This window comes from Stegodyphus dumicola, chromosome 5 (genome assembly GCF_044657685.1).
Source record: "Stegodyphus dumicola isolate Sdum_Otavi_A_Nest chromosome 5, ASM4465768v1".
Taxonomy (NCBI): domain Eukaryota; kingdom Metazoa; phylum Arthropoda; class Arachnida; order Araneae; family Eresidae; genus Stegodyphus; species Stegodyphus dumicola.
The window spans coordinates 232,452,044-233,028,759 of NC_140772.1; the positions used below are offsets into that span (position 1 = coordinate 232,452,044).

Genomic DNA, 576,716 nt, shown 5'->3' on the forward strand with positions numbered 1-576,716 from the left:
CGTGAACAGTTACTGTGGACTTGATTTTTTAATCATTTTGTTATCTGTGTATAAGCTATACACATATTCAATTTCATCAAAAACAACCACTTCCTTCATGGTGCTTCGATTTTTTTACAAAAGAGGGTATATTCAAAATAAAGCAATTAAAAGAAAATTAATGATATATGAAAAGTTTTATTATAAATTCTTATGAATTATATATCTATCTAACTATCCATCTATATACATATATTTGGTGCGTTCGATTGCAATCAAAATACGAGGTACACATCTTACATGTTATATCAGTCCTATATACAAAATTTCAACGTTCTGAGGCTACTCGTTTTGGAGTTATGCGAGATACGTACATACGGTGTTCAGATGCCACGAAATATTCTCTTCAGAATTCATTTTAAAACAGTTTTATAATTTTTTTTGGAGGAAAGAGTCCTTACGTACAAATTCTGTCCTTACGTACAAATGTCACGCACAAACATCGGTAAATTCATTCGAAAGCGGTCAAAGTGGATATTTTTGTTGAAATATACTGCCTGAAACTTTCCGCGATTACAATACTTCCTTTTTACTTCGTACAAGGAAGTAAAAAAAAGAAAAAGAAAGTTTTTCAGATTTTATATTACGCCCTAATGGTCCTTTTTCCATGTTCTTTGCGTTATCTTTATTTATTAAATATCATGTTCTTCGCTCTTAAACCATAAAATTCAATTCTACAGAACTATCACAAAATAATTTCAAAAGAACATATCTTTAGAATTTCTGATACACGGTTTCGTGTGCTGGAGATAAAAATGTATTTTCTTTTCGTATAGTGTTGCCATTGACATAACAGACGATTTCGAAGAGAGCAATAAAAAATTTTAAAGTTTTCCAAAATATGAAATAGATAATAGAAATTCCAAATTTGGGTTTCCAGATGCCATTGAAATCGTTTAGTTTTTTTATTCAAAAATTCGTGTAAGTATTACAAAATCTGAAATCGATAATAAATTTCAAATTCAAATTAGGGCTTCTACATCCCCATATTCTATGGAAGATTACGTTATTCCAAATTGGATGTCCCTACGTATCGTTGTGTTATCACAATGCGAGAAATGTATATACATTTATGCAGATTCTTCATTATTTATTTTCTTTAAATATTGTTTCATACTTACGGTTAGTAATAAATTTAATTCAAAAGTCCGATGAAAACTGAATACAATTTATTCTTATTAGAACAAATAAAAACAAAATGTTTAAGTTTCCTTAGATATATTCGTACAATATCCCGATTTCTCACGGTTCCTTTTAAACTACTAAAACAAATACAGAACTTAACTCAAAGCAGAGAAAAGTAGAGAAATCTAATTCAATCTCGTCGCGAATTCGCTACAGTCAACAGCAACAATTTTCTAAACAACAGAACTGAGAAGTTTTGATCCCGCTTTTTATAAGCTTTTTAAATGTGCACAACAATATTCTGGTCTTTTCTCAATTTTACGCGAAAAGCAAAAGCGTACAATTACGATATATCTATTTATTAAATGAGAGTGTTCCTGTATTTTTAATTTTTCTGGCATAGCTTTCTCTTCAAATAAGTCTCGTGCTGCATTGCACGAGGAAATGAAATAATTTAATAACAATTCTTTTAAAAATAGCAAACTAAATAAATACAAAAACTGTAACAATATAATGCAGGGCAATAATATTTGGTGGCAACAGTTTTAAAAGTGATACGCCGTTTATAGTGATTCAACGCAAAATGCCAAAACGAAATTAACAGCCCTTCTGGGCTAACGCCCTTAAGGCTAAACATGTAAATCTTCCAAATGCATTATTTTAAAAATATAGGTCTCATTAATGGCAGATAGAATATGGGCGTATAAACAATATGATTACGAAAGATTTCATAATTTTTCTCACGCGTTAACTTAAGTTCTACACCTTTTTCATGAAGGTCAACCCTTCGAATGAAATAGTCTTCAAGAATTTTGCCATTATTTCTTTCCTCTTTTAAAGATGTCTTAATAAAGTATTTTCTCCCTTCCAGCATGCCTTCGTGGTGTAACAGTTAGCACACTCGGAGCGTGTTCGAAAGGTTTAGATTCGAGTCCTGTCGGCATATAAGCATTCTGTACTGCTCCACACACATAGAGGAAAGCCCTAACTTCTGATTGGATATGGCTTCCGATGACATCATTTCCTCTACGTTTAGGAACACCTTGATCTTTCTTGGGCTGGAAGGTACACCTCCATACCGTTTGCTTACATTTTAATAGCTGTATCGAAAAAATTATTCCGAGCATTGTATTTCTGTTGCTCTGAAATTACACTTCTTACAACACTGTAGTATAGTGAATTTAATATAAAATATTTAGCGATTTTTTCTTTCCCCCCCCCTTTTTTTTTTTTTTTTTGCTAGACAGAAAAAGTATTATTTCTTCTTGTCCTAACTCCACAAATGGGTATTAATATTAAGTGCAGAAATTTTAATAAATGTACTGTTAATTTAAAACCCTTCATAATAAAGTTGTTGTAATTATTAATTATTTTGCGTTCATTATATATCCATTCTCTGCAATCTGCGAAAGTATGAGACAAGTCAAATTACAGAAATAGCGAAAACGACCTTAGGAGGTAACATTACACAAATACACAATAAATTCATAATATTTATAATCAGTCTGAAAAAGTAAAATTTATTTTTGAAGTTAGACTACAGAACAGAACCAAAGAACAAAGATATGTATTTTAAGTTCAATACTATTACTTTATAAATATTGCTCGCTTTTTAATCTGCAACGTCTTTTGTACCTTTGCATAAACTTAGTGTTTGTCAGAGAAGGAAGTTTCTTTTCTTATACACGTGTATTAAATTCAGCTACAGTACTGAATGCGCTTTTTCCTTCCATTTAAGGTAACAGATATGTTGGAATGACATAGATATTGACATGGAAATAACTAATATTTGCAAAGGAAATTACAGTTGGATCGAGATCGTATTTTGGTTTTTGGCACTAAATTCTAATCTAAGATTGCATCTTTGAAAGATTTTATAATTTTGTTTATTATTCGATGAAACAAGAAGCCACTTGCAAAACGCTGCAGCTAAATTTTTTCTTCCAAAGAAAACAAACGATAATTTTCAGGCTTCCACGTCATTCATGCGCGTTATTCAACGGAAATAAAACCGTAAGAACCCTGCCTAAACGCCAAGAGAAATGATGTCATCTGAAAGTATGCCCAATCACAAGTACGGATTTTTCCCTATGCGCGTAGCGCGGTACAGAATGCTTATATGCGTCTCGGAAAGGGTATTGTTCATTTTTCACATTTCCAGCTTAAAAACAAAGTTAATAAATCTACAGTGGCGCCAGAACTAAAAAGGCGGCAGATGATGATTCTTCAGCACCAGGATTTGGCGATTGTGTCCCCTAATGCCCACTCGCCCTTTAAAAGGGGGAAGTGTATAAGGTATTTTCGACCTCCTTTCAGCATGCCTTCGTGGCAGTGTTGCCAAATCGTGCGATTTTGCGCAAGTTTGCGACTTTTGACAAACTTGTGCTACTAAAATTTTAGTACTTGGCGATTTGCGAAATTTTTGCGACATGCATCATTTTCTTATGCTACTTTTTGCGATTTCAAAGATTTTTTTAATATATCGTAAAATGCTTTCATTTAAAATAATTTATCAATTAAATATAATATATTTTTTAAAATAGTTTATTTAGGCTTAAATAGAAGTTGACATCTGACAATCTTATTTAGATGTGGGCTTTCCTTTTGAAGGATGCACAGCCTGACGCTGGTATAAAGAGAAAGGAGTAAGGGAAGTGAAGAAAGTAAAAAGAAAGGGAAAAAAAATGCTTAGGGACCTCTGACCACCCTCCCTTGTCCCCTGGTGCATTTTGTTTTTCCTTCAGTCCCCCCCCCCAGTTCTATGGTGATCATGAATCGAATCAAAGGACTTGCGCACCATATATTGGACAGCCAAACAGAGAAATAAATTAAATTCATACTCCTGATTATAATATTGCTAAGAACTAAGCAATGGAAATGACTAAGCAATGAAAATCAAAGCAACGGCATTTTCCTAAATAACAACAAAAATAAATTGAACAGTGAAAGAACAAGGCTTTCTTGAGTAATCAGAATCTGAAACAGATCCACCACACAGAACGGAAATTTCACTGAAAATCATTCCTCAATTAAAATGCTCACAATTAAGCCAAAAAACAATAAATTAAAAAATTAACTGCCAACTCAAAAAATTTAATACGAAAGAGCTAACAGTCTAAACTTGAGGAATCTCTTAAGAATGGATATCTGCAAATTAATTTAAAAATTGAAACTAAATTAAATGAGAATTAATTAAAAAATGGATATTTAAACAATTGAAAATGAGCAATATAGTTTTAAAATTTTCGTTGAAACTAAGATATTTAATTAAAAAGACTAAGAACTGAATACAGTCTGTAACTTAAGAACCAATAGACGGTAAATTTGTGATAACGTCAGAGATCATGTGAGCCTGCGTAACTATGACGTCACAAAAATCACGTGATCTCTGACTTCATTTGCGATTTTTTTCGCGACTTTTTGAGTCTACTTTTCCTACTTTAGTTGAAAATGTTCTGGCAACACTGCTACGTGGTGTAACGGTTAGCACACTCGGCGCGTATTCGAGAAGTCTAGGTTCGAGTCCCGGCTAAGGCATTGCTCATTTCGTACTTCTCGGGAGTCAAAATAGCCTAATGACTCTACATCTTTAACAAGGCAGCAAAAACAAGTATTCTTTAATGGCTTGAAAGTGAATTCGTTAGTGACATGCTAGCGTTTAAAGCCTATTATATAACATGTGTCTCTATCAATAACTGACAGGTGATACATGTATGTATCCTCGAAGAATTTTCGTTGCTTTTGGTTACGAATGTGATAAAGAAGTACAAAAATATACCTATAAACAGGCCACAAACTTGTCTCTCGGTTGTTTTTATCAACACCCACATGCTATGCTCTTATCTAGAACCAATCATTAAGCACGGAGCTTACTATTTGGAGCACATTCTATATCTGAGCATTTGCTGGTCAGCGTGGCAGAAACGAGCGAATTGCGTGAGCAATCCCAAGATGGCGTGCAGCCGACGGAATGCTCCAAAAAATGTTTCTTTTCTTTCCAGGAAATGGATGAGATTTGTCTCCACTTTCGCCCACTATATTCTGAAATCCATGGACCAAGCCTTAGCATTTCTTTCTGATACAATTCCATAGTTACGACTGAATAAAAAGGCTTTTATTTCATTTGAGGAAAATCGTCTACGGAAAGATTCTTTCTTTCGGAAAATTACTTTACCTCAGTACTACTACTACTGCAGTGGAAAAATCACAAAACATTTTATTTTATTTTAAATGCAAGTTTCCAGAAACGATTTTTATCATACTTGTAAATAATTCATCTTTCGGTAACTAAGGCGAAAGATATTATTCCGAAAGTTTTACTTTTTAGTTCACTACAAGTGTAACTTCCATTTAAATGCTTATGCTTTGCTTTTGCTTTACTTATGCTTTTACATAGTTTAAAAGATGAATTTCATTATTTGAAAGATTTCATTTCAAGCTTTCCTTTAAATATTAATTTTATACGGAGAAATTCATTTTACAGAGTTTATTTCCAGTCGTCTTCCATGTACAGTGCAGCTTCAATTATCAGTCAATTTCATCGAGACAGATAAGAAAACAAAGGAATAATAAATGTTCTTGACAAAACCGCAATCAGGTACTAATAACTGATAAAGAAGATCCACATTTAGCATTGTATGTTTTTTATACTGTGTTTATAAGTCGTATTTTCTTATCTTTACCTTCAAAATTTAACAATATTTGATACGAAAACTGGTTTGCTTACCTTTTATTCAAGAAATCCTCAGAAGGCTTGGAATTCTTTGCCGATTTATAACACCGTAATTTTTATTTACAGCTACTTGCAATTCGTTTGCTTACAGAATTTTGACCGCTATCAAATACAATTTAACGATGGTGTTCCTTCATTATATTCGTACGTAAAAACAGACTAAAGAGCTCTTTTTCCCGAAACAGGTTGCAAAAAGGATTTAAAATAGATTCAGAAGAGATTTTTTTTTCGTGACGTGTGTGCGTATGTATCTCGAATAACTAAAACATAAGTAGCCTCAGAACGTTGAAATTTTGTCCTTATAACATGCACTTGTGCACCTCTTTTCTTGGTTGCAGGCCGCAACAGAAGTACACACACACACACACATATATATATATATCCGCTTTGTTACTCGGCTCCTTGAGCTTTGATTTTTTAATTCTTATCTGTTGGTAAATTGTGTACTTTTTGCTTCAAAAATGATTGAATTATATTGCTCTTAGCTTCCGGTTACGGTTTTTATGCTTTTAGTTAATCTACATGCAATAGTTGTAGAATTATGGACAATTTAAAAGCTGCTTAAGAGCGGCTAAGCCTAATTTTTATACCATAGCTGCCATATTTGTTTACATTTGAAACTTAGCAGAATAGTGAATTAAGTCAGCTTCTGCACCTTCGGTGTCTTTTCGACAAGTGGGACGAAAGTAAACTTTCATTTTTGTGCACCGAAAAATCTAACATCTTGCCCGTTGGCCGAATTACTTACTTTTGCGTAGAAACTCTAAATTTAACTGGAATATTGTGTAGAGACATTGCGTATTTTTTGGAAGCAGGCAAGATGAAAAATTAGCAACCGCCTTCGCCGGGAATCGAACCACGGACCTCTGGAATACCGGCGCAGGGTGCAGAACCACTACACCACGAAGGCACGCCAAGAAGGTGGGAGAAATACCTTATAATTGTTTTTTTAACTGTTTTAACTGTATTTGATGTTTTATATTTTTCAATTTTTGTTAAAGATATTTTGAGGTTTTATGTATTTTTGCCTTGCCACAAAGTGAGAACTGAATTAATTGAATGAAAACTGTAACGGAATTCGCATAAACACGTTTAAATGAAATACAGCAAAAAATGTGTATAATTTAAAATTCCGAGCAAGGAAGTCATGTGGTGTATACAACAGACTTTTTTGTGTCATTAAAATTAGAAATATCGCACTTCGTAATTTTGGTTAATAATTTTCTTAATGTCATGAAACCGAAATTGTTGTACCTAACATAATCTTTATGTACGACGAAAAATTTAAAAAAAAAATCCGATGTGTACACCACATGACTTCCTTGTACGGAATATTAAATTATGCGCATTTTTTCTTGCATTTCATTTAAACTTATTGGATTGAATTAAACCTACTTCGCCGACAGCGCATAAACCACAATAGAATAAATGCATTCTTTAAAATTCACTTTGTTTACCATAGCGACACTCTGACGCTAGGTTCACTTAACAGTATTATATTTCGTTCATATTATAACTCAGAATGCATAAAATTTATATCATTTAAAGAATTATCTAATCGTTGCCACATGTTCTATTCAAATACTATAGCAAGGCTAGAACGATGTATAAAAGAAATTAAGCAAACAAAACAAAAAAGAAACAGTTTTTCACAGACGATTCAGTATTTATCATTCAATTAATTCAGTTTTCACTTCGCGACAAGGCAAAAATACATAAACTCAAAATATCTGTATTAAAAATTACGAAGTAACTCTTAAACACTTATTTCCTCGAAAAACTTCCAGAAAGGATTAAGCATGATTTAATTCGCAATAATAAATGAAGGCGTTATTTTTGTGTTGCGAAGCTTAGTCTCTCTAGATTAGCAACAAATCTACAATTCTGCTGTTTCAAATGTAAACAAATATGTCCGCCATGTTATTTAAAACTTAACCGCACTTAAACAGCTTTTAAATTGTTGATAATTGTACAAATATGGCTTCCAGAATTACGAAAGGCATAAAAACTTTAACCGGAAGATAAAAACAACATAATTCAATCATTTTTAAAGCAAAAAATGTACAATTTACAAACATATAAGAGTAAAGAAACTGAGATCACTGAGCCGGGTAACAGAGTGGATATATATATAAATATATTTACATACGTTTGATGCGGCGGATTGCAACCAAAATACGAGGTGCACGTCTACATGTTATAGCAGTCCTATATACAAAATTTTAACGTTCTAAGGCTACTCGTTTTTGAGTTATGCGAGATACGTACATACGCACGTACGTACGTACATACGTTCGTACAGACGCCACGAAAAATTCTCTTCAGAATTCATTTTAAAGCAGTTTTATAATTTTTTTTTGGAGGAAAAGAGTGTTTTATTCTGTCCTTACATACAGATATCACGGAAATACATCGTTAAATTGCATTGGAAAGAGGTCAAAATGGGATATTTTCGTTGAAATATGCTGTCTGAAACTTTTCGCGATTACAATATTTCCTTTTTACTTCGTACAAGGAAGTAAAAAAAAAAAAAAAAAAAAAAATCCCGTCCGCCATAGTCTTTCGCAAGATAAAGCAGGTACGAACGAAGTTCATTTTAGTTAGTCTTAGGCTAGCTTATAGGCTAATTTTTAGAGATTTGGTCATTAAACTTTTATCTTAATTTTTGTAATACTTAACCGAATAAAATCGAATTACCTTAAAAGTTCTTTCTAATACCATTAACGACAACGTGTAAAAATATTTCATTCAAATTAAAACTGTTCTGAGAAAAGTATAGCATTTAAATTCCGTTCTGAATGAAATGTTTATAAATGTATTCTTCTGACATACTCTATTGGGACGAGTACGGTTTCTTTAACTCTTAATATCCAATACATGTACGCAGAATTCTACCTAGTTAGTCATATAATTTTAAAAAATCAACTAAAGCATATCTTTCAATTAAAGCATTCAGCATTATTCAAACGCGACACGGGGTCAACTTGCTGCTCTGCCTCCCTTTCTCACAATTCATCTCTTCTCTGTCACCCTGGAAACATCTCGCCGACATGGCTGGTTTCCACGAAGCCTCAAACCAGATGTCACGTTTGAAATTTATTAGATGCGGGTACGAGAAATTGTATGTTTCTTTAAAGTCAGAATTTATTCCTGAAGCACTAGTTAGTGAATGTTACGTTATTCAGATGAGAACAATAGTCCATTTTAATTCTAACTCCTTTCAGATTATGGAGGAAAGTTTCTATTTTTACTTCCTTGTACGAAGTAAAGGAAGTATTCTAATCACAAAAATTCCGAGTACCATATTTCAAAGAAAATATCCATTTTGACCACTATCGAATGCAAATTAACGATGTTTTTTCGGGACATCTGTACGTAAGGGCAGAATAAAGGACTGTTTTTCCCAAAACGAATTATAAAACTGATTTAAAATGCATTCAGAAGATATTTTTTCGTGGCGTCTGTACGTACATATGTATGTATCTCAGATAAATGAAAAACGAGTAGCGTCAGAAAGTTGAAATTTTGTATTTAGGAGTACTGTAACTTATAGATATGCACCTCCCTTTTTGGTTATGATCGGCCGCACCAAAAGTATATATAGTACACACCCACTCTGTTACTCGGCTCAGTGAGCTCAGGTTTTTTAAAAATTCTTCTATGTTGGTAAATTGTGCATTTTTTGCTTTAAAAAAGATCGAATTATATTGTTCTTATCTTCCGGTTAAGGTTTTTATGTTTTATTATTTTATTATTTTATGTTTTTATTAGTTTTAGAACTGTTAACAGTTTAAGAATTGTTTAAGTGCGGCTAAGCCTAATTCTTTTACCAAAGCAGCCATATTTCTTTACATTAGAAACTTAGCAGAATAGTGAATTAAGCCCGTTTCTGCACCTTCAGCGCCTTTTTCCCGAGTGGGATAAAAAGGAAAGTTCCAGTGCTGTGCACCGAAAAATATGCCTTCTTGCAAGCTGGCCGAATTACTTGTTTTTGCGTAGAAATTCTAATTTTAATTGTAAAAATTCTTCCTTTAATTGTTTTAATTTCATTTAGTGTTTTATGTCTTTCTATATTTTTTTAATTTTTAATTAAGGTATTTTGAGGTTTTATGCATTTTTGCCTTACCGCGAAGTGCGAATTGAATCAACTGAATGAAAAATCTATCTGTAATAATAAAATTCGAGGAAGTAAGTTTAAATGAAACGCAGGGGAAAAATGCTTAAAATTTAATATTCCGTACAAGGAAGTCATGTGGTGTACACATCCAATTTTTTTAATACTTCTGCCATTATTAATGTGTATACTTTAGAATACTTCCATATTAACAGAGTAAGCGTTCGCTCTTTGCGTATTCCCGTCACGTGATGTCGGAGAATGAAGTAAATCTGTAAGTGGCATATACGAATTTAGAATGATATATATTTATAATTTGGTATAGAATGATTTAAAATTGCTTCAAATGCGTTCGCCATTCGTTCCTACCGCTATCTATATCCATAAGCTGTAAAACCCCCATTTATTGGAACGGGATGTCTTCCATTACTACCTCAATCCTCCTCTATTACCAGTATTCCAAAGCCTAACCTCCCTCATTCGAACGCGGCCTCTTTTACCTCCCATAAAAATTTTCCTCGCATCAAAACAACATCAAGAAGCGAAAGCTCTGTCTTCTCAACTCGTTCAGGTGTGACGTCACAAGTTTCCAAAGTAAGGAGGAAGAAAGGGGCTTTGAATATTCGTCTTTGTCTTTCGCCGCGTTGCGAAGAACACGCAACGAAATCGAAAATCAATGCTTTGTGGGAACGTCTTCACTCTGCTAGGTCTCTCTCTCTTTTTTTTTTTTTTTTTTTTTTTTTCTAGCTGTTTTCACTTCGGCTAAAAAACTACCTTTGATATTTGCTTTGATACTGCATTATGTCGAGGCTTGTTTTTATTTTAAAAGCGCAACTACTTATAAGTACTTAAACCGACTTTTTAAGCTTAATGAAGTTTCTTTGCAGCAAAAGATATCTTGAATTTTAGAGTTTTTATCACGTGATCTTTGTAATGCAATAATGTTCGAAGAAAATATTAATCCAATAAGATGCTCTCAGCCACCATTTGAATACTAATAAATTAATTTTGCTATAAATAGTTATACTGTATATTGACTCTGCGATATAAGTAATTTGAATAATAAGACATTTTCGGTTATAAAGACGATGTTTGCGTGAAACCATGGTCCAGTACAGCACTATTCTATATTTACAAGCAAAGAATTCATCGATCAAATTGTATGTATGCGTATATACGCTATTTACCTGCTTATAAAAATAAAGCGACGAATGAAGCATATCTAAAAGGGATGCGTGAACTTAATTCTTTTCTGTAATAAAAGAATCTGATGCGAACACCTAATGACTTCCTTGTACGGAAAATTAAAACATACGCATTTTTTGCTGCATTTCATTTAAATTTATTTCTTCCAATTTCATTAAAGATAGATTTCTCATTCAATTAACTCAATTCGGCCTTTGTGGCGATGTCAAACTGCGTAAAGCCTCAAAATATCTTCATTAAAAATTGAAAAACATAGAAAAACATCAAACATCAAATACAATTAAAACAATTCAAGAAACAATTTTTACAATTAAAATTAGAATTTCTACGGAAAAACAAGCAGCAGCCAGCGGGCAAGAAGACAGATTTTTCGGTGCACAAAACTAAAAGTTTACTTTTGGTCCCACTCGGCAAAAAAACACTGAAGGTGCAGAAACTTACTTAATTCACTAATTTGCTAAGTTTCAAATGTAAACGAATATGGCTGCTGTGGTAAGAAAAAAGTTAGGCTTAGTTGCACTTAAACAATTTTTCAACTGTTGACAGTTCTAAAACTAAAGTCATAAAAATCTTAACCGGAAGATAAGAACAACATCATTCGATCTTTTTTTACAGCAAAAAATGCACAGTTTACCAACATATATGACTAAAAAAATGAAGTCGCCGAGCCGAGTAACAGAGCGCGTAATTGCAACCAAAAAGAGAGGTTCACAACTGCATGTTATAGCAGTCCTATATACAAAACTTTAACGATCTGAGGCGACTCGTTTTTGAGTTATGCGAGATACATACATACATGCGCACGTACTCACGAATAAATCTCTTCTTAATCCATTTTAAATCAATTTTACAATATGATTGGGGGAAAAGAGTTCTTTATTCCATCCTTACGTACAGATGTCAAGCAAAAACATCGTTAAATTGCATTCGTTAGTGATCAAAATGGATATTTTCGTTGAAATACGGTACCTGAAATTTTTTGTGATTACAATACTTCCTTTATTTTGTACAAGGAAGTAAAAAGTAGTCTGTTTAATATACTAATGGCAAAAGTATTATGTGTTTGGCAGAGCTAACAATGTTTGCTACTGAGAGACTGATGTTACTAGTATTAATAGGATGAAGATAGGTTTTGCTAGATTGGTGAAAGAAAATTTTCTTCTTAACTCTGCAATGTATGACTCGTCGAGAAAAAGTTGAGTAGAAAGCCCATCGAGCCAGCTGGTAAGAAAATTCTCAAATAATGTCTATTTTTGCGAAAAGTATTGAACCCAAGGTACTAATTATGCCGTTTAAGAATTATGCAAATAGTCAAAGTCGAATACTTAAAGGTGTCTGGAGAACTGAGCTGTTATAGTGAAGGGGATATAAGAACACAAGGGATTTTCGCCGATTTAGGTGCTCGTTCTCGTTCACGACATTCGCCTTGTTTCTGGCAAGAGTACATTTTATAAAATATCGGATGAAATGAATAGCCACCAACGTATGGACAACGAAAAGAGATTGAGAATTGTAGGTCAGACAGGCCAATCACAAGAGCAGTTAGCTACAGAGTTCAATGTAACACCCATTGAGGTCTGCAATTTGTTGAAACATTTTCAGGACACTGGATTCATACCTAGAATGCCTTAACAAGGTAGACGAAGATTCAAAACGGCGAATGAAGATCGTTACTTGGCACTCTCTGCGCGGTGAAGGACTGCTACAACTTCATAGCTCTTACGTGAGTTGTATGTTTCCACTGAAAACTGAGTTTCACAGCCTACAGTTGCGCGAAGGTTTCCAGGAGATGGGGCTGTATGCTAGAAGACCCACTGCTCACCTTCCTGCTCACTCCACCAAGAGAACAAGTTTAGCATGGTGCACATAACATGCTCCTTGGACCAAACTTCAGTGAAGCACCGTTTTTTTTGGCAAATGAGTCAAGATTCAGCTGAACACCAATTCTGGCTTACCTGTATCTGGAGAGAACTTGGAACACGATATCATCCCTCCTTCACCAAGAAAAAGGATCATTACGATGATGGAGATGTATTGGTTTGGCAGGCATTGCGCTGGACGGCCGCAAACCCCTGCATATTTCTGACAAAGGCTCCCTGACTGCTATGATGCGTGCAAAGGAGATCTTAGAGGCCTATATTTGATTTTTTATGTGTGCGTTAGTTTTGGATTCCTGTTAATGAACAACAAGATTCGTCCGCATATTCGCTGCAGGGTTTGGCCAACCAGACCTCCTTAAGTTAATCCTGTTAACCTTGGACGCTCCTCAAAGAGCAATTTAATCTTGCCATCCTCCTACGAGAACCATCCACGAGTTGCAAAATTTTGCTATAGATGTGGTGATCATTGCTGTCGCAACTCCTCAGCTGACTCCTGCCCAGTATGCTGTTACGCTTCAGAACCTGTCTGGCTGTCAGAGGGGACCATATCCCATTTTAGATATCGGTTCCATATCACAAGGTGAATTTTAGACATCGTCCCACTATCAGCTTTACCGATAAATCGTGCATTCTAAAACGACTTTTTATAGGTGCACTGCGCAAAAAAAAATGGGATAGTTCTATATCTCCCCTTCTACTCGGCCGATTGACAAAATTCAAATTGCATTTTTCATTTCTCGAAAACGCGACTTAATATATATATTAGATTTATATACAGTATTGTTCTAACATAGGTATTTTGACACAAAATCTGACTTTTTCTGAAATATACCAATTTTTTCCATATTTCGACTCTACGTCTCAAATTATGCCTACATATTAAACTTTGTGATTTTTTGGTGAGAAATTTAGGAACAACTTTAAACATTTATCTTGGCGCACACTTTTCTGTTTGTGCCACGAATAATTCCCTTGGCGCATTTCTTAATTTATAGCAACTTATTTCCTTTTTTTTTTTTTTTTTTTTCATTGTCCACGAACGGAAAAAAGTCATCGTTCATACTTTCAAATAATTTTTAAAAAATGTGTAAACCACATTTGGCGTTATTATTGCGTATAAAAATACGCCAAATTTCAAAACGCTGCAATATGTAAATTCACGTATGTATTAGGAAATTATGAATAAAAAACGCTCATTTTTTGCAGGTATGCTTAGAAATGCATCTACTTTAAGAAGATGGCAAAAATTCTATAGGTTATAATTCAAATTTGTTCTCTAAAATTGTATAAAAGTTATTTATAAATACAAATTTAAAAAATAAATTAAAAAAAGCAGGCGAATTTTACTTGGAATGAACCTAAATTTCGAAATATGAAAGGAAACATCAAATAAGTTTAGTCAAAAGAGAGAAAATAATAAATATAGACTGAATTCAATTAACATGGAGGAGCTAAAATTTTGAGAGCTAATGTTTTACACGTGCGATTGTTACTAAACTTGGCACTTTGGCATAATTTGAATAGTAGAATCGAAATGCGGAAAGAAATTAGTATTATTTCACAAAAAATTCCGATTTGTGCCAAAACCTATGTTAGAAAAATGTGCTATATAAATCTAATATATATCCTATGTCGCACTTTTGAGACATGGAACACGCAAGTTAAATTTCGACAATCGGTCCAGAAGAATGGGAGATATAGAACTTTCCCATTTTTCTTTTGCGCATTGTACATCTCTTTTTCTGTTATAAATGCGTATTCATACAAAATTTCATTAAAATCTGTCTATTAGGTTTCTAGAAATTTGACACGATGTACAAATTCTTTTAATTTTTCCCGCTTGTGTAAATAGATGAAAACCCATACAATAAGTTTATTAAAACTGTTACGTTATTTACTAGAAAGTCCGGCGGTCATACGAAATGACCGGCGTTCTAGATATTATAAATTGTAATTAAAATGATTTGTGCAAAGGTGTCTGATAATTCAGACTGAATTACTCAGGGCAGGCGGCGAGGACGCCCCTTTGCTTACTGCCCCACGGGGTTTCCCCCTTGCTTAATTCCTTAAAGTACAGTGAAGGAAACCACTAGCGGTACATTTCTTAAGAGCCCACAGCTAGCTCAATCAATAAAGCCGATTTAAATAAGGAAATATTAATTCACATGTCAAAGATCTCTTTGTACACAACATTTCTTGTGTAGTTCTTCCCATCATTTTTAAGCTCGCCTTGCAGAGGAACATCCATTATTTTGAATTTTACGTCCGTTCTTTCACGAACTCTTGAACAGGCAACATAAAGTTGACCATGTCCAAATGCAGGCTCAGGTAAAAAAATGCCAACACGCTTAAGCGTTTGTCCCTGAGACTTATGGATGGTCATAGCAAAGGCAAGTTGTACAGGAAATTGTCTACGTCTCAATTGAAACGGCAACCCTGTGCCGTAGCAACTTCACCCCCATTGGCTAGTACAGTTACGCAAGCAACCCATAAACTATCGGCGACAAACAGACACTTAAGCCGCATATAATAAAGATATTTATTTATTTCATTTTATTTGTTTTTTCATCGTGGCCGGTTTTCGCCGGTTGCATATTTCCGAATTCTATTATATAGAAATGTTAAATTTATTTATTAAATGTTAAATGCACGTACCCTTGTATTTTTAATTTTTACGGCTTAGCTTTCTCATAATATTCGTCACGCGCTGTACTGCACGGGGAATAAAACAATTAGAGTTACGCAAGCAACCAATAAACTATCGGCTACAAACACTTAAGCCTAACGCGTGCCTTTTTTTTTTTTTTTTTTTTTTTTTTTTTTTTTGTCTGAAAATTAGTTGGTAACAAAGTAGATAAAGGAAAGAAAACTAACACTAAAAAAAAAAAAAAAAAAAAAAAAAAAAAAAAAAAAAAAAAAAAAAAAAAAAGCTGCTAATTTTTTTCAATGATGCATAAAATCACGGTAATTTGTTTAATTCTGAAGAGGGAAAAACAAAGATTTGTTATTTAAAGATTAAACAGTTATCGTCAGAGGAATATTTTTTTTTCCTTAAAATCCATCTTGGGATAATCTAGATTCCTTGATATCAGGTGGCGGTGAACTTTAGAATACCTATCAGCAGTTCAAGAACCAGAAAGACACTTGTCACTGCTTTTGTCCATCTTTAATCCGATCATTTGGGAGGAAAAGAAATAATAAATAATTCAAAGCATTACGAATTGCTGCTGGCGACGCAATACTGGCTAAGATTAGAAACGCTATTATTAAGTGTCGTTCTTCTGATCTAAATGACCGGTCTTATGTTGCAACAAAGAAACTGGAGATAAAATAGATTTTAGCGTGTTCTTTGTAAAAACAGTAGACGATACAGAAAAAAAAAGAAAGTACTTCTGCAAGTAGATAAGTGTGAATAACTGGGCTAAACATAGACAATTGCAACTGGCCCATGCACAACAGTATTTGTATTTTGTATGGGCGCAGCCCCGGCCCCCCCAGCCGATTTAAATCGGCCACATGGCCAAAATGGGACAGGCCCGGAAAATAATAAAATCCACAAAGTTAGTAATAACATGAAACCAAGACAAAACAACACAGAACCATTCATACAAAACATAAAAAGAACTTGTAAAATCTTGATCAGCCTTCGAATGAGCACAAAATTATCGAATAGGTCAGAAGATCTTAACTCTCAATTCCGATCTTTTCTTTATTGCCATTAATAATTTTCATTATTTCTTGAGCAAAATCTTTAAATCTGTTACTTTTTACGATCATTTCTTCAATCTTCTTGTCTCCATACTTAAGCCTCACACCCCGGGTAAGAATACACGACTCGACGAAGTGATCTGCGTCACCGATTTTATCACAAATGAGGCATTTATCGTTGCCCTGGAGATGGAATCTATGTAAATAGAAGGGAAATCTTCCATGATTGGTTATAATCTGGTTGGCATCAATATTCATATAACATTTCATTCTGTTTGAAACTTCAATAAAATTCAAGAACCTATTTCTTTTAATAGAGGTAGACCAAACCTGCTTCCATTTATCATAGTAAAAATTCTTCATAATTGAGATCATCTTTCTTCTAGCCGGTCTTACATCAAAATAATCCATACCATCCCCCAGGGCAGCCTCCTTTGCCAGTGCGTCCGCCCTCTCATTGCCAGGATGTCCAATATGTGCCTTAATCCAGTGAACATGGATAACATGATATCCTAATGCTCTTTTAAACAGATCTTTAATGTCTTCCAAAATTTCATTTTTAGGCTCTGGCTGGGAGAGAGCCGTTAGCACAGATAGGGCATATGAGTATATATGTATACAGTGTCTCTTAGTAAGTTCTCTTAATATCCAGTTAAGAGTTTCCCTCAAAGCAGCCATCTCAGCCTGATAAACTGAATTATGTTCAGACATTTTAAATTTCTCTACATGTATCTCAAGTCCATAAAAATAGACAACAAAGGCTGAACCGACTCCCCCCTCGAAGCCAGAGCCATCCGTATAAATTTCAATTTCCTGTAGGTCCAATTTATTGCAATCAAAACTAATGCTACAATAGTCCATAGGAGAAACACTCTCTGGATTAAAATATTTAATAAAATTGGCGCAAACTTTAAAATCATTATAATTAAAAGAGTCTCTCAATCCATTACTTAGTAAAAAATTTTCAAAATAAAACTGGTAAAAAATCGAGAGAGGGGGCACACCGGCAAGTATGCACAGAACCTCCGTCGAGACCGTCCTAAAAGCTCTGGTAACAGCCAAGAGCCAGCCTCTCTGCAGAGGGTCTAATTTAGTTCTTAAACGGAGAAGCTCCCCTGCCCGGACACCCCATGCGCCAATGCCATATATGATCTTGGGAAGAATAACGCTGATATAAATTTCTCTCAGGGTGGCACCTTTCTGAGCCAGAGTACTTGGATTAAAATTATAAACATAAAAAGTTAAAACCTTCTCTATCTTTCGTTGTATATCTTTAAAATGGGAAATAAAATTCAATTTCTGGTCTAAAATAACACCCAAATATTTTATCTCATCCTTAAAGCGTAGATTTTTTCCGTTAAATTTCAACTTAGGTAGTCTAGTATGAAAGCCACCCTTTGGAAAGAAAATAGCATTTGTTTTATCCAAATTAAAGCGAATAAATTGTTTATGGCTCCATCTATTAAATAAATGATCTATCTGGGAAAACCTCTGTTCCAACTTTTCCAAAGAAGAATCGTACACCAAGACCAGAATATCATCGGCAAAGCAGTTAATTTCAATATTTGGTAAATCGATAAGTATTTCATTAATTATAAGGCTCCAGAACAGGGGAGCGCTGCAAGAGCCCTGCGGGCATCCTTTCGTGATCTCATATTTCAGGTTAACACCATCACTATTACCTTGAAAGAACACTTGTCTATTTCTTAGATAATCTTCAATTAAGTAGTATAATCTTCCAATAACACCTAATTTCCTAAGGGCAGAAAGGAGTAAAGGCCAGGCAATAGAGTCAAAGGCACCATGTATGTCAAATGAGACAAGTGCAACATGAAAGTCCTTCTTCTTTTCCCTAATCAACTGTATAGTGTGATAAAGTGCAAGTTCAGTAGAACGCCCTCTTCTAAATCCATATTGTCTAGGGCTAATAAAATCTTTCTTGTATAGAATAAAATTAAGACGATTTGTGAAAAGTTTATCTAAAACCTTACCAAAAACTTTCAGAAGACAGATTGGACGATAACGACCTTCACTCTTCGGAACAAGAACAATTTTTCCAATTTTCCAACAGTCAGGGAAAACAGATAAAATTAAACATCGATTATATAAAATTATAAAAAAGGAAGGATATTCACAAAACAATTTTTTAATAATAGTAGCACCTATCCCATCCAGACCAGGAGCAGATCTTGTTCTTAATCTTGAAATCACACAATAAATTTCTTCGTACGTAAAAGGGGAATCATAAACTTCTCTATAATCTTGATTATTTTCTTCATGTCCTATATCTTCTTCATAAGAGTCTCTCATCACAGAGTCCTCCACTCCACCGGAATGGCCCTCATCCAATTTCAAAGCACTGCGGATAATACAGTCATAGTACTGTTCGACTGAATCATTATTCTTATCTTCCCTATCCAAAATAATATGTTGTCTTCTTTTATTTGAAGCAATCCTGTAATACTTATCATAATAATATTTACTATTCAAAATATTTCTTCTCTATATTGTCTTTTAGTAAGCTTAATCTTTTTCTTATAAAATGCAAGGTTTCTTTTATAATCCACTTTCCTTTTAATACGCAACTCATCAGAAATGTTTTTAACTTGGTAGCTTTTCCTAGAGGCTCTTAATTTCCTTCTAAGACTGTCCAATTCATTAGTCCACCATACGGTATAGTTCTTATGTTGCAAGGTCTTCTTAATCAATAGATATCTATTCATATTACTAATCAACAGTCTCTCCATTTCACTAATACAATTATTCAACTCTAAAGCGTTGGAGGAACAACTAACTTTGTCTTCAATATCAAAAATATCCCTGCGACTCTTCTTCACCATTATTTCAATTCTTTTAATGTTTCTAGAGTACTTCTTTCTAATGTCACTATTGACTTTAATATCATTCAAATTAATCAAAATATATCTGTGGTCGCTAAGGGTATCCAAATCTAGAACTTCATATTTAACATTACTGATATCCATACCAGATGAACAAAGTGCAAGGTCAGTCCAGCCACTCCCCACAGAGGAAAAAAAGGTTGGAGTAAAATCTTGAATATTTAAAAGCTTCAAATTATATTGTACAATAAAATCATAAGTTAAAACTCCTCTTTGATCCATTTCCCTAGCTCCCCAATTAAAATTCTTGGAATTAAAATCACCAACAACTATAAAATCATAAGTATAGAGTTTAAAAATATTTTCAAGTTGAAATAAATGCATCTCCAAATCCTCTTCAGGTGAAAAATAAACTGAAATAAGAGCTAATTTAACTTGATCCAGGAAAACAGTGATTGCGACAATACAATCCTGAAGTACATCTACTGTAAACTCTAAATTGCTATCCGCAACAATAATACCAGTCCTGCCATTATCAATTCCTACAACTCTCCAATTTCCAAGTAGATGAACAAGCTTACCTTTAATAGTATAGGGCTCTTGCAGCGTAATCACATTCAAAGGCTCTTTAATGATATTATTAATTGCAGAGAGCTGGCAAGAAGCGGCCGCACAATGATTTAAATTAATATTTAAAATATTCATGTATAACAAAATAAAACCAATCCACATTAAAAGCAATATTTTAAAATCAATATGTACAAATAAAAACGGTATTAAAATCAATCAATTAAAATCCAGTAAAAGTCTTGGTAAAAGTTCAATTGACATAAATAAATAAAATCAACACCAGAAGGTTCAAAGTCTTTATTAAAACCAGAGCAGCTTACCAGGGGTGAGGGCAAAATCTTCTTCTTCTTTACTGGCTTCCAAAATAAAATACCTACCCAAAGGCCAATCAATAATAACAGAAAAAAGTAAAATAAGATAAACAATATCACACTCCTTTTTAGTATTGAATTAAAAAATAAACAAACAAAAAGTCCCCGCCGACACCTAATCTCTCAATAAAATCTAGATGTCCAAATGATCCTTTATAAATTTCATTTCCTCTAAGTATACGGAACAATCCTTAGAAAAAGCATGATGGTGTACATCAAAATCTGTGTGAAACTTCTTATTGAATTCTACACAGTTAATGCAAATAAACTCTTCACTTTGACAATCTTCCTTTCCATGCTCCTTAGAGCAGGCGGCACATATTTTGACATTCTCACAAAATCTTTTTGAATGTCCAAAGGCCAAACAGTTAGTACAACGTTTAGGTCTTAAAAAGATCTTAGTACTATAGGCCTTCCAATCAATCCTTAATCGTTGATCTTCAATAGTGTTACCCTGGCATTCTCTAGTAACCTGATACACACGATGTGACACGAACTGCTCTGAGGCCCTCATTCTAAATAACGACTTGACACAATTCCCCTCACAACAGCAATTTCTTTTCAGTGCTTGCGTAATCTTATCGTCTGATACTTCTTCTGAAACGTTATAAATAACAATCTTTGGTCTAATAAATTTCCTTCTTCTTGGTCTTACTAAAGAACATATTTTCTCATTATTCTTAATTACTTCCTCTAATCTCTTGCATTCATTCCGATTTTCAAGTTTTACCACCATATCACCATTCTTGCGGCAAAAGGAACTAACTATTCCAATTCCTATCTTTTGTGGGTCTACATTGGATTTAACTTCTTCATAAACATCAACTCCATCCTTCATCGGGCGTAAGATGACCTCATTTTCTCTTAAATTATCTTCTCTATTCATTTCTCTCTTCCTCCCATTTCTTTTTGATCTAATTTCAATCCATGGTTCTTCTCGAGTAGTTTCATTGGTCATCTTCTCCTTAATTTCATAGACCTCTTTTTCAATCGCATCCAATTTACTCACTATCAATCTTTCATTATCATTTACATTATTTGTCTCTCTTTTAGCAATCCAGTCAGTTATAAAATTTAGACCATTACTTAAATTCGCAATAAGAATCTTCGGGACTCTCTTTTCCCTCAATGTGTCAACGATCTTATTCATATTACACATAACCGTCAGAATATCATATTCATTACTTGCAAAATCTAAGATGGTATCAGTAACCGAAAGTACGTTTTGACTCATCTTTGGATCAGAAATTATATTATGTCGGCTTGGGGACAAACAAATCAAATTACCTCATAAAAATCAATGCATATAGATAAATCCTAATATAATAAAACTCTAAAAACCCTAAAAGTTCAAAGTTAATACATCTATAGTGTTAAAACTTCTTAAAAAAGATAGAAATCAATTTCCAATACAGGAAATTCTCTTCAAAAATTCATAAAAGTTCTAAAATTTAATAAAGTATCCATAAAATGCTAAAATCAGTCTCTGCAATGCGTGAAATAATTTTTACAATAAAAACGAGAGTTCTAGCATAAAAACTGAGCAAATCGGCCAACGGGCTGAAAGAAGTAGAATATAGTGCACCAAACATATCAGAACTGTTCCTGCATCGTGCAGAAAGACTTAATTATATGGTGCACCAAATGATTTTTTCCTTCCTATAACATAAATCTTCTAATATAAACAAATGTCAGCCTCGTTAGGCCTAGCTCACTCTACAATTTCAAATTCAAATATATTCAAAACCATGAAAGATAGAACTGTGCTTTTAAATATACAACTAGATAGAACATGTAAGAGTCTAAAACAGCTGACAAATTAAAATTGCAGAAATAATTCATTGTATAATCAATGTAAAACCTACTCGTCCATGCAAGATGGGCGTTCCGGTGTAGACAGAATTTAAATTCCTCATATCTTGAAAGAAAACCAATTTCAGAACTTGCACAATACCTTTTTCGAAAGCGGAACACTTAATTAAAAATAATTATACACTTTCACAATCCACAATCAACTTTTACACCGGAAAATAGCAACTTTAAGCGGGAGCACATAAACAACCATCCAACATGGATTCACTTGCATAGGTCACCAATGCAAGTGGTGCCATGCACAACAGTTACTAAATTCAGAAAAAATTATTGTGTTTTTTCCTGACTGAGGAAATTTCATGTCACTTATGCTTTTTCATAATTATTTCATTGAACGAAGTATTGTAATCACGAAAAATTCAGGGTGTCATATTTCAACGAAAATATCCATTTTAACCGTAACCAAATGCAGCAATGTCGCATTTGAAGCCTTAAAATTTGAAATCATAAATATATTTAGGAAAAAATGTATTTCCGATTTCTTATGTATGAGAATCTGTTAAAAAAATCATTTGGAATATATTGTTGCGTGCTTACGTGTTCGTAACAGACTGAATGCACAAGTCCAATAATAGGTGAATAAAAATTTATTTTTATAGGAAGAAATATTTCACAACTCTAGAATTTTCCCCAAAAATATTCGCACAAGTGTTCACAATATCACACAGTATAATCAGTAATTTCACTTCAAACTACTAAGAACGTTAAACACAACGCAATGCAAAGCGCATCTAAAGAGAAAGCCAACTCAGATTTTTCTCAATTCACGCGGAACTACAACTCGCAACAACAATAACTAAGCAACTGAGAAAAGATGCTTTCTCTTCGGCCTTAAATAAATTTCAACCGGCCGCCGAGATATTTCTAGTTCTGCTTTTCGAAATTACTGGAAAGCTACATAGTGGTCTATTACATTTATTACGGTTACAGCTAACATAGTGGTCAATTACATTTATTCAATTTCAGTACATATTAAGGTGATACAAGAATTGGGCCATATGGTAGCCAAATTTGGCGACTACTGAAAATTAATAAATTTTCAATTAATTAATATAGAAAAATACAACACTTTCACTTATAACTGCACTAAAATCTTCTATCTGTTTACAAAATTCGTAACATTATAGGGACATTATCTATTTTTGAAAGCAGGAAACATGAAAAATGAGCAACGCCTTCGCCGGAAATCGAACCACGGATCACAGGAACACGAGCCCAGCGTGCAGACCCCTACATCACGAAGGCACACTAGAAGGCGGCATAAATACCTTATATACGCCCACTTTTAAAGGACGGCTGGGGATTAAAGAACCCAATCACCAAATCCTGGATGTGGATTATCATCATCCACCACCCTTTTTAGTTCGGGCGCTAGTGTAGAGACATTAGATATTTTTGGAAGCAGAAGACTTGAAAAATGAGCAATGCCTTCGCCGGGAATCGAATCTCGGACCTCTGGAATACGCGCCCAGGTTGCAGACCACTACACCACGAAGGCACGCTGAGAAGGCTTGTAGCATTATTACTATTATCATAATTATTGCTATCATGAAATAAGTCGCGCTTCTTATTTAAGGCATATTTTTAAATACTGGCAAAAAACAAAACTCTCTGCGGCCGTGGATCCATCTTAAACTAGGCGTTATTTGTAGAGAACTTAGTCCTGAGCTAGCAGACGTAAGAGATATTTGCTGCAAAATTGGCTTAGGGTGAGAAATAAGTAGAAATCCAGCAAGCTAGCGCTGGGAATTCTATTCTTTTTCTAAGATTATTATATCGTAAAAGGATATTCTGCTTACACAAATAAGATGCTGCACCCAGGAGAAATCAGTGGAAAAATATTCAGGCAGTCCAAACTTTGGAAAATATTTTCATGCAATAGTTCAGATAAACGATAAAGTACTGTCGGGTAGATATTTTTTTAAAATCCTAGTTTTGGAGAAGTCAGTTTCCTAAACCTCTTTTTATTTCAGCGAAGTATTAAAGGCACAGCCGCTATATATTTATTTATGTTTATTCGGTTCGTATTACTTTAAAATTTCAATCCAATTCCGAAACTTGACGTTGCAGGCATTTTCCAGCGAGTTAGAGAGACGCATCTTAAAAGTATTTACTTAAATTCAAATATTACTACTAAAAGAAGAATTTTGTACACCATACAGGGGTGCTATATGGTAAGTAAAATTGAAAAAGAAGTCAGGAATAGAAGCCGCTATTTTTAATCTTTTAAGGTACGAAATACTGTATTTAAAAATAAAAGCATTCTAAAAAGAGCTTCGAAGATGTCGAATAGTGAGAAGAAAATTAAATAAACAGTAATAAACAAACAGAAATAAACACAGTGCACTCTGTGAAATGGATTTCGGAGTGTAAATGTGCTGGTTGAACAAATAAATTTAATACACTCATGTCCATAAATTAAGGATAATGCCAGCTCCGGCAAATAAACTTTCAGAAACAAAACAAACGTTATTTATTCATAAGGCCCATCTATTAAACAAAAGATAAAGCACAAAAATCATGGTTTATGTTTGATACCATTCATAAAAATTACAATTATGCTCCTTGGAACGATTACAAAAAATATCTCCTTTACAAAAACTTAACATTAAATGGTTGGTATGATGGTTAATACATTGTATGTCTCCCAGACAATGAAATGAAGATGAAAATGTCCGTACAACACCTAGGCATGCTAAATGTGAAATTATTGAGCTGATCTCGGGGAAGATTACTCCACTCAGCAAGCAATGCTCTCCGAAGTTCCGGTACACATGTAGGAGGTGCTTAACGGGCTGCAATTCATCGCCCAAGCATGTCCGATCCACGCTGTATCGGTTTCACGTCAAGTGAGAATGCTGGCCATTCCATACGGGTTATATCCTCAGATTGAAGGCATTCCTTTACAATGTTTGCACGGTGAGGACGGGCGTTGTCATCCATAAACACAAATTCTGCTCTCATGTCACCCCTAAACAAACGTACATGTTGTTCCAGAATCATGTTCGATAAATTCGGCCTATCGTGGTTCCGATCTGAACATGCAGATCTGTTCTGGAGCACAGTATAATTCCACCCCAAACGAGCAATCCTGCACCACCGTAATGGTGTCTTTCAATGATGTTGTATTGGTGTTAGTGTGTGCCCGGAGTTCTCCGTATGAAAGTCCAACGTGAATCAGACTGCAAGCTAAACCTGGACTCGTCGGAAAACATCACACAAGCCTGGTGTGACGATGTCTACATTGCATGTTCTCTACTCCAGGTTAACGGCAGGCGACAGCGAGTTGCCGTGAGGGGAACACATCTGACAGGCCTGTGAACATATAAACCAATTTGTCTCAAACGTCTGCACACGGTTTGCCTTGAAACTGTCGTACCCGTGGCTAAAGGCAGCTGACGAGCCAGGTCTGATGTTGTGCTCCGTCTGCTTCTTTTGGCAGTTAATTCCAAATACCAGTGGTCATCCGGCTTTGTCTCAAGGGAGGCTTGTACTGTAACGTCTGGTGGCAATTAGCCAAACCTTCTTGAAGATGAGGTTCGGATAGATCCGGCGACTAAGTGGAAGGCGACCTGGAGCCTGACTGTTCCGAATCTGAAAGTTTGGCGAAGCTATAGGGTGGATAATGCGAATATAAAGCCTCTCGCTATTCTAGCTCGAATATAGGCCTCTTCGTGGCGCCACCACGTGAGGCGTGCTATTCAACCAGGGCTAACTATGTTCGGGTGAGGAAGGTGCTGGGCTGAGTGGGTCGCGGGTCCTGTTGGCGAGTGCAGGACTAGGCCCTCCTCGCAGTGTTAGATTTCAATTAGTGGCTCGTCGTTTTAACGACGCTATAGCCATAGGTTTCAATAGGTGGCTCGTCGTCTTAACGACGCTAAAGCCATATCTGCTGTATCAATGGGTGTGTCTCGAATCTTACGAACGGGTTTAGAGTATCATACTTGCTGATGAATACCACATGCCCACTGGGAGTGCAAATACTGATTTTTGTTGAATGGGCCTAATTATTATAGTTTGTGAATGAGTGGGCTGGCAACTTAGTGCCGGCCTGTATGGGTATCAAATGGTGGCTCGTCATTGATAGTGACGCGTATGCCCCACGGCTATGACAACTAACTTTTATGGTTAGTTTGTTTTTACACCGTGGTCACTAGTGAAGCTTCACTTATTATTTTCCTGGGATTTCACTAAAATCTCGCATATGCAGCCGTTTGGTATGCAGCCTCTTTATTGTATTGTACGGTTTTTCTAGAATCAGTGGCGATAGCTATAGACTCGGCCACGGTTTGTTGAGCTCCCGGCCCCGCGGTTGCGCGCTCGTGATGGTAATAGTAGACTACATCGCAATTCCCTAATAAACAGGTAGTTTTTCACAATGGAGGTGTAGTTCTAGTCTTCGTCGTTGTACTGTGACGTCTATTCACATTTTAATCATTTTGACACTGTTGCCCAAGCCTAGAGATGACACTCTGGGCTATTCCAAGTTCCTCGGATAATTCTATCTGAGTACGCCCACATTCCTGCGGCCGATAATTTTACCACATAAAAAATCCCCATTCTTCCTTTGTGTCATAATTATTCGTTTGTGATACTGAGTGGCTTCCTGAAGGCTTGTGAACAATTTTTCTTCTTTGCTACCCTTTCTTATCGGTATTTTTCTTACACTCTCATCATGGTGATGTACTATGGGTGTCATCTGATGGCTGCCCATAATTTGCATATTATTCTTGAAAATGTGTGCGATAACGCTACAGGTGAAATTTTTACTTTAGAGTTCGATTTTCGTGTGATTCTCAATTATGGACTCTCAATTTATGGACATGAGTGTATTATATATTGTTACGGTTTTTATACTAAGTTGCTATTTATAGTAGAATTGTAATTAAAATTGTTTCATTTCCCCGTGCAATGCAGCGCGTGACGAGTTTTAAGAGAAAGCTACGCCGAAAAAGTAAAAATACAGGAGCACGCGCATTTAATAAATAGATATCTCGTAACTGTACTCTTTTGCTTTCCAGAAACCTCGAGAAATTACGAGAAGCTTTTCGTGACTGATTAAAAAGCTTTAAAAAGCCGGAGAAAAACATCTCAGTTCAGTTGTTTACCAAGTTTTTGTTGCGGATTGTAGAGAATTCGGGATGAGATCGGATTAGCTTAATCTACGCTTTGAATTGTGTTCTATTTAATGTTTTAGTACTTTAAAATATAGCTATTACTACTGTGATAATATATTGCACGATATTGCGATATTGTACGAATATCTGTGAGGAAAAACTTAAGCATTTTGGTTTACTTCTTGCGATAAGGCTAAATTTTATTGACCATTTTATCGGACTTGCGCATTCAAGTTATTATGAACCCGTACGCACGCAACAATATTTAAGGAGCCACGAATATAGCATTTGCGATAATTTCACATTTCTAGATATATTTAATTCTTCTATTCTGTGCACATGTAAAAATAATTTAATGTTACCGAAAAGCACGTCAACATATTAAATGATATATGCATATAGAAATTTCTATGAAAATTTGCTTCACATTTTTTACATTATGGTCAAGTAATGAAATAACTATTAACTCAGCCCGCCGTCTACGTAATATGACGACTAACGGAGGCGGCTGCCAAGGTACACCAGAATCCGAGGATTGAACCTAAGTGCATCAACTTTTGGATTCGATACTCGGATAAATCTTTTAAATTTGTAACCATCGGAGTGTGGACACACAAGAGATGTCAGCTTGAAAAATCACTCGGATAGAGGCAAAAGTGTTTCAAGCACACTTTCCTGCCTTGTTTTGGGTTAGAAATGGAATGGTACCTTTTCACGCAGGAAATTGTGCACAATTTGTATTAATCTTTACTACAAATGGGTTGAATAAGCTGTAGTTTCAATTGCTGCTACCCACTCAGCCGATTTCGTCGCTGAAATTCGTACTTAGAGAAAACTATCAATGATTTATCTTCCTAAAGACTGTCACCTTTAACAGAGAGAAAGTTCATAGAGAGAGATAAATTCACAGAAAAAAGTCCATGAGAAATGGCCCAAATGTGAGAGTCAGTAGCTGATAAATTATTAATAATTTAAAGTGGAAAATAAACCTGGGAAAATTGCAAGCAAGTTCTATAAGAACAAATTTTGGATATTTTAAATGATATTTGAGAAAACGGGTGGTTTTACAAGGTCACACACGAACAAATTTAAACTCGTTCTCTTTAATTTCTTCTACAAATAAAGAATAAGAAATAACTAAAACATCTTCCTCGTAATACCGTAAAAAGAAAATGTTAATAATCATTGTCAATTGCTAAATCATACCTGTTTTTACACCGAATTAAATATTACACATCGAATTTTACCAGTTATGAAATTCACATGTATCTTTAATGACCTTTAAAACAATGTCTGTAAAATAATGCGATTTGCTTACTCCGTATTCTCTATTTCTGTTGAATTTTTAAAAAAATGCCATCCTGTAAAGTTAAATTTAAAAAAAAAATTAAAAAATTAATTAGTTTTCGAAAAATTTCTCTTGTTCTATTAATTAATTAATGACAATAAACAAATACATTAGTCTCGTTCTTAATTATTTAAACTGAATTGAATATGAGTTTAATTAGATTAATGCTGCATAGATTGCTAGAAATGGCGATGTAGTAGATGGAAATTTTGAAAAAGCACGACCATCTTGGTAGACAATTTATTTTTGCACAACTAATTTCGTAGCAATAATCTTCTTAACTGGTGGAACACCATGGGCGCTAACGCGTCCCAAAATTTAGATACGTAATTAACACTGACGTAAGGGTGTTTGTGTATTTAATTATGGCAAAGCACACGAAGGCTATGTGCCTAAGGGATGCCTTCGTGGAGGACTTTCTAAGGAAAACTGGCTCGTATACACGTTACACATGGTGAAAACCACGAAAACGTCAATGCAGCCAGCCCGTTCGCGGGATTCGAACCTCGGACCGAACTACCAGTATTCAAGGACTTTACCGCTCGGCCGCTGGTGGGCCTACTGACGTATGGGAGAATAGCTATTAGAGGCGAAGCGACACATTGTCAGTAAGGAAGGCGAAGTGGTAAAAATGGATGTGTATTGGTAAAAATGGATTGCGGTATTATTTATAAGCGTCGAAAGTCTTGTTTTAATTTCGAGTAACGACTGGGCAAAAGATTTCGCATTGCGGTTGCTGCAGGTAAAACACAGATGTCTTGAAGGAGTTGCACTTTAATTAAAATTAACTTAAATGTCTATTTTCAATTTGTTCCAATTAAATTTAATTTGTTAATAAATCTCCATCATATTTTTATACCTCATGTATATATATAATTTATATTTAGGAATATTAGGAATTTAGGAATATAATATATATTTAGGAAATAAATTATTATATATATATATATATATATATATATATACAAGATATAAAAATATGATGGACATTTATATATGTGTTAGTGCGTGCGTAAAATAAAAGTATTGGTAAAAAAATTATAATCTGTAATCCTTCATTTTAATTTGTGAACCTCCCCTTTCTGTTCTAAAAGTCGAAATTGTTTATACAAATTTTTCCTGGACTAAATCTTTTTCAAAATTAATTTGTTCATACTTGCTTATGTAATCCTCCTGCACTGCGGACAACTCTTAAGCAATCCGATTAAAGAAACTTTCGACTAAACATCTCACGCATTGCTGCCGCTGCTGCTAATAAGTGCTACTCATCTCTGTACTCCGTATATTATCTAACGATGTGATAAGTTACATAAAATTGAGGGGTGCGTATCGCTTCCATGACAATGTGTGAATGAGAATATGTATCCAGAATTACGTGTGATTATATCTTGTTGTCTTCAGCCACGTTTATCTGCAAATGTCCTCTTATGCATCTATGCAGTTATCTTCTAATCATACACCCAACACACATTGAAAGGGGAAAGTTGTGCAAATTGCCGGCCAACCAGTGTAGTGGTTAGCGTCGCTGATTGCCTTGTCGGAGGGACCGGATTCGAATCCCGGAGAAGGCATGGATGTTTGTACATGTACAGTGTCCCTGCGGCATGTGGGCACTCTAAATATGCGGCGAGCCGAAAGGAGAGGTTGGTGGTAGGGAAAGAGGAGTGGAAGACCCTCGGACCCGTCTCCCCGGGTGCTGTCCCTCAAAATTGGGGGCGGACTGAGCTATATCCCACTATCACTTGTATGCTGCTCAAGGCTGTTGCCAGCGACAGGCGTAATCTTGCGCTCCTTGCTACAAGGATTCTCGTGGGCTTAGGCTGATTATACATCAGTCAAGTGAGCATTAGTCAACAACAAGATTATCCTAATTATTTAATTTTCGAAGCATACAGGTGCACTCAAAATGTAACAAATGAAAACTTACTCATGGATAAATTACTGGTAACTAACACATTAAAATTATATTCCAGTAGTAGCCTATGTTCCCATAACCTATATTCCGATAAGAAGGCACAGTAGTATTAACATTATAATATCTAATAAGGGTATCTTCATTTCTTCTTCCTTCTATCTTAATTTTTTATTGTTGTCCCCAGCTACTCCCTAGACGTCCATATTTTACAAGGCATTTTGAAAAAATGGAAAGATTTAATTTTCATTTTTTATGAGTAATCAAGCGTACACAGATCTTTTAAGGTAGAACATATATACGTAAAAATCTGAAAACTAAAACTCCTGAAACTATTTCTTATGAATAAAATTTCGTCCATATTTTCACTCATTAAATAAGAACTCCAAATTAATTCGAGATATTTTTCGCAAGACCTCTGGACACGTTCGAAACTAAAATTACTCTATTTGTGTTCTACAGTAAGAAGATATAAATATAATTTTCCGGGATATCATATACACTGGAATTTCAGCTATCGAAAATCGAAATCTTAATGTCGTTGGACATATTGCTGGCGCTTTGGGATACCACCTGAAAGCTTCTTGGATTGTGCAAGATCAGATGCTTCTATTGAGCTGAAAGGCCTGGAGGGGGGTGAATTGCTTGAAATGAGGTGTGGCGGGTGTAATGGCCATTGATCCCTCGGGAAGGGGGAAGGTGACAGGCGTTGCCATTACGGAATAGGTACACGAACATCCATTCCGAGAATCCCGAAGGGAAGATGTCCGACGTTAATCCAAAGAGGATTTTCCAGGGGTCGAGAACATATATCCTTACATAGCAGGGGAATGGACCTACACAGAATTTTTACTAGTAGGCAGCTGTATTTCTTTCGGGAAAATAAATCAAATGCCATTGGCTGATGAGAGATAGGGGGAAGACAAAGTGTGTCTGGTGTTGAAGAAAAATGCTATACAAACTGTGTTATGCGAAGTGTTATACGGTCAACTTATAATATGTTAATATTTCGAAATGATTGAACGGAAAATATATCAAGAAATAGGAGGTGTACAAGACATAGCTTGTAGGTGTTCCTTTAGTTAAGATTAACATATTATTCAAATTATATCTTTCATGAACTCCTCAACTTTCCCTCGAATTTCCTTGCCAGGAGATAAATTTAAAGTTCAGTGAAGTGAGTATTTAAACAGGTTTCATTGTTGATATCGCTGTTATACTAATACGCTGTAGATTCATCAGGATTTTTTTTTTTTTTTTTTTTTTTTTTAGTAGGAGTCATGAAAAATGAGCGATCCCCTCGCCGGGACTCGAACCACGGACCTCTCGAATACGCGTCGAGCGTGCTGACCACTACACCACGAAGGCATGCTAAGAAGGCGGGAGAAATACCTTATATACTCCCCTTTTAAAGGGCAACTGGGATTAGGGGACCCAATCACCAAATCCTAGAGGTGAAGAATCATCATCCACCATCTATCTTTTTAGTTCGGGCGGCATTGTAGAAACATTCGGTATTTCTTGAAAGCAGGAGTCATGAAAAATGAGCAGTGCTCTCTCGAATACGCATCGAGTGCATGTTAACCACTACACCGCTAAGACATGCTAAGAAGGCGGGAGAAATACCGTATAACGTCTCTTGGTCATTTCGGATAATTGTCACGCCTGTTAGGTTTGTTGAGTCAACCTAAACCAGCCGTAACTTAACTTGCTAATCCAGCTCTATTCTATTTAGACTTGAATTGATTTATGCTATGACGTTTAAGTTCCATCGCGTAGTTGTGTTCGGTATTATTTTAAAGCACGAATGTCTTGCCTTTCTGTTCTTAATTGGAATTAATAAAGGCTTATTTCGACCCTCTACTGCGCTGGTACTTACTTCATTACTTACATTATTACTTTAATAATAATAATCATAATTGGTATCCAGGTCTATTTTACGGTGCCTCCAATTTATACTCTCAACATCTTGAAGACTGATACAACAGCTTGAAGATTATCCTAAATCCAGATGCTGAAAAGCATCCCTGCTGTATTCATATGGCATATGAAAACAAAACATGTCAGCTTCACAAACGCAAGGGACTTGTTAAGTCATTAAGACTATTTAACTGTAAGATTACGTCATTTTTTCTCTTCTTGGCGCCTTGCATGGCGCAGATGTTCATTACAGCAACCCTGTAAACGCTTACTCAGTTTTATTTTTTATTGCTGTTGTTGTTAGTAGTAAGTCATCGCTTGAAAGATGGCACGCATTTGATTAAAGTTGTCGAATAAAATATTTAGTACAGTCCACTTCTAGTTAATTTGAAATTGTTGTATAACAACGCACGCATCGCATGAACACTTTATGGTCCGTCGAGCCGGAGGTAAAAGACATTGTTGCTAACATTTAGAATATTTAGAACATTTAGAATACTTTCGTTTGGTTGTATTACGCATAACTTCATATAGAGTGTTTGGAATGCTTTCGTTTTCGTGTGGATTACGCAATTAAGATTGAATACTGTGTCATCGTTCATTTCCGGTGTTGCTGTCGAGAAATCTGCAATCACGGTAAGTGATAAATTATTTATTTGTTCATGATGAGTGAATTGAAAGCAATTAAAGCTAACAAAAAAAGTTTAAAATGCAGTATCAGAAAGTTTGAAAATAAGGTAAATTCTACAGTGGATGAAGCAGATATTTCCTTATTGGAGTTATACGAATCAAAAATATTAGAATTTAAAAAGGAATTAAGTAACATTTTCGATTATTTATTTGCACATTGTGAAGAAAAGGACACTGACGAATTCATTAAGGAAAAGGAAAATGTAGTAGATAATCTCGATGAAATTCATTTGAAAATTAAAAGAAAAATTTCTGAGATCCGTTCTCAAAGGAATAGCTGCTCAAATGAAAACGGTTCGAGTAAAGACATAATTGTTTCGGATATAAAATTGCCTAAATTGTCTCTTCCAATATTTAGTGGGAAAATCGAAGAATGGATTGAATTTGAGGATTTATTTTCCGCAGCTGTGCATAAAAATAGCAAATTAACTAATGCGCAAAAATTGCAATATTTAAAGAGTTCGTGTAAGGCAGACGCTTTAAATATTATTCAGTCCATTCCAATTTCAGATTCGAATTATGACATAGCATGGAATCTGTTGGTTGAGCGCTATAGCAACAAAAAAGATTTGATCAATTCTATCATAAAGAAATTAATTTCTATACCTCAAACGAGTGATTCTACTTCGTCGCTTTTAAAATTTATCGATAAGGTGCATGAATGTTTACGATCCTTGGAAGCAATGGAGCAAAAGGTGGAAGAATTTTCAGACACGTTAATTGTTTATTTATTAGTTGAAAAGTTGGATAGAAATACTCGGTGTTGGTGGGAAAGGTCACTTAAAAGAGACGAGATAGGAACGGTTAAACAACTGACATGTTTTTTGAAGGAACACGCTCGCACCCTATCACATTACAAACCTCCGCATGGGGAATCGAAACGTTCATTTAATACCAAGGCTCTTACATCACTTTCTGAAAATTCAAAAAATTGTCCTTATTGTAAAGCTGATCATTTATTGTTGAAATGTGCGCAATTCTTAAATCTAACAGTCAAGAAACGATTGGAATTTGTAAAGACAAAAAAATTATGTTTCAATTGCTTATCTTCGGTCCACACAATCAAGGACTGTAAAAGTTCTAATACATGTAGAAAATGTCAGAAATTTCACAATTCGCTCTTACATTTTGATCGAAATGAAGAAAATTTCGATAGAGCAAACGGCACATCGAATCAAATCACAAACAAGACTAATAAATTTAGCAGTAATCTTTCTCCAAATGCTGATACATTTACTCCAATGGCAAGCAGCCAAAAGGTTAGTGACACTAATGAAACCAACCAAACAAAGTCCATTAACGGTACTGCGCTGAATATTTCCAGTTCTTTTAATAAACAAGTTCTACTTTCAACTGCAATTATTTTCGTTAAGGGTAATGATGGAAAATTTATCTCGTTGAGAGCCTTGCTGGATTCCGGCTCTCAAAATAATTTCATTACTAAAGAAGGTGCTGAGTTATTGAATTTGAAGAAAAGAAAAATAAACGCTTCTATTTCAGGTATCAATGGTACAGTTATGGGTGTTAAGGAAAAAGCTATAGCAACCATCGCTAACGCTACTAGAGATTTTATTCGTACCTTACAATTTTTTGTTGTTCCAAAAATAACTCGGGTAACGCCTGCTAGATATATAAACATTTCTGATGTTAAGCAGTTGCAACTCATTGGTTTAGCTGATCCAGAGTTTTATAAACCTGGTCAAATACATGTTTTATTATCTAACGAAATATTTTTTGATTTACTGGGAACAAATAGAATAAATATGCAAGACCTGATTCTCCATCAGTCAGTTTTTGGATACATCGTTAGCGGGTCAGTGCGCATGCCGCAGCAAGGCAGTGTTGATAATTTTTGTGGGTTTGTGGAAAATGGGGATAATTTATCTGACAACATGAGAAGGTTTTGGGAGATTGAAGGTATTAATGAAGCAAAAAAAGTGAAAAGTCAGGAAGAGGAATTTTGTGAACAGCACTTTCTTCGTACACACGCGAGGCAAGATGATGGCAGATATGTAGTGGAAATGCCAATTAAGGAGGAAGGACTTAGCCTTTTAGGGGAATCGAGAGAAAACGCTAGCAAAAGACTGAATTATCTACTTAAACGCTTCACTCGCAATCCCGCAATGAAACACTTATACGAAGATTTCATTAAGGAATATAATAAATTAGGCCATTCCGAAGAAATTGATGAAGGGGATAGCTCTAGTTTCTCATATTATCTTCCTCACCATGGGGTTTTCAGACCCGAGAAACCTAGCACTAAACTTAGGGTAGTGTTCGATGCCACTGCTCCTACGACTACTGGAATTTCGTTAAACGATATTCTGCTGAATGGAGGGTTAGTTCAAGACGAACTATTTGATATTATTTGCAGATTTCGAACGCATAAAATTGCCTTCACAGCAGACATTGTAAAAATGTATCGTCAGATTTTGATTAAAGAACATCAAAGAGATTTATTACGCATCTTATGGAAGAGTAGTGAAGAAGAACCAGTTAAGGTCTATAGACTGAAGACTATAACTTACGGTACTTCCAACGCACCATATCTAGCAACACGCACACTTAATCAATTAGCAGAAGACGAGAAAAACAATTTTTCGTTAGCAGCGCCAATAGTACAAAGGGATTTTTATGTCGATGACGTACTCACAGGAGCCCATACTCTAATAGAGGCTAAAGAATTACAGTCGCAATTGATTAACCTATTATCACGTGGAGGAATGCGTCTGCACAGATGGTGTGCTAATCATCCTGATCTTTTGCAGTTTCCGGATGGACAAGAGGAATATTCTTTCAGTAATTTCGATGACGATCAGAGCATCAAAACTTTAGGATTATTATGGAATCCAAAGATAGATTGTTTTTCGTACAAATCAACCATCAAGAAACCAACTACTTACACAAAGCTCGCACTTATTGCTCGCATTTATGATCCATTAGGACTGCTTGGTCCAGGGATAACAAAAGCAAAAATCTTCATCCAAAGACTTTGGTTATTGAAGCTTGATTGGAACGATCCGCTACCCGAAAGGATAATTAAGGATTGGCAACTTTTTATTGATTCAATGCAATCTATCAACAATTTGAAAGTCAGTAGATATGTTTTACAGGATAGTTTTTCTGATATACAAATTCATGGATTTTCAGATGCATCAGAACACGCATACGGAGTAGCCATCTATTTACGCTGTAGAAGTGACAATAATTTATCTTCACATTTGCTTTGCAGCAAGTCCAGAGTAGCTCCACTAAAACCGCTGACAGTACCTCGACTGGAACTCTGCGCAGCTGTACTGCTAGCACAGCTTGTTGCAAAGGTGGTGCCTTTATTGAAATTGGACATCAGCAAAATATGTCTGTGGTGTGACTCAACCATAGTGTTAGCGTGGCTTCAGAATCCTCCGCATGTACTAAAAACTTTTGTTGCTAATCGAGTGTTGCAGATCCAAGACCTAACACAGACATGCCAGTGGAATTATGTGCGTTCAGAGGAGAACCCAGCAGACCTTATTTCCCGAGGACTGAGTTTTGACAAGCTGCATGATGCTGATCTGTGGTGGAAAGGTCCTCCATTCTTGAGTGAGGGTGTCATACCTAACAAGAACATTGACTTTGAACAATTAGAAAAAACAGAGACATTTTCTAATGAACTGAGAAAAAGAACTGACATTGCTTGTTTATGCACTTTGCCTTCAAAATTTATTGATAATGTCCTAGATATCACTAACAATTATTTAAAATTATTACGTATTGTTAGTTATATTTTCAGGTTCATTTGGAACTCTAGGTGTGCAAAACAGAAAGGAGCACAGAGAAGAACAGGAGGAGTAAGTTCAAAGGAGTTAAATGAGGCAGAATCCTTTTTAGTAAGAGAGGTTCAAAAATGTAGTTTTTATTCAGATTACAACTCCCTCGCACAAGGTAAACCCATTAATAATAAAAGTAATTTACTTTCTTTGAACCCTTTTTTGGATGCAAATAATGTAATGAGAGTAGGAGGCCGATTACAAGGGGCCAATGTAATGTTTTCACAAAAACATCAAATAATTTTGCCTGTTAAAGGCAAACTAACTAAGCTGATTGCTGAGCATTATCATCAGAAATATTTACACGTAGGTTCGCAAGCATTATTGTGTTTTATGAGACAGAAATTTTGGCCATTACAAGGTAGGAATTTAACTAGAAAGATTACCCATGAATGTATAATTTGTAGTAAAAATAAACCAGTCACTATCGAACAAATTATGGGGTCATTACCTGCAGAACGCGTAAATCCAAGCTCACCCTTTAATCATGTCGGCACCGATTTTTGCGGTCAATTTTTTATTAGGTACAAGGGACAGAGGAAAGGAACTCTTCATAAGGTATATTTAGCTCTTTTCATTTGCCTTATAACAAAGGCAGTGCATCTCGAACTAGTGAGTGATCTCACCACTGACGCATTTATTGCCACCTTAAAGAGATTTATTGCTAGGCGCGGAAAATGCTCAATCATTTTCTCAGACAACGCAAAAAACTTCGTTGGCGCAAATGCCGAATTGCAAAGAATTAACAATTTAATTAGAAATCCTGACAAAAAATTAGCAGATTATTTAGGTGAAGAAGGAATAGTATGGAAGTTTATTCCCCCACGGACACCTAATTTTGGTGGACTATGGGAATCTGGAATAAAATCCGTGAAATATCACTTAAAGCGGATTGTAGGTAATGCAAGGTTGACTTTCGAGGAGTTATTAACTGTAGTAACTCAGATAGAGTCTGTTTTAAATTCTCGCCCTATTACTCCCTTATCTTCCGATGTAAATGATTTAGAGGCATTAACACCAGGCCATTTTCTCATTGGAAGACCCTTGAATGCTATAGTAGAACCCGAATTAATTGATATACCTGAAAACAGACTCTCAAGATGGAAACGAACTACCAGATTTGTCCAGTTGATATGGAATCGTTGGCATAGGGACTATTTAAACACACTACAACAGCGTTCAAAATGGAAGGTAGAACAAACGAATATTAAAATAGGTATGCTAGTACTAGTTAAGGAGGATGAGCTTCCTGTCTGTAGATGGGTGTTAGGGCGCATTACAAGAATTTTTCCTGGAGTTGACGGTAAGGTTAGAGTAGTAGAAATACAGACAGCAAAGGGCATCATTAAGCGTGGAATTACAAAAATTGCAATTTTACCCCAAGAAAAAGCTTCCAAAGTTAGTTAAGTGTTAGCTTATTATTATAAAATTTGTATTGTACATTGTATTAGATATAAAATTTTTATTGAAAATTGAATATTATTATATTGAATTAAGAGATGTTATTCGTATTGCATTATTGTATAAGGTAGTAATTGTACAATTTTGTAGGTTATTATGAGTATTATCGAACGAAATTATTGAAGTAACCCTTCAATGCCGGGGGGTATGTTAAGTCATTAAGACTATTTAACTGTAAGATTACGTCATTTTTTCTCTTCTTGGCGCCTTGCATGGCGCAGATGTTCATTACAGCAACCCTGTAAACGCTTACTCAGTTTTATTTTTTATTGCTGTTGTTGTTAGTAGTAAGTCATCGCTTGAAAGATGGCACGCATTTGATTAAAGTTGTCGAATAAAATATTTAGTACAGTCCACTTCTAGTTAATTTGAAATTGTTGTATAACAACGCACGCATCGCATGAACAGGACTAAAAGGTTTTTTTTTATCTTTCGACAAAACAGAATACGACAACATACATGGCGTCGGCTAACCCTTCTTATACTTTTGAAAAATTCATATTAAAAACACTTCCATATTTAAGAGTGTATTTTACCAATCTGATCTGATTTCAGAAAGTTAAATATTTCAGTTAAGCTTTAGGACTGCACCGAACATTTACTACATGTTTAAAAATGTCATTTCAAAACCATTTCCAGTTTTATTTTAAATATATTAAAGCAATAATTATTCATAAATTAAAGTAGCAAATGCAATGTATTATATTATACAATATAATCCGAGATATATCAGTTTGAAATGCTTCTACCTACTTTGAATAGAAATATGCATTTTCTGCTCGTTTTATTAGTCTGCTATTTTAATTTCATTACTTATTTACAGATGCAATAAAAGAACGTCACTGCGTGTGAGTCCCAGAGCGCAGAAATGGACAGAACTAGATAAAAAAATTCCGGGCGCAAATTCTTTAAGAGGTTTTTGCGTATCTCCCTAACGTATTTTCTCCTTCCTTTCTGCACGCTTTCGTGGTGTAACGGCTGCACATTCAGTGCGTTCGAGGGCTCAATTTTCACGTTACCAGCATCAAAATAATCTAATGACTCTCCTTCAAATTGAATATTTATATACTAGATTTAGATTTTTTAAATTAATATCGAAGTGATTTTTGGAGCATTTTTCGCCTATATCCTTTGTTAACAATCCTGCTAATCTTCAAAGAATGCAAGTTTTAGGATAAGGTATAATATTGTGGGATATTCTAAACGAAGTCAAAATGAAATTAATTCCAAGTGAAGTTAGTACTAATTTTAAATGAAATTAAATACTAAATGCAGCTATAATTACAGGATATTCTAAATGCGATGTATTCCGAACCTCTAACTTCATTTAATGACTTTTAGTGATACTTTCAAAAAGAATCTATTTTTCATCGAGCATTGCTTCGTCGGTGTTTTTAAATTTCAACACAGAAAATTGTAGATCAAATCACGTCATGTAATGCTCACAGACTGTAAAAAATCCCTTTGCTCTTTTGTCTTAAGACAAGTATGATATGTTTGCCTTGCACGTCTTGTGAAAATTTTGCCTCATCTTTCTCATAGACTTGAGTATTTCCGTTATCGGCTACATCTGACAGTTCTAATTCAACACTTGAAGACAATCTAATTCACTTTTCAGTATCTCGAGCATCTGAATTGCTTCGGAGAATTGTGCTTTCAACAGGGCGAACATATCGAACGCAAATAAATATGTAAAAATGAAATCATAATTTGCGATAAATGGTTTTCCTTTTTGTTGTGCATTTTGATTGGGACGTCAGTAAACATTTGGCCTAACATCTTCAACTGAATCGATCTCGTGGGATAGGTAAAACTTAAATTAATCTGTTTGTTGGGATGGTGAATTGATATAAAGAAATGGGTGGTGAATTGACATAAAAAAACTGTACCTGAACAGTATTCTTGATACCTTATAAACGGTGCCGAAACCTGGAATTTTTGGTGCAACAACTGTAGAGACATTAGGATTTTTTGGAGGCAGGCAGGATGAAAAATTAGCAACTCCTTCGCCGGGAATCGAATCGCGGACCTCTGGAAGACGCGCCCAGCGTGCAGACCACCATACCACGAATGCAGGCCAAGAAGGTGAGAAAAAACCTTATATACCCCATTTAAAGGGCGACTGGGGTTTTTAGGGGACCCAATCGCCAAATCCTGGGTGTGGAGAACCATCATCCAACACCCTTTTAGTTCGGGCGTCACTGAAAGGACATTAGGCATTTTGGAAGCAAGAAAGATGAAAAATATGCAACGCCTTGGCCCGGAATCGAACCACGGGCCTCTGGAAGACTCGCCCAGCCTACAGATCGCTACACCACGAAGGCACGCTAAGAAGGCGGGTCAAATACCTTATATACTCCCCTTTTTAAAGGGCGATTGGGTTTTTAGGGAAACCAATCGCCAAATTCTGGGTGGGGAGAATCATCATCCATCACCCTTTTAGTTTGTGCGCCACTTGTAGAGGCGTTAGGCATTTTTTTTGGGAGGGGGATGCAGGCAAGATGAAAAATACGCAACGCCTTCGCTGAGAATCAAACAGTGGACCTTTGGAATACGCGCCCAGTGTGCAGACCACCACACCACGAAGGCTTGCCAAGAAGGCGGGAGAAATACCTTATACAGTCTTTAGATAAAGTGAATAGAGATCTGAGTGATCTGTATAAATTTATTTTAGCCGACTGAAAAATTTAAAGTGTTAAAAGGAATATCGAATCTTTGAAAAAAACTTAGATGCTCTGTTAGAAGGCTATGAAATTGCTACAAAGAGAAATAAATAGAAAGAAAAGCTCAAATGATTTATTTGAAACTTTAAGAGAAAGAAACGAGATTGACTTATTATTTGAGTATTATAAATTTCTAAAACTGTGCAAAACTGAAGAAATACAAAAGGAAATTTAGAAACGACAACGATGCAAAGGAAAAAATATTACGTGGAAAATCTTTGCAAATCGAATCTTAAAATGAAAGAAAAAAAAAAAAAAAAAAAAAAAAAATGGAGAGAGCGAATGTCTTAAAAACGAGAAGTGAACAAAATACAGTAAATCTTCTTCGCCTGCAGATACCTCAGGTAATATGTGAAGGTTCAACGAATTTTATTCTCAACTTGAAGTAGCTATCCACAAAAACTCGGGTCTTAGTAACGTGGAGAAGTTCAGTTATTTAAAATCGTACCTAACACGAACAATTTAAGTTCTGAAAAGAACGATTTTAAATTCAACGAGAGAATCGTATGACGCGATATCGATGCGTAAATATTATTCAGAATGTGAAAAGCATATTCGAGGCTTAGAAAATAACGGAACAAATCAAAACAGTTAAAGTTGGCCTCTTTTATCCTGTGTTATTTTAATCGATCTCCAAAGGTTGATCATTAAAATTTTCTCTCAGAAGCTATTCGGGGGGGGGAATGAAATATCTGATTTACTGGAATTTTTGGAGACAAAAATTCAGTGTCGAGAACGGAACAAGCAATTAGCAAGGTAATGTTTATAAGGTATTTCTCCCGCCTTCATGGCATGCCTTCGTGGTGTGGTGGTCCAAAAAAATACCTAATATCTCTACATGTTTAATAAGAGAAAGTACTATTCAGCACTTTCATGAAATGACTCTTAATCTAAATTTCAAATAATTATTGTATTACTAATATGTTTCGTGTTCTTGCTGCACTATAGAGCAATTAATGTATAAAATATATATTTAATTTTAGAAGTTAGTTCACAAATTTTTAGAGTCCAAATAAGAACAATCACCATTTTGGAAGATTTCAGTTAATATGTTTGCTTAAAAGTTAATACTAAAACATTTAATTACAAGTACAGACATTTAAATTTCCATTTGGATTTAACAATAAATCAAAAAATAAATAAACAGCTATTGGAATCAACAGCTAATCGGATTAAATGCTAAGGAACAGGACACGATTCCAAATAAGGGCATTTAAGTAGTAGAAGTTACTGAGTAAACAGTTAGGTCTCAATCTAATTAATTAGACACTATAATCCTGTAAAGGAAAAGAGAAGAAATAACGGAATTCAGAAGCCAGAACTGTTAAAGCACTACGTTAAGAAACTCCGGTGGCAATCAGTGAGCAGAGTTTAGGATCACATTTTCGCAGACACTTGGTCTAACCACGTCTACTTTTGATATTTAATTTTCCTAATATTTTAATGCTCTGACTTCTTAAATTTATATCTAATGAGTCATTTTCATTTCACTATTTCTTTAAGAGGATAAATTAATGTACTTTTCATTTCCACAAACATTACATCCTAGCGATTCGGCGGAAAGTGGTCCCATGGGCCTTCTTAGCAGTCGTTTTGGCTTTTTTAACATCGTTTATTAACTTTTGGTAAGTAGTTTTGGTTGTTCGAAACAAATCGGAAATGTATTTCTATAGAATGCATAGGAAATGTGTAAAGTGGGAATCGTTTTCTACAATGCCGGCTAGTTTTAGGCATTCTATACAATGCCGGATTCCAAACTTTGGCAGTAACGTATACATATAAAAAGTTATTCTTAAGGTATATTTTATTATATAAATTTTATTGCAGTGGTACTTAAAGTGGATGAAGACAGAAAAGAAATATACTTTTTTTAAAAAAAATTTTTAAACTGAAGAACTGTCTTTCCTATACAAAAAGCCGCAAAGCAAAAAAATAAAAGTTAAAGTTTCTTCTTATTTTCCCAATTATTCCAAACATTTACAAACGGATTACATAAAAAGCTCTTAACTGGAGCTCGTTACGGCACTTATCTCTCTGTATAGACATTTGATACTCTTCCTCACGGGGGACATCACGTATAATTAAAGACTGAATTTAAACCGCGCGTGAAGCGATGAGTTAGAAAAGTGTTTCGCTCGCGCATGTGAGGCAGTTCTTCATATCTGCCCCACGCGTTCCGCCTACGCGCGTTTTTTAACAGTGCAGGTGCTTCAAAATTTCATGCCTCTGATTAATGAAAGGACGCCGACTAAAAAAGAATAAATAAAATTAATTATCATTACTGCAATTTTTTTTTTCTTTTCCTCACTTTTTTTGAGGTTCTTTTAATTTTAAAGAAAAAGCAGAGGTCGGCAGTATGTTTAGAAATCCCATCAAGAATATATTACAGAATCCCTTAATAGTTTTGTAAGGTTTATCTTAATTTATCTGACAGTTAATTTTGAGTTAAAGTTACTTTCCTGTCATTCCTTTATTTCAACTTACAACTTCCCGCCAGAACGTATTTTCAGAATCGCGGTTCAATGCAAATGAGGAAAAGAAGTATTTAACAGTGAAGGTCTACTTTCTTTCTTTCTTTCCACCGACAGCGAGGCAGCCGGACCGCTAGGTAGTTAGCATATCGGGCAGGTAGCCCCGCTGACGGAAATAACTTGATCAACATAACACACTTATATATACATATTGTGCTCAAGACGAGTGCTGGGGGCAGTGCAAACAAATGCTGGACGAGACGATAGTGCAGTAAAGGAAGAAGGGTGCATTGCGGGTGAGAAGAACAATTTCAGTTACATATTTACAGAGTTATGGATAGGTGGTTACAAAAGACATCCACAACGTGAACAATAAATGAGTACAGTGCAATGCATGAGCAATTAACAAAGTGACTGATAAACAGTAAAAGTAATATATAAAATAGGGCTAAGTACTAAACAGCAATACTAAAAATAATAAGAAATAAAATACTAAAAAGCGAAATAATACATAAAATAAAAAAAAGGCAAAATAGTGAAAACAATACATAAAATAAGGCAAAATATATACAGGGTGGCCTAGAAGTCACTTTACATTTTGAAAATTAAATAACTTTTTCTTAAATGACTGTATTTAATTAATTCTTTTTTATTTTTTGCTTATTCACATGTCCATTCAAATGGAAATGAGCTTCATCTCCCATGATCAACTTGTGAATAAACTCATTGTCATTTCTTGCAGTTCTCAGAAACCTGACAGCATAATTTACTCGTTTCTGAAAGTCTGCTGGTTTTAAAGATTGCACTAATTGAACCTTGAAAACGCGTCACTAAGTTCCTTATTGTAGGCCTACTAGGGGGATGTCGAACATTAAAATGGTGCATATATTGCGTTGCAACAATTGACCGTCCATTTTCAAAGTAAAATTCAATTATCTTCACTCGTTGTTCTGTTGTAAACTTATCCATGCCAAAAATTTCCAGGGATTATATTTTTTAATTCTGAAAAGAGAAAAAGAAATATATTAATAGAAAAAAAGTTATTTAATTTTCAAAATGTAAAGTGACTTCTGGGCCACCCTGTAATTCAAGGTTCATAAGTCAGGGTTTACAGTTCAAGGAGATAAGTATATACAGGGAATAAGAAAAGCCGAATAAGCTAATTTAAGATAAAATTAGTTCATTACAAGTACAGAGCATACAGGGGCTGAGCTGGTGACGAGGATGGCAGCTGAGAATTACTCCAGCCTGTCTGAGATTTTACGTGAAGTTCTACTGACTTCGTTAGAGAGCCAGAGATTCTATGCAGCGCGCGTTCGCCATTTTAGGCTACTTTCTCTCTCTAAAGCTATTTTTACGATCGACCGTACTTTAAGCCCTTGATAGTTTCGCTGTTAGTTAGCGTTAAGGGGTCAACTCTGTTAGAAGCTTGATAGCTTCGGTTATATCCTTTTAGTTAAGATTAGTTAAGTTTTTATTTCTTACTTTCCTGAGTTGAAGCCCGAGTGGAGGCTTTATCGTAAAACTCCAAGAAGGAGTCTTCTGTGAACTTTATTTGGAATTATAAAGGGTATTTAACCCTTCTTTAGTTCTGTTCTCTGTCTTCTGAACTAAAGAGATTATTCGCTTACCCGTTCTTAAGTTCCCTCAACTTTAACTGTAAATTAAAAGACAACAATCTTACAGTTTTATTAAAACTGCTTGAAAAACTATGTGTATTGGCATTGAATTTACTTTATTGAAGCAGGAATTATATGAAGTAAATCTAACGTCTGTAATAAAAATTTACAATTATCCCCCCCCCCAAAAAAAAAGAAAATCTGAAAACTTTCAGATTTTATATTACGCCCAAAGGAGCGTTTTTTAACGTTTTGTTTGCTACCTTTATTAAATATCATGTTCTTCGCACTTAAACGACATAAAATTTGATTCAACAGCGATATCGGAAAATATTTCAAAACAGCATATCTTTAGAATTTCGGATACACAGTCTCGTGCATTGGAGATATTTTTTTTTTCCTACAGAGTTTCCATTGCTCGCTTTGAAATCGTTGAGTTGCTTAAACAAAAATTCGTTAATGTTTTACAAAATTTGAAATAGGTATTAAAAAAATTCAAAGTTCGGGCTTTCAGGTGCCCGTGCTGTGTTGCAGGACTGCATTATTCAAAACTGAATGTCTCTAGGTATCGTTGTATCTTCACAATGCAAGAAGCATACATGTTTTCATGCAGTTTCTTCAATAAGTGACGATAGTATTTGGTGGCAACAGATTGGTGGCAAATATAATATATTATATTTATATAATATAATAACAATACATTATAATATACCAACAATATTATATAATATATTATAATATACCAAAAATATTTGGTGGCAAGTATAATATTTGGCAGCAAAATGCCGTTTTGAAATGAATAGCCCTTCTGAGCTAATAAAATGAATTATCATTACTGCATTTTCCCCCATTACTTCCCTCCCCTTTTTTTAGGTTCTTTTAATTTTAAAGAAAAAGCAGAGGCCGGCAGTATATTTAGAAATCCCATTAAGCACATGTTAGAGACGTTCTTGATCGATTTATTAAAATTATTTGGAAAACTCTTTGTATTGGCGTTGAATATTCTCTAGTAAAACCAGGAATTATGTAAAGTAAATATTATGCCCATAATAAAAATTCACTAGTTAATTCTCTTATAATGCGTAATAATGTAAGATCCAGTTCAGCTTGCTGCTACAGATCGATATTCTATCACTACCGGGCCCAATAGCGGCCGAGCGGTAAAGTCGCTGAACACTGGTAGTTCGGTCTGAGGTTCGAATCCCGCGAACGGGCTGGCTTCATGGGTGTTTTCGTGGTTTTCCCCATGTGTAACGAGTATACGAGCCAGTTTCCCTTAGAAAGTCCTCCACGAAGGCATCCCTCCCCTTAGGCAGATAGCCCTAGTGTGCTTTGCCATAATTAAATACACCAACACCAACTATCACTACCGAAGATTACTACAGGACAATACGCATGAAATTCTGATGAGAAAAGAAATAAAAATTCTTCTGCTACAAAAACTTGAATAGCAGAATAATTGCCTGAAATTGTTTGTAACGTTTGGTGATATATGATTACGGCAAAGCCTCGTGCCTAAGGGAAGCCTAATCTGCCTAAGAGAAAGATGACTTCGTGGAGGACCTCTACGGGAAACTGGAAATAAACATTCTTCTAGAGCTGAAACTTGGATAGCAGAATAGTTGCCTGAAATTATTTGTAACATTTCGAGATTACGTGATTACGGCAAAGCCTCGAGCCTAAGGGAAGACCTAAAGACGCCTTTGTGGAGAACTTTCTAAGGGAAACTGGCTGGTGTACACGTTACATATGTGTAAAACCACGAATACATCCATGTAGTCAGTCCATACGCGGGATTCAAACTTCAAACCGAACTACTAGCGTTTACCGTTGGGCTGCTGCTGGGCAGTTATTTGTAACATTTTAGCTGAAGATGCGTTTAATTGCAAATATCCGTATTAATGAAATTTACTTGAATAAAAAAGTAGCATTGAAGAAAATAACCAACAACAATATTCATACATGTTTCTTGAAGAGGAAAATGTTTTGTAACGTTTGGTTTATGTGATTACGGCATAAACCAAACCTTACATCTCTCCTCAGAAAAAGTTACACACCAAATCTTCTCTTTTCGAGTTTTCAAACGTAGCCTATGTAAATACGTCATTTCTTAACGTCATGCTGCCATACTTTGATCTTCTTTTGCTTATACTTTCCGGTGCGAACATAAAATAGTTTTTCACGCAAATTGAAACGTGAAACGATTTTTATTTTGCGACGTTTAATCTGAAATAAAATTAAAACAAACACTCACTTTTCCTTCAATTTTTATCTAAAATTCTACGGGAATAGATATTTGTGTATGAATGACCGTTTGCTAAAGATTTGGCTTTGAGCTAATGTTCCGTTCTCAACTGAACCGAAATGCCTGAAGAATTAAGAGCCGCGAAATTTCTTGCCCAGCTCACCTTCTGAAAGCTCCGGAAACGAGACCTCATTCGTAAAGCGAAGGAAAACACTTCTTCAACATAAATAGCTCTTTTGAACAGAAAGGGAATCTAATGGGTGCAACGACAGGTATTTTGCAGAAAACTGATTCTTTGCCTAAGACAAAGAAGTTTTCTAGAAATCATCGCTTCTGTAAACAAACGCGGTTGAGAAAGCTATGTCTGTCGATTGATACTTGCGTAGGTAAACTTCAGTATTACGCTCGCAGAAGAAGCCTTAGTTTTCGGAAGAAATAAGTAGAAGAAAAAATTCATTAGCAGGAAGACATTCATCGCAAACTCTTATCTCAGGAATTTATTCCCAAATTCAGGAGCTGTAAGCCATTATTCAGCTATCTGTAAAAGTGGGAAATTTCAACAGATGAAACATAAACGTTCACATTTATAGTGCCACTTCATGAGCAGAAAGTTGTGCAGTGAGTGCCTGGCTGATATAAACAGGCTAAATTTAACCAGTCAGGGGAAGTTGGATTTTTGTACTATTTAAGTTATGTCAGTAGCATAGATTGGAATCTGTACGCATTTTTTTTTTTTAATTAAGCCTAAAATTAGTTCTAAGGCATGAACATGCGAGGAAAATAAATTATTTTGTTATTTAATCATGACAAATTTTTAATTTCCTTATAATTTGTTCTGAGGATTTAAAAAATAAAGAATCATATTTATAACTGTTTGTAATAGGTTCGCTTTTGCCCACAGTCTGTTTTCGTCTGCTTATATCTTAAACGCACCCTACAAGTCATTTGGTAAAAACATATTTACGGGTGCCCCTTGGCGAAAATTGGCGGACTTTGGCGGTACACGGATACAGAGTTTGTGCAATTCTTTGATTTGTTATTTTGGCTTGTGTAGCGGCAATTTTGCGCCAAATATCGCCGCTACACAAAGACAAAGAATTGCACAAACTTGGTATCCATAATTATATCAACCTATTTCCCCTTTAAAAAATCCCAGAATTGCATAAACTTGGCATTGTGCACTCCCTTTATCCATCTACACATCGACCTAATTTCACTCAAAAAAAACACCAGAGTATTACACAAACTAGGCATTGCGCACTCTCTTGAATTTGTCCACGTACATATCGAACTATATTCACTTAAAAAGTCAAAGGAGCAGCCAACAAAAATATATAATCTCAATAAACTATATTTTAAATCAAACAATGAAATAACATAAAAAAGGGAATTCATCTTTGCACTACACAAAGGAAATATCCACTTACCTTATTAACGAATTAGCGCGTCTTAATTCAAACAATATTCCTTAACAGCATCCAAAAACTTCTTAAAATTATCTTAGCTAGAATCTGTATACTGGCGTCACCACGTAAATTCACAAAAATAAGATTCAAAAATATCCTCCGTAGCGCAGTTATCGTCCGACGTTCGGCCATACGCATTTCCTTCCTACAAACAGGACACTTAATAATGGCTACTAAGTAAACCTTCATTTACACACCAGTCAATTAAGGCTCTTTTCGCCTTTCTTTCCAAATCGCACAGAAACTTCAAGTTAATATTACCGCATTCAGCCATGTTACCGTCTAAATCACAAAGCAAGCAATATACAGAGGGAGGACAAAATAATACGAACACCCGTGAAATAATGGAAAATTTTTATAGGCGGTTGGACCACGATTTGACTGAAGTACAGATTGAATGCGACGTGGGATAGATACATAGAGGTCATGGACAATATTTAAAGGAATATTAAGCCATTCCTTCTGCAGAGCGGTCTCTAATTCCGAAAGTCCGGATGGAGGTGGAAATGGGGAACGAAGTTTGGACTCCAAATATGCCCATAAATGTTCAATAATATTCCAATCCGGAGATTGAGTTTATAGTGATTCAACGTAAAATGCCGTTTCGAGATTAATAGCCCTTCTGGGCTAAATTTTTTATGAAATATTGTTTTTATTTAAAATGGATAAAATAATTAATGAACTAACAAGTGCAAAATAATTTACCATATTGTTACGAAAAGTACTGGTGCGGTAAGATGGTTTCCCCGCAAAGAAGTTATAGGGTTGCCATAAAATGGCAAAGGAATGCAGGGTAGCCACATTTGGCAAGAAATCGGCCATTTGGCGACAAAATTGGCGATATACCATGGACGGATGGAGAACCTTCTGGAATGAATTCTTACCGGTTTAGCCCAGAATGTTCTCAAACACAAGCCGAAAGCTATATAAACCCTGCTGGTCCGCAGTCAGTCAGTGTGTGTGTGCCTCGTCTAGCGATCTGATAGTCTTTGAGCGAGTGTCTCGAAGTCTAGCGCCGAGTTGGTCGTCGAGTGCATCGAGAGAGTCTTTTAGTGCAGCGTGGAGTTTTGTATTAGACTGTGCTGAGTCGAGTGCTATTCTCTTGTGTATCGTCGAGTGCATCGCGTGGAGAGTCTCGAGAGTACGCGGAGTTCCGAGAACGACCAAGCAGCGTTGGGAGCAGTACTCGGGTGCTTTGCAGTGAAGCTTGTCTTCACCGTTATTGCCTGACAGTGTGAAGGCTGTGTCGCTGAACGTGTCAGCATGTTTATAATAGTTCGCCGACTGTAAAAGTGATTTTTGAGCTATCTGATTAATATTGGTAAATAAAGTGTGTTTCCATACTTCATCAAGTGTCGTCATTATTCACTCCAAATCAACGAACCCCGTACGAACGTGAAGAAAGAGAAAAACGCAACAACTGGTGTCAGAAGGAAGAAAGTAATGTAACAATATAATTTAATGGAAAGAAGAGATTTTATGTAATTCTTTTTATAAAATTCATCTACAATTTTATATCACGAATAACAAAATTGTAGTAGAGCGCCCTTGATAATAATATATAAATAAATATTAAACTTGTATTTAACAAATGATTTGATGTATTCCGAGCGTTTCCAAAGTAATTTCACCAAGGCTTCTCTACAAAAGTACTGTATTACTTGCATTCAGTTGATTAAAAAACGTTCCGACTGAATTGGATTTGTGCGAGCATATTTACTCTTGAAAGGTGTTAGAGTAAATTTTAAGATTCACGTCAAAAATGATATATTGGAAATATATGACATTTAATAAAACAGTTATTTTAATTTACGCAAGATTTAAACAAAACTGGAAAAAAAAAAGATAAGAAGGAAAATATCTGTTTATATTACGCCCAAAGGGGCGTATTTAACGTGTAGTATGTTGCCTTTATTTATTAAATTTCATGTTCTTCGCACTTAAACCATAAAATTCAATTCAACAGCAATCGTAAAATAATTCAAAAAGAGGACCGTTTTGAGTATTCCGTTTTGAGGACGGTAAAAAAAATTGCAGAGAAAATGTATGCGCAAAAGCGCCATATCTAGTAAACGCGCCCGTTTAACAGCTCGTCAAATCTAGCATAAGCGCTGATTTCAGATTGCGTTAAGTTTATATAGTTCTATATTTCTTAAGACGCCATTGAAATACTAGCCTAATTTTTAAATTATTATTATTATTATTATTATTATTATTATTATTTTGATTTTAAATCTTTTTTGATATCCTATGGATTTAACAGTTTGGGAATTGCCCATGACGAAAAGTCTGCTATAGAATTTTGGGTAAAGTGCAGAATCACCCACACTACTTGACGCGTTTTTAAGAATTGCACATACTCGGCATCCATGTACACAACTTAAAATGGAAAAGAAAATTGACAAAAATCCAATTGTTTTTACTTTTGTAAAAAGCGGCAAACAAATAAGTGGGCGAGTCTGTACTTTACCGAGAATTTTTCAAAGCATCATTCATTATAGAAAATTATGTTTGAACAACCAACGAGATGAAACTATGCTTTAGCGATAACTCGGTAGCGAAACAGCGATGAAGGCATCCATTCAGTTATGTTTAGCAATTTTTATATAAATTATAATAATGATTTGAAATAGTTATTTACTCTTATGCTTCCATTCAGTCACGTTTAGTCTTTTTTATATAAATTATAATAATAAAAAAAGTATTATATGAAATTAACCTTTCATCTAAATTAAAACATTAATCTTAGATAGTTATTTACTATTATACTTCTTTTCTTGATTTAGGGTTGCCGCAATTATTTTTGGCAGCACTGGCATCAAAAATAGTTTGGCACTGGCATCAGAAACATTCATACATTTATACAGATTCTTCATTATTTAATTTATTTATATATAATACAGGGCTCTAATATTTGGTGGCAACTTTTTGAAAATGCCAAAATGAAATTAATAGCCCTTCTGGGGTAATTATTATATATGAAGGTTATGCTTAGAAAAATAGAAACAAATTGGGAAATTTCAACTAAATTTATAAACTTGATGACCTAAGTTTTTTTGACAATGCAATTCGATCATTACATTTCGTTATTGAGGCGCCCACGAGTTGATCATTCGTAATAAATGTTTGCAAAGAAAATTACTTAATATCTTGTTTCTATTAAATTATATGACGAATTCTTTTGTATTTTACTAATCGAGTATCGTTTAAATAAAAATCGTATATTACAATTTTACAAAAATTAATTACCATAAAATTATTGCCTTAACAACTAAGGGAGTTTCAAAATAAAGTCTGCAGAAGATTGAATTTTATTTTATCATAAAAGTCTTAATAAAAGGAATACTTGTTTACACACACGAGTTCCGTTTAAATGCCTGTAACGTGACTAAGTTGTAGTCAGCGGCATAAACATATCAGCCCTTTAATTTATAACTATGGCTTACAACTACGAAAAGCGAAACGAACTACACCATAATCGTTCTTTCGCCGGTTTTTTTCCCTATCCCCCTCCTCGTTTCCGGCCCACAATTCTCCTCTCCACATGCAGACGCCTCTCAGGCTGAATATATTTTTTCTCTTTCCTCAGATTTCTCACTTGATTACGAAGTGTAAATGTCAACCCCAATTACTGCTTCCAAATTTATGATTGAGATCAGATCCAGCGCATGCAGAGGACAGTTCATTTACGATCTGGTTGGTTCAGCTGGAAAGGGACAGAATAAGCGGCAGGACACCAATTTTTAGTCGGTTATGCGATGTGCTTAAAAAATAGAGATAAAAACGAAATGTTTTCGAGAAATTGCCTGTTCAACCGATTTTGCTCCAAACTTTCCAAAGTGAATTTTATCGTGAACGCTATAAAAATACTTGTGCGTCTATAAGAAGCCGCGGTAAAGAATATGCGTTTCCGAAATCTTGGTTTTAAAATATCGCAGTATTATTATTAATTTAGAGACTAAGCGATAATTAGAAGTACATGATGTTTAGTATAATGGGTCATGCCATGTAATTAGATAAAGCATTTTTAAAAGTAAGCTGACTGTAGCTCCATCTATATATATAAAGAAGAATGTCTGTGTGTTGCGTTCAGTCACTATTGTAGTTACCGTCACCAAACATTCTACAATTCTTTTGTGGGTCCTGGGAAAGGTCAACGTCCACGTTTTTCAAAAAAAAAAAAAAAAAAAAAAAAAAAAAAAATTAAATTGTTTGCTTACTACAGGCAGTCTATGAAACTGACCAATAGGATTGCAGCATTACAAAACACTTAATCGGTAGCGAAGGCGGCCAAAAGCCATGTGAGCACACATGCACTAGCATTCACATATTTTATCCACATTTCATTTGTGATTTCTCTGCCTGAGTGAATACACGCCTCTTCAAATTACACTTTTGCCAATATTTTTATTAATTTATAAATCTTCCGTTACTTTGATTTTGATTTGTAAAATTTTTGCCTATTACTATCAATGTAATATATACGCATGCACAAATACAGAAAGGAAAGGACATACAACGGCAGGAAAATTCTGAAGGAATGTGGGCTCAATCTCAAACTTACAACTCAAGATTCTCATATCAAAAGTATTGAGGAAATAAGATTAAAAGCACACATTTTCATAGACTTCTAATTTGTTTCGAAACATCGATATACAACGCTGAATCTGTATCGACTCTTAACAACTAATTTCGATTATGATCGATTGAACAAAATCACAGAACATCGATTATTTTTTCCAATTGTTTTACTGAATTCTGATCAATTTTTTGCCACATTTAATCGACTAAAATTTAATATAGGTGAAATACGCTAGCGGGTATTAATCATGTCAGGATTTTGATAAAAAATAACTCATAACAGAAGAAAACATCCTCATTGATTTTGTTCCACCAAAGATCAGTAATTAGAGAAGGATTATAGCGATATCGCTCTCTCTGTTGTTAGATACATTATTCTCAATCTAACTTACCTGGCATTGAGTACTTCTAGTAGTTAGAGATAAAAAAGAATTAGATTTCGTAAAGAAAGCAAAATTGTGGGGGGGGAGAAAAAAGTAATAATAAACATTTATACGAAATTAGTAATTCTTTACAGAACTCGTATACCAATTCGGTACTTTTCCTGTTTCGCCGGCGCAAACCTCGCCAAGCAGACTTTATTGGCGACAACACACAGTATATACACACACACACACACACACACACACACAAAAAAAAAAAAAAAAAAAAAAAGTTAACAAATGTTAGTTCTAAGAAATTTTTATTTTAAAGGCATAAACATTTTAATATTGTTTAAAATTGTGTAAAAAGACAATACATAAAGCCGATAAATTTGTAAAAAGACATTAAGTATTTACTAGATGTTTTCATGGTACAACATCCTGATTCGCCGTTTCATATCATGTGATCCCAAGTGATCTCATCCCACGTAAACTAGGCTACAAAAATCTAATTCTCTCAGTAATTATCTACATTAATTTCAAGTTAAATCTTAATTTGGAATACAAATTTAAATGCAAGAATTATTTCAATTCGTTCAAATAGCTAACTCAGAAATTATGTAAAACCTCAGTGCATTCTCATTAGAACTGATGAATTTAAACCTCGACTTTGCATTTTCTATATTTTCGCCTTCGGATAAGCAATGTGATTACATCCTAATTGACTAATTACCGCGAATGGCCTTAGGAGATAAAATTGAACTATCTGGGTAAAAATTCTAATTGTATGCCAGTATTGAAAGAAACAATCAATCTGATAAGAAATGGCTGCGACTTGTTTTGAAAATGAAGCGTAAAAGGTTACCAGCGAGATATTCCGTTTGGCTTCGGTTGTACCATTTTTGGCGACTTTATCGCTTGCGCCGGCAAAATGGAAAAATACCAAAAATGCTTCATGTTAGTTAAAAAGGAACTGCTAATCTTCGTACCCATCTTTATATTTCAAACCAATTGTTTAGACAGCAAATTTTCATTTTGCATTATCTATGAGAAAAGAAATCATTGCTTAATAAGGATGGGTAAATGGATATGGCAATGCTTAATAACCATTTTTACCATATCATTCTGTACAGGGTTGTAAAAAATGGAAACTAATGGCGACTACACGAACGCGGAAAGCAAGGAATTCCTTACAATTTTTGTAGCATAAACCACAGCGGTAGGGCCCACCAGCGGCCGAGCTGTAAAGTCTCTGAACACTGGTAGTTCAGTCCGAGATACGAATCCCGCGAACGGGCTGGCTGTATGAGCATTTTTGTCATGCGTAACGTGTTAATACAAGCCAGTTTCCCTTAGAAAATCCACCGCAAAGGCATCCCTGCCTTCCCTATAATGCCTCAGAGCGTAACACGTAAATAATAAATCAGTGATATGCGCTTGCGTTAGCAGAAGTGAAATCACGGCTAAAATTAACAAATTTATGCGGAAATAGGTTCAAGTATCACAATAAGACGATGGAACAGGTGACAGGTGACGGAGGACAGGAACGCCTGGCGTACAACGTTTCAAGAGCTATTTGCTAAAACTATTTGCTAACTGTTTAGTGGTTTTATAAACTTATAAAAGTACAATATTACGTTATGCCGCCGAACCGGGACAGTGGTTAGAGACGATGATTGCCGTACCGAAGGCCCCGTATTCGAATTCCGGAGAAGGCATGGATGTTTGTAAGTGTGTAGTGTCTATACGACATGAAGGCACTCCAAATATGCGGTGAGTCGAAAGTTCTCTCGACAGGTTGGTGGTAGGAAGAGGAGTGGGAAACCTGGGACACCCCCCCCCCAATTTTGATGGGTGCTTTCCATCGAAATTGGTGTCGGAACTGAGCAAAGTCGTGCTGCCACCTGTATGGTACTCAATGCTGTTGCCGACGACAGGCGTAATCCTCGCCAGGATGAATTTCGTGAGCTTGTTCTGATGTTACTGTCAGGCAAGTGAGATAAGTGACAACAACAAAATATTACGATGCATTATTTATTTTTATTTAAATATAAGATCTATTAGCTCGTTATTATGAAGGGTGTCTTAAACTTTTATCTTAAATTCAGTATGATGGAAGATATATATATTCGGGGTCGATACTAGCGGGGGGTGGAAATGGTGCACAGCACCATTTCCAATTGATTATCAATCAATCTAGGAAATTGATTATCAATCAATCTAGGAAATCTAGGGCGGCCAATTGATTATCAATGAATCTAGGAAAAATAAAGACTTGAGCTAAATATAACAAAAACTTTGAGTAAACAATTCCCTAACATCTAACCGGCCGATCCCACTATTGAGATATCATAGCGCATTCTGTCGGCAAAGGAAAGAGATTTGCTATCGCGAGTGGTTTGGTAGTTGATTTTCTGGCGCAAAAACCTTTAAGCTTATATGCGCAGAAAACATGTCATAAACATCCTAATTAAGCACAACATGCAAACAAGAACAAGTTTAAAACAAGAGCACACTTATAAAATCGAATGATGAGAAAAAGTGATGATTTCTGGAATAAATTAGCATATAAAACTCACATACTTTCAATTATGAAACATGATTAAAGAACACAAAGTATGACACATATTTAAATATACAGCAGTAAATTCCTAAATTAAGAATATTAAAAAAGAAATCAAATTAAATAATAGAAATCTATCTCTTTCAGGTATTCAACCAAATTGTTATTTATCTCTTTCCCGATAATACGGTCAAGAGGCAAGTCACAGTCTAAAGTACTCTAATTGAAGACGGTTAAAGTGTGAACAATTAAAAAAAAATGACGCACGGACAGAACACTATTACAGTTTGAACAAGTAGGATCACTCTCGGAGTTTAAAAGGTAATTGTGTGTGACTCGAGAGCGAGTTCCTGGTGGTCTTCTAGTCCTCTACTTTACGTTTGACGCTTCTCAATTTATTCAGAATTTGACTGTCCTCAAATGATTGCCATTTATTTAACATTCTCTGATTAATGACCGATTTTATATCAGTGTATGGCACAAAATGGTTTGATAAAACAATAGCAGACTTAACTGTTATGTCTACCAGCTGGTTCCCTTTTATACCAACATGGCCAGGAACCCAGCACTAAAGAATCCCATAGCAATGGCTTCTAAATTTTGTATGTAGTCTTAAAATGCCCACTAGTAGAGAGGGTTGAAAGTTTACAATTGTGTGCGCCTTTTTTTTTTTTTTTTTTTTTTTAATTCTTTTTTGACGCCAAGATCGGCGCCAGGAAGCACAATTTCAAGATGGCCGCTACACAAAACCAAGATAAGAAGTCAAAGAATTGAACAAACTCGGTGTCACTGTACACATCGATCTATTTTCAGTTTAAAAAAATCAGGAATCTAAAATTAAGTTAAAACTATCATGGTAACCAGAAATCAGGTTTCATCACCAAAATTGAACAAAATTTGTCGCCAATCGAAGGGGCACTAGAGCCGTAGAAAGTTCCGGATGTCAGAAAAACTAGCCAATGCTTTTAGAGCACTTAATGAACCAGAGTATATTATAATTTCTTTTCTGGAATTGCTTAGAAATGAATGTTAAAGCAGAATACAGAGCAATCAATTCAGCGCTAAATGCAGAACATGCATCAGGCAATCGTTTGCCGTCAGTATGGTCTCTTTTTACGAGCGACCCTCCTAGCTGATTTTGACCTGTCTGTAGATATCAGAATAAAAGCTCTGTATTCATCCCTGCGGCTGCTATCACGAGTGGATAAATCGAAAATATTCGGTTTCTTCGATTCGTATCCTTGTTAATTTTGTTCATTTTAAAAGAAAGCAAAGACTTCCAGTCACACTATGGGTAATCGAGATGTTTGTAGGATATTCTAGAATTTTTCAGGAGCCTTTATAACTAGAACCTACCAGGCAACAATAAATAAATAAATAAGTAAAATAAAATAAAGTACAAGACGTAATGATGTTTAGATATCACGGTACCTGGGCATAATGCGCTCTACCCCTAATCGAATAAGCTTAAAAGCTTCGAATTAACTTCTGAACGTAATTCTAAATTCACATGCGAAACATAAGAACAATGACCAAATGTTAAAAGTTTTTGTTGGGCGAAGTCTTTTACATTTAGAATCACTAATATCAAAAGTTAAACGTCACAAGCTGTTGAATCAAAGAACACAGATGCAAGAACGTATGAACGCATTGGTGCCAAAAAAGGAAAGTATGAAGTAAACATCAGACGATGCAGTAGACAGAGTAATGTGCATGACCAATTTACACTATCATAATAATTTCATCAGAATTAGTAGACGTATTTAGCAGCGTTAATTATGTCTTCAGAAATAGTAAATGCAATAAATAATTTGTCGAGAGTATTTTCGGTAGCCTGTACTTCAGGAATACGGTCTGTAATTGTTTTTAACAAGATTGTACAAAGAAATATAGGGTGCGGCAGCGTTCATAGTAGGATATTAAAAGCACACCATAAGGCAGTAACTGTAATTTATTTATTACCTCTTATGTCAATTAAAAGTTAATGGCATACCATTTTACTAATGTGTAAGTCATTGTCCATTGCGTGGATTGCTTTTTGAATATGATGCCCCCTCTGCACAACACATTCATCTGGGCGGCGTTGGAAGCTTGCCATAACTCGGCGTAACGTATTCCCTGGGACATTGCCGACGACAGTTTGGATGCGATGCTTCAACTCAGGAATGATGGCACAAACGTGTTCAGAAAACTTCTTACTTAAAGTGCCCCCAAAGTCGGACATGTAAGATCAGGTGAGCGAGACGGCCAGGAAATGTCATCAAAACTGGAAATACCTGTTGCAATGGTCAGTTCATCTGGAACTTTCCCATAAAGTCCCAAGTTGAAATGTTGCCGAAATAGACGCTGGGTAGCTATAACAGAGTAGTTATTCTTGAAATTCCTCCACGAAGGCTTCCTTCCCCTTAGTCAGATAGCTCTTGAGTGCATTGTAGTTATTAAATAAACCAAACGTCGAATGATTTGTAACAAAAGTAGAATGTTCTACTTTCACTGATGGTTTTAGTATAAGCTTTAACTAATTTGATCGGATGCAAAGATGGTCACTCACTACGACAGGTCATTTTTTCGGCGGATGAGACTGAGTTTTGAGAATGTAGACATAGCAGAAATTGACCTTACAGAGGCTTATCCAGGAATATCCAGAGAAAACGCAACCTTTGGTTTTACCGTCAGGTGATACTGATGCCTGGCTTTCCATTTAGAAACTTTTAATTGAGATGGAACTTGAGCTTGCAAGTGTAAATTTGAAATTTCCTACTAGCGAGATTGGTAGACGATTCAGTTATTCGTATTTTTACAAGGTATTGAAAATGAGGTAAAAGTTAAACGAACTTGGCTCTTACATTCTGTTTCACTAGTACCGGCATTTGCTTTCCATGTAAATTATTCGGAGGGTCCGAAACAGAAAATATTTAACTTATTAATCTTGCTTATAGGGACTGGCGTTACTGCTGTGACTATTTTTCTAGACACGACATTAGTGCAAAGCGTATGAAATCTGTTAAAACTTATAGGCATCTCTATACTTGGCTGTATGAAGTGCGCCCTTGGCAAGAGAATTCGACATTTAGAACATCCGTATCGTCTGTCTGTAATTACTAAATTTCATCTGTTTTTGTCCACCTTTACTTTTCTTTTATTTGATTTTCTGTTTGAGTACTCTTATTTTCTTTATACTGCTTTATAGTTGTTTAAAAATGAAGTAGATATCAAACAAGCACCAGCTCAATTTTTTGCATCAAAAGTTACATCATTTTTTAAAAATGGGATATACAAATTGCCCTCACGCTAGCAAGAGATCATTAATAATAACAGCAATTATATTATTTTCATAAGGGTTTATCGACGGTAAGAAAACTTGTATTTTGTTTTATTCCAAAAACGGACAGAACTTTCCGGTAGACCGTATACGTCAATTTTTTTCATCATCCCTTCATAAATCTGTATTATTCTACCTTGCATAATACGTGGTTCGTTTTCCTCATGAAAAGGAAAGCTCAGAATTTTCTTTCCTTGGAAATAAAACTTGACACCGAATGCTTGGAGGAAATGAGGAGTCATGGGGACGAGGTGACGACATACCGGTCCACACGAAATGAGATGTTAGTGCATTCTTTCCGGATTTATCGCTTTCTTTTCCCCCCTACTCCTTACCATTTCCTGAGAATCATTAAGAATATTCTCCAGACGCCATGGTTACAGGCAGCTATTTCAGCTCAGAATTTCTTATTACTGTGATAGTCTGAGAATATCTGTTTCATTTGTGAGAAGTTACGGTGTAAGAAGAATAAGAATTCTTTCTTAACCACAATGTAAATATTCTATTAATTGAAGGAATTCTGCTGTCAAATGCCATATATATATTATGTGTTTCAATGAGGATGTTGTAAACTATTTATTGTTTATATCTTATATTATATAATCATTGACGTAAACCATCATTTAAATAAAAATGTTGCTTCGTATGTTTATTATTATAATTTTAAATAAAAGTTTCACATTTTAGTAGTCGGTTTCATTTCCGTCCGGTTTCATCCGAGAATTATGCTTCTGAAAGAAAAAATGCATTTAAATCGAGATTGACGGGTCAAGTCCCCATTATCAGTGTTATGATTGTATTAAAGTTGCTTATTATAGTAAGAATTACAATTAATTAAAATTAAAAAAAGATCTGAATGTTTTCAGATTTTAGATTACGCCTAAAGGGGCGTGTTTTTAGCGTTTTGTACGTTACCTTTATTTATTAAACATTGTGTTCTTTGCACTTAAACCATAAAATTCAATTCAACAGCAACATTGTAAAATAATTTTAAAATGAGCTTATCTTTAGAATTTCCGATGCACAGTCTCGCGAGCTGGAGATAAAAATGTTTTTTTCACGTACTGAGTTATCATTGCTCGTTTTGAAATAGTTGAGTTTTTTAATCAAAAACTACAAAATATGAAATGCTCTACAAAATATGAAATATATAATAAAACAAATTCCAAATTAGGGCTTCCGCATGCCCATGTGCATCGGCGGAGGATTATGTTATTCAAAATTGGATGGCTCTAGGTACCGTTGTTTTATCACAGTGCGAGAAACATACATACATTTCTGCAGATTCTTCATTATTTAATTTATTTAAATGTAACAAAGGACGATAATATTCGGTGGAAACAATTTGAAAAGTGAACTGACATTTTAAAGTTTTCAACGCAAATTGCCAAAACGGGACTAGTAAGTGAATGTGGCCGGCATTATTGGATTGCGACTTCATCATCAAGTTTTTGGGGTTCTATTATTTTGATTAATACATATTTTAATTTCTTAAACTTTTCTGTCTTGCTTTATTCCCGTCGCATTGCCTTGCTAGTATGTAAGTCGGTTAGGGTGAAAGAGAGTGTATATAAGCTGGAATAGTGAAAAGTTTAGTTAGAGAGTGGTTTCGCTATTGTGAGCGCACGCTGTAAATTCTAGCAACTAAAACTTTTAATCTCGGCTTCGTATTCTAACCACCAAAATTATTATCCGACCGATGTAGGTTTGTAAGTCACCTACTAAGTTAAGCGAACTCTATAGTCTTGCACCACTCTTTACCTTTGAATTTAGTTGTTACGCTATATTTTAAGTTCTCACCGCAAGTAATTGGTGTCACATTTGGCTACCGAATAAATCCGGACCAATGACCCAAGATCCGTCCAACCTTCTCGCTGGCCCCACCAACGACATACACCCCATCGGCTCCAGTAATTCCAATAGAAGGGTTTGCATTCTTAGTAGATACAGTGCAGGCCCCCACGAAGCCTGCAGTGACATTCGATGGGAGAACATGGGTCACTAATTTTTTGGAACAGGTGGACAACCATTTTTTGCTGTACCCGGTCCCAGAACTTCAGAGAATAACGATAGCGACCACCAGGCTTTCAGTTGATACTCGTACAAAGTGATAGGTAAATTTTTATTATGTGAAATACGCAGTAAGAAGAACGCTGTTGAAAAATTCAGAACTGCTCTTCTAAAATTATTCCCCTTGGTCAAGGATAGAACAAAGTTAGAAGCAGAATTGCTCAGCAGATATCAAAGGTCGAGGAGTTAGCAGAATTTATTCTTAGAAAAAATCAAATCATTAACTTACTGTATGCGAAAGGCACGATATTTAAATTATTCATATTATTTTTCTCCGAGTATTGCCTCAAATACAAGACTTTATTGAAGTGAGAAATCCCAGCGCTTTGGAATAACTGTTTGAACGAGCGGTCAAATCTGAAAGTAAGAGGATGGTCGAAATTACGCGTACAACAATAGATGACGGCCAAAGAACAAATGACAGTTTCGCAGGCCGACAGCTGAAAACAGCTGGAAAAACTTTCAAGAAAAAAAGAAAAGCTCTGGCGAACACCAAAGTAGGCCGGAAGATTAAAAACAAATGGCGAAAAAACGGCAGTTAAACTAATCCGGAATGCAAGAGGGTGCAGTTACCTCGCTCATATAGAAATCCCTCTAAATTAGAAGCAAACACTGTGGTCATAAAAAAATTGCCTTTTCAGGTCATTCAAATTTTGCTAAACAATGTGTCAATTTTGGCTTTGTTAGATTCAGAGCCACAAGCAAATTTTATTTCTAAAAATATTTTTCGTGAAAATTTTAAAAGATATCAACTGTTTAGTGAGGAAAATACAAAATATATTACCGCATAAAGCAAAGAATGCACATGTATAGTTAAAGCAACTTTTAATGTCCAAGTTAAAAACGAGTCCTAAAAGACAATGTTTTTCATTGTTAAATACCTTCAGACATCTTAGGTACGAATTTCCTATAGGAGGACAACATATCAATTTTCAAGAAGCAACTCTTAATCTACACAGGCAAGCCAAGTCCGAGGAAGCAGCTCAACCACCCGTCTTAGAGCCGAGGCATATGAAACCTGAAGACAAAAAGATACTAGAAGATCTGTACCAATTTATTTTCGAATAAATCGGGCGTAACACAAATGGTACAACCTGAAATTGAATTAAAAAAACAACAGTATTATAAATTAGGATATACTGTTCACCCTATAAAAGACGTTCACTTTTCAAGTTTTGCCACAAAATCAAAGAGACCTGTATTATGTTTAAAGAAATTAAATAATAAAGAATCTGCATGACTGCATGTTTCTTTCTCTCACTGTGATAAAACAACCGTACCTAGAGCCATCAAATTTTGAATAACATACATTTCCACCCAAATATGGTCATCTGGAAGCTCTAATTTGGAATTCGTTTTATTATCTATTTTATATTTTGTAAAGCATTTATGAATTTTTGATTAAGAAATTCAACAATTTCGAAGCGAACAATGGTAACAGTGTACAAAAAAGAAACATTTTTATCTCCAGTGTGCGAGACTGTTTATCATATGCTCTTTTTAAATTATTTTGGCAACTTTTAAATTTTAAATTATTTTTAAACTTTGGGCGTAATATAAAATCTGAAAACTTTCAGACTTCATTTTTTTCTTTTCTTTTCTTGACCTCATAGGGGCTTTAGACCCAAAGGGCTATTAGTGTCAAAACGTTATTTCGCATCTTTTCACTACGTCGATTCACTTTTCTAACTGTTGCCACCAAATGTTAAAGTCCGGCATTATATTTGAAGAAATCGAATAATGAAAAATCTGCATAAATATATGTATATTTCTCGCATTGTGATAAAACAACGGTACCTAGCGCCATCAAATTTTGAATCACGTAGTCCTCCAGCCGAACATGATCACATGGAAGCCCGAATTTTGAATCTGGAATTTGTTTTATTACATATTTCAAATTTTGTAAAACTTACCGAATTTTTGATTAACAAATTCCAGGATTTCAAAGCGAGCCATGGCAACACTGTACGGAAAAAAACATCTTTATCTCCGACGCGTGAAACTGCGTATCGGAAATTCTAAAGATATGCTTTTTTTTTAATATTTTATGATATTGCTGTTGAATTGAATTTTATGTGGTTAACGTGCGAAGAACGGAGTATTTAATAAATAAAGTAAACACATAAAACGTTAGAAAAAGCCCCTTTGGACGTAATATAAAATCTGAAAGCTTTCAGATTTTTTTTTTAAGAAATGAAGCTCGTCATTTCTCATTGTAGAGCAATTTAATCTCGTAATCTTCGTTAGAGACACTGAGTAAATTTTTCTGATTCAAATATGAAGTAATACCCTTTAGTTAAATTATAAACATGACCAGATTTAAACTTCTTTAAAACTTCCTGAAAACAACCTTATAAAAAGAACTAAATGTATTTTAAAAAGAGTATCGCCTAAAAAAAATGACAAGTGGAGCAGTGAAAGCCAAACGGTAAAGAAGATTAGAGTATGAAAGTTTATTTTACTTTTATTCTCTTACGAAAGTGAACAACAGCTTTTATTTTCTTATTATCAGCCGTTTTTTTTTTCTTTCAGTTACGTAAAGAGAATATTCGTAATTAAATTCGCAATTTCTTCCGAGATATAAAAATAGCAAACTGGCTACAAAGGAACATTTATTTAATTAATCTACGCCAAAACGAAAGTTCGGTCTCAACTTGCTATGCATTAATCTTTCACAGCCATGTAAGAATAATGACTTCCCGCGAGATTTTCTATATATTTGTTTCTCTCGTTAATTTATTCTGTTCAGTTTCCTACAGACTTCTTATAAAGTCTTTTCTAATCACAATCCCGCATATTCTTGGAATGTGTTTTGAAGTTTCACGCTCGAGACGTGTGTCAAAGAAAAAAACTCGAATATCGTGAAAAACAATGACTTTCTTTAGAAAGACAAACAAAAGAGAATGGGTTATACAGTGCTAATTAATGTCTGAGGAGCTGAAAGATGTAGGAATCGAAACGACAGAGAATTGCTTTAGAAAAATGCTTTGTCTTAGTAATGAAGCTGAGATTTGTTTCCTGAATTCGCTACTTATCTTACTTTGCATGTATTTGTGTATTCGATGAAGGATCGATGATTTCACTTCGGAGTGACATTTGAGCAAAAATAATAAAGCAATATCTGTTTGTAAAGAAGCAAGTTTGTGAGTTTGTTCGCTAATAACTCAGTCACTATTATTGCTATTGTCACCACATTTTCTGGTCATGGGAAAGGTCTATGTCCACTCCCGCTTCCAAAACAAAGTAGCTACAATTAATGATATTTAATTAAAAACTCGGAGAAATGATAATTTTCGCCCTCATTTTTCCGAGTGGCAACAATCTCGCAAGCTGGAGATGAAAAGCTGCTTTTTTTCGAACGTTGTTGCCACTGCTCGCTTTCAAATCCTAGAATTTGTTAGTAAAAAATTTCCAAGTTTTACGATGAAATAAAAATAGCATTGCCAAACATTAAATACATTATTCTTAATTCCAAAAATTGGTGGGAAGCCATTTTGGCTATTCTCAACTTCGTACGACTTTAATCAGCGGATATATTAATTAAAAACTCCGAAAACACTCAATTTCGTCCTCATTTTTCCGAGTGGCAACAGTCTCGCAAGCTGGAGATGAAAAGCTGATTTATTTCAAAAGCTGTAAATAATCTTTTTATAAGGTCGTGACAAGTAGCGATGACGTACAAACGATACCAATTACGATCCTTTGGGTGTCCTTCATTAATGGAAAATAGCGTATTGTTACGAATTTTGTATTCAGTTAGATATTTTTAGTAGAAATAGAAATATAATTAAAATTGTTTTATTTCCACGTGCAATACAGCACGTGATAAATTTTAAGAGAAAGCTACGCCGAAAATGTAAAAATATAAGAGCACGTGCATTTAACATTGAATAAATGGATATGTCTTTTATTTGTATTGAAATTGAATAAATGTAATTGACTACTGTGTTAGCTGTAACGGTAATTACATTCTCTCGTTGGTTTCCAAAAATCTCGAGAAGCAAAGAAATTACTAGAACTCTTTCGTGATCAATTGAAAACTCTAAAATGAGGATGAGAAATACCTCAGCCAAGTTGCTTAGTTACTACTAGAAAGCTCGGGGGTCATACGAAATGATGTTCTAGATATTATAAATTGTAATTAAAATGATTTGTGCAAAGGTGTCTGCTAATTCAAACTGAATTACCCAGGGCAGGCGGCGAGGATGCCCCTTTACTTACTGCCCCACGGGGTTTTCCCCTTCTACTTCCCCCTACTACAATGAAGGAAACCACTGGTGGTACACTTCTTAAGAGTTACCGCTAACTCAATAAATAAAGGTGATTTAAATAATAAAATGTTAATTCACGTTTGAAAGATCTCTTTGTACACATTTCTTGAGTACAAAATGATTTCCATCATTTTCAAGCTCGCCTTGCAGAGAACCATCCATTATTTTTAATTTTACGTGCGTTCTTTCACGAACTCTTGAACAGGCAACATAAAGTCGACCTTGTCCAAATGCAAGCTCAGGTAAAAAAATGCCAACACGCTTAAGCGTTTGGCCCTGAAACTTATGGATGGTCACAGCAAAGGCAAGTTTTACAGGAAATTGTCTGCGTCTCGATTAAAACGGCAACCCTGTGCCGTGGCAACTCACCTCATTGGCTAGTACAGTTACGAAGCAACTTATAAACTATCGGCGACAAACAGACATTTAAGCCGCATATAATATATTTATTTATTTCATTTTATTTGTTTTTTCATCGTTGCCGGTTGCATATTTCCGAATTCTATTATATATAGAAGTTAAATTTACTTACTAAATGTTAAATGTACGTGCTCTTGTATTTTTAATTTTTCTGGCTTAACTTTCTCATAATATTCGTGACGCGCTGTACTGCACGGGGAATAAAACAATTTACAGTTAAGCAAGCAACCAATAAACTATGGGCGACAAACACTTAAGCCGCATATATATTACTATTATTGCGATTTGTTTCAGTTCAGCGCGAACAGAGATAGTTGAATTAGATTTCTCTTTGAACTGAGTTGTATTTTAACGTTTTTAGTAGTTTATAATATAGCTACTGGTTGTATTGCGTTCTATTTAACGTATTTGCGTTCTGCTCATTATTACTGCCTAATATTGTACGAATATCTCTGAGGAAAATTCCAGCGTTTTCTTATATTTCTTGTGATATGAATAAATTTTATTAACCTATTATCGGACTTTTGCATTCAATCTATTATGAACCCGCACGCACCCAACACTATGTTACGCATGAAATGTACGTAGTCAGCTCTTTAGTCACTAGAAACCGAATGAAAATGAATTGCCAGTACTCCGCACGGTTTTAATCGTCCAACTAGTGGTGAAACAATTCATTCAAAAAATATAAAAACGGATCACTTAGATTTATTAAAAGTTAAAAAATATATATATATATCATTCGAGCTTGCTTTACGCGATAAACATGGTGACAAGCGAATTTTTTTTTCCGTTTTACGAATTTAATAATGTAGCGCATGTTATTTTATCCTGCACTGTCAATGAGTTATAATGTTATAACTAAATTATAATTTTTGGACTTATGTAAATCAATTTTATTACCTACTCGACGTGTTCTTTAAATTCTGACACGCATTTATTGCTTTTATCTGATGTGGACTGAAATTGTTTTTACCATTTTGCCATTGTTAACCAATTAACTGTGGCGGTCTCGTTTAAGAGTGCGCACCGTTTTGTATCGCCAGAATCGAATCATGACGAGTATATTCGTCCATCACAGAGTAAGTTGCGCTGGTAAGATATTGGATGAAAAAGATAGGATTATTTTATAAAATTGAAAATTTTATTACTAATATTGACTTATTTGGTTAGCATGAAGTAGAGTGCTAACCAAATAAGTCAATATTAATCAAGCATATATTGCATACATATTAAACTAAAAACACAATAAATTAAATTAAATATTATACATATAAAAGTAAGAATTTAAATTCCTGCTGTGGAGTGATATTCAGCGAAACAATGGGACTTTGCAAATCGAATACCAGTAACGCGATTCCTTCCTGATCTTACGTTTGTAACCATGCGAACGCCTTTGCATAGGGTTGTTGTTTTTTTTTTTCGATGTTCCGAGTATATAATCCGGAACGTGATTCCCGCCTAATTGGCTTATATTAGGTCTAAATGGCCGAGTTTCTGTCGATTGATTTCTTTCAATTGGATACGTCGCAAAAGTGTCTTCAATGAATTTGAGCCGAAAGTTGATACGCGATCATGTTCCATTATTTTTTTTTATATATATAATATGAATGCATTCAGACACATAATGTCTAAGAAATGGAGAAATATCTCTTTGTAGTGCTTTTTGAGTCGTTTTCTTGTTGTGGAGCACGCTATGATAATTCCATCGCTCATCCACTCCACCCCCTTTTTTTATTATAATTAATTACTAGCTCCGGTTTCTTTGTTACTATTTTTCTTTTCTCTGTTTCTATTACGATGTCATTATGTGCAGTACTTACTAAATAAACCTCCCTCTTATCTTTCCATTTCATTAACATAATATACGCATGACGAATATACTCGTCAATACACAAAATCGTAACACTTCTCCGTAACGAGTATACTCGTCCATCACAGTTAGCTGGTTAAAATTACGTGTTTTAAATTTTTCCTGACTGGTTGTTCTTTTCTGTTGCCGAAATTCAAACTGTGTTTTTCATGTCTCGAAAGTGCGACTTGCGATATATATATTAGATTATATATAACAGTGTTCTAACATAGGTATTTTGACACAGAATTGGACTTCTTCTAAAATAACATAACAATTTTTTTCCAGATTTCGTTTCTACGACAGTTCCAAGTTTTGTAAAATTTGCACGAGTAATTTTGAAAAATTTTCTCTCAAAATTTTAGCTCCTCCATGTTAATTGAATATGGTATATATATTTTAATCTCTCTTTTTTTAATCAAACTTATTTAATATTTCCTTCATTTTCTAATTTAGGTTCATTCCAAATAAAATTAGCCCATTTTTTATGATTTTTTTTTTAAATTTGTATTTTAAAATCATTTTTATAAAAATTTTGAATTCTCTCCCTCCTTCCAACATGCTTTCGAGGTATAACGGTTAGCACACTCGGTGCGTATTCGAGAGGTCCAGGTTCGAGTCTAGGCGAGGGCATTGCTCATTTTTCATGTATCCTGCTTCAAAATAATAACCTAATGTCTGTACAGTATTAATATGACAAAAGTTCTTAATTAATTAAGTTCCATTGAAAAATTACTGATAAAACCTATAAACTTTTTACCATCATTTTAAAGTAGATATATTTCTAAGCATATCTGCAACAAATTATAGTTTTTTATTGAAAATTTCCTAAGATATACCTGAATTTACATTTTTGCGAGCTTTTAAGTTTGGTACATTCGTTATAAGCGATAATATAACTCCAAATGTGGTTTGCGCACTTTGTTAAAATTATTTGAAAGTATGAATGATGACCTTTTTTCTGCTAGTGCACGGTGAAAAAAAAAAAACAGGTTGCTATAAATTAAGAAATTCGTCAAGTGAATTGGCGCAAACTGAAAAAATGCGCCAAGATAAATTTTTTAATTTCTCCATAAATTTCTCACTAAAAATTACAAGATTTAATATTCAGCCATAATTTGAGTTGTAGAATTGAAATATGGAAAACAATTGGTATGTTATTTAAAAGGAGTCCAATTTTCTGTCAAAATACCTATGTTAAAAACAATGTTATATATAAATCTAATATATATCCTAATTCGCGTTTTCGAGACATGGAAGCGCAAGTTAAATTTCGACAATCTGTCCAGTAGAACGAGAGATATAAAACTGTCCCTCTCCTCTTTCTTTTGCGCAAGGTGTACTTTGTTGTAATTATGTTAACTGTTAAATGAACCAAACTTACCTTCGATTCGTTGTGTCGTTTCATAAGTTTTCTTATTCTGAATAGGGGGAAATATTATCAAATTACATAAGGTCACATTTAAAATAATGAAGTAACGCGAGTTAATCGTAAACTTGTTTTGGAAATGAAGCTTACTTTCGTACATAAAACTTCGACTTTAAACGTATGGTGCTTCGCATTGTTTAAGAGATTTTGATTTGTTTAATCGCAGCTTTGAAACCCCAGTTACCCGCACATATGTTCTGTATTCATTTTTCAGAACATAAGGTCACAAACTGCGTAATGTACTTCTAATGATCATCAAAATGTTGATAGTTAATTTAATGATTTCGAAATGGGCATTCTGCCAGTCGTCTCCCGCCTGGGACATTATTAAGAAGCTAAGCATGTAACAAGGGGAACATTTTAACAATAGCGAAGACATAATTAAGCCTTTGGTGATTATTTGTGATCTAAATCGATTTACATTTAAAAATACAAAGCGCATGCGGAAGTGAATCCTGTCCTGCACGAGTCAGTTCCTCTCCTATCTTAAATGAAACGTGGCATAGACAGAAATCCATTGGAGACCAACACAATGCAATAGAGAAATGTACTAACGAGTCTCTAGTTCTCGAAGGAAGGAAATGAGACGATTCTGGAGTCGAGATAAAGCAATTACTGCACATGTGCAATAGAACCATGTTAACTTTGCTGAACTCATATTTTATTTCTCTTACTTCGAAAGTTTAAAATGAATGGGAAACTGTAGATAATTATGTCTGTAAAGAAGGAATACTTAAAAAGGTAAATCAGCTCTACAAGAGACGCGTTCAGCTAAAATGAATAATTACTCTACATTTGAAATAATTCTATTATATTATAAAGTACTTTCTCCCTCGTTTCAGCATGTCTTCGTGGTGTAGTGCTTAGCACACTCGGCGCGTATTCGAAAGGTCCAGGTTCGTGTCCTGGCGAAAGCATTGCTCATTTTTCCTGTCTCCTGTTTCAAAATAACCCAATGTATTTACAGTGGCGCCCAAACTAAAGGTGGTGGATGATGATAAAGTTCCTTAATCCCCAACCGCCCTTTAAAAGCGGTATTCTCTCCCTCGTTCCAGCATGCCTTCGAGGTGTAACGGTTAGCACACTCAGCGCGTATTCGAGAGGTCCAGGTTCGAGTTCCGGCAAGGGCATTGATCATTTTTCATGTATCTTGCTTAAATAATAACCTAATGTCTCTACAATATTAATATGACGAAAGTTCTTAATTAAGTTACAATGAAAATCTACTGATAAAAGGGCGGGGAAAGTTTGCTATAATATTATACCACAGGAGAAATAAATAATTTAAGTTAGCCTAAAGCTACATATCTCGTAAGATATATAAACGATCAGGAAAAAAAAAATAATAATAATCACCTAGCAAACTTAGCTTCCAGGCGCGTTTAAGAAAGTTAATTGCAGTAAAATTGTTAAATTATCAGGCATTATATATAAAATTAAGCCATATTAAAGCCACAAAACATTTTATTTTCTAGCACTTGAAACTGGTGTTTCACAAACAGTTTTATTCTTGTTACTCACACACAGTTTCTCTGAAAACACAACGAAGACGTCTGACGTGTACACCACGTGACTTTTCTGTACGGAATATTAAATTTTACGCAATTTTCCCTGCATTTCATTTAAACTTATTTCCTCGAATTTCATTAGAGATAGATTTCTCATTCAATTAATTCAATTCTCATTTCTCCAGAAGGAAAAATACTTAAAACCTCAAAATATCTTCATTAAATATAGAAAAATATAACACACAAAGTGAAAATTTGAAAATATAACGCTGATTTTTGTTGTTTGACTTTTAAGTTAAAACTTTTAAATTGTTGGTAATTCTACAACTATTGCATGCAGATTAATTAAAGGCATAAAATCCTTAACTGGAAGATAAGAACAACACAATTCAATCATTTTTAAAACAAAAATACACAATTTAAAAACATATAAGAATAAAAAAATGAGCTCACCAGGTCGACTTTATTTTAATGTTTCTCGTGAAACAAATATTTGTTTGAATTTTTTCCAGCAGGCCATAAAGTAACTTCCTTTACCTCTCTGCAGTGTTATTAAAACAGAAAAGAGGTACACATTTAAGATTTTTGCAGGAAAGAGTTACACATTTGAGGAAGCAGAAGTTATTAGCCCAAACGGCCTTAGCCCAGAATGGCTTTAAATTTCGTTTTCGCATTTCGCGTTGGTTTACTGTAAATGTCGGTTCGCTTTTCAAATTGTTGCTACCAGATATTAAAGCCCTGTGTAATATTGAAAGAAATTAAATAAGGAAGAATCTGCAGAAATGTATGTATACTTCTCGGGCTGTGATAAAACTACCGTACCCCTAGAGCCATCCAATTTTGAATAACGCACGTTTCCAAAGTTCTGAAAGGCCCAAATTTGGAATTTGTTTTATTATCTATTTCATATTTTGCCAAATTTAACGAATTTTTGATTAACAACTCAATGATTTCGAAGCGAGCCGTGGGAACACTGTACGAAAAAACAATTATATCCAGTAAGTGAGACTGTGTATCGGAAATTCTAAAGATATGCTCATTTTAAATTTATTTTGCGATATTGCTGTTGAATTGAATTTTAAGGTTTAAGTTCGAAGAATATGATATTTAATAAATAAAGGTAACATAGAAAACATTAAAAAAAAGTAAAATCTGAAAGCTTTCAAATTTTTTATTATAATTAGTTATTATATCTGAATACTTATAAATATTTATTTCAGTTATCAGTATATAACTAGGCAGATAGCACTTGTGCGTTTTGCGTATCTGGACAACCTAACACTACACAAGTATAAAAGTCATTATAATTCTTGTTGCTCAATTTCAAGTGCATTATTTATCACATGAGTAAGTTTTTCTCTCAACGGAGAAATTCGATTTAATGTCGGATTGCTCGCCAGCCTTCTGAACATCATAATATTTTCCAAACAATTTCGTTCTGGCAATCGCTAGACAGTGAAATACCGTCTAATCGAATAACTAGACGTAAAAATGTAATCTACTTAAGTTATGCAAGTATGCTTTACAAACAGAATATGTATCATTAAGCAATAAAAAGGAATAATTCAAAACATTTTGCTGTTCGCGAAAAATCTCCTATCGAAACGCTCTTAGATCATGATCCGTACTTTAAAACCAAAACATTAAATTATATAAACTATCGCAGATTTCAGAAATTATGGTAAATTTTGTAACCATTACGTGAAAAATGTATTTTTAAAATAGTTTTTTGGCTGAAAGTTATTTGAAATTTATAAGAATTTAAATATTTTACTATACATTTCTAAAAATCTTTGGCGTTCATTAGTATGCATTATGCTTTTTCAAAACCTGCTTTTTAAATTCAAAATGTTCTACATTGTCAATGCTATTGATATGAAATTTGTATAGCCTAATAAAGTCCAGATTAACTGAGTAATGGTATTCAATACGCGTGTAACCCTAAAGAATTTAAATATTCCAGCGAGTGAAGCTTGACTATCAAAATAACAAAATAATATGGGGGTAGTATGTTGCAGATTGAGAAATCTTAAAAGCATGATTGTATTCGTAGATTGAGAGATTGAGAATTATCTAGTATCATTAAAAAAAAAAAAAAAAAAAAAAAAAAGAAGAAGAAGAAGACATGAAATTTTCATATGTAATTTAATAACAAATTTCGAAATGAGAATATTCAAAAAACATATTTTCTAGTTTAGGTTTCATTTTATTCAGTATGATATGCATCTGCTACTGTTAACATCACGATTTCAGAATCTTCTGTCATTCAATTTCGTTCATTTTTTGACAAGTCGGTTTTCGGAATCGTAGTAAAGCCTTTTAATATGAATAAAACTTTCTAAATTTAATACCCAGCCATCTTTGAAATATCATACCATATGTCACTGAAAATAGATTTTTAATGTCTCAAATTATACCTGAAATTCTGTTATTAAAATGTTTAAATCTTAGAAAGGATCAAGGGCGAAATATTTACGTTTGACATTAAAGAACGTGCATATTTTTCGTAACATTTTCCCCATTTATTTCTTAAGCAAGTTGCAGTTTCTTCTATTTTTGAAGAAATGCATTATAAATAATAAGTGGCTGCTGGTGGATATCATGTGCATGACCTAAATATATAAGGTATTTCTCCCGCCTTCTTCGAATGCCTTCGTGGTGTAATGGTCAGCCCACTCGGTACGTATTCGAAACGTCCATGGTTCGAGTCCCGGAGAGGGATTGCTCATTATTCATCTCTTCTTCTGTCCAAAAATACCTAATGTCTCTACAGTGGCGCCCGAACTAAAAGAGGCGGTGGAGGATGGTTCTCCAACGCCAGATTTGGCACTGGGTTTCCCTAATCACCAGTCACCCTTTAAAAGGGGGATTACATAAGGTATTTCTCCCGCCTTTTTAGCATGCCTTCGTGGTGTAGTGGTCGGCACATTTGACGCGTATTCGAGAGGTCCGAGGTTCGAGTCCCGGCGAGGGCACTGCTCATTTTCACTTCTCCTGCTTTCAAAAGATGCCTAATGTTTCTACAAACAATATATGATCGAACGTTTCAGAACAGCTTGTAAGATTCCTGTCTTTTAATTTACAGCTAAAGTTGAGGAATCTTAGGAACAGGTAAGCGAATAATCGCTTTAGTTCAGTAGACAGAGAACAGAACTCGAGAAAGGTTAAATATCCTTTATTATTCCAAATAAAGTTCACAGACGACTCCTTCTTGGAGTTTTACAGTAAAGCTTCCATTCGGGCTTGAACTCAGGAAACTAAGAAATAAAACTTAACTAATCTTAACTAAAAGGATATAACCGAAGCTATCAAGTTTCTAACAGAGTTGGCCTCTTAACGCTAACTAACGGCGAAGCTATCAAGGGCCTAAAGTACGGCCTATCGTAAAAATAGCTTTAGAGAGAGAATAGCCAAAAGGCTAACCCGCTCTGCGCAGAATCTCTGGCTCTCTCACGAAGTCAGTAGAACTTCACAGTTAAATACTTCTTCTCTTCATTTGCATTCAACTGCGATTCTAAAAATACGTTCTGGTCGGAAATTGTAAGCTGAAATTGAGGAAAGACAGGAAAGTAACTTTAACTCAAAATTAACTGTTAGATAAATTAAGATAAAACCTTACAACCTTACAATCTTTTGGAAATTCTACGATAACTACATCTGTACCAAATACAGAAATATATTATTTTTTCCTTAGCCCTCTAAAAATATCAGAAATATTTGCTAATATAAACATATTAATGTTGCCGACAAAGTTGAAATTCGGCTTTCTATAGGATGCCTAGGCAATGTATGTAATGCCTAAAACTAAACTAGCCGGCAATGGATGAAACGATTCATATTTCTCATATTTCCTAGGCTTTCTATAGAATACCAAATGAGAAACCGGCAAACTGTGAATTACATTTCCGATTCGTATATAAATACAGAGCAGCAGCTAGAAGAAAGTAATAGAAAGCGTTCAAGCAATGGAAAAAATGTGAAACTGATGCAAGAAAAGGGTTTGTTTCATAATACATGAATGAGATTTCGGTCGATAATGGATTAAATCAACATGATGAAGACAAGCTTACCGAAGATACTTCATTTCTGATACCTGTAGTGTGTGTTGAAAGGAAACGAGCGATACACTTGCATGCAAAATGTGTCGTAAAAGAAATCATACCTTTATAAAGCATTTCTCCCTCCTTCTTAGCATGCCTTCGTGGTGTAATGGTCAGCACCCTCAGAGCGTGTCCGAGGTCCGAGTCTCGGCGAGGGCATTGCCCATTTTTCATGTGTCCTGCTTCGAAATACCTAATGTCTCTACGTTGACGCTCGAACAGAAAAAAGGCGGTGGATGATTATTATCCACCACCAAGATTTGGCGACTGGGTCCTCTAATCCCCAGTCGCCCTTTAAAAGGAGAAGTATATAAGGTATTTCTCTCGCCTTCTTAGTGTGGCTTCGTGTTCAGCAAGCTCGGTGCGTATTCGAGAGGTCCGTGCTTCGAGTCCTGGCGAGGGCGTTGCTCATTTTTTATCTCTTCTGTTTCAAAAAATACCTAATGTCTCTACAAATCTCATCTTAAATATAGGCGAACTAATTTGCATTCTGGCGTAAAAACGGAAGGAAGAGGTGACAGTAAAGATCTAAATCATAAGATAACAAGTTAAATAACATAAAAGAACTGTACAGATGTTCATTTAATCCACCGAAACTTCCTTAAAAGTTTCCAAAGTTAAAAGGATTTTAAATCTATAAATAATAAGAAAGTAACATAAATTTAAATAAAATGTGATTATCTTGTAAGAGAACAGAATTTCACTCAGGTTATTAATTGCTTACTATCGGTTGCTGCATACGGATTCCCTTGGATTCTTTATTTGGCCGTCTTTCCTATAATAATCCTTTTCTGAAAAGGATTAATTTTGGTCATGGACGCCAGTACTTTTCTGCATAACTATTTCACACACTCTAACGACATCGGGAATTTTGTGATCTTTTGTCCCTTCCCAATATCTAGGGCTGTAATGAGTCTTCATTACGTTCCCTTTCATAGGGAAAGGACGAACTGCCTGAGAGGGAATTTAATCCTTTCCCTGGAAGTCTAATCCTTCAGTTTTGGGCAGCCTCATTATTTATTTTAATTATCCTTCATTCAGCAGAATATTTTTAATTATCATAGATCTCCACTAGCGGAGAATACTTCTCATTAATGGCTCTTTAGGCAATTATACTCTTTTGAAATCACACTGCTAGCATAAAACAGATTCGCTGCCTGAATTTGGAATATTGCTTGGGGTAACATTTTCAATAGCTGCTACATTTAAATCCAAATTCAGCAATTCTCCGAAGCAAAATTAGAATGTTGTTAGATGGCAAAAAGTTTTTTGAATGAGAATTAATTTGTCAGTATTTAAACGAAAATATCATTAACTTTTGAAATGTTTTAAAAGTGCAAACGCAGTATTAGGTTTTATGAACTCGTTTTCTCTAAACACAAAGGATTCCATTAATTTTAACTAATGAGCAGCATTCAACTAAAGTTCCATTAAGCAGGCAGTGAAAGCGGAAAATATTCTGTTATACTTTACCCGGAATAAAAATGAAAATTTCCTTCTTCTCTCTTCGTTCTGCAATAAAATAATTTTTCTCGTTCCTCTTACATCCGCTTAAATGAAGATAAATTTAAAACATGTCTTTTTTTTTTTTATGTCAAACTTAAATATTGAAGCACTAGGATTCATATAATTGCATAAACTGTTATTCTTTAAATTCAGCGTCATAATTGAATAATGTATTAAAGCGTTAACAATTATCATTTAAACTTTTGCTGCAAATTAGTGTGCAGCTTAATAAATTTCCCATTATTTTCCAGGCCTTAAGGTATACAAGGTATTGTAACAGTCTTCAGTTTTGATGAAACATCAACATGAGTTTTAAATTAGAGAACTTTGTGTTGTCATGGGAACAAACACCGAGTGTCCGCTAAATGGCGAAAAGTAATAAAAAAAAATCTCGTTAAGAACATACTCCCCCCTTGTCCGGTTTCCTTGCGACGCAAACGATAAAGGAAGCTCGCTTTTGCATTTTCTCCTTCCTTTCCGCCTGCCTTCACTAGAAGCACGCTACACTCGTATTCGGGAGGCCCGGAGTTCGAATCCCGGCGAGGGCATTACGAACTTTCCAGTTTCCTGACTTCGAAAATTCTAAGAGACTCTGCGGAGGCGCCGAAGCTGAAAGGTGGTGGATGATAATTCGTCACCATCAGGATTTGTCGATTAGGTCCTCAAATACCCAGTAGCCCTTTCAAAGGTGGAGTATGTAAGGTATTTTCTTCCTCCTTTCCGCATTCCTACATGGTGTAAGAAAGCACATTCGATGCGTATTCGGGTGGTCCGGAGTTCGAACGCCGCAGTGGAAATTTTTCACGTTCCAGCATCGATATAGCCTAATGACTCTACAGGCATTTTACAATCCAGACTTTTCCAGGCATTCAGATAATTTAGATTAACAAAAAGAAAAAAATAATGAAATATCATATGGTATTTCTCCCGCCTTCTTAGCATGCGTTCGTGCTGTAGTGGTCAGCACGCTCGACGCGTATTCGAGAGGTCAGTGGTTCGAGTCCCGGCGAGGGCATTGCTCATTTTTCACGACTCCTGCTTCAAAAGTACCTTATAGCTCTACATTGGCCCCCGAACTAAAAAAAAGATGGTGGATGATGATTCTCCACCACCAGGATTTGGGGACTGGGTCCCTTAATTTTCAGTCGCTCTTTAAAGAAAAAGGGGAAGTATATATGGTATTTATGCCGCCTTCTGAGCATGCCTTCGTAGTGTAGTGGTCAGCACGCTCGGTGCGTATTCTAGAAGTCCGTGGTTTGAGTCCCGGTGAAAGCATTGCTCATTTTTCACATCTGCTTCGAAATAACATAAAGACTACACAATGTAATGAAATGAAATATATGCTCTTTTCTAAATCTCAGTTAAGATTTAGTTTACATGGTTCTATGATCTGCCACATTTCGACTTCCAAATGCAACATTTTCACCCGGTTTTTCTTAAGTCTGAGTAAATTGAATTAGGAGCGTGACACGCTGGTCAGAAATTTAAAATTAGGCCAAAAAAATTTTCTAGTTTGGCAAATATTCTGAATAAAATTTTATCGATTTTGAACGTGATCGACATAGGTCCGTCTTTATACGACGCCAGTGCGACGTTACTCTTTTCTCTAAGCTTAAAGACTAAATATTTAGTTATGTTTTTCAAAATATTTCATTTGGTAACGAATGTTGATTGTGTTATAAAATAATTAGAGCCATTGTTCATTGTTCCCGTTTCTGTCTTACTGGTGATGATGCCAACAAAATTTGATATATGCCAAGCTGTCCGATGAAAATTTAGACAAAATATTTAACGTGCACAACATCGATTTGTACAAATTTTCTGCAATAAATTTATTCAAACTCACTTATTCACGACCAAATCTACTTTATAATAGTTAATTTTGGAAGATAAAATGACATTTTTACGTTACGCTCCACTCGCATCCTCAAGTATTTATATTCGCAGGTACAGAAACGTCTTCAATATTTTAGGCGAATAGAAATTTTTAGAACAGCATCTAGATTTTCACAAGGCAGTATAAATTGCAGTGATAAATATAAATTACGAGAACAAGAGATTTAGCTTTAAGCTAAAGAACTAACAGCAACGTGATGGGTAATGTACGGTAGATGTTAGAAATAAAGATACCGACAGAGAAAGAATATCATAACAATTAAAAAAAAAGAAACATCTAAAATGAAAGAAGAAAAGGAGGGCTGATGTTGCCTATTTCTCAAAATGATAACAAAAATAGTTAAGGAATCAAGACACTTGAAAACTAAGGGTAAGCGATGATTAAAATTTTAACAAGTGACTAGCATGGTAATCATTATCCAAAAAGGAAGATATTTCACGCACAGTAATCCTCTAAGAAATATAATTGGGTAACTGAAATCTCGTACATAATTTTAGCAATATATGTTGTGAGGTACGATTCTCTAACAGAAAAATATAATTATTGAGCAATGGATGACTTACAACTTGCTTCCCGAACTTAATCTTCCTTAAAATGAAATTTTAAAACTCACCTTGTTTGACCCACCTACTATCGCCGATTGTACTGATTAGTTTAAAATGTGTTTTTGCTTTATTTCAGAGACGTCTTCTGCCAGTAAAATTTTGTTGATAAGCTATTCTGTAACAACTGGTAAACAGCTTCCCTGTAAACAGCAAGCTCTTTATTTAGATCGCATTGTAAATAAAAATTAAGCTAAAGAGCACTAGTGCCCATCAAGTGTGTTGGTTAAATTTAGGATTAAATTCAGGCTAAATGCATCCATAAGAGCCGTCCCTTTGTGACCTTAAAGCATTAAAGGTCAAACCATAGGTCACAGGTGAGAAATGGTTCAATAAATTTAAATGAGTTCATAAATTAAAATTAAATCGAAAAGTCATTGAAGGTCAAACCATAGGTCACAGGTGAGAAATGGTTCAATAAATTTAAATGAGTTCATAAATTAAAATTAAATCGAAACCCACCGGCACCGTCCAGGTTGTCAGTCACCATGATGAACTCATCCGTTACCAATGAGAAGAGTCGTAAATTTTTTTAAAAAAAAGTAAAATTAGAATTAAATCGAGATTCGCCAGTGCTGCTATTTACCAACAGTGCCCGTCAACGCTGTCAGTCATTCGTAACCTGCAATTTGAGAATCATTTGAAGACGGATCGCTGGAGGATGGTCTCTTGGAGCTGTCGGTGTGATGCAATGCAGTAAATTTAAATAGATTTTTAAACTAATATAAACTGGAAGTGAAGAGCATTGGTACTTTAGCTGTGGACCACACAGAGATTAGAAAATAGTATGTGCGGTCCCTGCAAGTCACTGTTTTAAGTTGTTATGTGTGAGTCAACGTGGTCTGACATCGCAGACACATTAATTCGTTCCAGTTGACAGTACAAAAGACGTAACTTCACGACCAGTGTGAAGAGATTTTAGCGTTCTGCACTGTGTCTGTCGCCAAAGCCTTTCGATTTCAGAAGAACTGACGAACCAATGATCTTGCGTTTCCTCTGATATCGTTCTAGATATAACGAATCAGAGTATGCAAAATACAACCGAAAAATTAAGGAGGTGTGTCTAATTCAGTCAACAGATTGTTTCTAAACGAACAACGCGCCAGAATGCTCTGGAACTCTCGACTAGAGAGACCCGTCGTTATCAAGATCCTCACATAACGAGGACAGCAATCTTACTTACATGCATTGTTCTATGTTTTCTATATTATTATGTATATATTGTATAGGAGTTACTCAAAATTGTAAATATGTTTTGAGTTCAAAATCCAGTAGGTATTACGCAACCTCCCAAATGTTACTAAGCATGAAATGGAGTCATCAGAGCAACCTGCGCCGGTTACCACACTGTCAAAGCTGTTGGTAAATGGTGACCTAGTTTGAGTATTATATGGCGGTTAAATCATGGATCGCCACTTTGAAGGGTTGCAGTTAATTGCGCAAGTTATCCGTTATTATCCGCGGAACTATTTGAATCAGTCAGCTTGGATACCTTCTGTTCATTAGAGTTTTTGAGTTTATGCATAAATCAAGAGTTTCGTGCTTTGTCATTTAAATAACCTTGCTTTTCCTGTATTTTCCAGGGAACCGTACTCAATATTAGGGAGGCAGCGTGTTTTTAGCATTTTTAAACACAAGAAGCTGTAATTTCTCATACTTTACAAAATATGTCAAGATAATAAGTTAATCTACTAACATAACAAATAGAAATATACGATTTAAAAAAAATAAAAATAAAAGAAGAAAAAAATCAGAATTACAAACACATTTCTGAGAAAAGACAAGTCTCTATAGTGTCTAAAACTGCGAAATAATGAATGGCCAAGAAATAGACAGGCCCTTTAAAGCGTCTTGGAGAATCTTTTTCTGCTGAAAATAATAAACGCATCGAAGAGGAGTATGCTCAATATTTTCCTCTCCGCTAGCTCAACTGCAAAAACGATTTGGAGGAAATCCAAATCATTTCGAATAACTCTTATCATGTCCAGACAAAATCTGAGTACATTTAAAGTATGCCGAAAACTGAATCCTTTTTAGTATTGGGGAAAAATGTAGGAAGAAATTTTTTTTTTTTTTTTTTTTTTCTATGCCTCTCATGATGTAAATCATTCGATGTTCGAATTAATAAAAGCATATCTGTTCCTTACAAGAAGCAGAAGCGTTCATATTTAATCCACCATTAAGACCCATGGAAATGAATGTTCCGAATTTTGTATTTAGACAGGTAATTTCAGTAGAATTATGAGTAAAATTGTTGAATTTTTCCGTGTAATATAGCGCGAGACAAATTTTAAGAGAAAGCTATGCTGGAAAAGCAAGAGTAAAGGGGCACGTTCATTTAACATTGGGTGAATTGGGTGAATAACATTGGGTGAATAACGTTCATTTAACATTGGGTATCTCGGTCATTTGGCGAGATATCGCCAAACTGACAACGGTTTTGCCGACTTATTTTGTCGCCAAACTTGGTGACGATTTGGTCCGGTCCCTGTATTACCGCAATATGTACTGAAATTGAATAAATATTATTGTAGCCGTAATTCCACCCTCGTATTGCTTTGTAGATATTTAAAGAAGCAGAAAGTACTAGAAATGTCTCGGCGGCTTGTTGAGAACTATTTAAGGCCGAAGAGAGAGAACATCTGCTCCGAGTTGCTTAGTTATGGTTTTTGCGAGTTGTTACTTCCGCTTAAACTGAGATAATCGAGTTAACTTTCTCTTTAGATGCGCTTTGCATTACGTTTTGTTTAACATTGTTAATAGTTTGAAGTGTAACTACTGATTATACTGCGCGATACTACGAACACTTGTACGAGCATGTCTGGGGAAATATTCTAGAGTTCCGAAATATTTTCTTTTCATAAAAATAAATTTTATTAACCTATCGAACTTGGGCATTCAATGTATTACGAACCCATACGCACGCAACAGTATTTTGCATGAGATGCGTAGCTAAACTGACGGCTAGCGAGCTACATGCAAATCTCAGATCCTTTGTCTCGCCTGAAACAAACTGTAGCTTCATTTTTAAAGTACAATCGCATTTTAAAAGAGAAACCATGCAATGTCACGTTTCTTTATAAATGACAAGAAGTAATATTTAATCCATTAAATAATTATATTGTATGTATAATAATTTAATTGATTTCAAACTAATATTCGTTGACTAATCGTCAGGGTAACAAATAAAGTGGTAAATAAATCCGTTTCTACGATTTACTATAGTGATTAGCCGACTAACTATAGTTACTTTCAGTATAGTAAACTAACTATAGTTACTTTCAGTATATGACTAACTTTTAGTTACTTTCTGTATATGTAATGGCAGTCGGAACAGCATAAAGGACAAATGTGAAGGTCAATTAAAAGATAGGGCTTCATTTCTCAAGTTTTTATTTTAATTTTACGCATTTTTTTAAGGAAATTTCTTATTAAAGCTCATCTACACAGTTCCCCAGCATATGCGTTTCTGTATAGTTCCAGGGACGTCATCCTTTGTTTTGGCAGATCTGCTATTCCTTTCCGGGCATTTTTTTCCCCGGGACTTCAGTGCTTTAATTAATCGCTGAAAAAACTTCTTGCGTAAAGGAAAAATGCAATCCAAAATACTTTTAATGAAAAATAAATGTAAAACTCCCTTTTTTTTTTAAGTTCACTTATATTTATTTAAAATGGGCAAATGAAATTTATTGAAGTATGTGATTTAATTCTTGAATTTTGAGGGTTTCTTTAACATAGTTTGATAAAACCATTTTGAGTAGAACCACAAATCGAAATTAGCACTCAAAATTCTGCAAACGTGGTTGAATATTTAAACTGGAAAACGCCTGCAATTATGTGTTGTTGTTATTGCTACGAAATGTAAGGCGCGGTGAGACGGCTTTCCCGCAAAGCAGTTTTAGGGTTGCCATAAAATGGCAAAGGAAGACAGATTTGCCACATTTGGCGAGAAATCGCCCATTTGGCGACAAATTTGGCGATGTGCCATGGACTGATGGAGAACCTTCTGGAACGAATTCTTACCGGTTTAGCCCAGAATGTTCTCGATCACAAGCCGAAAGCTATGTAAACCCTGCTGGTCCGCAGTCAGTTAGTGTGTCTCAGAGAGTGTGCCTCGTCTAGCGAGCCGTGCGGAGTCGATCGATTTGACAGCTGGGCAACGAGTGCCGAGTGGGTCGTCGAGTGCACCGAAGGAGTCTCTTAGTGTATCGCGGCTAGTGCATCGTCGAGAGAGCATGTTGAGCTCCGGGAACGACTGAACCGAAGAGTCGGGAGCCGTGCTCTGTGTGTCATCGAGTGCATCGCAAGTTGTAGCGTGGAGAGTCTCGAGAGTACGTGATGGAGCTGTTCTGACAATACTGGCAAATAAAGTGTGTTTCGATACTTCATCAAGTGACGTCGTTATTCACTCCAAATCTAACGTAAAGGAAGAAAATAACGCAACAATTGGTGTCAGGAAAGAAAAAAACGTAACATTATTTATGCTCACTTGTCTGACGGACCATCAGCCCAAGCCCCGTTGTACGCTGTGAGAAATAAAGGGTAAAGTTTAGAAGGTATTTCTCCCGCCTTCCTAGCGTGCCTTCATGGTGTAGTGGTTCTGCACACTAGGCCGGTATTCCAGAGGTCCGCGGTTTGATTCCCGGCGAAGGCATTGTTAATTTTTCATCTCTCCGGCTTTTTCGATTCACTTAATGGCTCTACAATGCAATGGATACAATTCGCTAAGACGTATTTAAAAAGCCTTAAGACTTTTATAACTGATTAGCATTTGTAGATAAAAGTAAATTTAATATTTTCCAAGTAACAGAAAGCAATTTTTACGTCGAATACTTAATTCTGGACTTCAGATGATGACTCATACTCCTTCCTTAAAACGTGGTGAAGAAAACAAGATTTTCCTGGTTAAATGTATGCGTTATAAATCTACATTTTATTGAACACAAATAGATCAATTCATATATTTATAACCAAACTTGAAACAAGCTCTCTAAATCTGGACATATGATCGCAACAAGAACTTTATCAAGACAATGGTTCCAAGCATAACGCTCATATTTTCAAATTGTGGGTTTTGTAAAATTGTCCACATTTCATGTAAAACAACTGTGTGGAATCCACAGAACACTTGTTGACCATATTTGGGATTATTTATGACAGAAAATTAATAAATTTAAAATTTCCGACAGAAATGAACTTGAGTAAAATCTCCCCAACAAATAGTGAAAAACAAAATATGTGTCAAAATTCTGTAAAATCTTATGTTTAAAATATTCAGTGAAATTTTAAGCAGAGACCGAAGCCCAGCATATTGTTCAAAGTATTTTTTTAAATAAAAATATTTTTTACCTGGTGCGTTTTTAGGCATTAGGTTTACTTTCACGTACAACAACTGTATAATTTGATATTTATTAGTCAAAAGGGCTATTAATTTCGTTTTGGCATTTTGTGACGTTTCACTATAAACAGAGTTTCCCATTTTTGATTGTTGCCACCAAATATTATCGCCCTGTATAATATTTAAAGAAATAATATAATGAAGAATCTGCATGAACGTATGTATGTTTCTCGCATTGTGATAGAACAACGTTACCCCTAGAGCCATCCAATTTTGAATAACGTACGTCTTCCCCCGAATTTGGAATCTGTTTTATTATAAATTTCATATTTTGTAAAGAATTTATGAGTTTTTGATTAAGAAACTCAACGATTTCAAAACGATCCATGGCAACACTGTACGAAAAAAAAATTGTATCTCCAGCGCGCGAGACTCTATATCGGAAATTCTAAAGATATGCTCATTTTAAAATTATCTTGTGATATTGCTGATGAACTGAATTTTATGGTTTGAGTGGAAAGAATATGGTATTTAATAAATAATGTTAACACAGAAAATGTTAAAAAATAGGCCTTTTGGGGGTAATACAAAATCTGAAAACTTTAAGATTTTGTTGAAATTTTTATTTTACATTATTTTTAATTAATTTTAAGATTTTTAGATTTTTTAGACATAAATATTGCACGTAAGAAAAATTTTCTCCTGAATTAAATACTTAATCATATTTCATAAAAAGTGTTTGAAACTTTGTTGTACATCCAGGTATTGCGTTCGCAAAAGCCTTTACGATAGCTTCTTAGATTTACGTACTAAGTCAGTCAATACTTATAAACGTGTGGAAGTGAAGAAAGTCAAAGAAAATGGTTGACTTTATGTCGAAAAAAATATTAGTTGCATCATACGGTAGTTTCAAATCTGTACATCGAAGGAGAAAGTTTTCCTCGATATTGCTTACATTAAATTGGGATATTTGAATATGACGGAGCACACAGTTTCTTCAGTAAATTTATGAAAATTAGTGTCGTTACTTTTAAAATGATATAAAATAGCATCGCGGCTCTTCGAAAATCTGGTTGCGGCTCTCCAAAATTTTTTGATCCTAATAGGTGGGTTCTAGTCACGAAGTTTGACTAGCTGTGTCAGGGATGGGCAAACTACGACCTGCGGGCCAACTCCGGCCCACCGGAAGGTTCTATCCAACTTGCGGATAGACTTTTAATTTGACGGTCCGAGGCAAATTAAAAGAAACATATATATTATATATCCATCTCCTTTTCTACTTTATTTAAGTATTTATTAATTTTTTTTCCCTTTTTTCAAAGGACTGATGATCTTTTTACTTTCTCTATTTTTTTTTCTAGAAAACATAAATCGACGGAAATAGCAAGAAAGTCAGCTTTCAATCAGTAAAGTGTTAAAAGTGGAAGTTCTTTCTTAGTTATAGCTGTAGATTGGTGCAAAAAAGCGTTATCTCTTTCTCGGGGAGCAGACATATGGGAATACAATATAGATACGGGAATACAATATAGATGAATTAGACCTCACAATGTGTCAAGACTGCGCATTTTAAGCTCGAGTCAGGGGATTTTTCTTTTGGCGCGAGTTCTAATACGAGTATTATTGATTGCGTATGGAAAAATTGCGGACATATAGCATCATTGTGAATAGTGGTGAAATTATTAAAAGTATAGGGCAGCTAGCGCTTGTTTGGGTTATTCGCAAAATATTTCAACCCCAAAATGGTTACTAAAAAACATAACGTTGATTCAGAGTGCATAAATCAACATAAAGATTCATCATTGAATGATATAAATCAATATAGAGTTGATTTATATCATTCAATGATGGATACTTGTAATACTTGTACATTGTTTTTAAAATTTAAAAAAAAATTATCTTGGCCCGCCATTTTTTTCCCCCGATTTTTGTCCCTCGACCGAAAAAGGAATGTCCGTCCCTGACCTGTGCGATATATTTATTATTGTATTGGAGTTGCTTTAGCGCACTAATTAGTAATTAGTTTATAAAATTACTCTTCGCTTCCAAGTCAAGAGATTGCATACTTACATTTAGAAAATTGCTTTTATTTCACTAAGCTTATAACGTAATTTTTTCCCTCCTTTCCGCATACCTTCGTCGTATAACGATTAGCACGCTTCCCACGTAATCGAGAGATCTAGGTTCGTGACCTGGAGAGGGCATTGCTCATTTTTCATCCTTCAAAATAACCTAATGACGATACAGTGGCGCCCGAACTAAAAGGTGGTGGATGATGATTCTTCATCCCCAGGATTCGGCGATTGGGTCCCCTAATCCACAGTCGCTCTTTGAAAGGGGGAGCATATAAGGTATTTTCTCCCTCTTTCAAGCATGCCTTCGTGGTGTAACGGTTAGCACACTCGGCGCATATTCGAGAGGTCCAGGTTCGAGTCCACATTTTTCACGACTCCAGCATAACCTAATGAGGAAAGCTTATAAGCTTTCCTCTCAGTTTAAAATTTTTTTTGAATTAGTAGAGAATATTGAAACGAAGTTTTTGAATTTTCAATTTTTCACAACTCCACTTCATACTCGAAAGATAAACTCAGAGTACTGATGGCTGAACGCTGTTTAATTTAACACATGCATACAAAACCAAACAATAGCGGAGATAGAGATTTCATTGTGTTCAATTCGATGTTCTTGAGACTCTAAAATAATTGCACATTTAAAAGGTTTTGAATTCATTACTTATTTATGTGTAAAATTAGATGCCGTAAATAAACGACTTGCGTTCATTCTCACGATTTTCATGAAAAGAAGAGTCCAGGTTTGGCAGCATACCCCCAATTCAATTAAAAGTGCTTCCTGATGAAGTTTCCCGCTTCTTTGTCCTTCCTAATGAAAAGGGAGGCATTTCTGTTAATGAAGCAGCCTCACTCTTTTCTTCGAATGCTAATGACGACGTTCCTGGCACCGCCTTTCGCAGGATAGAACACTCATTCATTCATTCTTAGGTTTTTCTTGTTTTCTCCTGGAGAATTAGAACGCTCAGGGCGCCGAAAATGTGTCAGAAATTGCTAAGACACTACCTAACAATTTTCTTCGTAGTTTAGGAAAACTTTCTGTTCACAATTTCGGTATCAGAATACCAACTAATTGGGATTATTTATTTTTGCTGTTGTTTTAGAGGAAGAGAACACTTTACTTATTATTACTACCGCAGTAATTTGGAATCCAATATAAGAGACCAAAGTTAGATTATTGGAGATTTAATTACCATAAGAAGATGCAAAGAGAATTTCTTAGACAACAGACAAAAATATTATAATCACAGTTACTAAATTGAATGGTCAAGATATGTTTGAAGTGCAAAAACACCTTAAATTTGTGCAACACACGACGAACACTTGAACCTTAAAATATTACAGTTTTCTTTGAACAGTTGGGAAGTTTATTATACCTTGTCTTAAAGTTCAAAAAGGCTACTTTTATTCAGTAGCTTTACTGCGTATAGTTTAAAACACAAATTACTTGGTAAAAACCGGTAATTGAACTCAGCCCTGAACTTGGACGCACTCAGCTCATCAATGGGTAATTTTCAGCTATACGGGCGCAGGGAAAACACTTAAAATGTGTAGTAACGTGCTGAAGGTACCAAAAATGTGATAAGCTAAATCATCTCGGCTTTATTAGTTAAAATGAGTCCAAAATTCACGTACTATGATTTGCAGTTTAGAACTGCACGAAACATAATATGATAGATGATTTTCTTCGTAAACATTAGTTGACTAAAAGCATTTTTTATAGCAAAAAGAAAAGAAAACAGGTTTCACAGTCTGGTACTTATCTAAAGATGAGAAGAAAGCAGTGAAATTATTACGAGATAAAGTAATTCTACATAAGCGAACATTTTTAGCCCAAAGGTCGTTAGCCCAGAAGGGTTATTAATTTCAAAACGGCATTTTGCGTCAATTCACTTTTAAAACTGTTGCCATCCAATATTATAGCCATGTATTATATTTAAAGAAACTAAATAATGAAGAATATGCATGAATGCTTCTCGCAGTGGTAAAAAATAACGGTACCTAGAGCCATCCAATTTTGAATAACGTAGTCTTCCAAACGAATATGAGAACTGAACGCGAGACTGTGTATCGCAAATTCTAAAGATATTCTGTTTTTAGATATTTTGTGATATTGCTGTCAAATAGAATTTTATGTATTTTAATTGCGAAGGACATGATTTTTAATAAAGTAATACACAAAATGTTAAAATAAACGCCATTTTAAGCGTAATATAAAATATGAAAGCTTTCAGATATTCTTCTTTTTAACATATTTTTTAGGTTACTTTGGTACTTTTTCTAAATAAACATGAACTGATGTTATGTTTTCCCAATTACGGTACACCAACGTGGCGATGCACCGTTAAATCTCGCCGAAAAATGTATGTGCCAGTGTAATCTTACACTTGGTTTGAAGGATCCCGCCTGAATTTCCTTACAGCTGTAAAATTTATATTGGTGCCATGAAGTGCCCTCAGTTGAGTTGAAGTGACTCAGTTGAGCAATTTGTGCTTCTTCCTTTTCTATGTTTATATTGTGGTACTCCTTTTTTGGTCTTCCTGGCTTCCCAGTCTTGACTTTCTTTGGACGACCTGGCCCCCTTTTAATCTGCATTTCAGGTAGTGGTTCGAAATCAGAATCTTCATTATCAGATGATTCTGCCATATTTGAGGGGTCTTCTGTTATTTCTTCAGCCGATATTTGCTTTACATTCAGAGGTTCTTCCTTCTTTTTATCAGGAATATTTTCGAAAAATAAAACTTCTAAATCTTTATCATAATTAGCAGAGTTTTCAAATTCATCAATGAATCTAACATCTCGGCTTATAACGATTTTTCTGGAATTTTTATTCCACAGCCTGTATGCTTTCGATTCATTTGAGTATCCTACAAATATATGTTCTTCTGATCGAGGATCGAATTTCCCTTTAGACCTTTTATTAAGTACAAAACATTTTTGTCCGAATACTTTGAAGTGAGGTACAGTTGGCTTGATGCCAAAAAAATAACTCATAAGGTGTTTTGTTTACTCCCAGGCTTCGATTTGGGCAACGATTACGAATATAAACAGCACAGTTCAAGGCTTCAGCCCAAATGGATTGGGGAAGATTACTTTTAGTAACAAACATCTGGCCATTTCAGTTAAAGTGCAGTTCATGCGTTCAGCTCTCGAATTCTGTTGAGGAGTCATTGGTGCAGAGAATTCTCGTTTAATCCCGCATTCTTGAATATATTTATTAAATTCTTCTCCGCGATATTCGAGACCGTTATCAGTCCGAAGGATTTTTATTTTCTTTCCTAGACGATTTTCGACCGCAGCTTTGTATTTAATGAATGCATTTTTCACTTCATCTTTAGTTTTAAGAAAACTGACTTCGACATAACGCGATTTGTCGTCTATGAAAGTAACAAAATAACACGAACCAGCATGGGATGGGACTCTCATAGGTCCACACAAATCTGAGTGAATCAAGTTCAGTAATTCATCACTTTGAAATTTTGATTTTTTTTGAAAAGGTTGCACAGTTTGTTTACCTCGGATACAGTCTTTGCAGTCTTTTAGAGATTCAGTGTTATTAAAATTTAAATTTCTAACCATGTTATCAGACTTAAGTCTTTTCAAATCAGACTCATTTAAATGACCTAATTTAAGATGCCACTTTACAAAATCACTTACCTGTGCTATTGCAGCTGTTTCAGTGCTTGGATGTATATAATAAAGATCACCATGACGAATAGCCTGCACTAGTATAGATCCATTTGGTTCTATTATTCTAGCATGTTATTCTGTAAAAATCACTGAACGATTATTTGCAGTAGCTTTAGATGTTGACAGCAAATTACATTTTAATTCCGGAACACATAACACATTTTTGAGCGTAAGTTTAATTGTCTTATTTCCGTTAGGTACTGTTATAAGGACAGTTCCAATTCCTGTAATTTTTGCTATTTTGTCAACGGCTAACTTTATGGTTGAATTCGTTCGAGGGTGAAATTCTGAAAATAACCTTCTGTCATTGCACATGTGAGATGTACAGCCACTATCTAAGCACCATGATGTCTTCTGATAAGCATTGTTTACTGCTAAACTAATCTGCTGTTCGTAATGAGAAGTCATCATAGAACCTTGATTTCCCTTATTTGATTGCGCATATTTTCTATCAGCTATTTTCTTTCTGCATTCAGATGCCTTGTGCCCAATTTTCGAGCTGTAATTACACTTCAAGTTTCGAAAATTTCTTTCAGCTGGAAAATTTTTGTTTGAATTTACCTTCCATTTTTCATTTTTCTTCTGTTCTTGATTTCTTCTTTTATAATCAGTATAGTATGCATTCTGTGAATCTTGAGACGTTTTCCCTTTAATTGCTTCTCATTCTTCTAACATTTTGATTTTCAAAGATTCGGGACTAGGTAACTGATGTCTTGATTCGATGGCGCATCTAAAATTTTCAAAATTTTCTGGAATACTGTAGAGCAGAAGAATCGATAATAAATCATCAGCTATGTCAATTTCCATTTGTTTAAGCTTATCAACTATTTCGAAGAAATTATTCAAATGTTCAGACATCGTTTCGCTTTCCGCCATTTTTCTAAATAGAAGCTGTTTTAATAATGTAGCCTTCTTCGCAGGTCCTTTCGATTCATATACGGCTTTGAGTTTATTCCACACAGCATTTGATGTCACACAATGCTTTATATGACACAGTTCACTAGGATTTATTGCAAGAATTATATCTCCGCGAGCTTTTTGATCAGCTTGGAGCCATTTCTTTTCGTCTTCGGTTCCTTCAGCAGGTTTTAGCACTTTACCGGTTACATAATCCCAATGGTCGTTTTTAATCAATACTGCTTCTATTTGTAATTTCCAACTGTCAAAATTATCTTTTCCGAGCTTTTCTATAGTAGTCAAATGCGACATAATGTAATACAGTCTCTCACAGCCAAAAAAAAAAAAAAAAAAAAAAAAAAAAAAGATTGAGCTTAACTGAACGTTGATCAGTTCTTACCGTTGATTAGACGTAACAGTTTTTGCACTGAATTAGGCTTAAGAGTTCAATGCTCGAAAACTTCAAAATGTTCATTTTAAAATAAGTATTTTGCTAATTAGGCACAGTTGAGACGTTCCTGGGCCCATAACCATTGAAGAAATAAATGAGCCTAAATAGATTGTAATATCAATGAACATTTTTAATGACAGAGATTAACTTAAACATAGTTGCATACAGCAGAGAGAAAAAAAGGCGAAAAAGTAAGAATGGTATACATATACATACATACGTAATAAACAGTTACGTCATCATCACCGCGCGGATAAACACGAACAGCGCATGCGCCAGGAGAAGCTCTCTTAAGCTAAACGTCGTATTATAATTTATGATACAACAGAAATACTGAATCGTCTGTGAAAAACTGTTTCTCTTTTGTTTTGTTTGCTTAATTTCTTTTATATATCGTTTTCGATTTATTATAGTATTTGAATAAAACATCTGGCAATGATTAGATAATTCTTCAAATGATATAATTTTATACGCATTCTGAGTTATAATAGGGACGAAATGTAACGCTGTTAAGTGAACCTAGCGCCAGAGTGTCGCTATGGTAAACAAATAAAGTAAATTTTAAAGAGTGCATTTATTTTATTGTGGTTTATGTGCTATCTACAAAGCAGATTTAATTCAATCCAATAAGCTTAAATGAAATGCGAGAAAAAATGCGTATAATTTAATATTCCGTGCAAGGAAGTCATGTGGTGTACACGTCAGATATTTTTTAATCGTGATTTTTAGATCATCACGGTATTTTACCGGTAAATCTGTTGTTGAGTGTAAAATCATACAACATTCTATAAGCAGATGTTTCACTTTTTTCTGGGCGAAATACATTTATATTGACATATGCGTTTGCGTATGGATAGTGTGCACTCGGAAGTTTAAAAGAAAGTACTCTCATAACAGTTTCCTATTTCTAAAATAAGATGAAATGCGAGATCCACTGCAAAGAAAAAAATTACGGGCATTGTTCGTCGAACTGTGGAGAAAATAGTAAATGCTTAAGGCGCCTGAAGAATAGCTGCAGATTGACAGCTCCTTCTGTTCCAGGAAAAGACTATTTTAACCACACCTGGGGCTCTCCTGATTTCTTGATCTTTATCTACTACTTCGCGTCAATCACCCGTTCACTAGTTCTCCGCATTTATAGTCATCTTAGTCAATTTGAGTGCCTTCGGAGTTTAATAAATACATACGTGCCTTTTTTTCCTCCTATAAGTGTACAAAGCAATATCAACATTTCTCCGTATTCCGTGTAACGGTTATCAATATAAAAATGTACAAAAAAATTATAAGAAAAAGGCAAATAAAACCAGTCTTTAATGACATCGAATTTAGTGATCTCCTGCCATTCACAGTTTACCTATATCTTTAAATGAGATTTAAAAAATTTCATGTGTACACCACATGACTTCTTTGCACGCATTAAATTATACGCTTTTTGTCCTGCATTCCATTTAAACTTATTTCCTAGATTTTGATTAGAGATATGTTTTTCATTCAATTAATTCAGTTCTCACTTCGCGGCAAGGTAAAAGTACCTAAAAACTCAAAATATTTTTATTAAGAATTGAAAGATACAGAAAAACATAAAACACCAATTAAAAAATTATAAAACAATTAAAAAACAATTTTTACAATTAAAATTACAGTTTCTAATCAAAAACAAGCAATTCAACCAGCCAGAAAGAAGGCAGATTTTTCGGTGCACAAAAACTAAAAGTTTCCTTTTGGTCCCACTCGGCATAAAGACACTGAAAGGGCAGAAAAACTTAATTAACCATTCTGCTAAGTTTCAAATGTAAACAGATATAGCTGCTATGGTAAAAAAATTAGGCTTAGTCGCACTTATATAACTTTAAAATTGTTGATAAGTTTACAATTATTGCATGCAGATTGATTAAAAGCATAAAAACCTTAACCGAAACATAAGAACAACGTAATTCAAACATCAAGCAAAAAATGCATAACTTACCAACTTATGAGAATAAAAAAATCTGATCTCACTGAGCCGAGTAACTGAGTGGGTTTATATACATATATATATTTACGTACTTTTGGTGCGGCCGATTGCAACCAAAAAGCACTGTAAACTGCTATAACATGCACAACTACATACTATAATAGTCTTATATAAAAAAATTTCAACGTCCTGAGGCTACTCGTTTTTGAATTATGCGAAATAAATACATACGTACGGACGCCACGAAAAAAATCTTTTCTGATTCAATTTTAAATCAGTTTTATAATTCGTTTGGGGGAGAAAAAGAGTCCTTTATTCTGTCCATACGTACAGATGTCCCGTAAAAACAACGTTAAATTGCATTCGATAGCGGTCAAAATATATATTTTCGTTGAAATATGGTACCCGGAATTTTTTGTGATTACAGTACTTCATACAAGGAAGTAAAAATCATAAAAAAGAACGGTTATGCAAGTATATTTTATATACATTATATTTAAATTCCATTACATTTTGTATACTACTTATGCCCATAGTAAAATTAAAATTTGCAGTAACCGAATAAAAATCACTGCAGAGACTGGAGAACAATTTCAGTTAAATAAAAGCAAGGTGTTTATAATGACTCGCAACAGTAAAGGTACAAACCTTTATTGTTGCGAGTCATTATAAAATCAATTATCGTTATTCGCGATAAGATTCAAATAATGAAACCAATGATTCATTGCCAAAATCAGCGGAAATCGCTCACCTAAATAAATACTGCAATTTAATTTCAACGGCTGGTTCGCAAAGCTAAAAATATTGTTGCGAGCGTACGGGTTCTAGTAGATTGAATGCACAAGTCCAATAATAAGTTAATACATTTTTTTCTTTTCAAAAGAAGTATATCAGAACTCCGGAATTTTCCTCAGAGATATTCGCTCAAGTGTTCACAATATCCCTCAATATAATCACTAGTTATACTTCAAACTACTAAAAGCGTTCAATACAACGCACTGCAAAGCGCATCTAAAGAGAAAGCTACTCGATATCTCAGTTCAGGTGGAACTAACAATGCATGTGAAAACATTGACATCATTATTGGGCTAAGGGCAGGTCTAACAACGTTGCCATTATTCGTATGAAATCGGAGCTGAGTCATGACCGGATAAGTTAGCAAGATCATACTGATAGCCATTTTGCAAAGGTACATAGTGCTTAATAGTTCTTCATATTCGAACGTTTCTTCAACCAGTACTTACCTAAAGTTAAATTTGAAAATTCGATTTTAAAGTGTAGATGGATTGAAAATTCAAAATCTCCGTTTCAAAATGAGAGAACCTCAGGATTTCTTCCTGGCTGACAGACTGAAGCATTGGACAGTAGCATTGGAACTAATAACTATTCAATGTTTTTCTCGTTTAACTAAAAATTTCGAAACCCAAGAAAACAAAACTTCGGAGAACAATGTTAATATATCCCTAAGTACATGGTACGATACATGCAGATAAACAAAACATTATTTGTACCTACTTTGAGTTGAATGCAGAAAGGGTTCCCGTATGGTACACGTATAAGGGGATGTGACACCAGAATTTCACCAAAGGATTTGCAGGTGTTGTCCTAACGCATTAATTGTGCAACTCCACTCAAATATCGAGAAAGAACACCCCCTATCACCAACCACTCGAGAGGTGTGAAATCTCTGTATCAATGTATACATAAAATGTATTTTAGTTAATAAATAACTCGAAATAAATTTACTTCATTTTCATGCCCTTAGTCAACCAAATAATTACTTCAGAGAGCTTCGCGGGATGACTGAGTGCACGTCAGTAACCATCACAAGTTTAATCAATATAGTAATCTCTGAGGTGGACAAGTGACTGTCATGGACATTTTGATAAATAGTCCAATATTTAATCGTAGCTATAGGTTAGAAGAGCGTAATGATTATTCGAAACAACACTGCTGTAGTCACTATAGGCGTCTTCACTCTAATTCTCAGATGTCGTATATGCTTTCTTGATTTTTGGCTAGGTCTGGTATTCTCAAATAGAACATCAGTGATACTGTAACTATGATCCTTTACTGGGCAGTGAGAGTGCGGTATTGGAACAAAGCTTGTTCTTGATATTCTTTAAACTTTTCATCCAAAAATTTATTCTTGAACTTGAAAAGAGAAGGAAACACCTCAGCGCAAACTAAAAAACAGAGTTTTCTAATCCCATTCCAAAAGTTTTCCTACCTATGAAAACATTTTGAAAATTCCTTCGACAAAGAAATTGTTTTCAACTTAAAGGTAATTTTAAGAGATGATCTATAGATACTGTGGGCTACCATAGAGTGAAAAAAGCTAGGAAATCTCTGCATCTCTTAGTATCCTACTGATGCTTTGATAAAATTGCAAGTTCAAATGAAGATTCAACGATATCTATGCAATATGCTGCAGAATTAATAATTTGTAATACAGAATGTTTTCTTACACCGTAAAAAAGTCATAGAAATCTCGCAGCAATAAAAATTAATAAACAGAAGTCGTCATCTCAGATTAGCTTGCCATATCTATTTATACGGTTTATTCGTGATTACGTTATCAAGTGTTTCCCATATTTTCCCTTTATCTACAAAAAGGAGAATGAAAGAAGACCGGACAATAATTATCTTTAAAAAATTAGCTGTTTTCGCTGTCTACACTAACTTTTTAACAGCAAAACTGTATCCTCACATTTCAAGGACGTCATCTAAAAAGATACGAATTTTTGCAGTAGGTATGGTTTTACAAATATATCTTCATAAAAGTACATATAACAGCATCCCCAGCACTAATTTCATAACTAAGCATGGGCTCCGATCCTCAGAAGAAATAAAAAGGATTTTAAATTTAAATTATAAAAAATATAAATTATAAATTATAAATTTCATCAAGAAAATAAAAGAATTATTGTGCGATAAAAACGTGGCAACATGATTTGAAACTCCTCTTGATTTTTATGTATGAACTAATCAAAATCAAATAAAGAAAACAGTAATGAGTTTTATCACAGAAATAGTTACTTTTATGTCTCGATTCATTTAAGCGTGCTATCCAAAAATCCAAGATGTAATGATTTTGCAACCTTTTACTCCATGGAGACACAGAGGATAATTATAAAGAATGGTTTTCCTGTTATATACTGTTCTTTGTATCTATGTTCAATCGAAAGAGCTAGAATAGCATTAATTTCGTTGGCTTTGAGATTACAAAATGAAATATTGTATTCATTTCTGCTTTTAATTTTTAATTTTACATAATTGTGAATTCTAAATGATCGTCAAGGTAAGCGTTTTATAATTAAATTAACCAAGGAGTAAAATGCAATAACTGCACTTTGCTCCATGTTATTTCTTCTTCTTCCAAAATGATTATGAATAATTAATATATAATCTTATGTGGTTTAATAACAATTTTCAAATTTATTTACATATACATAACCAGAAAGCCCTGCGGTCAAACGAAATGACCGCTGTTCTATATATTATAAATTGTAATTAAAATGATTTGTGCAAAGATGTCTGCTAATTCAAAATGACAGGCGGCGAGGACGCCCATTTGCTTACTGCCCCACGGGGTGTCCCCTTCTACTTGCATAATTGCTTAAAGTAGAGTGCAATGAAGAAAACCAATGGCGGTACATTTCTTAAGAGCCGCTGCTAGCTCAATAAATAAAAGTGATTTGAATAATAAAATGTTAATTCACGTTTAAAAGATCTCTTTGTACACAGCATTTCTTGCGTAGATCTTTCCATCATTTTTAAGCTCGCCTTGCAGAAGACCATCCAATATTTTTAATTTTATGTGCGTTCTTTCACAAACTCTTGAACAGGCAACATAAAGTTGACCGTGTCCAAATGCAGGCCACAGGTAAAAAAATGCCAACACGCTTAAGCGTTTGGCCCTGAGACTTATGGATGGTCATAGCAAAGGCAAATTTTACAGGAAATTGTCTACGTCTCAATTGAAATGGCAACCCTGTGCCGTGGCAACTTCATCCCGTTGACTAGTACAGTTACGCAAGCAACCGATAAACTATCGGCGATAAACAGACACTTAAGCCGCATATTTATTTATTTCATTTTATTTGTTTTTTCGTCTTTGCTGGTTTTTGTCTGTTGCATATTTCAAAATTTTATTATATATAGATGTTAAATTTATTTATTAAATGTAATTAATTAATGCTTTTGTATTTTTAATTTTTCCGGCTTAGCTTTCTCATAATATTCGTCACGCGCTCCACTGCACCGGGAATAAAACAATTTACAGTTACGCAAGTAACCATTAAACTATCGGCGAAAAACACCTAAGCCGCTTACATATATATATATATATATATATATATATATAATGCAAATTATACAAATACAAAAATTTATACATGCCACTAAATAATTCCGCACTGGTGGAAGAAAAGTCAGTGCCAAATAATCATAGCCAATAATGATAAAGCAGTAAAAAAAATGAAAACCAGACCTGAAGTACATTCAAAATTAAAAATACAAAAAAGATAGGAATTTGAATCAATCTGATACTCGCTATTTTATCGAAGTCGGTGGCAGCAAAGCATGAAAACACAATCAACTAAGGCCTAGCCACATTTCTGATACTACAAAGAAACCCTTAGGAAATTTTAAATACAGGGTGATTATCATTGAAGGCCTAATTTTCAAAGGTTGTAAAACAAAAACCACTGGTCACAATGATCTAAAGTTTGACCTGGAGCAATGGGAAATTGTCTGGGGCAAGAAAATAATAGGTCGAAATTTTATCAAAAAAGAAAAATCTGAAAGGTTTCAGATTTTAAATTACGTCCAAAGGGTCTTTTTTTAACATTTTGTGTGTTACCGTTATTTATTATATATCATCATGTTCTTCGCACTGAAACTATAAAATTCAGTTCAACAGCGATGTGGTAAAATATTTTTAAAATGAGCATATCTTTAGAATTTCCGATACACAGTTCCGCGCGCTGGAGATAAAAGAATTCCCTCCCGTAGAGTGTTGCCATTGCTCGCTTTATGAAATGAATAATAAAACAAATTCCGAATTTCAAATTTAGGCTTTCAGATGCCCATATTCGAAGTAGGATTACGTCATTCAAAATTGGATGGCTCTAGGTATCGTTGTTTTATCACATGGCGAGAAACATTGTGATAAAACAACAAACAAAACATACATACATTTATGCAGATTCTTCATTAATTAATTTCTTCAAATATAATACGGTGCGATAGTATTTGGTGGCAACGATTTGAAAAGTGATACAACTTTTTAAAGTTTTCAACGCAAAACGAAAACATTAGTCCTTCAAAGACAAAGCCCCTTTGGACTAAAAATATACGTTCTTGCTATTCCTTAGGCCTATAAATGCATAAAAAGACATCAGTGATTCGGTTTTAATTATACCTAGACTTGTTTAAGTACGCTTTCCACCGTTTTTCACCATGAGGTGGAATCACGAAACAGCATATTGCACGACAGATGAGAATGTATCTCTGCTAAATGTTGTAGAATGTGGTGCGTAATGCGTGTCTTAAGTTCGCAATCGCATCTCTGTATACAGCACTTTTCATATAACCCCAAAGCCGGAATTCACAAGGTCAGGTGATCGCAGCGGCCAGATTGTTGGGAAATGATGGTAGATTGAATTCTCTCATTTCCAAAATGGATATTCAGCAGCTATTTCATTCATCTTGCAATGGGTGAGGTAAGACCATTTCGCAAAAAAATTGTGCTACCCACAAATGCGCGCTGTTGAAGCGCTGAAAGGATCTGGTTGCGCAAGATATTTATACCGTTTGCCATTCGTGTACAGGTAGCAGGATCCGCAGCATCTATCTCTTCGAAAAAGAATGGGCCAGCAATATAAATGCTGTCGTAAACCCCCACCACACAATTATTTTTTCAGAATGAAGAGGCAATTGGTAGAGTGAGAATGGATTCTCCTTTGCTCACATACTGCCATTTTGAGTATTGAAAGAACAGATGGAAATTGGTTTTATCTGTCCCCAAAATGCTTCCACGGGCATACATTATCCACTTTTATTTGAGCAAGAAATTGTGGAGCGAAAGTTGTCATGTTGACAGGACACCAGGAGGCACCAGGCGCGTAATTTTGGATGAACAGCACTGCAGAATGTTTGGTAAAATTTTACGAACCGTGCTGATAGGCATATCTAAACACTGGACAATTCCCTGGCACTGCGCATTGCCACACCATTCTCATCTCTTTTCGAGCAATGCTATAGCCAGATCTTCTACTGTTACCGAAGGAATTACTTTTCTCTCTTCGCCAGATCTCACATCAAACAAAACCGGTTTCTCCAAACTTGCGAATCATCTTTCTCCGACGCTCGACGGAGAACGGACCAGAGTCTAGAATGTCTACGACTTCTTCAGGTCAGTTGGCATACAGTCACCGTTCTTAAAAGAACTTCTCAAACAAAACCCGATGCTTTATTGAGAAAATCATGACGAATTTCTCAGACGTAGAACAGGAAAGGTATATACTCCATGTTTTTATTAAGGCTAACATATGGTTCACATGCCATGGCTTTTAATTAGATATTATGATCAGAACAGCGCCATCTACTGATAAAACGTTGAACTATTTATTTTCTTTAGCTAGACAAATTTCCATTGCTTCGTATTTCCATAGACCAGTGGCCTTTTTTTTTTTTTTTTTTTTTTTTTACGGCCTTTTGAGAATGGAACTCTTATTATAATCACGCTGTGCTTGATAAAATGAATCTATAAGTTACTTAAGTTAGTTAAGTTTCTATTTGTACAACCCTGTCCTATGCCAAAATGCTTGAAAGGTAACTACTCCAAACAGAAGAAATAATTAAAAAGAAAAAAATAAAGCTAAAAATTACACAACTAATAAACAGTGAAGGAACAATTCGACTTGCGTTTTTCATCTCTCGAAAGCGCGTCTAAGATATATATTAGATTTATGAATAGCATGTTTCTAAAATATATAAATTGACACAAACAAAATCAGGCATTTTCTGGAATGGCAAGCATTAATGTATTGTATTAATTCCTATTTTAGATTTGTACTTATACCTGACGTACTCATTTTGGCCCATTCAAGTTATACTTGGAGAATTAAATAGTAACTGATCTGGGAAATTTGCAAAATTTTGCTGTTATTATATATGTGCGTTTGTGTGTATTGACAAACCTAAAGTGTGTAATATATATATATATATATATATATATATATATAATAAAAACATAAACAATATATCTATCTGTCTATATATATAGCAGTTCAGGTTTTTTCACTATTGAACGAAGCGGAAGGTGACATAATGATAGTGCACTTTGAAATAAATTGGGTCCTTTAGTTAGAAGTTTCAGTCAATTATATAAGGTGTCAAAACCGTTCTAATTTAACGACCTTGCGTAGAGATCAAAGTTCTACATGTTATTCTGCCAGAACAGACTATTTATAAGAATCACATAAATAGTTTCCCAAAAATAGATCTATAAGAAAGGTCAAGAAAGAGCGGAGGGGAAGATGAATATGGAAAAAACTATTCAGTTATACATTTTAAGACTGTATTTCGACTTGCGTGTAACCTGTGCAAATACAAATAATAAAATAAAATTCTTCTCCTGGGAAGCTTTATTTCACATTCCCGCTTCAATGCAGAAAATGTTTCTCTAACATGAAAGAAGGGCAAATATCGTACAATCTCCTCCCCACGGCAAGCACAAAGGACCCTTTGAGTTGTCTGTAGATGTGTGAAATACATCCATCATGTCACCCACCCGAATCTCAGACGCAGCTGAATTCATGTTGACTTACTAAATGCGCTTAATGGGCATCCCGCTGGGCCCACATGTCTGTATAATTAGCAGAAGAGAATAAAAGTGTGGATAAAAGGTAGCTAGCTGTTCTTTCTGTCTGTGTCTTACAAAATTACTTTTGGAGGAAAGACGCATTTATGCGAGAAATTCATAAATCCTTTATAGTGACTATGAATTACTGTACTAAAAACTGAAGACTTCAAAACCATTTTTTATCAACTTCATTCGAATTCATAAATATTACTTAAGTTTCTTTTTAACTTCCATTTCTAGCAGTAAAAGTCCACCTTCAACATGTATCTTAGTAATATTAGACTTTCAATATTTTGTTTATAGAGAGTGAACACCTGAATGCTGACAAACAAAACAATCGTACAAGCCTTTTTGCAAAATATGTCTCATTAATGACAGAAATTCATACCAAGACACAGGAATAATATTCTTCAAAATGTAATAATGCTTCATTATAATAATATTCATTACAATGAAATAATAATCTTCACTCAGATCGCATAAAAACACAAATTCACAACGGTTATAAATAAATAACAAGCATACTTCTTCCTCATATCACTGAAATAAAAACAATCAAAAGGCAAATCACACACAATGAATCATTTTTAATGATTCCCGAAGTAATTTTTTAAGAAATATCCGGCAACCCCTACACCGGCAATGTTAAACTGGCCATTTTCGATGTATCTTTCCTCAAAATCTGCTGTAGATACACGCTTGAAATTTTTTGTGTAATTAGTGTATACCTATCTGATTATACTGAAATGAGCTTTTGAAATATTTTGAATTTTAGGGTAATTTACAAAATATTTTCTTAGGCACAATAAAATTTAGCACTTTTCTCATACAAAAAAATGTTTTAATTTGTTTTTCATAGTTTATCACAAAAAACTCATTTCAGTAAATATTAGGAAACCTAATAAATAAGCCATAAAAATTTTAGATACCTGTAAGCAGTAGTTCCTGAGAAGAGGTACATCGAGTATAAAAAAATCACGTTTGGAGAAAAACGCGTTTTTATGTAAAAATTCTCATTTATCAAAGCCTTCTATGACAAATTAAAACTATATTTTTTACAGTTCTAATTTTCATAGAGATTAAAGAATGGTATTTTTAGAAAGATAAAAGTGTAGACAATTTGAAAATGCAAAAATCCGAAACCACCATTTTTTGAAGATTTTTTGAGTTCCAACACCCCTTAAAGTGAAAAACACCAATTTTAAAAAACATCACGAAAACTTACATTTTTATATAGGAGAATAAATTTTAAATGTAAGACTAACTCATTTCTTCTGAACATATTACAGTTACATTTTTTATATCCCTATACAACAGAGATTTGTATAATACGTAGTAAAAAAAAAAAAAATATTCAGCAGTCGATTATAAAAACATAGTTTTAATTTGAAACAAGGCAAGCTCATATATTACTGATTTTAGCTTTGCCACCTATTAAATCCAATTTTAAATCTAGCGTATTAATACGACGATCTCACAGAAAATCTTTTTCCTTACTTTGGACTAATAGAAGCGAAAACAATTATCCGACTGTATCTACAATTGTGATCAAAACGTTTCTGAAGTGTTTACTGCCAAAGAAACATGTTAATACGATCGTTCTAAGCATGGGACTAAGAAAGATCATTCGAATTTCCGAAAAACCACATAACTGGAGTGCTTTTCCTCTGTAGATAAAACGCATATATATTGATAATAAAGGAATTTTAGTTTTTTGCTGTTTGATTTTAGCAAAGCTTATAAAGTTAAAAGTGTGAAATTCCGAATGTGTATTTTCTTCTTCTTTCCAGGATGCCTTCGTGGTGTAACAGTTAGCACACTTGTGGCGTTTCCAGAGGTCTAGGTTCATGTCCTGGCAAACGCATTGCTCATTTTACACATCACCTGCCTAAAATAGTCTAATGACTCTACGCACCTTTTTCGAAGAAACTGGATAAAGAATTTATTTCTCTTTTCGTGCATAAAACGATTAATAGAAAGTAATTAAGTGCAAAATAATGTTATTTAAAAATTCCCCGAGGGGAGAAAAATTCTCACTACTCTAATTTTAGAAAAGTAACATTTTTTGTAACACAGCACTGATGGTGCAAACAAAAGCCGTAAGCTTACGTAACAACATTTAACTGCTTTTATGTTAATATGTATATAAACTACATACTTATTCTACATAGTAATCCAGTCTGCTTATCATCTAAAATAAATGTTTTGCTTCTTAAAAATATAAACTGTACATTATAGTCTTATTATAACGGTTAAATTAAAGAAAAGTATTGACGGGAGGTTGTCTTTTACATTAATTCCAAACGGCCGCTGAGTTTAGATACGTAGGACTAGCGCTTACGATTAAGTGCTGTGTACACAACTGATTATCAATTTTTTTTCTTATTTTACAAACTCCGTTGAAGAATCTCTTCACTATTACCTCGTAAAAGTACACGCAAAGTTGACATTGTATTATTGTCAATAGTAGAAGAATTTGAAGCATCATTATTTATTTGGAAATTAAAAACTTCAGTCGATTTTGTTTTGTTTTCATAATACGTCCTTTTTTACAGCTAAACTTCCTTTATTATCTTCTTTCTATAAACCTTTAATTTTTTTGCTTGTCTTTTGCGCTGTATTCTTAGTGCCCGTTCACTTGCGATATCATCAAAATATTGTATATTTTTGCCTTAATTTGAGACTCTACTGCTGCTTAACCCTAAGACATGTTTTGCGTCTTAAAATTTTTATATCCCTGAGACCGACCGAGAGAGATTGAGGAGTGTAATCCTAAGTTAAAGTGAAAACGCATGAATAAATCGCTAATATTATCTCTGGATTAAAAGTTAAAAAATCAAGTGAACCTGTAAAGTCTATGTCTCTTTTGGAACATGCATTTTTAAAAAAATGGACCATTTAAGAATTATCTTCTAGCCTTGTGAAACAAAACAGAAATCAGAAGAAGGATGTATAAAACCCTTTTATTTTGTAGGGTTTATATTTATTTTAACTAACATTTATTTTAAGTTTAAACTATCTTTCCTGTCAAGCCTTACTTTCCCCTGGAACTGCCAATGCCAGAATATGTAAATTTTAGTAGAACGCGCAAGGATTCAAATTATCAGCGGAAGTATTATGATTTAAATAGAAAGGAAACAAGTTCGGTGTGTGATATTCTTACTTCACGAGCGCGGAAGTAGTGAGCGAGAAATTGAAGAACCCCGCGTTTCGGCCTATGTGCTTGGCGGGAAGTAGTGTTAATCGTTCCAGTGAGCTTCAAGTCTGCTGAATTAGCAGCGGTATTGTAAAACGCGGTGAGTTAGTTATTTTAGAGAGCCTCGTAGTTAGAGTCTTGTCTTTAGTTTCTTTTCAGGTTATTATTTTTATTTGACCGCCGAGTTGGCGCAGTCTGTGAGCGTCAAGAGCACGCAATTGTAATTTTTACGTTGAATAAAAAGGGACTTAAACCCTTCACAAGACTCTGTGTTTTATCCAGTTTTCACAGTCACCTCTTGGTTGCGTGCAAGTTGGAGGCGCGCAACGTTACAATTTGAACACAACAAAATTGAATACCCAACTTGGGTTTACAATTCTGGCTTAACAGAAATACGTAACAAATAATAATTTCAAGGTGTGGTGGATTAACATAACGGCTCACAGAATAATTTAACGCGCAGGAAGGGCTCTAGTTTGTAGTAAACCGGCCAGACAAAGCCAAATGGCTAGAACACTCAATGTCGCTAATAATCAAAGCACAACGTGCCCTGGAATAGGCAGACACAGTCTAAAACTAATTCCGAAGCTCTTGTATAGCACTTCTTTCCACCTTAACTGAATAAATGTTCTCCATCTCATTTACATTCTGGCATGAAAAAGCGTGGGCAAAAAGAGAGTAACATGAAAATAATCAAACTTAAAATGAACTATTAGTTAAAAAGAAATAATAAACCTCGCAAACCTAACAATGGTAATAATAAGCTCGAGAATCTGGAATGAGTCAGGATAATTCGAGTTCTAATGAAATAGATGCGTTTGATCCTAAGCTCTTCTTTGCTATGATACGTATGTATTGCTTTTTAGCTATAGACATCTTTAATCTTAGTTTTTTGCAATATTTGAATGTGCTGTGTGTATTTGTACGCTATCTACTGAATATTTTCATTATAGTTTTATAATGTGTGGCGATCTGACAACGTCGTTTTACCAGGTGATGGCAATATTCTGTTAAATAATGCACTCTTTATGTTTCCTGTGCGTTCAATTACACCTTTTCAAACTTCTAACATTCATACCTTAGATTAATCATATATCGTACTTAAGTAAACAATTTATCAAACTACCTCAAAATCCCAATTAAGATTGCCAGAAGATTTTATCATTTTCTGGATCTAGATCTCACTGCGTATATACATATATATAAGTGTGTGTGTGTGTGTATGTAATAGAAACAAACTTAGAAGTAATAAACAGCACGAATTTTGATAATGTAGGAATATTGATCCATAATGAATAGGAAACTGACAGCCGAGACAGATGAAATCTTATATTTTATTTCAGCAAACACGTTACGGCCACAAACAACTTGGCACATTATTTGTGCCTGTTTCAAGAGGTTTACATTTTTGATAACTTTGAGGTAAGAAGGAAGCAGCAGATAATAGTACAGCTAGGCCAAAGATTAGGGAGCGAGTGTATTATATTCAGAATAAAATCTTAATTCAGACCGAGTTAGCTTTGGTTCTCAATGTATTTTGATTGGATAATCAGTACTGCTGTAAAATTATTATTGGCTGTTCGAGTTTTAATTCTATTTACATCATCAGAATTATGTAAGAGCTGTACGACATGGATTAATGTTGAAATGACGCAAAGAGAGGTTATTATTTTTAGAACAGAGAAGGAAAATTCATTTAAGCCGTTAATTTAAATTTTATCTTTCACATATTCTTTATTTTTCTTACATATATATATTTCCTTTATTGAGACCATTTTTATTTATTGTTTTATGTACACATCCAAAGTTTATTCGGTAAGTACCATATCATACCAGGAATCTATTGCTGCAAAAGAAGGCTGTTTTCAGCTTCGGTAATGTAATTTCATTGGTACAATACGCTAGGGAGCAATAAGACAGCATACTCATATTGTTCGAATAATTTGCTCAAACTGCATTGCGTGCAGATTATTAGATGTATTGGCTGCATGAGCAAAAATACTGTTACTGCACTGATAAATATCTCCCTCGTGGTTGCGCTTGCAACAAAATCAACGCTGTACTCAAGTCAGCCCTGCAGTGGGATAGCGATATTTGATGAAACGTAACTTCTCTCTGCTCTTTCTGTTCAATACTTTGCTTGCCTCTCTTCCGTGTCTCGCACCCACGCAAAACTCTCGTTAACTTCAAGCGCGCCTCATCCTACGTTACGTAGACTATTAATCTAATGTTCATTATCTAACCTGTTTTGGTCTGATGCTCCAACTCAGAGCTGCATATTCATTTGCTTTGTGTTCCTACAAAAATATTTCGTGCTAGTACTTAAAGTATAATATCAAATCATTGTCTATGTGTTAAGGTTTCTTCGATGAGAATAAAAATGTAACTGAAAGGAATCTGTAATGCAAATATGTACGCATTAATTGTATTTTCTGCCTCCTTTCTGCATGCCTTCGTGGTGTAACGGTTAGCACACTCGGCGCGTATTCGAGAGGTCCAGGTTCGAGTCCTGGCGAGGGCATTTTTCAAATCTCCTGCTTCAAAAATTCCCGACTGTAGTAAGAAAATAATTTGTGTTCCAAGTAACTGAAAACATTCGCAACATGAGAAGAGGCATGAAAAAAGTAATTTCAGCGTTAACGTTCAATTCTTTCCTCCTACCCCGCTGTTTAATACATTTATTCTGCTTATGTACCTTGTACCTTCTTTAAAGTGAGGATTGCCTAGCCATTACTTTTTATATCCATTTGAACGCCAAAGAAGGCAGTTTATGAAATTAAATGTACTATTTGTTACCATCAGGTAACTTCTTCTAGGTATGTATTTTCGTTAAAAAATGTTCTTAAATTTCCAAACAAACTGCATCAGTATTTACTGATATGCTACATATGTGTATGCATACATAATTATGATTTTAATTGTACATGAGCTTCTTCCATTAACCAATTAAAATTTTTATGATTTCTACATATTTGGGCCACTGGGATTCTTAAGGACATATGAATTATTCATGTTACTTCATATACACTTACCTTCAAATTCCCCTTTATACTTGGTCTTTCGCTAGTATGAACTTTATACGAACTTTTGGACTTTTTAAAGAACTAAGGACACGGACATTATGCTTCATCATTATGTCTATTTAGAATTTTTCGAATTCTCTATGACTATATAAAACAATTACTGACTATTTAAAATTAATTATAGGCAATAAATGTCAAAATCCTAAGTTTCATCGGTTTATGTTTATTTTTAACTGTTTAAAAATTTTCTTTTGATGTCTACATTCTTACATTCTTATCTACTACATTTATTTGTATAATTTTTCAACTGTATCTGTACACATCTCAAAATTGTATTACTGTTATAATTGTATATATGTTTTATATGTTTCTTTGTACACATTCTCTAATGTAAAACTGTATATCATTATTCATGTAAAAACTTACGTAAAAAATTCTCAATAAATGCCCGCTGACCACCAAGCCACCTCTTTGACTTGGTGTATCAGATAGTAAATAGTACCCATCAATAGAGAATCTATTGCCGAAAGTTGTAATGATAGTGCGGCTGCTCTATTAATGGTCTTCTTCTTTTACCATCAATCGTTTGACTACTAACGGGACATATATGTCCCACTAAAAGTTAAAAATTACTGCTGGTACTTAGAAACTAACTGTAATGTATCCCAGTCGTAGAATCAAACCAGTTGTATATGTCTCATCTTTTGTTACCCAGCTGGCTCTACATATTTTGCCGCCAAATACCATTAAATAGTTCTCTTAATTCATAGTCAAAGGAGTAAAGAAAAGCATAGATCTCACATGAAACCTTTCGCACTCCAAAATGGTGTAAAGTAGGGGGAACATTATGATCCTTCCCAGGCCTCAAAAGTAGTCATATGGGACTGCTTCTAAGTAACATATAAATCCTAAAATAACATTAAAAGCAGAAATGATAAGATAACACAGCAAGCTAGATGTCGCGAAATCTACTTTCATGTTTTTTTTTAAAAAAAAGGACTCAAGTGTAATAAGAGCTGGTTATTACTTAAGACAAGAATTTAGAATGGCTGCGATATAACCATATAAATTCTGTGATATTAAGCTTTTATTAAATGTTTCTAATGTGTTTAGAAATAATTTCGAGTCATCTTTAGACAACCTCTAAGCGTTGGTCAGCTGTGCGAGAGCCCACCCGATTCTATTTTGATCCCATATTGTTTAAAGTGGCGCCCAACCAAATTAGAAATTGATTTATATTTAATATAGAATCCAACTAGCTAAAATTCTAAAGAAAATGAATGAAAGCAGCATTTACTACATTTTGGTTAAAACTGAAACTGACATTTGAAAAACACGACTACATATCAAACTACTTTAGACTATAAAGAAAGGTCTGCAACCTTGAAATTTAAAAAACACAGATTCGAATAAATACAGTTTGTTGTTCTGCCCATTAGAGAAGAATTTTCTCAGTTAATATTAGCTACTAAATCTCTAGAGATACTACAGGAAAAGAAACATTAAATAGGAAGTTTTTGATCGTCAGTGACGAACTTCCTGGCAAAATCTGGCAGCATGTTCAACTTTCGGATAGTCTCAGAACAGTGCTTCATCTTCAGATACTATTATACTTACGTCTTTCAACCACTAATTTACATAATTTCTTCAGAGTGAAGTGCATGTTTCTAAATTAGCAGAATCCACTGCAATTTCTTGTGTGCAAATTATAATATTCTGATTGCATATCATCAAATTATTTATCCTTGACTTTTCTTAAAGATTACTTATATGTATTTAAATGGAATGAAAACTATTGCTAAGGTTTACTTATGTCTTAAGAATAAATCAAGCACTGATAGGTCATGAGCAAAGTCCAGAATATGTAAAGAGATTTTACAGAGAGAAAGTAAAATGCAAATGCGGTTGTGAAGCACAAAATGCAGACTTTATACACTATTTCTGTGAATGCATACAGATAATCTCTGTAAGAGGAGAATATTTTTAAAATATTTCAAAGGAAAATATAAAGTAGTATTTATTTACGAAAGAAAAATCCAGGCTAGGAATTATAAAAATTGTAAATAATCTAATTGGATATGAATATTATGGAATGATTATGTAGTAAATTTCTAAAATTGTAACTAAGTGCAAATTTGTGATTCCTTATGCAATTTAGTTAGAAAAATGATGTAATAAGCAATAATGTGTTTCGTAATTGTGAACTTATGTTAAAAGTCGTGTAAAATTGATTTATTTAAATGAATAAGTTGTGCAGTGTTTTAGGAAGATGGAAAATCTAGATTCACACAATAGTTAAAACAAAATATTTAGCTGTATCGTATTTTATTCTAATTATTGCGTTGAATTTATTCAGGTCGAGGTGACCCTGGTGGGGAGGCCAAAGAATCTTCTTCGGAGGGCGAGGAAGATCGGAGGACGAGCTGTCCAGGATTTGAATTTGGTTAATTAGTTTATTTGGCTATTCGATTATTTCTTAGTTTTACCGGTTTACTAGTATTGGCGGTACGGTTTAAAAGTTGAGTTTAGGTTTATGTCTGGTTTTTCTTACAAGCATCTATGGTTACTACTAAATAATTACTTTATTCATTTAGACACATCTAGCTGTAGAAAAATACTTTTTTCTCCATATCTCAATTACCTCATGCATTTGATTCGTAAGCAGGGTATTGATTTTCACACGAAATACATATATTTTGAGCAATTTGAACCTTCAACGAAATGTCTTCCTACGTTAAAATAATTTTCTCGTAGCCGTCTTTAGACCTTGATTCCTTCCCTGATATTTAGTCTAGTCACAAAAGAATACACATTTTCTTTCGTCAGTATAATTGTGAGAAGGATTTGCTGAAAAAATATGTTACTAAACAAAAATAAAAACAAAATAAATAAATAAAAGTCTGAAAGGTCCAGATCTTAACGGTCACCCAAAAGGGTTCTAGAGTTTAATTTGGTTTATCGGTAGAGATTAAGAATAGAAATGGCCCAGTTGGAATAGTGAAATGTTTTATGGAACACTGGATATTAGCACATTTAGACTGACATGAGAACGTTCTTTACCTTCTACATATTTGAAAGGTGAAAAAATATATTTAAAGTTCTAAAGTATTTAAAATTTTAATTTGATGTATCATGAATTAAATGCGTTTCTATTTAAATCAATCGGATTAAAAAATAAAAAAGTAATATTTTTAAGAATCGATGGATTCCTAAAAATGTAATTCTTTAATGCTTTCAAATACCTTAGTTTGTTAATCATGAATTTGAACGATAAGCGTCTTAGCCTTTTTAGTTGCTAAATATTAACAGACTCCAAGTGAAAAGTGAAACAACGAATTTAAAGTGAACCAACGCAAAATACACTATCTTAGAACTCTGGAAAATCTTAAAAGAACTCTATACTTCTAAATAGCGCTATTTATTTAAATTTTATTTTTTTCTCTGCAGCATTTTAGCAGCTAATATGCTCATTATTATGTATTTTAAATAAAAGGAATATGAATATATATAGATATAGATAGATAGATATGTATGAAAAGTAAACCATCCTTGAACTAGCAAACATTTAATTTCCTATACTTGTTTTACATACTAGCTCAAGAGTAGTAGAAATACCTTAATTTAAGCGAGACTTTAAAATAATTGTCAAGCTTGCTGTAAAGAAGTTTCCTGTATACTTCTGCAAACTGAAAATTTGATAAATACTTTCGAACTATGTGGATATTTATAAACAGAGGAAAATTATCGAGGTAAATATTTTGAGTTTAAATCGCAACTAGAAGAGAAGCTGAACTGAGCTGTCATTTACAGAGATTAAAGTGCTTCAGAGAAAGGGAAATTTAAATTCCCAAGTTCAAGTTGAAGAAATTTAATGGTGATGCAAAGGAGCTCATAATTTTGAAGCCAGTCTGAAAAAAATTCTCCGGAGTTAATTTGCTGTCCCGATGAAGTAAAATTTTAGGAATTATTGAAATTTGCAAAGCCGCAGTAGAAAACGATTCTTGACAACGTAGGACGCCCCTTGAGCAGTTGACTCGAAAGTTGTTCATCCAGATCCATATAAAACAAATATCGTCTACAGTTATGGGGAGCACTGTTATAGGAGATGTCAAGAAGAATATTCCGATTTTGTATTAAATATTATTAGGTATTTTATTTCAGAGCAGGACACGTGAAAATTGGGTAGTGCTGTCGCCGAAATCCGATCCTTCCGAATGTTAACCGGAAGTGTCTTCCGATTACACGGCGAAGGCACGCGGTAGGGAAGGAGAAAATACTCTATATTCTCCCCTAATTAAAGATAGACTGGGGAGGAGAATCCAATCGCCAGATAGTGATGAATTATTGATTCTGCTGATAGTGATGAATATGCTGCTGATAGTGATGAATTATTATTTACCATATCTTTTAGTTCGGATGTCAAATTTGGATTAATTTATATTCTTTTTTTCGAACCAGTAAGCATGAAGAATCATTTTTGTCCTCGTCAGGATTTTAATTTCATCGTAAATACGCTTACTAGATTGCATCCTGGTGAGGAGCAAGAGAAAGTAAAAGTGAAAAAAATAGATCCAGATAATGATAAAATGGGTTAACTGGCATACAATACGATGCCTCGGAAAACAAACTGAATAAGACTAGCATAATATGATGTGCTTCATCACAATGTGATACACTTCAAACGTCAAGAAACAATGTATGTGAAGAAATGTTGGGATCCCATTCTACTGTAGTGTGATCTTACAAACATTTTAATGTGACCACCAATTAATGCATATTAGGGACAGTCAAGTATCACTCAACTGAAGATTTTAATTTTCTTATTTTCTGAGGATGGAAACATAATTTTATGGTAACAGTTTGTAGAGTCATTACGTTAACTGGAAGCAGAAAAGATGGAAAATATTCACCCACCTTCGCTGGGAATCGAACCACGGATCTCTGGAATACCGGCCAAGCGTCCTACCGTTACACCACGAAGGCACGCTAGGGAAGTGGGATAAATACCTTATATACTCCCCTTTTTAAAGGGCGACTGGGGTTTTAGGGGACCTAGTCGCCAAATCCTGGGTACGGAGAATCATCATCCACAACCCTTTTAGTTCGGGCGCCACTTGTAGAGTCATTAGGTTAATTGGAAGCAGAAAAGATGAAAAATATTCAACCGCCTTCGCCGAGAATCGAACCACGGACCTCTGGAATACCGGCCCAGCGTGCTACCGTTACACCACGAAGGCACGCTAGGGAAGTGGGAGAAATACCTTATAAGTTCTTCAATATAACAGAAAATGTCATAGGCCAAGTCCTTCTGCTAAAAACACAAACATTGGTAGATGAATGACGTGTGCTATTATCCAGTAAGCCTATCAAACCGGTAACCATTATTTGCAAATCAGATTAATGGAAATACATGTAACAAGCTACGGGTTTTAACGTCATACTAAATAATATAGTCAAATGTCTTTAAGCCGTTACGTAAGCAACAACTCAATACTAATTCAGAAGTCAAACAACAAAAATCAGAGTTATATTTTCAAATTTGCACAGGACTATTTCGATGGTTTTACCGAACCACCATCCTCAGCTGCTAATTTCTGCGTTATTTATCTATATAAATTGTCCGTTTTTGAACTTCTTATTAAAGGAAAAACATCAGCTATTCAGAATTTGAATTGGGATTCTTCTGCTATATTATTAGTCTAAGTAGTAGTAGTAAAAGTAGTAGCAGCAGGAATAGCAGCATCCAATGGTAATAATAATATTATTATTAATTTTGTTTTCGTTGTCGCTCTTATAATTATTATATTCCTGTTTCTGAAAATTGCAGCATAATGAGGGAATCATCAGAACTGAATGAAATTTATTCTGTATGTGTCCTATATACAAAGAATGATTTAATTTACCGAGTAACATAAGAATATTAAATGCCAAAAATCACTACTTGGAATATGTACCTGAGCAAAAGTACTCCATATTACTTCTATTCAAGCCCAAAGTTGATCCATATTGTGGAAGACTGTTATGAGCGAATTACCAGTCCGCGAAATCCAAACATGATCAATAGGTGACATTTTCAATGAACAAGTAGGCCAAGGAAAACGCGCTATCTAACATGCTGAAAATAGTCTTGACCATTTCTAGCGGCATTCGCATGGACTGTTGAAATAAATACACATCTAAAAAGGCGTTGAATGAAGTATGTGCCTTCCGGCTCCATAGTCTTCCTGATGTAACAGTTGTTGGTGACAGTACTTTCAGTTTGTAGCAAACGAGACCGTTCACTATCATATATCATACTTGGCCATCACCTAGTACGACTTTAAATAACGCAGTCCAGAAAATGTCTTTTGCCCTTTTACGTTTAACCCTTACTGTTAGCATTTCAAACTGAAGCGAAATTCATAGGAACAGATGATCTATTGACAGTCGTCATACCAGTGGCTCAATGTAGCCATAATGGTTTTGCAGGTCAATAGTGTTTCGTCAGGGCAATCCTGCAAAAAGGAATGCATGCATTAAATCCTTTGAAAAGCAGACGTCGGCGAACTGTTGAAATTGGCCAACTGCACGCTTGTACGAGTGCTTCAACATTATCCCAACCATTGAGATGAAACTCTATTATCCGTCACTGTGGTGCAGATGGGGTATATCCTGCACTGAAATAAAATTTCGTAGGACACTACCAGGTATGCTATTTTTCTTGTTCTCTTATGTTTCACACACGTATGACTTCGTGATTTTGATGCTACAAGATTTCGACATATATGTCCCGAGGTCAGTTTCAAATAACCCTGTGAGATAAATATGCGTTGTAATAATGTGAGTATTCCTTCGGTTATATATTATGTACTTTCCTAATAGTATTCCTTCGTGACACTAACAATTCAGTATAATTTCCTCCAAACAGATGGCAGCAGAGTCCTTTCTCAATAAAATTTAACCCGGCACTCTGTCAAAGCAAGGTATTTTTTCCTCTCTGGCAGCCATTCATTCGCATTGTATTACAGAGTGAAGTCTCGTGCACTTATAATCTCACAAATTATTATCAAAGTAAGGAGTTTAGTCGAAGTAAGTATATCTTTATTGTAATTGTTATATAACAGACAATACGAGCATACGTATCCAGTGGTAGGTTTTACTAGGACATTTTCCCAACTGAAGCTCCTTTCTTAACGATTGCTGTTGTTGTCTTTTAGACCTGTAACTATCACGAGGAGGCGGACAGGATTATCAGTTGAGGAAATTCAGCGTCTATTGAATGAAACGGATTCAGATGATGAATTCGACGATTCAGACCGAAATGTCGAATATAAGCCTGACTAAGAGTTCTTCTGAGGAAGCTTCGGATCGGAAACTTCCGTCACAAAATCAGGAACTTCAAGGTCGCACAACAGAAAGTTGTCACATTATGAATAAATATCGCGTAAGTCCTTGGCTGCCTCAGACCATAATTGTTTGTCTAATGTATTAGCTCAAACATGCAAACCGCTGGTGTTCGATGTTATGCAAATTGTATTTCTTTCTTTGTACCGAGGAGCGGCGCAGACGCAAATTTGTTAGGATTTTAAAGCTCGCGTTTAGAGCTTCGAGGTTGCTGTGAATTACTTGAGTTCAACTAAGCAGAGGTTCTTCTGAGTTTGCTTGGTAAGCCGCCACTGAAGTCTGAAGTTTCAATGTGGTCTTCGCCGTTCCTCAACAAACTTAATGTTTGAAAGCCAATAAAGAAGTTTCGCTCAACTTTATGACTCTGAGGTTTCTTGAGTTCTACACTGAGGTAATATATCAAGTCAATTTACAGTCCACTATTTTAAACGACGGAACGTACATCTGGAAGAAAAAAAGTAGTTTAGCTTATTCTACTTACCAAGCTATTTGGTCTTCCGTAAGTCAACAGTTTATGCCACAGATGTATCAAAACTTATGTTGAATGTGGGCGATCACTTTCCAGTAGAAAGTTCAACTCGCAGAAGATGTAAGCACTGTGCTAAAGAAAAAAAAGGACAAAAACTGTATATAAAATTTGCGAAACTGCACTTTGTTAAAAACTGTTTTGCACTGTATTATGCATGAATGTTTATTGTTTTATTACATCCTTCGCAAAATTGATCTGAATAAAAATAGCTTAGTTTTTCATTGCATTATCAATCGTTATTTTCAGTACCACTGGATATATATGTCCCACTAAAACAGACCAATAAGACACATATGGTGTACCTCCTCCCCTATTGAATTATTTTTTATTTTTCAGCATATTATCGATATTTGTACTGTACTTGATGTACTAAAGTATTATTCTATTTTTTCTCAGAAAAAAATATTGATATTGAAAGATTTAAGTCAGTGACGTAATCCGAATTCTCTTATCCTGTTTCTTCATGTTTATATAAACAGTATCGTAAACAATAAAGAAAAGAGTGATATATGCAGAGATGGTGCAGAGAACTTCCCACAAACGGTACTGCAGTAGCCATAAACTGACAGAGAAAATCATTCAAGTTTCTCAACTGAATTCAAAATAGCTGTGGTGAGTATTAATGAAAGAGAAATTCTGGACGTAGTATTATGTAAATAAGCTGTTAATACAGTTTTTAAAATGAATTTATTGTGAAACGTAGCTTCACAGTATAATTAGGATCCATTTTACACAACTGAAATGAAAATCAGTTTCCTTATTATATTCGACCCAAGTTGGTTTGACAGTTTTTTATAACAAACTTAATTTGATATGTAAAGTAAAATAAAATCTTCCTTGTGTTTTAGATTAACTTTCACTTCAATAAGAAAATTTTAAAAGCTGATATATATTTTTTTAATTCCGCTTTGGAAGTTAACGCTTTTAATATGTTGCTTTTTAATCAGGCGGTGACGAAACATACTTTTGAGGTTTATTCGCATTTCATTTTAGAATCAGCATAAATTTAAAAGACAACAAGCGTTTTCACCTTCCTGCTTACGTCAGTAAATAAAGGTGTAAAATTTAAGCTGCGTTTTCCAAGAAATAGATTTTAATATACTTGTAGCCAAGAGAAGATACGTAGTAAGTTACAGAGTAAAGCTAATTACTGGGCATGAGCAGTAGGGGTCTTGAAAACGTCATAATGGCGGCCGCTGCAGCGAAAGAGGAATTTAAATTCTACATCGGCAGATGGCCGTGCGTGTTCCCGGAGAGGAGAGAAATTACACTCATGACGTTGATGGATAACTTGCAGCGAAATTATTCTCAGGGATCTTTCATTCTATCCGGTTCTTTTTCTAGATCCATTTCGACACTGAATTTGCATTTGTTTCCAGGAGTTTATGCAAACATCATCTTTCATATTTATGGTAACTATAACTTTGAATAAGAACTTTCGAAACAGAATAGGAATTTATCAAGTCGCAATTTATTCTAAAACATAATAGTAGCAATTCATAGTTCTAGAAAATGAAAAACTGTAGTTACTTTCAGAATGGATGCGAACTTCAATAAAAGTTGCAAGATGAAATTCTTGCATATATTCTTTACTTTCTGATCACTAAATACTTAATTGCACCTCGAAAAGTGTTATGTTCTCATATAAATTTTTAATCCGGAGTTCTTAATGTACATATATAATATTATGAAGGGGTATATTATTTATGGATTGCATGTATTTTATTGTTATATGATTATGTTTCATTCCATTTATTTTCAACTTGTTAATGTTTAATACGTAACTAGAAACAGAATAAGTGCACATTATGAGTCATAGAAGACTCTAGTTCATTTGAAAGTATTGTCATTGACACAAACACTCCAGTAAACACACTGTAAGTAATATTATGTACTTTCCTAATTTCATATCAAAAGACTTCTTTAAAATATTTTCCCAGGGAAAATTAAAACATATAAGGTAACGAAAAAAAATTAGTAGATTCTGATTTGTAACTCAAAGTGCTAAATCTATAATTTATGAATGATGAAAACAGAATTATTTTACATTACGTAATTTGAGATGAAATTTTTGGTATTAGAAATGGAAAGGAAATTCCGTTGGATCAAGTATATTGTATATTATTAAAGAAAAGGCATGAATAAAGTTTATTTTAAAATTTATTCACGTGTAGTTTAAATAATCAGAGTGCTTTAAACACAAACTTTAAGGAATTCGTATTTGAATTTTATAATTTGAAGCAATTTGAAAGACTCAGTTTATAAAGTACTAGAAGTGGGAGCAGCCCAACCCACCTAACACAAAAGTTGGTCTTATAGTCATAAGAGACTATGTCCAATTCAGCAAAGGAAAATAAATGAAATATAAAATAACTAAATGAAAATAATCATGTTTTAATAATAATTAAAAACATAAAAGTGAAGGAAAAGAACAAATACAAACATTTAGACAAAAGCAAACACCAAATTTTCTCCCTCCTTTCTGCTTGCCTTCGTAATGTAACGATTAGTACACTCGTCGCGTATTCGAGATGTCCAGGGTTCGAGTTCCGGCGATGGCATTGCTCATTTTTCACGTCTCCCAGGCTTAAAAATACCTAATGACTCTACAGGGCCGCCTGAACTAAAAAAGGGGGTGGATGAACACTTTTCACCACCAGAATTTGGCGACTGGATTTCCTAACCCCCAGTCGCCCTTAAAAAAGGGTTTCTTTCTCTTTTCTGCGTGCCTTCGTGGTGTAACAGTTAGCACACTTGACGCGTATTCGAGAGATCCAGATTCGAGTTCCGGCGAGGGCATTGCTCATTTTTCCTGTCTCCTGCTTCAAAATATCCTAATGACTCTACAAGTTATTTTGATTATTTTTTGTCTTAAAAACTAATTATCTCGGTTTAGTGTTCACATTAGTTTCCTTAGGTTAGACCTGAATTTTGACTTTTGTAGTTCACCTAATTGTCCACAGATGGCCCTAAAAACTCCCAATGCTTTTAATCTCGCATGGTCAATATTTATTTATCGTCTGCCATTACCAGCATGTTAATCGTCCATCGTCGTACAAAAATTTATGGTAGTCGAACCAAAATTTATGATTATTTTTTTCTGATATATCTCTCATTATATACCTATTTGGGTAAAAGCGGTCGAGAGTAGTCTTTATTGTCGAAACAGTTATTGTAAATCAGGCATTTTTATTTCAGGTAAAAAGTTATTGCTAAAACATCTAAAGCATTTTTAGTGCTAGCCCTAACTTAAATATATTGTTGCATTCTACGGGTTCGTGGCTTTGTAGTTAGTTAGCTAACGACAACACTTGACGAAGAATCAAAACACTATTTATTAGTCAGTATTAGACAGACACTTTTACAGCCGTCGAAAAACTATGATAAACACGCTTAAGCAATCAGCAACACAGCCTTCAGGCTATAACGGTGAAGACAACTTCACGGCGAAGCACTAAAGTGCAGCTCCCGACACCGTTCCGTTGCTCTTTGAACTCAAGACACTACTACGTACTCTTGATACTCTCCACGATACAACTCAAGATACACTCAACAATGCAATTCACGATAAACTCGACGATGCACTTCTACTCCACGTACAGGCAGGGTTTATATAGCTTTTGTCCTGCCTTCGAGAACATTCTGGGCAAACCGGCCAGAATTCGTTCTAGAATGTTCTCGCTCTGTCTATAGCCTGTAGCTAAAAGAGCGATTTCGAGCCAAATAGGACGAAATCTGGTGTTGCCATTTTCTGGCAAACCTAAACCCGCCTTGCGGGAAAGCTATCTTACCGCAGCTGGGTGTTTCGCAACAATATTAAGAATTGAAATATATTTTTATTTAGCTATAGCTAGTGAGAACAACTTAGTTGGCGCCCTCCGAAAATTGTGCACTAGGCGGCTGCCTTTATTCGCCTCTGTCTACAGTCGTTCGTTACATACAAACTAGTATTCAACAATCGCAACTGTAGTGTATAGGGTTCCGGTGGAAAGTATCACAACCAACAAAATTAAAAGGTGAAGAAATTCATCATCCAGATAAGTGGTCAACTTAGCTATAAATCAAGATTTTAAAAATATTATGTCTAAATTGTATCAGTTTCAAAGTCAGTGAAACAGATGGCACATTAAGAGCATTCAGGCATCCACATAGCTTGAAATGAGTTCGGTATGCTTGTAACAAATTTGTATTTTATAGTCGTTCATCTAATGTAATGCAAAGTTTGAGGTTCTGAAAGTTATTTTTCTTGCTCTGGTAAATAACGATTTTTTATAAGTCTTCAAAGATCTGCTGTGTATCTGCTGATTCATCGGGATGAATCAGCAGATGATATTCTTTTCCAGTCGGTGGAAATTTAGCCGGAAAGGAAAATAGTTAAAGGCTTGTTCACACTGGGGTTTATCTAAGCTAATAGAATCTGGTTCCTTTGTATACTAGCTCCGTTATGCGTGAAGTTTAGATTTTCAAACGAAAGAAAAGCTCAACTTTCAAACCGAGAGGCAATGTAGGTTGTGCCAACACTTTAACCCTTAGTACTCCTATGTCGAGTATGGCTCGACATCGCATCTCTTACGCCAACTCCTTTGGCGAACTAGACTCGACATTATACACTGTATTTTCTAAAATAATTTTAAATGTTTAAAACTGTTGTTTTTTTCTTTCAAATTTTTGTTCTATGTAAATAAAGACTAAATTTATAATGTTTGACCAAGTTAGATATTTTAAAATTCTTTCTAGTATTATTCTAACATATGTCGAGTGTGGCTCGACATCATGTTTCTTACACCAACTCCTTTGTCGAGCTAGACTAAAATAATTTTGCGAAATCAAGTGTAATTCTATGCGCTTTTTGCAAAAATGGTAACATTTTATCGTTAGGGCGTACCAGCCCGTTCGTCTAGAATCGTACCCACGTCAAACCACCAGTGTTCAGCAACTTTATCTCTAAAATGCTTGAGGGCTTAAATGTTGAGTGTGACGGTAGTCAATGGCCTCAAATGTGGCGTGACACTCTGCACAGCACTGAAGAGGGTTCCAGCTGTAATTCCTGTCACATGACGGCAAAGAATTTCAGTACTGTTCTATTAGTGGGACCGGATTCAGAAATGTATGAACGTGTGTCTGTCTGTATATGCAAATATGTATACAAACACGTACATTCGCACTTACATATATACATGTATACATTGTAAGGTTTATAAGGTATTTCTCCCACCTTCTTGGCGTGCCTTCGTGGTGTAGTAGTACTGTACGCTGGGCCGGTATTCCAGAGGTCCGTGGTTCGATTCCCGTCGAAGGCGGTTGCTAACTTTTCATCTTGCCTGCTTCCAAATAAACCTAATGTCTCTACAGATTTATCTTAAGTTTTTAACAATTATCTGTAGTTAAAGCTACTTTCCTGTCCTTCCTAATTTCAGCTCACAATTTCCTACTAGAATGTGTTTTTAGAATGCAAATGATTGATATTTAAGTCGAAGTTCCACTGACTGAGATAGAGCGCCTCAGAGTTTCTGAGTAGCGCGCATTCTCCTTTTGCCTACGTCTCTCTCCAAGCTGTTACTTGATTTTTAGGGCCTTGATAGCTTCGCTAGCTTATTCGATGTTTAGAGGCTAACTACTCAGAAATTAAATAGCTTCTGCTATATCTTTTTAGTTAAGCATTTATTAAGTTTTATTTCTGATTACTCTGAGTTCAAGCCCAAGTGGAGGCTTTGCTGTACGCCCTGAGAAAGGGGTCGACTGTTTTAATTCTTGTTTTGAGAAATAAAGGGTAATCAACCCTTCTTAAGTTTAAGACTGTTTCTGAACTAAAGCGATTATTCGCTTAAATGTTCACGAGGTTTCCTACACATTCAGTTGTTAGATAAAAGGGTGGAACTCTACAATATGAACAGGTACAGGTAGAAGCTAGACCAGCACCTCCGTAGTACCACAGATAATTGAGGTATTGCTGAACCTAGCTAACTGTTAAACTTTCCACCCCAATTTTGAGGGTCCGAGGTTCTCCCGCCCCTCTTTTTTTACCATCAACCACTTGAGAGGACTTTCTGAGATAACTGAGTTCTGGTATTAATAGTGTACACAAATCATATTGAGAAAAGACTGTCCTTGAAATGTTCAACAACTGGTGCTTCCAAAAGCCTAAATTTAAGAACAAAAGTCTTTTCTAAAGCGGAAGGTGTAATAAGCAAGTCTTTGGAGCTCCCGTCCATCAGCATTGCGTAGATAAATGAAATTGTTGGAACATTAAAATTAAATAAAAAAAGAGACAAATATAGTTTAGTAACATATGGAGATGAATAAGCATTAGATATGACAAATATCCAGTCAAAGTCTTTGGATATGTATAAAAATGTCTCTGATCTTGGCCCTAAGGTGTCCGTTCTTTATTGCATATTTCTTAAATTGTATTAGATTGTTTTTAGGCTTAATCAGATGTTTGTCGTCTGTTCGATTACAGTCAAAAATGTAATGATCAGGGTCACCCCTTTCACCACATGTACACAACATAAAGACACACATGCATACATACATACATTTCTAAACCCGGTTCTATAGCAGAACAGTACCATCATTTTTTCAGTACGGTCAAAGAATACTGCCGACCTCTATACACCCGTGACTTCAAGTAGCCCCACAATCAAAAGTCACAAGACGTAAAGTTCGGAAGCCCTGGTGACTACTCAGGAAAGAATGAATGAAGACCCACTTTCGTCAAATTTTTCCTTGCAGCTTGTACTGGAAAGGATCTTACGCGAAAGAGCTCCATTTTGAATGAAAAGCTATGAGCACTTGATTATCATGCAAGGAAGGAATGATAATGTGTCTTAGAAACACCGTCTAACACGCGATTATGATAAGATAATTCGAACTGTGCAGTTCAAGACGCGATGATAATTCAGTGTCCACATGCTGCCATTTCTGGTGGATGCAAAGGGATTTCTTCAATCGCGTGTAAGTTCTCTCACCCAGATGCGTCAGCTGTGTGCATTTATACTTCCTTCAAGCGAAAGGTTCTCCTTAGTTCATATAGTAATGGCTTACAATCAGTCCGGTATTTTATTTTCGATTTGTTGAAATGCCCAATTTTAAAATTCATGATATCTATCGAAATCGGTTGGTTTGCGTTCCTGTACGTAACGAATTTTTTAAGGATACATCTTGTGGATGATTCTGAATGATCTCAAGACAGACTCGTACAAAATGCTGGTTCTTCAAGCAGGCTACAGTGCCATCTCTCGATGAAAAACGTAACGATTCTTAAGATAAAAGTTTTTATTATTAAAAAAGTCCCATATCTTTATGTACCGTCTACACTTGAATTCTATGATAACTTGAAAATGAAAATCTTGTCACCAAACTGTGAATACGTAGAGCAGTTTCTAACTAACTTGGTGGCGTTATAACAGTTTTCTGAAAACGCATATTCGAAGTCTTAGAAGCTATACTTTCCCAAAAGTTTCCAGATTCGTTCCCAGCATCCCTACCTATACGACTGCATTGAAGCGAACTGCCAGTTAGTCCATACAGATAACTCAATGAATCAGTTAAGAATTGTGCGATTGCAAAGAACTATTGTCTAGTTTTAGCATCTTCTACGCTGTGGGCGATATTGGTGATCTAAATTCGTCTGTGTAGAGCAGGGGTCCACAAATAGGGCTGAATTCCCTTCGAGAAGAACTACATAGCTTCAGGAGGGAATGCGCTCAGCCGTTTATTTACCTGTTAATTTTAGTTTATGAATAATAAAAACTACTTTTATTAAACTTTTGTTATTTACCAACATTTTTTAAACTTTGATATTATATATATGTCTATGCATTGCTTGTGTTTCACGCGCATTAAGCTGTTCTACATAAAGAATGAGAAAAAAAGGTAGAAAGCCAGAGTATATACGAAAAACAAAAAAAGAAAGAAACGTGTAAGAATCTAGAATATTCGTAAGGAGAAACTCATAAAAGTTAAGGAACTTAGAGTAGTAGAGACAATGCGAAAAGCTGGAAAGCGAACTTCAGATGATTAATTAATTAAAGCAAAGCACGCGAGGTATATCTGCATGAACACAGAACTCACGTGAATGGTAAATCCTGGATCGAATGAAGTGCAGCTAAAGCGAGGGATGTACAGCATCTGGAAACCTGCATGCATTAAGTGTTATTTCCTTGCATTTTAGAAGTTGTCTAAGACTTAGATCTTCCAATTTTAATTACAACGTTGCAAAATGTTAAAACCTTTCTGCGGTCATCTAGATTATAGTTTCATAATCAATTTTTTTTAAATTGTTTATACTGATATTATTTTATTACTTATACTGAATATAATAATTTATTAAAAAGAGAGAAAGATGCCTTAGTTGACACGATTTTAATAAGCCACTTTATCAACGGAGCGCTTTATCTATGAAAACGTATTCCTACACTTATCATATTTATACATGAGTATAAATTAGGGATCATGATTAATAAGTATGATGCAGTAAACTTTCTATTAAATTGCATTTGACCCCTTTTTGAGCGAGTCAAAGCGTTTTCAATGTTTTCTCATTCGTAATATGTTTACATCACGTAGGAACACCAGTGCGCATTTCCTTGTAGGTATTTATGGAAATTTTTACTTAGGAAGATTACGGGTGTGCCTTGTTGTATAGTGGTTAGTATCGGTACCGTAGGGCCCTGTTTCGAATCCCGGAGAAGGCATGGATATTTGTAAATGTGTAATGTCCGTGCGGCATAGGGCACTAAATATGCGGAGAGCCGAAAGTCCTGTCAAGAGATTGCTGGAAGTCTGTCAAGAAGTCCTGTCAGTTTTCTCCTAGAATGTAAAAGCCTCAAATCATAGTTCATAAATACGGTCTGCATGTTGAACACAAGGACTATCGTGCCTTGTGTTGAACATGCAGGATGCATTTATGAATATAAAGGCTTCAGACATTGCCAGTCACCTAAATGATGAACAAAAATGACAAAATCATCGTAATTCAAACGTCGATCGATTCAGATTCGACATTTCGTTATACAGGTTAACGACAAGTTATAGAGTTGTAAATTCGTCAACTGAATTGTAAACATAATTTATGAAAGGAACGCCGGTAAAGATAATAAATGCCACAAATACGATTAAACAAAAAGCATGCAGTAAAAGGTTTCAGATTTTAAATTAAGTCCAAAGGGGCGTTTTTTTAACATTTTGTGTGTTACCATTAGTTATTAAATATCATGTTTTTCGCACTTAAACCATAAAATTCAGTTCAAGAGCAATATCGCAAAATAATTTTGAAATGAGCGTATTATTAGAATTTCCGATACACAGCCTCGCGCCCTAGAGAAGTGTGTTTCTGTATAACGTTGCCATACCTCGCTTTGAAATCATTGAGGTCGTTAATCCAAAATTCGTAAAAATTTTTCAAAATAGGAAATCGGTAGCAAAGCAAATTCCAAATTTCAAATTTGGGCTTCCAGATGCCCATATTCGCAGTAGGATTACGTCATTCAAAATTGGATGGCTCTAGGTACCAATTTTTATCGCAATGCGAGAAACATACATACATTTATGCAGATTCTTCATTATTTAATTTCTTCAAATACAATACAGGGCGATAGTATTTGGTGGCAACGATTTGAAAAGTGAAACGGACATTCAGAGTAATTCGACGCAAAATCGCAAAACGAAAGTAATAGTCCCTCAGGGACCCTCCCTTTGGACTAATAAATAAAAACGATTAATTTTGGGCTAAAAATAGTATTAATAGGAAAACCTGTTATTCAAGACAAACATTTTCTACTAAATTTTGAAACTTCGAAACATCTCCCTTAAGAAGGCCATTCAAGGACATTCGTATGTAACAATGACATGCAGGTCTTAGAAGAATTTCTTTTTTTTTTTAATATATCTCAATAACATTTTACGATTATTAACTATGTATATATGTGCTATTGCATGAAAGAATACTAAACTGGAATTCGTAAGTTGTACAACTGAGGAACCATTTTTGCCTATGTGTCGGCGTCTACTTTTCTGAAAACTTCCTATGTCTCGATGATTTGTTGGAAATAATAGATTTTTCGGTACTTTTCCGTTTTGCCGGGTTAAACGATAAAGTCGCCAATAATGGTACAACTGATGCCAAACGGAATATCTTCGCTGGCAACTTTTTACGCCTCATTTTCAAAACAAGTCGCAGCCATTTCTTACCAGACTGATTGTTTCTTTCAATACTGGCATACAATTACATAGAATATTTACGAAGATAGTTAAATTTTATGCCCTAAGACCATTCGCGGTAATTACGTTAATAAGATGCAATCACTCCGCTCACCCGAAGGCGAAAATATAGAAAAGGCAAAATCAAGGGTTAAATTCCTCCATTCTAATGAGATCGTACTAGCGAAGTAAAGTACTGCGGTTTCACATAATTTCTGAGTAAGCCATTCGTACGAATTGAAATAATTCTTGCATTTAAACTTGTATTCCAAATTAAGATTTAACTTGAAATTAATGTAGATAATTACTGAGAGAATTATATTTTTGTAACGTAGTTTACATGAGATGAGATCACTTGGGGTCACTTAATATGAACAGGCGAATCAGGATGTTGAACCATGATAGCACAGTAAATTCTTAAATTAATGTCTTTTTACAAATTTATTGTCTTTATTTATTGGCTTTTTACAAAATTTTAAACCATATTAAATGTTTATGCCTTCAAAATAAAAAATTCTTAGAACTAACATTTGTTAACAATTTTATGTGTATACTGTATGTTGTCGCCAACAAAGTCTACTTGGCGAGATTTGCGCCGGCGAAACTGAAAAGTACCGATTTTTCTTTCCTGTTCAGCTTACAGGCAAAAGATCTAGGACATGTGAACTTTATTTGACGTAGGGGCCCAGATGATCGAATAAAGTGAACAACGGGTGAAGGTCATTTTGACTGTGTAGGGTTCCTAAGTCTTTGTCTAAGATGAACGTCGAGGAACTTAGTGAAATATGTAGCGACTTATCGCTGACTTCAAAACAACTAAGGTGTAGACTCGAGAAGGGTTAAAATACCCTTTTATTCACTCAAATAAGAATAGCAGTCGGCCCCTTCTCGGACTTACAGGAAAGCCTCTACTCAGAATAAGAAACTAAACTGTAATCAACTAAACCAGACTTAGCTGAATCTAAACACAATTATCTAACGTAGTCGGCCCTTAAACTAGCCAGCGAATATCAAATGGCACGTATAATACGGCCGAGCGTAACAGCTTCAAGGGTGACTTAGCCAAAAGGCAAAAACACGCGCTACTCGGGATCCTAGCACTTTCTGTCGAAGTAAGTTGAACCTTCTTTAAATACTTCTTCTAACTCATTTGCATTCAACTCGATTATAAAAACTCATTCAGGTAAGAAGATGTAAGTGGAAACAGGACTTGATAGGAAAGAGTTTGGAAATTAAAGTGACTGTTGTAAAATTAAAACATACCTTACAACTGTTTTCATAAATATATAATAGAGAATATCTAACAGCCTAAGTACCACACAGTTAACTTATAAGGTATTACTCCCGCCTTCCTAGCGTGCCTTCGTAGTGTAGTGGTCAGCACACTGAGACGGTATTTCAGAGGTCCGTGGTTCGATTCCCGTCGAAGGCGATTGCATATTTTTCAATCTGTCTTGTTCCAAACAATTCCTAATGTCTCTACAAGCTATTATTTGCTTATGGAAGGATTTCATTAATGTTTTTATAAGAAAGCAGTAAGTAAAAATAAGAGTGCAACTCTTTGCTCCAACGTTTAGAAAATTCTCATTAAAGGATCCATTCATATAACGTAAATATTCCGGATGCGTGTTAATTTATATTAATAGTTTTCAGAGTAGGAATAATAAGAAAAATTCTTTATAAACTGCTTGACAGATATTAAAAAAAAAATTTTCTCTCTCAAGAATTTTGGGGTTTTAGGAAACTCTGAAATTTATCTCTCACCTGAACTTGTTTAATATATATAAAAAACTGGAATCTTTTCCTTGCTTCTAAATATCGAGATTTTCTTCATTTCAACTTATCTTTCAACGGTATTTAACATTTTTTCTCATCATTAATTATAATAAGAAACTAATAAAAGAAATAAATATGCATATTAATAACAATAAAGAACAAAAGAAAACAATTCACTGATGATGATCTGCGATGCAGTTTTATCCCAAGAAATTTTATTTTTGCGTTTCGGAATTGCAAAATTCTCAGATCTTGAGCGGAAAACTCATTTATTTCATGAAATTTACACAACGCGGCAGCAGTAGCAGGTTAAAGTTATACTATCAACATCTCGAACAAGCATTAGTTGATCGTTCAGTAATGGTTTCCACTAATGATCCAGGGGTAATAAAGGATGCTTTTTTAATCGATCATGATTTCCATAAATACCTCCACTGCATTAGGAAAACCATTAGTGGTACATTCGCCGTTAAAGATGTTACCGGTTCGATAGCCGGAGCTTCCGGCAAAAGTGTTCTCAAAAACCAAGCAAACAGAAATCGCTTGAAATAATTATGTGCCAGCAAAAGAAGACTACTGTGTTCAAAGTCTTAGTAGGAAATAAATAATCAAAAGCAAAAACCGAAAAAAAAAAAAAGAGAGAGAGAGAGTCAAAAGGATTCCAAATTCATGATAAAATATTTAAGTCATAGGAAGGTGAGAGTATAAGGAAAATGTATGCAGGGTGGATCAGAACAAATGGGAAAAACTTTAGGGAGTGATAGAAGGTTATTATACGAGCAATATTAGTCATAGAATGTATGGTCGGAACGCAAACGGCGAGCCACCAGGTGGCATTGTAAATAAATGGTACAAAAAGGCTACTGCAGCAACTGATACCGTCTCTTAGTTTTCGTTGCATGATTTCTGGAAACAATACGACATTTTGAAGTGTATTAAAAATCTTGACACTCTTTGGAAATGATCTGCTTATAAATGCGCGAATGGAATTTAGAAAAAAGTATGTTAAGCGTTTCAAAGATAAATTATAGTGTTTTGACAGTGACCAACAATTCGTGAAAATATTGTTACATTCGCTAGACATCTTTCCTTGGAATATAAAGTTGAACATGTTAAACTGTTGTTAGAGCAAAGGTGCAGTAAACTAAGCTGTGAAAAGTTAATTGAATTAGAACAAAAAAGAAATAAGCACGCCGAAAGGAAAGAAACAGAGAAAGATCATGAAGAAATTAAGCCAGAGGCATTGATTCTCTTCCAAAATTTTCTGTGTAGTAGCCAAAATGTATACTGATGTGCAAAATTAAAAGAATTTGAAAATTATGCCCAATTTACGAACGTTATTGAACCGAAGGTATTAATTACGCTAGCGAAGGAATTTTGCAAACATTCAGAGTCGGATGCGTACACATGCGTACCAGCGGAGCTGTGATTATGGAGGAGATATAAGCGCATTAGTGGTTTTCGGTGATTTGAGATTTTAAACTCCTTAATAACATTCGCCCATATTTTTCGCAAGAGTTGGGTAAATTTTATAAGCTGTTCAACCGGTACAGTGGTTAGCGTCGCTGAATGCCGTGGGGCCCGAGTTTGAATCCCAGAGAAGGCATGGATGCTTGTAAAGGTATAGTGTCGGTGTAGCATAGCGGCGAGTCGAACGTCCTCTCGTGTGGTTTGGTGGAAGGGGAGATGGGCGTGAGACTCTCGGACCCGTCGCTTCCAAGGGTGGTCTCCATCAAAATTGGAGGAGGAACTGAGCCAATTCGCACTGTCACCTGTTAGGTGCTCATGGCTGTTACCAACGACAGGCGTAATCTTCCGCTCCTTGGGACTTCCGCTGACTACTTCAGACAAGTGAACATAAGCAACAACAACAATACAATAAATTTTATAAGGTATCAGGTAAAATCAGGAGCCACGATCATATGGATGACGCTATGAGATGGACTATTGTTGGTAGATTTCTGGCTAGCTAATCAAAAGCACAGGTAACTTCAGAGCTCAGTATAGCTCTGAAGTGGAATTCGTGGAAATTCGTGGAAAGAGTTTCAGGACAATGGATCCATATCGAGAAGACTTGGACGTGGTCGACCAAGATCCATAACAACGAATGAGGGTCGTTATTTGGCACTTTTAGCACTGCGACACAGGACAGTTACAGCTTCAAAGCAGATGAGCTGTATGCTGCTACTAGAACCTGAGTTTCACGGTATACAGTTACCCGAAGGCTTCATGATATAAGCCAGAAGACTTGCTGTCTGAGTTCCGCTGATTGCGAACGTAGGAAGTATGATGCAGGCAACGTGCGCCTTGGACTAGACTGCAACACCGTGTTTTATACAGAGGAGTCGAAATTTAACCTAGACACTGATTCTCGGCGTACCTGTATCTGGAGAGAGCCTGGAACCCGATACCATTCCATTAGGGAAAGGGATTACTGCGGTGGGAGATGTGTAATGGTTTGGGCAGGCTTTATGTTGGACGGCTGCATACGCCTGCATGTGTTTGACAAAAGCATCTTGACTGCTATGAGGTATAGCGAGGACATCTTAGTGTCTTATGTTCGATTTTATAAGGGCGTAGTTGTGATCGGTTCCTGTTAATGGACGACAAAACTCGTCCACATAGGGCTTAGTTTGGTCGGCGATTATCTGGAAAGTGAGAATATTCGCTGCACGGATTGGCCAGCTAGATATCCTAAGTTTAACCCTATATTGCAGCGGTTCTCAACCTTTTGACTAACGCGTACCATATAAACGAAAATTGAAAACCTTTAGTACCGGTTGAGAACCCCTGCTATAGTGTATATCTGAGACAGAAACTTCTCAACTGACTCCTGCCCAGTATGCCATCACGCTGCGCGACTTGTCTCGCTGTGAGGGAAGTTCTATATCACAACGTACATTTTGGACATCCCTGCATATGAGTTTTTCTGATAACCATGCGTACATGGAATCACTGTTTAATTGTTTTCTGTGTTATAAATGTTCATTCATATCAAATTTCATTAAAATCAATCCATGAATTTTCAGAAATACAACATAATGGGCAAATTCTCTTAATTTTGCGCATGAGTGTAGTTTAATGCTACAATTATAAAATAAGGCTGTAATTTTAATCTTAACAGTGAATTGTGGCAAAGAAAATACAGCTGTATTTGAACGCGTGTTTACTATAAACGTTTTCTCTTTCAAGCATGCTGTCTGCAGCTGTTTAAAAATATTGATTGATGCCTAATATATTCGCATTTCTATATTTCAGCTCCATGGAGATACGATTATAGCAGCTATGAAAACGTACCCACCCAGAAAAAAGGTGCTCTTTGCTATTTTTTATTTAAATTTCATTCATTGGGGGGGGCGCGGCTTAAGAATTTTTTATTTTCAGAAATTTTTTAGAAAAAAAATTTCTTCAAATTTTGTGTATAAATTTAAAATGCAGTCCTTTTAATTGCTCATGGTGATAGTAAAGATCAGTGAATGAGTGAGAAATTTATATCCTCGGGTACACACTTCTTTTGAAATTTTATAGTTCTAAATTGCACGTAGTTGATAAAAGCACAAAAATCTAATTTCACACGTCCTGCTTTTTATCCGTAAGGACGCATTTGGCAGCGCATGGACGCCTTTTAAGGCATCTTCGAAAAAAAAAAAAAAAAGCTTTTGGGATGATTACGCGTTAATAGCGCGTATTTATTTCAGTCATTAAATGGAGTTTTAGTTACGAATTATTAAGTTCGTTTTCCTAAAACTTTTAAACTTTCAAAACTTCTTTTTTCGCTTACCAAATTATAAACCTTTTTTTGGCTCTTGAAATCTATTATAGCTGCATATAAACGCGCTGCGTGAAATAAGTTAGAACAAAAATAATTTGTAAGAGTGGATTTCCATCTTCCAACGAGGCATGACTTTTGGCCTGATCTTTTCCACCCAAACTTTGCAATTTTATAACTGTATAATGTGTTTTTTCACTCTTTGAAATTTTAAGTAAACTTTAATTAAAATTTTAATTATAAAGTGACGTTTTAAAACGTTTTACTATTTATAGGTATAATAAAAATAATGAAATATCATACATTTACTTGCAAACGAATTTATGCGAACGTAAATTAAAATATTTTGTGCCTGTTTGTGCATATATGTCAAAAGAAAACAAAAAAGAGAATTTTTATATTATAGAATTTCTTCACGTTGTTATCAATTTCTTCACGTTGTTATCATAAAATATTTCTTAAGCATAAATTTGTTTTGTAAATAAAACAACGCTGAAAGGACAAGCAATATTAATAAAAAATATAATAAAAACACCACCATTGGAGTTGTGTTGAAACCGTTTCTCGTTTGTTATGTTATAGATAAACATCCACATTATCAAGATTTACAATAAATCCCTTTTATTGATTTAGTTAACTAATTATTTATTGATAAGACTGATAACAGCAAAGCATATGAAGACTATCCGTTTAGCAAATGGAGAAACTGTGATAATAGTGGCCTAGCTTAAAACTTTAGCTTCGGTTTTCTCACTTGTTTTTCCGAATGCTAATTTCAGGTACATTTATTCTCTTTACTCACCAGCAGCCGAGCGGTAAAATTTCTGAACACTGGTAGTTCGTTCCGAGGTTCGAATCTCGCGAACGGGCTGGCTGCATGGGCGTTTACGTGGTTTTACCATGCGTAACGTGTTAATAAGAGACAGTTCCCTTTGAAACTCCTTCACGGAGGAATCCCTCGAAACACGTAAACAATAATAATAATTTGTTCCCTTTAATGTCTTACATATTGTTGTGGACGACAGGTTCGTGGCTGTCTCTTTAAATAAACCCTCTAAATGAGCTTAGACAAATCAATGACAACTTATTAGAAATAACAGTGATACAAAGCAAAATGAGTACCTGCGAATAACTCAAGAACGTGGACGTTAAGCATTATTATTATTATTATTATTTACGTGTTTCGCCCTAAAGAAAGGGATTCCTTCATGGAGGGCATTCCTTCGTCAATCGGCCCAGTAGAATGGGAGATATAGAACTGACTCTTTTTTTTTTTTTTTTTTTTTTTTTTTTTTTTTTTTTACCCGCAGTGTTCTTAAAAGTTGATACACTGTTGATAAGTCGATCAGTATGCTCCGTTGATAAGCTATATTACTGTTGTAATAGAAAAGGTAAATTAAAGATTTTATGCCACAGGGGTTGATGACAGATTTGACAATCAGATATAAATGATTAATGCAAGGATAACTTATTGAGGGGAGACAAAAATCTTAATAAGATGATGTAATTGATTATCGGACATGCACAGAGTTATGCATAGAGTTACATATGTCTACATAGAGTTAACCACTTTGTATGCTAGCAAAGAAAGACAAATTTTACAATATGTATTGGTGTAAACCTTGAATACCTTTAGAGTTTTAATGCTTAATGTTCGAACTTAAAGAATGTAAAATATCAACGATGTCTCTCAAACATGCTTTTCAAAGTGTTATACATACTGTTTCCCCAAGTTTTGAAAGCTTAAAAGGAAGTTTTTCAAGTAAACAGATTTGCTAATCTGCGATTTCGCTGTGGTGCTTACAGTACGTTAGCAAAATAGAACGTATAAATTTGAGAAATCTCTAGTATACTGAATTAGGAAACTTCCAAGTTGAAGGAATATAGTTTCAAATTTAAATGTAATATTGTAGATTTTAGAACAGGAAAAGAACCGGAAACTGGATAACACCAGTGGAAGAATGGGAAAAAAATTAGGAAACAGCAAAAAAATGTGCCTTATAAGCAACTCTAAATTTCATATTCATTCTTTTGTGTGCAATATTTGATTCATCCCTTTTTTCGATCTCCTACCGTATCTTTTTCCCTCCCTCCCACTTCCTTAACCATGAGCTGAAACGGGAAAGGCTTTGAGCTCGAATCTGAAAGTGATGGATTACTTCGCAGCCACTGAATAATAGATTGTCATCGCCGTAATGGCAGTCGCTTTCTTACAAATATGGCGTCCTTTAAATATGGCCATGCTGATTCCCTTTTCTTCGCTCGGTCGCTTTCGAAATATGATTTTTTTCTGCTCACCCGACAAACTCCTTTTTTAACCTCTTTTCGTACAAAACATCGGTTTGGGCAAGATTTTCCTTTTGTTGCAGTGAGAAATGAGATCATTTTGTAAATTCATCGACAAAAGAACGTTTTTCAACGATGAGCCCGGGAAATTTTCTTATCATCTATATTTTTGCAATTCATATTAATACAGAGGTTGATACCAGTACGACCGTTTAAATTTTTTTGAATTAAGCGCAAATAATTTTATCTTTGCATTAGAGAATACCAGATATTTTGATAATTTTCAATGGCTGAATTATCATATTTTTATATGCAGGCGAATAGTACAAAGGGTTTATTTCCTATAAAATTAACTGGAAACGTGAAAAATTATATTTTTGAAATCTTATGTTTTAATATTAATGTTATGATCATATTATAGGTTATAATATCGCCTCATATTTGTAAGCGGCTGTATTTATAAACTTTAGTTGAGGGTTAAATATGCATATTTTAACGCTACATGCATAGCATTAACATCAGCAAACGAGATAAATAGATGTTAAAAATACCTGCAGAGACATTAGGTTATTTTTGATGCAGGAGACATGAAAAGTGTGCAATCCCCTCGCCGGGCCTCCATACTCGGACATCTCGAATACGCGCCGTGTGTGCTAGCCATTACACCACGAAGGCATGCTAAGAAGGCGAAAGGTATATTACCTTCATATTTTTATTTATTTTTTTAATATTAGTTCAGGCAGATATTTATCTTTTTAAAGAATTATTGAAGTTATAGAGTTCCTCTCTTTTATCTTGTTAAATGAAATGTCAAGGAACCTAGTGAACTGGTAAGCGAATTATCTCTTATTTCAAAGAATTGAAAGCTTAAACGCAAGAAGGGTTAATTACCCTTTATTCAGTCAAAATAAGATAAAATGGTCGGTCCCTTTCTTTGGGAGTACAGCAAAGCCTCCACTTGGGCTTAAACTCAAAAGTAATAAATAAGAACTAACTAACACAGTTCTAATGTAGTTGGCCCGTAATCTTAAACTAGTCGATGAACTATCAAAAGGTACGTAACAAAGCGGCCGAGCGCAACAACAGCTTAGAGAGACTTAGCCCAAAGGCAAACGCTCACTACTCAAGAATCTTAACTCTCTCTCACGAAGTCAGTTGAACTAGACTTTAATACTATTCTCTTCCTCATTTTCATTCAACTCTATTCTAAAAACCCATTCTGGTAGAGTGCTGTAAGTTGAAACTAGATAAGATAGAAAAGGTGAACTAAATTAAAATGATTGTTATAAAATTAATATATACCTTACAAAGTTTTAAGCATTGCAATATTTTAGGTTAAAATAAGACGGCGAACAAATATCAATTTAGTAGTCAAACAACAAAAATCAGTGTTATATTTGCAAATTTTCACATGACTAGTTTCAATGGTTGTCCTTTGAAAATTTGCAAATAGAATTACTTCCATCACAGAAATCTGAGAAAGTCGCAATCCGTTTCATTCATTCCTATTTGCAAAAAGCTTTCCTACTGTAATATGTGTAATCACCAAATACTTGTTCAAACGAAAATTATTCAAAACACTGGGGATTAATTCGATGTAGTTTGGGCCTAACCCTAGACAATCATTAAGAGAGAAGCTACTTTTTTCTTTCGCGGAAGCAACGAAAAACGGGTCGAATTGTCGACGTAGAATGCTCTTTAATTATTGCTCTATGATATGTGGTAGGTAGTGGCAATTCATTTTCTCTAACTCATCGGAATTCACTTCTTCGATTATTTTCTCACTAAGTAATTCTTTCAAAAGTTCATAATCTTCAATTAAGCCCTTTTTTTTTCAGACATTCATAGCTTCGCTCAACAACAACCTTGTTATTTGAGAGAACCTGGTGTCCTTCCATGACAATGAGTCGATATATCAGCCATCATCATCTCTTTTTATAGTCTTTACAAAATGTTGTGTGGATGTCTGCTCAAGTTCTTATTGTGATTATTTTCCACCAAGATCTCTTAATTCTGAGGCTATCTAATTCCCATAGGCCTGCAATTCGTACATCTGGAGCTAACATCGAAGTAATTGTAAGGTTTTTAGTTTGCTCCGAACATTCCTTTGTACAACCCCAAACCGCCCAACCTTATTTTGTTTCCACAGCAGAAAAGCCAGATCAAAGTTTTTTCAATTTCCCTGTCATAAGCTTACCGGCGACATCTACACCTATAAGAAGTTCTACGGGGCCAAGACAATCCTCTAAATGTATCCTCGTATGAGACAAATCATCTTCACAGAGTTGTGCGATCGGAGGTATAGTTTGACAAACTGTGGTTTGGTTAAGAGCATCAAAATTACAAAAATAGCCGTCACTGACATCTGAGAGGTAAGCTTTGTAAATGTTTGTAAATGTTGTGTTCATCTCGACCCGCCAGATAAAGAATGTTTCAATTTTTCTTTCTCGTCGATTTATAGTCGACCTTTTCTGCAGTGCTTTCTAACATATAGGATATTAGGTAGACGCAGTCAATTATAGCACGGTTTTTTAAACTTGTTCTCCCCCCCTCAAAACAATAACGAGCGTTTGCAACAAAACACTTGGAGTTGAAGAAAGACTAGCTAAGGTCTTGTCATGCTCGGAAGTAGCTTTGTCTCTTCTAACACGTTGCATGTTTGGAGTTAACTTCTGATTGTTTTTGTGAAGGCTGTGATGGGATTCTATACAAATAGTGCAGATAAATTTACTTTCGTACAAACTAGAAACATAGTTAAATTTTAAGCATTTGAAGCAGCCTTCTTGTTTTAAAAGGCATTGCTTTCCTTGTTCGTAAGTTAAAGTTTCTACTTTTCTTCGCTCTGCACAGTAATGCGGCTTATCGCAAGATACACGTTCATTTTCTCTGCTGTATTTAGCATAGCATGGGGCGAGGTTAAAAGTTCCATACTCGTTGGAACTGCTTTATTTTGATTAGAAAATGTTGTTTAGCTTTCAATTCCATAGCCAACTGTAGCCAGATTAATTATGTCTTCCCTTTGAATTTCATTACACAAAAAATGCATCAATATTTCTAATTAATTGAAAGTTTTATTACCATATCCAAGAGTAATAGAATTTAAGTGCCTTCTTATACGCCTAAAAGCTCAACTGGTAGACTAGACTCAACTAAGGAGTACAACATAAACGCATACTTGTCATTAGAGAAAACAAATGTTTTCAGAGATCTTAATATATCTAACCTGTAATAAAGTTTCGCAGTAGGAAGTTTATGTTTTGGTCTAAAAATATTACTAAATACAAGGCTTAACAATTCCCTGACATGAACTTCAACTAAATCATCTTCTCTATCAAAACGTACGTGTAAGCACTCAACAGCCTGTTGATAACTTTCAGCTGTTATAGGAAACGATTCCATCACTTCCCTAGCTCTTGAACCTTTTTAAGTAGACTAGAGAAGACACTGAAATATGTCTACTTCTGGAATATTTACATCTTCATGAATTTTCTTAAATAATTCCCAAAATGAAAGCCAATCCTTTGAATTCCCATTAAACTTTTAGAATTCAGTCTTCGGCAATTTAAAATTTCGTTTGTAATTAGTTTTGCTTTCAGTTTGGGTTCCATTCAGATCTCTCGATAAATTCAATCGCCGTTCAAGTTTCGCTTTAAAGTCAATAAATGTGCCACTATACATGTCCGCACTTTCAGTTTCATTCATCCAGCATTTTCTGAGAACAATTCTCGTCGGTCAGCAACGTGTTAAGAATTTCCTCGTCAAGGGATTTTATTTTGGAATATTTTTCTTACAACTGTGCCTAAAATTCGACAAAAGAATCAAGATCAAGGGCTTAAACAAATCCTGCACTTTTTCTGCAAATTTTATAAAAGTACTTCGATAAGAAAAACACAATTTCATTAGCTGATCTATAACTTTAGACTTATTTTCCTTTCAACAACAAGTCATAAATCGAAAGTATACTAAATGGAAACACAATGTCGTAAATTCAAACAAGATAGTAAATAATATTCTTAATTTTAGATTACTAAAAAAAAATTAAAAAACCACCTTTACGTATAGAAAATAATTCGATTCAATATTATAAAACTTTTCATCAACATAGAATATAGCTACTCAAAAATTCAACTTCATGTTTGATGTTTAAATAAACATCTTCGTAAATACAGAATATGTTCTATTCAATATTATAAAACATTTCATCAATATAGAACATATCTACTCAAAATTCAATATTGCTTAATGTAACGTAAATATAGAATATATTCCATTCAGTTATGCAATTAATCAATCAATATTTTTTAAAAAATTTCTTCTCATAAATTTTATTTATACATCATTTAATCATATGTTATCGACTCTAATATGATTTAATATGGAATATCATGCCATTGAATAATGTAAAACACTTCAAAACAACGTTGCGAGTCGGACGCCATTAATATCCCGTCTGGAAATTCATAAACTTGTAACTAACTAACTAAATAAATAATTCTCATTTTTCTGACGGTTTTTTCGTGTTCGCCGGAGTTGTTCTGAATCATGAGTCACGGTACGATCCTTACTACCACAAGCACTTTATTAAGACAATATTTAACGGGGAAAAAATTGAACATTTCATCGAAAATTGCATCACTGTCAAAAAATAATTACAGCGATCGATTAGATGAAATGCAATAAATCAGATGTTCATCACAGTAGTGATGTTTTAGAACATTTCCTCCATTCTACCAGATTCCAAGATGAATGAATCAAGGAGGTAGAATGGCCCGCCACCTGGCTGACAGCAAGAATAGAACACAGAATGTGCATTTTGAGAAAAAACGAGTGAAACATTTGTGTATTAAATCTTAAGCTTTGCATACTAAAAATAAGTCTTTGAGAGAACGACATTTTAAAATGACTCGGTTGTAAACATAAGTAAATTGACGCTGAGTGTGCGATGGTAGCGTACGTCGTTTAACGTAGTAAGAAATAAGATGCGTAATTAACGATAATAATCAATTCTTTATTCTTAGCGAGAACAAAAACAGTTATTCCAGCGAGTACATTTTGCGTGTGTCTATGTCTATGTCTTGTCACTTAGTAAGAGGCAATCGGCCATTAACGGCCTTTACCAATATATTATACTTAACTTTTAAATGCGTGAAGAATCGAGCAAGTTGTATCCAATAATATGGAAATACTTGTGCACATGCTGTGCTAGAACTCAGAGATTAGTAGCAACGGAGGCTCTTGTGCCGCCGTCCATAGAATAAGTAAACTTTGAGCAAATGAGGCGCTCGTGTGGCGCTATCTCTTGCAGGATGTATTGTAAGGCCTTTTTAAAATTTCATAAAAATTATTCTTCTGATAAGCAATAATTGGTAAATAAAATGATGAAAACACAATTTGCAGTACATTGAAACGTTTCCCAAGAGTAAAATCGATTTACACACAAAATCTACCTGCTTTAGCAAGAGCAAAGTCCATAGCGCTTTGTAATTTGATAAGTAAAGCTATAATTAAAGAAAATGAAGTAAAATCTTGGCTAAATAAAAAGAAAACGAAAATATATACATTACCACCGACTATTATGGTGAAAAGTGCGGGGCCTCTTGTGGCGTTGTTCATTTGTCAAATCATAATTTCCTAGTTTTTTGATGATATTCTTAGGATGACTGTCACATTTCATAAAAAAGTTATGAGAAGCTTTTAGAATTTCAGAATCCGTGGATTCAATTTTTAAGTCAATGTGAAGAGTGATTTTTTGTACGAACCAAGGCGCATTTGTAATTATTCGGATGGCCTTGTTTTGAATACTTTGTATTTTTTCGCGGTGAGTTCTTGCAGTTGCAGCCCACGCTGGAGAAGCATACAGTAAAATCGAGCGGATAAGTTTGTAGATAAATAACTCTTTTCGTAGAGAGACTAAGTTTAGAATTTCTCCCTATGAGTGCACAGATACTGAATATTGCCTTTTTTTTTACAGATATTTTCGGTGTGATTTTTTTAAGGATAGTTTTTGATCGAGATAAACGCCTAAATATTTAACACATTTTTCATTTGGGATGGAAATATTATTAATTGTGATATTCTTGAGATGTCTTCTGGAATTCCAAACGTTAAACCATGGGAAGATATAGTCTATTGCATTTTGAAAGTTTTGGATGGCTCTTTGCGGATTGATGGATTTGCTGAGAATTGCAGTTTCGTCTGCATAGCAGGCGATAATGGCATCTTTTGTGGCTGAGAAGATAATTTATGTAGATGTTAAAAAGAAAAGGTGAAACATTAAATGACTCGTTCTTAATACGAACTTGAAAAATTCTCTCTTCCAAAAAACTAGAAATTAGGGGGATTAATCCAGGTGAAAATTTATTTTCAAGAAGTTTGATAAGGAGGCCTGGGTGCTAAACCTTATCAAACGCTTTTTCAATATCAATGAAGATGCCAGCAACCGTTTCTTTTTTTTATTAAAGGCTTCACCGATGTTTCCAGTAATTCTTCTAACTTGTTAAGATTTTGGTGCGAGCGTTCTTCTTCGCAGTAGTAGAATATATCAGTTGCCAATTATCAGAGACAAAACTTTACATTACTTCTTGTTGCCAGATCTAACAGATTAACATAATAAATTCACAATAACAAAAATGCTACGGAAAAAGTGGTCTGTCAGCCAAACGATAAAGTTACAAGTACGGAACACTGAGTATCATTTGGATTATTGTCTGCATGGTGAACAGAATGTAGGAAAAGCTATATTAAAATGTGCAGTAGATTAGGAAAGTATTCTTTATATTCACGAAATCAGTTAGGTATTTATATTTTAAACAGAATATATTTAAATTCTAATGTCTGAGTCCGCGACAAGTCATATGAATTATAGATTATGTTCGAGTTGTAACTATGATATTTAAAGTGTTGGTATTGTTGATATTATAGCAATACTGTATACCCAGGTATGAAGTTTAAACTTTACTGGAAACTGCTTTCGAAAGATCGAGAACATTTCTTCTTTTTTTCTTGAATCTTTGGTTTAAAAACTGAAGATATGTAACCCCCCCCCCAAATTTACGGAACAGCTGTAGGAAATTTATAAATAAGTGCTTATAGTTAGTACCTTCTCTGATGTGGGTAATATTTAGGAATGTATGCAGTCCAGTATTTTACATTACTTCGTATAAGCCTTTACAAAAATTTTGATTTGCTTCTCTTCTTTCATTTAACTGTAACTGTTGATACGCATCGCTTGTTTATGTTTACTGCCGGCAAGTCACACCTCTTATTGTGTCAAATTAAACAGTATTATCACAAATTTACTATGTGAGTGTTGATATTCATAATAGTTTTTTACGGTGTGTGTACAAAAAAAAGGAATTTTTAGAATTCTATGTCATTTATGCTAAGGATTTTTCACTTTGACGTATAATATTCATTCATTTTTTTGAGAAATGTGTTCTTTTCTTTAAATTATATGGATATTTATTATTATCAGTTTTAGTTTTCATAAGATTAAGCTACTGGTATTTTGTAAGAATTTTTAAATTTTAATTTCAAAACGCATGTATTATTAATCCTAAGAATTCTAAACTGCAATACATAGTCATTTGTTTTTTAATTCTGTTTAGATGTCAAAATTGTCCTTTCTTGGATATTGTGATTATAAGGAGTGTTTTAAGAGGTTTCTATTCTCAAGTGGCAGTGATAAGTAGCTTGTGATCTCTGAAAGAAATAACAAAATATGACTGATATTTATAGAAAGAATTATTTTATAATCTTGGATAAAGTCTTGTAAAGCATTATAGATGCTTCAATGATGTTTTTTGATTCACTTGTCAGCATCTAAAATTTATCATAAGGCTGTCTAAAGCAACCTAAAGAAAATGTATCGTACTATTTTGTGATAAGATATAACCTTATTCTTCAAAACATACGTAACAAAATTCAGCAAATTTAGTTAGATCTTGGCTTATTCTTTATTGAAACATAGTTGTTTCATATTAGATTTGTTTCATTCAATACAATATTCATTTCTTAGTAGATTAAAAATTGAAAACTTTGGATAATATGTAGCATTGTATCCATTAGCTTTTAGATTTTTCAAAAATTATACCAACAGTCTGGTTTCTGAATAGAAAACAGTTGTAGATATTGATGGTGATTACATTACAGATTAACTGTGAGTGCTTTGTTTGCAGTGTTGCTTCAGAGTTCATCTCTAAAGTGAGAGGACTTTGGAATGAACTTTTACAACATGATTTATGTTTAAAGTAGAATTAATTTTGAATTTTTATAAAACTTAGGTTTTTGTATTTGGTTATGAGTAATGTGATTTCTATTTAATAATGATAATTTCTTTGCTGCTATATAATTTAAGATATGTAATCTGGAAAACGACAGCCATAATGCGAGTCGATTGAATAAATTTATATTCATCCAGCTGGGACTACATATCAAGAGAAGCTAATAAACCAAAGTGTTTTGAATAAAAAAGCACATCCTTTGAAATAATATGTTTTATTTCTTTGACCAATGCATTAACTAAATTACAACGGATGAAGTAATCTTATATACATAATACATTTCTAACAATCAATTTCATGGCAATCATTTGACAGATTGGATCTTGATAATGAGTAATGGGATTTTTGTTTGATAATCATGGTTTTTTTGTAATCAAAGATCAAACCCAATAATTTCATTACAGTTTGTTAGCTTTAAATATAAATTTGCGTTTTGAATTTTTAGTTATTTTGTATAAAATAGGCAGAGGAGGGAGTGAATGTATAACATTGTGGATCTGAGCACTTTTGAAAATTTAATTCAAGAATTTGAAAATGTGTTGAATATATTTCATTGTATTGCAGTAATGTTCTTTTTTAAAATCAGCATTCACAGTTTTTTTTTTGTGTGTGTGTTTGTGTGTGTGTGTGTGTGTATCCTTTTAAAGCTTAAAGCAAATAATGAGTTACATTCTAGTGGAAATAGTAGTATTAAATAATCTTTGCATGTAAGTATTTAGTTCTTATTTATTTGCACTTAAAGGCAAAATATAATAAAATTAATAAAACTCTTTCTGTACTGGTAAATGTTCATTTCTAACTGCTATGAAGTGATATCATTAAATGATGAATCCTCTTCATTTCATTTGCATTTTTATGGCAGGTACTAGGCATATTAGGCTTTGGCTATATTAGGCCAGAAGCAGTGGTCATTTTATCATGGATGCATCTAACAAGCAGCTACCATTGCCTCCTCTGAAGGGCCAGGCAATGGTACTGTTTTGCTATCAGGATGGTGTTGTTCCGCTATCGGGACTAGATTCAGATATCGCCAAGTGCTGTCAATTTGGTGAGAAATCCAAAGCAGAAAAATAATCAATAAAATGTTTACGATACTCTTAAGCTGAAGAAAAATTCAAGGAAATAATAACACAATAGATATTCATAAAATTAAAAATTTTTTGTGTAAATTAAAAACAACTTGCCAAAGAAATTAGGGTAAAAATTAGTTTAGCAAATTAAGATTAATGCAAAGGTATGAAACTGCGGATATCATTTATAATGTCTGGAAACACATTTTAGGACGCTGCTGCCACCACATAAACTCAATTAAATTAAGAACCTAATTAGTTATGGTCAATGCCATGTTGATGTTTATTTTGCCATTTCGCCCTGCCTTATAAAACCTTAACCTGTATCGGGATCTACAAAATTATATGAGGGCATTTTGTAAAGTAAAGATACAATGGCACGCAGTCCTTAAAAAAAACATTTATTTAGAAAACGTCAGTTACATCTTATTAACTGGATTATTTATTATTTTTCGACATAATCACCCCCGTTATCCAAACATTTGTTAAGTCAGTGCACAAGCTTTTGTACCCTACAGTCATAGAAGGTTGCCGCCTTTTGGAACTCAGCGCGCACACTATTTCCTGTACCCTAACTTGACAGTCACAACTTCATAAAGAGTTGTCATTGACACTTCCGGTATGATCTGATGCAATTCTTTCAATTTGAGACGTCTATTCGCACGGATTGCTTCCTCTATTCTCTGAAGAAGGGCATCGGAGATCACAGATGGCCAACCTGTTCTTTGTTCGTCATGAACATCGGTCCTACCTTCAGAGAAATGACGACACCATTTCGTTACATTTTGTCAATTCATAATGTTCCCATAAATAGAAACAATTTCTTTGTGAATATCCGCTGGTCGCTGACCTTTTCCATGAAGAAAATGTATGATGGAGCATACTTCGCATTTGGTGGGATTCTGAATTGGCGCAGCCATTTTAAACATGACCTACTCCAACCAGAATCAACGTTGAAATGCCGATCGACCGTGAGGAGAAAGCTAACGGTTCAAGGTTAACACCTGTGTTGCCAACTTGCTCACCAAAACTTTTCTTTTCCTCTGGCGTACGGTATATCTTTACTTTTCGAAATGCCCTCGTATTTATGGTTAATGCAGAAATGTTCAAATATGGCCTCTGTATTTTTCAGTGTTACATCTTTTCCAACAATCTGAGTATATTATAATTCTATTAATAATATTTTCTTCAAAAACTTTAAGCAAAGTTTTGATAGAGCAGTTAGGCACAGCAATTAAGAAACATTGTTTTGTTTCTCCACAATTTATGCCACACAACCACTGGGGTGGAATGATTCAACCAATGTTGTTTTTTCGAAGCGAAAATAGATTTTGGTTAGAGTAGAGAGAAGGGTACTCCTTGTATTATTGCGGAATTGTTGTTTTCTTTATCGCCAAGTTGTTTCATTTATTGCCAATTGGTGGTTTATTTATGGTAGCCTGAGTAGTTGAATGTTATGGACACCCTATTATGATGTAATTGGTTGCATGATTGGGGTGAAATTCTGAGGGCTTGTTGTGTGTGTTGGTTAGGAAGTACATTGCTTGTTTTCTGATTTAGATGGTAAAATGGTTAAATGTGGTAAGATTAATTTGAAGTTTCTGTACAATTCGGACAGAAAGGGGAAAACAGCATTACTTGACTGGTGTGTAAATGACGGTTTACTTAGTAGCCATTATTAAGTGGCCTGTTTGTAGGAAGGAAATGCATATGGTCAGATGACACAGCACTACAGAGGATATTTTTGACTGTTATTTTGTGAATTTATGTGGTGATGCCAGTATACAAATTCTAGTTCAGATAGTTTTAGGAAGTTTTTGGATGCTGTTAAGGAATTTTGTTTGACTGAAGATGTGTTAATTCATAAATAAGGTAAGTGGATATTTCCTTTGTGTAGTGTAAACATAAATTTCCTTTTTTATGTTATTTCATAGTTTGATTTAAAATGTGGTTCATTGAGATTATATATTTTTTTATTGGCTGCTCCTTTGACTTTTTAAGTGAAAATAGTTCGTTGTGTACAAGGGAGTGCACTACGCCTAGTTTGTGCAATTATCTGATGTTTTAAGTAAAAATAGGTCGACGTGTACATGGATAAAGTCAAGGGAGTGCGCAATGCCAAGTTTGTGCAGTTCTAGGATTTTTTTAGTGGCAATAGGTGTTCATGGATACCAAGTTTGTGCAATTCTTTGTCTTGTTATTTTGGCTTTGTGTAGCGGTGATTTTTGGCGATTTTTAGCTCGTGTAGCGGTGATTTTTGGCAGAAAAAATCACTGCTACACGAGCTAAAATAACAAGTCAAAGAATTACACAATCTCGGTATCCATGTACTACCAAAAATCGCCACTTTTTGCCGTAAATATATTTTTACCCAGATTTTCGTCAACTTTAACTATATTGCTATACTACAGGTCAACCTAATATGAGAACACTGGATATAGTAGAAAGTGTATCCGTCCACCGAAGAATATAGTTCTACCGTTTCAAGAAGTAATATTGTAAAAATTACGATGTGAAATATGAGTACTGCTGAACAAAGAGAACGTAAAGAAAAAAAAATGTGTGAAACGATAAATTACTTTGCGTTCAGCTTTTTAATTAAAAATTTCTAAATCATGTCAATTATTCGATGACCAGCAGGAAGACATCCCTAGTTTTTTGGCATTATTGGTGAAACTGGAAATTCCAGCAACCCCAACTTCAAACCAATCTCAATGAGAAAAGCAATTAAAACATTCATCCACTGACCGTGAGGAGAAAAACAGCTATTGTCATGGCATCTGCATCATCTTCGACATATGTGTTTAATTTTCAGCCAAAGCTGGAAAACCACTGCACAGTTCCGCTAAGGTTATCTTTATGAATGTTTTTGTTGAATTAAGGGAGCATTTTCCTAATAAATCTGATAAAAATATTGTTACTTTGCTGTTGATTTAACTGGCGTTTCTGTAACAAGCATAAATCGCATAAAATCCGAATTGAAAGAAAATGGCAGATTTTCGACTCCAGGTGCGGCCCACCAGCGGCCGAGCAGTAAAGACGCTAAACACTGGTAGTTCGGTCCGAGATTCGAATCCCGCGAACGGGCTGGCTACATGGGCGTTTTCGTGGTTTTCCCCATGTGTAACGTGTATATGAGCCAGTTTTCCTAAAAAAGTCCTCCACGAAGGCATCCCTGTCTTTAGGCAGATAGCCCTCGTGTGCTTTGCCATAATTAAACAATCCAATCCGACTCCAGGTAAGAAATGACCTCTGAAAGTTGGTATGCAAACCCAAATCAAACAATATGATGAGTTAACTTTAGCAACAATATTAAGTTCATGGTTTCTTTTTACGGAATGAAATTCCCACTGTGCAAAAAGTGGCTAAAGTTATAAATGATGAAGCTGATTTGCCAAATATGTCCATTCGTACAGTTGGACAAATGATGAATTAGAATTTGCGTACAAAAAACGAAAACGCTAGTCAGTTTTGATTGAACAAGGACGATATTCAATGCTGGAGGCATAAATATCTAAGAGATATACAAAAATATCGTTCACAGGCCAGGACAATTTTTACACCAATGAAACTTGGGTAAGTTTTGGGCATTCTAAAACCAAAATTGGGGAGGATGCAACTATAAAGAGAGCTTTTTTGAGCAGTCTTCCAACAGGTTTAATTGCTCCCTCAGGAAAAGGCTCATGGTGTATAGTTGTTCATGCTGGTAATAAAAACGGATTTATTCCTGAAGCATGTGATATATTCAAAGCTAAGAAAAAGAAAGGAGATTACCACGGGGAAATAAATTCAGAATATTATGAAAGCTGGTTTGAAAAAAAATTACATAACTTGCAACCGAACAGTGTAATTGTGTTAGGTAATGCGTCTTATCACAGCGTTTAGTCTGAAAACATTTCTTCTTCAAGTACAAGGAAAGCAGACATTTAACTCTGGTTGACAGAAAAAAATATTCCTTGGGAAGCTGATATGTTAAAAGTAGAACTTTTAGTTCTCGTTTCTAAGTTTCGAAAAAAATTTGCATGACATTGTATAGATGCTGAAGCTGGATATACTGTGCTGCGTTTACCACCATATCATTGCAGCCTGAACCCTATTGAACTCATATGGAGTAGTGTGAAAGGATATGTAGCATGCACAAACAGAACTTTTAAAAAGGACAAAGTCCATAAATTGATTGAGAAAGGAATTGATTTTGTGACTCCTATGCAATGGGCTAAATGCGTGAGGCATGTAATAGAAGAGGAAGAGAAAATGTGGAAATTAAATTGTCTGGTGAAGAACACCGTTGAGTGCATACAATTTAATATTGATGAGTCAGATAGCTCAGATTCTTCAAACGATAATCTTAGTGGGATTGAATACCTCAGTTAAAAAAAGGCCCTTTTCAGGGCCACAAATTAAAAATACAAGAGCGTTTTCAAGGCCACAAATTAATAAAAGGCAGAACTATAAACAGTTACAAATAACATTATAAATACAAGTTAACATCCATTAGAAATTATAATATGAAAGTGTCCCACCAGTAGCCAGATGTTTAAGATTGCTGAATACTGGTAGTTTGACATTGTTTGAACCCAAGCGAACGGGCTGGGTTCATGGTCAGTTTTCGTGGTTTTTCCCATGTATAATGTGAATACGAGCCCATTTCTTTTAGAAAGTCCTCCACGAATGTGTCTTACTCCTTAGTCAGCTCTTGTGTGCTTTGCCGTATTCAAATCACCTAACTTAACCAATATGGAAGTACTGATGAATTAAGTTAACTATGGTAGAAGGAACAAGGATTTCTACCTAAAGGATGAGATATCTTCGTGGAGACTTTATAAAGGCAAAGGACTTCTTTTATATAATACACTGAGATACTCCAATGCAGAACTTGCAGTCATTACATTACAGTTTAATTTTTTAAATAATTTTTTAGTTCATATGAACGTTTGCACTTTGTTATAACTAACAAAAGACATTTCTAATGTTATATTTTTAACTGATTTGTACAAGTTAATTGGTATAAGATCATTTACTTCTTAATTTTTATGTTTGTTTTACAATTTTAAAGTTTTTAATATTTTTCTAATATCTTGAAATTTTTTATTGGTAAACTCTTTAGTCGTTAGACTGTAATCTGAAGATCTCAGTTTTCAGTATTTTTATTTATTTTATTTTTGATTTTAAACAGTAAAAAAAAAAAAAAAAAAAAAAAAAAAAGAAAGAATAAGACATACTGTAGGAGAGTGATTGTCTGGGCATGACTGGAAGAGTATGTGTCTTAGGAGACAATACAGGATATATAATTTTTATTGATGTCTGCTACAAAATGTAGTCAGAGTTTTTAAATAATTGGAAATTAAAATCAAATTAACATCTTTATAAAATAAAAATCGGCATTTTTTTCTGGTTCACTGTTGAGAAAATAACTTCTACCAGATTTTCTAAATTTATATATTTTACTTTTAACTAAGCGAATGGTCTTGGGAAAAAAAAATAACTCAAACTACAATACACAGGAATACATTGTTAGCTCTTCTGTTTCAAGTTTTAAATGATGATTCGGGTTTTAAATATCATCAAATTCGTATGCGTCATATTTAGATTATAGTGAAAAACTTCGTATGAATTAAGACAATAAAATGCCTTACATTTTACACTACAATGAACTAACAATATCAACTGCAGCTTCATTGTATAAAAAGATTGTTACTTAAAAATACGCTGGATTTGGCAAGGAGTCGCCAAATCTGTAGCAAATTGCAGCAATTGAATTTCCGCGGGCGGTTTGGTGCGTATGGATAACGTGAAGAACAGAGTGAAAAGCCGTGAAAATTTCGTTCTAGCCTTGTATGTGTTCTCAGGTTAGCTTGTCGTGAAATATAGTGCCACTTATTTTAACTGACATTCTAGATATTAATGCATGGTCGCAATCTTTCTTTCTGTTCCAATCAACAAAAGTTCATATCAAGTTGATACTGACAAATTTCAGTGGAAGTTAATTTTAAACACCAAGTAGAAATGAAACGAATTGCTGTTAAGAAATTGACTGTCGATTCTTCAAACCAATTTTGATAATTTAATCCTTTTTTTTTTTTTTTTCCCCTCGGAACATCATATGTTTCTCGCCATATGTTGTTTTTTTTCTCATCATATGTTATTTTTTTTCTTGGAACGTCCGGGCAGCTATTTTTAGATATTCTATTTTATAAGTTACCAAACTATAATTTTAGTCAGAATATAGATGTGTGTAAATTTTTTCTCATAAAATGTCTATAGTAACTGAATTTATGGAAAACTATTTTTTTAATTTAAAATTAATTCTAATCTTTCAATTTCCAGTATTCACTGTAATTTATTAAAATGGGAACCAGAGTGAGCCCTTCTGGCATCCATTTTGCTGACAAAACTTTTGCTGGTGTACCAAAACTTTTGGATGATTTACAGAGGCTAGTAGAAGATCGAGACACTGCAGATATTGTTTTCATTGTTGGTCGTGAAGAAGTTCCAGTCTATGCACACAGACTGATCCTTCGAGCAAGGTAGGATATATGAATAGATTTGTATAAAAGATAATTACGCTTTTCTTGTACTGCATAACTTTTCCATTTGTTGTTTTATCGAATCAATAGTTTAGTAAAGCAGCCTAACTATATATCCCGTTTTCTGTAATGACTAAATCAGGAAGAGAAATGTCTTGTATTTCTCTCAATGATTTTAAAGCATTAAAATTTTGTAAGATATAAAAAGTGTCATAAAATTCATTTCATCATTTTTTTAATATGAATTATATATATAAATTTGAAATGATTGAAAGTTTAAATTCCAAATGATTTTGAATTCCAGCTAATAAAGTGAGCAGGCCATTCTTCAAAGCTGCAAAAAATGTGAATATTCTTTAATGCAATTTAAAAGACACTGAATTCAAAACTTTAATGTTTAATATCATTTTTGCTTTGTTTAATATCATTTTTGCTTTATAATAGTTTCTTTAGAAGTCACTTTTATAAGTTGTTTCAACCTGCAAATATAATAATTTCTGCAGCAAAATTGAAATATAATTATCTTGCATTTCCATTAAATCTATTTAAGTAATTCTACACTTTTCAGTTAACAGCCACAGTTCTGTTCCAAAGTGCCAAATGTGGAAATCTGTTTATTTCACCTAACTAGTAGCATACAGTAATGTAATGCTAAATAAATGAAGATAATGAACATTGATCATGTAATTTTTCAATTTCTTTTCTAAATGAATTGTTAATTTTTTTTTTAATGATGGGTAACACTTCTTAAATTCTCCCAAGACAAAGATATCTATTCTGAAAGCTTTTATTCAAAAAACAATAAAATAAAACTGAATTTTACTGCTGTTGAAACTCAAAAATGGAGCTACAATGAATGCAAGATTACACAGCAGATGCTAATTCAGAGGATTTACATCTTTTTTTTTCCTAGACAGCTATTTGGTTATTTTATAGTTATTACTTTTGAAATTTCATATTGGAAGGGTTCTATTAACTTCAACTTAAAATGAATCCCTATATAACTGTCAACTGGAATTAATATGTGCATTCTTATTTCTGTATTTGTCTATGTGTTTATTTTATATTTAATAAAACAGTCTTTACATTTGTGGGTTTTTTCATGAATATCATTAAAGGGTACTTCCGTATTAGCGCAACCGCCTTGGCACAATTTGGTGATTATTATAGATCAAAAGGTAAAAGTTACTTATCTGCTTTACATTAAGGATTTTTGTGACTTTTTTATAAAACTTTTCAGACTATATCTATTTGTTGTTAAGTCAGCAAACATTATCCACATATCCAAAAAAAAAAAAAAAAAAAAAAAAAAAAAGATTTTAATTATTAAATAAGGATTACATGATCCGAAAAAATAATAAATAAATAAAATGCTTAAATTTTTCATGAAATCGTTCTGTAATTTTTTGCTCTGTTCTTTTCCCCATGCACACAAGGATCTGTTTAAAAAAAAAAAATCGGATAATTTTACACAAACCTCGCACTGCATATAGCTTCGGCACTGCTTAAACAGTGCCTACTTATTGAATGCATCTCTTCCTTATTTCCTTCAGTGATTTTGCAACAAAATACAGTCAAAAGTCGTTAAGTCGGACACCCGTAATCCGGAATGATCTATAATCCGGACAACAAAGCTACAAACTTTCTGCGCATGCGCATAAGCGTTTACGTGTGCGCATAAGACCTTTACGGCTGCGAATATGCACGTGCGCATAAAACGTTTACGCATGTGCGTTTAATGTATAACGGACAGTATTAAGCTAAGCTAAAATTATCTAAATCAGTTAATGTTGCAGATTGCGTTGTTCCTTTATCTTCTAATTGGATCCGGCTTATTATTTTTTGCAGACTGTTAGAGCAATTTTATAAAAGTAAGCTTGAACTTTCGATTATATCAAATAGAATTTCCGATATATATTTGCTAATATGTAAAGGATCTAAAGCGAAAGTATGTTTCGAAATCCGAAATCTGTTTATAAATTTCACGCTGCTCGGCGGGGGGAACGCCGCGGCGCGCAATGAATTGGAAGTTGATCTGTCAGCACTATCCTTATCTTCAGGGCAGATGTTTTTATTTTATTTGGCTTATAATTCCTTACTAAATGTAGTATTTCATCTCGATGTACTCTGTCTTTGATATGATTTAAAACAAGTTCCTCGTCATTATAATTTGCTTCCGATAGTGAAGAAAGTGAGAGAGGTTATTGAAAACGAAAAAATTTCGATTGACAAATTAGTCGGTATTCTCGACACAGCAATTATAGGACTTGAACAGCGGAACTTTGTAATTGAACAAGAAATTATGTCTGTTTAATAGAATTAAAGAGAAAGTATTATCACATGAAACGAAGCAACTTAAACAACTTACATTGAAAGAAATGTTTAATATAGTAAACAAATAAATATTAAGCTTTTTCTTTTTGTAAATTTTGATACCCTTTAGATCATAACTGTTCTTTATTTCATAAATTACGGTTTAATATTTTTAATTTTGTAAATTCTGCATGCCATCTTACCAGATTTAAACTGATGATCTATAATCCGGAAAAATTGATAATCCGGAATCGCCGAAGTCTCGACGAGTCCGGATTAACGACTTTTGACTGTACTGCATTTCTGCAGATATTTTAAAGATGTTTTTTCCATTGCTGATAAATTCCATAAGAGGATATTTAAAATTTTAATTTGGAATATAGTAGAATGCATATGAAAATGGTGACATTATTTGACTGGAAGATTGTTATCAGTATGGTTGCCTGAAGAAATGCTTAGGTGCATCGTAGCTAGAATTTGTGCATGCTGACAATTTTCTGACTGCTGTTAAGGTGGCTGCAATAATACAGTACAAAGTCCGTAATCCGGACGTCCATTATCCAGAATGATCTATTATCCGGACGCATATTTCACAAGTGCACATCAGCGTAGCCACTGAGGGAGGGGTTTCGAAAATTGACCAATGAGCTTCTATTGCTCTTGTGATGCTAAATCTTTGAGCCTGTGAGCGTATGTTGTTTACATTTTAATTTGTATTTGTTTTGGAGTTATAAATGTATGGCGTAGAAAATCTCATAGTGCTTTCGTTTTATGAGTTTAATTAATCACTGACATTTCAATTTCACGATTTTTATCACACAATCGCTGAAATTTCTTTGCGATTTATATCACGCATTAATATTTGGATTGATGTTCACAATGTATTATCACTCTTTACATAGAGAAAAATGACTCAAGCTACAATTAGCCTCGAATATTATGCATTTACCAACATCTGTGGATTAAGGGAATTCAAGTGTATAATTTTTTGGACTGGAAGTGTTACAATTAATCTAGTGCTTTCTTATTTCAGTGCTTGCATTCTTTTGAATTTTAAAGTGTAAGATTCATAATACATATTGTGTATGATCTAATTATATCCATTATTAACAGTAAAAGTTAATATGTGAATACATTGAATATATTCATTGTGAATAAGATAAATTCATTCAGTTTGATGAGTATTTCTTGTAGACAGTACATGTAAGAGGGAGCAGTTATTAAATGTGAAATTTAACACATTAAAATGTATACGAATCGAAATTGGTAAAGTTCACTTTGAATAAAATTCTGCATTGGTTATTAGAACATCTTTTTCATGTAGACTGCAATAAAAAGTCCTGACTTCTATTTACATATGTAATTGGTGTAAATATTTTTCTCATATGCATAGTTTTATGTAAAGACAGCATTTTGGGCTCATGTTTATCACATATTTCTTTCTTCATCTTATTTACCACTTACTAAGCAATATCTCACATGGATATTTTTGCAAAGTATCCAACATTTGTTTGTATTTATTTCAAATTCTTTCAACCAGGTAGTGAAATCTTCACTATTGCTTATATTTGATCTAATTTCGCAATGAATCTTATCTATACCTTCCCTACCTTTTCTTTTGGTTAATCTTTGACATTAGTTTTCTTTTAAATATTGATCATTTTTTCATTTCTGACAATGTAATATGCTTTAATAAGTAGAAAGGTTATAAACTAGAAAATCTTATTGTATGCACAAAATACTAGAATGTGTGATGGAAAGTAAACGGGGTTTGATGTGCTCACTCTAACATGTGGAAAAATTACCCTCTAAAACAAAATTAGAATAGTATAGGTTTCTAATGAATAAGAAGTTAACAGAATTATTACAAAATGTGTATATAAAATCGTCATGCTTAAATCAAAACAATTATTTTATATGCACATTTCCTAGACAGTGCAGCCTTGGCTACTAATGTTTAAAATTAATTTATGACTAGGAACAGCATGAATTATAAACAAATAGCTAAGTTATTGCATTTTATTTTCCAGCTATCAAAATGCGACACTACGAGCAACGTTTTGAAACCAAAACCTAGCAATCATGAATCAGAACTAGAACTAGTTGCCATTCAGCATAAAGAAATTTAAATATGAATATTAACAAAATATTAAAGTTAATTTTATAAAATAATTAAACACATGAACAAATATATGAAATAAAAAATAATTATTTCTCATGCAATAACTGGGCCACTACAACAGTGCCAAAAGAGAGACCGATGATGTAGCAAGGCACATGACTTTCGATGCTTGTTCTATAAAAAGTTTGCCATCTTCCTTTCTGCTTGTGTTCAGAAGTAATGAAATGCACTACTTTGGATTTATTCAGCACAGACTCAAAATGAAATGGCAAGTTATGGTGTCAAACATGGAATGTTGGTTTAAATTGTCTAAAGTATAAACCTTCTTTTATTTACAATCCTTCAAGAGACATTAATACAAATGATCAGTACATATTTGCTCAAAACATGTTTAGTAAGAACGAAACATGTATAAAGTTAACGAATACATAAAATGCCTAAATAAAATTTCAAAATCCAGCATGCGAGTTTCTCCTTCAGTGTTCTTGAGCCATTTGGCATGTGAGTTCATAGTTCACCATAATGACATCACACAGCAGGCATCTTAATTCACAACAATTCATTAATAAAAGAGATTTTGATAGCTTTTGAATTTGGGCTGTAATAATAAGGAAGTACCATGTGTCCCTATTATCCATGCTGAAGGAATAAGGAAGTACCTCTATTATCCATGTTGAGAAGTTAAATTTTGAATAAAATAAAAAAAGCCAAATAATAACAGAATATTTCAAAATATTGTTTTTCTTTCTTTCTTTTAATTTATTTCTGGGGGAAAAAAGAACTTATAGAACATACGTACATCAAACAAAAAATAATATATATTCTCATATATCACCTACTTTAAATTTCAGTAGAACATGATGCCTTTCTGCTTCGCCAGCTGGTATCTAATTGGTGCATGATTTTATCTTGTTTTTCTGTTAACCTAGGTAAATGTATGTATCATCTTTGAAAGTTCCATTTTTACTGAATTCTTTACATGATCAATTAGTCTCAAACACCTATATGTTTCTTAAATAAAAGAATATATAGTCCCAAACACATATATGCTTATTAAATAAAAGAATATATAGTTTTCAAACACGTATATGTTTATTAAATAAAAGAATATATAGTTTCAAACACATACTATATGTTTATTAAATAAAAGAATATATGTACAAATATACAAAGAATATCTATACAAGTATATATGATACGTCTTTGGTTTAGATATGCATGCATACATAAATATAATTAAATGTAATGTATTTTCTAGGGTATAAAAAGTGTTCACACAACAGATTTTAGAAGAGAAAATTTTTTTTAGTGTAATCACTTTACATCTTATAGTCTGAACTGGCAACCCAGTTGTTTTGCTATGTGTTTTGTTTGTTATTATAAATTGCTAATGAACTGGATAAAAAAAAGGATTTTTGAAGTTCATTATTAAATACATAATAGACGTAATTTTGTTTTTTGCTTTTTAAAATTTGATTTTATGTTGAAAGCCTTTACAGCACAATGTAATTTAATTCTGGTTTCACCCTGAAATTATAATAAAGGAGCGTTCTTATAGTAAAATTAACTAAAAATGGATATATTTAAATGGCCATCTTAATAATGATGGCCATTTAATGTCATTTACATAATGTCATCGACATTGCATATAAATGTGAATGAGCATTTAAATGACCATCATAAATAAAGGAACTAAAAAAAAAGGAATCTTTATGAAACTTTGCTCATAGCCAAACTTTGGTGATCTTTTTAATCAAAAAAATTTCAGTTTTTGTGTTTGCCTTGATAAATGTGATGCTGATCCAGAGAATACTTAAAAGGATACCATTTAATGAAAGTTTCATTTTAATAGGAAAATATTTGAAATTTTTAGAAAAATGTAGCTGTGTATCCAGAGGGTAATAACTGCATATAGTCAGAGTAAGGAAAGGAAACTGTAGAAGGTATTTCTCCCACCTTCTTAGCGTGCCTTCGTGGTGTAGTGGTGTGCACACTAGGCGTATATTCCAGAGGTCCGTGGTTTGATTTCCAGTGAAGGCATTGCTCATTTTTCATCACTCCTGCTTAAAAAAAAAAAAAAAAAAAAAAAAAAAAAAAAAAAAAAAAACTAGAACTGAAGCTAGAGCATCCTAAAATTGTAAAACATATACTTGAAAATCTTAAAAAAGTTTTTTTACATGGTTCTTTTTGAGCTTTCTTCAATGTTTTATGATGCATATTTTAGTCTAATAACTTTTTCTTTTATGATAAAAAATCTGCAAGACTTTTAAATCCACAGAACTGTGGTCTCAATTTGATGATCTTTTTTATTATTAACCTCAGGGAAAATGAATAGCTGAACCTATCTTGATGAATATACAACTAAGTGTATGAAGTTTACCAATATATTATCACATAAATGATGAAACCCATCTATTTTCATGATTCTTCTACTGTGGACGAAGTGATTTTAAAATTTCTTTTAAGAATTCTTTAATTAATCATGGCTGTAATCATGTATTCAATAACATCTTAAAATTACATCAGAAATGAAGAACTTATTTCCAAAATTCTGTAGACTATTTTGTTAATCAGTTCAGACTGTAAAATTTGCATGATAAGTACTACATGCTGGGATTTGCAAATGATTAGCATTTCTATGCATACACACAAAGCAGGTGTTGATAATGTCATCTACATTGTATATAAATGAGACTTCATTGTAGGTTTTTCATTTGGAAATCACACATGAACATTTGTAGTGTAAAGGTCATATGCTACATCTAAGATGGAGAAACTCCCATCAGCATATGCCAGAATTTGATCACAGCAGGATTGTGGCCTATTGGGACTGCAGATTATCGCACCGCAACACTGCTACTTGTGTCAGTCAGAATCCCAGAATTGTCAGGCTAATATGGTATCTATAGGTTCAAGTGGGCCATAGTGAACATCATGCTAGATTTTAGTAACCAAGACCACTAATACCTAGAGGACAGATATGTTGTTCTTTTATCCATGTGGGATTGTACAGCCATGTCACATTGAGTCAGGAACTTGGCTCATGTGCATGATGACAAGTGTCCACACAGAAAGCAACAATGTATATCACCTTAGACTGCCAGCATGGCAACCATTATTGCTGCTGTATAGATCGACACACTTTCAAGAGCATAACGAATGACGACACTGGGCACAGAAGTGGCAACACAGTATCCCATTAGATGAATCCTGGTTCTTCATATTGCATCATGATGAACATGGATAACATGTCTGAATGTGCCAAGAAAATGAATGTTGCCAGCTTGGTTTTTTCATCATCATACAGACTGAACACCTTGCAAGTAGAGAACCTATTCGGTACACACCCCTGTCACATCTTGTTTGCATAACCAGTCACAGGGACAGCTGCCATCGCATTTCTGATGTGTTAAGGCCACTAGTTGTTCAAGGTCTGCATTATAGCCATTTTTTGACAAGATAATCTATGCTTACATGCTGCCTGTGATGTTCTGACCTTTTTTGACACAAAAAATGGTGTTTGACTGTTGTTCTGGCGAACGTGTTCTCCAGTTATCTTACATGCTCAGAACATCTGGTCATGGGTTGCAGAGAGACTGGCATGTCACCACTTACCAGTGACTCTGATGAACTCTGTGATAGTGTAGGAGCTGCATAGAATGGTGCACCTGTATCTAACATCCAAGCTCAGTTCAAATTGATGTCCTACTGAATTATAACTGTTTTTGCTGTCAGAGATGGCTTTTTTGTGTACTGAATTCTCCACATTGTGTACCACAAACCACTTGCAAATTTAATTATGTCTTCCTTGCAATATACTATATATGTACAGTAAACAAGATTCTGCAATTTACTTTCCTTCCTGGTATAGCATGTTTATGTCCAGCAGTGTATTTCATAAATACCATTTCATTTAAAAATATCTGTTTCCATCTTCTGTTTAAATCTGCAAGTTTATCCCAGATGGTGTAATTTTTATTTTATCATCTCTAAGAGTCACTAAATGATAGAGTCACTTTCATTTTTAAAAGAAACATAATTAGAAAGTCATACATACTAGATGCAGATTCTTTAGTATTGTGTTCTGCCATATGCCGAATACAAAATAATATATTTTGATTATTTGCATTTTTTATTTCAATGGATGCAGGTCTAGAAATGTACTGCCTTTGCTGAAGTATGTAATAGCCTTCCAAAATAAGTAATAGTAGTTATTTTTAGGTTTTTTAGAAAATGCTGTAGATTTCTCATTTAAATTATTGTTTTTCATTCTTTTGTCTCACTACTATACTTCTACAGTATAGTAGTGAGTTTCTTACAATGCTGTAGGAAGAAAACATCTCCTCCATCTCTCTAACTACTGAAAGAACTGTAGCATAAAAGTCAGATTTTATAATTGTTAAGCTTCCTAAGCTTCTTTGAGGAAGATTGAAAGCACTTGATCATTGTCCTGTGAGATTGATAAAAATAACTTTTTTCCATTCTCTGAATGCATTTTGCAATATACATTACTAAAATCGACATATTAAATACATTCTTACTAAAAAATATACGTTCAAATTAAATAATAAGGTACTATCCTTCTATGATTCATTCATTCAGTTATGTATTGGGATCATGGAGCATCTTCCATAGGATCCATAGCATCTTCTGTCTCATGTGTAGAATGACTTTGTTGTCTTGTTAATCTAAAATTCACTGAATGAGGACTTATACCATCCTAAACATTTGTATTTTAATCTTAAAACCATTAAAGAAAGAAAAATTATGATCATTTAAAATAAAAATTTAAGTAAAAAATTGCTTTTAAGTGTTCAGATTATTTTGAGTGAAAATAAGCTTTAATAAGATCTGTCTGTCAAAATCTGCAGATCTGAGAAATCAGCTTCAATTTATTTTAGTGTAACATAAATGTACTGTTATACTATTTAAATTTTACTTTATTTTATTACTTTTAAGAAAACTTATGTGGCATTATCTTGTAGATGCCATTTTGTTTATGCATTTCATGAAGAGGCAATTGACATAAAAGAAATAAACTGTTTCAAAGTTATAATATCATTTATATATTCTTAATTTATTTGAACCTCTGTCAGATTTAAGTGACATTGTCGATGCAAGAAATACTGCAAACTGACATTTACTACATAGAATAAGATTCGTGTGTGCAAAATCTTTAAATTTGAATGATACCAAAATTGACCTATAGTAAGGAAGTCCTTGATCATTATTAGAAGATCAGTAAACAAAATGGGAGTGATCTTTATTTATTATTCAAAGTGTTTGCATTATTTTATGAACTTATCATAATAGATAACTTTTGCTTATTTCTTAATGTGATTTCGCTTTGAATATTATATAAAAATCGATAAACTGATATAATGGACTTCATTTGTTAAAAATTATTTTTAAATGCCTATTATTGTGAATAAATCAGAGGAAAAAAAATTTTTTTTAGTAGTGAGTAGAAATGGATTAGACTTTTGTTATAGTAAACTGAGTAACTGATTATCCTGTGAATCATGAATCAAACTAATAATAATCCCAACTTTTTTTTTTTTCAATTTTTCATTATTGGATAGTTCTCACATTAATTTTAATATTTTATATGCTTATTTGATTTTATATGCATTTCACTCTTACCGATTTTATAATTTAACTTTCTGTATAATATAAATTGGCATAATTTGGCTTCCATTTTGCAGTTTTATATAATCATTTTTTTAACAGATGAGTAAAAGGATTTAGTTTCTTAGATTTCGATTAGTTTTTTCTAGTTTATTCTACAAAAAAAAAAAAAAAAAAAAAAAAAGTGTTTTTATTTTTGTGTCTGTTTTAAATAACTTTAAAATAAGGTAGCAAATAAAATATACAGATGTTTTACAAAGTGATAAAATTCATACATGCTGAAAATAAGATTAGGCTATTTGAATGTAGCAAAGTAATAGAAGGCTAAGGAAAGTGATGCTTTCGTGAAGGGTTTCTTAGGGAAACTCGCCCGTATTCACATTATGCATCCAGAAATGCCTGAATACTATAATTTCTGTTATTTGATAAATAAGCTCTTAGACTAATGCTCATTTAGAATAGCAATAGTTCGATTCGGAATATATGAATAGTGCAGTAGGTAAAGATACTTTGTTTCATTCCTTTGCTAAAATCTTTCTAATTTTTCTCTTTCTAAGTTATGGAAGAATCAAATACAAACTTGAGCCTGGCATTCCTAAGTTTGCCATAGTATCTCGCTAACATTCAAGTCTTCTACATGTGGACACCAAGGCAGTTACTTAACTTCATGATTAGGCTTTTGATATCGTACTGGGATGGTGAGGGTGTATACAGAGTGTCCCAAAAATATTAGTACAAACTTTGATGGCAGGTCGGGCTGTTCACTAAGACTATTCACAATGTTTGGGCTAAAGAATATAAATTGGGAGAAGAAGAAAACCAGTTTGACTACGGCATCACTATTTTGCGGAAGGAGAAATTCCCGTCGCCAAATCGTCAGGTGTACAGGAAACTGAGGATTTTACGGTACGAAATCAAAGAACTTATTGGATTCGTTCTTTGACAGAACTTTCTGTAATAATTTAAACTCGTATTTTCGTAGATTTTTTTTTTATTATTATTCAAGATGAATAATTCATTAATTAATTTACTTGCGCCGATAACTGATTTGATACACCAATACGGCGTGGAAAAAATGTTGTCATAGAAGTTTGAATTCTTGACAACGTGACCTTCGACACCGGTTCGACAACTATTTTGCACATGCTCAAGAAGGTATTAAGACCAGATCTGCTTCGTCACCGGCTCGCCAGCTATTTCGCGCATGCGCAAATGAAGGTTTTAAGGCTGGTAGCCTCTGTAAAGTAAACTTCGAGTGTACTTTTCATTCTGTGGTGTGATGGTGCTACGCTTGCTTTGGCGAAGCTTTCGTTCTTAACGTTTTCTTTGGTGACTGCTTATTCGGCCTCACTTGTTGCCATCGCCTATGGCATCAACAGGTTATCTGATCTTTCTGGAACGGTTTCTACCAGGCATACTTCATCTATGTCACAAAATCAGAGACGCAACTTGTGGCTCAATGTGATGGGGCATTTTTCCATTGTGGATTCAGCGTGGTAGAATGGTAGCCTGCCTCCTCCCCACGTGTTTCGGATCTGAGTAGCCTGGATTTCTTTCTTTGAGGAGCTATTAAAGCTGTTGTGTATGAAGCGCTTGCTGAGTTTGAAATGGATATCCAAGCAAATTACAGGTATTTTTGACCGTGTCCGCCAATCCATGGTACGTCAGTATAACGCAATCGTCGCTTGTGTTGGTGGAAATATTAAATGTCTTTTGCAACATTTTGAGGTGGTATCATCTGCTACGATATTATGTAATATTTATGAACAAAAAATAATTTTTGTAAAGTCTGTCTTACGTCCCTTTATTTTTTGTTGTTCTGATACCATTTTCCAGTGTTGTTTTCGGTAAAGGGCCGCTATGCCTCTAAAGTTTGAACCAATATTTATGGTGCACTCTGTATAATCACATCCTTATCTGCCTGAATGAAAGATACATATCAGGAAATATTATTTGCTAAGCCTAGGATGGAAATGGCTCTTAAAATTCTCAGATAATTCTTAGCTGTAGTTCAAAAGTACCTAATAACAGCTATGAAGTAATTGTCTAGGTGACGGATCTCGAAGAACTATGTGATCTTTTAAACTGAAATTTCTATAAACCTATTTCTGACCCACTATGGATGCTTATTTGGTTAGCATAGTACTAGATTAAAATGTAATTTACTATTAGTAATTCAAACCAGAGTAGTTGCTGCCTTATTAATTCATTGTATCTTAATACAATAAGTGGACTTTTATAACATAAATGAAATATACATCTTTAATAATCTTAGACTTGCATATTTTTTAAATTTCTTTTAAGTTAGTAAAAAGTTCGCAAAGTACGCAGCATAAATGCAATTAGTCGCTTGCATTGATGAACAAACTGTCTGCAACATCTGTTATTAAGCTGTGACTTAATATATTATTCCTACTATTAAAGAATTTCAGAACTTTTCTAAATCATATTCAGTTTTCTGAAGAATTCGAAGCAGGTGATAGTGACAGCAACTATAGTTTACGTTGTTTTAGTATGTTAAATGCTTACTAGGAAATGTTTTATGCATGTGTATCAAAATATGAGATATTTGCAGGATAGAACAAGTAATTCTTATCTTATTATTAAATCTTACTCTTTAGTTATAGAATCATAAACGATTAATTAACGAAATCTGCAGTATTGAGGGGAGTTAAATTCCTATTCTGGATTCACTGGCAGCTTTGCCCTCCCAACCAAACCTCGAAATGCTGAATCAGGCAAAGTAATCTGCATAATGGTTTTGTTTAGTAAATCGGCTACAATTTTTCATTTAATTAGTTCCTAAATTGCACCGTCATTGAATACCTTTTCTTTTTTAAAATTATTTTTATAGTGCAGTGTTTCTCAGCTGGATTTACTCCAAGGACCAGTAAAATATTTTGGCACGTTCTCGCGGACCGGTAAGTTTAATAATTCGACTCATTGGCACAATTTTTTCACATAAATAAATCACGAAGGCAAAAATAACTGGCAAATTCATGGACCGGCAGTTGAGAAACACTGGGCTAGGTTTTTTTTAAGTGTACTAACTTTGACTATCCAAGATTTCTTCCGTTCCTTATAATACAGTGATTTAGATTTCTCCATCTTGGAAGCTTCAGGCCGAGATTGAAAGTTTTCTAATGGTTGTACTCCACATCAAAAATCGAGATATTTTTTTTCTATTTTTGTTCTCCGAGAGCAAGTGAGGAAGGAAGGCATTAGCGATTCAGAATTGGAAGTTTGAGTGGCATCCCCTGAGCAAATTGCATAATCAATATATGCCGTGCCTGGATTATACGGCATCTTTTTTGATGTCCCATTCCATAGCGACCAATCGGTGACATTGTGGTCCTTGCACCAGCCTTAAGCTGTCTCCGAAGTCCTCCATGTCTCGAGGATTGAAAAACTTCAGCTTTTTATTGGCGCCGAAAATTTTTGTTTCTTGGCTTTCCCCCTTTTTGCCTTTTATTCTTCGAAATTCTTGTAGGAGATTTGAATCTGCCTTCAATTTCTCTTCTTTCTTTTCTTTCAAAAGTGATGGCGTTTACGACAAAGGAATGTCGCGTCTTTTCTGTGAAGAAATAATGCGCTTGGATTAAATTGGCGACTGAAAATTGAGCGGCGTAAAAAAGAGATGGCATTTGTGACGTCCTGTGCTTTCTGGAGCGAAATCATTTTACTTCAACTGACTGAAAGTTCTTTAAAATAGTTTGAAGAAGTTTGTTTCGCATATGTTTGTATTTTAAGAAAGACCATTTTTCTTTGCGGAATAGATTGTGGCGGCATGGATGGAGCCCACATCGAACTGCACTGAATTATCATGTTCTGAGAGGCGAATTATCGCCACCAGCATATCTAACCATCAAACAAAGTTAGAACAGTTTTAAGTTTATTCTATTTCACCATTTGTCAGTGTTTAAATTAAAATATGCAAACACAGATTTACCAGCCAACCTGTACTTGGTTTAAAACTCAAAGTTTTCTTTCAGAAAGGATATTATTTCAATAATTTTAATCTAACCTAGGCTTATCTAAAACGTTATAGAATTTCAAACACCTGCATACCGAAACTATTCTAATTGCAATCTAAAGTATTTTCAGCAAGAACCAGCATTAGCGTCGCCAACAATATGTTTTCGTGAATCGGGAGGGCAGCGGAATGCAGGCCAACTCTATTCGTAAAACTGTAAACTTTATAGCAAAACTGCTAGCCACTTAAGCGAAATTAGGCAGAAAAGAAAGAAATTAAATTAAATAACATTCTGTTAATTCAGAAGTCAAACAACAAAAATCAGCGTTAAACCTACAAAATTTTCACAGGACTAGTTTCGATGGTTTTACCGAACCATCATCTTCAGCTGCAAAACCGCAAATGAACGAGATAGGAAATAATGATTAGATAAGATAAGAAAGCCTAGACAAGAATAAGCAAGTGGCGCCATCTGTTGGCGAAACCAGAACTAAAACATAATTTCTCTAAAAGCCGAAGGCAAATTTCGATTGGAATTAGGATCGTTAACTAGAACAGAAAGATTTTTATGAATGTGAAATGCCTCTAGAAAATCCAGTTCTCCAATGGAAGATGTTTTTTGAATAATTTTGGCAGCAGAAAAATTGAAAGTGTGATTTTCGGACCAACAATGTTCAGCAACAGAAGACTTCTGTGTTTCCTTTTTTCTAACATATGCCTCATGTTCTTTGACGCGAAATTTTAAGGCTCTCTTAGTTTGGCCAATGTAAATTAAACCACACTGGCAAGGAATCCTATAAATACCCCAGGAATTAATATCCGGAATGGGGTCCTTGAGTATAGAAGTTGGAATTTTATTGATGGGAGAATAAACAACCCGAAAGTTAAATTTCTGCAAAATATGTGCAACTTTATAGCTAATTGATGGAAAGAAGGGAATGACAACATAATTTTTATAATCTCCTAAAATAAGAGTGTGGCTTTTAGTGTGTTGAGATGAGAATTTTTTAACTGCTTGATTAATAATGTTGGGTGAAAAGCCCCTGTCAATAGCTATTGCTTTTAAATAATTTAGTTCTTCATCAAGGGCTAGTTTGGAGGAGCAAACTTGAAGAGCACGGAAAACATAGGAATAAAATGAAGCTAACTTTTGTTTAGTCGGATGACATGATTTAAAGTGTGGTGGAAGGCAAACCGATGAAGGTTTACGGTAAACTGTAGTACTGAAGTTGGATGTGTTACGTGTGACCAGAATGTCGAGAAACGGAAGAGAATTGCAAGTCTCAAGTTCAAAAGTGAATTGAATAGCAGGATCAATAGAATTCATTGTTGAAAGAACTTTATTTAAATCATCTTTATTACCTTCAAACAGGGTAAAAGTATCGTCTACGTAGCGGAACCATGCCGGGAAGTTTAAAGTTTCAAACAATTTTGATTCATAATAATGCATGTAGATATCAGCCAGGATGGGACTGAGGGGGCTTCCCATGGCTAATCCCTCAGTTTGCTTGTAATATTTATTTTGGAAAACAAAGTGTGTTTGTTTCAAACAGAGAGAGAAATTAGCTCATCAATTTCGATGCAAGAGAAATGAAATTCGCGAAGTCTGGTTTCTAGACATCTTAATGCACCCTCCACTGGGACATTGGTGAATAATGATTTTACATCAAAAGAAACCATGAGTAAATTACTAGGAGAAATGTTTTTAACCTTTTTTACAAACTCTATTGAATTTTTTATGGTGTAAATGTTATTGTCTAATAGAGTGGAAAATCTAGAAACTAAATATTTAGCTAAAGGATACGAGGCAGTACCTAAATTTGATACAATAGGGCGGAAAGGAATACCACTTTTATGAATTTTGGGAAGAGCATATAATCTGGCACAATTCGCAACAGATGGGATAAGCGAATGTTTTAAGTTGCTTGAAATGATTTGCGAAGATTTGATCGCAGTTTTTATTTTGGATAAGTCCGAAGGTGAAGGATCTTTAGGGATCGGATTATATGGTCCTTCGTTTAAGAGTTTAGTGACACCATCGATGTAAGTGTTCTTATCCATGACGACTATCTGGCCACCTTTGTCGGCCTTTGAAATGATAATATCCGGGTTAGAATGAATTTCGCGCATTGTAGCTCTTTCTCTCGCAGTTAGATTTGGTTTCAAAGGTTTATTATTGAATTTCAAATTATGAGCGATAAGATGCCTAATCATTTCTTTCTGTGAATCTGAAACTTTACTGAACTTGAAAGCTTTTTCGATAGGAGCCAAAATCTTTGGAATCGAGGGTTTACAGGTTTGTGAGAAGTTAAAATTATATTTTATAATTCTCTCTTGTTCTTCTGAAAGACTAACATTAGAAATATTAACTATTGGGTTGATGTTTACAATGGGAAGATTTTTTGAACTACTTGAACTGGAAGACCGTAAAAGAAGTTTTTCGAATTTAACTGCAAGGGTGTTTTTATGACGGTTAACTGCATTCTCCGTTCTAGACCAAGACTTTTGTTCAAGGGCAGTGAATTTTGGATATGATTTAGCGAGTTCCAGATGAAGCTTATAGAGTTCATGTTCAATTTTGGACAATTGTTGACGTGTATCTCTTATCGCGGACCGAAGTAAGGCAAGCTTGCAATTTAACAGAATTCTTGAAACGCGACTCGAGGGTTTTTGATTAGATTTGATTTGAATAAAATTGGGGATCAATTTTTTACATTTACATTTAAGTAAAAAGTCAAGATGATTCAGGAATTTTTGCCGTTTGAGGCGTAATTTAGTGAAACGATTAACGGATGAAGGCATGATAAACAATGCAGAAAATTAAACTAAATTAACTCAGCAATAATAAAGTACACACAAGACAGCAGAAAAATCCCACACTGAAATGAATAGAAAACAAAACGTTTGTAAGCAAAATGCATGAAATCAGACAAGCAAAGCACAATATCCAAATGTACAAAACATAAACACTTGAAAATTGCAAAAATGTACTCACCGAAACTCCTACAATCACAAAATGGCGGCCACACCACGTGCAAAAAAGAAAGCAAAATGTAAGCCTGTTTGGGGCTTCTATAATTAAGACACAATAACACGCCGAATAAATACTAATTCAGAAGTCAAGCAACAAAAATCAGCGTTATACCTACAAAATTTTCACAGGACTAGTTTCGATGGTTTTACCGAACCATCATCTTCAGCTGCAAAACCGCAAATGAACAAGATAGGAAAAAATGATTAGATAAGATAAGAAAGCCTGGACAAGAATAAGCAAGTGGCGCCATCTGTTGGCGAAACCAGAACTAAAACATAATTTCTCTAAAAGCCGAAGGCAAATTTCGATTGGAATTAGGATCGTTAACTAGAACAGAAAGATTTTTATGAATGTGAAATGCCTCTAGAAAATCCAGTTCTCCAATGGAAGATGTTTTTTGAATAATTTTGGCAGCAGAAAAATTGAAAGTGTGATTTTCGGACCAACACTGTTCAGCAACAGAAGACTTCTGTGTTTCCTTTTTTCTAACATATGCCTCATGTTCTTTGACGCGAAATTTTAAGGCTCTCTTAGTTTAACTCTGTTTGAAACACTTAAGTTAACAGTTTAACTCTGTTTGGCTCTCTTAACTCTGTTTGAAACAAACACACTTTGTTTTCCAAAATAAATATTACAAGCAAACTGAGGGATTAGCCATGGGAAGCCCCCTCAGTCCCATCCTGGCTGATATCTACATGCATTATTATGAATCAAAATTGTTTGAAACTTTAAACTTCCCGGCATGGTTCCGCTACGTAGACGATACTTTTACCCTGTTTGAAGGTAATAAAGATGATTTAAATAAAGTTCTTTCAACAATGAATTCTATTGATCCTGCTATTCAGTTCACTTTTGAACTTGAGACTTGCAATTCTCTTCCGTTTCTCGACATTCTGGTCACACGTAACACATCCAACTTCAGTACTACAGTTTACCGTAAACCTTCATCGGTTTGCCTTCCACCACACTTTAAATCATGTCATCCGACTAAACAAAAGTTAGCTTCATTTTATTCCTATGTTTTCCGTGCTCTTCAAGTTTGCTCCTCCAAACTAGCCCTTGATGAAGAACTAAATTATTTAAAAGCAATAGCTATTGACAGGGGCTTTTCACCCAACATTATTAATCAAGCAGTTAAAAAATTCTCATCTCAACACACTAAAAGCCACACTCTTATTTTAGGAGATTATAAAAATTCTGTTGTCATTCCCTTCTTTCCATCAATTAGCTATAAAGTTGCACATATTTTGCAGAAATTTAACTTTCGGGTTGTTTATTCTCCCATCAATAAAATTCCAACTTCTATACTCAAGGACCCCATTCCGGATATTAATTCCTGGGGTATTTATAGGATTCCTTGCCAGTTTGGTTTAATTTACATTGACGAAACTAAGAGAGCCTTAAAATTTCGCGTCAAAGAACATGAGGCATATGTTAGAAAAAAGGAAACACAGAAGTCTTCTGTTGCTGAACACTGTTGGTCCGAAAATCACACTTTCAATTTTTCTGCTGCCAAAATTATTCAAAAAACATCTTCCATTGGAGAACTGGATTTTCTAGAGGCATTTCACATTCATAAAAATCTTTCTGTTCTAGTTAACGATCCTAATTCCAATCGAAATTTGCCTTCGGCTTTTAGAGAAATTATGTTTTAGTTCTGGTTTCGCCAACAGATGGCGCCACTTGCTTATTCTTGTCCAGGCTTTCTTATCTTATCTAATCATTTTTTCCTATCTTGTTCATTTGCGGTTTTGCAGCTGAAGATGATGGTTCGGTAAAACCATCGAAACTAGTCCTGTGAAAATTTTGTAGGTATAACGCTGATTTTTGTTGCTTGACTTCTGAATTAGTATTTATTCGGCGTGTTATTGTGTCTTAATTATAGAAGCCCCAAACAGGCTTACATTTTGCTTTCTTTTTTGCACGTGGTGTGGCCGCCATTTTGTGATTGTAGGAGTTTCGGTGAGTACATTTTTGCAATTTTCAAGTGTTTATGTTTTGTACATTTGGATATTGTGCTTTGCTTGTCTGATTTCATGCATTTTGCTTACAAACGTTTTGTTTTCTATTCATTTCAGTGTGGGATTTTTCTGCTGTCTTGTGTGTACTTTATTATTGCTGAGTTAATTTAGTTTAATTTTCTGCATTGTTTATCATGCCTTCATCCGTTAATCGTTTCACTAAATTACGCCTCAAACGGCAAAAATTCCTGAATCATCTTGACTTTTTACTTAAATGTAAATGTAAAAAATTGATCCCCAATTTTATTCAAATCAATTCTAATCAAAAACCTTCGAGTCACGTTTCAAGAATTCTGTTAAATTGCAAGCTTGCCTTACTTCGGTCCGTGATAAGAGATACACGTCAACAATTGTCCAAAATTGAACATGAACTCTATAAGCTTCATCTGGAACTCGCTAAATCATATCCAAAATTCACTGCCCTTGAACAAAAGTCTTGGTCTAGAACGGAGAATGCAGTTAACCGTCATAAAAACACCCTTGCAGTTAAATTCGAAAAACTTCTTTTACGGTCTTCCAGTTCAAGTAGTTCAAAAAATCTTCCCATTGTAAACATCAAGCCAATAGTTAATATTTCTAATGTTAGTCTTTCAGAAGAACAAGAGAGAGAATTATAAAATATAATTTTAACTTCTCACAAACCTGTAAACCCTCGATTCCAAAGATTTTGGCTCCTATCGAAAAAGCTTTCAAGTTCAGTAAAGTTTCAGATTCACAGAAAGAAATGATTAGGCATCTTATCGCTCATAATGTGAAATTCAATAATAAACCTTTGAAACCAAATCTAACTGCGAGAGAAAGAGCTACAATGCGCGAAATTCATTCTAACCCGGATATTATCATTGCAAAGGCCGACAAAGGTGGCCAGATAGTCGTCATGGATAAGAACACTTACATCGATGGTGTCACTAAACTCTTAAACGAAGGACCATATAATCCGATCCCTAAAGATCCTTCACCTTCGGACTTATCCAAAATAAAAACTGCGATCAAATCTTCGCAAATCATTTCAAGCAACTTAAAACATTCGCTTATCCCATCTGTTGCGAATTGTGCCAGATTATATGCTCTTCCCAAAATTCATAAAAGTGGTATTCCTTTCCGCCCTATTGTATCAAATTTAGGTACTGCCTCATATCCTTTAGCTAAATATTTAGTTTCTAGATTTTCCACTCTATTAGACAATAACATTTACACCATAAAAAATTCAATAGAGTTTGTAAAAAAGGTTAAAAACATTTCTCCTAGTAATTTACTCATGGTTTCTTTTGATGTAAAATCATTATTCACCAATGTCCCAGTGGAGGGTGCATTAAGATGTCTAGAAACCAGACTTCGCGAATTTCATTTCTCTTGCATCGAAATTGATGAGCTAATTTCTCTCTCTGTTTGAAACAAACACACTTTGTTTTCCAAAATAAATATTACAAGCAAACTGAGGGATTAGCCATGGGAAGCCCCCTCAGTCCCATCCTGGCTGATATCGACATGCATTATTATAAATCAAAATTATTTGAAACTTTAAACTTCCCGGCATGTTTCCGCTACGTAGACGATACTTTTACCCTGTTTGAAGGTAATAAAGATGATTTAAATAAAGTTCTTTCAACAATGAATTCTATTGATCCTGCTATTCAGTTCACTTTTGAACTTGAGACTTGCAATTCTCTTCCGTTTCTCGACATTCTGGTCACACGTAACACATCCAACTTCAGTACTACAGTTTACCGTAAACCTTCATCGGTTTGCCTTCCACCACACTTTAAATCATGTCATCCGACTAAACAAAAGTTAGCTTCATTTTATTCCTATGTTTTCCGTGCTCTTCAAGTTTGCTCCTCCAAACTAGCCCTTGATGAAGAACTAAATTATTTAAAAGCAATAGCTATTGACAGGGGCTTTTCACCCAACATTATTAATCAGACAGTTAAAAAATTCTCATCTCAACACACTAAAAGCCACACTCTTATTTTAGGAGATTATAAAAATTCTGTTGTCATTCCCTTCTTTCCATCAATTAGCTATAAAGTTGCACATATTTTGCAGAAATTTAACTTTCGGGTTGTTTATTCTCCCATCAATAAAATTCCAACTTCTATACTCAAGGACCCCATTCCGGATATTAATTCCTAGGGTATTTATAGGATTCCTTGCCAGTGTGGTTTAATTTACATTGGCCAAACTAAGAGAGCCTTAAAATTTCGCGTCAAAGAACATGAGGCATATGTTAGAAAAAAGGAAACACAGAAGTCTTCTGTTGCTGAACATTGTTGGTCCGAAAATCACACTTTCAATTTTTCTGCTGCCAAAATTATTCAAAAAACATCTTCCATTGGAGAACTGGATTTTCTAGAGGCATTTCACATTCATAAAAATCTTTCTGTTCTAGTTAACGATCCTAATTCCAATCCAAATTTGCCTTCGGCTTTTAGAGAAATTATGTTTTAGTTCTGGTTTCGCCAACAGATGGCGCCACTTGCTTATTCTTGTCCAGGCTTTCTTATCTTATTTAATCATTATTTCCTATCTTGTTCATTTGCGGTTTTGCAGCTGAAGATGATGGTTCGGTAAAACCATCGAAACTAGTCCTGTGAAAATTTTGTAGGTATAACGCTGATTTTTGTTGTTTGACTTCTGAATTAGTATTTATTCGGCGTGTTATTGTGTTTTAACATTCTGTTAGTAAAACATAAATGCCACACAGTGTCAAGAAATCAAGCCAGCGCTCATGCAAGCTGTTAGATGCTATTGAATTATTTTAAGTAATTACAATACCGTATAAAAACTTATTTCGAACTACTGTTGCAAGGAAAGCGAGGCATACCTAATTAATGGTCTAATGCCAGTTTTCTAGATATAACTTTACGTGTAAGAGCTATCCAAAAAGAAATGTGTTTTATCGCAAGTTTGTTATTCTTTTATGTTTTTAATATGATACGTAGTATGTGTATCATATAAATTTAGAAAAATGAATGTGTAGCAGTTTACCAGAACATTCAAAAGTGGAAGGTGGTTGTTCAGTTTCGTGAACCGCTTTCTTTCTAAAGATCTGAAGAGAGAGACTTGTAAATTTTAAAGTTATTTCAAGGCTAAAGTAAATTTAACTGTAGAATGAATAATATCATTCTAGGGTAAATCAGTGTGGCTGTTTGGAAGCATCTAGGTAATAAGGTTTTTCTCAACCGCATGAATAAATGTAGAGTATAACATTAAAATAAGCCGCCCAGACGGTATAGGGGTTAGGGGTGCCGACCGCAATATTAAAGGCCCCGCGTTCGCATCCCGGAGAAGGCATAGTTGTAACTGTTCGTTTCTTTCATAGGAGGCAAGGGTGACCCACCTATTAGGTGCCTTCATAATAAATTGACCACCACTTTGCACTTTAAAATTCACTACATTTGTTTATCATAGCGACACTCTGGCGCTAAGTTCACTTAACAGCGTTACATTTCGTTCATATTATAACTCAGAATGCATATAAATTTATATCATTTGAAGAATTATTCAATCGCTGCCGTATGTTCTATTCAAATACTATAATAAATCTAAAACGATGTATAAAAGAAATTAAGCAAACAAAACGAAAATGAAACAGTTTTTGACAGACGATTCAGTATTTCTCATTCAATTAATTCAGTTCTCACTTCCCGAAAAGGCAAAAATACATAAAAAGTCAAAATGTCTACATTAAAAATTACGAAATCTTAAACACTTATTTCCTTGAATAAATTCGGCCCACCAGCGGCCGAGCGGTAAAGTCGCTGAACACTGGTAGTTCGGTCCGAGGTTCGAATCCCACTTAGCAAGATCGCTGCAATGTTTCTACCTACTATTATACTTTTAGATACATGCTTTTAGATACATAGATGATATTATAACTTTCAATAATAATTCTACTTTTGAGAAATTCAAAGTTTACCCAAATAGTTTAACACTTAATAAAACGAATACGAATCAAGATACTATTGAATTCCTAGACCTGCAAATTATTAAACACAACAAAATTAAATTATTTGATAAAAGAAGGAATTTCCATTTTCCTACTATTAAACTAATTAATTGGAACTCTAATATCTCTAGAAAAGTAATAGAAAACACGTTTCATAGCCAAATTATCAGAATAAAAAATATATGTACTGAAAATGACGATTTAAAGGAAGAAATCATAAAACTAATTAATGTACAAGTTGATAACCAAGTACCACCAAAATTTATTAATTTATATATTAAAAAGGCAGGTCTTGACTTGACTTTATAATTTTTTGGCTCTTTTGGATATGATAACATTACCTTAAACCTTAACTGGAGGGTAATGAAGGATATAAAAGATTAGAGAAATTATTGTAAATTTTTATTGTAAATATTTTGTAAATATGTATATTTAATCAATACTGGATTCTTTCCTTTTACTAATAAAGGGCCAACTCTTTTCAAAAGTCTCAATTATAGCCCGAATTGAGTGAAGATTTTAATCTTCTTCTTCTAATTTTCCATACTTTAACCAGTATTTAGTTAAGTTTTGATATACCAATTAAATCAAGTTCATTAAACTTTTAATATTTTCTTTCATCAAATTTAAGTTTTATTTAACTTCCTAAAGGAATTTTTGAGAAATTTCTGGGAATTTTTAGAGGTTTTTTAAGGACTTCATTTCAAAAAAATTTTGGGAAATTTTACTTTAAAACTTTAATATTAAAACATTTCAGTTTTTCTTAATAACTTTAATTTTTTGCAATTTTCACACAAAATATCTTTCACTTAATTTTTTAACAATTTTCACAATTTTTCAACAGAACACACATTTCAAATTACAAACAGTTTACATTTTTTTCACATACCACTTCACTTTAATTTCCTTCAAGCAAACATACATCTCTTGATTGGCTCAGTTACTTAACTCCCTAAATAATTGATATTACTACCTTTAGGATTTTTAATTTAATTTAATTTAATTAATATTAATATTTACAAAAATATTTTTACTATAACAAAGATAGCAGCTTGACACTCAACTTTACCTACATAAGCGCCATCTATATAATTTGAAGAACACACTTACTTCTCTTTCACAACACTTTTGCAGACCCCAACACTCATATAGTAGGTAAGTTAGAATTAAAACTTACTATTTACTTGCTTTAAGTGTTTTTTTAAAAAAATTTTTATGTAGTATCTAAGTATTTTCTAAATATGAAATTATATTTTTAAATATATATTTATTTTAAAAATTGTGAATTAGTTCTTTTTGTTTCTTTTTATTTTTTATTTCTATTTGGTTTATATGGATTATGTATAGTTCTTTTATAGTTTCTTTTTATTGATATGCATATTCGTGTAGGGGAAGTTTCTGTAGACAAGGATTTCTAAAATACATTGGTTTTTAGATTTTTTTTATTATTTTATTAAAAATTAATTTTTAAAAATTTAATTTTTTAAGAAAAAGTTTAATTCTTGACTTTACTTGCTTGTTTCTCAAAAGACTTAATTAGTATTTTCCTTTTTGAACTTTAATTCTTAAATGTTAATACTTAAATGTTAAATTCTAAGGGTACCACTTTATTGGAATTACTTTTGGTTTTGACTTTTACCCTTGCCTGCATGAATGACGAAACACAAATTGAATGATTGGAGAGTTAGGTTTGGAGGCAACTTCCCCTTGATAAGTCTGTCTCCTGCCTACTCTACGATCATTCACATATGCATTTTTTTAAATGTTTAATTTAATTTTAATTTATTAAATTAGTAGATTTATTTTCATGGATAGATTTTGCACTTGATTTGCTTATGCTTCTGAATTTAAATGATATTGTTGACTAGTTCGAGAATTAAATCTTTTACATGTTTGCATATTTTTAAATTATTTTGGCTTTTTTCTTTTTTTAGAATTTAAATTTGCTTTTTTACTTTTTTACTTTTATACTATTATATTTATATACGTTTGGTGCGGCCGATTGCAACCAAAATACGAGGTGCACATCTACATGTTATAACAGCCCTGTGATGTATGGGTGACGCCAACCAACAAGATGTATAGAGGGCGCTGGCTCTTAATCTGAAGGCGCAAAAAGTTTGTTTCCAAGAGAAACCGACGGAGAGGTCATACGAAGGCTCGTGGGAGCCATTAATGAAACAGAAATTAACTTGTATTACTTTATATATTTCAGTTATTAGTATTGTAGTTTAGTATTACTTTTGTGTTTGTGAAATAAATGTTTAAAATACAAGAAGGCGGAGTTATTTCTCTATGAGGCGGTGGATGAAGAAAGGGATGTTATCACAAGCCCTATATACAAAATTTCAACGTTCTTAGGCTACTCGTTTTTGAGTTATGCGAGATACGTACATACGTACAGACGCCACGAAAATTTCTCTTTAGAATTCATTTTAAATCAGTTTTATAATTTTTTTGGGGAAGAGAGTCTTTTATTCTGTCCTTACGTACAGATGTTATGCAAAAACATCGTTAAGTTGCATTCAGTGGCGGTCAAAATGGATATTTTCGTTGAAATATGATGCCTGAAAGTTTTCGCGATTACAATACTTCCTTTTTACTTCATACAAGGATGTAAAAAGGCCATCACGAGCTTCGGAAACAAACTGGCAACGGGAAGCGAGACTAGAAAACGGTAGAGTACGTACTACTTAAGGCCATTCGTATGAAACAAACGAGCAGCGGGAAGCAAGATTGGAAAATGTTCAAGTACGCACTGCTCGATCTAGACGAACACTGCACGCTGATTTAAATCTTGGTGCATTCCATTACGATGCTAATTATGATTACAGTCTTCATCCAAGTGTGGTCGTTGGAAAGTTGGATGAATTATAATGTATTGCAGAGCCCTCAAATTTCAGAATGATGTTGCTATGTGGGTAGAAAAGTGAAATTGCTCGAACCAGATGGGAAAAAAAAAATATTGTGTATCCAAAAGCATTTCAGTAAATGGATTTAAAACACAAGCACTTTCTTTCCTTTGAGTAGCACTACAGCACATGCCAGGCAACAGCTAGTATAAAATATATAAAAATTAAACATAATTTAAGCAAAACATAGTCTAGAACAGTTAAAACATAGTTTAGGAGTGTAAGAGTTGTAAATAAACACATGGAAAGCTGAAATATTCATGCGTATGTTGTAGAGGCATTAGGGATTTTTTGGAGAGATGAAAAATGAGCTATGCCCTCGCCGGGGCTCGAACCACAGATCTCTCGAATTCGCGTCGAGCGTGCTGACCACACTACACCACGAAGGCATGCTAAGAAGGCGGGAGAAATACCTTATATACTCCCCCTTTTAAAGGGCAACTGGAGTTTTAGGGGACCCAATCCTCAAACCCAGGTGGTGAAGAATCATCATTCACCACGAAGGCATGCTAAGAAGGCGCCTAAGGCATGCTAAGAAATGCCTTATAATGAAACACTTAAATAATTGTTTACAAATTTAATTGGTCTGTGTTCCTAATGCAAACACTATATACTGTAAGGCGTTTCCAATAAATTATTATTATTATCATTCATAGGTGTCAGAGGCGACGGAAACCTCTACAGTGGTCAAAGAGCTTAGAGCTGTGAAACATTCATAATTTTTTTTCGGGTTCAGATCATCATGGTGACAGGCTGATGGATGGGCTTTTTTGTGTTTTTTCTCATTGTTTTATCACTGATAAAGACTTTTTTTTTATTATTATTAAAAACATTTCTTTTCAGGGAGTATTTTGCGAATATCTGCAATTCCAACTCCAAAGGAAAAGCAATTGTGAGTTAATATTCTAACCCAATTTTGAAAGGGATTGCAATTTTGCGATTTTTTGAATTTATTTGTTGTTTACAAATTTCATTCTGATAGATTATTTTTCTTTTCGTCATTTTTTTTAAAAACTCTGCTAACTTTAATTTCCATTAAAACAAGGCTCCTCTTGCAATTTAATTTCTCTTTTCTTCCATACTTTTTTTTTTTTTTTTTTTTTTGTGTGTGTGTGTGTGAAGGTCTTAGTTTTGTATTCTTTTGTATCCCGTTTCTTTCTTAAGTTCTAAATTTTTCTTCGATATTTCGAAGCAAAAGTTATTTAACTTCTGAGTATATTCTTTTTACGTATTAAGGCTTTTTGGCTAAATTTCAATGCTGCCTTTTTTTAAAAATTTTATTTTTATTTCCAGGTGCAGATTCAAGTTAGAACTTATTACTTTCTGGCTAGCTTTCACACTGGCCTTAAAAAAAAAAAAAAAAAAAGAAAGAAAGAGGTCGAATCAAGGGTATAAGAAGCTGTAACGCGATTGGACTGTGAGAAATTTCTGATACTATAGGAGAATAAAACTCAAATCTAGTGTAATCCACGAGTAAACGGTGAATAAATCGCTGAGCACTGATATTTCAAATCGAAATCTCTACCAACCGTAAACGATAATATCCTTAAACACTGATACTTCGATTCGATTCATATCCCTGCGGACGGGCTGGCTGCATGGGAGTTTTCGGAGTTTTCCGCATGTGAAACATGGCAACGAGCCAGTTTCCCTGAGAAAATCCTTCACGGGTATTCCTCCTCGGCCTTGGGCAAATACGTAGATCAGTCAGAAAGTTTGTTGCAGTACTGCGTAAATATGTTCCCTCTAAGACTATTTCGATGACACTGTGTGGCAACACTTCAGACATGTACCTTTATCGCGTGACGTAGCGGCTTCCCCGAGGCAAGTTTAGTTTTTCTGATAATCAGTCGCAAACATGTCTCGACAGCTGCAAATAGGATCCAAATTGGAAATGCGTGCAGTGATTCGTTTTTTGAGGGCAAAAAGGTGCAACTGCACTGAAATTTATGGGCAGTTGCATGAAGTGTATGGTGAAAATGCAATGTCATGTCAAGCGAAAATAGTGCAACGTGTTTGATAATGGAGGTACAGATATTGACGATGCTGAGCTCGAGGGAAGACCATCAACTGCAACAAATTCGGAAATCGCTGCTCGCGTAAATGAAAGCATTCTTGCAAACAAACGTATAACGATAGACGAAATCTCAAATGAACTGGATATTTCTCATGGAAGTGTGCATAAAATTACTGTCGATCACTTTAAATTTCGTAAAGTTTGCGCTCGATGGGTGCCTCGTCTATTGACGGAGGAACATAAAGGAAAGCGTTTTGAAAGTGCATTTGCATTTCTGCAACGTTGTAGGGACATTAGGTATTTTTTGGAAACAGGCAAGATGAAAAATTAGCAAACGCCTTCGCCGGGAATCGAACCACGGACCTCTGGAATACCGGCTCAGTGTGCTGACCACTAATCCATGAAGGCAGGAGAAATACCTTACATACTCCCCCTTTTAAAGGGCGACTGGGGTATTTAGGGGACCCAATCGCAGAATCCTGGGTGTGGAGAGTCATCATCCACAATCCTTTTAGTTCGGGCGCCACTGCAGGGACATTAGGTATTTTTATAAGCAAGAGAGATGAAAAATGAGCAATCGCCTTCGCCGGGAATCGAACCACTGGAATACGAGCCCAGCGTGCAGAACCACTACACCACGAAAGCACGCTAGGAAAGCGGAAACGTTACCAAACGGAAGGAAATGAGTTTTTGGACAAAATTGTGACTGGAGATTAAACTTGGATTCACCACTTCTCACCTGAAACAAAACGCAGTTTGCTCGAGTGGAAGCATTGCAGTTCCCCGACACGAACAAAGTGTCGAACTGTTCCATCTGCAGGAAAGGTGATGATGACGCTGTTTTTCGACAGAGAAGGTGTGGTGCATACAGAGGTCATGCCGAAGAGTGCCACAATTAATGCATCTTCTTATAGTAAAACACTAAAATGATTGCGACAATCACTTAAAAATCGACGGCTAGGTAAACTGAAGAACGGCATGTGACAATGCAAGACCGCATGCAACAAAACAAATGTGTGACCTTCTGAAAAAGTTTAGGTGGGAAGTATGGAAACACCCTCCTTATAGCCCAGACCTTTCACCTCCTGACTTCCATGTATTTGGTCCTATGAAACAAGAACTTTCAAAGCGACGGTACCATTCGGATGCCGAAGTGAAAGCTGCAGCCCAGCATTGGTTATCGGACATTGGACAGGATTTCTGTGCAGAAAGCATCGAAAAACTTGTACCACGCCTCGACAAATGCTTAAATAACGGAGGTACTTACGCTGAAAAGTAGATTTTGAATGGAACTATAAGATACAAATAAATTTATTGTAACATTTTGCTCCTGTTTTGTTTTCATAGGCAATGCAACTATTTGACTGACCGTAACTTTCATAAGCGTCGCAGTATTCCAAATAATCCAATATTATTATTCAACCCAGTTCAAATCCAAGCGGAATGATTAGTTACTTAGGCATTTTCCTAATTTCTTACGCCCACCAGCGGCCGATCGGTAAAGCCACTGAACACTGGTAGTTCGGTCTGGCTGAATGGGCGTTTTCGTGGTTTTCCCCATGTATAACGTGTATACGAGCCAGATTCCCTTATAGAGTCCTTCACGTAGGCAACCTTTCCCTTAGGCAGATAGCCCTCGACTACTTTGCCATAACCAAATAAACCTAAACCATTTTAATTAACGAATCGGATATATAAAATATTTGGCAGACAGAACTAGGACTTTCTAAATTTCCATCTGCATAGTCATGAAAACTTATTCGCATATAATCTGAGAACGTAACTATGTAACCCTCTAGGAAGAATACCATCGAGAACTTTAACTTTCTAACGGAGACTGGCTCTTAGTTCCTTTACGCATAGCAGAGGTCATGAAAACTTCATGTTGTTTATAACGGGCTTACCTTATAACGGTAAAACTGGTAAAACCGCTGAACGCTTACAGTTCCATCCGGGTTTGAATACCGGCTAACGGACTGGCACGTATTTGCACTACACATGATTGCATGGGATCTTCATGTGTAGCGTGAATACGATTCAGTATCCCTTTACATGTTGCCATGTTAGTAGTGCTGATTAATAGCATAATTCCCCTTTTTACTTCCTTGTACAAAGTAAAAGAAGTATTGTAATCATGAAAAATTCCGGGTTTCATATTTCAACGAAAATATCCATATGGATCGCTATCGAATGCAATTTAAGGATGTTTCTGCATGACATCTGTACGTAAGGATATGCTAAAGGACACTTTTAGCCCAAACGACTTATAAAACTGATTTAAAATGGATTCAGAAGAGAGTTTGTCGGGGCATCTGTACTTACGTATTTATGTATATATCTCTCAGAACTCAAAAACGAGTAGCCTCAGAATCGTTGAAATTTGGTATGTAGGACTGCTATTAACATGTAGTTGTGCACCTTCTTTTTTGTTTGCAATCGGGTATTTATACCCGCTCTGTTACTCGTCTCAGTGAGCTCAGTTTTTTTATTTTTATATGTTGGTAAGTTGCGCATTTTTTGGTTTAAGAAAGATTGAATTGTGTTGTTCTTATTTTTCGGTTAGGGTTTTGTGCCTTTAATTAATCTGCATGCAAGAGTTGTAGAATTATCGACAATTTAAAAGTTGTTTAAGTTCGGCTAAGCCTAATTTTTTTTTATCATAGCAGCCATATTTTCTAACATTTGAAATTTATCAGAATAGTGAATTAAGCAGTTTCTGCCCTTTCAATGTCTTTTTGCCGAGTGGGACCAGAAGTAAACTTTCTGTTTCGTGCACCGAAAAATCTGCCTTCTTACCCGCTGACCGATTGTTTTTTTTTTTCGTAGAATATTTTTAATTGCAAAATTTATTTTAAAAATTGTTTTAACTGTATTTGGTGTTTTATATTTTTCTATATTTTTCAATTTTTAATGAAGGTATTATAAGGTTTTATGTATTTTTGCTTTGCCACGAAGTGCGAACTGAATGAATTGAATGAGAAATATATCTCTAGTGAAATTCGAGGAAATAAGTTTAAATGAAATGCAGCAAAAAATGCGTATAATTTAATATTCCGCACAAGGAAATCATGTGGTGTACACATCAGATTTTTTTAATTAACATTATTTATATCTTTTCTAGTTCAGTGTAACAGGACGTAATGATTTAATTTTGCTCTTATTGAATACATTGGAACTTTTAAAACCTGTTATATCATGTTCAATATTAATTTCAAAACGATGAGTATGTTGTGTTGAGTTCTTCAGACAATTCCTATTTGAAACTTTGAGGATCAAATTAAAAATGAAAAGTAAAAGCGAATGTGATACAAAATTTCTTTTTGTCACGCTCATATCACTGAACTATTTTTCACTTGAAAATACATTAATTTTCTTTTTACCTTTTCTCTAGTTTGATGTAATTAAATATTACACTTCTGCGTTTGTGACAGCTTGATGTATGTGTTTGTTAATTAATTTTGTGTTTCACTTTCCTGGTATTGGTTGCCCGTTTGTTTATTTTATTCGCACTCGACTAATCGTTCTCACTTTCCAAAATGAAGTTGTTCGGAATAAAACAGTAATAATAATAATAATAATGAAATGAGCTTGCAAGTTTCTTGTTCTTGTTTTGGAGAAGGTTGCCACTGGAAAATATTTTGTCTGTTCATTACTTTTAATTGAAATTGTTCGTGAAATGTGCATTAAAGAATTTCTAAAACATGCCGAAATATTTCTGAAACGTTAGCTTTCGTCAAAGGCTTTTTTTTGAAATTTTGCTTTAGTGTTTTATTTATTTTTAAAATAACCGAACGTTGTTTAATCACGTTCTTCATATTCGCACTGTGTTTGCTGTGTAACTTTGTTCTGTTTGCTACATTTCTACCACATGACCTTATTTAATTTACCTTTAATGCTCTAATTTAATATTCACAATTTTTTTTTTTTTCTAGAAGATTTCGAAGGCATTCTATGACGTAAATTGGAATTTGTAATTTTGGTAAACACTGTTTTCTTTTTTTCCGGGGGGGAGCAAAGGACTAGTTTCATGGGTGTGAGAGGCGAAAATATACTGTTCAAAACAGTTAGAGCATATTGCGAGCTCGGCGTGAAACAACTGTATAATCTAGTAGTTCTTTAACAAAAATTAAGTTGAATAGGAAAGTTATCACGTTTACTCGTATGCTCAAGTGTTTTCTGTGACGTCCTTGTACTTGTGCTGTGACGTCCTTGCATACTGCACTTGTGAACACTTGTGTCCAATTCGGGGCAAGCGGCGTGATAATCTGGGCCGGTATCTCTATTAATTGTTATAGTTAGCTCTACACAATCAGGAATGGTTTGCTGACGGCTCAGCGATGAAATTCTTGGAACTCTTATAGTCCCTTATGCTGCAGCAGTTGGGGATAGATTAGTTCTCGTGAATAATGTCAGATAACCTTGTGCTTGGCTAGGGGAAGAATTCCTTTTTGATAAAGTGTCTGTCCTTCGAATGTAATGGTCAACCTGTTCCCCAGACATGAATCCAATCGAATATATACCTGACGTTTTAGAGAGAACTTTGAGGAGTGTTTTAGGGATTCATTCTGACAAACTGTTCAGCTGCTGGGTATCGCTTTTCTAGAGGAGTGGAGAAAATTACCCTAGTTCCTCACAGGTATGCAAAATTACTTTTGGTTAGGGAGAACTATGTCTTACCAAAGCTCATTTTTATCAGCCGTTCTTGGGAATCATCGGTGATACTAGATTGACTGAGATAGAGTAACCATCGGTGATACTAAATGACTGAGATAAGTCTTCGGTGGAATATTTTTTTTTTTTTTTTTGGCTGTCTGATAAAAATTTATTTTCGTGTTCTTTATGAGGACCTTCATGATTCTGAAGTGGATAATTCAATTCGTCACCCTGCAAAGGATGTTGGTAAGGGCGATAGGGATATAGTTCTTGCATTCCATAGCTGATTTATTTGGTTTGAGTAAAGGTACAATGATAGAAATTTTCCATGTCTTAGGCTGCCTGCCAGATTTCCATGATGTGTTAAAGATCGTTAGCAAGCGTTGTCTTGCTTTTTCACCAAAATATTTTACCATTTCTCTAAAAATAAGATCATTTCCTGGTGTTTTATTTTCTTTTTAATAGTACTGATAGCAATATATAATTCTTCTAAAGTGATGTCTTTTAGAAACAGGTCGTCAAGCCGGTACCCTCTAGACTCCAGGAGCAATTTCTTGTCAGAGCTTTTTGTTTTCTGATGTTCTTTCTAATAGTCAATTTCACCAACAATAAAGAAGTTCATTGGCTATTTTTTCATTAGTTATCTACAAGTTGATCCAGCTGTATCAAGGATGTTTGAAGATTGGTCAGCAATTGGAGTGAGGGAATTGTTCAGTGATTAGCTATTTTCCAATACTTAGCGTCTTTGCTTGGAACTAGGGTCTTATAGATTTCGGCCCATTTTTGCTGTTTCTTGGTAACTATTTTTTCTTCTAACAATAAATAATGTTTAATGCCTGTGATAACAATCTTCTGTTTTCTTCAGTGTTGTTTGCTTTAAGTTTATCATTCAACAAGTTTCTCTTTTTAATTAAAACTTTGAGCGCCATGTCAGCCATCTGTGGCTGACACTGGTTTTTCCGTTTAGGCCGCGTCATCCATGTGTGGCTGATACTAGACTTTCCGTTTAGGCTGCATCAGCCATCTGTGGCTGACACTAGACTTTCCATTTCGACCGCCGCTGGCTCACAGCGTGTAAGATGATATATAACTATACAATTTACACTTTTATGGAATTGCAGAAAATTTATTTAATTTTGATTCATTACAGAACTAATGGATTTAATTGAAACACGGTAAACATAAAAACGGTTCTCCATTACAGCTGTTACAAAATGTGATGACTCTCTTAGTCTTTTTTTCTGGCCATAACTCTACCAGCTTCTATTGCATTTTTATCATAACATACAATGTTTCTGTACTTCAGAGGCTTTTCCCGGTTTTCTTTGGAGTTTATGTTTTCGTTTTTTATATATTCTTGCATTTCTGTTCGATAGAATGTCTTCTTTTTCACAACTTGTAAGGGATAGCGTAATTCTTTCCGAAGTTCAGTAATGCTAATTTTCTGCTTCGTGATATCTTTGTATGGAATGTAACTATTTACAAAACAGACTTGGCACGTAACGTGTTGAATGAATGCTTATAGGAATCACGTTCCAAACGTAAACTATCTTCTACCACGATAAGAATCACTGGCCTTACAATACCAGCGCATTTAAACGGCGCGCGTGGCCTGAACGGAATTGCCTAAGAAATACACGTGGCGCTTAACGTGTTAAGGGGTCTATGTTCTGGTCCTTCTAATAAGGAATCCAATTTTGTTTCCATCATATATAGTACTTTCTGGAATACAGTAAGACCCCGCTTAACGCGGGGTATAAGTTCCATGAAAGTAGAGCGTAATACGGATCAGTGTATTTTACTATTTATTAATTATGTTTTTTATAACAATAAAACAAAAATTTATTTCTTACAAATATGGAAACATAATAAACGAATATACCTATAAAAATAAATAAAATTCGAAGTCAGTATGTTTACATTTCAGAGCATTCAATCACTTCTGCATTTCCAATTTTCTGCCTTTTTATCAAGAAAGTATCTAATGTAATTTGCGTTTTCCTTTTGTAAGAAGTTTTTGGTAAGTTCAATATTTTTATGTTCTTCTTGGTCCGTTAGTTCCTTGAGCTCATCATTAGAAAGACTTGCTGCTGTTTCTTGCACTATTTCTTCGACATCTTCCACATTTACCTCATCTAAACCGGTTTGTTTCGCTAATTCCACTATTAATAGCAAACTGGTTTACATTACATCTATGGAGCCTTTTCTTCTTTACATGGACGTTCTTTGGCCTAACGCTGCGTGCAATTTCGGGGAATCCCACAATTCAAATAAAATAGCGTTAAATCAAAACAGCACTAAACGAAGCAGCGTTAACTGGTTTCTTACTGTATTTAAATTGTTCCTGAACTGTATAATCTGTATTTTCAGCGACAGCTGCTTTTAATAGACCCTTGTTTACAACGAGTAGTCGTCCAGAACGGATATCATTTTCAAAGATGAAATTTCCATGCTTCTGAAAGTGCTTTCAAACTGTGTCATTAGAAGCATCACTTTGTCCGTATGTAGCACAAATCTTACAAGCTGTGTGACTCATTTTTTTTTCCTTTTTGGAAATAAAAGAGCATAATATGATGAAAATGAACTTCTAGGTTTTTCATTCTTAGCATTACATTAGGACGAAATTACACAATACATGCAAGAATTGAGCAATATGTACAAAATTAGACATATTTAAATATCCGCTTCAATCAAAATCCCTTCAGTAACAAAATAATAAGAAGGAAATGCGCTTTTGTTTAAAAAACTACAATACTTTCCCCCTGTACTTCCTTTGAAGATATGACAGGTTTCGATAAATCCCAGAACTATGAGTGGTGATAATTCTTCAGATTCAAGTACTGTACAAAAGGAGGATTTGATAGAACTTTCCTCAGAGTTTCGTTAAAACGCGAAACGAACTATTGTGCAGAATTATGAAATCCCTTAAAATAAGGACTCTCGAAATTTAGGAAGAAAATACTAAAGACATTAATTCCTTTTGTAACTTTCTGCCTATTCGAGGCCGGGCTGTTAGAGGATGCAGCAAAAATTCAAATTCAAGTCAAAATGGTGGAACAGAATTACGGGTAATTATACACCTTAGTTTATGTGAACATTTGGAAGGTCTATCAAGAGAGGGGAAGCTCAAATTTCAGAAATAAAAGGTATGAAAAGCGTGATTTTTTTAATGGAATGTTAACCATTTTGGGGGGGGGGTGATAGGCATGTCTTTATAAGTAAATATTTAATGAACAAATTAAAGTTTTATTAAGTGTTAGAAAGAAAGCAATTTAATGTGCCGCTTTTTTTATTCAAAAGTGTGTGTTATCTCAGAGTACATTTTGTTTTATTTTTTAGTATATATTTTTTTCCGGTGTTACCTGATATCGAAAGTTTATTTGTTTTCATCAATCCGAATTTGCAGAAATAATGTCATTGGGTGACAGTGATCTTTGAAAAACATTTCCAAAGCTTTTCCATTAAAAAAATAAAAACATAATGTGCAAGTTTTTGTTAGGCATACAGTAGGGGAGAGATGAGGAAAGAAAGTAATTGGATCAAGAGAACCGTGGGTTCAGAAAGGTTAAAAGCATTTGTTACCGAATATGAATTTACCATGAATTATTCTAATAGGCATGAGTAAAAGTAGCGTAATTTATGAATTTATGTACAGAGTCTACTGCAATTTGTGCCATTTAGTTACGCTATGTTTTCAGTCGAGCAGTGATAGAAATGGGAAAAAATAATGATGTATTGGATTACTATACTAATATTTGATGAAGTTGAATAAGCAATATTTATATAAGTCTAAATCTTGAAATAATATCTATTATTTAATAAAATTTTATCTTAATTCTTCATCAAACATTCTTGAAACCATGTTTTTAAACTATTATTAAATTTTGTCTTGTAGAGACATTAGATTTTTTGACAGTAGGAGATCGAACCTCGAACCTCTCAAGGCGACGATCGTGTTGGTACACCACGAAGACATGACAAGATGGCTGATTACACCACGAAGACATGGTAAGATGGTGGGAGAAATACCTTATAGTCTAAAGGACATACATCACTGTTTCCTTTATATTATTTTCATCTAAAATCAACTGAAATGCTTAGCATTTCATCACTGTCCGCCTAGAATTATTTCCCGTCATTAAATAGTTCCAATTAGATAACGCGAATCTGCGAGAAAAAGATTTTCACACAGTGCTTTCCTCTGTAAAATTATGTTTTCCTTGCATGTATCTGTTTTCCCTCTAGGCCTCAATTTTATGAAATAACGGGATTTAACGTATATATCCTACGCTGCAAATTTAATCTGATGGTACGACGTATTTGCATGATGAAGTTAGCCGTCATTGCTAGTACGTGCGTGCGTCATTGTTAGCAGTACGTGGCTCTTAAAAGTACTGCAAGTTGCTACCTGAGTGTCCAACCCAGCAACGCTAGTTACCAAACCGTAACGCAATCTTTCTTAAACTTTCTTGCAGCACCAATAAAGGCGAGCGCGGCGGATAATTGGAATCATTGGGAAGGGAGGACGAGCAATTAGGGAGAGACTATCCTAATGGTCTCCCATAGATACCCGCGTTGTATCTAGAGGTACCTGCTTCACTAATCTCTAGTTCTCGGGACCCACTTACGTGAATCCTTTTAATGATCGACCAAGAGACCCCCCTCACTGAGAGTAACGAGCGTCCGAAGAGTTTTCTTTTTCTTCTGTTGGCAGAGAACAAGACTATTCGACGAGAAGGATCACTAACGATTGCCAAGTATTGGTCACAAAGATTAGTGGATACATTTTGGCCGGCCTCGAAGATAAGATGTTGTTAGACGCGCAAATGGTTTCTCGATGACTTTCTAACGCCATCGGCAGGTTGATAGTGAAATTTAGATCTGCATAATGTGATACTTTTCACAAAGCCGTTGCAGTTTTTGTTGTTTTATTTCTTTATATTTACTTTCATCTTTCTTTTTTCGCATTGAATTCTCCCCCCTCCTGGTGTTGAGGCCACTAGATGGGTGTCTGGTGTTCGAAGGTAAAAAGTTATTAAAACAGCTGTAGATGCCGATACGTAAATTTAATTCGAAGGACAACGATATTTCTAACTTACTTAAACTATACCTATTGTTATTACGTGGATACAGTCCTCTACATTGTAACGAAAGTTTACAAAACATGAAAAATTAAGTTCTACTTTTTAATCTCTGATTGCTGAATATCTATTCTTGCATGCATTGCATTCTGATGCCCAATATCTCTCTCAAATTCTAAAAATTCTTATCCCTAAATTTTGTTTCTCGATACTCTCTAAATTTTAGAATTTTTAACCATCTGCAAATTCTGTCGTCCTTTCCGCCGCACCTGCTCTGGCGTTAGCCATAGGTGGAGGAATATTTAAGTTTGAAAAATTATTGAATTGTCGTTTTACGTATCATTTTTCAAGTTGTTCAAATCTAATATCCAGTTGAATTTTTCTAAACAAAGCTTGGTTTGGTTTAGTTTATAATGGCAAAGCACGCTAGGGCTATGAGCCTAAGGGGAGGACTTTCTAAGGAAACTGGCTCGTATACACGTTACACATGGGGAAAACCACGAAAACGCCTCCAGCCCGTTCGCCTGGATTCGAACCCAGGTCGGAACTACCTGTGTTCAGCAATTTTACCACTCGCCCGCTGGTGAGCGAAAGTTAAAAGTTGAAGCGAAAGTTGCTATTATTGAAACAGGAAAATTGCGTTTCCGTTGTTAGCGTATGAATATGCTGGTTAGCTCTTGTAAGTGGTGTCAAAATTGAGCAATAAATCATATAAACATTACTTTCTGGGTATTCATCCGCAGAGAGGCAATAATTTATTTAAAAAAAAGAAATCTGAAAGGTTTCAGATTTTAAATTACGTCCAAAGGGGCCCTTTTTTATGTTTTGTGTGTTACTGTTATTTATTAAATATCATGTTCTGCATACTGAAACTATAAAGTTCAGTTCAACAGCAGTGTCGCAAATTAATTTTAAAATGAGTATAGCTTTAGAATTTCCGATACAGTCTCGCGCGTTGGTGATATTTTTTTTCCCCCGAACAGTGTTGCCATTGCTCCCTTTGAAATCGTTTAGTTTTTAATCAAAAATTCATTGAAGTGTTACAAAATCTGATTAACAAACTCAAGGATTTCAAAGCGAGCCATAGCAACGTTGTACAGAAAAACCAATTTTATCTCCAGCGGGAGATATTTAACACCCCTTTGGACGTAATTTAAAATCTGAAACCTTTCAGCATTAAATTACTGAGATTGATTTTTTTCTGTTGCTTTTTAAGTCATTTTTTAAAATTTCTCTAAATATAACACAGGGCGATAATATTTGTTGGCAACAATTTGAAAAGTGAAGCAACGCTTATCATGAATCGACGGAAAATGACAAAATGAAATCAATAGTCCTTCTGGGCAAGGGCAAATTGCCCCTTTGGACTAATAATCCTTACTTAAGTTAACATTAAGTATCCAATACAACTCGTTTTTTAACATAATAAAAGTTATAAATTAATAATTGACGTTTTTTGTTATAAATAAGATTATTTGAACAAATAAATCCTTTCTCCACCCCCAAATAAACTTTAAATGCCGCTGTCGGAGGAAAGGTCTAACTTTTGTTAAGCTCTTCCTCTGTTTCGGTTGTTTATTATAGATTCCTGCCTGAAAGCATTCCGCGTCTGTTTTTACCTTTGAAATGGAATTCAGAATCCTTTGTCTGTGCAAAGGATAGATTCTCGAAGATTTCAGAGTAATGGAAGTCGAGGTGGTGAACTGAAATCTAGAGTGTGTGATTCCTTCACACCTGTGTCTCTCCGAGTATTTCGTATTCAGTTTGCGGAATGTTTGCTCCCAATAGAAGAGTGCCGAATGGCAGATGGAACACATAGCAAGACGATTCCAAGAGGACTTTCACGATAACATTCCACCATCTCCGTGATTGCCATAAAAATTCCATTGTCCCCTGGGATGCGAGCGATACAGCTGCAGAGTTATTTTTCGCTCTTTTCGAGCTGAAATTCTTTTTTTTTTTTTTTTTTTTTTTTTTGGGTTCGAAGCCGTTTGTAAATCGTTATGACGCAAGTACAGCATTTGGCAATACAATAGTTTTAGTGCAAAGTTATGGAAGGCAAGAGGAAATAAAGCTATGCAACATTGAAACTATTAATGCTGTCGAAACTACATATAGACATTTTTTCAACGTTGTTAAGTTATTTTCGTTGTTAAGTAATCCTTCAGTATTTTAAAAAATTCAAGAGATTTTTCACTAGTGATGTCTCTGAATTGCATTATGATGGAGTTTTGATATACAGTCAACTTCCGATTCAATGGGCCCTGTCCAAAGAAGGTCCAGTTTGTTTATTGTGGAACGGTAGAAAATTACTATCTCGAAGTATCAGCGTAAAATAAAACTTTCTACGGAAAATGCAAAAAGGGAAAGAAAAGTGCTTGGGCTAACAGCAGCGATAGTAAATAATGTCACAATTAGAGAGGTCTCTTTTTTTAGTCCAAAGGGCCTTTGTCCCTGAATGGCTATTGTTTTGGTTTTGCGATTTTGCGTTGAATCACTATAAACGGCGAATCACTTTTCAAACTGTTGCCACCAAATGTTAGAGTCCTGCGTTATATTTGAAGAAATTAAATAATGAAAAATCTGCATAAATGTATGTATTTTCTCGCATTGTGATAAAACAACGGTACATAGAACCATCGAATTTTGAATGACGTAATCCTACTGCGAATATGGCATGTGGAAGCCCAAATTTGAAATTTGTTTTATTATCGATTTCATATTTTGAAAAACTTTAGCGAATTTTTTATTAACAAACTCAACGATTTAAAAGCTAGCAATGGTAACACTCTACGGGGAAGGGGGGTTGAAACCCCATTTATCTCCAGCGCGCGGAACTGTGTATCGGAAATTTTAAAGATATGCTCATTTTAAAATTATTTTGCGACATTGCTGTTGAACTGAATTTTATGGTTTAAGTGCGAAGAACATAATATTTAATAAAGAAAGGTAGCACACAAAACGTTAAAAAAAAAACGCCCCTTTAGACTTAATTTAATATCTGAAACTTTTTTTTTTTTTTTTTTTTTTTAAAGCCCAAAGGGCGTTAGCCCAGGAGGGCTATTAATTTCGTTTTGACATTTTGTGGCTTTTCAAATTGTTGCAACCAAATATTATCGCCCTGTATTATAGTTAAAGAAATTAAATAATGAAGAATCTTCATAAATGTATGCATATTTCTCGCATTGTGATAAAACAACGATACCTGGTGACATCCAATTTTGAATAACGTACGTCTCCACTGGAATATGGGCATCTGGAAGCCCAGATTTGGAATTTTCTTTGTTATCTTCTGGAGTTCCTTCCTTTTATCTGGCCCACCAGCGGCCGAGCGGTAAAGTCGCTGAACACTGGTAGTTCGGTCCGAGGTTCGAATCCCGCGAAGGGGCTGGCTGAATGGGCGTTTTCGTGGTTTTCCCCATCTGTAACGCATATACGAGCCAGTTCCCCTTAGAAAGTCCTCCACGAAGGCATCCCTCCTCTTAGGCAGATAGCCCTCGAGGCTTTGCCATAATCACACAATCAATCACCTTCCTTTTATCTAACAACTGAATGTGTAGGAACCTCGTGAACAAGTTAAGCGAATAATCGTTTTGGTTCCAGGAAAAGAGACTAAACTCAAGAAAGGTTAATTACGCTTTATTTCTCAAAAGAAGAGTTAAACAGTCGGTCCCTTTCTCAGGGCGTACAGCAAAGCCTCCACTTGGGCTTGAACTCAAGGTAATAAGAAATAAGAACTATTGCTTAACTAAAAAGATACAGCCGAAGCTATCAAAATTCTATTTAATCAAAAAGCTATTTAATTTCTAAGTATTTAATCCCTAAGTATCGAATAAGCTGGCGGAGCTATCAAAAGGGCCTGAAATACGGTCGAGCGTAGTAATAGCTTAGAGAGAGACTTACTCAAAAGGCCGCGCGATAGTGAGAAGCTCTGCTCCCGAAGTCAGTGGAACTTCGACTCAAATATTACTCTTACTAATATGCATTAAACGCGATTTTAAAAACACCTTTTGATAGGAAATTTTAAGCTGAAATTATTAAGGACGGAAAGTGGCTTTAACTAAAAATAACTGTTAAAAACTTAGGATAAATCTTACATCTATTTCATATTTTGTAAAGCTGAGTTTTAGATTAAAAAAAACCTAACGATTTCAAAGCGAGCAATGGCAACACTATACGGGAAAGAAAGTAAAAAAAAAAAAAAAAAAAAAAAAAAAAAAAAATATATATATATCTCCAGCGCGTGAGACTCTGTATCGGAAATTCTAAAGATACGCTGTTTTAAATACGCTTGTATTTTGTGATATTGCTGTTGAATTGAATTTTATGGTTTAAGTACGGTAACATGATATTTAATAAATAAAAGTAACACACAAAACGTTAAAAAAAGTACCTTTAAGCGTAATATAAAATCTGAAAGCTTTTCAGATATTTTTTTGTTGTAAATTCATAACGATGGATAATTTAATCTCACGTAATACAGAATATATGAACATTGTACCGTAAGAAACCAAAATTCCTGAATTTTTTTAAGTGAGTTTATACTCAACGAATTGTTATTACTAAACCTAATGAACTTATTCTTTAGGTCGAATTACATGAAAATACAGGTAAATTGTTAATAGTATTTTTCTATTAATTGTAATATGCGTTATTCTTCTTTATTGCGGTGTCGTACTTCCCTTGGTTATGATTTTAAGTTTACCGTGGACATCGTTCCCATATTACCTTGGATTAAGTCGGGATTTATCCCGATTTTCGTCTGTATTATTCTGTATTAAATAGCCCGTATTATCCCTTAAATATCCCGTATTATTCTGTACGATTCCTAATTGCGAAATGTGTGAGGCACTGCAGAAAAAATTTCTCTACAGAATGACAGATTTCGATGAAATACGGCAATTCTTTAGATCGCTGTAATACTACTTATTTTCCTAATTATTTGTTTGCAAAAAATATTTTCAGGTCTTTCTTCCAATATATCGTAATTTAGACGGAATAGGCATTTTTGTTTTTGAAAGAAACTTATTATTGATTCCTTTTCTCAATGTCTTGTTTATAACGATTAAATAATTCAAAAATAAGTATCTGACACGCTAAACTAGTCTTTTTCTCAAATAACTTAATATGAATAAAATGCTTTTATAGTAATACTAACTTCATTCGTATCAATATCATATGCAGAATTTTTTAGCGGTAGAATTATTTCAGCCAGATGCTTGCTACCTTGGCACTCAGATTTAGAGAACATAGCAGTTACGTTCTCACATTATATGCGAATAAGTTTTCTTATATGCAGATGGAAATTGAGAAAGTTCTAGTTCTGTCTGGCAAATGTTTTATATATCCGATTCGTTTAATTAAAATGGTTTAGGTTTATTTGATTATGACAAAACACTCGAGGTCTAAGAGAAGGGATGCCTTCGTGGAGGGCTGTCTAAGAGAAACTGGCTCGTAAGCTCGTCACACATGGGGAAAACCACGAAAACGCCCATGCAGCCAGACCGTTCGCGAGATTTGAACCTCGGAACGAAGTACCAGTGTTTAGCGACTTTAACGCTCTGCCGTAGGTGAACCTAATTAAAATGGGAAAGAACAACTTATTTTCCTGGATATGCTAAAACTGGATGACTTTCATAAAAACTGTTTGACGTCTAAGAGTACAAATTCATAATCAGCATTAATTAAGAGTAATTTGAAAAAGAGTGGACGTTACTTTCATGGGAATTAATTAATGATTCAGAATGTAAATTACTAACTAACGTTAATTAAGATTAATTAATAAGATCTTCCTTTCTTGTTATAAAAGCTTGTTGTGAGATGCTCCATAGATAGATATTAAAGAGCGATCATATACGTTATGTAAGTCCTTAGAAATGCGTGTAGATGAGTTCGCTTTGCGCTTTTCTTTCTGAATTTTACAACAAATGAATTTTGAACAAATTAAAAACAATGGTATAGAGCAAAATTTTGCTAAATATTTTGGATTTTGTTGTTGTAGTATCTTCAGTAATGATGACACAATACTGTCATCCCTGGTTTTGCGTAAAAGTAGAACAGTAATCATTGTTATCATATTGAACCTTTTATTGGTTGTATTTTTAGTTTTATTATACTTCATTTAATCAATTTTAAAGCTGTAAAATCAATTAGCCGCATTATACTAAAACTATATAAGGAGAATACATTTTTTCACTCAGTTTTTATCAAAATAGCAACTCCCAGAGAATGAAAACAGTGCTGAAATGTATTTTATTGTTTGACTTTAGGAATTTGTTTCTAGAGAGTAAGTTTTATTTCTTTAAGTTTGTGCTTTATTATACTTCATAGCGGGACATTCCATTTCACTTAGTAAAACAATATCCAATTCCGTCCCTTTTCATAAAACTTTTATTGTTCATGTGTCGGTAGAATTCTGCTCTTAGATAATTACACTATGGGCACTGAATTATAGTGTCAAAACACAGTAATTAATTGCTGAAAAGTTTATACGTAAATATAATATACACAGAGGGGGAGATTATCGTAGAAATGTGTGCTGGTGATTTTGGCTTGGGAGTATTCAACCATTCTAAGAGAGAAAAGTGGTTTTTAAATTTTAATATGCACCCGACCCCTACTGATGGAGGCGAGGGCGAGAGAACCCACCGGACGTTATCTTGGAACACATTGTAAAGCAGGCCGCGCTCTTTGTCGCTGTCCCTCCTCCTTACCTAGAAATTTAATAATCTATAACGCATTCTTTCTTTTCGATCCATGTTGGGAGACGTAGAAGTAAGATTGGGCGACTTCATACTCCCCCCCTTCATCTTTTACCGAGGGTGGGTGGGAGAATCTCCATCACGCTGCGTTATCGAATTTCCATTGGCGACCAAACAACGTGCTTGCAAAAAAGGACCTAGTACTCTGGGGCCGAGGGAGGGCGTCGAACACATTGTCTTCAAGTGATTCGCTATTTTAGTGCATTTCCGTGTGTGTTTTTCCTGAGGGCATTTAGCTCGATGCTCGGCATCTTTCTTAATCGAGAGACAAGGCGGAGAAAATTCTGGTAAACTGCATATTTACTAAAGCTAGCTGTACAAACATTGGAACTTTTCTGCATGTTCTGTCCTCCAACTGTTGTGCGGTGTTAGTTTCGCACGTGAATGGGCGCACGTTCCGGCTTTGATTGCAACCTCGAGTATCGGATTCCTTTTTTTCCCCCTCTTTTCTTTACTTGCTGATTTTTCTTTTTCATTATTATTATTCTTAGAAGCTGCTGCTGCCGTTTTCCCGGACTACTCTTTCTTCTTTCGATATGTGAAGCAATGCTTCGTTGCCTTCTTTTGTGCTTGTAAGGAAATTCGCTATACCAGAGAATATTTTCCTTCATGTTTTTTTGAGGTCCATTTCACGTTTTGCAGAATATGAAAACTTTTCTCTAAAAGATATTGGCTACCTTTTGTATCAGCATCATACTTCATACGATTATGATCCATTGGGTAACAGTGAAGTTCATCCCAGAGTTTTGTCTTTTTCCATTTACCGCAATATCGATGTTGTACATTTGTTCAGTTTCACGAAATTTCGACAAGAAATGCAGCATGTTCTCTCCCCCCCTCAAGCAACATTAGAACATTCTTCATTTCCAAACATATATTTGCGTTTCTTTTTTTCTTCTTGTTTTTGAGGATGTGCATCCAAGATGTAATGTTTATTGAATTCTATTGTTTGCTTTCTAGGCATCTTTCAAGTATATTTTTGATATAAGAAAGTTATTTTAATGTAATAAACAAATGCAATAAAAATTTTAAGGATAAAAGGTATGGATACATATGTTGACAACAAAAGCAATATTTATTCTTTTTTAATTGAACCAACCTGATTGGAATCAGCCTCTCGAAAACGAAATGATAGTTTTTGTAGATGAGTTATGTTCAGAAATATATGGTGACAAAAAGTATTAGAAGTGAAACATTCCTTCAGTTCTTATTAGAATAGCATATTTGGAGTCAACGTTGCAAAGTGTCTAACTTTTTGTCACTGGATAATTTAAGGTATAATTCTAATTAAAACTCGTGTTTTGCATCTTGAACCTTCTACATAGAGATTCTCTCCGATTTGACATTGGATGCCTTAATTGTTCTAAGATGTTTTCTTCACAAAGCGTGAAGAAAATCATCGCACACAATTCAAATTTCAAATAACGAATTTTAAGCTGAACAAGCCAGGTAGCCTGGCTAGTTTCCCAGATAATAGCTTAATTTATTATTTAATATCTGAGCTGTTAGTTGCCATTATACACTCTGTCACAAAACAGTATATGTACCCAGAAGGAAGCGAACTACTGTCACGAAACTTGTAGTATATGAGGAGATAAACGAGTGATTACAAATTCGGAACAAAAGATCGTTTTATTAAAAAGTTATGGCATGAATAAGGTTACAAATCAGTAAGTAGTATAGCCACCTCTGGTAGCTATACAAACTGAAGCACGGCGTGGCATCGAATCAAGTAGGTCACCTGTGACCTTCTGCGGAAAATCATGCCATAATCTCTGCTACTGAACAGTCAATTCTCCAATATTCTGGGACGGCTGCAATTGCCTTCCAAGCATATCGCAAACGTGCTTATTGAAAGGTCTAGTGACCTGGTAGGCCGCAGGAGTACGTCATATCCTTGAAGGCATAGTTGAGAGAATCGTGCAGTATGTGGACGGATCACGATCACTTCTTGGAACGGTCAACTTGATAACATGGTCGACTTGATAACATAGGCACTACAACCGGAGTTAAAATGTTGTCCACGTAACTGCGAGCCATCATAGTGCCTTGGAGGACGACTAGAGGTGATCGTGTTTCCCAACAAATAGCTCCCCATACTATCACACTTTGTGTAATCGCCGTATGCCGCTCGACAATAAATGCCAGATTGGACCGCTGGGGGCTGACCGCCTCCACACGCGCGTGCGTTGGTTGTCAGCATTGAGAATGAATCGGGATTCATCGCTGAAGATCACACGCCTTCAATCGGTCGCAGTTCATCTTGTCCGAGTTCGGCAAAAATCCAGTCGACTCTGCCTATGATGTGGGGTCAGTGGTAGGCGTCTTAATGCACGTCGGCAGCACATACCAGCGTCGACCAGCCGTCTCGGAATGGTTTGCATTGATACTACCGGATGCCTGGAAGATGGTAAATGACGTCGAATCCATGCTAGCGACGTTGTTGGTGCGCAAGTGCCCGCTGTTATGATTGCGTCGTCCTCGCGCTCGTTTCTGTTCCTGGGACTCCTTGACCTTTCGCGACGGTAGACTAAGATCTCTTCGGTGGTCCATTGTCGTCAACGCCGAGCAGCCACCACAACGCTCCGACCGCTGTGGCGGCCGATACCCCTCTTCGACCAACTTGCTTCTCTGACGTCTATTACACGCCCCTTCTCAAAGTTCGACAACTGTTTGCACTGCTGCCGGTGACGTCTGAGAGGCATCTCTAGTCGCAATACCGTGCATCCAAGTCGACAGATTTGTTTGGAATAACCCTACGGCGCAAGCAATCATGCTTTTAAACTGTCCCCAGCTGCGCATCTCACATGCGCATAGCGCTTACTCTTGTTTCATTGGCGTCGAAAGTTAAATCATCTGGGTATCTCTTAGGAGACTACATTCCTGCCGAGTTTCGTGATTGTGTCTCGATTTCGTCTGGGTGTATATATTTTTTTGTGACAGAGTATATTTCCGTCAAAGACCCTCATTTTGAAAGTCTTTGGAAGGGGCGGATGAGAAGTGTGTCAAATACCACTTAAAGCGAGCAGTACAGAAATTGCTTGTTACTTATAAGGAGTTTGAAATAATTGTTATTCAATTGATAGGGCTTCTAAATTCCCATCCTTTTTACGACTCTGATGAATGACAGAAATAGGTTGGAGATTTTGACTGTTGATCATTTCTGCTAAGACGATCAATCGATTCTATTGTTTAGTAACAGCGTATTGACAAAAAAGAAGATAATTGTTTGAGTCGATTGTAGAAAACAGCAAAAGTTATTAAGGATGTATGAAAATAGAGAAATGGATTATTTGACAAAATGAATTTTGGAGAAGGATAATATTAAAGTTAAGTCGATGGATTTTATCGAAGTAGAGTATATCTTTTGCTGTAAATGTCTTTTAAGCGAGTCATTAAGATGTTTGGACATTCGGAAGCGGGGGAAAGCGTGCAAAAAAAGTTTGAATGTCAGCAAGCAGGAGTTGAAATATTCTGCAATATAACTTGTAAGGTTTATCTTAAGTTTTTAACAGTTATCTTTAGTTAAAGTTACTTTCCTGTCCTTCCTAATTTCCAGCTTACAATTTCCAGATGTTCAAATACAGAATGTGTTTTTAGAATCGCGTTTAATGCAAATGAGAAAAAATAGTATTTAAGTCGAAGTTGCACTGACTTCCAGAGAGAGCCTCAGAGTTTCTGACTAGCCCGCGTTCGCCTTTTGTCTCTCTAAGCTGTTACGCTCGGCCGTATTTCAGGACCTTGATAGATTCGCTAGCTTATTCGATATATGTAAAAACACTGCATGCAATTTCTTGCTTGCTGCTGTTAAGATCCTTATAAGGTATTTCTCCCGCCTTCATGGTGTAGCGTTCAGCACACTGAGCCGGTATTTCAGAGGTCCGTGGTTCGATTCCCGGCGAAGGCGTTGCTGATTTTTCATCTTTCTTCCAAAGAATCCTAATGTCTCTACAGTGGCGCCCGAACTAAAAAGGGTGCTGGATGATGATTCTCCTCACTCAGGATTTGGCGATTGGATTCCCTAAAAACCGCATTCGCCCTTTGAAAGGGGGAGTGTATAAGGTATTTCTCCCGCCTTTTTAGCGTGCCTTCATGGTGTAGTGGTCAGCACACTGAGCCGGTATTTCAGAGGTCCGTGGTTCGATTCCCAGCGAAGGCGTTGCTGATTTTTTATCTTTCTTCCAAAGAATCCTAATGTCTCTACAGTGGCGTCCGAACTGAAAAGGGCGCTGGATGATAATTCTCCTCACTCAGGATTTGGCGATTGCATCCCCTAAAAACCGCATTCGCCCTTTGAAAGGGGGAGTGTATAAGGTATTTCTCCCGCCTTCCTAGCGTGCCTTCGTGGTGTAGTGGTCAGCACATTGAGCCAGTATTTCAGAGGTCCGTGGTTCGATTCCCGACGAAGGCGTAGCTGATTTTTCATCTCTCTTACTTCCCAAAACTCCTAATGTCTCTACAACCTTTATAAGAATTATATATGAATGAATGTTAAATTTGCCGTTACTATAAAAAACATATTCGCTATTCAGAATGACTGACGAACCCATTCATGAAATGACAGTGAGCACGACTTGATAGGCAATGGGTTAAAGCAAAATTTTCAGAAGGTTCGTTTGGTTTATTTGATTATGGCAAAGCGTGCGAGAGCTATCTGCTTAAGGGGAAGGATGCGTTCCTGGAGGACTTTCTCAAGGAAACTGTCTCGTACCCACATTACACATGAGCAAAACAACGAAATCACCCATATAGCCTGCCTAGGTTCACTTAACAGCGTTACATTTCATTCATTTTTTTAACTCGTATGACTTACAGTGGATGGACAAAAATATGGAAACACCTTGTGAAATGCATGTTTGAAGAGAAAGATTGATTTTAATGAAATATGTAGGTGGCGCTGGCGTTTTTGACTACTGACGCCACCTATACAACTTTGTAAATGTGCTAAACAGTTCAGTTGTTGTCGGAGTACTGTTATGTGAGGTTGTCATTGCATTATGTCAGAGTTAACAGACTTCGAACGTGGGCAAATTGTTGCAGCACGTATGGTAGGTGCTTCCGTAAGCAAGGTAGCCGAGGTGTTTAGTGTTTCAAGAGGTACTGTATCGAAGATTTATTCCGCATATTTGAAAAGCGAAAAAACATCATCTGCTAAATCACAGCGCGGACGAAAGTGTGTCCTGAGTGATCGTGACAGACGATCATTAAGGGCAATTGTGACGAAAAATAAGAAGACTACAGCTGCAAAAGTTACTGCTGAAATGAATGTTGTGTTACCGAACCCTGTGAGTACCAAAACAATTAGAAGGGAGCTTCATAAACAGAGAATTGCTGGCCGTGCTGCAATTGAGAAGCCGCTCATCAGTGATGCTAATGCCCGTAACAGGAAAAGGTGGTGTTTAAGTCATAAAGCCTGGACTATAGAGCAGTGGAAGCGAGTAATATGGTCGGACGAGTCTTCTTTCACATTGTTTCCCACTTCTGGCCGAGTTTACGTCTGGAGAACGCCATCTCAAGCCTATAATACAGACTGCTTGTTGCCAAGAGTGAAACATGGCGGGTTCTGTTATGGTTTGGGCAGCCATATCGTGGTTCTCTGCTAGCCCCATGATAACTGTGTCAGGGCACATGACTGCCAAGACTTATGTGAACATTTTGGCCGATCAAGTTCATCCCATGGTACAAACTTTGTTCCCCGATGGTGATGGTGTCTTCCAAGACGACAGAGCCCCTGTTCACACAGCTCACATTGTCCAGGACTGGTTTTCTGAGCACGAGGATGAGTTGTCCCATCTCCTCTGGCCACCACAGTCACCAGACCTGAATATTATCGAACCTTTGTGGTCTACATTGGAACGGAAAGTGCGTTCTCGTTATCCACCGCCAACATCGTTATCTGAACTTGCCACCGTTTTGCAGGAAGAATGGTATAATATTCCCTTGGCAAATATACAGGAACTGTATTTATCCATTCCGAGAAGACAGCAAGCTGTTTTGGATGCCAACGGGTTTTCTACACCATATTAAGCAAAGAAACATGTTTTTTTAAAGGTGTTTCCGTATTTTTGTCCAACCCCTTTACTTCTCTCTGGTCACTAACTACTAAAGAGTTTTCGCCAGTAGATCGTATTAAAGTGCACTAGGCAAAGATATTTCCAATTTTTTAACTCAGAATTCACAAAATTTATATCATCTTAAGAATTATCTAATCTTTGCCACATGTTCTATTCAAATACTATAATAAATCTAAATAGATGTATAAAAGAAATTAAGCAAAGAACGACAACAAAAAAGAAACAGTTTTTCACAGACGATTCAGTATTTCTCATTCAATTAATTCAGTTCTCACTTCGCGCCAAGGCAAAAATACATTAAAACTCAAGATGTCTGTATTGAAAATTATGAAGTAAATCTTAAACACGTATTTCCTCGAGTAAATTCCAGAATGGATTAAGCATGATTGAATTCGCAATAGGCGTTATCTTTATTAGTGCGAAGCTTACTTTCTCTAGATTGGCAACAAATCTACTATTCTGCTGTTTCAAATGTCTGATAATTCTAAAAATATTGCATACAGATTTATTAAAGGCATAAAAAGCTTAACCGGAAGATAAGGACAACATAATTCAATCATTTTTAAAGCAAAAAATGCACAATTTACAAACATATAAGAATAAAGAAACTGAGATCACTGAGCCGAGTAACAGAGTGGATATATATATACATATATTTATATACTTTTGATGCAGCCGATTGCAACCAAAATACGAGGTGCACATCTACATGTTATAGCAGTTCTATATACAAAATTTGAACGTTCTTACAATTTTTTTGGGGGGAAAAGAGCCCTTTATCCTGTCCTTAGGTACAGATGTCACGCATAAACATCGTTAAATTGCATCGTTAAAATGAAAATGGATATTTGCGTTGAAATATGATGCCTGAAACTTTTCGCGGTTATAATACTTCCTTTTTACTTCGTACAAGAAAGTAACTAGTTGGCGCGTAATATTAGATTAGCTAGCGTAGCTATTCAGGAAATCTAATTCTCTCTGTCGAAGTCAGTGGAACTTCGTCTTAAGTACTACTCTGCTTCTCATTTGCATTTAACGCGATTCTAAAAACTAATTCTGGTAAGGAATTGTAAGCTGAAGCTAGAAGAGACAGGAAAGCAGTTTTAACTTAACTGTTATAAATTTAGGATAAGCCGTACATCCTTTAAAAGTACATGTGTTCCAGTTAGTTAAAAAGTCATCGAGGTTTTGTAATCAAAAAGAAAACGTTAATCGAAATTCTAAAATTCAGTTCGAATATAGCAGTTGTATTTAAACGTAAATGGTTCAAGTGAAGAAGAATAAAGGTTCGTTATTAATTCTTTAATTATACATTTCTGTTATTTTCCAATAAAGATTTAGATACTCGTAACAAACTCTTTTTCTGAATGGTAAAATCTTAGGTCATTAAATACATTATTTCCTTAATTAAATAAAAATAAAAAGTCGATTTATAGGGTATGCTTAGTGTTCTTAATACAATTTGTATTTCAATTGGGACGGGGAACTTGCTTCCGGTAGCGTAATGCATTCTACAGGGTGATTAGAAACAGCGTACGTTAATAAAAAAATCCGAAAGTCATTAATTTATTTAATTAAAATTCGAGTTTCTAATCTGTAAAATGAGTACGAGAATAATTTCTGAGTCATTTCAGAAATGGTTTTGTAGAGATTCTTCATATGAAGATTTTATTTCATTTGCCTTACATTAAGCGAAATAATTATCTAATGTTTCCCATTTTCTATATTTTATAATGTATAGAATGGTAATTTTTTTTTTCAATCCTAGTAGGGAAAAAAAAAAAAAAAAAAAAAAAAAAAAAAAAGACTGATTTTAATAAGTGGATTTCGTTTTAATCTCTTTCTCGAGCTAAAAGGGGGAGGGCAAGAGGGAAAAGCGAATAACTCCTTATTATTATTTTTTTCGTTGTTATTTTACTTGACGTTTCGATATAATTTAATTTCCCACCCGTAATCTTTCCCAATATTGATTTAGGCGGCGGTAAGAGGAAAAAAGTGAGCTTAAAATATAATTCTCGGAGAACCACATTCTTTAAGCTGATTATTTGTGAGAAGGTCTTTCCATTTTCTGAAGCGCTTTTGAGTCATCCATTAATCTGTCGTTGTTGAATGAATGGAATTCTGACAGCAAACCCATTTTCTCAGCTCCGCGAAAGAAAGTAACAAAATGTGTTTTCACTCCAATATCTCTTTCGTATCTCTTCTAATCTGTCTATCCATCTCCTCCAGTTTTTTTTCCCCCCTCCTCTTCTTTCTGTAATTGACTGTGAATAGGTATATATTGTTATGAGTAATATAAATAACAATATAAATATTTCGGAATATCAGTTGTTTCGTCATTTTAAATGCATATATTTTTTGCGGAAAACAACAAATTGAATTTTTGTTTTCCTATTAAATAGAGCTTCTTAAACAGGAACAGTATTATCTTCAATTTGAACAATCTGCAGTCAGTTGGAATGACAAAGAATTTTGTAAATAACCGAAAATCATTTTTCGTCGTTTAGCGTCTAATATCTTGATCGATCTAAAAGTGCTCGGTTATCAACCAGTTTAGATGAAAAGTGTTCAGAAGTCCTCGAAATCTTATTGTAAATATTATTTGTTCTAACTGTAAGGTATGTTTTAATTTTGTAACAGTTATTTTAATTTCAAAGTCCCTTTCCTATCAATTCTTGTTTCCACTTACAACTCCCTACCAGAATGAGTTTTCAGAATCGTGTTGAATGCAAATGAGTTAGAAGTAGTATTTAAGGAACGTTCAGCTACGTGAGATAGAGCTAGGAACCTTGAGTAGCGCGTGTTTGCCTTCGGGCTAAGTATCTCTTGAAGCTATTACGCTCGGCCGTATTATTCCGTGGCTTTTGATATTCGTCGGCTGGTTTAAATCAAGGGCCAACTACGTTAGATACTTGTGTTTAGTTTCGGCTAAGTCTCCTTTTTAACGAGCTTTCGTAGTGTAGTGGTTTGCACACTGGGCCGGTATTCCAGATGTCCGCGGTTCGATTCCCGGCGAAGGCGTTTGCTAATTTTTCATCTTGTCTGCTTCAAAAAAAAAAAAAAAAAAAAAAAAAAAAAAAAAAAAAAAAAAACCTATTGTCTTTACAGTGGCATCTGAACTAAAAAGGTGTTGGATGAGGTTCTCCTCGCTCAAGATTTGGCGATTGCGTCCCCTAGGAACCCAGTCGCCCTTTAAAAGGGGGGTGTCCAAGTTATTTCTCCCGCCTTCGCGGTTCGATTCCCGGCGAAGGCAGTTGCTAAGTTTTCATCTCTCCGGCTTTTCAAATTAACCTAATGTCTCTACAAGTGGCGACCGAACTAGAAGAGTGTTGGATGATGATTCGCCTCACCCAGTATTTGGCGATTAGGTTCCCTAAAAAACCCCAGTTGCCCTTTAAAAGGGGGAGTATGTAAGGTATTTCTCCCACCTTCTTAACGAGCCTTCGTGGTGTAGTGGTTTGCACACTGGGCCGGTGTTCCAGAGGTCCGAGTTTCGATTCCTGGCGAAGGCGTTGTTAATTTTTCATCTTTCCTGCTTCCAAAGTACCTAATGTTGTCTACAAGTTATAGTTTAGTTTCTTATTTCTTATTCTGAGTTAAAGCCCGAGTAGAGGCTTTGTTGAAAGCCCAAGAAAGGGGCCGACTGTTAATCTTATTTTGAGTGAAATAAATGAGTGTAGTTTTGGTTATTTGAACTCAGCGATAAGGCACTGCACAGTTCACTAGGTTCCTCAACGTTCATCTTAGAAAAAAAGAGTGAGGAACTGTACATAACAATGAAACACATTGGCTGTGTAGGATTAATCAGTTTGCCGTTTAGTCAAGCCCACATGTGCATTATGCGACAGAATACGAAATACTGTGAGTAGCGGGTGGTGATAAGGAAGAACGTGCAGTGCGCTACGCGTCTCTCGGAAGGAAGAGGAAGTTTACTAATCTGGTAAAAGAGTTTCAGTTCGGTAAAAGAGGCAAAATATTAATTAGAAACATAAAGGCATGCAAACAGCATCAGCAGTTTGAACAAAAACTGTCGAGAAATATTTATTCAAGCGTACTTTTGTGTATTGAACATGTTGAACATCTGTTAGCGTGAAGAACATGTTAGCATGTTCTGTAAAAGGATATTTTTTGTTCATTTTTGTGTTAACTATCATACGTCTTAAATTATAAAGCATACGGTAATCATACGTAGAGAATCGTATGTACTTAAAATTGTAGACCTAGAACGAAATCAGCCAGAAGTAAAATAAAGATGTGATCTTTTTAGGTTTGTTTTCAGGAACTTCTGAATCGTAGTATATTATGAGGGAGAAACATCCTGCATATATTTTTTTAGTATCTTCCCGTTTTGGGAATTCCACATACAGTTTACGCATGCTGCTTCACTAATAAATTTATTTGCGTAGTCATAAATCTGAGCTGTGTGATGCCATTGAGTGCAGTAGAACACCAATTATCGGAATTAATTGGGAACGGACCCCATTCGGATAATGAAAAATTCCTATAATTGGACTTTTTCCGAAGAAAGGGTCTATGTACACTTTAATTCATTACTGTATATACTGTATTCATTACTGTATTTCTCCCATATGTATAAATGGGAGAAAAAACTGTTTTTAAAGAAAAAGAGGTTTTAATTAATTAAAATGAAAAGGCAGCACTTTTGCGTACATAGCAAAACGCAACTACGTACAAGTACTGTACGCTATAGCGTACCGTACAGTACTTACGAGTGCTGAAAGTCATTGCTTGCTGAACATCGCGGTCAAAGTCAGCTGTTTGACTGTCTTCATCTGTTTTCGGGCAGCCAAGTCGCACATCCGTTGGACCATGAGCAGTTGCATGTGGTCACACTCGAGCTGATGCTTCATCCATTTCGACGTAGTTTCAAGGCCGGAAGGCGCTTCACTAGCTGATGGTCCCGTGTCTACATCAACTTCGACATTAAGGTCATCTTCTCTGATACGTTCAATAAGTTCATCTTCATTTAGAATTTGAAACCCAGGATCTGACGAATCGCATACCATCCATTCTGCTGTATCATCAGTACTAACTCCTGAACATCTATGAATTTTCAAAAGAATGTTTCTTAATTCTTTAAGTGACACTTCGACCTCATCTTCTGCCATCTCTTCCCTTTCCTTTTCTTGAACTTCTTTTTCCTTTTTCTCCTTTTGCTTCTCTTCTTCAATTGATTCTGAAAAATTCTGAAATTCCGAAAGCGATTCGGATAATCAGCGATTCGGATAGTCGGAGTTCGGATAATTGGAGTTGTACTGTAATTGCCAAGTATTTTAATTTATTTCAGTTATTTTTCCTTTAGTGAATGACTTTTTTTTGCGTAAAATATGAAAAATCAGTAACTTAAATAATTTCTTTTTCACATGGTTTGGTAAATGGTTAAATTGTATATAAACTCTTTTGCAATTAAATTATTAAACAAAATTTCCGATTTTAATAAATAAATCAAATATTAATCTGCATATGTTGACTTTTCATAATTTGAATTGAGAAAATCGCAATAGTTATGATAAACGTGATTAAAAATAAAAGCGTAGTGTTGCTGTCTGCCAAAGCCAAGGAAAGGATTTCGCCAAAAACGTTTTAATCTTAATTTATGAAAACTGACTCTTGTTCACGTTACACCATGGGGAGGGAAAATCATGCAAACTCTCATGCAGCCAGCACGTTTGCTGGGATTGGAGCTCGACTTAATTATAGTGTTCAGTGGCATTATCGCATGACCGTTGGTAGGTCACACGATCACTAACATAACGGGTTTTAAATCAAAATTCAGCTATTATCCTAGTTTAGCTAAGTTCATCCTAGCTCAATTTCATTTGAATTTCGGACCATGAGAATTCTGAAAAATAAAAATTGATTTGGAAGCTTTTTTTTTTTATTCCAAAGGGCTCTGAAGGACTATTAACTTCGTTGTGGCATTTTGCATTCAAAACTATAAATGGCGAATCACTTTTAAAACTGTGTATCGGAGACTGTGTATCGGAAATTCTAAAGATATACTGTTTTTAAATATTTTCTGATATTGCTATTGAATTGAATTTTATGGTTTAGGCGCGAAGAATATGATATTTAATAAATAAAGGTAAAACACAAAACGTTAAAAAAACGCCCATTCGGACGTAATTTAAAATCTGACACCTTTCAGATTTATTTATTTATTTTCCAGTCTATGTCTTTATTGGTGCAAAGATTGAAATTTTGTGATATTTAGTTTGATTCTTAACGAAAAATGTCAGATAAGAATTCGTAAAAAAATAATATATTAAATAACTAAGAAATCTTTGTCGAATTTTGAGAGGGGGCATAGAACTCGTCGTAGAACATGGCATTGTTTTCAAGTAGTGTATGTGTACGGGGAAAAAAAAAAAAAAAAACTCAGTTTGGTAAAAGAGGCAAAATATTCATTTCGAGATCTGAACCGTGCAATTAAACAAGCAGAGGAATCAACCTAAATAATTTCGTCCAAGCAATTCTAATTGTAGTTTTGATGAGGGGCTATTACCATTTGAGTGTAGTTTTAATTGTAGTTTCAAGCTTGTTGTTTGTTTTATAATACACAACATTACCGTAATTAAATCTTAATAGCTTTGAATTTCCTTTTTGAAAATCGACGTTCTTTCTCTTTAAGAGTTTCGCGAAGGAAAAGACGAAATTACATACGCACGTCGACAAAAATCGTTAACTGCGTGTAAACCTCGTGTTTTGTGGTTTGTTTTATTTTTGAACTTTTTTTTAATGATTAGCATGCTTAGCGGCGTCCCTTTTTGTTCGAATGCCCCCGTAATTGGCGGCAAAACAAACTGCACGGTTCGCTAGTCGATTGTTTACCTATCTTTAGAAAAAGCATCTTCTTTCTCTCTCTTTTTAGTTTTATTGTATTTCATTCTTTTTTTTTTTTTTTAATTATTCCCTTTATCCGAGATTCTCTTCCTAACATGAATCTTCTGCCCTCGTTTCTCCCGTTCTCCGTTCGAATTGTACTTATTGAATATGGCTGGGGAGGAGTATGTAAAGGCTGCCGATAAAAGTTTGCTCTTTGTTAGTGGAGTATTAAATTTCAAAGTTGTAACCCTTTGTAAGTTTTTGCATTATCTTAAGTGAAATAATTGATCATTGGCGAAAAGAAAGACTCATATTTACATATTTACTAAATTTCTGATAGAATTAGATTTAAGATTTAGATTTCTGATAGACTTAAACATTAATACTAGAAACGACACACTGAAGATGATACTTGTGGATAAATATGAAAGATGGCGATTAATAAAAAATACATGAACATAAATTATCCTACATGGCTATGTATACATTATTAGAAAAGAAACCTTTAGCACCTATACATTAATAAAACTGATACACTGAATTGTGTATTAATGCGAAAAATGACGATTAATGATTATACATAATCGTGTGTTATCCTACATGGCAATATAGACATTAATAGAAATGATACGCTTAAACACTGATACATTACTACAGAAGATGCACTGAGAATGGTGCTTTGTACAGTAAAAAGATATATGACGATTAGTGATAATACATAATTCTGTGTTATTCTACATGGCTTTACATACATAGACAGGGATGGTACACTTAAACGAATGATGCAAGTGCGTTGGATACAAAAGTGCGTTGATCTAGATAGTTAATAACTTAAGGGTATGCAACAATTGTTGATGATGCACTGGTGATTAATGAAATAATGAATGGCAATTAATGACATAGGTAAGAATGAGTGACAATTAATGAAGGCACGATACATAAGCACATTGCCATAGGTACATTGGATATAAAGGCTGGTTATGTGAAAAGGATAGAGTTGTGGTTAAGCCGAATCACACAAGTCCTGGCCTAATGCTTGCAGTCTGTCCGTAATACTTTTGAGTTTTTTAAGTACTACTGGTTGGCGCATAAAGAATCTTTTATAGGCTGGATCTGTGTTGTAAAACGGCATGTGCCACTCTCGTGTTAGTGGGCAGGAGGTGACATAATGGTCCGGGCTACCTGGCTGGCCACACACACAGATGTTGGTGTTTGTTATTGTTCGTTCTAGAAAATATTCCTGGAGGGGACCATGACCCGTTATAAATCTGGCGATGTGTGGCTGAGATATCTGTTTGTCAAGGCTGATTTTGTGAGCGAATTCATAGGTCCTTCTTCCTTGCGGAATAGAATTCCACTCTTCCTGCCATTGCTTGAGTGCGGCGTTTAGAACAGCCTTCTTTACATAGGATTTTGGTAACTTTATTGCCAGTTGTTCCGCATCGAGATTGCTCGCGGCTTCTTTGGCTAGTAAATCTGCATCCTCATTTCCCTGGTGTTCAGCGTGTGCTTTAATCCAGAAGATGAGGATGCGTCCTTCGCACTGATGCAGGGTTTGCTGAATGCGCCCTATGATGGGCGACTTGTGAAAAGGATTTCGAATTGCATAAATTGCTGACAGGCTGTCGGTGTGTATTTGTGCTGTGGAGCAGCTAAATTGACTCGCTGCTAGGATTGCCTGGCGCATGGCTTCGGCTTCCGCCTGAAAGACTGAGTTGCCTGCGCCCAGAAAGCCTTTCCAAGACCTTAAGGTGCTTCCATTTCGTTTGATGGTATAGCTACAGCCTGTCGTTCCATTCACCTGGGAGCCATCTGTATAAATCCTAAGGGCATTAGAGTTATCGTTGTTGTCTTCAAGCATCGTTGTGTAAGCATGGACATTCTTGCAGAAAAGGGCCAGGTGTACTTCAACTTGTAGATTGTTCTCAAAGTCCTTTGGTGAGAAATGGAGGTTCTGGTATTGGGCAGGTTGCTTAAGGAGAGTGACTTTTGCAGTGACCGCTTCCATAAGTAACAAATTTCTGCAGCAGTTTACAAAATTTTCTTCAATAGGTAAGCGGAAGTTTAATAGCTATAATAAAAGAAGTGTTGTTGGTCTGATCTATCTTATGGCCTTAGGAAAAGTTAATAGTTCATGTCTGATGACTTATTACTGGATCGTATCGTATTTTATGTTCCTTTTGTTGTGTTTATCTTCCATTTTGTTTGCTAACTGGGTATGTTAACTAGTTTTATCGGGAGAACATGCAAAAGGGAATGGCCAGAGGAATCCTTAAAAGTGCTCTAAGTAGTCATGCGATTGTAAATATGCGCTCTTTAAATACTGTACTGTCTTGTATGCGTAACTTCATTGTGATTGTATAGAGCAGCGATTCTCAACCTTTGAATTAACGCGTACCATCTAAACAAAAATTGAAAACTTTTAGTACCACCACTACAAAGTTCTATACCACCACCACTCTTGAACAAAGCTCAGATCGCATAAATTTGCGAGTGTTAGAGAAAAAAACTGAGTCAGGATGTTAGGGTTTAAATTTTTGAATTGAATAGTTAAAAATATTTTGTTTCTTTTCATACCACTTATTACCACCGGTTGAGAACCCCTAGTATAGAGGTATTCACTTGCTATGCTAGAGTTCTGGTACTATAGTCATTCGCTGAATTTCATAACGAACTTTACATGTAGCCTTCAGCTTGTTTATTAAATTTCCAAAAGCATCGGAAACGTGCCATATATGATCATAAATAACCAGGCAATAATTGTATTTCAGTGAAGTACGTAAAACACTTGGACACATGCCTAGTTAAAGCATTAACATATTTGTATTTAACTAAGAGACTACTATACTTCGAATAAAAAAAATAAAAATATGAAAGGTATTACGCCCAAAGGCGCCCTTTTTTTTTAACGTTTTGCGTGTTATCTTTACTTATTAAATATAATGTTTTTCGCACTTAAACCATAAAATTCTATTCGACAGCAATATCGCAAAATATTTAAAAGAGCATATCTTTGCAATTTCCGATACACAGTCTCGCGTGCTGGAGATAAAAATGTTTTTTTATTTTATTTATTTATTTTTCCCGTACAGTGTTTGCATTGCTCGCTTTGAAAACGTTTGTTAATAAAAAAATTCTTTAATGCTTGGAAAAGTATTAAATAGATAATAAAACGAATTCCAAATATTGGCTTCCAGATGCCCATGTTCGAATGGAGGACTATGTTATTCAGAATTTGCTGTCTCTAGGTGCCGCTGTTTTTTCACAGTGCGAGAAACATGCATGCATTTATGCAGATTCTTCATTATTTAATTTCTTTAAATATAATGCAGGGCTGTAATATTTGGTGGCAACAATTTGAAAATCGAACCGACATTTATAGTGAACCGCCGCAAAATGCCAAAATGAAATTAATAGCCCTCCTGGGCGAATTGCCCCTTTAGGCTAATAATTATGGTATTATTTTACATATATTGTTCCTTTTTTAATTACTTACTACAGTATTGTTACGATTTCTGTTGCATTATTTTTACATTAAAAATATTTCGTTATTTTCACGTTACTATTTTATTTCTAAGTAACTTTATTATAATAGTGTGATCTTTATCAGAACACGGTTTAATACTTTTTTTTTTTTTTGTTATATGCGCTGCGGATTTTGGGTAGCGAAATACAATTTTTTCCCTCTTCGGGAATCTAAGTTTTTTACTTTTCGTATTTTATTAGTATTCGGCAAACAACGACAGGTTTTTATCATACACATTGAAGTTTGCGCCGCTTTTGCTCTGAAACCTTATAGTTAAAGACGTAAAAAAGAGGAATCTCTATATTTCCGTCCTTTTTATTTCCCGCCCTGGCGGAAAAACGACGTTTATAACCTTTTTTCTCCATCTCCTCCTTTTCGTTACTCCTTTTTTTCTCCGCTCTTTCCTCCTCCTCGAGCTGTTCTATGCGCGTTTTCTCTTCATTCTAGCATTTTTTTTTCTTAGTTGTTTTCCTCTGCACCCTTCCCTTTTTCTTTCTTTTTCTTTTCTTTTTTTCTTTTCTTTCTTTTCTTTTTCTTTTTTCTTTTTTTTTTTTTTTTTTTTGAGAGCAGGTTTTCGACAGCAGAACTTCTCTTTAGACATCGGAATTTAAGAGAGAGAAAAAAAAATCGCTCCCAGTTGTATTTTTTACACCTAAATTTTAAGATCTCTTTAGAATTTAGTATCTTTTAGGAGATAAACACAACCCTTTATTATTTTTTATTTTTTATAAAATTTTAGCATCATTTGCTGTTTTGGAAAAGTTTCGAACATTGTTAAAAAATGCTATATCTGGTATTCTTTGAAGAAGTTTGTTATGTCAAGGAGTAGACACATAACGTAAACTCCTAAAGTTTTTAAGAACTGTTAGTCTTCACTGCCTTTGCTTTCCGTAAGTCTGGTTGCTTTATTTAATTGATTTTTTCTTTAAAAGTTCTGAAATTGGCGTTGAAGCTCTTTTAGTATAGTTGATTCAAGTGAATTTATCGTTGTTTGCAGGGTTTTATAGTTATGATGACTAGAAGTTTAGCCAAGAATATCGTGCAATAAATACATGTAATAAATTCTCACCTTTAAATATACGAAATACAGATTTAAGTGTGCATACGGTGTCATATATACAATTTTATTTGCAATTGAAATAAATTGTTCTTTGTAAAGAAAACTTTTTCCGAATTTCTTAAATTGCTAATTAATAATTTCAAGCAGCATCACCGCTTCCTTAGCGGCCGAGCGGTAAAATCGTTAAACGCTGGAAATTTGACCGGTTTTCAAGTATCGGTGAAAGGGTAGGTGCATGGGAGTTTTCGGTGTTTTGCCCATGTGCATACAAGCCAGTTTTCCTTAGAAAGTCGAGCCCACCAGCGGCCGAGCTGTCAAGTCGCTGAACACTGGTAGTTCGAATATCGCGAACGGGCTGGTTGCATGGGCGTTTTGTGGTTTTTCCCCTGTAACGTGTATACGAGCCGGTTTCCCTTAGAAAGTCCTCCACGAAGGCATCTCTTCTCATAGGCAGACAGCCCTCGAGGCTTTGCCGTAATCTCATAAAACCAAACTTCTAGAAAGTCCTTCATGAAGTCATCCTTTCCTTTTAGCTTTCTCTTGATTTCCCAAAATTCAAGTAATCCAATTCAGTGGGAAGCAACATTGCAACATATGCGAACCTTAAGAGATATGGGGTTTAAGTATAAAAGTATTCAGATCGGGAAATAAAAATACGTGAAATGGAAGTATTTCAAATAATAACGAGATTCACATATAAAGATAGCAATAGATTAAATTCCTAAAAATAAAGAGGGCTTTCCATTAACTTACTAATTCAGAAGTCAAACAACAAAAATCAGTGTTATATTTACAAAATTTTCACAGGACTAGTTTCGATGGTTTTACTGAACCACCATCCTCAGCTGCAAAACCGCAGTAACCTTAAATATGTATAAAAGATACAATTCTTTGATAGTAAATAATAATATGCGTATAACGTAAAATAGGCATTTGAATAAAACTTTCACGTTTTTAGATAGCAAAAATATTTCGACCATACGACTACCGTGCCTGTAACAAAATACGATCGGAAAGAATTAACTGTACAAAAATTACGTAAAATTTTTGCGGTTTTGTGCGGAAAAAACATAAATTTCGATTTTAAATATTATACATATTTATAAATTATATCTCATTTCTAATTCTTTAGTTAACCATTCGTAGTCATGTTTTAAAACTACAATAAGATGGAAGCCCAAAGAGCTGTTAATTTCGTTTTGGCATTTTGTAGCGTTTCACTTTTCAAATTATTGCCACCGAATATTAGCCCTGTGTTGTATTTAGAGAAATTAAATAATGAGGAATCTGCATAAACGTATGTATGTTTCTCGCATTGTGATAAAACAATGTTACCTTAAAAAAAAAAATTATCTCCAGCGCGCGAGATTGTGTATCGTAAATTCTAAAGATATGCTCTTTTTAAATTACATTGCGATATTGCTGTTGAATTGAATTTTAGGGTTTAAGTGCGAGGAACATGATATTTAATAAATAAAGGTAACGCACAAAACGTTAGGGGGAAAAAAAGAAAAAAAAAAGTCCCTTTGGGCGTAATATAAAATTTGAAAACTTTCAGATTTTTTTTAACTGTTATATTTTTAATATCTTTGTTTATTGTTATTATTATGTTAGAAACTGATTAACTGTTAATTACTCTATGTGGCGTTGAAATAAAATAAAGAAACATCCCAGAATCAATTTTTGTATCAGTCAAAAGCTTGATTTTGTATTAGTCAAAAGTGTGGTATTGTTCCAAAGACTGTTGGTTAAATCGGTTGTGTTGGTCAGAAATGTGCCATCGCATTTAACTTTTGTAAATGCAAAACATAACTCTTTTTTGCTTTTCGTGTTATTTCAAAAAGTTTAGTTATTTGAATGTATTTTCGTTTAAAAATTTGAAAGTAGACTTGTATTGGCCGATAATTGAATCATGTGACATTAAAATGTATGAGCAACATCGTAACCCTTTTGCATATTTTTTTGTTTTGCGTTTCATTCTTGAAATATTTATCAGAGACTTCATCCTTATTTTACGTCAGTGCATCTATGCTATAGATTTTACCGTCTCCAACTCCAATCATTTTCATTTCTTCTTCAACAGCATGATCCCTTGACGTTGATGTTAATTAAACTGCTCCTCGGGTGATCTTACTGACACCCCGTTCCGCTTAAGTGATAGTAGAATCTTTTTCTACCAGTTTATCCTCTTTCCATTGAATGATTCATAAAATGCGTTTTTTAAGATTTCTTTGCTGTACTGGTTAGTGACTGATAATCGGATTTGTTAATCGCTGTTTTAAATTCATTTGTTATAGTGGGTGATTCAAAAATGCTGTCAAAAGTCATTTTTCGACTTTTGATTGCATGAAGGCTGACAGTTCTGTACTTTATTTTCAATGCTTTATGTAATTAGTTGGGAGCGATTAAGAACATACGCGTTTCTATCTGTTATAATAAATGTTGTGATTATTGTTCATTTGTCGTATGAAATAGTTTTAGAAAATAATTTCTGCTTAGAATGCAATGAAGCTGATATTTAATACATTTGGCTCAAAAATAATAGACCAGTAGAGCTAAATTAAACTTTCTTTTGAAAACTTGTATTTACGTTGCCAGATTAAATTTCCGATGCATTAAAGTCTGCCTTTTCTTCCCTCCCGAAATGCTTGTCTTTAATAAAATAAAGTTGTAAAAAATCTGAAAACTTTCAGATTTTATATTACGCCTAAAGGGGCGTTTTTTTTTTTTTTAAGTGTTTTGTGTGTTACCTTTGTAAGATTCTAACCTGTGTACTTTTATGTTAAAGTTGAAGAATCTCAAAAACTGATAAGCGAAAAATTGCTTGAGTTCGTGAGACAGAGAACAAATGTAAGAAGGGTGAAATTACCCTTTATTATTCCAATAAAGTTTTAACAGACAACTCCTTTCTTGGAGTTACAATAAAGCCTCTACTCGGGCTTGAACTTAGGAAACTAAGAACTTAACTAATCTTAACTAAAAAGATATAGCCAAAGCTATCAAGATTCTAACAGAGTTGGCACCTTAATGCCCCTAAACGCGAAGCTGTCAAGGGCCTAAAGTACGGCCGATTGTGGAAATAGCTTTAGAGAGAGAGAGAGAGAGAGTAACCTAAAAAGGCGAACGCGTGCTAATCAGAATCACTGACTACCTAACGAAGTCAGTAGAACTTCACAGTTATACTCCTCCACATTTGCATTCAAAAGCGATTCTAAAAATACGTTCTGGCCTGAAGCTGTAAGCTGGAAATTAAGAAAGGATAGGAAAATTACTTTAACTCAAAATTAACTGTTAGATAAATTAACATAAACCTTACACCTTTATTTATTAAATATCATGTTCTTCGCACTTAAACCGTAAAATTCAATTCAACAGCAATATCACAAAATAATTCAAAAAGAGCATATCTTAAGAATTTCCAATACGCAGTCTTGCGCGCTGGAGATAAAAATGTTTTTTTCGCCCGTACAGTGTTGTCATGGCTCGCTTTGAAATCGTCGAGTTTCTTAATCAAAAATTCGTTAACGTTTTACAAAATATAAAAGATAATATAACAAATTCCAAGTTCGGGTTTCCTCTAGTGAAGAACAACTTATTGAGAAATTGATGTCTCTAGGTGCCGTTGTTTTTTCGCAGCCCGAGAAACATACATACATTTCGCAGATATTTCATTATTTAATTTCTTTAAATATAATGCAGGGGGCTCTAATATTGACTGACAACAATTTTGAAAAAGGAACCGACATTTTGAACGCAAAATGCCAAAACGAAATTAATAGCCCTTCTGGGCTAATAATAATAATTCCACCTGGAATAAACCATTAGAAATATTATCGGGAATAACTAATATTTTCGAGAAACTGAATTGACTAGATATTTCTGGGCGGCTAGGTGAAAACTCCATTAGACCGGAGAAAGCATTTTTTCTTGGTAGTTAGTGCAGAGCTGAAATCGGAACATAGATCATTGCTTTTACCCATGACAATAAGATTTACCGGGAAATGTAAAGTCTTCCTCACTATTTGTATTTTTTAAATTTTTGCACTATTATTTTTTGCATTTTGCAGTTTTGTACTTATTGAATTTCAAAACTGGACACGGTTTCTTGCCCGCCCCCCCCCAATAATGGTTTATTGTTGTAGCAAAGCAATTTGTTTATGTTATTTTACCAACTCTTTGTTCCAAGTTGATGAATGAATATGTATTGAGTTTAAATTTTCGGTTTGATTTATCGGTTTATATATATCAATATGTATCTATACACAGAGTATGTATATGCACATACACACACGCCCATATATGCGCGCACATTCACGCATACATACACAGTGTTAATCCTTTTGAGTGCATTGTAGCACCATGTATAATTGCTGCTTAGTTAGAGAGAGTTTAGAAGTAACAAATGCTGCGGACGGTGAAGTTGTGCAAGTTTATAAGTGATCGTATACATTTAATATCTAAATGCCAATCCTAGCCAGCTCCTATGGACCGATTCCTATGGTCTTTAAACCAGCTCCAATGAGCCGACTCCTGTGGCCTCAACTCCTATGGACCTTCTATGGAAGTCAACTCCTATGGACCGACTTCTATGGTTTTTAAGCAACTCCTATGGTCTTTAAGCCAGCTCCTATGCACAGACTCCTTTGATCTTTAAGCCAGCTCCTGTGGAGCGACTCCTATAGTCTTTACGCCAGCTTTTATGGACCGTTAGGTTAGGTTATTTAATTATGGCAAAGCCTCGAGGGCTATCTGCCTAAGGGGAGGGATGCCTTCGTGGAGGACTTTCTAAGGGTAACTGGCTCTTATATACGTTACACATGGGGAAAACCACGAAAACACCCATGCAACCAGCCCGTTCGCGGGATTCGAACTCGGACCGAACTGACAGTGTTCAGCGACTTTACCGCTCGGCCGCTGGTGGGCCTTCTTATGAACCGACACGACGTTTAACGTGTTGAACAATGCATGCATCTGGATACGTATGTTTTGCTGTGGAAGCGGGTGTACTTTGCCTTTGTTGAGTATTTGGAAGACGTACTTGTCAGTTTTCGTTTTTTTTTTTATAAAAGAAATCTTTTAAATTTGATCTTATGGTATATTAAACTTTTGATAATGATTAGATTACTTAGTAAATTTCTAGTACCCTGAATTTTGCGACAATTATGTTGCAGTAGTGATTAAAATTCCTAATTATTTAAAGTTATTTCAAGTTGGAATTATGCGCGGTGTTAATTTTCTAGTGAATAAGAAATATTTAGCATAGAATAAATGAAACCAACGCATTTATTTCGTTCCATAAGAATATATAATGAGGTAATTGGTAAGTGTTGGCAAAATCTTTTCCTTATATTATCTTTGCAGAAGAAGATGGTAGTTGGACAAATTACCAAGTATCGGATCATTTAGAGTGAAAATCTGTTACATCTGTGTAAGGATTAGGCAAGCGACTGAGTCCTATACAATAATAATATAATACAAAAATACCGGTGACTGTATGGAGAAAGAGTGTAGTTTTTCTCAGATAACGCTACTTAGTTTGATGGCTCTCGTGGGAAAAGCTTATCTGTGTGGAGCATGCTGCTCCTATCCTCCATCGACCAACGTGTCTGGCCTAATTCAGATTGCTTTTCGTTGTGGAATGAGTTTTGTACGATATTGCTGTTTCAGTAAGGCTCTTCTCAGGACATACGCAACAGTCAGAAAATTTCTTCTGTTATGAATATTTAATACTGTATAATTTCGTATTCACTTATATATTTTTAGTAGTATAATTAAAATTATTTTATTTTCCCGTGCAATGAAGCACGAGACATATTTTAAGAGAAAGCTGCGCCGGAAAAGTAAAAATACAAGAGCAGGTGCATTTCGATGGAAGGATTTGGTTTCGTAATAGAAACCATGCGGGCAGCTATGAAACCAGCTGCAACGTTCGATGGCAAAGGTTCGGTAATGACCTTTCTAGAGCATTTAGAGCTGCATTTTACACTACATCCCGTAAATCAGCTGCGGAAGATAGTCATTGCAGAGGCTGACTTTAAAGACCAAGTCCTTAGTTGGCTCAAGGGCATCCGGAAATTCCTGCTGGGGGATCCAGGTTCCGAAACCTACAGCTAAAATTTTAAAATCGCGCTACTAAAAGCGTTTTTAGCTCTCTCTCGAAGTAAGTTGAACTTTCTTTTAATACTCTTTCTTCCTCATTTGCGTTCAACGTGACTAAAAAATTTCATTCTGGTAGGGAGTTGTAAGTTGAAACGAGGCAAGATAGGAAAGGTTAACTAAATAGGTTAAGTAACTGTTATAAAATTAAAATATACCTTGCAACTCCACGAATGCTCAGGCGAAAGATAGAGAAAAGCCTTTGTTTATTGTTATGTTTTTAAAGAGCAAGGATATGGTTTAAGATTTCTTGCAAATTCTACATAAAGTCGCATACCTCTTTCATGACAACCTATATTTTTACTTGCTTAGATTGTGGACAAAATATCGTCTGCTGCTCCATTCTGCATTCAGGCGTCCAGGGATCAGTTCTTTCTCTTCATCGAATCTCGAATATAACTCTCCACTGCTCTGTCGAGCAGAGAGTCATTCATCAAGACCGGCGATGACGTTTTGGCGATTTTCTTCCATCTATCGACCCTATGTCGTTAGTCTTTTGCTTCTTTTTTTCTTCCGGACTTCATTAACTCGGTTGATTTTTTTTTCAAACTGTGACGCTCTGAGAAGCGGAAAAACTGAATTACTTTCAATTTTTTTTTCACTTCTCAACGCGTAATTTTTGAACCCTCGGGATACGACGTTGTTATTCCTTTTTGTTCTCCCCCCCAGCAAAGTAAAAGATGGATGTGAGCAAAATCCTTTTAAAACTTAATTTTTTTCCTTCGCTTTAGTATGTCTTATGGTAGTTGAAGTAACGAGCCGTTGTTTATGAAAAGGAATTTTTTTTCCTCCTTTAAAGTATTGCTTTCAGGAAACATTTGAAGCGAGTAATGATAGAATGATTTTTCTGTTTCGGTTACAAAATGTACTGCTTATTCCTTTTTGACAGGTAGGGCGTTCTTTTCTGCTACTTCGGAATTTTCGAAACTGCTAATTGATTGTTTCGAAATCGATTAAAAATTCAATTTTGTTTATTGTTTCGCAGCACAGGCAAGTGAAGTTGGATACAAAATTGCTTTTCGAAAATTAAATTTAAACAAGCGATTCTTTTAACTTAATTTAGTTGCAGTGCATGCCACTTCCATTACATCCGTTCCGCCCATGCTGCTTCATTTCTGCGATATGACAATCACTGCTAACAATTCTTCAATATTATTTGGTAATAAAAAAGGTGAAATTAGTCGTAGAATATATCATTGTTTTTACTTCCTTCTACGAAGTAAAGAAGTATTGTAATCACGAAACATTCCGGTTATCATATTTCAACGAAAATATCCCTTCTGACCGCCATCGAATGCAATTTAACGACGTTTTTGCGTGACATCTGTACGTAAGGACAAAATAAAGGACTCTTTTCCCCCAAACGGAATTATAAAACTGATTCAAAAGATATTTTTTCGTGGCGTCTGTATGTACGTATGTGTGGTCGCATGAAAAGTAATCAATCCCAGTTTGTCTTTAGAATCGCACCTACTATGGTATAAATACCTCTGGCGAGTTAATTACGTCATTCCTCTGCTAGCTTCTGCATTGCTAATATCTCCCCACTTCACTCATTTAAAATGTCTTCGTCATTTCTTTTAAAAAACCACGCAAAAACAATGCACATTGCGGGGGGGGGACCTATATCTCCCGATCTACTGGGCCGATTGACAAAATTCAAATTGCGTTTTTCATGTCTCGAAAGCGCGGCTTAGGATGTGTATTAGATTTATATATAGCATTATTCTAACATATGTATTTTGACACAAAATCGGACTTTTTCTGAAATAACATAGCAATTGTTTTCCATATTTCGATTCAAGACTCAAATTATGCCTAGACATTAAATTTTGTAAAATTTGAAGTTCACGTATATCTTCGGAAATTTTGAATAAAAAAATTTGTAATTTTTTACAGGTATGCTTAGAAATACGTCTCCTTTAAGAGATGGTAAAAATGTTATAGATTATAATTCAAAATTATTTTTGAAAAATTTATGAAAATTATGTAAAAATATAAATTTTAAAACTAATCATAAAAAATGGGTGAATTTTATTTGGAATGAACCCGAATTTCGAAATAGCAAACAAAGAATCAAATAAGCTTAATAAAAAGGGAGAGATTGATCAATATATACCAAACTCAATTAAGATTGAGGAGCAAAAATTTTGAGAGCTAATTTTTTAAAAACTACTCGTGGGATTTTTACAAAACTTAGTAGTTCGGCGTAATTTGAGTATATATATATATATATATAAATGGGTGTGTTATTTCAGAAAAAGTCCGATTTTATGTCAAAGTACGTATACTAAAACAATGCTGTATATAAATCTAATACATATCCTAAGTCGCGCTTTCGAGGCATGAAAAACGCAAGTTGAATTTCGTCAATCGGACCAGTAGAACGAGAGCTATAGAACTGTCCCCCCTTTTTTTTGCTCAGTGTACATAGAAATTTATGATATGTCATTATGATTGAATCGTAGAAATGTATCGGATTTGATCATGATTGGATATATATCTACTGAGATGATTTTATAATGATGGGGAAGTAAAGATGGTAGTTCAGTATCAACTTAGTTTAGTATCAACTTCTTCCTCTTGCCGTACCACTCAGCCATCGCGACTGTTCTTCGAAATTGACATATATATATATAAGTGATAAGTGACGGAGGACGCGAGCACTACCCCTCTACCATAGTGGTTAATTGGTATAGCGCCACATCCCCCTTGTCTAGAGCACCCCAAGATGGTATGGGGAAGGGTGAGAGGCCACATGAACCCCTGACACCAGTCACCGATTTAAAATACAGTGCCATACAAGGGCCTTGGCAGATAGTACATTGCCATACAATAATATTTTGGTTCATACAGCATGTTACAGTTGAGGTACATATTACATATGATGGTGTATTACAAATAAGGTACATAGTACATAATCTTACATATACAAAGACAAATACATTTAAAATATGCATATTACATTACATTAATTTGATTATGTGCATGGGAATATTTTAGATATAGGAAATTATATTAAGATTTACATATGATCCAAGGGCAATATCGTGTTGCAATGGTTCGTATGTCTTACATCAGAACTTATGACATGTAAATTATGCATACATTATACGTTATATACACTATACTGATACATTATACATTATACTGATACACTATACTGTTACATTATACACTATACTGATACATTATACACTATGCTGCTATATACATTATACTATATATTATATACACTATACTGATATATACATAATACTGATATATTATACATTTAGCTGAGATACATAGCACAGTTGACTTTTTATTATATATACATGGTTTTATACTGACTATTTATACACCAATATACTCACAATAACTCAATATATGTACTCAATATATGTACTCAATATATGTACATTGTAATAATTGTGCATGTTAGAAATAGCACAAAATATACTCTGTCTTTGAATCGACCTGAATAGTATGTTTGTATGCTGCTGCACACCTTTAGGCTGTTTGACACAGATCTGTGCCAAGCGCAGAGAGTTTATCCATTACTTTTGTTAGTTTGTATATGAAATGACGTTGCTTTATAAGAAATTTACAGAACGCTTGGCGATTGGTCTGCGGGATGGGTATATGTAGTCCAGTTGTTAGTGGACATGTTGTGACATAGTGTTCCGGAGTTCCCACTTCTCCGCAGCTGCATATATCCGTCTCACTGATGCCGCGTTTTGCAAAGTACTCCGGGAAGGGACCATGCCCCGTAATGTAGCGCATGAGCTGTGGATTACTTATAGTCCTTCCCGGATCAACATATGATAGGTGATAGTAAGTTCTGCGTCCTGTCTCTCCTTGGCCCCATTCTTCCTGCCATTTAGACGTAGCGTGGAGTCTCAAGGATTTTTTGAGGTGGGATATGGACCAGGGGATTTTGACTGGACCTGAAGTTCCACCTAGAGCCGCGTCCTTAGCTAGACTGTCTACCATCTCATTTCCGTAATCTCCTACATGTGCCTTAGTCCATTCCAGCATGTAGGACTGTCCATTGTTCTCTCGCAATCTTTGTTGTATGGATGCTATGGTGGGTGATGAATGTTCCGCATTATTAATGGCGTGTAAAACGGATAGACTGTCTATCTTAATGGTTGCTTCCCTAATTTGTTTTTGTTGTAGATATTGTATGGCCTGTTCTATGGCTATAGCTTCACTTTGGAAAACACTATTAAAGTCCCTAAGGGCTCCTTGCCATTTGTGTATTATTATTGGTGGACACAAAGCAACGAAGGCACTGCCCACTTTGTTGTCAATTTTAGAGCCGTCAGTATTTCAGAGCTGTGATATCTGACGGTTGTTCCAAAACCGTAGTGATACCCTTGATTCGGACGCCTCTGCCCTTCGTGCTAGGATGAATGTGCAGGTGTGTGGCCTGTGGTTCGAAATCCTCTGGTAGAAAAAGCTCGTCGTCAAAGGTTACTGGACGTTTCAGTTGTTTGACGAGCTGCCATGCGGCTTCTTCTTCGATACGTATGTGTAGAGGAAGCAATCCTGCTACTGCGTTTAATGCGGATGATGATGTCGTGCGATAAGCTTTACTAATATTAAGGGCGAAAGGTCTTTGTACTGTAGATAGGTGCCTTATCTTTCTGTCTTGCATGGGGTAGGCCCATATCGCTGCGCTGTAGGATGCTATTTTCTCAACTACTGTAAGGTACAGTGTCTTTTGTATGTGGGGGTTTAATCCCCATTTGAAAGCCTTGATGTCGACGTAGTTGTTTTGCGATGATGGTCGTACGCTGTTTGATGTCTAATATGTGGGGTATTCACGTCATTTTTTCATCAAATGTGATCCCTAGATACTTCAGGGATCTTACTATGTGTATCCTTTGATCGTTGATAGTGATCCTTGGGCGGCGTGTCAGAAAGCCTCCTTTTTTAGGGATGAGAAGTTTTTTTGATTTCTTCTCTGCTATTTGCAATTTTCGGGAGTTGCATAGTGACTGGAATTGTCTGCAGACTTCGTTAGAGTGAGTGAGTGAGTGAGCGCCACCAAGGAAGACCACTGACCTGGCCTTAGCCTCACAGTGTGTTATCTTCCTGGCAGAAACCATCTACTCTCTGCTCCATCCTGCTCCGGGAACGCAGCCGAATAGACGGCTAAGAGCTTCATAAAGTCTACATATAAGCTTGGATGTTGTTGTACGGGAAAGAGTATCCTGTTAGGAACTACTTAAAATTAAGCAAAGAAGCAATCAAAAGACTGTTAAGAATAGCTGTTAGAATAGACAGAAACTTGTGTTAGATAAAGTAAAGATAGGAGGACTTTGCCTGAAAAATTAACTGCCGTGGATTTTCTGGACTTGCTAAATGTCTACATGCGGGTGCTTATCCTGACACAACTGTCATATCTTTATGGGGCTTCTGTGAAATCGTTGGTCCTACTATCAATACTTCTCTTGTTTTCCCGCTGACCACAAGTGCGGCGAGCCCACCAGCGGCCGAGCGGTAAGTCGCTGAACACTGGTAGTTCTGTCCGAGGTTCGAATCCCGCGAACGGGCTGGCTGCATGGGCGTTTTCGTGGTTTTCCCTATGTGTAACGTGTATACGAGCCAGTTTCCCTTAGAAAGTCTCCACGAAGGCATCCCTCCTCTTAGGCAGATAGCCCTCGAGGCTTTGCCATAATCACACTCACACACACACACACACCACAAGTGCGGCGTCGTCGGCATAAGCGAATATTTTTGTGTGCGAGGGCCATGATTTTGTAAGGACGTTATTGAACGTGATGTTCCATAAATGTGGTTCGGCACATGAGCCCTGTGGGCAGCCTCTTGTTTGATCTTTTTGGATGATTCCGCTGTTATGGATTACTATTAAGCGGCGTTTTGTGAGATAGTTGCACAGTCTATGGTAGATGTTGGATGAACAGTTTGCCTGGCGTAGTGCATGCTTGATGGCCGGCCACCATAGACAATCGAAAGCGCTCCGAAGGTCGATACTTATCAATGCTGTATGGAGGCCGTTGTTTCTGTTATGCAAAATTGATTCTTTGATGTCATGCAGTGCGTTCAGTGTTGAGGATCCTGTTCGAAATCCGTACTGCCTTGAGCTGAGATATTGCATTTGGTGTAGGTGGTGTCTTAGCCGGTTCATAAGTAGCTTTTCATAAATTTTTCCCAAGGCTGCGAGCAGACATATCGGCCGATATAAACCAGGATCTGTGAGGTCTCGGTTTTTCTTTAGAAAGAAGACCACCTGGCCGATCTTAAGAGCTCTGGGAAAGGTACCTGTGACCAGAAGTTTATTGAAGTAAACTACGAAGAACGTGAGATGTGCCGTCATGGCGACTTTTGTAATGGCGTAATTAATCCCGTCTGGGCCGGGAGCTTTCTTTCGTGGGAGTTTACGTAAGATTTGTTTGATTTCAAGGTGATTTAATTCTGCATCTGCTGGAGCTGTTGTATTAGTGTCGCTATTCCTTATTGCTGCATGCTGAACAGTGTCATCCGCCGCATTGTCCTGACTAAAGACTGTGTCCATAACTCTTTTCAACGTGTCTGTAGTAAGGTTATCCGATATATTTGATACAGGGTGGTTCGAAACTATATGTCAGAAATGTAAAGACAGGTAGAGGGGACCTGAATCAGCAGATTTCGTATAGGAATGCGTGTGGCGTAATTAAAGCGCTAGCACGTAAAGCAGTATGAATCACAGGATACTGAAAAGACAAGTAAAGACAAAAGGGAAAAAATATTAACAATTTACAATACGTGCTTATATATAGTGCGGCCACCAACAGAGGTAGAAGATTCACAATGGCGGGGCATGGATTGGTGTACATTGCAAAAGACATCAGGCATGTCGAGCACATGTCCAGCAGCAACAGACAAGCGGGCAATAAGATCTGCAGATGTGACGGGCATATTCACAAAGCGTACTGACTATTTCTCTACGGCTGCTCTCATTGGAGGAAACATCTGCTTGGCGGTCATATTTGGTATGGCGAGTTATCGCCCTGTAGGCGTGGTAATTAACGCAAAACAAACGTTATTTCATTCGATATTTTTTTAGTTTATGAATGAAAGCTTAGAGGAATTGTGTGGAATATATTTTAAATAACCTAGTGATCTTATTAATAGTTTATCTGTATTGTAATTTAAACTTTTAAAAGTACGTAATTTTTTTACAAGAAAAAGGTGTTTACATGGAGATAGCATATGCACTTTTTCGTCATTTCCGTTGTGTAAATTTCCATAGCGCATTAATTTATACAAATAAAGGAATATTAAAAAATTAACCAAATTAGAAAATATTCAGTAAACATTTAAGGGCGTCGGATACCTATTCTTTTTACCTAAATTATGAGTAAGTATAACTAAAATTATATTTTATTCCATTATGCGCTGTTTCTATTGAAATGCTTTTCGGGATCTTGGATAGTAATCTTGCTACTGGTACCTACTACAAAGAGTACAAACCAGTAAGTAAAAATAAGAAAAATTAAAATTAACAAAAATAGAAAAAATTAAGGCGTTTAATTTTTAACACCACACCCGAAGGCGAAAAGACAAAGTCATTTAATAAAGTTAAAACAAAAATAAATCCGTGCAAAGCAGAGTTTATGAAAGCTACGAGCGGGGATAGAACCGGCGATCTAGAAGCCTGAGATTTTTTCTCGCGCTCGTTACCGCTGAGCTGCGGTTTCTCCGATGGATTATGCCCACTTTTTTGGTACACGACGCTCAAGTACAAATTGTAAAAGCGATGAACCAAAAGTCGCCAGTCAAGCACTAGATTCTGTAACCCTACTTTTCCTGTTTTAACCAATCGGAGCAAACAGCAGCAGAAACGGTCTGTAGGCTTTGTGAATAAGCATGTGACGGTACTCCCGGGTACACGAGGCCATTAATATGACCCCAAAAGAAGAAATCCAAGCAGGTTAAATCAGGAGAATGGAACTATCCATTGCTTTGTCGAAGAAATGCATGAAGCTATATCTTTTGGGAAAGAGTCGTTCGTGTTGTAGTGCAAAGTTTAAGTATCTTTTCGAGCATTCGGCGCGATACCACGTTCTTAACAACACGCATATGAGTAAGGAAATTTACTTTGATCAGAAAAAAGATCAATGTCTTTTCGCAATCACCTTATTTGCCACGTTTCTGATCGCTGACCATTCATTTTTCTACTGTCAAGTTGATTCTGTGGAGTTAATTGTTTTAAACCTTTCAAACTATCCAAAATTATGTGATAGCCATTAATGGCTATCACATAATTTTGGATAGTTTGAAACACATACACACCTGTAATGGCATATTACAGGTGTGTATGTGGTTATGGCAAAGCCTCGAGGGCTATCTGCCAAAGACGGGGACTTCCTTCGTGGAGGACTTGCCAAGGGAAACTGGCTCGTATACACGTTAAATATGGGGAAAACCAATGAAAACACCCAAGCAGCTAACCCGTTCGCGGGATTCGAACCTCGGACCGAACTACCAGTCATAATAGTCATAATACAGGGAAGACCCAATCCTCCTAGTCCCACTGGACCATATGACCATAAAGGGTCGACCCCCTCAAGACCACAAAAGGAAAGAAGAGAGAAAAAGAAGCTAATTAACTAAAATAATTGGAGGTTAATTAACGAACTAAAAATAAGGAAGAGACATACAAACAACGAAGCACAGCACGAAACATTCAAAATCCAAAAACAATTAAAAACCCCACGGGCAAACAGAGTGGCGGAAACTCTCAAGAAACATTCATTCACATGAATTTTCGGAACAGGCACAGGCGGTCCAAAGCCATCGAGGAATTCCCAATTTAAATAACCTGTAGAAGGTCAAACCGAATTCCCTACAATATTACTTTAATAGCATATTATTTGTATAATCATAATTCTATTTAAACTATTAATTTATTTCAAAAATTTACTTTAATAGTCCTACCACTATCTGAATTCAAATGTATTAATTATCTTTAATAATCATAGAAAAGAAGCTCCAAGACTGCTAATAACCAAAAACCAAAAACCAAACCAAAACCAAAACTGGAAAAACTTAAGATTGCCATGTATCATATTAAAACTTTAGCAATTACTCCATTAAGAACAAAATATAAGAAAAAATTTAAAACTTTAAAATTTCAGAACATTTTAAAATCGAAAACTACAATTTAAAATTTAAGAAAAATATAAAAATTCCATAAAATTACCGAACTACCAGTGTTCAACGACTTTACCACTCGGGCCGCTGGTAAGCGCGGCATGTCACAGGAAGCATCCAGTTCAGAGCTTACAGAATTGTCAGGAACGCTGGAGCAAGTGTATGTATTCCATCGGATGCTGTTTCGAAGGTGTTATGTGATAATTATTTTTGTAATTCAAATAGAACTGGCCCACAAGCATTTTTCATGAAATTTTTTAATACAGGAGAGTTCACCCGGTATCTTGAACACAACCGTTTTAAGCATAGTTTAATTTCTGCGGGTACGAAACTTAATTGTACCATAAATCATTTCAAAGTTTCATTTACTAATGATACCTACTCTAATTTCTGTATTTATATTCTCCATTTGTCATTTTATATCATGCGGTACTTGTCGAGTTTCTTTTTTGGTTCACGAAGAATGGATGTGAAATCTCTTGTTTCTCATTCCTGCATAGGGCAAAGAAAAAGGTTTTTCTTGGAGGACGAGAAATATAATAAGAATTCTTTCCGCCTGCTTTCTTTTCGAGTATAAAGTGAAGGGGGAAAATGGAGTGTTTTCGACCGAGTGAAGGAGGGCAGAATACGGGGGGGAAACGACGTCTTATGCCTGTTTCCTCGACTAGAGGATCAGCGCTTGATCAACAACATGATCCCTTTTTGTACCACGCCTGACAAAATTTACGCGATTTGTTCCATACGACATATCTGACCACATGTTATAGCGGGATATGTCTGTGCTCTCTCCGTCGATGTATTAATAATTTTTCCTGAAAATAAATTGCTTTTTTCTTCATCCTTTCGTAAATAAGGCAAAGACTAAACTTTTAATCCGTGTTTAATGGTTTTCGATTCTTCAGAATGGAAATTCTGTTGTGTTCAAATTCTCACAGGCTGTTCGCCAGACAAAAAGTGATATATGTGTTATTCAACTTTCTGTGAACTGTTGCAAACAAAGACAGGGTAGTGTTTCGAGGAGGGGACTGTTTTTATGTTGTAATGTTAAGAATATCTGTGAATAAAGTAGTTTTGTGCTGAGAAGTCTATTTATTAGCTCATAGGGGCACTTTGCGCAGAAGACTATTAATTTCGTTTTGGCATGTTGCTTCAGTTCACTTTTCAAATTGTTGCCACCCAGTATTAGAGCTCTGTGCTATATTTAAAGAAATTAACTAATGAAGAATCTGTATGAATGCATGTATATATCTCGCACTGTAAAAAAAGAGCGATACCTAGAGACATCAGATTTTGAATAACGTCTGTCTCCACTCGAATATAGGCATTTGGAAGCCCGAATTTGGACTTTTTATTATGTATTTCATATTTTTTGAATGATTAACGAACTCAGCGATTTCAAAGCGAGCCATGCAACACTGTACGGGGGGGGACACATTTTTATCTTCAGCACGCGAGACTGTGTATCAGAAATTCTGAAGATATGTTGTTTTAAATATTTTTTAATATTGCTGTTGAATTGAATTTTATGTTTTCAGTGCGAAGAACATGATATTTAATAAGTAAAGGTAACACACAAAACGTTAGAAAAAAATCCCTTTCGGGCGTAATGTAAAATCTGAAAACTTTCAGATTTTTTTTGAGCTGTTATATTTTTAATATACGTGTTTGATGTTATTATTATTATGTTATTTGATGCTATTATTATTATGTTAGAAACAGTTTAACTGTTAATTATCTGTGTGGCGTTGAACTGAAATAAAAAAATATTGCAGAATCAATTTTTGTTTTGGTCAAAAGTGTGGTATCGGTCGAAAGAGTATTAGTCAAAACGTTGTATTGGTCAGAAGAGCGTCATCGCATTTAATTTTTGCAAATGTAAAACATACCATTTTTTTACTGTGTTGCATTTCGTTTTATTTCAAGGAAGTTTAGTTATTCGAATGCATTTTCGTTTAAAAATTTGAAAGTATACTTGCATTATATCAGTAATGGAATCGTATGACATTAAAGGTTGTAACTCTTTTGCATTTTTTGTTTTGCGTTTCATTCAGGAAATATTTATCAGAGACTACATCCTTATTTTAAAAATGATAAAATGAATGATAAGATTTGTTGATCCCTCACGAAACGCACGTAAAAAAGGAGTAAGGCTTCATTCTCTGGCAAAGTTCGCTCATCAAACTGTATTGTAAAATGAGATGTTTTTTAATTGTTGTGGTGGTGATTTTAAACCATTTGCTTCAAACATCGCATTCTTCTTTGGATTATGTCATTACTCAGACGAATTTTTTTAATAATCTGTGTTCGTAATTTATGTCGCATAGTCAAGTCCTCTATGAAGGCCATCCCTCCTGTAGGCAGATATTCGTAGCGTGCTTTTCCATAATCAAATAACCTAAACCAATACTTCGCACAGTCCGTAAAACTGCTTTATTTCTGGTACAATCACTTATTCACCAGCATTATACGTGTTCTCTGATCTTGTAATAACCAAAGCAATATTATAAGAAGCCAACAATCCATCTTCTGCTTGTTTGGATGTTGCTGAAAAAAGATTTGCCAATGTGAGCTGTTTTACAAACTTTTTTTCAGTCTTTGAACGTAATGCATTTCTCTATCCTTCATAAGGTATTTCTCCTGCCTCCTTGGTGTAATGATCAGCACACCCGGCGTATATTCCTAAGGTTCGAGTCTCGTCGAAGGCATTGCCCATTTTCAACGTTTCCTGCTTAAAATAACCTGATGATTCTACAGTGGCGCCCGAACTAAAAAAGGTGGTGTATGGTCGATTGAGTCCTCTAATCCCCAGTTGCCCTTTGAAAGGAGTATATAAGGTATTTCTCCCGCTTTCTTAGCATGCCTTCGTGGTGTAATGGTCAGCCAACTCGACGCGTGTTCGAGAGGTTCGAGTCTCGGCGAGGGCAATGGTTATTTTTCATGATTTTCGGCTTCAAAAATAACCTAATTTGTACATCTTTTCGCTCTGGATGAACTTTAGACATATGTTCTTAAAGTCTCAAAGACTTCATTGCTTCATTAGAGAAAACATTTTGATATATTTGGCACGTAGGTAAAATATTATTTAAAAGAGACTACCTGAGATTATATTTCAAATTATTGGCAATGCACTTTTCAGTTTTTTCTTAGTATTAGACATGATAATAACTAAAACAAGACAAAAAAGATTAAGACCATTTGTTTTAGGGGGATAAAATCGATATTGTATTTCAATCTGAGAATGTTTGAGGCAAAAGATTTTCAAAAGCGAAATTCTTTAAATGTTTTTCATTATTCACAATATTCATGTTTTCTTTCAGCAAAAAAATCTCAAACCATAATTCTTGGACGCTTTTAAAAGTTCGTTTGTGCGAAAATTATAAAAAGAAATAATTCTTGTTTTTATGAATTATTGCGATTTCATTTGCTGTCGCTTAAAATAAAAAAGCATTTTTTGGCTGTTTATGTAACAAAGTGTATGTAAGTGGATCCCAAAATTGCCAGCCTCACTTATAAAAAATTGCCCGGCGATAACTTCTTCTTGTAGATAATGTAGTGGGAATAATTTTTTTTTTTTTTTTTTTTTTGAGAAACCTTATCCTTGTTTTCTTAACTGTTTAGTGGAGGAAGCTTTAGTGGAACGCCTTAGCTTTTTCTGAAAAGTATTTCTAATTGAGTATCATTCTGTGATTAAATTTTTAACTATGGAAGGTCATAACAACGCTTAGATCCATGTTGATGAAGATTTTTCTTTATCTTATTCTAAAATGAAAGAATTGGTGAAATAATTTCACATCGGTTGAGAATCCGTGAAAGATGATTCTCGTAAAGATAGAGCGTTGATGTCTTTGACATAAAAAGATTGCTCTTGTGCGGGATTAAATATTGAGTGATAGAACATTAAAAGTCAAGGAGATAGCAGCAAGACTAGATCTGTCTAAAATAACTATTTTGCGCTATAAGGTATTTCTCCCGCCTTCTTTGCAGCCTTCGTGGTGTAGTGGTCAGCACGCTCGACGCGTATTCGATAGGTCCGTGGTTCGAGTCTCGGCTAGGGCTTTGCTCGTCTTTTCACATTTCTCAGCATAAAAGAAACCTAATGTCATTACAGTGGCGCCCGAACTAAAAAAGGTGATGGATGATGATTTTCCACCATCAGACGTGGCGATTGGGTCCCCTAATCTCTACTCGTCTTTTAAAAGGGGAAGTATATAAGGTATTTCTCTCGCCTTCTTAGCATGCTTTCGTGGTGTAATGGTCAATGTGCGCGCGCGTGTATTCTCGAGAGGTCCGTGGTTCGAATCCCGGCGAGAGCATTGCACTTTTTTCACGCGTCTCAGCATCAAGAAAACCTAATGTATCCCCAGCGCAATCTGCACATGAACAAAGTCTTTGCAAAATGGGTGCTCTGACTTCTTTCAGCACTTCAGAAACAAGAGTGCTTTCTTAAAGAGCTTGATCACCGTCTTTACAGCCCATATTTTGTTCAAGTGATTATTATCTATATTCCAAATTGAAATCTTATCTAGTTTAATTTAATGATGATGATGGCGTAAAAAGAGCACATGTGGAATATTTTGAAGGCAAAACTCTACTTTCTCAGGTTCATAAAGTTGTTCATTTAACGATGTGAAAAGTGTATCGAGGTGTAATAAGGAGAACGTACTGAAAAATAAATTATAATTCTTTATTTCTTTTAGACGTAAACTTAGTGTATTTCTTTTAGGAGAGTTTTAATTGAATGAAGTAGCTTATAAGCAGTTAAACAAATCGTGATAATTTTTTAAAATGAAACCAAGTAAGAATCATGAAAAAAAAAAAAAAAAAAAAAAAAAAAAAAAATTGAAAATGAAAACTTTTATAATGACGAATAATTATCGTCATTGATCGGAAATTGGTTGACCTTTCAAGGAGAACCCCCGAGCAATGTTTGTATTCTTATGAAGAAATTGATAAATAAATTTTATGGTGTTGTTACGGTTTTTTGCATAGGTGGTACTGGTAACCTGGTAACTGATGCCAGGCACTGGGAAACAGACTGCCTCTTGTTTTTGCTTTGAATTTCTTTTTATAAACATTTCTATTTGGCAACCGAATGGTAACCTGTAGTATTTCCATAGCTCTACTTGCGAACCAAGATGGCGGACTCCTTTGGTTTTTGTTGTTTGATCAGAAACGTTCTGCTGCGAGCGGATTGAATCACCCCAGTGGAGTAGCGCTGGAACATGTGTTCTAACCCCCTCTTTCTTCCTTCATCGTTCGTGTTTGTTCATAGAGTGTGTTTGCGATCTGTCTCCGTGCCCCATCTACTTGGACTCGGTTATTTTTTTCCTTTCTCTCTTCTCCGAGAGTCAACATTCCGGGTCAACAAAAGAGGGAATGCCTTTCGGGAATGGGACTCCTCGGATCAGGGATCGTGCTCCTAGTGTCAACTGTCTTTACCTCGGACGCCTCTTCAAATTTTATCCTACATTGATCTTTGCTTTCTTGACGCGCTCCATCTAATCAGTCTTCTACAGTTATATGTTTATTCGTTGTGAACGTTTCCTTTAGATCTGTTTTCAGTTAATTATACTTACTGGTGCAGTAACGATTTTCTAGGGTTATGTTGGAATCTGTTTCTTTTATTTTAAAAAATAAAACCCGCCTATTTGATTAGTTTTAAAAAGTTTAAATAATTTATATACCGTTAGATTTTAATGTAAATTCGTGCACTCCTAAGACAGTTTGATCATTCTTGGAATGTATACCTATATAATGAGGTGTAATTTTTCTGAAAAGTAGTTAGTATTATAAGGTATTTTTCCCGCCTTCTTGCCATGCCTTCGTGGTGTATATTCCACAGGTCCTCACTTCGAGTCCCAGCGAAGAAGTTTGCACATTTTTCAAGTCTCTTGCTTTCAAAAAATCGTAATGTCTCTACAGTGGCGCCCGAACTAAAATGATGTTGGATGATGAATCTCCACACCCAGGATTTGGCGGTTGGGACCCCTAAAAACCCCAATCGCCCTTTAAATGGGGAAGTATATAAGGTATTTCTCCTGCCTTCTTGGCATCCCTTCGTGGTGTGGTGGTCTGCACACTGGGCGCGTATTCCAGAGGTCCGCGGTTCGATTCCCGGCGAAGGCGTTTGCTCATTTTTCAAGTGTCTTGCTTTAAAAAAATTCTAATGTCTGTACAGTATGTGCTTCTAAATGTATTTTTGCTTAGAATTATTGAAAAATTAAACTTTTAAGATTTTTCTTCCTCCTTAGCGCCTGCCTTCGTGATGTAATTAGAAAGCACATCCAACTACGATTAGCTACATATTTAGGAATTCTGAAATCAGTACTAATGCAGTTCATATAGGGCAGGGCTTCTTAAACTTTTTTCATTCGCGACCCCTTTTTCTCATTGAGATTTTTTTCGCGACCCCAGGAACCCCATAATATTTACGAAAATTTTGTGGGACTCTATAAGTATTGTGCAAATCCGACACACGCTTCAGTGAAACTGTCAGTTTTTTTCACTTGTACTGTAATATACTACTGCAGTTTTAGGTAATTAACTTTAATTTTAGGACAACGAACAATGTGAAAATTTAAAGTAAGTAACAGACGAAATGACAGCGTTACGTGCAAAGCAAGTAAAATGAACGTTTAAAAGAATGTGTCGAAACGTTTTCGTTCTTTCTTTGTCTGTATTGTCTTATATTTATCTATTTTCAGGTACATTGAGTAAAAATATTTCGTAATTGTAAAATTATTATAATAAGTTGTAGAGACATTAGGATTTTTTTGGAAGCCGGAGAGATGAAAAATGAGCAATCGCCTTCGCCGGGAATCGAACAACGGACCTCTGGATACCGGCCCAGCATGCAGAACCACTACACCACGAAGGCACGCTAGGAAAGCGGGAGAAATACCTTATAAAGTTAAACAAATATCAAAACTGCTAAAATTTTTGGCGACTCCCTGCTGCAGGTCCCGAGAACCCCAGATGGGTTGTGACCCATAGTTTAAGAAACTCTGATATAGGAAATATTGTGATAATTGGTAGTGACAATAAAAGGCGATTGGCTTGGCCAGTAGCAAAGGTTGTTGAAATATTTCTGGTACGGGATGGTGCTAATCGACTTGTAAGCGTAAGAACAGCTAATCGGTATCAATTAAGTTCTATACAAAGACTTTATCCATTAGAAATTAATAGCCAGATCGAAGGGTCTATCGAAGAGAGGGAACCTTTAATCCAGCGATCTCAATATTTCGGAAGGAGAAAGCTTTCTGAAGCTGAATTGGAGAAAAATCTCGTACAAACACATTTGGGGAGAATCGTTCGACCGACTTTTAGTTTTTGGACATTATATTTTGTTTAATATTTGTAAAGCTGTCACTTTACAAAGGAAATACTATTTCTAAGCCTTCCCAGGCAATAGATATTCAGTCTAAGAATCTGGCAATGAAAATGATTTTTGTTTATAGAACATTGTAATTCAGTTTAGCATATAGTGTTTTTTGTTTGAGACGCCGCCAGCCATTTTATTAGAATTCGCTTTTCTGATGTTAAACCTCTTTATGTAGCTGTAAATAAATGTTTATATTTTAATTTCTGACTTCGAAGAGTTGATTTTATAACACTATGTATACTTATTTGGATCGGACAATTGGTACAGTAAAGAAAAAATTAAAAGTATATAGGAATGTTTTTATATTTTTTATTATTGCTTCAAGTTCGCTAACATTGACTAACGTTATCAAAGTATGATGGAAACCAATTGTACCTGTAGGTAACATTTTAGTAAAGCTTAAAAATTATTTCAAAAAGACACGAATGAACCTATGAAAAACTAGCAGTCTACACAGCTGGTCTTATTGATTGCGGATGTTAGAAAAGGCAAGTAAAATGGATAATAGATAGAAGTAAAAGGTTTATAATCACATTAAAATATTCCCAAAATGCATATGATACTGCAGCGGAACATAAAATTTCAGCAAATCTTGCATAAATATAAGTCACTTGATAAATAAAATTTATGTCCAGTATTTCAATGAGCTTGGAAACACTGATGATGCTCCAGTTGAAGAGGAAAACTAGAACGATATGCAATGTGAGATTTAATGTATTTCTGGAACCTTTTTTTTTTAATATTTTTATATGCATATCTAAAGAGTCTTCCCCATAGTTTTATTTATATTATTTACGTATTTCCACTCAAAATTGCCATAAATGGCTCAGTCATTTGCTACTTTTCCTTATTATTTAATAGTATGAATGAAGGTGTGAGTGAGTGCACCGCTGTGATGGCTTCCGACCACGGACGTGAACCAAACGGAATTATATACCATCACGGCGGGGAAGACTCCAGAGTAACAAGGTTGAATATTATATACTAATAGTTTTTACATATTGATAACTGCAAGGCACTAAGCGTTATTCTGGTTATCTGCTTTAAGTTCTGAACATTTCAAACATTATAATATTATCCACGGTTTTCTCATCGCATACCTTCGTGGCGTTATGACATTCGGCTAACGGTGCGAAAATCCGGAATTCGGAAACTGGCGAAGGGACAGCTGATTCTCTCGTGCTTCTTACTTCGAAAAGGTTTTTTTAAAACTTTATTCTGTTTTATGTAATTTAATTGCACGTTTGAAGAATTTCAGTTAGGTGGAATAGCCCACCAGCGGCCGAGCGGTAAAGTCGCTGGACACTGGTAGTTCGGTCTGGAGTTCGAATCCCGCCAACGGTTTGGTTGCATGGGCGATTTCGTGGTTTTCCCCATACGAGCCAGTTTTCCGTAGAAAGTCATCCACGAAGGCATCCCTCCCCTTAGGCAAATAGCTTTGGATATCGATGTAGATCGAGGCTTTGCCATAATCGAACAAGCAAACAAACTCTTGCGAAATTATAATATTTTGTGACATGAGTGTCATCACTGGATATTTCAGTCGTTAAAATTTCGTAAAAATCATTTATATAGTGTCTTACCACTATAAGACGGAATACACACACACACACACACACACAAAAAAAAAAAAAAAAAAAAAAAAAAAAAAGAGGTACTATTTTGTTTTTAGGATCGTAAAAAATCGCCAAACTATTGTCGATGCCAGTGCTGTCAAAATAATAGCGGCAACCCTAACGCAAGGAAGGAAGGAAGTATAGTAGTGAATAACTATTTAAGATTATTATTTTAATTTAGATAAAATGTTAATTTCATATAATACTTTTTTTATTATTATGATTTATATAAAAAAGAATAAACATAACTGAATGGAAGCATAAGAGTAAATAACTATTTCAGATCATTATTATAATTTATATAAAAAAAAAAGGCTAAGTATAACTGACTGGCTACCGAGTTATCGCTAAAGCATTATTTCATCTCGTTGGTTGGGCCCACCAGCGGCCGAGCGGTAAAGTCGCTGAACACTGGTAGTTCGGTCCGAGGTTTGAATCCCGCGAACGGGCTGGCTGCATGGGCGCTTTCGTGGTTTTCCCCATGTGTAACGTGTATACGAGCCAGTTTCCCTTAGAAAGTCCTCCACGAAGGCATCCCTCTCCTTAGGCAGATAGCCCTCGAGGCTTTGCCATAATCACACACACACATCTCGTTGGTTGTTGAAACATAATTTTCCATAATGAATGATGCCTTTTCTTTGAAAAAATTCTATTGCAGACTTTTCGTCGTTGGGCAGTTCCCAAATTGTTAAATCCTCAGCGTTATCAAAAAAGGATTTAAAAATTAAACTAGTATTTCAATGGTGTCTTAAGAAATATAGGACTATCTAAACTTACGCAATTTGAAATGAGCGTGTACGCTAGATTTGATGCGCTGTTAAATGGGCGCGTTTGTTAGATTTAGCTCTTTTGCGCATACATTTTCGCTGCAATTTTTTTACGGTCTTCAAAACGGAATAGTACCAAAAACTTCATTTAAATTTTAAATAATTAAGTAATGGCTTAAAATCTCTGGAGACATGCTGTGTTGACGTCCATTCTTATACATGGGAAGTACTGGGCGAAGCAGAAAGTAATATAAAGTAGTTGTACCGTACCGCGGCTGCAATTATATTAATCTCGTGAAGCATCTGGCATAATGGCAGGATTTTTAAGGGGTGTTAGAAGTCGAAAATATTCAAAAAATGGCGATTTGGGATTTTTGCATTTTCAAGTTCTCTACACTTTTATCTTTCTAAAAATAGAAAATTAGAACTGTAAAAAATTTAGTTTTAATTTTTCATCGAATGCTTCGGTAAATGAGGATTTTTACATAAAAATGCGTTTTTCTCCAAATGTGTTTTTTTTAATACTCGATATACCTTTTCTTAGGAACTTAGGAAAGAAAAATTTTCAAAAATTTTTTTAATGAGAGAAGTGCTAAATTTTACTGTACCTAATACAATATTCTGTAAATTATTCTAAAACTCAAAATTTTTCAAAAGCTCATTTCAAATACAATCAGATAGGTGTACTTTAATTGCGCAAAAATTTCAAATGCGCATCTAAAGTAGATTTTGAGAACATGTACATCGAAAATTGCCAATTTAACATTGTCGGTATAGGTGATTCCTACTCCCCTAAAGGGTCTTTATATTAAGTTACATTAGTAACACATAAACAATAGGATATTTTTAGGTTGCTGGGATATATTTTTGCTAATGTTCATTTTCAAACCGAAGTCAATGCTTTCTAATGTGTGTTATTCTTGCAGATTTTACAAAATATTTGTGTGCAGCTTATTAATTACGAGGAAAGTGTGAAAATTAATTTTCCCAACTAGTTTCTTTGAAAAATGATTTCCTAAAAAACGAATATAATTTTTCAAAAAGTGGTTATTTATATTCGATATGTTTTCACTACGCTTATGCGATTGCATAACCCACATTTGACGTAATAATGGAGATTTCGTATGTGCTTGATAATGCAGAGTATACGAGATTTCTTTTCTTCATTCTAGAATTCTGCGAAACATTTTATTCTGAGAAAGGAAAGCTGCGAGAGCTAAGAAAAATGATCCCGAGAAATAACGGAGTGAAACATGAGATGGAATTTTTTATATGTATATATTTTTTTTATTTCCCTTTCCGCTCCAGTTGCATCTGGATTTCCATCAAACATTCATCGCATTCGGCCTATTTCAAAGAAGAGCAGCACTATGATATCTGAACCAATATATAGGTCCCGTATGTGTGTCTTTTTATAAATGACAAAATAAGTATTGCTTTGGAGAAAAATGGCTCTATCTCAATCGCATACGAATAGTATCGATTGCATGCATGATCACACACTAAACCTGATTCAAGATTTAATGCAGAAAAAGAACCTTCTGGTATCCATTTCTTTATTATATGGGTAAAAGAAATCATTCTCGCAGGGAAAATAAAAGAAATTTAACTCGTTTACGTGCAGTAAAAGTATAGAGTTATCCAGATTTTTTTTAAAATCGAGATGTACAAAATTTTATTTTATTTTGATTATTCTTTAACCATTCCATTTGACTGCGTTTTCTTTCAGTTTCTGCGTATGCTACAAAGATAACTTATGAGAACTCTCAGATATTTAATGTATACAGTTATTCTTGTAATATGAATGCCTGGCAGTCGGTGTCTAATTCTGACCGCCTTTTATTTTTTGAATCGTAAGAGGCAGTCTGTGTAGAAAGTATAAAGTATTTCTGCGAGATTTTATTGATAAATTAAGTGTAACCTAAGCCGGCTTATAAGCGTAATACTTTAGAAAATTGTATTTAACCAACACAGTTTTTGATAAATTGAAAGCCCATAAAATTCTCAAAAATTTGTTTCAAAAGTATTAACCTTTTATACAAAATCTACATTTTGACTTCTTAGTAAACTTCTTGATTTTCATTAATTGTGTTTATGCTTCAGAATTATAATTTTCCGTATGCAATTGAACATGCAAATGAACATGAAAGAAATTTGAATGATAATAATTGTATACATTAAATTTTACAAATCTGTTGAAAATTGCTAAATGTATGACATTTAGACGAAGCGTGCATTGTATAATCTGAGCCTGTGTCTTTATGAAAGCAAGGAATTAAATATCAAAGGTTTTAAATTCTTTTCCGCCATTTGAAAAGTATTAGGGACTAACAATTATGGAAAGGGCTACATAATCGCTTTCGTCACCCCACATACGTTTAGAATAATGGTCACGTATGTAAATTTCAAGTAAAAATAGCTATAAAAACACCAAAATAACACCCTTGGGGCTAAAAATTAACAGAAACACGTAGAATGCTTTTAGATCAATACCTCATACTTCGTTATGTTGGATTTTTCATTTTTAGTCTTAACTACAAATATTAAAATGGGCATTTAATGCTAATGTATCTTATTACACAGCTGCCTAAATATGTTTTCTTCATTACGTACGATTAAATCTATAAGGAAAATGGGTCACGATATTACTAAATTGCGATTTATTTGCGTAAAATTAAAATGACAGGAGAAGAAAAAAGAATGTTACTTCACTTTCGTCATCGTTAACATCTCGGCAGCGCGTTCATCTAGATGGCGCGTGAAAGAACGTCATACATTTACAGTTTTATGGTCATTTCCCACATCGATGTTTAAAACTGCCGTAAAAGTATATGTAGAACTAACTGTTATCTTAATTAATTACTTTATTACAGAATCTGTTAAATTTTGTTGCAGTGAATTTCCCAGAACGATTTAAATTTAGATATAGTTTATGAGGTATTTTCTCCTGCCCTTCTGCATGCCTTCGCGGTGTCACGGTTAGCACACTCGGCGTGTATTCGAGAGGCCCAGGGTTCGAGTCCCGGCGGGGGCACTGCTCATTTCCTTCAGTTTCTTGACCTTGACGAAATTTTAAATGACTGTACACAGACGCCCGAACTAAGAGGTAGTGGATGATGATTCTTCACCACCAGGGTTTTGCGATTGAGTCACCTAATTGCCCTTTAAAAGGGAAAGTATGGAAGATATTTCCTTACACCTTTCTGCATGCTTTCGGGGTGTAACGGTTAGCACACTCGGCGCGTATTCGAGAGGTCCAGGTTCGAGTCCCGGCGAGGGCATTGCACATTTTTAATGTTTCCTGCTTCAAAATAACGTAATATCTGTACAAGATTGCAAGACGGGAGACAAGTGACTGTTGGTGGGATGTATTTGTCTTAACTGTCGAAGATGGGATACCAAAGAGAGAGAGAGAGAAAAAAGCAGAGGTTGCAAATGATAGAGTATTACGGCCTTAACGAGAGTCCTCCTTTTATGAAGGAAAGAAAAATGAGAAATAACCATTCGTTGGAGGAAGCTTCATCCATTTTTCCGCAATAAATTTTGGGAACAAGCGTAGCGAAAAGAATGAACGAAATATATGAATTTACAACGCCGGTAAATCAATTACACCGCCGGTCTCTGTTCTTCGTCAACTGAATAACAATTTGATGGATTTTCCTGCCCGAGCAGGAGAGTATAGATGGAAAAAGGAAGCTTTGAGCATGAATATACATATTCGCTCTCTCTCTATGTATATTTATATATATATAAAGGCTTTGTGCGTATAAACGGATGAGGATACGAGAGCTTCTGGTGTTTTGATCGATGACCAAACATTGTAACATTTGGGAACTAAACAAAATTTTCGCCTAGCTAAACGTTCCACTCCATTAATTTCTTTCTTGAAAGTGCTCGAAAAAGGGCCTTCTCAAAAGCGAGTCTTTTTGGTTGCTCCGGAGAATGCACTTCCTGCATCATTTTTAGGTAGAATTTTTACCGCTTTGCAATCTGCTGCTACCCATGGAATCGACGTGTTTAAGAATTTCGAAGTTGTTTTGTTATTATTTGTTTATTTACTTTGCGTTGAATAAAAATTTTTTCCTTGTTGTTTGGAGCATCTGACCGTCGTAGTTTCGAGTAACGTTGAAGTTTTACACGGTAACTTTGAGGAAACTGAGTGGAGGAGCAAACAAAAATTTGATATTTACTTCAAATGTGTTTTTAAATACCATACTGTTTGAATTTTTCTCTGTTTTACTCTTTATAATTATACTATATAAAGGAATCTTTCTTTTGCTTGATAAAATTCTTTATTTTGCTTATGTATATTGCTTGCACTATGTATCAAGTTCTCAAAAATCGGAACGAAAAAGAAATATTTGAAGCTTAATCCTACTCTCTCCGTGTTACAAATATAAATTGGTAAAACGCAAATTAAAGAAAATTACAAAATTATAATAAAAATGTATACTTCAAAGAGGAAAAAATATAAAAAACATGAAATGTGTACCTATTAAACTAAAACGATAATAAATAAAAAAAATTAATCTCCTTTGTTTAACGATTCAAACAGAACTTGCCAAGATAAAAGTGTTTTGAAACCTTACACCAAGTTGATTAATGAGTGACGAAAAACATGTTTTGTTCCACTGAACTTCCTTATACTTTAAACCCCTTTAAATTAATCCAACTTTCTTTTCAAACAGAATTTATTTTAAAAGTCTCAGAAAAATCAGGTTTTTCCCTACATGCCTTCGCACTCATGTACTTCAAACAATTATATACAGTTGCAAAAAAAAAAAAAAAAAAGTTATCTAAAAAGGCTAAAGATGAACCATATACAGCACAAAAATAAAAATAATTCTGTTTACAGAATGTAAGAATCAATTTAATTCCAAAATTGAAAATTAAATTGTACAGTTATATATATACACATATATGTTGGGCTTCAAAACACTTTTCCCTTGATAAGTTCTGTTTGAAGCGTTGAACTGAGGAGGTCAATATTTCATTTTATTTTCTATTTTAAGTACTGCTTTCAGTATTGTAATTTTTACTTGTTCTACCTTTGGGTACGGCTTTCTTCCAGATACAAAATGGTTAGGACCTTCATAGAAAAGAATATTGTAAACTTGCATTTAAGCTCCAACTATTTCCTTTTCTTTTAATATTTAACATATATATTTAGTTTTGTTTATACTATCTCTACATATAATAAAACAAAGAGTCTGTGTGCTGCGCGTAAGCTAATAGACCCAGAGCTAGGAAATTTGGTATATAGGCGCATCTAGACAGTGTACCTCGAAGCGATTTTTTCAAAATTCGAATCAGATTTTTTTTATTTTTTTTTATTTTATCGCATCATTTTGAATGGTTAATTCTTTTAGAAATGTAGTTTTGGCAATAGTTTTTCATTCAATTGGATACTGGACTGCTGACTGTTGAAAATCAGCATCGTTGCCGCCTGGAAAAGTGAGGGCGATCATTCCGTGCAGTTTTTAAATTTCATGTTTCTCTTGGATAGTGGACGTTTGTCAAGAGAAGGCAACGTAAAGTTGGTTAATTTATTCATAATGGTAATTAATATTTGTATTAAGGGATATTGTTTATTTCATTGTAATTTTGTCATATGTAATACACTTTTTTGAATTATTATTATTATTATTATTATTTTTGATGAAGTTGTTCTGCAGAGTAAAATTCTGCGCAGTTTTTAAATTTAACGTTTCGTGTTCCCTTCAGCCGTTTTCCCGGTACGTTTAAAAGCCAGACGAAGGCTGGTAGCGTAGCTGATAGTATATGTATATATTAATAATTATATAATATATATCTATATATAATTTCTGCTCTAAAAGGAAAAAAAGTGTGTTTCTCAATATGCTGATCTCACTTTCATTTTATTGTGATCCTGCAGAATTCTATTGTTTTTTACTAATAGTTATTCTAATTTATTACACTTTTTTGTCTTTTTTATTTTCCTCGCCAGTATGTAAATCAATTAGGGTGAGTGACAGTGTTTTGAAACTGAAGTAGCGAATAGTTAAAGCGTGGTTTCGGTGCTAAGAGCGGATGTTGTTAATTTTAATAGCTGTCAACTTTGAATCTCGGCTTCGCATTCTTTCCGTCGAAATTGTCCTGCCGGTGTAGGTTTCTGAGTCAACTTGCTAGGTTAAATCGAATTCTTTAGTCTGGCATTACTAAATACCTCTAAATATATTTGTTAATTTACCTTTCTAAGTTCTTAACCAAAAGTAGTTGGTGACTGTGTAAGCACTAAGTCCATGACGTCTGTAAACTTCTGTGTTCAATAAAAAGAGTCGTTTACACCCTTCCCCTGTTACGTTCATCTTCGAGGTGTTTGCGAGAATTATCAACTGACTTTTAAGTAGAGTTATGGTTACATGGTATATTAGCTGAGACTAGATCCGACAACCCTGCTTCGAGTAAACGTTTCTCTTTCTTCCATGCATTTATGGTTACACTCGTATTCATACCATAATTATGTTAAATAACAATCCTTCTTCAGTTACAAAATTTTATATACAAGAACATAAAATTTTAGAGGGATTTATAACCTTCATAAGGCATTTCCTCCCTCATTTTAGCATACCTTCGTGATGTAACGGTTAGCACACTCGGCGCGTATTCGAGAGGTCCCGGTGAAGGCATTGCTCATTTTTCACGGTTGTCTGTCTACATAAAGCAGATCCAGTTGATAGTTTTTTTTTTTTTTTTTTTTAAATTAAAACCTTTTCAAATAGGCTGTAAGATATTCTTTTAACATGCCTTCATGGTGTAACGGTAGCACACTCGACGAGTATTCGAGAGTTCCAGGTTCAAGGACATTACGTATTTTTTGTGTTTTCTACTTCAAAAGTCGTAATGTCTCTACAATGGCGCCCGAACTAAAATTGTGGTGAAAGATGATTCTTCACCACTAGGATTCGGCAATTGGGTCCCCTAATTCCCAGTCGCCCTTTAAAAGGGGAGCATATAAGTTATTTTCTCTCTCCTTTCTGCATGCCCCTTAGGTGTATGAGACCCCTTAAACCAACACTACATTTTACAATAACTGTTTTTCAACTTCTCAATAGTAATATATATAAAAAAATTGTATTTTGCCATTTGCACAACCTATTGACTATTTGCATTAAATATGCATATAAAAAATTAGATTAAAAATTGGTTACCTATTTAAATATAAAAATTTAAGTACTAAAATTTCTAAAACTTAGTGTGAATTCTAGTGTGAGAATTAGTTGATTCTGCGCAGAATAGTTCTAAAATTTGAGACTGTTTAAGCGTGATCCAGTTTTAAATTTGTTTTGTATTTATTTTCAAATATAACATGGAAGAAAATCCTTGTTCACACAAATAGGTTGAGTAAAAAGGCAATACAAATTTGTTAGCTTTATTTGAAACGCGTTTAAGTTCTTTTTTTTTTTTTTTTTTTTTGTGTGTGTGTGTGTGTGTGTGTGCGTGTGTGTAGATAAGAGTTAACAAGTGTGTTATTTTTTAAATCATCAGTTAAATTTCTATCAATTGTTTCTTTTTTTGAGGAGATTTTAGAGTTTAATTGTTAAAAATGCTTTGTTTCTTTGCGTACCACCGGTTTAGAATCTCTGGTATAGAGATGTTCGAATCAATTTCCAACAACTTACAAAGCCTATAAAACATACTTCACTGCGGTATAACCTGAACAGCAGAGAAAAAAACCTTTCTGGTTTTTTCTGTAGGTACTTATTCTGCTTTTTCTTCGTGGATATAGTTTTCGTTTTGCATTTTTCCTTTCCATATTCTTTGAATATTTCTCACTTCGTTATTTTATTTTGCACAGCTTTTTTACTTTTATTCTTGATTTCTTAGTTTTGTTGAAACTTTATGTCATTGCACATGGGAGTAATTAAGAGTAATATCGATACTTCCCTTGTTCTACTTTATTTGAGTTATCTTAAAACACTGTATATTTCTTAAACACATTACTCTTATTTACAGTTCTACGCAGGAATATAAAAACATTATTCGATCAATCAGTATATTTATCTTATAGTTTCTGTCTGTTAATTGACATTTTCGCTCTCTCTTTAACACGTTTAGTTTAATTTTTTTTTAATGGTGCAAAGGGACAATTTGCCCAGAAGTGCTATTAATTTTTTTATAGCGTTTTGCGTCGATTCACTATAAACGGCGTTTCACTTTATTTGGTTGTTGCCACCAAATATTGGAGCCTTGCATTACATTTAAAGAAATTAAATAATGAAGAATCCGCATTAATGTGTGTATGTTTCTCTAGCATTGTGATAAAACGACGGTTCCTAAAGTCATTGACTTTTAAATAACGTACTCACCACCCGAATATGGGCATCTGAAAGCCCGAATGTGGAATATGTTTTATTATCTATTTCATATTTTGTAAAGCATTTATGAGTTTTTGATTAAGAAATTCAATGATTTCAAAGGGAGCCATGGCAACACTGTACGGGTGAAAAAATACATTTTTATCTCCAGCGCGCGAGACTGTGTATCGGAAATTCTAAAGATATGCTCTTTTAAATATTTTGCAATAATGCCGTTCAGTTGACTTTTATGGTTTAAGGGCGAAGAACATGATGTTTAATAAATAAAGGTAACACACAAAACGTTAAAAAATGCCCCATTGGGCGTAATATAACAGCTAAAGGATTTCGGATTTTTATTATTATTATTATTTTGTTGAAAGTTTCTAAAACTAAGTTCAAAATTATGGTATTCAGAAAAATTTAATTTATTTTAGAACTTTAAATTTTTATTATAGTTTTTCTTTTGTCATTCATATGAATTTAAGATGAACTGAGAGTTTGGAGAAAATATAGTTAAAATTGAAACCTCTTTATTGTTTGCAAGTTGAACTCTTTTTTTTTTTATAGCAAACTTCATGAAGGCAAAGAAGCAAAATTCCTTTTTTACATAAGCAAATATTTCTCATAGGTTTCGCGTAGTTGAATAAACAAACTTGCTTGTTTATTCCTTTCATCGATTTTTCCCAAAATGGTAAAGCAAATAAGCTGCAAGAAAGTTTTGGAGTTTACTGAAAATATTCAGATGGCTCCTGTAAGATTTAGTAAAAATTTATTTTTTAGTAAGCATTCTCAGTGAAGTACTGATAACAAAACGCTGCAGTCACTGTTTCTTAATCAATAATAAGTATATCTATTCTTGCAAAAGGTTAGGCTTAATTTCTTAATATCAGTAATTATATTGTAGAGCACGTTTTCGTTTATCTTCTCTTAATCAGTTACTTTTATATAAACGGTTTGGGAAGACAATCAGGTATTCATGGATTAGTTAAATTATAGCATATTTTTTTTAATTGCGTATTTAATTTAATGTGGCATCTGTACACTAAATAAGGTGATATGTTTTCTCCGGGTGTTTAGCAGAAAATGTCTTAATATCAGTAGATAAGTGGAGGAAAATAAAGACTAAAATAGTTAACATGGCACTAAGTATTTCTCAACATTTCGCAAGTATAATTCTAAAAAAGATAAATTCATTAAAGTATGTAGAGCCTTTAGGTTATTTCGAAACAGGAGACGTGGAAAATGTACAATGCCCTCGCCGAGACTCGAACCTGGACCTCTCGAATACACGCCGAGTGTGCTACCGTTACACCAGGAAATCATGCGAAAAGGGAGAAAATGCCTTATCCTACTCCCTCTTTTAAAGGGCGACTGGAGATTAGGGGATCCAATCACCAAATCCTGGTGGTGAAGAATCATCATCCACAACCTTTTAGTGCGGGTGCCACTGTAGAGTCATGAGGTGTTTTTTTTTATGCGAGAGAATTGAAAAGTGAGCAGTACCCTCGCCGGTGTTCGAACCTGGGCCTCTCGAATAACGCGCCCATTACACCGCGAAGACATGGAGAAAGGAGGGAGAAAATACATTTTAAGTATTTAAACTAAAATATAATTATGGTAAAACCAAAATATATATTTTGAAAGTAAAGTTATTGATCTAGATGAAAATATTGCGAATTTTAAATAAAAGTGTTAAATAAATTTTTTAAGTTTCTATAACAAACTTCATGAAAGCAAAAAAGTAGAATTCTTGTTATACATTTTTTTTAAGTTATAATAATGAATAATAAGAGTTGAAATTACGATTGAGAGTTAATATATACTTTTTGGACATTTTTATTTACGTTTTAGTTGTATAAATTTTCCTGGTGAGTATTGGCCTTCAAGATAATTTATATTTTGTACGCCTTGTATTCGCCAAAGTTCTACATTTTCAGATATTTACTGTCTTATGGATATTTTGGATGTGATAACCAAAATACTGCCATTCGCAAACCTACTTAATCTCCTAAAGTGTCCATTAATAACGTCCTCTAATCATCCTTTCGCTGGCGGCGTTTGTTTCGAGCTTTCTCACGTCAAGCTTTTTCGTTCGTCGACACGAAAGATAAGAAAGGACTGTACGGCTTTCTCGTTTCACCGAGGCTGATAAAACTCTTTATTGCTTCGTTGCTAACGTATTCTAGATTAGAACTTAATTAATAAAGATGTATTTTCAGAAATTTTATAAATCACAGACTGATTAATTCATAGGAAAGCTTTTCTTTTTTTTTTTTTTTTTTTTTTTTTTACATAAATCGGTTTAAAATACAAAGCGGTTTTAATAAAATACCATTGGTTAATGTTTGATGGTAATGTAAGAATTAAATTTCGTATGTCTCACTTGTATTCCTGCATATGGAAAAGCTTGGCGAGAACCAATATATTTTCAATATTATTCGATTGCAGGTTATAAGGATGTAAGGATAATTCTGGTATACTTTCGGAAATGTTTTTTATACTGTCCTTCTGAGGAATGAATTAGATAAGTATATTTATTTCTTAAATTTAAAACATAAACTAAGCGAACTGAAATATCATATTCAGTTTTAAAATAAACAATTGACTCATCCGCCCAACCAGGATAGGGGTTAGTGACTGTGACTGCCGTACCGAAGAGTCAGGCTTCGAATTCCGGAGAAGGCATGCATGTTTGTAAACGTATAGTGTCTGTGCGGCATGAGAGTACTCTAAATATACGGCCAGCCAAACGTCCTCTGTAGATCTGATAAAAAATGCAGATGTCTCAAGGAAGCGCAAAAGGGATAGAAAAACCGAGAAATGTTGAAATTTCTTTCTAAGGATTTTGTTAATTTTATTAACAGTTAAATTTTAAGTTCCTTTCCTGTGGATTCTTAACTTCAGCTTACTATTTCTGGCCAGAAGGGAGTTTTAGAATCACGTTTGTATACATAATGAGGAAGAGCGGTATTTAACAGCGAAGTTCTTCGGTCTTAGTGAGAGAGTTACCAGGTATTCTGTCTGCACGCGTCCGCCTTTTTAGGCTACTCTCTCGTAAGCTATTATGACGCTCGGCCTACTTACAGGTCTCACAAAAGTGATGGGACACTTGTGCTTTACAAAAGGAAACTGTAGTAAATTAAATTTAAAAAAAAATGTAAACATTTTTTGTGGGTGCGTTTCATACTTAAATTTAGTAACAATTATTACATAACATACATTTTCTCAAAATATTAAAATATTAATTTAATAAAAATACAATTGTTTAGAACAGAGCAAAAAATGACTCACATAAGTGATGGGACACTTACTTTTCCATCAAATATTTATCCAAAAATTTTACTTTTTAAAAGGTTTTTAATATTTTGTTGGATTTCCTTTTAATTTTAAAATGATTTAATCTTCTTGGAAAGGATTCGACTAATTTTTTTTTGTTATTTTTTAAGTGATTTTACCCCATTCTTCTTGACGCACCGATTTTAATTGTTGTTTTGAAGAAATGGTGTGTTTGCGAATTCTTGATTCCAATTCTTGCCAAATATTCTCTATGGGATTTAATTGTGGAAATTGTGGTGGTGTTTTTATTATTTCAGGACAGTTATACAGCAGCCAGAGTCTAACGTTCAAAGCAGTGTGCTTGGGATCATTGTTCTGGTAGAATTTAAAATCGTTATGAAGGTTCAATTTTCGTGCTGAAGTGTTCAAATTTTGATTTAAAATGTCAATATACTTGTACTGATCTATTATATTGTCAATAAAACAAGATTACCAACTCCAGTGGACGACATACACCCCCATACCATAACTCCTCTTCCACCATGTTTTACTGCTAGCACCAAGTTCTGTTTGCGAAATTCTTCCCTGGGTTTTCTCCACACAAGATTCTACCGTCAGAACCAAATATATTAAATTCACTCTCATCAGCAAATATAACTTCATTCCAGTAATCAGAATTCTTATTTATGTTGAATTTTGCGAAAGCCAGTCTGAGTTTTCTATTCTTTTCACTTACGAAGAATTTTTTCCTGGCTGCTCTACCGTGATATACAGCATATCGAATCACTCTTCTAATAGTCTCAGGATTTACAATTACTCCATATAATGCTTGTAAATCAGCAGCAACTTTAGGAGCACTCATTCTTGGATTTTTTTTTAATATTTCGAACGATAATTCGCTTTATTCCATTGGATAGCTTCGATGGTCGGCCAGGTCTTCTTTTATCCTGAATCAGATTATTCTTTTTATATCGTTTAATGATATTGAAAACTGTTGAATGACTCAAGTTAACTGTTTCAACTGTTTCTCTAATAGATTTTCCACGTTCAATATGCAAATTAATAACTAATTTTCGAATTTCAGGCAAAGTTTCTTTTCGTTTAGCATTCATGGCTGCACAGAGCTAAAAAACTCAAAAATTCCAAAACAAACTGAAGAGAAATACTGCAGACGATTTTATAAATTATTGCCAATTGCTTTTGAGTAAAAATAAAAATCCCCAAAAATATTTTTATTGTAGTTCGTAATAGTATCTAATGGTTTCCCATTACTTATGTGAGCCATTTTTTGCTCCGTGCTAAACAATTGTACTTTTATTAAATTAATATTTTAACATTTTGAGAAAATGTATATTATGTTATAATTGTTACTAAATTTAAGTATGAAACACACCCACAAAAAATTTTTACATGTTTTTCTAATTAATTTTATTACAGTTTCCTTTTGTAAAGCAAAAGTGTCCCATCACTTTTGTGAGACACTGTAGGCCATTTGATAGCTTCGCAGTCAAATAGCGTTAAGGGGCCAACTCGGTTAGAATCTTGATAGCTTCGGCTATATCTCTTTAGATTAGTTTTAGTTTACTTCTTAGCCTCTTAAGTTCAAGCCCAAGTGTCAGCTTTTATTGTACACTCCAAGACGGAGTTCTGTTAAATCTTATTTGAATAATAAAGAGTTAGTTTACCCTTCTATCTTGTTGTTTCCTGTCACATGAACTCAAGCGATTATTCGCTTATCAGTTCTTAAGATTCTTCACGTTCAACTGTAAATTAGCATTTACAAAGTGAGGAACTATACAGCTTTCTAGGATGATTTCATGATATGGGACTAGAACATATCCCTTCTTCTAGAGCTCTTTTGACTACAAAGATAAAATATATTTTGCTGAAATGCCGAAAGAGAATGTTCTACGAAATAATGTCTGGCTTAGAAAATGGAAAGAGAAAAGTAACACTGTTCTTCGGAAACTGTACGGTGAGAAGCTAGTGGCAAGGATGAAAGACGTTTTCTTGGGCAGTTAAAGGGATAAAAGCCACATGAAACTTAACAGTATAGACGAAATTGGTCTGCTTTATAGAAAAGTGCAGAACATGCATTAATATTTAAAAATGAAACAGCACTCTGTTTCAAGAAACTGATGAAACGAATTGTTATTCACATGCAATACTGATGCAACAATTAGAACACACCATTGGTTATTGGGGAAGCGGGGGAACAGAAAATCCTGACTTTTGAAAGAAGACAAGGATTTACCTCTTATATCATGACAACGAAAGCTTATGAAAAACAAGCAGTATTTTTACTACTTTCTTTAAAATGGGACAACAAACTGAAAAACCAAAAAATTGCTAAGTTGTTTGATAGGTGTGCTCCGTACGCCCTTTGATCTTCTGAAAAGCATTATTTTTATTTCTTCCTGCAAATACAACTTTTGTATTATGAAAGCTTTCATTTCATTTGTGCTAGGAAAGCTTTGACTTTACAGAAAAGATTGCATTTGTACAGAGATATTAAAAAAAATATTTTCGTAAGAATGCGAGTATTTCGAAGAAGATAGCTGATATCTTTGTTAGAGTCTGTTATATATTTTAATCAGTTCTTGGGGAACAGTTATTCAGGACACTTTTTGAAAATGTGGTGTTTATTTAGACGCGATTCAGAAGAATTGTACGATAGAGCCAACGTTTCGGATTTCAGTGAAGAGAGTTACGAAGATTCATTTTTAGAATATGCTGGAAGTGACGACAAAATTGAGACAGCATGGAAAAAAATGAAGCTGATTATGATATCGTAGAAAGTGTTAAAGGAATTGCAGAAACTGAAACTAATAGCCAAAGTCATACGAAGGACGTGGTGACGTACCAACTTCAGTCAAATCTAGATAAGCGATGCAAATTTTGAGAACTCGGTGACCGAAAAGCGGTGATCAGGAAAATCTGAGAATACGAATGCAAAATTGTTGATGAACAGTGAGAAACGAACACGGAATAGATCAGCTGTTTGTTAAAGTTTAGTATTTTATCAGGTTCGTAATCATTAATATATATATATATATAATTTAAGAGTAAATTTCAAAATTTCTTAAACTTTCTGATTTCAATGTTAATTTTTAGCCCAAAAGGCCCAGAAGAGCTCTTAATTTTAAACCGGCATTTTGCGTTGATTTATTTTCAAACTGTTTCCACCCAATATTATCACCATGTATTATATTCAAAGAAACTCAATAATGAAGAATTTGCATGAATGTTTCTGCCACTGTGAAGGAACAACGGTACCGAGAGCAACCGAATTTTGAATAACGTAGTCCTCCACCCGAGCATGGGCACTTGGAAGCCGGAATTTTGAATTTCGAATATGTTTAATTATCTTATAAAGTATTTCTCCCACTTTCCTAGCGTGTCTTCGTGGTGTAGTGGTTCTCCAAACTGGGCCGATATTCCAGAGGTCTGCGGTACGAATCCCGGCGAAGGCGGTTGCTCATTTTTCATCTCTCTGGCTTTTTTAATTAACCTAACGTCTCTACAGTGGCGCCCGAAGTAAAAGAGTGCTGGATGAGGATTCTCCACACCCAGAATTTGGCGATTGGGTCACATAAAATCCCCACTCGCCCTTTAAAAAGGGAAGTATATAAGGTATTTTCCCCACTTTCCTAGCGTGCCTTCGTGGTGTAGTGGTTCTGTACACTGGGCTGGTATTCCAGAGGTCCGCGTTTCGATTCCCGGCGAAGGCGTTTGTTAATTTTTCATCTCTCTTGCTTCCAAAAAATCCTAATGTCTCTGCAATCTATTTCATATTTTGTAAATGTAACGAATTTTTAATTAAGAATCTCAACGATTTCAAAGCGAGCGATGGCAACACTGTACGGGGGGGGGGTGGCAAAAAAAAAATAAAAATTATCTCCAACCCTCGAAGGCTGTGTATCGGAAATTCTAAAGATATATTGTTTTGCTGTTTTTAAATTTTTTTGTGATGTTGCTGTTGAATTTTATGGTTTAAGTGCGAAGAACATGATATGCAATCAATAAGAGTAGCACACAAAACATTAAAAGAGCGCTCTTTTGGACGTAATACTATAAAATCTGAAAGCTTTCATATTTTTTGTACTTTTTATTTATTATTTAAGTATTAATTATTTCATTAATTGGTAGTTACTATCTTATTATTTAAGTACGAAGCTGGTACCTTAATTTGCAAGCTCATATCGCCAGCTAATGAATTCAACGCTTAATGAACTCAAATATGTTTGTTACGGAAGTGATTTTAATAAGTGGTGGATACTTATATTTAAATTAAAAAATTGCGTTATGTTTTTCTGAGTAAAAATTATACAGTATTTTTTATCGCGAAAAATAAATTTTCTTTTTTGCATATATAACAAGAAAAAAAAAATCCTATCCCAAATTATCTTGTCTTAGCTTTATTTGTTTAAATCCGAAATGAGAAAGTACTTGTGTACTAAAATAGCACCCAAGAAAGATAAATTTTTATCTGCATTATTTGTTTCGAGAGTGGTGTAGTTGTTACATTATCATCTTTTTATATCTTTCGTTTTCATTTTCTTAGCTCACACGTACAGCAGTGCCAAGCTTACAGTTTTATATATCTATATATATTCGTCCAGTATAGATTTGTTTCAGAGATGAAACATCGAAAAGCGATATGCAGTTCGCGTAATACCTTTTTCGTTCCCTAACAATCCAATAATATCGCGTCTTTTTCCTTTTCTATCGGCGGCACTTTCCAATTAAAGCGGAGAGAAGAAAAGAAAAGAGAAAAATAATAAATAAATAAAACAGAGAGAAAAACAAAGCATTTTCCTCATTCTTTTTTTTCCCCCCCCGACGGGAGAACGCAGGAAAGGAAGTGTAGGAAAAATCGTAGAAGAAGAATGAAATTCCGCATTAATTCGCGGCGAACGGCGGAAATCCAATTTCTCGTTGCGTCGATGGCGAAGAAACGATCTTCGCCGCCATTTTTTTTCCTATTTATTTTTAAAGGGAACAAAAAAATAAAATCCCTTTGCCCCACCCTTTTCTTTCCTTCGCCTATTGTTATGATACGCAGGCGAAATAGAAATCGCGGGAGCGTGTTTTTACTTCGAATTGGCCGGAACGGTTGTCGCCAGAGAGGTTTTAAATCGTCTACAAAACCGATTATTCCGTTTAGAGGAGTTTTCCACTGCCACTTCCTCCACTCCTATGATTTTGAAAGGTATTTTTGTCAGCGTAAGAGGCACAGTGACGAACTGTGAATGTAAAAGATCATCTCTTCGCTCTATTTTTAACGAAGAATCCTCTGCTCATTCTGTACGTTTTTTTCTCTCTGCATAAGTGGGCATTCTGGCTAATGTATGCGATGCTTCTTTCGTGTGCACTTGAACATTCTGTTTATGTAAATAATTAAAGTCCCAAATTTTATGTTTTTTTTAGTTTGATTCCTTCCTCTCTCGCTTGCTATATGCCAGTTTTCACAATTTGACAACATGGAGATCCTTTAAATTTCGTTACGGCACATTCTGCAGTGAACTGAATCGGGTATTTTAAATTATTGCAATCTTAGTGCTCTTTTAAATAAATTGTAGACATTAGATTATTTCGAAGGAGGAGACATGAAAAATGAGCAGTGCCCTCGCCAGGACTCGAACCACGGACTTCTGGAATACCCGCCGAGTGTGCAGACCACTACACCACGAAGGCATGCTAAGAAGGTAGGAGAAATATCTTATATACTCCCCTCTTTTAAAGGGCGACTGGGAATTAGGGGACCCAGTCCCCAAACCCTGGGGGTGGAGAATCATCATTTACCACCTTTTTCTAGTTCGGGTACCACTGTCGAAACTCGATTTTTTTTTTTTTTGAAAGCAGTAGAGATGAAAAACGAGATGTTCCTTCTCCGAGACTCGAAGCACGGACCTCTCGAATACGCGCCGAGTATGCTGACCACAACACCACGAAGGCATGCTAAGAAGGCGGGAGAAATACCTTATAAAATTATATAAAAAAATGCGAAAGCTTTCAGATTTTATATTACGCCAAAAATGGCGTTTTCTTAACTTTTTATGTGTTATCTTAATTTAATTAATTATTATGTTCTTCCAACTTAAAACACATAAAATTCAATGCAACAGCAATATCACAAGATATTTAAAAAAAAACTTTTTTTTTAGAATTTCCAATACATAGTGTCGCACGCTGGAGATAAAAAATGTTATTTTCCGTGCAGTGTTGCCATTGCTCGCTCTGAAATCGTTGAGTTTGTTAATAAAAAATTCGTTAAAGTTTTACAAAATTTGAAATAGGTATTAAAACAAATTCGAAATTCTGAATTCGGGCCTCCAAGTGCCCATGTTAGGTTGGAAGACTACGTTATTCAAAATTTGAGGGCTCTAGGTACCGTTATATTTTCCCATTGCGAAAAACATTCGTGCACTCATGCAACTTCTTCATTATTTAGTTTCTTTAAATATAATACATGGCGATAATATTTAGTGGCAACAGCTTGAAATGTGAATCGAAGCAAAATGCCATTTTGAAATTAATAGCCGATCTGGAATAACGCTCTGGGCTAAAAATTTAATTTCGAAACATTATATTTATTTTAACTGCATGCTCTGTTTATCGAAGCTAATGATTATTTTATCCCGAGTTGCACAATCTATGGCAGTGGTCTGAAACTGTCGGCCCGCATGCGTCTCCGAAATAATTAACGAATGCATCTTCCGTAAATTAATTAGCATTATTGTGACAAGAACTGAAGAAAAATGTTTTAAGATTTGAAGGGTTTAGAGCCCAGTTTTACATTATTTTCATTGCCGAAAACGAACACGAGTAATGCTTCGGAAAAACTAAAAATCCAGTTAATTAATTTACAGTGTGATATAAATCTTATTCAAAGATTTGAAGATATTTATTTGATTAAATTTTATTAGCATTTGTCAAAAGGTAAGTATCCTCTGTTACGAATTTTTGCGATAAGACTTGGATTCCTCACAGTGTAATGCTGAGTTACTGTTGAACGTGAAGAATTTTAAGAACTTAAGCGAATAATCGCTTGTGTTCGTGTGACAGGAAACAGCAAGATAGAAAGGTAAACTAACCCTTTATTATTCCAAATAAAGTTTAACAAACTCCGTCTTGGAGTGTACAAACCGACACTTGGGCTTTGAACTTAAGAGACTAAGAATAATACTAAACTAATCTTATCTAAAGAGATATAGCCGAAGTTATCAAGATTTTAACCGAGTTGGCCCCTTAACGTTAATGGACTGCGAAGTTATCAAGGGCCTAAGTACGGCTGAACGTAATAATAGCTTACGAGAGAGTAGCCTAAAAAGGCGGACGCGTGCAGCCAGAATACCTAGTATCTCTCTCACTAGGACCGAAGAACTTCGCGGTTAAATACCGCTCTTCCTCATTACGTATTCAGACGTGATTCTAAAACTACGTTCTGGCCGAATGTAGTAAGCTGAAGTTAAGAATCGACAGGAAAGGAACTTAAAATTTAACTGTTAATAATGTTAACATAATCCTTACAGACTAATTATTTTGTTTGGAAATATATTTACATATAAATAGTCTTGCGTTTAATCAGTTGAAAATTAACTAGTCTGCTGAAAGAACCAGAGTGACAATGAGTTTCGGTTTCTGATGAAGATACTTTCTAGTAATTTTTCTCCTGGATTATAATCTTTGTGAAAATCGAAGCGCCTTGAAGTGTTGTAATTGAAAGGTTGTAGAAAGTTATTTACATACAAATATGTACTTTTTCTGCATAGAAAAATTTAATAAATAAAAGAAGCACAATAGGATATAACTACTTATTCTGAAGTTTTGTCTGTCGTATAAAATATTTGGTATATTTCCTTTTCGTTTATTCAAGTAGTAAGTTTATTTACAGGTTAATTCAATATATTTCAGTTATTTGAATTAATGTCCATCTGTAAGTTTTAATATTGAGCTATCATTTGCAAAGTGTGAACAATAGAAATTTCTTGCAGTTATCAATTTTTAGATTTCAGGAAGAAAATAAGTAGCAAAAAATTCAAAATTTGAATTCTTTTCTCTATGCTATTTTATGCGTATGTTTTGACAAAAATGTAGTAAAATTTTGTAAATTTAGTTAATAAATTCTGTTTTGTTTTTAAGAAAACAACAAAAAGACAAATTTTGTTTTCTTTTTCCCTTTTTTCCCCCCTCAGCCCAAAGTGCGTTAGCCTAGAAGGGCTATTAATTTCGTTTTGTCATGTACATCGAACCATGCTCTATTTGTAATACTAGTTACATATGTTAATGCTGTTCTCTAAATAATGGTGGGCGTGGTGCTGTACTGATTAACCACTATGGTAAAGGGACAGTGCCCACGTCCCCCGTCACTTATCACTTATCGCCTTGTGTTATATTTAAATAAATTAAATAATGAAAAATCTGCATGAATGTATGTATATTTCTGGCATTGCTATTAAACAACTGTGCCTAAAGCCATCCAGTTTTGAATAACGTACGTCTCCACTCTAATATGGGCAACAGGAAGCCCGAATTCGGAGTTTGTTTTATTATCTGTTTCATATTTTATAAAGCATACATGAGCTTTTAATTGAGAAACTCAGCGATTTCAAAACGAACAATGGCAACATTATCCTTGGGGGGAAAAACAAGATTTTAATTACATAATTAATTTAATTTAAAGCTAGAAAACTTTACGCATAATATACTTAATATATAAACATATATAGGGTGGTAGCAGTTTCTTTTAAAAACGTGTAGGTCAAGGATGTCAAACTCGCTGCCCACAACAAATTCGGCCCACAACAAATATTTTTGCGGCCCGGCCAATATATCGGCAAATAATAATATATAATAATAAAATAACATATCGACGAAGAAAAAAATGAAATGTTTACTGCTAAGTAATTAACGATAATTTATTCAGTGTTGTTAGATTACTCACAGCGAGCTGACACACACACTACTTAAATTACAAATGCGTGTGAGTAGCTTGCGTTCAGCTACCTTCGGCTTTTGGGGGACACGTGCATTCAGAACTTGTACGCATCCCCCGATAGCCGAATGTGGCCGAACTCATGGTCTCAGTTTTCCAATCATAGTTTTGTACGATATATTGGTGCATGCATGTGCATGCACTTTGCTTTATTATTAATTATTACATAATTCATATTGTTACGGATTTCATAGTTATTTATTTATTTAGTTTTTTTTATTTAGAATTGTAATCAGATTTGCTTCATGTTGCCTTAGCAACGCAGACGATTTTTGAAAAGACAGCTGCGTTGGAAGGTTAAAAATAGAACAACGCGTGCATTTAATACCTAATAAATAAATATCTCGTAATTGCTGTTGCCATCCACAAAAATCCAGATATTTATAGATGTTTCCAGTATATTCGAGAAATTAATTATAAAGCTTATAAAAGCCGAGAACAAACAACTCATCTCAGTAGTAGCTGTAGTTCTAGCGAACTGTTTGTTTACTTAATGCTGTGATTGATTTGTAGCGATTTCGCTGTGAGATAGAAGTTTTGAATTGATTTTTGCTAAACGTTTAACATTTTGTGATATTGTTAGAATATTTTTGAAGAAATATTTCAGCATTTTGATTTATCTCTTGTGGAAAGAATAAATTTTTGTTAACTTTTTAACGTTAACCGTGTTTATTCCAGCCCTTTGTATTCAGTATGTCTATATCAAAACCAAATGGTAGTAAAATTAAACGAAAAATTGTATTTTTGCGGCCCTCCTAAAGTTCTAGTATTTTTTGCGGCCCGCCTAAAGTTAAACCTTGTTTGTTTGGCCCAAGTGTACCTATGAGTTTGACATACCTGGTGTAGGTTCTTGATTAAAAATAGCTAAAAAAACTGATTTAATTAAGTTTGCGGTTTTTTTCCCTCATAATGCTGTATTATAGGAGCTAGTGGTTATGCTCTGTTAGGATTTTCGAAGCAAGATAAACGAAGAATAAGCGATGCCTTTGCAGGATTCGAACGCCGGTCATGCTACCACCATGCACCCACCACATTTTTAGCCGGGCACCACTTGGAAAGTCTTTCTAGGCTTTTATTTGGAGTAAAAGCATGTAAAATCACCTGTGCTATCGCAGGGATTCGAACTCGAAATGTTCCAATTGCAAGCTGGACATGCTGCCGCCTAATACATAAGAGCACGCAGTGGGGAAAGCGGAACTTCCTTACAGGTGTTCAAGTTTGAAAAAAAAAAATATTTGACATTCCTGTCATGTAAGGTGGATCTAATAATTATCTAAGAAATCGAAACATTAAATTCATGTGCAAATGAATGAAATTAAATCCTGCTAAGTTATTTTATATCGTTTGAAAGTCTCTGATGCAAAGAATAAGAAATGTGCAGTTATTTTGCATTATGTAGTAGACTGAAGCAGTCCTTTATTTTTACAAACAATTTTTTTACTTTATTTTTTTACAAAAAAAAAAAAAAAAAACTGATGTATACACCGCATGACTTGTACGGAATATTAAATTATACGCAGTTTTTCATGCATTTCATTTAAATTTACTTCCCCGAATTTCATTATACTAGATACTTTTCTAATTCAATTAATTCTGTTCTCACTTCGCGGCAAGGCAATAATACATGAAACCTCAAAATATCTTTATTAAAAATTGAAAAATATAGGAAAATATAAAACCCTAAATACAGTTAAAATAATTTTAAAAAAACTTGCAATTCAAATTTGACTTTCTACGGAAAAACAATCAGTTCGGCCAGCGGGCAAGAAAACAGATTTCTCGGTGCACAAAACTGGAAGTTTTCTTTTGGTTCCACTCGGCAAACAGACACTGAATTTTCAGAAACTTACTTAATTCACTATTTTGCTACGTTTCAAATGTAAACAAATATGGCTGCTACGTTAGGCTTAGCCGCACTTAAAATAACTTTTAAATTGTTGATAATTCTACAACTACTGTATGCAGATTAACTAAAAGTATAATAACCTTAACCGGAAGAACCGGATAAGAGCAACATAATTTAATCATTTATAAAGCAGAAAAGGCACAATTTACCAACATATAAGAATAAGAAAAAACTGAGTTCTCGGAGCCAAGTAACAGAGCGGGTATGTATAAAGCATATATATATACTTTATATATATACCGCACCAGAAGTATATATATATATATATACTTTTTATGCGGCCGATTGTAACGAAAATGACAGGTGCACAACTACATGCAATAGCAGTCCTATATACAAAATTTCAATGTTCTATAGCTATTCCTTTTTGAGTTAGGCGAGATACATAAGTACGTACATACAGACGTCAGGGAAAAAATCTCTTCTGAATCCATTTTAAATCCTTTTTGCAACCCTTTTTGGGGAAAAGAGTCCTTTATTCTGACAGGCGAAAACATGCTTAAATTGCATTCGATAGCGGCCAAACACTCGAAAGTTTTCGCGATTACAATACTTTACTTCGTACCAGGCAGTAAAAATCATATAAAATAAAATTTGTGGGAGAATTATACTTTAAAAAACTCATCCTGTGTATTATAACGGACAAGAGAGAGGTAATTAAGTATATTATCAATGAAACAAATTAAATACAGATAACGGCAAAAATGCGTAAAAGACGAATGTTTTGCGAAAATTCAAACCATATACTACGCGAAGCGAAATCGGTTTACCTTTAGAAAACAGTTTATTAAGGTAATTATTCTTTTTAGGTGGAAAAAAAAGCAAAATAATAGTTATATTAACAGATATCATTACGGCTCCTAACTTTAAGATTTTATAGTTTATTTTCTTAAAGCGTAATGCTAGTTTATATTACCGACGTAAGATTTGAACAAAAAACGTGAACTTGAAGAAAGCTTGAAATTTTTTCCTTCTTAATTTTAAATAAAAGTTTAATACGTAACCTACAGAAGGGAAAAAACTTTTCGTTTGCTCAAACTAAGTACTTTTAGACTTACCAGTATTAAAATTGAAGCTTAAATTTCTTTTTTATTTCTTTGTTTGTGAGGGCTTTGCTTTGCAAGTTCTCCTTGAGTATTAAATTAAGGAAGCGGAACCTACGATCCACTGTCTCTTGTACAGCGTACAAGATTCGTTAATCTTTCCAAGGCTTTTCTCTTCTGGCCTCCCTCCTTCCTCTACCGACCATCTTTCATCTTCGTAATCATTTTATAAGTTTTCTTCTTTCCTTTTAACAACTGCTCGCTATTCCAAGTACGAAGAAAAAAAGTATTTTTCATTTTTCATTCCTTGAACGCGGGAGGAAGAGAATATGCTGGAGCGTGCTAGGAAAAGATGCTTTGTTTATTTGTGACAAAGTGCTTTGGTTGCCCGAAGTTGGTTCGGCGGTCACCGCCATTTTTGGACGCCATTGTTAAGTTTTCTTTGTATTCAATCTTGTGTAATTTGAAGGACAAGAACAAAATCTATCTTTTGAAATGAGCCGAATAGTTTCCAGAATTGCAAATTTTTATTAATAAATAAATCTCGCGTTATGTATTAATGAAACTTCCATAAATGAGCTTCATATTTATTAAATTAAAATAAGGTTAAAAATGTTCTTCTTGTAAAAAAAAAAAAAAATGCCATTTTTAATTAATAGGGAATGTAGTTTGAAAGATACTCGAATGTAATAGCATTTTATGTTTCGTGTGTGAAGTAAAAGGGCTATGTAATTTTTGTTACCCAATACCTTTTTATGAAAGTAAAATTAACAAATTAGTTATTAAATTTTAAGGTATTTTATTTTAATAAATCAATTATTATGATTTAAACCTTTACTTCCCTTAGTGTTGCTTTTCTTCAGCTTCAGTATTGCTAATATTAGCCCAAAGGGCGTTAGCCCAGAAGGGCTATTTATTTCGTTTTGGCATTTTGCGTCGATTCATTATAAACGGCGAATCACTTTTTAAATTGTTGCCACCCAATATTAGAGCCCTGTATTTTATTAAAGGAAATTAAATAATGAAGAATATGCATAAATGTATGTATGTTTTTTCGCATTGTGATAAAACAACGGTATCTAGAGCCATCCAATTTTGAATAACGTACGTCTAGATAAACAGCAAAGCTCTCGGTGTAAGCAAACACTTGTTTTTTTAAAGATTCCTTTCTCGATACAAATGTTAATAGGAATCTTGCGCACAACTGTATTGCATTTTTGTATGCACGTGTATTGGTATGTTTATATTTCTCATCGTAGAAAAACTTAGCGCAGGAACTTTGTTAACTTTTTATCTTGGGGATACGATTGTTAACACTTAACAGTACTGTGCTTAAATAAGCGAAACTTGGTAGCTAAATATCTATAAATAAAGGTAAATAGCTGAGAAGAATTTTTATTTCTTTGGATAGAAAAGTAGAATCTGTATGAGTCTGGCTCTTCTGTCCTCGGATAAAGCTTTATTTTTCAGTCGTGCGAGATGAAATATTTCTCGGAGCTACATCAAAATAAATTTTCTTTTTAGAGTACAGCTCATATAGCTTAATTCTTGTATTTAATTTTAAATTAGACTGTGTGAGAAGACTAGGTGATTGAGTGAAGAAGCTAGATTAAGTCAGTCCCTTCTTTCTAAAATCGCTCTTTATTGTATATCCTCATTTTGATTTTCGCCTTTGGCTAGGTAATAAGACGGCCAGTTTCATTTTAAAACTTTTGCTAATGTTTCAAATTTTGAATTTTTAACGCTTGCTACCTTTTTTTATTCTTTAATACGTACTGATTGTTTGTATAAGATTTGAGGGGTTTTACCTTTTATTTAAGAGATAAAATTTCATTTTGTTAACTTTCTTTCCTGTTTCGAATAAAATGTAACCGCTATGAAGAGTGACAAATTACTGAACGAATATTCTGTCTTTGCTGCTTACGTTTATTTATGCTGCCACTGGTATATTATAAATATATCGTAACAAACAGAACAGCACAAGATAAAAAATAAATGAGAAAACTTCTAGTTTGAATAATTCAAAACCCCGTCCTTGGCTTTTATTGTCGCAGTTGACATTAGGTTATTTTAAAGCAGAAAACATGAAAAATGAGCAGCGCCTTCGCCCTGACCCGAACCTGGACCTCTCGATACGCGCCGAGTGTGCTAAGCGTTACACCAGGAAGGCCTGCAGAAAGGAAGGAGAAAATACATTATATACTACCCTTTTTACAGGTCGATTGGGGGTTAGGGGACCCAGTCGCCAAATTCTGGTGGTGAAGAAGCATCATCATTCACCACCTTTTTAGTTCGGGCGCCAAGACATGAAAATGAGCAATGCCCTTGCCTCGATTCGAATCTGGACCTCTCGATACACGTCGAGTGTGCTAACCGTATGTATAATGCCCATGTGGCATGGAGGGCACTGAAATCCTGAACTCCGCTGAGTTGGCTTTCGTCCCAGAGTATAACATAATCCATACAGAATTGGTTACCAAATACACAGCACATTCTTGAATAAATGCGAATACATTCTTAAATAAGTACTGAAACATAACTGAGTTAAAAACATATACAGAAATTATTACATCTTATGAAACTAGTGTTATTCTTCCAATACCTGAACTTTATACCTATACAGTATACATTTACCAATACTTGATTGACCTGTAACTTGTACCATATTATTACAAAAATGCATTATACAGCACGTACAAGTACAATGTATTATCAATCTACTTCTTACCGAGTATTTTTTTGCATTCTTAGCTAAATACTAAAACCTGTTTCAAGTACTGATACATTACACACATGCAAATTTACCTTACAGTATATAGTACTTTATCCAATCTCCTATATAATATTACTGCGCATAATACAAAACAAAAACAAAAACAAACTTCCAGGTGCATTTATAATACAGTACATTGTACAAATATGTTGTACCTGTACATTACATAGTTACCAATATTTAATACAATTTCAAGTATGTTACAACTGGTACATTTACGGATAAATGACAGAAGTGCATTAATTACAAATACAGTTATGATATTTGTTATCCACTTGCTGATTAAATTCTCATACATTACTAGATAATTGCATCTTACAATATCTAGTATATTATAATCGCTATTGCATTATACAATTACTATGCACAATATTTCATCAGCATATAACTAAAATAGATACGATCCTGATTACACACTAATATTTTGTTCAGTTACCACTTTTTTTTTGGCATAAATTGAAACACAAATGTATATTCCATGGAAGGCATGGAGCGCAATGTAAATATGCGGCGAGTCGAAAGTCAAATTCACTTAACATTCAGGAGCTAAAACTTTGAGAGTTAATGTTTTAAAAGCTAGTCGCGCGACTTTTACAAAAATTGGCAGTGTAGCATCATTTTAGTTGTAGAATGGAAATATGGGAAAAAATTGCCATGTCATTTCAGAAAAAGTCCGATTTTGTGTCAAAATACCTATATTAGAACAATGCTATATATATGTAATACATATTTTAAGTCATTCTTTCGAGACATGAAAAACGCAAGCTAAATTTCTTCAGTCAGCCTTGTAAAGCGGGAGATTTAAAACTTTTTTTTTTTTTTTTTTCGCAGCGTTCAATATTTAAACTACTGAAATTTCAAACGCAGTTAAAGTGAATAGCGTTGAGAATCAATTCTTTAATTTATATAAGTATCCATTTTTTATTAATGTGATTGAACATTTCTGATCACATTATAAGCATTTTGGTATTTAGTCACTTTGTGTCTGCTATTTAACACGTATTTTGGAAATAATTCTGAGTTTCAGATTTATTGATAGTTTTTTTTTTCTATTTTCACTTTTTGCATTCCTCTCAATACTTATCGAAAAAGAATGCCTTTCTTTGGGGAATTTAAGATCTTTTCCCTTCCCTTTCGTTGCTTTTGATTTTCGTTTATTTCTCTCATTGCAAGGAGTCGGTCCGCTTTTACTTGTTCCGCTCTTTCCCAAAATTCCTGTTATAAGACAACCTTTCCTTTAATATCAGGGAAGTTGGTGGTATTACATGACATTCCCTGGAGCCGATGGGTTATCCGATTCTCGTATTCTTTTCCCTTTTTTCCCCTCTTCAGAGGGAAGAGGATTTTTCCTTTTGTCCGTGATTTCCCCCGTGATTCCATGTGTCGCAGCGCTGCCTCTCTACTGCGACGTTTAAATATTCATTTTGTAATTCCCTAGCGTTCAAGTTATCGTCAGCTACTTTCATTTAAGAACTCCTTGTTCGACGAAGATTCTTAATTCTTGAAAAATGCTAGAATTTTCGTTGATTTTGGCCTTCGTTATGATAAATGAAATCCGAGATTCATTTTAAGACACTGCAAAGGAGAATATGATCCTTCGAAAGCGAGAATAAATATATCATTCTCAGCGTTGCTGTAGAATGCGAATTTCAGAGGGTAAGGAAAATTCCATCCCTCCCCCCAAAGATGAAATTTAATGCAGTTCCACCCATGGTGTGTTTTGATTGTTGATGGTTGCGTTTTGATTTTATGCTTAACGAAATGAACTATAGAATGTTAATACAATATATTTGAACCTACAATGCATAGATTAAAGGCGCCAATAACCGCGCTATCGAAAATCAACATTAACTTCTCAGAAATACCTCGACAGTTTCATGAGAAACAAACGAGAGTTAATTCAAGTTTGTAATCATAGCTGTGTTCTTAGTGTCCCTCGCCGGGACTCGAACCTAGACCTCTTGAATACGCTCCGAGTGTGCTAACTGTTACACCACGAAGGTGTGCTTGGAAGACGGAGAAACTACCTTATATACTCCCCCCTTTTAAAGGTCGACTGGGGATTAGGGGACCAAATCCTGGTGGTGGAGAATCATCATCCACCACCTTTTAGTTCGGGCGCCATTGTAGAGCCATTAGAATTTTTGAAGTAGGTTGTGTGTATGTGGTTATGGCAAAGCCTCGAGGGCTATCTGCCTAAGAGGAGGGATGCCTTCGTGGAGGACTTTCTAAGGGAAACTGGCTCGTATACACGTTACACACGGGGAAAACTACGAAAACGCCCATGCAGCCAGCCCGTTCGCGGGATTCGAACCTCGGACCGAACTACCAGTGTTCAGCGACTTTACCGCTCGGCCGCTGGTGGGCCCTTTGAAGTAGGAAAGATGAGAAATGAGCAGTGCGCTCGCTGGGACTCGAACGTGGATCTCTCGAATATGCGCCGAGTGTGCTAACCGTTACACCACGAAGGCATGCTTGAAAGAGGGAGAAAAAACCTTATAAAGTGATTTTGGAAAAATAAAAATGTTTCAATAGAATTTATAAGAAAATAAATTTACACTTGCTGTGCTGCAGTGTAATTAATGTAACGTTACATTACTTGCATATAAGTTCTTTATTTGCAAGAAAAATGGTCTATCTATAGGTATCTTCATTATTTGTAAGATATTTATAGTTTTACTTATTGCTAAAAATAAATTTCAAGAAAGAAAATATTTTGTGATTGATTTGTGTATGTTATCGCTATAAATGATCGAATAGAATATTACCTGAAACTATTTAACATATTCATGATATACAATAATATCTCTTCTACTCTATTAACCGCTAGTCTCAAAATGATGGCAATTTTGAAGCTCTCAATTGAAATCGAAGTTTAGGCCTATGAGATAAAATATTATAATGGATTAAAAGTCTGAAAACAGTAATTTCGAAAGTATTTGTGGTATGTTTCTGTCGCTCAGTCTAACAAGCCTTATCCAACCACTAAATCAAAGATTATTAAAATATAAAGATGAACTACCGATCCCTTTTTATACATCTATGTGTTTATACATCTCTTTAAAGGTAGTCTCCATGATTTTTAGAAATAACTTACATTGAGAAACATCATGTTTACTTTGCCTTGCTTTAAAAGATGTAGAGGACATCACTGTTGGCCTAATTTGTATGTAAAGTCATTAGATTATTTTGAAGGTCATGAAAAATGTGCAACGCCACCACCGGGTCGCAAACATGCACCTTTCGAATACGCGTTGTGCTACCGTTAGAAAGGAGGGAGATATATACTCCTCGAGCCTCGCCCACTTCTGGTACCGTATATACTTCCCCTTTTAAATGGCGACTGGGGATTAGGGGACTCAATCGCCAAATCCCGCTAGTGAAAAATCATCATCCACTAACTTTCTGGTCGGGCGATAGTGTAAATTCATTAAGTTATTTTGAAGTGGGAGTCACGGAAAATGTGCAATGACCTCACGGGACTTGAACTTGGACCTCTCGAATACGCGCCGAGTGTGCTAACGTTACACCACGAAGGAATTCAGAAAGGAGAGAGAAAATACCTTATATGTGGTCTGATTATGTTTATAATCGTAACGAATGGAGTGTCAAATTTTTTCTACGTATGACGACAAATACAAGACTAGATGCAGGCTCGGATGAATGTATCCAATTTCTTTCTCGTTACACTTTGTTAAAATGCGGACGAAATAATCGGATATGTACTGGAAAAGGAGAAAGATGATGACAAGGAAAAGACAAAAGATCAAGATGAAACACGCAAAGTAAGAAAGTTTCATGAAAGATGTGGATAAAGGATTACAAATTTTCATAAGCTTTGCCGAGAAATGTTCACCTATGTCAGTACACATGGAGTTTCAATGTAACATATAGCGAATTTTTTAAACTGTGACGACAGTCTTGTACACAAACCGACACTGGAAGTTATATACCATCATACTAAAAAATCCTTAGCTTTGTGTGATAAATACATATGGTAATTTTAAAATCTTGTTTAACTTTGTTTTTATGAAATATAAAATTCGTTTTTATTTTAAATAATCTGTTAGCGATACATTTTCGGTAGAATTTATTTAATTGTGGCCGATAGGTGAAAAATCACTACAAACAGATTTCTATAACTTGCATTGCAAAATATGAACAGTATGTTCTAGTAGTATGAGTTCAATTATCCAGAAAAATATCTCATCCGGAATCGGTGAGGCCACATCGCTGTTGGCCAAGAACGATTATACTGTAACGCATTTTTTTTTTCGAAATTTTTGTGTGAGTTTGTGAAACTGTTTCAAATTTCCGTTAATTTTTCTAATATATTTTATGGAGAAAAATCCCCATATAAATTGAACTGAGTATTTCAAACGTACGCTGTTCAAAGTGCAATCATATATTTGTAATTTGTCGATATTAAAGAAGTGTCGATTGGGGTAAAATACGTTTTTATAAAATTTTATGGGATTAGGACTTTTAACTAGAATATTGCTGCAAATGATCGTACCCACAGAGCATTCTCTATATTTTAACTTTCAGGTATGAATGTTGCATATATACCCATGAATATTTCTACTTTTACCAAATATTAGTGTTACTTTTTTCCCTCAAAAATGCCATAATCGGGGCTTCATTAACAGCGACTGGATGCAATATGTCTCAAACGGCTGTTTATTCAAACGTATTTTAGGAAATAGGTAAATAAAATTTCAGATTTTTTTTTTTTTTTTTTTCCTTCAAGCATACATTAGCAATTTGCCCAGAAGGGCTATTAATTTCGTTTTGCATTTTACGTTGATTCACTATAAACGGCGAATCACTTTTTAAATTGTAATATTAGAGCCCTGTATTATATTTAAAAAAATTAAATAATAAAGAATCTACATGAATGTATGTAGGTATCTCCCATTGTGATAAAACAATAGTACCTAGAGCCATCGAATTTTGAATAAAGTATGTCTCCACCTGAATGTAGGCATCTGGAAGCCCGAATATGGATTTTGTTTTACGTGTTTCATATTTTGCAAAGCATTTATGAGTTTTTGATTAAGAAACTTAACAATTTCGAAGAATCTGAAAGCTTTCAGATTTTTATATTTTTTATTTAATATTTTTTTTTTCCATTTTTGTAATGAGAAATATTCTCTTCTTTATAATTAAATTTCAGCGGTACTGTGTCACAAAATTATCAGCAGTAAACGAAATAATAAACTAAAACTTGCTGGTTTTGCTGGGGCATGCAGCTAAATGCAGAAAAAATGCTATGAACACAATTTAATGGGTGGTGTAAAAACGGAAGGGGAAAAAATTAAAACAATTCATCATATTGTTGGGAAAATGTCGTGTACCCGATATTTTTAGAAGATATTCCATTTCTTTACTGTAAGACTTTCAAAAAGTAAAACCGTGCTAAAACAAGGACCCAGTTATCGTATAAGGTATTTCTCCCAACTTCGTAACGTGCCTTCGTTGTGTAGTGGTTTTGCACGCTGGGCCAGTATTCCAGAAGTCCGTGGTTCGATTCCCGGCGAAGACGGTTGCTACTTTTTCATCTTTCCTGCTTCCGAATATTAACCTAATGTCTCTACAGTGGCGCCTGAACTAAAAGGGTTGTGGATGAGGATGATTTCTCCCCACCCAGGATTTGGCGATTGGATCCCCTAAAAACCAAAGTCGCCCTTAAAAAAATGGGGAGTATATAAGATATTTCTCTCGCCTTTCTAACGTCCTTCGTGGTGTAGTGCACACTGGGTCGGTATTCCAGAGGTGCGCGGCTCGATTCTCGGCGAAGGCGTTGCTAATTTTTCATCTTTCCGGCCTCCAAAAAATCCTAATGTCTCTACAATCTTAGAAAGCTATCAGTGCATTTGTGAGAGAGAAGAAATGGTGGCTATATTATAGTTATGGCGTGTAAACCGTATCAATGTATTCCTGAGAAATAATCTGACTTTTCATCTACGGACTATTTCGCCTCTTTCGTGCTGAAAATTAGCCCTTGTTAAGTGCAAACTTTCCACTATTCATGGAATCTGGAAAGCTGTTAAAGAGGAACGAAAAGCAATGGAAAATCTTGGAAATTTTACGAAACGTCATTCTGCTCATGGAAAGCCTGATGCTGGTGCAAACTTATGGTGCCAGAAAAGAGCCATCAAATTGATTGGTAAATAATACTTACGTTTTGACTCTTTGAAGGGCCTACAGTAACCACCTTTTCTATTGAACGTCTTACTCACTCGTGTGAGTGGTTTTCAAGACTGACCGTTTCTGAAGTTCCCTTGTTGTTCACTACATGGCAATCACTAAACATAAGCCAATCAAGAAACGTAAGCCAGTAGTTGATGCAGCAATTCGTCTTCAAGAAAATAAGCATCAGCCATCGAAGACAACATCACGACGATGCGCACTCTGCAGCACCGAGAAAAAGCCTGTAAGAACAGTGTGGGAATGCAGCACACGCAAAGTTGCACTCTGATTGAAAAATAAAAACTGTTTTCATGAGTACCGTAGAGAATGATTTGAAAGGATGTTTTCTGTGGGCGGTGGTCACAGACGCTAACCACCAGAAGTGGTCATTTTTTTCACACCTCTTGGACGAAATATGTGTGATTGTCGCAAATAATTTCATTGTAACACCCCATATAGAAAATAAAACAAGAGTTTTGCTGAAAACGTTAATTGCCTTTTCCTGCTCCTCAAGGAGTTAAAGATTAGTTAAATGCTACGAAATTGCTCTGAAAATGTGCTAAATACTTTTGCAGTTGGATGGCTAACTAATCACATAGTATAAGTTTAAGATTTTGCATTGACATTTTCAAAAAATTCTTCATTCGCACTTATTTCAGCTGCAATAGCATTTTACATATGTATTATTGGATTATTTTCCTGCATTTTTACCGTATTTACTTGAAAATAAGACTCCGTCAAATGAGAGACATTCTTTATATTTCAGGATAAATTTAAAGGAATAAAAATGCAGTAAAAATGTGAAAGCTTTCAGATTTTATATTATGCCAAAAAGGGCGTTTGTTAACGTTTTGTGTGTTACATTTCTTTATTAAATATCATGTTCTTCGCACTTAAAACGCAGAAAATTCAATTCAACAGCAATATAATATTTTGTGGCAAAAAAGTTAATCGACGTAAAATGCCGTTTTGAAACTAAAAGCCCTTCTAGACTTTGGGTTAAAAACTTAGGGTTAAAAATTTAGAGTATTTTATGAGAGAGCGAAATTCTGATTAGAAATGAAAAGTTGTTAGTACTTTTCTCGAGAGATGGCCTCTGTTTGGTGCAGTAAAATGGCATGGAACATATATAAAAATTTGATTGAGTGATGCATTAATTGCATTTGGACTTTGAAATTAAAACAGGAAATTGTTTTTAAAACGGACTTTTGCCCCGGTGTTATTAACGTGATTTCTTGTAAAGAAATATTAATAGTTATTTTCTGTAAATCAGAGTTCTGATTTTTGTTTGAACGGCTATTATATTCTGAAGAAATTATGATGAGATGAAACACCTTAATTGCTATTCCTTCACGCGGTAATTAAAATCTCTTTTAACCCTTGCAATAAAAAAAAATCGGCTTAGTACGTGAATTATCAAATTTGTTACCTTTGCACAAAACTGTTTGGTAATAATCATATTATGTATACATAAATTTGTAGTATTTTGATCCGAGACATAAGGGGAGACTTAACCTTTTTCGGAGAAAGCATTTACGCTTAAATATATTCATTGACTTTGCTCCTGCTGGCAAGTTTGTAAAATGTGCTCATAAATATTCATACAGCTTTGATAACATGTGTCGTATGTGACAGCAGCCGCAGCGTATTAAGTTACTGTAATGAGCTTTAAGATATGTTAGAAATTAGATAAAAATATACGCACATGTTAAGATATTTATGAAAATGAAACTTTGATGCAAAAGCATTCATTGAGGCTGTCGTCTTTCATGCAAAATAAACCGAAGCTAAAGCCATGGTATGTGAAACACTAAATCCAAGTTTGCTCGACAACTGAGAAATTGATTTAATAACAAATTATAGATTTTTTATAAGAGTAATTAATGTTGTGACAATTTCTGTAGCATATTTGTCTCTTTTTCTTCTATGTTCAGAAACTCCGACTATTTAGTACCCGTGATATTTTATACGCTTAATTACACTCTTTGCAGAATAATAGGTAAAACAAAATGTTTATTAAAACGTGGAATTGATTTACCTAAGAAACGTTTCCACTTTGAGTCTTTTAATTGGGGGAGTTCACAATTTTTTTATATTATTTATTAAAGCCATTTGGATTTAACTTTGAAAGGCATATCATTTCAGATTCCAGTAAAAAATTCCAAAATATCTGTAGAATGATTTTTTTTTTTTTTTTTTTTTTTTTTTTTTTTAAACCAAAGATGAGAAAATTCCAAAAATTTCCATCTTCATTGTTTTCTAACTCTCGTTTACGCATCACAGTGATCATGCTAACTTTAAGCATTATAAAAAGAAACCAGTTTTGAATGCTGTTAACAGATTTCAGTCATTCATTACCAACTTAGTTATTTTTAACGACATATTTTATTAGTTTACATTCACGAGTTTAAATTTGTCGCTGCGTGTTTGCATCAAAAATTGCTTGCGATTATTCAGAACGGTTTCAGTTTGTTTTATGAGACAAAAATTTTATACCGAATGAAGAATTTGTGCTTTAAATAATAAAAAAATAAAAATAATGAAAAATCTGAAAGCTTTCAGATTTTATATTACGGCCAAAGAGGTTTTTTTTTTTAACGTTTTGTGTGTTACCTTTATTTATTAAATATCACGTTATTTGCACTTAAACCATAAAATTCGATTCAATAGCAATATCGCAAAATAATATAAAAAGGAGCATATCATTAGAGTTTCCGATACACACTCTCGCGCCGCTGGAGATACAAATGCTTTTTCTTTGTCGTACAGTGTTGCCATGGCTCGCTTTGAAATCGTCGAGTTTCTTAATCAAAAATTCATAAATGCTTTACAAAATACGAAGCAGATAGTAAAACAAATTCCAATAACCAAATTTGGGCTTCCGGATGCCCATATTCGGGTGGAGACGTACGTTATTCAAAATTAAATGGCTGTAGGTATCGTTTTTTTATCACAATGTGAGAAATGTACATACATTTATACAGATTCTTCATTATTTAATTTCTTTATATATAATACAAGTCAATGATATTTGGTGGCAACAATTTGAAAAGTGAAACGCCACAAAATGCCAAAACGAAATTAATAGCCCTTCTGGGCTAACGCCGTTTGGACGTTAAAAGACTTTTGTTATTCGTAACTTTTTTTTCCTTTTGAAATACGTTAAAGTAAAATTTTTATGATTTTGCGATTTATGATTAAGTGTTGTTTTATACTCTATTAAAATGTTCAGTAATTTCACTCTTTCTAATATCTATCGCGTTTTAAAGAAGACTGCATTTCTCACTTTTATTGTATGTGTAAAGTATATTAAAACTAATAACAATATTCATTTTGCATGCTTTTATCATTGCAGGGGGGGGGGAGCGCAAGCAAAACTTACTCCGTTTATTAAATAAATGTATAAAGTAAAACATCGAATGAAATGTGTAAATAAGGTACTTTTAAACTATTTTACGTAAAAAGAAAAACATTGTATTAAAATGTTCCAAAGTTTTATTTTCTTTATTAACTTGAATTAGGTGCGCTAAAGTGCTTTAACCGCAAAAACAAAATTCGAAAAGATTTCACGCTTGAACTCCCCATGGCTTCATGTAAATCCGCTTTAATTTTACTCGCTGTCACGAAATTTACTTATGAGTGAAGGAAATTTGAATCTGCTCTTGAGTGCATGGACACGAGTTCCCTCCAACCGTAGGATTATCTTCCTACATTGCGAGGAGGTAGAGGGAAAGGATGAGATAGAGGGAGGCCGACACCTGACGAAAAGGGCGATGTTGTGACCATGGCAACGAGAAGAGAAGGTGGGGTTCCCTTGGCAACCGAAAGGTGCTTTTGATGTATAGCCGCCCAGGGAACCCGTGAAGAGAAAATTGCATCTTGGTCGGGCGTCTTGCATCTGAGAGCGCGCCATTTTGCGACGGCTGCCAGATTATTTGCCTGACCTTTCCGCACCACCCCTCCCCTTTTTTCTCGTCTGTCAGATGCAAAACGCAACTCCTTGTGTGGATGTCTTGCGTGTATCGCAAAAAACTGTTTTCTCAGCCAAGCTGTTCTAAATCCGCACATTTTCCATACTTTCCTGAAAGCGGACGAATCTGTCAAATTAGCTATCTTGTCGAGTGTACTATCTAATTTTAAATCTACTTGAGTATATGTAAATAAATAATAATATCGGATTTTCAAACGCAAGTCGTGAAGTGATCATTTTTCCCAAATAAAAGGACTTTATTCATTTCATTTATTTCCCAATATTTTTATGGCATCCTGATCAATGGTGTAAAGGTTGTTTAATTGATAGAAGAATTTTGGTGCAAATTCTTGAGCATCATCCTCTTTAGATTTGGATTTATTAGTTTATGGCGAAGTACACTAGAGCTGCTTGCGCGGTTGAGACGCCTTTGTGGACGAATTTGTGCGAGAAATTGGCTCGCATTCGTGCTGTATATGAGAGGGGGAACACCATAGCAGCCATCCTGATCAAAAAGATTTGAGCCCATGGCGAATGAGCAGTATTTAGCCGTCTTATCTAGCAGTATTCAGCTGTTTTATTTAACTGTCTTATGTAGCAGTATTTAGCCGTCTTGTCAGTATTTAGCTGTTCGTTTGATCACTGGTCGGCACCTTTGCGTCTAATACAAACGTCACTTTAATTGCACTGAATGTTAGATCGTTTTAAAGAATGAAAAGTTAAAGCTATATATAAAGTAGCAGCGTAATATACATACCTGGAAGTTGTTTAAAGACATATGTACATGTTAGATTGTATATAATTTATAATGTAATGAAGTAAAATTGTAGAGACATTAGGTTAATTCGAGACCGGAAAGAAGAAAAATGAGCAAACGCCTTCGCCGGGAATCGAACCACGGACCTCTGGAATACCGGCCCAGCGTACAGAACCACTACACCACGAAGACACGCTTGGAAAGCGGGAGAAATACCTTACGAAATGTGCTACATTGAGAAAGAATGAGAACCTATAAGCTATGGAAGCTTATAAAACATGAAGTGATAGTTTTAAGAAAACTCAAAATGTAATACATGTGCACGCAAATATAAATTTAAATCACGTAACATTATCCTAGTTGAAAATCAATGCAGACAACGCTGGAAAATATCTGTCGGAATAAATGAAAAAAAAAATAATGGCTTAACATAATAGATTTTTAAAAGTTAGATATTATCCCATGGGATTCTACTCCAAAGTGATCATATGAAATTATATTCGATTACGAAAACATTATATTCGTAAAAAATAGAAAGCTGGCATTCCAGTTAAAATGTGCATAACAAATAAAAGTGTATCATTTCTTTAGCTGATCGACTTATCAAATATTGATGTGCGAGTCGTATGCTACCGACAGGTAAACGATGTAAGAACGCCTTTTCATTCTGCTTTTCACCACAATCCACTTCTTGACTCTAGTATTGATAACAGTGTTCAGGTTTATCCTAAACTTGCATGTCTTTCTTTCTTTCTTTCTTTCCACCGACAGCGAGGCAGCCGGTCCACTAGGTAGTTAGCATATCGGCCAGGTAGCCCCGCTGAGGGAAATAACTTGAACAAAAGACACACTTATAAATACATATTGTGCTCAAGACGACAGCTGGGGGCAGTGCAAACAAATGCTGGACGAAGACGATAGTGCATGATGGAAGAAGGGTGCATTGCGGGCGTGAAGAACAATTCCAGTTACATATTTACAGAGTAATGGATAGGTGGTTACAAATACTAAAAGTAATAAGAAGTAAAAAACTAGAAAGTAAAACAATGCATAAAATAAAAAAAGGCAAAACAGTGGAAACAATACATAAAATAAGGCAAAATACATAGTTCAAGGTTCATAATTCAAGGTTTACAGTTCAAGAAGATAAATATATACAGGGAATAAGAAAAGCCGAATAAGCTAACTTAAGATAAAATTAGTTCGCTACAGGTACAGAGCATACAGGGGCTGTGCTGGTGACGAGGATGGTGGCTGAGAATTACTCCAGCCTGTCTGAGATTATGCGTGCAATGTTTATGCAATCGCATATGCGTTTCAATGCATTGCGATTTTTTGAAGTAGCTTCGGCCCATGCATGGATGTGGTTTGCTACTGGTTGCCTAAGATGATATTTAGCGGTCTCTCTGCAAGCGAACAGATAGTGGTCCGGATCTCCTACCATCCCGCATGAGCAGTGCTCGTTTTCGCGTCGTCTGAAGCGATGCAGGTAAGTCATGAAGGGACCATGTCCTGTTAGATACTGAGTGAAGTGAGACGAGCCAGATTTTAGAAGCCGGCAGACTTTTGGAAAAAATCTGTAAACTCTTCTGCCGGTGGTTTCTGTCTCCCACAGATGTTGCCAACGTTTAAGTAATTCTCTCTCGAGCTCAGCTTTTAAGAACGAACCCGGGAGAGGCACGTCAAGTGTGCGAACGTGGGGGTCAGTTGCTGCTCTTTTGGCTATTGCATCTGCAATTTCATTACCCAGTATTCCAGTGTGGGCAGGTACCCACTGGAGTTCAGGCCTATAGTATTTAGGTGTTCTTAGTAAGAGTTTTTGTATGGCCCTGACGAGTGGATTTTTACTACATTTGCCTTGGATTGCCTGGAGGCTAGAGGCTGAGTCTGAATATATACTGGAATAGTTATTTTCCAGTGCGTAGACAAGTGCAGCTTTTAATGCAATCAGTTCAGCCTGAAAAACTGAGTTGTGGTGCTTAAGCTTTCTTTCCCAGGTCTTTAAGATCTGGTTCCCAAGTAGAACACTTGCATGTCTCTGAATTGCTGCAATTTTATTAAACAGTTTCGCTCATTTAATTTAAAAATCTTTCTCCCGCCCAACCGGTATAGTAGTTAGCGTCCCTGACAGCGGTGCCGAATGACACGAGTTTGAATCCCGAAGAAGGCATGGATGTTTGTAAATGTATAGTGTCGGTACGGCATGGGAGCACTCTAAATATCCGGCGAGCCAAAAGGAAGTTGGTGGTAGGGGAAAAGGGATGGGACACCCTCGGATCCGTCACCCCGGGGGTGCTCTCCATCAAAATTAGGGGCGGAACCGAACAAAATCGCACTGTCGCCTATAAGGTGCTCAAGGCTGTTGCCAACGACAGGCGTATCTTGAGGGCTCCTTGCCAGGAGAAATTTCGTGGGCTTGGCCTGATGTTGCTGTCAGACAAGTGAGCATAAGTAACAACAACAAGAATGTTTCTAACAGCATTAATTTAGCTAGGTAGTTTATCATCCATTTTGCAGTTATATCAGTTAATTCGTTACCCGTGATTCGCGCATAGCCTGAAACACTATGCAATACAATATCGAGATAATCGAGCTCGTCCAAACTCTGCATAGCCAGATTCCTCGCTAGGAATACATAAAAAATGTTCAAGGATCTGTACTTGCACGACTCCTAGCTTTTGAGTTAAATGCGAAAGAAACCTACGACGTCATATCACCTTTGGTTCCAGCATGGTTCCGCTCCAACTCACTTCGGCGCTACATGATTGGCTACATATGGAATACCCAGGCCGCTTGATTGGACTTGAAGATCCGGTGTTTTGGCCGCCACGATCGCCGGAGCTGACACGTTTGGATTTCTTCCTATGGCGCTATCTGAAGGAATTGGTGTATCAAAAAGTAATTATTACAGAAAACGACTTAGTTCCTTGTCTCCGTAGTCATTAGTGTTTTTTTTACGCTGGAGATAGGAAAAATGAGCAATGCACTCACCGGGACTCGAACATGAACCTCTCAAATACGTGCCGAGTGTGCTAACCATTACACCACGAAAGCATTCTAAGAAGGCGGGAGAAATACTTCAAAGGAAGACTGGGGATTAGGGGACCCAATTGCCAAATCCTGGTGGTGGAGAATCATCATTCACAACCTTTCAGTTCGGGCGCCACCGTAGAGACATTAAGTTATTTTGGAGCAAGGGGCATTAAAAATAAGCAATGCCCTAGCCGGGACTCGAAGCTGGACCTCTCGAATACGTGCCGACTGTGCTAACCGTTACACCAAGAAGGCATGCAGAAAGGAGGGAGAAAACAACTTAATAGTATTTCATACATAAATTATTTTTAACAAGTTTGAAAGCTTAATAATGCAAAAATTGTATCAGATCAGTTAGCTTTTATTTTTAGGACAGGATTATTTCATTGATAATGATGTTGTGCAACTACACCAAGAATTAAACTCCAGCGTTTAACTTTTCTTTTTGTGCCATCCAGACTCTCCACCCAGACGGTTAGGGGAGCCTAACTGCGATACTGAAGGGCCAGGGTTCGAATCCTGGAGAAAGCATGGATGTAAAATTTTCTGTCTCTTCATAGTAGGTAACGGTGGACGCCTATTAGGTGCCTCCACAACAAAATGGCCACCTCTTCTGGCCTTAAGAGTGGCCAATGCCATAGGCAAGTGGCCGCCATTGGGGGGGGGGCTTTTCTTTTTGCGTAATTCAGAATGTTTTTATAAAATAGAATTACAATGCATTATTAGGTTAGGGTTAGGGAATATGTTTTTGACTTTTGAAATAAATGCTGTAAGCTTTATCAGGTTCAATGTTCCGTCTTACTTTCTTTGGGAACATGCAAGAACCTGACTCGGAACAGGAAGCTTACTAAAGCTATGTTCAATAACTGTGGGAAGTAGACAAAATACACAAGAAGGGTATACAAAACCCTTTATTTTTCACTCTTTACAATAATTTCCGTACTTCGGAATACAGAAACCAACTACTTGTGGTCTGAACGTAAGAATATAAAAAAATATAACTAAACTCTAACTTAAATTTGGAATAATAAACGTGGAAGATTGGCCTTAAATTAACAGGAAGCCGTATGTAGTACAGAGAACTGTTAACACTACAATACGTTTAAAATTATCAAGAGGATTAAACCTCTGGCCTGGAAGGCAACCAGCAACCGAGTAAAACTTCTAAGGCAAGCGGCCTGCTTCGACTAACTCCTTCCTCTCTCTCGCTTGGCAAAAAGCCACAACTTAAGTACTTGGCGTTCGCCAGACAAATTTTGCATAAATAAGTTAACACTTTTAATTCTGGCCAGAAGTAGAAAATAAGAAGTGATAGTAAAGATTTAAAATAAAATAAACGTTAGTAAAACTTAAGATCCTTACATACTTCCCGCCAGAGTTAATTAGTTTGAAACCGAGGTCTAAAACGACCTTGTTGAAAACTTTTAGCTCTAGAATCTAACGCGAGGCCAATCTTTTACAAACATTTTTCACTAGAAACTAGAAATTAAAAAAAAAAAGAAATTTGTTTTTACAATAGCAGCTCCATGGACACCCAATTTTTCATCTGTACTGCATCTAAACAGGAGCTTTTATTCAAATCTGGTTCCTTCCAGAGATCTGGAAGGAAAACTAGTTTAATGAAATGTTACAGAATGAAATGGCAAGTAACATGCATATTTATATTTTTCTTAACATTCTTATTTCATTCATGACTATTTTAATTATCTCTCCCCGTGCTCTCTGACATGTGTTGTAAAAGAACACCAAACACGAATGTGTTTATGTATATGTGTTCAACACTGCCTCCTACAATCAAAACACTAACGTGTTAAAATTCAACATCACAAGACCTCGTAACACACCCTATCTTCAACTCTAAACCCTGAGGTACTATTCTGAAAGTGGCTAACTCTGAAGTGTAGCGTCAGAGAGCCTAACTACATTCATTCAACCTTTAACACATATTCACCATAATTTGGTCTTTTTACAGTCACACGAATAAGTTTAAAATTTTTGGCATTACTTTCACTTTTACCATATCACAGTATTTCTTAACATTTAAAATAACAGTTCACATTGTATATAAGAACATATTAACATGCCGTTAATTTTACGCATTTTAAAACATACATTAGTAGTACATTGTTAACTTCTATTCTTTTCAAAGCAAGTGCCAGTTCTTCTACATTGAAATACTACATTTCAAAAAGTCTTTCAGACTAAAACTTCTTTCTTGCCAGAATGTTTTAAATAAAATTTATAATATAACTTTTACAATATTTAAGTATTTACACATTCCTATTATACATCAACTTTAGTTTTACGCGCGAGTAATTGAAAAACATAATACCAAAATCGGTAACAACTCTTTCTCGCCTTTTTGGCGACAAAGGTAGACCTCACATGAGGTAAAACTTCTTGAAATCTGCCACTTGCAGTAAGAATGAAAGATTAACTTAAGTTTGCAAAGTAACATAAAATTTTACTAATCTTTGTGATATTCGGACATTCTTTTCTGAGCCCAGTCCTGGAAGGTAGCGCAGATTCTGGTTTGATTTATCCTCCTTCTTGTGCGGGCTCGCCCTTCAGTGCCTTCCTCTAGAAGCTTTCTTTTTTTCTCCAGTTCGGTCACCCTTGAATACCTTCTTTTTCGCCTCTGCCTGTGGTCTTGGCCGTTTGATGGCAGCTGGTCTTGGCGGAACCGGAACACTTCTTTCGCGTTCCTGCTTGGACCTCGTTGCTGGCCGTTCAAATTTTCCTTGTAACTTTTCCTCCGCCGCTGGTGGCCCTTCCGCAGTTCGGCGACATTTGCTGCGGAGAGTCCTGTCCGATGAGTTGATCTTCCGTTTGGGAGCCGGGTTATAGTTGCCGTTATTTCTCCTGGCTTTCTTTGGATTCGTCGTACTTCTCCCTTCTTCATTCTGGTGGTGTTCGTGAGCTCTCTTTTCTGGACGGTGGAACGGCTTCTTTTTCTTGTTACCTTCAATTTTCCAGCGGGGAAACTTTCTTTTCAATTGCTCCTGCCTCCTAATGGCTTGTCCTTGTGCTTGACGTTGTTCCACCTCTGGAGCTTGTGCCTGCCGTGTCTGCCGTGCCGGATCCTGCAAAAGATCTTTGAAAATTTGCATTTTATTACGATCATAGTAGGGTTTTATTTGATCAGTGTTTGCGGAGCACGTTTCACCATTTCTGGCTTTTAACACTACTACAGCGTGAGTTATTTTTTCTATGACATATGGTCCTGCAAATCGTGGAAAAAATTTGGCAGTTTTATCTTCTGGTGCTGAAGAAAGTGAATGCTTAATTTTTAACACATCATCACCTACTTTATAAGTTACTCCCCGTCGTTTCATGTCATAATAAAGCTTCTGTTTTCTCTGTGCTACTTCAGTATTCTTTTTTGCTTCTTTAATTAATTTTTCTATATCACCCATTTTAAATTCTGGGGCTCTTTGTTGCACATAAAATAATTTATCTAACGGCGTTATAATCTTTCTGCCTAAAAATAACTCAGCTGGAGTTTTGCCCGTTGTATCATGTTTTGCGGTCCTAAGGGCGAAAGCAAATTCATTGACATAGTTATCCCAGCTTTTATGAAAATTTTTAACATAACTACGGATAATTTTCACTATATTTCTATTGACCCGTTCCGCTATATTTGATTGCGGCCGATACGGGTCCATTTTTAAATGACGTATGCCCAGTTTTTGGCACATGTCTTCAAATACATTACTTACAAATTGAGGACCATTATCCGATATAACTTTTATGGGCGCCCCGTATTTTAAAATATATTTATTTAAAATAGAATCAGTAACTAATTTCGCGGAGGCTCGTTTTAAGGGAACAATTTCGGTCCACTTACTAAAATGATCAACCATAACAAGGAGATAGCGACTTTTATTTAACTGACTTTTTGGGAAAGGGCCCAATAAATCGATGCCAATTATTTCATTTGGAAATTCGGATTTAATACTATTTAGAAACCCGGCCGGGCGGAAATTAATATAATTAACTGCTTGACATGCTGGGCAGGACTGGACATACGCCCTTGTTAACTTTTGCAGTTCAGGAAAATAGACTGCCTCGCGTACGCGTTGTATAGTTTTTCGAATACCAGCATGAGAAGCTAAAGGGCTGTCATGCAACTCCTGCAGGATATTTAATCTAAGACTAGCTGGGATAACAGGTCGAAATTCGTTGTTGGAATTCGTAGTTTTTGTATAAAATAATAGACCATCTATTAGTTCGTAATGGGCCACCCTATTTCTTATCGCCACAATATCTTGGTGGCTAAAATTTTCAGGATAATTTAAATACTCATAAATACTTCCAAACTCAGGATCATTACCCAGTTCGGTTATTACAGTTTATCGGGAATTTATTGTACATGCTGTGAGCATTGCCACCTTTACAGTATTACCTTCTTCATCTATTTTAATTCTGGATAGGGCATCTGCTACGATATTTTCCTTTTCGGGGGTATGCTTGATTACCAGATTATATTCTTGTAGCTTGAGTGCCCATCTTATTAACCTTGGGGATAAGTTTTTCCCTGAGTACAATCTAGTTACCCCCGCATGATCAGAGTACACTGTTATTGGCGCCTTTCCAAAATAGACTCGGAACTTTTGCACTGCTAACAGAACTGCAAGTGCCTCTCTCTTGGTCGCGGAATAGTTTCTTTGTGCTTGATTTAAAGTTCGGCTAAAAAATGCCACGGGCTGCTGATTTTGTGAAAGTACCGCTCCTACCGCATAATCCGAAGCATCCGCTGAAATTTCTAAATTCTCATCCTTTTCAGGAAATTTCAACACAGGGGCTTGCGTTAATGCTTGCTTTAATTTTTCGAACGCACTATTGGCTTAGGCCGTCCACGAGAATCTTGCCTTTTTCCTTTTTAATTTTAACAATGGTTCAGCAATAGCTGCAAAATCTTTTATAAAGGACCTATAATATGAACAAAGTCCTAGAAAACAAGAGAGCTTCTTCGCCGTGTTTGGAGTCGGATACTTTTGTACAGCAATTATTTTTGATTCGTCTGTCTTGATTCCTTTCTGAGATATTTTGTAACCTATATATTTTAATTCAGGGGCTGCAAATTTGCACTTTTCGACATTAACTTTTAGACCGGCCGCATTTAATAAAGAAAACACCTGTCTTAAATCCTGTACATGTTTGTCGAGATTATCACTAGTAATAATGATATCGTCTAAATAGATAAATGTGGACTTTCCAAGAACAGGCCTTAACACAATGTCCATACATCGCTGAAATGTTGCCGGTGCCCCTGAAAGGCCAAACGGCATACGCAGAAATGCATAAGTGCCAGACTTGGTTATAAAAGCAGTCTTAGGCACGTCCTCAGGCCTAACCCCTATTTGAAAATAACCAGTCGTTAAGTCTAAAGTCGTCATATATTTGGTGGATGTTATGTTCCTTAGAATTTCTTCAATAATAGGTAACGGATATACCGGATATTTAGTTATGGAGTTTAATTTACGGTAGTCAATCGCGAATCTCCACCTTTTTGGATGTGTCAATGGATAGTCATTATTTTTCTTACATAAAACCACCGGGCTAGGATAACTACTTGAGATGGGCGTTATGATCTTTTTACGTAGCATATCGGTGATATGCCATTCTATAATTTTTTCCTTATTCTTATCATACCGGTATGCTTTGTGGCGAAGTGGCATTGAATCTCTGGTGTCAATACTATGGTTAGTAACCTGAGTAAATCCTGGAATATCACTAACTAACGAAGCATATTCACTTACCACTTGTCGGATTCTTCGTTTCTCTTCATTAGGCAGGTGGTCAAGGTTTAACATCGGCGGTTCAGCCTTTTCTTCTCGAACTGGTTTCATCGTCAGCTTAAGGGACGCTTCATTAAAATCCAGCGTTGCTTGTGCCTCTGAAAGAAAATCTATTCCTAAGATAATATGTGCTTGCAGATTCTTTACTATGAAAAACATAACCTTTACTCGTTCGTCCTTGATACGGATGTATAGCGGTAATTTACCTATGCACTTACATCTTTCTCCTTGCGCAGCTAACACTGTCGTATTATCCGAATTATATATGCGGTATTTCCGAAAATACTTCCTAAAAAAATCTTCTGCCACAGAGGAACACTGCGTGCCTGTATCCAGGAGTGCGGTGGCTGGGATATTATTCACCAACACTTCAATCTTTGGAAGAGTCAAATTTTTCACCATTACTGTATTTAACTTGAAGGAAGAGGGGTTTTCTTGGCCTTCGGATTTCCGCACCCTCCCGTCAGCAGAAATCCGTTTTAGTTTAAATCCTTTTTTGTTTCCATGCTTTCCTTCTTTTTCCACTGGCCTTGAGACTTTTTTCCTGGGTTGCTATTGAATTGTCCACGTTCGCCGGCTATTTTTGAATGCTCGGGTTTCCTTGCCCACTGATTCGCTTTGCTTCCGTAGCCGTGTGCTTGACTTTGCTGTGGTCTTGGCGCACCAAATTGGTTTCGTTGTTGATATTGGCGTCTTCTTTCAATGTCCGCCGTTCTTCTACTTTCAAACTGGATTGCTAGCTCAAATAATTTTTCCATTCCAATGTAGTCGGATTCCTTAATTCAATAAAGTCTTGCACTTGGGGAAGTAACCTCGGCAAAATCACTTGAATTATCTCAGGATCCGGACGGTTTCCATACAAGAGTTTGAAGACGTGAATTTTTCTTAAAATAAAGCTTGAGAGATTTTCGATTCTTTGCTGATATATGCTGAAAAGTTCCGTTTCTAATTTCGCACGATCCCTTACGACAAGGAAGGCTTTTACTAGGGCAGTCTTGAAATTCTCGTAAGTATAGGTGGGACTTCCTGCTTGATCCAAGAGACTTCTGCCTATACATTTGAACCAGTTAAGCGCTTGGCCCCTCAAAGCGCTGGTAGCTAAGGTAACGTTTTGAAACTCGTGCACGGGGTAGAGCATGAAGTGGTCATCCAATTTTTCCAAAAAACTGGTTACCGGTGAGTTTCCATTAAATGTTGCTTCTGGTTTCATCGAAGCGCGCATGGTGTGGACGATGTAACCAAATCCTTCCAGGGCGGCAGCTGGCATTTCTGGATTCTGAGCCGCTTCTGCAGGCAGCACAGGTTCTTCTTGAAACTCCGCCATGGTTATTCTTCTTCGTTGGGCGCCACTATCAGGTTCAATGTTCCGTCTTACTTTCTTTGGGAACATGCAAGGACCTGACTCGGAACAGGGAGCTTACTAAAGCTATGTTCAATAACTGTGGGAAGTAGACAAGATACACAAGAAGGGTATACAAAACCCTTTATTTTTCACTCTTTACAATAATTTCCGTACTTCGGAATACAGAAACCAACTACTTGTGGTCTGAACGTAAGAATATAAAAAAATATAACTAAACTCTAACTTAAATTTGGAATAATAAACGTGGAAGATTGGCCTTAAATTAACAGGAAGCCGTATGTAGTACAGAGAACTGTTAACACTACAATACGTTTAAAATTATCAAGAGGATTAAACCTCTGGCCTGGAAGGCAACCAGCAACCGAGTAAAACTTCTAAGGCAAGCGGCCTGCTTCGACTAACTCCTTCCTCTCTCTCGCTTGGCAAAAAGCCACAACTTAAGTACTTGGCGTTCGCCAGACAAATTTTGCATAAATAAGTTAACGCTTTTAATTCTGGCCGGAAGTAGAAAATAAGAAGTGATAGTAAAGATTTAAAATAAAATAAACGTTAGTAAAACTTAAGATCCTTACAGCTTTATGAAAAATTTTGGGCTTTTACTCAGTTGATTATTTCATGATAAACTTTAATTTTTAAAAACAGCCTTTCCCATACGCATTTTATTTAACAAAAAATAAAGAGACGTGAAATATCTGATAGCCTTTTTTAATTTAAATTGCGTAAGCTCTTCTGCGCTGTTAATATAAATTGATGTATGTACTTGGCTTTTACGTTCATGAATATTAAATACATCATTTAGTAGTTAATTAAAATATTGGAAGAAAAAATTAACCTGTCATTGCTTATAAATATGGATTTTTAATTTTTTTTTTTTTTAAGTTGGATTTTTCGTGAGCTGTTATTTGGTTAAATTATACTTTTTGTAGCTGTGAAAGAGAAGTTTCAATTCGCTGTATTTTTTATTCATGTATTTGAATTATTAATTTTCTGGAATTTGATACGGGCACAGAAATGAAGAACGAGAAGCTTTCCTGACTGGTTGATGTTCGAAATAAAATAACATGGTGATCTATCATAAAACCAATTTCTTTCTCTGTCTTTTTTGTTTTACTAAGTATGTGTATACAAACACGTGTTATGTTCACACTTTTGATTTTAAAAAATCAAAAGTGTGAATACAACACGTGTTTTAAATACACAGATGGCAACGCATACGTAAACACTTAATAGCCCTAAATAATATATAAAGATTCATAAAAAGTTTCTTAATATTTTTTTCATCTATCGACATCTCGAAACTCTTAATATTTCACGATATTTCGTGACCCATAATATGCAGAATCTTATAAATATTTTGCATGCTTCGCCTTGCAGACGAGCAAAACAAATCATATTAAGTTTCGCTTAGAAGAAGAAGAGCCGCCCAAGTGGTTAGCATCACTAACTGCCATGCCGAAAAGCCCGGGTTCGAATCCCGGAGAAGGCATGGATGTTTGTATAGTTTTCGTGTGGCATGGGGACACTCTAAATACGCGGCGAGCCGAAAGTCCTCTCGAGAGGTGGGAGATCCTCGCACCTGTTCCCCCTTTCCCGGGTGCTCTCCATCAAAATTGGGGGCGGAACTGAGATAAATCGCACTGTCACCTGTAAGGTGCTCGAGGCTGTTGCCAGCAACAGACGTAAACTTGCGCTCCTTGCCACGAGGAATTTCGTAGGCTTAGGCTGACTAAGGCTAGGTCAGACACATGAGTATAAGCAACAACAACAAGATGAGAGGGGTCGCTTAGAAGCTATAGAAAGTGGTACCCCGACAGGTACCGCATTCTATAGCTTTCTGACGGATTTTCAGCTTCAAGAGGTGTATGCAATTTTCTTATGCAGAAATACGATTTAAACGGTAACGAATACGATTTAAGCAATAAACACGATTTAAGCGGTGGCTATTAAATAAAAAATGTGTAATACCAGTGACTAAGTTGAAAAATCCGTGATTTCAGTTTCACAGTTGCTTTCTTATGTTTCTTGTTTCCAAAATCTTAATGGTGGCTAAAACTTTAGAATTTAAATATGGTTGACGATAAATTCGTCACCACCTGGATTTGGTCTTCTGGGTATGCTGCTTCTTTCCAGTCGTTCTTTAAATAAGGATAGAATGTAAGAAACTATCGCATTTTTCCTGTGTGTGCCGTTGTGCTATGAGTGGCTAACATGTTTAGCAGCCAACTTGGAAGATGCGTGGTTCGAATTCCAGAGAGATCGCAATTGCTTTCTCAGGTTTCTTGCTCCAGAAATCCTAAAAGTATTTTCCCTAGAGTGTTATTGGGCATTTCTTTTATAACGTAATGAACATTAGCAACAACAGCAAGGAGGATGCAGTGTTTAGGCTCCCTGCTAGCTGTTTTCTTTCTCACCATTTTCTGTTTAACCTTAAATAACTTTTCCTGCACATTGCGATCCGTATTCAGTTAGGAGAATAATTTGAAATGCTTCAGTAATTTATTTTTAATTATCGCTCAGTAAATAATTCTTGAAGGGCAATTAACGATTAACCAATAATTTCAACTTTGATATTTCTTTCCATTTCACGAGTTCTGCTGTGTCTTTGAAACTTAAAGTCAGTTTCTGAACGCTGTACTTGTAATTTTTCTAAAGTGTTTTTAAGCTGATCATTTTAATTTATCTTACAAATTATCTTTTTTATTATCTTTTCATTATTATCAGAGTGATCCCTTTCTTATTATCAAAATTTTCTTAGCTCTACATATAATAAAAGAAAGAGTCTGTGTGCCTTTCGTTCGTGCTGCGCGTAAGCAAATAGGCCCAGGGCTACGAAATTTGGTATATAGGTACATCTAGACAAGAGCCAGTGCACCTTGAAGCGATTTTTTCAAAATTCGAATCATATTCTTTTTTACATTATCCTTTTGTTTTTATTGCATCATTTTGAATAGTTTCATTCTTTTAGAAATGTGGTTTTGGCAACAGTTTTTCATTCAATTGTATACTGGACTGCCCACTGTTGAAAATCAGCACTGTTGTCATTTGCAAAAATGAGGGCGATCATTCTGTGCAGTTTCTAAATTTAATGTTTTTCTTGGATACTGGACGTTTGTTGAGAGAAGGCAACGGGAAATTGGTTAGTTTATTTATTAGGATAATTAATATTTGTATTAAGAGATATTGCTTATTTCATTTTAATTTTGTTATATGTAATACATTTAAAAAAAAATTGTTTTTTTTTTTTTTTTTTTTTTTTTTTAGTTGTTCTGCAGAGTAAAATTCTGCACAGTTTTTAAATCTAACGTTTGGTATTCCCTTCAGGCAATTTTCCGGTACATTTAAAAACCAGACGAAGGCTGGCCGCTTAGCTGCTAGTTATAAATATTTCACTTTAATAATTAGAAAATTTCCTCTCATCATTTATCAAATATTAAATCTTATCTTTAAATCTTATGCATTAAAGTCATACGAAAATTAATTTAGTAACAGCACATCAGTGGATAATTTCGAATACTTATTTTTAACGTGATGTGATTTGTAGTGAATGAACGAATGTTACTTTTCCATTTGATCTTCTATGCTGAATTTTCGTGCTTAAATGCTGAAGATACTTATTTCTTTGATTTAACTTCCAAAATTTGAAACTTAATGTTCTGTTTTTAGGAGGAGGGCTGGATATCATAAGTCGAAATTTGAAAGGGAAATGAATGTACGAGTAGCGTTATATTTATATGCTATTGCATTTTAAGCAGTATTACTTTTATAAGATTCTAGTGAAATGTCTAAACAAAAAGATTTACTGAATTCCGCGCAACAGCTAAATTTATGTTGTGTAATTCGTACCAATATATTGAGTAATATTTTAAACAGTGATTTTATTAGTTTGGCTGCATATGATTTCAAACTTTTTTTAGTTATTAATAACATTAAAAATTGAATATCCGTTTATTTACAGAAAATCTTTCCATCTCTGTCTTTTTTTCGGGGGGGGGGTCTGTTCCATTGTCATAGATATGTTTTTAACTTCCTTGTACGAAGGAAGTATTGTAATCGGGAAAAATTCCAGTTACCATATTTCCAATGAAAATATCCATTTTGACCGATATCGAATGCAGTTTAACGATGATGTTTTTGCGTGACATCTTTACGTAAGGACAGAATAAAGGGCTGTTTTTTCACAAACGGAAATTATAAAACATTTAAAATGGATTCAGAAGAGATTTCGTGGTGTCTTTCGTACATCTGTATGTATCGCATATAACTTAAAAACGAATAGCCTCAGAACGTTCAAATTTTGTATGCAGGACCGCTATAGCACGTAGTTGTGCACCTCTCTTTTTGGTTGCAATGGACAAAAGTATATAAATATAAGTATATGTATAAATTTAATTATATTTTTCATATCTTCTGATTAACCAGACCAGAGGATTTATTCTCTTTACCTATTGAAATGTTTATTTGTAGATGACTATTAAAGAAAAAAGTCTCCGCTGGCAAGGAATGTAGTTAAAAATACTCTATGTTATTAAAATAAAATAATTGTTTTTTAATTTCATTTGCTCATCTCTTTGCATAAATTGGTAAATTTTGGTAATTATTTGGTAAATTATTTGCGTCTTTAAGCTATATTATTTGCTTGCATAATTCGATATTAATTTGAGATTTTCTTCTGTTTTTAGGTATGTGACTTTTCTGTGTTTTGGATTGTGAAGAAGGTGTATATGTAGCCGGTATTTAATATTTTTATATATATGACGTATTTTTGTTTTGTTTACATTATTGTTAGTGTTATGAGTAATGTGACTTGAAAAAAATGAATTCTAATGTGGGTTAAGAATTTCTGAAGTAAAATGGAAATCTTTTTAGTGATAAAGGAATTGGAATGAATAATATACTGTCAGTAGCCATCAGCCGTTGTTAATTATGTAATTTTCATGGAAAACTTAAATTTACTATCCATTATTTTACAAAACGTTTAATATCTCATTTACTTATAATTTTTGGAGTATAATCTTTTATATTGTGATGGCAGATAGCAAAAACTTGCTATGCTTGCATGGTTCCGATCCCAACTAAGACACAAACTAGCGTACAGGATTTGTTCCCATTTTTCGTTTCTGAAGATTGACCATTATTTTTTTTCTCATTAGAAGCTAAATAAATGTGCAGATAAAAAAGCTATGAATATATATATCTTTCTTGATTTGAAGCATGAAATATACTCATGAAAAGTAAAGATATGCTATAAGGTACTTCTCCCGCCTTCTTGGCATGCCTTCGTGGTATGTTCGTCTGGACGCTGGGCGCGTATTCCAGAGGTCCGTGGTTCTATTCCCGGCGAAGGCGTTGCTCATTTTTCATCTTGCATGCTTCCAAAAATTCCTAATGTCTCTACAGTGACGCCCGAACTAAAAAGGGTGCTGAATGATGATTCTCCACACCCAGGATTTGGCGATTGGGTCCCCTAAAACGCCAATCGCCCTTTAAAAGGGGAAGTATAAGTGATAAGTGACGGAGGACGTGAGCACCACCCCTCTACCATAGCGGTTAATTGGTATAGCGTCAAAAAGGGGGAGTATATACGGTATTTCTCCCGCCTTCATGATGTGGTGGTCTGCACGCTGGGCGTGTATTCCAGAGGTCTGTGGTTCGATTCCCGACGAAGGCGTTGCTCATTTTTCATCTTGCCTGCTTCCAAAAATAACTAATGTCTCTACAATGTAATGGTCTCATATAATCTATAAATTATTTTCTTCCTTCTTCCATCATATTCAAGTGGTTTAGGTTCGAGTCCCGGCGAGGGCGTTGCACATTTTACCCTCTCCTGGATCAAAAATCCTAATGACTCTACAAATTTTTCGGAACTAACAAATTTATTTCACTCAATTTTTTTAAAGTGAGCTTTCTCTTCAGTATGCAACGCCTACCAGTGGCTTAGCGGTAAAGTCGCTTAACACTGGTAGTTCGACCTGGGTTCAATTTCAGCAAATGAGATGGCTGTATTTGTCTCTCGTGTTTTTCCTCATGTGGAACCTGTATACGAGCCAGTCTCCCTCAGAAAGTCCCTCCCCGTAAGTTGACATCTTCAAGTCCTTTGCCATAATGAAGTAAAATAAATTAGACCCACAATACGCGGAATAAAAATAATCTTTACTTCCTGTGATAATGCTGGAGTAGCGCAGGTTAACTAGGATAACATAACTTACTGAAATGCAACCATTTTCTCTTTTGATATACTCAAAAACATTGTACCAGTCACATTAATTATAACCCAAGCTGTCCGAGGTCTTGTTTCATCAAAGAATTCACTTCTGCGAACCAGTTCCTTTGGGAATGTGAGGGTGATAGTGAGGGAGTTATGGAGATACTGGAAACGAGTGCCCAATTTTGCGGGAAACGTATACCTCGTGAAATATTAGTACCATTTCTTAACGTCACCTCTTGTGTGTCTTCCCTCCCCAGTTCTCTGTTGCTCTTCGCAGTATCCTGCTCGGGAGAAATCCCGGAGCTTCCAAGAAGAAAATCTGCAACCATCTTTCTTTATTTACAGGAGGGCTGCCATTAAACATCTTCTTGGACGTTAGGGCACCCACGGGGCCCTCGTAATATCGGGCCCAACGCTCTTGGGGTCTCCTAATCGCGGTTTATGGTCGGGTGCTGCGCCTGCCACCAGCAATGGCCAGTGGCATTCATTATAACGGATGTTCTTTTTGCTTTGCCAGCGGCAGTTTTTCCTACTCTCTCTCTCTTTCTTTTTCTTTCTTTCTTTCTTTCTTTTTTTTTTTTTTTTTTTTTTTTAAGAATATGAGAACGTGAGAAGTGCCTTCACGTGAATGTCACAATTGTAGATATTTACTTCTTGTGCGAAGTAAAAAGGAAGTATTGTAATTGCGAAAAGTTTCAAGCAACATATTTCAACGAAAATATCCATTTTGACCGCTATCGAATGCAATTTAACAATATTTTTGCGTGACATCTGTACGTAAGGACAGAATAAAAACCTCTTTTCGTCCAAAAAAAATTATAAAATTTAAAATGAATTCTGAAGATAATTTTTCGTGGCGTCTGTACGAACGTATGTACGTACGTACGTATCTCGCATAACTCGAAAACGAGTAGCCTCAGAACGTTGAAATAGGACTTTTTTGTACATATTTTTGTAGTACATTTTTTTGCTTTAAAAATGATTGAATTATGTCGTTCTTATCTTCCGGTTAAGGTTTTTATGCCTTTCGTAAATCTGTATGCAATATTTTTAGAATTATCAACAATTTTAAAGTTGTTTAAGTGCCGCTAAGCCTAATAACGTTTTGATGGTTTACATTGCTTGTTTACATTTGAAACAGCAGAATAGTGGATTTGTTTCCAATCTTGAGAAATTTAGCTTCGCAACATTACGCCTTCATTTATTATTGCGTATTAAATCATGCTGTTTTGTTTGCTTAATTTCTTTTATACATCGTTCTAGCTTTATTATAATATTTGAATAGAATATGCGGCAACGATAAGATAATTCTTCAAATCATATAAATTTTGTGCATTCTGAGTTATAATATGAACGAAATATTAAGTGAACGTAGCGCCAGAGTGTGGTTATGGTAAACAAATAGAGTGAATTTTAAAGAGTGCATTTATTCTATTGTGGTTTATGCGCTTTCGACGAAGTAGATTTAATTCAATCCAATAAGTTTAAATGAAATGCAAGAAAAATTGCGTATAATTTAATATTGCGTACAGGGAAGTTATGTGGTGTACACATCAGATTTTTTTAATCTTATTTTAGGTTTGCGAAGTCCTTTAGAAATCTGCTTTCTGAATTTTGTTATGAGTTCGCTCTAATATTTTGAGCTGGTTCTGTTATATATGTTACCGGCAGTATTTGAAATCTGGCATTCTATAGAAGACCTAGGCATTGTATATAACACCTAAAACTAACCAGGAACGTATGAAAGGGTTCATATTTCACCCATTCCTAGAATGCTAAAGGACAAACCGGCAAAGTGTGAAATCCATTTCCGAATCGTTTCGAAGAACCAAAGTACTTACTAGAAGTTAATAAATAATGTAAAAAGGCCAATTTGACTACTAAGAAGGAACTGCGAACTACTGGCTGCCGAATCGCGAAGGTGTGATGATGTTTGTTGAAAACAAAATTACATTCGTTTATCCTGTTAAAGAAAGCGTCAATACTACGGAGTATTACGTCACAGACGCCGAGTTATTTCCCGTACTTCATGAAAACTCATTCGGGTACTGGGCACAGATGTGACAGAATTTTGAAAGAACTTCCAAAGAAATACAAAAACTTTACGCGTAATGATATGGAACTGAACAACCGCCTTTGTGAGCCCTGTCAGAAAAAACAAAAAGGTATTAAAAAGAGCACTGTTGTGAAACGTGGTGATTTTAGGCATTATATACAATGCCTAGGTATTATATACAATGCTTAGGCATTCTATACGTTGCCTGTAACATATATGTTTATAATTTTTGCGGTTGTCAGACTGTTCCTAAGTGAAACAGAGGCTATCACATTCTTAACAGAATTCATAGTACAGTATTTTTTGTATCCCTTGCTTTCGTAAAACAGCTTGATAAATTAATTTTCAGACTTTATCGCGTTATACCCCAAAAACGTTTTAATACAGCTTGTAGAGACATTAGGTTGTTTGGAAGCAGGAAAGATGAAAATTATGCAACGCCTTTCCCGGGAATCGAACCGCGGCCCTCTCAATTTTACGCGCAGAGCGTGCAGACCACTACACCACGAAGGCTCGCTAAGAAGGCGGGAGAAATACCTTATATACTCCCCCTTCCAAAGGGCGACTGGGATTATTTAGGGGACCCAATCGCCAAATCCTGAGTGAGAAGAGTCATCATCCAACACCCTTTTAGTTCGAGCGCCACTGTAGAAACATTAGGTTATTTGGAAGCAGGAAAGATGAAAAATATGCAACGCCTACGCCGGGAATCGAACGGCAGACCTGTCAGTTTTACGCGCTGAGCGTGCAGACCACGCGGGAGAAATATTTTATAAGCTAACATTCAAAATCATTTAAAAACCATTACTCTTGATACTTGCTATTTATAGAAGGACTGTTTATGTGTATGTTGTATTGTTTGTTAAAAAAACTTAAAAATCCACGAGTGGGTGAGAGAACAAGCCGCTGAACACTGACAGCCCGCTGAACACTGACAGCTAGACCTATGTTCGAAATCTAGCGAAGAAGAGGGCTGAACGGATGTTTGCGTCGTTTCCGCTTATATAACGTCGATCGAGCAGAATTCTCTTAAAACGTTCTGTACGAATGTTCTTCACCTCAGGCAGCTTAGAGCTCGTGTGGTCTGCATTAATTAATTAATTTTTGAAAAAAGAAATGTATAAAAAGTATAACCAAAACTTGATAATAACTTTATGTATTTTTGTCTTGCCGCGAAGTGACAACTTAATTACTTGAATAAGAATATATCTCTAATGAAATTCGAGGAAATAATTGTAGATGAGAAGCAGGAAAAAAATGCGTACAGTTTAATATTCCGTACAAGGGAGTCATGTTGTGTACACATCAGAATTTTTATTTGTTGCTAGAACATGATGCATTAATCAGCTTTCTGAATTCCGAATAGCGTCTAATGAAGAATTTGCCCGTAATTTGATAAAAACTACCAATTTGTTATTAATTATTATCATTTTTCTAGGGATTTTGTTATGAGACTTTGATCCACCGAATCACTTCTAAGTAAAAAAGATAAATAAACAGTTAAACTTGATAGGTTATAAATATTATTATTTAATTTACGGATGTATAATAGATTATGAATGAAATAATGTCAAACTGAATTTAAACGTATGTCCAGGAGAATTATTTAACCTTGAATTTGAAGTTAAACAAAACTCTTATCTTAAATTTTCTGAAGCAGCTACCAGTCCAAGATAATGTTTTGCTTAATTTTAAATGCTCTTAAATAAATAACTCAGTTTCGCATTTTATGTAGTAGAATTTCTTTTTTCGATATTATAAATCTGGTTATTTAAATCACCATAAAATATTATTCTGACAGAAGAAAAATGAATGTGTTTTGTTGCAGATGTATTTCTTCTAGAATCATCTGCATTATATTTGCATACATTAGAGTAGTACATTACTTTAGAGAGATGGATGACTGCGTTTTTCCATCGCTTCTTACATTTCCATTCATCATATGCAGTTTTTAATGCACATTGAATTGTTTAATGCAATCTTCAGTGTCCGTACTATCTTCATCATCGTATTTTCTTGAGTAATTAATCTTTGCATGATACATAAATTCATTTTTTAAGTTATAGTCAGCATTCTCTTCAAAACCATTTATTTACGACTGTCTATAACCAACAAATAATGTTGATTCAAATTATCTGTTATTTAATGAAAACTGTTCTTTTTTTTTATAATAATTTTCTATTGTTTTCTCCCATCTTTCTGCATGCCTTCGTGGTGTAACCATTAGCACACTCGGCGCGTATTAGAGAGGTCCAGGTTCGTGTCTCGGCGAGGGCATTGCTCATTTTTCAGCTTCCTGACATCAAAAATAACCTAATGACGTAGAGTCATTAGGTTATTGTACGTTCGGGTGGCACTATACAAGTGGCATCCGAACTAAAATGTGGTGGATGATGATTCTTCACCACCAGGATTTAGCGATTGGGTCTCCTAATCCCCAGTCGCCCTTTAAAAGTGAGGTATATAAGATATTTTCTCCCTCCTTTCTGTATGCCTTCGTGGTGTAACGGTTAGCGGCGCGTATTCGAGAGGTCTAGGGTTCGAGTCCCGGCGAGGGTATTGCTCATTTTTCAGTTTCCTGACATCAAAAATAATCTAATGACTGTACAGTGGCTGCCACACTAAAATGTGGTGAATGATGATTCTTCACCCTAATACCCAGTCCCTCTTTAAAAGAGGGTATATAAGTTATTTTTCCCTCTTTTCTGCATGTCTTCCTGGTGTAACGGTAGCCAGAATCGGCGCGTAATCGAGAGGTCCGGGTTCAAGTGACGGCGACTGCATTACGCATTTTTCACGTCTTCCTGCTTCAAAATAACCTAATGACTGTACACATTTAAATAATTGCTAAATGTAAACGCTGTGAATAAGGGAAGAACTGTTTTTAAGTTTCCGAATAAATGTCATGTTGCTAAATTTTTCTTTCGATGATGCTTATTTTTGATTTGTGATGAATCGTCTCTATAGTTTAGCAAAAAATGCTTTTCAGAAATTATAACCCTTGAAGTTTTTATTAAGAATACGTAAAATAACTTCTTAGCAATTGGACCAAAAGTAAGTAAATAATATCGACATTTCTGTAAAGCCGGGGACAAGGCTAAAACTTAAAACATGGGTTTCGCTTAATATTTGTTCTAAAAAGAAATTGGTTTGAGTTGGAAGATTGTCCAGATGAATATAGATTACATCTATTAATTTAAAATTATGTTTTGAAAATATGAACTCGAGTCTTTAACTTTTTGAATGTTTGCTTACTTTACTACTAGATAGTACAAATTAAACAATAGAACTCGTTTCCTATTGTTTAATTTGTACTGTCAGTATTTGCTGTTTATTTTAGAATTCGAGTTTGCTGAGTGGTGCATGGAAATCTCTTCTTAGCTCTTCAGTGCCCTTTTGAGTCTTGAAGTTATTTTTAAGTGAAAATCCATAACTTTCGTTTCCTTATCTTTTGCAAGTCTCTAAAAATCTGTTCTTATTCATTGGTAAAAAAATGTTGAAATGTTTCTGCAAGTAGACATTAAGTAAGAGAAGCAAAGCGCCGTATTCTTTCTTGTGTGGTTAGGAAGGGTAAAATGTGTTAGGTTTGCTTTCGTTTGTATGATTACGGCATAGCCTCGAGGGCTATCTGCCTGAGAGGAGGGATGCTTTCATAGAGGACTTTCTAAGGAAAATTTCTAAGGGTATACACGTTACACAGGGTCAAAACCAAGAAAACGTCCATGTAGCCAGCCCATTCACGAAATTCGAACCTCGGATCGTACTACCAGTGTTCAGCGACTATGCCGCTCAGGCGCTGGTGGGCCCGGGTGTACTTTTTCTATTAGAGTTTCTATTTTATTGTGTTCCTACCTCGTGCAGGTTTTTTTTTTTTTTTTTTTTTTTTTTTTTTTTTTTTTTTTTTTAGTCCAAAGGGATTTGAATCCCGAAGGACTATTAGTTTCGTTTTGGCATTTTGCGTCGGACGGATAAATGTCGGTTCACTTTTCAAACTGTTGCCATAAAATGTTAGAGTCCTGCATTATATTTGAAGAAATTAAATAATGAAAAATCTGCGTAAATGTATGTATATTTCTCACATTGTCATAAAATAACGGTACATAGAGTCATCGAATTTTGAATAACGTAATCCTCCAACGAATATGAGCATGGAGAAGACCAAATTTGAAATTTGAAATTTGTTTTATGATCGATTTCCTATTTTTTAAAACTTTGACGAATTTTTGATTAACAAACTCAAGGATTTCAAAGCGAGCAATGGCAACGTTGTGCAGAAAAAACATTTTTATCTCCAGCGCGTGAATCTCTGTATCGGAAATTCTAAAGTTATGCTCGTTTTAAAACTATTTTGCGATATTGCTGTTGCACTGGATCTTATGGTTTAAGTGCGAGGAACATGATATTTAATAAAGAAAGGTAACACACAAAATGTTAAAAAACGCCCCTTTGGACGTAATTTAAAATCTGAAACATTTCAGATTTTTTTTTTTTTTTTTTTTTTTTTTGAGTTAAAGTCAGAAGGACTATTAATTTCGTTTTGCCATTTTGCGTTGATTCCTTCTAAACGGCGAATCGTTTTTTAAATTGTTGCCATCAAATGATAGAGCCCTGTATTATGTTTAAAGAAATTAAATAATGAAGAATCCGCATAAATGGATATATGTTTCTCACGTTGTGATAAAACAACGGTACCTAGAGCCATCCAACCTTGAATAATGCACGTTGCCACCCGAATATGGGCATCTGGAAGCCCAAATTTTAAATTTGTTTTATTATCTATTCTATATTTTGTCAAATAGAAAGAATTTTTGATTAACAAACTCGGCGATTTGAAAGCGAGCATTAGCAACACTATATGGGGGGAGGGGATATTTTTATCTCCAGCGCGCGAGACTGTGTATCAGAAATTCTAAAGACATGCTCTTTTAAAATTATTTTGCGACTTTGCTGTTGAATTGAATTTTACGGTTTAATTGCGAAGAACATGATATTTAATCAATAAAGGTAATACATAAAACTTTAAAACAAAAGCTGCTTTGGGCGTAATATAAAATCTGAAAACTTTCAGTTTTTTTTTTTTTTTAATTCTTATATGTGCTTGAATCAAAATTTATTTTTAGCCAAGTAAATTGAATAGATTCTAATTTCGTTTCATTTCTAAATTTCTGGTTTACGTCATTAAGAACAGTTTTTTAAGTATTGTATAAATGAATATTTTTAGCAGAGAATATTGAGTAGAAAAGGGGGGAAAATATTCGTGTTCGCTGATTTAGTCATGCAGAAAAAAACAAAAGATGTGTGTTTGGGGGAAACCGTAAGATTGGAAAATATCTGCAGATACCATTGGAATACCACTGGAAACTATCTCCAGATTCTCTTTAGGAAAGCGGAACCAAAACTTCTAATTCCTCGAGCGAAGGAAGCAATATTAGAAGTTGGCTTCAGTAATGTATTAAATCATTTTAAGCACTTTAATTTAAAGTAGAAATGATGTACGATGCAAAATATGAAGCATTAGAAACGTGCTTTTTAAGGTACTGGTTTTATGGGTGGATTTTACATTTGCTTTTGTTGCCTTCATCGATCTTCGTTTATGTCTTTCGAGATGCAAAAGGCATTTTCGCATTCCTCCACCAATCAGCAAAATTCTATATATTGAAATAAATTGAGCATGATTACCTCGGCTAATAAAATATTGCATCTGCAATTGCGAAAAAATGAAGCGAGTCAATAAACAAAAGAAACCCAAACCGAAGTAAGTGCGCCATAAACCATGTCATGCAACTTTTTAAAAATAATTAAAAGTTCGGAGTGATTAATGATAAGTCATTAGTTATCTTTGCTGATTGTGTTAGAATATGTATCCCCGCTTTTATCTTAACTAGTCCTTTCTGTGCCTCGATTAAGTGATTCTTTTTAAGAAATTCCCAGAAGAGCGATGAACGAAAACGCTTTTATCGGGGATGAGGAAGAGAAAAAAGTTTTTATTGAGCGATCAAAACCGAAGGAAGACGAATTTGGTTCCGATGGCTTGGAGTTTTTAAACGGCATCGAATTCGTCCCCAGAGAGAGGCCATCCATCTCCCCCTCCCCCTTCTCCTCACTAGGCCTGGATATCGGTCCGGCGAGGTGGAGGCGCCGCTGTACCGCCCCCGAATACTAGGCCATTCATTTCAATTTGGGCGGCTACCTTCATATCGGAGCCCATTTATTTCGTTGCTTTGAGTTCAATTGGGTTTCCCCTTCTCGGCTTCCTTTTCGCCGCAGAGATGTAGGATTCTATTCTGTTTCACGGCTCTAATCCTCTTTTATTTATTGAGGAATAGAGCTACCGGAGTAGCGTCTAATTGGGAAGGCCTAAGTCCATCTTGCTAAGAGAAAAAAGACGAAAATCGTGTTTTTTTAGGATTCAATTCTCTAACATTAAGCTAGGATCGTGGTTTTATTCTCTTCCTGCTCTTTGGTGAATAGGGAGAAAGAAAGGCAATGGTTTCCCTTAAGCCTTCTTTTTTGGGCTGTGTATCGGCACGATAAGTTTAAGAATATTATATTCTTGAAATTAGTTTAAGTTTTCTTTGAAGCTTTCAGATTAAATTTTGCTCATCTTCAAGTATTCTGTAACACTAACCAGGGCTGTGGAGTCTGTAGGGAAAATGACCGACTCCGACCCCCGGAATTTTAAAGACTTCGACTCCCTCATATATACAGAGGCTGTTCGCACATTTTTTAGACGATTTTGGTAAGCGGTAATAAAAAATCGTTTGCTTCAAAAGAAGTATTTGCAATTGTCCTATGTTTTTAAAAGTCAAAATTATCGTCTGTGGCTTGAAAGTTTTGTTTTTATTCAAAATGGCGAATTTAACAAATCAGTGGTTCGAAGGCTACATTTACGCTCTTTCCGAAGAGAAATATGCATACTCCGTTATCCAAAAACTATGTTAGAGTCATGGTTTTGTAATATCTAAAGCGTCGATAAGTAATATCATCAACAAAAAGGAAAAAAAAAAAACGTCAAATTGGAGCCTCAAGTGGGACAAAAATTCCAAACAAGTATCCAAGGAAAAAACGGACATCTTCGACTATTGCAGAGGTACGTTGTTTAATGTTAAAATAAAATCACCCTAGTCAAAGGACAGTTGCAAAATCATTAAAATGCTCGGTGTCCACTGTAAACAAAATGATAAACGTTGATTTAAATCTTAATAAAGCGAAAAAAACGCAATGTGCATCGTCTTCTTCCAAAACATTCGCTCAACGCAGGACACGCTGCAGAATTCTATATGAGAAACACTTATCCAAAGAAAAATGGAAAACAATTGTCACAATAGTTGAAGCATGGGTGTATTTAAATGATTGTAACCAAAAAAAAAAAAAAAAAAAAAAAAAAAAAAAAAAAAAAGCCATTTATTATCATAAAAAGGGGAGAAAAAAATTTAAGTACATGGTTCAAAGAATCGAAAGAAAGTTTTTCTGAGGGATTCATGATTGTTGCTGGTTTTTTTTTATAATGGCAAGTTGAAAATAAAGAGAGTGCAAAAAAATGGCAAGATTAACTCAAAATACTATAAGGAACGTATATATCGCCAATTTTTCTGAATGAAATACCATCGCTTAACCACAGTGTCATCAATCTGTGAGATTCCATCAGGACAAAGCTACCAGTCACACATCAAAATCCATTGTCAATTTCCTAAAAGAAATGGAACAAAAAACTGGTATGAAGGCCATACCCTTCACTGATATCCCTACGAAATCTCCCGATGTGTCACCTATGGATTTTTGTGCTTTCGGACTTTTAAAAACTGCATTATCCAAACGTTGTCCCAAAACTCTAACGGGACTCTGGAAAGCTGTTCGGGAGGAATGGGATAGAATACCTCTTCTGCCACTTCAAAAGGCATTATTATCCTGGAAATTGCGGTGTCGAAAGATAGTTCAGAATAAGGGATGTCAAATAGAACATTTAAAACACAAGAATTTTATGTAATTTAGTTTTGTGAATACAATATACATCGTCTAAAAAATGTGTGAACAGTCTCTGCATATATATAATGTAAACAAATGTTGTGTGATCTTAAATTCACTTTAGTGCGAAATCAAGTTATTCTACTACTTGCGCAATAGCTGCAAAGTAAGTTAATAATAATTTATTTACTAAAGAAATATTGATTATGTTATCTCCTAAGATTAATTTTAGTAGAACTATCTAAAAGGAGTGAATCCATCTCTAGTAAGTTTAATTCCGAAAATTGTTTTAAAGTAACTTGAATGTAAATTGTTAAAAGTGTTTAACGGGGACTTTAATTAAATCATGAATAACAAAATTTCAATTGTAAAAAGAAATTTAATTAAAAGCAAGTAATTAAATTAAGAGCAAGTATTCATTGCCATTGATCGGAAATTAGTTGACTTTTCAAGGGTAACAAACCAACTCTCGTTCAATGAACAATAATTAAGAAATAAATAGGAAGGTGTTTCGTCCTATGCCAAACTGGCAATTTAAGTTAGGCCAAATATTTCCGTGAATTGAAGGGATCAAGAACCAATGCAGAGCACCAAAGATCTCATTCTGATTAAGCATTTTCGCTAATTCAGTTTTGAGTGAAAAGCAATTTATGCAGTAAAGTTGATAAATTACTTGAGTTATACACATGGGTTACCGCTTATTTTTTAATATAAAAGAAGTAATAGATGCTTTAGAAAAAAAAATTGATGGCATAGCAAATTATTTATATTAATTAGCATTTATTATATAATGGAAAAACTGGCATTAGTTACTTTTGAGATAGCTTCGGCAAGATCTTCTTTGTTGGAGGGCCATACATCCGATTTGATAAACTTCGGAGCTGAGAAGAGTCTTTCCACACTGACTGAAGTAGGAGGAAGAGATGTTACTGTTAGAGCTGCTTCTTTTAACTTTTCAGGATAGATTTTTATACGTTCTAAAAGCGGTGTCTTGTAAGCGCAATCATATTTCTCTATTTCTTCAAAAGGCCGTGTGGAAATCTTATTTGTATTTTTTCATTTTTATATCTAAAGGCTCTTGGTTCATTATTTTCATTCACTTTGCCTTAGCCTTTTTCAATATTATCCAAAAAATATTTCTCAAAATCTAATTCTTCACCGGAAGAGGGTGATAGAGTTTCAATTGCAGTGTCTGCAGTTTGACTGTCCTGATTCGAATTCTCCAATTGTTCTGAGAATAATTTCATTCTTAATGAAAGTTCATAGATGACTTTCTTTGCCTTTTTTAATTTGTTCGTCATCCAAGAAAACTCAGTGTTTAGGATCTACATACATTGAACCCAGCAATATCTCATTATTTAGTAAACTAGTTTCTCTTTTCTTCATTGAAGAAATGATTCCTTCTGCAATAAACCCTTCATTTCAGAAAGAACAAACATCCCGTTCTTCCATTCTCGCCTCCTGTCAGTTCTTCAGATTGCAGCTTTTTTGTGGTTATACACAGTGTAGAAGGAAGTTTCCAATTCTGCAAGATCATTTCACAGCCTTTCTATTAGTGAAACATTAGGGTTATCTATATCTTCTAAAAAAGTTCTTAATTCTAGCAACCTCTTTATCATCAAATATGTACTTCCTTATCGCGTTGCTTGATCAAAAATTGCTCGTTTTTCTGCTCGCTTCTTAAAAATGACATCAATTTTGGGTGTTTTTGCTGCTTACCTAAGTTTACCATTGAACTTTGTAACTAAATGAATCAGTTTAATCCCTAATAGCAAATATTACATCCATACATCCTCCTCTTTTATATTTATTTATTAATATATCAATAAAATAGAAAATAACTATTTACTAATGTATATAGTTCATAAATAAAAATAATAACTCAGCTTGTTATTAATTTTTTCCATTCATTTTAATTTAATTTCAAATTCAAACTGTCCAACAAAAAGTGGAGTCGGAGTCGACCTGTTTTTAGCGACTCCAGCTCCGACTCTTTTTATCCCAAAATCTGCCAGACTCCATGACTCCGACTCCGACTGCACAGCCCTGCCACGAACCGGCACAAAATGCCAAGCAGATACAAAACGTTGCTCTATGTATAAGTGAACCCCACATGTTTTCTCAATGAACACATAAATTTCCAACTATACACGCGGATTTGTATTTCTAAGCGTCACCATTAGTTATCAGCAGACTGTGTTGTTGTAGTTTTATGCTCACTTGTCTGACGTAGTCAGCCTAATTGTCAGTCAATTCCTCTTGGCAAGTACAGCAAGATTACGCCTGCCGTTGGCAACAGTCTCTAGCACCTAACAGGTAACAGCACTATTTGACTGAGTTCCGCCGCCAATTTTGATGGAGAGGCCCAGTGGGGGGGGGGGGACGGCCCAAGGATCTCCCACCCCTTTCCCCTTCTATCAAACCACACGAGAGGACTTTCGGCTCGCTACATATTTAGAGAGCCGCCATGCCGCTATACATGACACTATACATTTACAAACATCCATGCCTTTTCAGGGATTCGAATCTGTGCCTTTGGGCACGGCAGTCAGCGACGCTGACCACTATACCAATGGCAAGGCTACAATAGTAGTACAAAGCAGAAATTGCAAAACAAGCTGTACGCATGTAACGAAGTGATGGTTAATAATCGTATTTCTACGTTTTTCCAACAAGCTGTTACTTACACATATTAAAAAAGGACTTTAGCGAATCCAGAAAAACAAGAAAGGCGGAGAAACGGATAAAAAATTGTTACTTGCCAAGAAACGAAATGAAAGTGCACCGTAAATAAGTGAATAACACAAGTGACTACTATGAATGTGACAAGCAAATATTATACAGGAACTCCGCAAATATGTGAACAGCACATAGGATGTGCATTAATATACCCAATTGATATTGTTCAATATAAATGCACCTGAATAACTTCTTATATCCAATTTACCATTGATCTCTAAACATTCTCTGTAAATTTCGAATCACAATGCACAAAACATTGCTAAAATCCTCATTCGGCACAGTGTCAAAGTCTCGACAGGGTCTCTTTAATAACCACAGGTCACAAATACCCGTCTTTCGAAGTAACTTTATAAAATACGCTACAAATTTTAATATACTATAGCGATTTTTGGCGAGGCCTAGCGACAATAGAATGCTCTACCAATTGAGTACAAATGCTGATAGTCATACAACAGGCGGTACGGCAAATCAGCTGGGGGGTAAGATTAAATTTTGGCCCTAAGGCATGATTTCCTGTCAAGACACTTATCTGCACTTTTTACTTATTCAGCAATAACAATAAATTTCTTGTCCTAGATCTCTAAATTTACGTGATACGAAATATTTTGACGTTGACAATGATCATATTTATATCATCTTTTCACCAAGAATCACGAGCAAAGATAGTACAGAAAATTATTTTCTGTTAAGCAAGAGGAACAGCTAGCTGTTAGTCTGGATTCTCGCTAAACGTAATAATAAAGATGCTTACTATATTCTAAGTATTTACAAGTTTTTTACTGATGCGTATAACAAGAGATTTGCCGCCAAACCAGTATAGTGATGAGCGTCGCTGACTGCGGTGCCGAAAGACCCGGGTTCGAATACCGGAGAAGGCATGGATGTTTGTAAATGTATAATGTCGGTGCGGCATGGCGGCACTTTAAATATGCGGCGAGTCGGAAGTCCTCTCGAGAGGATGCTGTTAGGTGAAGACGGGTGGGAGACCTTGGGATCCGCCCCTCTACCCGAGGAGCTGTCTATCAAAATTGGGGGTGGAAGAACTAAATCGCCCTGTCACCTGCAAGGTGCTCAAGCTTGTTGCCAATGACAGGCGTATATTGCGCTCCTTGCCAGGAGGAATTTCGTGGGCTTGGGCTGACGTTACTGTCAGACAAATGAGCACAAGTAACAACAACAACAAGCGATTTAACGAAACCAAAAGGTATTGAATTGGCCAGCTCTTTTATCCTTTTAATTAATTATTTATGACTCGTCCGATTTATACAAAATTTGGCAGTTTGGCATAATGTAAGTCGTAGAATCGAAATATGGGGAAGTTGGCATGTCATTTCAGAAAAAGTCCGATTTTGTGTCAAAATACTTATATTAGAACAATGCTATATATAAATCTAATACATATCCTAAGTAGCGCTTTCGAGCCATGAAAAACGCAAGTTAAATTTCGACAATCGGCCCAGTAGAACGGGAGATATAGAACTTTCCGTTCGTACAAATATTTTGTAATAAAAATATAATATTCTTTTATTTTAAGACTAAACTTGATGTAATGTAACCTTTGCATCTTTAAGCAGTTGTATACACTAATAAACGGAATAATTTCAGTAATCTTATTTGCCATTAAACGGTGATTTATCAGACGCAAAGATGCGGAATTTAACAATTCCTCACAGCAGTTTTTTTTTCCGGATCTTTCATTATTGTGTAGTTCTTCCCATCGCTGTGAAAGCAATCTTAAGCGAGCTTATTTAGATAAGATGTCATACAGAAAGCGTGCTTCCATTTTTTATCTCAGGCGACATGATGACATAAAGCTCTGAAGCGGAAAGGATTGAAAATTGAACATAAAAATGTCAGGTGTGTTTGTGGGAGGGGGAGGCTAAAAATGCGAAGTAATCTTAAAACTTTTAACTCAAACAACGTAAAAAAATATATGTATTCCTCTTTTTCAGGGGGGGGGACTTATTTTAATATTTCAGAGTTTATCTAATTTCACGAAGTGGAATTAAATTCTTTCTTAAAAATAAGCATCTCGAAAATTTTTAATAATAATTTGGTAATATAAAAAGGATTTGACAAAGGAATTTTTTTAATGAATCTTTGAACTTTGAATATTTTTTTAAGAGGGAATGAAAATCATTATTATAAAAGTGTTTGGTATTTTTGGTCAGATTATTAATACCTTAAGTGTTGGAATATCTCTCGATGTTAATTTTCAGGCTTGTGTCGAAATATAGCAACCATTTCTTGTAATTTGTCTAGGGGCCAGTAAAAATATGTGCGAATTAAGCAGATTATGGCGCAACCTTAATGTGTTTAAATTACTGAATTATTAGAAGCAATGACACCAAATATCATCAGTAGGGTATCATAGCCAGTAGTGATTATTACACGGAAATGAAAGCAATGCAAAGGAAAAAATACAAAAAGAGAGAGAAAAAAAAAAGTCTTCACAACATAAACCAAATGTTTTTGTGGATATCATATTTAGCGCACATTATTCTGTAATTTTTACTTCTTTGTATGAAGTAAAGGAAATGTTATAATTACGAAAAATTCCGGGTACCATATCTCAACGAAAATATCCAATTTAACGCTGTTTTCGCGTCACATCTGTACGTAAGGACAGAACAAAGGACCCTTATTCCCCAAGCATATTATAAAACTAATTTTAAATTGATTCAGAAGAGATTTTTTTTCTCAGCGTCTGTACGTACTTACGTATCTCGCATAACTCAAAAACGAGTAGCCTCAGAACGTTTAAATTCTGTATATAGGACTCCTATAACAAGTAGTTGTGTATCTCCCATTTTGGTTGCAATCGGACGCACCAAATGTATGTATATAGATAGATATATAATTCATAAAAATTTATAATAAGAAAACTTTTCATATACCATTAATTTTCTTTTAATTACTTTATTTTGAATATATATATATATACACACCCACTCTCGTACTCGGGCATATTGTGAGCTCAGTTTTTTTTTTTTTTTTTTTTTTTCTTGTATGTTGGTAAATTGCGCATTTTTTGATCTAAAAATGATTGAATTATATTGTTCTTATCTTTCGGTTAATGTTTTATGCCTTTAGTTAATCTGCCTGAATTATCAACAATTATCAACAATTTAAAAGTTAGAATTTAAAAGAATTATCAACAATTTAAAAGTTGTTTTAAGGGCGGCTAAGCCTAATTCTTTTTATCATAGCAGACATATTTGTTTACATTTGAATCTTAGCAGAAGAATGAAGTCATTTTCTGCATCTTCAGTGTCTTTTTGCGGAGTGAGATCAAAAGTTAAATTTGTGCACCGAAAAAATCTGCGTTCTTGCTCGCTGGCCAAAATGCTTGTTTTTGCGTAGCAACTCTAATTTTAATTGTTAAAATTGTTTTTTAAATTGTTTTAACTGTATTTGGTGTTTTGTGTTTTTCTATATCTTACAATTTTTAATAAATATATTTTGAGGTTTATATATTTTTGCCTTGTCGCGAAGTGAGAACTGAATTAATTGAACGAGAAATCTATCTCTAATGAAATTCGAGGAAATCAGTTTAAATGAATGTAGGAAAAAAAGGGCGTATAATTTAATATTGCGTACAAGGAAGTCAACTTAAAGAAATAAATGGTAGAGAGAAAGCTAAAACAAAAAGATAACTCTCAAAACACTAACACAAACACGCATCTCATGGAAACTAACATAATAAGCTTATTTTCTCTCTGTTTCGACCTATGGTTGCTGTAATATTCTTTGCAATTCTTTTCACTCCTACATTGTTGTATTGTGTGTGTGCGTGATTATGGCAAAGCCTCGAGGGCTATCTGCCTAAGAGGAGGGATGCCTTCGTGGAGGACTTTCTAAGGGAAACTGGCTCGTATACACGTTACACATGGGGAAAACCACGAAAACGCCCATGCAGCCAGCCCGTTCGCGGGATTCGAACCTCGGACCGAACTACCAGTGTTCAGCGACTTTACTGCTCGGCCGCTGGTGGGCCCCCTACATTGTTGTAATTCAATGTTTAAAAAAATTTCCTTAAATAATTTCTACTCCTTCTGTAACACCTTGTCTATCTCCTTCTGTATTACCATGTGTACAGTGGATGCTCATATGGGGCTCTTTTGAATATTTGTGAGATGATGTTACATAAAGAAATATATGTGCCGTTATCGTTTGTAAACGCTTTATTCTTTCAGCGAAAAAGAATTATTAGTACTGAAAACTCACGTTTAGCATTAAATTATTTTCTTTTCTCTCTATTAAGATAACATAAAAAATGTGCTCTTATATGTTGCCTGCGTTTCTTCAGATGTTTTTGCATATGGAACTCTGTTACTCGTAATCTTTTCTTAATTATTTTTATTTTATTCCTCCTTTTTTAATTAAGAGCAGTGGATTCTTTTGAAATTTTCAACGGTAACCCCCCTTCTCAGTAGCATGTGCACATACCTCGGCACAACACGCACACGTGCGACTTGATAATTATAACTTCTGTCGTAATTTAAAAAAAAAAAAAAAAAAAAAAAAAAAAAAAAAAAAAAAAAGAAGGAAAAGGAAAAATCCGGATTGTCAGCCGTGAAATGTCTTTTCCACCTCCTTATTTTTGCAATTAAAATAATTGTTTGCGAGCACACGGGTGGCAACAGCAAACAGACAAAGAAAGCAAAAACTGTGACAGAAATAAAAATTACTAAAGACACAAAATTCCTTCGGTATAATGAAATTTCCCGACACAGAAAAGGGCGATGGAATTAAATCTTCCGCTCCCTCCTCTTTTTGCGCTCTGAGATTTCAATTAGTTTGAGGGGGGGCGGGTGGTATTATGAATGTTTGATTACTTCTCATGCCATCCCGAGGGAAGAAACAAAACAACGAAATAACAACAGAAACTCGAGAAAGACTAGAATATTCAGACGAGCTTAAGGGACTGCAGTACTCCATTTCCGCAGACACTTGTTTGGGTAGCTTTAATTCGGGGGGTAGGGAAATAGGTGCTCGAAAGATTAAACTACCGATGCTGTTTCTATGAATGAATTATTTAATTGGTCTATGAAGTGAGAAAACCGTAGTTAAGAAGATAGAAGTTGCCGTGCGTGAATTGAAATTGCATTAAACTCAGTTATACTGATTTTTCTTTAAATCTGCTTACTTACGCATGACACTTTTTGTAGTGATTTAATAATGAGATTTTTTTATGAAACTTTGTAGGAAATTTCCTTGTGCGAAGTAAAGGAAGTATTGTAATCACGAAATATTCCGGGTATCGTATTTCAACGAAAATATCCATTTTGAGCGCTATCGAATGCAGTTTAACTATGTAAGAGTCTCATGCGCTGGAGATAAAAAAAGTTTTCGTACAATGTTGCCAAAGCTCGCTTTGAAATCCTTGCGTTTGTTAATCAAAAATTTGTTAAAAGTTTTACAAATTAGTAAATAGATAATAAATAAATTCCAAATTCCAAATTAGGGCTACCAGATGACCATATTCGGTATTCCAAATTGGATAGCTCAAGATACCGTGGTTTTATCACAATGCGAGAAACATATATACGCTTATGGTGATTCTTCATTATTTAATTTCTTTAAATATAACACAGGGCGATAATATTTGGTGGCAACACTTTGAAAAGTGAACCCACATTTCAGCGCAGAATGCCGAAACGAAATTAATAGTCGTTCTAGGAAAATTGCCCTTTTGGACGAAAGAACAGGTATTAAAATAAAATAAATAGGGAACATAGATAGAATAAAAATAGAAACCAATATATATATATATATATATATATATATATATATATATATATATAAGAAATCTGAAAGGTTTCAGATTTTAAATTACGTCCAAATGGGCGTTTTTTTAAGATTTTGTCTGTTACCTTTGTTTATTAAATATCACGTTCTTCGCGTTTAAACCATAAGATTCAGTTCAAGATCAATATCGCAAAATAGTTTTAAACTCAGCATATCTTTAGAATTTCCGATACAGAGTCCCGCGCGTTGGAGATAAATTTTTTTTTTCTGTACAACGTTGCCATGGCTGGCTTTGAAATCCCTAAGTTTGTTAATCAAAAGTTCCAAAGTTTTACAAAATAGGAAGTCGATAATAAAGCAAATTCCAAATTTGGGCTTCCACATTCCCATATTCGCAGTAGGACTACGTCATTCAAAATTCGATGGCTCTAGGTACCGTTGTTTTATCACACTGCGAGAAATATATATTCACTTATGGAGATTTTTCATTATTTATTTTCTTCAAATATAATGCAGGACTCTAACATTGGGTGCAATAGTTTGAAAATTGAAACGGACATTTATAGTGAACCAACGCAAAATCGCAAAACGAAACCAATAGTCCTTCAGGCACAAAGCCCCTTTGGGTTAAAAAAAGTATGATTCAATGTTGGTCTGATACTTTTTTTTAATATTTTTAACGTGTAGAGTTTAATTTTTATTCTTGAAGCTGTTATTACTGTACGTTTTACCAGTAACATTAATATTATTGTTAAAGCAAGACTTTAGTCGTAGATACTATTTTTCAAAACCTACATTATTTTTTCAAGCAATCAGATAAGCTCCAAGGGAAGTGTAAGCAAAGAGAAAAAGTACGTTTAATAAGTACCGTAACGGCTGTAAAATATAACAGACATATGACATTCCCCGCCCAAAAGAAAAGTTCAAAATTACTGATTTAGGGTCCTTTGAAACATTTTAAATACCTGCAATTTCAGGCAAAACCCTACTTATTTGCCACAACAGTGGCTGAAAACACGTACTTCAACTTATAATGCTATCTAACATTTAGGTATCGAATTTCTTAAACAGTACTATTACCCTCAACAATCCTCCGCGTTTCACATTTTCATTTCTTAAAGAAGAATCTTTCTAGAGAAGCAGCCTCCGGCCGTTCGTTTATCGATTTCAACTAACGAAATAAAGCAATTCTTCTCTTTTATTTTTTTAAAGGAAAATACATCCACTCTAAACTTTGATATCAAAGAAACTCCCAGAATTCCTCTTCCCTAGAAGGATCGGCTTCATCTGATATTTATAGCGTGCGGATCGGGTAGTAAAAACCAATCTCTCTTGCCCGCGATTTCATCGATTTCGGATCGTTTCGTGGATTCCGCTGAGCTCTGAGAAAAGTCACCTCAAATCTTCAATAAACTAGATGCTGATAACCAAAATAGTAAAACTGAATTAAAAATGTATAATCTAGCGTTGCACGAAACACTGCAATTATTATTTGCTGTGAAAGGCCGCAAAATCGCCAATAGATGCAAAATAATTAATTTTTATTAAAACTAGGATATTCCCCCTTTTTTAATGCAGACTAATATGGCCATGTTATATATCTGCTTATATGAAAAGTGAAAAAAATGTGCGTGCTACTTTGGTAAACGGGCGCACAGTTTTTTGGCGATTTTTCTCGGCGCATTCGTTGGCACGATGGGACCCATTGCCGGAACATTGATTTATGGTAACCCATCTTTCGTCTGCTTTGGCGTTTGACGTTATTTTATTTTAAAAATAATGCGTTTTAATATATATAAATTCTGTGTTTTATGTATTATTTATGGCTTTTAAATATTGAAAATTGATTTAATTTTGTATTTTTGTTTGAAAAACATTATATTATTTATGATTATTTAAATAATTTTAATGCTGTTGACGTATTAGCTCGCCGATTGGTTATAGAATAACGCGCTATTTTTAGAAATTTTTTCCCCGTGATGCGTTCGATTGTGGATTATTTTGTGTTTGATGTCATTTAATTGTTAAAAAAGAAGGTTACTCCGAAAAGGTTTAAGAGTAAATACTGGTGTTTTACTTCGTTTGATATTGAAAATGAGCTGAAAGTTTGTACCAAAAACGGATGAGTATCTTATTATCGGTGAATTGTCTGACAACAGGTCGCAAACATTTTCGGTGTTCTTTGGCTTGTAAAAACCGGACGTACTATAATAATGTCAAGGCTCAGTTTCCAGGTGCTCATATTGAAAGAGCTTAACGTTTTCCAGCTGAGAATAAATATTACTGCTCAAAGGATGGTAAATTCACCGAGTATGGAACTTTACCCAAATCTACTATTGGAAGAAGCAGATTTAAGGAAACTCTTAAGTTCGCTGAGGACGGTGATATTCCTACCATTAAGAGTTCCTATACAGGCTTGTATCTCAGCTACATCACGACTTTGGAATCTGTTTTCATTGAAATCTAAATTATGATTCTGTTTTTTTTTTTTTTTTTTTTTTTTTTTATGGTGGTACTTACCAATACATGGTCAAAAGTTAGGCACTGGACAAAAAAAATAAGTACATATTTTTCTATTACTTTATACATACGTATATACACACTACTGTTAAGTATATATTAATATATATATATTAAGTAAATATATTATATAAAATAACTACACAGGCGCGATGTATTTAAAGCGGTGTTTTTATTCTACTTCTGTAATTTAACCTTACTGTAGTATTTTATATTCGTGGTAAATGTATTTAATCGCCTGAAACGACGTTTTCAAAAAACATTAATACATTATTTTCAACGGTGTCGCATGTTTTTAAAATTTTGAATATTTTTCTATACATAACAATGCTTTTCAAGATAGCAGCGATTGAAAAAATCGCGCCAACATCGCTCCAAAAAAATCGCTAAAACCCCGTGCTCCCGTCTACCAAAGTAGCACGTATTTCTATAAAAATATTCACCGTATATGTATTCTATAAAAATATTCACTGTATATGTATTCTATAAAAATATTCACTGCACGTATTTCTATAAAAATATTCACTGTATATGTAACGTAATTCTATAAAAATATTCACTGTTTTTAATTATTTATCATGACTTAAATTCATTTTTATTTAAATCACTAGCCGCTACGCGGCCAGCCTTCGTCTGGCTTGTACCAGGAAAAAGCCTAAAGGGAACACCAAACATAAAATTTAAAAATTGCACAGAATTTTACTCTGCAGAACAACTTCATCAAAAAAAAATTTCAATAACAATGTATAGGAACTCTTAATGGTATTTAAAAGAAATTATAATGAAATAAGCAATAATATCCCTTAACATGAAATATTAATTATCCTAATAAATAAATAAATCAACTTCCCGTTGCAAAATCTTAAGAATTCAAATGGTATAAAGGAAGTTAAGAACTTTGTTTCCCGAGAAAAAACATGCAAAACTTTGTATATAATTAAAATTATATATAATTAAAACATAATATAAAAAATTATAATGAAAAAAGCAATAAATATGATATTCTCAAGAGAAAGCAGCCAGTCTTCCAGTATCCAAAGCAATGAATGAAAAAGTGACTCGAATGAAAATTGAAGCAACGCATTTAAAGTGAATCAAGGCTATTAGTCCCGAAGCAAAATGGTGCTTCGGGACTAATAGCTCTTTTGGACTAAATAAGACTATTAACTGGATGATTGATTGTTCTTTTATTTAATTGATATAACAGTATTTTTTCTATTTAGTGCATTCTTTACTCACACCTTGTTGTACAGAAAAATACATTTGTAATTTTTTAAATTTTCTTTCCAGATTTACAGACAATTTTTTTTCGAACAAATGAAAAACAAAACAAATGATTCTGTTTGGAGGGCGGGTGGAGGTTACTAAAATAAAGGATAGAAATTCTGCAATACGAGAAAATTGGCTCATTTTTAATGAACTTTAAAAAATATTCTTAAAATAAATATCCGAAATTTTATAATACTCCCAAATAAATTTACTGAACAGAGAGAATTAAAAATGCTTATTAATAATGTTAATTAGCTATAGTTTTTGATAATTTGGATAACAGTTCCTAACCAAAAATTGCATGCACTACATACTCTTTCTCATATTGTCGGATTAAGAATTAATGTGCAATAGTGATAAAAGTAATGGTACAAGTCATTTCATTTTATATTATAAAAAAAGCTTGATGTCAAATCTCTGGTAGGCAAATAATTTCTTAATAATTCTATTTATGTGACATGCAAACTGTTTATATGTACAATGCGGGAAAATAAAACAATGTTTCTTCACGTTGACCGGTTTTAAATTAAGACAAATAGTTTGTTCATTGTTCATAATTTTTTCATCTTATGTGTTTAGCTTCCTTTACGATATTCGCCCTGTTTTTCCAGAGATTGTATAATGTACTGTATTAATTTTAAAGCTTATTTACGTAATTATTTCTTATTTCTGTGCCCGTTTATTTAACACTTTAGTGGACGTACTGTTTAACATGAATGCCGCTTTGACTCATTTACTGAGCTTATGGTTGGAGATCACTAACATCTTTCCCATCTTGAAGCAGAAAGAAGGTTTAGTGTCTATTTTCATTTCATATTTCACTTTAATGCGATAAACTCATCCCGGTCTTCAGCTGGAGGGCTCAAAAAGAAACTAACCTTTCCCCGCCATCGAATGGAAGAAAAATATTACTGTTGCCGAGTCTATTAAACGGACAGAGATGCCTCGTGCGAGGCGTTTCCATCAGTTCTAGGAAGCTCGGGAGCCTCCTCTACCGATTCATTTCCCGTCCATCTGCTGGGGAGGGCAGTGGCAGGAGAGGAGGCAGAGTGGTGACATGAAAGAGCGATCCGTCTCGTTTCATCTCTGACGACGAGTTTCAAGCAAAAAGAAAAAAAAAAAAATTATTTTCCTCTCGTCCTTTTCCACGCTTTTGTTTACCGTGGGATTAGTTTTTCGGTTTTGCTAGTTACAGCTGTGATTTGCACTTTCAACATTTTAAAATCTCTCGGTCGCAATTATTGCCAAGTTATTCCATCATTGGGTATTTTCATAGACCGCAGGAAAAAAAAGTGCAATATCACCTTTTAATGTTCTTTATTTACTAGCGGAAGTAACCGATGCCAGTAAGTTAGATTGAGAGTAATGCATCTAACAACAGAGAGAACGATACTGCTGTAATTTTTCAGTCTGATGCGATACGGAACCCACATAAAATATTTCCATAAAAAAATAAACTAATTCTCTCTCATTATTTCAGCAACAATGGCACGCAGTTTTTAATGATTTTCGTCTTTCTATTTAAATGACCGTAAAAGTTCGAGTTCCGTCCAATATTTCACCTATATTCCATTTTAGTCGATTAAATGTGGCAAAAAATGCATCATAATTTATCAAAAATCAATAATGCGAACAAACAAACCGACAACTGACATTCTTCTTTATATATTTATATATATATACATATATAGATTTTGTAAAACTTGCAAATTTTTGATTAACAAACTCTACGATTTGAAGTAGTGGCAACACTTTTCGATAAAAAGCATTTTAATCTCTAACGCGCGACACTGTTGCCACTCGGGAAAATGAGGGCAAAAATGAGCTCTTTCAGAGTTTTTAATTAATGTTTCGGCCGATTAAAGTCGTACGAAGATGGGAATAGCAGAAATTGCTTTCCACGAATTTTTTCGAATCTAGAATAATAAATCTTTAGCAATGCTATTTTTGTTTCATCGTAAAACTTAGAAATTTTTTATTAACAAACTCTAGGATTTGAAAGCGAGGGGTGGCAACAACATTTGAAATAAAGCAGATTTTCATCTCCGGCTTGCGAAACTGTTGCCACTTGGAAAAATGAGAGCGAAAATGACGATTTTTCCGAGTTTTTAATTAATATCTGTGATTTTAGCTTTTTTTAGGGGGGGGGAGTGGACGTCGACCTTTTCCAGGACCTAGAAAAGAATTGTAGAAAATTTGGTGAGGATAGCTGTAGTAGTGACTGAGTTATTAGAGGGTAAACACACAGACTTCTTCTTTATTTAATTTTGTTAACACAGATCACGAGGAAGTCGTGTGTATGGCACGTTTTAAATTGCTCAGTTTTTGAACGTAAAGAGCGTTCTTTGTTTGTGCCTTTTTACTTCTAAGAAGTAAAGGAATTAAAGTACTATCCCAAAAAATTTTGATTTTCAGGTTTCAATGGAAATATACATTTTGACTGTCCGTTTCCCTACCATGTAAATAAGACTGCCTAAACCAGTGAACGTTAAAAACTGTCAAGATTCCCTAACATATTTTCGAATTTCAGGGCACACAAAAGTAAAATGTAATTTTTTAACACCCATTTGGAACTTAAATCGATGCTATTCCTGTATCATATGGATGGAATTAGTCGAAGTACAAAAGGACTTGTTAACGTTTTGTTAAACTTATGAAGTATTTTCTCCCTCCTTTCTGCATGTCTTCGTGTTGTAACAGTAGCACACTCGGCGCGTATTCGAGAGGTCCGAGTTCGAATCCTGGCCAGGATATTGCTCATTTTTCATGTATCCCTGATTCAAAATATCCCAATGTTTCTACAAACTAAGATAAATACAGTTTTATAATTTACTTATCATAGGTTTTTGTCTAAATGTCTCAAAATGTGCTTCGTATCAATTCACATTTAAGTAGTACATATTCCTGTGAATGGAATTAATCTGTAAATTTGTAAATTTTGTTTGTAAAGTTGTACACTAGCGATCCTCTAAAATAAACCTGACGGAGAACACGCCGAGGGGGCAGTCTGAGGGCCTCCCACCTCTCTACCCCTACCAACAACCTCTCGGCCGTATATTTTCAGTGCTTCTTTACCGCACAGACACTATACGCTATCCATGTCTTCTCCGAGATTCGAACGTGAGCCCATCGGTAAGGCAGTCAGTGGCACTAACCACTATACCTCCCTCATTACAGTTTACAAAGATGTTTTTACCCAGTAAAATTTATGAACAACAACGCACTAAGGAGAACAACTTCTTTGCACTATATTTGGATACCAAGATAGGAAAATTGGCACTGTGTTATTATTTCCATAGAACTTATTGTACGGGGATCCTCATCACAGATTTGCTTGAAATCTTACAATCTGCATTTCTTTCTTTAAAAGAGTGTGGGGGGGAGGGAAGAGGTGAGTTCCATCTTTTTTGCGCTGAAAGACTTGCTCAGAAAGTTCTTATCTAAATATTTCTGTATAGTAAGAACTTTAAAATAGCCTCAATGGGTTTGTTGTATTTTTTAGTCATCTTAGACTTGTTATGTACGTTAATCCGCACAATTTAGTGTAATCATTTTTGATATTTATTCTGTTTTATATATGAAGCATAGTTGCATTATTTAGTGAAGAGAAATTAATTAGTAGTTTTATTTTTTTAAATGTTGTTGCTAATCTCAAGTAATTTCTAATCTCGGGAATATAATAGTTTCGATTCGTTGACGGCTAAGATTGATTTGTGCCGTTTTTTCCATTTTGTATCAATTTTATTTTTAAGTAGTTTCATAATCCGTCGTAAAATAACGAATTTCATCCATTTTCAATACTGCTGTAAAAATAACTTTAGATTATAGTTAGTTAGCCTTTAAAGTACTTTCTCCGTCCTTCCAGCATGCCTTCGTGGTGTAACGGTTAGCACACTCGGCGCGTGTTCGAGAGGTCTGAGTCTCAGCGAGGGTATCTCCAGCTTCCAAAAAAATCGTAGTGACTCTACAGTGGCGCCCGAACTAAAAGGTAGTGGATGATGATTCTTCAGCACCAGGGTTTGGCGATGGGGTCCCCTAAAAACCCAGTCGCCCTTTAAAAGGGGGGGAGTATATAAATATTTTCTCCCTTCTTCCAGCATGCCTTCGTGGTGTAAAGGTTAGCACACTCGGCGCGTATTCTAGAGGTCCAGGTTCGAGTCCCGGTGAGGGGTTTGCTCATTTTTCACATCTCCAGCTTAAAAAAAAAAAAAAAAAAAAAAAAAAAAAAAAATGCTAATGACTCTACAAGCCTAAGTAGAAGGAGTAACTTAAATGTTCTGAAATTTAAGAACTTGTGACAATATTTGATGAATATTTTGAAGATAGGTAGCATACAGGAAATTGTTAGACAGCGTACTTGTTTTTCTGACCTGTTTCTATAGTTAAGTATATATATATATTAAGTTTTCTCTCTGTTCAAGTGCTAGCAATTCCACAGAATAAAAAATGTTTTTTTTCGGAAGGGGGAATAATGACGCGAAACTTCTTTTAGTTATTTTTTCTAAAAATATCGGATCCGGGAGATGACAAATTGGGCAGCTACTCTTCGATAAAGGGCAGATGACTATCGAGGCTTTGGGAAGACGTGGTCTTAGGGAACCATTATTTTCTTTATTTCGGTTGAACTGTCAGCCCTCGGCGTCTTAGTTTGGCTCAAGTTTTGACAAAAGAGAAAGTACTTTTAGGTGGGAAGTATTCTTTAGAACCATATAATCTTAGAATTGCTTCCTCTGCGCACATTCATGAATTCTTAACTGTTTTTGTGAAAAACATAATATAGTTATGTGGATTGACTTGTAGACCGCAATGTGTAAGACACTTTTATTTTACGTTTGGAAGTTTATGAATTTCAAAAATATAGACTACTAGCTTTACCCGCGGCTTCGCTCGCGTTGATGTCCTTGAATAAGTTTCAACTCCGCGGAAATTTTAAAAATACACTACGCATAAAATTTCAAAATAAAGAACATTCGAGCGCCTTAAAATGATAAAACAAAATTTTTTATCGCACACAGTAAAATGTAAAAAATATAAAATGTAAATGCAATTTTTCAAGCTACAATAACAGAAATATATAACATGAATGAATAGATCTTTAAAAAAATACGAAACAAAACATTAAATATATCACAAGAGTCGAAATGTTGATAATAGTTTCAAGTCGGTAAGTTAATTAGAAGTTAATTATTTTAAAATGATTTTCCACTTGTAAATCTGTGAACTTTGACCTTTTCGCCAACCCAACGGTCGACCGGATATCAGCCTTCCCCCTCCGTCGCTTTCGAATTGCAGCCTGTTAACAATAGCAAGGGGAGTATTGTTTCATCTGTGATTAAGCTAGAAGTAATTCAGCAACAAAAACAGTTACACCACCATTGTTCCTATTATTTTCCTACACAAGTTTATAAATTTCGAGAAATTTGAATAATTAGATCAAAAATTATAATTTTTATCACCAATTTATTAGACAACTACGGGAAGACTCAAGGAAAAATCCCTAATGTCACTATTGACTCGCATTCAAATTAGCGTTTTCAGAGTTTTTAATTAATATCTCAGCTGATTAACCCATTTTATCCCACTGTCCTATTTAAAGGACAGCTGAAAAATAGCATGTAGAAATCATAGCATGTAGAAAATACTGCTGTAAAAATAGCATCAAAATAGCATGTAGAAAACACTGATGTAAAAATAACTTTAGATTAGTATTTGCTTGGTGCGAATATTTTGCCACCTGGAATATGTAGGGATATGTATTAGGATCTGCTAGCGTGAGTTATGTGTCTCGCCCCCTCCTACTTCCTCTGGAAATTTTGATTATTCATCGCATTAGTGGGCGTGGTTTCTATCATCTCTTTGTGGTTGCAGAATTCGTTTTCAGTTTACTCGTACTTTGGACACTCGGCTGGGCATTTTGTATGTGAAAGTACTCTTTCCTTATCATCCTGGTGGTTAATGAAAGCTTTATTGTTATTAGGTGAGTTTTAGCGCATTGTTTTTTAACTGTCCTCTAAATAGGGCAATGAGACTATAAGTATACAATTGACGCGTTCTTTCCCTCTTTATAAATAAGAGTAAAAAAAAAAATCTAGTGTTTCACCCCTGCTGAGTTATGTCAGTGCAAAGGTTTCTGAAGTTAGAGGAAGCATTAGAACTATTCAGTAGTGTAGATTCAGATGAGAGCGAAGTTGAAATTGCTGTGTTACTACCAGATGCCAGTGAACTAACTGACGAAGATGAAGGGGATGAGAATGAAGTAAATACTGGTGAGATTATTGTAACCGATGTTCCTGGGTCTTTGTAGGTTATAACTGAAGATAGTTTCCAGCCTGAACCGTCCACAAGCTCTAGTGTTTCCACAACAAAAAGTAGAAAAAAAGTTAAAGACACAAATCATCTTGGATAAAGAATAAATTACCACAATATACCAAATGGAAATCAATGCAGGATGAATCAATTGCAAGTGACTCGTTCAAGCAGATGGAAACAGCATTGAAAGATAAAACTCCATCAGAGCTTTTTGAGCAGTTTTATTCCAGTGAAGTCTACGATCTCATTGTAAAAGTAGCTGTGCGATATGCAACAGAAACGAACACGATTTCTTGACCACTGCCAACGAAATATGTATTTTTATCGGAATTTTGCTTCTAACTGGTTATCAAATACCTGCGGACGTGACTACTAGTCAGATGCGGTAAAAAATCCGATACGAGAAATGATACTTCTCTTGGTACTCGGTTTGTAATGAAACTAATACAGAATACTGTGAATCCTTCAAGCTACACTGTATATTTTGATAACTTTTTTACTAGCATTTATCTTTTGAAAAGTCTTGGTAAATAGGGTTTTCGAGCTACAGTAACCATGCGATAAATTCAGATAAACCACGAGTTTGCTTAGAAGAATCTAAGTCTATGCTGAAGGAAGAAAGAGGCACGTCTGATTTTGCATTTGTCGAGAAATCTGAGATTTTCCTGGTGCAATGGAATGATAATAGTACTGTCACTGTTGCTACAAATTTCAGCACTTTAGAACCATTCTTTGATCTGAAGAGGCGAGTGAGAGGACACAAATATAAAGTTAACGTAAATATGCCAAATTTGATTAATTCTTACAAAAAACATATGGGCGGTGTGGATCACCACGACTGGCTGGCTGGACTTTATTCCATTAAAATGCTGGAAAAAAGTGGTACTGGCCACTTTTTATACGTTCGCTGGATATGGCTATGGTAAACGCCGGGATAATTCACAAAACTCTGAACAAAAATGAAGCTCTAAACTTGAAGGAGTTCCGAAGAGCTGTAATAACAGTTTATCTAAAAGAAACTGTGATAAGAACAAAAGGTAGACCTAGGATCTGGACTGTACCTTCTGATGCAAAAGAAAACATCCGTAAGGATAGTGTTGGTCATTTTTTACTAAAGCGAGAAAAACAGCGTCATTGTCAAAGAGAGGGCTGCAAAGGAAAACCAAAAACATACTGTGGCAAATGTGGCAAAACACTTTGTCAGGCTTGCTTTGGACCTTTCCACCAAGATTAGAGTGAAATTCATCTGAAAAGTGAACTATCTTGTAAATAAGGAAGTATTAGTCGAATAAAGTAAAATTTGTACGCGGAAATCACTTTTCATCATTGAAGAGAACACTAAAAACATGTAAGTGCAAATTTTATCCCCTTCATCCCAGTGTCCTATTTAGAGGACGGGTCAGATTTCTTATATAAAATATTAAAAAAAACAACATTATTTTGTTATATTTAGTTTGTTTAGGTTTAATTAACCTTAAAAATATCATTCTTTACAAATTCGAACAAAATAAATAAATTGGGATAAAATGGGTTAAAGTCGTACGAAGATGAGAGCGGTATCGATGGATTCTGACGAATTTTTGGAATCAGTGGATATGTGTCTCGAAATTCAACTAATCGCCGTTCCATAGATATTTGCGAAAGTAATAAATTGGCGCGTAGCCAAATCCCTTTAATAGGGAAAAACCCAACAAAGTAAGTGAAAAATGTAGGGGAAACGTAGTTTTTAATTAATATTTCGGCTGATTAAAGTCGTACGAAGACATTTTATAGCCTATAACCTTTTCTAATATATCAAAAGTATTTCTTGAAAATTTCATGATGATCGGTTAAGTAATTAAGGCGTGAAAGCGTAACAAACAAACAAACGCACAAACAATCTCGCATTCGCATTTATAATATTAGTAAGGACAAGAATGTTGTTGCGATTGACTGATTATTGTTGGCGTCATATTTACTTTGTCCCAGTGCAACATCAGATGAAGCCCAGGAAATTTATCGTCGCTTGGGATTCAGGACAGGACCCGGTGGCGCAGTGGCTAGCGCGTTGCGCAGCAGCACCATACGTGCAGTGTTCGATCCCCGGGCTGGGCAGGTTTGACGCAGCCTTTCATTCCTTGAGTGGGTCAATAAAACGAGTACCAAGTTCGCTTGGGGAGTAAACACCGGAGGTTCTGCGACATGTTGACTACTTATCCAGGTCATATGCTTATGTACTCCGGGGCCCACGATCAAGATAACAGACATCGGGGCACTCAGACCATGGCCCATCAGTGCTGTTGCGCCACTAAGTTTAGTTAGGAATTCAGGATTGCGTCTGTTGTTGGTATAAGGCACCAAGTTAAAGGTGCTAGTACGAATTTGCCCAACCCTGTCCCACTTTTAAAAGGAAATGCCACAAAGGGAGACTTATCCGAGGGTCTCCCACCCTTCCTTCATCAGCCTCTCGAGAGGACTTTCAACAATAAATAAATACCTCCATTAAGTGATTGTAAATATTTCTAATATGTAAATGGGAACAAATGAATTTAGATTTGTTCGTCCCAGTAGTAGGAAAAGCGTACAATTCGATTTGGGATTTTTATAAGGACTCAGTCCTCTTCCCGGGATGTAAAGACTTAGTACATAAAACTAACGAGCGGAAGATCTGTGGCTCGAATCCCAACGAGACTGAAATTAAAAAAAAAAAAAAAAAAATAATAATAATAATAATAATAATAATAATCTTTTTATTTCCAGTTGTAAAAGAAAACAGTAATTCTTTAACTCTTAATATGCATTTTGTAACACATTAGCCATGCAGATCGCATTCTTAAGGTGGTGTTATTCATGGCTTTTATCATTGAAACATTTTGTAGAGACATTAGGTTAATTGGAAAAGCCGGAGAGATGAAAAATGAGCAAACGCCTTCGCCGGAAATCGAACCACGGACCTCTAGAATACTCGCCCCGCGTGCAGACCACCACACCAAGAAGGCGGGAGAAATACCATATAATTTATTTTTTGTGTCTGTTTTTTAAATCATTTAGTGGAACGAATCTGTGGTAATATTATTAGCCATATCAGATGAATGATAAAATATTTGTAGAATTTTATGTAGATAAGAAGGTAACTAATTGATTATCACAAAATTTCATTCTTAGTTGAAATAATTAAGCATATAGAGATATTAGGATTTTTTTTTAATACAGGAGACTTTAAAAATGTGCAGTCCTCTCGCCGGGACTCCAACCTAGACCTCTCGAATACGCGCCGAGTGTGCTAACCATTACACCACGAAGGTATACTAGAAAGGCAGGAGAAATTACCTTACATACTCCCCCTTTCAAAAGGCGACTAGGGATTAGGGGACCCAGTTGCCAAATCCTGGTGGTGAAAAGTCATTATCCATTACATTTAAGTTCGGACGCCACTGTAAAGTAACTTTGTGTTTTTCAATGTCAGGAAACTCAGGAAATGAGCAATGCCGTCGCCGGGACTCGAATCTCAAACTTCTCGAATACGCGCCGAGTGTGCTAACCGTTACACAACGAAGACATGCAGAAAGGAGGGAGAAAAATACCTTATGAGCGCTGAAGGAAAACGTTTTTATTCAGTATACAATTCGTTCTCTATCGTCTAAGAAGGCCCCCGGACCAGACGGTCTTGATAATATTATCATAAAGATACTTTTCAAAGAATTCCCCCAATTGTTGTTATCTTTATATCGAGCATGTTGGAAATTGGCTTTATTTCCACGGCAGATGAAAATTGCCGAAATAGTTTTATTTGGCAAAAAAGGTAAAGATCCTGCTATTTTGTCTTCTTATAGACCAGTGAGTCTTCTTTAAATAAACTCTGTGAAAAATTAATATTGAACAGACTAAATTATTTTCTAACTGAAAATAAAGTGATCAGCGACTTTCAATTTGGATTTAAAAAGGGGGTTTCAACTGAAATGGCTGTTTTTAATAATCTGTTAAACGCAGTAAAAGGCAACAGGGATGGTAACAGGCACACGTTAATCATCTCCATTGATATACGTGGTGCATTTGACACGGTCTGGTGACCTGACATAATTGATGCATTGGATAGCGCAAACTGCCCTGTAGAAATTTTTAATTTAATTCGAAATTATTTGGAACAACGCAAAATTCAATTAACCCTGGATCATGAAATTTTAATAAAAGATTTGCAAAGAGGCTGTCCACAGGGTTCCTGTTTAGGACCAACCCTGTGGAACTTAGTCGCTAATACGGCCTTTGGTATGTTTGAAAATACCGAACAAGTAATTCTGCAAGCTTATGCCGATGATTTTCTGTTAATTATCTTAGGCGTAAAGGCGTCAACAAGCGATTAATAAGTTTGTAGAGTGGGCAGATATGCATAAATTAAGAATTTCCGAAGAAAAAAGTACTATGTTATTTATCGGTAGGAAAAGAAAAATGCGTCGAAATCCTTCTATAAAAATCCATGGAAGGCCCATAAAATGTGCAAACACCTTGAAATATTTAGGCTTTGTTATCAGCAATACGCTGTCTTGGTTTCCACATGTGAAACATCTTAAACAGAGATGTGCCGTTCTTACGAATGGCATGGTAAAGACTATGGGTCTTAATTGGGGTACTTCCCCAAAAATCTTGCGGCTGTGGTATAAAACAATCACTGAAAGAGTTCTTTTGTACGGAGTCTCCATTTGGTGTTCTGATATGAACAAAACTATGAGTGGCTTACTGAATTCAATACAGAGGCATCAGCTATTACTTATTTCAAAAGGTTATAGAACAACCTACAACCTCGACAGCCTCACTGTAGATTTTGGCGGGTATACCTCCATTAGATCTGCAGGCTCAAAGAGACTCTTTCTTAGGACGGATCCTACGATTACGATTGAATGGGATTTATGGAACCAACATCACCTAGTAAATGATTATGAACTACGGGTTCCATCTAATCTTGGCCATCCTGCCTCTTTAAAACTCAATTCTGCAGTCAATTTATACTATACGGCTTCAGTAGCCAATGACATTGCTCTATTTACAGATGGTTCTAAAACTGAACGTGGAACAGGTTGTGCATTTTGTGTATTTAACAATACTCAAAAGGTACATACATGGACTCGAAGGCTTGATGACAGAAATACTGTTTTTCAGGCAGAACTTTTAGCGATAAACGCTGCTCTCACTTATGTTAAAAGAAATCTATCGGGCAAGACTAAGATCTTCAGTGATTCATTATCTAGTCTGCAGGCTATCTTAGACATTACGAATAGAAATCCGATTGTACAAGGTATTCAAGAGAAATTGCTAAGATTTAATTCATCTGAAAGACCACTTCTTACCTGGGTGCCAGCTCATGTTGGCATACTGGGCAACGAAGCTCATGTTGGCATACTGGGCTCATGTTGGCATACTCAACGAAGAAGCAGATACTTTAGCTAAAAGGGCTGCTAATGATATCAACGGAAATGAAAATCCAACGAAATTGCCTTTTTCACAATTGAAGAGCAAGACTTTAAATGCACTGCTTGTGAAATGGCAGGACAGATGGACTAATGACTCCACAGGAAGCCGAGTCTTCTCTTTCTTTTCAAAAGTTTCACTCAGTCAAAGAAGCACATCGAATTTTTATACTCAATTTTTCACTGGTCATGGACCTTTTAATACATATCTCTTTCGATTTGGACTACGTTACGACTGAGCTTTGTTCTTGCGGGGAGTTGGGAGACCCTGAACACTTTATCTTTCACTGTCCATTTACTAAAAAACTTCACTTGAATAAACCTTTAGATCAACACAGGCCAAAATGGGCTGAATTGATATTAAAAACCTCTAGTGAGAGTAAGAAATTTAAGGAAATTATGCTTTTCTGTCAGGAATTAAATTTTTCTGTAAATAATTCTCTCAGATCATCTCTATTGGGAGTGAGTAATTGACTTTCAGCGACTGTTAGATTTTTACTGCATAATGGTAATTGTTTAACTTTTTGTGTTTGATGCTTATTATTGTTCAGTTTTGTTGTTTCCACTACTTAGGTTAATGATTTAAAATTAGAAATGGTTTTACGTAGAACAGACGTATCTGACATTGAATGCACCTATGCTCTTATAAATTGTAACGGTTACTTGTAGCCTATTACTTTCTTATATTGTACAAATAGTCGGTTTTATTTGTGACGCACATATTATTTGTTGTATGGTACTGAAATCGTTCTTAATCATATATATATCATGATTATTTTGTTCAGTTTTGCAATTGTTAATTAAATTTAACAGAAAATTTTTGTGACAATTTTAATTATTTTGCATATTTTAATGCATTCTTTTGTAATTGAATTGATTCGCTTTGGTGAATTTGATAGGCATTAATTGTGCATTCTATTATAAAAATTTGCATTCATGATAGTTATTTTATATTAATTTTCTTTACTTTAATATTGAATGCATTTTGTATTTGATTTTGAAATTCTGTAAAATTTTATGTCGGCATTTTTCTAGTATTGCATTTGTCTTAGCGATGCCAGCAAACCTAATCTAGAATAATTATTTTGTATACCTTTTTGCACTTTTCTGAATTGAATAGTTGACCTGTTTTTGTGACTTATATTGGTTTTACTTGAGTTCTCTATTGTAAAATGTGCATGTAAGGCAGTATTTTATAATAATTTTATTTGACTTATTTTTGAATGAATGTGGTATTTGAATTGGAAAATTTTCATATCTTTATGTTGGCATTATTCTTGTACTGTATTTCTATCGCGTTGCCAGCAAACCTGATGTAGAGTTTTTATATTACTTGGAGTGGTTTTGTTTTTAAACCAAGTTTATGTTTTGTATTGTAATAATATCTCAGGTTCAGTGTATTTTATGATAATATTGTTCAGTTATCAAAGTTATTGGTTCTTAATTCTGAATTCATATGAAGAAATTTTATTTGGCAGATTATTATTGTCTCAGTTTATCTTTATGCAATTTTTCTAAATTGAATGGTTCTTCTTGATATTGTGAATCTAATTGAAATTAATTGTGTATAATACAGTAATGGATGTATTATATTTTGTCTGTTTGTTTGTACCTTAGTTTTTATTTAAATTAGTTGGAATCAGTTTTGAAAGTTTTTCGTATTTTCAGTACAAATTATGAAAGTATACTCGGTTTATTGTTTGAATGCTTATAGGTACTACTTGTAACATGCTTTGTTTAGGGTCTGTTAATGACTATGTTACTTATGTCCTTGTGTTCTTGAAGACCTTGTATGCCACTGTAAACTTATTCTGCTTAGTTATAATAAATAGCTTCTGGAGGCAGGGGCTTTAATTCGTGTAAGGCAGACATTATGTCAGCTAGGTGATGGAGCCCCTGTTCTCTGGTTAACAGTGTTTAGCACTGTTTTTTTAAATTCGTTATACGCTTGATCTCTTACTGGTGTAATTCTGCAAAGTTTCGTACTATAACGTTTTTCTTTAGGGCTTTTAAAATTGATCGAAAGACGTTTTGCTTCATAAAACCTATATTTTTCAAATGTTATTCGTTTCAGATAAATCTGTTAGATTTACCTCCATTGCAATAAATGTTTAATTAAGACCCATGATTTTGGCCTACGAATGGCGGAGTAGCTGTAACTCCAGAACGCTTGTAGCTTGTCCTGACTGAATGATTTTGTTGCATGAATTTTCTCGAGTTTTCTCTAATAGTAACGTAAATACAACCAGCTCCTCGCAAACAGCATCAATTCCCTTTGGCAGATAGCCTTTGAATACTTTTGATGCATTCAGCTTTTTAGATATAGTCTTTATGTGAAGGTATTATAAATTTTATTTTTGTTGTTGTTGTTGCTAACGCTCACTTGTCTGACCTATAGTCACACCAAACCCACGAAATTCATCGTGGCAAGGAGCGCAAGTTTACGCGTGTCGTTGGCACCTTATACGATATTTTCTCCCTCCTTTCTGGCATGCCTTCGTGGTTAGCACAATCGACGCGTATTTGAGAGGTCCAGGTTCGCATCCCATTGAGGGCATTGCTCATTTTTCATGTCTCTTACATCAAAAATCGTAATGACTGTACTGTGGCGCCCGAACTGAAAAATTATATTAGGTGTTGATTCTTCACCACTAGGACTTGGCGTTCGGATCTCGTAATGCCTAGTCGCCGTTTAAAAGGGGGTGTATATGAGATATTTTCTCCCGCCTTTCTGCAAGCCTTTATGGTGTAACGGTAGCACACTCGGCGCGTATTCGAGAGTTATGGCGAGGGCATTGCTCATTTTTCATGTTTTTTACTTAAAAATTCCTAATGACTCTGCAACCCTACTGGCGATAGTGCGATTTAACTCATTTCCGCTCCCAATTTTGATGGAGAACACCGTCGGTGCAGGAACGGGTCCGAAGGTTTCCCACCGCTCTTCCCCCCTATCGCCAGCCTCTCGGACTTTCGGCTCGCCGCATATTTAGAGTGCCCCCATGCCGCACGGACACTATACATGTACAAACATCCCGTGCCTTCACCGGAATACGAACCCGAGCTCTTCGGCGCGGCAGTCAGCGACGCTAACCTCTGTACCGGTTGGGCGGCATTATAAATTTTATAATTCATTATATTTCCAGAAACTCTTTTAAATTTTCATTTCTGCATTTACTATATCTTTACATACATTTGTGTAAAGACATACTAAATGCGAAATGCAAATTTAAAAGAGTTTCTTGAAGCTCACAAGCTTGTGAAAAATAAGGTTTGTGAAAAGATTTTTAGTATGAATTTTTAGTATGTATTTGAAACGCGAATTAGTTATCATCGTACTAATTGCAATAATAAATATGATCAGATTTCATGATGCTATTCCCGAAATATATATGTATGCTTCGTTTCGCGTCCCTGCATAAATCCTAATTGTCTCTTAAGTTAGCATTTCCTGAAAAAATGAGAAGTAAATAGAATTCGCAGGGGGGAAAATACGAGGATTAAGCTCTTCTTGCGATAGTGTGTAACTTTCTTTATTCTCTTAATTAACGAGGGATAAAAGACTTTAAGTAAAAAGAAGATACCAAACTTAGAACCTCTTTTCTCAAGTCCATTAGTCAATCAGTAGGCTGTTTCTTCGGAAAGAACAAATTAGTCTAACTTGGACCTAAGTCCAAAGCGACTTGCTTAAAGAGTATTAAAAAGCGTTTTTGTTTTCCTTTCTGCACATTACCAATAATTGTGTTTTGAGTTTCTTTAGTTTTATGGAATGTTGCTTGTTTTAATTGGTAAATTATTAGGGCAATTATTATGACTTCATTTGGAAAAATTTTAGTTTAATTCCTGATTAGCGGCTACGCAGTCTTGAATTAATTTCCATTAATTAATTAAATTGATTAACTACATTCGTAACCTAAGTGTGTGTACAATTATCTTTATTTGCCGATAATGGATCTAGTGGGGATTTTATTGCTTTTTTTTATTAGTTGGTTTACTAATGATTGAATTAAATTAGGCTAAATTGTCATGCTTATGATGATATCTGATATCAGTTTCACGAAATATGTTATACAAACTGCACATTTTTACTTCCTTGTACGAAGTATAAAGGAAGTATTGTAATCGCGAAAAGTTTCAGGCAGAATATTTCAACGAAAATTTCCATTTTGACCGCTATCGAATACAATTTAACGATGTTTTTGCGTGATATCTGTACGTAAGGACAGAATAAAATACTCTTTTCCTTCAAAAAAATTATAAAACTGCTTTAAAATTAATTCTGAAGAGAATTTTTCGTCGCGTCTGTACGAACGTATGTACGTACCTCACATAACTCAAAAACGAGTAGCCTCAGAACGTTGAAATTTTATATATAGGACTGCTATAACATGTAGATGTGGACCTCGTATTTTGGTTGCAATCGGCCGAACCAAACGTATATAAATATATTTATATATATATCCAGTCTGTTACCGGCTCAGTGATCTCAGTTTCTTTACTCTTATATGCTTGTAAATTGTACATTTTTTGCTTTAAAAATGATTGTATTATGTTGTTTTTATCTTCCGGTTAAGGTTTTTATGCCTTTAGTAAATCTGTATGCAATATTTTTAGAATTATCAACAATTTTAAAGTTGTCTAAGTGCCGCTAAGCCTTTTTTTTTTATGGCGACCATTGATGTCTATATTTGAAACAGGAGAGTAGTGGATTTGTTGCCAATCTAGAGAAACTTAGCATCGCAACAACAAAGATAACGCATTCATTTATTATTGCCAATTAAATCATGCTTAATTCTTTTTGGAATTTTTTCGAGGAAATAAGTGTTTAAGATTTACTTCGTAATTTTTAATATAGATATTTTGAGTTTTTATGTATTTTTGCCTTCTCGCGAAGTGAGAGCTGAATTAATTCAATGAGAAATATTCAATCGTCTGTGAAAAACTGTTTCTTTTTTGTTTTGTTTGCTTAATTTCTTTTATACATCATTCTAGCTTTATTATAGTATTTGAATAGAACATGTGGCAACGATTAGATAATTCTTTAAATGATATAAATTTTGTGCCTTCTGAGTTATAATAAGAACGAAATATAATAAATATTGTTAAGGGAACCTAGCGCCAGAGTGTCGCTATGTTAAACAAAAAGTGTGAATTTTAAGGAATGTATTTATTTTTTTGTGGTTTATACGCTGTCGGCGAAGTAGATTTAATTCAATCCAATAAGTTTAAATGAAATGCAAGAAAAAATGAGTATAGTTTAATATTCCGTACAAGGAAGTCATGTCGTGTACACATCAGATTTTTTTTTTTTCGTGTATAAATATCTAATCTAAACGAAAAACTCGTCCACTTAGTTGATAGCTAAAGATACAAATCGGCTGTACGAGTAGATAAAATGATGATCATCCAAAAACATGAACGTATAGCTGTAAAAAGCAGAGAAAGGTGCTAAGCAATGTTTAAATTAGCTTCTGCTTATAACCGGCTAATTGCTGGCATAGCCGCGTCCCCAAGGTGGCGGATAGCGGAATGCATCCTTCTGGTGGTAGAAGGGAAAATGAAATACCTTCCGCGGACTAGCAGACTAAAGTCCAAACTCCTGAGGTAATAGCAACCATTTTGACTTCCTTGTATGAAATAAAAAGGAAGTATTGTAATCGCAAAAAACTTCAGGCATCATATTTCAACGAAAATATCCATTTTGACCGTTATCGAATGCAATTAAACGATATTTTTGCGTGACATCCGTACGTAAGGACAGAATAAAGGACTCTTTTCCTCCAAAAGAATTATAAAACTGATTTAAAATGAGTTCTGAAGAGAAATTTTCGTGGCGCCTGTGCCACGTATACATACGTACGTATGTACCTATCTCGTGTTACTCAAAAGCGAGTAGCCTCAGAACATTGAAATTTTGTATATAGCATTGCTATAGCCTGTAGATGTGCACCTCGTATTTTGGTTGGAATCGGCCGCACCAAAAGTATATAAATATGGGTATATATATCCACTCTGTTACTCGGCTCAGTAAGCTCAGTTTCTTTACTCTGATATGTTTGTAAATTGTGCATTTGTTGCTTTAAAAATGATTGAAGCATGTTGTTCTTATCTTCCGGTTAAGGTTTTTATGCCTTTAGTAAATCTGCATGCGATATTTTTAGAATTATTAACAATTTAAAAGTTGTTTTAAGTGCCGCTAAGCTTTTTTGCAATGGCGGCAGTGTTTCTTTACATTTGAAACTGCAGAATAGTAGATTTGTTGCCAATCCAGAGAAAGTAAGCTTCACAAAAACAAAGATAACGCCTTCTTTTATCATTGCGAATTAAATCATGCTTAATCCATTCTGGAATTTATTCGAGGAACTAAGTGTTTAAGATTTACTTCAGAATTTTCAATACAGATATTTTGAGTTTTTATGTATTTTTGCCTTGTCGCGAAGGAAAAACTGAATTAATTTTTTTAATTAACTTTTTTAATTTTAATTAACTTTAATAATTTTAATTAACTTTTTTTGTTGTTGGTGGTGGTTTTTTAAATTTCTTTTATACATTTTTTTTAGATTTATTATAGTATTTGAATAGAATATGTGACAGCTATTAGATAATTCTTAAGATGATATAAATTTTGTGCATTCTGAGTTAAAAAATGAATGAAATTTAACGGCCTAGGCCAGAGTGTCGCTATGGTAAACAAATATAGCGAATTTTAAAGAGTGCATTTATTCTATTATGGCTTATGCGCTAATGACGAAATAAATTTAATTCAATAAGTTTAAATGAAATGCAAGAAAAATGCGTATAATTTAATATTCCCAACAAGGAAGTCATGTGGTGTACACATCAGATTTTTTCATGAGAGGAAAGTATGGGGAAATTTCCTTTCCAGGGAGAGCTGTGTAGTAAAAAGAGCGTGGAACTGGCAAAAGCTGTGATTTCCACACATGGAATCTATTTGACTAGACGACACCAACCAACCAACCAACATCTGGCATGTAAAAGAAAAACAAAATGATGCTTTCGATGCATAAAATTGGACTCCATTTGAAGGAAGAATTTTGCTTTGAGGAAAAGTTTGTTGGGCAGTTTTAACTATCTCACCTGAAAAACAACTTTAAACACAAACTGGTCTAATTAGTAAACTGAATAATTAAATCTTTCTTGTGACTAAAGGCTTTTAGTATAATTATAATTGATGAGTCTTCTTTACTGCATTTTATAATTTTAAAAATTTAAGAGTATTGTTATGATCTAATTCAAAACGGACGGGATAAGTTACTAAGAAAGAGTCCTGTCATGTAAAATATATGGCAGGACTCTTAATATCTTTGGCTGTTTAAAATTTTTAATAAAATGAAAAATTATTTTGTAGGGGAACCAAATTCTGTGAAGCACCTTATTAATGTTCATTAATGAACAGCATTTTTCTTTTTTACATGGGCATGCTGATTTAAAAAGTATTTACTAGCAATTTTAACTATCATATTATCCTATATCATAACTTCGTATTCGTAAGACATAAATCTACAGCTTGGTATAAAACAATTTATTTCATTTTATTTTTTACTATTTTTTACTTAACTCATGAGTTATTACGGATACGTTCTTATTGCTCTGTCTTTAGCGATGTGCTTATCACTGATACGTAGTTTTTGCATTTGTTGAATCATTATGATTTTTTGAAGCAGGACATGTGAAAAATAAGCAACGCCCAAGCCGGGGCTTAAACCACGTACCTCTCGAATACGCGCCGAGAGTGCTGACCACTACACCACGGAGGCATGGGTTCTAGAAAAAAAAAAAAAAAAAAAAAAAAAAAAATACTGCAAAAATATTACTCACAGAATAATGCTCACAGGACAAGAACTTATTCTTGTCCAGGCTTTCTTATCTTATCTAATCATTATTTCCTATCTTGTTCATTTCAGGTTTTGCAGCTGAGGATGGTGGTTCGGTAAAACCATCGAAACTAGTCCTGTGAAAAAATTTTGAAAATATAACGCTGATTTTTGTTGTTTGACTTCTGAATTAGTATGTCTTAGAAATTTATAAATATGCTGTTAGAATTTGTTTATAAATATGTTGTAAGAATATTTCGTTATTATTGAAACGCTGAGGTCTTTAAATCATTTTAAAACATTTTGATGGTAATGTCGAAATTCGACGTATGGTTTTCGAAAATACATTTCCTAGTATTGCAGCTGATAGAAATTGAAAATTGCTTCTTTCTTCTTTTTTGAAAAGGAAGACTGATTTTTAATCTGTTTCATGCATGCGTAAAACATTGAAGATTTTATGTCAAGCACTAAAATGTTTATTGACTTTGATCAAAACTCGCCATGAAGTGTCCCGCAGGAGTACATTGGAAAAAAAGTTTACTGTATACACCAACCCCAGTGCTGCCCTATATTTTAGAGCCATCAGTGTATACTCCAGTCCAGTGGTGCTTAACCTTTGGCCTCTCGCGAGCACATTTCCAAAACATCAACATTTTTGTTAAACATATTTCCAATCTTATCTGATACACCTGAAATTTTAATTTCGGCAAATGGGTTTGAGATGAATAATAATATTGGTTGAACTTTTATGAAAATCAGAGAAGCGGAGTTCAAAATGATTTTTCAGTGCATTTTGGTTTTCCGAGTATTTCTCTGTTTCAATTGCCTTGTGGTTATTAATATGGCCTGATAAATTCTGAAAATGGGTGAATTTTTTTTTTTTTTAATCTGATTTATTCACAAATTTAACTTTATCTGAAAAGCAGTCCCAGTCAGTTGAAAAAGAGTTCTTTTCTTTTTCCTGGAGATCTTCGTTTAGTTTGTTCACTTTAGCTGTTATATCCGTGAGAAAATACAGATCGGATAACCCATTATTATCGTCCAATTCTTTATAACTTTCTTTTCCGGATTCCGAAAACTGCTTTATTGGCTAAAGAAGTTCTACAAATCGTTGATATACTTTTCCCCTGCTGAGCCATCTAACATCGGAATGAAGCAATAAGATTCCACGTTCGCTATCAAGTTCATCAGTCAGCAATCAATTATTTTATAACATCTTGCAAGATATCTCTTATGACTATAAATGCTTACCATATTTTAACAATTAAAAATATAAATGAAGGGATATTTTTAAAATATGTTTTGTTCATAGTACCTAATCGGGCTGGCGAGCACACACAAAACGGTCGGCGAACACACTTGTGCTCGCGAGCACAAGGTTGGGCGCCACTGCTCTAGTCCATTCAGCTTTAAGGTATTATTCATGTAACATACATAAGGTGGCTAACATACATAATAGGCTAATAAAATAATTATTTATAAAGCCCTCCATAGTACAAACAGCGCACAAGTACTTCTCCTTCGTTAAATTAGAACCTCTGTTTCTAATGTTATTTTATACCCAGTCGAGGTCTGTTTCTAATGTTATTTTATACCCAGTCGAAGTATAAAAATCTGGGAACCATTGGAATGCCTGATTGCTTTCAATGACACTTCATTCTTTTCCCTTCTTTCACTCTCATTTAAATTAAGCGGCTATTAAGCTGTCCATAATGTCAGAAATAAAATGTATAGATTTAATTTGTGAAGCGTTACCTCCTCCAGTAATACCTTTTTAAAAGAAAATAAATATAGGGAAGTGACTGTGAGAAGTTGCTCTAAATCTGAGCTTCTGCAGATCCCTTTTATTTGAGAACCAACTTTAACTTTGGGATGGGAATTTTATAATAAAGAAAAGGTAGCCGTTCGCAGTGGAGTAGAGCTTAAATCTCACCTTCCAGTGCGTGTTTGTGGGCCGGCGTTGAATTTCCAGGTATTCTCTCTGCGCGGAAAAGTTATGCAGGCCTCAGCTCTGGGCCGCGTCTTTTTCGCCAGGGGAAGCGAAATGATTAAAATGGATGAAAGGGCGAGCGGCAATAGACGTCCGCTTTTGTGATGGATCGACTCGGAGATCTTTTGTTTGCTCGGGAGCTTCTTTCGCGGTGAAATATCGAAGCGGCCGCGGTTTACGCGAGATTTATATCCAACGGTAAGATTTTATTATACGGCTGCTCCTGCTTTCTGCCTCGCCGCGGCTCGACGAGAAATCCGAAATAAATGAATCCGCCCGGTCGAGATTCGAGCCGAAACTGCGCGCTTCGCCAGTTAAAGAACTCCGCTGCTTCTGCGGGAAGTTTTTAAATTTTATTAGGTACGTTTCTGGTACCTAAGTCTGTCTCTTCGGCCATTTCTGTTTATTTAATTATTGAGATCTAACGGAAGTACCCGATGCCACTTAAGTTAGATTGAGAGTAATGCATAGACGCACATTTTTCAGTCTGATGCGATATGGAACCCACATAAATATTTTCATAGAAAAATTAACTAATTCTCTCTCATTATATCAGCAAAACTGGCACGCAGTTTTTAGTCATTTTCGTCTTTCTAATCAAATGTTCGTTAGAGCTCGAGTTCCATCCAATACTTCACCTATATTCAATTTTAGTCCATTAAATGGGGCAAAAAATCGATCAAAAATCAATAACGCGAACAAACAAACACACAGATATTCTTCTTTATGTGTACAGATTTTGTAAAACGTACAAATTTTTGATTAACAAACTTTAAGATTTGAAAGGGAGTAGCAGCAACACTTTTCGAAATTAAAGCATTCTTATCTCCAACGCGCCAGACTGTTGCCACTCAGAAAAATGTGTGCGAAAATGAGCGCTTTAAAAATTTTTTAATTAATATTTCGGATAATGTTTCGGATGATGATAAAAATTTTTAATTAATATTAAAAAAATTTTAATTAATAATAGTCGTACGCAGATGGGAATAGTCGAAATGGCTTCCCACGAATTTTCGGAATCGGGAATAGTGTATTTAATACTTGGCAACGCAATTTTTATTTCATTGTAAAACTTAGAAATTTTTTATCAACGAACTCTAGGATTTGAAAGCGAACAGTGGCAATCCTTATCGAATTAAAGCTGATTTTTATCTCCAGCGTGCGAGACGGTTGGGGGAAATGAAAGCAAAAAAATTACCGTTTTTCCGAGTTTTTAATTAATATCGCTGATTTTAGCACATTTTTTTTTATATAAAAGAGTGGACGTTGATCATTTCCAGGACCCACCGAAGAATTATAGAAAGTTTCGTGACGATAGCTATAGTAGTGACTAAGTTATTAGCGAACAAACAATCAGACTTTCTTCTTTATATAGATAGGTATGCATTTTATAGTCTTATTATTTGTTCTTTGTTGCCTGATGCAATCGACAGTAGATGCATGGCATTTCTCTGTACTCCCGTACATTGTTTTCTGAGATTCTATTTAGTTTAATTTCACATCGATTGTCAAATTTTTGCGTGCCACATAAAAAACATTATTTTTTGTACGAAACTTCTTTGCATGTATTAATTTCCCACATTACTTTACATGTTGTATTACAAGGTTCTTCGGTCGTAATTAAGTATTATCCGCCCAAATAATAATACATCCTTTGTCAGAAAAGTTCCAGGACAATTTTTTTTCCTGAGTTTGCAGTACTAACAAGGTGCAATTGTTCTTTTTATGTTTTACCTAGTTATGTATGACCTTGGTAATGTTTCCAGGCAAACTTACTAGATGGTAGGGCTGTGCTTAGCAACACACTGTTCGGATTGTTGTCGCATTCGTTAAGGTGACACAATGGACTCTGATTGTGAACAAAGAATGAACACTTAAGTTCTGCTTTAAGCTCGAGAAAGCCCCCAGTGAAACGTGTAACATATACACACGAGGAGGCACTTTCAAGAAGTCGTGTTTTCGAATGGCACAAAAGGTTTCGTGAAGGCAGAGATTCAGTGCAAGACGATCTCAGAGCTGGTCGCCCGTCTACAGCACATACCGATGGAAACGTGGAGCGTGTGAGGCAATTATTGCTACAGGACCGTCATGAAACTACGTATGATATCAGAACAACAGAATTTGAATCATGATGTGTGTCATAAGATTTTACGCGAAGATTTAGGGAACGGAAACTTAATGTAAGAATCGTCCCTCACTCAGTAACAGATGAACAGAAAGAGGAAAGACTTTCTTCTGAACTATTGGATAGAGCCAGACGTGATTCCACATTTGTGTCAAAGATTCGTGTGATTTCCTCTTGCTTTTGTGAGTGAAAAGGTGACCGAAAGAAAAGCTTCATCAAGATTATTGCAGATATCAAACGGGCTGTGGCAAATGAGCTTGCAAGCATCGCAGTTGAAGATTTCCCCGCTAGCATCCAAGACCTCCAGAAACGTTGGCAGTTGTGTATAGTTAGCTAAGGGGACTACTTCGATAGCAGCTAGGATCATTACTTGGTAAATGCAATTTTCTATTTTTTATGGCCCTTGTACTGGAACTTTTCTGACGGAGAATGTATATATTTTAAATAAAACAAAGATGACAAAATATTAAGTTAATTTAGAACAGAGAAGTGTAGCAATCAGTTCAAGGATATTAATTCTTAATGAAGATAAAATAACCCATTAAAACCTGAAATCTACTTTAAATTTTGCAAAAATCATGCTACATGATGTTCTAATTATGGAATTGATTTAAGCACGATGGTGTTTTGGAGTGGCACAAAAGGTTTCGTGAAGTGGCACAGAAGGTTAATTTTAAATCCAACTCGTAGGACCGATAATTGCCATAGCAGAGTATGCTATGGCAATTATCGGTCCTACGAGTTGGATTTAAAATTACAGCGCAGATACCAGAATTCCGTATTCGATTTCTTCTGTATCCAGCTGCAGCTTTAAAATGACTTGAAACTAGCAGCTTTAAAATGGTACGGGGCAGACTTGAAAAATGCATGAGTATGTAACAGTCTGGGAAATTGCCTCTCTTTCCAATAAAGGTACGCGTAAGTACACGTAACAAATATTGTTTCTAGTTTCATGTAACAGTATTAGCATTGGGAATACATAAAAGCCAGTCGAAATAACGTTCCAGATTGCCTTCCCTTCATCTGAACTGATTTTCAGAAAGAATTTATCAACGTTTCGAGCGTTCGAAACGCTCTTTTCGTTGCGGAATTAATGGGAAGAGTTCCCGTCTGAGTGGCGCGAAAAGCGCAAGAAAAGGATTAATCAAATGTGTGGGATAGTTGTGTCGGTTGTCATGGAGACCGTTAAAGCTGGCGATATTTGCTCATGAGATCGGCGAGAGAAAATGTAGCCAAGATATATGTGTTTCAGATCCAGAGGGATGCGGAGCATATTACGCTAGAAACAATGAGATTTTATTGTTTCGTCTTCGAGACTATAAATCGCTTTTCAGTCTTTATGTGTCGCAATCATTCGGTCGCTCACCAGGGTATATTGCTTATGAAAATGCTTAGAATATGGATATACTTAGTTTGTATTGATTGTCTAGTTTGTTGAGAAAGTACTTTTGACTTTGTGTTATTCGTGATAAGTATTTGATGTTAAAAGTGACTGTAGTCTTTATATTTATTGCGTAACGTTATGTGGTGTTACATTATGCTGCCGCAATACTAATCATCCTTTAGACTTTAGCGTAAGGTTTTTAATTTTGCGTTCTAATAATAACAGTGCATTTATTGCTTAAGTTATCCATTTAAGAAATATATATATACGTATTCTGTTTAATAATTGCTATAAATATCAGAAATAAACTATTCGTAAACATCATTATCATATTATTGAGATAATTGATAAAAGGTCTTTCTAAAGAACCTCTGGCTACGTAATAACCGTTTTCTTGTATAAGTGATGTATTTTTTTATTCTCCCCACAATACTGTATATCGCAATTAATATTAAATAAATAAACAAATATTTCAATTCCATTGAAAACACATGTTGTCGGTTATTATTATATATTTGTTTTATGATTAAATAATCTGTAAATCAGACTTGGGAAATTAGATATGAAAACAGTTTTTGGCATTCATTTTTGATTATTTTTGCATGGAGAAAAATAGAATATATAAATAAGGAATTTTCCAAAAGAAGAACTAGTAAAGTTAAATTAAATTTAAATAATAAATAATTATATATTATATATTTGTTCATGGATTTTGATACTTGCATTTGATTTTAATATGCTCTCAGAATTTAAATGGTATTGTAGATTAGTTCGAAGCAATAATTAATTATTTATTTGTTTGCAGTTAAATTGCATTAACTTTTAATTTGCTTTATACGAATAGAGAATGTTTGTTAAATTTAAAAAAGGAATTTTTTTTATTTATCTATTTATTATTTTAATTCAACGATCTCATATTTACTAGGTATGTACTTACTAGGTATTAAGTATACTGGGCAGATGACTGAAACAATCAGTTCTTTGACCTTTAGCTGATCCATTTTTTTTTTTTTTTTTCTCTTAATTTTTTAAGTAGGGTGTTTTGAGACTCAGATTATGGAAAGAGGCTTTCCTGCTTAAATTGCTGAAGCGCTGGAAAAACACTTTCTCAGTTAATACTCCGCTTCTGTTAAACACCTAACCGCTTTACGAAGCACTTCATTGATATGTAGAACTTCGTAAAAGGCACCTAACCGCTTAACATCTAAACACTTTACGAAGCTCTACATATCAACGTTTTTAATTTGTACCCTTTTTATTCTTTTGATATGTCTCACCGTTTCAAGTGGTGTTCCCCACCCTTAGTAGAATGGAGAATGATATAAAAATAGATTTTTTCCCCCCTCTGCTGTTTGCTTTCGACGTCTCTTCCAAAGAAAATAGCTTTACGTTGTGTCCATTCCTAATTTAAGAAGCTCTGCTGTAAATGAAGAGAGCTACCACATCTTAAGATTCATGTTAGTTATTTATTTTTCCAAAAGGTGTTACTGAGTTAAATTCCATTCATTCGCACTTGTCCTTCAGCTACACTTCCTTCTTCCGAATAATTTCTGTAAGTAATTACTTAACTCCTTAAGTCTGTATTTTATTCCCATGAATGCATTTGCTTCATGGCTTGCTAGTAAAATTTCAGATACATTGTTTTCTGGTAAACGTATCGTTAGAATCATTTTCGCATGATTTTATTATCAAGTTAGATATTTCCATTTTCTGAAGGTAATTCTTCTTCTTTAGATGGTAACCTGTAACTCTAAGTCTGCTGATTTTAAAATCACTTGATTTCAGAGCTTTTTGTTACCTTTGTCTACATCAAGATCAACATCAAGATACATCAAGATAAACACACACACACTCACAGCCAAGCTTTGATATCAAATGAGGGGGTTGTCTGCGCGCGGATTTTCGTGGTTCTCCACGATGTGAGTCTCTTGCCGAAGACAAACTCCTCTTTTTTAATAATTTAAGTCATTTTTATATGAAGTTTATAAAGTCTGTGTTTCTTTGGGAATATAAACTTTTAAAAGGTTTCTTGAAGAATTATCTTCTAACCTTTGTGAAACTAAGCATAAATGAGAAGAAGGTTGAAAAAGGACCCTTTTTTCGAACATAAAATTAACAAATGACCCTACTTGGGTTACAGGAAGACACTTCTGGCTGAACCGAAATAGGTAACAAATAATAATATCAAGGTGTGTAGGTTAGCCTAACGGCTCACAGAATGCTTTAACGCGCAAAAAGGCTTCTGGTCCATAGTAACCGGCGAGACAAGCCTTATGGCGAGAACACATCAACGCCGCTAACGCAAGTCGCTAATAATCGCAGCACAACGCACAACGTGGCCTGGAATAGGCAGACATGCTTTAAAAACTAACTTCCGAAACTCTTGCTTAAATAGCACTTCATTTTACCTTAATATGAATAAATTCTCGCTATTTCATTTACATTGTGGCACGAAAAGCGTGCGTGAAAAGAGAGTAATAGGAAAGTAATCAAACTTGAAATGAAACTTGTAGAGACGTTAGGTATTTTTTCAAAGCAGGAGATTTGAAAACATGAGCAATACCCTTGCCGGGATTCGAACCATGGACCTCTCGAATACTTGCCGAATGTGCAGCAAGGCATGCTAAAAGGCGGGAGAAATACCTTATAAACTATTAGTTAAAAATAAATAGGTAAACCTCAAAAGTTTGTGTTCCAAAATATACTATATTACACGCCCTTTATATGCTCTGTGAGATCTGAAAAACTCTTTCTGTGACATTGAAAATCCATGCATTAATCACGATAATTTTAACTTTATAAATTTAATTCTAATTTTTGTTCTACGTATTCTTTTGTAAGATCATATTCAAATGTTTTTTATGAATCTTCGGCAGGATACTTTTAATCTAGAAATAAATTGGGAGCTTTCCATTACTTCAAGAACTCGGATTTCGTTTACAGCGTTCTTTCCCTTTGCCTGTTAGTCGTTCCCGTCGACTGCGGGTGGAAGATGGGGTGTTTATTGCCTTCCTAATGGCAGCTGCGGTGGTCTTCATTTTACAAGGCTCCATACTGCTGCTTTACGCATCACTGCTTCGCTTCTCTTTGATCCTTTTACGCCTCTGCCTCCTGCTAGACGCGGTCTGCAATATTGGCGTCTTTTAGGCAACTGATGGTGGACGTCTCCAGTCGAATGCTTCGGTGCGAACACTCGCTCGAGGAAGTAACTGTTTCCGGGCTTTGATTTCTGAAGGAGAGGAACCTAACGACAGGAATGGGTGATGATGGAATGTCGCATTCGTTTGTGATGTGTTGATGTTTTAATGCCATCACCTAAAATATTAGCTGGAAGGCGACCTATGTGGCAAGTTATTGTGTCATTTAGTGGTGAAGTAGCAGCATGAAATTTAAAGCTCATTTGCTGCAGGAAATATAATACTTCACTTGCCGAAATGTGTCAAATGGTGTATTTAACTGAAAAATAAAATAAAATGAGACTGAAAGTTTTCAGATTTTATATTTCGCCCGAAGGGGCTTTTTTTTTTTTAACGTTTTGTGTGTTACCTTTATTTATTAAATAGCGTGTTCTTCGCACTTAAACCATAAATTCAATTCAACGGCAGTATCGCAAAATAATTTAAAAAGAGCATATCTTTAGATTTCCTGATACACAGTCTCGCGCTTTGGATTTAATCCCCCCGTACAGTGTCGCCATAGCTCGCTTTGAAATCGTTGAGTTTCTTAATCAAAAACTCGTAAATGCTTTACAACATATAAAACAGATCATAAAACAAAGTCCAAATTCGGGCTTCCAGATACCTGTTTTCGGGCGGAGATGTACGTTATTCAGAATTTGATCGCTCTATGTACTGTTGTTTTATCACAGTGCGTGAAATATCGTACATTTATGCAGATGCTTTATTATTTAATTCCTTTAAGTATAATACAGGACAATAATATTGAGTGGTAACAATTTGAATTTGGCAGATCCATGAATTCGAAGGAGCTTCATGAACCGTCACTTGCCAAATTTTTTATTAAAAAATTAAAAAGTATTTTCTCTCTCCCTTCTGCATGCTTTCGCTGTTTAATGGTTAGCACACCCGGCGCGTTTTCGAGAGGTCCAGGTTCGAGTCCTGGCGAGGACATGGCTCATTTTTCCTGTCTCCTCCTTCAAAAATAACCTAATGACTCTACAAACACAATGAAAATTTGAAAACAAAGCCTCTCTTTTTGATGATATATGGTTTCCCTTATTTTGTATTAGTGATTGCATGCATTTGAATGTCTGAATTCTTTCAAGCAATGGATTAGCAGAAAAGCGAAGTTGACACGAGTGTTAGACTCAGTTAGATAAAATAAATTTTTGACTGTCATAGATAAAATAAATTTAGACTGTGATAGATAAAATAAATTTTTGAGTCCTAACATTTTTTTAAAGTATGTACAGGGTGGTCATGAAAAACTTCCGCGATATAGAAACGCCCAGCAGCTTATCCGCTCAACGTTATGTGAAGTTGAGATTGGGATGATTGAAAGCAATGGAGCTCTCACGGTTACGGTTACAGTGACAGCATTTTGAAATTTTCGCATGGCAACAGCCCCATTGTTTCTTCAGAAATTGATCAGCACGTTCAGAAACCGTAAATTTGATTAGAACGATACACGTATGACGAGAATTGCTGGCGTAAAACATTTGCAAAGAAGAGCATTGTAAATGACCAATGAAAACATGAGAGAGGAGAGAGAAAAAAGTTTTCTATTGGAATTGCGTATTTTGAACGTGTACAACATTTCAAGATAGAGTCATCTTCCGTAACTTTGCAGTTTTGTGGCCACCGCCATCTACCGACTTCACTCCGGTGGGTTTCTACTTCTGAAGTTATCCGAAAGAGGAAGGGGGACGCATCTAAATCTAAGGTGTAACGCATCAAATTCACAGGATTTTTCAAAATTGAAAGGTGCCGTAAATCGTGAAGTTATACAGATTCCTCATGCGATGTTATATACGTCATTGTTCTCAATAATCTCGTGCGTGGAATGCTCATTGGTTAAGCGCTAGGGGTTCATATATCGGGAAAGTATTTTTATGACCACCCTGTAGTTATTGATATCTCGCGTGGCCGGTTGAAATTTAAGGACGAAGAAAGAGCAGGTCTTAAACTCTCTCGGTTGTTTAATTAGTTGCTTAGTTACTGTTGTTGCGAATTTTGTTTAGTTCCGCGTGACTGCGATATCCGAGTAGCTTTCTCTTTAGATGCGCCCACCAGCGGCCGAGCGGTAAAGTCGCTGAACACTGGTAGTTCGGTCCGAGGTTCGAATCCCGCGAACGGGCTGGCTGCATGAGCGTTTTCGTGGTTTTCCCCTTGTGTAACGTGTATACGATCCAGTTTCCCTTAGAAAGTCCTCCACGAAGGCATCCCTCCCCTTAGGCAGATAGCCCTAGTGTGCTTTGCCATAATTAAATACGCACAAAAAATTCTCTTTAGATGCGCTTTGCATTGTCCTGCATTAAACGTTTTTAGTAGTTTGAAGTTTTAGTAGTTACTGATTGCACTGCTTGATATTGTGAACGAATATCTGTGAGGGGAATTGCAGAGTTCTGATATATTTTGATAAGAATATTTGTTTTTAATCTATTATCGGATTTGTGCTTTCAATTTATTACGAACCCGTACGCATGCGGCAATATGTTGGAACGCCCATATTAAGGTAAAATGATGATTCCCTTTCACTGATTAATTGTTGTTAAACGTATGTAATAAGTGTAATATGAATCATATGATAAGAAGTAAACATTTAGTTGTTTATTGTTATTAGTCCAAAGGGGCAATTTGCCCAGAAGGACTATTAATTTCATTTTGGCATTTTGCGTTGGTTAACTATTCAAATTGTTGCCCCGCAATATTAGACCCCTGTATTATGTTTAAAGAAATTAAAATATGAGGAATCTGAATAAATGTGTGTATGTGTCTCGCACTGTGAATAAACAACGATACCTAGAGCCATCCAATTTTGAATAACGTTCGTTTCCACCCGAATATGAGCATCTGCAAGCCCAAATTTGGAGTTTGTTTTATTATCTGTTTCATATTTTGTAAAATTTTAACGAATTTTTGATTAACACACTCACCGATTTCAAAGCGAGCAATGGCAACACTGTACGGAAAAAAGAAAAAAAAAAAAAAAAAAAATGTCTCCAGAGCGCAAGACTGTGTATCGGAAATTCTAAAGATAAGCTCATTTAAAAATTATTTTGCTGTTGAATTGAATTTTATGATTTAAGTGCGAAGAACATGATATTTAATAAATTTACATCCCTTTGGGCGTAATGTAAAATCTGAAAGCTTTCAGCCTTTTTTTTAATATGTTACTATATGTAGTCATTTAAGTGAGTATTTTTTTAATTCAAATTTTATTCGAATGGCAAGATATAATTCAAATCAAAAGCTGGGTGCTAAAATTTACTCTTCCCACGAGACAACAGTTTCATGGATCAGTTGCTACAAATGTAAATGTTGGTTTGCAGTGCGTCTCGTACAACTTAATACGAGTAATTTTATGGAAGTTTAAGAGTGACGTGAGATGTGCTTTATTTCTTCCGTATCGCCATCTATCGATGAAAATGGAAGTTACATATTGGAAATCCGTTTGTATCTCTTGCTTAAAGAAGTTTTCAATTTAGTTGTTTATCTTATCGTTCTCACTACTTAATTAAAAAAGATATTGGAAATTTCTTTGAGTTACACAATTCGAAATCTGAAAAAATTTCGTTCCTTCTTGCCACAGTCCGTAAATCGAATCCTTAGTTTACGTCTTAAAATACGATTCGCTCATGTCGCGAAAATATATTAAATTAGTACTTTCAGAATTTGACATGGAATGGTTTCGCTTTCCCAGCATGGACTTGCGTTAAATTTTTGAAATTTTCATTCTTATTTAATCTTTTACGGTTTGGTGTAAATTTATTCTGAGAAGAATCATCTTAAAATCCCATCAGGACAAAATGCAACCTTTAGAACGCTGTATGTTTGTTCAGTTTGGATGATAATTCACTGTTTCCTTGATAGAAAAGTTTTGTTTTAAAAAATATGAAAGTAGAGATTGAAAACAATACTAAAAGCTTTCAGATTATATATATTTTTTAACGTTTTGTGTGTTATTTTTATTTATTAAATATCATGTTCTTCGCACTTAAACCATAAAATTCAATTCAACAACAATATCAGAAAATATTTAAAAGAGCATATCTTTAGAATTTCCGATACTCAGTCTCGCGCACTGGAGATATAATTTTTTTTTTTTACCTTTTATTTATTTATTTGTTTCTCCCCCCGTACCGTTTTACCATTGCTTGCTTTGATATTGTTGAGTTTCTTAATCAAAAACTCATAAAGGCTTTACAAAAAATGAAACAGATAATTAAACAATTTCGAAATTCAAAATTTGGGCTTTCAAGTGTCCGTGTTCGGTTGGAGGACTACGTTATTCAAATTGGATGCCTCTAGGTACCATTGTTTTGTCACAATGCAAGAAACATGCACACATGTATGCAGATTCTTCACCATTTATTTATTTTTTAAATATAATACAGGGCTCTAATATTGGATGACAACAATTTAAAAAGTGATTCGCCGTTTATAGTGAATCAACGCAAAATGCCAAAACGAAATTACTAGCCCTTTTGGCTATATATGCTAAAAATATATTCTTAACCTTGATTCACAAAAAATATAAATTAATAATTTGGGTTAACAGCTGCAGTGGTAATCGAGGACTGCAATAAAATATAACAAATAATATTTTAGGGAAAAAAATAGATTTATAAAATTTCAAACTTGAGTTAATAAAAAAGAAAATTCGATTAGTTCTTACGTGTATAATATAAAGCAAAAACGTTAAATTCATATAGAAACTCGTTGGTATTTTTTATGACCCTGAACATCTTCATTTAAGAAGATGTAAGAGAAATAAAGCATTATTTCTAGAATTTCTTTTCTGAATAATAAAAAAATTGAAGGTTAAACTGCACTTGTTGTAAATTTCAAGTTAATTTTTCGAATATTCTTCCTAGCCTTCCTGACAAGCGATAAAGGGAACAATATTTGTGTAACGTAAATGCTTGAGGGAGTAAATATTCCTGCAAGGTGGGTGGATTATATTCAATGCAGGTGTTGAAAAGAATGCTGTTGTAGAGCACTTTCAACCTGAATGAATTCGTGCAATTAGGAGTTAGATGTTTCTGTTGTTCTTTTGAAGTGAAAATCAAGGCTTTAGTAAATTGCATTTGCTTTAGTTGGTCTAGTGCTAATTTTAGTAGTAAGTATAGCTCTCGCTAAAAGAAACAAACACTGCGCTGGTTTCAAATGCATTTAGCGAAAGGAAATGGAAATCGGGCTGCAGCAAGGATGTTTGGTGTGATTTAGAACGGATAATGATTATTTATTTATGGATCAAAATAACAATGAAGGTGAATAATCAAAATAACAATGATGGTGAATATGAAACAGAATTCGATGATAGGCCTGAAGATATAACAGAAGACGAACATAATAAACTCTCCATGTGCTGTATTGTGCTTTAGCACGTAAGGCGTATTGAGTACGTTTCCTCTATTTAGCGCAGTTTTAATCAAAGAATCATAAGTCAAAATAACTACGAAAACTATTTAACAAGTATGAGAATTCTGCTTCGCTAGTTAAAGTGACAATCTTCACAGCCATTAAAAATTGAAGTATTGAAAAGAATAACTTACATAGAATCATCATCAGGCTTACCTATTTTGGCAATAAAAAACAAGAACATACTTTGACACAGTACCTGAAAGAGAAAACACCAACTGAATTAGACCTTTGACCCAGGTACAAGTAGCTAAGGTGAGAATCGAATGCACCCCCACCTTCGCTTTCTCTCGCCAATGTATATCTTGGCGCACGTTCTTTTTTTATGCTTTTGAGTTTCATTATGCAAAAATACCTAAATTTATGCTAAACTCATGTTATCTGATAATGAAAATGTTTCATTTCATAAGGTATGTCATATTTTTTAAATAAGCAACATTTTGGTGCACGTAAAAATCTAATTTTTTCCTTATTATTAAGCTATCATTTTTATACTCTGAGTATAACACGTACCCGTAATTTTCGGTCCTGTTTTTTGTATTAAAAGTGCGCTTTATACGCCGGAATATACAGTACTTTTGATAAATTAATAAAAATTACACTCTACTGTGTTTAATGTCGCTTAATTTTTTGCAGCTTGTTTTTTTACTAGCGGAATTAGGGCGTAAGTATGTTTAGAAGCCGTAAGGTTTCTCTTGTTTTGGCACTGCAAGTATATTGTTCCCCTCTCTCTTCTTAAATTGCTTAAACTTCATAGTTTACTGCTATCGCGCTTGGTTATCACATTTCCTAATTATCAGCATTCAGTTTAATGGACGCTGTAATTGGACTTAACTGTTACCTTAATGTTGCGTTTATAGTTTGGATATGACAGATTTCAAATTATTTAACATAATTTTTAGAGTTTTGTCAAGCTTAGCAATGAAATACATGTGAAGTTCTATGTAGTGCGTTGGCACTACGTAGAAAGTGAGAAAGTTTTAGTTGATACGGAAAAACAAGTATTTGGACTAGCTGTTTATCAGGATTATATGTGCAAGAACCGGATAAAATGTAGAGAATAACATAACTTATTCAGTTTATTGGAATTGGTACGCTGTGTGTATTTACATCAGTAAAACTACTTTTGAAATACTTTCGTGGGGGAATAAAGAAAAAGGCGTGGAATAGGCGGTACCAGATTATTAAAAGACTTAATCGTATGATCGCATGCTATACTATTGGGTTGTTCGTAAAGTAATTTCGTTTGTTCCCAACAAAGGGCTTAGCTGTAATTTTTCGCAGCCAACTTCACATTTTAGCCGCATAATCATTATATATTGTGACAGCTGATATAGCAAGGCATGTTTGTGAAAAAGTTCGATTGATTCTAGCAGTAGTTTTTGGTCGGTGCCCTTTCAAATATGGAACGTGAAAAGCAGCATTTTTATTTTGAAAGCTAAAAAAGCTGTACAAGCAAGAAAAAAAAATTATCCATTGTGTATGGGAAAGATGTATTGACAGAATGCCAGTGCAAAAAACTGGTTTCCTAAATTTCGATCCAGCAATTTTGATATTGAAAATGCAGCACGTTCTGGAAGGTCAGTTGAAGCTAATGAAGACACAATAAATGCTTACTTTTTTTTTTTTTTTTTTCGAATGGCAGATTGTGAACGATTACAAATGTAAGGTAGTCCATTAATCTATACAAGGCCGGATGTGGTAGTCTCTTTATTATGGAGGCACCTATCGCCTTTTCTATGAAGGGACAGACAGTTACAACCGTGCCTTCTCCGAGATTCGAACCCAGGCCCTTCGGCATCGCAGTCAGCTTCCCTGACCGCTATACCATCTGGGCGGCCACAATAAATGCATTAATTGATGCAAACTGGCGAACAAGTCATGAGATCGCGGAGAATTTAAATTTATCGAATTTGACTGTTCATGGTCGTTTGAAATGCCTAGATTGAATCTCAAAGCTCGACATATGGTTCCTCATGTTCTTTAACTTCAACTGGCCTTCCAGAACGTGGTGCATCTCCAAGATCAAAATTGCCGGATCTAAATTTTGCAGACCAATTTTGGCAATGGCATTCTGTCAGTACATCTTCTCCAGACACAATGGATAATTGTTTTCTTGCTTGAACAGCATTTTTACCTTTTAGATAGTAAAAAAGTAAAATATGCCGAAAATGCTGATTTTCGCTTTCCATATTTGAATGGGCACCGACCAAAAACTACTTCATAGAATCAATCGAACTTTTTCACAAACAAGCCTTGCTGTATCAGCTGTCAAAATATATAATAACTATGCGGCTTAAGTGTGAAGTTGGCTATGAAAAAGTACAATTAAGCTCTCTCGAACAACCCAATACATTCAACTGTAACCGCCTAATATTAGCGTATCCCGTTGTATAGCCAGCAAATTATCAAAAATAAACCGCGGGCGTCTTCACTGAGTCACGTCCATGGTTGTCACTTGGTAAAAATCACTATTCATGACGATGACTCATTGCTTCTGATACTAGAATCATTGTCACCTTTAGCACTTTGAGAAAGAGAGACTCTACTTACAAAAATTTTCAGTACTGTAATGTAATGTAATTACTAGAGCTGCCCGCCTGTAATCTGAATGATAATAGTGTGATAATAATGAGCGCCCATCCATCATTCAGTTGCCTGGAAGCCCAACTGATACCTTTATTAAATCTACCGCCAAGGCACGGCAGTTCATTTTACTCACTTCAGCCACAAGAACGTGATGAGTGTTCTTTCACTTTCTGAAAGTATGCAAAAGAAATTACTAGGATGCTGCCTGGAATTTGGCCGCTTTTGTAACCGCGAGGCAGACAAGTGGGGTGGGTCTGTGTGAAGGGGCCACGGAGCTTTATTACATATTAATGAATAGAATCGCAATTTGCATCCATCTTGTAGGTTGCCAATTTTTCCTCTTTGATGTGATGGTGAAGTGTTGCATTTTGGCGTGCGCCCTCACTTAACGCTTGTTCTGTCCGCTCGTTCAAACTGTTTATTCTCACCTAACATTATGGAGAATGAAATCAATTTCGAAGTTTAATCTTTCTTTATCCGTGTCGGATAATAATTGCTTGGAATAAGGTTAACCTATTATTGTTGCTCTGATTTTGATACTATTGTAATTGGTTTTGGCTTGAGTTGTTTTGAAAAGAATTGCAATTTCTCAGTGATGTTTACCTTTACGTCTGACTTTCTTTGATGTAGAAATATTGCTCTCTGTCTAGCGAGTTACAATGAAAGAAATTTTCAGATTCTTGGCCAAATATGAAAATTCTTTATTTTCAGTTAGCATAAATTTTATTTTTAATGTACATCTGCCAATTTTGAAGGAATTTTAATGCTTAATCAGTAGAGAAATCAGTAGAGTTAATAAATCAGTAGAGACCTTTTTAAAGAATTTAAAAATAATGACAATTTAATATAAAAATGTTATAGACAGTTTTTCATGTGTTTTACGATAAATCTAGTAGTTAAAATTTGGGACTTGTATAATATTTGTTTATGGGCGTTCCCTAAACAGCTTTTTTAAACGGATTTTCATTTTAAGGGTCACCTCCACTCCACTACAGTACACCACGGAACACAGCAGGCTACTAATATTTTCTGCTATAGACGGGGCTGATACCAGAGCTCTTGCAACTGGTGTACATAGGGTGTTCACACATATTTACAACGATTTCGATAAAGAATTCGAAAAAGAAATATTTTGGAATAAACACTTCTGCTTCTGAAATCGGAAATGTCGTCTGTTATTTCTAAATTTTTCCTTCTTTCAAAATGTCGTATGTAGACAATCTAATCTAATCTAAGAAAATAAGCCGTACCGCCAAAATTAGCACAACCGGCAATTTAAAAGAAACAAACTGAAAGATAACTGGATAAACACTACAACAGAATAAGGACTACTTATCCAAAAACTCATCCTCCGCTGGAGATGTGTCGGCGCCGCCAACGGGTCATCTCGACCTTCATTCAGAATAAAAACCACCTATTTCTTAACATAAAATGACTAAATTGAACTCAAGACAACTGCTAACCTAAACAACAATTATAAAATACAAATATTGCCTAGCTTAACGAACAATAAGCATTTACAGTTTTCAGTAAATTATACATTATATGTATACAAATTACATTATAATTTATGCAATTCAACTCAAAAATTTAAGCAATTAAACAAAAGGATCGAAATATACATAATTATTCAAATTGGTAATAATTTTTATAAGTCCTAATTTAGCTTTATTATTGCTATATAGATATTTTTCATTATTTATAGATATATTTCGAAAATATTCTCCTCTAATTTCCTTCGTTAAGGCACAGTCCCAAATGTAATGTCCATTAGATGCTCCAGATGCATCCTGACCACATCGGCAATGAATATCTTTCCCATGAAACCTTTTTAGATATTCTGGAAATTGGCCATGTCCTGTTATCAATTGATTTAGTATTACTATTGTAACTTTGCTCTTTGACAACAGGAAATATTTTATAAACCTTTCGTCCAGTTTTGTCATAATGCCATCTTTGTTGCCATGTGTGGAGAATCTTGTCATGTAGTTCACTCTTAATATAATTAAGAGATAAAGGAACCGTGATATCAATATCTGTATTATAGCATGCTTCCTTAGCAGCAGAATGTGCTGCTTCATTTCCATAAATATTCGAATGTCCTTTTATCCAACTTATATGTAATTTCATTTTTGAATTAATATTGTGAATATAATTTCTGACTTTATCTACTTTTGCAGATAAACATTTTCTAGAATTAAGAGCTCTAAGGATGCTCTGGGAATCTGTGAACACCGAAATCTCCCAATTTGTAATATATTTCTCATTTTCTTCCTCATTAGCCCATCTTATGGCGTATTCAAAGGCAATAAGTTCTGCATCAAAAATAGTTGAATTATTATTCAATCTTAATTTAGATTTATATACAAATTTATTATTTGCAAAAGCAACAAATGCTGCTCCAACATTTTTATCAATCACGGAGCCATCAGAGAATAATTCCAAACCAACACCAGTTGGAAGAAGTGTCTTCCAGGTAACCTCTTTAAATTGTGCCGGATGAAAATAAAACTTTTCTAATTTTGGATCAATTTCTCTATTAGAAATCTTCAGGTCACAATAATCTATATTCTTCTTCATATGAACAGCTTTATAAATCAGCGTTTCAGCTTCAGCTACTAAGTCTATAGGCGTAACCCCAGCTAAGACCTGTAGGCTGGTGGTAGAAACTGTTCTGTAGCATCCCGTAATGGGTAGCATTGCAACCCTCTGAATCTGTAGCAATTTATTTCTCACCCTTTCTGTTTCAGTCCACCAAACGGGTGAGCCATACAAGATTATTCGTTCAATTCCTCTATTGTATAACTCTTTTAAAATACTTTTACTTTTAAAAGAATCCATACATAATAATCTATTCATCTTATTCATAATCTTAAAAATTTTTTCTTTCAATTTAGTTAAATGTGGCAACCAATTTAAATTTGTATCCAAAATTATACTTAAGTATTTAAGTGTTTTTTCGCTGCGGATTCTTTTTCCATTCCACGTCAATAAAGGTAATCTGATTAATTTTGAGCCTTTTGGGATTGTTATCATAGCCATTTTATCTTGGCTAATATCCAGCTTATTTACTTTACACCAGTTATAAAGTTTATCTAGAGCATTCTTTGCTTTTTCTTCTATAATTAATCTATTACTTCCAGAAATCACCAACACAAAATCGTTAGCATAAGCCTGCAAAAATACATCCTTTTCAAATTTCAATTGTAAGGCAGTATCAGCCACCAGGTTGCAAAGTGTAGGGCCTAAAACAGAACCCTGAGGAGCACCTTTATTATAATATTTCTCAATATTTATATTATTTCTTCTGTAAATAATTTTCCTATTATTTAGATAACTATTAATAATATTGAAGATATTTTAAATCTAGAAGTCTTGATTTGATGCTGGGCCACCATAAGCTATTAAAGGCATTGCTAATGTCGATTGCAATCAAAGTAGTATGTAAATTCTTTATCTTATTAATTCTTATAGTGTCAATAATATTATTAATTGCCAAGATAGTATCTTTTCCTGGCGTAAATCCATATTGATTTACATTTAGTAGATTATTGCTACCAAGAAAAAAAAAAAAAAAAACAAGCCTATTGTTAATCAATTTATCGAGAACTTTACCCAAAGTGGGTAATAAACAAATCGGCCTGTAAGAAGCCGCTTGCTCAGGAGGTTTATTTTGTTTTAAAAGCAAAACCAATTTGCCAATCTTCCATGTCTCAGGAAAATGTCCCCGTTGAAAACAAATATTAAATAGATCCAAAATGAATTTCCTATTTACATAATAAAGTTCTTTATAAATTTCCAAAGGAATGTTATCATGACCGGGAGCTTTATTCATTTTCATACTCTCCAGAGCAGCAGAAAGCTCATCGGCAGTAAACAAAACATCATTAAAAGACTCCAAATCAACTTTTATTTTCCTTCGGATATCCCGATGTTCACTTTCATCCTCCTCTTCTTTATCTTCCATAAAGTGGAAGTTCATAATTTCCTTTATTGTATCTTGTCTATTTTCTGTGTAAGTACCATTACTTTTACGGATAGCAGTAAAAGTGACAGGATTCATCTGCTTATCTGTGGCAATTTTAAAATGCGTGCCAAAGGGACTTTGCAGAGACAATTTATCCCATATTTTAATCCAGTGATTTTCCTTTGCAATTCTAATGTTCTTTCTATATATTGCAAGTTGTTTACAATAAAATTTTTTATAATTTAATCTATCTTCGCCACAAGAATTCTGAAATCTTCTTCTAGAAGCTCGAACTTTTTTTCTTTCAGTATTTAATCCATTATTCCACCATGGAGAATAGTTTTTCTTTTTTCCTGTATCCTTATAATTAAACCGAATAGTTTCACATATGTCACATATGATTGAATCAATTTCATGTAATTGAGATTTTATATCTTCATTGATTTCAATGCCAGAAAAATTTTCAAACATAAGCTCCTTTAGAGCAATCCAGTTCAATCTCTTCAACTTAATTTGGTTATTTTGTGTATCATCAATTATCACATTTCTAATCTCAAAATGAATATAATTATGATCACTAAGGCTAATTTTATCAGAAACTTGCCAATTACGTATCTCAATGTCTTTAATCAATCTGGAAGCAGTAATATCAATCCATGAATTTCCTAATACTGAAGAGTATGTGGGAAAACTGTTTATATTGTTGTTACAACAAAGTTATTTTCAAGTAGAAATTCTGCTAATTTTTTCCCCTTGAATCCATGTGGTTTTGGCCCCACAGTGGATGTTTACAATTGGTATCACCATTTATTACTAATGAAGTATTTTTAAATCTATCAAACAAAGAAGACAAACAACGTAAATGATCATCAATAGTTTCTGACGGGGAAAAATAGCATGTAATCAAGAGAAAAGGACTTTTTCCATCCACCAAAACAGCAACTATGTCTTTAGAAGTATAAATTTGTAAAATGAATAAATTTTCATTGAATACAAAGACACCAGATCTTATGTTCTCACCTTTATTATAATATGCTCTGGCACTTATTGGTAAACCATATATCTTTCCTTGATAAACATAAGGTTCTTGTATGCAGATCAGATCAGTATCACTTTCTGTAACCTCAACTCTCAATTGTTCTGTGGCCTTGATTGCATGATGTAAATTGATTTGACAAATTTTAATTGTATGAGATTTACAAGCCATAATCAATTTTTTTGGTCAATAAATCAACTTGTCTAATATAACAAGGACATTCTTTAAATGTATTTTCATGTTTAGTATTAAGGCCCAGTCCAAATCTCGAATTTGCTATTGTACAATTATAACATTTATAATCTGTTGCGGTACATTCAGTTTGAGAGTGACCTTCTAAACTGCATTTATTACAAATAGAGGTTTTTGTGCAAGCTTTTTTAGTGTGTCCAAAACCATAACATTGGAAGCATCTGGTAACTCTTTTATATTCTCTAATCTGGTGCCTTGTCCACTTTAAATAAATTTTCTTGTCTTTCATAACCAGATTAAATGATTGTGGGTCCAAGGAAACGATCCAATGACATCCCATATTTGATTTCATATTGAATCTCGGTTCTATAATCGCATTCTCTAGAACGACATTCTGAGATTTCAGTAAATCCTTTATTTCCTCTCCATTCAAGGCAGGATCAACATTATAAATCATAATTCGTGGATGTATTTTCTTAGGTCTTTTTACATACTTCTTTCGATGTACTATTTTTTCTTATTGCATTTTCAATTATTGACAAATCGTCGTATTTAGTGACCTTAATCAATACTCCACCATTTTTTATTTTTTGTACTCTCTGCACACCTATTTTAAGATGAGTTGGCGAAATGTTTTTAATTAATTTCTCCTTTACATATTCAGAAGTTTGATTCCTTTCTTTAGGATATATTAGAGTCACAAATTCTACTTCTTGTTTCTTAAAACTTTTTGTTCTAGATCGTGATCTTGATCTTTGTTGAACTTTTTCTGCATAAGTAGCAGCTGGCTTTTTATGCTTTCCTCTTATAATATTTTCTCTTTCGGCCAATCTTCCTCTTAGTTCACCATTTTCAATAAGAACACTATTCATTGCATTCTGCACTTTTCTAAATATTTCTCTAATTTTATTACCTACAGATTTGTTCACCTTATCAGATGGGTTACCTAAAACCTCATGCAATTCTTTAGAGTTTTCATTAATAAAGGACAGTACGTTGTCAGCGATATAAGATACAGTATCTTCCGATCCCGTTGAAATTCTATCTTCTTTTTCAAGAACTTCCCGCTCATTATTCGCCATCCCACGCAGAAAGACTAACTGAATGGTGCACCAAAACTTCAATTGTAAATAAAGGCATCCATTATTAGCCGTGTTCGAAGTTTGAAAAGCTTATATCTCTTAAAAGACTTGTTGCAAATGAGTAAAATTTTGCATAAATATCCACAAAAGTGTATAGAATGAAAGCACAATCAATTTATATATTTACATGGTGTATAAACTTCAAATAAACAGAAAAACTTTATAAACGTATGCAAATGAGCCACTCAGAAATTCAACGTAAAAAGGCTTGTAACTTTCAAAGTACTTAAATCTGAAGCACAAGACCAAGCACGTAATTCAAGAGTAGCATATAATTAAAAAACATGCATTATAAATCCACTTGCATGGTCTTTAAATATCAAAATTAAGCAAAAGTACTCACATGCGTATGCTAATGAGCAGCTTGACACGTAGAAATTTTTAAACACTTCTAACTTTCTCAATTTTACTCATCCAGTTAAAAGATGCACATTTTCAGAAACCGGAATGAAAGATGGATATAAAAAAACTCACTTTCACATTCACAAAATTAAAGTTTACCGAAATACAAAGACTTTTTTTCCAGACCAAAACACACACCAAACAACATGGATGCCAGTTACGGTTAGAGCCTCTCGTATGTAGACAAGATGTTTTTGCGTTTTCCAAAGAGAGCTATTTCTATTCCATAATTTGAAAACGCTCTGAAATGCATGATGTTAAAATTCCTAAATGCAGAATAAGCAACACTATTAACCGGAAAGGGAAAAACCGCCGATCATTATTTCTGCATAGATAGAAAAAGTCTCCAAACGAGTACCCGAAAAAGGTATTTACTGCTTCTAATCTCTTTAAAGTTAAATCGTTGGTAGCAAGAGAAAATCCGATCCAAAAGTCAATCACAAAGTCTTTAAATGCATGTATAGCAACCATCAACTAAGATTTACAACTTAAAAGAACGCTAAAAAACATAAATGTTTTTCAGCTTTTGCCGATGATCGTTTCTCAAAGCGGAACCATATGTAGAACCCTGTATTGAAACTATTTAGCAGGAAATAAATGGAAATACATTTTGACCTTCAATGAAGCACTCTGTAAGGTCACTAGGTTATTTTTTAAACAGGAGAAATGAAAAATGAGCAACGCCCTCGCCGGGACTTGAACCTGGGCCTCTCGAATACACGCCGAGTGTGCTAACCTTTACACCACGAAAGCATGCAGAAAATACCAAGGTTTACCTAAATCATTGCAAGAAGAAAGGAATATATATTTATTATCGAAAACGAGGAGAACGTATATATAGAAACATGGTGCCGTCAATGCAAAGAAACTGTCATTAAGGGGTTTATGATTATCCTAGTTATTATAAAGTGGGAAATTAGAAATAAGGTGAGTGGAAAAAAAAATTTTAAACTCATTATATTTACCAAGAGAAAGTTTTACATACTATATTATTATCAGAAGAAGAAAAGGAATTTCTTCTTTAACTTCATTGACCCATCTTTCTCTAACTCTATTGACTAGAAATGTAGTCCTTACAATCTTCTTTCTTTAAATCCATTTTTGTTTCTCTAAAACAATGGAATTCTTTCTTTCTTTAACTCCCTTGTTTGGCCATTTAAGAAACCTCATTCCCTTTCTCCATTTTTGTCCGAATGACCTTCAAAAAATGAAGCTTTATCAAGACAAAGTAACAAATCACGCTTCGAAAAGTACCACTGCATTCCGTGAAAAAATGAAGACTAATACAGGTATTGCATGTGTACCTTTTCAACGTATTCCTGCGAGGTGCCCTGACGTTTCACATATGGATTACTGTGCCGTTATCTCTTGAAAATAGCTCTTTCTAATTAATCTCTAATTAAAAATTTTAATTATCTAATTAAAGTCTATGAATAGTGATGAGATTTCTGTGACTCGAACAAGAGTAAACATAGACTGTGTAAAGTACTCGAACAGGGCTGGAAATCAGTAGCTCTAGAAATTTTACGAAAAGCTCAATGGCGGCCCCGAAATCGTTCTAAAGACGTGTAAATGCGCTCTGCATTGTAATATTTGTAATTTTCAGTTATATCACAATTTATATTAATATCTATTTATTTCTATGTGAATTGTCATTGAATAAAATACGAACAAATATTGGGTACCATCTAGCAACCCATCTATGGAATTATTTCTTGTCTTTTAAAGAATTACTTTTAAATTATTCAGTCTGATTTAGCCATTAATTTAGAGTAAAAGCAAGCGATAACCTTTCATTCATTGATTTATCTTTAATTCGCGTGGTGAAATACCTCAGTGAAATTCAGAAAATATTTAATAACAAGATTCGAAGCATAATATTTATGCTTCTCTTTCAAAACGCATTAAAATAATATCCAAAACTGTTCTTAATTTCGTGATCATAATCTCTGTCAATATTGGCAATAATAATTAATATCTCTTGCTAAGGAAATATTATATGTCTACCTTATTTTACTTTCATTATCTTTGGTTGAATTCTTATATGTGTTGTATTATTTATTATAAAGCTTTTTTGTAAAACTATATTGGGCTTAAAAATTTCCTTATTCGGCATCTTTCGGTAAAACTTGTAAGGATTATATTAATTTTATTAACAGTTAAATTTTAAGTTCCTTTCCTGTCAAATTCTTAACTTCAACTTACTACTTCCGGCCAGAACGTAGTTTTGGAATCTTGCTGAATATTTAATAAGGAGGAGCGGTATTTAAACCACGAAGTTACTTACTGAGTCAGAGAAGCAGAGTTTCTGATTTACGCGCGTCTGCCTTTTTGGCCACTCTCTCTCAAAGCTGTTATTACGCTCGGCCGTACTCAGGCCCTTGCTAAGTTTCGTAGTCAAATAAGTTAAGGTATGTGCCTACCCTAAATTCGTCGTTTTGGTGAAAATTTTCAAATTTTTTTTTTATTTATTCATTTTATAGGCCATATATTTAGGTTTCCAAAAATGCTTTATTTTTGTGTTTACAATAAATAGAAGCAAAGTTATAGTATAAAAAGTAAACCGGAAGTGAATTTTTGGATGCCGGAAGTTGGCATTTAAATGGTCGTAAAAATGTAAACAATAAGTTTAAACAACTATTTTCTAATTATTAAACAATATAAAAGCTGTAAAAACTACACATCTTTCACTGTGTGACACTTTGCTGATAAAATGCCTACATGGGAAGACTCAAAACAATAATGAGTATTTTAATAACCTTTTGAGGTATATTTTACCTAAAGAAACTTTTGTCCAACTGAAAACATTGCTTTTGGGTGCAGATATTGCTGTATTATTATTTAATTCAAGATATTTAGGACTTTTACCTATGTTCAGGTATATAAAAATAGAAATTAATCCCATTATGCTTGAAAGCTACATGGGAATAGACAAACAGCGAATTCAGAAATAGAAACGCCAATCTCTACAAGCAGCAAACTTAACCAGTAAAATGCTAAAAGAAAGTCAAAATTAGTTAAGAATGAAGTAAAAGAGGGCCTAACGTACAAATACGGCGAGTTTTGAAGGTCTAAAGTGACTAAAAAAATTTTTGTGCTGTATTAAAATCTTTAATGCATTTTCTGAGAAATTGTGTTTTTCGTTACTTTTGATTGCGATTACATTAACTTCTCAAAATGTATTTAGAATATTGAAATGAAATTTTGCCAAAATGTTTTATTCATCTTTATCTGTGTTCTGTAGCAAAGTCTGACCTCTTTGTGTTTATTTATTGATTTTATTGACAGTATTTGAAAGAAAAGAGGAATTTTTTTTTTTTTTTTTTTTTTGTTTTTTTTTAAATTTTGAGTTTTGCATCAAAATTTAAACAAATAAATTGCAATAAAAAATAAAAATAAATAAATAAAAATAAATAAATTACCCCGAGTAATACTCGGGCGTGACATTTTCGAACACCAGTGCATCTCGGGCATGACAGTTAAAAGGTTAAGTTCAAGTCCAAATGCGGGCTTTGCTTGTACACTCCCAGGCGGAGTTTTGTTAAATCTTATTCAAATAATAAAGGGTTAGTTACCCTTCTATCTTGTTGTTTCTTGTCACCGAACTCAAGCGATTATTCGCTTATCAGTTCTTAGATTCTTCATTTCCAACATTAACTTAGAATCCCAAAGTGAGGAACTCTACAAACTCTAGTTATTTTTCTTCTGTGCGGTGTTATTGGGGATGGTCAAATTTTTCACGGCAACAAACCCCTCGAGGATTGGATTAGACTTTGTATGAAAACTGTGTTGTTTCTATTTACGCTAGACGGAAAGAAAACTAACAAAACATTACGCAGCCAGATGTTCGGCTGACATTAATCGAAGACTGTACAAAATCGCTTTTTACTGTAGCTCCTTGTAGCTTATTTTAGCGGAAAACAGCAGTGGATATTTTCTAATGAAATACCGTATATTCTGGCATATAACGCGCACTTTTAATACAAAAAATAAGATCTAAATTTAAATTTACGGGTGCGCTTTATACGCCGGATGTAAAAATGATAGATTAAAAATAACGAAAAAAACCAACGTACAAAAATTAGATTTTATGTGTACCTAAATCCTATTTATTTTAATAAAATGACATACCTTACGAAATTAGAAATTTTAGTTATCGGATAGTGTGAAAACTTCGTCATGTTTGTTATATCTTCAGGCACATCATCGAATTCTGTTTCATCTTGACCATCATTATTACTCTGATCCATACATGAATAATCATCATGCCTTCCATCTTTCACCAACAAAATGTTTGTTGCTGCAACAATTTCCGTTTTCTTTTGCAAACTGAACGACTTTGGATTTGAAACCGTTTGGCGGGAACCATATTTACTACTAGAACTATAGATCAATAGCATTTCAACTAAGGCAGATATTTGTAGCTGTGACAATAGTTATTGGATCATAAAATATCACTATGTTCTAATTTTTAAAGTGAATGCTTTATCTAAACACTAAACTGCTCAGAATTTCAGGGCACAGAGCACGATGAGCTGTGAACTGCTAATTTTTTTTTTAAATACACTCTGTCACAAAAAAAGTATATGCACCCAGAAAGAAACGAACTCTATCGTGAAACTTAATATGCACGTAGTGTATGAGGAGATAAACAAAATTTCAGAACAGAAGATCGTTTTATTAAGAAGTTATGGCATGAAAGGTTACAAATCAGTAAGTATCTCTGGCAGCTAAACCGAAAAACAGCGCGGCGTTGAATCAGGTAGGTCACCTATGACCCCATGCAGAAGATCGTGCCATAATCTTTGCAACTATGCAGTAATTTACCAATATTCCGGGACAGCTGCATGTCCAAGCATGTCCCAAACGAGCTCTATTGGCAAGAGGTCTGGTGACCTTGGAGTACGTCATATCTTTGAAGGCGTTGTTAGGAGAGTTGCGCAGTATGTGGACGAGCGTTCTCTTGCTGATAAATGGCACCAATCAAACTTCAAGATCACACGCCCTCCAGTCGGTCACACTCTGTCTTGCCTGTTCGACCAACCTGCCTCTGTGAGGCCTGCTATATGCCCTTTCTCAAAATCCAAGAACTGTTCCTCCTGCCGCCGGTTACGTCTCAGAGGCATACCTAGTCACAATACCGTCCATCCATGTTTCCCCCCACCCAATGGCGGGCACTTGCCTATAATGGCATTGGCCAATCCTAAAGCCGGAAGTGGTGCCCAATTTATTGTCGATGCACCTAATAGGCGGTTATCGCTACCTTCCTATGAAGGGACAGAAAATTTTGCATCCATGTCTTCTCTGAGATTCGAACCTGGACCCTTCGGTATCGCAGTCAGGCTCTCCTAACCGCTATACCGTCTGGGTGGCAAAATCCGTTCCATCCAAGTCGACAGATTCGTTTGAATAGCCCTGCGGCACAAGCAATCATGCTTTTAAACTCTCCCAGCTGCTTTAATGAGATAAGGGTAAGCAATCATGCCCTTACCCTTATCTCATTAACGTCGAAATTTAAATTATTTGCATATCTACATTTCTTTTGATTGTCGTGATTGTGGCTCGATTCTTCTGGGATATTTTATTATTTTGTGACAGAGTGTATAGTAGATGGCTGCTAATATTTGTTGACTTCAGACCATTAAAATCAGTGGATTCACTCTAAATTCGCTCATAGTCTCAGTGCTCATATATACGTGAGAACTGTTACAATTTTTTTTTCCTTTTATGTATAAAACATTTATACTAACTTGTGTTCTGGCCATCTTACTTATAATGTACAAAAGTGGTTCGAAACAGGTTTATGTAACTGTCATCTTTATTCATTAATGCATAATTAATTTTGCATAATGTAGTATGTAATTAATTTTTCATATTCCTATTTAGAGTATTTTCGTTTAGTTTATTTGTATTGTTACCCTTATTTAGCGTTTAGTGAATATTACTGTGTTTGTGTTTTGTGCGACTTTATTAACACTATCTCTGTGTGTTACACTGAGATCTCCACTTGTGCAGCTCTAGTCTCGCATTGTATTCTTGTATACGTATAGCTAGGAAAGTTCTTATAATTGTAAAATAACATATTTGCAACTGTATTCAGTGTATCATAATTTGCACCTTTGTATTCTAACCGTCTTAATGGCTTTGTACAGAGACTGCACGGAAAAGTATTAAGCAACAGACACTTTCAGGACTTCTCCCACAAGACCATAAACTTTAATGGGCTTGAAGTTTGGACACAAGTCGGAACATTACTTTGTAACTTTTGTGTAATTGAGCAATATGAGACGCTAAAAAATTATTTTTGAAGATTTAGATAAATGATTGCAGTCTGACTGCAGATCACTGCCCTTGGCTTCCCTGACTGCCCTTGGCTGAGATTTGCAGATAGCATCTGCCGAAAGAATATTTAAACGCTGCGAGACTAACACCTGTGTCGGTAGTGGTTTCTGGCAGTGTTAGAGTTCGTTAGTAAGCACTGCTTTATTAATTGTGTTTATTTTCTTCTTTTAAATGCTAGTCATTTTTAGAGAGAGGGAATGGTTGTGAGAGGTTTTACTACATCTGCACAAAGGTTGAAAGCTTAGCGTTGCTCTCAAACTGAAACTGAAAGGTGTATTGTAGCGAAGTTCGTGATGATACGTAGTCCAGACGAAACGAAAGCAGACTTTATTTTTGATTATTATAGACTGCTCGACGCTTTTTACACCGCAAGAGCTCGCGATAGAAATATCTTAGTTCTTGATACATTTACCCATTTAAGTACGGAGGTCAGACAATGCCCATTTAATGAATCCGATGAAGTTCATGATCTACCATTTTTAATTTGGGTGCCAATTTGTGAGAAGAGAATGCGTTTGAAGTAAAATGTTATAGGAAAGTGTCTGTCCGGAATGGGACCAGGTGCTCTTATGATTTCTACGAGCTCTTATAACTTGTTGCATCATGAAACCTCATGGATGGAATACCTCAGTTCTTTTCAGCGCTATTGTTTACGTTTATTATTCTAGCGGTTTATATTTATGTTTACTATTTTATTGCACTGTTTAACGAAACTATTGTTTTATTTGCATTAAAACATTTTTAATGAAGTATTTTCTCTTACGTACTGCTGGTTGAAATGTTTCTGATATAAATTAAAATGATTAATATATTTCCTGTTTCTTGTCTATGGCTGTTCTAGCTAACCACTGAGCAACCGCTGTATGTTACTGTATTATCACATCAATTATCCATAAATGCTGGTGGTTTAGATATTTTTACACTCTTCCTAATGAATAACACAAATCCGAACTAGTTTTGTTCAAACATTCATCTACGAAGCCAGACTTCCAAAGACTTGCATTTTCCTGTTTTACCGTTATCTGTTACATGTAAGATAAAGTTCCAAAATGAAGACTCTATTATAAGGTATTTTCTCCCTTCTTCCAGCAAGCCTTCGTGATGTAACGGTTAGCACACTCGGCGTGTATTTGAGAGGTCCATATTCGAGTCCCGGTGAGGGCATTGCTCATTTTTCATGTCTCGCGCTTCAAAATAACCTAATGTCTGTATAAGGTTTCAGTTCAGTTTATCGGGGAAAGAGGAACTGCTTCCTGAAGCCATAGGATTTGCGCATTTTCATAAATGCACGAAGCTTAACAGATGTTAACGTTGATCATGGGAATTTCCTAGAAACGATACGATTACTTTCAAAATACGAATATTCAAAATACGTCTATAAGGTATTTTCTCCCTCCTTTACGCATGCTTCCGTTGTTTAACGTAACACACTCGGCGCGTATTTGAGAGATCCAGGTTCCAGTCCCCGCCAGGGCTCATTTTTAATGTCTCCTGCTTCAAAATATCCTGATGACGTGACAGTGGCACCCGAACTAAGAGGTAGTAGATGATGATTCTTCACCATCAGGATTTGGCGATTGGGTTCCCTCATCCCCCAGTCCGCCTTTAAAAGGGGGAGTATATAAGTTTATTCTCTCCCTCCTTTCTGCATGTCTTCGTTGTGTCACGGTAGCATACTCGGCACGTATTCGAGAGGTCCAGTTTCGAGCCCTGGCTCATTCTTCAGTTTCCTGACATCAAAAGAAATCCTAATGACTCTTCACTATGAAATATGAATCGCTGGATTTTGTTGCTGTTCAAGAAAGGGTATGTATGGAAATATTAATGGCTAAAAATAATATTAAAAAAAATGCTTTCGTGTCAAAAATAATTAATTCATCGTTGTGTTTTTGGTTTTCTTTTCGTGAGACTCTTTTAATGAAAACAATCCAAAAGCGAGCAATATAGATGGAAGCGTTAATCTTATTTATCCGCGATGACGCGCCAAACGTGGCAAACCGATGCGTAGGCAGCATAAATTAATTATCGAGCGCGGCAAAAGCGAAGCGGCTCTCCTTATTATTCGTGATTAATTACTGATGCATGGCCGAGAAAGAGGATTCCCAGCGTTCACTTATCGATTGCGGCATTCCTAGGTCGCCCTCTCTTCTCTGGCGTTCCTGTATCTGTCTCCACCTCCCAGGCCGCCTGTGATTGTCGAGGATGTTAGGAATTTCCAGCAGAAAGACAGAAACGCCGATTAGAGTCCTCTCATGGAGGTGAGGGTGACAAATATAGGTAGTGATGATACATGCACCGAGATCGGGAAACGTTGGCCATTAATCAATACTCAAATCAGCAGTAGTAATTCCATTGATTAAAATGGTGAAGCAGTTGTTCTGGCGCTCACTTGATTGTACGAAATTGCAATACGCAACAGTTTCAGTTAATTTCTTTTCTTATTGGCTGATGCAATCCGACAGATTTCATGTGTAAAAAAAATTTTTAGGCCTCTTTAAATTCAGAAATATTCATTTTAGCAGGAAATTTTGTACCTTAAAATTACCTAACGGTTAAATTTGTTTGTAGATCTTTGAAGCACTTAATTTAAAATGAAAACGCCACCTTTTTTTTAACCACTTCGTTGAACGAGTGTTATTTTTGATTACCAGTAATTTCCAAAATGATAATAACTTGAGTACAACATGGTGGTTCCCCCCCTCCCCCAAAAAACATTCTTTAATGAATTAAAAAAATCTGTAAGCTGTCAGATTTTATAACTACGACCAAAAGGGCGTTTTTCCTAATGTTTTGTGTGTTACTTTTATTTATAAAATGTCGTATTCTTCGCACTTAAACCATTAAATTCAATTCGACAGCAATATCGAAAAATAAGTTTTAATTGAGCGTATTTTAAGAATTCCTGATACAGTCTCGCGCGCTGGAGATAATTTTTTTTTTTTTTTTTTTTTTTTTTTTTTTTTTTTTTTAATGTTTTGTGTGTTACCTTTATTTATAAAATGTATTCTTCGCACTTAAACCATTAAATTCAATTTAACAGCAATATCGAAAAATAATTTTTAAATGAGCGTATTTTAAGAATTCCGGATACAGTCACGCGCGCTGGAGATAATTTTTTTTTTTTTTCTTTTTTCTTTTTCTTTTTTTTTTTTTTTTTCCGTACAGTGTTGCCATGGCTCGCTTTGAAATCGTTTAGTTTGTTAATCAAAAATTCATTGTAGTGTTACGAAATATGAAATCGATAATAAAACAAATTCCAAATTTTAAATTTGGGCTTCCATATGCCCATATTCTTTGGAGGATTATGTTATTCAAAATTGGATGTCTCTAGGTACTGTTGTTTTATAACAATGCGAGAAACATTCGTACATTTATGCAGATTCTTCATTATTTAATTTTTTAAATAATGAATATTTGGTGATATAGAATACACAGGGCGATAATATTTGGTGGCAGCAATCTGAAAAGTGAAACGGGCATTTAAAGTTTTCGACACGCAAAATGCCAAAACGAAATTAATAGCCCTTGTGAGCTAACGCCCTTTGTGCTAAGAAAAGAAAATGCCATACGCACATTAAATGATAATTCGCTGGATTTTGTCTGCTTTAAGATTTAATTAGACTGAAAAAAAAAGTATTTAAGTTTGCCTGGGCTTTGAAGAAAGACAAGGTAGAAATTTAAAAATTCTCTTTTTAAGCCATTTGACAGGAAATTAAAATTATTGATAGATTGCCCGTAAATTCAGAATTTTGTATAATTTAATAACCTGCTGTTTCAGAATGTTAACAGATGTCAGTAATAAATAAATAAAGGCTTCCATTAAAAAATAATAAAAGAAATAAAAAATTAATTAGGAGGGACCTAATAAAAAGAAATAAAACAGAAATATACGGTACAGTACGGAAAAAAGCAGTAATTAAAATATAAAATATGTACTAAAAAAATGACAATATATATATATTTTTCCCAGCTGAAAGACAATAGCAATATATCATAAATTATATTTTGCTGCAAGAATGAGAGAAAATTACAAACAAGCTAAATGATATTATAGAAATATACATAAAATTAAAACAAAGGTACTAAAATAAATAAGGGTATAAAATATATCACGAATATGCAGATAAAATAGATGCACAGTAATTTTTGAAAAAATATGGGGTACGAAGGAAACTCTAAATAACAAATTATGTTTGTTGAAGTAGTTAAAGTCAAAAACTGCAAGACAAAAAGTAAAAAATGGGAAAAATAATATATTATGGAATTAATTGGAGTAATGTAGATACTACAGAATGCATTTACCTCCGAAATTTTTAATCCCAAATTAAATTTTGAGGTTAAAAATGCAAATGCAGTTAACAGTTACAGCTTAGAACAGAATGTAAACTATTGTGTATTATAAAGCAAAATATGACATCTGATATACAATGCCTCTTCGATTTATTCCTTTGTTGGTTACATGTACTATAATTTGATAACAATCCATTATCAGTTTCTTTTTAAATCAAAGCTCTGCAGAAATGTCTAATAAAAATGCATGGGTAACATATATGTTTTGTATTATGAATAAGGGATATAGGATGTCTAACGCAAAGCAATGTATATATTGGAATGTCTATTTCATGTACTGGAAAATTATGCAATAAGTACCCAAATAACATGTAATGTAAGTAACCTGTAAGACTATTATGTTTGAAAATATTTGTATCTAAAAAATTAATCAGAATGTATCTGCATGTATCTATATGCAACTGCAAGTATATGTAACCTAAGGTTAAGCAGTGTAGGTAAAATTAAGTAATATGTGAAGCAGGTGTGCCTGACTATGTATGTATATAAAAATAATGTAATGCAAGGCACATGTAATATTGGCATATGTAACTGTACATGCAAACTGTATTTATATGCAATCTACAAGTAATGTAGGTATATTTATTGAAATGTACAGCTAAAAACTGTAACTGTAAACAAAAGTAATCCAACGCAATGTAAGATTAATGTAATTCAGGTAATGCATATGCATTGTATGCCGGAAATGAGAGACAAAGTCAGTATGTAACTCTGTAAATCACGTTATCCATAGAATATGTTAACCAGCAAACAAGAATGTAATACTAAATATGAACAGCCCTTGTATGGCCATGTAATTGCTCTTTTGAAAGACTCAAGGTTCAACTCTAGATATTGGTGGACGTGGCGCTACACCAATTAACCGACGGTAAAGGGGTGGTGCCCACGTCCCCCATCGCATGTCGCATGTCACTGTAAAGCTCTATGAGGTAGAACAAACTCTACGCTTAGAATCCTCTGATAGAGAAAACATTTTCTTCTACTATGACAGAAGAATTATGCGAATAAGTAGTAAATAAATGTATAAGGTATTTCCCCCCCCCTCTTTCCAACATGGCTTTGTGGTATAACGGTTAACGCACTCGGCACGTATTCAAAAAGTCCAGGTTCGAGTAACGGCGAGGTCATTGCACATTTTTCATGTCTCCTGCTTCAAAAATTCTTATGATGCTATAAGTATTTTTGCAAGTTTGGATACATTATTAAATTCTTAAAACGATAAGTGTTTAGTCCCTTATTAGATTTATTTAATGCTGAATTTAAAGAATTAATTTCTGGAAAGTTTGTGATAATTTATTAAACTGACAACCTAATGGCAGACACAGTGAGAAAATAGTAGGGTTAAACAATATAAGTTAAATAAATTATTCTCTCCTAAAAAAATACTTTAAATACTGCTCTAATAGTCTTTAATTATCTGCTAATTTGGTTATATGTAATTTTTTTTATTATTATTATAGGTGTACAAGCTTTCAAAATGTCAAAAGGGGCGAGATGTGTAAAGTGCCCGGATCTACCGTGTCTCCGTCTTTACCAGGAACTCCCACACCTATTCGACTACCACATGCTAAACCGGACGTCTTCCGTGAAGTGCTCTTTTACCTCTATACTGGCAAGGTGTGTTTTAGCATATGTAAATGTAATTCTAGATTTCACTGAAAAGTGTTGTGCCATATTCTTTTCCTTGTCATTGACAGTAATAAATGTAACGTAACAAATATATGAGCCCAAACACTTCTTTTCTTTCGAGATGCACAAGAGCCGAATCCATCTAATAAGAGATGATATACAGGGTGCTCCGAAAATACCCGATGCAAATGTAAAGGCAGGTAGAAGATCTAGAAATACACAGATTTTGAAATGCAATGTGTTTGTGTGCACAAGTCGACTCGAGTGCTCAAGTCGTGGTATAGGGTGCTATTGAGTGGGAGAATAAAAGTGTTGTGCTGGCAGGAATTGCCATGGCCCGTACCATTTTGGAGTGACTCGCATCGTTAGCTGAAAGCCGAGCATGTCGGCATTAATTTTATATATATAGGACTGCAAATGGAAACAATGTAGCTGCTTAAAGGTTGTTCATTGTACCTTGTTTCAGTAGCTGCTCCGTATTACACGCAGACTGGACTCGTACATAAAATGCATGTTGCTGCTCAAACAATGTAGCTGCTCAAAGGTTGTTCATTGTTCCTTGTTTCAGTAGCTGCTCCATGTTACACGCAGACTGGACTCGTACATAAAATGCATGTTGGCAAGCTTTGCATTCATGTACACCACTCAAAATCCGCACGGGGAATCGCAATTTACACCAGCTGAACGCTTTTATCTTGCGCTCAAGAGCACTCTGTACTACCTCAATGCCTCTTTTTTTCAAACACATTACGTTATAAAATCTGCTTGTTTTCTGCTCTCTGTGTTTGTCTTCTGCCAGATATTTTCTCAGCACTTTGTCTTGAGATCTCCTACACAGGTATGAGAAACACAAACACAATTAGTCAATTTTCCACTGAAATGTTACTCGAATTCACGAAAATATCACTTTATCAAGCAAAGCTTAAAAACTCAAAGTCATTTGCCTTTTAAATCGAAAACTCTAAAGAAAATTTCCTCATTTTTAGGAATTACACCCTGTATTTCCTCTGAGTTAAATAATCTCATGTCTTTCTTCCATTATATTTTCCCTATAAAATTTTATTTGAAAAAACGTTTAATGATTTTAATTTGTATGCAAGTTGTTGTTTCCCCCCCCTTGATGAAGGATCTGAAATATGCCGGTTCAGTACCATTTTGAATTTATATTGCTATACACTCCCTATTTTTTCTTTAGTCGAGGTTTAGACATTTTTTAGTTGAGTCAAAGATTAGTCCTCTTCCTCCTTTCTTTCTTACATTACTGAAGAGATAGCAATGAACACTGTAGAGAACTTTTAAAGAAAAAAGTGTGCATGCTGTAATTCCAGATGTATATTGCAGATGGATGTAAAATGAAGTAATGATGTAAAACAATGGATGTAAAATGAAGTAATGATGTAAAACGATGGATGTAAAATGAAACATTACATTATTAGGTAATAAATTGTTTCCGCAGTTCAGTTAGCAATGTAATCTTACTCTTCATGATTCAAATGCATTTTTCATTTGAAATGTCCTGTGATATTATGTTGTTAACAGCAGTATCTAATTTGAAGGAAGATGTACAAAGTTTTGTATTGAAAGATCCAAATGTATTTGAAATTTTCTTTGATTTACAATTCAAAATTATTAATTTCGAAAACAGCTATATCATGAGCCCAAAAAAAATTAATTTGCAGTGCGAAAAGTTTCAGATCCTAGAATAACATCTCAAAGCAAAGTTTAATATCCAGTACTTTATATCTCATAAAATTGCGAGAAAATATTTGTTTTCTAGCAAGATGAAACAATTTTAAATGCATTTTGGTAATATTTTATGAGTTTATATTTAAGAAATGATTTTTTTTTCGTAGTGCCATTTGAAGAAATATAAATCAGATATTTTTATCAACACTTTGTGCTTTAAATAATTTTACCTACCCTCTTAATAAATTTTAATTCCTTCTTTATTTCATAGGTAATTCTTCAAGACTCTAGTGTGTTTGAAAGTTTGTCCATTGCGCAAGAACTGGGCATTGATGAGCTTCGAATGTACTGTGAAGATCATATCAACAGTACTCTAAATATACACAATGCTTGCACTTTTCTGCCTGCTGCTTTAGAAATGGAAAACAGAGTACCAGGTACAATTTTAATTGGAAGAAAAGTATTTAAATGTTTACTGCTTAATATCTTAGTCAAGCTAGCTAATTATATCACATTAAACTTTTATGGGAAGAGTTTTTAAACTGTACCCACAAACCTTTGTGGGTACAGTTTTTACTGTGCAAAAATAGAAGAAATTTAGATCTTTAAAAGTTAGAAAGATTCACTAATTAATTACATTAGTAATTTTATTTAAATTATTCTGTTTTAAATGAAAGATTTTTAAATAAAATTAATTTTTTTATAAAATATTTGATTATCTGTCGACTATATTAAATTGCACATATTCAATACTGCAAAACTTCATTTATTTAAAGTTTATTTAAAAAGAAAATTGTGTCAAATTTATAGTTTTTTTGGATTCATGGCCGATCACCTATTTCACACTCGTCACACACAGTTTTATTAAAACTTTGTTTAACTGTTTCTTTGTGTCTGTATTTATTGGCTCACTAGTGGCCAAATAATAAGCTACAGGACACTGATAGGTCACCCCAAAATCAAATCCCATTGAATCTGCTAACTATCTGGGAGTTCTGGTGGTTTTCTCCATATCAAGTTCCCTTAAGTTCTCCACAAGGGCATGCCTTCCTTTAGGCAAATAGCTTTGGCATACTTTTCTAAAATCTGAAAAATCCAATCTTGTATGCACTAATGTATAGCAGTGGAATTATGAAGTGTGGAGGATATCTCACCTGAACCTTTCCAGTCTTTTAATTGTAAACACAGATATGTTTGCTGTCTTTTAAAAATTAGTTAATATTTTGGAGGCTTCTTGTAATTGTGATCGGTGTAACCCCCTAAGTCTGGGTCTTGTAGCATAGTGTGTTGAGCTGAAAAATCAAATGTTGAAAGGAATAAGAAGTCAAATAAAGTAACGTGAGTAAGAAAGCTGTATGTTCACCAGCGAAAAATACACTCATGTTCAAAAAATAAGCAATAAAGGCTAAAAGAAAGGGTATGAATGTAAAAAGGGGAATTAAAACATACAATTTACTGAGCTAATGGTTGCATCGCCAAATGCAAATAAGCAACCAAAAAGCATAAAACGCAATCCTGCAGTCACTCTACAATGCCTTAAAAAGGGGCAGGTTTCATTTATTGCATAAGATGTTTGAAAGAAAGGTCTATGTCCGAATTTATAATGTTTTATAACCATTGAATAGCCTGAAGACCTGAATTTTTGTTGCACAACTTCAGCTGCAATCAAATAGTCAAAGCTTTCATTGTTCTTGAAAGCTTATTAAAGACATTTGTTAGAGCAGTTCAAGCTTTCTTTTGAATTTCATTCCTTACAAGTTCAGCGTTTTAAACCTAAAGTCAGTTTTTTAATATTGTTACCTAATTATTTTATGTCTAATGAAAAAATACTTTTCTTCAGCTTATCTTTTAATAGGAAGGGATGAAATCATTAATAGGAGTAAAGATGTTTTCCACAGAAGTCTACATGAATTACCACTTTTTATGCTGTGCCTTCACACTCTTTTTCACAGAATGCAGTTTTACACAAAGTTAATAGCAATAATAATGAAGAAAAGAATTTCTTTTTCTAAAACGTTTCTGATGTTTCTAAACTAACAAATGTTTCTGTTTCCAAGTTGAAAAGATTTTCCACTATTCCCCCCTCCAGTGTCTGTCTATTATGTCTCACGCATACTGTCTCACACTAACGCTAAACATAGAAATTTAGTGTAATGACCATATTAAACATGAAACATACAGAGCATATAACATATTCATTTGTGAATATTCTGTTTTTTATGAGTGAAAACTTATTTCATTAATTATAATAAAGCAAATAATGTATTTCCTTGCTTGCTTTCTTGCTTTTTTTTTTTTTTTTTACTAATTTTATCATTCAAAATGGCATTCTTATTGTTGTCTGTGCTACTTAGGCCTCAGATCATCCATAAATTAGAGAAGGGGCATGTGCATCTGAATCAATGAAATTGTACATCGAATGTCAGTTTGTGTGTGCTTTGCTGTGATTAGTTGGTACTTGTATAAGGCTGACATAAATTTCGAAAGTTAGAAGAAAAAGTTCGGTGGGACTTTTGCAGATATTTGTTAAAGCTTTCTCTTTGTTAGTAAGATACACATGATAACCATGTGTATAAATCCATTTTAAAATTTAGGGAAGCTGTTCTCTGCATGTATTGAAGAAGAGGAAAACTAGAGAAATATATTTTTTTTAAATTATCTGAAGCTAAAATCTGAGGGGTGGAAAATATGCAAGGAACTATAATAATTCTTAACCAATCATATACGTATTTATTTCTCTGCATTAAAATTTCTTTATGATTAATTTAAATTATATATTTTAAATACTGTGAGGAAATATTAATTCACTTACTATGTGATATTAAAAGATCTTGCATAATACTAAATTTTTATGCCCTTTTTGCATTTAGTATTTGGAAATAGGCTAAAAGTTGTTGAATATGTAATCTATATTTTATAAGTTATGTGAAATTTTCTGTTAATAGCAGTGGACTGTAAAATAAAATAAAGAATAAAGCTAACAGTAGCATGAATATTTAGAGACAAATGGCAGACCAGCTACTTTTCAGTCTGCTTTGACAAAAGGCAGACATTGACATAAAAAAACAATAGTTATACTTAAATATAATAATTTTTGAAAATGTCTATAGAATACATAAAGCAATAATGTGTGCATGAATAGATATTGCTGTGAATATTTATTTATTTATTACAAATGCCGAGAAGATAGGCTCTGACGCCATTATATCTCTAGCCTTCCAATGTTTTTGAGCTTCACAGTGAATATTTAATGGCATTATTAATGAATCAGTTCAGTATTGCACATGAGTTATATTAATAACATTACTGTCAGTATCAGGCTTGATAGACAACTAAAGTTTTAAAAAAAGTTTTTTCATTGAAACCATAGTTTTAAATTTTGCCACTTGTAACAATGAACTGGTTGAATCTGAACCTTAAGTTTATGATAATATTTTAATAAATTTCATATTATAATTATTGTTGAAGTTAGCTTTAATGATGTGTAATATGTTTTTTGAACAATATAAGGATCTTATTAAAGTACTGGGAAGCGAATGATAAATAGGTAAATTAACTGCTATTGTAAAATGTAGGATTGTTATCTGTTTTCAAAGAGGGCTTTCTAAGGGAAAACATTTTATACATATGTTCCTTCCAAGAATTTTACTTGGTATAATAAGACATCAGTTTCCAATTGTTTAATCACTCCCATGTGGTAAAACATCATAAGAGGAATGGTAAAATGAAGAATATTAATTTTCGAGTCTGAAAATTGTACCGAGTTATATAAAAATACTTTGGCACATCAATTCATACTTAATACTCCTTTTTCAATAAATATTTTACTTTAGGAAACAAAGCTGGACGATCTTTTGCTGACAGATGCACATCCTACATTGGAGAAAATGCTCTTGAGTGTGTGAAAACCTCTGCATTTTTAAATTTACCCAAAGAAGCTCTAATCCATTTGGTTTCATCTGATTATGTAAGTTGTTTAATATGAAAACAAAGCATAGTGTTTCAGATTTCAGCTTTATAATTATTTTCGCTAACAATATTATAATTCTTTCTAATGTGTTTGATTTTATTATATTCATCATTTATTTTATTTTGTCTACTTCAAATTCAATGTATAATTCAGAACATTCTTTGTATAATAACTCCTGATTTGGATAATACACAGCTTATATAAATTTGAAATGATATAAGTACACAAAACCCATAATGTTTGATTTAAAATTAAAAATGAGAATTCCATAAACAATTCCTGACTGTTACTCCTTGCGTTCAGACAATATTCGAATAATTAATTTCGTTCATAGGGTAAAATATGTTCTTACCTTAATGGTTTAGTCACATTCATTATCATTAGTGTTCAACAGATATTTATCCTTTGAAGACAATCAGAAAGCAAAAAATCATTAAAATAATGAATATGCTCTGGTCTTCACAACTGGAATTCTGTCACACATAGATGTTACTATTTGTCAAATGCCAGTTACATTGGCCGCTAGGTCATTAAACTCCTTTCTTGGCAATAGTGCTGAAATCTACAAGAAAATTTTGTCAGTGCTTCACACTCGTCCAAATGTTCCGCCGTCATTGACCGTCCACTATTACATAAAACGCACAATGGTGAATCAACTAGTCCAATGCGAAATAAATGATTCTGTAGACAGTCATGTCCCGTCAATAGTCTAAAAGATGCAATCGCAACTGTTCACGGGTGGTCAGGAACAAATTCTAACATTTGTAAGGACCTGAAAGTAACATGTATGCTCTATGAATTCTAAAGTTGTGCATAGTATTATGTTTTATGAACAGAATTATGAGAGAACAATACCTACTGACCTGTAGGTGTATTATAAGTGTTCCCTATGTTTATATTTATCTCTCTGTCCTTAAAATCCATGTAAGAGATTTGAAACAAAAGTGATGTTTCATTTATAAAATAATATTATCTAAATAATATACCACATATATGTGTGCGTACTGTCCGACCATGTATTCCAAATTTATATAAACATCCAGTTTGGGGCGAAAGTGGGCATATCTATCAGTGATGTAGGGGTGAATGCAGTAGCCTGGTTTTGATTTAAATGGTTCTTCCATTTCACACTCTATCTTTCGAGTGCTGCGCAATAGAAAATTTTTATCTGCGCTTTACACATTTTAAGCTGATGTACCGTGAAATTTTAAAATTATAGAATTAAATTAAAATGCATAGAAACATCAGATTGGGACATTTCAAAGAAAAACCACTAAAAGAACTGTAATAGTAAACTATTTGTCTTAATACAATTCATCATCAGTTTATAAATATTTTAATAGATAATATTAAATTAATAATAATTTAATGGATAACAATTAAATTAATAATAATTTAAATAATGTATTTTAGTTAATTTTTAATATTTTCAAACATTGAATGAAAAACTTGAACTGTTAAATATTCTTTAATAAATTACATTTATTAATATAATCAAATGATCTATAAATAAAATGAAGCAATTTAATGAGAGGAGGTTGCATAAAAATTATTTTAGTTTTAATTAGATATGCCATACCTTTTTTCCCCCTTTACATTTTTGGCTGCTAACTGGGATGGTCAGTCTTCTTAATTGTGATTCTTCATCACAAACTTTAGTGACACTAATTTCTAATACACTAATTTCTTAAAATCTCTGTGGAAAGGTTTATTTCTAGAGCTTTCTGGAACACTAGAACTCATCGTAAAAATGAAGATTTGAAAGTAAAAGGTCAGGAACAGCGATAAATGACCCTCGACCTCCGAGAGGGAAAAATAACCATGCTTTTCACCCACACCCTGTGATACTTCTTAAACAATTTGAAGTAAACTCCAATGTTAGAACTCAGCAATAACTTTTATTTTACACCAAAAAAATTGGAGACATACAAACAAGAGAAGAAGAGGTATAAAAACTTATTTTAACCTTCCAGCACGCGCGTATGTGCAAAATTTATGACAAATTCAGTTTTTAATGCACATTTTTCACATATCGAAGCTGAGACATCTGAAGATCATTTCTATTCCTCCTTTCTACCCTTTCCCACATTGTGGAATTTGCCAAAAGGAAGTCATTTGACTTTTTTTTAATTGGGCATTTGTGCTACTTGGCAGCTTTTTCATAAAAGTTCCAAAATGCGTGTGGTTGTGTTTTAAAATTCGGGAAATATTTTTTCTCTCAAATATTTTGTAATTTATTGCCATGCATTATTAATTGCTGTGCATTATTTTCATATGAATGCATTTGGCTCTGTAAATTTTATGTTAGTTTTCATGGCCAAAAAAATATGTGCAACCAGCTGATTTTGCTTGGATTCTTCAAGAATTATCTGATGAAGAAAAGGAAGGACCTTTGGATGGGAGAACAATAGCTATTTCCATTCCTGATTTTCTTTTCTTTCTATTTTTTAGAAATAAATAAAAATATTAAAGTTAGTTTAAAGTGTGTTTTTGTAACCAGTAAAAAGTAAATTTCCTTGTAGAAGTAAGTAATGCTAAACTTACTTTTTTCCATTTTTATTGTCTATACTTGTCTTTGATGAATATTAAAATTAGCTTCGATTTTAAAATATAATTATTAAATAATAAGTTTAAAATTTTCTCTAATGAAATACATCATTGCATTTCCATCTCATTAACATAAGAACTTATAAATAATTTACTTATATTTGAATGTGATATTATTGCTATTTGTGTTTTGCAGTAATAAGATTAATACTTTATTTCTTAACAAATTTATTATCAATATTCACTCATTGCTGTCGGTTTTCGTGCCAAAAATGGTAAAATAACGGATGTTGTAAAAAATACGATGCGTGCGTGCTGGAAGGTTAAAAAAATAATTACATGCTTCGGGCGAGAAAATGCATGCAGCTATCGAGCCTGCATTTCAATATTGCCAGTAACCTGTACATTATTTATTATTCATCTATTTCAAATGCACAAGAGATTAATAATGATATTAAAGCTGTTACAAACCCTACGACCTCTGAGAGGGAAAAATACCCACGCTTTTCACCCACACCCCTTCAATTAAACTGACCTATCTTGACTCTCAGCCAAACTGCTCTCGCTAGTGTCGTTAGACAGTATATATCTATCTATCTATCTATCTATATATATGTATATGTAAACATTTTAATTAATTGTTATAAACTGCCTAATACTTGCACAAAAGCTGCAAAGTAATAATAATTTATTTACTAATGGATTATTAGTATATTATCTCCTTTCATAAAGGTAGTTAGAATTCTATTGAAATGAAGTAACTTATAAGCATATTTTAAAATGAATCTTGAAAAATTTTAAAATGAAGACATCAAAAAATGAATCAAGAATAAATTGTAAATGAAAATTTTTAAAAGGTATAACTAAAATTCAAGATGTAATCAATAAACCAAGTCATTATCATCATTAAGCGGAAATTAGTTGACTTTTCAAGGGGAACAAACCAACTTCTGATCAATAACAATAATTAATAAATGCGAAGGTGTTTCGTCTTTTACTCAAGTGAGAATTATTATGCCAAAGGTGTATTTTAGTAAGATGAGTTTAAGCAAGATGTTAAGTGAGATGTAAAAGCACTGTATCGAATTCAGTAGGAAGAGGGCTGTTAGTGAAGTTTAATAATAAAATTCAGAATTGTGAAATATTATTGTAAGAGTAGTAGTATTTTCTTACTTGAGTAAATTGCCCCCCCCCCGACACCTTCACCTTTAATCATGTTAATTCAATGTAAACTTTGTAACTAAATTCTGTTCATTACATTTACTAAGTCTGGCTGTTTGAGTTGTAGTTCCATTTACATCACGAGCATTATGTGAAAGTCATATCATATGGATTTTAGATGTGTCTCGAATTGACACTTCAGAAAAAGTATTTTTAGAATAGAGAGGAGAAATGCCAAAATTAAAATTAAGCATTAATGGGCTTTAGGCCAAAAGAGTAGGATCAACTCACAATTAAAAAATTCCTTTCTCTGATTCATTTCTTAATTACGGGTTTGTCATTGTCTTTAGAACTCTTGATATCGAAATCCTTTTAATTTCAATCTGGTCTAATTTCTTCTTTTGTGTTTCAGTCTTCAGACAATGCGTAATTAAAGCCACTTTTCTCAAAAGATATCTTTATTGTATTGTTAAACATAACATTCATACTTCTTTCATGTCTTTAACTCCTTCTGTTAAATATATTTTCTTAATTACTTCGCCTACATTGCTTACTAAGTCATTAAATACTATCAAAGTAATTATTACACAGCATTGATATTGAAGTAAAAATAGTTAGATTATTCCAGATTCTGATCAAGCTAAAATTAAAGAATTTATTTTTTTTAATTGGCAGAAAAGTTTCTTCTCCCCCCACTTATAGATTACTTGGCATTTTAGATTGCTTTTCCTAATATTTCATTTTATTTTAAAGGGCTCAGATATACATTTTATTACTCTTGTATTTTTCTGTCAGCTTTTTTTATAAGCGACTGCCAGCTACATTTTCAGTAACTTTTTTTGTTATACTTCTAAATTTAATTCATCCTTTTACTTTTGTTTTCTGACATGTTATGTGCACTGGACTGAATTAATGTGAAATATTGTAGTAATGTCAAAATCAGAAAAGAACTGTCTTGACTACTCTTGAATATTGATATGTTATATATTACTTAGTTATGGAGAGAGGAAATGAAAAATTTATCATGAACTACATAGGAATATAATGATTATAATTATTCTATCATAAATGGCATATCATGTCTATGTAGAAAATTTGAAAAAGGATAACATTAAGGATGAAGAATTCATTTTAACTTGTATCCCCCCCCCCTGAAAAAAAATATTTTGATGTTATAGTAAGTACTGGAAATGCAATTTTCTGTAAAATTCTTGATTTGTTTGATACACAAAATATTTTAGTTTAGTTCTGAAGTTAGAAATTTTATTGTTATGTTTAATAATATCTGGTGAAGTTTATTTGTATTTGTCTTATCTTGATTATCTGTACTTTCACAATTAGTTCCATAATATTAGTGCTGACTTGTTTTCTTATTTTACTTTGCAGCTTGCCATGGAAGAAGAAGATGTGTGGCGTGCAGTTTTAGCTTGGGCAAAACATCAATCTGGAGTTACTCAACCCACTGCACATTGGACAGAAGAAGAAAGAGCGAGGATAACCCAAGTATTTAGCATTATCATGTCATTTAAAGTTTTTATTTTTTTTAAATCAGTGACTTATTTAAAAATAAAAGTGAGTTAATTTAACAAATTAGGAATTACATTTTTAAATTTGTTTTTAATATTCATTAAATGAATAGTCATATATGTATTTAATAGTTATGCAAGTTAAAAAAAATACAGCATATATTTTATATTACAATTAGAACTTCACTTTTTAGTGTTAGAACTAAAATTTCTATAATGCAATAATAGAAAATGTTATCTGTTGAGAATTATACAGTATATAATGACTATAAAAAGGTGTACTTTTTAATTTTTTAATTAACTCACTTATATCTTTAAAAGAATACTGATTAAAAACTTTTTGAGACATTAAATAAAACCAAAGATTTCGTTTTTAACAGAATAATAACATTTAGTATTCATAGTGTAATGAAAACTGTGTAAATTTTATGTAATTTAACTATGTTCTATGTGGAAATTTTCTTCTTATTTAATGGATAAATATGAGGAAGTAAGCCCTTCAAGCTTTTGAAGTAAGGGTCTACTGTGTGTGCATAGTTGTAAGTTTCTCAAAGTGAACTAGCATTGTTTTGAGTGTAATTTTTCTTTTAAAAACAATGTATGAAAAAGAATTGTAAACACAGTTGTGATTTACTTTCTCACAATTTTTATTGATCATTAGATTCCATTTTGTATTTTTAACATGCCCTTTTATTATATCCTTTGTATAAATGTTTTAGTAAATATCATTCATATGAAGTAGTAGATATTTTGTTAAATCTCATTTCTACTTTCTCTTTGGAAGCATCTAACTTCTCACAAGATAGCATATAATAAAATATGTATGTTCTGACTGAATAGTTTATTTATACACCACAGGATCATTCATGACAGTTCTTAAATTACATTTTCATAGTTTTTGTTAAAGACTTCATTTTAAATAAATAATTCAGATTTCCAGCAAAATAAGATTTTATTTTAGCTTTACTTGATTTATTAAATTTAATTTTTATTTAGAAACCTATGAGCTGACTTTTTGCTAAAGGTCATTTTAACATTTTAAATCATAAAATATATATCCTCTTACTATATGTTGCTATATTGAAAAAAAAAATATCTTATAACTAAAAATGTAATCATAGTTATTCAGTAACTAAGCATTTCATGCTTGTTTTCCAAGACTATAAACAAAATGGCTATTAGAGAAATTGTTAGAAACTGAAATTTTATTTTTATCCATACATTAATAAGAATGAACTATTTCATCAAAACAATTAAATTTATGAGGTATTTAAAAGGGTGAAGTAGTCTGAGTAATTCAAATGTAAGTACTTAGAGTAATAGCAAAAAATTCAATGCATTTTGTGAAAGATGTGTTCTATATACATTAAGTGCATCTGTAGAGAATAATTATATATTTGTATGGTGTGCTGATAATTTTTATTGTAGGGATAAAAGTTAATAAATCTAAAATCTAATTATTTTCTTCATAATTTTCATTTTTTATTTACACATTCAGAAATGACAGTGGTTGCACAGACTAGCATGTTTTTCATATTGATTCTTTGAACACTTATAGATAGATAAGAGATCTTAGATCATATACCAAAAAAATTAAATTGTGGAACATAATGAAACGCATTAACTTGCATCTGTTAGCTATTTTTGACATCAGTTACATGTATATTTTAATTATAAAATATACAAATAACCTCTCAAGTGTTATGTATATTTTAATTATAAATTCATGTTTGTGTAAAAGTTGAATGCAGTTATCAGTGCTGTTTAAAGTTACTCACTTTGCAAAGCATGTAATGATTATTATTTTTTTTTTTTTTTTAACTAGCAAATGTCTGGTGTGATAAACCATGTAAGAATATTGCTGATTGATAGCCAAGTGTTTGCTGAAGAAGTAGAACCTACTGGAGCTGTGCCAATGGAGCTTTCTTTGGAGAGGTGAATGATCAATTTTGATAATTTTTTCCTCTCTTGTAAGTAAAAAAAAAAAAAAAAAAAAAAAAAAAAAAAATTGCTCAGCAATTTTAGACAATTGGATTTTTTTTGGGGGGTGGAGGGGAGGACTGGTAATTACATTTTTTTAAAGTTATCAAATGAGCTAATACACATGTAAAAATGTACAAGTATTTAAGTTCTTTGTTTGTTTTAATGTAAATGTTATTCATTAAAGACCTTGTTTGTGCATCTTTAGTTTAAACTATTATTTGCGTTTTTTTATTATTAGAATAAAAATCTTATCAAGGTATACTTTTCAAATATATCTGAGAATACCTCACATCATATAGATATTACCTTAGTTATTTATATCAATTTGAATGGATGACCTTTATTATATTAACTATAGTTTTAGAGAATGCCTGCAGCGTACTAATTCTATCATTTTGGGTTACAAATCTCCATATCATCTCTATCAAATTTCATTTAATTTGATTTTATTTTGTACACTGTACAGAAAAAAAGAATTGGTAGCACTAATGTTCTGACTGAATCTGAATCTACTGAATTTATACTGAATTATCAGTTAGTATATAGTGTTTATTATTATTTATTTTGAGGGCTGACTTCTTAATGTGATCATTATGGTTTAGTTAATATTTGTTAAAATAAAGAAACAATATAATGTTCATATCTTATGTATACACTGAGCACTTTTCTTTACTTCGAAAAATTTGGCTATGTTGAGCATCATCTAAAATTCAATAAACATCATTAAAGGAAAAAAAAAAAGTTTCAGTGAACTTACAGTGGTAACATAGCATAGGAATAGATAAAATTAATGAGGATTTTAAAAACATTATAATGTCACAGCTTTGATTATATAAGCATTGGATTGTTTTATAGTTTGGAATTCTAAATATATGGTTTTGCTTTAGAACTACCGCTGTAACGCATAAGCATTACAATAACTTGCTATGAAACAACATGATTTTTTACTTGATTCATGTAGGATTGAGCACTACTACATATGGAAAATAAACCTACATTTTCAATGCAGACAGTCAACTGGATTTTGAGATCTGGAATTCGGTGATTTTTGACTATGAGCTTCCTGAAACAAAGTTATAAAAAGATTTCCCAACATCATTAGTAAGGCTTGAAAAAACTATCAGATAATGTGGATCATTGATTTCCAGAGAAAGTTTTCCTGATGTCCATAGCGTCTCAATTCTTTCTCAAGCGATGTTAGATAAGGATCACCACCACATTCAGCACTTTTAAGAAATGCAAGTTAACAGTGATTTGGCCAACATAAATTTTATTAAAAATTATGTAATATTTTTTAAAAATAAAACAAGGACTTAATGTATATCTGTGATAACTACAGTACTCTGGATTACAAATGTACTTAAATACAAACCTTTTCAATGCATTGTAGTTTTTGACAGTTGTCTTCCTTTCCAATAAATGAGAACATCAATTGAATTTGATAATTACTTCTCTGATCAATGTGTAAATTTTAATAACTGGTGTAACTTGATGCATGTTTGGCATTAATTTTGGATGACAAGGCTAAATGTATTTTTATGTAGAAACAGTATGGTTTTTTGCTTTAAAGGGCATTTTCTACAAGTGCATTAGTTCTGTTCCTTTTAAATATTTAATTCACTTTGTATGTTTTTAATAAACACAATTGAATCTTGTTCATTTGTTTTAAATCTACCTTGATTTTAATATGTTTACTTTTTTTGTAATTTTTAAGAATTTTTTTATAGTTCAGATATCAACTGATAATTGTTTACAGTGTGAATGCCTTATGAATTTACGTTATAAAAAAGTAGAGATATTCAGTGTTTTAAATATGCCTTTAGGTTCAAAATTCATGATTTAGAAAATAAATTTTTGACATTTAAATTTAATTTAACTGTTTCCACAAGTTCTATGGCTTTTATTTTTACAGCTGTTTATCATAAACATGTACTTCCAATTACAAAAAATGTTTTAAATGCAAATATTCATGTTTTTCTCTTTTAATTAAAAAGTGAAATAAGTGAAAATCACTTGGGGCAAGATCTGCGGAGTAAGCAGGATGTGGCAAAAGCTCCCAATTAAATTCACTCATTTTTTGCAGTGTTGTTCGAGCCGTATGCAGTCTAGCATTATCATGATGAAACAACACTTTCTTGATATTCACCGATCATGGGCATTTTTTTATCAGTTCTGAATTTAGACGGCAAAGATGTTCACTATAAACTTCTGAATGAATCATTTGATTTGGTTCTAACAATTCAAAATGTCCTGAATGGGGTTCATCATCCATGCTGCTTTTTTTAACTTAAAATTTTTTAAATCATTTCTGGGCAGTCCTTACACTAATAGTGTGTTCACCATTTACACTATTAATTTTTATCACTGCAGACCTGGCAGATTCACCACACGAAAATAAAAAATGTAGCACAGCATGTTCATACTGATTATCTATATTCATCTTCTATGGGTACTAAAATGCGTTCGATATTTATGAAATTTGATGATGAACTGAATAATATGTTAGTCAAACGATGACAAGTTTCAACAGGTTCGAAATTGTATTGTTTTAGTAAATGCATCATAGTGAATTCCACCAGCACCCCCTGGATTCAAGGCCACGGCGCATTTCCCAGGAGGAGATGTGACGTCAGTGTTAGTAGGGATTGTATTTCGCTTAACATTCCCCACCTAGGAATGTGGTGGGTAGATTTCCGGAGTTTTGACGGTCACTCGGTCAGTTAGGCATCCATAAGAACAGTCGACATTCTGTTTTATTTTTTTATATATTTTAAGACTATTCCACTTTCATATTATTGTTTTTTCAAATTTTTGATGTGGTTTACACATGCTGTGTACCGAACTACAAAGGTAACTACCCAAATGATCCAAAAAAACAGGTTTTTCTCTTTTCCAAAAGAGAAAAATGTGATTCATAGAAACAATTTCAAGCCAACACAGTTTTTGAACATAAGTAGCCCCCCCTTTTTTTTTAATTAGTAAGTTTATACTTATCTGTGCTTAAAAAAGTGCTGCTATGTTAAATATATTATAAGTATCATAAACTAAAGCGAGTACATACATTTATAGAAAGTAAACGTATTTAATCTTATTGTAAGTATAATAGTGACTATCTCAATATGATGACTTAATCATACTATTAATTTAATTTATAGCATATAGTATTTTTATCATCATGCTAATCGTTCAATCCATAGCAGATGGCATTATTTATCATCATGCTAGTCACTTAAGTTGTAGTAAATGGCATTATTTACCAAGTTAAGCAAATAAAACAAATGTGTGATCTAAAATTAGGATTAGATTAAATGCAGGACTAATAAAAATTCGAAATTTTAAATACATTTTGTATGTTACAAAGTGCTTGCATTTAAATATCTAGATACATTTGTAACAGAAATAGCGTATTTATTAAAATCTGAAGACCTTGAAAAATCTTGATAATATCTATGTACCTAATGACAATTTTGTTTCTAATATTAATGTGAAAAAATAAGATATTTAAAATTTTGTGAGTTCATGTCTGATATTCTTAAAATTCACTTAATACAACGTAAAGCATTAAAAATGAAATTTTATAAAATGTTGTATTTAATTCTAGTTTAGATAATTAAATTCGATTATAACAATCTTTGCATGCAAGTGTTTCGATGATAATAAATATATCTTTTATGTGAAAATGATAATGCACGTGAAGTAAATTTGTTATTGTAATTATGTATAATTACGTAGCAGTTCAAAAACTTCTATCAGTGGACAACAAACAAAAACTTTTACAAAGCAAAATTCAGAGACAAATAGCAGTGAAATGAACTTTACAAAATTTGAAAGACTTTGATGTATTTATAGATGCATGTGAAGTCAGTTAGATGCATGTGAAGTCGGTCATTCGGCTGATATGATAGTAAAATATTTAGTAATGGTGGCAAAAAATTCTTTATTAAATAATTATTGCAAAAAAATGAATAATGTGCCTAAGAATGTAGTTACAAGGCACAAAATACAAATTGCTCAAAGCAAAATTTTAATTTTTACCTGCTTCAGAGAATGCATGTATATCTATATATCTGCACGCATCAAAATTTACGAAATTCTGAGTTTCATTTCTTTTTTTATCAGATGTATTCATTATGTATTCCTCCTTCATTTACATGTATAGTGCAATATCAATGTAACTCTTAGATGTCTATAAAGCCCATGAAAATTTTTATTATGTTTTAATTTTTTAATTTATTTAATTCATATATATATATATATGTGTGTGTGTGTGTTAAAAATCCTGAAATTCTCTTGCTTCACCCCCGAATATATTATTTTCAATTTTATGTTTTGTATAGCAGTATGTCAAAGCAATTTTTTTTCAAAGAAATCGAATATATTGTCATACATATATATGCATGCATATACATATATATGTAAATAAAAATGTACGGCATGATATTTCATAAATACTACAATTTAAATTCTTTATAAAGACAGCACTTTACATTACATTTACTCGTGTCTTTAGTTGATGAAATGCAGTATATGATAAAAAAAAGTAATATTTATCGTTCACTGATTATAGACAGTTTTGAATAATTCTGAATTGACTGCAAAGGCAATTTCGATGATTCTTCCTCTTTGACTGAATTGAAAATAAGCATGTACATATTATCTGAAGTATTTCTGTATTAATTGTTTAGAATTGTAATGTATAATTTAGTGCATCCTAAGGGCATTATATGTGAGTGATTTTATTCGACAGTAATAATGCAATGATAATTGTGTTTTTCATTTCTTGTGTTCAATATCCCAATTTAGGGTTTGTTACATTTGCATTCCACATAACACTGCTAAAGTCATGTTATAAAATTTCCCTGTAGAGATCAGAGGTTTGATATTTGCCATTTAGAATTCAAAATAATATATAATTATCTCAGTGGAACTAATGTCTCATAATTATGAAAACTTTTTTAAATCGTTGCAAGCTTAGTGTTATTTTTCAAACATGAGTATTTATTATTATTATTATTTGGAAACATATGTCAAAAATAAGATATATTACTTATGCTTATCATCGATTCATTAAGTGTGAAGTTTCTTTCGTTAACAAGAGTTTCTTAGCGATTAAATTTGGTAAAATCAGTAATAACTTTTAATGGAATTCAAAATTCTAGTTATTCGTATCGAAAACATTCTAAAAATAAAAATCTCTGTTCTTCACATTATAATGAAAGCAAGGTATTTTCCAGATTTATAAATGATGAGAATTAAATATAAAAATTTCAGTTTAATTATAAGCCTGTCAAATGGATATTTAAGAAGGCATCCTTAAAGTTGGCGAGGACTAAAGTATCCCTACTGCAGTGACATCACAAACAGCGCGCCATGGCCTGAGTTAGTTCTAAGAGGTGTTGATTCCATGCATACTCTTAATGCGCACAAACATATGGACTGGCCCAATGACATGAAAAGTATTGATCAGTGCATTTTTTTCGGAAAAAAGGTTCTATTCACAGAAACTTATAGAACTCATGTTCAAGAAAACAGTGGTAGCCTTCAATATTGGCACATAGTCAACTCATAATATTTGTATAAATTTAAAATATTTCCAAATTAATCAAATGTTTTCTAAGTTTGTTAGATTATGACTCTTATAACACTGCATGAGAATATTTATAACATGCATTTGAAATCTTATAAATTACTTGGGGGAGATTCTTTGGACATTATGTAACAAAATTGTAAATGAAGGAATGTTACACACTAGTAAATCATAAAAAATATTGCTAGGTAACAGTAAAGGGGAAAAATTCAATTTTGAGTTATTCTAATATAATTTTTAACTGAACCTTCAAGGTAAGCTGAAAAGGGACGTCAGGAAACATTAGGTGAGATTTTGAAATTAAATATCTCAGCTAATTTTTGTCATATGGATGTCAAACTTTTCATGTTTAATTTTTTATGCTGAATATAAATTTTTACTAAATATAAGTATAGGAACATATAAAGAGTTAAATTTCATAATTTTTACAAAATTAAATTTTTAATCAACGAAATGCCAAAGTATGAAAATTTGTGTCATTTGTCAGATTTATGGTAATTGTAATTCATGATCAATGGTTGTAAAATAATGGCCATATAAGAACTTTCATGGATACAGTGAATATTGTTATTAAAAGTTTCAATTAAAGTTATGTTTTTGATAAAAATTTGATGAATTTTTCAAATGCACTTTTAGATATCGTTTTGCTGCACTTCCAAACAAATTTACTCATTCAGAAGACAAACGCATACAACCCCGGACGTCACTTAAACTCTTTCAAGGATCTCAGTTATTAAGTGGTGAGAAACTTCATCTACAGAGAGTATTAAATGCCTGGTTTGGTAATGCAAAACAAATGTGGCGTCTACTGTATAGAGCATCTACTCATGGATATACCGCTGAAGCTTTCCACTACCACTGTGATGGGCACAGTCCTACTTTTGTTATTCTTTTGGTTTGTATAGTTATATACTTCCAGTTACAACAACATAAACATATACTTCCACTTACAACAATATAAACATATAATTCCAATTACAACAATATAAGCATATACTTCCAACAATATAAACATATGCTTACAATTACAAACATGTTTTAAATGCAAATATTCATGTTTTGCCCTTTTACATTTACAAAATCAATTTTATAAAAATCATGAAATAATTTTTCTTAATTTATTTACAGTACATTTTAATATATATAGTATTTAGATTTATGTAATGAATGTTACATCATTTAATCATTGTAAATCATTATATTCTAGAAAATTGATATTTTAAAAGCAAATTTTTAAATAAATTTTATTAAATTATTATATTTTATTTCTGTTTTTCATTCTGTCTGTTATTAAAACCTTTACTCCTTTTATAAATGTTTTGAATTTATACAACTTTCCAAATGAAATTTAAGTTTGATTTTAAAGTTCCTTTTGTTTGGAAGGTACTGCTATTTTAATAAAAGTTGTATGTAAATTTTTGTTACATTGAATGTTTCTTATGATGTTTATTTTAAAACAGGGATCTCATGGAGAATTATGTGGGGGATTTAGTGATGTACCGTGGGGTAAAACGAGAGGTCGTGGTCGATATGTGCCTTCCGAGAAAGCGTTCTTATTTACTCTAATAAATAATGCTGATGTTCCACCCACAAAATTTGAAGTTGTTAAAAAGATGTTTGCTATTGCTCATCATCCAGAGTAAGTGTCTCTAAATTATTATTTTATTTTTAATGGGTAGTTATTTACATGTTTGGCTTTATTTTTTACAAAAACATTTTTCAATTAAAAGTAATATTTTTTATTTAATTTTAATATTATTGCACTTGAAATTTTCTCATGTGTGTACATGTGTTTCTCTGTTGGTAAATACTTCTTTCACTAATGTTTATAATAATAATACATATTTAAATAATTATGTATTATGAGTATTAACATTAATGAATCATGCACAAAAGAAGCTGTTTTCATGACACTTGTAAAAATATTATACATAAAATCCTACTGTAATAAACTCTGAAATACGGTTTTGTTATGGCCATAAATTAAAAAATAAATGCCATGAAGATGTTATAATTAAAATAGTTGCATAATGTGGGCAATTAAATACACTTTATTAATAAAAAAATTACATTAGTTGGCAGTGTTGCAAATCCATTAATACATAAATTGATTCTTTATATATTTTAACAAAAATATTATAGGTCAATGATTTAATGTATCTGTGTGCAATATATAATGAGTGCAATAATATATATAGATCTGTGTGCAATATATAATGAGTGAAATATATAATATATAATGAATGCTAATGAGCATATGATGTGTGACTCTGTATGTTCCAAAGCACTAGATGTTCCCTTAGAATCTTAAATTGATGCAAAATTCAAATTATAACCAACATTATTTTTTAAGAATATTATGTGCATTGTCAGATAACTGTCATAAGATGGTATTGCTCAGATAGGATGCTATTCCAGTATTTTAATTAATTTATCTTCATTGTTTATTAAAAAGTTATGTTATTAATAGTAAAGGCTATTGTAGAAAAGATACAATTGGCATCTGTTTTGTTTTGTTTTGTTTTGTGAGCATTTGAATAGATGCAGAAGAATTTCAGGATGATTAGTCATTCAAAAACACTGTCCATTCATATTTGTTTCAACAAAGGCTATTAAGTTGGTTATGATTTAAAAGTATTTTAATCCTCAGTTGGAGAGGCTGGCGTATGGTACAATCTTAGAGGGGCAGCGTATGAAGTACGCCAGGTCATTTTTTGAGCCTCTGCTTCGTGTTTGAAACTATTTAATCTTATACATGGCATTAATAAGGTGATTCGTCATAGTAAAAATGATATAAGAAAAAGAATAACAGAAAAAAAGCAGTAAAGATGGAAACTACGAATTTTTAATTAATTCAAAAAGTGGATGCACTGGAAATGTAATTTAAAGTTAAATAGTATTCTGCATTATTTTCTGTATGAAAATTATAAGAACATAAATAAAAATTACAAATTATAAATATTCCATAAAGAAAAGCTCAGTAAGTAATAAATTTCACAAATGAAAAATTTGAAAACCTTTTGCTATTTTAATCCTCTTCCGATTGTCCCTGTTCACTGCAGCAAGGTTTGCAAAGTTGTACTGTCTTGCCCAGATGATTTTTGCAGGTAAACTTAGAACACTCAGAACATTTTATGGTAGTGTAATTATTCTTCCTTCTACCGCACTCAGCGCAGCGTCCTTTAATCTTTTTTGCAGGTGGATCCTCATCCCTTTCGGCCGTCTTGTCCGCTTCTGTTGTTACCAGCCTTCTAATAATAGCTTTGGAATGCGACAGGAGAAATGGCATTTTCAGACGATTCTGAAGATGTGGTTTCATTAAAGATGTAGCTAGATTTTTCAAAAAATATCTTCTAAACTTGAAGGTTGCATCAGGTTTGGAGAGGTTCAAGAGCACTTGCAAATTTATGGCTGCTACGTTTAGCAGTGCAAAAAATATTGCCATTGTCCACCTCTTGGTTTTTCGGGCAACAGTGAAATTACTACAAAGTTGGTCTACAGTATCAACTCCGCCTTTACATTTGTTATAATCGAGGATTATTTGAGGTTTATTCGTTTCCTGGTCAATTTTGTCATCATCGTGTAAAGTACTGAGCAGTATTACACACTTATTTTTTTTCGTTGCATATGAAACAATTGTCATATCCTTTTGAAACTCAAACAGTGAACTGCAGACTTCTCTAGTTTTTGATGGCTGGAATTCATTTGGAATTTCCTTTTTGTTTTTTTTCAGCATGCCACAAGTGTTATACCTTTGGTAAGAAGATATTGAGCTAGTGGGTAGCTTGTATACCAATTATCGGTCGTCAGGTTACGGTTGGAACCTTCGTACGCACCAATTAGCCTTTTGACAATGTCAATACTTGAATTAGAAGCCTCGTAAGGTCCTGGGGGTTGATTGCCACAGTAAATTTCAAGCTTCAATGTATAAAACGTTCGTGAGTCAACAACTGCAAAAATTTTCAGACCATACTTTGTGGGCTTGTTGGGGATGAATTGAATAAAAGAGCACATCCCACGAAAGGGTTCCAACTTCTCGTCGATTGTGAGTTTGTCACCTGGTGTATAAAAGTTTTGACAGTTCTGATTGAAAGATTCAAAAAATTCTCTTAGTGCAGCAAGCTTATCAGTTTTTCTTCGCACATACCTTGTGCCTTTATCATTGAATCTAATAGCAGCACACAGGTTTCTGAATCGCTCAAGACCCATGACTCCTTGCAAAATTTCAATTCCAGTACCGTCTTTCGCCCATGCTTCCTCCAAATTGAGTTTTGACATTTTTTGCACCCTAATAAGAATAAAATTCCTAAAAAGGCCAAGATTTCTGCTCTGTTAGTATCATACATGCTTCTCTTTGAGATGTTTTGGAGATCATCTGCAGTCCTGTTACATTTGAGATAAATATTTGTATATTGCACAATAGCATCAATCATATTTGTATTTATGATTTTCTGAAAAGCAGAAAGCTCATCATTTATATCGTCACAAGTTTTGGCACTTGGACATATATTTTTCATCAAATTTTTTCGAGGGGTTCTGGCGAATTTGCTCTTGAGGGGAACTTTATTCCATTTATAAGTTTCCTTTTCTCCTTTCAGAAAATTTCCTCCAAACTTTCTTCTTTTTGTAAATTGTTTTTACAAAAAAGTCCTCATATTTTAAATCACTCATGTCATTTTCAATATCACTAAAATCGTCATTTGTTTGGGGATTATCATTTGAGGAAGGAAAATGAGGATGTTTAGAAATATTTCCCTCAATTTCTGAGTGACTTTCATGATCACAATGTTCGATGACTTCCGATTCATCGACATCAGGTGCGTTATCCAAATTGTCGGAGTCTTCATCAACCGAGACTTCTTCTAAAATGCGTAAATAATCTTCAGGAGGTACAATATTCTTTCTGTACATACTTGGAGGAGCGGCGTATTGTGTTCGCCTACGCAACATATTCACAATAACTGCTTTCGGAAGGAAGACGAAAACCAGACTGACCAGAAATACCAGGTGCATTGCACTCATGGAATGTTTCTAGGAGGGTAGAGGAAGGGGGTAGGTCAGGAAGGGGTTGTCTAAAAATTAGAGCCCAAAAGATGGCATTGGCATACTCTGTTCGCCGGCCCCTCCATTGCAGGGTTAATGATTTAAAAATGTTTTGATTTAATTTAATTTAATAATTTTTATTTTAATGCTACTTAATTGACACGGGTGTTATTTTCATCATGTAATTATTATGTTCTAGTAGACTCAGAAATGTTCCCACTTGTGAGAAGTATTTGTTGCAAACCTGATGTGCAAGAATACTTTGAAACTATGCAGGACTGCCTCTTGAATAATTCATTCTTTTCTTTCTTAAGTAACTACGAAATTCTCCACTTAGTAATTTATTAGAGAATAGTGTCATAGGATTTTTTCTCCTTATTATTTGGCATTGGTATTTTGAACTGCTGATAAGTATATGATTGTATACTCTGTTACATTAAACATATTGAAGGAAAGAGAACAAAATAGGCTGATTCATAACACAACCAATGGCAGACCCGTAACTATTGAGACCAGAGGCAAAAATCTCCCCGGTGTCTCCATATTGGAATGATCATTATACTAAATGTCAACAGTAATATATAATTGGCATTTAGTTAATTAAAATTAAATAGTTAAAATGATTTAGGAAAGGTCATTTTTTGCCAGGTCCACAAGTGTTAATCTCAAAATCTTAAGAGTTAGAAACAACTTATATCTTGCAGACAAAAAATGTATTAAAAAAGAGTTTATTAATTTACCATTTTTAATGATTTCCCAAAATACTTTAAACTCTGTCAATAAAATAGCTAAAAGTGTTTTTTACAAGCTTTGACTGCATTAATTTTGCATCAACAACATTAATTTTGATGAAGCAAAATGTTTTTATAGCTTCATCAAAATTAATGTTGTTAGCTAATACTTAGCTAAATGCTAATGAAAATTAATGTTGTTAGCTTTTAGTAAAAGGGATTGCCAAACCATCAAGTCTTAGTTGGCTGGTTGTTGACTGAAGATAGCTTTTAAATAACTTGGAAAGCTTCTCTTGTGAGATGCAACTGAAAACATACACTGTCAAAAATGTACATCTAAGTTACGGGCTGATTCTAGGAAATCTAGTCATACAATTTAATTTTCAATGCAGATTACTTTTTAGCTTTATAATTTTTTACATTCCTATGTGTAGGTACATATATTTAAAAACTGAAGTTCTTTAGAGGCCTGTCTAGTCAGAGCTCCGGGGTGGTCTGTCTCACCTCATTACAATCCTAACACAACAAGATACTAATATTTTGTGATATAGAATGGGTCTGGTGACAGAAGCAATGCAACTAGTGTATTTGCATCGATGCTAGTGCATCGGGTGACAGAATTTATTTGAGGGCAGGGCAAAATTTTAAGAGCTAACATGGATGACAGCATTAAGGGCCTCTAAATCTTGCACTGCATGGCCAAAAGCATAGTGCTTAGTCATTGAGAACATTAATTTTCTGTTGAAAAAAAAAAAAATAAGATCTCTGATATAATCACAAAAATTTTTTAAAGGAAGCTATCTGCATATTGTTTAATGTTTTCTATTTTATAATGTTAAATGCATCTTGTTTCATTGTTTACTTTTAGGTTCGTATTTTTTTTTTCAGTTTGCGAAGGACAAGTAGTAGTATTTTTATTTAACATTTTTATATCATTTTGAGATTCATGAGTATTATATGGAAATAAATATACGTAAACAGGCTGTCAATATTATATAAAAATGAATTCGAATTACTAACAATGAACTATTAAAATTAAAATTCTAGTCATTGAGAATTGTGTAGAGACTTAACAAAAATAAAAATTTAATAGAAGAATCATTTATTCATCATATGTAAAAAATTATGTGAAACCCATAAATTCTATCCTACATTTATTTGCTATTTTGCCATTATTCGTTTTTCTTTCTTTGTGCAATAAATATGAATCTCAAATATGAATTCCAAGTTTCCAGTCAGAATTTCAAATCTACTTGTGTGGCTTGCTTACAGTATGCAGAAGGCGTAGAGTTGGGTTATCATACTATTTTCCTGCTTCTTAATTAGCAGCCCACCAACGACCAAGCAGTAAAGTCACTGAACACTGGTAGTTCAATCTGAGGTTCGAATCCCGCGAACGGGCTGGCTGCATGGGTATTTTCGTGGTTTTCCCCATGTGTAACTTGTATACGAGCCAGTTTCCCTTAGAATGTCCTCCACAAAGGCGTCCCTTCCTTTAGGCAGATAGCCCTCGAGGCTTTACCGTGATTAAATAACCTAACCTTCTCAATTAGCAACAGGAAATTCTCAAAACCAGGAAACTTTATAGGTGATCCAAAAGTTGGTAAATACTTTTTTTAATTTGCAGCCCTACATATTTTTATCACATTCAAATTTTAATGCAGTTACTAAAAAATGTGCATAAAATTACTGGAGTTTTCATATTAAGCATAATTTTTATTTCAGTTACATCATCTATAAAAAAAATTCAGAATAAATGTTGATTGTTGTTGTCATTACTGAAAACTATTTGGAGATTATGTGTGTATAAGAGAAACAGATAATTTTAGGAGTATTTAATTTATGCTGCTAGATAGCATTTTTTAAATTCGCCCATAACACTGCTTGATTTCTGTATACGTGTAACTTCAAGAAACTAATAATTAGAAATGGCAGTGTTTAGAGCTTTGTCATTTATGCTAAAAGTGGTGGCTTGTAATTTGATGCCCTCCAAATTTGAGAGTTTAGAGAAGAAGAAATGTTGATTTGCATTGATTGTTGATTTGAAATGTTGATGAGTGATGTTGCATTTTCTATGAGCAACACAAAATCCAGTGGTAGCTTTTGTTTCATATGAGAGAAAATGTTGCCTTATAATATGCATAGTAAACTAAATAATCCTGAATAATGAGTGCTGTGAAGCAATACATTTCAGTTTTTATACTTTGTAGGGAATATTTGAAACTAACCCAGCATGAAAATGCACTTATTCACGAAGCAAAAAATCAGAACTCTTAATAAATGAACTTTCATGGGTGACACAAAGCCTTACGTTCATCCCATATGATCAATTTAAGGGTGAGCTGGAGCACTGGCTGGAAGCTAGGCTAGATTATTCAGAAACAAATTAGAGTTATTCACTGTGCTACAAGAGAAATAATGCAAAATACTTTCAGATATCATCAAAAGCTTAGTGAAAATCTTCTTGGAAGGTTTAGAGGCTGTGATAGCCATAAATAACAGACCTACATTGACTGATACCTACATGTTCTTATGAATGTTAGGTCATAACATTGTTCATTTTGCCTAAATAATTTACTAGCTTAACTTTGGTTTATAGTATACATTCTGTTCAAATAGAGGTCATTGAATCTCTCTTTTTTCATTATAATTTGGATATGTTATATATTTGGTTTAAAAAAAAAACCATGGAGCCATTAATAGTTATATACTGTTGAATAAATGTGATATTAATATAACAGTTTGAATATTAAACTGAAAATCATATCTAACCATTTTTGTGTAGTAACCCACATGATCTGTTGTAAATATTAAAAAAAAACTAAAATATTATTTAACTTTCAGCTATGGCCCCATATTTGGAGCAGGTGCAGATTTGTGCATTTCACACAACTGCAATGCAAACTTGGAAAGTTATTCTAATTTGCCACATTCATATGATGGGGAGAATGCATCTTGCACTTTGCTGATGGGTGATTATAATTTTACTGTTCTTGACTATGAAGTTTTCACGACACTGGGAAAATGAAAATAATCAAGAACTTTTATTAATAACTTTGTTGCATTAAGGGATTGTATATGTATATTTTTACAGGTAGCATTTAAAGTTTGTGTTACATCTCAATGACCGAAGAAAATTTAATGTTACTGTTTTAAAACGTGTAGTTTGAATAATATAAAATACTTTTACACCTTTAGCACCTTTTAATTCTGTAAATTTCACGATTAAATAAAATATTTTTATAACATTAATCCTATGAGCCATGAAATTTGTAATTTTTGAACATATATGTTATCTCTTAACATGCTCAAGAGTTTATTTATAATGAATTTTCTGTTTAAATGGTGTACAATGTTCTTAAACTATTTAAATTTATAATATTCAGATTTTTACATATATTTATAAAACACGTGTTTATTGAAAATTTTTATATATATTAAAAAGTTTTATATGCTTGTTTCTTATGAATATGTTGAATTTCAAAAATTTTTTTTTTTTTTTTTTTAAAGTTTTAATGTTATTCCAATTTGCTTACATGGTAAATTTTGTTCTCAAGTATCAGTGATTATTAATTTTGTTATTGTAAATCATGAATATTATTACAATTGTGTATATGTAACCACTGTAAAATACGAGGGCTGTATCAAGCGTAATGTGAAAGGTGATTTGATCTTTTTATTTCCTAAATCAAGTCATCTAAACTGCTTATGTAATTGCAATGATTCATCCTAGACATAAATTTACTACTCAGTGTTAGCCTCCATTTCAAGTAATGCATTTGTATCATTGAACCCATCTCTTAGAACTTCACAAGAATTCGGAAGTGTACTTGGTGGTCTCGGATTATGTATAGAGTACTGAATTTCTCTTTAATGCTGATTTCCCTTTCTTTAAACTTCATCACTTCTCTGCATATACTGATGATATCAGCTTTTCAGCATTCCTCTTTCTGTCGATAAAACGACACTAAGAGTTCCTTTGCCCTGCCGAACCAGGCACAGCAGTTCAACTTGGAGCAGCTTGGAGAGAGAGAGAAGCATCACTTTCGCAACACTGTTCATTATGATTTGCTACCTGCGAATAACACGGGCTTGCCTGTCGCCCAAGGCCATCCCCCAGGCAGCACCCGAACTACTAGAGCCTTGAGCTGTAGGACTTGCCAGATCACTATGCTGATCAATAAGTGATCTTTGTGGAACCTTTAGAACCACTAGGTCCATGATTTGTATATCCTCGTTGCTGAGACTGCCTAGGTACAAATCCTTAGCCAGTAGCTTCACCGAGTTTTCTGCGCTGGCACCCGGGAGGGGGACTCATGTTGTCAATATTTCTTCTGCAACTTTCTGTGATTATTCAACAGCTTGCATCCTTCTTTTTCCAGAAACTTGTATGTGTTGCACATTGTTTGTTCTTTATGTATCCATGAATTATTTGCAGTGAAGAAAAGGATTCTTTTTCTTCAATGCAAATAATGGTTGAAGAGTGAATTCATATGTTGAGAGTTTGGACAATCTGTGTCAGTTAGTAAAAGAGTTAGGCCAGCACTTACTGTTATATTACTTTTGGTACAGCCCCCGTATAGTTCAAGTGCCTCTGTACTGGTGGTTCCTAATCTCTTTTTGGAACTTTTTTGTACTTGAAAGATTTTGCAGCTAAACATAAAATGTGTGCAAGATCTTTAGTTTGATGTATCTTAAAAATGCAGAGTTGTCTACTAATATAAAAACTAAATTTGAATAAGAAAATGTGAATAGAGAAAATTGGTGTTACAATTGTTTGAGATACATAGACAAAGTTAATACGATCATCCTCGATACAAGCTTTAATATGATTTTTCACGCTGTATATTATATTGTCCAGGTGTTCCTGTGGTAGCAAAGGGTTTTCATGATGAATATTATTTTCAAACTCCTGGAGGAAGATGCAGTCAGCCTTTTAGTGCATACCATATATGTTTCATCAGATTTAAATCTAGAGAATGTGTAGGCTACTTCAACCACTGGATTCCTTCATTGTCAAGATAATCGCTGATTAGTGTTGAGCAATTGTGAGGTTGAGCACCATTATCCATTATGAGAAAGTTATTACGATTGCATCCTTAAACAGTTTGATAGAAAAGAACCAAGAACTTCATATCTGTATATTTCATCAATCATATTTGCATTGGTGAAAATATATAGGATCACTGCAGCCATTCCAGTTGATGCCCTTCTGTACCATGCTACCACCACCTTGGTACCGATGTCTCTCATGGATGTTTTCAGGTGTACTTCATGTGTTTTTCTGCCTGCAGGTCGTAGTATATCTGAAATCCTCTCTCCAAATCAAATTGATAATCAGTAAAGAGGACTAGACTCTAAACTGTGGCATTCCAATCACAATGATCTTTGTACCATTGCAATTAGGTACATTTTGCAGCTGTAAGAAAATCATGGGTTTCCTTTTCCTTGCATATAGCCCTCTTTTATGCAGCCTTTTAAGCATGGTATATGTGGATATTTCAAGTTCCTGTAACTTCAATGAAATCACATGTATATGTGATTTAGTCTGTTTCTTTTAATCCTTTAGTCCCTTGCTTAGTACCTTTAGTCTATTTTTTTAATGGCCAATTAACAATCCTCGAGAGTCAAACATGGGGCATGTTTTTGATATTAACCTGGTTATGAACATATATATTATCAGTGCCTTTAAACTGTTTCCAGGTTCTTGACCTGATGCTTTTGGCTAATTTTAGGTTTCTAGACATGTGTCAGTGTCCGACTTTTCTCGCATTCGCATGCCATTTTTGATAACACATCGTCATTTCAATGATATGTTCCAACTTTTGTATGTGAAAATGTTATCCCACTGCTTATACATTACTTGAAATTAAAATGATTTTGCACAAGTACTGAAAGAACAGGTACAAATATTTAATTGTTCATGCAATTTTTCCTGCCAGCATGCAAAATTAAATGTGATTTTAAAAAAGGTGTCTGACTGCATACATAGCTTTGTGTTATCTAGAATAACGTAATATGTCCAAAGCATGTTACCTAATTTATGGAGTCCACTTCTGTTACCTAATTTATGGAATGATTATCAAAGATTTCATTTATTCCAGTTTCATGTATTATTATGTATCCTGTTCAACTACCGAAAGAGTTAAAAATCATTATTCAAGAAAAATACCATGTAGGGAAAAGTTAATGATTTATACAAATAGTTTTTTTGGTGTGTTTAATCAATATAGTCCACTTCCATGCTTAAAAAGCACGGGCTCTTTTTTTTTTTTTTTGTTTTGTTTTGTTTTTGTTAAAGCATTTTTGCTGAGTGGGAGCATTTAAAACCCATCAGTCTGAAAGTTTAAAATGGTTCATGATAGGGAAGATGGGTCTGAGATCATCAGATTCAATTCCTTCAGATGTTCTAGATCCGAATTAGCATGGTAATAAGAGAAATCTGACTTTCACCATGGGTGCTCCAGGTGTATTATAGTAGTATGGCTTTTAATATCTAACTATAAGCATAAATTTGAAAATGTGATTATTTATAGGACTTATGTCTATATAATTATGCTGGAACCCAAGTGATGTATTTTAGCACAGTATTATTATATTCAATTACTTTTATTGTGTTTCTGCCGAGTAGGAGCATTTAAAATTCATCAGTCTGAAGATTTCCTGAAATGGTTCATGATAAGGAACAGGAGTTAGAGATCATCAGATTCCGTTCCTTCAAATGTTCTAAATCAGAATTATGATGAAAATTGTGGTGAAAAATCTTACTTTCACCATTGATGCTCAAGGTGTATTATAGTAGTATGGCTTTTACTATCTGACTATAAGCATAATTCACTTATTTATAGGATTTATGTCTATATAATTACTACTGGAACCCATGTGGGGCACAGTGCAGAACATTGAAAAACAGTTTACAAAATGCATTTAGATTAAAAACAGCTAAAATGCAGTTGTGTTATTTTAGAGCATGGAATGTAGCTATTCTTACATGGTTTTGGCATTACACATATATACACATATGTGGTTTTGGCACAATGCATTCATTTATCTTTAATATCTGTATCATAACTGTGCAGAGGTTCTCAATCGTAGAGGTGGTTATGGTTTCAAGGAAGTATTCATATTAATAAAATCAAACTATTATAGCAAAGATCTGGTGGTAAAGTAATGATGCTATCAGAATTACATGATCCAAACCATCTAAAAATATTAAAGGAAAGTAGCATTAAAAGGTACAGAAAGAAAACTCTGTATTATTTTTAGTAAATCCATTTCATGTCCCAGCATAACATTATGTCACTTGAGAGTAATATTTCTTGCAAGCCTGATATATAAAAAAAATTATCAATGTTGCCAAATAAAGTAGCTCTTTTTGTAACTGTTGTATGAATTGCTAATTATTCATTGAAATGAAATTTTAGTTTCAAACATAGAACTTTTAGTTAAAATATTTCACTCAAGATTCATAAAATAAATGTAGAGCTATGGCTTGAGCAATCAAGGCATTTCTTTATCAATTATTAGTGCATAACCTCCCATGCACCCTTATTTTGTGATAAAATAATATTTTTGCAGTTTAATTTTTTAAATCATTTAGCTGTGTTTTTTTAAACAGTTCATTTTAAAGATTCCATGTTCTGTATCTTTAATTTTTGGTGGACTAATTCTTAAACTAATAGGCGTGTCATATCTGCTTTACGTAAAATTATTTTAAGTGTTAAACTGAAAGTATTCATCTATATAACTGTGACCAGATTGTGCATTCTTTTTAATATGAGGGCTTTTCTATGTTTAATTTTTTTTAACTTATTGATACTTTAATGGTTCTCAGAGGGGATTTTGTTGCAGCCCAAAATTTTTGGATCACACTTTTTAAATATTAATTATAAAAATCTTTTATATATTAAATAAATAAATAAATAATGCACATTTATTTTATATAATGAATATTAAATTTATGAATATAGTTTACTTTATAGAATACTTTTATAGAATATAGAAATACTTTTACATTTTATTTAAGAAAGATCAGTTCATTAAAAAATTATGAAGCAGGTTGTAAGAATGATATTCTGATACATTCTGAGAAGTTGAACTGGACAGAAAAAGTCTGAGAACCACTTATGTGAAGAAACTGTACAAAAACCATATTTAATATAGCAATATTTTCCCAATATTATTGTAATTATTGTTAATGCAATTTGTCAGCCTGCTATACATTCATTGCTTATTCACTACTTAATCATGATTATCATATAATAAAACATTGTACGAAAACATTTCAGATAACTAATTCACGTCATGTTTTTAAACATAAAACTTGATAGTGATATAATGCATGATTTCCTGGACTAGTGTGCTGCTGAATGCATTTCAGCAGCATATTTACAGACAAAGTCATATTTTCAGAGTTATACATATTTCTTTTCATTTTATGAGTCAGTATTTAATTCTTTTAATTATAACTTCTTCAGCTAATTAATTATATATTTCTAAACTGATGTAAAAATTAGAATTTTTTTGTCACATTGTTCTATTCATTCAAAAGATTTTTGATGTACTTAAAATAAGAGTCTCTATTTTTTAAGAGATAAATTATTTTCGTCTAAGGAATTGAGATATTTGTTATAATATTTTGGTTATACATGTATTTTTTTATTGAATCTACTTTCTTCAAGGAAAAGGTTGCTGTGATCTTCATTTAATTTTTATCATTACTGTGGACTTTTGTATTTTTATATTTGTACACATGGAAACTTTTTTACTGGTTGTGGTCATTATTATAGATACCATATACATATCTTACCAAATAGTTATTTTTAATCTTCTGCGGTATATTTATGTGTATTTTTATAATGAAATGTTTCAATATTTTTTTAATAAAAAGTGATTCAAAATTATCTTTTGCTATCAAGTCTTTTAAGTGCATATTTTTTTGTCATTTGTTACAATACACTAATAATTATTAATGGCTTTATTAATTTTAAGCAAGTTCCATCTTAATTTTTTAACTTTGCTATACAAATATAGTGAAGTATATTTTCTTAAGCTATTCATTAATATAAAAATAACAGCCTCATAAACTTTCTGCATCATCTGTGCTTAAATCTGCATGGAGCATTATTATTACATTTCTGATCAACTAACTATGAATTACTTTAATAAAAATTATCATTGCAAAATAACATAGCTATTTTTGTAATGGTTGTATGAATTGCTTATTCATTGAAATGATTTCAGTTTAAAACATAGGAGAACTTTTTGTTAAAATATTTCATTAAAGATTTTCCTTGTAGAGACACTACGTTATTTCGAAGCACAAGATATAACTATGAATTGGGCATTCACCTTACGAGGAATCACATTACGAGTTCCTTAGCCCATTAGAAACCAGCACAGAGGTTCAACCTCGGCTCTTGCAGCTTGGAGAGAAGGACACATCGCCTTTTAGCAACACCGGTTGTGGACTAATTTGCTACCTGCCAGTCGCTCGTGTTGCCCTTTGCACAGGGACATTACTCAGCGAACCCATGGCTACTAGAGCCTCTGTGCTCTAAGACCTGCCAGACCACTGGGCTGGCCAATAAGTAACCTTTCCGGGGCCTCCAGAAAAACTAGGTTCATAAATTTTATACCCTCATGGCCGAGACTGCCTAGGTACAGATCCTAACCAGTAATTTTGCAGAATTCTCCAAGTTGACCGGGACTCAAACTACGGACCTCTTGAATTCGCATTTAGCGTGCTGACCACACCACCACGAAAGCATGCTAAAGCAGGAGAAATGCCTTATAACCCTTAACATTTTAGTTAAAATTTATTCATAATGCTGGCAGCTTGAATAGTAGCGTATTATTTAGTTTTTGTTAAAGTCATCTAAAATTTGAACTCATGCTGTGGAGTTGTAAGCTGTGTTCCGTGCAGAAAGTCTGGCAGGTTTTCATTCTACAAGATTGTTGAAGCATCTAATTAACTTTTAAGTCTGTTTTCATTAATAGAACTTAATTTGATGTAAGACATTTTTCATGCATTCAGTCTGAATATTATTAATTATAATTCACAATTTTTTTCTTTTTTTAGTAAAATGCATTTTTACACACAAGAGTCAATATCAGAATGTAAACTACCTTTCCTGAAAGTTTTTAAAATAAAATACAGCTTAAAATATATAAATAAAAGCTCTGTGAAAAATTTTATTCGTTCAGGCATTTTGTCAGAAATGAGTGCTAAAAATATACTGGTAAGGATTATAAACTGAGTAAATAGTAAATAATAATATTATTTCTAACAGTGGAATGTGTTCTTTTATGTCAGGAGGAACTTTTTTAGAAGCATATCTATGACCTTGGAAGAAAATCCTCCGTTAATGGCAACTGATTTAAAAAAATAGAGTAGATTAGAAATCAAAGATACCGAAGAACAAACTTTGCAATATTCATAAGAGTAAAATTAAGCTATGTTTTGATCGGAAGGGTGACATTATTGAGCATGGGGAGACGAACAAAAAAAGGTTTACAGCTAACATTGGTGCTGAAATCATTCATCATGGATTATTATGTTATCAATAAACAAAATAAATTGACATTTTGAGTTTCGACAGTGAAGTGGAAGTTAGGAATAAACTGACCTTGTCGTCATTGCATTTCATCCTTTTATATGTTACAAAATTGCAGTTTCTTGAGAAGTTTAAATTTCAGGTTATTTTCTCACTTATCACTAAAATTTATTGTCCTGTTCTTAGGAGTTTCATCTTGGATCTTAATTCTTGGAGAATTTACAGCATATCACATCACTGCAGTCAGATAATAAAATAAAAGAGTATTATAAACTTCATGTCAAGGAACAAGAATCTTATATCTGAAAAGGAGAAATTAACAAATAATCTATGGTGAATCATAGTTTATTTTAATCTTTTCACATCCAAAAGAAAATTTATCTTTAGTTAGTAACATTAATTTCAATCTAGTCTTTTCTAAAGCTTAAAATTCTAATATCTTAATTTTTCAAATTGGTTTGTATTCTCAGTGAGAGATGACCTTCCCCCTCCCCCGTCCATGCATTATTATTATTATTATTATTATTATTATTTTTGGTATAAAAATGATTGACAATTCTCCTTTTTTACAGATTTTGTTTTGTTTCTGAAGAAGAGGAACTTGCATGATTGCCCTCAAAATGGATAGAATTTTATTTGTAATTCTGTGCCAAAATAAAGTTGTTGTTTTTGCCTAATTTTCTTTTCCTGTTAAGTTCAAATTTCCTCAAATCAAATTCAATTTATGCAACTTAGTCTTCTAGTAAGGTTCTGATTAAAAGTTTCTTCTTGCTTTGACATATTAGAGCATTAGTAAGAAAAAAAAAAAAAAAAGGAATTGTTGCAATGAGTAAGAGTTGAATCAAAATAAAACAAATTTGTAAAAAAAGTAACACTCTGCTTTTTGTGTAAATAAGGAAAATTGTGAAATATTCATGAATTGAAAAATCATCTGTGTTCTATTGAAAAGATGTTTTTAACAATTTAATACATTTTTAAAATTTATAACTTTCATTTCACCGTATCACAAAACTGAAATTTGATGAGAGATTTTTAAAATATCAGTGTGAAATAATCATATGATATGATGTTCAAAGATTTGCCTTTCATACTGAATTTATTATCATTATAAGCACCGATTTAAAATTTTTGAAAGTATTTTTAAATTATCGACTGGTTTTAGAAAATTATCTTTTAAAATGGATTATTTTTTATATTTGTAACGAATATCCTTTAAACTGGAAAGTAAAATCAGTCAGTATTTATTCATTATTGTAGCATTCATCATATTGTAGGAAAACTTAACAGATAATACGAACTGTTGATTTTTAAATCTATTTATGAATTAAAATTGAAGAAAGAATAAAGAAAAATATTATAGCCGTATCACTAAGAAACAGCAAAATAACAAGGAGAGTGGACCGAAAAAAAACAACCACATTATAATTAATAATTATTCCACATTATAATTAAAACATGCACTACACGTTACACATGGGGAAAACCACGAAAACACCCATGCAGCCAGCCCGTTTGCGGGTTTCGAACCTCGGACCGAACTACCATTGTTCATCGACTTTACTGCTCGGCCGCTGGTGGACCCTACTAGCAATGGGGAAAACTCAGGTGTTGTACAACATTACATTACATAACTAGTATACAATATTAGATTTATAATGCAAAGCATTATGTAAAATATATAAGCATTCATAAATGTGAAGTTATTACATATAATGTAAGGTAACTTCAGCATCTGACACCACACAATTAGGACTAGGAAGAAATCTAAAGTCTATTTAAATAACTCACTAAATAATCATGTCTTCTGTTTAAATGGGAAATTACAATATCATGTCCTCTTGGAAAATTAGGAATGTTTTGGAATAAATTTTTAACTTCAAACTTTGAGAAAGTAAAAGAATCCTTCTTTAATCCAGCCTTGAAACTAATCAATCACTCTTTGAAATGGGTGTTTTTAAATTTATTGTAATACAAAGTTAAGTAAACTCAGCTTGCAGCTTCAGTGTTTGAAAATTCTACTCTTTGGCCTAGATTCCAATCTTATAATTCAGTTGGCTACAGAAAATTTTATATTACTTTCCTGAAAAGAAGATTTTACTCAGAGGCGTTTTAACACTCTTAGAGTAACCCTAAAACTTTTTACCGTGTTCGTTATACTTAAAACCAATGAATTTAAAAATTGTCCTTAATAATCATGAATGCTCATCTAAAGTTTGTTTTTTTTCCACTAGATGGCAGCACCAACCTATTTTTATCAATTCACATATTACTGAATGCAAGCGAATATTTTTGCAATATATCAAATGGAACTTTATTATTTCAAAGAAATGCGCCATACGACACTGTTTTAACTCTGCATCTGCATTAGTTTGGAAATTGCTTTTCGAAAAACTAAATAACTTACGGTCTAATCAGTGCTTAGTTTCTAAATTTAGAAGTTCTCTAGTCTTATCGTAAGAGCAGTAAATAAACAAAACAATTAATGTTAAATAGTGAAATTAAAATATATCGTGATAAATAAAAAGATTAATAAATTAATGATAAATAGATTTAAAAAATAAATATGAAAATTAAATGGTATAATACACCGCTTTGATCGGCAAACTCGAATCCCCTAATCGAGAGATCATCTGATGATCCCTTGATCGAGTGGTTAAACTCGAATCCTGGGTAAAGCTTGGATGTTTGTGACTGTAAAGTGTCTGTACGGCAAGGAGCAGTCAAAATGCTTACCAGCCTTATGTCCTCTTGAGTAGCTGGACGATAAGAGAAAGAGGGGTGGGAGATCCCCGGGCTGTACCTCGGTCTGTTCGGCATCAATCGTGAGACATACCTACACTATTAATAAGATGAAATGATACTTGTACGATTAACAGTGAAATTGTGATGTTCTATACCTAAGAGAAAAATATATGTATATTACATATTTCATGGAAGATAACATTATCTGTTCAGTTTTCAAAAGTTTAAACACATTTTGAATGAGAAATTTGATAAGAAATATTAAGAAAAGATATGGATGCTAGATAAAAGTCAATTTAATAATGCTGTGGCCTGTAGAAGCTGGACACAAATTTTTACTTAAGAATTTCTCTATGATGAGAAAGAGTTATATTTTCTTACTTGACTAATTGTTTTCTTTCGATTAAATGGTATTCTTATTTCATATTTCCCAGACATTATTAGTGTCCTCCTATGTATCATCTTAAAAAAAAAAAAAAAAAAAAAAACTATTTTGCAAGTTTACTTTAAAGGTAACCACATTTATATCTTTATTCTTTATGCGTTTGCATTAATTGATTATAACTAAGCAGTTTCAAGCATCCTTCCAACTGAAATTTTGATTTTGTGGCTTATAAGTAAGATTATTCTGAATACTAAAAATGCATGTTTTACTTTTTCTGTATTTAACTAAAAGTATTATATATACAGTGGAGGCCAAAATTGTGGACACGTTTGGAAATTTTTATGTTTTTGAACTTTGTATGCTTATAGAAAATGTTACGTTTCGCAAAATACAAACTTGTATGTATCATTTTAAAGAGAATTTATTACTGAATTTAATACAAAACACAAAATTCAATTATTTGCAATACAAAAAATTTTATATGTACTTTAATATAAATAAAAAACACAGTTATGAAGTGGTTTGTAATGTCTAGCATTCCTGGCCAATCACTGTTCTTGTTCTGAGAACCAATCAAATGTTAGTAACTGCCAGTAGAAGCTGACATAATGTTCACACTTGAAACAATTCATTATTTTGCTTTGTTCTGTAGAAGGAGGACCTGTTTCTTATACACTGCAATTACAAGTAGGAATTTTTGTAAAAATTTTGAATATTTAGTCAAGAAGCAATGACATCAAATAAAAGAGTAGATTGGACACCTAGAAAGAGATGTTATATTATTGTGTTATGAGAAAGTGGTCTTCCCTATGCTGAAATTACAAGACAGGTGGGTGGTTCAGTGACTACATCTGGAGTCCGAAAGTTTTGTTTACGATATCAGGAGACAAATTCAATAAAAAAACAAAGAAGGAAAAGGCCGAAAACGGTGCACCACATCTATTGATGACAGAAGAATAAAACGACTATGTCTCCAAGTTAGAAAAATGTCATCAGTGGCCATCAGAAGTGATCTGGATGATGCTGGTGTTTCTGTCAGTTCACGAACAATCAGGAGAAGATTAACAGATGTTGGACTGAGAGGTAGAATTCCACGAGAAAAGCCTTATCTTAATTTTCAGCAACGAAAAAAAAAAAAAAAAAAAAAAAAGACTACAGTGGGCAAAGTAACACATTAATTGGACGGATGATCAGTGGTCACAAGTTATATGGAGTGATGAAACTAAGATATCGTTATTCAGTAGTGATGGGAGAAAATATGTTAGACGTAGAATAGGAGAAGAGCTACATCCTGACTGCATTCAAGCAACTGTTAAGAACCCTGTTAGTGTTATGATTTGGTCATACATGTCAGCAGATGGTATTGATCGCCTTCATGTCATCGATGGGACACTGAATGCCAGAAAATACATTAACACTATTCTAGAACCAAAACTTCTACCTTCCATCAGAGATCTCTTTCCCAACAATGCTTCGTTTATTTTTAGCAGGATTCTGCTCCTTGCCACATGGCCAAAATATCGAAAGAGTGATTTCGTACAAAGAGCATTAAATTGTTGTCATGGCCAGGAAACAGTCCTAACCTCAATCCTATCGAAAATTTGTGGCACCGTTTGAAAACTCTTCTCCGAAAGAGGCGCCCATCAAATAAAAGGAAACTAATTGTGGCTGTAATTGTTTCCTGGCATCATGAAATAACGAAAGAAGAGCTTAAAACTCTTGTCAGCTCAATGAAACGTCAATGTGAAGCTGTAATCAAAAATAAAGGTACCCTACTGAGTACTGATAACTCACTGCAATCATCACTATCTAATGTATATCGATAACTATTATCGTTTAACTTTTTTTGTATTGCAAATAATTGAATTTTGTGTTTTGTATTGAATTCAGTAATAAATTCTGTTTAAAATGATATATACAAGTTTGCATTTTGTGAAACATAACGTTTTCTATAAGCATACAAAGTTCAAAAACATAAAAATTTCCAAAAGTGTCCACAATTTTGGCCACCACTGTATATATATGTGTGTGTGTGTACATATATTACTTAAATTAGATAAGTTGTGTGTGTTTGACAACTTTTACCAAAGTTTTTTCTTTTGAAAAAGAAAATTTATAACATAAATAAAACAGATATAATCTTCTAAACATTAATATAAAAGCAGTTTACCAATATACTCAATATTTTCTACATTAAATTAAAGATAATTTATGGTATTGCATTAGTATATGCATCATGTACACACAATTCCTTTAAAAGTTTTTATCTTAGAATATCTAAGACTAGTTCTTCATTCTCAAATCAAATACCACAGAGACAGTAATTTGTCATGCTTCATGAGTTTTGAAATTTGATGGAGTTTAAGATTTAGTTCTTGTATATCACTTTCAGAACAAAAATAATATCGTAAATACTTAGATCTTTGGACAATTTCTATAAATGTTTCTTGAGCAACTTTACCACATACTTTCTGAAGATCCTCTGATAAGCACATTAAAGAAAAGGCTTGGATCCTGATGAAATGGGAAAAAAAAGAATTTCAAATTAATACATTTTTCTCACTAGCAATCTTAATAATTATATAATTTTTGGAAATCAGTAATCATAATTTCTCTATCTTTAGAAAATTCTGATATTTTACAACCATTATGACAATCTTTATGCTAATGCTTACCTGGTTAGCAAAGGGCAAAAACTGAAGATCAGATTTTTTTTAAGAAACCATTAAAATATATGCCGAATACCCGTAAAATATTTTAAATTTCACATAAATGGTAATGGGAAAATCAATATTGACTAAATATATAGGAAGCTTTCAGGTTCTAAAGTTTCCTAATTATTTTTAGAAAAAATATTCACTCTAGAACAGGGTTTCTCAAACGGGAATGGAACTATTCGCCGTCAAGACATATTTTTCTTTACACTTTCATAGCTTGCCGTATTATATTAAGTTGATTTAAATTAATAACTCTGTTTAGTTTAATAATTTAGTTAACATTTTATATAAAATATATAAAATGTTTTCGTGTACAGTTTCATACAAATACACCGTTACACAGGACACATTAATTTTAAGAGAGTAAGGGTGCTGACAAGATTCCAAAATAATTCCGTTTTCCATTCAGATTTCACGAAAATGTGAATTTTCTGCTTGTATGTGTGATTTCTCTGAATTAACCGACTAAAATTTCAAGAAATTTTGACGAATCATGTACATATTGTACCTGCATAATTTTTCAATTGATAATATAACTTCTGTTATATCAGAAGTTTAGCCCCAGTTCTCTTTGATACCGACATAATTTTCCAACTATGTGTAATTTCTTTATATCTCATACTTGTGAGTAACTACACTGGTGTGCAAAAATTAAGGACGAGATGGTTTTTTTTTCAATATAACTTTGTACAAAAGCTTTCCAAATCAACACATTTAATACCGTAAGATCCCCAATACGTAAGGACATGAGTAATGTAAGCAACACTTACTCAAATAGAAATCAGAGGGATAAAAAGAAGCTTTATTGAAAAAGTAGCATTGAAGGTCTGTACGACTACCAAGCATGATGCCTCCCCAAACGAGAACACCGCCACCTCCATACCTGTCCCTTTCAATGATGTTCGAGGGATGATTGCGGCTTCCCCGCTCTCTCCAGATGAGTATGCGATGAGAATCGCTACTCAGACTGAATCTGCTCTCATCTGTAAAGAGTACTCGTCCCCATTCATTGTCTCTCCGATTCCGGTGTTCCCGGCATCACAGAGAACGCCTTCTCCGATGGACAGGCGTTAGAGGTACACACCGTACAGGGCGTCGTGCAAACAGACCACCACCGTGCAGTCTTCTGGCCACGGTAAAACGCGATATCGGTCGTCCAGTCGCCTGTGTCGTGTGTCTAGCGATTTCTCCCGCTGTCTGCCGCCTGTTTCTTCTGGCCTGTAAGGCAATATACCGGTCATCTGCGGGTGTGGTTCCTCGTAGACGACCACTACTAAACCCCCGGATAGCTGTTCCTGTAGTTTGAAATTGTCTCCAAAGTCGTGAAACGATGCTGTGAGCAATTCCGAACTCTGCAGCCACACTTGTCACACTGCGGCCTTCCTCCAACTTCTCAATGATTCGACCTCGAGTAAAAGCATCCAGATGTCGTCTAACAGATTGATTAGTCGCCATTTCTCGCTGAGGCTGCAACTCGGTGTGATTTTAACTGCTATACGGCGTGCAAACTCTTTGCCAGAAATACTGATCTTACACCGACAACATGCTTTATACTAACTACTCAGACACTCCCCCATTACGTCTACCTGCATATCTGCGCATGTGCTACCGGTCATCACCTTACTTAATCTCCTGATTGGTCTTTCTGTTCGCTCTACCTCTTCGTTCAGCTGATATGCTAATTTTTCGACTTCGTCCTTAATTTTTGCTTACCAGTGTATATATATTCAAAGCACAACCTTTATTAAGTATGAAAAGTTAAACACAATTATTAAACTAAATAAATTTAATATAAGTATAATACTGCAAGATAAAATGCAATCAAGTAAAAAAAATGTCTTGACGGCGAAACGGCCACGATGAAAAGTCCTAAACTCACAAACTATGGTATATTAAGTTATTTTTTTTTTATTTTATAACACAATTTTTACATAAAAGGTTTAAACGGACTTTCAGAATGAATGTAAAATCGCGTCTCTTTCGGTGCGTATATTGGTGCACGTATTTTTTTATTTTTATTTATGTGGTGCAAAATTTTAAAAGTTTGAGAACTCCGAGTCTGGAAGACTAAAACTGCTGTCGTTTCTAATCAGATTCCTTGTAAACAAATACTTTTTTCACGGCAAAGACGCTATCATTCAATCATAGTGAAGCATCCCTGTTGCATAACTATAGCAAAGCTACTTAAGGTTCTGTTTTGTGTACTATAAAATTGTTAATGCAAGCAAGGGAGTACGTGAAAATTTACGATCACCAAGAGCATTCTTCAGTGCTAGAAAACCTAAAGTTACACAATTGCAAGATGCGAGTTGAACAACCTTTTTCTTTGAAGTTTTTGACATTAAGAGACTAAACACGAACTGCTCGTAAATGGAAGGTCTTGGAGGAAGAGCAGAGCCGCAGACATTTTATGCCGTTTTCCCTGCCGTGCTAGAAAAACAAGATTTTGAATACATTTTCACCGAATACGGCTGTCCTTGTGACTGCTGAGAGCCGTTCACACTGGAGTTTATCTGAGTTGACGGAGACATCTGGCATAGCCGACGCAGCTTCAAAACAAGTTCTTTTTTTTTTTTTTTTTTTTTTTTTTTTCCTCCTTTTTTCATAGCGGAGCAAAACCAGTTTTATTTTTTCGGAGTTGAAAAATCTGAACTCCACGTATAGCGGAGCTAGTCGACGCATAGATCAGACTCTGTTAGCTCAGCTAAACCCCAGTGAGTTTGAATGGCCTTTTACGATGAATCATCGGTTCCCTTTGGCACAATCATGTTGTCTGATCACCTGATGCGTAGCTAAGATTGGTTTAGTTTACATTGGTCAAAGTTCTATAAAGTGTCCAGCACGTGGCTTAAGGGCTGTTCCCAATGGGTTTTACCTGAGCTAAGGGAGTCTGATCCATGTGTCGACTTGCTCCGCTATGCCTGTAGTTCAGAATTTTCAACTTGCTGCCCTATGGGAAAAATCTGGTATTGGAGATAGGTCGGCTACGTGAATTGTGTCCGTTAGCTCATTCACATTTCATTACTAATTTGCTCAACACATCACACTACATTCATTCCCGTATTAAAGTCTTTTCTCACCTCCCCCTAGTAAAATTTCCTTTTCATGTCAGGAAGTAGAGTGATTCACCCTACTCCTCGCCCACTGGAACTACTTTTCGTTTTCTAAAATGCTATTTACACGTTAGGCATTGCATATTTATTAATCTGGGATAGGGCTCCTGCGCGGGAATTCACACCTCGTAGCCTGCGGCCACCTAACAGAAGTAAGGTTTGGTTTATATAATTACGGCAAAGCCAGAGGGCTATCTGCCTAAGGCAAGGGATACATTCGTGGAGGACTTTTTAAGGAAAACGGACTCATATACATATTACACATGAGGAAAAGCACAAAAATATCCATGCAGACTCCGTTCGCGGGATTCTAAATTCGGACCGAACTGCCAGTGTTCAGTGACTTTACCGCTCGGCCGCTACTGGGCCTAACAGAAATAAAGTAACCATTTTACTTAACATATAACCAGTCTCTTCCAATGAAAATTGCCTTTTTAGGCTAGAACTTTAGAAATGTATTCAGGAAAATGGGCACCAAAAATTTCCGTATTACCATGCAGCTAAAACAAAAACGAGAAAGAGAAGGAATGAAAATAATAATAATAATAATAATAATAATGAAAAGTGAAATGAAAATTTATACATTTTTAACAGATATAGAATAAGTTACATTTTATAAGAAAAACATGAAACAATATAACATGTTATACCGAAAATTACACATCGTGACTTTCAAAACAGATTACATAATATTATCTAGTTACATGACTGATATAGTTAACTCTAGCATCGACAGACGGCACCACATTACGGTGACTTTTCAGGATGTCTCACTTTGCTCCGCTATGCTTAGTGCCCCTCCTTCTGCAGATTCCTCCGATTTCTCTTCGGAGATTTTCTCACGTCCGAAATTTCACATCAGCAACGTTTTCGATATATGAAGAGTGAAAAATGTAGTTTCTGCAGAAATGTATTCAGTTATGAATAAAACAAAACTTAAAACGATATTTTACTTCTAAATTAAACATTATGTACCAGTTAAATGCTATAAACATTAACCTAAGTAAGTATTTTATGAGGGAGGCGTGGTCAATGCTTAAATGCTAATTGCTTATTCATATTAGCCCAGATGGGCTTTAATAAGCTATATTGATCTAATCCCCTAAGGACAATCAGAGTGTCAACTATCAGCTAGTTCCTAGCCGGAAAATCGGAGAGGGTACGCGTGGTCAATAAAATGTCACAGAATTTTTATCTCAAGAATGGTGGCATGAACAGCTCATTATTACACATACAAATAATTTATGCCTTTGCTTGTCTTAAAAATTCATTTTTTTTAATTCTTTTTAATAACAAAATAAAATATATTTGCTAAACTAACCCTTCACCACCATATGTTTCTATAAAAAGTATAATTCAAGAATAACAATAATTGGTATTGCATTATTCAGATTTTTTCATGACAAGGAAAGGAAATTTCATTAGTGGGAGGAGCGAAATGATTTTGTAAGGAAAAAAATGTAACGTGATGTATTGAGTAAAATAGTAATGAACTGTAAAGATATTAGAAATTTGAAAGCATTTGGGATAGAGATTGGAAAATCAATATCATTAAGTAAACAAGAAAAATTATTAATAATGTGAAAGTGTTCAAAAGAACCCAGTTGATAAAATGAAGAAGCTTTACGGATAATTTTTGAAGATCCCATATTAAAATGTAATTAAGTGACCGCCGTACTTAACTAAAAAAATCCTTTTTTCCTTTCGAAATTTAATTCATATTCCCTGACGAGAAATTTTAGCGCTTTTTCTACTTGGCCAATATACACCAAACAGCACGATACACATCAAACAATACTAAATTAACACAATAATTAAAAGCACATATGAGATCCTTAATAATCGAAAAAATGAACTTTACTGATCGGTGAAAAAAATAAGTATTGAACTCATGGAGAAGTCGAGAAATTTTGTAATTGATAGTAAGTTTAAATAATTATTGGATACATGTCAGTTAACGTTACTGTCGGCTTAATATCCTGTTTACTAAATTCCTGTGTAAGTGTGTGTAAAGTGTGCTGTAACTAAATGTCCTGACGGCTAACTCTCTGTGTCGGCCAAATGTCCTTCAAAGTTCGGGTTCGATCGAGAGAAGGAAAACATGGTTTTCCATGTGGTACGCAATACCAGTGTGTCCGGGGACTTTCCCCAGAGCGATTGAGTCATGCGGACTCGTCGGCCAAATGTCCTGTCGGTTAAATGTCCTGTTGGCTAAATGTCCGTGCCGGTTAACTGTCCGTGCCGGTTAACTGTCCGTGTCGGCTAAATGTTCTGTCGGCTAAGTATCCTTGTCGACTAAATGTCTTGTCGGCTAACTCTCTGTGTCAGTCAAATGTCCTGTTGGCTACATGTCCGTATCGGCTAAATGTTCTGTCGGCTACGTGTCCTTGTCGGCTAAATATCCTGTCGGCTGAATGTCCTGTCGGCTAAGTCTCCTTGTCGGCTAACTCTCTGTGTCAGCCAAATGTCCTGTCGGCTATGTGTCCTTGTCGGCTAACTGTCCGTGTCGGCTAAATGTCCGTGTCGGCTAAATGTCCTGTCGGCTAACTTGCCATGTCGCCAACTATCCGTGTCGGCTAACTATCCTGTCGGCTAAATATCCTGTCAGCTAAGTGTCCGTGTCGGCTAAATGTCTTGTCGGCTAATTGTCCGTGTTGGCCACTTCTCCATGTCGGCTAAGTACTGCAATGTATGACCTGTAGTCCCACTAGTCTCTAGATAAGGGTGGACGTGGTGCTATTACCAATTAACCATAACGGTAAAGGGATGGTGCCCACGTCCTCCGTCACTAAACTAAACTAAACTAAGTGTCTGTGTCAGCTAAATGTCCTGTCGGCTAAGTGTCACAGACCTCAGATAAACCCCAGTGGGAACGGCCCTTTAGTATATTCATGATGAATTTCAGTGGGTTTCCTTCAAAGCAGGTGAGAAATGTAATCTTGGAAAGTAAATGGTCCATCTCTAGCATTCAAAATACTTTAGTTGGGAGGATGTATCCTTCAAGACGAAAGGTTCTACCATCTGGCTGAACCAGTGCTTAATGAATCTTCTGAAACAATGCTCAGATTTTTACATGCTTCCAATAGTGAGGAAAAAGTTATAAAGCTCTTAAAATTTATTAAAAAATTAAATTGTGTTAAATGAATGAATGAAAGCATATATTATAGTAGCATATATTATAGTAAATATTATAGTAGCATATATTATAGTATTATAGTTCTCTAGCATATATTATAGTAAACACGCATTTGGTTTGAAGACAGGTAAATTCCTAATTTTTCTACAAGTTTGGCTTATATAGGTATTATCTGGTCCCATTTAGTTTTCATAACTCGATTATATTGTAAACAGTAAAAAGCGCAATCATAATGGAGCCATCTATCTATATTTATGGTTTGAATTTCGGATAATATCTCGCATTTACAATTTATTTATTTAATTATTTTTGCATTTAAGCGATATAATTTGACTTAGTTGTAAGATTTCACATCAAATATGTAAACGCTTATCTTGCTGACATAGATAATACAATTATAATTAATTTTAATGAATAAGGAGTTATACTTGAATTTTGCCTTATTTTAAATTCTTGTAATTTTTAATTGTGTAAAAGCTTTACTAGCTAAGCATCATTACCATCATTCGCTTTTCCAGAGATCCATATGCATTGTGCAATTCATTTCAATTGACTGTAGCTTAATAATAATAAGAAATTAATTATAGCAAAACTAGGCATTTTACTTCTCATAAACCACTTTAAATTTGCTTACAAACATTCTTCTTTTATAGATATTCCATTGTCACTTTCCTCTGGTAGGGTGTTTTGGAGTTCTTTGTATGCTTCATGTGCAGATGATCCTTTCCTTCTGAAGTTTTCTTCTTGAGTTGCAAAATATTCATTGGCACATGTGACAGATTGAACATAACCTATAATCACAAAAATAAAAGCGCACCAATCAGTGTTTATATTATCGAGTTTTATAAGGTACATAAGATTTAACATGAGAAAAAAAGGGGGAACATAAAAGTTTAAAATGAACCTTCTCTCCCGATAACGAGAAGACCAATAAAAGCTTAAAAAAATGGTAGCAGTTATTTTACATCTGAAAGATACTATAAACGGTGAAGTTTCTGCCTGTACAATAATGGGAATTCGGTTATTTTGCCTGCAAATACACTAAACCTAGCCTGAGAGGCAAGACATTTTGAGTGGCAGGGAAACTCCCAATAGTTTTTTTTTTTTTTTCCTGTTCTTTGGGTGGGTAATCTAAGACTTTCTTTTTAAATTTTCTAAAGCTTAAATCTAAGGTAAAGAATTAAGATTCAGACATCTCTGAGGGCACAGAAACCGAATCTCACAGGGTGCTAGACACACTGCAATAAACAACTGAAAGTTCGTCATGGTCAGCGCTGACAGCGTCATGGTGAGCGCTGTCCTGGTCAGCGCTGACATCAGTACATAAATACAGAAGGAGGAATCTACTTTTAAAAGGATTATGTAATATTGCCTTGCATTATTTTTAAAAACCGCGCAAATTTATGATGAACTTAATATATACTCCTGCAAGAATGACACCAAATTTCCAATAGCACAACCAAGACTTTGATTTTTATTATGAGAAATAGACTACAAGCTGTTATAAATTCAAAAGTATGAATACAAAGTATTAAATTCTCTTCCTGCATTTTGCTATATGTTCTTGCCAATACTGTTTTTGACATACATATGTATGTTTTTGTCGCATATTTTATGTAAAAGGCATATTAAAATGAAAGTTTTATTAGATTTGTGTGTTTATTATCTCCTGTGTTCGTTACGTCTAACTAAAATTGCCAAGCATTCATTTTCGCACTTACGAGGTACTAGTCCAATGATTGTGATGGTATGATATGAATGGTGATGAAATGGTAAGTAAATAATATCGTTTTCGCTTAATCACGAAAGAAAGACAGGAGTAACGATAATCTTTTAAAACGTGTATCTAATTCAGAAAGAAATAATCACAAAAACAGTATTTTAAATTAGATGTCTTACTTTATTTTCTTCAAATTTTTGTTAATGAAGATTCCTTTCCTTAGAAAATTACTTTTGCAAACTACCCGGGGATAAGCTTTTCCTTTCGGTAATATGGGGATTTTATGCATGATGCTTTCAGATGATTGGTCCTACATATGGTAAAACATTTTTAATTATTCATTTATGCCCTACAGTGCATTTCTATTGTCAAATCGATCGAGAAGGAAGTTCATACCTATTCTAAAATTAGAGACGATTCACAATGAGGAAATTCAGTAAATGATTAGTAACGTCACTACGTTAATTTGTTTTTAGTTCCCTGCATATTTAAAAACGTTCTATACATATTCAGATAAGAGAATTTGTCTGCTCGAGTGAAGAAAACTCTGATACGCGATAGCAATACGAAGCAGAAATTGCAAAACACGTATTCACAAGCTGTACGCAAGTGATGGTCAAAAATTATATTTCCACGTTTTCCAACAAACAGTTATTTCTCATGAAAAGAATTGGTTTTTTTGATTTTATGCGATTACGGCAAAGCCCCCGGTGCTTTCTACTTAGGGATACCTTTGTGGAGAATTTTCTAAGGGAAACTGGCTCGTATACACGTTACACGGATGGGAGACTACGGAAACGCCCATGCGGACAGCCTGTTCGCGGGATTCGAACCAATGGACCGAACTACCAGTGTTCAGCGGCTTTACCGCTCGACTGCTGGTGAGCTCTCCAGAAAAACGAGAAAGATAGTAAAACGGATAAAAAAGGTAAAAACCTAAATAGAGAAAGATTTCGCAAAAAAGAGGAGTGTTTTATTTTTTAAACGCATTATACAATTCGGTTAATCTTTGGATTATGGTAACTTGGCGACTTTTTGGCGAAAATTTGGCAACAAACCCTGCTACAGCAACCTGCTAGTTTTGTTTTGGACGCCATTTTGTTTCCACGAAGTAAAGGCATGTTTTTTTTTTACTCAACATTTTTTCCAACGATCTGCTAGCCGAATTACGCTTATACTAGAACTTTTATGGAACAAAAATACTTAATCATGACGAAGATTAGGTGCAAAATTCGGAGAAAGTGCAGAATCGCAAACTACTTCCCGCTTTTTTAAGAATTGCACATACACGGTGTCATCCATGTACACGTCGACCTAGTTTCACTTAAAAAAACATCCCAGAATTGCACAAAAATGGCATTGCGCTTGGGCTTGGGCTGATTATAGGTCAGACAAGTGAGAATTAGCAACAACAGTATGATATACAAGGGTCTCATGCAAAATGCGAGTTCACCAGTGGCTGACAGGTAAAGTTGTCGAACACGAGTAGTTCCACCCGAGTTTAAATCCGGGCAAACGGGGTAACTGTATTGGCATTTTCCTCAGTTTTCCCACGTGTAATGTAGGTACGAGCCAGTTCCTTTTAAAGAAAACCTCCACAGAGGCATCCCTACCGACAGGATGGCATCTCTGAAATTAACCTGACAATTTTATTGATATCAGTCTCTACTTTTCAGTCCTTTTTCTAGTTATTAAATTTAATATAATTTTATACCGTAGTTTCTCAGCAAATAACCTCTTAAATTTACTTATCAAATTTAACTTACATTTTAGTTGAATGTTTTAAAATACATACTTTTATGCAAGATGCTTTTGTTGTCGCACAAATCGTTGGCCATATTCTCCATGTTCAGAAGTGTTTGAGCAGCGTTTGAAGCGATTTCATTGTGTTTTAACAAGGCTCTCTCTGCTGTTGTCATTCCAGTACACAGCTCTATTTTTCCGTGGAAACAGCTGAAACTTTTACGAGCTAATCTAGAGAATAAATACAATACATTAAAAGCAGAAAAATACTTCTACAGTGTACTCCTTTTTTTTTTTTTTTTTTTTTTTTTTTTTTTTTTTTTTTTTAATGAGCATTTTAATGAGTTCAACTGAGCCAGGAAGGTGTGTTGCTGCAGATGTTAAAAATCTAAGAAATGTTTTTAGTTGGTATTTTGACTAACTGCAGATTATTTGGAATTTGGCAAAAATTGCGCGAAGGTTAATCTAAGGAAAAGGCTGCCTTCCTGGAGAATTCTTGAGAGAAAATAGCTCCTGTTGACGTTACAAATGGAGAAAAACACAAAATCTTCCATGCAGTTGACTCTTTCATCATGTTCCAGATCGAACTATAGTGTTTAGGTTTTTAAAGTTTGGCCACCGGTTGGTTTTTGATAAATGAGGAATAAGCAACTGCGCAAGGATTATTAAAGGGCTTAAACATGAAAGTGTGAACACTGATAGTTTGGTCCGGGGTACGAATCCTGCCGAACGGGCTGGTTGCATGGCCTTTTCGTGGTTTTCACATGTGTAACGTGTATACAAGCCAGTTTCCCTTAGAAAGTCTCCTACGAAAGCATCCCACCTCTTACGCACATAGCCTTCCAATACTTAAGAGTACCATAATTAAATATACCTTTCGAGTGTCAGAATTAAATATACCAAATACCTAAACATGGAAGTGTGTAGCTTTATAATAAATTTATTCAGATTTTTCCAAAAAGGGAAAATTGTGCTGCGCAAATATTTGCCTCTTAGTTGTCGGAAATAGTATTTATTAGATATTTAAACAATTGTTTTAGCTTCAAATGAAGCTCTGTTTTCATAGGTCTACCATCAGGCAAGCGAATAAGTCCCCTAAATACTGGTAGTTTGACCCTAAGTCATATCGCAGCTACATGAGTAAATGACATGGCTACCTGAATTAGTCAGCACCATGCATAACATGAGTGTAAATCAGCTTCCTTTAGACAGTTATCCACGGAAGCCTTATGCGATGGGCATAATGGGCTATGCCATATCTAAATTAATCTTCTTCCGATTGAAAAAAAAATCAGTACTACTGTTTTTTGTAAACGTTTGTAATACTGCATTTAAAATATTTCTTAGAATTTTAGCTTCTAGATGATAGCTTTAATCCTACGCGTTAATAGACGTTCGTACGGAGATTAAGGAGAAAATATTACGAAGAAAATTTCCAGAATTTCAAGTAATTTTATCTTGAAAGATTATTTGAACCAGCTTTTTGTTTAAGCTATAAGCAGTCAGACTACAGTAACGAGACACTAGAGTACATCACTGACATAATTTTACAGAAATTTCTCCCTCACCATGTGATGATAGTGGAATACTTTATCATGCGAAAAGACTAAGTTTTAAGTTTCCTCAAAAAAGGAGTAACATATATAACAGGAGTATTTTTGTTGAATAAGGAATAGGAGAATTTACAATTCGTCAGTGGGAAAACTCCTTTAAAGGAATAAAGATAGAGAGTCAGATTTAAAATATCTTCCGATTCCATTCCTTGAGCAGGCTCCACGAGCGGCCCAGCGGTAAAGTCGCTGAACACTAGTAGTTCGGTCCGAGGTTCAAATCCCGCGAACGGGCTGGCTGCATGGGGGTTTTCGTGGTTTTCCCCATGTGTAACGTGTATACGAGCCAGTTTTCCTTAAAAAGTCCTCCACGAAGGCATTCCTTCCCTTAGGCAGATAGCCCTCGAAGTTTTGCCATAATCACACACAAACACACACACTCCATTCTTTGGGAAGCTGAACTGCAAAAGACTGGAATTTACTTATGAAGAAGGCTCCCCTGTGCATTATCGTGCCTGAATACTATTCTTATAAATTAGTATTTTAAAGCATCAGTTATTTTTGTTTTATTAATAATATAAACAAATAAAATGATGTAATAAGCAATAAAAAGGTGATATAGTGGTTGGTATTGCTTGTCTATGACAATACATCAAACATCAAGATATCTAGAGCAATTCTGTTTGTGGCACATAGATAGATTTCAAAACACTTCTGATCTAAAGTAAAATTACTACTCAAAAGTTCACATTCTATAGCCAAACTGCACGGAAGAAATTCTGACTAAAGGCTCCAGATTTTAAAGTTGCACCAGAAGGTTTGTTAAGGCTTCTTATGCTCTCGCTGTACTTTCGTTTACCAGTCTGCTCTTGAACTCATTCCTGCTAACTAATCTTTTTTTTTTTTTTAGTTTTAAACTTTACTATTCAACATCGCTTTCTTCGTACTTAACGCCACATAAAATTCAACAGTAGCACAAAATTTTTAAAGCGACATATTATTAAAATTATTGAGAGTGTTACGTGTTGCAGCATATTTTAGCACCAGGTGCTATTAGTTCACTTTTCACTTTAAAAATTCGAAATTCACTTTTTGTCCGAATCACTTTTCAAATTGTTGCCATCGAATGGTATAGCAGTATATGTACTCTACTCTGAGACACAGATAAGTTTTAGAAACACATGTTGATTTTCATCAACATCTGTCTGAAAACAATCTATTTTTTTATGCAACAGTCTATACTGTTATCGATTTATTTCATACTTGGTAAAATTTAATGAATTTTTTTTAACAGACTTGGCGATTCGAAAAGAAGTGCACTTGTTCTAAATGAAACGTATTTAATTTAAGCGAGTGAGGCTGATGATATTCGGAAATTGTTAATTAGTGTTTCTTTAGTAATGAAATCGGAAATGCGCGAGAGTCTTTATCATTCATTTATAGAGAAGAATAGCATAAGTGTGCTAAAAAAATAAAAATCTGAAAAGTTTCAGATTTTAAATTACGTCCAAACGAGCGTTTTTTTAACCTTTTTCTGTGTTACTTTTATTTATTTACTATCATGTTCTTCGCACTTAAACCATAAAATTCAGTTCAACAGCAATATCACAAAATAATTTTAAAATGAGCCTATCTTTAGAATTTCCACTATACAGTCTCGCGCTGGAGATAAAAATATTTTATCTGTACGACGTTGCCATCCATGGCTCGCTCTGAAATCCTTGAGTTTGTGAATCAAAAGTTCGTTAAAGGTTTACAAAATATGAAATCGATCATAAAACAAATTCCAAATTTGGGCTTCCAGATGCCCATATTCGCAATTATTACGTTATTCAAGATTGGATAGCTCAAGGTACCGTTGTTTTATCACAATGCGTGAAACATACATGCATTTATATAGATTCTTCATCATTTAATTTCTTTAAATATAATACAGGACGATAATATTGGGTGTCAACAATTTGAAAGGCAAAACAACGCTTACCGTGAATCGACGCAAAATTCCAAAACGAAATTAATAGTCCTGGGCAAATTGCCCCTTTGGACTAATATTTTTTTTAACGGGAAATATTGCTTTAGAATAAAGACAACAGTTTTTTGCGATATTGTATAAGATTTTCCCCCTCAAAATTCGGATCTGGTTTTTAATCAAATCAGCTGAGAATTGGAAGGAGCCGTACTTATGTCAAGATTTATCGTTATAAGGATTCTCCGAGACAGCTATTAATTTTTTACTGTTTGAGATAAGAAATCATTTATACTTACGGACACATTCGTTTCAAATCATTTTCAGTAGGCAAAGCGACATCAAGTGCTTCAAAACTTTCATTGAGATCTTCAAAACATTGTTCTAAACTGTCACACGTTATGGCAACTTTAACGGCTCCTGAAAAATAGGATGTGATAACCGTACATATGAAAGCCATCCTTCACAAAGTAAAAAAAAAAGTATTTGATAAAAACTCAAGATAACTGTTGACAGATAACTAGAATATTTCACGTTAATGGTCTCATAGCTGGCGAAAACGGCTATCTGCCAGACAAGGAAAACTGTAAATATCCCACTCCGTGACCCTTCAAGAACGAGTCATTGTGTTTTCTAATAAGGTTTCTATAAGTCACAGCTCGCTAATCAGCTATTACAACCAATGGCCGAATGGATAAACCATTGAATACTGGTAATTCGACGTGCGTTTCTATATGGATGGTTTAGCAGAAAAGCTAAAAATTAATAAAAAAAATCTTAAATATTAAAATTCCGAAATATTGCACGACTGATTTGTAAGTTGTCAGGAGTTATGATTATGGCTAAAAAATGATCATCTGGTGGCAATATAAACTGCTGAAACACTTAAAAAGAAAGCGGCGTAAGTGTAAAGATGGCCGCCCATTGTTGACATGCATCGCGTATTATTATTAATTACGTGTTCCGCTGTAAGGCACCGAAGAGATGGATGTCTTTGTGGAGGATTTTCTAACAAAAACTAGCTCGTATTAACACATAACACATAGAAAAACTCCAAAACGCCCATGCAGCCAGCCCGTTCGCGATTTCGAACCTCAGACCGAATTACCAGCGTTCAAGGTCTTTACCGCTGGGCCACAAATGGGCCATGCACCATCTGTAAGGTGTATTTTGCATGACGAAGGTATTAAACCAAATGAAATTTATCACAAGATGAAAACCCAGTATAGTGATTCCTATGTTCCTTACAACAAGTGTTTAAAAGTTAAGAAAGTTTAAGAAGTTTAAAAGTTCATCCTGCCGGTAGGAAATGTCATACTCACTCTCTTCTGGAACGCGAAAGGGGTCATTATGAAACATCACATGGAAAAGGGAGCAACGGTGACCGGTATATTTTATGCAATACTCATCCCAAACCACATTCGCCATCTAATCAACAGACTTGTGAATTTAAGCTTATTGTTTGCTGCACATGACAATGCTTAACCACATATTGCACGAAAATGACTGCAAATCCAGGATATGAAATGTATAAATGTCTCACACAGTCACTTCATTTATTAGACATCGTCCGCAGTGAATTTTATGTGTTCTGACGGCTGAAAAAAAACGATGGAAGGCAAATATTTCCGACATTACATATCAAGTGCCGCCCAACCGGCATAGTGGTTAGCGCTGCTGACTGCCGTGCCGAAGGGCCCGAATTCGAATCCCGGAGAAGGCATGGATGTTTGTAAATGTATACTGTCCGTGCGGCATGGGTGCACACTAAATAAGGGGCCAGCCGAAAGTACTCTCGAGAGGTTTAGTGGTTGGGTAAAAGGGGTGGGAGACCCTCGGACCCGTCCTTCCCGGGGTGCTGTCCATCAAAGCTGGGTATGGAACTGAGCTAAATCGCACTGTCACTTGTGTGGTGCTCAAGGCTTTTGCCAACCACAGGCGTAAATTTGCGCTCCTTGCCTCGAGGAATTTCGTAGGCTTGGGGTGACTATAGGTCAGACAAAGTGAGCATTAGCACCAACAACAACTCCGTGATGCACAAGTGGCTACAGTTACAGGAAAACCAATTCTTGTTGAGAGATAGGAAAGTAATTCCGAAACACCAGAACAGGTGAATTGCACATTGTGTTGAATGATTACGTTGAAAAATCATGTTACGTAAACAATTTTTTTTGTACCTCATCTACCCCATAATTTGAATCACGCTCTTAAGAACATAATACGTAAAAGAATAGTTGAAGTTAGTAAATTACATTGAAAGAGGTAAATAAACATCTCTTCTTTTAACTTTAAAATTTGAAGAGACGTAAACATTCAAAAAAAAAAAAAAAAATGCGATTTTATCATCTTCAAAATCTTGTATTCTGTCTGTTTTATTCAATACATGTCACGGTTTTGAATCCTGAAATTCTACATTTCGAAATTTCAACCACTTAGCTTTTAGTGCCGAACAGTGACTGAATACTGGTAGTTTGGCCTGGGTTCAAATCCCTGCGAACGAGTAGGCTGAATGTGTGTTTTTGCGTTTATTCAGATACGTAACGAGAAGAATAATCAGCTTTTTCACGTACAAAAGTTCTCTACGAAGTGACGTACAAAGTCTCTTTGTTTTTAGGCAAGTTGCCTAAAGAGTTATTTTTCTTTAATAAATTTAGATTTTAAACAGCTAAAAGTCTGCTGACTACTTTTTAACGCGTTATTAAGCTAATTATTGAAAAGGTATCAGATAGATAATGTACTGTTTATTTATACGTAGTTGAAACTGGAGAATGGTGGTTTGAGATGTCCGGCTGGGAGTTTTATTTGCACTCATGCCTACTGTATCATCAGATATTTTAAAATTATATTTCATCAGAGGAAAGCCTAATATTTTTCAAATCAAAAAGAATATTTTAATTTATATTTTTAAAGCCAGAGTTGGTATTTATCTCGAAAATCACTTTTGCCACTTTTCAAACTATTGCCACCAAATGTTATCGCAATGTACTAATTAAAAAAATTGAATAACGAAGAGTCTGTACGTATTGTAACCACGATTGTAAATTATTTATTGTTATTAATTAGATAGAATATCTACTGAGAAATGGCAACAGCTAATTTTGGATGCCGTTCTATTTCACATTTCAAAAAAGATGTACGATCAATATACAGGATGTTTCAAAACTCATGGGCAAAAATTTAAGCGGTGATAGAAAACATTTAAACAAGCAGTTTTCACGTACAAGGCAGGGGCGGAGAGCAAGCGATGGAAAGCATAAAGCGCGAGCTTACTTACACATGTCATTTCTAGCTTGGATTTCAGAAGGCATGTGTACGTGCAGCAATCAGGAAAAGGCGAACATGCATTTTATGTATGGTCTTGCATATGGGAAAACTCTGGAAGCCGAAAGGCAGTTATTTCCTCAGAAGACATGTGCCACACCGAAAATTATTCGAATGATTGCATCGGTTCGAGCTTTGTCCTATGCTTTGTATAAAGCTGGCCGGGGACTACGGGGGTTGCGCCCGCTTGGACGAGATCCCTCGATCCTGGATATCATAACCCCGTTAGAGGCTTATACCAGGTCGGGGGACCAGATCCTAGTGTAATGTGTGAAACGAGATCTTTTGTCACCAGCATGCATGGTACAGAGCGTCACAAGTTATAGAGAACATTCTGCAAAAAGTAGAAGATCGTCCGAATATTAGCAAGCGAGAAATTTCCCGTGCCGTAAATGTGCCCCACTCAATTGTTTGGCGAGTATACGGAACGAAGGATTACACCCCTGCCCTATACAGAAAGGGCAAGCCTCGATACCTGCAGATTATGTTCCACGTGTCCAACTTGCTTTTCGGTTTTTGCAATAGCTAGCAGCGCAGCCTGATTTCAGTGAGCATGTGTATTATGAGTGACACATGTGCACTGAAATGAGGCACACATGTCAATTATGAGTGACGCATGTGTCTTTAAAAATGTCTTATGAGTGATGGATTTAAATCCAGAAGACGTTAACAATATATATATGATGCACTGTGGAAAAGCGACCGCACCTGAGCAACTAAATTTAAACACGTTGGTCCTCCACCCGTCCATGGGCATAATTTTTGTTTAAGAAACTGGACGATTTGAAAGTAAAAACTGACACCACTGTTCGAAATAAAACACTTTTATTCTTCAGCGCGCAAGACTATTCCCATTCGGCAAAATGCAAGATATTTATCTTTCGGTTTTCATACATAATTTAAGCAATGTGTTGCCACTGCCTCAAACAGAATATGCTGTCAGTAGACATGCGACCTAGTAATTTTTAACTAGAAAACAGTGCCAAATCAGGAAGCCACTATGATTTTGTTACTACGGCAACATTACCCCTCACCGTATTTGTAGAATAGAATCTTCTCAAACCACCTTCTTCTCAAGCCGAATTATATTTATCATCTCCACGCACTAGCGTATTGCTATTCAGTAAAGCCTAAGATATTTAATTTTCGAATTCAAGCTTTCTGTTGTTGAGTAGCAAACAAAAAAATCTCTTTGAAAGCTTGCTTTGTTAACTTTGCCGCTCGAGAGGCTAGTTTTCAAAGAAATAATATAACAAATATAAAAATAATGTTACGTCAACCCTGGACATTCTATTGGAAATTCTAAATATGTTGTTTTTAAATATTTTGTGATTTTCCACTTAAATTTTATGTGTCATAAAGGCGAAGAGAGTGATGCTTAATAATAAAGCTAAATGAAAAAAATATGTGTTAGCAAGAATGAGTCTAAGAGCAGAATGGTTACGTGCGATGCCCAGCAAGAGAGTAAAAAATTAGCTACAAGTCCTCTGTGCTACGTTAAAATCTGAATCCTTTCAGATATTCTTTCTTTCCCTTATTAATTTTACTTTCAGTTATTATAATAATGTTAATTACCAAAAAATATTAAATCTGCCTTAGATGAAACATTTTTTGAAAGAAATGAAAGATATGTGTGATTTTCTGTTGCTTTGGGAAACAGAACACAGGGAGCTAAGATGGGCACAGGGGATAAAGATGTCAGTCAGAAAGAACAAGCTGAGCACGTTGTCCTCATTGTTAAAAGTACTAGGAATTTTAATTTAAATGTCATTGAATTGATAATCTTGTTATGTCCGTTATTAAATAATGCCACCATTATTAAATGATGCTGTTACGTGTCAAGAAGCGTTAGATTACTCTTGTCGTTGGCATCAGCCTTGAGCACCTTACAAGTGACAGTGCGATTTAGCTCAGTTCCTCCCCCCACAATTTTGACGTAGAACGCCCCCGGTTGGTCGGGTCTAAGGGTCTCTTACCCCTCTTCCCTTCCACCAAACCATTTACAAACATCCATGCCTTCTCCGGGATTCAAACCGGGCGTTTCGGTATGGCAGTCAGCAACGCCAACCACTATACCGGTTGGGCGGCTTAATAGCTGATGATTTATCTCCCCAGTGGTGAGCACTTGACTATTTTCGCAATGGCGGGCATTGGCCACTCCTAAGGCTATAAGCGGTGGCCATTTTATTGTGGAGGAACTAAATAGGCATCCACGTTACCTCATATTGAGGGATCAGACAATTTACATTCATGCCTTCTCCGTGATTCGATCCCGAGCCCTTCGGTATCACACTCGGGTTTTCTAACCGCTATTCATCTGGGCGGCATAACTGACGATTAATCGAAACAGATTACACAATTTGTTTGTAGCATTCCCTTGTAGAGGACGCTAAAGTTTTCAAAATCCAATCCTAAAAGTATCTTGAACTTTTCGAATCCTTCATATAAGAATAATAATTGGGAAAAATTTCATTTGTTATTATAAATCATTAAATAAATGAAAATTTGAAATATAAGATTAATGAAAATCATACATAGAAATGCTGTTTTCAAAAATACCCCTTTTCATTAAAGCAGTACAAAATTTTGGTTAATGCAGTGCTTAACTAATGCCTTTGAATCATGGGGTTAATTTTTACAATAGAACAGAAGGAGAATTACTTTTAATACATATGAAAGCTATCAAGGGAATGCTAGGTGGCCGCCATAGGTGATATTGAGGATTGAGCTGCGTTGAAAAAATAGAAAAAATCGAGCTCTTTTTTTTTTTTTTTTTTTTTGTTTTGTTTCTATTAGACGTCTGTAACACTAATTTTTCCTAAGATTCTCGATGGTTAGTAAATTTTTATGTTAGTTCCCGAAATATTCGTACATAGAAAAAGGACGTGAAGATTCGAATTTTTGAATCTCCTTTATTTTTGAAGATTCGTAGACTTCGATAACCGAATTTCCCAACTCTGCTTTTTTGCAGCAGAATAATGAAGCCTGGTAAAAACACTTTTCGAAAGAATATGTCATCTTAAGGCCGTTAAATTCAGTTTATTTCCATAGTCATACTATTTGAAATGTTTACTACATCAAATGGAAATATTGTTTAGTTGCATGCTGGAAAGGTGATTCTCAAAACACCGAGTTTTAAGTTTTAAAAAAATTTAACAAACGAAACTTAAATTTGAATTATTAGCAAATAGCATAAATGACACTAGATCAGGGCTATGATCATTTATGAAATTATAATCATTTCTAAATTATATAAACAAATGATTTATAAATTTGATATAAACAAATGATTTTAGCAAATGGCATAAATTAAAATAGCAAATGGCATACAGATGTCTTAAAAAACTTACCTAAAATTGTGAGCAGTATCGTGATCAATTTCCACATATCGAGTGCCAAGTAGGAGTTTTGAAGTGATAATGATCGGTTTTCAGCCAAAGTTTTATTCGAGTTCGTTACTCACATATAAGTGTGAAAGATATGACTATTTAAACTGTCTTAAAGCGGTTTCTCTTTCATAACGAATATGATTCTTCAGCAACAGGAAGTATGTTTAGTAGATATTTTTAGAAAGGAAATCCTTGTAGGGAAACTGTCTTGAACGGAAACTTCGCGACGTCTTGCTTACTTATTGACTCTTACGATTTAGGGATATATACAGTCTAGTCTGTATGATACACGATTTTATACGAATTCATTCATATATATATATATATATATATATACATATATGAATGAATCATCGCGAACAATTGTGGCCCGGTGACATCTCGAACAATTGTGTGGTGAATATATATAAATATATATATATGAATATCTTATGAAACTATATGAATGAATATATATGTATATATATTGTTTCGCAAGAAAGCAAAGTTAAATTAAATTTAAATAATTCTTTGAGCCATTTTACTTTCTAACTGAAAACTTCACCAAAAATATCATTACTTGGTTATATATATATATATGTGTGTGTGCGTGTACACACACATGGGTGTTTTACGCATGATATATGTATAAAATAAATATGAACTATTTCAAGAATTTTTTTAATTTAAAATTTTGTTTTTATTAAAATTATTGAAGGTATTTTATATTTTGAATCAGTAATTTTTTTCTAAAAATATTCAGACTTCAGAAAATGTGTGGCTCATGTTATTTAAGCACCTAACATACACTGGCATTAAAAAGAAGCTACAACGTAGCTCATGTAAGAATGATTTTGCAGCTAGGAACAAGGTATATATATATATATAAGAGATATTTATTTTGCCATGCCTAACATTTCTGAAAAATGCGGAGAATTGTCTACTTCTTCAATATTAAATTTATATAAGAACGTAAGAAGTGTTATGAAAAGTTGGAGAAATATATGGAAAATATTAATGAGATGTGTGCCATCTCTGACCGAAATGCCAAATCTATAGCGATGTTTTAATGCTATGTATTAGACTACCAGGAGTTTCCACAGAAGCAACGTTTATTCAAAATTGATAGCATCTTGAAGTTTCTGAAGAGTCATTGATGGTGGGCTGCAGTCATGCAAGTCGGCGTCCTAATGCCATCCATGCATGTTCAGGGGATGGTTATTATGCGATTGCACTCTTAAACAGATTGAGAAAAAGGTTAAAAAATTATATTTCACCATTCATAACTTCACTTGTAAAATTTGTAGTTCACACATGTTTCTACCGATGCATGTCATGACTATTTCAGGCTTATTACATCTGGATTGCTTTCTCCAGATTGTAACACGTCTGGAAACACTATCCGAACAAAACCCCATATATATATATACCCATATATCCCATATATATATAAGACTTATCAATAACGAGGACTTGGTTTCAATTTTAGTACTCCAATCAAGATGGTCTCTGTACCACTTCAAACGGGTGCATTTATCAGACTGAGTTAGGTGGACAAAAGCCATGGATTAATTTACATACACCTTTCTTTTATGCAGCCTGTCTCTCATGGCGATATCTGATGTGTACACCACATAACTTTCTTGTACGGAATATTAAATTATACGTATTTGAAATTTTTCGCGGTTACAATACTTCCTTTTACTTCGTACTTGATTACCCAGATACCTGAATAATAAGGGATAGATTATTGAAAGGGAGCTGAAATAATCTTCCTTGCAATCTAGGAAATTATTGAACGTCATTTTTTTTAGCAGTGTTTTTTTCCAAATAACATTCTGAGACGTTATTATGGCACGTTTTCGATCATGAATTGGTTATCTGCTTACATAACCAGTGTCACTAGACAATTTCCAGATTATTGACGCTATGCTATTGACACTTATCTATTGTATGCTTGAAACCATTAAATGTAAAAGTTTAATTAGTCTGTCACTTTTAATTCTATATTTAAAACCATATTTTTAAAACGATAATTGTGAGCTTTTTATAGTCCGAAAGCATTCGGACTATAAAAAGTTCACAATTATTAAATTAATTATTAAACTAGTTAAAGTTCACAATTATTAATTATTTTAAAATTCTAATGGAAAGGATTATGCTTATGGAAGACATTTTCATTTTATATGTGTATTTTCATATTTTTTTCCCATGAAGCTGAAAATACATTTATTAATTGTTACAACATACTTAAATCTTGTATTTAATGTATTTTCATGACAATTTCATACTAATGCGCTTTTGCATATCATTAATTTCATCTCTTAATAACGATGATGGTATGTATGTGATATTAAATGGGAAGTAAATAAAATATATATTTTTTTAAATAAGTTCTTTGGAAATATTTCAGATTTAATCATTTAATATAATGCACTTCATTTCTCTTTCTAAACATTAAAAAGTAATAGAACAAGAAAGAAATTAGAAAGATCAGTAAGAAAATTAATTTTGCGATCCAAATCGGAAAATTTATAAAATTTAGCATAAATTAGAGTTTGGCAAGTGAACTCGTAACAGAACGAAAAGTCTGAAAAATAAAAAAAAATTAAAAAAATGTTTAGAGGTTGGCATACATATTTTTATTTTGCTCTATCATTTCTTTAAAAACTAGCCAATTGCGCGGCCAGTCGCTTAAAATAGTTGTCATAAAAAAGAAAAATATATAATGTTTTAAAAGAGTCCAGTTAGTATAATTTCATGTAAATAGTGAACATTTCTGATTAGACCTCTCGTGGTTTGATTGCATGTTTATTTAAATTAATTACATTAAAAACTAGTAAGAAATAAACTTAGAAACTGTGTTTATTGCTTTTAAATCGCTTAGTATATTACTCAGTAACCTTCCAGATTAAATTTGAAAGTATCTTTGGCTTTACTGAAGGGTAACACTTTGGCGAGTAGAAGATAAAAGTATTTTATTTCTAGACGAGGCAACACATTGCTTCCACAGAACAGAGTTTATTAATTAAAACTGACAAATAAATATCTTGCATTTTTTCGAAGTCTCGTGCGCTAGAGATAAAAATATTTTATTCTTACAGTGTTGCTATTGCTTGTATTCAAATCCCAGACTTCAGTCAAAAATTTATTAAAGCTTTACAAAATATGAAATAAATAATAAAGCAAATTATAAATTTAAAATTCAGACTTCCAGGTGCACTTGTTCGTGTGGAGGACTAGAATATTCAAAATGTGATGGCTGTAAGTATCGTCATTTTTCACAATGCAAGGAACATGCATGCATACATGCAGATTCTTCATTATTTAATTTCTTTAAAACTAATACAGTGCGATCATATTTAGTGGCAACTGAAGCAAGGCAAAATCCCATTTCGAGTCTAACAGTCCGATTTGCGATAAAAATATTTTTGCTTACCCAAATATCTTCAACTACCTTCAAACTGTATTTAATAATTAACACTACCTTTAACTGTATTAAACGGTAGGAAATCCGCATGCTAAAAATCATTTCTTAATAAAGCTTACGTGGGATTCATAAGAGATATTCCGCAAAATTCACCCACGTTATTTCGCATTGACGTCAAAGAAGTATGACGTCATGTTTTGGTGACGTTGATGTCTATCATTTAAGCAAGAACACTAACTTGCATTTGAAAAAAACTAGTTTATTTAACTTGATAAAAGCTGTGACATTAATTAGTGTACGTCAGCATCTATGTTTACGACAGCTTAAGGCAGAAAAAATTATATACGTACCAAAAAAATATTATTTTTATATTAGAGGTACTCCCATTAGAATTAGCTTATTCCTTGTCTACAATTATGCTCATTGTATTTTTCGTATCTATTATATTCATCAAACGCATACACTGTATTCATTGTGTATGTAAATACTGAATTCTTTCAAAGAAAATAATAAGAAAAACAATAGTAACTGAGGATTCAGATCGGTACAAAATCCAAATTCGAAATTTGTCTTCGAGAGAGATTTTTAAGTTGGTTTGGTTAATTACGGTAAAGCCTCGAGGGCTGTCTGTCAAAGGGGAGGGATGCCATCGTGGAGGACTTTCTACAAGAAAATGGCTCGTATACACGTTACTAGGAAAATGCCCTAGCAGCCAGCTCGTTCGCGGAGTTCGAACTTCGAACCGAACTACCGCAGTATTCAGTGACTTTATCGCTTGGACCATGATGGGTCTTGAGATTTTTAAGATCAAACCTTTCTATATCTTCCTATATTAAGTTGACTACCGTTTGAATGAATGTATATTAGTAACAGATAAAATAACAAATATATTAAAATTTGAGGTGTTATGTAAATTAAAATAATATACAGTTTTAAAAACTGCCTTCTAAAGTAGTACTTTGTGATCGAGATTTTTTAAAATTTTGTTGCATCTTAATTTTAAGAAAGTAAATCATTACATGTAATGTACAGTTTACATTAATGTAGCATATTTCTCGAATTATCTGAAGATGGTCATTTCGAGCAACTGAATATCGGATGAGAGAAAGGAAATGTAACGCAAAAATTTACCACACGTAATAATGATCAAATGTATTACACTGACTGCAATTCTCTGGATCTCTAACCAACTTTTCTAAAACATCAGTGATTACTGATAAGCTTTAGTGTCAGTTTCAGTGCATCGACCGTCTTCATCAAGGTTGAAAGCGGAAATGTTTCTTATATGGCTCGAAAAAAATTTGAATAAACACTGCAAAGTAAACAAAACTGAAAAACTTTCAGATGTTTCAAGTTGTGGAAAAGTTGTGTAGTGGAAAATAATACTATAATGGCATGAAAGGAAGACGAAATTCTGTCTTTATTCCAGCAATAGAGGATTTTTTAATGGTTCCTCCTGCTTCATTAATTAGTAAAGCAGTTTTAATAATTGCAATATACTTTGCTTTTTGTTTATTCGGTTATCAGTGAAAGTCATGTTTTTAAACAGAAAGCTATTAACATGCATAGATGTTTACGTGGTTTTCTCCTTCTGTAACGTGGACACGAGCCAGTTTCCCTTAGATGGTTCTTCCCAAAAGTATTCCTCCTCTATAGGCAGTCAGTCCACCGACCAGACAGTATAATGGTTAGGGGAGCCTGACTGCGATACTGAAGGGCCAGCGTTCGAACCCCGGAGAAGGCATGGATGTAAAATTGTCTGTCCCTTCATAGGGGGTAACGGTGGCCGCCTATTACGCGCCTTCACAATGAAATGGCCTCCATTTCCGGCCTTAGTAGTGGCCAATGCCGTTGAAGGCAAGTGCCCGCCATTGGGAAAAAAAAAAATAGGCAGTCAGTGTTCTTTGCCATAAAACCAAACCATATCAAAACCGGCCGCCAGTGAATCCCATTTCAGAATGATGATCGATATAAGGCTTGAATCAATGTTGCCATTAGGCGGGCAGTATGAGAGTTTGGGTAATATTTGCTTATTTTGTGTTCATTTTGATTTCAGCGGATTCCAATTTTAACAGAAAATATTTCAATCAAGCCTGCTATTCATTCTTCTACTATTATATTGTAGACACATTAGGTATTTTTCTTTTTTTGGAAGCAGGAGAAGGGAAAAATGAGCTACGCCTTCGCCGGCCAAGGAGCACTGGAATACACGCCCAGCGTGCAGACTACCACACCACGAAGCCATACTAAGAAGGCGGAAGAAATACCTTATATAGTCTCCCTGCTAAAGGGCGACTTGGGGTTTTAGGGGACTCAATCGCCAAAGGCTGGGTGTAGCGAATCACCATCCACCACCCTTTAAGTTCGGGCGCCACTGTAGAGACATTAGGATTATTTTGGAAGCAGGCAAGATGAAAAATAAGCAACGCCCTCGTCGGGAATCGAACCACGGACCTCTGGAATACGCATCCAGTGTGCACACCACCACTCCACGAAGACATGCTAAGAAGGCGGGAGAAATACCTCTAGTTTTGATATGGAGCGATACATGTCTGCAGTAAGGCTAAAGATCGTAACAGTTTTATTTGGAAAACGGAAGAAGCATTGTTTCTACTCAAACTTACAACGATATTTCAGTGTCAGATATGCTGTTTTTAACCCTACGATATTGCAACTTGGAGCAAATTTGAAGAGACGGGACCAATAGGAGATGAAAGGAGGGCAGGATGACTTTATACTGAAGATGTGCTAAAAGGAGCTCATAATTTGCAGACAGAACATCATTTATTGGACAGCATTTATCGTAAATAAAAACTTCTAAAAGCACACTTTGCATTACGAGTTTTAAAATATAAATTTACTTAACTTATAAGGTATTTTCTCCCCCTTTTTGATGCTTTCGTGATGTAACGGTTAACACACTCAGCGCGTATTCGAGAGGTCCAGGTTCGAGTCGCGCCGAGGGCGCTGCTTATTTTTCTCGTCTCCTATTTCATAAAAGCCAAATGACTCTACAGTGGCGCTCGAACTAAAAGATGGCGCATGATGATTCTTCAGCACCAGGATTTGGCAATTGGGTCCCCTAATCCCCAGTAGTCTATTAAAAGGGGGAAGTATATAAGGTATTTTCTCCCTCCTTTCTTCATGCCTTCGTAGTGTAACGATAGCACACTAGGCGCGTATTAAAGAGTTGCAAGTTCAAGTCCCGGCGAAGGCATTGCTCATTTTTCATGTCTCTTGCTTCCAAATAACTTAATGACTTTACAAACATTTCGTATACCTTTATTAAATTTAAAATCGTTAAGGTACATTTGGGGCCATACATATATATATATATATTAATTGGATTATGGCGACGCACACAAGTTCGTTATATTTGGAGCTTATATTTTTTTCATAATCTTTAATTGGCAAAGACTGCGTTGATTTTCTCATTTTTAGAAACATCCTGCCAACAAAGCACTTTATGGCCCCCTACTTTGAACATGTTTTTGTACTTGCAGCCTGGATAAGAAAAATTCAAATCTAAAATTGGTTTTATTCGATTTAAAAACAACTGAATTTTAAGCAACTTATCTCAGGTAATATAGCGACATGTTTTTAACTTTGGAGGTAACGTATGGTTTATGATTTCGGTGGTTATGTATTAGGTATTCATTCGCGAATAGTTTTCGGGTTTTTTTTAAATATATTTATATTTCCATTATTATAATATCAAAATAAAATATTCGTATTAATTTACTGGCACACACAGAGCGCTTTCAAGATTTAAATGAAAACGTCCTTGCAGTAATGGAAAAAAGTAACTGTTTTTTCCTACGGAACAAGCCCTTGCTTCTCTAGAAAGCTGTTGTAAGTTATCATGTTAATTTCCGTCTAATCTAATTTGCCTGCTAATATCGATAGCCACATGAGAATTTCTTTCCTGCCGGACGTTAAATATCCTGCAATTAAAAACCGATTGGAACACAGTTGGCATAAAAAGAGGGCCCATTTTACTCAATAAAATAATTACAATTTCTTTCGCCAAACGATCGCTTTGATATTCAGCATGTGGAAACTAAGTTTGCTGCTGTTTTTAGGTAAGTTCCCTGAAACTTCGTTTTGAAACAATATGTAGTGACTTAGAAAACGTTCCTCTTTAATGGTCCGCTCTTCCAAAAAAATAATGTAAAGTCTTTGGCAGACGTATAGGGAAAGAATATTCTTGTGGAAATTTAGCAGGGTTGTGGAGTCGGTAGGAAAAATGACCGACTCCGACTTCTGGAATTTTTGACTCCGACTCCCTCATATATGGCCTCATATATAAGAAAGAAATTATGACTATTTGCGAAGCATAGAAATGCAATGTTTTAAAATCCCATACTTAATAGCAATAAAAAGGGCGGTAGGTTCTTGACACTGCATTTTATTCTCATTGCTAAAATGTTAATTATTTCACATTCATTAGTCAGTTAATCATCTTCTGTCAGGCTGTCACCTTTTCAGTTTAAGTTTGATTCATCGTATTATAAAAAAATTAATTTATGTCATTACCTTCCCTTATGTATACTACGAACACAGAGGTCATAATGCAAAACGTACTGTATTAATTTCTTGCCCAGTTTTCGGAAAAGGTTTGTTGTACAAAGAAACTCGGTTTCGAGTCTTTATCCTCCTGTATCCATATTTATTTTGCCTCGAGAATGCACAGTTGATTATATAATTATTGTTGAAACTTATAGCAATGTTGGATATTAAGCAAAACGCACTCTAGAAAAATTCTGTAAAAATTATACACGGTTTCACCGTTTTTAAACTGTTCTGTTGTTTGTATGAAGTAGTAAAATAAATTTTGTATAAAAATATAAAATCAAGATTTGAAATTTTCTGTAGCAGAATAAAGATAAATATTCCCTGTAATTGTTAGTTAACTGATAATAAAAGACCTCATTTCAAAGAGCTTAATTATAAAGTAATTAATATAAAGAAGCACATTTTAAAATTTTTGTCTGTACAGGTTATAAAAGTTTTATTTTCTCTGGTAGCATAAACTAGTGGCAAAACTCCTAACAGACTGGCATCAAATTAGTGCTGAATATGAAAATAACGACAAAGTCTTGAGAAGATTAAAAATTAATCTTTTTTTTTATTAATTAAGTAATTTAACGGAAGAACATACCTCGAGCTTGAAAAACTCAGCTAAAATTTATGGCGAGGTAAATTAAAGTAATATTTAGTTTAAAATTTAAATAAGCTAGTCAAGGACTACACAATTCAACTTAACGCGAAGTCGGCTTACAAATCTAACCGGGTAAGTATTTGAATATTCGGCAGCAAATAATGCAAAACCGAAACATTCAAGCTATCAGAGCTGGGAGAAACGTATCGTGCATACACACTGGCAGAAATACGCTCTGTCGTATAATCCAACAACCTCAGCTTTTAAATACGCAATCTAATTTGCATTCTGGTTAGAACGGAAAAAGAAGGGATGTTAAAAATCTAAATCATAAAATAATTGGTTACGCAAAGTAATAATAACCTTACAAGGTAACTGATATAAAGCAATATGTTCCTTAAAATAAATCTGATCCTGCTAACGAAATTGTAGGAGCTATGTGAAGAAAGAGAAAAAGAATGAAAATGTTGCTGCAACTGACAAATTTCGAATTAGAAATTCCTCCAGAGGACTCTAAACGCAATCGATGGCAGGTGTTAAACTGAGAGATGAAACAAAACACATTAAATTATATTAGCGATGAAATCGGTTTTGTTGCTGTTGTTAGTTATGCTCACTTGTCTGACAGCGACATCAGACCAAGCCCACGAAATTCTTCTTGGCAAGAAGCGCTCAAGATACGCTTCTCGTTGGCAAAATCCTTGAGCATCTTACAGATGGCGGTGCGATTTTGCTCAGTTTCGTCCCCAATTTTGATGAAAGCATCCAGGGGGGCGAGTGCAAGGGTCTCCCCCCTCTACCAAACCCACACAAGAGGTATTTCTGCTAGCCGGATATTTAGAATGCAGCCATGCCGCACCGAAACTTTGCATACATTTACAAACATCCATGCCTTCTCCAGGGATTCGAACCCAGGTTCTTCGGCACGGCAGTCAGCGACGCTAACCACTATACTGGTTGGGCGACTGAAATCGGTTTTAAAAATTATTATATGACATTTTCGATTGACCAAAATTACTCTGAGATGGACAGCTTAAAAAATGTAGATTTAAATGGTATTTGCTAGGAACAGCTGATGTCAGAAATATATCTACGATAGTATTCCCCCTTTGTTTAAATATGGTAAAGTGCAGAGGACATCAGCGTAAGGAAAACCGCCCAACAGGTATGGAGGTTAGCGACGCTGACTGCCGTGGCGAAGGGCCCGTGTTCGAATCTCGAAGAAGGCATACATGTTTGTAAATATATAGTGTCAGTGCGGCATGAGAGCAGTCTACATATGCTGGAGCCGAAAGCTCTCTCGAGAAGTTGGAGGTAGGGGAAGACGAGTGGAGGACATTTCCCCCCCTGGGGTGCTGTCCAACAAAATTGGGAGGGGACTGAGCTGAATCGCGCTGTTATTTGTATGGTGCTCAAGACCGTTGGCAACGGAAGGCGTTCCTTTCCAGGAGGAATTTCGTGGGCTTGGGCTGACTATAGCTCAGACAAGTAAGCTACTCACACGTACTGTACTCGAATTCCAATGTTTAGATTTCCTGTGACAGTTTTCATTAGCTTTTATCTTATAACATCTTCTGGTCCCAGAAACATGTCCTTTTGGCTCTGCAAAGCAAACTTTAAGTGAAAAGAAAGCATTTTTACTACAAGTCCAGAAAAAATACTGATATCGACGTTTCAAGAACCTAACCCTCTGACTGCTCAATTTGTGGATCGAAATCGCTTCCAAATTTTTTTTTTTTTGGTTCATTTTATAAATCTATACATATTTGAGAATTGAAAAATGCACTTTTTCTTTCTAGAAAATATTTTTTATTTAGATTTTCATCATGAGAAATTAAGTTGCCAGAAAAATCAATTTCGGATATTATCACCAAAAAAATCTTTTTTTAAATAAATTTCAGTCGAATTACAGTTAATTTCTATTTATTGTATAATATAAAAAGGTAAAATGTATAAAATTTAAGAAAATATGAAGAGCTGAGGGAAAAATACCTTAGAAATGCAGCTTAGTATGATAGAGTTCAAAACAGGGTTTAAGGCAAAGTCCAGCTTCACAGTCTTTGCACCAGATTCAATAAATCTAATTAAGAATTAATATAATTATTAACCTAATCAATAAATCTGATTAATAATTTAATTAAATAATCAAGATAATCGCTGAACGTTTTTTAACAGCCATTTTTGCAAGAAAAAAGCGGCAAAAAGTGAAGTTTGAGCGGTAATACCAAGTACCTTCAAATGCCGCGATTTAGTGGACAACTAACGATATCTGTTGGCCAAAATGTAAACTAAACGTCTAATACTGTATATAATTTATTTCAATGGTTAAACGGGGAAAAAACGGGATGCGCTCCTCGATAAAGGAAAAAAAAAAAAAAAAGAACATGCCCGCAGAAATTGCGGGATGAGCAAATTTTGCTACATTTGAGTTGCCCGTGGAAATAGCGGGATGAGCAGTCAGAGGGCTAAACGCGAGTACGTTTTAATCATAAAAGGGAATCCATCAGAAAAGATTTTGTTAAAATCTTATTTTATTATTAAAGAACTCGAAACTTATGATTTATTATGGTTGTTGAAGCATCGTTAAAAAATGTTTTAATTCCGTACGAAAGAATTAAATTACACTGCATTTCATTTTACTTTCAGGCCTTCTTGCAGTCAATAAAGCATGTGAAGAAAATATTATAAGGGGATGTTTGGATGAGCTAGCGGCAGATATGGAGTCACTTAGAGGCTTACCGAATGAAGACGAATTACGACGAATTTGCCCGTATGTATACAATAGACTCATTTATTTCAATAAAAAATTAAAATGATATGCTTTTGGAATCGTATTAAATCATTTGTATTTCTGTAAAATGATTCACGCTAATTATGTTTTCCAAATAAAAATCTACCTGCAGTTGCACGGCAGGAATTTTCTATAACATATCTTCTAAATCGAGTGAAATGAATTTAGAAAAGCTGTATTTATGTGTAGTATTCAGAACGAAACTACGATTTTGCTTAGTTAGGGTCCTTAGTCTACGATTTGTTTAGATTAGTCCTCACTGTCGTTGTATAGTTTCTAATTATGATATAGCAGCTGCGATCATTAGTGATTATTTATGAAGTACAATTTTCTATGTGCGCGTGAAGCGCTATTTAATAATTAAATCAGTTGCTTCAATATCCAGCAAATATTCCAATATGGGAACTGACGTGAAACTTTTATTAATCTTATAAATGCATCCTCACTTCTCATCTAAAAGTTTAGATGCAGCGTTTCTCAATCTTTTGACTAACGCGTACCATCTAAACAAAAACCTTTAGTACCACTACTACAAAGTACCACTACTACCACCATTTTCAAACAAAGCTCAGATCGCATAAATTTACGAGTGTTAGAGAAAACAATCAATCAGGATGTTGGGGTTTTGATTTTTGAATTTAATAGTTTAAAATACTTTGCTTCTTTGCGTACCATCTATTTTTATCTTGCGTACCCCGGTTGAGAAGCCCTGGCTTAGAGGCTTTAAAAAGCTTTTAAATTAAGGCATTTTTAATCATTCTGTATAATTTATTTCACAGATTAATATCATTCATTTTAATTACTACAGAAGGGTTATTAATGAAAATTAATTGATGTTATTAATGTTAAAATTAGTTGTTTGGTAGAAAAAAGTATTTCATTATTATATATTAGAAAAAGATTATTTGGAAAATTCGAATATATTTTAAATTTCTTGAATTGAAAACCACGGGAAATAAGAGGGTTCAATTAAAAATTCAAAATAATGACTCGATAATTACATAATGCTATTTTACAGATTAGAATTATAAATGTGAATAACTAATGAATTCATAGACAAAAGAACCTATGACAACAGACATCCGTGTTCCTGAATTGGAATATGCCAAAATTATGTAGAAAAATTTCGCAACATCAATTATACGTCTGTTGAAGGTAGATGACAATAAAATCCAAATGCAGTTGTTATTGAAATTCTGATTATTAACTGAACATCGGAGAGAATAAGAGGAAGCACGAGTTTTGATATAAGTTTATTAAAGTATTTTCATTTCTATTGTTAATGTGAATTTAGATGAAAGGATTTTAAACATGGATGATCGATTAACTGATAATTTGACAATGCCAGAATGATGTTGCAAATTAGATTATCATTACTGAAATATCATTAAAGTTATTCCAAAATTCACTTAAGGGCTTAATTTAAAATGATGCGAATTATTTGCATAACTTTTTTACGCAAATATTGATACTTATAAATTATATTATTAAATATTTTTATTATTGTTACTTTTAAAATTACTTTCGATCGTAAGGAAAAGCAATTATATTGCACACATGGTTTTAAGCATTTATGTATGAAATATTATGCCTATAAATTGAAACATAGGAATTTTATTAAAAAAATAATAAATTAAGAATATTCAACAAAATGTGTCAATTACGAAAAATATCAGATTTTGTATCAAAATAATATTCTTTGCTTTCTTGTTTTCGGAAGAGGGATGTTAGAGACTTTCGAATGCATTCGAAAGAGAGCTCTAGCTTGTAGAAGAGGCACCCCGGAGGAGGCAGCCAGACGGCAAGATGACTTAGAAGATGCGAGATCCGCTCAGCTTTTCCTCAATATTGAATCGCTCGTAAAAGATCTATGCGATGAAGATACCAGCTTGCATAAAAGTAAGCACAGCGTGAAAAAGTACCATATTTAAATAATTTGGAAATAATTCTATAACTTGGCAGAAATGTCCGTGACGCATGTTTTAAATGATAATCTAATTTAGTTTCGAAAGCTGATCATAACAAGTGAAGATCTCAAAAATTTATTTCATTAAGATTTAATTCTTTTCAAATTTTATTTTTGATTGCAACTATTAAAATGCATTAATTTACATTTTATTTATTATAAAATAAATTATCAGAAAAACATTTTTTTTTAAATTTAAGGAATATATAGGCATCTTGAGTTTTGAGTAGGATATGATAGCAAAAGGAAAATTTTCTGCTGGACCTTATGAGGTATTTCTCCCTCCTTCCAGCATGCCTTCGTGATGCAACAGTAGCACGCTCGGTCCGGGAGGTCCAAGTTCGGGAAGTCCGGTTCGAATCCCGGCGAGAGCATTGCTTATTTTGCACGTCTCCCGCATAAAAAAAACCTAATAACCCCACAATTGTGTTTAGAAAATAAATGTTCAAAAATAAATAAAAAGAATTGTCCCTTCTCGCCACATTCGCAATTTTGATCTCATCGGTGAAATATCTCAAATTTGATCATTTTGTCCGATTTTCATTATCGATCATTCGACATATTCTATTTAGGCAGTATTCTGAAATCGTACAGTATATAAACAGAAATCTTAACGATTGTAACCTAAGAAAGCTTTATTTAAAGTTTGTTAATAAATTAAACTTATTGGTAAACATGTTTCGACATATGAAGAGCTAATAATGCGAAGCTTTACACTCCTGATTTATCAGATTTAAAATATAAATATTACTTAAATAAAGCTAATGACAGTATACATTTCAATTTATTATTCGAATTTTCCCAATTTTTTCCCTCTCGCAAGTTAAATAATATTGAATATAAAAATGTTAGGTTAAAGTCGCTGTAAGCTGAAAGACAAAGTTCATTTCGGTGGAAATATTAAGGAAAATTAAAATAACTAAAGTCGACACATATAAATCTGAAATTCTGAATTTTAAGTTTTTTAAAATAATTACTCTTTAAGATACAATTTAAATTTATTTAAAAAGATAATTCGAACAAAGCCACGTTAAATTTGAACTTTTATATTTTAGTCACTATAAAATACATGATTATCAAATTTATGCATATGTATATAAAGTATTATTCAGTACACATTTAGGCTTCATTTATTTTGGTATCAAATGCCAAATTTGTTTAAACTTTATTTTATAATGCAGGCTATATACGTACTCACCACTGTACCAGTGAATATTTTAGTGAGCCTAAAATGCAGTGCAGAAGAGAAGCAGAGGCTGCATATGCAGCTTACAGAGATTTGACAGAAAATCTGCCAGAGGGAAATGACATCGAAGAGACTGGAAAAGGAGAATGCTTGTAAGTGATTCAGGGATTATAAATTAATAAATTGATTATCCTATTGTTTTTAAAATAGTACTTATTGTAGGGTTATTAAGAAAGCAGCAAATGAGTAATGATTTTATCCATAACAATCGCAACTCTATATTTTTGCTTTGCAGCGATGTGTCCTACTAATACGTAAAAGTAAATTGTTATATTAACACTATTTTACTTTTATGGGCTGTTTCATAAAATTATTGTATTGAGTGTAATCATGAAAAGTCCAGTTCTTATGTCAATTTAAATTTTGAGACATAAAGTATAAAGAATCTTTATGTCCAAAGACCATCTTTATGTCTTATCTTACCATCTTTACGTCAAAGTTCTTATACATGTGGAGCTATTCTTAATACCGATTAATTTTGATAGTCTGCTCATATATCTAATTGTTTTCCTATCTATCACGATGTTTCTTATTCATTAAATGAAGAGTTAATAAAGCAGTATTAGAGGGGATTTCTAGTTGAATTATCGTGTTAATATTTGGGCTTATATATGATTAAAACAACTAAAACAAAAATAATCGCATAATAGTATTAATTTTTGTCCCATGGATTATTGTGTATACTGCAGTTGCTATTATGGCTTGAGATTGATCATTTGAGATTGTACTTCAAGTCAGCCTCCATTCGAGTGTGGTACAACCTAAATGAAAATAAAATGAAGGAAAAAAATACTTCGAAAAGAAATACTTGGTAAAAAAATATACGGTAAAAAAAAAGAGAGAAGAAGAATTTGAAAAGAAATATCAAATATTTTTCTCTTCGAACTAGTAGAACGGCCTTCCTTCTTTAAATAAAGGAAGTTTGCTAAAACCTGTATATTGCTGTATTCTTGGTCAATAGTTCGAAAATGTAAATGATTCCAGAGCTAGTTAAGACAGCCGCAATTCAGATGCAAATTAAAAATAGTAAACGTAAATGAAATATAACTTCATATATAAATGAAAAATATGAAAATATAGTAAATATTATTTCATTATCTTTCCATAGGGTCCAGGCATACGCTTTCGCATGCATAGCACACGATCTTCAAACTGCGTGCGGTGAGGAAGCTCGAGCAGTTTTGGGAGAAATTATCCAAAGGTCAAAAATTTCGAAACTGACCACCTGCTCAGACGTAAACATCGAAGAACTAAAAGCTAACTTCCTCGAATCCTTGAACTTGGAGGAGGAACGAAGAGATATTTTCTCTTCAGCTTTCTTCATGATAAAGAAGAAGAAGTAATCAGTGGTCCGTGACTGCAAAATAACCTATAACCTAAATCCATTAAATATTCATTTAATGGGTAACACGAACTTTTTGCATTTGTCTGAAAGAATTACAAATTATTTCGTAACGTTTCATTAAAATTTGAAGTAAGGAAATAAATCGTTATTTTATTTGATATGCAATGCATCGTTTCTTTCACATCGTTCTTCCACATTTCACTGAAGTATTCAGTAATAACATATATGGGACAACAGCAAAAAATATTCGACTTTTAAAAGGAAGGCTATTTTATTTCTAATGAATATGCTTTGCTATACACAGGGCTAGCATAAATGATTCATACATTTTGAAAAGGGTATATTTTCAAAAGTATTATGCGTACACACATGAAAAATATGTGAAAAGAACCACAAACTCACCAAGGATTTTTCACTATTTCATCAAGTTTACCGGAGAAGTGGAATGTTGCTTCATCGCTGAATATTATCTTGGTGGCGAAATCTTCGTTCCCCAATGTTGACAAAATTCTAGTCGACGGGCGTATTCCTCCGATTTTAATTGTTGCAGAAGCTACATACGGTACGGTTTGAAATGTAACCGTTGACACAAAAACGCAGATTTTTGTGGTATTCCAAACGTCTGGTCAATTGACAAGAAGAACATCTGGACAACAATGCTACAAAATGTATAGAACGAGGTCAATTATCGTGTGTCAAGTCACCAAAGAGCCACATACTGAATAATTGTAGTGGGTGTATAAACTTGGGGCGAGTTTGTGTTTCTTTTCATGTAGTATCTTTCATGTGTGTACGTGAAATACTTCTGAAAATATAGCTTTCTCAAAACGAATGAGTCATTTGCTAGCCCTGTATTATGAGATAGCGATATTATCAAGTAAACAAAAATACAGTATTCATATAACAATATCAGATATACCGCGGTGCATATTGTACAATGAATTCAACATTATGTTTTGGTGTATTGGTGTTTGGTTGTATTTAAAGCGGAAGCAATAGCAGGGAAGAATATTAAAGCCATTTTCGAGCATTAAGAACTAAAGTGTCATTACAACAAATACATTACAACTGTGATAAGAGGTTAAATATCAAATCAAAAAGCATCCTGACTCTCTGCTCCGAAACTATAATAACAATCAGGGTTCTTTCTTGAATTTGCAAATGTTTAATTAAAAAAGTTAAATATGAAATTTACTAACATTAAAATTCTTTAAAAAGTGTATTATCATTCAGGAAAGCATAAGCTATTCAATTTTTCATGCTTGTTATTGCATCATACAACTTTTATTTGCTTTCTGGAAGTGAATTTGTAGTAGTGGTCGCGAAGCATTATTTTTGCTGTAAAATCAATTATGCCACCAAATTGATTGCTTGATCTACACCTAAAGCCCGAAAAAGGAAAAGGCATCACGAGCTTCAGAAACTTTATACCCTTTACTTCAAAAATATTCTGATTACGGATTGAATATACAGTGGAGATACAATGCATTAAAAGAAATCATAGTAATAATTTATTTTACACCAGTTGCAATTAGCGAATTAAATTTCATTTTAAAAGTTTAAAAAATGCAAGGTCACCGGTGATTGAGCTTTAAAACTCCTAACATAGCTAGCTCGAAGTTGGTTCAAACTACAGTGAACGGATGGCCTGCGTAGGAGAAATTCGTCATTTTCTACATACATGACAGTAATATAAGCCATTTTCTTTAAAACCTTTTAGCTTTCCAAACTTTGTTTGCATTGGCTTTGAACAAAGCATTGCAAGCTTTGTTTCGGTTTCTTTTAATCGGTTCGTATATTATGCTAGAATTTTTACAGTTTTTCTCTACAATCCTATGACATACGACTGAGACGTTTTCCTCCCCTTATTAATAGTTTAACGAAGCAACTATGAATTACATTTCAAATGTACCAAATAACATTTAAAATGTGGTTATATTTTCAATGCTGGTCTCTTCAGTTGATGAGGCGAGCAGCTGCAGTTTCCCTTGGATTTTATTACTCTTTTAAAATATTGGAAATTAAATTTTTGATTGAATATCTTCTTGGGTAAAATTCGTTTCCAAATATCCGTTATAGTATATTCTTGAGACAGCATCCAGACTGTATTGTCTGTATTTATACCTCCAAGTAGAGGCGTAGTTTAGAATTAAACATCTAAATCAACGCTTTTCTAAATTTTAGACTTTGACAATCAAGCTCACTGCAGATTAAAATAAAATTATTTGCAGCTTGCAAAATCAGAAACGTTAAAAAATGGACTGCAATTTGCATTTGAGAGATGATAAAATTTTCAAATAGCATAATAAAAGAATGAATAATTTGATATTAATTAACTTCAAGGAACAGACTGCATTGTTTGACAAGGCGAACGTGCTGTGCGGGTTAGCTATTTACGCAATAATAGAAGAAACATTTTCTTAATGTTCTGTAGGGTAATGTATAATATTTACGAGTTCGGGCACAATGCATCTACTAGATTCGTAAATGATAATTACTTATTGAAATTGAAAATAACGTGCAAAATGCAATAAATTATTATTATAAATTATTATTAGTGAAATTTTAACTTGTATTTCAAAGGTGTTTGTTATACCTATTAAACATAAAAATCAAGAAAACGCAAAATTAAAATGAAATCCGACGTACTGAATTTGTCAGATTAAATGTAAAATAAAATATCTAATTAGTGTTCCAATAAGACAAATATTGGAACACTGTATTTAAGTATATACTAATAAGACAATATTGGAACATATTACCACGTATTTCTGGAATGTCTGAAATCGCAGACAGGTGTCGTTTAATAAAACACGGAAAATATATTTCATATTTTTCGCATCTTATCCTGCGAGAAAATTTGCCTAGAGTGACTAAAAGTGTTATTTCTTTTTTGTTTCTTTATTTTTCCTTGTCTTTATAGAAATTTAGAAATTAAACTTTATAGCTTTCCTTTTGAGGGTGTAGAATCAACTATATTTTCCCAAATTAATTTAGTGCTTAAATAACTGCAGATTTGAATTACACATACATGCGAAACAAAACATCTTTGCTAATTTAGAAATACACAATATTATAAAAAACTGCTAAATCAGCGCGAATAGGAAAAGAAAATATATTTATCTACTGCAGTTGGTGAAGTTGTGCTGTTTCAGAGATTTTCTGATTTTTGTTCGATATTTATTCAAATCGATTTCTATCAACATAATGTGAATAAATTTTCATTACTACAGTTTTGAGTGTTTGAACAGAATTTTCGTCTTGTTGCGGGATTGAAAAATGACACTGAATGAGAAGTGGAACCTTCTACATGTCCCAGAAAAGCAAAACACATAATAATATATTCTGATTCATAGGTGAAAGGAAAGTTATAATTCAGAAATTAAGTGTTGAAAAGCTAGCAGTAACACGGAATTAAAATTAGGGTCTCTAAACAGAATGTGAGGATTTTTACGGTCATAAAATGCTTTAGAAAATCTAATTCGTCAGCTGATGATGGATTTATAGTGGTAGCTGAAGAAAAAGTTCATTTTTGCAGTGTTTAAATAGCTAACCTGCAATATTACCGTCACAACAGAAAATGTGCTTTTACAGTGGAACTACTAGAATGATAATAAAAATAAAAGAGGGCTAAAAACAGATTAAGAGAGGAGTTAAAAAGGAAATTTCTGTCAAAGAGGGAGCCATGTAAAAGGAAATTTATTGCAATATGGCTTTGTAAAGAAAGCCACAAGGCTTCAAGAATAAATGCTTAAAGAGAAATGATGTTTCAAACTCTTGTCACTTGATTCGCAATATGGTAGATCGAAAATCGACAAGACTTATAAATGTAAAAATACATGCGTCGTATAATGCTATTAATTGATGATGCAAATCTAAACTAGTTATTAAAAGAGCAAAATTAGGATTTACAAACTAAAAGCTACAATGTGTATAAGGTTCAGAAAACTGAGTCATACGGGATACATGTAAGTTACATAAACTAAATATCTGATGTGTACACCCCATGACTTCCTTGTACGGAATATTAAATTATATGCATTTTTTCTTGCATTTCATTTAAGCTTATTGATTGAATTAAATCTACTTCGTCGACAGAGCATAAGCCACAAGGCTTCAAGAATAAATACTTAAAGAGAAAGGATTTTTCAAACTCTTGTCACTTGATTCGCAATATGGTAGATCGAAAATCGACAAGACTTATAAATGTAAAAAAGCATGCGTAAATCAAAACTAGTTATTAAAAGAACAAAATTAGGATTTACAAACTAATAGTTAAAATTTGTATAACGTTCAGAAACCTGAGTCATGCGGGATGCATATTTCACAAGTGCACATCGGCGTAGCCACTGAGGGAGGGGTTTCGAAAATGGACCAATGAGCTGCTATTGCTCTTGTGACGCTAAATCTTCGTGCATGTGAGCGTGTGTTATTTACACTTTAATTTGCATTTGTTTCGCAGTTATAAATATGTGGCGTAATAGTAGAAATCTTGTAGTGCCTTCGTTTTCTGAGTTTAATTAATCGCTGAGATTTCACTTTCGCGATTTTTATCACGCAATAATATTTGGATTGATGTCCACGGCATATTATGTGGATTAAGAGAATTCAAACGTTTTTTTTTTAACTGAGCTGAGAATTACTGAAAGTGTTACAATGAAGCTAGTATTTTATTTCAGTGCTTGCATTCTTTTGAATTTTTAAAGTGTAAGATTCAGAATACATATAATCTGATTATATCCATTGTTAACATTAAAGGTTATATGCGAATAAATTGAATATACTCGTTGTGAATAAGATAAATTCATTCTGTTTGATGAGTATTTCTTGTGTAGACAGTACATTTAAGAGTGAGCAGTTATTAAATGTGAAATTTAAGACACTAAATGTATACGAATGCAAATTAGTAAAGTTCACTTTGAATAAAATTCTGCATTGGTTGTTATTATAGAAAATCTTTTTCATATAGACTGCAATAAAAAGTTCTGACTTCTATTTACTATATATAATTGGTGTAAATATTTCTCTCATACGCATAGTTTTATACAAAGATTGCATTTGGGCTCAGATGTTTATCACATTTTTCTTTCTTCATCTTATTGACCATTTATTAAGTAATATTTCACATCGATATTTTTGCGAAGTCTCCAACATATGTTTGTATTTATTTCAACCAAGTAGTGAAATCTTCATAATTGCCTATATTTGATCTAACTTCGCAATGAAAAGTTTCAGAAGCAATCGACGATGCTTTAATTACTTTGTACAGAAAATTGCGTGGCAGAATATTTTCAACGGTTTTGCTTAAATCTTAAAGCACGCGAAAGCTCATGTAACATGACAGAAATATTACTGGACGCTCATTGGTCCATCCTAGAAGCCACTATCTCGGTGGCTGCACGGATTTGCACTTGTGAAATATGCATACGGGATGCATGTAGTTGCATAAACTAAAAATATGGCAAGCAGACAAATTTTAGATGGTTACTAGTCGACAGATTATTAGTTACTTGCTGCATTTTCTAAAAAGGATTTATAAATAACTTTACTAAGGGTATTTTAAGATAGAAGAAACCGTTCTTATTGAATGCGTTTTTAACATACGTTTTTATTGCCAACAACCAATCTCTGGAGGAGTCCAGTTTTATTCTTAGTCTCATCAGCTCCCCTGTCCGGTAGTCCCATGCACCTATTCCGTAGAGAATCTTAGGGAGTATAACATTTAAATAGATTTCCCTCCTGTTGGTATAACTGTTGTTCAATAGAGTAGAGGGGTTAAAGCTGTTTTTATGAAAAATTCATTAAAATGTTTTCTAGATTTCTTTGAAACTTGTATAAAATATAATTCACATTTTTATACAGCGAAACGTCCAAATGCCTTATGTCCTCCTTGAATTTTACATTGCAGTTATTAAACTTAATTTTCTAAAGTCTGGTTTTCTCCCCCCCCCCTCGGAAAAAGAAGACCATTTGTTTTCTCCTCATTAAAAGTTTCAATATTCTGTTTTTACTTCAACTATTAAATATTTTATCTAAGGTTTGAACATTTTATCCAACTTGTCTACCAATTCTTCGTATATAATAAGTAACAAATCTTCATCATAGCGGATCAGTTCTGAGTTTGGTATATCTCTTAAAATTTCATTTATTATGAGGTTCCAGAACAGGGGGTGACACAGCATGAGCCTTGAGAGCATCCCTTTTTAATTTCGTACGTAAGATTCAAACTTTCTATATCGCCCTTATAAATAATTTTTCTATTTCGCAAATAGTCTTTGATTGAATTAAACATGTCTTGTGATACCAATTTTCGTAAGGATGGAGTTGAGAAATTTCCAAGAGATAAAATCGAAAGCACCCCCTCCCCCAGATGTCGAAGGAGACCAGGAGGAGACATGATACATTGGCCTTTTCTTCCCTGACAAGCTGGACTGCTTTGTATAGTGCTAGTTCAGTCGATCTACCTCTTCTGAAGCGATATTATTTCTCAGATATTTGTTCTCTTCTAAAACGAAAATCAGCCGGTTTGTTATTAATTTATCTAAAATTTTTGCATTAACTTTCAAAAGACAAATACCATTGGACTTAAGGAATTTTTTCCAATTTTCCAGTAGTCAGGAAAGGTCTGTAAATTTAAACATTTATTATACATGATTATATATGGCGAAGAAAATTCTCCAAATAATCTTTTTAATATCATCACTCTAATCCCATCTAATCGGGGGTCATAATAGCTATAACTAAATTGGTCTAGGGTTAATGTACTCGTCGCCAAATCTTGCCAATGCGGATGTTTTGAATGTGGAAAAGAAATTTCACTTCTAATTTAAAATATGTCCATTTTGTTTCTTGTGCTAATTGTGGAAATTATAGTGGTGAATCTTCGGATTATGGTAACTCGGCGATTTTTTGGCGAAAATTTGGCGACCAACCCTGCTACAGCAACCTGTTAGTTTTTTTTTTTTTTTTTTTTTTTTTTTTTTTTTGGACGCCATTTTGTTTTCACGAAGTAAAGGCATGTTTTTGTTTTTACTCAACAATTTTCCCAACAATTTGCAAGCCGAATTACGCTTATGCTAGAACTTTTATGGAACAAAAGTGCTTAATCATGACGAAGATTAGGTGCGAAATTCTTTCTAAGTGCTTATTAGCTAAAATCACGATCGGAAGTTCCCGGAAAGTAGTGGAACAAACGTGCACAGAAATTTGTTTTTACAGGGCAAATTTATATATGAAACACGTAAATAATTTTTCTCATAAAATGGAAAATTCTGCACGAAAATGCAGGAAAATTTTGTGAATCTTTAAAGTCGGTAAAAAGGACATGTATGAAATTACCTGATCGTTAAAAAGTATGTATACTGTGCAAGCTTTTATATCTTCAGCTTGCATATACCCTTTCCAAGGATGAACATTTGCACGTATAAAATAAATAAAATATGCAAGAAATTACATTAATTTTCTTTTCCCTCTAAATTATTATAAAAGTCACCACAAAATAATCTGTGACTGTAACTGTGTACTTCTCAGATTATAGCTAAAGTCCTAGCTACTAACCTTTATCGCCTTACCAAAATGTCGCCAAAATACCTGTTACCATATTCCAAAGATTAGTCATCATGGTAATGTAATATAAAAATCATTAGCATATTGAAATTTGTTAAAAAAATAATAATTTGAGAATAATAATTTAGGAACGCAAGTTAAAATCTGAATATTTGCCAAAAATATATGTAACATAATGAGTTTGAATATCGTTGACATTACTTCTAGTTTTTTTTTTGCTTATTTTATTATCACTATTGTTGAAAGGTTAGATGATTTGTTTATGCATGGTTCCCACTACCGTTTCTTGGTTAAAGTAATTTCCAGAATATTAGCATTGAGGTCAATATTCTGGAGTCGATAGAATAAACTGAATATAAATTGAATACTGTGGGACAGAAGTCAAAGGAATAAATTGAATACTGGGGGACAAAATATATATAATTTTCTTTCAATAATTGCTGTGCGAGTACTATATATTTATAATCACAGTATTTTTCAATTTGGCAATAGAGCAAAAATTTACAAACGAATGCAGAACATTCAGATAAGCATATTAAATTTGTGAAAACTCTGCATGTGTATTTTTGGTAAAATAATTGTGGCATTTTTAATACATGCATAGCAATCAAATATATCTGCCTATAATGATGAATTTCAAAGTCATTTCATGAATTCAATACTTCAAAAGAAGTTAATCTTATCAAATTAAATCCTCATTACACTGATGTTACAAAATAGATTTTTACATATGATAAATAATATTATCTGAAGCTTTATTTTGTGTTGTCATCCCTAGATAAGAAATTGCCTACATATTCAGAATGCTGCACTTTCTTCTTCTATATATGCTACGAAATATTTCATACATTTAAAAAAAAGTGTTTCTTCAGCGTTTTGTACAATTATTTCCATAAACGAAAGTGACTGTAAGTTTGTTTTACCTCGTACTTAATTGACAACATGTTCTAAAGTTATTTTTTTAGTATTAATTAACAGTGTTTTTATTAAGTTTTTGTTAAAATATCATTCAGATAAGATTATTTGAACACTCTACACTTTAACTATTTCCTCATTCGACACTATTGAACGGCTTATATCTTAATCATTTTACTCTGCTAACTAAACTAAAAAATCTAAAGCATGAGTTATTTTGAATATGTTTTACAAAATATACGTGAAATTTCTTTTTAAGTGAAAACGTCTATATACTACTATTCGAGAACTAATCAATTATCCGAAAAGTTTATATGCGCGGAATCCTGCGCATCTATAAAATCAATCTTCTAAAAGACAGCAGACATTCAGCCAATGTCAGCGATAAACGCGCCAAAACTGGTAGCGCTTTCCCTTTTTCGCTTATAGAGGGAAAAGTTGGTGATTTAGCTTCGTATACAGAAAAGAGCCTTTTCCCTTTTTCGCTTATAGAGGGAAAAGTTGGTGATTTAGCTTCGTATACAGAAAAGAGCCTTAGCACCAAGCACTGGGACAAGCTACATATCTAATGCATAAAGTATTTCATGTAAAACACACAAAATTATAATATCTTCAATATTATAATATTGTGTGTTTTACATAAAATACTTTATGCATTAGATATATACTATGCAAGCTTTTTTTACTTTATGCATTAGATGTATACTATGCACACACAAAATTATAATATCTTCAATATTATAATTTTGTGTACTTATGTCCTCTAAAATCCAATCTCTAAAATTATTTTGTGTAATTATATCCTCTAAAATCCAATAAAATCAATTGATAATATTAAAAATCTTTAGAACGGAAAAGTCTCCGCAAAATCACGTACAAACCAAGATTTTAACCAACAGGTCTAAAGTTCTGATCATGAAGTGCAAAACCCGAAGTCTTGAGCCAAAGAATATGTAGACGTTCTTTGCTTGAGCCGTAAACAAAAAACCACCGCGCTAAGCCTAACGACTTTAGAAGTGATGTTCGTGATGCAAAATAGATCAGAATAATTACTCAAAATAAAAGTAATTGAACGTAAAAAGACAATATTATTATAAAATAAAAATCAAAGTTGCCTTACAAAGCAGAATAATTAGATGCACACATATTCCTCAAAGCGCTTGGTGCCAAACGGAATAACTTACAAAAAACACCAAAAGTCCATTGTAGCAAATTCATTTGCTAGAATAAATCAAAGCAGTGCTTAACCAAATTTACAATAGGACAGCACACAAAATTTTAATTAAATTTATTATATAATTATAAAACACTCGAAATTTACAGTTGCAAATCTGCACTCTGGCAAATCATGCATGAAGCCTTTAAAAAAGAATCAGGTCCTAAATTTTCCTGTCATAATAGCGTGAAATAACATATCCAACTTAAATATATCAACAGGTTCGACGTATAAGTTATATTTATTTAAATATACTACACTTAGAAACACATATGCCACACTTTGAAAAATTTCATGCAAGAAAAATAATCTGTGATTCGAACTGTGTACTTCTCAGGTTATTGCTAAAGTCCTAGCTAGTAACCTTTATCGCCTTACCAAAATGTCGCCAAACTACCTGTTGCCATATTCCAAAGATTAGCCGAATCAACTTTTAAATACGCATAACGTATTTTGATACTACAGTGTCTCACAAAAGTGATGGGACACTTGTGTTTTACAAAAGGAAACTATAGTAAAATAAATTTAAAAAAAATGTAAAACTTTTTTGTGGGTGTGTTTCATACTTAAATTTAGTAACAATTATTACATAACATACATTTTCTTAAAATATTAAAATATTAATTTAATAAAAATACAATTGTTTAGAACGGAGCAAAAAATAGCTCACATAAGTGATGGGACACTTTTCCATCAAATATTTATACAAAAATTTTACTTTTTAAAAGGTTTTAATATTTTGTTGGATTTCCTTTTACTTTTAAAACATGATTCAATCTTCTTGGGATGAATTCGACTAATTTGTTTGTGATTTCTGGAGTGATTTTACCCCATTCTTCTTGAAGCACCGATTTTAATTGTTGTTTTGAAGAAATGGTGTGTTTGCGAATTCTTGATTCCAGTTATTGCCAAATATTCTGTATGGGATTTAAGTCTGGAGATTGTGGTGGTGTTTTTATTATTTCAGGACAGTTATACAGCAGCCAGAGTCTAACGTTCAAAGCAGTGTGCTTGGTGTCATTGTCTTGGTAGAATTTAAAATCGTTATGAAGGTTCAATTTTCGTTCTGAAGATTTCAAATTTTGATTTAAAATGTCAATATATTTGTACTGATCCATTATACTGTCAGTAAAAACAAGATTACTAACTCCAGCGGACGACATACACCCCCATACCATAACTCCTCCTCCACCGTGTTTTACTGTTGGCACCAAGTTCTGTTTGCGAAATTCTTCCCTGGGTTTTCTCCAAAACAAGATTCTACCGTCAGAACCAAATATATTAAATTTACTCTCATCAGCAAATATAACTTCATTCCAGTAATCAAAATTCTTATTTATGTTGGATTTTGCGAAAGCCAGTCTGAGGTTTCTATTCTTTTCACTAACGAAGAATTTTTTCCTGGCTACTCTACCATGATATCCAGCAGATCGAATTACTCTTATAATAGTCTCAGGATTAACAATTACTCCATATAATGCTTGTAAATCAACAGTAACTTTAGGAGCACTCATTCTTGGACTTTTTTTAATAATTCGAACGATAATTCGCTTTATTCGATTAGATAGCTTTGATGGTCAGCCAGGTCTTCTTTTATCCTGAATCATATGATTCTTTTATATCGTTTAATGATATTGAAAACTGTTGAATGACTCAAGTTAACTGTTTCAGCAGTTTCTCTAATAGATTTTCCACGTTCAATATGCAAATTAATAGCTAATTTTCGAATTTCAGGCAAAGTTTCTTTTCGTTTAGCATTCATGGCTGCACAGAGCTAAAAAACAGAAAAATTCCAAAACAAACTGGACAGAAATACTGCAGACGACTTTATAAATTATTGCCAATTGCTTTTGAGTAAAAATAAAAACCCCAAAAAATATTTTTATTGTAGTACGTAGTAGCATCTAATGGTGTCCCATCACTTATGTGAGCCATTTTTTACTCCGTTCTAAACAACTGTATTTTTATTAAATTAATATTTTAATATTTAGAGAAAATGTATATTATGTAATAATTGTTACTAAATTTAAGTATGAAACACACCCACAAAAAGTTTTTACATGTTTTTTAATTAATTTTATTACAGTTTCCTTTTGTAAAGCACATGTGTCCCATCACTTTTGTGAGACACTGTATATATCGTATCAAAAGTCATAAAATCAAATCGATTGGGTGGATGGGGGGGGCTGCGCCTCTTTCTGTACTATATATCGTATAATTTGGATGTAAACACAGAAACATTTCGCTACTATGCAGTCAAGACAGATTACGAATGAAGCATTTAAAAAGAAGTCAGGACTTAATTAAATCATCAGAGCATCGTGAAATAGTATATTTAGTTTAAATATATCGTAAAATTCGACGCATGAATTATTATATTTGAATGCATGAAAAGTTAGTAAGATTTCATGTCAGAGATACAAGTGCTGAAATAATCGATTTAAATAATACAATATAGGCCGAAATTAACACCGGGTCTTCTAAATCTTCCATAGAACACTTAAAAGTCATTACTTACTCATTTTGAGAAGATAAATATCTAAAATCAACATGCATCAAAAGTACAAAGTATGCGAAGATTAGGCCTAGTGACTTCCAAAATTGAATTCTTCCAAATCGAAGTAAAAACACTTCGCAGACGATTTCCACAAGTCAAAATCAGCTTCGAAACACAGAATAAGGCTCAATCAATGATTTACTTGTGTTAGGCTTGGACACGCATTTTTAGGACGTAATATTCGATACGCCTATTCTAGAAACAAGTTGTAGTTCTAGCTTCATATCTGAAGAAAATTTAAATTATAATTTAACTGAGTTTAAATGTTAGAATTATAATGTTCCTGCGTGAGTTTTTTTTATTATAAATCTACTTTATTGTGTGTTGTGTACTATTGTTAACATTTAACACAAGGAATTAGCTCTCAAAAATGCATTGTTAGGATTTACCAAACGATTGACAATACTGATTAAATGATTGAAAATTTATAACCGTAACGGCTCAAAACGAAGAAAAAAAATTCTTTGGCTCACAGAACTCTTTAATGAATATATCTGATGTCTCTGCTCACACAGTGTGAATGAAAAGTTGAATTTTGATTTTTTTCAAAAAATCAATTGGAGAGAAAGAGTAAAAAAAAGCATGATTGAGTGGATAAAATATTGATCTCAAGGTCATATAAATATGCGCTTTGTGAAATGAATATAAAATTGGTTGAGCGAAAGAACTATATAAAGGTTTTGAGTAGATGTGTAGTTATGCAAAGCGAATGTAGAAATCGAATTACAAGGTCTGTTTAAAACGTATCGGGGTTTACGAAGAATAAATTGAACATATGTGGTTTTTGTGAATTATGTATATGTAACTGGTTAAGTACAGAAATGATTTTATACAATCTGAGTTAAGAATAAGTAAAACGACTGCCACAGATTGGTTGAAGTCGTGGGTGCCGAGTTATTTCTAGAAATAATTAAAGCAGATGTTTTTCCTGGATTATTTATGATTTTCGCTTGCTGGAAAGTGTTTAGCTACCTCTAAGCCGAAGGATACAAACGTTATCACTTTAAAGTGAAAAGCAGTTTGCGCTTCAAAGATACGGATACAGATATATTTGGCCCTAGCCGAGGACTGAAGGTAACTTTTATTTATTGTTATTTGTTAAAATGAAGTACAGTATGAGCGTGAAATTTAGTAATTTCGTTATTAGATAATACCAATGTTATGGTAGCTTAATTTTAGTCCTTGGGTTATTTTTTCTCGAAATGCTACTTTTTTTTAGAACTCAAATCAATGTGCGATATTTCTCTCTCGCTCATTTGTTCTGTGTTTCTGTTTTGATATTTGTTATTTTAAATTGACCTATTTAAAAAAAAAGTTTGAAAAGAGAAACCCTTTTTTATTTTCTTTACCTTGGAGTGTATGTTGAACATGAAACTGTTCTAGGGATATCATGATAATGACTGATGCTTCGTGGCTAAGCTATGCGCGATGCCGAGTTTGTGAAATTCTCTGATGTTTTTTAAGCCAAAACAGATCTTTGTATACATGGGGAAAAACAGTATTATATCGTATATTACGTGCAATGTATCATTTTTGTATTTTTAATTTCTGTTATTGTACTGATTGTAAATTGTATTTATAATCATCATTTTGGGGTTTTAAATTGGATTTCTCATTTTTTTATTTATGAGATGTTGATTATGTTGATAAATTTCTACAGTCTGACAGCCTTTAAGTCAAATGACTAGTCGCGAAAATCGCAAACGTGCATTCGATAAGTAACTTTTGTATTATTAAAAGAACAATGAAAAAATTACTTAGCGACTGCAATTTCAGTAGCAAACACTATGTTTTAAAATAGTTTCACAGTATGTAATTGAATTTTATTTTGTATTTTCATCTTGAAACACTGCTTATTTATAAATCTGTGGTTTTTATTTTCCGATCTTATTCTTCTTATTGTGAGAAGTAAGTTATTTGCCTATTATTGATTCACTGAATACTAATATGCACAATACTAATTTAATTGAATACTAATATGATTTTGTTTATGCAGCGTATTCTGAACTTTTACGCAGAATAGCGTTATTTAGGAATCTAAGGAATAGTGAAATAAAAGCCAGTAAACGCCAGTCTTCTAGTTTACTGTTTTAATAAATAGTACGGCTGGATTATTTTACAATGCTAATTTAAAATAATTAGATTATTATACTTATTTTCAGTAAAACCGAAGCTTAGAAATGTAGGAGCTTTAAAAATGTAAATTAAAAATAAAGAATCAATATTAATTTACAATAATAAACATTTATAATTCTAATAAAAACAGATTATTGTTATTTTCAGTAGAAAATAGTAAATGCACATAGTGTAGATTGGTCTATGGAGAATACATTGTGATGTCACAAGCTTTGCTCCACCCGTTTATTGACGTCATTTAGCCATGGCTCAGCCTTTGTGATTTTGTTTATGCAGCGTATTCTGAGCTTTTACCCAGAATAATGTATAATTTAGCACTTTCGCAAGAATAAACACCATATTTACCAAATATAAAGCAGAAAACTGGAAGCGCATCAAAACGCACACATCAATGGCGGCTGACATACACAGAACTAGGGGGGTATCTGATCGCCTTCGACCTTCGAACCTCTAACTTGCGTTGATTAATGGAGATATAAGGTATTTTCTCCCTCCTTTCAGCATACCTTCGTGGTGTAACAGTTAGCATACTCGGCGCGTATTTGAGAGGTCCAGGCTCGAGTCCCGGCGAAGGTATTGCTCATTTTTCATCTCTTCTGCTTCAAACATAACCTAATGATTCTACAGTGGCACCCTAACTAAAAGGTTGTGAATGATGATTCTTTACCACTAGGATTTGGCGATTGAGTTCCCTAATTACCAGTCGCATTTTAAAAGGGGGAGTATATAAGGTATTTTCTCCCTCCTTCCGGTATATACCTCTGTAGGGTAATGGTTAGCACATTCGGTGCGTATTGAAGAGGTCCAGGTTCGAGTTGGAAAAGTCCTAATGTCTCTAGAGTGGGACACTAATTCGCGCTTATTCATTGAGGCAAGAAGTAAAACGATAAAATCATGAGCATGAATCCCAGTAAGGATGATAATCCAAATAAAAAACCATTTGCGTAAATGAAGATAATGATAAATTTGCTTTGGAACACTGTACGTTTACTTTAAGAACAGATGAGCTGCGATAATTTTCATGTACATTAAATTCATGTACTTTGATTTTTGAATCGTTTTTGCAGATATTGAGACAGAAGCAAGATGGTTGAAAATATTCTGCCAAGCAATTTTCTGTAAAAAATAATTAAAGGATCCTCGATTGCTTCTGAAACTTTGCATTGCGAAGTTAGATCAAATATAGGCAATTATGAAGATTTCACTACCTGTTTGAAATAAATACAAACACATGTTGGATACTTCGCAAAAATATCGATGTGAAATATTACTTAATAAGTGGTAAATAAGATGAAGAAAGAAATATGTGATAAACATCTGAGCCCAAATGCAATCTTTGTATAAAACTATTTGTATGAGAAAAATATTTTCATCAGTTATGTATGTAAATAGAAGTCAGCACTTTTTATTGCAGTCTATATGAAAAAGATGTTCTATGCTAATAACCAATGCAGAATTTTAGTCAAAGTGAAATTTACTAATTTGCATTCGTATACATTTAGTGTCTTAAATTTCACATTTAATAACTGCTCACTCTTAAATGTACTGTCTACACAAGAAATACTCATCAAACAGAGTGAATTTATCTTATTCACAACGAGTATATTCAATTTATCCGCATATAACCTTTAATGTTAACAATGGATATGATCAGATTATATGTATTCTGAATCTTACACTTTAAAAATCAAAAGAATGCACTGAAATAAGAAAACGCTAAATTTATTGTAAAACTTTCACTCATTCTCATCTCAATTAAATAAAAATATACACTTGAATTCTCTTAATCCACATAATATGCCGTAAACATTAATCAAAATATTAATGCGTGATAAAAATCTCGAAAGTGAAATGTCAGCGATTAATTAAACTCAGAAAACGAAAGCACTACAAGATTTCTACTATTACTCAGCATGCCATATATTTATAACCATATATTATTATTTATTAACCATATATATATTATTATGCCATATATTTATTATTCTCAGCATGCCATATATTTATAACTGCGAAACAAATGCAAATTAAAATGTAAACAACATACGTCACAAGAGCAATAGCAGCTCATTGGTCCATTTCCGAAACCCCTCCCTCAGTGGCTGCGCAGATGTGCACTTGTGAAATATGAATCCGGGACCTTCTCGTGTGTGTGTGTGTGATTATAGCAAAGCCTCGAGGGCTATCTGCCTAATGGGAGGAATGCCTTCGTGGAGGACATTCTAAGGGAAACTGGCTCGTATACACGTTACACATGGGGAAAACCACGAAAACGCTTATGTAGCCAGCCCGTTCGCGGGATTCGAACCTTAGACCGAACTACCAGTGTTCAGTGACTTTACCGCTCGGCCGCTGGTGGGCCGGGACCTTCTCGAAAGGGACATAACACAAAAAATTGTATCCTGATTTGGGTAAGAATAAATTTGAATACCTCTACGAGATCGGTGTATTTTTTTGGTAGATCTGATTGAACTAATTATTGCCCCAATAGATGATCTTAAGTTACTTATTTAATGATATAGGCTAAGTGGTGAAATTACAATCATCCATTACTTTGGGAGCCACGAAACGTAGAGAATAAACTAATTTGTAAATTCTAATTTGTAAACTAATTTGTAAATTCCAACTGAAAACCTTCATACACTCTTTCGAATGTCAGCGAATTTCAGCAGGTGTTAAGACGGGCATAGGTTTCACTTTACAGGTTCTTCTCCTGCCTTCTCAGCATGCCTTCGTGCTACAGTGTGCCAGCACACTCTGCGCGTATTCGAGAGTTCCGTGATTGGCGTTCCGGTTAAGACATTGCTCATTTTTTTATCGCTGCCGCTTTGAAATAACGAAATGTCTCTACAGTGGCGCCCAAAAAGGGACTCGAACCTCGGATCTCTCGAATAGGCGCCGAGTATGCTGACCACTACACCACGAAGGCATGCTAAGAAGGTAGGCGGAGTACTTTATAACTTTAAAGAGTCTGCTATTTTGACATAATGGGGAGAATGTATCAAGCCTGCGTTCCTATCACAGATGAATATACTCCATATCAAACTCTTTTTTAATAAATTATGTTAGTATCTCTTTTCTTACTGATTTTTACTTACTTACTTACTTTCTCATACGTACTTACTTAATTAATCTCTTACTTACTTTATCTCGTACTTGCTTACATAAGCTCTTACTTACTTACTTTATCTGTTAGTAACGTGATTTCTAAAGACAACTTTTTTAAAAAATGCAAAACTTAATAAAAACAAATGAAATGAATAAGGTACACAAGAACTTAAAATCTATGTTTTTAGTATTTGGGCAGTAATATTAATATTATTTATCAGATGGAAAAATTTATGCAATCATCACGTTAGCAAGCTCCAGAAATTGAAAAGGAACGCTATTTTTTCAAACCCTTGTAACCTATAGGATCGTGCACTGAATTTTTAGGTAATCGACTGTTAATAACAGAATATGAGCTTACTTCTTGTGAATTAAAATGATGTTTATATTATAAGGTATTTCTCCTGCCTTCTTACCGTGCCTTCGTAGTGTAGTAGTCTGCACACTGAGAGCGTATTCGAGAGGTCTGTGATTCGATTTCCGGCGAGGGCATTGCTCATTTTTCAAGTCTCTTTCTTCTAAATAAGCTAATGACCGTACAGTGGCTCCCGAATTAGAAAAGGTGGTGGATGACGATTGTCCACTACCGGAATTTGGTGATTGGGTCCCCTAATCCCCAGTCGCCCTTTAAAAGGGGGAGTATATAAAGTATTTCTCCCACCTTCTTAGCGTGCCTTCGTGATGTAATGGTCTGCACGCTCGGCGCTTATTCGCGAGGTCCGTGGTTCGACTCCCAGTGAGGGCATTGCTCCTTCTTCAAGTCTCCTGCTTCTAAATAACCTAATGACTCTGCAATATTAGCTCTTTAAGTGACCAAGAAAGAGTTTTATCATGAAGTTTTATTAAGAGTTTTATCATTGCTTCTGCACTGTTTCTCTTTTGCTTCACATTTATCTCTTCATGGATCTGAGCATGATGCTAAATTTTACTATTTGAGGCAATATATATATTGTTTGAAAGCTATTATATTAACAAGGCATATTTTTCCATATAATTACTTTCAAATATTGCAAAAATTTCTAGACTTCTTTGCAATTCAAGGCCATTTCGGAAATCAGGCAGTTTGTTATTGTAAGATTGCTTCGTCAGTATTTCATTCATAGTGTTGCAAATAATCACAATGTACGTATGGTACGTGTGCCTAATAATGAACCAGTAAATTAAATTTCTTGTATTTAACTTTAATAAAATAAACAAATTAAAAATAATAACTCAAAAGTGTTTTACATAAGTGATTGTTTTCAACAACCTTATAAAATGCATTATCTGTAAAATTATTACAGTATTCAGACCTAAATTTACAAATAAAAATCTAAGATTATTTCCTATTCTCATATCAAATGATATCTCATTATCAAAGGAAGATATATGTTGCGATCTTCGTTTTTAGTCTTCTATTCTGTGGCGTATTAATTGAACTTTTGCAATAGAATTCCTGACACAAACGGGAAGTCTAAAATTTGTCAGCTTGTTTAGAATTTCCTCAAAAAGTGCTCTAGAAGATGGGCCACACATCCTTTCAAGATCGTGAAATATGCAGTGTGAGGTTAAGGCCAAGATCCTAAATAAAGAGAAATGAGATATTCTACTTAAACACCATTTTATTTACATATTTATTTGGTAAGTCAATAATGAAATATACTGTTTTCAAAACAAGTCGTGTTATTTATTTATTAGCCAAACGAGTCAACAAGAGAGGAATTGGTCTTAAAAATATGAAATAGAAATACTTTGGAAAAAGCTTTAATTAAATGCAGTTTATATCAGTTATTTTAGCTTTTACGTATCCCGATATTTTATTTCGCAATATTTATTATTCATGTTAAATTAACAACATTATTCTGATATTTACATATCATGAAATTAGCATCAGTTTACTTGTAATACAATAAATTTTACACAGTGATGCAGAACAATGCGAGTCAAAAATAATGTTAGACTGTATTATGATACAAGTTTTCGCCTCATAAATTTATTTTTAATCAAGTCTGTGATCAGTATCTTGATTTTAATGAGTTAATACTTCTCCCGCCTTCTTAGCGAGTCTTCATGGTGTAATGGTCTGCACGCTCAGCGCGGTTCGATTCCCGGCGAAGGCGTTGTTAATTTTTCATCTTGCCTGCTTCCAAAAATACCTAATGTCTCTACAGTGGCACCCGAATTAAAAGGGTGGTGAAGGATTATTCTTCTCACCCAGGATTTGGCGATTGGGTCCCCTAAAAACCCCATTCGCCCTTTAAAAGGGGGAGTATATAAGGTATTTCTCCCGCCTTCTTAGCGAGCCTCGTGGTGTAGTGATCTGCAGGATCAGCGCGTAATTGAGAGGTCCGCGGTTCGATTCCCAACAAAGGCGGTGGCAATTTTTAATCTTGCCTGTTTCCAAAAATACCTAATGTCTCTGCAGAGTAATTAAAGATTTAATAAGTAGCTTAGTTTGGTATGAAGTTGCAGAGGCATTAGGATATTTTTGGAAGCAGACAAGATGGAAATTTAGCAACCACCTTCCCCAGTTATCGAACCACGAACTTTTGAAATGTGCTGACCACTACACCCCGAAGGCGGGAGAAATATAAAGTTTTACATAGAAAATTGCGCAATTGTTATATTTTTGAAAGTCAAGGTGATAATATTTTACATTTTTGGAAGTTAATGTGATTAAATTATTACAATGAATCATTAATCCCTTTTACCTATTTAATCTGGAGATCGAAACATAATTTAATACTTGATTGTTATATGTATTAGATGCTTCATTTATGATTCACTTACAAGCAATTTTCGTTATCCAGATATTCTTTGTATTCTTTCGGAGCCAAGCCATTCGTAAATATACTGCATTCATATCTGTCATATAAAATCTCTCCCGTAGTTTTGCAAAGTTTAGGCAGCTCACTCTTACTGTATCTGCGAGCACAGTAGAAAGTTCGAATGTAACCTATGTAAAAAAAAAAAAAAAAAAAAAAAAAAAAAAAAAAAAAAAAAAGATTAAGCAAATTATACGGTAACATGGGAAATAAACGGTATTTTTCGTTTAGATGCAAGCACAAGTATTTTACAGTAACTGAAATGTTTAAACATCAGCTGCAGTTTTGAATTAAAATTCAGAAAGGTTATGATAAATACTTGATATTGTTACGGATTTGGTATTTAAATAGCTAATGTTAGTTGAATTGTAAATTAATGGTTTTATTTCCCGCGCAGTGCAGCGCGTGACGAATATTCAAAGAAAGCTAAGCCGGAAAATTGAAAATACAAGAGTGCGTGCATTTTAACATTTAATAAATATCTCTTTTTGATTTCGAGAAAGTACTAGAAAATTCTCGCGTGCGATTTTAAAATCTTATAAAAAGGAGGAAAACCTCTCAGTTCAGTTAGTCAGTGAATTTAGTTAGCTTCCTGTTGTTTTAAGAGTTTGTTTAGAAAACTGCTCTTGTTGATTGTAGCGAATTCGCGGATTAGCTTTCTTCTAGCTGTTTTGAATTAACTTTTGTTGAACTTTTGAGTAGTTGAAAGATAACTACTGTGAGATATTGTAATACTGAAAGAATATCTGAGGGAATTTAAGCATTTTTATTGTGATAATAATAAAATTTTGTCCATTATTCATCGGACTTGTGCATTCAGTTCAAACGAACCCGTACGCACGCAGTAATATATTTTAGTTAAAAATATATCAATTTTTATTAAATTATTTATATCTTTATATCAAGTTTTATTAAACAAAATCAAATCTTGCCCGTACATTCCATATTAAGATTTTGAAACATCGTCTTATTAATTTACTTATTTTGCTATGAAATGGTGTATCATGATTAGTAGAGTTTCGCAGCTGAAAACGTAATCTATACAGGATGTACCGTAAATGTTGCGATAAACTTCTGGTGGAGGTAGGGCACATCATAAGGGTTAAGAATCGCATAGAAACTCATGCCCGGAAATGTCAGGGGTAAGCGGTAGCAGAGGTAGAAGATGAGAAAAGAAGCAAGAAAGAAGCAAGAGTGATTCATTTGGAACATTTATTGGACATGAATACAAATGACGACAGCTTGAATATTACAGCAAATGCTCGAAGTTTGCTAGTTATGTGCCCTACTTCCCCTAGAAAGGTTTCTCAACACCTACGGTACGCACGGTACACAATGGTGTAAAGAACGGAGTCTTCCGTGGATTTCGAACGCAGAAATCTGAAGGTTTCTTAAATTTCCGGAGACACTTTTCTAAGATTTATTATTTTTAATTCACAGAAAAAATCAACATCAAATGAAAATTCAAAGTCTTTTGACATAGACTTATGTTTCAAAATATTTACGATGGAAAATAGCTAAAATACTTTGGTAATTTATTAAAAAATGATCACGCATCTTACAGCAACTTATTTTCATCCATTATGTTGTACAGATTTAATCATAATCAATTTTATTTAATTTGTTATTCTTTCCTATAAGCCTTCATTTCCCTAATTATCAGTGCCAGAATATTTAAATTTGGTAGCGCGCTTGAAGGAATTCAAATTCCACCTTGAAGAAAGAGTTTAAAAACCGAGGTCCAGTAAGAAGGAGGAAGAGTTAGACTATTGCCGTCACCTCTGTTGCAAGCGTCTGCTCCTCAGAATTATTGCTGGTTAGCGGGGCTTAAATGCATTTACTTGCTGCCACTAGTTTTCGACAAGAGTTTAAGAAACAGGAATTATTCTGAGCCCTGTGGTTTAGTTCAGCGACTTGTACATATCTTCAAATCTTTGATTAGTTACTAATTCAGAAGTCAAACAACAAAAATCAGCGTTAATTTACAAAATTTTCACAGGACTAGTTTCGATGGTTTTACCGAACCATCATCTTCAGCTGCAAAACCGCAAATGAACACGATAGGAAATAATGTTTAGATAAGATAAGAAAGCCTGGACAAGAATAAGCAAGTGGCGCCATCTGTTGGTGAAACCAGAACTAAAACATAATTTCTCTAAAAGCCGAAGGCAAATTTGGATTGGAATTAGGATCGTTAACTAGAACAGAAAGATTTTTATGAATGTGAAATGCCTCTAGAAAATCCAGTTCTCCAATGGAAGAGTTTTTTGAATAATTTTGGCAGCAGAAAAATTGAAAGTGTGATTTTCGGACCAACAATGTTGAGCAACAGAAGACTTCTGTGTTTCCTTTTTTCTAACATATGCCTCATGTTCTTTGACGCGAAATTTTAAGGCTCTCTTAGTTTGGCCAATGTAAATTAAACCACACTGGCAAGGAATCCTATAAATACCCCAGGAATTCATATCCGGAATGGGGTCCTTGAGTACAGAAGTTGGAATTTTATTGATGGGAGAATAAACAACCCGAAAGTTAAATTTCTGCAAAATATGTGCAACTTTATAGCTAATTGATGGAAAGAAGGGAATGACAACAGAATTTTTATAATCTCCTAAAATAAGAGTGTGGCTTTTAGTGTGTTGAGATGAGAATTTTTTAACTGCTTGATTAATAATGTTGGGTGAAAAGCCCCTGTCAATAGCTATTGCTTTTAAATAATTTAGTTCTTCATCAAGGGCTAGTTTGGAGGAGCAAACTTGAAGAGCACGGAAAACATAGGAATAAAATGAAGCTAACTTTTGTTTAGTCGGATGACATGATTTAAAGTGTGGTGGAAGGCAAACCGATGAAGGTTTACGGTAAACTGTAGTACTGAAGTTGGATGTGTTACGTGTGACCAGAATGTCGAGAAACGGAAGAGAATTGCAAGTCTTAAGTTCAAAAGTGAACTGAATAGCAGGATCAATAGAATTCATTGTTGAAAGAACTCTATTTAAATCATCTTTATTACCTTCAAACAGGGTAAAAGTATCGTCTACGTAGCGGAACCATGCCGGGAAGTTTAAAGTTTCAAATAATTTTGATTCATAATAATGCATGTAGATATCAGCCAGGATGGGACTGAGGGGGCTTCCCATGGCTAATCCCTCAGTTTGCTTGTAATATTTATTCTGGAAAACAAAATGTGTTTGTTTCAAACAGAGTTGAGTGAGAGAAATTAGCTCATCAATTTCGATGCAAGAGAAATGAAATTCGCGAAGTCTGGTTTCTAGACATCTTAATGCACCCTCCACTGGGACATTGGTGAATAATGATTTTACATCAAAAGAAACCATGAGTAAATTACGAGGAGAAATGTTTTTAACCTTTTTTACAAACTCTATTGAAATTTTTATGGTGTAAATGTTATTGTCTAATAGAGTGGAAAATCTAGAAACTAAATATTTAGCTAATGGATACGAGGCAGTACCTAAATTTGATACAATAGGGCGGAAAGGAATACCACTTTTATGAATTTTGGGAAGAGCATATAATCTGGCACAATTCGCAACAGATGGGATAAGCGAATGTTTTAAGTTGCTTGAAATGATTTGCGAAGATTTTTGATCGTAGTTTTTATTTTGGATAAGTCCGAAGGTGAAGGATCTTTAGGGATCGGATTATATGGTTCTTCGTTTAAGAGTTTAGTGACACCATCGATGTAAGTGTTCTTATCCATGACGACTATCTGGCCACCTTTGTCGGCCTTTGAAATGACAATATCCGGGTTAGAATGAATCTCGCGCATTGTAGCTCTTTCTCTCGCAGTTAGATTTGGTTTCAAAGGTTTATTATTGAATTTCACATTATGAGCGATAAGATGCCTAATCATTTCTTTCTGTGAATCTGAAACTTTACTGAACTTGAAAGCTTTTCCGATAGGAGCCAAAATCTTTGGAATCGAGGGTTTACAGGTTTGTGAGAAGTTAAAATTATATTTTAGAATTCTCTCTTGTTCTTCTGAAAGACTAACATTAGAAATATTAACTATTGGCTTGATGTTTACAATGGGTAGATTTTTTGAACTACTTGGACTGGAAGACTGTAAAAGAAGTTTTTCGAATTTAACTGCAAGGGTGTTTTTATGACGGTTAACTGCATTCTCCGTTCTAGACCAAGACTTTTGTTCAAGGGCAGTGAATTTTGGATATGTTTTAGCGAGTTCCAGATGAAGCTTATAGAGTTCATGTTCAATTTTGGACAATTGTTGACGTGTATCCCTTATCACGGACCGAAGTAAGGCAAGTTTGCAGTTTAACAGAATTCTTGAAACGCGACTCGAAGGTTTTTGATTAGATTTGATTTGAATAAAATTGGGGATCAATTTTTTACATTTACATTTAAGTAAAAAGTCAAGATGATTCAGGAATTTTTGCCGTTTGAGGCGTAATTTAGTGAAACGATTAACGGATGAAGGCATGATAAACAATGCAGAAAATCAAACTAAAATAACTGAGCAATAATAAAGTACACACAAAATAGCAGAAAAATCCCTCACTGAAATGAATAGAAAACAAAATGTTTGTAAGCAAAATGCATGAAATCAGACAAGCAAAGCACAATATCCAAATGTACAAAACATAAACATAACTTGAAAATTGCAAAAATGTACTCACCGAAACTCCTACAATCACAAAATGGCGGCCACACCACGTGCAAAAAAGAAAGCAAAATGTAAGCCTCTTTGGGGCTTCTATAATTAAGACACAATAACACGCCGAATAAATATTAATTCAGAAGTCAAACAACAAAAATCAGCGTTAATTTACAAAATTTTCACAGGACTAGTTTCGATGGCTTTACCGAACCATCATCTTCAGCTGCAAAACCGCAAATGAACAAGATAGGAAATAATGTTTAGATAAGATAAGAAAGCCTGGACAAGAATAAGCAAGTGGCGCCATCTGTTGGCGAAACCAGAACTAAAACATAATTTCTCTAAAAGCCGAAGGCAAATTTGGATTGGAATTAGGATCGTTAACTAGAACAGAAAGATTTTTATGAATGTGAAATGCCTCTAGAAAATCCAGTTCTCCAATGGAAGATTTTGATCTTTGATTAGTTCTTTGATTTCAGTTACCGCCCAAGCAGAGGCGTAAGTTTGTTTGCGTCGAGTTGACGCACTGTAAATTTTAGAGTTAATAAATGGTATTTTTAACCTTTCTTTCCTGCAGTTACTACTCTTACAGTGTTCACACACGAGTTACTCTAGTGGACTCTACAATGTAACAAACATATTAAGCTCCAGAAGTAAAGAGTTAATATTATGTTTTGATACATTTTTATGCATTTTAATGTAAAACTGGTAAATCGAAATGTTGAGCAGAACAGTTATTCCAATGCTTCAAAACAATAGGACTGCTCAAGTTACAGTAAACCCTCGTTAACACGAATTCCAAGAAACCAAAAAATCAAGAGTTCGTGCTGAAAAAATTTAGGGTCCAATCGAAGGCTTATATTTTAATTTTGGAATAGGTTTTCTTTGCATTAACCATTTACAGTATATAGGTAAATACGTACTATAACAGCATATTATGCATATCACCATAGCGAATACTACAGTACTACGTTGATACTGTACTTGACAAACTGTACTCGTTATTTTTTGGTGAAACATTCCTGTATATTGCCCTGTCGCAGAAGGAGCGGAAATGCCTGATATCTTCACGTACTCATGTTTTCTGTAAAATTAGAGGTCATTTCGGATGTTTCGGTGAAACGCTCTAAAGTGTTCAAGGCGTTTAACACTTTTCAGCGAGTGGACGGAATGATATTCCTTCCCCTCACTTTCTTCTGATGACATTTTTTGCAACTCACTGGAGCACAAGCTGATTTCACACAATTGCATGATTCACCTGGAGTACACACAATTGCATGATTCACCTGCACTACTAAATTCCTCAAAATTAGCACCAGGGTTCACAACATCTTAATTCAGAACATCCAAGATTTAACTTTAGTCGTACTAGCTAACTTTTAAAGAATAAAAAAGAAGCACATCTTAGCACGGAATTGCATTTTTTGGTTGAAGCCCATTGTTAACGAGATGATGGGGATTTCGAGCCATGTTACTCGTGCTTGTTATCTTTCAAAGAATACAGTGAGACTTTCAATTAAACGCGACAGAACAGTTTTGAAACCAGTCCTAGCAGAGAAACGTCAGGAAAAAGATACAAGTAACTTTCGAAGTCGTGTTAAATGAAAAATGTAATGACGCAAAGGACTAGCAGTTCGTGATAACCGAAATTCCAGTTAACTGACAAAAGTTCCTATCAGATCATGTGTATTACTGTCTGGGACCGAAGTGTTGTTCATGTTAACTGCGTGTTCACTTTAAAAGAATTCGTATTAAGCGGGATTTACGGTATTTCTAAATTCGTAAAAGTGTCATTCTATTCATAAAAAATGTCCTGTTTATAATATTACTATGTCTTCTTTATCAACATATTTTCTCTCAGTGGCAAGTCTGTTGTTTTTTGTCTACGGACATGATATGCGTAGTGACGTAAATTTTCTTTTAACGCATGTGATGACTTATTGTATTCTAAAACACCACCGAATTCCAAATATCTGGAAAAAACGCGTCATTTCTCAACTATAGGTATTAAAAGATTTAGCATCAATGGATTTTTAGTAGATTTAATAATTTTCTAGAATGGAAACGATGATATTATTATGTATATATTCAGTATTTATTCAGGTAGCTTCTTTTCTCTTATATTGAAATAAAATTTAGTTAGTTTTATTGGAAAAATGCCATTTAGGCGTTTTAATAATTTTCTTTACAGGATAGCTTTCAATGTCAAGGACACACATATATATATATATATATATTTTTATCTTCTTTTCTTTTGCAAAATGTTTTGAAAAGTAAAAGTGAAAAAAAAACTTCTAAGAGCCTTTGAGCATTTAAAAATTCATTATTCTAAAAACTGAAGTTATGATGTCAACATCCAAAATACAAATGATAAAAAAAAAATAATATTTATCCATGAGATTTTCATATAATACGATTATTTCTTACAACAAAATATTGAATTGAAATACATCGCTCGCATTATGAAGCATTTTCTCCCTTTTTCAAGCATGCCTTCGTGGTGTAACGGTTAGCACACTCGGCGCGTATTCGAGAGGTCCAGGTTCGAGTCCCGGCGAGAGCATTGCTAATTTTTCTCTTCTCCCGCTTCAAAAATTTCTAATGTCTCCACAGAGGCGCCCGAAATAAAAAGGGAGTGGATGATGATTCTTCAGCACCAGGACTTGACAACTGGATCCCTTATTTTTTCACTCCTTTCTGCAGGCCTTCGAGGTGTAACTGTAGCACACTCGGCGCGTATTCCAGAGGTCGAGGTTCGAATCCCGGCGAGGGCTTTGCTCATTTTTCATGTCTCCAACATCAAAATAACCTAATGATTCTCCAATTTACTTCTTTTCGTATTATTCTTTTATTGCGTGTATAACCTGGCTAAATATGTATGGCAATCGTAAAATATCTTGAACTTTTTAAAACTGAAATTCCCGATAATTACTGTTTAATACAGCATAATCTAAATAAATATTTTTAACTTATTTAAATTTGATACATATCTGTTTAATTTTTTTATTTTTTTATTTTTAAGGCTTTTGAATGTTTACCTCTACGTAAATTACTTTGTATGTCACAGAATTCTTCGACGAGTTTCGTATCATTAAGGAGAAGTCTGGCACGTCCCAGTACCTCTATGTCTTCAGGAATATAAAATTTTCTTCCACATTCTGCTTTCTTTTCTTGTAAACACCGCATTGCATTGAGTACTTCTCTTCAAAAAGGAAGAAAACATTTTGACACAGATTTTATGCATTTCTTATAAATCGTTCAAGTAATAAGAGATGAATTATGTAGGAAATAATTCAAAATATTTCGTTGTTGTTAAATACTTAATTAAAAAATGTAAATCATGAAATTGTATTTATATTATCCACGAAAATAATTTTGAAGGAGTGACGAATGTAGAATAGTTTACAAAATGATGAGAAACAGAAATTGAATATTATACATGGTGTCTTAAAAGGTCGTTGCCAAACTTAACATGCTGGTATGTCATACCATGACAAATAAGGCTTGCTTAGGAACTTGTGTCTGAAAATGTGAACGGCGAACCTCTAAAGGACAGTGTTCGCAGGCTTATGAGAAAGTGGGACGGGTGATCATTTCAGGTGGGGACGTTGCAGGAGAAGGATGAATCGGTTTACTAAATCAGTTCTAGAATGTTGCCGGATCTCACGGTTGCCACTCAATTAGCTACAAGCCGATGATGAAGAGCCTGCACATTTCAGTAGCACTTTGCGGGAATGCCTCGATAGGATATATCCTGATGGCTGGATTGGCAGAGGCGGACCAGTCGCATGGCCACCGCGATCTCCGAACCTGACTCTCATGGATTTCTATTTGCAGGTATACATGAATTACGTATTGTACGAGACAGCTGTTACATCGGACATGGATCTCGTCGCCAGGATCTTGGAACCGATGACACGTGTACGCTTGCTCCTGCGGTCGCCGTTCGCCTTTTCGGACACAAGTTCCTATGTAAATCTTGTTTGTCATGGTACGACAGACCAGCAGGTTTAGTTTGAAAGCGACCTTTTAAGACACCCTGTATATACATAAATACGCATACGCAAACATTAGTATTTGAAAAACAGTTGAAACTTTCTGGCAAATTAAATATTTAATTATAATATTTGGAAATATTTATGTACTGCAATTAAATTGGCAGCTCTATTTATAAGAGCAATATAACAAAGTGTTGATGAATAGATTACCTGCAATATGTTTTTTCAATATGTGTATTTAGTAAATTCATTTTCTGAAAATATAAAAATAAAAAAATTATTTTACTTGCTACTAAGTATAGTAGTACTAACCGTTTTGCTACAGTTCATTAACATAACAAGCCTCATCCTTTATAATTTCCGTCTATCAATTTCAATCCATCAAAGATTACAGAAACATCATCCACATCATGAGAATATGTTCCAGGATCTTCCGAAGTTGATGCCAAATTGGATTAAAAACATATTATTATTTTGTTAATGCCTTCTTTTAAGAAATTTCAGTGGTCCTGCCTACATATTTTTTTATAAATATATATACATAATATAAATATATTTTTTATATACGGGGGAGCGCAAAGCAGTAAATGCGCGCCCCTGTATATAATGCAGGATTATTTATTTACCTATTTGTGTGTGGGGGGAGAATAAATAAATAGTATAAATGAATTTTGAAAACATAACATTATACAAACATGCGCAAAATATGTATACATATAATCATACATATAGAACAAATTAACTATATTTATATATATTTTATACTCATTAAAAATAACTATTTCAAGTGAAAATACAATAACTCTTACAGTAATATTTAATTATAACTTTGTATATTCCACAAAGTGAAACATATATAATGATTAACAATTTTGAAATGGAAAACAATAAAAATATAAAAAATTTTTGAGAAATGGCAAATAATATTAAGTAGTATAAATAACAGATCTGCTCAAAATATTTATGGCATAAACTTTTCAAGCATATTTATAATTTAATATTTCTTGCTTTTAAAGAAGCAAAATCATCAATAATTGTTTCAAAATCTATTTGATTACTTAACTCATGTTCTATAGAGAGAATGGCCCTGTTTGAAAGTTTTTCTTGGCCCTGGTGAAGATCTCATAGTTCTTTATTATTTTAAGTTTGCTAAAGTTTCTTTTGCAACTATCTACAGTAACTGGCAACGTTAAAAAAATTCTTAACGCTGTTTGAAAATTCGGGTAGACTGATCTAAATTATAATCGTGAATTATTTTAAAAAGTTCTAAGCTTGTAGCTGCTTTTGCTTCCGGAAATATTGAAATAGCATAATTTTTAAAACTATATATTTCTGAATGAATTTCTTCAGGTTCATATCATTCGTATATTTAAGTGCTAAGTTATTAGCTGATGCCTAGATCTAATGAAATTAGTTGTTAGCCAGTTAGAAACTGCAAATCGGAAGAGATTTCATTCAACTTATCGTATCGCCATTTCACCTGTGAAATTAAAACGTCAAACACTTCTTTAATTTCTACAAAAATGTATTTTTTCGAAAAATCTACGATTTATATCAATTGATTTCTCACGATTTGGTTTATTAACTTTTCGTTTTTTCGTTTCTCTTCAAATTCTGATGATATATTCATCTCTAAAGTTGAAGTTTTACATTTTTCAAAAATGCATTAGATTTTCTTTTTCTTTTTTTAGCTGGATTGTTTATATCACAAAATTCTTTTAATATTCACTGATGTATTCCGAAATTAAAAGTGAAAAATCATAAGTTTTAAAAATCAATTTCTGAATTTTTGAACGAATAGCTAATTTGATGCCCCTTCTATTTTTTCACCTGAAGCAAGTGCCTTACCTGCCTCACCCTCGTCTTGGCCCTGCAGACAGTCCATTCCCAGGAAGAACTCTTTTAACTTGTTGACTGATCATGAAGCAAAAAATTGGACAGTAACTATAATTCTAATTTTTGAATAGAAGTAGCAACTAAATGTCCAGATATATATGAAATATAAATAAGATTTCCTCTTTGCTTTTCCACCAGCAGTATTTGTGAAAATAAAATTTTTGTCGTATTGATAATTAAAAGTAAGGGAGGAATCACATGAAAGTTTTTAAATTCAATCCTTCTCAATTAATAAAACAAAGATTTGCTAAATTATTTAAAAATTCACCTGTACTGAAAGCAGTTAATTTTAATTTTCCTCAATACCTTTATGATTATTTAACTAAAGTACTGAGTTTTTAAACTAAAAATAATAATTATAATTATTAGATTTCATAAAGAGTCATGCACTTTTATTCAGGAAAGCACTTTCTTTGAATACGTGCTGGCCATCATGATATTAAATATTTCGCAAACAAGGGCTTCTTTTGCTGCTTGGCCTATTCAGTTGATTTCTGTGGTGCATTTCAATACTTAAATATTTTTATGCCTTTGTTTTTATCCAAATCAACACTATTTAAATCAGTTTAATAACAGAATGATTAATTAATTATATGTCAAATAAAACGACACAAGAAAAAAAAAAAATAGAACACGATGCATCTCATTAGCCTAATGTCTGTTAACTCATTTTAGCATTAATTTACATTTGACTACACGCCACACCTTATAGTAGGTATTTTTTAACTTATTTAAATGCTCTGCCTTTAGGCACTACACGGAAAGGGGGAATGCCCCGTGGAAGTCTTTTCAAGGGAAACTGGCTCGTATATACAGCGGCTGTTACCGCTCGGACGCTGGTGGGACTATACTAGGTATTCTAATGCTTTTTACGATTATGAATGCTTATGTTAATTCATTTATGAACATATGAAAAAATTACACCGATAAGTATTTATAAGTAAATTTCTCGTGTTCGGAATCTCGCATTTTTGAAAGAAAGTCATCTAGTAGTAGTAAGTAGAAAAACCTTTAATTTTGATTTTGATTATTACGATGCAAATCAGTATTTCATTCCGTCTATATGCTATAAACTGCTACGTTTCCACGAACTGATTTCGCTGAATTTTAATATACGGATTTTACATGAAACTTTTATCATTGCAGCTGCATAAAGACATCTATTTGGAAATATATTACATGTATTGCAATTCTGAAACAAATAATAAAATTATTAATTGCAAATTCTTATCGCTATAATATTAGTCAATAAAATGAAAGAGAATTATATACAAACGGGCACATATGCGTTAAATCCTTCTCAGTCGGTAATTCAATAAGCGGAAAGAATTGATTTAGTTTCTGTCGGCATGTAATTACTTCCCAGCAGGCTGCACTAATTTCAAAGACTCCTGCAAATTAAATTAAATAAAATTTAGTGTCGAGTTTTTATTTAATTATTTGTTTTATAGAATTAAAGTGATTCTGAAGAACAGCAAGCAAATATGTATATGAGCATATATACAAATGAATACATGCAAAGAAAAAGTAGTTCGAAACCTAATTCAGTTGCTCGCTGAAGGTGAACAAGTGGTGATAATAATGCAAAATAAATTAAAACAAATACTAAGCTTAAAATCCCATACATATTCAGTTCCGAATAAGCCATATGGAAAAAAAAAAAAAAAAAAAAAAAAAAAAAACAGAAAGCGTAAAAAATGCCAAAGTAAAAACGGAAAAAAAAAAATCTATATCTTTCGCTACATCGTCATCAGGAGGTTGGTGCAACGTGGGTTGGGTTGGGTTATTCAATTATGGCAAAGCACACGAGGGCTATCTGCCTAAAGGGAGGGATGCCTTCGTGGAGGACTTTCTAAGGGAAACTGGCTCGTATACACGTTACACACGGAGAAAACTACGAAAACGCCCATGCAGCCAGCCCGTTCGCGGGATTTGAACCTCGGACCGAACTACCAGTGTTCAGCGTCTTTACCGCTCGGCCGCTGGTGGGCCGTTGGTGCAACGAAAGAAGCGAATACATCAGCCTGTTTTTGCGCAAAGACATAAATTAAAGTTTAAAACTTGAAGTAATTAGAAAATCAATCAAAGCAATCTGTGTCTTTATAAGTCCAACCCCCTACTGGTCATAGTAAGTAGTGCAAAATTATAACATCAAAAACTTACACAAGCTTAAAAAAAAAAAAAAAAAAAAAAAAAAAAATTTAGAGTAGACACAATCCAATGACAAAGTCCTCCAGAACACAAAGTATTCAAATACAAGCAATCCAATAAATGAAAAAACAATAATATGTGAAAATTTTGAAGCTGCATTGGCCGCGGTAAAAAGTTTTTAAAATTATAGCATCAAAATCATAAACAAGCAAAAAAAATCTTAAAAATCTAATAATAATTATTTTCACTTTAAAAGAGGACCAAAGAACAAAACACGTAAAACGGTAGCAATCCAACATGCAAAAATAATAAATGAAAATTTGATCTGAGAGCAACTATAAAATAAAAATAAAATAGAAAACAAAACAAAAATGAAAAGAAAAGCTAATTCTTAAATTCTGTAACATTAGAATAAAAATAGTTTTGAAATGGAAAAATACATTCGATATGATCAGCAGCAAAATGCTGTTGCTAAGCCTAAAATGTGCTAAGTAGTAGAATTAGACAAACTATGAATTTTAAATTGATTAATAATAATATAAATAGTACGAACAAATTTCTGTTGTAACATTTTAAAGAAGTTATAGCAAAAAGGAATAATTTGCAATGGGCAACGACATGGCATTACCTGGATTATAAATCCTAAATGAACTCCAATAGTTAACCGACAAAAATAGTGTTAGTTCCTTATTAGTAAATAGTATTAGTATTAATTTCGGATTTTTATTAGTAATAATTATTGCTGCATTAGTTCGCTTCATTTCAATGAATGTAAAACGTTGTATTGAAGTTAGGACAGTGTCTAACAAACTGTGAGCCATATTTTGAGCAATCTTAGATATTCCAAGTGAAAAATTTAGCAAAATGGAACGAACTAATATATCACGTAATAGTTTGGTGATTCACTATTGGAGTTCTTTTTAGGATTTATAATGCTGGTAATTTGATGCTATTTTCTTTTTTCCAGTTATTCAGTTTTTTTTTTTTCCTACACCATATTTAATCTTAAAACAGAAGTTTTTTTCCATTTTTTTATTGATATAAATTAATTTAAAGATCGTATTTTATCTAATTTCATTACTTAACTACATTTTTTAGGATTAGAAATTGTATTTTGCTACTAAGCATATCGAATAGAATTTTTCATTTCAAAATTTTTGTTGCTCTAATATTACAGATTTTAGGAACTAACTCTTCTTCTTATTTTTTACACTTTTATATTTATACACTTTTACATTTTCAGATCAAATTTTCATTTATTAATTTTTCATATTGCTTCATAGGCATTTTGATTTTGGTCTCGGTCCACTTGAAATAATTATTATTACATTTTTAAACTTTTTGCTTGTTTATGATTTTTTTGTTATTTGCTTGTTATGAGAACTACTATAAACACGCTGACACAATCAGCGACCAACCTTCAGGTTATCAGGCTATCACGGTGGAGACAGCTTCCTGCAAAGCACCCGACTCTGCTTTCCGGAGTACAGCTCCCGACTCTGCTTGGTCGTTCTCGGAACTCCACGTACTTTCGAGACTCTCCACGCTATAACTCGCGATGCACTCGACGACACATGAGCACAGCTCAGGATTCTTCGGTTCAGTCGTCGTTCCCGGAGCTCCACGCTCTCTCAGCGATGCACTAACCGCGATACACTAACAGACTCATACTCTGGACTAGGCGCACACTGACTGCGGACCAGCAGGGTTTATATAGCTTTCGGCTTCTGGGCTAAACCGGTAAGAATTCGTTCCGGAAGGTTCTCCATCCGTCTATGGCATATCGCCGATTTTGTCGCCAAATAGGCGATTTCTCGCCAAATGTGGCAACCCTGCCTTCCCTTGCAATTTATGGCAACCCTAAAACTGCTTTGCGGGGAAGCCATCTTACCGCGCCTGTACATTTCGTAACAATATAAATTTCTGTTTTCATTTTTTTGTTTTTTCATTTTTTGCGCTTTATCAAGTAGTTTGTTTCTGTGCTTCTGGTTTTTATTTTCTGCATATGGCTTATTCCAAATTGGATAAATGCCCATTCTTTTTTTTTATCTATCAATAACTTTTGAATGCTGAATTTAAGTGAAATATTTATGGCATTAGCTTCATGTGCTTCCGGATTCGGGGCAAAATTTGTTAAAATTCTTCATTATTCCAAGTTGTTAGAGTTCTGGTGCTTTCGTATTCCAGTCCTTACTATAAATAAATCGGAAATTCATCCCTATTTTGATAAAGCAGACGCGACAAATCGCTCACTTTCATACATCCACTGATACATTATACATACAGTGTCTCACAAAAGTGATGGGACACTTGTGCTTTACAAAAGGAAACTAATAAAATAAATTAAAAGTACATGTAAAAATTTTTTGTGGGTGTGTTTCATACTTAAATTTAGTAACAATTATTACGTAACATACATTTTCTCATAATATTAAAATATTAATTTAACAAAAATACAATTGTTTAGAACGGAGCAAAAAATGGCTCAGATAAGTGATGGGACACCATTAGATACTACTACGTACTACAATAAAAATACTTTTTGGGGTTTTTATTTTTATTCAAAAGCAATTGGCAATAATTTATAAAATCGTCTGCAGTATTTCTGTCCAGTTTGTTTTGGAATTTTTGCGTTTTTTAGCTCTGTGCAGCCATGAATGCTAAACGAAAAGAAACTTTGCCTGAAATTCGAAAATTAGTTATTAATTTGCATATTGAACGTGGAAAATCTATTAGAGAAACTGTTGAAACGTTAACTTGAGTCATTCAACAGTTTTCAATATCATTAAACGATATAAAAAGAATCATATGATTCAGGATAAAAGAAGACCTGGCCGACCATCAAAGCTATCTAATGGAATAAAGCGAATTATCGTTCGAATTATTAAAAAAAAATCCAAGAATGAGTGCTCCTAAAGTTGCTGCTGATTTACAAGCATTATATGGAATAATTGTTAATCCTGAGACTATTAGAAGAGTAATTCGATTTGCTGGATATCACGGTAGAGCAGCCAGAAAAATATTCTTCGCAAGTGAAAAGAATAGAAAACTCAGACTGGCTTTCGCAAAATCCAACATAAATAAGAATTCTGATTGCTGAAATGGAGTTATATTTGCTGATGAGAGTAAATTTAATATATTTGGTTCTGACGGTAGAATCTTGGTGTGGAGAAAACCCAGGGAAGAATTTCGCAAACAGGACTTGGTGCCAACAGTAAAACATGGTGGAGGAGGAGTTATGGTATGGGGGTGTATGTCTTCCGCTGGAGTTGGTAATCTTGTTTTTATTGACAGTATAATGAATCAGTACAAGTATATTGACATTTTAAATCAAAATTTGAAATCTTCAGCACGAAAATTGAACCTTCACAACGATTTTAAATTCTGCCAGGACAATGACCCCAAGCACACTGCTTTGAACATTAGACTCTGGCTGCTGTATAACTATCCTGAAATAATAAAAACACCACCACAATCTCCAGACTTAAATCCCATAGAGAATACTTGTCAAGAATTGGAATCAAGAATTCGCAAACACACCATTTCTTCAAAACAGCAATTAAAATCGGTGCTTCAAGAAGAATGGGATAAAATCACTCCAGAAATCACAAAAAAATTAATCGAAACCATCCCAAGAAGATTAAATCATGTTTTAAATGTAAAAGGATATCCAACAAAATATTAAAACCTTTTAAAAAGTAAAATTTTTGGATAAATATTTGATGGTAAAGTAAGTGTCCCATCACTTATGTGAGCCATTTTTTGCTACGTTCTAAACAATTGTATTTTTATTATTCCTAACGTGATTTCGAACTAATTTTCGTTCGCTCAGGTAAAATTTTCGCCACCGCTAAATTTGTGGAGTCGTGAGAAGTTTCTGCATGTAAAGATTTGAGTTTAAACGTATATATAACGAATAACGAGTATATAAACGAGTATAGTTTGACATTTCGCTTCAAACCATTTTAATAAGCGTAATTTTTGTAGTTCAGTTTAAATGATCAAATTATTCTAATACCTCAAAGTTACTATTCACTGGGGATTGTTAGATAAAAGTAACTCTTTTACTTAATGTCTGAAATGATTCTTCTTCTTCTAGCATTTGTACATAAAGTTTATCGTAAAATTAAAAAAAAAAAATAAATATAATATTAAATCGCAATTAAATATAATATGAAATCCGACTTGTAACTAGGACACCAGTGATTACAAGCAACCATTGACAAGCGACTCAGCGAACGGGAGCTAAGATCACTGAGGGCATTGCGACGATTGCCCTTCACCGTTGCACATCGCCAAGCACGTTTGCACTGGAGGGCGCATTTGACCTTGGACCTCACGGACCGGAGTAGAATTGTTTTCAGCAATCAGTCCCGCTTCGAACTGAACCTCGATAGCCAACGAAAACATGCCTGGAGATGTTCAGGACAACGGTTTATGTTTTTCAAAACTCGATGGATACTCCCTTGTCGAATCCATTCGGACGATTGAGTAAAATCTATGTGCACGTGCAGAACAAAGCACTCTTTTTCCAAAATGGGCAGTAAAATGAATTTAAAATGTATTCGAAACGAATATTTATCGTGATGTCTGTACGTAGGTACTTAACGTATGTATGTACGTTTCTCTCATAACTCAAAAGATTAGACGAGAACGTTGAAATTTTATATATGGGATTGCTATAACATCTAATTATGCACCTCCGTTTTTGATTGGAATCTGTGGTATAAAATGTGCTTTATTTTTGCAATCTTTCATTGTGCTCATATACTTCCAACTGCAGAAGTATTTTTAATGACAAAAATATTCATGTTTTGGCAATGTGGAATTTAAAAAAGACTTGATTTTAAACAAATAACGAACTCTAACTTTTAATTCTGTCACCTAGTTCCTCTACTTATATTTGGGAAAATTTTACACTCATTATGAAAAAATAAAACTGTAAGAAGTTTGGCTCCCGTACGACAAAATTTCACCGGGATATTTCGTTTCGAAATTCCCAGTTTGGGATGTCATTTCAACTTGCCTTGAGGGATTGGTTACAAAGTTGGAATAATGCGAGGAAATAAGTTTAAATGAAGAGCAGCAAAAAATGTGTAGAATTTAATAGGCCGAACAAGGAAGTCATGTGGAACCCTCATCAGATTATTTTGAGTACGTTTCTTAAGGACCAATCTAATCATCGCAGAACTTTGATCTTTCCATCGTCGGATAAACCGAAAAAAATTTCTGAACGAGTTAAAAAAAAAAAAAAAAAATGAATTGGATTACGGAATTCTGGCAATTTTTCAGAAATGTTTTCACTTTTTAACAATCATGCAGGAATGAATGAGGGCAAATTTTTAATTTATAATTATTCACTATTATTACCATCACGATTTTAAATCAACATGAGATCGGATTTCTGAATAAAAAAATTAATAATTTTATTATTATCTACACAAGTGGATAAATCAGAAGATCTTTAAATAAAGGTGATGACATATTTTTCCTTTATATGCCAATTAGAAGAATAATTTTTGTATATTAAGAAACAGTGGTAGTTATGAAATTTCTACCCATTCTGTTAGCTATACAGTATAAAATAAGATGCCTCTAAAAATTATTTAAGTTACACAGTTTTACTAATAGTACATACATTAAACGGTACAAATTAATTCTCTTTCTGTCTTTGTTCGTATGTAACTAAATATGGGGCATAAATATAAAACTATTTTGATACTAACGGAATTTCGAGGAACAGTGCTAGTTTAGAAATGACACGCATAAAGATTACGACATCGAATGTTTTCATTTAAAATCCCTAGTTATAAGTGCCTGCAGGGCTTTTCGTAACACATGATGAAGAATTCTGAGGTGAATACATATTTTTTCTTTCATGCTATTCACTGTAAGATCACATTTTTTATATTATTTTATTGCTTTTTAGTTTTTCCTTTATTTTCATCAGTACTTCTGTGACTTTTCCTAATAATTATTGTTCCTTATGGACATATTTGCTAATCCTAATTTATTTTAATTAACCTCTTTTGTTCCTCATAACCTTATAAGGTATTTCTCTCGCCTTCTTAGCATGCCTTCGTGGTGTAGTGATCTGCATGCTGAGCGCGTATTCCAGAGGTCCGTGGTTCGATTCCAGGCGAAGGCGTTGCTCAATTTTCACATCTCCTTCTTCCAAATAACCTAATGTCTCTACAGTGACGTCCGGACTAAAAGGGTGGTGGATGATGATTCTCCACAACCAGGATTTTGCAATTCGGTCCCCTAAAACGCCAGTAGCCCTTTAAAAGGGGAAGTATATAAGGTATTTCTCCCGCCTTCTTAGCGTGCCTTCGTGGCGCAGTGGTCTGCATGCTGGGCGTGTATTCCAGAGATCCGTGGTTCGATTCAAGGCGAAGGGGTTAATCATTTTTCACATCTCCTGCCTCCAAATAACCTAAAGTCTCTAGAACCTGTCCTTCATTATGATCTATTGTGTGCAAATCGGACGTTATAAAATATGATCTGAAAATCAGAATTAACGAGTTTGAAACTTTTAAATATATTTTTATGAAGATGAAACATTCGATTCTGAAATTATAAGACGAATTAAAGGAAACATACTAAATTAACTCTGCTAAAGCAAATAGGGATCTACAAAGCCTTCTGAAAGGTAATAAAGATGCTAAACAAACAAAGCTATTTTTAACATATTAACTGACGGAAATGAAAAATATTTTTTTTTTCAAAAGTAAAACGAAACTCTATTGTTTTAAGAAAGATAATACTTTCCTTCCGCATTTGTAAAACATGAAGAAGTTATGTAAGCAAAGATAAAAAAGTTAGCGTTTTTAATGTACATAAGAATAGGAAAAGAAAAAAAAATAAAACATTAAATGAGCACTTCGAAAATATCTGGAGGTTTAAATAAATTAAGAATCTAAAAGTACCTACCTAGAGATATCAGGAATGTCGAATATAATTTCCACATGTTGGCTACTAAAGTAAATATTTGCTGTTTGAAACTATCTTAGTGTCGCTTTTATAATTTTTAACTCTAATTCGGATCTCGATCATCCGGGTACCTAAAAATGTACCCTTTTTATACAGAGTGTATTGTTTTCTTCTTTTTACTGCAGGAAATTCAATACCAAGGATATCCTGTAGTTACTGCCCAAACAGGAAATTATCTTCACGTAGATTATCAACTTTATATAGAGTAATTATATTCAAGCGGAAAAGGCACGTTAATGTACAACAGTTCCTGATAGGATTAAATACGTTCTAAACCAAATAAAAGTTCCACATTTAGTAAGACAATGTCTTAGTTAGTATGTATCTTAGGCGTACCTAGGTTGTAGCTTAATTATTAAAAGTAACAAACTTTTAAAAGTAACAGGTTTATAGCTGCCCAGTATAATGTACCAGCTTTAGGTCTTTTACGAGAATTCTCAGATTTCTTCAAAAGCCTAAGAAATTTATGATAAATTTCCAACCACGGAGGTTTAAAACTGAATACGTTTTTGTTCAGTTTGATTTGTAGGGTAAACATGACCCATCTCCCTGAATAGATCTTTATGATCCTACTGAAATCCGAGGTATTGCTTTGTGACGGAACCTTTGTCAGATTGTTCTGAAATCTGAGTGAAGTCCAGAAATTTTGTCTTTCCTAGGGACGAAAACAACTGACAAAAAAAAAGTGAACAGATATTTACATAGATTGCTCTTAACGTGTAAGGATCATGTTAGTTGATCTATAATCTTATTATTTTATGTATACCATTTCTTTTACATTCACCAGTTTTCACAAGAAGGCAAACTAACTAAGTATATTTAAGAACAGACGTGGGAAAGAATTAAACTTAAATGTTTAGAGAGAGCTTTGGTAGCGACCCTAATCTTCATAGAATTTCCTCGTTTAGTTCTGAGAATTGTTTTATTCAGATAGCAGCTTTTTGCTAACTGATTTGCTCGCGCAAGCAAAATAGTTACATGCTAGTTACATCTTTGTTATTAACTTAGGGACTAAGTAGCGGAAATTGAATTTTGTGTAATAGCTGTAGAAATTGTTAAGTTTAAATAAAAATGTAGTCTAAACTCCGTTCCGAGGTGGAGCTCGTTTGATAGACGAGGCCATACGTCGTCTGGCAGTCTCACAAGGAATTAATTTAATTTAATAAAGATTGGTTTCCCTTTGAGCTTGGTAAAGAAGGGGAAGTCGTAGCGGTATTTTCAGCTAGCTTTTCGCCATTTCAAAACTCTTGAGTTACGGCCTTTGGTGCTCATGTTGAGGTCATTTGGATATCATTTATAAAATTCAAAACTCTCCCAGACTTTTCAAACACTGTTGCCCATTCAAATTTCAGCTCTACCTTACAAAGCATATTCACTCAAGGTAAACTAGCTTCATGCTTTAAAGTTCCAGAATAAATATTATTCTGGAAATACTTATCTGATATCCAAAAGAGAATAGTTCTACAGTGGACACCACCTCATTCTGGGGTGGGAATATCTGGCAAAGGGGATATGAAACGGGGATATCTGTTAAAGAAAAATATTGGAATAAAGCAAAATATTTTCACTGAATCACTTTTAGAAACAGCTTGCAAGATGTAGAGAACACGGGATTATTTGTAATTTCCGAAATTATATTTAAAGAAAAGTCAGGAGCAAGAATTTGGATGCTTTATTAGATTGCTTTCGTGGCAGTTCAGTAGCTCCCTTCTGATTAGTAGCTGAACATGACTCCTCGGCTCTCTGTTTAAATAAAACTGAAATTTTCAATAGTCCTGACGAATAAATTAAGGTCCGTTTGCAATTCTAGCTTCATGGATGTTAGTCACTTCGTTCTGATATATAACAGAGTTCTTTGTTCAAGCACTTTTGGAATACCATTATGAATCAAATTGCCCAGAAAAATAAAAAAAAAAAGAAGCTAAGTCACATTTACAGACGGCAAATAAATAATTACAATAAAACTATGGTTTACGAAATTAATTAATTAAGATAAATATGTCTTCTGAAACAATTTTCACCACAGTAGTTAATGTAAAATGAATTAATCCATTTAAGGATCCCAAACGAATGCTTTCCCTTAACACTGCTCGTCTCGACTTGCGAATCGCCGAGCCTTTCTTTCATTAAAAGTTTGTCCATCGTAAACATTTGTCCATGTTTTAATATATTCCCGAATCAATATATGATATTGGCACTGGAAATATTTATGTTACGAGATACTACTGTTTCATCCGAGTGGTAATATTCTAAGAAACGTTGCGCATAATAGCTCATTTCCACGCGAACTGGTTGGATGTATGGTTTTTTTCCACATGTAACGTGGATAATATTAAGTTTTCCTGAGAAGAGGAGAAACTTCTCCCTTCAGGCAGACAGCCCTCGCATACCTTGCCATAATTAAATAAGCCAAACTTTTGCACAGTACCATGTTTTCACAAATTTTTCAGATCAGATAATTGATATTATTTTTTCTTCCGCCTTCTTCTTCAAAGCATAACGAGAGTTGGAAAGAATAACTGTAAAGTTACCTAAAAAACAAGTACAGTCAAGATACAATATGCAAAATACGACCTACAAGAATATAAACAGGCAAAATTACAAATGCATAAAAGAAATCAACAAGAAGTGAAATCTGATAGGTAAATACGATTTTCTTGAGTTCGAATTCCTTTATACATTCGTAATTTCGCACTTCTTTGCTCTTAATGTATGTTGCGTTTTTTTGTCTTTCCTCCTGATAACTCTCATTTACAATTTCCCTTCGCTAAGGATATTTTTAATTTTAAAATTTTTTTCTCGTAAATGTAGAATACATTCACCACTTCTGATTGTTACGGTACAGGAGTAATTAATATGGATATGTTTTCAGTTGCGTCTTCAAGTGCTTCCTGTACCGAGATTCCTATTCAGATTAGTGCCACTTTAATTTAGGCAATTTAATTTTTTAAGCAGTTACGCTTTGACTGTGCCAGTTTAATTTATTTTGATGCTGTATCTTTAAATTTCTCTAATAACTATTTAAATTCAAGAATTTCATCCCTTTCATTTTTCTCTCTTTTGGTAAATAATTCATTATTCCTCTCCTTTGATACTGATACATTCCGTAAAAGAAAAAAAATAAAAGGAAGAGGAAATTATTTACTTGTCAGAAGTACCGAACACTTACATCTATATTATATTTTATTATGATCATCTATATTATATCTATATTATATCTCATATTTTTACATCTATGTTATATTTTCTGAACTTTAGAAGAAACCTTTTGAAAGAGAGAATTTTTTGACTGCTTAGTGATCTGTTTCAAACTGTTTTGGATTACTGTAATTTTAGAAAACATTTCTCATAAACGTAAACATTGATCAGCTGAGAAGTTTAAAATCAATTGAGTGATTTAAAGATTGAAACTTAGTATATACTTATATTGCCCAAAAGCAGGCAAAATGAGTGCATTCTGAAAGAATAACTAATATGTAACGAAATTTGTTTAAAATTAATTTGTAATATTTTTATATTATTTACAATTATATAACAAGTTATTAGAAAATATTAACAATAAAAAAATTACTTCATTTGTAAAAAATAATTTATGCATTATTATTTGTATTTTTTTTTTTTTTTTTTTTCAAATGAAAGTGGTAATCTTTTTATGTGTACATTTTCCGCAAACATACGTTTGACATTTTTCACATATATTAATTATTTTGTTGTTGTGGCAAAGTCATACTTGGCAAATCTGCGTAGCCTGTTGACCCTTTCACACCCTTGAAAATACAAGTAGATGGTAACCTTCCAGGACCTTCGTCAAATTTTCACCACGCAATACCATCGGCAGCTGTTTCGGTCTCCTGAAAGGTGTTTTCACTTTCTTCATCAGAGTCTGAACTACTTAGCACCCTACACCTTTTCCTGGGCATATTGATGACACTTTCATTTTCATCATTAGTGATCGACTCTTCATCGCTATCTTCAGATGTTTCGCTCTGAATATAATCCGCTTCATTTTCGGTTCAGAATTTGTTGCATCTGATTCTATATCGGAGCACTATTCAACTTACATATGTTAGCTTTTCCAATAACTCACTTCTATTCGACATTTCTTTCATAAATTTAGGACGCAAACGAAATTAAATAAACAACTTGTTAGAATAAGTATCACTGCATAAAGATTGGAATAACAAGTACTACTTATTGAGAAACTGCAACTTATCAAGTATACGCCCAAATCGACAATTTATCGTATAATTTGTATGTTATCATGTGACGGTAATCGGAAAACAAATTAAAACTTTTATTTCAATACAGAGCCAAACTAGTCATATATGAAATTTACTCAAGTCAATATTATTTAAAAGTCATTTGATTATTTAAAATTTCCTAAGCAGTCAAAATGACTGCTTTTGGACAATATAGGTATAACACACACACACACATATATATATATATACACTGGTGAACTAAATTAAGAAAATTTGCATAATATATCGAATTGCATGAAAAGAACTGAACTGAAGGAAAAACCACTGCTTCTAGATGGAACAAATTTAACGCCCAGCGTCGCGTGTAAGCTATGGAAACAGTTCCAGGATGCTGGATCCATCGAGAGAAAGCCTAGGCAAGGTCGTCCGAGAGCCACGACGGCCAGAGAAAATCGCTATTTGTCCATTTTAGAGAGGCGTAACAGAAAGGCTACAGCTTCTCATCTCTCTCGGGACCTGTATGCAGCCACAAGAACCCGTGTAACAAGGGTGACTGTTTCCAAAAGACTGAATGAGAGTGGGTTGTTGGCCAGAAGACCGGCTGTTTGCGTCCAGCTCACGTCTACGGACAGGAGAGTCCGATTAGCATGGTGCAGGCAGCATTTTGATGGGAGTACGGAGCAATGGGAGACCGTTCTGTTCACCGACGAGTCCCGTTTTAGCCTAAAACACCGATTCTCGCCGTACTTTCATATCAAGAGAGCCATGTACCCACTACCTACCCTTCAATGTTCGCGAAATCAACGATTATGGCGGTGATGGTGTAATGGTCTGGGCAGACATCATGTTGGATGGCCGCACACCTCTCCAAGTCTTTGACAGGCTCTGTGACTGGTGTGAGGTATAGGGATGAGGTCTTGGAGCCTTATGTTCGCCTTTTCCGGTGTGCAGTGGGCGAGTTCATCGTACAGGACGATAACGATAGGATATATAGAGCTCTTCTGTTCTACGAATTTCTCGAGAGTGCGGATATTCGCCGGATGGATTGGCCAGCCAGGTCTCCAGATCTCAACCCTTTAGAACATGTCTGGAACGCTCTGGGGAGGGCGATTGCAAACTCGCAACTCCCCTTCGAGAACCATCCAGCAACTGAAAATAGCGTTGCTGAATAAGTAGGACCAATTGCCATAGGCACTGATAAACTGCCTTATTTCCAGTATGACATAACGCTGCGAGGCCTGTATGGCTGTAAGAGGGGACCATACCCCCTATTAACCCATTTCTTTTGTGTCTTCTGCAACCGCTGTTTCAGAACTTCAGACTCCCATGAGTTACACACTAACATGTGTGTCTATTATAATTGTTGAATGTTTATTTTGCTTGTATTATATCGACCTATGGTCACACGAAATTTTACTAAAATCTGTCCAGTAGTTTTGGAGATCGTAGATCAAATATGAAAATTCTCTTAATTTATTTCACCAGTATATATATAATGGAAATTATAGAGGGGGGTAACTACAATTGTTAATAAATGCATTTATATTTTGTACAAAATGTCACAAAATTCTAAGAAATTTTGTCATTATGTACATAATTGTTTTTTAATTGAAATTAAACAGCAGTCAAAATGACTTTTTGGGGCAATCTAGTGTTCAGATCGAAATGTCAATCTAGTTTTATTTTCTTACACACATATTCAGATTTTTAAACATAATTCTTTTATGCTTGTAATATTTTTTGTGATCTCATCTGGTGTCGAGGTTACAATTATCATTTTAATAGTTCAGAATGGCAACAAAAAACCGAATAATTTAAAACAAAATGTATTATATAAGTTCTTTCTATAAATGTATTATATAAGTTCTTTCTTCGAGTGTTTCTTTTTACTAAATGCGAAAGTATGTAATCCGTTTTAGAATACTGCGATCTGCAGCTATAGGTCCACGCCATACATACTGGTTTCACTTCGCCTTCTTTTTTCTTTACCATTTTGTTTCTCTTCGCCTTCTTTTTTCTTTGCCCTTTTTTCCCCTTCGCCTTTCTGAATTATATTAACCAGGGTGCTGACGCCACTGCTAACGCTAAGCATAATTATTAAAGTAACATTAAATAACAACTAAAGTAGGCACCTCATGTTTTAAAGCTAGCGTCAAAATAACACACAAAATTCAAATCATAAATTTAGATCATCATAATAACGCTTATAACAACTTACGAAATGTGTTACTGGAATCTTAAAATTCAAAATTTTAAACACGTAAGAAAATTTTTACCTGCTTTCCAAAATTACTGTTTTAAAACGTAGTATTAGAATGGTTCAGTGATCTCCTTCTGAAATGCGTAGTTTTTCTTTATATCCCTCATATTTTCCAAAGCAATTTAAGTTGTATATTAAATTCTTTTTTAACGTAATTGATTTCTGAATTCATCTTGTTTCTACCGTTTTCATCTAAAATCTTATCAGGATACGAAGAAACATTTTATATCATTGAAAGTACTGGTTTGTAGTGAATATAATTCGCGAGACCTTCGAGGAAGATTTTCTAAGGGAAAGTAGTTCATATTTACATTGCACAAGGGAAGAAACATAATAACGATCCTGCTGCCATCCAGTTTCCTGGGACTCAGTGGTCGTATCCACTGTGGCATTTATGGATCTATTTAAGAATTTATTAACCAAACCAAAGGTACCTTTAACCAAAAGTTTGGTTCCGAAACTCCAGATTTCCCAAATCTGCCGAGAGAAAGGTGTTTTCTGAACTGTAAAACCAATACGTTCCTGTTACTAACTAATAGTAAGTTCTCCAGGCGGTATAATCTATAGCGTTAAACCACATTTTATTAATTAGAGTAAGTACAGCATCGATATAGGCTTTCCTTTTACTTAGGCACCTTGGTTTGTGGGACGTCTTGAAGTTTACATGTAAGATAAAGCAACATAAAAAAGGTATAAATTGAATCCTTCCTCCTCTGTTTATTAACGTCCTCTGTCCATCACCTCCATTTCCAGACGTTTATTCCGAACACAAATAAAAAGTCGCCCATCTGTGAGTTTGTACACAATTTGATCAAAAGCCTGTATAGCATATGTGCCACACATCTTCCCAAAGTTATATCTTACGCAGCTTGCAGTGACAGCTGAAATCCTACAGAAAGAGAAATGATATTATAAATAACAAACATTTTTTCTGCTGTTTCTTTATTCATGGAATCATTATACATCACACTGAGCTCCAATTACAAACAATTTTTTGGATGGGGGAAGAAAAGAGGAATTAGCAATAATGCAGATAGGAAGAATCTTAGTATAAAAATATAAGAAGAAAACACGAATTTACAAAATTATTAATTTATTTTAGGGAATATTATCACTTTTAACGCTTACATGTAATGAAAGAATTTTATACAAATTACACTCGGTTATGCCAAGTAACATCAAAGAGAATGCAATTAAATTCGATTACAGTCTCTCAAATTCATTTACATTACGCATTTAGGAGAATCTCACTGAAAGTTTTCAGATACAGTTAAAGGGTAGAAGTTAAACTTACCAAATCTTAGAAGATATTAAAAGTTTCCACCAGCATCAAAGTTAAATGCGGAAGAAAAAAAAAACTGAAAGGTTTCAGATTTTAAATTACGCTCAAAAGGGGCGTTTTTTTTTAAAACATTTTGGCTGTTACCTTCTTTATTTATTAAATATCACGTTCTTCGCACTTAAACCATGAAATTCAGTTCAAGAGCAATATCGCAAAATAGTTTTAAACTGAGCCTATCTTTAGAATTTCCGATATACAGGTTCGCGCGCTGGAGATAAAAAATGTTTTTTCTTCTGTAAAACGTTGCGATGGCTCGCTTTGAAGTCCTTGAGTTTGTTAATCGAAAATTCGTTAAAGTTTGACAAAATATGAAATCGATAATAAAACAAATTCCAAATTTCAAATGTGGGCATCCATTTGCTCCTATTCCCAGTAGGATTACGTCATTCAAAATTCGATGGCTCTATGTACAGTTGTTTTATCACAATGCGAGAAATATACATACATTTATGCACATTTTTCATTATTGAATTTTTTCAAATATAATGAGGGACTCTAAAATTTGGTGGCAACAGTTTGAAAAGTGAAACGGACATTTATGTAGTGGACCAACGCAAAATCGCAAAACGAAAACGGTAGTGCTTCAGGGACAAAGCCCCGTTAGACTAACAAAAAAAAAGGGGGGGTCAGTTCCGTATCTCCAGTTCTACTGGACCTATTGACGAAATTCAAATTGAGCTTTTCATGTCTCGAAAGCGCGACTTTGGATATATATTAGATTTATATGTATCATTATTCTAACAGAGGTATTTCGACACAAAATCGGACTTTCTCTGAAATAACATATTTTCTTCTTTCCCATATTCCGATTCCACGACTCAAATTATGCCTAGCTATTGTAATTAAATATTTATCTTGGTGCATTGTTTTCAGTTTTCGCAAAGAATAATTCACTTGGCGAAATTCTTAATTTATAGTAACCTATTTATTTTTTTTTCCATTGATGCTTGAGAGGAAAAAAGGCCCATCGTTCATTCTTTCAAATAATTTTAACAAAGTTCATAAACCCCATTTTCGTTATAATCGCTTTTAAATACACCAAATTTGAAAACGCGCCAAAATGTAAATTCACATATATCTTAGGAAAATGTGAGTAAAAGAAGTCTAATTTTTTGCAGATATGCTTAGAAATACATCTATTTTATATTGTTGTTAAAATTTTTATAGGCTATAACACAAAAATGTTTTCGAAAAATTTATAAAAAATATTAAGAAATACAATTTTTTAAAATAAACAATAAAAAGTGTGCTAATTATACTATTTGGATTAAGCCTGAATTTCGAATTCTGGAAGAAGGCATCAAGTTAGTTTAATAAAAAAGAGGTATTTATAAATATATATCAAATTCAGTTAACATTGAGGAGCTAAAATTTTGAGAGCTAAATTTTAAAAGAAGTACCCTTGCGAATTTTACAAAACTTGATGCTTTGACATAATTTGAGTAGTAGAATAGAAATATGGAAAAAAACATTGGCATGTCAGTTTCAGAAAAAAATCCGGTTTTGTATCAAAATACCTATATTAAAACAATGCTATATATAAATATTATACGTATCCTATGTCACGCTTTTGAGACATGAAAAACGCAAGTTGAATTTCATCAATTGGCCCAGTAGAATGGGAGCTATAGAACTGTCGAATTTTTTTTTCACAGTTTATTTTTATACGCAAATTTTTTGAGATGAAATGCTTCATGCCATGCATTTCTGAAATCGATGAAAAATATGCTTTTATAGCCACGTCAATATCATCTTCAGAATGAAAACAATGTCCACGTAATTTTGTTTTAAATTTAAAAAATAGCCAAAATGTCTAGTCACACATAGTATAATGAAGAAAGGATGGGTGTATTATCACTTTCATGTGCTTTGTTCAAGAAATTTGAATGTCAGTCTCGCCGAATGAGAAAATGAGCGTCACGTATTATAGTCGTCCATTTAGTGGTAAACCAGTTAGCTATAATTATCTTTTATCCATCCAACTTGATCATAAAGAATGCGGCATACATTACTTTTCTCACTGTTTGTTTTTTTTTTTACTTCCCTGCATGAAGTAAAAAGGAAGTATTGTAATCCTGAAAATTTTCAGGCATCACATTTTAAGGAAAATATCCATTTAGACAGCTATCGATTGCAATTTAACGATGTTTTGCGTGATATCTGTGCCTAAGGACAGAATAAAAAACTCTTTTTCACCCCCAAAAATTATAAAACTCATTTAAAATAAATTGTAAAGAGAATTTTTCGGGGCGTCTGTACGTAGGTACGTACGCATCTCGAATAACTCAAAATCAAGTATCCTCGGAACATTGACATTCTGTATATAGGACTGCTGTAGCATGTAGATGTGCACCTCGTATTTTGGTTGCAAACCAAACATATTGCATATATATATATATATATATATATATATATATATGCAATATTTGGAGAGTTATCCAGAATTTGTTCCAGAAGTTGTTTAAGTGCAGCTAAGTATAATTAATTTTGCGAGGGCGGACATGTTTGTTTACATTTTAAACTTGGCAAAATAGCGGATTTGTTGCCAGTCTAGAGAAACTAAGTTTCTCAACAACAAAGATAACGCCTTCTTTTATTATTGCGAATTAAATCATGCTTAATCCATTCTAGAATTTATTTGATGAAATAAGTGTTTCAGATTTACTTCGTAATTCTTAATATAGATATTTTGAGTTTTTAGTTATTTTTGCCTTGTCGGGAAGTGAGAACTGAATTAGTTGAATGAGAAATACTAAATCGTCTGTGAAAAGTTTCTCTTTTGTTTTGTTTGCTTAATTTCTTTTATACATCGTTTTAGATTTATTATAGTATTTGAACAGAACATGTGGCAACAATTAGATAATTCTTCAAATGATATAAATTTATATGCATTCTGAGTTATAATATGAAGGAAATGAACGCTGTTAAGTGAACCTAGCGCCAGCGTGTCCCTGCAGTAAACAAAGATAGTGAATTTTAAAGAGTGCATTTATTCTATTGTGGTTTATGCGCTATCGACTAAGTAGATATAATTCAATCCAATAAGTTTAAATTAAATGCAAAAAAAAAATGCGTATAATTTAATGTTCCGTACAAGGAAGTCATGTGGTGTACACATCAGATTTTTTTATATTGCTGTTGGTTTGGGATCATCTTCAAAAACCATACTTTACCTTCTTTGCTTTTTTGAAACGACAAAAAATAATACGTAAATTTCGTCACCAGTTATGGTTGCGAATCCAAAGCTAATTTCCTTCTGTAACATTTGGCAGGACCAGCGATCATCACGGATGAACATTTTTCGTATGGTCGACACTTTGTTTAGGACAACAACTGACAAAGATCTTTTTCTGGGTTCTTTACCCAGGACAGAATTTCAATGTCTGCGAATTTCTGTAAATCATCTGAATACAATGGCACAAGATGGTGCTTTAGTTCCGTATGCTAACTGCAGACGTTGAGGGCATTTTTCTTGAATCAGCCTCACATAAAATCATAGCGCTGTGATGCTTTCCCGTTGGTTCTAATTTCCTTTTTCTAAAAATTTGTTCTTCGTTAAACAAACTGTTGACACAAATTATTGTCTGCAGAAAAGAGTTTAAATTTCCATATTTAACAATTACTTTTTATCGTATGTCGCGTCCGCGCATGCCTAAAACATTTCAGTTTCCTATGTGTAATAAGTCGTATTGATTCATGAAATTAATAGTTGAACGTAATTGATTACTTATAATTATAGGAGGTAAATGAATTGGCGATACTGTGTAAAGATATTTTTCCAGCCTTCTTAGCGAGCCTTCGTGGTGTAGCGCTGCACGCTCAGCGCGTAATTGAGAGTTTTGCTGTTCGATTCTCGGTGAAGGCGTTGCTAATTTTTCATCTTGCCTGCTTCCAAAAATACCTAATGTTTCTACAACTGTTAATAGGATTTAATTGCATTCCATTTTTATGTTTTTGAACTTAAGTGAAAGGTACATAAATTTTTCATTATATATAAATTTTAGAAATGACGTTATTTTATATAATACTATCATTTGCACGTTGATAAAAGCAAAAGATACGAATTAGACTTAGTACGACTGAGCAGCATTAAATGAGCAAATGCGATGTAATATTTTATAAGACACTTATAAGGTTATTTTCTTCCTTCTTTCTGCATATCTTCGGGGTGTAACGGTAGCACACTCGGCGCGTATTCGAGAGGTTCAGGTTCGAGTCCCGGCGAGAGCACTGCTCATTTTTTATGTCTCCCGCATTAAAATAACCTGATATCTCTACACACTATATAATTATTATGTTCTACCAAAGCAAGATGCTTGTGTGACATCATTTAATCTAATTTTGTTAAGATTATAACTAGTGTAATTTGTTCATTGATCATATGATTTGCAAATCACTTACAAGCAGGTTTCGTTTTCACGATATTCCGCGGAGCGTATGCCAGCCAATTCATTCTGGTACACAACGTTATACCATTCATTTACAGCTTTTCCTAAATTTTCGCATACTCGCAGATCCATACGGAAATAGTTCCTGGCACAGGGAAGATTCTGAATGTAATCTGCATTAGAAGAAAAAAAGATTAAATATACCAGCAACATGACCAAGAGTACGATAAATAGGAAATATTTTATTTAAAAAAACGTTGAAAAACTAGGTAAAATTTAGAATCAAATATGCAGAAGACTTGGAATAAACTTTTAAAATATTTTAATTATATAACTCCCTATGATATATATATATATATATGATTATTTATTTCCTAAACAGTATTGATTAATTGATTATATTATCTCCTAAGTTTAATTAAAGTAGAATTATTTTAAAAGTGTGCATCCATACTGGTAAGTTATATTTTGAAAGATGTTTTGAAGTAATTTGAAAGCAAAATGTTAATAATGTTTTAACGGGGACTGGAGTTAAATCATCACGAAGAATAATATATCAATTGTAAAAGGAAAAATTAAAACATGTAATTATTGTCATTGATCGGAAATTAGTTGACTTTTCAAGGGAAACAAACCGACTCCCGTTCAATGAACAATAATTGATAAAAATACGTAAATATGAAAGTGTTTCGTCTTTACTCGAGTTATAAGTTAAAGCCAAACCGGCAATTCTAGTCAGGCCAAAAATTTCCGCGAATAGTTGCTACTCAAAGAACTCATGAAGTATTTTAGTCAATTCAATTTGGAGTAAAAATCAATTACTGTAGAGAAATCCTGTAAAACTCGAGTAACCGTCCCCGACACTATCATCTTTATGTATTTGAGTACTATATTATTTGTAGAAATTAAACATTGGAAATTGTCATTATGAAATCGAATTCAAAGTAAAGTTGAAATAAACATAGAAGATTATAAAAAAGATAAATAATGCAAACTTTGTAAAAACAAATCAAAGAAAACATAAAAATAATATAGAAAATAATATAAATAAGATCAGTGAATGTACATGAAGATATAAAGGCCAGAAAGGTATTAAGTAACTTACATTCTTTCTAGTGGGGGAGTTGGCAAAGTGTTCTCTTCGCGTCTGACTCAGAAGTGTAGGGTGTCCGAAAATTCTTAGCGGCAGTAGGGGCTTTGAATAATATCAGTCGGTAAGACTTGGGTGAAGTAATTTATGGTAGTGGATGGGACTTGGAATTCTTGAGGGATGTATTTTGTGGAGTTCTTATCTGAGAGAGTTAAAATATTATTCTTCGTGATGATTTAACTCCAGTCCCCGTTAAAACATTATTAACATTTTGCTTTCAAATTACTTCAAAACATCTTTCAAAATATAACTTACCAGTATGGATGCACACTTTTAAAATAATTCTACTTTAATTAAACTTAGGAGATAATATAATTAATTAATCAATACTGTTTAGAAAATAAATTATTATTAACTAACTTTGCAGCAATTGCGCAAGTAATAATAACTTGTATTCGCACTAAATGGATTTAAATTCATACAACATTATATATATGATTATATATATTAAATATATGATTCCCTAAGATATATATATATATATGATTATATATATTAAATATATGATTCCCTATGATATATATATATATGATTATATATATTGTTACGAATTTGGTATTTAAAAAGCTAATGTTAGTTCAATTATAAATTAAATTGTTTTATTTCTCGCGCAGTGCAGCGCGTGACGAATATTAAAAGAAAGCTAAGCCGGAGAATTGAAAATACAAGAGCGCGTGCATTAAATAAATAAATATCTCTTTTTTTATTTCGAGAAAGTACTGGAAAATTCTAGCATGTGATTTTAAAATCTTATAAAAGGAGGAAAACATCTCAGTTTGTTGTAGTTGCTTAGTTTGTTGATGTTTAGAAAACTGCTCTTGTTGATTGTAGCGAATTCGCGGATTAGCTTTCTTTAGCTGTTTTGAATTATGTTCTATTGGACATTTGAGTAGTTAAAAGATAACTACTGTGAGATATTGTAATACTGCATGATAATTTGAGAAGATTTAAGCATTTTTATTGTGATAATAATAAATTTTTGTTCATTTTTCATCGGACTTGTGCATTCATTTCGTAACGAGCCCGTACGCACGCAACAATTTTTGGTGTCAGAAGTGGGATTTGAATGCCAATCACAAGAGCGATGGAAGAGCAGTTAAGACAGTTGATATCAGCCTTTGCTGCATTTAAAGAGGAAATGAAAACGGGTCAGCAGGAAATGAAACCGGGACAAGAAGAAATGAGAGACGGTCAGGAAAAGATGGAAGAATCCGTTAAAAAGGAAATGGAAGCCGTTCACGAATAGTTGGAAGCTGGTCAAGTAACTTTTAAGGAAGATATAAAAGTTGTACAAGAAAAGATTGAAGCAGGTCAAGACGAAATGAAAAGAGAAATAACCTGCGTAATAGAAAGTAAATTTGTGGCTATGGAAGACAGAATAGGAGCTGTCGAAAATAAAGTCGGGCAAATTGAAGAAAAGGTTTCTTCTGTCAAAGATGAAATAGAAGATAGAGTGTCGGCTGTGGAGCAACGAATCGAAGGAAGAGTTTCAGCCGTCCAACAACAAATTGAAGAGAGAGTTTCTGCAGTTGCCAAAGAAATGGAAACTTTAAAAAAATTCGTAGCGACGGCAGGGAGCAAGAGTGATGATTTTAAATTCTTACCGATGCCTGCTCGTCCTTCTCTGAAGCTATCCACATATGATGGGAAGACATCCTGGCAAGTGTATAAGACCCAGTTTTCTATCGTTGCGGATGCGAATGGATGGGACTCCCAAGCTAAGGCCTGTCATATCGCCGCTTCTCTGAGAGCAGACGCAGCGGATATCCTGCAGACGCTTCCCGAAAATCAAAGGCTAGATTTCGAAGCTCTGTCCGGCGCCTTGGAGCTGCGCTTCGGCGAGAAATGTTTAAAAGACTACAGCAGGCTCCAATTAAAATCCCGTCAACAGAAGCTCACCGAAACACTTCAGGAGCTCGCCACGGATGTTGAAAGGCTGTCACATCACGCCTTTTCGGAATGCCCGACAGAAACAAGGGAAATCCTGTGCCTGCAATATTTCATCGAGGGCATCCGGGACCGTGAAATACAGAAAGCACTGCGAATGGCGGATGTTAAAGATCTGAAAAGCGCTTTAGTGTACGCCATGAAATTTGAGGCAGCCCAGCAAGCCACTCGTAGAGACCGCCACCCAATCAGAGCTGCTCATGTCCAGGAACCAAGGGATCAAGTTACTGTTCGTCTAGACGATATAACCAGACAACTCAATGACTTAAAAAGAAATAACAGTGAAAAGAAACCGACCTTAAAATGTTGGAACTGCGGTGCTGAAGGACACATACGACGACGAAACTGCAGAACACCCCAGGGTACGGATGTTAAGACCGCTCCTAACAAACATCAGGGAAACTAATTAGTAGCCAAATCGCAGGGCGAAGGTTGCCAGATAATGAAAAGCCCCAGTTTAAAGCGTTTCAGATTTCTGCAGTGAGAGGCGGCAGTAATGGACAGTAACATAATAATTCATAATAGGACATATTAATGGAGTTCCCTGCAATATCACGATAGATACAGGAGCCAACGTTACCATCATCCGAAAAGATTTGGCTCAACAACTGGGAAACAAACTTATCTGGACGCCGCCCTGCGTTACCCTCCATACTGTGTCCGGTGAGAAGATCGACATCGACGGAAAAGTAAATGTTAACATCACGTTTGGAAGTGCCGCTTACTATCACACGGCATATGTAGCAGAGATCACTGATTCTTGCATACTCGGATTGGACTTTCTAAGGAAATACAATTTTTCCTTGGACTTTAAAAATAACGAATTGCATTCTAGATCTGAGGACATAGCGTTATTTGAACTTAATGATGAAGAAGTTAAATCTGTCCATAAAATCATAGCACAAGACAATATCACAATACCGGCAAGAACAGAAATTTTACTTCCTGGATCCATAGCCGAAAACAGAAATTTCCGCTACGGCATCATAGAATATCCCAATAACTGTAATAGCCCAAAAGGAGTACTAGTAGCCTCAACACTCGTCGACCTATCCAGAACGGTTATCCCGGTGAGAGTCGCCAATGTAACTGAGAAGGTGAGAATTATTAAGAAAGGTGAAGTGGTTGCAGCATGTACTCCAGTAACCATCGTTGAAAGAAAGAGTAACATCCAAGAATCCGTGTCTTCAGAAAACATTACATCAGAGTTACTTCAGAATGCGCAATTAAACGATGAAGAGAAGAATGCTGCCGATCGCGTCATTAAAGATCTTCAAGTTGTTTTCTCCCGCTCAAGTCCATGGGCATCTCCCATCGTTTTAGTCAGAAAGAAAGACGGCTCAACAAGATTTTGCGTTGACTATCGCCGGTTGAATGAGGTTACGAAGAAAGACAGTTACCCTCTTCCTAGAATTGACGACATTCTAGACACTCTTTCTGGAAGCAAGTGGTTCTCAACACTTGATTTAAAGAGTGGTATTGGCAGGTAGAAATACAGCCTGAATACCGAGAAAAGACGGCATTTACTACCGGACAAGGGCTTTGGCAATTCAAGGTGATGCCGTTTGGACTGTGTAATGCGCCGGCAACATTCGAACGCCTCATGGAGACTGTTTTGAAAGGCCTTTCCTACGAAGCCTGCCTGATATACCTGGACGACATCATCATCGTCGGAAAGAGTTTTGAAGAACATTTAGAAAATCTTAGGAAGGTGCTTCAGAAACTGAAAGAAGCCAATCTGAAGCTGAGTCCTGCTAAATGCAAATTGTTCCGAAAGGAAGTGACTTACCTGGGACATGTCATCTCTGCAGAAGGTGTGCGCACGGATCCTGAAAAGGTATCAGCGGTTAAATCCTGGAAACATCCCGAAAATGTCCATCAGCTGAGAAGCTTCCTAGGGCTTTGCACCTATTATAGGAGATTCGTGAAGGACTTTTCTTCCATCGCAAGACCCCTTCACAAGCTGACAGAGAGCAACCAAAAGTTCTTGTGGACAAACGAATTCAACGATGCATTTAACAACTTAAAGGAGGCTTTAACATCTGCTCCAATCCTGACGTATCCTCAGCACGACCGACCATTTATTCTCGACACCGACGCGAGCAATGAAAGTGTCGGTGCTGTTTTGTCCCAAGAAATAGACGGCCAAGAAAGTGTAGTGGCGTACTGGAGCAAGTGCCTGTCTAAACCGAAGAGGAATTATTGTGTCACCAGGAAAGAGTTGCTCGCCATAGTCAAAGCTGTAGAACAGTTCCATCACTACCTATACGGCAGAAAATTCCTGCTCCGCACCGATCATGCATCATTGACCTGGCTTTTAAATTTCAAGAATCCTGAGGGTCAAATAGCCAGGTGGATACAGAGACTCCAAGAATATGACATCACTATCCGTCATCGTAAGGGATCATCACACGGAAACGCCGACGCCCTGTCCAGAAGACCTTGCCAAGAAAACTGCCGATATTGTTCCAGGGTGAAAGCGAAATACGAGCTGCTGACTCCGGTCGCAAGACAAATTACAACATCAACATCGGCTGATCGAGAACCGCGGAGTGATGATGAAGTCAGGAAAGACCAGCTGGAAGACCGCGACATTAAACCCATAATTGATTTAATGGAGTCGTCAAACAGAAAACCTACCTGGCAGGAAATTTCTATCTGTAGTCCTACAACCAAACAATAGTGGGCACTCTGGGATTCACCTCACATTCGAAACGGCGTCTTATACCGAAAATTCGAATCGGATGATGGGAAGACGTTCCGATGGCAGCTGATACTTCCAAGATGCCGCATTCCTGATGTCCTTAAATAACTACATAACAGCCCTACGGGAGGTCACTTTGGAATAATGAAGACCTTACAGAGAGTTCGTGAGGAAAACTTACAAGAGTGGAATAATGCAAAGGATGACGTGAAAAAGTGGTGCCGATCTTGCGATGCCTGTGCAGGTCGGAAAGGACCGAAAAGACGCAGCCGAGGCAAACTGCAACGTTACAACGTAGGCGCGCGTTTTGAACCTATCGCCTTTGATATCTTGGGACCTCTGCCACGAACTGCTGATGGCAACAAATACATACTCGTTGTCGTTGATTACTTCACCAAGTGGCCTGAAGCGTATCCTATTCCTGATCAAGAGGCTGCTACAGTAGCTGAGGTGATGATACAGCACTGGATTTCCAGGTTCGGAGTGCCTCTTCAGTTTCAATATTAAATATATGATTCCCTATGATATATATGATTATATATATTAAATATATGATTCCCTATGATATATATATGATTATATATATTAAATATATGATTCCCTATGATATATATATGATTATATATATTAAATATATGATTCCCTATGATATATATATGATTATATATATTAAATATATGATTCCCTATGATATATATATTAAATATATAATTCTCTATGATATATATATATATATATATACATATATATGTAAACGCAACGTATTAATTTTATTTAAAATGTATTTTCCCGATTGGCTACAACAGTTTTTTTCAGAACGATAATAATTTGAACTGTAATGTTTTTGAGCAGTAATGTTGACGGTAATGTTTCTAAATAAAGCAAGTATTTAACAATTAATGTTTGACGGAACGTGTTTTCAATAAAGGAACTAATTAATTGCTAACATTTCAGAAGTGGGATAAACTAGAATTATTATCTAGATTTAACAACGTATTGCCTTAACGTGCGCTAAGCTTAAACTGAATGCGAGAGGTCGCCAAAACTGAAAGTAGAAAGGTACGTGAATTTATAAACTGTTTATGTTATGTCTAAGTATTAAACGGAAAGAACTTAAGTATAATTATTGTATTATTATTTAAAAATTGAAGTCTAAGATGGCTTATTTGGCAAGAGGCAAGAAATGTGACTTAAAAGAACTTGCTTTGGAACTTGATGTAGATGTCCCTTCTGATATTAAAATTGTAGGCTTAAGAGATATGATTTTGAATAGTAAGAATTATAATGAAGACTTTAAAAAAAATGCTAGATAGAATTATAATGATCGTTTAGACAGGGAAAAGTTAGAAATTTTAGAAAAAGAGAAAGATAAGCAAAGAGCATTTGAAATGGAAATTATAGAAAGAGATAAGCAAAGAACTTTTGAACTTGAAAAATTGAAAATAGAAGCAGAAATCAGTAGTAATGTAAATGATTCTGTTTCTTCTAATGTTAGTAGAAGTAATATTTGTGATATGAGTAAATTAATGCATAAGTATGATTTGAATGAAGGTGATATAAGTTTTTATTTAGTTTTATTTGAGAGACAGGCACGACGTATTGGGTTAGAAGAACAAAACTGGGTTTCTCAGCTGTTGGGTCTATTGCCTTATGAAATAACTCAATTAATTGCCCGTGAATCAGAAGAAAAAGCTAACGACTATAAGCACGTTAAACAACTACTACTGAGAAAATTTAAGCCAAGCCCTGAACAGTTTCGGCAAAAGTTCGTTGATCATATTAAAACATTGCGTAATACGTGGAAGGACTTCACGTTTGAATTAAAAAATTATTTTGAAGAGTGGCTTGCTGGATTAAATGTAACAGATTTTGACTCTTTAAAACAACTTATTATTACTGATCAATTAAAGAAAAGGGTCCCCGCTGCTATCCGAGACCATTTCATTGATGATTGGTCTAAATTCATTAATCCTGAAGAGTTGGCTGATAAACTAGATGAATATGAAAATATTCAAGCAGGGATAAAAATACTTCAAGTAGAAAATAAAACTTTTAGGCATAATTCTAAGCCCAAATCTGGTTCTAATATTTATGAAGGATCCTATATTCAGTATTCAAGACAAAGAAATGTTAACGATTCCATGCAGACAGATGGTAATTTCAAAGTGGGTTTTAAAAACAGTTTTGATAATAAATACAATCTGAGAGATAAATTTTATAAAACAGACGAAAGGAAAAGGGAATATAATTCTGGCATCCGCAATGAAAAGGGTGAGCCGAAATGCTTCAATTGTAATGATTATGGACATATTGCGACGGATTGTCCTCAGCCTAAAAAAGAAATTATTTGCAGGAAATGTAATGAAAAGGGTCATACTTTTAAAAGGTGTACGTCTAAAGGGTAAGAATCCAGACTTGACACATGTTAAAAATAATTTATCCGTGGACCAGAATTCAGGTGTTTCACCAGCTGTATATTTAAAGTATGCTCGCATCAATAATGGAGAAGAAATTACTGCAATCATAGATACGGGTTCTAGTTCGTGTTTATTGAAACAGTCTGCGGGTAAGAGACTGAATCTTATTGTAAAACCTGATGTGGAGGAATTGTTTGGCTTTGGGAACCAGAATAAACCAGCCGCTAGAACATTGGGAAAAGTAACTGTTAACTTAGAGATTGATAATGTGGAAGGAAAGGACATTACAGTTCTCATTGTAGGAGATGAAACGCAACCATGCGACTTACTAGTTGGTCGAACATGGATTGATTTACCACATATTGCATACGCCAAGATAGGTAATATCTTGCACATACGCTATGCTAATGACTGCCTATTTTCCCAGTTGCAAAATGATAGCAACACTCCGCGAATTAAACTGAAGGCTTCCCAAGAAACTCAAATCGAAAGTAATACGGCTAATTTCGTGACAGTTAAAACTGATGAAATAAATAACGGTTATGTTTTAATAAGTGGATCGGAAGATGAGTTGGGCTCATTATTGGAAGTAATACAGGGAGAAACAGTGATACCAGTCACTAACTACAGCGATCGAAAACTAATTTTGAAGGAGAATCAATGTATCGGTAGAGCGAAAGTAGCAGAATTAGTTGAACCAAGTTCAGATCAGAAAACTGAAAATTCAAGTCAAAAGGAAATACTGATAATAAATGAAATTAAGAAGTTTAAGAGACCGATTACTTTAGAAGAAATTAACGTTAATAACAATATTACGCCAGAGAGAAAACAGGAAGTTTTACATTTGATAAATGAGTATCGAGATTGTTTTGCATTAAATATGGAGGAATTAGGGTGTACAAACTTAACAAAAATGGATATTAAAGAAGTTGAAGGGATTAAGCCTATTTGCATGAAGTCGTATAAAACCAATGCCGAAGAGCGTGCTTCTATAAAGAAGATAATAAATGAATGGAAGAAATATGGAATTGTTACTGAAACAAGATCTCCGTATGCTAGTCCAGTTTTACTCGTAAAGAAAAAAACAGGTGAATTACGATTAGTGATAGATTATAGAAAGTTGAATTCGCAAACTGTTAAAGATAAATTTTCACTCCCTAGGATAGATGATCTTCTTGAATGTCTTAGTGAGTGTAAAGTTTTCACTACACTGGACTTAGCTCATGGATATTTGCAGATTCCTTTAACTGAAGAAGCGAAACTGAAAACAGCTTTCATCACTCCAGATGATACTGGTCAATTTGAACGTATGATCTTTGGGTTAGCTAATGCACCTGCAGAATTTCAGAGATTATGAATCAAGTTTTAGGTCCATTGCTTAATAAAGAAGTATTGTGCTATTTGGACGATATATTAATTCCGGCTAAATCTTGTGAAGAAATGATGGAAAAACTTAGGAAAGTGTTTGATAGATTGAGAGAAGCAATGCTGACATTGAAACTGACAAAATGCGAATTTGGAAAAGATGAAGTTGAGTATTTGGGATTTCTAATAAAATCAAATGGTATGCAACCTGGACCAAGAAAAGTACGAGCCATATTAAACTTTCCTAAACCAACCAATGAACATGAAGTTAAACAATGTTTAGGTCTTACAAGTTTCTTTAAAAGGTTTGTACCGAAATACGCAGAGAAAGCTGAGCCGCTAACGAGACTGACGAGGAAGACATTTCGTTGGAACGAAAATCAGCAAGATTCATTCAGTACTTTAAAGGATCATTTAACTAATGAACCAATACTAGCATTATATAATCCGGAAGCAGAGACTGAAGTGCACACAGACGCGAGCAACAAAGGGCTGGCAGGAATGCTGTTGCAAAAAGGTGAAGATAGAAAGTGGCATTTAGTTTATTGTGTGAGTAAAGGAATAACAGAAACAGAAAAGAATTATCATTCAAGCAAATTAGAATTAATGGCTATAGTTTGGACTTTGACACGACTTCGACAATTTTTAATTGGAATCCGATTTACGGTAATTACAGACTGCCAAACTTTAGTTTATTTAAACGCGAAGAAAACTTCAAATCCTCAGATAGCAAGGTGGAGTAATCTGATCCAGGAATACAATCTTGAAATAAAGCACAGACAAGGTAAGAAAATGAGTCACATAGATACATTGAGCCGATCGACAGTTGATCAGCCAGAAGAAACTTTAGACACTATAATTAAAAACAACTTGGAAGTTTGTTTAACGCTAACGATAGATGAACAAATTCTTATGATTCAGCATTCAGATCCAGAATTACGCAAATTAATAGACATTTTAAAGAAAAAGATAAATCATAGAACGAATGCAAAGAAATATGTAACTGAAAATTACGTCTTGAAGAATAATCGATTGTTTCGTAAAGCAAAAGATCAGGAAAAGGAGAAATTGTTATATGTCATACCTAAAGCGATGAGAAAAGGTATTGTAGTAAAATTTCACGATCTTTTGGGACATTTTTCAGCAGACAGAACTGTTGCCAAAATCAAGGAATCATACTAGTTTAAAGGAATGAAACGATATGTTATGCGTCACATTTCGATGTGTTTCGAATGCCTAGTAAATAAAATGCCTAGTGGTAAGAAACAAGGAGTACTGCATCCAATTAGAAGACCTTTTGCAATTATACATTTAGATCATTTAGGACCATTCGTAAAAAGTTCAAGAGGAAATACAGAATTATTTGTAATAATTGATAATTTTACGAGATTTACACTCTTATATCCTATAAAAAGTACTGCAACCAAGTATGTGTTAGTTGCATTGAAGAGTTTTGTAGATGATTTTGGGTTACCAGAAAAAATTATCAGCGATAGAGGAACATGTTTCACAGCGAAGGAATTTCGAGAGTACTGTCAAAATAATGGAATCAGTCATACACTCAATTCAACTCAACATCCAAGTGGTAATGGAATGGTGGAAAGAGCGAATCGAACAATTTTGGCTATGATTAAAACGAGTATGGAAAATCCGAATAAGAGAGACTGGGACAAAAAGATTAAGGAATGCGAATGAAATATAAACAATATGATAAATAAGACTACAAATAAAACTTCTTTCGAAATGCTTCAACGACGGATTGATGAGGATGATTACAGATGAAGACGCAAATGAATGGGAGAATCCAGTAATCTTACAGGATGAAGCTAGAAAGAGAATTGAGGATATGCAGATGAAAATGAAAGCAAATTACGACAAGAAGAAAAGCAATTCTTTAACATTCGAACGAGGAGAAATAGTAGTTATGAGAGAGTACCTAAATCAACTGGAGAATCAACCAAAACACAACAAAAGTATCGAGTACCTTTGGTAGTTACAGAAGTTTTACCAAGTGATACCTATAGAGTGACTCAATTAGAAAAGAAGGTGAAAGGACATTTCTTTAGTACGACAGCTCATGTGAGCCAATTAAAATCATGGCAGTGTCAAGCTGAATCAGAAGAAGCCGATGATGATGGTGATGACATTAGTGGCACTGGGGATAACGATAACAACACGCCGCATATTACTAAAACTAGGACACGGAAAAAGAATAGAAAACGACGGTGAATCTATATAACAGCTTAAGACTTTCCAACTATAAACATTAATATTACAGATTTAATTTTTTTTAATATAAGTTCTTAATGTTCCGAGGTCCTAACTAAGTCAGGATGCCCGAATGTAAACGCAACGTATTCATTTTTTTAAAATGTATTTTCCCGATTGGCAACAACAGTTTTTTTTTCAGAACGATAATAATTTGAACTGTAATGTTTTTGAGCAGTAATGTTGACGGTAATGTTTCTGAATAAAGCAAGTATTTAACAATTAATGTTTGACGGAATGTGTTTTAATAAAGGAACTAATTAATTGCTAACATATATATATGATTATATATTTTAAATATATGATTGATTTGCTATGCAAAATGAAGGAAACCTTGCAGGGTTTCCCTCATTTTGCATAGCAAATTTTAAGTTGGATATCTTTCCTGAACCGTTCATTATCCTCACGTATTTTCTCGCCAGGATGCAGATTTAAAGTTAAGTGAGTATTAATGGTACATATGGCTTTATTGGAAGGATCAATCCAAACATATAAAACAGCTTAAGTATCACACAAGAGCAATGATATACAGGGTTCGGCAGGGAAACTTCCTTATTTGAACCATGTGCCATCTACGACATTTATTCCGAGAATGGTGGAGTGGCGCTCATTGAAAAGAGCGGTATGTAAAGTTTTATGTTATGTAGTTTTAGTACCGATTATGCAGTGGACGAGAGGGGATCGTGCGTTCTCGTCGTATTTTTTAACGTATTGCATTTTCATCCATATAAATTGGCAGTGGTGCAAAAACTTAATCCACGCGATTTTCTTTCACGCAAAAATGCGTGCAAATCCGTTCTTGACAACACGCCTCATGATGCCCTTGTGTTCTTTAGCGATGAGGCTCATTTTCATCTTTCCGGTTGCAGCATGCATTAAGCAAAACATGCGATAATGGAGTGGCACAAATCCCCGAGAATTTCATGATCAGCCCCTCCATACAGAAGGTGTGACTGTTCGGTGTGCATTGTCCAGCATAGGTATCATTGGACCATGATTTTTTGGAGAAAATTTCCCTGGACGCCTTATCTCCTTACGAGGCGATCGCCAGTGGCCAGCGCGCTCGCCTGATTTAGCCCCGTGTGATTTGTTTTTGTGGGGCTATCTGAAATCTCTAACGTCCAAAGATCCCGGCTCAACTGAAGAACAATATTCAAGCTGCTATCGACAACATACCCGTTGATATGCTGATAAACGTGAAAGAAACTTAAAAACTCGACTATCTCAATACATTGTACAGAACGGAGGCCATTAATATTATTTGTAAACTTCAATGATATTATTTGTGAACTGGAATAAAAAAAAACTTTAAGTGTCTCTCTATAACTTGGAAAAACATTAAACTGATATCGCTTATACTGTTTGTGATATTCATTTTAAAAATAAGGTAGTTTCTCTGCTGCACGCTGTAAAATAAAAAAGAACAAACACTTAAACTAAGAGCCAGAATAAAAGAACATGGAAACAAAATTTAAAAATTTAGATTTAAGAGTTTCCTATAATTTCTCAAAAATATGCTTTTTAAGTGACTTTTTTAGAGGAAGCAGTTTGCTGTCTTGTGGCTCAAGTGTTCTTGGCCCTTTTCTTACATGTGAAGGGATCCATGAAATAAGTATTTAAACGGGTGAATTTCGTAGTTTATTCAGAGCGTGTTTTCGCTAGCCAGCACACATTACAACTCTGTCCTTGCTGTTACGCCTTTTTGGCTATTTCAATAAGTATCACGCAGGGTAGGTTGTCGAGTCAGCCCTGTTAGTCTTAACTTAAAATTGTTAGTGCAGCACTACTCTTTATCTTTGAATTTATCGTGTAACGATTCTTCATCTTCCACCGCAAGGTGCCGGTTTTATTGTAAGCACGAAGCACATGCCTTTTCTCTTCAGGAGTTTGACGAATAATAAAGGGTTGTTTTATACCCTTCTTCCATCTTGGTATTCTTTACGACTAAGCGAGAAGACGCCAGGTTCCTTAGTAGGATCTAGCAGAGTTTATTTACCAAAGAGAGTACGCTCCTACAACTTTTAGAAATTTAGTCTTTCAGCCTTCCTTAAATATGTTTAACTTCCTTAAAAATACAACTCACAGTAATATTTCGCATTACTTGCAATTTAATAAATTCCATTTACTTGGTTAACGCCTTTTAAATTTATTTTCAATTTAACGTTTTACATGTTTACCTTTTCGTAGTTCACTTTCTTTACTACATATCTCTTGGAAGAATGTTGTATTAAATTGAAAGCTGATGAATCCAGCTACATTTATTTCTGCAGGGATGTAATAGCTTTTTCTTTTACATCGTTCTGTCTTTTCCTGTATGCACTTGATAGAATCCAGTACGTCTCTTAAAAAAAGAATATATTTTGATATAGAATATAGCAAAAATAAATGCAAAAAGTACAATTTATTATTTTACCCTTAATTTTATGTCTCATAACCTTCATTAAATAAATATATAAATTGTTTTATAAACAGACAGGTTTTATCAAAAGCACAATTTTACTCCACTTTGTATAAAAAAGTAATTTTTTTAAAAAACGCAAGAACAATATATTTTATAGGAAAATAAATACAACTGATTTAGTAATATATCAGCACAACACTTCTTGAAAGCTGAATTCTAATAAAATAATATAATGTTCGTAAATATTTCTGTGATTTAATGAAATTTACAATTGTTTTGCTACAAAAGGCGTGCGATTACTCGAGCAGCAGCAGCTTCATTTTTACGTTCATTTGATTAAATTTCTCTCGCTTTGCAGACAAAGGAAGAAGGAAAAGCTTTGTTGATCCCATTGATGAAGAGGAAACTCCTTTTTAACTGTAATGAACATAAGGCTTCTCAAACTTCCTGTTTTCCGTCTGCTGGTTTAAGAAATTAACGCAGCCAGTAAAACAAATATTAGCCAGACGCTAGTAGCTATCCGACAACTCATACCTCACCTGCTGTTATTCAAAAATTCTAACATATAAGAACTGAAGTTAGCGATTGATTTAATTCGCATGAGATAACTTGCTACATTTTTATAAATTTATTTCCTTGGATTTTGAATGTATTTTATTCGAAATCCATATTACCTTGGTAAGTCTTTCACTTTCAAGCAGTGTTCAAATCAAATCCCAAACCACGCTTAAAAATGAGAATTTATGCAATAACAGTAACAATAGAATACCACTGAAAATCATATTAAGCTAAATAAAATAGAATTTTCTACATACGGGCACAATCTTGTTAGATCCTCTTCAGTCGGTAAGTCCTGAAGGGGAAATATTCTTTTTAGCCTCCTTTCACAGACCCTTATTTCCCAACAAGCTATACTGATTTCTATGAATCCTGAAAAAGAAATTAAAGTTAGTGTCGAAACAGCATTTTGTTTCCATAATATGTCAAGACAATATCTTTGATATTTTGTAGGGTTCCTTATGTTTCTTGTCTAAGATAAACGCTGAGGAATCTAGTGAGCTGCGTAGCGACTTATCCTTGCGTTAAACAGTTAAAGAACTAAACAACTCAAGAAGCATTAAAATACCCTTTATTTCACTCAAAGAAGAATAACAGTTGACCCCTTCTTCGGGCTTACAACAAAGCCTCCACGCGGGCTTAAACTCAGAATAAGAAATAAGAACTAAACTATAACTAACTAAAGGAGGCTTAGCCGAAAGCTAACACAAGTACCTAACGTAGTCGGCCATTAATTTAAACCTAATACATAAAATATAGCCAGCGAATATCAAAGGGCACGTAATAATACGGCCGAGCGTAACAGCTTCAAGAGATACTTAGCCGGGAAGGCAAACAAACATGCGCTGCTCAGGATTCTTAACTCTCTCTCACGAAGTAATTTGAATTTTCCTTAAATAATTCTTCTAACTCCTTTGCATTCAAAGCGATTCTTAAAACTCATTCTGGTAGGGAGTAATAAGTGGAAACAAGAACTGATAGGAAAAGTTATCCAAAATTAAAATATACCTTACAACTTTATTGTAAACACAGCACCAACCAACATCGAGTTATTCCATAAAATCTCTAACAAAACTCCTATAACAAACATGCACCTACAGCAAATTAACAGTGGAAGAAATAATTAAAATTGATGGTATTTTATCAAATGCAATAAAATCATTGAATCTGTCTTTTTAATTAAGTAATAATTTCTCATAGCGTATTCCTTTCCAGGATAAATGCCAATTTAAAATTTAATGGAATTTTACAGTTTGATACATTACAAAATTTGCCATGTTTTAAAAGCTTTTTATTTTATTCAGTTCTTAAAAATATGGGCTGCGACCAAGATATTATTTCAATTCATTATTCAAAACTTTACAAAACTTTCTCCAAATTTTTTTTTCTTATTAACGATGACAAAAGAGAAGCGGATAACACTTTTTTTAGCACCAACATTTTATTGCAAGATATCCTTTATTACGATTGTTCTAAAGGGCAAATAAATTATTACATCTAAAGTTAGCTTACCTTTAGGAAATATTTTTCTGGCGTCGAGCTTAATGTTTATTATCGCCACCTAAGCACTTTTCGATCACTTTTGTTTTGGCTGTACTGGAACATTCGAAGCTGCTCAAAATAAGGTACAGCGTTTTATAAAATACATGTACATGCTATATGTGTGAGAGATGTACACAAAAATAAAATCTGACTTTTAATTTTCTTGTAGCTATTTATAGGTACCCTATTATTTATATTATTACTTTAAAATACAGGAGAATTTAAAGCTCCTAAAATATTCACCTTGTTTCACTTACTTAAAATAAAAATTCCGTAACATTGCGTTCAATGCTCGTCGTTCGTCGAGATACGCTTAAATAATTTCAAGGGCAATTTTAAGTAAAATATCAAATGGTACTTTACCAAAGACGGAATTAATCGCCAAATGAGAAAGATTTTTATAAAACCCGTCATTAGGCTTATAGAGACATCGGGTATTTTTTGAAGCAAGAGATTTGAAAAATGAACGACGCCCTCGCCCTGAATCGAACCACGGACTTCTGGAATACGAGCCCGGCGTGCTTCGAAGGCATACCGAAAAGGTGGGAGAAAAACCTTATCGGAAAATTTGTTGATTACCAATAACAGGCGGGGTAAATGGATCGAGTTATTTTAAGATATCTTACAACGAAATTCAAGTATTATATTAATTCAGTTTGATTGCCGAAAGGTCTAGTAAATTGTTAAATCAGTAAGTTAGTTGTCGATAAATACCTACTTGAACTATTTTATCCTTTCTTTTGAGTAAGTGTGAGTTTTAAATATATGTCACCAACGCATAGATTTATTTTCATACAGTGTTATCTAAAAAAATCACGCATGAACTTAAGTTTTAAGGACTTTACTTTCCAATTCTTTATCCAATACACTTGGTTATTGAAGGAGATAATAGAATTTAATTATTGACTAATTCGAAAGTTCAATGCGATTTAAAATTCGTGCTATAAATTTCTGCAACACTATAAGGTATTTCTCCCGCTTTCCTGGCGTGCCTTCGTGGGGTAGTGATTCTGCACGTTGGGTCGGTATTCCAGAGGTCCGCAGTTCGATTCCCGGCGAAGGCGTTTTAATTTTTCATCTTTCCTGCTTCCAAAAATACCTAATATCTCTACAGTGGCGCCCGAACTAAAAACGCGTGTTGGCTGAGGATTCTCCACACCCAGGATTTGGGTCCCCTAAAAACCTCAGTCGCCCTTTAAAAAGGGCAGTATATAAGGCATTTCTCCCGCTTTCTTAGCGTGCCTTCGTGGTGTTAGTGGTTCTGCACGCTGGACCGGTTTTCCGTGGTTCGATTTCCGGCCAAGATGTTGTTAATTTTTCCTCTTTCCTGCTTCCAAAAAATACGTAATGTCTCTACAATACAGTCTCATTGTCATAGCAACAACATTAATCTATCTAATAGAAGAGTATTTAGATATATAAAAATTTCCATAGTAAATTTTATATTAAATTTAATGCATTTCATGTAGCTTTTAAGGCACAAATGTTTTACGTGTAACTATAAATTTGCTTTTTTAAATAAGTTAGAAAGATAATAATAAAATTTAAGAAATGAAAAAGATTAATTACAGTAAATTATTTGAGTAGTCACCTCATATCATTCCCGGAAGAAATCTTAAAACATACCTAGAAGCATAAGCAGTGTCAAACGGAGCTTCCACATGTTGAGTATCAAATTCAATATTTTATGAGAAACTATCCTAATCTTCTCACTGAGAATTCTGTTCTGGTTTTAAGGGTCTAGGTACTCAAATAACTACCTTCTGTGCATGAGTAGAGGTTGACGACTGTCTTTTAATTACAGGAAATTAATACAATTATTTCCTGTAATTAAAAGCTAAGAAGCGAAGGAAATCCTCATCTAGATGTCGATAGATTATAACTGAGTGTTAAATGGCATGATAACCTTCAGTAGTTCTCAACACTTTCAAGTGGGATTTACAACAAAAAGTCCCACATACAGTTTCCACTATTTACAAAACCCATTCTTTTTAATATACATTTTGACGACATGTTTCTTGGAAACAACGCAAGAATTAAATATTATAGAAAAATAAAGAATTATGAAAAGGAACTTACAGATAGAATCACTAATCGCCAAATTAAGCATTTATTGATAGGATCATAACAGTGATGAAGAAATCAATAAGGTTGTTGCTAATGATCACTTGTCTGACCTATAGTTAGCCCAAGCCCAGGAAATTCCTCGTGACAAGGAGAGCAAGTTTACGCTCGTCGTTTGGCAACTGCCTTGAGGCACCTTACAGGTGACAGTGCCATTTAACTCAGTTCCGCCCCAGTTTTGATGATGGAGAGCACCCCGAGAGGACGGGTTCGAGAGTCTCCGACTTTCCTCTTCCCTTACTGCCAACCTCTCGAGAAGACTTTCGTCTCGCCGCATATTTAGAGTGCCCCCTGCCACACGGGCACTATACATTTACAAGCATCTATGCCTTTTCTGGGATTCGAACCTTCGAACCCGGGCCCTTCGCCATGGCCGATTGGACATCATCAATAAGGTAAAACACCTGAACCGAACTGTAAAGAATCTCGAGTTTAGAAGTCTTATTCGCCCGGCCACTGGCGGCCTCTTCAGCCAAAGGAATTGTCATTCCACTTGAAACGGAATATTCTTACACGCTAATAAGAGGAATCTAGTCCAATATTAACTACCTGAAAAGTGTAAATATTAATTCGGAATTTTCCGAATAAAAGGTATTCCTTTCTGGATAATTTTCTTAAACAATAAATAATAATAGTAATAAATTTATTAAATTAACCACTAAAATACACCAAAAGAAAAAAAAAGGAAAATTTGAAATATTTCAGATTTTAAATTACGTCCAAAGGGGCGTTTTCGTAACATTTTGTGTGTTACATTTATTTATTAAATATCATGTTCTTCGCACTTTAACCATAGAAATCAGTTCGACAGCAATATCTCAAAATAATTTTAAATTGAGAATCTATCTGTAGAATTTCCGATACATGATCTCACCGCCCTGGAAATAAAAATGTTTTTTCTGTACAACGTTGCCATGGGTCGCTTTGAAATCCTTGAGTTTGTTAATCGAAAATTCGTTAAAGTTTTACAAAATATGAAATCGATCATAAAACAAATTCCAAATTTCAAATTCGGTTTTCCACATGCCCATATTCGTAGGAGGATTACGTGATTCAAAATTCGACGGATCTATGTACCGTTGTTTTATTACGATGCGAGAAATATACATACATTTATGCAGATTTTTCATCATTTAATTTCTTAAAATAGTCCTTCAGGGACAAAGAGACTTTGGACTAATACAACTGAAGATAATTAATTTTTCTTATCTCTGTTATTATTACGTGGTTAAATCCTTTTCAAATTAAATCCTATTTCTCGCTACTGATTTAATATTTTATTTAAAATCTCTATATGAGAAAAGCCTTAAGATGAGCATCTCCTTATACAGAACGATTTTGATCTTCTGTGGAGGAAATCGCCCTGTAGGAGGTTAGTGTCGGTGATGATGAGTTTCGATTTGCCCAGTGAATTTACCCTATTCCATGCTCTTGGAAAGTGTTTAAAAAATACTGAAGTAGATGCGCGATGTAGCGACTTGTTAATAAATCAACATTTTAATAAAATAAGGTTTTAATGTAAATAATAAATCGCAAGCAATGCAACAAAAACAAATATTCCCCACAAGCACTTATTTTACACTTTCGATTTGAAATGCAGTAAACAAATATATTGAAGTATTAAATTCTCTAATACTTTAAGTTCTAGATATGAACTAATTTAAGTGCTTTATTTAATGCTATTTCTTCCAGTTATCCAAAAGTGTCTAATTGACTTAATATGGATACATGACGACTAAAACACTACATTAAGATTTTAGGCAGCTAGGAATCAACTTCAAATATGGGTTTAGGTTTCAAAGGTATTGTAATGTTAGTAATTATTTTTTTAGGATCCAAGGTCACTGCATGCTTTCGTGGTGGGACGGTAGCACACGCGGCGCGTAGTCGAGAGGTCCAGGTTCGCGTACCGGCGAGGGCATTGCTCATTTTTCAAGTCTTCTGTTTGAAAAATACCTAATGACTCTACACTGGGGCCCGAACTAAAACGTAGTGGATGATGGTTCCTCACCAACAGTTTGACGACTGTGTACTGTGTCCCTAATCCCCAGTCACCCTTTAAAAGGGGGAGTATGTAAGATATTTTCTCCCTCCTTTCTGCATGCCTTTGTAGTGCAACGGTAGCACACTCGGTACGTATTCGAGAGGTCCAGGTTCGAGTTGCGATGAAGGCACTGGTCATGTTTTATAACTTAGAGAAGTTGTGCGATAATCCAAGTATTACAGATTATTGTTTGTTTGTTCAAGAAAAACACAGAAGAACTAAAATCAAGGTTCCTCGAATCCTCAGAATTGGAAAGAAGAGCGATGTAAAGTTTTCTCTCCGGCATTTAATTTCATAAGGAAGGAATAATATCTTAAAAGCAACATATGTACATATATCAGCAACTTATAATTTACCATTATTTCAGAGTATCTATAATTTTTATGGGGTAAAATCTGCACAAATCTTCAGGACAGGATAATGGAAGGAAGTCAGAAATAGGAAGAACTTTGTTTCCATCCTCCTGAAAACTGGGAAGCATTTCATGAGAACTCTAATATTTTTAATTTAATCCATGCTATCACTGATTAGCCACAAATGTATTTCTTTTCTAAAGGAACGCTAAATAAACCCGTGTGATGTTCCCTCCACACATAAAAAAAAACTTCCCATATGTATACTGCATCACTAATTTTTCATTTACTTGTAGCTTTTAGTGCATTGAAAAGAAAAATAATTTCATTGCTTTAAACCTGTTTAGAAATACGAATGTTTTATGAAACATTCGTATTTCATAAACATTCGTATTTCTATACAAGTTTAAAGCAATGAAAAGTTTTACGAAATACGAATGGTTTATTTTTAATTGTATGCCTCATCTTAGAGAAATAAAACATAATAAATAAAGAAGGTACATTTCCTGATTTCATTGTAGTGAGCAGGTATTTGGCAAACAGAATAAAAATCTGATTAAGTATTCTGATGAGTTATGGTCCAATTGATCCGGATGCAATGGAAGCAAAAAATGGAAAATATCGATATTATTTCTGAATATAAAGTATTTGTGAGAAGTTTAAAGTAACAACGGTTTATTTTTTTCACTATTTACACTCTGTCAAAAACTTCGAAAGCTCTTCAGAATAATTGTTTATACACTGGTGTGCAAAAATTATGGACAAGACGGTTTTTTCAATATAACTTTGTACAAAAGCTTTCAAAATCTACACATTTAATACCGTAAGATCCCCAATACGTAAGGACATGAGTAATGTAAGCAACACTTACCAAAAGAGAAATCAGAGGGATAAAAAGAAGCTTTATTGAAAAAGTAGCATGGAGCGCAATGCGACTGAAGGCCGAAACATCCCTGTGATGGGTGTCCAGCAAGAAACATCCGATCTTTAATAGGGGATATGATCTCCCCTGACTGCTAGGCAGGTTTCACAGCGTCTGCCCATGCTGAGAATGAGGGTGTCAATGAGTTGTTGAGGCATTGCTGCCCATTCGTCTTGCAGCGCCAAACGAAGCTCCGGAATCTTTACTGGTGGTAAGGTACGAGCTGCCAAGCGTCTGCCTAGAAAATCCCATACATGCTCGATGGGATTGAGATCCGGAGATCGTGCCGCCGGCCAATCCATACGTTCAATATCCTCACTCTCTAAGAGCTGTTCGGCAGCTACTGTGCGATGACATGGTGCATTGTCGTCCATGAAAAGAAACTGCGGACCCATAGCGCCTCTAAAAAGACGTACATAAGGAAGAAAAATCTCGTTACAATAACCGATCCCGTTGACTGAACCTGCGTCGAAGATGTGAAGGTCTGTACGACTACCAAGCATGATGCCTCCCCAAACGAGAACACCGCCACCTCCATACCTGTCCCTTTCAATAATGTTCGAGGGATGATTGCGGCTTCCCCGCTCTCTCCAGATGAGTATGCGATGAGAATCGCTACTCAGACTGAATCTGCTCTCATCTGTAAAGAGTACTCGTCCCCATTCATTGTCTCTCCAATTCCGGTGTTCCCGGCACCACAGAGAACGCCTTCTCCAATGGGCAGGCGTTAGAGGTACACACCGTACAGGGCGTCGTGCAAACAGACCACCACCGTGCAGTCTTCTGGCCACGGTAAAACGCGATATCGGTCGTCCAGTCACCTGTGTCGCGTGTCTAGCGATTTCTCCCGCTGTCTGCCGCCTGTTTCTTCTGGCCTGTAAGGCAATATACCGGTCATCTGCGAGTGTGGTTCCTCGTGGACGACCACTACTAAACCCCCGGATAGCTGTTCCTGTAGTTTGAAATTGTCTCCAAAGTCGTGAAACGATGCTGTGAGCAATTCGGAACTCTGCAGCCACACTTGTCACACTGCGGCCTTCCTCCAACTTCCCAATGATTCGACCTCGGGTAAAAGCATCCAGATGTCGTCTAACAGATTGATTATTCGCCATTTCTCGCTGAGGCAGCAACTCGGTGTGATTTTAACTGCTATACGGCGTGCAATCTCTTTGCCAGAAATACTGATCTTAAACCGACAACATGCTTTATACTACTCAGACACTCCCCCATTACGTCTACCTGCATATCTGCGCATGTGCTACCGTACATCACCTTACTTAATCTCCTGACTGGTCTTTCTGTCCGCTCTGCTTCTTCGTTCAGCTGATATGCTAATTTTTCGACTCTGTCCTTAATTTTTGCACACGAATGTAATACTGCAAGAATGAGACATGCTAATGATTATTCCTTATGTCTATAGTTATGCCTTATGTCAATAGTTCCAGTATCATTGTCTATAGAATTACAACTGGTTTATTTAAAATCAGCACCAAACTGAATTTTCCAATTTGATCCTTTCTTAAGAGTAGTGAGAAACACTTGATGTACGATTTGATTTTGAAGTAATGAATAGTAAAACGAATGAAAGCAATTTTACTCATCTTCAATTTCTTCGTAGAATACAAAATTCCACATTTTTTTTTCTGTTTAAGGGACTTTAAAAAATTTCACTAGAAATAAAATTCCAAAACTAACTTTCAAACTGAAAGAAATATATGTACGTGAAGTAAATTAAGAAGATATCCATCTTAATTTCTCTTTAAACTTGCAAATACAACAGGAAAAAACAAAAGGAAGTCGCTTATCATCATTGGCTACTCATTAAAAACTTTCTTCAAAGTAATTTCCTGCGAAGTACCAAGCGGAAGAGGTCCGGCAAGATACGTATTACATATTTCGATAAAAAAAACCGTATTGGTTGCGTTAAAATTCGCTACAGCTTAGAAGAGTTTAGCTGTGAGCTTAAGAGATCAGATGTCCGGGGATATGTAGGCAGATTTGAATTTTAATGCAGTTTTCTGCTTCAGGACATATATCCCCAAAAATGTCTGAATTTTCGTAAATATTTCCATGTTGCGTAAGTAGTCGGCATAACCTTTTCAAGAGCTCCTAATACGGTTATGGAGATATTTTTGAGGAATCAGGAATATATTCAGTAATCAAATAATCGTGTATTCTTTGCATGCAATTTTAAGGTTAGGTCGTTCACAAAAGAATGATTTGTGAAATAATTCATAAGCTTGCATTTCGAACTTGAAAAAATGAAATCGTTTGCATAATTTTAAACTGTTTACTTTTAGAAAGTTTTGTAGAATAAAACATCAGGAAGAAAATCCTGAATCGTTCTTAGAAATTATTTTGATGATGAAGAGCTATTTGAAAGCATAATTATTAAATGGAATACTGCATTTGGGGTCGTGTGTAACAGCTGTAAAATTAAACTTTTGTTCGAGTACAAAGAGGAAATTCAGTGAGACGAAAGAAGATTTTCCCCATTTTAAGATACTTTTCAGTCCCATCTCCTCTCTCGAATCTGTGTCTTTCATAATTAAATTCTGTTAATGCTAACAGAGAAACAACACAGCAACGAAGGTGTATTTTAATAACAAATGTAAATATACTTCTCATGATGATCACGTTCCGCTGTTAAGCATCTCTACAAGGGAGCAATACACACGAGAACATAAGTAAGCAGGTCATTGATAATCATGTAACCTTAAGGCAACCGCATCTACATAAGCCCAAAATTAATTGATTGCTTTTAGGACGTGTCAGTCCAACGTGCGGGTACTTAAAACAGAGAGAGACAGTAAAAGTTTTCCCTCTCCACCCCCCCCCCCAAAAAAAAATAAAAGCTGTATTATCAAAAACTGGCTTCAGAAAATTCCGTCCAATTTGATATGAGCACATGTTCACTGCAGGCACATTTATGTAGCACATTTGTCATCGGATTCCTTGGAATCGTACTTGCACACTCTGAAAAATAATAAGGCTTTTATTCTCGAACTTCTTTCAGGCAGTAATTAAAAACCAAAGCATGGAATTTTAACCACTGATTGGATTGGGTAAGATTATTTAATTACATCTAAGGACACATCTAGGGACAGAGATTCTTTCATGAAGGACTTTCTGGGAAGAAATGGACTCATGTTTTATCACTGGGTTCATATTTTACATTGGTTTCATGAAACGCCTCATGCAGCAGTGAATACAGAAAAATAATAACAGAAAAAAACACGAGAAAAGAATCTTCACAAATCAATATGTTGAGGTGATGACGGTACGGGATACTGATGGAGCCATTTAAGGATCTATGTGAAACTCACATTGTAACTGACTAGTTTGCGATTTGTTTCGGTTACCTATTATTTGGTGCACATAGAACTAAAACACATTTATTGCAAATATATGAGAAAATCCATTTACAATACATATCGACAATGAAGGCATAGAAACAATTATTGGTTATTGTGAAGTTTATTGTCTTTATTATGATAGTATCTTGCTAGTGGCAACAGTCTCTCTAGTCGAGAATTTTGGGAAGAGCATTCTGACTTGTTACTCTGTCTGAAACAATAAGAAACTGAATTAGTGACGCCTTTTTAATTTTTCGGGTGAATTTTACATCCTCTGATTCGTTATAGTTGAAACGATATCGGAAGAGCAACATGATCATTGGTTTTTCAGCCTCCCTTAAACCGAGAGGCTTCGGTGACAGACACACTAAAATCCCTTGAAGTGATGATCCTTGTAATCTCACGTGGAGTCATAGCTGAATAAAGTATTACTGCAGAAATGTCAGAGCATATCCTCTCACAGCTCGCAGCAGCTTGAAGACCGAGAACCGTAAGGGGCTACACATATGAATTTCCTATCTTTGAATGGTCCGCCAGCTGAAGGAGAAGCCGTTGGCTGCCGTCGTCACAGCTGGTTAAAATTTTGTTGATTAATTTATTAAATAGTTAAAATCTTTATAATGTATTTCTCCCTTCTTCTTCGCATGCCTTCGTGGTGTAGTGGTCAGCACGCTCGGCGAGTATTAGAAAGGTTCGTGGTTCGAATCCCGGGGAGGGCATTGCTCATTTTTCATCTCTCCTGCTTCCAAATAACCTGATGTCTCTACAGTGGCGCCTGAACTAAAAAAGGTGATGCATGATGATTCTCCATCACCAGGATTTGGCGATTGAGTACCTTAATCCCCAGTCGCCCTTAAAAAGGGGTAGTATATAAGGTATTTCTCCCACCTTCGTTTGCCTTCGTGTTGTAGTGGTCAGCACACTCGATGCGTATTCGAGAGGTCCGAGGTTCAAGTCCCGGCGAGGGCATTGCTCATTTTTCATCTCTCCTGCTTTTAAAAAAATCCTTATGTCTCTACATCTTTCAAATTTAAAACAAAAATAAATAAAAAACAGTTCTTTTCAAAACCGAGTTTATCTGTTTCGTAGTTAACATTACGAACAGTTATTCGGTAAACATTATCAGAAGCAAGCACTGGCATAGTGCCTTTAGAGAATGAAATAATGAAGAGAATTAAAGTGAGAGTTTCAGCAGCTCGTAAAGTTCCTTCTGAGCAGTCAAATTGTATGTTCTTGAGACGCATTTGTGTTTCATCTGAAGGATGTTCCACACACAGAAATGTGAGTAGTGAGGCCTGTCACTAAGGTTTTCAATTCTGAAACGCTATCTTTTCCTCTTACTTTTAATTCGAACGTCAAAATACTCCTCTTTTTGGAGAATGATTGCTGCAGTCTCTAAATATATTCAAAACATCAAAGATTAACTTAAAATCATGTGCAAAATTGGTAGTGAGATCAACTTATCAACCTTCGCAATTCTAGATGTATCAGATTTTCGGAAATTTACGAGCTCAGACGTCTAGTGTGGAAATCTAATGAAACGAGCTTTGTCTCTTTCCGAAGTCACTGCGGCTTCCGTGAAATTTAGCTCCTTTCCTAAAATTTTGTTCAGCTGACATCGAGGATAACTTTTCTTTCAAAAATGCTTTCGAACTAGTAAGAATGGAATAATTGTTTCTCCGTTTCTTTTTCACTTGAACGGGAAGCATCTGAAACTTGAGACTTACTTAGGGACAGATCAGTAGTCTGTGACGATGTTGCAATGATAAACTTCAGGCTTTCCGAAAAAAAATTTCAAGTTTGATTTGATATTTTAGTCAAATATTCTGTGTACATAACCATTAAAAGCAACAGTGGAAATTAGGGAATTTGGCTAGAGAATCCGAGTTCCAGCATATAACAACTTGGCATTCTTTATTTCCTATTTTTCATAAACTAGTTTACCACTGCAGCGGATTAAAAGCAAGCTATTGGACATACATCAAAATTGAATCTATATTATTGTACACATGCTCAGTTGTTTCGCACTCACTTTGCAATAGTTACAAGTTTACGATGTTGAAAACTAAATCCAACAAAATTTGTAAACTTATCTATCATGTTAATGCAAGAAATAAGCGTTTAAAGCTTCTGAAACACTGATAAAATACTGAAATTACAAAATTAAGGTCTTTCAATTACTGTTGCTACAGGAGTTTGATTTTCGAAAATAGAATCTGGTAACTTGAGCTTCAAGAGGAAGACAGTACTTGGTGATTTAGGCATTAATTGCCCTCAGTTGCGAAAGAGCGTCTAAGAACAAGGTTTGAAGAATTCACCTAGAGCAGTTATCAACCGGTGGTACGAGTACCATTGGTGGTACTCAAGAGAAAAATAGGTGGTACGCAAAGAAGCAAAGTATTTTGAACTATTAAATTCAAAAATGAATACCCCAACATCCTGATTGAGTTTTTTCTCTAACACTCGTAAATTTATGCGATCTGAGCTTTGTTCAAGAGTAGTAGTAGAACTTTAGTGGTAGTAGTAGAACTTTGTAGTGGTAGTATTAAAAGTTTTCAGTTTTTGTTTAGATGGTACGCGTTAGTCAAAAGGTTAAGAACCGCTGATCTAGAGAATTGGTGGATTTTATGCATAGTGTGATTAGAGAGCATCTGCCCACAGTTTGGAAAATTAACGTATAATTGCGGCAGAATTTTCGACTCTCTCAGCTGTTGCGCAATGCCATCAATAAACTGCTGGAGATATCCACGACGCTTTGTGTTATGAATAAGTTTGTTGAATGAACACGATAATTTGTTTTATGAACCCATTTTTGTGGATGGCATCAGGTTTCCGCGTTGCCATGCACGTTCTGATCCGTGCTAGCTTAGTGATATAAGCGTTCAATGAATTGAATGTTGGTATTCAATGCTTGTATGAGGCTCAATTACTTTCCGCAACAGTGGAAGCACGCGCAGATAATAACGTTTGTCAAGCCGGAGAAAACCCAAAGGACTTAAACTCCTACCGTCCGATCAGCCTTCTCCCCAGTTTGGGAAAGGTATTTGAGCGTGTACTCCAAAAGAGATTAACTCAACATCTAGAGGATAAGAAAATTATATCTAAAGAGCAGTTTGGTTTTAGAGCCGGTCATAGTACCTTGCACCAACTACTGAACGTTACAGAATTTATTTCAGACTCCTTCGCAAAAAAGAACACAATCGCCAGCTGCTTTCTAGACCTAGAAAAAGCATTTGACAAAATGTGGCATGAGGGTCTTCTCTACAAGCTGCACCTTGTTCATCTGCCCATCAGTTTTATTAAGCTCATGAAAAGCTATCTTAAAAACAGGACCTTTCAGGTAAAAATTAGTAACTCTCTCTCTTCAAGAAAAAGAATTAAAAGCGGAGTGGCTCAAGGAAGCGTTCTGGGACCGCTTCTGTTTAATATCTACACGAATGATATGCCGGTTCCTTTGAATGCAAAAGTAGTGAAATATGCCGACGACACAGCAATTTTAACCAAGTCGCTAAAACCTCAGCTCGCTGTAGATAAACTTGAAAGCGCAGTAAATATCATAGCACGCTATTATGATTCATGGAAATTAAAAGTAAATCCGTCAAAGAGTCAAATTCTCCTTTTCAGGCGTCATCGGAAGTTCACTCCTGTGAATGTAAATACAAAAATTAATGATCAAGCCCTAGTAATTGTTTCAAGTACCAAGTATCTAGGAGTGGTCTTCGATTCACTGCTGTTATTCAAAGAACACACGGAGTATGCCTTGCGCAAAGCCACCGTTGCTAAAGTGTCTCTTTACCCTTTAATAAGAAGAAATGCTAAATTAAATATGTCTCAAGAAGAAGATCTATACCAGCTTAATAAGACCCACCCTACTTTATGCAGTGCGTATCTGGGCCGCTGTGTACAAGACTTATAGACACAAACTACAGGTCCTTCAGAACAAAATACTCAGACAAATTGTTGACTCCCCATGGTTCGTACGTAACCTGCAGACACATAAAGAACTAAAAATAAGACTCATAGATGATCAAATTCTCACCACGAGCCACAATTTCTATGCTAAAATAGAACTTTCTCAATACGAATATATCCGTAATCTGATAAATTATGATCCTACTATAGAAATTGCAGCAAAGCGCCCAAGAGGCATCTTCCATAACAGCAAATGGTGAAATGTGTATATATTGTACATAGTACTATTATCTTTATTTTATCTTTCTTGTGTCATTTTACCAGTGTCTTTGAAACTTTATAGACTTATGGGCATGATCCGTGTACCTGGATCTTCAAAGCACTGATCTTATAATTAAGACGCAATAACACGCCGAATAAATACTAATTCAGAAGTCAAACAACAAAAATCAGCGTTAATTTACAAAATTTTCACAGGACTAGTTTCGATGGTTTTACCGAACCATCATCTTCAGCTGCAAAACCGCAAATGAAAAATTTTTCATTTGAAATGAAAATTTTCATTTCAAATGAAATAAAATAAATTTTTCATTTCAAATGAAAAATTTTTCATTTGCGGTTTTGCAGCTGAAGATGATGGTTCGGTAAAACCATCGAAACTAGTCCTGTGAAAATTTTGTAAATTAACGCTGATTTTTGTTGTTTGACTTCTGAATTAGCACTGATCTTATATTTGTCATTTTCGTAATCTTCTTATTGTTATATCAGAGACTTTGTAATATTGTGGACTTATGGACATGATCCGTGTACCTGGATCTTCAAAACTCTGATTATTTATTGCTAGTGTAAAATGTTTTTCACTATTTGCTACTTCGCTCAAATACCGCCGTCCCTATATGTACATAGTGTATAGTTTCAGTAACTTATGTGCCTCAGTGTTGTACAAGAACTTTAGTGTTTAATTTCTCAGACCAAGACTTCACTGCATTGTCATATCTACTATTTCAAGATGCATTGGCCGTGGACAGTTCACAGGAGGGTGACCCCCACGTGACTACCACTGTCCAATCTGTGTTTTACAGCAAGGATGAATTTGAATATTTTGTTTAGCTAATCTGTTGCACTTAGTTGTGCCATTTGTCTTCATTTAGATCGCGATATTAGTTTAATTATTCCAATCTGGATAACCTGTTTCAAAACTTGATAATTATTAATATATCCAATATTTCTCATTGCACGCGTAAGCTGCTTTGCTCGGAGTCTGAACTTGGGTGGGTGACCACCCACGTGACAGGCTCCTGCCAATCATCTCCCTCTACTCCACCTGCATTTCACAAAATTTGACAAGTTTCGCCTAGTTGGTGCGGCGTAAATCGCCTTAATTAAAAACTTAAGTACCAACGCCTTAGGGCAATTTACTAACAGAAACGGTTAAAGTAGCGGTTGGCTACTAATTGCCGCCTAGCCATTGACTCGATTTCGATTTCGATTTCGAATGTTGGTATTAATTGTTTTATGTATTGTAGTTTTTCCTGTTGATTGAATAATAGCCTAGTAGAGAATTCCTGCTTTATTTCAAGAAAACTGTGAAGCTGTTGATGTCAAGTGTTAATAAAGTTGTTATTCGTCAAAAAGCATGTGTAGAATCCAAGTAGATAAAATTTTTAGTCTCGGCGTAGTTCTTTCTGAATTTTGGTTTTGCTTTTCGTTACTCAAATCACATAAGGTTTTATTGAATTTAAATTTGTCACTAGCTTTTCATTTTTGTTTAATACTTCAGCAATTAAGAAAAAGCAGTACACCGCCATTAAAAAAATATTATCAAGAATCCACAGCCATGCAACCACACTTAAACCTTCACATTAATAATGTTTAGATGACGAACCTGGCTTAATTGCAGATCCGAGGCTTATTTTTAAAAGGCATATCGTTGCTTACGTATACAAGGAATCAGAAGCGGATCTTTTCTCAACGACCTCGTTAATTTTCATTTTTTGTATGGTTCATTGTTCCAGCTAAGCACTTCCGGATGGATGAAAAGAAATGAAATTAGCCCCTTCATATGAGATTTCCGTATGAACATTTACTCTCCCGAACTCAAAGTATAGTAAATAAATGGGATTAAGCTAAAGCGGGAAATAAAGGATCGAAAAGTAAAAGAAGAGATGGGCAATTATAGGATTTATAATTAATATTTTGGTTTAAGCGGCTGAATGTTAAGGCAAAGCAAAATTGGGAAACGATTCTGATTCGAAGAGTCAACTGAGAATTTCTTCCTCGAAAGCTTTTTGATTTTAAGTGGCCTTGTAGTAATATTTAAATTAAAATAGCATTTTCCGTTCGTTAAGAAATGTACATGAAACCGATCTCCACATAAATAGTGTATCAACACATCGATATTCTGCGTTTTCGAACCCGAAATTTCAATTTTTTGTTGATTAAAAAATCGCTTATTTTGTAATGAACATATTTTAAGGGCATGCAAATTCTTAGATGAAAAGTATATTCAGAATATAGTGAATTTAACAAATATTCTCTATTATTATAAAGCAAATAAAATTTAATTAAGAAATTTTAATTGCAAAGAAATAAAAATAATTATTATTGCTGCGAACTAATTTAAAATATCATTTAAATTCGAAGAGTATATGTAAATTAATTGCACGTATCTAAAAACCATGAAAAAATATATTATTCCAAAAAATAGCATAAGTAAATAATGGTTGAGCAGGCAGAAGACAGACTTATGAAGGGGAAGTTGCCCCAAAACCTAACTCTTCAATTACTCAATTCGTGTTTCGTCATCCATATAGGCAAGGGTAAACGTAAAATTCAAAATCAAAAGTAATACCAAATGTTGTGAATTACTAATAAAGAAGTTTGAACAGTGGAATTTTGAGAAAACAGCAAGTAAATGATTAGAGTTAAAAATAATTAAAAAGTCAATTCAGAGTAGAAAACCAAAGTAATTTAGAAACTCTTGCCTACTGGAAACTTTCCCAAGATGAATTATGCATGTAAACCTAAAATAAACTATATACAACTATCATAATATAAAAATAAAAAAAAATAATAAAAATAATAATAAAAAAGCTAGTAAATAACAAGTTTTAATTTAACTTACCTAGATCTACATAATTGAATTTCTGAGTTGTACTAGCATTTGCTAAACTAGTTCAATTGAGTAGTTTGTTACTGCTTAACTGTAAAAATAGAGGCCTCTAATACAATGTAAAGTACAATTTTACATTGTATTAGAGTACAATTTTACTTATATTACATTGTGTTATTTACATTGTATGTAGTACATACTTTTAAATGAAAGAAAATGGGGAATTTCAGTGAAAGAAAAACATAGAATTAAAACTGAAGTAAGAAAGCAGTTTTAATTTTGTCTAGATTTTGAATACAATTCTACCAATTTTGAGAGTAATTAGATACAGGTCTCTCTTTTTCTGGAACATAATCTGTCTGCTAAACACAAAAAAAGTGGTAAACATGAAAAGCATGAAATAGTAGAGAGAAGTGCAAAACACATACAAAAACTCCAAAAGCAAAAATGATTCGCTCTTGAAGAAAAGGGTTCTGTGTGTGATTGCTCTCGAAATGGATAGAGTTACATCTAAAAATAAAATAAAAATTTATTTTTATCTCATTCAAAAAGAGGGATTTCTCAAATTTTATTCTTAGTGGAAAATTAAAGAACAAGATTTTGTCCACATTTTCTGGACCAAAATCTTAAAGTTAAATATCGAGTAAAAATACTTCAGTATCAAAAATATGCCATTTTATATTAAATACTTTTATATTATTATTTAAAACATTTTAGATTTACTGTATAACGCAGTTCTCTTTAGAACGTTTTGGGTGCTACAATCTACTTCCAGATATGTGGAATTGACTATATAGATTTATTTCTCATCTAGTTCTGAGCTTGCAAAGCGAAACGAATAATGCGAAAAAGTTGACTGAAATTTCAACTCTTTATTAAGCGACATGTTTATATTGCAATTCAAATATGTATATTTTACAATTTCTTATCTCGCAATACCATATGCTGGCCCACCAGCGGCCGAGCGGTAAAACCCCTGAACACTGGTAGTTCGGTCCGAGGTTCGAATTACGCGAACAGCCTGGCTCCACGCTTCGTGGTTTTCCTCATGTGTAACGTAGACCGTTTCCCTTGAAAATTCCTCCACGAAGGCATTCTTCCCTTCCAAATAGTGTGTTAGGGCGGAACATATAAAAAATAATAATGATAATAATAATAATAATAATAATAATAATAATAATAATGATAATAATAATAATAATAATGATAATAATGATAATAATGATAATAATAATGATAATAATGATAGTAATAATAATAGTAATAATAATAATAATAATAATAATAATAATAATAGTAATAATAATAGTAATCATCATCATCATCAGAATAATCATAATAATAATCATAATAATAATCATAGTAATAATAATAATAATAATAATAATAATAATAATAATAATTGTTCGATGTTATGCAAATTGTATTTCTTTCTTTGTACCGAGGAGCGGCGCAGACGCAAATTTGTTAGGTTTTTAAAGCTTAAAGTTACAAATTTGTTAGGTTTTTAAAGCTTAAAGTTAGCTTAAAGTTTTAAAGCTTAAAGCTTTAAAGTTAGGTTTTAAAGCGTTTAGAGCTTTGAGGTTGCTGTGAATTACTGGAGTTACAACTAGGCAGAGGTTCTTCTGAGTTTGTGTTGGTAAGCCGCCACTGAAGTCGAAGTTTGTGTGGTCTTCGCCGTTCCTCAACTAACTTACTATTTGAAAGTCAATAAAGAAGTTTCGGTCAACGTTAGGAGTCTGAGGTTTTTTGGGTTCTATACTGAAGTAATATCAAGTTAATTTACAGTCCACTATTTTTAAACAACGGAACGTACATGTTTTTTGGTCCGTCGGCTACGGAGTCACAGTAAATTTGGTGAGTCAGTGTGTTTTTTTTTATCTTTCTTATTAGATAATGGAATTTACAACGCTTAAGACTAAAAAGCGAAAACTTAAACTTTCTCTTTCAGTTTACTTAACTTAGCTAAAGCTAAGTTAAGTAAACTGAAAGAGAAAATTGCAGTGACTTACGATTCTGCTGATGTTGATCAGTTGGAACTTTTCAAATCTAGATTAAATGACTTAATGATCGAACTTTCGGATATTTTTAGTAACATATTTGTAGTGTGTGAAGAAAAAGATATTGATGTATTTATAGAAGAACAACAGGTCACACAAGATACGGTTGATGAGTTAATTTTAATGCTAACCAGAGTTAAGAATGTTAAAGACATTAGTGTGGAAACTAAATCTTGTGAAATAGCGAGTATACGCTTACCTAAGCTAACTCTTCCTGTATTTAGTGGCAGTACTGAAGAATGGTTATCATTTTCTGATTTATTTAAAACGGCGATAGTGGATAATGACCGTTTATCAGGTGCACAAAAGCTACAATATTTAAAGGGTTCTTTAAAAGGAGATGCTTTGCGGATTGTTCAAGCTTTAACTATTTGTGACAGGAATTTCGAAATAGCGTGGCATTTATTGTGTCAAAGATTTTCACATAAGAGAGAATTACTTTCATCGTTATTAAAGAAAATCTTGTATTTATCAAATTTACAAGCTGAAATTCCTAGTCAGATATTAGCGTTAGTAGACACTGTAAGAGAGTGTGTATGTTCGTTTGAAAATCTAGGATTCAAAGTGGAGCAATTCGCGGATACTATTTTAATGTTAATAGTACAGTTTAAATTGGATTCTTCGACGAGAGGATGGTGGGAAAGAACATTAAAGAGTGAGGAAATACCAACACTTAATAATCTGCTAGAGTTCTTGAAATCTCATGCCAGAACCTTGCAAGCAGGTAAACCGCAAGGTGTTAAAAAACAAGTTACAAAAGACAAATTAACTTCATTGGCTTCAGAGATTCGCGCGCAGTGTACGTATTGTAAAGCCGGTCATTCAGTTTTTAAATGTAATAAGTTTTTAAATCTGAATGTTCAGGAACGCATTAATTTTGTCAAGAGAAATAATGTTTGTTTTAATTGTTTGGTTTCAAATCATAAAGCTTTCGAGTGTAGAAGTACACATAAATGTAAAAAGTGCTTTAAAAATCATCACACACTACTGCATTTCGAAAGAATTCAAAATGAACCAAAGGCACGTAAAGGAGTTACGAACAGTTCGAATGAATTATCAGTGACGGCTAAGCCATTTTTCCCTGGGCCAGAACCTCGCGCTCAATCGGCTGGGTCAGGGGAGAATATCACAAGTTCTAGTCCAGTAATTAAATCTTGTGTTTCAGACTTTAATTTTCAGAGTGAAGTTTTATTATGTACGGCTGTTATTAAAGTGTTAGATTCATTGGGTGAATACCAATTGTGTAGAGCCCTCCTTGACCCTGGCAGTCAAGCAAGCCTGATTTCAGAAGATTGTGTACAAAGGCTAGGGTTAGCAAGAAGAAATGCCAAAGTCTTTATTTCATGTTTAGGGTCTTTGGATACGAAAACTAATGGGATTACGGAAATAAACTTCGTTCCGCATTTTCCGGCGAAAGTGTCATTTAAAACACCAGTATTTATCATCAGTAGAATTATTGGAACTTTGCCGCATTTTACATTGGATAAGAAGTAAATTGAGGAATATAATGATTTAATGTTAGCAGATCCAACGTTTTACAAAAGTGGGCCTGTTGATATACTTTTAGGCGTAGATATTGCCTTACCTCTTTTAAAGGGAGAAATAATTAAATGCGAAGAAGGTAAACCGGTAGCTTCTCGTTCTGAACTAGGATGGATTATTTCAGGTAGTGTGAATAATTCAACAGAAATTAATCCTACTATCTATGTTAATAATATACAAGTGGAAACTGATCAGATGCTGTCTGACTTTTGTAAATTGGATGCTGTACCTACGTTTGACATGCTTACTAAATCGGAGAGAGCATGTGAAGATTATTTCAAATCTACATATACGAGAGAGGAAAGTGGGGTATATACTGTGAAATTACCGTTTCACTCTCCGCCTTCTCAGCTTGGAGATTCCAGACAATTAGCTATGAGTAGATTCCAATCTTTAGAAAATTCACTTCTAAAAAGGCCTCAGATATATGAACAGTATAAGGATTTCATGAGGGAATACCTTGAGCTGAGACATATGGAGGGAGTGCCTGAGGAAGAGATTCTTATTGACTCTACGTATTACATGCCTCATCATGCCGTATTAAAGGAATCAAGTACTACGACTAAACTGAGAGTTGTTTTCGATGCTTCAGCTAAAACGACATCGGGTCTTTCATTGAATGATATTTTGATGGTTGGGCCAAGAGTTCAGCAAGAGCTGTTTCCAATTCTTCTACGGTTTAGAACTCACAAAATTGCAGTATGTGCCGATGTAGAGAAGATGTTCAGACAAATTCGTGCCACCCAGAAGATACAAATTGGCAACGAATGCTTTGGAGGGATAGTCCTAGTGAGCCCTTGAGTACATTTAGATTAGTGACAATTACATATGGGACTGCCTGTGCGCCATATTTGTCTACTAGAGTAATGAAACAACTTGCATTAGATGAACAAGCGAGATTTCCTTTAGCATCAAAAATTGCCCTATGTGATTTTTATGTTGATGATTTGCTTTCAGGGGCACAAAGTGAAGAGGAAGCGAATGTTCTAGTTCAGCAGTTGAATGAAATGATGAAAAGGGGTGGATTTCGCTTAAGGAAGTGGATTTCAAACAGTTCATCTATTTTACAGAATATTCCCGAGTGCTTACGAGAATCCAATATTTCTCTTGAAATAAACAGTGACAAGAAAGTAAAAGTATTGGGAATTAATTGGAACAACTCTAGTGATACGTTTCATTTTTCGGTATGCATAAGTGATAAAGAGTTTACTAAGAGGACTATTTTATCAGAAGTAGCCAAAATTTTTGATCCAATGGGATGGTTAGCGCCAACAATAATATACGCGAAAATATTATTACAAGAGTTATGGAACTTACAGCTGGGTTGGGATGAACTCGTTGATAAGAGAATAAGTAGGAAATGGAAGCGTTTCTATCTAGAATTGCCCTTACTTTCAAGCTTACAATTTCCGAGGTATGTCTTGAGTCCGAAGGCAGTAGTTATAGAAATCCATGCTTTCTGCGACGCTTCAGAAAAGGCTTATTGTGCAGTCATCTATCTCCGTACAATCGACCTTGATTCGTCAGTCAAAGTCAGCCTTCTGACATCGAAAACCAGAGTAGCGCCCTTACAAACCCAGTCTCTTCCGAGACTAGAGTTGTGTGCTGCGCTACTTTTAACCAACCTCTTACATGCAGTATTATCATGCATAGAACTGCCTATTAACAATATTTACGCATGGACCGACTCGCGGGTTACATTGGCATGGGTTTCGTCCGAACCTCGCCGTTGGCTACCTTTTGTGGCAAATCGAGTTGCAAAAATCCAGGAAGCTGTTCCAGGTATTCAATGGAATTATGTTGCTGGGAAAGAAAATCCTGCAGACTGTGGGACCAGAGGTTTTATTCCATCAGAATTCCTACAATGTGAGTTATGGATGAAGAGACCGCAGTGGTTAAACGAATCCGTAATTCATGTACAGCAAAATTCAAGTGTAGAATTAGAGGGTGAGGTTATGTTGAAGGAATTGAAAAAGAGTTTCAGTTCAAATATTTCCAAATTTGAAGAGCCTAGTGTGTTTTCAAGATTTTCGTCATGGTTAAAGTTATGTCGAGTGTTAGCGTGGTGTTTAAGATTCAGAAATAATTGTAGTAAGTTACCTACAGAGCGTATAAAGGGTTATTTATCTACTGAAGAATTCTGTGAAGTTACTTCTATGATTGTTAGGATTGTGCAAAGAGCCGAATTTCCAGAAGAATTATTCTGTTTAGAATCTGGTAAACCCTTGAAGACATCAAGTAAATTACTGTCTTTAAGTCCTTTCTTGGATTCCGCGGGAGTAATGCGTGTAGGCGGAAGGCTCAGAAACTCTACAGTTTCAAATAATCAGAAACATCCTATGATTTTACCTAAGAATCACAATATTACGCGTTTAATTATTAAGCATTATCATGACACGTATCTTCACGCAGGTACGCAGCTACTCACTTCTGTCATACGACATAGATTTTGGATTGTGAATGCTAGAGATATTATAAGAAAGTGTATAAACCAATGTGTTATATGCCGTAGAGTTAGAGCGCAAACTGCAACTCAGCTAATGGCAGATTTACCCGCTTCAAGAGTTACTCAAAGTAGAGCTTTTTCTCGTGTAGGGATTGATTTAGCAGGACCATTTAACGTTAAATATCGTCCTGGTAGAGGAGTCAAAATCTTTAAGTGTTACGTATGTCTATTTATTTGTTTTACTACAAGAGCAATACACTTAGAATTAGTTGGAGATCTTTCAACAAAATCATTCCTCGCGACACTTAAGCGGTTTATAGCTCGTAGAGGCAAACCGTGTGAAATTCACAGTGATTGTGCAACGAATTTTATAGGAGCTAATAAAGAATTAAGGAAAGCCTTTTCTATTGTTCAACGTGATGAACAGCTACAGGGTTATATTTCTTCAGAAAATATTAAATGGTTGTTTAATCCTCCCTCTGCCCCTCATTTTGGAGGGCTTTGTGAAGCGGGTATCAAGTCTATGAAACATCACTTAAAAAGATGTTTAGGAACACTTATTTTAACATATGAGGAATTTTTGACATTAATAACCCAAATTGAATCCTGTCTTAATTCTAGGCCTTTGGTACCAGCTTCAAGTGATTGTAGCGACTTGGAGGCGATAACACCAGGACACTTTTTTTAACCGATGCGGCTTTAAGCGCTATTCCAGAATCTAACCAATTTCAAGAAACCGTGAGCTGCAGTGACCGTTGGAGGAACGTGCAAAGGTTATTTCAACATTTCTGGAATCGTTGGAGCAGTGAGTATTTATCTAGATTGCAGCAGAGACCCAAGTGGTGCAAGGTACAACAAGACCTGAAGATTGGTGATATGGTTCTTATTAAGAACGAAAATCTACCTCCTCTACGTTGGAAATTAGGTAGAATTATTAAAGTGTATCCCGGTCTGGATGAGAAAGTTCGAGTGGTGAGTTTACGCACGTCTAATGGTGAAATAAAACGACCTATAGCAAAGCTATGCGCTTTGCCATTTAATTCTTGATTTAGAGACTTTAATTTTTTTTTCAGGTTTATGCAGTTCAACAGTTTAAATTTATTGTTTGAACCCCCTTGGGACTTCAAGGCTGGGGGTATGTTCGATGTTCTGCAAATTGTATTTCTTTCTTTGTACCGAGGAGCGGCGCAGACGCAAATTTGTTAGGATTTTAAAGCTCGCGTTTAGAGCTTCGAGGTTGCTGTGAATTACTGGAGTTACAACTAGGCAGAGGTTCTTCTGAGTTTGTGTTGGTAAGCCGCCACTGAAGTCGAAGTTTGTGTGGTCTTCGCCGTTCCTCAACTAACTTACTATTTGAAAGTCAATAAAGAAGTTTCGGTCAACGTTAGGAGTCTGTTACATTTTTTAGTTACATTAGTCTCCTCGAGGTTTTTGGGTTCTATACTGAAGTAATATCAAGTTAATTTACAGTCCACTATTTTTAAACAACGGAACGTACAATAATAATAATAATAATAATAATAATAATACCATCTGCAACTAATAATAAATAGTGTTCCTGAACAGTTTTAGACTTTTATTATGTGATCAATATCAACTACATACCTTGTGAATGTGTGATCAATGTCGAAGGTATAAGCTGTTCTATTCCCATGCAACAAGCTATTAAAGTTATTTAGGGACTTTGTGGACTATAAATAACTATCAATAAGATAAACCTCGAAAGCGGGCATTCTTGAGTTTATAAGAAGCAAATTCCATACTTTTAAGACATTATTATTAAATATGAATATTCATAAAACAAGTATAATACTAATTAAGTAATACTAGTTAAGAAAATACTAATTAAGAATTGCAAATAGTTAGATAAAAGTACGATACAATTTGCAAATGAAATGATACAAGAATATAAATATGTACACATACTTTAAGAGATTTTAAAATCAAACTAGTTAAAAATCAGTAGCCTGTTTCTAAATGTAGAAATTCAATAAAAGAATACGTGAGACATATTTATATAATCGTACTGGAACGACTAACCAACTACCACTTTTAGTGCATAAAACTGAATTAGAAAATAGCTTGTTTCCTCAAATGTTAAGTAGGTTTTAAACTTTTTGCGTAGTAAGTGTTTACCTGAGACTTTCTACATTGGTCATTTATGACACATATAAATTCTATTATCTGAGCCAATAACCATTGCTTTGTCTCTTGTTTCTTTCTAAAAGCACAGTATCGTCATCAAAAATAGCTTAATTTTCTTCTGAATTTAATTTTGTAACGCTTGTACCTCCTAAACGGCTGAGCTGCCATCTTATGTAAGCAGAAGAGAGAAGGTTACAAAGATCGTCACAGAATGCATTTTCCCTAAATATGAAATATGAAGTATTCTAAGATTACTAAAAATTACCAAAATTACTAAAAATTAACTTACTTTTATTAAGTGATATATTTTAACATTTGTTTAGAATTTGTTTGAGTCTTACCTGAAAAGTAATAAGAATTAGCTACGCACTGATAAAAATTTTACTTATGCTCTCCGCAGCGGGATACTAATCAATGAATATTGAATATTTATATTCTAATTCTTTTTTCATATTAAGCTGAGAAATAAAAATATTTATTTTTAAAATTTTGCCATTCATTTATAAAGAAACTCGTGTAATGTGAATCGGTTTTCATTAACATTTGGCTAAAACTTATTGCTTACATTTCGTGACAAAAGATGTGAGGTTAAATTATTTAGAATTTTAAAACTGGAAAAAAAAAAAAAAAATGTGGAAGGAAATGTTTCAAAAAGTGTGATATTCTTACAGAAACGAAGTAAAATGCTGACCGCAAAACAAAAGAAAATGGGAAAGAATATTTCTATTTACATTTAAATCACTTTTTCTCCTCGAGATGGCGCAAGCTGTAAAGTCAGTCGTCTGATGTAGTGTTAGATACTTTAAAATTACGCATCGTTCGTTTCACCCGTTTCTCTAAGACTTTGGTAAAATAAAATAAGAATAATGGACCATAAGATAAAGTCAGTAGCAGAATGCTTTTAAGGTAATTCTAGAAGGTAAATTAAATCCGCTAATACTGCGTGCCTTTAGCAGCAACAAGACATGTTTATTTTATATAGCATCTAAACATGCACTGGAATCTAATCACTTAAAAATAATAGCACAGTTCACATGGTTTAAATTAGAGTTAAAAGCAGATTTAGACGTAGAGAGATATGAGACTTCTATTATGCTAATTACACTTCCATGTTTTCTAAATTAATGCTCTTTTACGTAACTACATGCTTCAACGTGAGGAGATTAATTTTAATGTCGATGATGCGTGAGGTCAGCCACTTCATTAGGGAAGAGGCGAAAATTATGAATGACAGCTTCAAAACTAGAGAATTCGATATAACTGTCATGATGTTATCATAGAATTTCATCAAAGGAAATACCTAAGGTATACGGGTTTATCATGCTACTTCTTGCGACCAGATATCAACTGTCAAATTTATTACATCCAAAACTTTTAAATTAACATCTGAAATTACTTTCGGTTTTTGGTTTGGTTTACGTGATTATTGCAGAGCCTCGAGGGCTATCTGCCTAAGGGGAGGGATACCTTCATGGAGGACTTTTTAAGGGAAACTGACTCGCATACATGTTAAACATGAGGATAACCACAAAAACAGCCATGCAGCCAACCCGTTCGCGGCGTTCGAAACTCGGACAGAAATCCCAGTGTTCAGCGACTTTACCGTTCGGCCGCTGGTGCGCCAGAAATTACTTTCGGGCATTTCAAAGCGTTTTATCATAGAGCCTGCCAAGTCAGGTTGTCACTCTTTTTAATTTCAAATTAATTTTCTCTTGAAGATATCAGTCATTTTATAAATGGTTTTGTAATTTTTAAAATTATTTTATATTTATATTGTCCATAATTTTTCAACGAGGAGTGATGCAAGTTTGAATTTGTTTTCTTATAGTGAACTCGCAATTAGCAGAAAATTCAGATTAACAGAAATAACAGATTTGCCTGAAAATGGCAAATCGAATATTAAATTCTTTTATTGAAGCATAACGCCGATCTGAGAATCTTCTTCCATTCCGTTTTTCATTTGGCCAGGGTTTTCAGTTTATAAGTTTCACAGCGTTAAAGTCATTATTGTATAATCCCATCATCAAATTTTAAATATGTAAAAAGGGGAATTCATTCGGCAAATGTGGCCAACACATATTGTGTGCTTAATTTTAATGTATTTAGCAATATCTGTTTGCTTCATATTATGCTGTTGTATAAAGATATCATCACCATCTTTACCATTACAACGGATTTCTCCCAGGACGTTCCTTTCAAAAGCAGCTAATTGTTTTTATAAGGCTTCAGAGCCATATCTAACTACAGGGCTTATTACAGTCTTTTGTAAAAGAAATGTGTTCCTTCTTTTAATTAATTTTGATTATAAAATCTTTCTTAAGCCATACAGACAACGATTTATAGCGATAAGACATATCTTAGCCTCTGAATCAATACTGTTTCTTCCGTTTGCTTCTGAGCCAAAATAAACAAAACTGTTAAAATGTACTCCTTTCAGGTATTTTGCGGTTTTCTTAGTTTTTTTTGCAATTTACGCATGTTTGATTTTATTTTCGTTAATATTCAATTGCATGTTAGCTTCTCCTTTCTTAATGGCAGGAAAATCTCCCATTTATGTATACTTAATAGCGTAGTTCTAGCATTATTTGCAAATACAATATTTTATATATTTATACCTATTTTCATTGTTTATGAGACAAAGCAAGTCATGTTCTCTTTAATTATGAAATAAAGAAGTAAAACTGAATTTCTACTTAATTTGAAATAATTAATTTAAATGCCTACATTTAAAGGTCATATTCTAGGTTACAGTTTCAGTTCTTACAGGCTGCCTTAGACAGGGTTATTTTTTTTTTCTAAAATTCATTGGATAAGTTAATTTTAATTAAAAGCAAAAATTAGTTTCATTAAAGTGTCGCCTATATAAAGCATGTATAAAAAGGAAGCGATATTTCAGAATCATGCGCAAAAAATTATCAGCTTTCATTTCTGCATTAATTACTTCCTTGATAACTCTTACTCTTAGTTCAATAAGTCGTTTTCCGTTAACAAAACCTGCCACAGAAGGGTTTCCGTTCTACGTATCTTGGCGAAGCATAATTTCCTTCCACAAAAATAATTATTTATCATTTAGGATATAAAAAAGAGTTCTTGGGTTTAGATATGTAAATTTTGAGTAAATCAGTTCAGCGCATTCAGCACTAACCCAGCAGCACACCAGACGTTCTATTCTGCTTTAGAACAATGCAACTGTTGTATTTATCCTTCGTTTTTCTGTTTGGTAAGTTTAGATCATATCTGAATTAAGTTTGCTCATAAATTTGCTTAAAAGTTTCAGCTCTCACTAAATGACTTCAAAGTAATTAAGGAAAATAAGTCTAAGTGAAGTGCAGAAAAAATGTGCGCCATTTGATAGGTCGTACACGGAAGTCGTGGTGATATATGTCTATGATATGTGTTTATCACATTGTTTCCCATTGCGCTAGTAAAGTTTCCACTATCTTTCTCTAGTCTCCTCACTTTCTGTTTCCGAAATTTATTCTGTATATTATATTTTTAATTACATATTTTTCCCTGCAAAAATTCCTAGCAAGTTTCTCAAGAGCATTCATTATAACTGTACATCATATAAGGTTTTTCTAAGCCATTGTGTTACGTATTTCAGGAAAAAGAAAACATAATTAATCTGCAAATTACAACAAATCTGCAAACAAAATTATAATTAATTTAATTAATGTCTAGACTGTGTTTTTGTCGAATATATTTTTTCATTTGTTTTCTAAAACATTCATACAATATTTTATAGACTATTCAACCATTGTCATTTCTGGAAATTACTTCACGTGGTCAATTCTTTTCATACGAATATTGGATGATAAAGTTTTTGAAAATTCTGTGATATATGTTCCTTGTTGCGTTAGCAGTTTTTATAACATTCAATTTGGGTGAGGCTGCTGCATAACATTTTAGTCGCATGGCGTCTTTCCTAACTTTTAAAATTATTCTATCCATTCTCTTTCAAATTATCAAGTACATTTCAACATGTCAAGTACATTTTCACTAAGAAGCAAATTGAAATAAAATGTTTCAGACATCTTTCCATAAGATAAAAGAAGCTCTGATAGCTTTCTGGAAAGATGTTTTAATTATACGCATTTCCTTCTTTACTACTGCTGTTCTTCTTTAATGATATTTAGAATCAATGAGCTTTGTAATGTAACATTCTGTACTGTGTACTTCTAAGTTACAGTTGAATGTGAAGAATCTTAAAAACTAGTAAACAAATAATCGCTTGAGTTCGAGGGATAGAAAACAACAAGTAAGAATGTTGAAATAACACTTTATTATTCCAATAAGGTGTAACAGAACTCCGTCTTGGAGTTTTAACTCCGTCTTGGAGTTTAAACTAACTAATCTTAATTAAATCGTTATAGCCGAAGCTATCAAACTTCTAACAGAGTTGACCTCTTAACGCAAATTGACTGCGAAGTTATCAAAGGCCTAAAGTATGGCCGAGCGTAATAATAGCTTAAGAGAGAGTAGCCTAAAAAGGCGGACGCGTGCTAGCCAGAATCTCTGATTCTCTCTAACTAAGACCGTTCCGTTTGCCGTTACCGCCGCGTCTAGCTTGCAAAGCTACAAGCTGTATAACTAACTAAGACAGCAGAACTTCGCGGTTAAATACTGCTCTTGCTCATTTGCATTTAAACGTGATTCTAAAACTACGGAGCCCACCAGCGGCCGAGCGGTAACGTCGCTGAACACTGGTAGTTCGGTCCGAGGTTCGAATCTTGCGAACGGGCTGGCTGTATGAGTGTTTTCGTGGTTTTCGCCATGTGTAACGTGTATACGAGCCAGTTTCCCTTAAAAAGTCCTCCACGAAGGTATCCCTCCCTTAAGGCAGATAGCCCTCGAGTGCTTTGCCGTAACCTAATAAACCAACCATCTAAAACTACGTTCTGTCCGAAAGTTGTAAGTTGAAATTCAGAAAGGACAGGAAAGGAAGTTTAACTGAAAATTTAACTGTTAGATAAATTAATATAATCCTTGCAGTATGTTCGCGCCCAAATATTGATAGAACTGTTATAGCTACCTGTGCCTTCTCACTGGTCGAACACTTAGTCATTTCTGAATTCGAATAGCTTTCGTTTTGAAATTTTGAGTACTGTATACGTGGGAAACTAAACGCTTTGGAAGATTTAAAGGCATAAATGTTATCATTGGTGAATTTGAATAGCTGCCAGAATATTATTGTTAAATAGGCGTGGGTGTAGTTCTATCCTGAGGTACTACAAGACTTCATGATATTGACTAACTCTCCGTTTCTACCTAACTCAAAGGGTAATTTATAAGATTCGTATTATTTTAGAAACCATTTACTGTATCAAAATGCAAGATACTCGTATATGATACATAGAAAACACTCGGATTCAATATCCTTAATGTAAGATACCTTAACAAGAACACTGCAATACATATTTGTTATACATCAAATTCAAGAATACGTACAGTTTATGAAAACACAGTTTGAACAATGAAGGGTGTGTATATGTTACCGTGAAAGATCGAAATTGAAGAATGTCGACTTTCACCGGAAAATGTCAACATTCACCAAATACATCGGTGAAAGATCGAATATTGCACTACATTCTTGTATATTCGGACCCTCATCGGTGTATGTCGACAATCACAGATATGCTCTGGTGAAAGTCGAAAAGAGAGGTTATAAAGTGCCATAATAGTTTAAGTTGTTGCAATAAATAAGATTTGAATCACATAATTTAGTTAAGTTTTTTATTACTGTTATTTTATTTTCTCATTTAGAACGTACTGTATAATTAAGTAAGTTTTTAACTTCTATTATTTTCCTTTCTCATTTTGAATGTATCGTGTGCTTTAGGTTCTCATATTCTTAAGTTCTTATTTCAAGTCTCAAGTGCGTTTATTCGCGACTGAATTACGGAGAAGAAAATATAATATTGTTATATGTTCAACATTCACCATTAGTACATGGTGAATGTCGACATTGACCGGTGTAAGTCAGAAATAAGAGTATTTGGAAAATATTTCGGACATACACCAAGAGACTATGTGAATGTTGACATTCACCGGTGAAAGTCGACATTCTCCAGATTTCGGTGTTTCAACGTAGCATATACAGCATAAAAATCTTTTATTATATATAAATGCATGTGGATTCGTCAAAGTGATAGATATTTGTGATACATCAAATTCAAGGATATATGCTGCTCATCAAAACGCAGTTTGTACAATGAAGAGATGGGTATGCAGTATAAAAATATTTTATTTAAAATAAGCTGTGCGACTTGGCAGACATGCTATTATATTTTTTCATCGTAAAGTAAAATCACAAGACACTTGTAAGTTTATTTTATAACTAAAACGATTATTTAAAACACAGCTGAACATTTATTTTATTGGATCCCTTGCGCAATTCGCACGCAACACATATTTTCTTCGAGTGGCAATGCTTTCTGTTTTGCAAGACCACAAAATCCGTGGAATAAATTCGTCGAAGAAGTTTCCTTTACAGTGTTAAATTAAATTAAACTAAAAATAAAGAAATGCGACAGTACATATTTCAAATTTTAATTACGATCGACAAAATTGAATTTTTCTGAAACCTGTAACCTGAAAGCGCAATTTAGGCTATACAGGGGGAGGATACACTCCTTCCCTTAAAACATTTACTGCACAAAAATTAATGATTTTTTAATGGTAACTGCGCTAATTTAGCTTTTAGTAATGTTTAGCTTGAAATGGTAACTGCGCTAATTTAGCTTAGTAAATCTCGAAGAATGAATGTTATTCTGTTTAGATAATATCAAGTCAGTTTTCCACATTTCGATATATGTTCTTCAACATTTGTTCTGTATATTTTGACACATCAACTATTATTGTGACCTTCAAAATCTCTAAATTATTTTCAAATTTTTGAAGTTTGTATATTGTTTAGTATACTTCACTAAAACCGATTTATATGCCAGACCTATATTGGGAAGTTAAACCAAAATTGATTAATACTATAAGATATTTTCTCCCTCCTTCCTGCATGCCTTCGTGGTGTAACGGTTAGCACACCCGGCGCATATTGGAGAGGTCTAGGTTCGAGTCAAGGTGAGGGCATTCCTCATTTCACACATTTCCTGATTTCAAAAGTATCTAATGTCTCTACAATACTTCTTCTTATTTACAGGGGCAGTCAGTTGCATTAGGGATTGTGAAATATTCCATTGTTTCCCTGATGTAGATTTTGATTTTTATGATTTGCCAAATGAGGAGCGGCTGCACAAGTTATGTCCGTAAGTAAGCTATTTCCTATAATTAATTTTTAATATTATGGATTTATGACAAACATCCTTTTCAACCGGCATTTTTTCTAAAAGTGATTGGTATTTAGATTTCCTTCGTAGTTAAAGTTTCTAAAATATTCTTTTGATAGTATTAATATCCTGTGTTCATTGAGTTTAGTTTATAACATGAATATATTAATTAAATTTCTGTTGTTCAAATGTTCTGTATGATCAATTTAGTGAAATTTCGATATAAGAAGTTTATAAAATTGAATCCCGTTGCTTTTCATAATGTTGAAATGCTAAAAACTAATTTTTCGAATAATTTCGAATAATTTGCTCAATATCACTGCAATTGTGCATGTATTCCACTGCATACAGAGTGGACGTTTCTCGGCTTGGATCAATTTTACCTTCAGCCAACCTATATTCATGGGTAAGGGAGGTAAAGGTTTCATTCCAAATATTATTCGATAGCGAGTTTAGCGTGAATAAGCATGAATTTGCTATTCATGGAATTATACATATTTACAGTGATATCTCTGTCTATGTTTTCCGTCCCCGATAACTCTTATTCCAAACTAACCTGGAATTTATATTTCCCGTATTTAAGTTTTTTGCATTCATATAAGGAGTTTATAGGGTTCCTCACTTTTATTTTATTAAGTGTTGATGAACCAAGAGAACTGTTAAGCGAATAATCGTTTAATTCAAAGAACAGAAATCGAAAACTCAAGAAGAGTTAATCACCCTTTATTCACTTAGATGAACAGTCGGCCCCTTTCTTCGGGCGTACAGCAAAGCCTCCACTTGAGCTTAAACTCAAAAGTAAGAATGTAAGGATCTTAAGTTTTACTAACGTTTATTTTACTTTAAAACTTTACTATACTTTCTTATTTTCCACTTCCGGCCAGAGTTAAATGCGTTAACTTGTTTATGCAAATTGTACTTGCTAACGCCCAAGTATTTAAGTTGTTGCTTTTTGCCAAGAGTTAGAGAGAGAGAGGAAGCGAGCCGCCTTGCCACTGCATTCTTACGAGTTTTCAATCAGTTGCTGCTTGCCTTTAAGGCCAGAGGTTTAGTCCTCTTGATACTATTTAAAACGCATTGTAGTTTCAACAGTTTGCGTGCTACCTACGTAAACTTTTAAAAAGGCCAGTCTTAGTGTTAGGCATTTGTATACTAATTCAAAGTTAGCTTTTAGTTAGAGTTTTAGTTAGTAGTTTTATATTTTTACGTTCAGACCACAAGTGGTTGGTCTCTGTATCCCGAGATAATCCCGAGAGCACCTGTAAAGTAATAGAGAATAAAGAGTTCTGTATACCCTTCCTGTTTATGTCGTCTATTCCACACATACTGGAACATAGCTCCAGTAAGCTCTCTGTTTCTCTGTAAGGAAACGTTATGTTTTCAAAGCAAGTCAAAAGACATACAAATCCTGACAAGAAATAAGAACCAACTAATGACTGAATAAGAGATTTAACCGATTTAACTGGAGCTAACACAATTCTAACGTAGCTAGGACGTAATCTTAAACTAGCCGGCGAACTGTCAAAAGGCAGGTAATAATACGGCCGAGCGTAACAACAGCTTAGAGAGACGTAGCCCAAAGTCGCTACTCAAGAATCCTCACTCTCTCTCTCTCTCTCTCGAAGTCAGTTTGACTTAATGCTATTTTCTTCCTCATTTGCATTCAATGCGATTCTAAAAATTCATTCTGATGCTGATTGTAAGTTGAAATGAGATAAGATAGCAAATGTGAATTAAATTAAAATAAGTGCTATAAAATTAAAGTATAATTTACAAGTTGATTAGATTTGGGGTCAAATCGAAAGTTTCCAGAGAAGTTTGTCCTAAATGAAAAGGTGTGGGAGATCCTCGGATCCTTCCTCGCGGGATTCTCATTCACAAATGGGATGCATCTGGTCTAATTCGTACTTAGGCCTAGGTCACCTAAAAATGACCTAAACCTAAATACTAGGCCATTGGCTTAGGTCATAGTAGGTCATTGGCTTAGGCCTAGTAGGTCATTAGCTAGGTAACCAATGACAGGCACTACCATTTCCTCTTGGACACGCTAATATCCGTAGACCTGATCCGAGTCTAGGTTAAGTGTTAGTTATAGTTAGTGGTCCTGACTGCATTACAAACAGGTCCGGGTTTCTAATTCCAAAAAAGGCATATATGTTTATAAACGTAGAGTGTCTGCGCGGCAAGGTGGCATTCAAAATACACGGCGAGCCGAAAGCTCTCTTCAACAGAAAAATAAATTTCTCATTTATCTGTAAATTATTTAGTTATAGTTTATGAATATAAAAAACTACTTTTTATTTCAAGTTTTTGGTATTCATCAATACTTTTTATACTTTTTGTTGCTTAATTCATAGAACGCATGGCTAAAAATCTAAATTTAAATAAATGCACATGATTTTTTGTAAAGGAGGGGGATGATCTGCTAGGGGTTAAAGAGGTGTATAGCACAAAAATAAATAAATAAATAAATAAGAAAAATTTCTATACATAGAGCGAGGATTTAGCTTTGAAGTGTATAAAGTTTCTGTATAAATAGACCAAAACGTACGCAGATCTACAATGATTAGGTATGGAAAGTTAAATAACGATGTGATTGTTTTCTTCAAATATCAGACATTTTGCTATTTGTCTTAAAATTTTTCAGAATTAATATCGTATCCTTACTGGGGATGGTAACATTCCCTAAGATTAAATCTAATTAAAGTAATAATTTAAGGAATGCCTTTCGGACTTTGCATTACTTTACTTTGCATTACTTTTCTTACTTTTTTCCAGTGACATACTAAAAGGTCTTGAATGCGCTGACGAAACCATGCTTTCATGCACCGGATCGAATTTAAGGGAACTGGCAAAATCATCCAATGTAACTATTGCCCAATTTGCTGAAGATATGATCTCCGTAAGAGACTTTTTCGCAGATCTGTGCTTCGAAAATTCTAATTTGCATGAAGGTATTACCTCTCAACGTATTTTAATTAATTTTTAGTATATAGTTGTCTACACGATTAACACTCGCAAAAAGTAATTGTTTATAAAATATTTGAATAAAATCAATTTAAAATATCGAACCGTTTTTTAAATTACAGTATATAAAATTTTGTAGTCCGTATAAATTTGATGATTAAAGAATAAGATGCATGAACTGATACAGTTCTTTCAGTTGCTTACCCTACATCAACTGCTACTCGAAACTAAGCCAAGTCTTTTAGTTTAGGTTGTAATAACACTCCCAAAAATATTAATTCAGAAATCAAACAACAAAAGTCAGCGTTATATTTGCAAATTTTCGCAGGACTAGTTTCGATGGTTTTACTGAAGCATCAGCATCAGCTGCCAAAGTGCAAATGAATGAGATACTGTAAGATAAGAATGGCTGCACAGGAGTTGAGCATATATTATTGAAACAAGAAAACTAAAGAATAATTTACTTAAAGGAAGGTACAGATGGAATTAGGGTCGTTAACTAGAACAGAAAGATTTTTTTGAATGTGAAACGCCTCTAGAAAATCTAATTCAAAGATGGAAGATATGTTTTGGATAATTTTGGCTGCAAAAAAGTGGAAAGTGTGATTCGTTTAGTTCTAGTTAGCGACCCAAATTCCAATCCATTTTTACCTTCCACCTTTAAGGAAATTATGTTTTAGTTTTCTTGTTTCATCAATAGGTGGCGTCAGTAGCTCAACTCCTATCCAGCCATTCTTATCTTATCTTTTCACCATCTCTAGGTACCTTATCTCCTTCATTTGCAGTTTGACAGCTGATGCTGATGGTTCGGTGAAACCATGGAAACTAGTCCTGTTCTTGACGTCTAAATTGATACAAGTCTTTTAGTTATAAACCTTTAGGAAAATCCAGTGAATATCTTTCTTTTGTAATCAAACGCATTAAACAAAATGTTAGACATCGTATTTTAGGGAAGTTGAAAATGAATGGGATCGAATATGACCTCTGATAAGCCTGGGAAGAGAGGAAACTGTTTCCCGTTTTCTGTTACCCACGTATCAAATTCAGCTCCGAAGAAGTATCTGTGAGACCAAATGAAGATAAATTTAATTTTTTTCGAATTGTGAAAAATCTCTTGAAAGTTAAGTAGACTCTCCTACATCTACTTCTACCAATTTCAAAAATTGGTACATCTTTTTCTACCAAGTAAGAGTACAGACTCTCCTATATCTTCTTCTACCAATTTCTCAGCCGTGTATTCTGTTTCTGTTTTATTTCTCGTATTTCTTCGTCGTCTCATATAAGGCAATGAGTTTTCTGTCTGACAGTATGATGAAAATGGCAGATACTTGTCTTTTGGGTTATATTTTTCAGTAATTTAGATTTTATGAGTTATATTTAATAATATAAAATTATACAACATTATTTAATTAATAATTGATTGACAGCCTTTCACTCATTGTTACTTAAGGATTGATACTAAAATGTCTTGATAGCAAAGAGTTTGAACTGATTCTGCTTAAATGTTAAAGAAGCTAATAATAAGAAATAATAATAATAACAATAATAATAATATATCTGGAAGCTTTCAGATTTTATATTATGCCCAAAGGGGCCTTTTTTTAACGTTTTGTGTGTTACCTTTATTTATTGAGTATCAGGTTCTTCGCACTTAAACCATAAAATTCAGTTCAACGGCAATATCACCAAATATTTAAAAGAGCCTATCTTTAGAATTTCCGATACACAGGCTCACGCGCTGAAGTAAAAATGTTTTTCTGTACAACGTTGCTGGAAATCCTTGAGTTTGTTATCAAAAATTCGTTAAAGTGTTACAAAATCTGAAATCCATAATAAAACAAATTCCAAATTTGGGTTCGAGATGCCCATATTCGGGGGCAGACGTACGTTATCCAAAATCGGACGGCTCTAGGTAAAGTTGTTTTATCACAATGCGAGAAACCTACATACATTCATGCAGATTCTTCATTATTTAATTTCTTTCAATACAATACAGGGCAATACTATTGGGTGGCTACAATTTTAAAAGTGAAACAACGCTTGTAGTGAATCAACGCAAAATGCCAAAACGAAATTAATAGTCCTTCTGGGCAAATTTCCCCTTTGGACTAACAACAGGAATCCTGCATACCGTGTTACGAAATTCCTCATAAATACCACATCAAATAAATAAAAAGATACGAGGGAAAGATGACTCATATATCATTAGAATGCAAATAAATATTTTTCTGCTTGATAAATCATTTATCTTGAACGTACTGAGGCAAAACGCTTATGTAACATGCCTTATCCTCCCATTCTCTATAGAAGGCATTTGAAAAACAAAATAAAATCGATGTGTACGCTCAAAAGACTTACGCTTATAGGCCTTGTGACACCGTTACGTGTTTGGTTCTTTGGATGCTCCTTTCATTATGTTTAATTTTCTTTCATTAATTTTTTGCAACTTCCAGGTGATCTGGCAAAAGCTAGTTCACAGAATATTTGAGAAAGTGCTCAAATTGGAATTTATTTTTCAAGTTTAATCAGTCTGAACAGCAATCAGTAAATCAGTTCCAATTTAATGAGTAAAATATAACAAATGAGGCAATGTAAATGCAACAAGCCTGTGCATCTTAAAGATTCGTATCGTTATTTTATTTTTGCTTCTGGATGGTTACAATTTAAAGATACGTATTTTAAAATTATGAAGAAAATGCAAATAAAAGAACTTAAATGGGAAAGAAAACTTCTGTTAATAAGATCGCTTAAGGATCTGTTCTTTTTGCAAGCCTGACGGGAGCTCGTTTACTTAATCTTAATAAAAGGATAGCAAATTTAAAGATGTATTTATTCCTATGATGTGCTACAAGCATTTAATGTTTATTATGATATCTGTAGGAGAAATTATGAGAAATTTCACTGCATAATGTTAAGAATGCCTAATTAATTTGTTCAAGTAGGTTTAAAATCTTTTTTTTTTATTTTATTTTCTCATTTTACTTAGCTTATGTTCAAAGTTATGCATGTGTTTCCGAATACTTTTCATCTCCAAAACATACTTGCAACGCTTTAGAACAGGCTACGTACGAAGCTTACAAAGAACTGCTCAGTGAATTACCAGAAGAACAAAAATCAAGTCTTCCATCAGCAGACAATAAATGCTTGTAAGTTTTATTATTATTATTATTATTATTATTATTATTATTATTATTATTATTATTATTAATTTGACCAAGGTTACAGTTTTAAAAGAAATTTTGAATTTACTTTACGATATATTAAACTAAATCTCGCATTTTCCCTGTCAAAAGCAATTTCCTCGGTACGCAGATTAAATTAGAGTGATTCAGATGCGTATTATTTTATTTGGACTGGATTATTTGATTATGTTGTAGAGGTAGTAGGTTATTTTGAAGCAGGAGACATGAAAAATGAGCAGCGCCCCCACCGGGACTCGAATCTGGACCTCTCGAATACACGCCCAGTGTGCTAATCGTTACACCACGAAGGCATGCCGGGAGGTTAAAGACCTGGTTTATAATGGAAATGAGCAAAAGAGATAATGGAAATAATTAACAAAAACCTGGTAGCAATTAGAATAGAACAATAACAAAAAACACCCAATATGGCTGCTTCTGGAGACTTCGTTTATATATGTTGTGTTGTCCTATATCTTTTTCCTTCGTGGCCGGTCTAGAAAAGCCATACCGCGAGCTTAGGCTTGCTAGGAGGTTGGACCCCGCCATACCTGCATACTTTATATACTTCCCCTTTTAAATGGGGACTGGGGATTAGGGGATCCAATCGCCAAATACTGGTTTTGGAGAATCATTATCCATCACCTTTTAGTTCGGACGCCACTGCAGAGTCATTAGACTTTTTGAAGAAGGAGACGTGAAAAATGGGCAATGCCCTCTCCGGCACTCAAACCTTGGCCTCTTGAATATGTGCGGAGTATGCTGACCTTTACTCCACGGAGGCATGCAGAAAGGAGGGCGAAAAAGGCATACTATGTCTCTCCTAAAGGATGCCATGCCTTTGCGAAGAAGTTTATAAAAGAAACTAACTCGTGTTCTCGTTAAACATGCAGAAAGCCACTAAAATGTCCACGCAGACAACTTGCTCGCACGGATTTCATTCGCATAGGTCGAGCAACCAAAGCTCAGAAGCTTTATCCACTGAGATATTAGTAGATTGCATTATAAATAAATGTAAAAAACTGATGAAAAGACTAACTACACCTATAAATATTTAAATTAAATATGCATTTGTAAAATAGTGACTATAAAATAATAGTGCAAATGACGAAAGAGAAACCATTGCTTTGGCAATAACAATGACTTAAAAGAAGTCAAGCTGCTGGCGCCATCTGTGGATGCAAACGTAACTTGACTTTCTTCCAGTAGCTGGATTTCCATCCTGTTACTTTTTCGCCTGAACACAGGCTTCTCTTTCGTCATTTGCACTCCTCCAGCTGAAGAGGTGTTTCTGTACTTAAAGCTCTTGTAATTAGTGCTGCGAATTTACGCATATTCCTGTAGCGTTAGCACCTCCAAAAAGGGTAATTCGACTTGTGAGTTCAACTAGGGCCGTTCCTAGCCGAGGTGCAGCATGAAAAAGTACGCGGGCGGCCGAAATCAGGGTTGGAAGGACTCTCGCGATATCACGCCTAAATATTTTAAATTCATTGTAAGTACTTGTCATATGTAAATACTTTTTATACAATTCGCATGTAAGTACAATGTCGCATATAAGTACTTAGTAAGTATGAAATTAAAATTTTATTAATCATTGAGCATTTTTTTTTTTATTTTAATTTAGGGGCTGCAATGTTAGGAAAGTAAGCGGGCAACCAATGGTCTAGGAACGGCAGTGCGTTTAACTCAAATTCTCAGTTATTTCACGTATTTAAGGACATTAGTTATTTCCTATTTTAGGAAAACAGCGGAGTTTAATTTATCATAAAGTTTTTCAAAGTTGAAAAATTTTAATTAAATGTGTCTATATATTATACAACGTCAAATTTTTTAAAATTTCAGTATCGAAAATAGCTGATTTTCATCTGTTAATTTTGCTACTTAAGAATGTGTTTTTAAATTTATGAAATGAAAAATAAGTAAGTAAATGAGATTTAAATTTTTTTGAAACTTCATACATAAACTATGAATTTTTCTTTTTGCATTAGGAGCGAGGCTTATTACTTTTATTGCGTTGCTAAACAGATTAAGATGAAATGTGGCGAACCTGGCAGGTATCTTTTCGAATCGATGATACTGAGAACCATGGGGTTTGCTATCGAAGGTTGTCGAAAGGAAGAGTTAGCGGATATTAAACAAAAGTTCCTTGAATCCTTGGACGTAACAGGGGAACGCAAAGATTACTTTCTTGAAGCATTCGAAGCAATAATGAAGAGAAAGTGAATAATTTCGTGAAAAAATTTCAGGATGGAATTTTCAGAATTATCAAGTCAAGCAATTTTGTGAACACTTTTACCAATGCTCTGTAATATCTAATTGAAACCATTAAAATATATTGTGCATATATAAATTGTGTCACTATAAATATTTTTATCACCATCATAATTAAAAGTATAATGATACCATCATAATCATTTCCTGTTCTGTTGCGTAAAATTTCGATTAAGAGTAACAACTCTAAATAATTGTCGCTTTTCTTGCAGTTCATTTTATAAATGACATTCCTTTTCGATAACACTGCCCAAAGTTAGATATTAATTAGTGATTAGGTAAAGTTACAGGCAGTTGAAGAGAGATATAAATGCTACATTTCTTAAAGACCAGCCATTTTATAATAGCTGTGCCTATGAAACTGAGTCAATTTGGATCTGAAACTTAGCAATGCGAATGTTGATGCTGATAAACTGTAACTTTTGATGAAATGATTTCTTCGCTTATTTTTCTTCTAAAAATATGCACATTTCGAAATATTTAATCGCATAAATTCTAATGTCATTTAATAGTCAATCACTCTTCGTTTAAAACGATTCATTACACAATAAAACTTTAGCAAAATTTAGCTTTTATGCTGACAGTTCATCAGTTTACTACCCAAATTTAAAAATAGTAAGAAGTCAAGCAAAAAATAGCATTTTTAATTATGTAGAAAATTACATGATACCTGTATCACCAACACCAATCATTACTACTTTACATGAGTTTACGTGGAATTCTTTTCTTAAAACATCCGATTTTTTCCAGGAATGAAGTCAGCTCCACTCTGCGTAGTTCTGCTTGGGGAGTAGAAGTCGGTGGTGTCTTGTTGAAGAGACGTTAGGCTTCTTAAAGCAGGAAACATGAAAATTCAACTCTACTTTTCACTGGGATTCGAACCAAAGATCTTCTATTTTGCTAACGAAAGTATTTCCTACTTACAACTAAGAAAGCCCTCCACGTATAATTCCCTATAGTCTCTCCTCATTTAAAGGGGCATGCGGAGGAGGGGCACAAGAAACATTCAACGAAATACAGGTTGGTGACAGATCATGTCCGCTATACTTTTAGTTCTCTCCAGAGTAGGGATATTTACATTGTATCGGATAAGAAACGTGAAAATTGAACTATGCTCTCGTCGGGATTTGGACTATGGAGCGTCGAATTTGTTTACTGGACATGTTAACCTCTTCCATTACAAGAACATGCATTGAGGAATGTGATAACTTCTTACACTTATAAGGTATTTCTTCTGCATTTCTAGCATGCCTTCATGGTGCAGTGGTCAGCACGCTCGGCGCGTACTCGAGAGCTCCGTGTTTCGAGTCCCGGCGAGGGCACTGCTCATTTTTCGTCACCTGCTTTCAAAAATCCTAATGTCTCTAAGCCACGGATAAGTAGGATTCGAGTTCGGTTTATAAAAGTTAGTTTAATTGCGAATTAGACTCATTCATAAGCATAAAAGGATTAAGAAAAAGGTTTCTTTTAAATAGAAATAATTTTAACTGCAAATTTCGACTAATGTACAGACGTTTTCTCATTCTCGGCGAGTTCTTGCTGCTGAAATGAATGGCAATCAGCTTTCATTTTGTTTTCAATCAATGTTATAACTGCAATTTATTTACTCTAGTGTTGTAGCACAACGTTTCATTAAATTAGTTTATCTTGAACATCAGTAAAATTATAAATGCTAAACTGCTAGCTAATGTAGTAACGCACTGTCATTTAAGAATAATTCTACCTTTGATTAATATTAATTTTACAAAAATTAAGAAATTATGAAACCAACATAAGTTTAAATCATTCTTAATAAAGTTACGTTTTTTGAGTATTCTTCTCTCTCACAATAATACAGCATTTTTTAGGAAATTTAAACTATAATCGAGCTATCTAATAATATCATACATTAAATAAAATATCCCATTATGTTAAGGTGAAATGATTAATTAATATCTCAAAACATATTCTGTTTTGTTGATGTTTCCTGTGTTCATAATTTCCATCAGCTTCAGTTGTTAGAATATCTTCAACAGGAAACGTATTGTATTACCTATACCATATCTTGAAACTTTTGATTTCATATGATAATTTATAATATGCGATTTTCATATGAATTTTCGCTATTATTTTCTTTTATTATTATTTTATTGATTATTATTTTCATATAATTATATTTTATTATTATGTTGTATAAAGTATTGCGATAACATGCTTCTGACAGCATAAATGCAATGATTTAACATCTATCGTATGAGTTCTAAGAAAAGATTGTCAGCAATCACTTGTAATAAATTGAACACTTGCTGCAAATCCCAAATTTGTTATTATGCAGTGAAATTCGTTTAGTTCACAATACATTCAATCCCTTTTTAATGAATATTAATTTCAAAACGATTTAAACATATTATGAAAAAATGGAGAAATTACATTAAACAAATTGAGAGAACGAAAACAGAAAAATTTTATTTCAGCTTTAGGGTTGTTACAAACTGTAACAACCCTAACCCAACCTTGTTGTTGTAACAACTTTAGGGTTGTTATAACATTTAAAACTATATACTTAGTCACTGCTTAGGCTGCCTTTAAAAAAAAGCTTTTGCTTTCTTTTTGGGATGATCTGATTTCTGTTACATATCACTGAGTAGGGTACAAATTCAAATAAGCCATCAGCTAAAACTTTATCATTCTCAACCTAATCCCTCATCAACCCCAGAGTTTCAACCAGGCCCAGATTTGAACCAATAAACTGCCACCTACTGCCATTGCTGAACATCCCCTGAGCAGTGCTCATGTACAAATAAAATATGGCATATAAATAACAAATAATATATTTAATTAAAATTACTTTAATTACCTAATTTTACATTTGATACCGTCCTCCATACACATAAATTTTTATTTATTAATAGACATTAATTTATTTATTGATAAAAATTAATAATTAATTAATATTTATTAATAGACATTAATAAAAAGAATCTGAAAGGTTTCAGATTTTAAATTACGTCCAAAGAGGCGTTTTTTTAACGTTTTGTGTGTTACTTTTATTTATTAAATATCATGTTGTTTGCCCTTAAACCACAAAATTCAGTTCAATAGCAATGTCGCACAATAATTTTAAAATGAGCCTATCTTTAGAATTTCCGATACACATTTCCGCGCGCGTTGGAGATATAAACAGTCTTTTGATAGAGTCTGGTTGGATGCCCTCACATACAAATTACATGTCCCGGGTTTCCCAGGTTACATCATTAACATTACTAATTGCTACCTTACATAGACACTTTGTCGTTCATGTATCAGGAACAAACTCTACCTCACACCCTATCCTTGCAAGGGCCCCCCAGGGATCCTTGCTTGGGTCCACGTACTATGATATTTACGTGAATAACATTCCCATCACACATGGCACAACACTTGCTATGTATGCTGATGACACAGTGATCTTTGCACAAAGTGCATTCGTTGGTCCAGTTATTCAACGACTACAAAACTACATACACTCACTAGAGATTGGCTCTCTAAGTGGAAAATCTCAATCAACGCGTAGAAGACCAAAGCTGTTCTTTTCACCAGGAAAACCAAAATTCAGAAAAACGTGCAGTTCTACAATACCAGCATTCCTTGGGCCAAGCAAGTCCTTTATCTTGGGGTGACCCTCAATAATACTCTTACATGGTCCTCACACATCACTTCTATCATCCAGAAGTTCCAACTTCGTAAAGCACAACTCTATCCCTTAATTGCTCGGAATGTGTATTATCTATAGACAATAAGTTACTTATTTAGAAGTCCATTATTCTCGGACCATTACTTTGCTATGCCAGTCCAGTTTGAGCCCACACTCGTATCCGTAATAACAGAATTCACGAAGAATTTGATATTCAATTACTCAGAAACCATTATTACAAACTGGCAAAAAATTTTCACAGCATACAATAAACTATAGACAACTCCTGTATAAAAATCTGCAAGTAGGACTATAACGAATTGAACACTATTGTCTGTCGCTATGGGCAACATTGTCTGTCGATATGGACAGACCACTTGCCCAATTAAACACCTGGATCATGTAACCTTTCCCTTTTTCCTTACTCCAGTTGCTAAGCACCACCATTTTGCTGTTTCTTGTACCATATGTTTATATTCGTAACTGTATTATATACTAGTATTAGCATGTGTATATATGTAATAGTATTCTGTACTCTCTATTATACATTTTATATTGTGCATTTGTGGGTTTAGGCTACAAATATGTGTACTTACCTATATGTTTTATGCACCTTTCTCACCAGTTCGAACGCCTCTGTGCCTCATTTACGTAACAGCTTCATTCCCAACTCGCAGTTTGGCCATTTGGCAGTCATACGTTCATTTAATTCAAGCCAATCTAAGCTTTATCCTTATCTATCGAAATAATGTTTTAAAAATATTATATCCTGAATTGCTTGGCTAATCAATATCAACCTTCGGAGCTATCAATTCATTCTACAAGGGGTAGGGCATATGGCCCAGGCACCCTGGTGTGGCAGGCACCGTTCCACAGGGAAGGGGAGCTAAAAAGGTTTCCCACTGTAGAGTGTTGCTATTGCTCGCTTTTAAATCCTTGAGTTTGTTAATCAAAAATTCGTTTTACAAAATATGAAATCGATAATAAAACAAAATCCAAATTTCAGATTGGGTCTTCCACATGCCCATATTCGTAGGATTGTGCCATATACGTCATTCAAAATTCGCTGGCTCTATGTACCATTGTTTGATCACAATGCGAGAAATATGCATACATTTATGCGGATTTTTCATTATTGAATTTCTTCAAATATAATGCAGGACTCTAACTTTTGGTGGCAACATTTTGAAAAGTGATTCGCCGTTTATAGTGATTCAACGCAAAATCGCAAAACGAAAACAATAGTCATTCAGAGACAAAACCCCTTTGGACTAACAATAAGATAAATATTTTACTATAAATTCAATGTCATAAAACTCTTATTCATGGATTAAAAAAATATTTTTAAGTGTAAGGAAAAATCTCCTCTTATAGATGTACAAAATCCTTTAACAAATGGTTTTTCATGAACTCGGTTTTCAGAGCTGTTGTATGAAAACAAATCACGTAAAAGTAGGTTAATTAATATAGCTATTATTAAAGAGTCATAAGCATTACTGTGAAGAATACATTGCAATAATTGCTAGCTTACATTAATCTGTCGGGTTAATTTAGATGCTGCGTGCAAGTAAAAATGAATAATGCGATGGTCTACAAAACATAATACAATCATTGCTTTTTATCGTAGTTTATTAATAAATTTGAGTCTTTTGAATCTGAAAAGCTTGATTTTGCTGTGCTGATGGAAACGTAAAATTTCAAGGTGAGAGGCAAAGCATGTTAGGAAAAAACTGAAAGATCTTGATAATACATTGAAACTTGTATATACACTGCTGTTCACTGTGATTGCAACACGGTTAGAAGACCAAAAAGCTCTACGATTTATCCACTTTAGATATTTTGCGGCAAATACCTATATGTACACCAGTATTTCCCTTTATACGTTCACCGATAGATTTTAAAATTGCAGCTTCGGGAAAAAAGCATTCAACTCACCCGAAACTTTCATGAGGCATAGATCATTAGATGATATATAAATAATCAGTAGTGTAGCACATATACAAATCATACTCAAAAAACGTACTGAACCATTAAACTGGATATATTATACTAAGACAGAAAAGCCGACCGCTATGAAGCATTAGATGAATTTCCTCCTCTTTTTTAACAAACAGCGTTAAGTCACGCCTCGTCAGAGGATATGGCTACAGACTAGAGAATCCCAAAAAATCTATATTGCAAATAATTCTTTCATAATTCGTTCTAGTTTTGGAAAGAGAATATGGAATTTACTGGTTGAGAAGGGACTAACGAATTGGTATTTACGATTCGCAAACACTGTATTGCCCAAACTCGGCAGTTTTCAATTCGCTGAAACAATTCAAATGGAAATGAGCTTTATCTCCTGACAGTATTTTCTAGAGTCACTAATTGTTAATTTTTGTTCGGAGAAGAAACATTAAGCGCGAAAATCAGTGCATATCATAATTAGTATTCGCATAGGACTGATTTGAAGTGGTATTCTCAAACGACTGACGGATATAATGCAGCATTTTCAGTAAGATTTTCCTGACAGCAGCTTGAAGGATATCGGCTTGGCAAGCTATCGCGCAAGCGCTTGGATTGGTAGAACGTTTTCTGTATGTCGTCATATTGCTTGTCTGTATGTCGTCGAGCACTGCAGTGGCAACTTCTCTTACTGCATCGCCTGATACGCGCTCAGCCGCCCCTAATTCATAGCGATCCAGTTTCCCCAAATTCTTAATTATAACATTGTAAGGTGTATCCTAATTTTATAACAGTTATTTTACGTTTATACGACTTTCCTATCTCTTCTAGCTTCAGCTTACTATTCCTTACCAGCATGAGGTTTTAGAATCGCCTTTAATGCAAATGGGTAGTAGACAGTATTGAAGCCAAAGTTCACAGACTTCGAGGGAGAGAATTAGGATTCCTGAATAGCGCACGTTTGCCTTTGGGCTACGTCTCTCTTTGTTACTCCGCTAGGTCGTTTTACGTGCCTTTTGATAGCTTCGTTAGCTAGTTTAATATTACGGGTCAACTAGTTTAGAATTTAGGTTAGCTTCTGCGCTAAATCGCTTTAGATAGTCATTAGTTAGTTCTTATTTCTTACATTTTAGAGCTTAAGTGCAAGTAGAGGCCTTGTTGTACGCCCTGAGATAGGGGCCATCCGTGAATCTTTATTTTGAGCAATAAAGGCTAATTAACCCTTCTTGAGTTTACTTTTCTGTTTTTCTGCTTAAGTGATTATTTGCTTAGTAGTTCACTAGGTTCCTCAATACTTAGTTAATAGATAAAAGAGAGGAACATTACAACCTCTCAGTGATACAAGAGTCATTGAAGTCATTCAACCTTTACTCACGTTATGAGGCTTTTTCATTTACCTAAGAACTGACCCAGCATTAAAGTCTCTGGTGTAAAACAGTTTTCCGATTACAGCATGCTGCGGTAAAGCAGAACGCATTTTATGTGCAAATTAAGTGTCATTTAAAGAACTGCATAGTTGAAGTTCCCTTTTTAAAGAGAATGAATTGAGAATGAGTTCCCTTTTTAAAGAGAATAAATCTCTCCTATCAGCGACTTTAGGTACTAATCTTTTTTCCCCAGAATTTATCTCCCATTGTCTGTATATGGAATTTGGTTTCATTCCGTTTATTAAATTTAACTCCAGATGCCTTCAGTCAAGAAAAGTTATTTTATAAACACCTGGTATATTTGCTATTTTATATGCTTAATCTCTTTACAGACTAAAAAAATTGTATTTCTCTCTAAATTGTACCAGTGTTGAGCTGTAACATTAATGTAAGACTTTTAAAGCCTATGTCTTTTTGGGAACTTACAAAATAGTCTTTAAAAAAGGACTATTAAAGAATTATCATACAACCATGTGAAACAAAACAGAAATTAGAAGGGTGTATAAGACCCTTTTACTCAAATATAAAATTAACAAATGACCCAGCTTTCAGTTATGCCCAGCACTTCTGGCTTAGCTGAAATACGTAACAAGTAATAATTTCAAGGTATGGTAGATTTGCCTAACGGCTCACAGAATAATTTAACGCGCAGGAAGGGCTCTGATTTGTAGTAAACAGGCGAGACAAAGCCGAATGTCTAGAGCACTCAATGCCGCTAAAGGAAGTCGCTAATAATTACAGCACAACGTGGCCTGGAATAGGCAGGCACGCTCTAAAACTAACTTCTGAAACTCTTGCTTAAATAGCACTTCTTTCTACTTTAATCTGAATAAACTTTCGCTTTCTCATTAACATTCTGGAATGAAAAGCATGAATGAAAAGAGGGTAATAGGAAAGTCTGTAGAGACATTAGGTATTTTTTTTTTTTGAAGCAGCAGAGATGAAAAATTAGCAATGCCTTCGCTGGGAATCGAACCGCGGACATCTCGATTACGCGCTGAGCGTGCAGACCACTACACCACGAAGGCTCGCTAAGAAGGAGGGAGAAATACCTTATAAGTCTTTCAACTTAAAATGAACTATTAGTTAAAATAAATAGATAAATCTCACAAACTAAAGTTTGAGATTTCATCGCTGGGTGTATGTTACGTTATTAGCTGCACCTTTGTATGCATGGCTTTCGAGAAGCAATTTATAAGCAGAAAGATCGTTACACAGATAGAAAGTGGAAACAGCAATATGGAGATCGAGTCTCTTAAGCAATGCAAGAATTTTAAAATACATATCATTTGTCCCACATGTTATTAAAATAAAATATGTTAAGATGCTTACGGTTTTGCAAACTTTATCTAGTTTAATATAAGCTTCAGTCCATTAAAGGGATCGACGAAAGTAAAAACCGAGGTTATTAGATTTAATTGCTTCATCACGGGAGCTCTCCTTCATAATAAGCTTAATTTTATTATTCTTTAATGCATTTAGCATAATTTCAAGAGTACACTTATTATAAATAAAACATGTTGTTCAGAGAACTCGCTTCTTGTATTTTATATACTTTCCTTTTTAAGGGGCGACCGGGGATTAGGGGACCCAACTGCCAAATTCTGGTGGTAAGAATCATCACCCATCACCTTTTAGTTCGGACGCCAGTGTAGAGTTATTAGGTTATTTTGAAGCAGGAAACATGAAAAATGGACAGTGCCCTTGCAGGGATTTGAGCCTGGATCTTTCGAATACGCGCCGAGTGTGCTAACCGTTACATCACGAAGGCATGCAGAAGGGAGGGAGAATGTACCTTATAAGTTGAGAAATTTTGGATTATCTCATAACATATTATTTTACGAAAGTTTGTTCAGAGTTTAAGTAAAGTATCATTTCCATTTTATGAATTTTAGTTAAAACTTAATACGCAGTTTTTATTGATAAAAACGTCGTAAATACTAAAGAAGTTTCGTTATATTTTAATATAGTTGTGCATTAAATATATAATGAGCTTCAAGTAATGTACCACTTTTGATTACCTGTTCATGCTATGACGTTATGAGTTTTCAGTTAAGTACCAGTTCCGCTTGTTCAGTTTTGCCCCAAAATCTAACCAACTCTTTCCCTTTGAGTGGCCAGGATTTTCTCTAAGAAAGTACAAATTTGCCAAAACTACTATGAGATTAATTTTTTTTAAAAATTTTAATGTAAAAACTCTCCTGGTATTTCATACCTGGTTTTATGTATTTTTTTATATATTGCCTTAATTTCTTTGACATATTTTAATATGCACGTATATATACGTTCTTACAGATATCACTAAAAATATTCTAGCCGTATATATACGGCCTTGCCGCTTAGAGAGTTAAATGAATGTAGAAAGCTTAAATATGGAGAACAGAAATTTTCGGAAATTTGACATAAGAGCTACCGTAGACAAAAGAAATCGTCAAACAAGTACAGACACACATACAGATATAACTGTAAAAATAGAGAAATGTGTTTTGAGCACCCTAATTCGTGCTTCTTCACTGAAAATTCGATATCAGATTTTTAGACTCAAAACATTACATGTCTTACTCTTATATATTAGTTAGCGGGAGGTTAAAACTAATTAATGGATATTGATAAATCTGATTACCTTGTCCCATGGGCCATGAGAAGGATATATGAATACTAACTAAATAAAAATCTCATTTGTGACTAAGTTGTTGTAATTATTAGATGCGTTTTGTTGCGGGGGGCTCACTCTAGATCATAATTATGTACTTTTAAATTATTATAATAAACTTCATGACTCTCGCAGTCTCTTCGAAATCTTTTTCTTTAAAATTCCCATTTATACTTAAGAATAACCATTTCATGCAAAAAATTATAAATTCTCTAAAACAACTGAAAAATATTGATGATTTTACTTTTATTAAACATCAGTGTACAAACGTTACACTTTGTACCTTGTACAAAATGTAACTTTGTGAATTTAAGGTAACTTTGTACAAAGTACAAAGTATTATCTTTCAAAATATACAAAGTACATTTTGAAAGATAATTTTACTCATATTTACGCTCAAAACTGAAACCAATCCATCATTTTCTGTCTCCAAAAAACTTGCAAGTGTTTTCAGATGATTTCGCTGCAATTTTAAATCAATATACAATGTAAATACTAGAGTTTCATGATGACGCGAGATTCTTCCAGACTGGAAACACAATGGGCCAGGAATGGTATATGTAGAACACAGATATTTTCCTTTTGCTACTTTTCTCAATATTCGTTTCATGGTCTTAAGGAAATATCATAATTATAAATCATTATTCTGTCTAACTTTTGTTCATAATCAAATTCTCTTTCGAAAAGCAAACTATAGAGCATTCTCTTAACGATTTCGAAGAGTTCAAATTTTATTGTACACACATTTTTTTATTTAATTAAATAAAAAAAAACGTTTAATTAAACGTGTTTTTCAACTATCTGGCCTATCTGTATATTGGTTATCACAAGCAGTTTGGAGCTCAGTGTATAATGTACAGCCCACAAGAAATGCAAAACGGAATTCTCCTTCGAAAAGAAAAAAACATTCTTTAATTTTCATGCAGCTTTATTCGGTTAATATTTATTTACATAGTTTCTAATGTCTGGCGGCCCAAAACATTGGTTTACAGAACTACCATTTCATTCAAATTTTTATGAGTCTCTCATTCCACGTACAGCTGATATATGTTTCGTTAAGTAATCTTCAAAACACAAAGTAGATGTATAAGAAAAAAAAAACTCTGAACAATATCTGAGTATTCAATTAATCCTTATCATTATTCAGGTAACTATTCAAAGTCGCAATATATAAAAACAATTTACACAGATTTGCTGGAAACGTTTTTGTGAGATATAAGAGATCTTGTTGTTGATCTCTAACTAGTGACAGACAGAACAGTTCAACTACTATTTGATTTAAATGACATTCCTGCGAAATATGAATAACAAAACCAACGCGTAAATCTCCTCATAACGAAAAGGGATAACGTTAAAGGGGCAGCTATCGCAATCGACCAGCCAAACGACTGGATTCCACGATGCGTCACCATGGCAACGTGGTCTCCGCTTTCCGGATGCGGATTCATTAAGAGAGTACGTTAAGCTTCCAAAAATAAGAATTTCGATGTAAAGACCGACACGTGATGTACGGATACCCGAGACAAAATCGCCTTCGCTTTGTTCGCCTTCGCCCTCGTTATTGATAGTTATTATTTCGGCAAGCGTTGGGAATCTAGGCACTCTAGAAGCACAGAAAAACTCTCAAGCCACTACAGAAGTTTTAATAACGAATTCGGGTTGAAAGGAATTAATTGTCCCTCGTTAACCTCTTGCAACATTGCATTACTATTGAAAGAAGGACATTACTAAGAAAACACTGCAAGTGTATTGTAGAATCATTGGCTTTTTTTAGAAAAATGAACAATGCCGTCGCCTGGACTCGAACCTGGATCTCTCGAATAGTGCTAACCATTAAACCACGAAGGAATGCTGGAAAGAGGGAGAAAATATCTTATATACTTTGGCCTGGTCTGTCATGAACATAAGGTCTTCATTCAGAATTTTGACAATTTGTCTTCATTCAGAATTTTGACAAAATCTTATATTCAGACTAAGTTATGCAAGATGGCAAGCCAAACTGCACAAAACATTTGATATGGTATTGTTACGTTATAACTAACGCCACCTGCATTTATTGATTTAATTGTGCATTTATTTAAAAAATAAAATATAAGTTATGCAATATATAGCTGGGTCTTTATTTAACTGGATCGCCTTTACAAATATTTGCAACAAATATTTTCCCGTAATGACAAATTCCCTTTAGTTTCCCAGAATACGAAATCCGCAACTTAAATCCTGAAAAAAGGAAGAAAAAGAACCTCATTAGGAATAATTAGCTTCTTCATAAGAAAGAAAGGATTGGTTTTTATAAAAAAAAATTTATAGATGTCAATTAAACTTTCAAATACATATAATAATACAGTACACATTTAAAAAAATCTGAAAGGTTGCAGATTTTAAATTACGTCCAAAGGGGCGTTTTTTTAACATTTTGTGTGTTAGAATAGCAATATCGCAAAATAATTTTAAACTGAGTCTATCTTTATAATTTCCGATACACAGTTCCTCGCGTTGGAGGGAGTTTTTCCTCCGTGGAGTGTTGCCATTGCTTGCTTTGAAATCCTTCAATTTGTTAATTCAAAAATTCGTTAAAGGTTTGCAAAATGTGAAATAGATTGTAGAGTCATTAGGTTAATTGGAAGCAGAAAAGATGAAAAATATGAATCGCCTTCGCCGGGAATCGAACCACGGACATCTGGAATACCGGCCCAGCGTGCTACCGTTACAACACGAAGGCACGCTAGGGAAGTGGGAGAAATACCTTATAAGATAATAAAATAAATTTCAAATTTGGGTTTCCAGATGCCCATATTCGGGTGGAAACGTACGTTATTCAAAATTGGATGGCTCTAGCTAGTGTTGTTTTATCACAATGCAAGAAACATATATGCATTTATGCAAATTCTTCATTATTTAATATCTTTAAATATAAAACAGGGCGATAATATTGGGTGGCAACTATTTGGAAAGTTTTGGTGAATTTATTGTGAACCAACTCAAAATGCCAAAACGAAAATAATAGTCCTTCAGGGCAAATTGCCCCTTTGGACTAATAATAAACATATAATAAAGTTATTAAACATACACATAGTAATTGTTATTGTAATTTAATTACTACAATAAATTCGAGAAATTGACTCAGAACTACAGAATAGGAACACTTGAAAAAACATGCGTAACAGATGAAAAAAAAAAAAGGTTAATTTTAGTATAAGAAAAAAATAATGTTTCTTTACAATATCCCTTCTGCAGGACTGAAATGAGAATACTTCATCTCATATGTCATTTTAGGAAAAAAAAATTAATGACGGTAATACAGTCACTTTTCCAAAACACGAACGTACGAGAAAGTACGAAAGGTAGATGAGGGGAGAAAAATTGGAAGATGAAAAATAGATGTTTTTAAGGGGGGGAGGAGGATAATAATCTCGAGTAATAAATATTGAAATTTTCAGGTAGTTACTTTCAATGTGCATGATAGAACACTCTTAGAGAACAAAATCTCTAACCGAAAAACTTTGTAAAAGGGAATATTTCTATGCAATTTTCTGCAAATATTTTCATAAAATTAAGAATGAAACATTCGAACTTCATGAATCTTCAAAATAATTCCAAATTGAAAAATTTGAATCCTTGTGTTTTCTTCATCGCTCGACATTTCGAATTCTAACCTATTTTAACTCGCAATGTTTTGGGAAGATTCATTGATATCCAATATAAGAAATCATTTAAAAATGCGATTGCTGTAATTTCGGTCTGCTCGAATCGACTCTGTCTCCTACTGACAACAATGAAAGCGACACAAGTCTCCGGAAAAGAATTTAGCATTCTAATTTCGATCTTTATCTGTGTTAACTCTTGAAATACTTTGTTGTCCATCCGTATTTAATTTGGTTTTAAAAAGTTTTAAACAAAAATATTCAGTTGGTACTCAATAAGTTTTTTAAATTCCTTTTTTAATTCTTAAGTTTAGTTTTCAATAACGCTGATTTCAAATTTTTTTTGATTTCAAATTTGAAAAAATTTAATTAAAAACGCTGAACATTAAATGACTGTTAATTCTTATTATTTTTCTTACATACGAAAGGCTCCAAAACTTTTGAGGTCTTGGATTTGAGAAAATGTTGGATTTGTCCGATCTTGTTGAATATTGGATTTGTGGATAGAAAACCACAAATATTCGCCACATCATCGTTTGTTTATTAAAACATGTGTAATTGGAATTGAAATAACTTTTAATTTACATACATAATAAGTAAATTATTAAGGCTTAACGAGTATTCACGAAGATGTAATTTATTTGAAACACTTTATGAATCCTAAATCGAATAATGTTTAGATAATAACCAGTCGTTATTTATTTTATTTTATGTATTTATTTGCCTGCTCCGCCTGTAGGCACTACATGAAAGGGAGGGATGACTTCGTGGAGCACTTTCTAATGGAAGTGGATCGTATATACGTTGCACATGAGGAAAACCGCAAAAACGCTCATGCAGTCAGTCCGTTCGCGGAATTGGAACCTCGTTCCGAATTACCAATGTTCAATGGTTATTACCATTCGTCCGCTGGTGGGCTTAACAGTCGTTAATAGCATAAAATAACCAGCAGATGAAACGGTTTGAAGTTGTAATGTTTTTGCCGTATTTCAAATGCGGCTTTGTACAAGCGAAGAAACTTTTAACTGAGATTGTCTTGGACAAAATTTCCAGTGCAGTGAAGACATTAGCTGCTTTGGATACACAACTATCCTTCCTGTATTATGGAAGTATTGGCCAATTTTTTCTAAAATGTAGTCAGTGAAATTATTTTTTCAAAGGGATAACCATTTTGTCGTAATAAATAATTTAAGTTTCAAGTATTTTTATTGAGTCTGTTTACGGAGTTCGAGAAAGTAATTTTTTTCATTATTCTCCTTTTTTATGAATGCTTTTATTTATTCACCGCAAAAAGTAGCGACAAGTAAGTTTAAATACATTATTCAACGTTGTTTTGTTCATACATGTTTTAACTTTCGTGATTCGGTTATCTCTTATACAAGGTGCTTAAACTAGTGTATATGTTAAGTGTCTCTTGAAAACTGGTTGCATACTCAACATGTTAGCATAAGAAATGAACCAAAATAATAAAACCCTGAGACAGTTACAATTCACGTCTTAAAAAAATGTGCGAAAAGCACATTCGAACGCATATTCACGTCTTGAAATACGCACATTCACGTTTTAATATTCACGTTAAACGCACATTCACGTTTTAAAAAAACTTTAAAAACGTACATGCTTAAAAAACGCACATTCACGTCTTAAAAAAATATGCGAAACGCACATAAATTAAATGTCAGTATGAGTTTTTTTTTAATTAAACGTAGCTAAATTAGCCGTATAAACACCACAGCCGTCATACAATAAAGATTACCTAAGAAATTCTTGATTAAAACTTCCAGGAACCGTCTACCTGTCTTATAACGGATAGCCAGATATGCATGGAAGTTTTCTATTTAAACGTCATGCACTATTACAACTTACTATAATTAGCATAGCTTATTATAACTTATGCCAGTAAAAAAGGTTGAAAAAAGCAAGGGTTTCAAAACATTGTTTATGGAAATCATAAAAGATGATCTTTTCTGTTAAATAAATTCCCTTTTTGTATGACCTGTGGAATGGTCTTTTGCAGTTTTTTATCAGGTTAAAGTAGTATTATAGGGTATTTTCGCCCATCTTTCTGCATGCCTTCGTGGTGTAACGGTCAGCACACTCGGTGCGCATTCGAGAAGTCCAGGGTTCGAGTCCCAGGGAAGACATTACTAATTTTTCATGTCTCCTGCTTCAAAATAACCTAACGTATCTACAGTTGCGCCGGAACTAAATGGTGGTGGATGATGATTCTTCACAGCCAGGATAAGGTCTCCTAATCCCCATTCGCCCTTTAAGAGGGGAAGTAGATAAGGTAATTTCTCCTCTCTTTCTACAGGCTGTCGTGGTGTAACGGTTAGTACATTCGGCGCGTATTCGAGAGTTCCAGGGTTCGAATCCCTGCGAGAGCGCTGTTCATGTTTCGTGTCGCCTGTTTCAAAATAACCTAATGACTATACAGCATAAGGTCTTCCAGTATGTTTAAATTCTTTTCAGCTCCAGTTTTTTCCTTTTATACTCAAGAGATCCTGATAAGGATAAGGAATAATTTACTAATTTAGAGCTTTTTTCTCAAAAGCGTGTATTAAAATGTAAATTTCGAATATGTTCCTAAATGGGGCAACACAGGAAGGAGATGTGTAGTGTAGTGACTGGCACATCCAGCCAGTAATCAAAAGATTTATAATTTGATTCATTCTCAGACTGCAGCTGAGTTTTCATGGTTCTCATTTCCATCCCCCCAAAAAAATATTAGAAATAAAATTAGCATTTTATTACCTCTAATCAACAATCACGATACATATTTTATGTGCACTGCATTTATAAAAATCTGATGTGGATACCACATGACCTATTAAATTATACACACTTTTTGCAGAACTTTATTTATTTTCTCGAATTTCATTAGAGGTATATTTCTAAATCAATTAATTCAGTTCTCACTTCCTGGCAAGGCAAAAGTACATTAAAAACACCAGAACGTGCTCATTTAAAAACGTAAAATACAGGAAAACATATAACACCAAATACAGTTAATAACAGTTATTTATTTATTTATTTATTTTTTGCAATTAAAATTCGTTTCTACGCCAAAACAAGCAAGCAATAAGACAAAATTTTCGGTGCAAGCAAATTGAAAGTTAACTTTTGAGCCCAATTTGCAAAAAGACACTGAAGTTGGTGCACCAAAGGACTTAATCCGCTATTTCACTAAGAGTTTCAAAAGTAATCAAGTAGACGCCCTTTATACTTTTAAATTGTTGATAATTCTATAACTAATGCATGCATATTAGATAAAAGCATAAAAACCTTATCCAGAAAACTTTAAAGCAAAAATGTGATTGAATGCAAAATTTTCTAATATATAAGAATAAAAGAACACTGCTCAACAAGCTCAAGAGAGTGGGTACAGTAAGTTTGGTGTCGCCGACTGCAACAAAAAGGGAGGTGCATAACTAGATGTTATAGCAGTTTCATATATAAAACTTCAGTGTTCTACGGATAATTGAGATATGCAACATACATACGTACGTATATACAGATATCACGAAAAAAAATCCCTTTTGAATTCATTTTAAATCCATTTTACAATCCGTTTTGGCAGAAATAATTCTTTATTCTGTTCGTGTGTTTAGATGTCGAGCAAAAAACGCTTCCAAATTGATTCGAGAGTGCATTGGATTCAAGCATTTTTCTTTAATATATGATACCCAATATGTTTCGAGATCACAGTACTAGTTTTACTTTGTATAAGGAAGCAAAAAATTAAGCTTATTTTATAAAATTATACACCAGTTACTACAAATATTTTCTTTCTTTGAAAGATGCACGATGTTTGAACTCTTATAGTGAAATCGTCATGGCAAACCCAATTGCACCAATATGTTATGGTTTCCTACTCTGTTGACATAACACTTAAAATTTTTTAACAGTAATATACTAATATCTATAAGCCCTGTACATTTTGCGTTGTGTTTTCGGATTAACCCTGAAATCAACTTGAGAATGAGACGGGTGAAAATCATGAGCACACACACAAAAATTTAACCTTTGAATGATCTAGAAAAACTTATTTATTTAACTATTAATGCCAATTATAAATATATATATCCATTAGTTAAAAAAAAATATCAAAATATATTCAACAAAATTTGAACTATTGTTTTACACATTTTACATCCTTGTAATTACTATTAAATTTAATATTGCAAATCTGGTAAAACATACCAAAATAAACTATAAATTTAAGAACACTACCCTCCCCGGGGAGAAAATAATAAAAAAAATTAACAAGCTACACTTTCTACTTCACACAGAATTCATCTATACAACAAAAATTATTGCTTAATATTGCACTCAATATAATCATTTAAATACTATTATTGCACATAATAATTTTTATTATTCAATTTTTTTTTCTTAGATTAATTAAATATGGTTTTAACCGGATAAGATAAGTAATGACACATTTACTATTCTACAAACAAGTTCGTCCTGAGAAACAAGAATGCTCTAATACAAGCACTATTTCAAATCATCCTCACCAATGAGTAATTAAAAAAAAACATTAAAGTAAATAATTTCCTGAAGAACTTAATTTTCTTAACCATTAAGTTAAGTTACAATAATTTTAATAAGGTTATAAATCTTTATTCCATTTAATGCTTTTACTTGATTGATACACCAAAGAAAAATGATTTCTATAGAGTTAGGATAAAGTTATCAACTACAAAAAAAAATTTAGGGTTCAACAAATTAACAAAATTCAATCATTTTAACTGCAGAAATCTATAATATTTAACTAACCAAGAATTAACCAAAAAGAAAAAGGAACTTATCTGTTAAGGATCATCAAACAAAAGAAATCCATCGAAGCTCATGAGGAATGCTGGCAGCCTGTTGAATGAAAAAAAAAAAAATGTTCGTCGAACAGTTTGGATTCAATTACTGTAGCCTAGAAGTTCTAGTAGATTTTAGGATGAACAATTGAGGTTCCAATACGGCAAGATAAGTGAAATACAGTGCTGGCGGCCTGTTGAATGGAAAAAAATGTTCGTAGAACAGTATGGATTCCTTACGGTAGCCTTGAAGTTCTAGTAGATTTTAGGATGAGCGAATGAGGTTCCAAAAGCAACGGTTTTAAATTATTCATTATGGTAGCCTTGAAGTTCTAGTAGAATTTTAGGATGAGCGAATGAGGTTCCAAAAGCAACGGTTTTAAATTATTCATTATGGTAGCCATGAAGTTCTGGTAGAATTTAGGATGAGCAAATGAGGTTTCCAAAAACAACGGTTTTAAATTATTCATTATGGTAGCCTTGAAGTTCTGGTAGAATTTAGGATGAGCAAATGAGGTTTCCAAAAACAACGGTTTTAAATTAACGCTCTGGTCTCGAGTGAAGCGAAGAATCAATGGCGCGCATCATTTTTCTAGAAATTTACTTCTGTATATTTTCCTTGAGATACACAAACACACACAACAAAAACTGATGAAAGAATTTCGATTTGTTTTTTTTTTTTTTTTTGAAGACATAGATGCCCATACCTACGGCCCGCGCTCACAGCGCTTAGCCAAGAGGCCCGTAGGCCTATCGGGGAGAAGCTCCATTTTCTTCGTCGGAGTCAGCTGTCGCCTCCGGCCAATTCAAAGGGCAACAGAAGTAAAGTGCAAAAAGTGTCAAAAAGTGAGCTCGTCCCCTAAAACAACCCGTTAAAAGGGAGACTGCCAAGTTGGCGCAACCCATTTTTTCACCGAAAGTTGAAATAGTTGCAACCACAGCATACCCTCATGTTATCAAACTCGCCAAAACCACTATTTTGAAACCTCAACGGAAAATCCAAGTCGCCAAACCCTCGCCAAATAACTGCCACCTGCAACCGGGGGAGATTAGGAATTTCAACAACCCTGCAAGGGTCCCAACGAAAGAACGCTGAAAACTCGCAAAAAGTGACTTTTCAACCGGAAAGAAGGCATTTCATCCCCCTTTAACTAAATCACAAGCGAAACGAAGAAAAATCTACTAATTAAAGCTCATAACTGAAATGCAATTAAAGTTAGAAAAATGAAAGTTATGCCAAATTAAAGAGCTAATTTTTCTGCAACTAATGATATTAAATACTAAGGAATCAAATTAATTTTTGACATGAAAAACTGAGTTTATTACGCAGAAACAAAAATACTTATCCATTGTCTGCATGTACAAGATTGAAGACGCAGTTCGCGTAAACTCGGAAAGCCAAAATATATTACACTAGAATTAATAGGCCCAAAAAGAATATAACCAAACTTGTGTAGCTCAAATTTTGAATAATTACAACTTTAAAATTTTGATTTTTATGAATCACTTAATTAAATTAAATTCGCTACACAACATCCTCCGATGATCGTGAAAAAAATTTTTTTGGCGAAGCCAAAAAAAATTTTAGGACCACAGACAATGGAAAAGTTTTACATAAGTTACTAAATACGAAGAGGAAAAAAAAATACATAATGGTACCACATGTTAATCACAAAGGACACATATACCTATTTATAATTAATCCTACCATAAATCATGGTTAGCAAATATAAATCCTACCAAAACAATGGTTAGCAAATCCAAATCCTACCATAATTGTATGGTTAGCAAATCCAAATCCTACCATAATTGTATGGTTAGCAAATCCAATCCTACCATAATTGTATGGTTAGCAAATCCAAATCCTACCATAATTGTATGGTTAGCAAATCCCATCCTACCATAATTGTATGGTTAGCAAATCCATTAGTGAACCGAGTAAGAGGGTCAAGAAGTGTCCCTGGCACACTACAAGCATACATCAAAACAAAATAAAAATGTTGTCAAACAACACGTGACACACCCTAAAATAAAATGTGAAAAGTAAAATGTAAAATCACGAAACCCCCCCAAAGGCAAATCAAGTGAAAAGTGTGTAAAAACAAAATATATGTAAATAAACAAACATCACTGAGTATACGAGTGTTTAAAGCAAAACAATTCAAGAGCTACTGGCGCTTGACACAAAATGTAAACAAACTAGTTCTTGCAATCACCCATTGAAGTGACAATATCAACTCAAAAGTACGCTTAAGGAAAAAGTGTACCGTATAAATCCTAAGTTTCCCTAACACACAGAATTTCACTTCCTTAAGAACTGACACCCCACCAATACGAGAGGGCAAATGAGTAAACACCGCGACTGTACAGCGCCGACTAAACTACTAATAAATTCTTGGCATAAGAAAACTAAAAACGAGTTGCACTAAGAAGACAGAAGGCAATCACCACGAAGTGTTGGCTGGAAAACTATCTAGTCAAAAATTCTAACCGAAACAAATCCCGACTACCATGGCTAAGGGATTTCAAGAGAGAGAGAAAAAAATTTTTTTTTGAACTTAAGAAAATGGAAAAAGCGGGGACCAGCCCAGCAAAACCTCCAAAAAAAAAACAAACCTGGGCTATTGAGACTAGAAAGTTCCCAGCCAAGACAACTTGATCACAACCTCACATGCCAAAACATGTAAAATCCAAATGCAATACTCGACCAATGATAAGCCAAGAAGATTACAACAACTATACTAATTGATTATAAAATTTGACTACAAGAATACAATTACCAGAAACAAATAATAATTTAACCAAAATTGTATACAAAACACACTATTTCTCAAAATATTTCATTTCACTTTTTCGACACAAAACCATGTGTATCTCTAGGCCTTAGATGGTAAGGTGAATCGTGTGATGAGTTCTGTCAAAATTGAGTCATCCTTTTGAAGTGTGGGAAAAATAATTCTCTCTGGTACCTTCGTGAGTCTGTCCACATGTATCGTCTGAATCCGATCAGGATTTGTAATTGAAGAAATTTTATAGTTAACTTTAGTCAGTTTCTCAATAACCCTGAAAGGTCCCTGATTCAATTTAGAGAATTTTCTAGCCATACCTGGCTGTACTACTGGAGTGTATAAATACACCAAATCTCTCACTTTTATGTCCTTATCATGAGAATTCTTTCCACGTAAATTTTCTTGCTTATCAGCAGCCTCTGTTAAATTCTGATTGACTAATTTAAAAGCCTTTTGTAATCTCAAAACCAAATCTTTAGAATAATTGTTTGTGTCATCATAAGTTCTAAAATTGGTTTGCAATAATAAATCAATTGGTAAGCACAAATCCCTGCCATATAAAATAAAAGCTGGACATTCCTGAAGTGCACTATGACGACCAGTTCTGTGTGCCAATAAGGCAAAAGGCAGATGTCTATCCCAATCCTCCTGAGTTTGAGAAACTAAGTGGCTAAGTGAATTAATTAAGGTGGCATTTAATCTTTCTACTACACCATCAGACTGTGGATGATAACTCGTAGTAGTATGTTTAGTAATCCCCAATTTCTTATAAACTTCCATTATAGCTTGAGAAATAAAATTAGTACCTTTATCTGTAACAATGTGCTGAGGTATACCATAAGTTGAAATAAATTGTTCTAATTTCTCAATTATGGATATGGATGTAGTGTCCTGCAAAGGATAAGCTTCAGGCCATCGCGAAAAATAGTCAGTTACGACCAAAATATATCTGTTGCCTGCCGTAGTAACTGGAAGGGGACCCACTATATCCAACGCAATTCGCTCAATGGGACGGGTAGCCATAGGCATTCTCATAAGGGGAGCCTTATGAGCAGGTCTATGACCCCTCCTCTGGATACAGGAGTGACAGGACTTAATGTAATTGTGCACCTGTTTATGCATACCCTTCCAGAAAAAAGACTTTTGAACTCTATGAAGTGTCCTGTGATAGCCTGAGTGTGCAGCAGTAAGAGAATCATGATGCTCCTGCAAAATTCTTAATACTAGTGTTTTAGGAACAACTAGTCTATCTTGTTTCTGCCAACGTGACTTGGGTTTCTTGTATTTGCAATACAAAACATCTTCCTTTACAAAAAATATCTGAGAATTAGGTGTAGGAGACTTATTATTCTTAAGATCAGTTACAATCTGTTGGCAAGAAGGATCAGAAGCCTGTTCTTTTTTGAATAAATCCAACAATTCAGGAGTAATGGAAGTTTGAATTAACTATGTAACATTTACTGCTCTAGATAAATAGTCTGCTGTTAAATTTAATCTACCTGGTTTGTGAACAATCTTATAATCAAACTGGGATAAACCCATAATCCAACGTGCAATTCTAGAAGTGGGATCTTTAAGTTTTAAAACATGAAATAATGAAGCTTGATCAGAATATACAGTAAATGGTTTACCAAGAAGATATTGTCTAAAATGTGCTGTGGCCCAAACAACTGCCAAAATTTCCCTCTCTACAGTACTATAACGTGTTTCAGGACCTTTTAATTTTCTACTAGCATAACAAATTGGATGTTGGAAACCGTTAGAATCTTCTTGACACAAGACAGCACCCAATGCATAATTAGAAGCATCTGTACACAAGGAAAAAGGTTTAAGAAAATTAGGTAAAGCCAAAATGGGTTCATTCAGAAGTTCAGCTTTTAGAATATCAAAAGCATGCTGAGCTTCATGTGACCAATAAAATGGAACTTTATCTTTAGTGAGCTGAGTTAAAGGAAGTGCCTTTTGGGCAAAATTTGGAATGAACCTTCTGTAAAAGCCAATAAGGCCTAAAAATCGCCTAACTTCTTTCCTATTTTTAGGTGCAATAAAACTCTGAATGGTCTTTAAATTTTTATCATCCGGCTGTATAATACCCTTGGTAACTTTATATCCCAAATACGTAATTTGTTCTTTCAGAAAATGACATTTAGAAGGTTTAAGTTTTAAATTATGCTGTTTTAGTCTATCAAAAACTAACTTCAATTTTTCCAAATGTTCATCAAAAGTTTTAGAAGCAATGACAATATCATCAATGTAAATCCCTATTTTTAATGGTGAAAGATTGGCCAAAACTATAGAAATCAACCTTTGAAAGGAACTAGGAGCATTTCGCATGCCAAAAGGTGTTCGTAACCACTCATAGTGCCCAGAAGGAGTCGAGAAACCACTTTTGAAGGTGTCATCAGGATGAATTTTCATCTGGAAAAACCCTGAAGTTAAATCAAGTGTGGAAAAATAATTCGAATCTCCTAACTGTTCTATCAATTCAATCATGGAAGGCAGAGGAAAACTGTCTTCTATCGTTTTCTCATTCAACTTGTGGAAGTCAGTGACTAAACGGTAGGTGTTATCCGCTTTCTTAACAAATAAAACAGGAGCACTGTAAGGGCTGTCACTTTCTTGAATGATGTTGGCTTCAAGCAGCTCTGCTACCTGTCTATCTAATTCATCCCTGAGATGGTAAGGTACTTTGTAAGGCTTTTGCCTAACAGGAATATTATCACGC

General features: G+C 34.3%; 7 protein-coding genes across 14 annotated transcripts; 4 read left to right on the top strand and 3 right to left on the bottom strand.

Annotated features, from left to right (window-relative positions):
- Nucleotides 1-117,387: 117,387 nt before the first annotated feature.
- On the top strand, nt 117,388-403,806 carry LOC118196765 (BTB/POZ domain-containing protein 9). Of its 4 annotated transcripts, XM_085817771.1 has the most exons (12): nt 117,395-117,530; nt 131,353-131,406; nt 149,829-150,028; nt 368,171-368,327; nt 370,297-370,462; nt 373,859-373,992; nt 379,090-379,206; nt 381,055-381,164; nt 387,436-387,694; nt 388,260-388,438; nt 395,418-395,545; nt 403,702-403,806. In XM_085817771.1, exons 3-12 carry the CDS (start codon nt 149,850-149,852, stop codon nt 403,755-403,757), a joined length of 1,485 nt encoding a protein of 494 aa, XP_085673897.1. In that variant the 5' UTR covers nt 117,395-117,530; nt 131,353-131,406; nt 149,829-149,849; the 3' UTR covers nt 403,758-403,806. The 4 variants fall into 4 exon arrangements, with proteins under 4 accessions (XP_085673898.1, XP_085673897.1, XP_085673896.1 ...); XM_085817772.1 differs by lacking the exon at nt 131,353-131,406 and having other exon boundaries at nt 117,388-117,530; XM_085817770.1 differs by lacking the exons at nt 117,395-117,530; nt 131,353-131,406 and adding an exon at nt 141,362-141,451.
- On the bottom strand, nt 401,528-432,352 carry LOC118196766 (uncharacterized). Of its 5 annotated transcripts, XM_035368226.2 has the most exons (7): nt 428,873-429,049; nt 422,501-422,621; nt 418,738-418,916; nt 415,857-416,013; nt 408,725-408,770; nt 405,863-405,967; nt 401,528-403,431 (listed from the first exon to the last, which is right to left on the bottom strand). In XM_035368226.2, the coding sequence occupies exons 1-7, from the start codon at nt 428,907-428,909 to the stop codon at nt 403,426-403,428; spliced, it is 651 nt and encodes a 216-aa protein (XP_035224117.1). In that variant the 5' UTR covers nt 428,910-429,049; the 3' UTR covers nt 401,528-403,425. The 5 variants fall into 5 exon arrangements, with proteins under 5 accessions (XP_035224117.1, XP_035224120.1, XP_085673900.1 ...); XM_035368229.2 differs by lacking the exon at nt 401,528-403,431 and having other exon boundaries at nt 405,932-406,026; nt 428,873-429,048; XM_085817774.1 differs by lacking the exons at nt 401,528-403,431; nt 405,863-405,967; nt 428,873-429,049 and adding an exon at nt 432,330-432,352 and having other exon boundaries at nt 408,404-408,770.
- Nucleotides 432,353-436,245: 3,893 nt separating this feature from the next.
- LOC118196767 (uncharacterized) lies at nt 436,246-444,987 on the top strand. Its single transcript, XM_035368230.2, has 5 exons — nt 436,246-436,402; nt 440,128-440,251; nt 441,993-442,171; nt 443,420-443,576; nt 444,593-444,987. The coding sequence occupies exons 1-5, from the start codon at nt 436,372-436,374 to the stop codon at nt 444,825-444,827; spliced, it is 726 nt and encodes a 241-aa protein (XP_035224121.1). The 5' UTR covers nt 436,246-436,371; the 3' UTR covers nt 444,828-444,987.
- Nucleotides 444,988-463,493: 18,506 nt separating this feature from the next.
- On the bottom strand, nt 463,494-484,864 carry LOC118196761 (uncharacterized). The gene is made up of 5 exons (XM_035368221.2): nt 484,746-484,864; nt 476,938-477,052; nt 472,806-472,969; nt 465,097-465,262; nt 463,494-463,888 (listed from the first exon to the last, which is right to left on the bottom strand). The coding sequence occupies exons 1-5, from the start codon at nt 484,780-484,782 to the stop codon at nt 463,714-463,716; spliced, it is 657 nt and encodes a 218-aa protein (XP_035224112.1). The 5' UTR covers nt 484,783-484,864; the 3' UTR covers nt 463,494-463,713.
- A 6,967-nt stretch (nt 484,865-491,831) lies between these two features.
- Nucleotides 491,832-515,138, bottom strand: LOC118196762 (uncharacterized). Its single transcript, XM_035368222.2, has 5 exons — nt 514,976-515,138; nt 512,065-512,179; nt 511,026-511,189; nt 497,011-497,170; nt 491,832-492,156 (listed from the first exon to the last, which is right to left on the bottom strand). The coding sequence occupies exons 1-5, from the start codon at nt 515,010-515,012 to the stop codon at nt 491,988-491,990; spliced, it is 645 nt and encodes a 214-aa protein (XP_035224113.1). The 5' UTR covers nt 515,013-515,138; the 3' UTR covers nt 491,832-491,987.
- Nucleotides 499,754-510,460, top strand: LOC146997429 (uncharacterized). The gene is made up of 2 exons (XM_085816390.1): nt 499,754-500,375; nt 510,387-510,460. The coding sequence occupies exons 1-2, from the start codon at nt 499,754-499,756 to the stop codon at nt 510,458-510,460; spliced, it is 696 nt and encodes a 231-aa protein (XP_085672516.1).
- A 25,289-nt stretch (nt 515,139-540,427) lies between the features above and the next one.
- On the top strand, nt 540,428-553,144 carry LOC118179413 (uncharacterized). The gene is made up of 5 exons (XM_035348580.2): nt 540,428-540,585; nt 544,522-544,627; nt 547,427-547,602; nt 550,602-550,761; nt 552,783-553,144. The coding sequence occupies exons 1-5, from the start codon at nt 540,549-540,551 to the stop codon at nt 553,015-553,017; spliced, it is 714 nt and encodes a 237-aa protein (XP_035204471.1). The 5' UTR covers nt 540,428-540,548; the 3' UTR covers nt 553,018-553,144.
- The last annotated feature ends 23,572 nt before the right edge of the window (nt 553,145-576,716 follow it).

Bases quoted from the DNA above. Each gene is read 5' to 3' on its own strand.
- LOC118196766 (XM_035368225.2), bottom strand. From the start codon at position 428,909: ATGTGGAAATTGATCACGATACTGCTCACAATTTTAG. The intron at 418,917-422,500 runs GTAAGTATAAAT...TTTATTCTCTAG, and splicing joins GATTTGAAACGAATGTGTCC to ATTAGCTCGTAAAAGTTTCA. The intron at 408,771-415,856 runs GTAAGCAAATTT...CCATTTCATCAG, and splicing joins TCTATAAAAGAAGAATGTTT to GATCCAAGCCTTTTCTTTAA.
- LOC146997429 (XM_085816390.1), top strand. From the start codon at position 499,754: ATGCCTGCTCGTCCTTCTCTGAAGCTATCCACATATGATGGGAAGACA. The intron at 500,376-510,386 runs GTGAAAAGAAAC...TGACTTTTTTAG, and splicing joins TGACTTAAAAAGAAATAACA to AGGAAGCAGTTTGCTGTCTT.
- LOC118179413 (XM_035348580.2), top strand. From the start codon at position 540,549: ATGCAACTGTTGTATTTATCCTTCGTTTTTCTGTTTG. The intron at 540,586-544,521 runs GTAAGTTTAGAT...TCTTATTTACAG, and splicing joins ATCCTTCGTTTTTCTGTTTG to GGGCAGTCAGTTGCATTAGG. The intron at 544,628-547,426 runs GTAAGTAAGCTA...ACTTTTTTCCAG, and splicing joins CGGCTGCACAAGTTATGTCC to TGACATACTAAAAGGTCTTG.
- LOC118196761 (XM_035368221.2), bottom strand. From the start codon at position 484,782: ATGTGGAAATTATATTCGACATTCCTGATATCTCTAG. The intron at 465,263-472,805 runs GTAAACATTCAA...TTTTTTACATAG, and splicing joins ACAAAGTAATTTACGTAGAG to GTTACATTCGAACTTTCTAC. The intron at 463,889-465,096 runs GTAAGTGAATCA...CTCTTTATTTAG, and splicing joins CTGGATAACGAAAATTGCTT to GATCTTGGCCTTAACCTCAC.
- LOC118196762 (XM_035368222.2), bottom strand. From the start codon at position 515,012: ATGTGGAAGCTCCGTTTGACACTGCTTATGCTTCTAG. The intron at 512,180-514,975 runs GTATGTTTTAAG...TTTCTTTTTCAG, and splicing joins GACACTGCTTATGCTTCTAG to GATTCATAGAAATCAGTATA. The intron at 492,157-497,010 runs GTAAGTGATTTG...CTCTTTCTGTAG, and splicing joins CGTGAAAACGAAACCTGCTT to GATTTCAGCTGTCACTGCAA.
- LOC118196765 (XM_085817772.1), top strand. From the start codon at position 149,850: ATGGGAACCAGAGTGAGCCCTTCTGGCATCCATTTTGCTGACAAAACT. The intron at 379,207-381,054 runs GTATTTAGCATT...TTTTTTAACTAG, and splicing joins AAAGAGCGAGGATAACCCAA to CAAATGTCTGGTGTGATAAA. The intron at 388,439-395,417 runs GTAAGTGTCTCT...TTTAACTTTCAG, and splicing joins GCTATTGCTCATCATCCAGA to CTATGGCCCCATATTTGGAG.
- LOC118196767 (XM_035368230.2), top strand. From the start codon at position 436,372: ATGTGGAAACTAAGTTTGCTGCTGTTTTTAG. The intron at 436,403-440,127 runs GTAAGTTCCCTG...TTTTACTTTCAG, and splicing joins AAGTTTGCTGCTGTTTTTAG to GCCTTCTTGCAGTCAATAAA. The intron at 440,252-441,992 runs GTATGTATACAA...TGTTTTCGGAAG, and splicing joins GAATTACGACGAATTTGCCC to AGGGATGTTAGAGACTTTCG.